Source organism: Narcine bancroftii, chromosome 9 (genome assembly GCF_036971445.1).
Source record: "Narcine bancroftii isolate sNarBan1 chromosome 9, sNarBan1.hap1, whole genome shotgun sequence".
Classification (NCBI taxonomy): domain Eukaryota; kingdom Metazoa; phylum Chordata; class Chondrichthyes; order Torpediniformes; family Narcinidae; genus Narcine; species Narcine bancroftii.
Genome location: NC_091477.1, coordinates 45,750,011 through 46,326,726, shown reverse-complemented (window position 1 = coordinate 46,326,726; position 576,716 = coordinate 45,750,011). Strand labels below are relative to the sequence as shown.

Here is a 576,716-nt window from a genome sequence, read left to right as displayed (position 1 = left end):
CCTCTCATTTGTTCATAATCTGCTCTAAAAGTTACTTAAAAATGTATAAATACTCACAACAAACAGCACTTGTGTAGTGCCACTGGTGCAGTAAAATAAGCCAAGCGATGTCACAGATGCTTTAAAACAGTGGTTCTCAACTTTTGTCTTTCCATCACATACCACTTTAAGTCATCCCTATGACTTAGTAAGGGATTGCTTAAGGTTGTCTGTGACTGGGAAGGGAACGTAGAGAACCACTGCTCTAGACCCAATTGTAACTGAAATATTTTGCTTGAGAAAAATTGTCATTGGCCCATTTCCTTTGGAGTTACGAAACCGTGCACATAACGAGTCAATTAGGTATGATTAAAACAGTGGTTTTCAAACTTTTTCTTTCCATCCACATACTACCTTAAGCAATCCCTTACTAATCACAGAGCACCTATGGCATAGGGAATATTTAGAGTGGTATGTGAGTGGAAAGATGAAGGTTGAGAACCACTGCTTTAAAAGATTCATGCAAGGAAATTCGTGCAAAGCCAAATGATCAGAATATTGTTCGAGGATGTAAATTTCAAGGACCATCTCCAGCATAAACAGAAAATTGAAGCGGTTTAGGGACATAGTTGCAGAACTTAAATCTATACACTCAAAGATCCAGCAGTCTATCAAGGAGGTCTTAATGAGGCAAGGTTTCGAAAAGTTCTTGGAGGGGTGGTTACAGAGAAAGGATGGGTTTAGCTTGTGGAAAGATTTGAAAATAAAAGGTGAGAACTTTAAAAGCAGTGCACTGCAAGATCACAAGCTAAAGTCAGTCAGAGGATAAAGACATCATGGATGGATGGAACTTGGTGCCACTTGGGTACTATTGAAATAACCCAGATTAGCATGTGAGAAAAAGAAGAGCTCTTGGACTCAGCAGTAAGATGAACAGAGGTGGGCGAAGTCAAGAGATGTTCCTCCATCATTGGTAGCCATGCCCTGAGAGGTCAAAGGTCCATGCACAAGAATTCTCTCCCTAAATCCTTCTGCTCACCTTCTTTCCCTCCTGATACAATGTCCTCTAAACCCCAGGCCTGTCTGTTATCTTCCAGTAGACTTTGGAGCCAGGCTGATTACGAAGCACTATTTCAAAGGTGATATTACACACTTAACTACCAGACACATTGCAATCGACAAGTCATCATGCCTCCTGGCTGGAGGGTGTCCCTGTTTCTCCACGTCTGCCGAAGTAACATTCCACAGGGACAAATGGAACACTGCAGCTTGTTCAAGAGAATCGGCAATACATCAAACAACTGAGAATGTGAAGCTATGTGATACAGGTCATTAATTTTGACTGTAGAACAGAGTTTTAATTTCACAGAATTAATAAAGCTGCACAGCTTGTAAGTTTATGGATTTTTAAACAATTAATCTCAGTTCACAATACATTAATATACAAGGCATTGCAATTTACTAAGCGACGTTGGTTGGCACAAAGCTTTCATGTATTCATTAATAGTGCCTCTGAAGAGACTTCTTTCACTCCTCTTTCTCTGATTGGTGGGGATGCTGGGATAATGGCCCCTTTTTATATGCCTTGGGCAAAAGTTAAGGCAAATGGAATGTAAGGCGGAAAATGGGATGTTGGCCTTCATCACTCGAAGAATTGAATTCAGGAGTAGGGAGGTAATGTTGCAACTGTACAAGGTACTGGTGAGACCACACCTGGAGTACTGTGTCCAGTTCTGGTCTCCATATTTGAGGAAGGATATAATGGCTTCGGAGACCGTCCAGAGGAGGTTTACTAGGTTGATCCCTGGGATGAAGGGGTTGACATGATGAAAGATTAAATCATCTAGGATTGTATTCGCTCAAGTTCAGAAGAATGAGAGGAGATCTTATAGAAACATATAGGATTATGAAGGGTATGAATAGGATAGATGTAGGAAGGTTTTTTGAGCTGGCCAGGGAAACTAAAATGAGAGGACACAGTCTCAAGATTCAGGGGAGTAGATTTAGGACAGAGATGAGGAAAAATAGTTTTTCCCAGAGAGTAGTGAATGTTTGGAATTCTCTAACCAGGGAAGTGGTTGAGGCTGCTTCATTAAACATATTTAAAATTCGGTTAGATAAATTTTTACATGATAGAGGAATTAGGGGATATGGGGAGAAGGCAGGTAGGTGGAGTTAGGTCATAAATTAGATCAGCCATGATCGTATTGAATGGTGGAGCAGGCTCGATGGGCCATTTTTGGCCTACTCCTGTTCCTACTTCCTATGTTCCTATGTACATCAACGCTTCCCAAACTGGATTCCACAGAAAAGCATAGGTGTTCCACAGAAGAAATGGGTAGTAATAACTACAACTAGTAATCACTGTTTTTCTTTGAATTACTTTCTACCAGTCTTTAAATCTGTGTTTCTGCAACACCAGCAAACAGTTGCCTCGACCCTAACAAAACAAAATAGCATCAAGGCCTGATGTCAGATGTCAGGCCTCAAGACACCATTTTCAACCAATGAGACTCGGATTTCTTTTGGTGTGAGGCTGGCCTCATTTTCAAAATTTAAACGGAAAGATATTCCATGTGTGCACTTCATTGGAATGGCTTTTGCTGACGCTCTGTAGCTTTTTGTGTTTCCTCCCTCCTTCTCATTAACTCATTCCCTCTTGCTGAGGTGTGTGGGGGAACTTGTGATGGAGTCGGCAAGTATTGGTCGGAACCAGGACCTGCATCGAGGACTACGGTATGTTTGCAGTCGGTGTCACCAACAGGGGCGATGGTGGATCCAGCACCTGGTCGCAGGAAAGGAGGTTAGCGAATGGAGATGTTAGAAGATCAAGCCTGTGGTCAGCAGGGGCCGGGATGCAAACTCACGTTGGAGGCATCAGACACTCCACCTGCGGGCAGCCGGGGCTGAGGTGGATACCCACATCAGAGGTATTGAAAGATCTGATCTGTGAGAAGCTGGGGATGGGTTGGAAACCATTTTCTGGAAGATAGGTGATGGTGGGCATTAGGGGTCTGGGAGATTGGTGATATTTGTATTTGCAATTTGGTTAATATTTAGTTTAAACGAAATAATCAAATTCTGAAGTTATGGGATTTTTCAAGCACTGCCTCAGATTGCATACTGTTTTAAGAAAAATAATTTAATTTGAACCAGAAGTTGACACCATTCTACTTACAGTCAGCTTCCGATTTGTAACTACAGGATCCCATAATTTCCAAGTGCTCCCAAAAAGGGTTCCGCAAGCTAAAAAATTTGGGAAGCCCTGTTGTACATGATAATAAAGGAATCTTCATTCTGTCTCTTGGATCTTAAGTCTCCATGGGTCAGGTGCATAGAATAACAAGTGCCAAACTGTTAATGACAAAGCTGTTAGTGACAAGGCACGGACTGAGGTCCAGAGCGTTCCCCCAGTTAACTTCACCAGCAAGTCATCTCAAGCTTTGACCATTGCCATTTTGTTCACCATACAATCATTCAACATTCCTTATCCAGGACTTGAAAGCACTCCATGAAATTAGAATAAGAGAGCATAAATAGAAACCAATAAAAGAGTTGTTTTATAATACCGTTTAAAATACACAGTGAGAGGGTAATTTTGCTTGATTTCAACCCCTTCTGAACTCTCAGGCACTCTCATATATAGATATGAGCTCTCACTGGAAACAAATGATGTCTGAGGATATTATAGCTGAACGACATCATAATAACCACATCCTGTCACATAATTTAAACTTATAGTTCTCCAGATACTCCATTCATTACTGAATATATTCCCAGAAGAGCTCATGACCTTTAGCAGATGACTGATAGACATTCTGTTATCTTTCTATCTATTCATCACCTTTTCCACCTGTTTGCCAACCCTCCCAAAAACTGTCCTCAGACAACACCCTTTTGTAACAAGGAGGGAGATCTCAGTGCCCCTAAATGGTCTACCAGGGAATGAAACCATATTTGTACTTTTTTTTTTTAAACTCAAGGTTATGAAATTTCATTCCTCTTTGTGTGCTTTCATCCGACTTACGAGATGGAAATACAACTTACTCCCACAATCTTCTGTTGTATCATCAAAGACCCTCACCACCCAGCAGATGCTCAGTTCTTGCTGCTGCCATCAGGAAAGATTTGGGAAGCCCTGTTGTACATGATAATAAAGGAATCTTCATTCTGTCTCTTGGATCTTAAGTCTCCATGGGTCAGGTGCATAGAATAACAAGACTCACACCATCTGGTACAGGAACAGCTGCTATCCCTCCACCATCACTATTCAAGGACTCTTACTTTTGCACTTTATAGATTCCCCCCCCCCCCACCTCTCTGCATTATAGTTTCTTACATTATTTATTTACGAGTAGATCAGGTCAGTTTTCTTCATACTACCAATAAGTGGTAATTCTGCCTCACCCGCAGAAAAATCTCAGGGTTATACTTGATGTATGTACTCGGACAATAAATATAAAATCTGTGGGCAAGACTGTGCTTGTCATTGGAACTTCTCAAGTTCATCATCTGACCGTACATATACAACAAGATGAAACAACCTTTCCCCAGACCATGGTGCACACACATAATTTCTTCTTTGGCTTGGCTTCGCGGACGAAGATTCATGGAGGGGGCAAAAAGTCCACGTCAGCTGCAGGCTCGTTTGTGGCTGACCAGTCCGATGCGGGACAGGCAGACACGATTGCAGCGGTTGCAAGGGAAAATTGGTTGGTTGGGGTTGGGTGTTGGGTTTTTCCTCCTTTGCCTTTTGTCAGTGAGGTGGGCTCTGCGGTCTTCTTCAAAGGAGGCTGCTGCCCGCCAAACTGTGAGGCGCCAAGATGCACGGTTTGAGGCGTTATCAGCCCACTGGCGGTGGTCAATGTGGCAGGCACCAAGAGATTTCTTTAGGCAGTCCTTGTACCTTTTCTTTGGTGCACCTCTGTCACGGTGGCCAGTGGAGAGCTCGCCATATAATACGATCTTGGGAAGGCGATGGTCCTCCATTCTGGAGACGTGACCCATCCAGCGCAGCTGGATCTTCAGCAGCGTGGACTCGATGCTGTCGACCTCTGCCATCTCGAGTACCTCGACGTTAGGGGTGTGAGCGCTCCAATGGATGTTGAGGATGGAGCGGAGACAACGCTGGTGGAAGCGTTCTAGGAGCCGTAGGTGGTGCCGGTAGAGGACCCATGATTCGGAGCCGAACAGGAGTGTGGGTATGACAACGGCTCTGTATACGCTTATCTTTGTGAGGTTTTTCAGTTGGTTGTTTTTCCAGACTCTTTTGTGTAGTCTTCCAAAGGCGCTATTTGCCTTGGCGAGTCTGTTGTCTATCTCATTGTCGATCCTTGCATCTGATGAAATGGTGCAGCCGAGATAGGTAAACTGGTTGACCGTTTTGAGTTTTGTGTGCCCGATGGAGATGTGGGGGGGCTGGTAGTCATGGTGGGGAGCTGGCTGATGGAGGACCTCAGTTTTCTTCAGGCTGACTTCCAGGCCAAACATTTTGGCAGTTTCCGCAAAGCAGGACGTCAAGCGCTGAAGAGCTGGCTCTGAATGGGCAACTAAAGCAGCATCGTCTGCAAAGAGTAGTTCACGGACAAGTTTCTCTTGTGTCTTGGTGTGAGCTTGCAGGCGCCTCAGATTGAAGAGACTGCCATCCGTGCGGTACCGGATGTAAACAGCGTCTTCATTGTTGGGGTCTTTCATGGCTTGGTTCAGCATCATGCTGAAGAAGATTGAAAAGAGGGTTGGTGCGAGAACACAGCCTTGCTTCACGCCATTGTTAATGGAGAAGGGTTCACACATAATACACCACACATAATAGTCACATTTAAGCATAAAATATAAAATAAATATTTATAAATACTTCAGAATAATTTACTAAGTCACATGATACCATTCATCAATCTCACAGCCTGCAGGAAGAAGCTTTTTCCCCAGCTTGGCAGTCCATTTTGCCCCCATTACACATCATCGAACATTAAAGCACAGTACAGGCACTTCATCCCACAATGTTGTATGTAAACCTACTCAGCAATCTAATCCTTCTCTATCTCACACCCATAACCCTCGATTTGTTTTTCATCCACGTGCCTACCCAAGAACATTTTGAATGTTCCTATAGTACCACCCTCCACTACAAACCCGGCAATGCATTACAGGCACCCACAGGTCTCTGTGGGGGGGGGGGGGGGGGGGGCGGGGGGGAAAGAATTACTGCTGACATCTCCTCGAAACTTCCTTCCACTCCACCTTAAACAGTTATTCTCTGGTATTTGCTACTCTTGCCATGAGAAAAGATGCCACTGAGTTCCTACAACCATTTCTTTTCAGCACCTGCGGCCTTGTATATTCAACAATGTCTGCATTCTCTGCAATATGACTCTTGAAATAGGAGGAAAGGGGTCCATGTTTGTCAGGGTCTTGGACAAGCCTTTATTTTCTGAGCCCACTGTGGGACATCATGAACTGCAGCCCACCACGACCCATAATGGATGCTTGGAGATCAAGAGCTTAGACCTGACACAAAACTGATGGTTGACCAGGATAAACCCAATCAATACCAGGCCAACAATGCCCACATTGAACCCTCAGTTTCTCTAAGTTGAGGATGCTTGATAGGCCTAATTTTCACCAGCTCCTCCAACAAGACTTATCCAGTGCTTGGAGGTGCCTGCAGCCGACAGCCTTGATCTCAGATGTATATAAGAGAGCAGGGATCAGTGCTGCCCAGTGCACCACAATTTTCTTGTTGGGCTTGAAGACTTGATCTTCAAACAGTAAACTCAATTGCGGGAGAAGATTACAAAGTAGGTCAAGAGAAGTATTCAACGACATGTTCAAAGATTCCCTGAAGAAATGCAATGTCCCCACTGTTCCCTGGAACCCCTTGGTCCTTGATGGGACAAAGTGGCGAAGGAGTATTTGGGATTGAGAATCTCAAGGCTATGCATTGGGAACAAAGTTAAACAAGTTAAAAAGGGTGGTAAGGTTGGCGTAGCAATTAGCGCAATGCCTTTACAGTGCCAGCAATTGGGACTGGACCTGGGTTCAAATGCCACACTGTCCATAAGGAGTTTGTACGATCTCCCTGCATCTGTATGAGTTTGCTCCAGGGGCTTTGGTTTCCCCCCACCCTTCAAAACATACCAGAGGGGTAGGTTAATGGGGCATAAGTTGGGTAGCAGACTCGTCGGGCCAAATTGGCCTGTTACAATGAAATACACACAAATGCAGCCCTGATTAAATGACAGTAGGAGTACATACCCTCAAAAGGTACCCTCTCACCTGCTCTTCCGCCACTTCCTAGACCATCTGGTGCAGTCAGATCCATCAGCCACCCTGGAGCACACAAAACCAGGGTGGAAGCAACTTACCCTCAATCTTTGGGGTTAAACAAGAAAGTCTGCAGATGCTGGACTTGTACACAGTAAACAAATGTGCTGTAGAAACTTAATAGGTCACCCAGCATCCATGGGAAGTAAAAGGCCCATTAAAGGTTATACCTGACAAAGGGCCCAGGCTCAAAATGCGAGTACCCTTTACTTCCTATGGATGCTGCGTGACCAGTTTCTGTATTCCATTTGATCTGAGGTATGGGTTGAGAAGAAGTAGCAGTTAACTAGAAGACCAGTCACTTATCTGCAACACTTCAAAATGCCTTAATTTTCAATTAAAATCTTCAGTTTTGAAGCATTAAGTAATGAGGTGATACTGATTTATAACAGCTGCCTTCTGAATAGAAGGTAGGGCAGCTTGAGATTCTGTTTAGTCTTGCGCTATGGAGGAGTACTGCTGTACATGATATCATTAAGTTTTAATTCTTAACAGCAGTGCCCCCTTTATTTCTCTTTCTATCACCAAAACATGACACAATTAGCTGCCAACACAAATGAGAGGCAACACCTTCAGGAATGGGCCAGAAAGGTAAGTGAGGCAACTCCAACCTTGCCAGGCATCAATGTGCACAGAAAATGTAAAATTTTGCCAAATAATTCACCAAAAGGAAAATTTTTAAAAATCAAAAATTATAATGGATCCACAGATTTAACACAAGAAGAATTGTGATGGTAAAAGACATTGAACTTATTTTGATCTGTATACATTTTTATCAACTTACTCAAGTGAAGGTGAATCAGATGCTAGTGCAATTGACAGAAAGATTGTTAACAGCATTTTATTGTTCACCATATATTCTCCGCACATCTCTCTAGAAATTCCTTCCCTTCACCTTAAATGTTCATCCGAGTCTAGTATGTGGCACTTTTACCTGGGGAAAGGATTTTAACTGTCTACCCTGTCAATGTCTCTTATAACTTTGTAAATGGAGGGACTCCCCTCAGGCTCGAACACTCTAGAAAAAGCAACCAATTTGCCTAATCTCTCCCCACATCACATTCCTTCTAATCCAGGCAACATCCTGGTAAACCTCTACTGCAGCCTTTCCAAAGCCTCCACTTACTTCTGGTAATGGAAATTGCACACTGCATTCCGTGCAACCTACACAAAGATCTGTATTGCTGCAATATGACCCATTACTTTTGTACTCAATGCACCATCCAATGAAATCATGCATACCATAGACCTTCAATTCTAGTTCCCCAATGGGAAACTGGAAAAGTTAATGTTAATGGCATCTGGATGAAGAGTGCCCATACAGAATAAAAGGTGTTCTTTCTCCAATTTTGAGGTGGCCTCGGTTTGGCAGTGCACGAGTCCATGATTAGGTAAGCTGGTGTGTGAAATTAATGTAGTTGGTTACTTGTAGTGGTCAGAGCAAATGTGCTCAACAAAACATCTCCCACTCTGCATCCATTCTTCCTGATGTAGAGGAAGCAGTGTCGGGAGCACCAGATGCAGTGAATGACCCCTATAGATTCACAGGCGAAGTGTTGCTTCACTTGGAAGGGCTGTTTAAGTACCCAAATGGTGGTGAGGGAGGAGGTGAAGGTGCAAATGTAGCACTTCTTGTGGTCACAGGGAGAAGGAATATGTAGGGATTGATCCCTTCCTAAACCAGAGAAGGGAAGAGGTGGCTGATGATGGAATTCCTTTGTACTTGGTGGAAAGGTAGGAACTTGTGTCAGAGGCTCTGGTCTCAGGATGGAATATTTTACAGAGAGTGATAGGTGCCTGGAACAGACTGCCAAAAATAATGATGGAAGCAGATAGAGAATTGTGATGGATATGGTAAGAGCAATATTATTACAGCACTAGAGACCCAGGTTCAAGTCTGGCACTGTTTGTAAGGAGATTGTATGTTCTCTCCATGTCTGGTGGATTTCCTCTGGGAGCTCTGGTTTCCTCCCACCCTCCAAAAATGTACAAATTTTGTAGATTAATTGGCATATGTGGGCCGGAAGGGCTTGTGGGCCGGAAGGGCTTGTGGGCCGGAAGGGCTTGTGGGCCGGAAGGGCTTGTGGGCCGGAAGGGCTTGTGGGCCGGAAGGGCTTGTGGGCCGGAAGGGCTTGTGGGCCGGAAGGGCTTGTGGGCCGGAAGGGCTTGTGGGCCGGAAGGGCTTGTGGGCCGGAAGGGCTTGTGGGCCGGAAGGGCTTGTGGGCCGGAAGGGCTTGTGGGCCGGAAGGGCTTGTGGGCCGGAAGGGCTTGTGGGCCGGAAGGGCTTGTGGGCCGGAAGGGCTTGTGGGCCGGAAGGGCTTGTGGGCCGGAAGGGCTTGTGGGCCGGAAGGGCTTGTGGGCCGGAAGGGCTTGTGGGCCGGAAGGGCTTGTGGGCCGGAAGGGCTTGTGGGCCGGAAGGGCTTGTGGGCCGGAAGGGCTTGTGGGCCGGAAGGGCTTGTGGGCCGGAAGGGCTTGTGGGCCGGAAGGGCTTGTGGGCCGGAAGGGCTTGTGGGCCGGAAGGGCTTGTGGGCCGGAAGGGCTTGTGGGCCGGAAGGGCTTGTGGGCCGGAAGGGCTTGTGGGCCGGAAGGGCTTGTGGGCCGGAAGGGCTTGTGGGCCGGAAGGGCTTGTGGGCCGGAAGGGCTTGTGGGCCGGAAGGGCTTGTGGGCCGGAAGGGCTTGTGGGCCGGAAGGGCTTGTGGGCCGGAAGGGCTTGTGGGCCGGAAGGGCTTGTGGGCCGGAAGGGCTTGTGGGCCGGAAGGGCTTGTGGGCCGGAAGGGCTTGTGGGCCGGAAGGGCTTGTGGGCCGGAAGGGCTTGTGGGCCGGAAGGGCTTGTGGGCCGGAAGGGCTTGTGGGCCGGAAGGGCTTGTGGGCCGGAAGGGCTTGTGGGCCGGAAGGGCTTGTGGGCCGGAAGGGCTTGTGGGCCGGAAGGGCTTGTGGGCCGGAAGGGCTTGTGGGCCGGAAGGGCTTGTGGGCCGGAAGGGCTTGTGGGCCGGAAGGGCTTGTGGGCCGGAAGGGCTTGTGGGCCGGAAGGGCTTGTGGGCCGGAAGGGCTTGTGGGCCGGAAGGGCTTGTGGGCCGGAAGGGCTTGTGGGCCGGAAGGGCTTGTGGGCCGGAAGGGCTTGTGGGCCGGAAGGGCTTGTGGGCCGGAAGGGCTTGTGGGCCGGAAGGGCTTGTGGGCCGGAAGGGCTTGTGGGCCGGAAGGGCTTGTGGGCCGGAAGGGCTTGTGGGCCGGAAGGGCTTGTGGGCCGGAAGGGCTTGTGGGCCGGAAGGGCTTGTGGGCCGGAAGGGCTTGTGGGCCGGAAGGGCTTGTGGGCCGGAAGGGCTTGTGGGCCGGAAGGGCTTGTGGGCCGGAAGGGCTTGTGGGCCGGAAGGGCTTGTGGGCCGGAAGGGCTTGTGGGCCGGAAGGGCTTGTGGGCCGGAAGGGCTTGTGGGCCGGAAGGGCTTGTGGGCCGGAAGGGCTTGTGGGCCGGAAGGGCTTGTGGGCCGGAAGGGCTTGTGGGCCGGAAGGGCTTGTGGGCCGGAAGGGCTTGTGGGCCGGAAGGGCTTGTGGGCCGGAAGGGCTTGTGGGCCGGAAGGGCTTGTGGGCCGGAAGGGCTTGTGGGCCGGAAGGGCTTGTGGGCCGGAAGGGCTTGTGGGCCGGAAGGGCTTGTGGGCCGGAAGGGCTTGTGGGCCGGAAGGGCTTGTGGGCCGGAAGGGCTTGTGGGCCGGAAGGGCTTGTGGGCCGGAAGGGCTTGTGGGCCGGAAGGGCTTGTGGGCCGGAAGGGCTTGTGGGCCGGAAGGGCTTGTGGGCCGGAAGGGCTTGTGGGCCGGAAGGGCTTGTGGGCCGGAAGGGCTTGTGGGCCGGAAGGGCTTGTGGGCCGGAAGGGCTTGTGGGCCGGAAGGGCTTGTGGGCCGGAAGGGCTTGTGGGCCGGAAGGGCTTGTGGGCCGGAAGGGCTTGTGGGCCGGAAGGGCTTGTGGGCCGGAAGGGCTTGTGGGCCGGAAGGGCTTGTGGGCCGGAAGGGCTTGTGGGCCGGAAGGGCTTGTGGGCCGGAAGGGCTTGTGGGCCGGAAGGGCTTGTGGGCCGGAAGGGCTTGTGGGCCGGAAGGGCTTGTGGGCCGGAAGGGCTTGTGGGCCGGAAGGGCTTGTGGGCCGGAAGGGCTTGTGGGCCGGAAGGGCTTGTGGGCCGGAAGGGCTTGTGGGCCGGAAGGGCTTGTGGGCCGGAAGGGCTTGTGGGCCGGAAGGGCTTGTGGGCCGGAAGGGCTTGTGGGCCGGAAGGGCTTGTGGGCCGGAAGGGCTTGTGGGCCGGAAGGGCTTGTGGGCCGGAAGGGCTTGTGGGCCGGAAGGGCTTGTGGGCCGGAAGGGCTTGTGGGCCGGAAGGGCTTGTGGGCCGGAAGGGCTTGTGGGCCGGAAGGGCTTGTGGGCCGGAAGGGCTTGTGGGCCGGAAGGGCTTGTGGGCCGGAAGGGCTTGTGGGCCGGAAGGGCTTGTGGGCCGGAAGGGCTTGTGGGCCGGAAGGGCTTGTGGGCCGGAAGGGCTTGTGGGCCGGAAGGGCTTGTGGGCCGGAAGGGCTTGTGGGCCGGAAGGGCTTGTGGGCCGGAAGGGCTTGTGGGCCGGAAGGGCTTGTGGGCCGGAAGGGCTTGTGGGCCGGAAGGGCTTGTGGGCCGGAAGGGCTTGTGGGCCGGAAGGGCTTGTGGGCCGGAAGGGCTTGTGGGCCGGAAGGGCTTGTGGGCCGGAAGGGCTTGTGGGCCGGAAGGGCTTGTGGGCCGGAAGGGCTTGTGGGCCGGAAGGGCTTGTGGGCCGGAAGGGCTTGTGGGCCGGAAGGGCTTGTGGGCCGGAAGGGCTTGTGGGCCGGAAGGGCTTGTGGGCCGGAAGGGCTTGTGGGCCGGAAGGGCTTGTGGGCCGGAAGGGCTTGTGGGCCGGAAGGGCTTGTGGGCCGGAAGGGCTTGTGGGCCGGAAGGGCTTGTGGGCCGGAAGGGCTTGTGGGCCGGAAGGGCTTGTGGGCCGGAAGGGCTTGTGGGCCGGAAGGGCTTGTGGGCCGGAAGGGCTTGTGGGCCGGAAGGGCTTGTGGGCCGGAAGGGCTTGTGGGCCGGAAGGGCTTGTGGGCCGGAAGGGCTTGTGGGCCGGAAGGGCTTGTGGGCCGGAAGGGCTTGTGGGCCGGAAGGGCTTGTGGGCCGGAAGGGCTTGTGGGCCGGAAGGGCTTGTGGGCCGGAAGGGCTTGTGGGCCGGAAGGGCTTGTGGGCCGGAAGGGCTTGTGGGCCGGAAGGGCTTGTGGGCCGGAAGGGCTTGTGGGCCGGAAGGGCTTGTGGGCCGGAAGGGCTTGTGGGCCGGAAGGGCTTGTGGGCCGGAAGGGCTTGTGGGCCGGAAGGGCTTGTGGGCCGGAAGGGCTTGTGGGCCGGAAGGGCTTGTGGGCCGGAAGGGCTTGTGGGCCGGAAGGGCTTGTGGGCCGGAAGGGCTTGTGGGCCGGAAGGGCTTGTGGGCCGGAAGGGCTTGTGGGCCGGAAGGGCTTGTGGGCCGGAAGGGCTTGTGGGCCGGAAGGGCTTGTGGGCCGGAAGGGCTTGTGGGCCGGAAGGGCTTGTGGGCCGGAAGGGCTTGTGGGCCGGAAGGGCTTGTGGGCCGGAAGGGCTTGTGGGCCGGAAGGGCTTGTGGGCCGGAAGGGCTTGTGGGCCGGAAGGGCTTGTGGGCCGGAAGGGCTTGTGGGCCGGAAGGGCTTGTGGGCCGGAAGGGCTTGTGGGCCGGAAGGGCTTGTGGGCCGGAAGGGCTTGTGGGCCGGAAGGGCTTGTGGGCCGGAAGGGCTTGTGGGCCGGAAGGGCTTGTGGGCCGGAAGGGCTTGTGGGCCGGAAGGGCTTGTGGGCCGGAAGGGCTTGTGGGCCGGAAGGGCTTGTGGGCCGGAAGGGCTTGTGGGCCGGAAGGGCTTGTGGGCCGGAAGGGCTTGTGGGCCGGAAGGGCTTGTGGGCCGGAAGGGCTTGTGGGCCGGAAGGGCTTGTGGGCCGGAAGGGCTTGTGGGCCGGAAGGGCTTGTGGGCCGGAAGGGCTTGTGGGCCGGAAGGGCTTGTGGGCCGGAAGGGCTTGTGGGCCGGAAGGGCTTGTGGGCCGGAAGGGCTTGTGGGCCGGAAGGGCTTGTGGGCCGGAAGGGCTTGTGGGCCGGAAGGGCTTGTGGGCCGGAAGGGCTTGTGGGCCGGAAGGGCTTGTGGGCCGGAAGGGCTTGTGGGCCGGAAGGGCTTGTGGGCCGGAAGGGCTTGTGGGCCGGAAGGGCTTGTGGGCCGGAAGGGCTTGTGGGCCGGAAGGGCTTGTGGGCCGGAAGGGCTTGTGGGCCGGAAGGGCTTGTGGGCCGGAAGGGCTTGTGGGCCGGAAGGGCTTGTGGGCCGGAAGGGCTTGTGGGCCGGAAGGGCTTGTTACCATGCTGCATGGCAAAAAAAAAATTTAATTTAAATTTTGAAAAATTGAAGCTAATCCACTTTCCAAAAACAAGTCCAAAAATATAGTCAAGTAACCACTAGAAACCAAAAGCCAATTACGTCACAAGAGTACATTCCTTGAGAAATAAAGAAGTTCACCAAGCCTGACCTACCATGAAAAATGATCATGGCTGATCTTTCCCAAGTCTCGACACCTCCTCTCACACTTCAATCTTCCAAAATATGTATCAGACTTCATTTCAAAGACCAGCAATAATCTAGCCTTCACAACAATCAATGTTGCTGCAAAGTCAGCTACACCACTGAAAAACATGCAGAGAGACCCACAATGCTTGTGCGTGAATCGCAAAACATTTGTTTTGCGGATGCAACAGGTAATCAAGAAGCAAATGGGATATTGGTCTTCATTGCTCGAGGGATTGAACTTGAGGATAGACAGGATGCTGAGTTGGAAAGAAAGGCAGATAGAGTTCAATTCACATCAAGTGTTAATTGATGAATTTTGAAAGATCAAACATTAAGGCAGAGTACATGGTTAACACAAGATTCTTAAAAGCATGGAAGAATAGAAGGACCATAGATCTCTTAAGGTTATTGCACTAGTTGATAGGGTAGTTAAGAAGGTTTATAGTATGTTGTCTTTCATTAGTCGGGGTGTTGAGTTCAAGAATTGAGAGGTAAGGTTGCAGCTCTATAAAACTATGGTTAAACCACACTTGGAATATTATGTTCTGTTCATCTCATTACAGGAAGGATGTGGAAGCTATGGAGAGGATGCAGAAGAGATTTACCAGGAGGTTGTCTGGATTGGAGAACACATCTTATGAGGCAAGGTTAGCAAGGACTTTTCTCTTTGGAGCAAAGGTCGATGAGAGGTGACTTAATTGAGTTCTGCAAGATAATGAAAGGCATAGATAGATTGGTCAGCCATCACTTTTTTCCCAGGACGAGAATAGCAAACACTAGAATCAGAAATTTTATCATGAACAAGTCACAAAATTTGTTTTGTGGCAACATCATGCAAAACATTTATATAAACCACCTTACAAAATAAATGTTTAAAAAAAAAGCAAGAAAAAGGTCAAAGTGAACCAGTGTCTTTGGTTCATTGTTCATTCAGGAATCTGATGGCAGAGAGAAAGAAACTGTCCTTGTCCCACTGAGTGCTCATCTTCAGGCTCCTGTACCTTTTTCATGATGGTACCAGACTGAAGAGGACATGGCCTGTGTGGTGGGGGTCCTTGAGGATAGAAACTGCTTTAAGACACACTCTTGTAGATACCCTCAATTGAGTGAAGACTGGTGCCCATAATGTTGCAGGCCAAGTTAACAACCCTCTGGAGTTTTTTTTTCTGGCCTGAGCATTGGCACTTCCGTACCATACAGTGATGCAACCAACCAGAGTCCATCTGTACAAAGTGAGGGGAGGATATTTTAGGGGAAACATCAGGGGCAAGTTTCAGTAACAATGTTCAAAATTAAAGTCCTTAAATGAGTCTCTGATTGAGTCTTTTGTTTAGGAGTAGCAACTGTTCCTGAACCTCATAGGAGAAGGCTTGTGGCACTTGTATCTTTCCTGATGGCAGCAGTGAGAACAGAGAATGTCCTGGGTGGTGTGAATATCTGATGATTGCTGCTATTCACTGACTGCAGCACTCCATGTAGATTTTTTCAATGGTGGGAGACCTTTGGTTGTGTCCACTACCTTTTATAGGGCTTTCTGCTCAGAAGTATTGGTGCCTCCAAACCACGATGCAGCTAGTCAGCACATTTCCACAACACATCTGTAAAACTTTGCCAAGAGTCGACAGAGTCTTTTTTCCCCAGGATTGCAATATCATGTATTCAAGACATAGCATTATGGTGAGAGGTAGAAAGTTTGAAGATTTACAAATATTTTTTTTTCCCCACATTGGAAGGCTCTGCCAGGAGAGGTATGTGGAAACAGATACAATAGGAATGTTCAGGAGTCATTGGACAAGAATGTGAACAGGTCAAGAATGGAGAGAAATGGACTATGTAGAGCAACCATTCACAATGGAGGCCATACTGCACAACCACCCCCCACCCTGGGGACCACAGCACATTAATTGGAGGTATTGCATGCTGCAGTGATCAGAGCTGGGTCACTGTAGATTTCCATATACATTTGGATGAGGATGTAGGTGACATGATCAGCAAGATTACCAATAATAAAAATGGTCATATGTTGGACAGTGAAGACAGATGATTGAGGTAGCAACACACTATTCATCAACTAGGAAAATAGGCAATGATGAAATTTAACTTGGACAAGAGCAGAGATAAAAGTGTGGGATGTTAAACCCAGACACAACATAAACAGTGAACAATAAGGACCTGGGGAGTGTCGCAGAACAGAGAGACTGAGAGGTACAGTTCCCTGGAAGTGGTGAGACAGGTAGCGAGAGTGGTGAAGGTAATGAGTACAAGTGCTGCAAAATTATGTTGAACTTGGACAAGACAGATTTGATCGCACTGTGTGCAGTTCTGGTCACCACATCATAGAATTAAGCATGAGGGTGTGCAGAGGATTCACAAGGCTATTGCCTGGATTGGTGGCCTTGCAAGATTTGATAGGCTAGGACTGCTTTCCCTGGAGCCAAGGAGGCAGAGAGGTGACATGATCAAGGCAAAATTATGAGAGACATAGAGAAGATAGATAATAGGTCAGATAGATAGGCAGGGTCTGTTTCAGTGACTTCCCTCCCCCCCCCCCACCCAAAAGGAGGCCAGGTGTTTCCCCTCTCTAGTACATGATACAAAAATATTGTATCTGGAATTCCTTTCATCAAAGGGCAGTGGAAGTGGAGCCTTTGAATCTTTTTAAGACTAGGGCAGATAGATTCTTGAAAAAGCAGTGGAGCATATGGATACTGGAAGTAGAACAGAAATGACAAATTTGAGGTTATGATCAGATCAATCGTGATCTTATTAATTGGTGGGAGAGGCTTGTAGCAAAGTTGTCTACCTCTAATTCTCCTACATGATCACTAAATGGTTTGGATTAAAAATCTCCTGTTTCAACAGTATAGAATGTTCTTCAAGGACTTGACCCAACAAACACAAGCATTTCACCCAACAAACTCATTAATCATCTGTTTCTTTCATTAAAAGATAAGAAAACTGAACAAGTTTAAAAAAAGTGTAAGTAAAATTTGTACAAGATTGAATGAATTTGATGCAAGCTTCCCAACTTTCCTTCAATCAGTTTATTCCAAGATGGTTTGAACAGTGCTGATAAGGAGGGAGAGCAGCTACACCGGTCGGAAATTTACGGAATTGTTCCAACAGTTCTATTTATCCCTGGGTTTCCAAAAACTGCACAAGGATGGAGTGACCATTGAAGCATCAATCATCCACAATTAGCCAAGCAATTGAAGACCTGGAATAAAGTCAAAAAACTTGGAGACACTTGCAGATATCAGAATCTGGAGAGAAAAAAAATGCCTCAGAGACATCTTGAGGTCTGAAATGCCATTTTCCATTTTAGATCAACAACCAAACACAACTACATAATTAAATCATGCAAACATTGAGCTTAAAACTATGAAAAAAATTGCAAAACTAAGAAACTTTCAATTTCAAATCCAACAAGAGAAAATCCAGCTATCACCACCCCCCCCCCCTTAAATTCATTGGTATGGAATCCCTCACTATCGATATTCTGGGATCACCACTGGCCAGAAGCTGAATTGGTGAAGCCATATGCAGGGGTTTATATGGGGGTTGGGAGTTTATTAGTAAGTTAATTTGTTCAAAGAAGAAATTTCTTTAAAAAAATCAGTCTTACTGTTTACAGAACATGAGTTGGACACATTACATTTGAACAACCAGATGTGAGACAATGGGCTGTGTTCATTGGATTCCATCAAGTGGTTTCCAAATCCACTTTTTTAATTTCAAATGCATAGAGGTGTTGGTAATTATACAGAACCACATGTATTTCTACTCGCTTGCTATAGTTTTACATTTGGGGTTCCATTGAATCTTAGAGCACTAAAGCACAGAAAGAGGCACTTCAACTCATCTGGTCCTGCTAAACTATTATTCTGTGGAGTTCATTGACTTGAATACAGTTTAAATATAATGCAGATAAATTGAGTGTAGGATTTCTGATGAAGATGACAACATCATTGATAGGTGAATTTGTTTATCAAAGTTAATAGGTTTATTTGAGAGTTGTGAAAAGATTGGTTTGAGTATAACTCCTTAACATGTTAGAAACTGCAAAATAAGGTCACAGAGGTGAAGGTAGTTAAAATACAAAGGCTCCTTGGATTAGTACAATTTTTCAAATTCCAATGATTCAGACAAAACCCATGTAAACAAATGTGTGAAATGACCAAATGCCAAATGAAATGTGCTTGAGAAACTCAGCAGTTCACAATTGCATCCATAGAAAGTAAAGGTTCACCAATGTTTCAGATCCAGGCCCTTCATCAGGTTGGTCGTCATACCACGTGTGTACATAGATTTCAAGCATTACTTTGACTTGGACAATGTTTATCCAAAAAGAATAGAAATTAACCACCTTTGCTTCATATTGCATCTGGCAGGAACTCAGGCATTAACTTTCTATATCACAACATTGAACAATACAGCACAGAAACAGTCTCCTGTGGTGCTTCTAGTCTGTGCCGAACCATTTTTTTTCCCCTAGTCCCACTGATCTACACCCAGCCGGCCATACCTCTCCCATCTATTTACCTGTCCAAATTTTTTTAAAAATGTTAAAATTGAGTCCGTACTCACCATTTCAGCTGACAGTTCATTCCACACTCCCACCACCCTCTGTGTGAAGATGTTCCCTCTTGTGTTCCCCCTAAACCTTTCCCCTTTCACTTTTATCCCATGTCCTCTGGTTTGTATCTCACCTCCCTCAGTGGAAAGAGCATATCTACATTTACTCTGTCTATCCCCGTCATAATTTTAAACACCTCTGTCAAATCACCCCTCGGTCTTCACACTCCTTGGAATAAAATCCTAACCTGTTTAACCTTTCCCTGTAAATTAGTTCCTGAAGTCCAGGAAACATCCTAGTAAATCTTCTCAGCACTCTTTATCTTACTGATATTTTTCCTGTTGTTAGGTGACCAAAATCCAAATTTGGCTTCACCAATGTCTTATACAACATCAGATGGGCTGCCATCTGATGTAGTGAATGCAGACTCAATCTTACGTTTTAAAAATAGATTGGATAGATACATGGATGGAGCAGTCTGGAGGGTTATGAAGTGGGAGCAGGTCAGTGGGACTAGCGAAATAGTGGTCAGCACAGACTAGAAGGGCCATGTGGCCAGTTTTCTGTGTTGTAGTGTTCTATGGTTGTACCTACCTAAATAACCAAAGAAAGGACATTTTATCCCATTGATTCCATTATTAAAAAGTCATCACCGTCTCAATTTAAAGTCAAAGCCTGTTAGTTTTCCCCATTTTATGAAGCACTGATTCTCTTCTCCCACCTCACTGAAAAATATTTTCATTTTTCATGTGGACAATACTTAAATATTTACATTTCACTGGTGCTATGATCTAGAACAGCAGCCAGAAATTAATTCTATCATTCTCACTTGGTCTCACAATAAATCAGCACACAGTGGAGGAGACCAAGTTATTGTGGAAATGGTCTATCTCAATGAAAAGTCTTATGGCCAGGAGAGATGATACATCATCTGGCTGCAGAAACTGAACATCAATCTTCATAATACTTAAAATACAAGTAAATTCTTCAAAAATATATGCATACATCTTCATGCATGTGCACACCATGGACCAGAGAAATGTTGCTTCATCTGGTCAAATTATAATAAATTTAAACTTGAAAAATACATTAAACTTTCCCAAATACACACAAGATGCTCTGTAACAACCATTTTGCCTTAAATGCATTTTTTTTGCTCCAACCTCATCATTAATTTCCCTTAAAATCTAGAGTTATACAACCCAGAAACAGGCCCATCAACCTTGTCTGCATTTGGCCATATACCTCTCCAAAAATCTTTTAAATGTGATTACTGTCACAACTTCCAACACTTCCTCTGAAAGCTCATTCACCCATATCCTTTGCCTTCTTAATTGCTTCTTGTTCCTCCATATTCACTTTTCAGTGGTTATATGCAAGGATTGTTTATAATAATTGGTCTCTGATCACCAGCACAGTTCAATCTCTCACCATTTAAGCAAATTACACGCTCTCTACCAAAGTGGCTAACTTCAAGTTTTTATCATCTTCCAGCTGCCACATCCTTACCCCCTTAACTTTGAAGCCCCCTTGCATCCTCACTGCAGCCTGCACTGCCACCTAGATTTCTTTTATCAGTGAGGGTGATTAATAATCTGTCAGACAATGGTGTACCAAATGTCAGGTGGTCACTTGGCTTGTCCCAACTTGAATGCCTGTCCACAAATGTATATGGAGCTGAATGCTCTCAAAGCACTTTGTTTTGTCCAAATTAAGGTCCTAGGTTGACGCTAGGTGGTTTGTCCAGTTTTATACTTTCAATGTACTATTTATTGTACAAGTGGGTAAGTTGATTGGCCACATTAGAGGGTACTGAAGAATATTCATCATTCACGATCCAGACAGGTACTTATTGGAGATTTAACCTCCTGAATGTCATTAGTGAGCCAGATAAATTTTTTGACAATAATCTAATATTCTTGTGATCGTTATGAGTAATTGGAATTTAGCTTCCACAGGTACCAATGCGAGCTGTGAATTCAAATCTCTGGATTTATTAGTCTGGTAAAGTGACCCCTGTCTCACAATCATTTTCAGAAGAGGGTGGTTGATCTTTATATGCCCTCTTACCCAGTAAACACCAGATCACTGATGACCTGGCCCACCTTGTGTGAAACAAACAGGAAAGGTGAAATTATTATGGGGAACAAGGAAATGGCAAACCAGTTGAACAGATACTTTGGATCTCTCTTCACGAGGGAAGCCACAAATAATTTACCAGATGTGATGGCAGACAGAGGACCTGGGGTAATGGAGGAACTAAAGGAAATTAACATTAGGCAGAAAACAGTGTTGAGTAGACTGATGGGACTGAAGCCTGATAAATCCCCAGGACCTGATGGTCTGGATCCCAGGGTACTTAAGGAAGTGCCTCTAGAAATCGTGGATGCATTGGTAATCATTTTCCAATGTTCTATAGATTCAGGATCAGTTATTGCTGATTGGAGAGTAGCTAACGTTATCTAACTTTTTAAAGAAAGGAGGGATAGAGAAAACAGGGAATTATAGACCAGTTAGCCTGACATCAGTGTCAGGAAGATGCTGGAGTCATAATAAAATATGAAATAGCAGCATATTTAGCAGTAACGGGATTGGTCTGAGTCAGCATGGATTTATGATGGGAAAATCATGCTTGACAAATCTTCTGGAATTTTTTGACGACGTAACTATGAAAATGGACAAGGGAGAGCCAGTGGATGCAGTTTACCTGGACTTACAAAGTCTTTGATAAGGTCCCACATAGGAGATTGGTGGGCAAAATTAGAGCACATGGTATTGGAGATAGGGTACTGACATGGATATAAAATTGGTTGGCAGACAGGAAACAAAGAATAGGGATTAACAGGTCCCTTTCAGAATGGTAAGTAGTGACAAGAGGGGTACCACAAGGCTTGGTGCTGGGACTGCAGCTATTTACAATATTAATGATTTAGATGAGGGGATTAAAATATTAGCAAATTTTCAGATGAAACAAAGCTGGGTGGCAGTGTGAAATGTGAAGAGGATGTTATGAGAATGCATGGTGACTTGGACAGGTTGGGTGAGTGGGCAGATGCAACTGAAGGTGGATAAGTGTGAGGTTATCCACTTTGGTGGTAAGGACAGGAAGGCAGATTACGATCTGAATGGTGTCAAGTTAGGAAAAGAGGAAGTACAAGATTTAGGTGTCCTTGTTCATCAGTCACTGAAAGTAAGCATGCAGGTACAGCAAGCAGTGAAGAAAGCTAATGGCATATTGGCCTTCATAACAAGGGGAGATGAGTATTGAAGCAGAGAAGTCATTCTGCAGTTATACAGGGCCCTTGTGAGATCACATTTGGGAGTATTGTGTGCAGTTTTGGTCTCCAAATTTGATGAAGGACATTCTTGCTATTAAGGGAGTACAGCGTAGGTTCACGAGGTTAATTCCCAGGATGGTGGGACTGTCATATGTTGAAAGATTGGAGTGACTGGGCTTGTATACTCTGGAATTTAAAAGGATGAGAGGGAATCAAATTGAAACATACAAGATCATTTAGGGATTGGACACACAAGAGGCAAGAAACATGTTCCCAATGTTGGGGGAAGTCCAGAACCAGAGGTCACAGTTTAAGAATAAGGGGGTAGGCCATTTAGAACAGAGTTGAGGAAAGACCTTTTCACCAAAAGAGTTGTGGATCTGTGGAATGCTCTGCCTCAGAAGGCAGTGGAGGCCAATTCCCTGGAATCTCTCAAGAAAAAGTTAGAAAGAGCTCTTATAGATAGTGTGCCAAGGAATATTGGGAGAAGGCAGGAACAGGATACTGATTCTGGATGATCAGCCATGATCACAGTGAATGGCAGTGCTGGCTCAAAGGGCCTCCTCTTGCACCCATTGTCTATTGGAGTGATTCTCAACCTTTTTTTTCCACTCATGTATCACCTTAAGTAATCCCTATGCCATTGGTGCTCTGTGATTAGTAAGGGACTGCTTAAGGTGCTATGTGAGGTGAAAGGGAAGGTTTAGAATCACTGTTCTAGACCCAATTGTTAATGAAGTATCTTGTTTGATAAAAATTGTCATTGGCCCATTTCCTTTGGAGCTATGAAACCATGCACATAACGAGTCAATTAGGTACAATTAAAAGAGTGGTTTTCAAACTTTTTCTTTCCATCCACATACCACCTTAAGCAATCCCTTACTAATCACAGAACACCTATGGCATAGGGAATACATAAAGTGGTATGTGAGGGGAAAGAAAAAGGTTGAGAATTATTTGTCTATTGAAAGTGGAGTGACATCCACACCAGATCAGCCATGACCATATCGAAGGCCAGAGCAGGCTCGATGGGCCAGATGGCCTCCACGTGCTCAATTATTTCTGTTCCATCTTCAAATAAAACTGAGCCCAGTTTTGGTCAGAACTTTTGTAATCATTCATAAAATACAAATATGATATTTTGCAGGTAGAGAAAAAACTACAGACAAGTTTTGGACTTCTTGCATTGGATGGGAATTTTATTTTTTACTCTATTAGTGAGGTTGCTTTTTTTAAATATTGATGCTACAGCTATTCCTGGAGTTCATAGTCTTGGGTTGGAAAATCTATTTCACTTATGTTGGACTGGCTGGATGAAGCAGATGGCATTAATTTTTGCTCATCATGTTTCATATGTTCATACTTTGCTGTAAGCGCAACTACTTCATAACATATTCCAGCCCACTCAATGTTTTAATAGCCTCTGTATGAGTCATTTTACACACTATAGCACCACGCAGAGCCTGGTGATATCAGTAAATATATAATAAGGTGAGTTGATAATTTTGAGATTAAATTTTTAGTCATCTGTTCATTTTTCAGTTTATTTAAAATTCACACCTCATCAGTCCCAGAAAAAAATCTAGTATTAAAACAAATATGTTACTATGGAACTTGGCAGTGGTCTTATCCGTAAGCTTCCGGATGCATTTTTTTTTAAGCATTTGTTATATCACAAGCATATAAACACTGGCATAAACCTTTCACCTACACTGTTGACTGCCACACTCCCTCCCCTCTAAAGTATCATGCAAAGTGGGTCTTCCCTGCATCTTGCATTCAAATTTCTTTACAATGCTCTACATTAATACAAGACCAAGGAGAATACAGCAAATCAATTAATTACTGGTGCATTGGAAACAATTCCAATAAAACCATACAGAGCCCCAAACAGTCCTTCTGAGTGAAGCAACACTTCACTTGAGAATCTGCAGGAATCATTTACTACATCCAGAGCTCCTAATGTGGCCTCCTCCACATCAGTGAAACTCGATACAGACTGGGGATGGCTTGGTTGAGCACCTTTGCTCTCTATGCTGTAATAGCAAGGACCTCTCAGTAGCCAACAATTTTTAATTCCACACACCATGCCCACGGCTTCTTGTACTTCCCACAAGCTGGAGGAATAACACCTTGTTTTCTGGAAACTCTCCAGCCAGACAGGATCAACACTGACTTATCTAATTTCTGATAAACCCCTCCCCAATCTTTCCCTCTCCCTTTTTCCCTCCCGATCCTCCCCCCTTCCCTGTCCTATCAAAGAGCCCCCTCTCCCCGTCACTTCCCAGCATTTTTCTCTTCCACCGCCTACCTGTATCCACCTGTGACCTCTCATCTATTTATCTGTGCCCCTCCCCAGCTCCTTCATCCCACTTTTTTTTTTTTTAATTCAGGCACCTTAATGAAGAACCCAGACCTGAAATGTGGTAACCCATCATTTCCTAGGGATGCTGGATAACCTGCTGAGTACCTCAAGCATGTTTGTATATTGCATTCTTAAAAGCAACATGCTCATGAAAAGTCATCAATCTGAAATGGTAGCCCTGGGTGAGTATCAGCTTGCCTTATTTAGCAGTTTACATTTCTAAGTTTGAGTGCATATAGGAGCTTATTGCTTTGGTCTCGGGGATTTTTCTTTTGTTGCTGATGAAGACTCACTGATAACATTTATCATTATGACAATGAATAGAAAGTAAAAAACAAAACAAGCTTTTTAAACTCCTGTCAATGTAGAAGTTGTGTGATAGCCCCTGAAAACCAGGATTGAGTGCTTTAGTCAATGAAGTAGTTGCACAATGATGTTTGATATGCTCCAAAAAGGAGACGAGACAATCAAATTAGCTCTCATGTGGAGCCAGGCCATGATTTCAACAACTTTCACTAATCCACTATGTGGAAGAATCCACAAATGCAAACCTGGTAAATGTACAACTGGGCATCTTTTTTAAGCAGGAAACTACAAGAAAAACTGCAGGTTACTTTTGAAATGGCAGTCAAATATTCAAAACTCTGTGCTAAACAGGTCAAGATTAATTTATTTTAGTTTACAAACAAGATACATTCTAACAAAAGTTTCAGTGTTTTTTTTCTACTGTTCTGGACAGTAGCCCAGAAATTGGTGGCTTTGTGGAAGTAAGCATTGCATCATGTCAATATTCAAATAATACAGCAAACAAAATCCACGATCAGGTCTCCATCCCCATTCTTCAATTTCACATTATACCCCGATTTCTTTTTTCCTGAGAGTTGAAAAGGCATGAATTATATTCCCAATGTAAAATAGAGTGACTGCTCACAAACCATTATCAAGGGCTCTGAAAACAGCAAGGAAGTGCAGTCAAGTTTGAGAAGCTTGAGGACTCAGTGACCAGGCAGTATCCATGGGTAGAAAGGGTTGGTCAACATTTCAGTTCAGGACCCTTTACCCTGGAGCACAATTTTTTTTCCCCCCAAAAAAAAGTTTGCTTCCTGAAATAAAATTGGGGATTATGACCGACAACTTCAAGCTGAACACAAAGATAATTTCAGATTTGCTGTATCAGATAGGAGGTTGGAGAAACATCAAGTTAACTTCTATGGAATTTAGCATGTTTGATCATACCTCTGAGCCAAGCTCTCAGGTTGACTGCACATGTTGCACAACAAATGTGAAGAGCCCAGGGTTTGTCTTTGTCACCAATTTTATGACCGAAGTAGAGCTCACAGGCTTTCTTAATAAATGTAGTCATGCTGTGTTTGAGCTTTAAATGTAGACTCGCCACAAATGTAACAGAATGTACCACAGCTGTTGTGACATTGATGAGACATTTCTTCAACACAATCTTCCTGAAGACAATATATGCTAATGTTACGTACACTCACTATGCCATTGCCTGAAGAACATGTGCATCAACATGCATTCAATCTATATCAATGTCATGCATTGATATTTAAGACGCTTTTATAGTCCCTTGCAACCGTGTCTGCCTGTCCCGCATCGGACTTGTCAGCCACAAACAAGCCTGCAGCTGACGTGGGCATTTCCCCTCCATAAATCTTCGTCCACGAAGCCAAGCCAAAGATAGTCTGTGTGCATCAATCCTGACTAAGCATGCCCAGGCCTTAGACTAGCATGCCCAGGCATGCTAGGACTGACCAAAACAACTTACTTTGTGGGCGTATACTGGTAGACTTAAAATATGACAAGAAATCACAAAAATACATTATATCTTAAAAAAATGGTCGGTGTTAGGAAAATGTAAAAGATAAATTTTGTGATCAGCAGCCTAAAAGCCATAAAATATGCCCAGAAGTGTTCAGGAAGAAAAATATTTGTTGTCCAGTGTTATCAAATCTCGATAAACATTGACTGACCTTTTCTACACTGGATCCCTCCATTTTCTTGTTGTTTTGCTGAAAATTCCACCATCTACAGTTCATGTTTCACTATTGCCCACCTGCCCATTTCCTCCCATGCCATTTTTCATTTCTGTAACATAATTTTATCCAACCTTACTTTGTTCCAGCAGAGGAACACCCTTCTCCTTACCTTCCTCACCCAGCTCCTTGAACTTCAACCTAGATTCAACCCCATTATATTGTCTCCCACACTTATCTCACATTCCACAAAGTCTGATTACTTTTATTCTGATTAATCTCCCTCCTTTCACTATCACTCAACAAGTGACTACAAAATTCTTGCTCATAGTCTCAACTGTTTCATTATCCATAACCTCTTTACAATCCTGCAACACTTTGGAACCTTGCTTCATACACCCTTCCGCTTGCTGTTCAACAATATGAAAGTCCAGTTGAGAGCACAGCTAAGACTATCCCACAAACTTACCTCTTCTCCATTGACTTCATCCATGTCCCTGCAGTCTTCAGAAAGCTACCATTATTTTAAAGCATCAAGCTCATCCTAGGGAATCTCTTCTTGCTGCCCCCTTCCCTCCAAAAAAAAAATCAGACAGAAGATTATATGAACTTGAAAACACAAGCCTTCAGATTGAAGGACAGTTACTTTTCTGCTGTTATCAGATTTTATACATATGTAAAAATTTTTATTTAATACTTCACCATGAACCACATCAATAATATAGAGACATTCAGTGTTAATATGTAGTGAATTTTCATTTTTCCCCCTTCCCTCACCAATCCCCATAGCTTAAAGCAAAAAAATAGAGGAAAAAAAAAGAGATTCTTGAATAGACCTCTCCTTGGAAACAGGTGATGATCTGCACTGTTTAACTGTACTTTTTTCTATACCCTCAACTTTGACTAAGTCATACCACACCTTGGACTTTTTCAAAGATTCAGAATTCAAGATTCAAAATTCAGTTACTAAGCTACCAGTTGTACTCAAGTATAGGTTAACTTGCCAGGATAATACACAAACAAAGCATTTCATTGTATATTGCCTGACCTAACAATAATCAATTCAATTCCTCAGAGTAAGAGTTGGACCAATGATTCAGAGAACAGCTCAAACCCAACCACGAAAGCAGTGAGAGAAAAACACCCGCAGTAATTTAACTGTAACAGGACTGTTGACTGGTTTGCCCTCAATTTTTAAGAGGAGGATGACAGATTTTCTTGCACATCTGATTCCTGATTCTAATGTGTTTTTCACTTAATGTCCTCCCCAGTTCAGGGAGGATTTGGACTGCAAAAGCATCTGCATTCAAAAACCAAATAGCTGTTTTTTTAAAAATTGCAACATCTTTATTTGTCTCCAGAGTTATTATTCTTCACGTTTTCTGTCCTGGTCTCTCACTTGGCACGTTTCAAATTTTTCTTCCAAACTTTTTCCATAATTGCTGTCCCTCGTTATTTCTCTGTACCTGGCTCTGGGTATCATTACATTCATGGCACAGGAAATGTACAAACGCCAATGACATCACTTGTGCAACAGAAGTTGGTAGGCAAACGAAAGTGAAGTTTGCAAATAAATGGGCATCATGACATTAAGTTATAGAGCCACTGTGAGTGACATCAGGAGTACAACAGACAATAGAGCTGATACGCAAACTACCGAAGTGAAGTTTACAAATCACTTGGTATCATTGTGTTAAGTTATACGCTCACTATTACAAATTCAGCTGCCAGAAAGGTAGTTATTCCCAAGTCAGAATTCCCATTCAAATTCGAATGCTTCAGCTTCCTCAATTGCAAACAAAAATATACGTGAGAAATATCTTACGATCTGAAACCACATTCTGTTCGCGGAGTTAACATCGAACCAACATTACAACGTGAAGTTCTGTCGGTTTGCAAAAACCCACATTACCTGTAGCTGTGTGAACCACGCACCTTGTTTGTTCTCACTGCACAGATTCAAATGGGGCTTGTCTAGTGTTGAAACACATGTTCACTTACAATTATTGTTTTGGAAAACAAAACCACCAACACACTTCGAATGCATTTGTAAGGAAGCATTTAGCTAGAACACCCGCAATAATTACTCGTTATTACAAAGCCTCCGTTATTTCGGGGGGGACTAATTTCAGAGGAAGGGAGGCGGAATTTCGATTTCGACTGTAACACTGCCATTCAAAAGGTTACAGCTCTTCGTGGCACAGAGATCGCATAAACGCTCTCCTGTTTTAACCCACTTACGCAGGGAAGAGGATGAAGATGTCACTATTACATGCATTTTGCAGAGAAATTTAAAAAAAATAGCCTCACCTTCTGACACATCCTCGTCAATAGTTCCCTTAACCTGAGAGAAACACCACTGCATTTCGTTTGCATTGCCTCCAAACCCTGCAATGTAAAGAGAGGAGGGAGAAACATCACCTGTTAAAAACACAAGAGCACTGTCTACCACCGCTGCCGCAAGCCAGCGACAACGCGAGGTTCCCGGAGGGAAATTTGCCGAAGCCGGGTTGGTGCCTTACCCGGCATCATGCTCCGACACACCGTGCAGCTGCAGCCGGCGCCGAGGAAGCCGCCGGGGCTCCTGTCAATCACCCGCCCACGCGTGCTCTTCCTCCAATAGAAGCGCGCCGGAAGTACCTCCACTTCCTTAGCAACGAAAGCCTTTGTTCTCCAGGGAATCGAGAGTGAAATTTGCAGTGGTATGTTGGTGGATTATGGAGGTGTTAATGCTGGGGTGCTTTATTAGTTGGCAGCAGAAGTTGGAGATGCAGCCATTCTCTTAATGGTTTGTGTCAGGGGGCCACTGGCTGTGAAAGTCTGTCCAAATGCAGCATCAGTGAGGCAGGAATGAGGCACGTTCACCATCACTGCTTCTTCTAGATTCTGAACATCCAAGGAAAGGGTAAAAAAAACACACCTACAAACAGGAAGCCAGAAAATAAATGCAACCTCAAAAATATGGAGATGTGAGAATTTCTAGTCCTGAATCTGGAATGCTCATTCTTTCCGCAGATGCAGCCTGGCATGCTGAATGTTCTAGCCTTCCCAGTGTTCTCAAATCACATCCTTTAAAAAAATATGGAGAACTGAACCTTGATATGGAAATATTATTGGGTCCTGACTGAGAGTTCCCAGGACGTGGCTCCAGGTTGTGATTAGCTCAGATTGTTGAGGGACAACGCTAAATTTCCATGCATCTCCAAATGGATTTCAAGGTGGACTGGGTATGATGAGATTCCAAATCTTATGAAGCTTAAAATATATTCCAAATATATTTTTTCATAGCCAGAGAGTCATAAAGTTGTAGAGCACCAAAACTAGCCATTCAACCTATTTGTCTGCGTGGACCTTCCATCTACACCAAGCCCATTTGCCCACAATAGGACTGTATCTTTCTGTGCCTTGCTTTGAAAGAACTGTGTCGCTCACTGGGGATCATTAAGTGTACATAATTTTACTCTTAACCGAGAGTGCAGAGCTAAAAATGGTAGAAGATTTCCTTCTGTAATGGACTTCTTGTTGTATATAGAAAGTATCAAGTTCAGTGGGTTTACAGAGAGACACCTTAAGCTAAAATGCTCCCCCATGACTCCCCTTGGTCTCTAGAAAACCCAATTTCTTAAGAAGGGACACCACATGCTGCCCAATATTTTCTCTTCAGGGGTCCAGCCTGTCCATCCAGTCATTCGGCATGGCATGGCTTTCCAGACATGTCGCCAAATAGTTGAACCCCTGGTGGTCATCGGTACCCCCAGGGATTTTATATTCCAACCCAGGGTTCCTTTTCTAGCTGTGGGTCCCTCTTGCTGTTCCCATTTGTAGGCAGGTGCACAATAAGGCATGCACCCGACAAGACACACACACACACTCATTAGTATAATCACTCACATAGTTAGTGGAGTATTGCGTCCAGTTTTGGTCTCCAATTTTGAGGAAGGACATACTAGCTATAGAGGGTGTGCAGCGCAGATTTACAAGGTTAGTTCCAGGGATGGCGGGTTGACATATGCTGAAAGGCTAGAAAAACTGGACTGGTATCCGATGGAGTTTAGAAGGATAAGGGGGGGACATGATTGAGGTATACAAAATTATCAGGGGGATAGACAGGGTGAAGTCGGATTACTTGTTCTCAATGATGGGGGAGATGAGGACTAGAGGGCATAGTTTAAGGATACAGGGTAGGCCCTTTAGGACGGAGATGAGAAAACATTTTTTTACCCAGGGAAGTGTGAATCTGTGGAATGCTCTGCCACAGAGCGTGGTAGAGGCAGATTCGCTGATTATGTTCAAAAGAGAGTTAGATAAGATTCTAGTGAACAAAGGAGTTAAGGGTTATGGGGATAAGGCTGGAAAGGGGTACTGATGGTAGTGATCAGCCATGATCTGTAAAATGGCGGTGCTGGCTCGACGGGCCAAAGGGCCTACTCCAGCTCCTAATGTCTATTGTCTATTGTTACTCCATGTGTATGCAGCCAAAACTCTTTGAACTCTGCTCGCAGTGCAAATTGTTGTGTTTAGAAAGTATCAGATTCAGTGGGTTCACAGTGAGACAAGTCTGGACACAAGTGTTACAATCAAAGGTAACTTTATTGAACAGATGGGAGACAAATGGTGGAAGACATCAAGCAATACTTATTTACTCTACAACTCAACAACGTATCTAGGTTGGACTCTGATACCAATGGCTGCCTATCATCTACATGCTCCCGCACATTTACACACTTCACAAACAGGGACTTTTAAATACACTCCCGACTCCCTGTAACGACAAGGTACAGCTCTCTGTAAGCATTGATCTATTGCAGTACTATGGCTCAACTTAAGTGTTGTGCACACCTTGTCCATGACTCCTCCAGTGATGTCCACAGAGGCGACCTAGAATGGAGCAATTTTCTGGACTTAGACCAAGAGGTAGAGAGAAAGAAATGTGGTATGTATTGATCTTTCTACTGTTCTGAGCTAGGTATCTGACCAATGATGACACTGAGTGATTTAAATAAGCCAATGGCAAGGTGTGCACTAATGGGTGGCTAAAGTCCAACCTTGTTTGGCAGATGATGCGACTTCCGAATAAGTTTCAGACAGGGAGGTCACATGACCATCCGCAATCCACATTGTTCCAGACAGACGGAGGCCACGTGTTCCTCCACAATCCACATATAACACTTCTTTGGCCCAGTTTTTATAATAATTCCATGGATTCACAGTCACAACTAAGAAACAACCTTTTTATTCCAGTGTTTCATTAACTGAGATTAAAATTTCCATTTGGCATGGTGGTCCAATGGTTGACTTTTTAGTTAACATAACAGCTCCCAGAGTAGTTTGTTTTTATGACATTAAAGGAGGCCATTTCACAGAACAATCTCATTCCCCCACTGATTTTACCTGTGGCTTATTTTGCCCACATTTCTGACAACCTCCCTCGTGCTCTCCCACTCACCTACCCACTCGGAACAATTTACAGTGGTCAGTCTACACATCTTTGGGTTCTGGAATGAAATTGCAGCACTTAAAGGAAACCCACATGGTCACAGGAAGAGCATGCAATCTTCATGGGCACCAGAGGACAGGATTGAACCAAGGTCACTGGGGCTCTGAGACAGCAATAGTCTCTGATGCATCACTATGCTTACTTGTACTTGGAGAATGAAATGAATTATTTGTTTCTTTTAAGTAGAAGAAATGAGATAGCAGAAAATACTGAAAACATGCATAAAGTATGTGGAAAAGAAAAACAAAACTCCATTTATGTAGCACCTTTCATGTCTTCTCAAAAGGCTTTGCAATTAAGCACTTTTGAAGTGTTGCCTCAAGAAACATTTACAGCAAATCCTCACAAACTGCAATGTGTTAGTGATCAGTGGGGTGACATGGATGATGTAGCAGTTAGCACAACGACTTTACAGCACTAACGATCAAGACCGGGATTCAAATCCTGCACTGTCTGCAAGGAGATTGTATGTTCTCCCCGTGTCTGCGTGGGTTTTCCCCAGGGGCTCCGGTTTCCTCCCATCATTTAAAACGTACCAGGAGTGTAGGTTATTTGGGTGTAAATTGGGCAGCACGGACTCATGGGCCGAAATGGCCTGTTACCGTGCTGAATGTCTAAATTTTTTTTTAAATTAAAGTTTATCTCATTAATGTACACTGAAGATAACTTCCCTGCATTTCTTTGAAAAATTGACATTTAGTGTTTTATTAAGATTATCTTTATTTTTTTAACTCCTTAAAGAGGGGCTCAGGCTTTACTTCACGTGGACACTGAGAAACCTGCCGAGTTCCTCCAGAATTTTTGTGTTTTTATTACAATCACAATGTCTGCTGACTTTCATGTTTCACTCCATTTTGTTTTTTATGTTCACATTAGAGAACAGGTAAGGTAAGTCTGGCATTTCTTGTAATTTCTTGATTAATTTGGCATCTTTGAACTAATGAACTTCTCTGATGAAAAAGAGAACATCTGGGGATAGTTCCTATCAGAATTTATTGCGCCAGCAAGTTCAGGAGCAGCTGCTCCATCAGACTTGTCAATGACAATTCAATCAGAGTCTCATTTAAGGACTGTTACTTGTGCATTTCATTGATTTTCTTTTTGTTCTCTCTGTATTGCAAAGTCAGTTTGTTTACATTCATTATCTGTTTACAGTTCTTTGTTTGTTTACATGTTTTCTGCTGTGTACCTTCTATTTTGCACTACCAATTAGTGGTAATTCTGCCACGCCTGCAGGGAAAAGGAATCTCAGGGTTGTATGTGATGTCATGTATGTCCTCTGACAATAAAGCTGAAATCTGATCTAAAATTTATAGTTATATCAGGTGTAATGTTTAGACAATATATAATGCTCTTAACTGTTTTTAATAGTTGATGAATCTGCTAAGTATTTTTTGAATATTTTATTGATGATTTTCCAAACTTAAACTCAGTTATCAACATTATCAGTGTCAATGTTAAAAATATCAGCATCGACTACAAAAGCTGCTAAATATTTTGTGAAATTTCTATTTGTGCCTCAGTTTTGTAAAATTAGTTTCTTTCATTTAATTTTGCATCAGCTTCAAACAAACTGAATAATGAATATCAAATTATGAAGTTATTGTTTTTGTGTTGCAAATAGAACTTCAAATGGACTGCATCTATTTACATATTCCTAGTCATTGAATCCACTGTCATATCTATGATATCTGTACAAAATGAATGAGAATGGTCTTCTTTTATGTGAATGACTTTTCATGTTTTGTTTTCAAGGTAAACAGCTGTTAGTTGGGTATTCAATGATACAGGTAATGCCACTTAGCTGTTGAAAATGGTTTGGATTTCTCGTTGTGTTTGAGTGAAATATTATGATTCCCTGAGAGGGAAGTGATAGATTGGGGATATGATTGGGTGAATGCATCTTCCTGTGTAAGGTAGATAGCACTGTTCAATCCAACCATGCAAGCTATCAGAATCGATCAGATCCTCTCCTTCCCATAACAACAAGAGACCATCTATTTTCTAGCAAGTGTAATTGCTTAGTGATCAGAAACAAGATCCTGACTGATGTATTTTTCCTTCCTTCTTAGCCAAAAGATGTTAAGAACAGTTGCAGTATCTTCCTTATTATTGTAAATGAGATTAGCAAATTGGGCATGGATCTGAGGTGTGTGTGGTTTGGGCATCACCCTCATTGGTGTTACGATCTGTGTAATTGATCATTTAAAGGTTTGAAACCTGGGATTAGTAGCAGCCAGTGAACGTTAATAGAGAAAGGGAAAGAGAAAGGATCTTGAGAAGTCTCTAAGATTTGAACAGACGAGTCTTTGAATTACTTGATAGGCCACAAATTATTTGATAAGTAACTCTGAGATAATGAGTTACTCATTACTAAGCACTCAAACCCACTCATTTTTTTTTTCAAGCTTGGGAGCAATGCATGCATTTCAAAAATAGATACACAGACTTTGACCATTCGCAATCTGAAACAAATTTTCATAATACCTGGTTCTTGTATTAATCATCCATCATGATTTATCAGCATTATGTTTTCTTTTGTAGCACTTTCTGCTGACGATTTCCACAGCTACATGAAAAGCTAAATATGGCCACTTCCCACCATGTTTCCTGTTCTATCCATTTGCAGTCTATCCTACTAAATTACTAGAGAGCAAGCTGTTTATGAATCCATTACTTCTAAAATAAGTGGAATTGAATAAATTAAGGTTTATCCACCTATAAATCTCCATTGTACTGTTCTGGCTAATTTACCTGAGATGTTGTGCCGGGGTTAAGTTTCCATGATACTGGATCATTAGTCCTGAATCATTTGTTAATCTCAGTCCAGTAATGTTACCATTCCCTGTGAACAGAACACAAATTTTTTTTCATCTTGACGCGGCTGACCTTAATAATATCAATCAGAATAGGATTTGTTCAAGTCAAGTTTATGGCCATCTGATTGTACAGTACAACCCGACGAAACAGTGTTCTTCTGTCCTTGGTGCAAAACATACAGACACACAACCAGACATAAATTTTTAATTTAAAAAAAATTTAGACATACAGCACAGTAACAAGTCATTTCAGTCCATGCTGCCCAATTTACACCCCATTAACCTACACTCCTGGTATTTTTTTGAACAGTGGGAGGAAACCAGAGTCCACAGAGAAAACCCACGCAGACGCAGGGAGCATATGCAAACTCCATCCAGTCTGCACTGGTTTCGAACTCTGGTCCATACCCAATCATTGGCACTGTAATGGCATTGCGCTAACCGCTACACCAACCCTACGCGCGTGCCTGTATAACACACATACAGACAAACAATATATATCCAGGACAAGTACTTCATCAATAACAAATAAATATGGCTTTGTACATATTAGAGCGTCGGAAGGTTAGTGTGAGCAGTTCCTTTGGTTGTTCAGCATTCTCACTGCCCATGGGAAGAAGTTGTTCCTCAGCCTGGTGGTGCTGGCTCTGATGTTCCTCTATCTCTTCCCCAATGGGAACAGCTGAAAGATGCTGTGTGCAAGGTATTCAGCATTAAGATAGGAACAGAGATGATCAATTGATTTACTTGACATGGAATGATTGAGTCAGCAAGACATGAATGCGTACGTTTATATACTCATTTAGTTATAGAGTTGTCAGGAGAGAAATGGGCCTTTGGAACTATGATGTGCAAATCAACCTTTTGCCCTTCTGCACTAATCTATTTTGCCACATTAGGTCTAATCCTTCCATGGCTTGCCTTTTCAAATTCCTTCCACATGAGCTATGGCACCATATCTAATTCATCCTGTCCTCTAAAAACTATTCAACTCTCCAAAAGCATGCTTAAGTAGCTTAGTGTGAAAATTATGTAATAAACTACACTCCAAGAAGTACCATGAAATATAATAAAACCTTCTTGTCACTGTCATAATCCTTAAAGATTCAATCGATGCAAGGAGTAAGACATTTCAATGGAATCAGAAGGGAGCCCTTTTCTAATCACCCAGAGAATAGTGAGTACCAGGAATGCACTGCTGAAGTGAGAATGGTGAAATTAGGGTAGCTGACAGCATTTAAGAAGCATCTTGACAAGTATTTGAATCACCTCAGCATTGAAGGCTGTAAGCCAAGTGCTGGGAGATAGAATTAATCACAAGATGGACATGGAGGACTGAATGGCTTGTTTCCATTAACTGCACTGAAAATGTTTTTTTTTACCATTTTGTGTTATACCTTAATAATGCTGGGTAAACTGCTGTGTTTGTTGCTCATACTTTGTGACACAATTGTGAAGTTCAGTTACTGCACAATGGGGTCTTTTCAAGGCCACTTCTCATGTGGAAGAGCATATCAGACAAACTACTTGTAATTGAAAACTATAAGAAAATTCAATTTGGAACATGCAATGTCTGTGAAATTGAGCTCAGTGTTTTACTCTACATCATCTTCACAACTTCCAGAACATGCATTCAAGGATACCTGCTATCCACACCTCAGGACAAGCAATAATGTAACTTAGACTGGTTTTAATATGGACATTGCCATTATCCCTAGACAGGATGTAATTCATTGATTAGTCAAACTGTTATTGGTCAATCTTTTGACTCGGTTGGGGTTTTCCCAGAGGTTCTGGTTTGGTGTACGGTATATATTTTTATGGGTAATGCCATTTTGAATCACATGAATATCCTTTGTTCTTCAAAGTAATTAGGAGCCACATCTTTGGGATGGATGTTAAGCATAGATGGTAGCCAGTTGGAAGGTAGTATTATTCTAGTGCATTGCTGTGTGGGAAATGCCAATTTTAGAGATTGCTCAAGGGAAGCTCATTTATTGCTTCAATTCTGAACTGCTGCATCTAAATTTACTGTGAATCTAATGCTTGCTTTCATGCTGTTCATCATTTTTAGTGTTTAATAACTTAGTACAGCTGTTTACAGTCTGAGGTGTTAGTGATATAATTCTCTAACATCCATTGAAGATGTAGTAGCATGTGGTAAAAGCTGGAGCGCAACAATAAGGACATTATTTCCTCCCTATTCTCACTTCCTTTGACTCAATGTTTGATCTGCTGTGGCGTTCTATAGTCCATATGAGATTTAAGCTTTATTTAAAAGATTGAAGCTAGCAAAATCCAAATATTCTGATTACAAAGCAAGGCAGACAAACACACAAAAATATCGAAACATTGATCCAACAAAGTATGATGATCAGAATATAAATTGTAGCTACAATTAAACAAGCAATTGATATGGGATGACTAATGAAGGCAATGAAGAAACCAGAGAGTTTCACAGGAAAGATTCTCAAGGATGGGGACAGAATGAAAAGGGTTTCAGTTATAAGGTGAACTAGGATGGATTGGAACATTTCACTGAAGAAAAGGGAACTGAGGCGTGTCCTTAACAAAAGGTTTATAAATTCCTGAGGGGCATAGTTAAGGTGGTTGGTTGTGGCAATTTCCCAGGATATAGGAATCTAAATTTGGAGAGCTCAGGTAGGCACCATGGTTGGCATGGATGAATGCTTGTTTCCATGCTGTTTATCTCTACAACAATGACGACATCAGATCAGGTGGGTAGATTGTGAGGTACAAAGCTCTTTGCCAAGATTTTGAGTTCTCTTTATGCATAGCCTCAAGATTCTCAATACTATTCAAATGCCATTCTGCACTTTGAATGGTCATAGCCTGAAATTCCCACAATTCAAGTAGGGTATCGCATTTCTTCAAGGAGTCTCTAAGCATGTCCTTGAATCTTTTCCTTGGCTTGCTCATCTCTTTCTTCAACAGAACTTGAGATAGACTGTCTGTTTCTAGAACCTGGTGTTTGCAACGTGAATGATATGCCCTGCCCAACATAATTAACTATAATTGGGGCAATGGAGGGATGTTGACAAAGGAGAGGAGAATGAAATTGGATCACCATCCTTACAATGGATTTGGACTATTTTGTGGAGATTGTGTTGTTGATATCTTTCTTGTGCCTTGAGGTGTCTGGTTCACAATCCTGGGAGCTATAACTTCGAAGGGATATGATAGCCCTCCAAATATTGTCCACAGAATCACTAGTATGTTCGCAGGGCCTTCCGCTTTAAATTAAGATCAACGATTAGATAAATCAAACATACTATCTGAAAGAGTGAAGGATAGGTTATAATTTGATAATCAACTTTAGAATTTTTAAATAAATTGTTACTTTAAGGAGTAACTTTTGTGCTAGCAGGCATGCCTGATATACAGAGGCACATGAGGGTCAGGCCATTTAGAAGTAAGGAAATATTACTAATATAGAGGGTAGAAACTGTACCACAGTAGTTAATGATAACTCCAACAATAATTTTAGTTTTATGGTTGTTAGATTTTCCCACAGGGAACCAAGGGAGCTAGATGGTCAGGATACAAACCAATCAACCTTGATCTTATTGAACTATGAAGCATGCTGCAGAGCCTGAATAGCACACTTCTGTTCCCATTTTCTAACTCCAAAGCCTAATTTAATGAGAATACGAGTAATGGAAAAGTTTAGAGCACTACATCTAAAGTATTAAAATTGCTACAATTTAACAGCAATGCAAAATTAGATTTTCATTTTTGTTATCAAATTTCTAACTTCCATATTTGATTAATAAAACTAATAACTTGAATTTAACTTTTGCTTGAACTGCTCAGATATTTAAATTTAGACATACAGCCCTTTCAACTCATGAATCCATGTCACCCAATTGACCTACAACCCCTGGTGTATTTTGGAAGGTGGGATGAAACTATAGCCCCCAGGGAAAACCCACGCAGTCACAGAGAGAACGTACAAACTCCTTACAGACAGTGTGGGATTCGAACCCCGGTCCTAATTGCTGGCGTTTTTTTCAGCATTGTGCTAACCGTGCCACCTCTTCTCGATATTTACGCTTCAATGTCCGAATACAATCCACTCTGGTTGAATAATGTACATAATGTTGATTAGACTTGTGAAAATAAATATAATGTACTGTAAGAGGAAATTTGCCACTTCAATATAAATAACAAACGTGGTTATGAATTTTCTTCCTAGTTAAATGTGGTGTAACTTTTCTTTCATAATGGAAATAAATTTGGCTTGAACAAAAGTGTTGTTGGAGTTTATCACAAAAAGATCATTGACACTGTTGTACAAAGATAAATTTGTTTCAACCATGCACTGCATAATTGTTTACTCATTCTCAAGCACAGCTGTCCAATAATAATGTTCATCTTCTCTCAACTTCTATGTGTAAAACCCATGATACAAAGTTATAGATTCTAATAATTATGTTGTAAGAAAGCCCTGAAATTCTTACTTTCTATGCATTTGCTATATATATGTATATAAATTGATGCTTTGTTTTAAAATATAAGTTAAAATGTTATTATAGTCCATTTTCCAGATTTTAAATTTTTTCATTTCAAAACATCTGATTTTAATTCAAAATTCTTCAATTCCAAATTACTATCTCCCTGTATTATTTATAATAAATATTTTAAAAATGTTCAATGCTCATTTGTGAAAAAGCAACTTTTAATTATTAGGTTGCACATGAAATGTTGGGAAGAAAAGAATATGTCTACAAAATGCAATTACCATGTATTTTATGGAATAGTATGCTTCTCAAGGACAGAGAGTAATCTTGGCATTCCTCATCAAGTTCATTATTGATGGCTTATTCTATTGTAAAGTATTTTGAATGCCATGATAAGGAAGTCTTGCAAAACTTATTGTTAATTGAAATTTAAAAAAATTCCTGCTATGGCTGTTGGAGTAACGTACTCATTGACAAATAACATTTCCCAATCTCAAAATATTCTACATTAATTTTCAGTGGGAATTTAAGAATGTGATTCTATTATGCATCAGAGACTAAATCTTATATGATTTGATGAGGAACATGTTATAAAAGATATATCTATCAGTAATCACTTCTCTCCAAGAAAACCTAAATATTAAGGATGAGTCTCCATTATGAATATCTAATGGTGAGTGAAATTAGAAAGAATGGTGACTAGATATGAATAATTGTAATTTTTATGAGCCCCCATATTCCACTTTCAAATTATATTCAGTGCTTAAAGCTCTTGTTTACTGATGCTCCTAGTACAGGTTGGAAAATTATGGATCTGTAACTTAAGAGTTTACATCAGTGGTTTTCATACATTTCACATATTACCTTAACTAATCCCTATGCCATTAATGCTTAGTGATTAATAAGGGATTACTTAAGGTGGTAAGTGAGTGAGGAAGAAAAGTGGAGAACCACTGCTCTAGACCCAATTGTTACTGAAATATTTTGTTTGAGAAAAATTGTCATTGGCCCATTTCCTTTGAGGTTATGAAACCATGCACATAACGAGTCAATTAGATACGATAAAAACAATAGTTTTCAAACATTTTCTTTCCACTCACATACCACCTTAAATAATCCCTTACTAATCACAGAACACCTATGACATTGTGATTACTTAAGGTAATTAACAGAAAATTAGGTTCTATGTTTGCTTTCAAAATGGACCTATCCGTTTGGAATACTATATTGCTGAATTAGTTCCTACATATTTTGTTTCCAAAATTCAATCAATCAATTAATACAATCTAAATTTTTATACTTAGTGACCTGTGGCCTTGTCCAGTGGGGATGGGGTGGGGTGGTAAGATCTGCAGTCCTTCAACATTTAGCAAATGACTATTCACAGCATACAAGAGGATATTTTTTTTAATGTGCATCCACATATTACTGATTAGCAGCCAGGAGCAGGAATCCTGTTTACCTTTGCCTTTATTTTTTTGAAGGGTACTGAGGACAACAAGTATTTATAGTTGCTACTTTTCCTGAGGCCATCTAAACCAGTCAGGTAATGAATTGAAGCTTCCACAGACCTGGAAAGAATTAATAACATAGAGAGGCCATACAGCCGAAAAGGTATCAATGTCTTTTAAAGTGCTACCCATTGTGTTATGCCAACTGTTTGTATCCAGTAACTTTTTTTAAAAATTTAAACATACAGTATGCTAACAGGTTCTTCTGGTTCATAAGCCTATGCCATTCAAATATGACAATTAATCTACAGTCTCCGTACATTTTGAAGGATGGGAGGAATCCAGAGTGCCTGGAGGAAACTAATGCAGACACGGGAGAACATACAAACTCCTTATAGACAACATCGGATTCAAACCTGGGACCCTGGCGCTGTAATAGCATTGCACTAAACACTATGCTAACTATGCCATGCTTCTAAAGTTTTAGATGGTCACATCTATTTTTCTGTACTGAGCAAAAGCAGCATTTAATGGCTTTGTAGGGGCTTTCCACTCAAGAAAAGAAATCAATTATAGTTGACTGGAAGTTGACCCCATTTACTGAGAGTCCACATGAGTCAGTTAGCTTCAGATGTTCATATGGACTCTATATCCAAGAAGAGGAATCTCCCAGCATAGCAATTAACAACTCCTCACATATCTAAATATTTACATGCACTCAACATATGCAGGGAATGAATGGCCATACTCCTTCAGAAAGGAATGGTGCAGAGTTTGACTCGTGCAGTTCCAAAGCTCTGCAGAAACAGCAGACCATGAGCTTAAATAATAACTAGGTGCAATAAAAGTTTAATGAAGTTATCAGGTAGAAAAATAAGAGGGCAAGGTAGATTGAAAGAATGCATTCAATAAGATCACAGTGACCTCCACATCCCTTCTGACATGATCATGATGTGAAATAGTCCTTTACACCAACAGTCTAACATGCATTCATTCTTCATGAACTCTAATTGCATGATGTTAATACCTTGCATGAACTTCATCCCAGTTCCAGGAAGGATTTTCATGTACATAATGTATCTCATGCTCAGGATGCAGTATTCCAAAGTACTTTAAACCAATTAAATAATTTTTGAGGTGTACCCGGTAATTAATCCTGTAAGATGGGCATATAAAAATGACAGCTAATTTTCAGAGTACCACAAAGTGCAATGTGATTATAATGATGTTAAACAAGAAAATCTGCAGATGCTGTGATTGTAGTTGTATACACAAGTGCACTATAGAAATTTAAGTCAAATTTATTGTTAACTGATTGCACAATTACAATCTGACAAAACAGAGTTCTCCAGTCCTCGGTGCAATACATGCAGACATACAACTAGACATAACACACATACAGACAAACAATACATATGCAGGTCAAATATTCATATATATATAAATAAATATTGTTTTGTACATATGAGAGCATATTTGTACATATTAGTGTGAGCAGTTCCTTTGATCGTTCAGCATTCTCACTGCCCATGGAAAGAATTTGTTCCTCAGTCTGGTGGTGCTAGCTCTGATACTCCTGTAACCCTTCCCCGATGGGAGCAGCTGAAAGATACTGTGCAGGGTGGAAGGGGTCCTCAATGATTTTGCGCACCCTCTTCAGACAATGATCCCAGTAGATCATGTTGATGGTTGGGTGGGTGGGGGAGGGAGACTCCAGTGATCCTCTCTGCCACTCTTATGGTCCTGTGGATTGACCTCTAATCCATTTCTCTGCAGCAACCATGCCACATTGTGATGCAACTGGCCAAGACATTCTCGATAGAGCTCTTGTAGAAGGGTGACATCATGGTGGTCGATAGCCTTGCCTGCTTCAGTATTCTCATGAAGTGCAGTCACTGTTGCATCTTCCTGACAAGTGAGGAGATGTGTGTCTATGATAGAACACTAATTAAGTTAACTCCAAGGAACTTACTGGTCTCCACTACAGAATTGCTGATGTGTAGTGGAAGGTGGTCATTCCTGGTCCTCCTGAAGTCCACGACCATCTCCTTCATCTTATTCATGTTGAGTCTCAGATTATTATTCTTGCCCTGTATCCCAAGATTTTCCATCTCTTCTCCGTAGTGCAACTCATCGTTGTTGCTGATGAGGCCAACTACTGTTGTGTCATCTGCAAACTTGATGACACTGTTGGAGCTGGATCTAGCGATGCGGTCATGGATCAGTAGCATCAACAAGAGCAGGCTGAGCACACACCCCTGAGGTGCACCATTGCTCAGCATGTCTGTCATCCCAGACAGATTATGGTCTTTCCGTTAGGAAGTCCAGAATCCAGTTACTGAGAGGGGTATTGGATCCCAACAAGCACAGCTCCTCCACCATCCTCTCGGGAATAATCATATTAAATGCCAACCTGAAGTCAATGAAAAGCAGCCTGAGATGTTCTCCAGAAGGGTCAGGGTGGAGTGAAGGGACAAGGCTATTCCATCATCTGTGGAATGGTTTCTACTTTCAGTGAATTGAAATGAGTCCAGCATCTCTGAGAGGTGTACTTTGATGCATTCAATCACCAGACACTCAAAGCATTTCATAAAGGTGGAGGTCAGTGCCCCAGGATGGTAGTCATTCAGTTCTGTTATTGTTGCCCTCATGGGTACCTGGATGATGGTGGCTGTCTTGAACCCTATGAGAATGATGGACTAATGAGGTGTTGAAGATGTCTATGAAGTTCTCCATCAATTGGTCTGCACAATCCTTTTAATTGCTCACACAGCATTCTTTATGGCATAAATACATGACCAATGTTTCGGGTCTGAGCCCCTTTGTCAGGATATGAGCAAAAACCAAGGAAAATTTATTTGGGGTAGACATCCCTTCAAGAGACTTTGCAGTGGAGCATCTGAATGGAGTTAAATAAGAAAGTTTGCAGACGCTGTACTGGCAATTGTAGTTTAAAACACAAAAGTGCAGAAGAAACTCAGTAGGCCACGCTACTGGCAAAAAGACAAAGTCAATATTTCGAGCCTGAGCCCTTTATTAAAGTATGACCAAAAAGCCTCATAAATGATGTTATCTGCTTTACAATGTTAAGGGATAATTATCTCCCAGGACATTCCTGCTCATCTTCAAAATAGATTTTTCATGGGAGCATGAATGAGACCTCCTTATTGTCTAAACTAAAAGAAAACAACTACAGTATACCAATGAAATAAGTAAAGAAACAGCAAGAAGTAACCAACAGTATATTTTATTTTCATTCTTTCATTAGATCTAGTCATTATGGCAGACCAGAATTCAATCCCCATTCTGAAGTTCTCTTGGGGGTGACCTTTTTGTATCTCTGCACTTATTTGTAGTGAAAGGACTCTGATTTTCTTAGGTATTTTTACTCAAATGCACTGAATTAGATGATGTGCAATGTGAAGTGGAACCTGCAGATGATGGTATTCTCATGTGCTTTCTGCTTTGGTCTTCTGGATGACAGAGGAAATGGCTCTCAAAGGAACCTTGTCATGTTGCAGCATTACACCTTGTGCAAGGCACATCCAGCCAAGAGGAATATTTTCAATGGCACTCTTGACTTATGCGTGGTAGATGGTGTAAACACTTAGGGAAATTAGCGGATAAGTCATTCAGCACAGAATATTCAGCCTCTGGCCTGCTCTATACTTATGGCATTTATATGACAAGACTAGGTATCATTCTGGTCAATGGAAAGCACTGATATTGATCATCAGTAAAAACATTACTAGCAAGCAAGTGGCATTTGATGGAATAACAATGATACTTTACATCATCTTACTGACCATTGAAAATAGATCAATGGAATAGTAAATAGCTGGATTTGAATAGTCTTACTTTTTTAAGGACAGGTTTCAGTGATGGTGGGACTCCAGAAAAAAGACAAGTTGAATTATTCACAAGGCACTTCTTGCCAAAGATAGTTGCCATTATTTCTGCCTCGTTATTTGCACTGGGCGGCACAGTGGTTAGCACAACACCTTTACCATTCCAGTGATCGGGACTGGGGTTCGAATCCCACAGTGTCTATAAAGAGTTGGTACATTCTCCCCATGTCTAAGTGGGTTTTCCCTGGGGACTCTGGTTTCCTCCCACCGTGGTTAATTGGGTATAAATTGGGTGGCATGGTCTCGTGGGGAAAAATGGCCCTTCATCATGTTGTATGTCTAAATTTAAAATTTAAAAATCCCTCTGCTGTATTTTATGTCAATGAGGATATTTATTTATTATTTCTCCTGTTAATTGTTTAATTGGACACCATTCTTAACTAGATCTGGCAGTACTACAGTACAGTGCTTTGACATGATACATTATTGAATCATTTGTCTCTTCTGTGCTGCTTCCATAGTTAACATGGCTTTTGCCTTATGCCTTTCATGCAGCAATTAACACTTGATTTTTGTTGAGCCCAGTGGTCCTCTACAAACATTGCATGAGGGGTGGACGTCCCTGTGAAGTTATGTAGAGGAGAGATATAATGAGTAATGAGGTGACAACCAGTGATAGAATGAAATTTAGCTATGACTAACGCCCCTCAAAATCTCATGGATGCCCAAATCTGTACTGCATCTATCCAGTTTTAGGATTATATAATGCCACAAAAAGTGTCCTCAGTGTGAACTTCATTTCAACTGTTCAATACAGTCTTGGATCACCGTATCAGGAAAATATGTAATTTAATTTTTTGATTATCACTGAAAGTGTGTAATGTACAATGTTTGAACATAACTGGTGATAATTTTCAAAAAACAATCCATAAAAAATGTTCAAGCAATGAGATCAACCGTATTCCTTCTAAAAAAAAAATGATGATGCAATTCAGGTCAGGGAAAGCATCTTCAAATCTGGAAATACACCAAAAATCACGAGTTAGTCATTAAAATGAGATGGTTTTTAAAAAAAAACATAAAAGTCAAAAAGGAGAAAAATAGAACAAACCCCAAAAAGCAGCTCAATCTGTGGGAAACTTGATATTGTTTGTTGTTTGAAAGCATTTTGATATTAGGTGACACAGTTATTGATGCCAATAGCAAGACATCATCTCAAGGAGTTGTGCTATCAAACTACTTAGCGGGAGTGATAAAATCACCCCTTACTGGATATAAATATTTCAGTCATTTAAACTTGGTTGCTTTTAAATAATCCTTCAAATAGTTCAGGAGTTTTAAAAATAATCAGTAACAATTATTTTTGTGGACATAAATAAATTTGTCGAATACAGCATCTTGAATCTTTCTCACCAAAAGCTATTGTGTACTCCTCTGAACTTCTGCCTTTAATCCAGATCTCCCATTTTTATTTAATTTCTCTGCACTCTAAGATATGTTTTGAACTACGAGTATGTGAGATAAATCCCATATCCGAGTGAACAAAATTTGCTGTGTGCTAAATGAGTTTTGCTTGCAGCTGGAGTCGAATGAAGGAACATCGCAGCATCTCACACACGGACATCTAGCTTTGCGCCTTTTTGAGCAGCTCAGGGGAGCCTGTTCAGAAGTCTACTCATCCAAACAAGTAGAGATTATTTCATCACATTCCTCACTTGTGCCTCAAAGATTTTGAAAAGGGATTTGAGGTGTCACTAGGTAATTCACTTACAAGGTCATTCACTCACCAGACCATACAGCCTTTGACCTATTAGTGACTGAATTTATAAGGCTGGCCCATTTGCGTTTCTGATTGATGGGCCCAAAAATATTATAGATGATGGGTTCTTGGCAATGGTGATGGTCATTACAGAACTAATTCCAATTAAATTTTGCAAGGCCTAAAGCATTGATTGAAAGCTTGTTATTATTGCTGCAAGAGCCTTAGCTTTTTCTTCCCCAAAGCCATTCAGAATCAGAATCACGATTTATTGTCATGAACAAGTCATGAAATTTGGTGTTTTGCAGCAGCATGCAAACATACATATTATAACCATCGGATGACATTACTATAAAAAATAAGATAAAATAAATAATAACAATAATAGGGCACGAAAAGTAAGGCCGTGTCTTCGGTTCATTGGTTATTTAGGATTCTGATGGCAGCAGGGAAGAAACTGTCCTTGAGCTGCTGAGTGCTTGGCTTTAGGCTCCTGTACCTTTTCCATAATGGTAGCAGAGTGAAGAGGACATGGTGGTGGGAGTCTTTGATGATAGAGGCTGCTTTTTTAATACATCGCCTCATGTAGGTGTATTCGATAGAGTGAAGTCTGGTGCCTGTGATGTCACAGGCCGAGTTAACAACCTTCTGGAATTTATTCTTGTCCTCCGAATTGTCGCCTTTATACCAGGCAGTGATGCAACCAGGCAGTGATGCTCTCCACAGTACACCTGTAGAAGTTTATGAGAGTCTTCAGTGATCTACCAATCTGTTTCAGCCACCTCACAAAATATAGCCGCTGGCAAGCCTTCTTTGTGATTGCATCAACGTGGAGTCTCTAGGACAGATCCTTGGAGATGTTGACACCCAGGAATTTGAAGTTCTTGATCCTCTCCATTACTGAGCCCTCAATGAGGACTGGGTTATGTTCACCTGACTTCCTTCTGAAGTCCACAATCATCTCCTTGGTTTAGCTGGCGTTAAGCAGAAGGTTGTTGGTGTGACACCACTCAATAAGCTGATCTATCTCCCTCCTGTACGCTTCCTCATTGCCATTTGTTATTCTGCTGACAACTGTGGTGTCAATGGCAAACTTGTAGATGCCATTGGAATTGTGTCTGGCCACACAGTCAGGGGTGTATAACAAGTAGAGCAGTGGGCTAAGCATGCATCATTGGTGATTAGATGAACTTGTTGGAGATCTTCATTAAAGACATTTTCCTGCTGCATATGTTACTTCCACTTATTTGTCTCTGTCTGAATGTTGTCTTCGTATTGCTGCATGCAGAAAATGCACAAATAGAATTGAGCATTAAGCAACCATTAGCAAGCATCAGCATTTCTAACCTTATGATAGAGGGAATGTCATTAATGAGACAAGGACACATCAACACCAAGCATCTTCCTCTGTACAAAGTATGTTGCCACTATTAAGGTGTTTTTAGTTTGATCCTGAATAATTTCAGTTTTTCCAGGGCTCTTTAATGCCATACTTGGTCAATTGCTGCCATTAGAAGGGTACAGTAAATGGCAAATGTAGCACATCCATCATGACTTGCATCTGTTGAAGAAATCTAAATGAGATGCTGCCTCAGGAAGGCAGCCAACATCATAAAGAATCCCCATCACCCTAGTCACAATCTTTTTTCACTTGTAAATTCAGAAGGAACCCTGAAGTCCAGCATCTCTAGGTTCCAGAACATTATTTTTGCCAACAGCTTTCAGAGTCTTGAACCTCCCCTTCCAACTCTAACTAGATACTACTTCAGGAACACCAAAAGATTTGTTTGCTCTATTTAAACCACTTATTTTTCTTTCACTAACTGTAACTGTAAATGTCTATTTATCCATTTAAATTTATCTCTTTATCTGCCTTGGCATATTTCAGTACAGGTAGTTTAATTTATACTTTATTTGTTGGTATATCTTTTGTACCTGTATAGCTGCAACAGGTAAAGAATCTCTGTGCATCTGTAAGCTGTAATTGAGAAAACCATTCTAAATAATTGACATATATTTATTTTAAATTGTATCTCTCTATATCTGATTATTATGTGCTGTGTATTGTGTGGGTATGTGTGTGCACTGTGGTCTGGAGAAATGTTGTTCCATCTGGTTGTATATGTTCAGTCAGATAATTATAAACTTGAACTTGAATATGTGCATTTATGTAATGAAAATAAACTCTTAGCTCATCATCTCATCTCATTCTGAACATAAAATTCAGTGCACTATATGGTTAGAGATGTAAGTGAATCACTCATTGTCCTGGAACAACTGTTTGGGTCCTTGGATTGTAGGAGGGGAACAGGTAAAAGAACAGGGGTGACATTTTCCACAGTTAGTGAAGAAATAGAGTGGATCAATGAGCCATAAAATAACAGTTCTTTCAAAATGTAATAAGGAGAGGGGAATATGTGTATGGTGGTAAGATCTTGTTGGAACTGGTGGAAATTTGCAAAGGGTGATCTATTGAATGCAGAGGCTAGTGGGATGCAAGAAGAGCACCAGGGAAACTCAGGACTTGCTGCATCTGGAAAAAAGTGAGTGAGAACAGAAGTAAGATTGAGGCTATCTAAAACAAGCGGGTGAGGTCAAAGTAAGTAATTTTGAAAGGGATCAGTGAGAAAGGTTTTACACAGAGTGTCATTGATATCTGGAAGGCTCTGCCAGAGGATGTGTTGGAATCAGGTACAATCACAGAGTTTAAGAGCCACTTATACAGGCAATTGGACAGACGGGGCACTGAAAGACACAGACCCAATGAAGGAAAATGGGATTGTTGCAGATGGGCAAAAAGGTCACCATCAATACTGTGTGTCCAATTTAAGTTTATTATCTGATTGCACAAGTACAATCTGACAAAACAGCATTCTTCAGTTCTCGATGCAAAACATGCAAACACACAACCAGACATAACACATATACAGACAAGCAATTACATATGCAGTACAAATATACCGGTTTTAAAAATACTTTTTAAGTCTTGTGTTCTATTGTTGTATGAAACAAGCCTGCCTTAGGCTGCCAAGTACAGTAACATTAGATACATCATCTGTATATCAATCCTTTATCCGGACATCTAAAATCCGGAAAGCTCCAAAAACCGGCATTTTTTTCCTGGTGCTGGTACAGTGGAGAGAGAGAGAGAGAGAGAGACAGCAGCGCGACTAGATTGGGCAGGGGGGGGGAGGCGGCAGCACGACTCTGGTGGGCGAGGGGGGAGAGATCCGGCAGCATGACTGGAAGGGGGTAGATATGGCAGCACAATTCAGGTGGGCAGCTGGCTTTTGTTCTGAAATCTGGAAAAATCTGAAATTCGGAACATACTGTCCCTCAAGGGTTCCGGATAAAGGATTGTGTACCTGTATTTGCTGAATCCAAATTTTAATTCTTAGTATATTTTATTTACAATTATGCAGATTGAAGTGCAAGAATTTCCTTTGTTGACCGCAAAGAAAGGTAGATGTCAGGAGCATATCCCTTCTCCCCTTGAGTTCCTGATGTTCTTTCTGATTCAGTGGCCCCAAGATGTCCAGGATAAACACAGCATGACTCACCCTTCAATTTTCCTCCCACCTCACCATCATCCTGTTGGCCTGTGATAGTAAACAATCTATGAAAATGCTGAGATAATTAGGGTTAGGATAGAGTTAAGTGACTAAATGAAACTGCCATAGAATTATGCTGCATCAGTGAGGTAAAACAACACCAAATGACAGATGAAATTGTGCATAATTATGTAACTTTCCTTTTTCAAATTTTCATGAAGAATGTCTCAAAGGCTTCTTTGATTTTTTTTTCTAGTCACAGTTTATTAAAAAAATGAATTCTGATTCAGCTGCATAACGTCACTGCCTAAACGGGAACAGATATACAATGATCGCAAAATTCCATGCTGAGTTCTTTGAAGAAGTAGGAGACATTCAAAAGTAAAATCAGCATGAATTTATCTTAAATTATAGCTGACATTTCAAATCTGGTGAAGTTTCCTTGCAATATTGGTAAGTGCTTAAAAATATTTTTTTTCTCTATTCCTTCTCATTTCCATTGGTACATTTCTGCTACCAATTGTTCCCTCTTTTTGCTCTGTTATTCTTCAGATTGCCAATCTGAGACGTCTCAATCGCTCCATAGCAGATGCAATATTGCTAGCTTTCCGCTCACCTCTGTATCACCTCAAAAACATCAACTCATACATATGGCTGCTCTTCATCGACTGCAGCTCAGCCTTCAACACCATTATTCCCTCAGTGGTGGTCAAGAAGCTGCAAACTCTGGGCCTCTGCACCCCGTCCCCCCCACCCCCTCTCCTCTGCAACTGGATCCTTGACTTCCTCATCAGAAGACTACTGTCAGTGCCAATTGGAAATATCATCTCTTCCTCACTGATCATCAACACAGGTGCACCTCAAGGATGCATACTCAACCCACTGCTCTACTCACTGCACACCTATGACTGTGCGGCCGGGCACAATTCCAATGCTATTTACAAATTTGTCGATGACACCACAGTTGTCAGCAGAATAACAAATGGCAATGAGGAAGCATACAGGAGGGAAATAGATAAGCTCGTTGAGTGGTGTCACACCAACAAACTTCCACTTAATGTTAGCAAAACCAAGATGATTGTGGACTTCAGGAGAACGTCAAGTGAACACAACCCAGTCCTCATCGAGGGCTCAGTAGTGGAAACGGTCAAAAACTTCAAATTCCTGGGTTTCAACATCTTCGAGAATCTGTCCCAGAGTCTCCATGATGATGCAATCACAAAGAAAGCTCACTAGCGACTATACTTTGTGAGGTGTTCAAGGAGATTCAATATGTCACCAAAGACTCTCAAAAACTTCTACAGGTGTACTGTGAAGAGCATTCTGCTGGTTGCATCACTGTCTGGTATGGAGGCACCAACTCTCAAGACAAGAAAAAACTCCAAAGGGTTGTTAACTCAGCCTGCAACATCACAGGCTCCAGACTTCACTCCATCAAGGACATCTACGAGATGGTGTCTTAAAAAAGCAGCCTTTATCCTCAAAGATACCCATCACCCAGGCCATGCCCTCTTCATTCTGCTACCATTGGGAAAAAGGAAGAGCAGCCTAAAGATGGGCACTCATCAGCACAAGGACAGCTTCTTCCCCACTGCCATCAGATTCCTGAATAATAAATGAACCAAAGACACTGCCTTACTTTTCATGTACTTTAAAAAAATTTATTGTTGTAAGATGATTTATATGAATGTTTGTACTGTAATGCTGCTGCAAAACACAAAATTTTGTGACTTGTACTTGACAATAAATTCTGATTCTGAATCTGAATTTAGTAGCTTTAATTAGCATTGTTTCCTTCTTCAAAGAGAATGAAAGAGAAGACCAGATCTCTCCTTTTGGAATTCACCTGTTGATCTAACCTGACTCTACATTTGAACTGATTAAGAAATTACATTTCCTGTAAAGTTCAATTTAGAGAGAACACCACTAAGCCAGAGGTCCTACCCCGCCCAGGCGGCCAATCTCCTTGATGAAACCAGGACAAAGGATTCTTCTAAACTTTAGTTTAAATGAACATCGAATTTTTTTGAAATGTAGGCAACTGAATGTTTAATTTCATTATATTTTTGTAATAAAACTGCACCTGCAGCTCCCTCACTGGCATCCACTGCTAAAGAAAATGGCTTGTCAAAATCAGGAGATTTTAACACAGGGCAATGGCATAGCATCTCCTTTAAATTTTCCAAAGCTGTCTGACAAACTTTAATCCACAGAAATTTCTCCCCTTTCTTCAAAACATTGGTTAAAGGAAGAGCAACCTCAACAAAATTTCTGCAAAATTTCCTATAATATCCTGCCGTTCCTAAAATCTTCCTCACTGCTTTCTTGACATTGGGAATAGGAAACACAGAAATTGCATTCACCTTAGCTTGAATAGGTGCAACTTTGCCATGACCAACTACATGACCCAAGTATGTTTCAGTGGCAGTTGCAAATTGACTTTTTGTTAAATTAACAGTTAAGTTTGCTTTGGATAACCTTGCAAAACATTTGTCCAATTCCCTTAAATGTTCTTCCCATGTGTCTCTTTTTGTGACCAAGTCATCATTATAAGCATCTGTATGTGTTAACCCTTGGATTACCAAATTATTCATCCTTTAGAATGTTGCAGGGGCATTTTTCATGCCAAAAGGTAACACATTATACCCATATAAACCGGATGCCGAAATATTCTTTCCTCTCTCAATTAGCGGCACACACCAGTAACCCTTCAACAAATCCAATTTAGTAAGAAATATAGCTTTTCCAATTTTATCAATACAGTCATCTATTCTCGGAATAGGATAAGCATCTGTTTTAGTTACTGAATTAACCTTCATGTAATCTATACAGAACATAACAGTTCCATCTGGTTTCAGTACCAGAATACAAGGAGAACTCCAATCTGAGTTTGAAGGTCTAATAATAGCATGAGAGAGAGAGAGGAGCTGTTCTGTATTGTATTATCCTTATCATAGGGTTTACTATAGCAGTCTGAGTGACTGCGCGATTAGATGGGCCAAATCGCTGCCCCATTCATCCGACACAAGGTAGAGCGGGCCCCCCTTCCCTTCCAAGGAGAAGCCCACAGTTGGCAATATGTGTTGCCCGGGGAACAGCACCACTTCCATGTTGTGTGCTGCTGGATGACGAGTGGCACCGCGACGTGCTGACGTCACTTCCTAAGGCAAGCATGTCCCTCACAGAAAGTGGGCGGTCTCCTCAAGCAGCACGAGGAATTCAAAATAAAGTTCAGTTTCTGGTTCACCTCATACTGTGTGGACGTCTCTCATTTCGGTAGTGCTGCCATTAGCAGATGCTACAGTGGTGACCCCAACGGTTCCAACGTTTTTGACAAAATGCAGGATGCTACTACTGCTACAACACTGTGGCATGCATCTGCCACCCTTCTGGGCAAATCAGCCCAGGAATTGGTTACAACTGACCAAGTCATAGTTCCAGATCAGAGGCATTGTCTTGGAGGATACCAAGTTCTGGAACATCGTCAGCGCCCTGGATGCCACTACTGCAGCAAAAGTAAGCTCCTTCATAGAAAATTCTTCTCTGGAGCATAAGTACAAACAATTCTGGCATTTCCTCCTCAATTTCCTGGAACTCAGCCGACACGAGCATGCCATCCGCATCCTGAGCATGGAATGATGCCCTTAGCGGACGAACTCACAAACTATTTCTTGTTCAAGGCCCTGTTCCTCTCCAAGCTACTGGTGCACGTTTCGCCAGCAATATCTGACATGGATTTCAGTGCCCCACACCTGGTAGCCAAATAAGTAGACAGACTTTTTTGCACCCTGCAACTGAGCACTAAACGTGTGCAACTGATTTCCACAGTCGGTGCCGCCAATTCAGCCCACCAGCCGGGCCCCCCAGCAGTAGCCACGATCCAGCCGCAGTGTAATGAGCACTCAAATAAACAGAGTGATTACTGTTTCTACCACCGCAGATGGGGCTGTAATGCCAAGTCAAGCACGGTGGGAAGTGAACAGGCCGGCTGCCAATAGTGGCCTCAGCAGTTGGCACACATAAATGCCTACTCTTCCTCAGGGACCAGTGAACAAAGAGGGATTTCCTAGTTGACACAAGTGCAGAGATAAGCCTCATTCCACCGACATATTTCGAACTCAAACACTATCCCAAGGGGCTTCCCTACAGACAGCCAACGGTTCCTCCATTCTGAGTTTCGGCACCTACCTGGTCACAATCCACACCACCGACACAGTTTTCCACTGGAACTGTACGATTGCATCCTTGGGACAAGCCCTACTCGGAGCAGATTTCCTCTGGGCACACGAGCTCCTGGTGGACATGAACAGATGCCATTTGGTCAATGCTAGCATGTTCCAGTCCTGCCCCCTCAACCTACGGCAATGCTTCTTTCTGCCATTAGGAATCAACGCTCTGGACCATAATGAATATGCCTCCTACTGACCATACCTGTCACTGTTGGTGCCCAACTTCCACGGCACTAAACCAGCACATTGGCATGGAGCACCACATCAAGACCACCAGGCCCCCAGTGTACGAACGGGCATGGCACCTCCTGCAGGACAAACTCCTTCAAGCCAAGACTGAGTTCATTCCCATGGAGGAAGTGGGTATCGTCCACTGCTCAAGCAGCCCCTGAACATCCCCACTACACATGGTCCAGAAGAACTCCGGCGGTTGGCGCTTATATGGCGACTCAATGACACCACCGTCCCAGATAGATACCCCATCCCGCACATCCAGGATTTCGCCACGAGGGTCCAGAGCTGCTAGAACTTTTCCAAGGTGGGCCTCATCAAAGGGTACCATCAGATTCCAGTGCATCCTAACAATGACCCGAAAATGGCCATTATTACACCTTTTGGCCTTTTCAAGTTGCTTCAGATGCTTTTCAGTCTTAAGAACACAGCGGCTCATGGACATGGTTGACAGGGACCTCGATTCCATCTTCATCTACTTGGATGACATTCTCATCACCAGCCCTGATACAAGCACCTTCGGTTGCACCTGACTCACCTTTTTGACAGGTTGCAGGAGTTCGGACTCACGGTGAACCCAGCTAAGTGCCAGTTCGGCCTGGAAACTATCAGTTTCCTGGGATACCATATCGTCTCAGAAGGGGCCACATTGGTGTCAGATAAGGTGGAAGCCATCCAACGTTTTCCCAGATTGAGCACGATCAAAGGCCTACAAGAATTCCTAGAGAAGGTGAACTTCTATCCTAATTTCCTCCTGGGAGCAGCTACCCTCATGTAACCCCTATTCAACCTCAGAAAATTTGGCAACAAGGCACTCCAGTGGACACGCGAAACTGTGGAAGCACTCCAGGCAATCAAAGCAGCACTGGTGGAGGCCACATCTTTGGCCCATCCAGACTCTTCCTCCCCCTGGCCCTTACAACAGATGCAGATGCATTAGACAGAGCGGTCAACATGAGGCTGGAGCAGTGGGTCGATGAACAGTGGTGCCCCCTGTCTTTCTTCAGCAAACATCTCTGGACACCAGAACACAAGTACAGTGCGTTCGGCTGTGAACTGTCCCTGGCAATATGAAATTTCCGGTACATGTGAGAAGGAAGAGTTTTTGTCAACTACACAGACCACAAACCACTCACCCATGCAGTCAGCAACGTTTCGGACCCATGGTTGGCGAGGCAACAAAGACACCTCTCCTATATTTCCGTGTATACAATAAACATTTGCTACGTCACAGGCAAATCCAATGTGGTGGCCAATACGCTGTCCAGACCAGCCATCGCTGCTACCTCAGGAGGGCTCGATGTTGCGCAACTAGCCAAAGACCAAGCAGAGGATGCAGACGTCCAGGCCTACCAGACCGCCATCACCAGCTTGAAGGTTTACAATTTATGTCCTTCACCGGGGAACCCAACTTTACTATGCGACATATCCACAGGTTTCTCAAAACCCATCCTACCCCCAACCTGGGAACCACAGATTTTCAACCAAACACACGGTCTGTCACATCCTTCCATAAGGTCCACTGTCCGCCTGCTATCTGACAAGTTCATATGGCACAGCCTCTGCCACGATGTAACCCTGTGGTCTAAGACTTGTTTAGACTGCCAGTGCAGTCTTGGTGCACACTGACACACTAAGGCTCCACTCCAGAGCTTTGACCCGGCACAGGGCCTTTTTGACCATGTGCATGTGGACATCGTTAGCCTGCTCCCCATGAGCCAAGGTATGTTATTTATTCACAGTAATCAATTATTTTACCCGTTGGCTGGAAGCGATACCCCTGCCCACATGAGACATAAAGACTTGTGCCAGAGCTTTCTTGTCCACGCTTTGGAGTCCAGACCTACATCACCTCAGACCGAGGGACCCAATTCATGTCCTCATTCTGGGCCAACCTAGCCAAGTTCTGCAACAGCCAGTTACACCACACCATGGCCTACCATCCTCAGGCAAACAGCCTTGTTGAACATTTCCACTGCCACCTGAAAGCAGCCCTGAAAGCTCGACTACAAGGCCCTAACTGGATGGACAAACTCCAATAGGTGCTGTTAAGAATTCTCACAGCACCAGAAGAAGACTTACCAACATTGTCAGCTGAGATGGTGTACAGCTCCCTGCTTACTATCCCAGGGGACATTCACTTCAACCCTCCTGGCCCACAATCCAGTGCTCTAGATTTTCTCCAGTGATTGAGGGAACAAATGGGTGGCTAGAAACCTCCGCCACCTTCCCGACATGACTCTCCATCCTGCCATATCCCAGCAAACCTGCAGTCCACCGAATTCATTTTCGTGCGGACAGAGGACAGCAAGAGGCACCCTTACAATGCCCCTATGAAAGCCCATTCAAGGTGTTGCAGTGTGATGGTGTCATTTTCACCTTGGACATTGGCAGGCTACAGGACAGGTTTATCATTGACCTCCTCAAGGCAGCGCATCTGGACGCAAATCAGCCTGCCCCGGATCCCCAGGTCAGACATAGGGGCCGCCCGCCCAAAGACAGTATGGTAACTTGCTTAAAATATGGCAGCATTTCGGGAGGGGAGGGTGGTGTAGTGGGCTGAGCGACCACATGGCTAGACAGGCCAAATTGCTACCCCAGTCATCTAACACAAGATGGTGTGGGCCCCCATTCCCTTCCGAGGAAAAGCCCGCGGTTGGAAATACATGTTGCCTAGGGGACAGTGCTACTTCTGTGTTGATTGCCGCTAGACAGGGAGTGATGCCGCAATGCGCTGACATCACTTCCTAAGGCTGACGTGCCTCTTACAGGAAGTAGACAGTCTCCTCGAGCAACGCGAGGAATTCAAACTAAAGTTCAATTACTGGTTCACCTCATGCTGTGTGGATGTCTCTCATTTCTGTAGCACTGCCAGTAGCAGATGCTACAATACACAACATCAGTGGTAATAAAGAGCTAGTTCACTGTCTCTTTGACAAATGAGTACAGTTTCAGGATTGACGATACGGTAACCCAAAAAGATACTATTATGTGTTACTCCTGGGAAAAAGGGGAACACAGAATAAGTCGCTTTTGAAATAAGGAAGACCACTTAGCCGTCTCTTTGGAAAAGAGGACAGAATCCTACTGAGTTCATTTTTGTATGGCCACTTCATATAGCCCTGGATTTGTGAATTCATCATTGAAGATAAAAGTCACTTTGCTGTCTCTTTGAAAAGAGGGCAACATAGATTCCAAAATCTCCATGCAAGATAGAGAAAATCATTTGTATGAAGAAATATTGCTCTGAAAACAACTCTACAAAAAAATTGTGAGTTTTAAGGAGATTTGATTACTTTATGTTTCAACATACTCCATAATTGCTTTTGAACAGTAGTAAGGACTTTGATTTTCAATGGAAAAGCTTACAGAGGCTGAACTTTAAAATCACATCTTGAATCAAGCTTAAACTGTAATGGTTTGGGTTTTCACACACACACACACACACACACACACACACACACACACACACACACACATACAGACACACACACACACACACACACACACACACACTTGTGGTTAGTGCTGTTAAGTTTAGAGTTAAGTTGAATGCAAAAAGGTTCTTGCTTCTTTGCCATATCTAACACATTGATCTGATACTTCTGATTTTAATTTGTACAATTTTTGCAGTGTAAGATATTGTTGGTGCAAAAAATTGTATTGCGCCAATCTCAGAATCAGAATTCAGAATCAGGATTTATTATCATGAACAATTCATGAAATTTGGTGTTTGATAAGGAGACAGCATCTCAGTGCAAACATTTATATATTATAACTATCTTATGACATTGCGACAAATAAAATAAAATAATGATAATAATAATAGGGCACTCTAAGTAAGGCAGTGACTTTGGTTCATTGACTATTCAGGAATCTGATGGCAGTGGGGAAGAAGCTGTCCTTGTGCTGCTGAGTGCTCGTCTTTAGGTTCCTTTACTTTTTCCCCGATGGTAGCAGAGTGAAGAGGGGATGGCCTGGGTGGTGGGGGTCTTTGAGAATAAAGGTTGCTTTTTTAAGACACCGCCTCATGTAGATGTCCTCGATGGAGTGAAGTCTGGTGCCTGTGATGTTGCAAGCCAAGCTAACAACCCTCTGGAGTTTTTTCTTGTCTTGAGAGTTGGCACCTCCATAACAGGCAGTGATGCAACTAGCCAGAATGCTCTCCACGGTACACCTGTAGAAGTTTACAAGAGTCTTTGGTGACAAGCCGAACCACTTCAAACATGGAGGCCCAAGACAGATCCTCAGAGATGTTGACACCCAAGAATTTAAATTCTTGACACTCTCCACTACTGAGCCCTCAATGAGGATTGTGTCATGTTCCCCAGACTTTCTCTTGAGGTCCACAATCGTCTCCTTGGTTTTGCTGACATTGAACAGAATGGTTGTTGTTACACCATTCAACAATCTATACCTTAAATTAATAGTATTGGTCATCCTGTTCCGACATAAGTCAGACCAGCTTTTTTCATCAATCAGTATACACAAATCAGACCCCCATCTTTGTCTAGATTTTTGTAGACCCTATTCAGGGTACCTGTTTGAAGTAGAAAATATGCTTTTGAAATAAATTTATTTGTAGTCCCCTTTCAAACTAGAGTTTCTACTTCACTGCCCTGTGATAAGGTCATTATTGGGCCCAATTTGTCCCTTAAATAAAATTTTAATTGAAAATAGCAGAAGATAGTATTATCAGTTATGCTATATTTGGTTTTTAATTGATCAAATGACATTAATTGCCCCTGCTCATAACAATCCTCGATACATCTGATCCCTTTTTGGGACCAGGTGTCCAGTATTTTATTGTCCATTGTTAAAGGAATAAACCTATTTTGAGCGAGAGAAGTTCTAAGGTGAGGCTTTTCTGGGAGGATTTGGGAAATCTTCTAGAATGAATCACTAAGATTTGATTTATACAGATACCGGAATTGTTTATATTGGGAAATACAGCAGATGTAAGACCTAAAATGAGGCTGTCAAAATACCAATTAGAATTTGTAAGGATTGCATTGGCGGTGGCCAGGAAGTGTATAGTGGTTACCTGGAAATCTGATTCCCATCTAGATATGACCCTTTGGAATGCAGAAATATATGCTTGTATTCCCCTGGAGAAAGAAATACAATGTTTTTCTAAAAATTTGGAGTGCATTTCTTTAACACTTAAGTATAGATTCTTGATGATGTCTTCCCCCTGCATCTGGAAACCACCTGGGATTCTAGGTAAATCAGGATATTTGTCCCTTGGCAGGAGATTGACGAATCCAATTAATCCTTTTTCTTTTTTTGTCCTTTTTCTTTTCTCTCTTCATTTCTATTGACTATTTCTCTCCCTTTTTTTCCTGGGTGAATGGGTGTGGGTGGGGAGAGATTAGAGCTTCCTCTTCTTTTTCTGGATTTTTCTTTTCTTACTCAAAATCAACATCAAATGATGATTATGTTTCTTTTATGTAATTGATGAATTTCATGTTTTCAGGTTGATTTGAAAATATAAATAAAATAATCAAAAAAAATTTAGAGTTAGGTAAGAAGTGTTCTGGTATTAATAATAACAAAAAATTATTTGTTTTGCAAAAACCATTGTCTTGGTTATTACCCATTGCTACTGATTTAGTTCAAAACATCTACAATGAGATTTCCTTCTGTGTTTATTCTTAGCCCTTTGTTAATATGTATTTGAATGTGTCATGCACTGACTATCTCCAACCTCCACAGGACCCACGACAAGAACAAGATGTGATGCTGTCTTCTTGCACTGATAAGTGCAGCTGCCACAATCCTCAACAAGAAGGAGATGGCAGGCCCATGGGAACATTTCAAAGTAATTTTCAAGTCAAAAGCCATGCTGAATTGATAATAAATGATTTCTAACTCTTCACTAGAGCAAGTGGTGGAAGAACAAGTTTATTTCATTGTAGATTTTGACATACTAATTTAACATATCTTTCAACACATTGGAGTGGGCAGTATTTATTTTGCCTTTTTATGTACACATCCTGAAGGAATTTTAAAGATGTGATAATTAAATAATTATGCTTGTGCATCTGGTTTTCTGTGTGGAAAATGAAGATGTTCCTTCTAAACTTAGCTGCTGAGAAATAGGAAGTGCATAATGTATAAATTATGATTCAATGTAAATGAATCCAGGAAGTGAAGATCGCACATTGTGATTAAGAATAAAAGCAGCAAAATTGGATAAAGAAATCATAATGTACCATTTGAAAACCCTGCATCTGGTTGCTTTTGATGCAGGTAACGTGAACTTTGTGTATCTTGCTGCATTATATGATTCCTGCTTGCAGCCAGCGCTAATCTAACTGTTTGCTATTTCATGAGTGGCTATCAACAAATAAAGCTACACACGTTAATAAGAGCCTATACCTCTTAAAGGAGAGGAGAGTTGTGACTGCTGCAGTCATAAATCTCAATCTAACCTGCAAATTAATATCACAACATGGAGGAGAAAACGCTGAAGCTTTTTAGCATAAACCATGCAGCCTGATGCACTTGTTACATTGGTATACTTGTACAAATAATGCACATAAATTTTGTGCCCACATGTTTGGCTTATATAACAATTTGAATATAAAAATCCTTGCACATTATTGGAAGCAAAACATCTACATTCATTTCAGAATAGTCTGCTTTGGAAGTAGAGTTACTTTTTGTAGAAAATGTGAATCTCAGTTTGCTCATAACAAGAGGCAAGGCAGCAAATTAAGAGGTATTTAGTTGTGGTGATGTTGATTGAAAAGATCAATCACCCACAACATCAGAACAATCACCCTCACTTTTCTTTGCATAGTGCCATGGAGTTGTTGATATCCACTAAGAGAAAAATAGAAAGCCTTGGTCTTTTGTGCCATCAAAATACAGTGCTCAGGCAATGCTACATTCCTCAACACCACACTGAGGACATCAGACAAGATCTTTTGCTCAACTCTGAAATGGTGCTTGAGTCTTCTGAGCCAAAGGCTTGGCATTAACCACTGAGCCAAAACGAGCCATAGAAATAAGAACAAATGTATTTGCTGTGTTCAAATTGCTCCAATATAAGGATGTCCCATGTTTCTACTAGTTCCCATTGCAGAAGTCAAAGAGGTAGCATCAAAGGAAATTTAAAGCCTTTAGTAAACCTATTGAGCAGCAATGCTCATTTTCCTTTTTGGATCTTCATCGTAGGTATCAAGCCCTTGCTTAGCAGTTTATCTGGAGGTATTATTGCTGATCTATCTCCAATTGTCCAGGCTAGTCAAACAAAAATCAGAATAGGCTCTTTCTCTATTTTGCAAAATGTTTAAAATTAATGAAAAAAATGTTTTTAAAAGTTGACAATGAGTTTTTTTTAAATAATTATTATTCTCAGGTTAGTTTTCAGAATTATCTAGGAGATTCTTGTTCTTTCAGTTCTTGGATGCTCTGGGGCATTCCTGGATGTTGACAATCCAGTGCATTTGCTAGTTTCAGGAACGAAAGGATTCATTCATAAACCATGATACATGTCCCACACAGTATTAAATCAGTGTCAATTATGTTCCGATGCTTAAATATATGAATATTAATGAGCCATTTGTAAAAAGGAAAGCTACTTAACGCCTTGCAAAATTCCAGTCAGAATTCACATGACTGTAGCTTAAAGGCAATTTATGTTTCAATGCACTTTGATTCATCTGGATGTTGTAATAAATATGATTTATTCAAATAAATTAAATTTAACTTCTGAACTCCAGTTGTAAGGTGCCATTGCTTTCTAAGGATTTAAATTGTGAACAAAACAGATTAATGACCATGTTACGTTAATATACAAAGGGAATTTATGCAAATGCTTTAACTGACGATCATCTGGAAGAAAAGGCAAGGAAACAGGAATAATAGATGTTATGAAGAGAGAAGGTACTACAGAATGGCAACCTTCTTTGCATTAAGTGAAACATATTTTAGATCACATTAGCCATTGGACTGCCAAAGGAAAGGTTGAAATTATTTCTAGAAAAGGGTGAAGCCTGGCCTTAAAGGTCTTTGAAATTACAAAGTGGTTTAATAGTCAAATCCTGGTGAATAGATAAAGGTAGGAAACAAACCCCTATTTAATTGAAGATAGAATGGGATTTAAACAAAGAGTCAAGGAAATTTTAAAAAGGTCAATTTCTGTTAAGTAAAACAGTAAGTAATTTAATGCCAGTGGCCTCTATTTTTTTTTAATCTGTTGTTTAAGTTATTCTCAGACCTGTGAAAAACACATCCTGTCCATGTGGAAAATCAGGGCACTTCCTGTATCCTGCATATGAAAGCAAAACAAATAAAATCAGTGCCCAGAACACTCTTAATATCCTAAATTTTCCTTCCTGGGTAGAGAATTCCAAAGATTAATTTCCCCAGGATGATGAGATTTCTTCTCCTCTTGGATCTGAATCACTGATCCCTTCTTTTGAGAGAGTGGCCCTGATTCTGAGCATCTTAGCCAGAGGAAACATCATCCCTGCTTCTATCCTGTAAGAAATATGGATGTTTGAATGAATTCACTTCTCCTTTAAAACACAAAGGAGTAGTGAACCAAGACATGGGTCTTCATATTTACAGGAATCTGGAACAAAATTAAACACTGGAAAAACTCAGTGTGGCAAACAGTATCTGTGGAGGCTTGTGATGTAAGTCTGCAAGTATATCAGGCCTGTAAGGACATAAGACATAGGAGCAGAAATAAGCTATTCTGTCTATTTAGTCTGTCCTCCCATTCAATCATAAGCTGATCCATTTTCCCACTCAGCCCCACTGCCTGGCCTTCTCTCCTTAACCTTTGATGCCCTGGTTAATCAAAAACCTATCAATCTCTGCCTTAAATACACCCAACAACTTGGCCTTCACAACCGCATGTGGAAACCTCAAGCTAAAGATATTCCTCCATACCTCTGTTCTAAGTGGTCACCCTTCAATCTTGAAGTTTTGCCTTCTTGTCCTATACTCTCCTACCATGGGAAACAACCATTCTGTGTTTACTATGTCCATGCCTTTCAACATTTGAAATGTTTAAATAAAATCCCCCTAAATTCCATCGAGTATGGGCCAAGACCTTTTTATTCCTGGAATCATCCTTGTAATCCTTCTCTGATCCCTCTCTAACATCAGCACATTCGTTCTTAAATGAGGAGCCCAAAACTACTTTCACCAGTATCACCAGTGCCCATTCAAGCCTCAACATCACTTCCCTGCTCTTGCATTCAATTCCTCTTGAAATGAATGCCAGCATTGTATTTGCCTTCTTCACCACTGACTCAATCTGCAAGTTTATCTTCAGGGTATCTTGCACAAGGACTGCAAATCCCTTTGATTCTGTGTCTCTCCATTTAGAAAACAGACTGTCCATTTATTTCTTCTACCAAAATTCATGACTGTATTCTTTCCGACATAATATTTAATTTGTCACTTTGCTTCCCATTCTCCTAAACTGTCTAAGTCAGTGGTTCTCAACCTTTTTTTAAATCCAGTCACATACCACCTTAAGTAATCACTTATTAACCACAGAGCACCTCTGCTTTTACACCTACTTTCATATCATCTGCAAACTTGGCCACAAAGTCAAGTAGAAGTGGGTTCACCAGAATGTGTGCTGACATTTGTTCAAACCTTGATGAAAGGCTCAAGCTGGGAATGTCGTTATGTATCTTTAATTTTGCTATATGAAGTATACTCCTTGACTAGCTGAGTGTTTTTATGACTCCACTAGCAAATGGCACCCAACCAGAATGCGATTCCTGTATTCCGACTCTCTGCTTCCTCAAATCAGGCAATGCTCTATCCATGCTAATATATTTCTGTTTTAATGTGGGCTTTTATCCTGTTAAGTAACCTCATGTGCGACACCTTGTCAAAGGCCTTCTGAAAATCCAAATACGTAACAACCACTGCATCTACTTTATTTAGCCTGCTTGTCACTTCTTCAAAGAATTCTAATAGGTTTGTCAAGCAATATTTTAACTTAATGAAGCCATGCTGGCTTTGGCCTATCTTGCCTTGTGCTTACAAGTACTCCATAACCTCATCCTTGATAATCAACTCCAACATCTTCCCAGCCACTGACTTCAGGCTACTTGGTCAATAATTTCCTTTCTGCTGCCTTCCTTCCTTCTTGAATAATGGAGTGACATTTGCGATTTTTCCAGTCCTCCGGGACCATGCCAGAGTCTATTGATTCCTGAAAGATCATTACCAATGCCTCAACAAACTCTACCACTACTTCTTTCAGAAGCTGAGGGTGCAATCCATCTGGTTCGAGAGACTTTTTCATCCTGAAACCATTCACCTTCCTGAGCACTTTTTCCCTAGAAATAGTAACTGCACTCACTTTCCTCCCTGATACCCTTGGACATCCAGCACACTGCTATTGTCTTCCACTTTGAACACTGATGCAAAATAGTCATTTTACTCTTCATCTCCAGAATTTCTCCGTTGTCATTTTCTCGTGGTCCTGTATCTACTTTTACTTCTACGTTTTATATACTTGAAGCTTTTTGTATCCTCTTTGATATTATTTGCTAGCCTACTTTCATACTTCATCTCCCCGCCATGTTTTTTAATGTCCTTCTGCAAGTTTTTTTAAAACTTCCCAATCTTATCACTAGTTTTTTACCTCCTTCTATGCCCTCTCTTTTGTTTTTACATTAACTTTGACTTGTCAGCCACAGTTGTGACATTTTTCCATTCAAAATTTCCCCTTTTTTGTATGTATATATCCTGCACCTTCCTTGTTTCTCACAGAAATTCCATCCATTGCTGCTCTGCCATCCAATCTACTTTGGCCAGTTCCTCTCTGATGCCACAGTAATTCCCTAAATAACACACAACTGATTCCAGTTTCTTCTTGTTAAATCTCAAATGGAACTCAATCAAATTGTGATCACTGCCCCCTAATGGTTCCTTTACCTTTAACTCTCAAATAACCTGTAGTGCATTACACAACACCTAATTCAGTGTAGCCGATCTTCTCATGGGCTCATCAACAAACTGCTTGTAATGGTATGGATTTGTATGCTAAATGGTTCAGGTTGGCCCACCCCCTGATGACACTCTTACCTGGACTCCTTCCCTGGGACCCAAGCCATAAAGGTCGGGCCACCTCTCCCTTCCCTGCACTTCCCTAATTTGGATCTGGGCCAGCTCAAGTCTTCTGTACAATAAAGCCTATCGTTCCCCTCAGTCTTTGTCCTTGTAATTATTGGGGCAACTGGTAGTGCCCAACACTGCTCTAAAAAGCCCTCTCATAGGCATTCTACAAATTCCTTCTCTCTTGAGATCCAGAGACCCAAAATGATTTTTCCTTTCTACTTGCATGTTAAAATCCCCCTTGAAGACATAACATTGCCTTTCTGACAAGCCTTTTCTATTTGCTATTGTAATTTGTTGTCCATATCCCAGCAAATGTTTGGAGGTCTGTATATAACTGACAACAGTGTCCTTTTACCCTTGCCATTTTTTAACTCTGCCCACAATGATTCTAGATCTCTGATCTCATGTCACCTCTTCCTAATGATTTGATGTTATTCTTTACGAACAGAGTCACACTACCCCCTCTGCTTACCTACCTAGCCTTTCAATACACTGTGTATCCTTGGACTCACTTTAGCTACAACTCCATGATGGCCACAACAATACCTGCCAATCATTACAAGGTCATCTATTTGTTTTTGTTTTGCTGCATCTATTTAAATATAAAACCTTTAGCCCTCGATTTGTTACTTTTTTGACTCTGTCCCTGTTGCATTGCACCTCAACCTAATGGCTGCAATTTTGCCCTATCTGCCTGTCCTTCTACACAAACTCCCTACCAGTTGTCTCTACTTGTGCATTCATCACCTCTTCCTCTGCCTCCTCTCTTTTGTTCACATCTCACTGTGAATCTTGGACATAGCCCTTCAGCAGGACTGAGAGGCAAGAGGAAAGATTGCCATTTTGTTGCATTATGGGGAAGGAGGTGTTGCTGGAGTAGAGGATGGTAGTGATGGGTATAATTATAATTTTCTTTTCCACTCCCTCACCCATCTGTCTGTCCTCAGCCTACTCCATTGCTCTGAAGAGACCAGACACAAAATGGAAGAACAAAATCCTGTATTAGCTGACAACCTAATGGTATGAACATTGAATTTTATAATTTCAGGGTAACTCATACTCCCATGATCTTCTCTCACACTTGCTACCTGTCTGCTTTTGTATGCCTCTCCTGCCCTCACCTCCCATCTACCCCTCATCCTCATTCTATCTGATTCCTTGCTTCCAGTCTCTATTTACCCCCACTATTCCCTGCTTCCACTTACTTGTTTTCTTTCCTCTTCCTTCTCAATCCTGGTGCAGAGTATAGAGAAAGTCTGCATAATCACTCCTCACAGAATAAATCCTTCCTCTTGAAAATTGATCAGGTGAATCTTCCTTACACTCCCTTAATTCTTCATTCATTTGGGAAAATAGACCTGTATACAATATTCATTATTCAAGATATAGTCTCAATGGGCCTTTTCTTTAATTCCAACAAGATGTCATCACTGTTCTACTTCTTGCAATAAAAGTGTACATATCGTTTGTTTTCCAGTATGGCCCTGCATCAGTCACACATTGATTGCAATGCCCAGCTCTCCCCTGACAGCACTGTATCAGTCCCCACACTGATCCCGCTGCCCTGCTCTTCCCCGACAACGCTTTATCAGTCCCCACACTGATGTTGTTGGCCCGCTCTCTCTCGACAGTGCTATATAAATCCCCACACTGATATCACTGCCCCACTCTCCCCCGACAGTGCTGTATTAGTCCCTGCAAGCTTTCTGACTGAACTAAAAGAAGTGATTGACGAAGGAAGCTGCAAGAATTCACCTTAGAGGAATTATCAACATTTATTGGAAAAACCAACGATGGTAACTTTGAGGAATTGTAAGTAGGACCATGGTAAATAGGGGAGCACCTGTATTCTAAGCACTTTTTGAATGAATACCAAGATGACATCTGGAGTAAATCTGTAACATAAATGGGCAGTTACTCTTCTCAGGTTATTTTTCAGCGATGCAGCTCAACAATTCCATTTCAAGCATTACTTTTTCATTGGCCCTTAGCTACAATTGTATAGAAGTGTCTTTCAATGAATATTAAACATACTTTCTGATCCACTTTCCTCTGTTTTGGATAGATCTCCATTATCTGTATTGCGGTGATATGTAATTACACCACTAGGTCACCAGGGGTCATCCTGACGACCTTGTATATAAAGCAGTCCAGAGCTACAGTCTAGCCTTCCAGGTTTGTCTTGCTGAGAGACAAGACCTCTTAGTGTACATATTAGTTTACTAAAGCTGTCTTATACTCGCACTGCTGTTGTGGTAATTGTCAGTACATGTATATTTATCAAATGTACTTAAATGCATTCAAATGTGTGACTTAATATTTGATTCAACAAGTATTCACCATCCTTAACCAGTGCATGCCTATCAGGAGGGATTCAAGCATAGATTACAGTTTTGGAAAGGTCTAACATTAACTTACATGTTATCAATGCATTAGTTAACTTCCATATAGCTGTGACAAAATTAAACCAGGTGCCATCATCCTTCTGTGATATTTGATGACACCATTCTCCTTCACTGGCTCTTCCTTGCTGTACTTTCATTTAGAAGAAGAGAATCACCTGCAAATGATTCTCTTCTCTCATGTCCATGCTAGTCCTGAAGGAATCTTTCCTCGAGTCCTATTTATTTAACTTTTGCATGCATCTCATATTAAACCTACTTCATCACATGTCACCAAAGCTAACTTAACCTGTTTCCAGGTAGCTTCTGTAAGTTGAGCCACAATACATTCCATATGTTGAATATAAAAACAATTGTACATGCTGAAGATCTGAAATGAAATTTAAAAATATCGGAAAAAAACTCCACAAATCAGGAAACATCCTTGGAAGGAGAAACAGTCCATCATGTCCCTGATTGAGAACTTGGAAAGAGAGAGATCCAACTATGTTTTTGATAGGATGAAAGATGGAGGAAGGTTGTGTAGAACAGAAGGAGTTTCTCTGGTCAGATGAGCGGAAACAACTTGATGCTATAGGCTATCAAGCCAAGGCAATGAGCATCACAAGATGGCAGCGCACGAAGTTGCAGCAGCCATTTTGGATCCTGAGAACAGTGAAATCCCCAGCCCACTATGTTGTATCTATAATCGGAAACACTCATCAAAATTCAAAACACGAACCAGAGTTTCAAATTTGCAGATCAGCTCGGTAAGATTCCATGCAGTTTAAAGCTGGGAACATAGACTGCTGCAAAACATAGAGCAGATCTCAGGAGTCACATGGGAGGCCACCAGAAGCACTAGTTAGACTAAGAGTTCATTCATTGGGACCCACACTTCTGACAATCTTACTCTTTAATGTAAGATCGCTGGAGAAGAAAATGGATTACCTGAGGCTGCATCTGAACTGCAGGACTGCTGTGTCCTGGTGGTTACAGAATGGTGGACACCATCACAGACTCAGTGATCCAGCTGGATGGTCTTATCTCCTTCAGGGCAGACAGACGCTGCTGCTTCCAGCAAGACTCGAGGAGAGGGACTATGCATTTACATCAATGGGAATTAGCGCACTAATGTCTCTGTGGTGAAGGCCTTCTGCTCAACAGATATAGAGTACCACCTGGTTAAATGCAGACCCTTCTACCTGCCCTGGGAATTCTCAGCCATGCTGAATGCCACAATCTACATTCCACCTTCAGCTAATGAGGGTGAAGCCATGAAAGAATTTTAAGATGTAATTTGCGAAGCCCAGATATCCCATCCTGTTGGTACAGGATTGTTACTGCCGACTTCAATCACTCCAATCTGAAAACTATCTTACTACAGTTTCAACAGCACATCAACTTCGCCACCAGAGGAGAGGACATCCTAGATCAGGTATACACTGACATCTCTGGTGCATACAAAACTGCATCTCACCTCCACCTTGTTTACTCGGATCTTGTATCTGTCTTACTAACTCCAGTGTACAGACCATTGCCAAAGCAACTAGGTCAGTTCTCAGGGAGATAGGGACATATCTGGGAGGGTTGCCCAGGGTTGTGGGGTTGTGGAGGGGTGGTGGGGGGGGGGGGTGGTGATGGCACAGCAATGCTGCAAAACTGCTTTGAGACCACAGACTGAAGCTGTTTCAGGGAGGTGACCACCTACAATGTTCATATAAGCATAGAGGAATACATAAGCTCAATACTGGCTACATCAGCAAGTGCATTGAGGATGTCACCAAGATCAAATGCTTCACAACCAGGGCTAACCAGAAACCAATGAGTGAATGCAGAGGACTGTGCCCTTCTCAGAGCTTGTGATGCTGCTTTGCCTTTTGGATTGCATGGGAAAGTTCTGCCTTGGTTGATCTTAGTGCATTGTATCCCATCCTGAACTTTCCCATACAATCCAGAAGGCAAAGTGAGGATAAGCTCAAAAGATCCACAGATAGCTGTGTGACACTGGTTATACAAGTCGCATGTGGCAAGGGTTCAAGGGATTGACTATTACAGATCACAAGTTAACCTTGTGAGTTAAAGACAATAACACCTCTCTTCTGGACAGACTGAACATCTTCAAGCATGGTTTGATGAGACCATACAGCAGGCTGTTCATTGACTTCAGCTTGGCATTTAATATGATCATTCGCAAGAGGCTAGTGGAGAAGCTGTCCTCATTGGAACTCAATGCCCATCTCTGTAACTGGATCCTGGATTTCCTAATGGAAAGACCACAGTATGTCCGAGTCATTAGTGCAACATCAAGAACCGTCATGCTGAGCACTGGCACATTACAGGGCTGTGTGCTCAGTCTGCTCCTGTTCATGCTACTGACCTACGTCTGCATGGCCAGATCCAGCTCCAACAGTCATCAAGTTTGCAGATGACACAACAGTCGTTGGCCTCATCAGCAAGAACGATGAGTCGCACTACAGAGAAGAGATGGAAAATCTTATGAAATGGTGCAATAACGCAGACAAGATAAAGGAGATGATTGTGGACTTCAAAAGACCAGAAACCACCACTCTTACTACACATCAACAATTCTGTGGTAGAGAGATTGGAGAGCACCAAGTTCCTTGGAGTTCACCTAACTGGTTACCTATCATGGACTCTCAGTATCTCCTCACTTATCAGGAGGCTGCAACAGTGATTGCACATCCGGAGAAGACAAGGGCAGGCAAGGCTACTGGCCATCATTATGTCAACCTTCTGTAGGAGTCCTATCGAGAAGGTTCCTAGCTGGCTGCATCACAGTGAGGTATTGTTGCTACAGAGAAATAGATCAGAGGTCAATCCACAAGACCATAAGCAGAGAGGATCACTGGTGTCTCCCTCCCCCCCATTGACAAGATCTACCAGGATTGTTTTCTGAAGAGGGCATGCAAAATCATTGAAGCCCCCTTCCACCCTGCACACGGCATCTTACAGCTGTTTACATCAGGGCAGAGATGCAAGAGTATAAGAGCCAGGACCACTAAGCTGAGGAACAGCTTCTTCCCATGGGTAGTGAGAATGCTGATTGATCAAGGGAACTGCTCAAACTAACCATCCAAGTATCTCCTCTTCATGAAACAATATTTATTTATTTGTAGAGATGTATTTCTGCATATGTATTTTTTGTCTGTATGTGTGTTATGTCTGTTTGTATGTCTGCATGTTTTGCACATAGGACTGGAGAATACTGTTTTGTCGGTTTGCACTTGTACAATCAAATGACAATGAACTTGACTTGTTGATAGCAAGGAGATGAGACTTGCCCAATTGGTTCAACTTAGATAAATTGGAGAAGAAAAAATAGAAAATGTTGAAAAATCTAAGCAGGTAAAGCAGAATATGTAGGTTTCTGATGAGGAACCCTTCATTGTATCTTCTTTACTCTATTTCCTCTTCTCTGGATCATTTGCCAGGTTGATTAGTTCAATCCATGTGGATTTTAATTGCAGTTCCCTTCTTACAGTTAATTCCTCCACCTTTAGTGGCTATACATTTGGGCCCTAAACTTTATAATTCTCCCCCTCATCTTTCACTCTCCTTTATCTCTCTTTTCTCCTTTCCCATGCTGAAAACTTACTTTGTTGACCAAACTATCACTGGTCTCCAGGCTTGTAAATTCAACTGTGCAGCATCCTGGGAGCATGTATAAATACAACCTACCTTGATGAAGGGCTCAGGACCAAGACATTGGTTATCCTTTACTTCCTATGGAGGCTGGGTGACCTGCTGAGTTTCTCTAGCACATTTGTGAATTGCTCTCGACCCCAACATCTGCAGACTTTCTTATCTAACTACATGTATAAACACACGTTGTTTTTGGTGCTGGGCATGTAAAATATTATATTCCGCCCGCAACAGCCAGTAACTCAGTTATTTCCCTACATCCTGCATTGTTTTTACATTTCCGTTTTCCTAATTACTTCAGTATAATATCTATCTATGAACTCATCCAGTATTTATGAAAGTTGTACTTTATGATTCAGGCTGCTAAGCTGAGAATTACCTTTGAAATATCAGATTTAGTGCCAGAGAGACATTCAAACCGTATCGTAGCACGCAAAGCCCATAAGTCATAAAAAAATTGGAAAGTGCCATCTTCTACTTTTACTGTTTACTGTTTACTGCAGCAATTTACTTAAGCCCTAATCTCCAAAAGAACCAAGTTATTTATCTCTCGAATCTTGTAGATTTGCAACAAATTAAGGGATCTTGTGGCCCTTGCGTCATTCTTCGGTATTAGAGTCAATCTTCTGTTTATCAATCTCACTGCTATTTCAGGAATTTGTTGCATCACATTTTTCACCAAAATATCAATAGTAACTTTTGTTATTTTTTTAATTTTAAAAAATTTTTCACACTATGAACCATACTGAACAAAATACATACAAACATTTCCCTCTTGAATATACAGTATCATTTTTTCCCCTTTTTCACCCCTCCCTTCCCTCCCTCCTTCACCCCTCTTCCCCACTCACTCAACGTTCAACATATATAATGCATTAAACCCATTAAACAATATCATCACACAATGAAAATAAACAAGAAAATTGTGTCTTCTACTTTTACATACTGGGTCAGTTCATTTCGTCTTCTTCTCCTTCTGTCATTTTAGGCGGTGGAGGATCGCGGTTGGACTTCTCTGTTGTGTTCCATGTACAGTTCCCAAATTTGTTTGAATACTGTGATGTTATTTCTTAAATTATATGTTATTTTTTTCCAATGGAATACATTTATTCATTTCTATGTACCATTGCTGTATTCTCAGGCTATCTTCTAATTTCCAGGTTGACATAATACATTTTTTTGCTGCAGCTAAGGCTATCATAATAAACCTTTTTTGTGCTCCATCCAAATCGAGTCCAAGTTCTTTACTTCTTATATTACTTAGAAGAAAGATCTCTGGATTTTTTGGTATGTTGCTTTTTGTGATTTTATTTAATACCTGGTTTAGATCTTCCCAAAACTTTTCCACTTTCTCACATGCCCAAATTGCATGTACTGTTGTTCCTGTTATTTGAAGCAGTCAGATTTTTTCTGATAATTGTGATCAACAATTATCATTGTTAAAGCAATATTCTTTAATATATTTTTCATCAAATTTTGGGAATCACATTTTAAATACCTTAAGAAAGTGAAATGACACGTTACAAATAGGGTTTAAAAATGGATGTTGGATAATACATTCCTCATTTTCTCATGGCCCAGGGAACACCATTTTATCATGTGTTAACAACATTTTAAACTCATGAAAAGATTACATTTTTGCAAAATCATAGAATTAATTTCTCTCCATCTGCTGAACTTTAAATATCATTCCAGATTCTCTTTTCATTAAAATCAGTGTCACTTGGCAAATTAGTTACATGATAACCCACCTGCACTGAGATGAGTTTTCCATCGGTATTCACTCCCACATCTAAATTGGGAAATTTTATTACTAATTTTTCAAATATGCCATGAGTTGTGCTTTTTCTTCTCTTTTTTTTATTTCTAATTTGCATAAAATATATTTGCTCTGTTTTTTTTTAATCAATTCATTTGTGCAGTTGCCTGCCAAAAGCTTGCTTTCATTATTCAAGAGCCCTGCCATTGATTCTCAGTCACTTCAAAGGTACGTTAAGTTCTGACGATGTGAAACTGTTCATCCACATGACAGAAAATTCAATTGTCAAAATAATATTTACTGTAATTTATCATCACCTAGCATCACTGGACTTTGTGTTTCATTTTTATTTCACTCATAGTCTTGCACCATAGAAACAAGCCCAGCTTGTCCATGCCAAACTTTGATCCCACTTGCCCAATTAGGCTCCAATCATCCAATCCCCTCCGATCTATATAATTATTTAAGTGTTTTTTAAAGGAAGCCTCTACCATTTTGTCTGGCAGTTTGCTCCACATGCCCACCACCCTCTGAACGAAGAAATGTCCCTTCACCTCCCTTCTAAATCCAACCCCTCTCACCTGATAGTTTACCCTCTCATCTTAGATTCTCATATCCTCAGAAGCAAACTGGCAAATAGAACTGAGAACATAGTATATGCCCTGCAACTCACAATGTTGTGCTGTCCTTTGGAAGCCTACTCAAATGAATAAAGTGAGGAATGAATTCCTGGAATAGGTATAAATTGAATTTCTTCATGATTACATTGAGGAACCTATGAAAGGAAGGACTATTTAGATGCAGTACTTTGCAATGAAAAAGGGAAATAAATCATCTGGCCTCAAAGGGCTCTTGAGAAACTTAATATGGTAGACTTACATTTTTAATGTTCAATCTAAAATCAGGGTTTGTGGTATATTAGGTAACTACAGTAAAGGGCATGGCTTTCTTCTTCATAAATAAAAAATGGAAGAATAACTTTTGTTACAAGCCCAGAGGACCCATAAACCCAGCAGGAACAGAAATTCACCAAGACAAATGGTTACTTAAACAAAAGTTGCTTTTAATTATCTTTAAACATGAAAATAGGATCAAACTCCAACTTATTACTCACAACTTAACCTAACATAACCCCCTTCTAATTCTATACATGTGTATGTAATGTGTGTGTAAGTTTAGAAAAGTTATTTAATTCACAATCTAATCTCACTTCTCACCCCTCCAAGTTCACTGGTTACAGGCAATTCTTATACTGTGCACAGAATTTAACATTTATGAAGTTCACCAGGCTTTGGTGCTTGAAAGGTAAATAGTTACCACTCAGGAGGGATCTTGTCAGTTTTTACAGAGAGATTTGTTTTTCACTGGACACAAACTGATTTCTTCTAATCAGCAACACCAGTGTCTTGCCGAAGAAACGTCCCATCAGGGTTTCTCTCTCTCTCTCTCTCTCTCTCTCACAGAGAAAAGCCTGTTTTTCTCTCTCTGCTTGCAAAACCACATGATCCTCTTAGAATACCAAACTGCACCCAGACAGCCTGCGGCTCTAGACCTAATCCTCCAAGTTCTTTCATTCGTTGCTTTTCAAAATCCATTTGTGAAGTCCCTTGGGCACTCTTCAAAGTTTTTGCTTGAGTAGAACTCCAATCTTTTAAATGAGATCTGTTTTGAAGTGAAGTGTTTGTGAGTGACCTACAGTTAAAAAAACCTGCCAACATTTATTTCCTTTAAAACATATCTATATACAATATAAAATACAACATAATCTGTCACACATTTCAAAGAATACAATTCACAACATAAGAAATAGGAGCAGGAGTGGGCCATCTGTCCCATCGAGCCAATTCCACCATTCAGTAAAATCTTGGCTGATCTCATTGTGGGTAGACCTCAACCTCCCTGCCTTTACCCAATAATTTTTATTACCCTATTTTTCAAAAATCTATCTATCTGTGTCTGAGATATATTTAATGAGGCAGCTTCTACTGCTTCCTCGGGCAGAGAATTCCACAGATTTACTACTCTCTGGGAAGAGCAGCTCCTCCTCATCTCCATCCTAAATCCACTTCCCCAAATCTTTTTTATCAAATTTTATTTTATTTTAGCACTTATAACAAAATTGCATACAAAACTAGAACATTCCATATATCAAAATCAATACATGCTTTTTAATCATTTTCTCCTTCCTCCCACCCTCTCTTCACTTCCCCAAATCTTGAGGCTTTGTCCCTTATTCTAAATTAACAGCTTTCCTGACTCTATCTTTGCCTTCTTGATTACTTGTTTCTCCTGTAGAGAAACCTTCTAAGTCCCTCTTCAAAACAATATGATGCAATATTTCATTATTTAAATAATAATGTGATCTTCCATTTTACCTTCCAAGGTAGATGACCTCGCATTTAGCAAAATTGTACTCCATTTGCCAGGCCTTTGCTTACTTTCTTAACCTATCTATATCTCTCTGCAGATTCTCCACATCCTCTGCACAATTTGGTTTTCTAGTCAATTTAATGTAATCAAGCAAACTTAGATACCTTCTTCCAAATTGTTAATGGACTTCGTGAACAATTGTGGGCCCAACACTGACCTTTGTGGCACTCCACTCACCACTGATTGCCAACCAGAGAGATACCAACTCTCTACCTTCCACTGCCCTTCTAATACATTATCCCCATCTTCATGTATCCTTATTTCCTAGGTAAATCCTTTATGTGGCACCTAATCAAGCACATCTCTCACAATAAATTTGTCAAACACAACCTTCCGTTCCAGCATCCATGATGCATCTGCCTGATGGAACAATTTCTCTCCAGATATCTCACTATTTATTCGTTAATGATAGCTTCAAGCATTTTCATGACCACAGATGCTAAGCTAACAAGCCTTCAGAGAACCCAATACTTATGTGCTTATAGAGAAGGGCCTTTGTGCTTATAGAGAAGGGCCAATCAAGCAGGTTCTTGTATCCTTGTACTTATTGACTGATTCAACATTTAGAGGGAACTTTTTGTCAGTTGTTTTTAAAATGCCACATAAAATAAAGTTGGGGAAAAAACTATTGTAAGAAAAGACTCAAAGATACAAATGGACAACAAGGACAAATGTTCTATGCACACATGGATGGTAAATATAGGATGGGTTGTTTGGGCCAAATGTCCTGTTTAATGTAGCAGAAACTACATTTCAAACTAGTTTAGCTGAAGTAGCTAAATATGAAATGGTAACTTTTGTGTTATCACCACTAATCCTGACCAACCTCACATATAAGCTTGCATGTGTGCAATATTTAATGTATATGCAAGAGTAGTCCAATTTAAATGTCTCCATGTGCCCTTCAGCATACCCCATATCCAAGTCCTACAGATACAAGATTTGGAGGAGGATCATGTTGGGAGGCAGTGACAAAGAGAACCTGTTGCTCAATATGCTTACATCCAGAGAGAGGGTAGTTCAGACAATATAGGCAGACCTTAACATCACTTGGCTTTGTGATTTTTTTGGGAGTCTGACCATGAAAATTATTCATTTTTCTCTATTTATTTATGAATGGTGTCAGCAAAGACTCAGACAAGCCATGCAAATGTTTTGCAAGAGCATTTCCATACATATCCCTGCAGCTATATGTTGAAGATTGCTAGTACAAGACTGATTTTATGAGGTTATAACCTTGTCAATCTATCTGGCTATCAAAGTGAATTGAGGATGGAGATGCACTAAATTCAAAGCACAGATGGAGACCTGGTACCTAATTCTGTTATAGATATTCACATAGAAAGAAGAACAATTTAAAATCATTTGCCTCCATGAAAATTGCTCACACTAGTTACCTTAGCAGGGCTCATCATAAAGAAAATTGACATCAACAGGGTTGTATAGCAATCCCAATAGAAAGAAGAATGGACAATGTCTGAAGATCAATGATAGTAGACTCTATTGGTACACTGTTGGGCTACTTTCCCCTATCATTGCACTTCATCATTTCCTCTATGACTGTACCTCTGTGCTCAGGAATGCCAAGACCACATAGAACACACATGTCAAACTCTGGCCCGCGGGCCAAATTTGGCCCGCGATATAATTATATTTGGCCTGCAAGATCATTTCAAAAATGTATTAGAGGTGGCCTGCCCTGCAGCGAGAGCCGATGCTGTTTTTTGGTAATGTCACCCCCACCATCCCCCCCCCTTCATTGCACATCCTTCCCCATTGTAACACGAGAAATTGTAACACGAGAAGTCTGTCGATGTCATCAGCCGGCAAGCCAGTTGGAAGGCTCCCCGCACAACCAGTCACTTCTCCCACCTGTCAAGCGGTGCGGCGGATGGGCGAGCGCCTGTGATTTCCTGTCGGCGCGACGGGCATGGCAGGCTGCGCACGGCCCCCGGGCAGCGCGAGCCCCGCACAACTGGCACCGGACAGCCCTTCCACAGCGTGAGCGCACTTCTCCTGGTCACCACGGCCTTCTGCGCTTGCACCCGCGCGGACCCCAGGGACGGCTGGTTCGGCCCTGCACGTGAAGAGAGAGATGGTGGCTGTCCGCAAAGGCTGATCGGCAGCACGCTGGGCCTGAGTGGGTGGGTAAGCAGGGGTGGGCAGAGGGTGTAGGTGAGGAGTAATGGGCAGGGGAAGTTATGGTGGTGCGAGGGGCAGTTAGAGGGAGGGATGAGTAGAAGGAGGGGTGGATAGGGAAGAGGTAAAAGGGGAGGGGCAGGGCCAGCAGGGGAGGGGTGATTAGAGGGTGAGAGACGGGTAGAGGGAGGAACAGGTTGAGGGGAGAGGCAGTAGAGGGGCGTGTATAGGATGGGGTGGGTAGAGGCAGAGCGAGTGGAGTGAGGGGTGAGTAGAGGTTGGGTAAAAGACTGGTCAGGTAGAGGGATGGTGGGTCGAGGGTGAATAGAGGCCTAGAGCCTGAGGAGTGAGCAGGAAATGCTGAGTCTTGATGCAGGCCAAAATGGACACAGCCTGTGAATGCTGACTACATCTCCACAGGGACCAAATATGTTTCCCTCAGGTCAAGCAAAGGGTGAACTTGAGCTACCTACTCCTGACCTGTAACATTATCCTCCTAAAGTTATATCCTAAAGTTTAACATTACATATGTTGAAAGAAGAGAAAACATGCAGATGTTGTTGAAAATTTTTAATAAATATTTAGTTCGGCCCTTGACTTAGTCCAAGTTTTTAATTTTGGCCCTCCGTGAATTTGAGTTTGACACCCCTGACGTAGAAAGTACATTATCACCATAAACAATTACATTGACCAGTTGCAACTTTAAATGAGATGTAATCCAGTGTTTGGGTACATGGACCATCACAAGGTGAATTCCAAGTCATGCAGCTGTTATGGTGACATTTATATTCCTTCCTTAGATAGAACGCTGCCATCGGAAGGCAGCAGCAATTATCAGAGACCTGCACCACCCAGCACATGCTCTGTCCCACTGCTGCCATCAGGAAAGAGGTACCCAAGACTCTCACCACCAGGTTCAGGAATAGCTGCTACCCCTCCACCATCAGAATACTTAATGACCAAGTCAATCAGAGATGTATTTAAGGACTCTTGCTTGTGCATTTTATTGATTTTCTTTGTTCTCTCTGTATTAACTTATGGTCATATTTTCCCACACATTGTCTAAGCCCTAGTTGTTATTTTGACAATTTAAAAAGCAGTTGTTATCAAATGCAAAAACTGCAGATACTCAAAATCAGAAATAAATCTGACAGTATTGGATGGAGGTAAGAAGCAAACAAAGTGGTATCTGTGGAGAAACAAATTGATGACCTTGCATCAGAACTGGGAAAAATGAGTTGAAATGTCATCAAGATGAATTGCTTGCCCTGTTTTCGCTGCCTTGTTTACATTCATTATCTGTTTACATTTATTTTATTTTACATATTTACTCTATGTACAATTTATTTTTGCACTGCCAATTAGTGGTAATTCTCCCGCATCTACAGGAAAAAGGAATCTCAGAGTTGTATGTGATGTCATGTATGGACTCTGACAATAAATCTAAAATCTAAGTGAAATTGACATGTGTATAGCCAGCCATATCAGCTGTCTCTCCTTACATTGATATGGGAAGGTAATCTCATGTTGAAGTAGCCATACCCTAAGCTAGATCATCTCACCGCCACAGCTCAAGTCAAACATATCTGCTGGTTAAAGGACAGAAATGATTCATACGTTGGCTCAGTGGCAATGTTGCATTCTTCCATTCATGGACATCTACACAACTTCTACAACGCAAACCACGAAAGTAAATCTTTGTAAATTAAATCTAAATACATTCAGGAGGAAACAGAAAACTAAACACTGAACAGTTATTATTGTTACTAATTACCTTTGTACTTCCCCTTCACACTGGTTCATCAAATTAGCTTTTTGACCTACTTCTCCAGTATGTTCCATCTGTGACTTCTTTCTTTGAGATGGAGGCAGCAGATGGTTGTAAAGGTCAGCTATGAGGAGTTCTGGGGAAAGATGGCTTTAATTTCAGCAGAAAATTGAAAAAAAAGACAGCTGCTGGAAAACTAAAATAAAAACTGAGAATGTTGGAATTACTCAGTGGACCAGTCTGTGTCTGTGGGAAGAAAAACTGTGTTTCAGGTTGAAAGCTCTTTGTCAGAACTGAGAAGGATGGAAGGAGGATCTGAGTTAGTGCACCGATAGATCACATGTGGTGACTTACTTTCTGCCTCCTCTTCTTTATAATAATCCACAACAGTGAGGGGAAACAGTGCTGAATTCATCCATAATTCTAAAATAGTTACATGATGAGGGTGTTGCAACTGTGAGGGGCATTTACGAGGCAGATGGAGAACACAGATGGAGGGTTGAAGAATCCAAAAGGGCACATTATATCATACTGAGCACTGACAATGAAGCTGGGTTTTTGGCATAATTGCAATCAATTCCATGATTACCAGCGCCTCTTTCTCCAGGTTAGGAGAGTCTGGCCTCTTTAATGAGCCATGAATATCTTCACACCACGTGAAGACAGAGGGATGAAGCTCAATAGAATGTGTTCTTATGCTGCAAAAGCTGTGCTTGTGTGTGTGTGTGTGTGTGTGTGTGTGTGTGTGTGTGTGTGTGTGTGTGTGTGTGTGTGTGTGTGTGTGTGTGTGTGGGTAGGTGAGTGTGCATGTATGTGTGTCTGCATGTGTATGTATGTGTGTGTCTGAGTGTGTGTGTGTGTTTGTATGTGTGGTGGGGTTGCCAGTGCTGCTAGTACTTTCAGATGGTGACTGATTATTTCAGCCCCAACTTTATGTGTAAATGTGTTTGTGGAATATTTTCTGAACACTTAACGCCTGAACAGGTAGAAGGGTTTGAACACCTCTGAAAGTTTCTGGTGTTTCCAGTACCACAAAGCTATCTTAATTCTGCATTCAAATGTTATTTCTGTCATGAGGTTAAATTCACATTCTTATTGCATAGACTGGAGAGGCACACAGGAGGGCTAATTTTGCACATAACTCTGGAATAAATTGTATTTTCAGGATAAGAGAGAGAGAAATTTGTCTGCATCTTCTACATGTTGTGATATTAGTTAACAAGAATACCATTTCTTTCTCAGTGTGACTTGAAATAAATCTAAACTCAGCAGGTCAGGCGGCGTAAACAGGGCAAGCAATTCATCTTGATGTTTCAACTCATTTTTCCCAGTTCTGATGCAAGTGTCATCAATTTGTTTCTCTCTCCACAGATACCACTTTGTTTGCTTCTTACCTCCATCCAATACTGTCAGATTTTATTTCTGATTTTGAGTATCTGCAGTTTTTGCATTTGATAACAACTGCTTTTTAAATTGTCAAAATAACAACTAGGGCTTAGACAATGTGTGGGAAAATATGACTGTAAGTTATCTGATGTCTGCTGTTCTCTGCTGCAGTATTTTGATGCCAAAATTTTTGATCACTTTTTCTGTCTTAGCATATTGTCTACTTTAGTGATTGATGTTTACTACATACCTGTGCGTCTGCAGCAAGTGAGAATTTTGGTGCGTCTGGACATTGTATTTATGTATACAACAAAAATTCTCATTACTCGTTACTTTGAAAGACTAAATCCAATGAAAATTTACTCAAGAAAATGATTACTTTTTAATATGTTGAAGAATTCAAATATTGTTATATTACTGCCTGTTTCAGAATTTGAATTTAATTTCCATCAGCTGAGCAGGTTACTGATTTCCTCTCCTTGGTCCTCCTTGCTCTACTCCACCATTAGATAGGCTGCTCATCATAATTAACTGGAAAGCGATTTTGTATTGTGAATAGTATATCAGAGGTAACGATTGATGTTCAATCGAATGGTTTGATTGTGAAGACAAAGCTTACCAGGGAACTCGATGCTCAAAAAAATTCAAGATGTTCAAGATAGGTGAATGCTGAAACTTCTCCCAATGTTACATTTTCCCCTGATGTCACTTTATATAATAGAGGCAGTGACGTTGGGATGTTGAATATTCATGCATCTGCGGCTTGTTTTGTTTTCAGAATTTCCACCTTTGGAAATGAACTGTAACTTGTAATTTTGCAGGCACTGCCACCAACTAGGTGCACGTAAGTCTGGGAGGATGGATGTAAATTTGCAGAAACTGCAAGTCAAATCCATCGGGTTCCCAATTAAATCAAAATTGAAGTTCATGGAGGAATCCTGAGAAATCTGTACACTTTGTTCAGACAGAATTTAATTTAGTTCAGATTAGAGCTTTATAACTTGTTATAGGAAAGAGAATACATTTTCTTTAATCATGTATCATATTTATGTTGGGAAGAATTTGCCATGACAGGTGTAAATGAGTTGAGCACTCTAAGTGGTAAAAGTGTTTTCACAGCATTGCTGTTAATAGTCCTCTTGAGTCTGTATCAATGTGGTTTGGTTGAGTACCTTCTGGCAGGTGATTTAGTGGAATATAGTGGCAGGAACGTGTTATGTGTGGCAGTAAGAATGCAGGTGTAGTTAGCCAGCAGTTACTGAAAAGCAATGCATCAGTTACTGAAAAGCAATGCATCAGGTTGCTTACAGTTACCAGGAAGGCAGCCTCAAATCTGCATCATCTGCATTAAGATGATCTTAGAAGAAATGTTCAAGTAGAATTGGTACTGCCCATCACATTAAGGTTATTGCAATGATCAAAAATTTGTTTCCAGCTTTCTGCAAGCTATGCAAGGAGCATTTTCCAAGATTTCATGAAGCCAGTATATTATCAGACTGCAGCCATTTCTGTGGCATTCTGATCAACAGCTTAAGTTTGTGAAACACAAACATGCTGGAGAAACTCAGCAGGTCACACAGCAGCCACAGAAAGTTTTGGGCTGAGATCTTCATCAGGTTGCCTTTGTCAAGCTTTACGTCAGTTACCTTTTACTTTCTATGCATGGTACATGTCCTGCTGAGTTTTTCCAGCGCTTATGTATTTTGCACTTGTCCTCAGCTTCTGCACATTTTCTTGTTTAAGATGTGTATGCTACTGGCCTCCAATCTTCTCCCACAGCCTGAAGTAGTACAGCACCTAGTCCATCTTTTGAAGCATCCGTAAATATTTTCATCCTTCTGGATGAATCAAAGGACATCAAAAGCATTGGTTCTGTAGTTAGAATGGTCTTCAATCGTCCCCATTTTTCCTAATGGTTAGCTGTCCACTTGAATTCACATTTGGCCTGTAACAACTTCCTTAGGTAGTTTTTTTTTGCAGACAGGTTTAGTATGAATTTAGCAATGAAATTAATTATTCCCACTCTCAATATGCCTTTTTTTTATCAGTTGGTCTGGCCATCTCTAAAATTGCTTTCACCTTGTTCTTGTCTGGCTCCACACCTGCCTCTGACAGTTTATCTCCAAGAAAGGTGATTTCCTTCACACCAAACTGACATTTTGCTCTGTTTAGCTTTAATCCATACTTCTGGATGTATTGTAGCAGTAAGCTTCTCATTGCGTTGTTCTTGTTTGGATCTCCATAGGAACATCCATGTGCACGCATACCCCATTTATGCCTTCTATGGTGTACTTCATTGTCCCATGGAACTCTTCCAGAGCTGAGGAAATTCCAAAAGATATCCTCAGACAGGAGTATCGACCAAACTGTGTATTTTATGTTATCTGTATACAGTTTTATTTACCAGAAGCCCTGGGATGCATCCAATTAAGTGAAAAACTTTGAACTGGCCATCTCACTTGTAATTTCATCCCTGGGTAGAATTTGATAATGTTTTCTCTTTATATTGGCATTCAAGGCAAATTTCTACAGATGTGTGGCTGCATCACGGTCTGGTATGGGACACCAAAACTCCTGAGTGTAAAGCCCTTCAAAAGATATGGATGCACCCCAGGACATCACAGACAAAACTCTCCCCACTATTGAATATCTCTATAGGGAATGCTGCTGTCAGAGGGCAGCAACAATCATCAAAGACCTACACCACCCAGCACACACTCAGTTCTCGCTTCTGCCATCAGGAAAGAGGTATAGGTGCCACAAAACTTACACCACCAGGTCTAGGAACAACTGCTACCCCTCCACCATCAGACTCCTCAATGACAAGCTCAGTCAGAGACTCATTTTAAGGACTCTTACTTGCGCACTTTATTGATTTTTTTTTGTTCTCTCTATATGGCACAACCAGTTTGTTCACATTTGCTATCTGTTTACATTTCTTTTATTTGCTTACATGTTTATGCTGTGTACAGTTTATTCTTCGCACTGCCAATTAGTAGTAATTCTGCCGTGCCCACAGGAAAAAAGAAATCTCAGGGCTGTATGTGATGTCATGTATGTACTCTGACAATAAATCTGAAATCTGAAGTCTTTTGGGACAATGTACATGCATAGTCACCATTCTTCTTTTTGACACACACCATTGAATTCACCCATTCTGTGGGCTACACCACTTTCTTTATGACTCCCCCTAGTGATATCATTCAGTCAAGTTCCTTCTTGAGCTTTTCTTTTAGTGGTGCTGGAACCCACTTTGGGCCATGCACTACTGGCTGTGCATCCTCCTTTAATTGTATCTTATAGGTGAGTGGTAGAAGTCCAAACCTCTTGACGATGTCTGGAAATTGATCCAGTATTTCCTCTACACTGTTCCGTACATTGGTGTTGTAAATGTGGTACACCCTCTTGACTAGGCTTAAGTTTTCACAACACCTACAATCTTTGTTCCATCTGCAAACTAGCTGATCCAATTTATAAGATTATCATCCAGATCATTGATATAGATGACAAACAACAATAGTCCCAGCACTGATCTCTGAGTCACACCACTAGTTAAAATCCTCCAGTCTGATAATCATCCACTACCATTCTCTGGCTTCTCCTGTATAGCCAATGTTGAATCCATTTTACTACCTCTCCATGAATACTAAGCATCTGAACCTTCCTGATATATCTCCCATTTGGAATCTTGCCAAAGGCCTTACTAGAATCCATATAGACAACATCCAATGCCTTTCCTTCATCAATTTTCCTGGTAACCTCTTTGAAAAATCCTATGCTACACAAAAAGCCTGGCTGACAATCTGTGATCATTCCCTGGCTATCCAAATACTAATGCATCCAATCTCTTAGGACACCTTCTAATAATTTACCTACAACTGGCATCAAGCTCACTGGCCTATAATTTCCTGGTTTATCTTGGAGTCTTTTTTAAACAACAGAACAACATGAGCTCCCCTCCAGTCCTCTGGCAGCTCACCTGTGGCTAGGGGCATTTTAAATAGTTTTGCCAGGGCCCCTGCAATTTCTACACTAGCTTCCCTCTAGGTTTCAGAGAATATCTTACCAGGCCTTGGGGAATTATCCACCCTTATTTGCTTTAAGACAGCAAGCAGCTCCTCCTCTTTAATATATATAAGTTCCATGACTTCACTGTTTGTTTTCTTTACTTCCCTAGACTTTGTGCCAGTTTCTTGAGAATATACTGATGCAAAAAACCCATTTAAGATCTCCTCCATTTGTCTTGGCTCCATACAAAGCCAACCACTCTGATCTTCAAGGGGAACAATTTTGTCCCTTACTATTCTTTGGCTTTTAATATACCTGTAGAAACCTTTAAGATTTTCCTGCAACTACATCTTCTTTTAGCCCTCCTGATTTCCTTAAGTTTTTTTGCATTTTTTAATACTCCACAAGTACCCAATTTTCTCCTTGTTGCTTATACCTGCTGTATAACTCTCTCTTTTTCTTAACTCGATCCCCAATATCCCTGGAAAACCAAGGTTCTCAATGCCTGCTATCTTTCCCTTTAATCCTGACAGGAACAGACAAACTCTGTTCTCTCAAAATTTTGCCTTTGAAGGCCTTCCACTTACCTTGCACATCCTTGCCCAAAAACACCTTTTCCCAAATCCACGCTTTCTAGATCCTTTCTCATTTCCTCAAAATTGGCCTTTCTCCAATTTGGAATCTCAACCTGAGGAACAGATCTATCCTTATCCATCATTAACTTCAACTAATGGCATTATGATCACTGCATCCAAAGTGTTGCCTTTCATGTACTTCTGTCACCTGTCCTGTCTTGTTCCTTAATTGGAGATCCAATATTGCACTCTCTCTGGTTGGTACCACTGATTTAGAAAACTTTCCTGAACACATTTGACAAGCTCCAAACCATCCCAGTCAATATGTGGAAAATTAAAATCTCCTACTAGAACAACTTTATGTTTCCTGTTGCTGCCTGCTATCTCTCTACAGATTTGCTTTTCCAATTCTTGTTGACTTTTGAGCAGTCTATAATATAATATAATGAGTGTGGTCAAACCTTTCCCATTCCTCAGCTTCACCCATATGACCTCAATAGATGAACCTTCTGGTCTGTCCTGTCTGACTACAGTTGTGATATTTTCTATGACAAGCCATGCCACTCCTCTCCTTTTCATCCTTCGTGTCCCACCCCTCCTGCAACCAAGTTTCCCTCATGGCCACAATGTCATAATTCCACATGCCAATCTACACTCTAAACTCACATGGGTTTCCTACAATACTCCTTGCATTAAAATAGATGCGCCTGAGAACATTTCCACCACATACAATCCTTTGATTTCTGACTTTACATGCAGTCAGCACATATCTTTTTCCTCCTCCACTCCCCTATCTGCTCTGGCACTCTGGTTGCCATCCCCCTGCAAAATGTGTAAAGTGCACCATTTGCAGAGAAAAGGATTGTAATTAAAAAAAAACAATTAGCACCAAACAAGGGCAGCATGATAGCACTGTTATTGGGTTTATTCAGGAGCCTGATGGATGCAGAAAAGAAACTCTCTTTAAGCCTGGCTGGTGCATGCTTTCAGATTATTAAGGCTTCTCTCCAATGAGACTTTCAGTTAGTTGGCTTCTTTTTCCAGGCAGCAGGGGGTGTAGTTGGAGGGGGTGAGTGTGAAGGTCATCCAAAACTATTGAAGTACAAGTACTTGTAGAATAGTTCTTCATGTCTAAACTGAGAACCTTACATTAATTTTTACTCGGAAGTTTATAGGTCAATTTAGTGTAATTGGATGGAACAGGCACATGGGCCGAAATGACCAGTTACCATGCTGTATGTCTAAACCTAAATTTAAATTTGATTGGTTCCGTAATTCCAGGCTGGGCTTTTTCTGGCAATCTTGTTCATGGTGCCATCTTGTGGTCACATTTAACACCAAGCACTGAGCTATTGAAAGGATTAAGTGATGGATTATCTTGATGTAGTTTTTGAAGATACTCACTCATTGAATCTCCTACCATTGCAAGACTCAGGACCAGAGACCATCATTTCTTCTCCTCCAGTGCCTTTTTGTGTGCTTCTGTTGCTCATACATCTTCACAACTCCAGCAAAGGCAAGAATGTGGTAATTAAAAGTGGGATGGGTTTAAACTGGAGCAGCAAGGGGTCAAAAGCAGAGCAGCAGGGCAACTAGAGGAGGAGTTGAGGGGATGCCAGATGTTATGGCAAGTAAGTCTGAAAGGAATGGACAGATGAATGAATGCAGTGACACTGAAGTGTGTTTATTTTAATACAAGGAGCATAATGGGTTAGACAGATGAACTTAAAGCCTGGATCAGTATTTAGAATTATGATGTTGTGCTCATTACAGAGACTTGGCTGCAAGAGGAACAGAACTATTCCTTTTTTTGGGTTTTGTTGTTTTAGACAGGATAAGGAAGGAGGTTTATAAAAAAGGGGAGGAGTTGTATACTTCATCAGGGAGAGTGTCTCCGCTGGACTCAAAATGGATGCAATGAGAGGCAAATTTACTCAGGCAATATAGATAAAGATTTTAAAAAAGGTATTCACTCTGATAGGGCCATACTATAGGTCTCCTATAGGAGCATTGGATGCAGTAGATTACTCCTGCAGATTTCCAAGTGAGTCTACAGGTGTTTCTATTGTGGCCTTCTTGACATTGGAGAGATTGGATTCAGACTGCAGGATCACTTTGCTGAGCATCTTCGCTCTGTCCAGATCAATGACAGGGATCTCCCAGTGGCCAAGCATTTCAATTCTGTACCCTATTCCCACACTGACATGTCTGTCCATGGCCTCTTGCTCTGCCAGACCAAGGCCACCCATAAATTGGAAGAGCATCCAACTGGATGGCATTAACATCAACTTCTCCAGTTTCTGCTAGACTTCTTCCCTTTCTCTCTGTCTCCTTTCCTCCAGCTCTCCAACCCCTTCGCTCTCCATTCACAGAGAGGGAGAGATATGAGAAATCAAGGCATGCATTGAATTTGTCAAACAGACTAGCCATTGCACCTCGTCATGGTCCACATATCTTTTTCTCAGAATAGTAACTTGGATTTGATTAACAGAGTATACAGTTAATTAAATGAAATCTAAAAACAAACTCACACAATTTAGATGTTTGTATTGTTGTTTTACAGTTCCTTAGAAATGTAAATAATTTCAGATCAGAAAAAATTTCACTTTTTTTTAATTTTTATTTTTCACACTATGAACCATACTGACCAAAATACACACAAACATTTCCCTCTTGAATATACACAGTGTCATTTTCTCCACTTTTTCCCCCTCCCTTCCCTCCCTCCTTCACCCCCCACCCCCACTCACTCAACGTTTAACATATTTGATACATTAAACCCATTAAACAATGTCATGACACAATGAAAGTAAACAAGAAATTTGTGTCTTCTACTTTTACATACTGGGTCAGTTCATTTCGTCTTCTTCTCCTTCTGTCATTTTAGGCGGTGGAGGTCCACGGTAGGACTTCTCTGTTGTGTTCCATGTACGGTTCCCAAATTTGTTCGAATACTGTGATGTTATTTCTTAAATTATATGTTATTTTTTCCAATGGAATACATTAATTCATTTCTATGTACCATTGCTGTATTTTCAGGCTATCTTATAATTTCCAGGTTGACATATACATTTTTTTGCTGCAGCTAAGGCTATCATAATAAACCATTTTTGTGCTCCATCCAAATCGAGTCCAAGTTCTTTACTTCTTATATTACTTAGAAGAAAGATCTCTGGATTTTTTGGTATGTTGCTTTTTGTGATTTTATTTAATAGCTGGTTTAGATCTTCCTAAAACTTTTCCACTTTCTCACATGTCCAAATTGCATGTACTGTTGTTCCCGTTTCCTTCTTACAGCGAAAACATCTGTCTGATACTGTTGGGTCCCATTCATTTAACTTTTGGGGCATGGTGTATAGCCTGTGTAACCAATTATATTGTATCATGCGTAACCTCGTGTTCATTGTATTTCTCATAGTTCCGGAGCATAGCTCTTCCCATGTTTCATTCTTTATCCTTATGTTTAGATCTTGTTCCCATTTTTGTTTGGGTTTACAGCTTGTTTCCTCGTTCTCTTTCTCTTGCAGTTTGATGTACATGTTTGTTATAAATCTTTTAATTATCATTGTGTCTGTAATCACATATTCAAAATTGTTTCCTTCTGGTAACCTCAGCCTGCTTCCCAATTTGTTCTTCAAGTAGGTTTTCAGTTGGTGGTATGCAAACATTGTACTGTGATTTATACCATATTTGTCCTTCATTTATTCAAAAGATAATAATTTATTTTCCGAAAAACAATTTTCTATTCTTTTGATCCCTTTTCTCTTCCATTCTCTAAAGGAAAGGCTATCTATTGTGAAAGGGATTAGTTGATTTTGCGTCAATATTAGTTTTGGTAGTTGATAATTTGTTTTATTCCTTTCTACGTGAATCTTCTTCCAAATGTTGAGCAGATGGTGCAGTAGTGGTGAATTCCTATGTTGCACCAGCTTTTTATCCCACTTATATAGTATATGTTCGGGTACTCTCTCCCCTATTTTATCTAGCTCTAATCTGGTCCAATCTGGTTTTTCCCTTGTTTGATAAAAATCTGATAGGTATCTTAATTGTGCTGCCCTATAATAATTCTTAAAGTTTAGTAGCTGTAAGCCCCCTTGTTTGTACCATTCTGTTAATTTATCTAGCACTATCCTCGGTTTCCCCCCTTTCCATAAGAATTTCCTTATTATTTTCTTTAGCTCTTTGAAGTATTTCTCTATTAGGTGAATTGGTAATGATTAAAATAGGTATTATATCCTTGGGAAGATATTAGTTTTAATGCAATTTACCCTTCCTATCAGTGTTAGTGGTAAATCTTTCCAATGTTCTAAGTCATCTTGTAATTTCTTCATTAATGACTGATAGTTTAATTTGTATAGATGGCCTAGGTTATTATCTAGTTGTATACCTAGGTATCAAATTGCTTGTGTTTCCCATCTAAATGGTGATTCTTTCTTAAACTTTGTGAAATCCGCATTATTCATTGGCATTGCTTCACTTTTATTTGCGTTGATCTTGTACCCCGATATTTCTCCATATTCCTTCAGTTTCTTATGTAATTCTTTTATTGATATTTCTGGTTCTTTTAAGTATACTATGACATCATCTGCAAATAGACTGATTTTATATTCCTTCTCTTTTATTTTTATCCCTCATTTTATTTTCTGTTCTTATCAGTTCTGCCAGTGGTTCTATAGCTGACATGAACAGTGAGGGAGATAGTGGACATCCCTGCCTAGTTGATCTGCTTAATTTAAATTGATTTGATATATATCCATTTACTGTCACCTTTGCCATTGATCCCTTATCCAATTAATATATTTAAATATATTTAATCCAATTAATATATTTATCTGGTAGGTTGAACCTCTGTAGTACTTTAAATAAATAATTCCATTCTACTCTGTCAAAGGCTTTCTCTGCATCTCAGGCAACCACCACTGTTGGCATCTTGCTTCCTTGTACTGCATGGATTAAGTTAATGAACTTATAGATATTGTCCGTTGTTCTTCTTTTCTTAATAAATCCAGTTTGATCTAGTTTTACTATTTTTAGTACACAGTCGGCCAATCTGTTTGCTAATAGTTTAGCTATTATCTTATAATCTGTGTTAAGTAGAGGTATTGGTCTATACGATGCTGGTGATAGTGGATCTTTCCCCATCTTTGGTATAACTGTAATTATTGCTGTTTTGCATGAATCTGGCATGTTTTGTGTTTCTTCAATCTAGTTCATTACTTCCAAGAGAGGAGGAATCAATAAGTCTTTAAATGTTTTATAGAATTCTTTTGGGAGTTCATCCTTTCCTGGCTTTTTATTATTCGGTAATTTTTTTAATATATCCTGTATTTCCTCTATTTCAAATGGTTTTATTAATTTATTTTGCTCCTCTTCTTGCAATTTTGGTAATTCAATTTTAGCTAAAAACTCATCTATCTTGTCTTCTTTCCCTTTGTTCTCAGTTCGATATATTTGCTCGTAGAATTCCTTGAAGTTTTCATTGATCTCTGTTGGGTTAAATGTAATGTGTTTGTCCTTTTTCCTTGATGCCAATACTGTTCTTTTAGTTTGTTCTGTCTTAAGCTCCCAAGCTAGTATTTTGTGCATTTTTTCTCCTAGCTCATAATACTTCTGTTTTGTCTTCATTATGTTCTTCTCCACCTTATATGTTTGTAGTGTTTCATATTTTATTTTTTTGTCCACCAATTCTCATCTTTTTGTTGTATCTTCCCTTATTGCTAATTTTTTTTCTGTACTTGCTATTTCTCTTTCCAGCTGTTCTATTTCCCGATTGTAGTCCTTCTTCATCTTAGTTACATAACTTATTATCTGCCCTCTGATGAACGCTTTCATTGCATCCCATAGTATAAACTTGTCTTTCACTGATTCTGTATTTATTTCAAAGTACATTTTAATTTGTCGCTCACTGAATTCTCTAAAATCCTGTCTTTTAAGTAGCATGGAGTTTAATCTCCATCTATACATTCTTCGTGGAATGTCCTCCAGCTCTATTGCTAATAACAGGGGTGAGTGATCTGATAACAATCTACCTTTATATTCCATTTTCCTAACTCTCCCTTGGATGTGGGCTGATAACAGGAACAGGTCAATCCTTGAGTATGTTTTATGTCTACTCGAATAATATGAATATTCCTTCTCCTTTGCATGTTGTCTCCTCCATATATCCAAAAGTTGCATTTCCTGCATCGATTTAATCATAAATTTGGTTACTTTGTTCTTTCTGCTAGTCTTTTTTCCAGTTTTATCCATCTTTGAGTCCAAATTAAGGTTAAAGTCCCCTCCTATCAGTACATTCCCCTGCGTATCTGCAATCTTCAAAAAGATATCTTGCATAAATTTTTGATCCTCTTCATTAGGTGCATATACATTGAGCAAATTCCAAAATTCTGAATATATCTGACACTTTATCATTACATACCTCCCTGCTGGGTCTATTATTTCCTCCTCTATTTTGATTGGTACATTTTTATTGATTAATATAGCTACACCTCTGGCTTTTGAATTATATGATGCTGCCGTTACGTGCCCTACCTAGTCTTTCCTTAATTTCTTGTGTTCCACTTCAATCAGATGTGTTTCTTGCACAAATGCTATATCAATTTTTTCTTTCTTCAGTAAATTTAAACAGCCTCTTCCTTTTGATTTGGTTATGTATTCCATTAATATTTATAGTCATATAGTTCAACATGGCCATTTCATACTTTGTTTACCTTTCATTTCTGCTTCCTCATCACCAGCTTTCCTCCTTATCCATTTCTGGTTTTTTTTTTAAACACACTGTAAGACAACACTTCTAAAACATAAAATATTTCCACTATTCCCAAGTCTAAAATTCCCTTAACCCCAAATGTCCCTCCCCCTTTTCTGAGTTGCCCCTTATCCCTTGCTGGGCAACCACATCTCCCCTCTCCATTTGGATTGCGAACCCACTCGCAAGCGTCAACTGATTTCGCAGTGACTGTTATTCTCCCCCACCCAGCCTCCTCCAGAAAAGACTTTTATCTTCACATATAACAAAGCTCACCCTCTTAATTCCCCACTTATTTCCTTTCTTCCTCTTCTTAGTTCTTACTTATACATTATTTTTCTTCTTTATATGAAGTTTGTCGTCATTCTTGTTCTTGTTACATCTCTTCATCTCTCTGTCTGTTTTGCAGGCGTTCTGCAAATTCTCGTGCTTTCTCCAGATCCGAGAACAATCTGCTTTGCTGCCCCGGGATAACTATTTTATGCACCGCTGGATATCTTAACATAAATTTATAGCCTTTCTTCCATAGGATCGATTTTGCTGTGTTAAACTCCTTCCTCTTCTTCAGGAGCTCAAAACTTATGTCTGGGTAAAAAAAAATTTTTGATCTTTGTATTCCAGTGGCTTTTTGTCTTCTTTCATTTTTTTCATTGCCTTCTCCAATATATTTTCTCTTGTCATGTATCTCAGGAATTTTACTAGAATGGATCTTGGTTTTTGTTGTGGCTGTGGTTTAGGGGCTAATGTTCTGTCTGCCCTTTCTATTTCCATTCCATCCTGTAATTCTGGCACTCCTAGGACCCTGGGGATCCATGTTTTTATAAATTCTTTCATATCTTTGCCTTTTTCATCTTCCTTAAGGCCCACTATCTTTATATTGTTCTCCTATTATAGTTTTCCATTATATCCATCTTCTGAGCTAACAACTCCTGTTTCTTTAACTTTTTTTTATCAGATTCTTCCAGTTTCCTTTTTAAGTCGTCCACTTCCATTTCTACGGCTGTTTCTCGTTCTTCCACCTTGTCTACTCTTTTCCCTATTTCTGTCATGACCATCTCTAATCTATTCACTTTTTCTTCTGTACCTTTTATTCTTCTTTTTATTTCACTAAATTCTCGTGTCAGCCATTCTTTTAATGCTTCCATATATTCTTGAAAATTTTTTTTATCCATGTACTGTCCCTTCCCTTCATCTTCCATTTCTCTGTGCATAGCTTGATGTTCTCCCTCCTCTTCCCCTGAGTCCACTCCAGGACCTGTGTCCTCTCCCTCTCTTCCTTGTATCTGTGTCTCTTCTGACTTTCTTGTTGGGCTGTTTATCTCAGTTTGCTGGGTATTTTTTTATTAATGGTGTCTTGATGTTGGTCCTCTTCCTCTGGGCTGGTCATCTGCTGAGTCTCTGATTTCCTTTTTTCATTCTCCTCCTTCTCATTCCAGTTATTTTCTGTATCTTCCTGCTGGGAGCCCTGCTGTTGGTTCTTACTCAGCTGTTCAAGCTGTGGAGTTCCACTCCACAGCTGGTTCCCCCTCCCGTCAGTGTTGTCTTTATCATGCGCGGTTGTGCACCTCTGTTTGGCTCCGTGAGCCATCCTTGTAGTCCTGCGCTCGGTGGGTCGCGACCTTTCGGGGCTTCCACTGACCTCAGGGAGTGGGCTCCTCTCTCCACGGTGGGTCCCTGCTTCTTCGTACAGGTAAGGCCTTCATCTTTCTCTTCCAATGTCTTTCCTTCTTCTTTTCTTCCCGTTGTTTTTGGCTTTTCTTTCTTTGGTGCCATTTCCTCCACACCTTTATTTTTTATTTGTTGTGGTTTGTGTGTCTGTGGCTTTGCTTTTTCTTTACTTTTTTCCTTCTTTTCTGGAGAGGGCTGGTATTCCCCTACCAGCCACTACTCCATCACGTGATTCCCCCCAGAAAATATTTCACTTATAAGAAAAAGAATCAGATGGTTTTCTTCAAGAAAACAATTTTTAACTAGCTAGTGGTTTGATGTAAACTGCAGGACTGCTAACAGTCAAATCATCGGAAATTTATTACAGGATTGTTACAAAAGTCATATATATTCTTGTACTTTGATTTGAATTGTTGGCATTTCTTCTTCCCATTCAACATTAATGTTTGGAATATATTTTCCTCCAAGCTAAAACCAAATGACTTTTCTTAGTCATGAGCCTTTCAGGTTAGGGCAGCAAGGTTAGTTAGCATTGTAGTCAGTGCAACGCTATTACATCAGCATCTTGGGTTCAAATCCACTGCTCTTTGTAAGGTGTTTGTACGTTCTTCCCGTGATCACATAAGTTTCCTCCAGGAGCTCCATTTCCTCCCATTCCAAAGACAAAAGAGGTAGAAGGTTAATCAGAACATGGGTGTATTTAGATAGCATGGGTTCACAGGGCCTTTTACTGTTCTGTATTTCTAAATTACAATTTAAAAAGTTAAAATACTTTTCGATCTCGAGCCTTTGCATTGGTTTCAACATCTCACTGTTAATCTATCAGCATCATTTGGTTATGTTATCATCATTTACATCTCTGAAGGATAACCAGGGTTCCTTCTCTAATCCCTCTTCTCCAGCAACTCTTGCCTAATTCCCTTTATTGAGATGATGGCTAGTTAAAGTTCTTCTTCTTCTTCTTCTTCTTTGGTAAAGTCACCAGGAAGGTCTCTTACTCAATTTACTCTTCCTCTGTTTTCAGACTGGGCTGGAATAGAATTAATTTTACCCTAAATGCTTCCTTTAGCATTAGATACTGAAAAATTTGTTGATTACCATATGCTTCATTGTAGCTGCAATCATTAAGTTGGAGCACAAACCAGCGGTCAAAAGAGCTTGTGATGTAGTATTCCGCCACTACATCAGCAGGCAATCAAAGGCTTGTTTACACTCTAGCTTAGCCTTAGGGTAAATTGTAATATATTATAGCATTAAATTAGAATTGTTTATATTGGAACATTTCACTTGTCATCTTTTCCCTTCATGCACCTGGATGGTGTAAACTCTTTCTGATATATAATTCATCTTGGCCAAAGTAAATAATCTGTTCTTACAAAAACTGATTTTTCATTATTTGGCAGATTCAATTTGTATTGGAATGCATTGCAGTTGTCTGACAAAAGGACAAATTCCTGAGAAAGTTAAAAATAGTTACACATCAAATAATATTATTGTTCCAACAAGGCTGAAATATGTTTGTTTAGCAAGGCTTAAAAAGGATATGATTTCTTGCTGCATGATCAAGAGAGCTCCAGTTGTATGGTATAGCAAGAGCTATCTTTCACTGTTAATTTATATTCAAAAGATTTAAAGATAACTTAGCTCTCCGGTTATCGTAGCAAATGGCCTTACTGAAAAAACAAATTAAGTCAATGAATTGGCGAGACAGTGTGTCAGTGTCTAAATCTGAACTGTGCTCCTTGGCATATGGTTGCTAATTGGTAAAGTTGAATTTGCCTTTCATTGCAGAACATCATTTCCAAAAACGTTAGATCTAATATGATTTGCTGCCGATGTCATCCAACTTTCCCAAAATAAAAGTTACTGGAAGGAAGGAAAGTACCAACTTTTGAATGTATCTAAGCAGTAATCAAATGATTGGAACAAAAAATCTTTGTCTTCACCACCTGTGAGTTGTATGAATTGTAAAAGTAGTTTCATGTCTGCATGCCCCTTTGAGTAGCTAAAAAAAACCATAGCCTGGATTGAGCAACTGCTCTCTCTGGCAGTTTATGATAGCAATGAGTTGAGCTGTTAAAAACCAAAGTCCTTAGGGGCACCCAGTGTCGAGATTATGAAGGCAACTCAAGTTTGTAAACTAATGTATATAGTTAATGCGCTGAAAGTTAGTTGGATAGGGTGTACGTAGCCCCTAAAATATTCAAGTTTAAGTTAACATACTATATGAAGTGAGAATGTTACATCTTTGTTACATCCTGCTTTACCTGGGCACAACCATGATGATGAGCAAATGGCTAATTAACTATACTACTAGCTGCAGAGGGTCTTGGCAATGGCAACTAGTCTTTCCCTCCACCACTTGCAGGTAAGTGCAGATTTTAGGCTTCACACAAGAGTTCTTCAAAATTGCACATTCACTGTAAATGTAGCTGAAACACTTATAAAATTAATATTCATCAAAAAGCATTTATTTCACAGATCCCGCACAACACATGTAGATGGTGTGGCTGTTAAATAACCTTTGCATTCCATCAAGATTTAAAGTTCAAGTGCGTTGCTTGTCACATGTACTAACATGTAGTATCTTAAACTGCAATTAACCTGTTGATTTCATGCCAGTATGCAGAATGCAACTTTTCTAAATATTGCTGAAAATAAGTATTCATGTTAAAGTCTGAAATCTGTTCCATAATGTGGCTTCTTGGTCATTTCTCTGAAAATCTCTTCAATAACCTCTCTTAACATCTAGCTTCAAGTAAATCTCCCAGTTCAATATGTTGACCATTTTTTGAAGCTACATCTTGTGATGATTGTTTATTATTTCAAACATAGGTAATTAATAGCTTAAAGAGAAGTTGTAACATGCACAGCTTCAGGATCATAGAACTATAGAACATTACAGCACAGAAGCAGTCCCTTTGGCCCTTCCAGTTCATGCCAGACTATTATTCTCTCTTGTCCCACAGACCTGCACCCCAACCTTCATATCTCTCTGATCTATGTACCTGTCCAAGTTCTTCTTAAATGTTAAAATTGAGCCCACATTCACCACTTCAACTGGCAGCATGTTTTACACTCCCATTACTCTGAGAGAAGTTCACCCTAAACTTTTCCCCTTTCACCTGTGACCTCTGGTTTCTATCTCACCTAACCTCTGAGGACAAAACTTATTTCCATTCACTTTATCTGTACCCCTCATAATTTTAAATACCTCATTCAAATCTCCCCTCATTCTTCTATGCTCCAAGGAATAAAGTCCTAACTTTTTTTTAACCTTTCCAGTAACTTAGTTCCTGAAGTTCAGGCAACATCCTAGTAAATCTTCTGGGCACTCTTTCTATCTTATTGATACCTTTCCTGTAACTAGGTGACCAAAACTGCAGACAATACTCCAAATCTGGCCTCACCAATGTCTTATACAACTTTACCATAAGATCTCAGCTCCCGTACTCAATACTTAGATTTTTAAAGGCCAGTATGCCAAAAAGTTCTCTTTACAACCCTATCCACCCGTGACATCACTTTCAGGGAATTATGTATCTGTATAAGTTCTACCACTCTCCTCAATTACCTACAGGGTACAACACCTTGTACATCCTTTCTTGGTTTGTCCTTCAAAAATGCAACACCTCACACTTGTCTGCATTAAATTCCATCTGCCATTTTTTAGCCCATTTTTGCAGCTGGTCCAGAGCCCTTTGCAATCTTTGAAAACATACTTGCTGTCCACAACGCCTCCAATCTTAGCGAATCTCTGCAAATTTGCCAATCCAAATTACCATATTATCATCCAGATCATTGATATAGATGACAAACAACAATGGCCCCACCACTGATCCCTGACGCACACCACTAGTTACAGGCCTCCAGGCTGAGAAGCTGTCATCCATCACTACTCTCTGACTTTTCCCGTCCAGCCATTGTCGAATCTAATTCACTACTTAACCATGAATACCGAGCATTTGAACCTTCCTGACTCACCTCCCATGTGGGACCTTGTCAAAGGCCTTACTAAAGTCCATGTAAACAACATCCACAGCCTTTCCTTCATCAGCTTTCTTGGTAATCGTCTCAAAAAACTCTATAAGATTCGTTAAACACAACCTACCATGCACAAAGCTGTGTTGGCTATCCCTAATCAGTTTCTGGCTATCCAAATAATTCTATATCCAATCTCTTGGAACACCTGCATTAATTTACCTGCTACTGACATAAGACTCACTGGCCTATAATTTCCAGAGTTACTTTTGCAGCCTTTTATAAACAACGGAACAAAGTAAGCTACCCTCCAGCACCACACCCGTGGCTAAGGACATTTTAAACATTTCTGCCAGACCCCCTGCAATTTCTACACTAGCCTCCCTCAAGGTCCAAGGAAATATAATGTCAGGCCCTAGGATTTATCCACCTTGATTTCCTTTATGACAGCAAGCATTTCCTCTTCTTTAATCTGTCTAGGTTCCATGACCTCACTTATTTCCCCCAGCTCTGTGCCTGTTTCCTGAGTGAATACTGATGAAAACAAAATATTTTAAAATCTACCTCTTTTCTTTTGGCTCCATAGAAAGCTGACAATTCTGATGTTCAAAAGGACCAATGTTGTCCCTTACTATCCTTTTGCTCTTAATATACCTGTAGAAACCCTGAGGATGTTCCTTCACACTGTTGGCCAAAGCAACCTCACGTCTTCTTTTCTCCCTCCTGATTTCTTTCTTGAGGTTTTTCTTGCATTTTTTTGATACTCAAGTCCATTATTTGCTCCATGCTGCCTGTACTCACTACACACCTCTTTTCTTCCGAACCAGATCTCCAATTTCCCTCGAAAACCAAGGTTCCCGCTGTCTGCTAACCTTGCCTTTGATCCTGACAGGAACATACAAACTCTGTACTCTCAAATTTTCACCTTTGAAGCTCTTTTACTTACCTCGCACATCCTTGCCCAAAAACAAGTTATCCAATCCATGCATTCTAGATCCTTTCTCATTTCTTCAAAATTAGCCTTTTTCCAATTTAGAATCTCAACCCAAGATACAGACACATCCTTCTCCAACTTGAAATAATGGCATTATGATCACTGGACCCAAAATGTTCTCCTTCACATACATCTGTAACCTGTCCTGTTTTGTTTCCCAAAAGGAGATCCAGTATTGCATTCTCCCTAGTTGGTACCTCTATATATTGATTTTGAAAACTCTATACTGATTTGGAATCTAAACTTTCACTTTTCGAGAGCAAAATCATCTTTAATCGTTATGATTGGATGATGAGTGACAAGAAGTAATGAAATGCAAATTTCTTCTTCAGCATGATGCTGAACCAAGCCATGAAAGACCTCAACAATGAAGACGCTGTTTACATCCGGTACCGCACGGATGGCAGTCTCTTCAATCTGAGGCGCCTGCAAGCTCACACCAAGACACAAGAGAAACTTGTCCGTGAACTACTCTTTGCAGACGATGCTGCTTTAGTTGCCCATTCAGAGCCAGCTCTTCAGCGCTTGACGTCCTGTTTTGCGGAAACTGCCAAAATGTTTGGCCTGAAAGTCAGCCTGAAGAAAACTGAGGTCCTCCATCAGCCAGCTCCCCACCATGACTACCAGCGCCCCCACATCTCCATCGGGCACACAAAACTCAAAACGGTCAACCAGTTTACCTATCTCGGCTGCACCATTTCATCAGATGCAAGGATCGACAACGAGATAGACAACAGACTCACCAAGGCAAATAGCGCCTTTGGAAGACCTCACAAAAGAGTCTGGAAAAACAACCAACTGAAAAACCTCACAAAGATAAGCGTATACAGAGCTGCTGTCATATCCACACTCCTGTTCGGCTCCGAATCATGGGTCCTCTACCGGCGTCACCTACGGCTCCTAGAACGCTTCCACCAGCGTTGTCTCCGCTCCATCCTCAACATTCATTGGAGCGCTTTCATCCCTAACGTCGAAGTACTCGAGATGGCAGAGGTCGACAGCATCGAGTCCATGCTGCTGAAGATCCAGCTGCGCTGGGTGGGTCACGTCTCCAGAATGGAGCACCATCGCCTTCCCAAGATCGTGTTATATGGCGAGCTCTCCACTGGCCACCGTGACAGAGGTGCACCAAAGAAAAGGTACAAGGACTGCTTAAAGAAATCTCTTGGTGCCTGCCACATTGACCACCGCCAGTGGGCTGATATCGCCTCAAACCGTGCATCTTGGCGCCTCACAGTTTGGCGGGCAGCAACCTCCTTTGAAGAAGACCGCAGAGCCCATCTCACTGACAAAAGGCAAAGGAGGAAAAACCCAACACCCAACCCCAACCAACCAATTTTCCCCTGCAGCCGCTGCAACCGTGTTTGCCTGTCCCGCATCGGACTTGTCAGCCACAAACGAGCCTGCAGCTGACGTGGACATTTACCCCCTCCATAAATCTTCGTCCCCGAAGCCAAGCCAAAGAGTGTATTAGGGTTCATTTTGTACACAGGGCAAATAATCAAAAGGGGAAATAGTGCTGTATTCATGTGTTTTAATATTGCAAAATTTGAATGATTCCCAGAATGGACCTTCATTAATTTAAAGTGCCTTTTATCAAAATAATAAATCTGTTTCATGCAAACATTTTACACTTTCATAATCAGTACAGTACAATGTCATTTAACTTAACACCACCTATGCTTTCCACTGCCTCGGAAAAGCAGCCAACATACTCAGTGACCCTTCCCATCCTTGTCACACACTCTTCCCCACCCCCCTCCCAACTCCTGTTGGGCAGGAGATACATGAGCTTGCAAACATGCACCACCATTTTCAAGAAGTTTCTTCCCCGCGATAATCAGTCTCTTGAACAGACATTTTATTGACAAAATGATGATGCCATGCACTGACTCAAGTTTTTCTCTGTAACACTATACTTTTGCTTTATTTTGCACATCCTATCATTCTTAAGTGTGAATTTGTAGCATTCGCACTACGGAGCGAATAACGAGACCGGCAGTCGACGGGTTCATTCCAAAACTCACTGCTTTATTGTTTGCTCTTGAGCGTTTTAAAGACGCTCCCTGTTCCCACCGTTGGAAACCAGAAGTTGCGTTACTGACTGGCAGCTATTCATACTTCTCACGTGTGGGCCCTTTCCTTGAGGGGAAGGGGAAGATGCCCAGTGCCATCTTGGTTTAGGCTGCTCCGACCGTGCACATATTACAATCGGAGCTGGTTCGCCTGAACACCAAACGTGTTGGTCGCCACAAATTGACATATAGATAGCATGCAAAACAAAGTTTTTCTCTGTGTTTCAGCACACATAATAGCAAACAATTCAGTTCAATTCAAAGTATATCTACATTAATGTATGATATCCACAGGAAGGATGAATACAACTTGCATGGATATCTATGCACAGGTTGGCCAGCTTTAGCACTGCAAAGTTTCTGGAAGTGGGTGAAGAAAAACACAATGTTAATTTAGCTTTTCAAAGATACTGCAAGTCTAACTGTCCATCACTCAATAGAAAAGACAAGGCACTCACTGTGAAATGTTCTCCCTGAAGATTCTCCAGACTGTGGTTGATGTCTTTGTTCATGCCCACTATTATCGATTAACTGTTCTGAAGAGCTGCACTAGCAACCAAGGCAACAAAAAACAATAAGACAAAGTTCAAAGATAACAGCATGGTAGAAAACAAGTCTGGCCATTAGTGACAGGAGCAGTCCGCCAATAGACATTAAATATTGCAGGGCTTGCCACCAGAATCTGCTATGAGATAAATCATGAATCATTACTAGAATCAAAAAATGTATACAACTTCAAAGCAAAATGATGTAATTTAATTCGAAAGTCTAGTGTTTGAAAGAATCTGGATGTTTTGATTCAGCTGTATTAAATGCTGCCATTTATTTGCACTTTGATCACATGGAGAGAGCTTGCTTCCTTAATTCAGCCTTTTAATACACAAGATATAGGAACATAGTAAGGCTATTTGGCCTATCAAGCCCACTCCACCATTCCATCATCAGCTGATCTATTCGCCCAATCAGCCCGACTCTCTTGCCTTCTCCCCATAACCCTTGTTACCCTGACTATTCAGATACAGGGGCTATTAATCTCTGCCTTAAATACACCCAATGATTTGGCTTCCACAGCCGCCTGTGGAAGTAAATTCCAGAGGTTCACCACTTTCTGGCTAAAGAAATTTCTCCGCATCTCTGTTTTAAATGGGTGCCCTTCAATGCTGAAGTTGTGATCTCTTGTCCTATATACACAAACTATGGTACACATACATAATCTTTTATATATTTTAAGAGAAGGAAGAAAGTATAAATTTCAGGTCAGAAAGTGTTCACTGACCAAACACAGCTTAAAAAGAACCCTGTCATATTTTTGGAACAAACAAAATATCCTTTCATACAATGTTTATCCTGAAATATTCTAAATTTTACATCTGCTCTTGTAACAGTAACGTTCCATTCCTTGATTGTAAACACAATCCCACGTGAAGTGAATAATTGAATTCAAGCACAATTTTGTCATGAAAGTTTAATCTGCTCAAAACCTTTGCAATATTTTGTTATGAAATGGCTAAGCATAGCACCCATTTTAAACATTTAAGTTTAGAAAAAGCAGGGTGATCTCTTCCTTTCAGAGATGAGAAGGAACAACTCTTGGTCACCTCCTCATATCTACCCCAAGACCAGGACTCACCAACCATTATCAGGGGATTGTTTCCCATACTATTACAGAACTCACCATCATCGCCGTCTCCAACCTGATAGTTTCCCAACCCTAGACTGCCCTCTTCTATCTCCAACGCAAAATTCCCAAGCTGAATTGCCCAGATTGGTCATTTGTTTTTCTACTGGCTCCTACTCCACCGAACTATCTCCTCAAACCTTGACTCTATTTTGACCTGACTCCATCCATGGCGTCTCACATGCTCTACTCTTTTTAAAATTGTACAGTTCCCCAGCCCCCACCAAACTTTACTATGAAAGTGCAATCCATTCTTCATCAAAAAGGTTCCCCTCTACTCCCTCTCCTCCACTTGCCAGAACTTAACGACTTATCTTTCAATTCCTCCCATTTACTCAAAATCCAGGGTGCAGTCTTGGGCAGAAGCATGTGGAACATTTCCTGTCCTCAAATTCACCTGGAACATTTCCAACTCCTTTCTCTCCTTTCTGGACCTCTCAATCTCCTTCTTGGGAGACAAATTATACACTGACTTTTTTGCAAACCCACTGACTCCCAGAGCTACCTGGATGGTATATCTTCCCACCCTGTCTCTTGAAAGGAAGATTACCACTTCCAGTTTCTCTGTCTCCACCCCATATGTTTCCAATAAACTCCAGGAATTTCAAAATTTCCTCTTTCTTCAAGAGGTTTAGCCTCTCCCAGCTGTCATTGACAAAGCTGTTACCCGCTCCTCCTCCATTTCACATGCTTCTGCTCTCACTTCACCTCCCACCAGACTGAACCAGGATAAAGATTCCTTTGTCCTCACTTTTCACCCCACCACACTCAGCACCTTGTCGATCATTCTGAGACACTTCCATCAACTTCAAATTGAATTCCACCATCAGCTACATTGTCCCCTCCCCACTCCTTTCCACCCTCTTTATAACTCCTTGGGTCATTATTCCCTTCTCATCCACCTCCCCATCTACAAGCACAACACCACCAGCCCTCCTCCCCATACAGGGCCATTAAAAGACCTTCCAGATGAGGCAATTTCACAAACATCTCCTCCTACCTTATCTACTGCATTCAGTGCTCATGATGTGGCCTCCTCTTGAAGTTGCTTTAAAATGTGTCCAAAAGAATGGTGAGCCTCAGGGGGAGAATTATAAAGCATGTGATCTAGATATGTCCTCCAATGGAGAGTTGAAAAAAGTGGGGATTGAAAGATAGGCTCTGGATAAATGCAAACTTGGCTCCAGGTGGCTCAATAGCGTGGATCTTCCAGTGGCCACCCATTTCAATTCTCCATCCCATTCCTTTGCTGACATGTCCGTCCATAGTCTCATTTACTGCCAGTCTAAGACCACCGGCAAATCAGAGGAACTACACCTCATTTTTGTAGCTCACAAACTTTCAACTGGGCATCCTCCAACCGGATGGCATTAATATCGACCTCTAGCTTTCGTCAAATCTCCCCCCCCCACCCCACCTCTCCCCCATCACCTTTCCCTATCTCTACATTCCATCTTCTTTCGCACAAATATGATACATTCTTACCTTGTCCTTTATCTTATACAATAAACATCTTTTGTTGGTCTGGATTCCTCTCCCATTGTCTGAATTCTGAGACTTCCTGAGATTTCCTGCTTCTGGCTTATTCTGCTTGAAGAAGGGCTCAGGCCCAAAACATCAGCAATATAATCTTTGACTCCTATAGACGCTGAAAAGACCAGCTGAGTTCCTCTAGCATTTTGGTGTGTTTTTACTAAAATTACGTCTGCAGACTTTCATGTTTCACTTCCTTCTGCATATTTTTAAAAAGTTAACTATTACAGCACCAGTGAACCAGGTTCAAATTTGCCACTGTTTTTAAATTCTCCCCGTGTCCACATGGGATTCTTCCAGGTGCTCCAGTTTCCTCCCATGTAAGACATTAGTAGTTTGATTGGTCACATGGGTGTATTTGGACAGCACAGGCTCGTGAGCCAGAAAGGCCTGATATCGTGATATATCTTTGAATTAAACTAAATATTTTGGTTAAAAATGTCATTGGCAAGGCCAATATACAGTGTCCATCCCTCACTACCTCTCAGAAGATTAGGGTAAACCATTTTCTACAACAGCTGATGTCCTTCTGGTGAAAGTCCACCCACAGTGCTGATAGAAACAGCACAATGAAGGAGAGGTGGTATATTTGCAAGGTGATGCATTGAGATGGAAGAGAAACATGTTCTCCGTTCATTGCCAGCAAAGGTTGCACACTGTATTGATACAGGATGGCATGACTGAGACAGCCTCCACTCCAACATTTTCACTTACCACTTTTTGGAGCCAAATGTGTATTTATAGACATTAGTTTGGCTATGGGCAGCAGTGGCGTCCCAGGGTCTAGAGGCTGCGCACGTTCTGTGTCTTCCAGTGTGCACACACTATTTACTTGGGTGGTTGGTGCATGCGCAGGGCTTTTGCGTGGTTTGAGAATCATTAGCTCGTATTGACTGGTATGGCGGGATAGAGACGAGGAAGGTAAGTAGGGCTCCAATATTTTCTGTTGACCACTACCACAATCGTTACCACAGTCGTTATCCCATATGATAGACATTACCACGTAACATGGACATTATGAGTCCATTAATAAACAGTTTAAAAGGCATCTGGACTTTGCTATGAAGTTAATAACCTACTTAGCCTCTGAGCAGCATTTTTAATGTATAGTAGTCACTACACCACCTTTGATCTGCTTGGCTGTATTCATTTTAATTTTAAAGGAAGCTCTCTTTAACAAAGACATTTTTTACTTGACATCATGAATATCTGCTACCAACATCCACTGAGGACGTAAATCTGCTGCTCGACTGAAGAAAAAAAGCTGGTTCTGTTCCCTGCTCACTTCTGTATCGGAAATGGGGAGACATCTCTCTGTCAGCATTTTTAGAAGGTCCCCAAGGACTGAATCAATCAATGGTTTGCCGTTCCACCTCAGAGAATAGCTGTGTTGTACCAGCAGATGTCACTCAAGAGCCCTGGTTACTTTCTTTGAGAATCGCCTTGTGACTGGTGTGGCAGATGGAAAGAAATCAGAAACGTCCAACTCTTCCCAGAGCACTTTAAGTTAATTGCCTAATTTAAAAATAAATACAACAGTATTTAACACTTGATTGGTCAAGTTGTAATACAGTCAATTAATTGTAGCCAAATTAACCCAAATTGATTAAATGTTATATGTGGAGACATGCAAGGGCTGCAGATGCTGGAATCTGACGCAAATCTGAGAAATTCAGCAGGTTAAGCAACATCAATGGGAGAAAAAGAATGGTCAACATTTCGAGCAGAAACTCTTTATCAAGATTCCTGATATTGAGAGAGCAAAAGGGGCAAAGCAACAAAAGCAACAAAGTTATGTAAAATACAAGTTACATTGTTGGTGTTCAATCCCCATTACCCAATTTTGGGAAGGATGTGAAGATCCCAGTTGAGGGAGATGAAGGAATGAAAAGTTTCATCCGTAACAATGAACCAGAGAAGCTGTACTTATTCTCTTTCGAGCAAAGAAAGCTGAAAAGAGATTTGATGGAATCATAAAAGATGAGGTCTTTTACCTCATGAGGTTGGTGGCCGATACCCAAAAACTGTGGTTGGGCTTAAATGATATAAACTGCTACAAAACAAAATCCAGAGCAGGACGAGATAGCTTCACCCTCTGATAAACTCAATGCCTTCTACACCCGAGTCAACCACAAGAACAAGAAAGAACCACCATTGCACACCCCTATGCCCCCTGATGATCCTCTCCTGTCCATATCTGAGGATACCTTTAGGAGAGTGAATCTGGGTAAAGCATCTGGTCCGGGCGAAGTACCTGGCTGAGTGTTAAAATTCTGTGCTGACCAATTTACCAGCATATTCACTGATATCTTCAACATCTCACTACGGCAGGACGTGATACCCATCTGTTTCAAACATGCATCTATTGTACTAGTGCCCAAGAAGAATGTGGTAACCTGACTAAATGCCTATCAACTAGCAGCACTCACATCTACAGTGAGGAAGTGTTTTGAAAGACTGGTGTTAAAGCATATCAGCTCCAGTCTAAATGGTGACATGGATGCCATCTCACTGGCTCTACACAAAGCCCTGGAACACATGGACAGCAAAGATGCCTACATCAGGATGCTCTTTATTGACTACAGTTCAATACTTTACACCTCAAAACTAATGAGCAGACTCCAAGACCTGGGACTTAACACCTCACTGTAAAATTAGATCCGTGATTTCCTCATCTCCTGAGCAAATCAATGAGGACTGGTAAGAACATCTTCTCCTCAATCTCCATCATTCTTAGCCCCCTGCTTTACGCCTATCTATGACTGTGTGACTTGGTACAACATTATCTACAAATCCACTGACAATACGATGGTAGTGGGTTGTATAAAAAGAGGCAATGAGTCAGCATACAGATGGAAAACTTGGCTGAATGGTGCACCAACAACAACCTCGCACTCAATGTCACCAAAACCAAGGTGTTGATTGTTGACTTCAGGAAAGGAAAACCAGATGATTATGATCCAGTGATCATTTGGGGGATCAGCGGTGGAGAGGGTGAGCAAATTTAATTTCTTGGGAGTCACCATCTCGCAGGATCGTTCCTGGACCCAACACACTAATAACACCATGAAGAAATTACATCATCACCTCTACTTTCTCAGGAGTTTACGGAGGTTTGATGTGACAAATTTCTACAGATGTGTGATTGAAAGTGTGCTGACCAGCTGCATCATGGGGACATCAATACCCCCAAGCATAAAGCCCTCCAAAAGGTAGTAGAAACAGCCCAGGACATCACAGGCAAAACCCTCCCCACCATTGAGGACATTTGCAGGGAACACTGCTGTCAGAGAGCAGCAGCAATCATCAAGGTTCCACATCACCCAGCACACACTCAGTTCTCACTGATACCATCAGGAAAGAGATACAGTTGCCACAAGACTGAACCACCAGGTTCGGGAACAGCAGCTACCCCTCCACCATCAGACGCCCCAACAACAAACTCAATCAGGGACTCATTTAAGGATTCTTACTTTTTCACTTCATTGTTTGTTTTTCTTTCTGTATTGCACAGTCACTTGTTTACATGTGTACATTGTGTAGAGTTTTTGTTCACTACCAAAAAGTGATAATTCTGCCTGGCCCACGAGGAAAAAAAGAATCTCTGAGTTGTGTGTGATCTCTGACAATAAATCTGGAATCTGATTTTTAGGACTAGGATGTACATTTAAAGCTCAAGTTAAAAGGTGCCAGAAGAATTTTGAAATGAAACTTCTTTCCACAGGGACTGGTTCTGATCTGGTATACCCTCTTTAAGAGATATAGGTTCTAAAGAGATAATTGAGTTGATATCACGAGGGAATGATTCACAGGACTGTGGAAGTAGTGGAGTTGATAGAATTCCTCGACTCGTCTAGAAGGTATATGCATGCGCTGGTGTTAATTCTCCAAGCGCCGTGGCCAAAGCTGCCTTAACTCCTCATGCTTTAAAATCTGCAAATCATTTCGTCCTTTCTCTCTTCCCCCACTGTGTGACCCGCTCGCTTTAACTATTCATCCTCCTATTAACTTTTGTTTGGTCATCCAGATCCTTCTCGACGGCGGGGTTATGCAAATTCGAGATGCTGTTGGACGAGGGGGCCACGTCCTGCACTCGCAAGTCTTCCCCGGAGAAACAAGCAATTAAACGAAAACGGTCTGATATCTCGCCCAACAGAGGGACACACCTAGAGCAACTTCAGCTCCCTCTCATCCCGACCTCAGCAAGACATTGCAACTGGTCTGTCGAGGCACCGTGGTTGCCGGAAAACTCCCAACTCGGAGCTGAACAATTCTAAATGTTGCAACCGCTAGATGTTGACAACAAGGCGGTGCAATAATGTCAGTGTCTCTCTGCAGAGTGAACTCTTCTCCAGTCCTCCGGCTCCGCAACAATTAGGGATGCAGCGCTTGGAACCCACGAGACGAGGATAAGACCGAGTTACCTGCAAGGTGTTTAATTTATTTAATTTAAAAATGATCTTAAAATATTAATCTTCTTGAGAACATTCATGCAAGAGGAGCAGAAGGGTGTAAGGACTGGCATTTACTCGGGTCTTCGCCTACAGCTGACACCCACTCACCTGGTCAACGCGACCATACCCTGCTGCGTGGCGGTACCGAGCTCGCCCATGCCTCGCATCAGCTCCTGATCATCTGTCATCGTCCCCCTCTCCCCTCCCTCCAGGTAACGTGGAGCTGAAGATGGGAACCAACCACTCTCATAAAACGCCGGTGTTTGATGAGGACCAAGACGGTAAGAAATGTTCGGTTGACTCGGTGCAAACTTTGGGTGATATTTATGTTATTTGCGCCCGTGGAAATGTCCTGCTTCCGAACACACCATGAGACAGTAGCGTCCTTAAACGCCCCGACTAAACCTCCCTCGAAAATGGATACAACGCTGTTGTTTTTGAGAGCTCTCGGGGGAAGGAAGTTCAGAACCGGGTGTCTTGCCTTGTGCAATTTCCCAAATAATCGGAACCATTGAAATAATCGATCCCTTCGTCGTGGTTCTGATCCAATCAGGCGATTCCAGGAGGTCCTACGGAAGGTCAACAGATAGAAACAAAATCAACCTTGCCGGTTGGAGACCCTTTATCAGTACAGCTGAAAGCTCCATTGAACTGAACCATTAACATTGGCAGGGGCATAGATAGATGGGGTAAATAGTCAGCCATGGACTCATAGCTTTCAGGTGAGGGGGATAAGTTTAAATGGGACATGAGGGGTGCCTTATTCACACAGAGGGCGGGACGTATATGAACAAACTACCATTGGAAGTGGGAGGGATGGGGTCTATTAAAAGACATTCAGACGGACTGCCTTTTCCGTTCTGGGGATGCTGCATGGCCTGTTAAGTTCTCCAGCACATTTGTATATTGTACTCGACCCTAGCATCTGCAGATTTCTTTGTTCAAATACATTTAGACAGGGATATGGCTGAATTCAGACAAATGAGACTGCTTGGACAAGTTGGGCTGAAGGGCCTGTTTCCATGCTGTACAACTCTGTGGCGTTCTCTCTCCTCCACATGCTGCCTGATTTGTTGAAGGACTGCACTGTGTTTTTGTTTGGATTTCTAGCATTTTTATTTTCAACTCTAATTTTACAGCCTGTTTAAGGATTTTTTTTTCCAGAATATGCTATGAAAAATACATAAGATCTGAGATGTAGCAATTTTATAACGAAATTGGTAAAAAGCCTCCATCACCTCTCCTAAAGCTTCTTCCACCATGTCCACCTGTTTCTCTGATAGTCTTCATATTTTTTTAAGAAGGTTTAAGAAGATTTAAGGAGAAAGATTGTGTTCTGGGTAGAAAACTGGAGGGCTCAAGCTGGGAAAAGTGTCAAAGTCTGCCACCTTTTTCCTAAGAGTCCAGAACTGTGAGGGCGATGCGAGGGGATAAGGGTTGATTCACAGCTTGGTAATGAATGAACCAAATGAGGAAGGTAGATACTGATCTCCTCACTAGACAGGAAGGTGCAACAGCACTTCATGAGAAGATTGAAGAAGGAAAGGTACTGGCCACCATTATGCCAACCTTCTACAGGAGCTCTTTTTCGAGAGCATCCTGGCCAGCTGCATTTGTGTGGTTTACTGTTGCTTCAGAAAAATAGATTGGAGGTCAATCCATAAGGCCATAAGAATGGCAGAGAGGATCACTGGTTTCTCTTCCCCGCCACCCCCATTGATATGATCTACCAGGATCTTTGTCTGGAGGGGGCAAGCAAAATAATTCATTTTCAAGTTGGTTAACCATGCAATTTACTGGAGTTACCTACCCAGGAATTGTGCAGTGTGAAAAGATTGGACAGGGTTGGGCCCCACAAAATCGACTCGGCTCTGAGATCTGGGAGCCTGGCTGAGTTCACCTGCCAATCCACTTCTGGCAGTGTGAAAGCACAAATGATGTAACAGGTAAGCTTTGTGATGTCAGCACTGACATGCATCACATAGGCATCTGCGAACATGCGTCTAGTGTTTGTAACATACCATTGAAAACTTTGTTGCCTGCTTTGTAATTGAGGCACAAAGTTGCAGGGTCAGCATCCGTAAATATTTCCTGTTCGCCATTACAACTGAGTGTGTAATGCATCATTTGCAATGTCATTGTTGGGGGTGGGACACATGTTTTCCCCCCACTCCCCCCATTTAAAATGCCGGGTTGCAGATTTACCAGGTAAGGCTGCAGTGTGAAAGGCCTGAGAGATGTAGCCTTCCAGGGAATTTTACTCAGGTCCTAGGAGGGTCACCTAGATTAGGCAGTGTGAAAAGGCCTATTCAGCTGCTCCCATTGGGAAAGAGCTCAGGTTGAGGAACAGCTTCTTCCCACAGCCAGTGAGAAGGCTGAACAACCAAAGGAACTGCTCACACTAACCATTCGAGACTCATATTTATGAAACATCTATTTATTTGTATGTTTATGAATACTTCTCTTGCAAATGCATTGTTTGTCTGTATGTGTACTATGTTAGGCTATGTGTCTGCGAATTTTGTACTGAGGACTGCGGAATGCTTTTTCTTTGGGTTGTACTTGTGCAACCAGGTGGTAATAAACTTGATGTTCCAGCTGGAGGTGGTATGAGAGGAAGTGGCTGTGGGGGCAAGTTTAGAAGTGGGAAGGCTGTAGAGAGAATATAGGAGGAGAGGAAGAAGATATCTTCATGGACAGCTCAAATAATTTGTATAAAAACTTGGGAACCCTCTGTAAGTCTGACCTCCTCTGTGGAGACAGAAACATTAATATTTCAGTTTAAGTCCTTTAATCAGATTTGGACAATTAAGGAAACAAGCACGTTTTAAGTTGCAGGGAGGGGAGATATTTGCTCTATTTTCAGAAATGTAATGAAACAATTGTATTATGATGGAAGAGGAAACCTTTTTTTTAAAATGACCAGGAGATCCTTTTCCACACATAGGGGAATTGGTATGTGGAATGAACTGCCAGAGGAAGCTAAGGAGGTGGTTAGAATTAGAAGATGTGGATGCATATATAGATAGGAAAAGTTTAGGTGGATGCAGTCTTAGTGCAGAACTCACTCAAGTTGGTGCCTTGGTAGAAGAGAAGAGAAGGGAAGGGAGGAAGTAAGAGGAGAAAAAAAAGAGCTTTGTTATATGTGTTTTATATATATTTTTTTTTAAATTTCGGGGGGGAGAGAATAACCGTCACTGCAAAATCAGTTGACACTTGCGAACAAGATCGCAATCCAAATGGAAAGGGGAGTTGTGGTTGCCCGGCAAGTGATAAGGGGCAACTCAGAGAGGGGGGGGGGGGGCATTTGGCTTTAAGGTAATATTGGGTGTGGGAGTTGTTGGAGTATTTTATGTTTTAAATGTGCCAAAATGTGCCACTTGTGGATATTTTGGGGAGGCAGCACCCAAGAGAGAAGGAATATTCATATTATTCGAATAGGCATAAAACACTCAAGGATTTGTATGTTTTTGTTGTCGACCCATATTCAAGGGAGAGTTAGGAAAACTGAGGATAAAGCTAGATTACTATCTGATCATTCACCCCTGTTATTAGCAATAGAACTGGAGGACATCCCACCAAGAACATATAGATGGAGGTTAAACTCCATGCTACTTAAAAGGGAGGAATTTAGAGAGTTTATTGAATGCCAAATTAAAACATATTTTGAAATAAACACTGAATCAGTGAAAAAAAAATTATATTATGGGATGCAATGAAAGCCTTCATTAGAGGGCAGATAATAAATTATGTAACTAAGATGAAAAAGGACTACAATCGGGAAATAGAGCAGTTGGAAGTAGAGAAAAGGAACTAGTAAAAAGGGATGATATAATGAAAAAGAGAGAATTGGCAGACAAAAAGATAAAATACGAAACATTATAAACATTACAATCATACAAGGTGGAGAACATAATGAAAATAAAGCAAAAGTATTACAAACTGGGAGAGAGAGGGGAGGGAGTTACCTGAAACAGGACAATTGGTATTCAAGGCTTTTGGTTTAAGGGTTGACCCTTGTACCTAATTGCTCCCCTGAACTGACTGACCCCTGACTTACTCCAGTCACTCACTGATGGCTCAAGATTCCAGCCTGCTTCTCTGAGCTGACATCCATCTGTTCAGCGCCTGTCTTCCTGGCTGGTTCTGAGCTCTGTTGTTACCAAACTGGCACCAACAGAGCATCAGAGCCCCACTTGTGAAAGTCAGGTGGATAATTTTTTTTTCAACTTGTGATATCATATTGGCTCTGTAAAAAGTTTAGTTTTTGGATCTTTTCGATGTTCAGAACTTCGGATACTGGGTGCCATCACTCAGGGAGGTAGGTGGTAGTCACTTGGAGGTGACAAAATAAATCATTTAGTTCCCTGATACAATTTGTGTCTTGCGTGTATAAATATGTATTACCCCATCATACTATTAATTGTATTTTCTAGGATACATCCATCTGTTATGTGCAAGTGAGAAATGTAAAACAAAATCAAATGGGTTTTATATTACCTCAATCTCCTAACTTGCTAAATATTTCATATTGTTGGGCAGCAATGCAAAACTCTGGCTTTTCATTCCACTTTTCACAGTGCATTTTCTCCTTGTACTCTGAATGCTTCCGGCAAGGCCATCTTTGTTATTGGAGAAGGCTGTAAACACTCACAAGGTCGGGTTGCATTCATGGGAAGAGAAACCGGTTTCTGGTTGAAGATCTTTCATTCTGACTTGGACCTGAAGCATTAACCTAATTTCTCTCCCCATATTTGCTACTTGACCTGCTGAATGTGTCCAGCATTTATGTTTTCATTTTAGATTTATGGGATCTGTGGTTAGGGTATTGATTATCCATCCTTAATTGTGTCTTGGAACATAGAACATTGCAGCACAACATAAGCCTATTGGCACCTATGCAAACCTACCTCATAACAATCTAATCCTTCCCAATCTCTCACCCATTACTATCAATTTTTCTTGCATCAATATTGCCTATCTAAGAGTCCTTTAAATGTCCCTAATTTACCAGACTCGACAACCACCCCAGGCAATATGTTTCAGGCACCTATCCTTCTATGTAAAAGAAAATCTTGCATTTTGCCTCAACTTTCCTCCACTCACCTTAAACAAATGTCCTCTAGTATTCACTTTCCAAGTGCCAGCTGACAGAAAGGTTTGCATCCATTTGGTAGCTATTTTCCACTGCTGGATAGCTGTAACATTTGTATCTTCAATGCATCTCAAATGGTCATTTACAGCATTGCTCCAAGCCTGGAAGTATACCAAAGTCATTCAGCCCATTCCATCCACATTAATTCCTTTATCTACTTCTTTCCATTACACCAGCACTATCTACACGTGGTTCAGAAAGGTAACAGGTTTTACTAGTACTACAGTTTTCGATTGGGCATTCCATGTTCCATCAACCTTTGCACAAAAAAAATTAGTTCACTTGCAACATTCCATGATTTTAAATTTAAATCTTTCATTTGAAGCTATTTGCCAGCCTGACGGTCCTGATTTGTGATACTCCTGTACCACCTCCTTGATGATAGGAAGTCAAACATAATGTGTGCTGGTTGGAAAGGGACTTTGATAATCCTTTGAACCCAATATATGCAACGGTCTCAGTGAATGTCTTCAATAGAGGAAGGGGAGACTCTTGTGGTCTTCTTTGGTGATCATCTGTATTGACTTCTGGTCCAATGCTTTGCAGTGATTTTTAAGATTCAGTCAATTCTAATGATATTTGTTGGAAATTTTTCTGGAAATAACGATGTACTCTCTGTTGTATCAGCAGATAATGACTTATCAGCTTTGTGCAAGGCATTGTGATGTATGTGGGTGACACAGTTGGCGTAGCGGTTAGTGCAGTGCCTTTACAGTGCCAGCGATTGAGACTGGTGTTCAAATCCTGTGCTGTCTGTAAGGAGCTTGTACATTCTCCCTGTATCTACGTGGGTTTTCCCTGGGGGCTCTGGTTTCCTTCCACTGTTTGAAACATTCCGGGGGTGTAGGTTAATTGGGTATAAATTGGCGGAACAGACTTGTTGGCCGAAATGGCCTGTTACCCTGTTGTATGTCTAAATTTTTTTAAGAATACACTGTTTGAAAGCTACTTTAAAGTAACCTCAAGTGTGTTGTGATGGGTTAGTGTTATCATTTAATAGCTTGTGTCAGCAATATTATATCTCTTGTTAACCTTGAAGTGATCCAAAATCCTGCTGGACTTGTACAGTTCCATTTAGTTTCGCTTCTGTACTCACTCACTTCAATTGGGTCCATGCTGGTAATGCCTCATTTGAAAATCCTTTGCATGGCCCTATCCCCACGTTTCTCCTTAACCTCAAGCTTGAAACTCTGGCAAAATCTCTCCAGTTTGCCTTTTCTGGCCTCTTGATCATCTTTAGGTCAAAGAAGATGCTAACTACTTGGCTTTTTCTTTTTGCTCAAGGCTCTGAAAACTTTTTCCTCTAGCCAAATGTTTATTCACCTATCCTGATCCCTCCCTAAGTGGCTGACTGTCAGAATTGCTTAACATCTCTGTGAGGCAGAAAGATATTTTAGTGTTGAGGGTACTTGAGTTCAATATTGAATTCTATTCACCTAAGATTATGAAATCTTACATGTCGTCAACAGCAAAAGATCTTGGCAGTGTGGTTAGCGCAATCCTGTTGCAGCGCTAGTGATTGGGACTGTGGTTCCAATCTGTAAGGAGCTTGTACATTCTTCCTGTGTCTGAGTGGGTTTCCCTGTTGACTGGGGTTTCCTCCCACCATCCAAAGTGTACTGGAAGTTGTCAGTCAATTGGGTGTGATTGGGCAGTATGGGCTCTTAGGCTGAAAGGGCCTGTTACTCTGTTTGATGTCATAAATGATTGACTTATAATCGGGTAATATTATCACCATAGGGGAGGATATAACCACCAGTCATTGACACTTAAGTTTGTTTGTTGACACATGCAATAGAATGCAATGATGTTTTGTTTTTTGCCATTGCCTATTTTCCTACCATCAATATGCTAGGCATCAGTATTGACAGGAACTATCCATCTCCTGACTCCAGAAACACTTTCCACCCATAAACATGAGGCTCTAGCAACAATGAAGTAACTGAAAGCTGCTCCAGGAGAAATGGATTACTTGAATACCACCTCATTCTCCACCTTCAGGATCTTCATCACTTATTGTTATCTGAATATAGGGTATAGTACATGGTTAATGTCAGGATTCTTAATAGTTTTGAGGAATAGAAGTTAATGGGGTGGTTAAGAAGATGTATGGTATCCTGGCTTTCATTAGTGAGGTATTGTTTCAGCTCTATAAAACTCTGGTTAAACAACACTTTTAGTATTGCATTCAGTTCTGGTTGCATCATTACATGTGCTTTAGAGAGGGTGCAGAGGAGATTTACAAGGATATTGCCTGGATTGGAGAACATGCCTGAGGAAGCAAGGTTGGCTTTTCTCTTTGGGGTGGTGTAGGATGAAAGGTAACAATAGAGATAGAAAGATTGAGACACCTAGATAAGGTAGACAGATAGCACCTTTCTCCTGGGGTGACTAAGAGATACCAGATGACATCTGTTTAATGTGAGTGGAGGAAAGTTTGAGAGATGACAGAAGTAAGATTTTTTTTTAAAGAGTAGTAGGCATCTGGAATGCATTGTCAAGGGTGATGGTAGAGGCTGGTACAGGGATGCACGGATGCAAGAAAAATAGAGAGTTGAGGATTTGAGGTAGGGAGGATTTTGTTGTGGAGTAGCTTTACGTAGGTTGCCAAATCATAGTTTTCCACATTGTAGACGGAAGGGCCTGTACTAGACTATAATGTTCTGTTCTATCTAACTATCTAAAATATTTAATGAGGCAGCCTCTCCTGCTTCCTTGGCCAGAGAATGCTTCAGATCCCCCCTCTCTGGGGGGGAAAGCAGTGCATCCTCATTTCTGTCCTAAATCTACTCAAATTTTGAGGCTCTGTGACCTAGTTCTCATCTCATCTACCAGTGGAAACAATTTTCCTGTCTCTATCTTGCCTATCCCTTCCATAATTTTTTATTTAATTCCATTTTGTTCTTCTAAATTCAAGTGAGCACAATCCCAGGCAACTCGATGCTTCCTCAGAGGCTAATCCTCTCATTTCTGGAATTAACCCAGTGAACCTCCTCTGTACCACTTCCAAAGCCAATATCCTTTCCCAAGAAATGAGACCAGAACTGCACCCAGTGCTCCAGGTGCAGACTCACCAGTACACTGTATAGTTGCAGCAGGATCTCCAAATTCTTAAATTCAAGCCCCTCTCCCCTCCTCACACCCCATCCCCAGCAACAAAGGCCTACATTTCATTGGCCTTCTAGATTACCTGTTGCATCTGCAAACTAACTTTTTGTAATTCATGCATAAACACTCCCACGTCTCTCTGCACAGCAGCACGTGGCAATGTTTCATCATTTAAATAAACTTGTGTACTATTTTTTCTTCCAAAACAGATGACCTCACATTTAACAACATTGCATTCTATCTGCCAGACCCTTGTCCACTCACTTAACTTATCCCCATCTCTCTGCATCCTTTGCAAAATTTGCTTGTCCACTCAATTTGGTGTCACCAGCAAACTTGGATATTCCACATTCAGTCCCCTCTTCCAAATCATTAATGTTGTGGGCCCAGCACTGACCCCAGCAGCACTCAGCTTATTACTGATCACCAGCCAGAGATGCATGCATTAATCCCAACTCTTTGCCTTTTACTAACTATTCCTCTTATCCATGCTAACACCTTACCCTAACTCCATACATCCTTATGTAATGGAAGTCTTTCATGCAGCATATTGTTACACACTTTCTGGAAATCCAAGTGCATAACATTCACCTGTTCCCTTCCATCCACTTTGCTCATTAGATCCACAAAATTCTCCAGTAAATTTGTCAAACAGGACATGCCCTTCTTGAATCCATGCCTGATGGAACTATTTCTTCATTAACGATAGCTTCAAGCATTTTCCAGAGTACAAACCTTAAGCTAACCTGCCTTCTGCCTGCATCCCTTTTTTAAACAGCAACATAACATTTGATGTCTTGAACCTCCCCTGGGACCTGCCTGGAATTGGGCATTTTGGATAATTACCACATATGCCTCTACCATCTTTTGATGAGTAACAGAGTTAATGCAAGATGGCTTTTTTCCACTGAGGTTAGGAGAGATTAAAAACTAGAGGACATAGGTTAAGGATGAAAGGGGGAAAAGTTTAAAGGGAACATTAGGGGAAACTTTAAGGGTGTGATGGGAGTGTGGAACAAATTGCCAGCTGAACTGGTAAATGCAGGCTCAATTTTGACCTTTTAAGAAACATTTGGACAGGTAAATGGATGGTACAGGGATTGCTGGGATATGATCTGGGTGCAGGTCAGTGGGATGAGGCAGGATGATAGTTCAGCACAGACTAGAAGGGCCAAAGGGCCTGTTTCTGTGCTGTGGTGTTCTATGGTTTTATTTTCAGAACCCTGAAATTCCATCAGAAGCAGGGACTTGTCTACCTTTTGACCCTACTCGTTTGCTCAGCACCACCACTTAAATGATAGCAATTGTATTGAGGTCCTCACCTCCCATAACATACTTGATATCACTCTTTGGCATATTAGACATGTCTTCCACTGTGAAGACTGACACAAAATAGTCGATCAAAGTCTCAGCAATATCTGTATTACCCAATATTAATTTGCCCCTTCTTGTTTTCTAAGGCATCTACATTCACTTCATCAATCCTTTTCAGCTTTATATAATTACTAAAAAAACTTATCTTTTTATATTTTGTGCTACTTTGATTATCCATCTTTTATTTCTTTATTGCTTGCTTAATGGTAATTTGTTACTTTTTAATATTTTATTACAAATTTTCCAACTTTCCCTCTACTCTTAGTGACTTTGTATGCATGAGCTTTTAATTTGATGCCTTCCTTAGTTATCCAAGGTTGATTCTCCCTATCCTTGCTATCTTTGTTTCAAACTAGTCTTCCACTGTTCCTCAACTGTCCCACCATATAGCCTGTATTCCCAGTCTATGCTACCCAGCTCCTCTCTTATCCTGTTGTAGTCTCCCATGTTTAGGTATAATATACCGGTTTTAGATCATATTGCACACTATTTGCATGAGAAATTCAATCATGCTGTGATCACTTTTTTTTCCCCAAGAGGATTCCCCAACTACAAGATCATTAATTTTACTTGTCCTATTGCACAGAACCAGATCTAAGATGGCATGTTGGCTCAGAAATACATTGTTCAAGAAGTTATCACTGATGCATTCTAGAGTTCCTTTTCAAGATTGCTTTGACTGACTTGGTTCACTCAATCAAAAAGCAAATTAAAGTTGCTTGTGACCTCTACTGGTTCATTCTTGCATGCATCAGATATTTTTGGTTCATTGTTTGTGTCACTGTAATGTTAATATTTGTCAGTCTCGCTCCTACCAGTGTTTTCCCTTTACTGTTCCTAATCTCTGCTAAAATGGATTCAACATTTTACTCCTTAGATTTTCTGCCACCTTAATCTCATCCCTTCCCTTCCTGCCCATCGTTCCACAAAACCTTGGATATTTCATTCTCTATCATCTCCACACTGCAACCATGTTTCACCAATGGCTGCAAGTTCATTGATGTACTTCTAATATTCAGATAAAATTCCCTTATCCTCATTGTACTTTTAGACCATAGTAATCTTTGTCTTTTGCATTTGACTTTTCTGCTTAAAAAAAAAAAAAAATTTTGCTTTGGTCTCAGCCTTTCTACATGGAATCCCATTCCCTGCCATATGCTTAAACCCTCCCCAACATCATGAGCAAACAATGCCCCTTGGACATTGATCCCAGTCTTGCCCTTTGTCCCGGTGACTCTATATCTGCACTTTATTATTGCATATACTTGCAGGTGGGTTGACTTACTTGGATAGCACACAAAATAAACCTCTTTACTACTGTTGAGAAATAATTCAATTTGTTTATTTTTTGGTCCTCCACATGTAATTAATTTACAACATGTTAGAAGCTGATTGAATGCTCTGGTTTTCCTGCCACATCCCAAAGACTTGCGGGGCTAGTAGGTGAATTGGTCAGGTGGGTGTATTTGGGAGCACAGGCTTGTGAGCCAAAAGTGTCTGTTACTTTGCTATAATCTCAAATTAAAATTAAACCTGTGCCACCCAATTAACCCACCAACCCTGTACATTTTTGGAGGGTGGGAGAAAACTGTAGTTCTCTGAAGAAACCCACACAGGTCACAGGGAAAATGTACAAACTCCTTACTGACAGGGGCAGATTTAAACCCAGGTTGCCAGAGTGGTAATTGTGTTGAAGGCAAGTGTAGGCAGGCAGGCAAAAATGGCTGGTTAATACCAACAGCAGACAGGTCCAGTACAATCCAACCAAGCTCCAAAGCACCAGCACTCATTCCAACTATTTGGGCTGTGGCCTTGCTGCTACTGAGAATGCTGCTCTTGGTGGAGTGTACAAAGGAAAACTGCAGATAAATCAGTCAGACAGTCCTAGGTGTCAATGGCAACCAAGGCCAGGAGATTGGGAAATAGGCTTTGGATAGATTCCAAGATCTCATGAGTAGGTAGAGAAGAGTTCAGATAAACAATTAAACTGATGGTCACTGACTTTCGATGGGTTAAAACACTTTATCTGAGGGTGCCCATTTTTCGCCAATGTTGTCTGACTGAATCCTGTGGTTGGTTATTTCCTGTGCAATGTTGTGATTGGTGCTTGTGCAGTCAATAGGAACTGTCAAGTTGAACTTTTGGTATGGCATCATTCAATCCATTCACGTTTAATTGCATTTCACCCTGCAAAAAAAAATCAATTTCAAGTGCCTCAGAATGAATCAAACAAAGCGCCTACACTGCCAGGCTCGCACCAGCAACTGTAAATAAGGAAAAAAAATGTGCATCTTAACTTTGCAATTTTGAAATAATAGATACAGATTTATTCCATATTCTGCAACTTGTCTATTTCAGTGTTGGTTTTAATTCCTAGTAGCAATTAGTGCTCCAAAATTACTTATTTGATTGCAAGTTTATAAAGATGATTGAAATGATTTCCAAAGAGGTATACTAGTTAAGTGCACCAGAGAAACTGAAGTGACAGCACCTGCAGAGACAAATGCATAATAAGCTTAAATATCTCCATTATCTGTCCTCTGTTAGCAAATCACTGGAGTTGTTAGGATTACATTGGCTTAAGACTTTGCATTATATTGCAAACTATTAGTGGTGTATTGAAATTATTCCTTCCAATGAAACATGAATAGAACCTGACATTCTCTCCATGATCCATTCGGATTGGCCACCCCCCCCAATGATTGCTACAAATGATGCTTTTCGCTGTGACTCCATTGGTAATGCTCAAAGCTGGAGGCTTGATGAGAGCTATAAGCAAGTAAAGTTGCATTCTCTACCCCAAAATGAAAGTAACGCTTTCAAGAAAGTGGAAATCAAATACCCGACATGGAATAGTGCAAGTTTTAATTGAATGGCAGTATACAAAAATACTCATGAATCAACCAGCAAACACTGTCAAACTCTCCACCTGTTATTCTTCTCTTGAGGGGATTGCTCTGATCAGAAGGGGGAGTCTGACAGGTGCTTGTCTCTCTGCTTCACAGGGTGAATGAATGAGCAATCAGAGCAATGGTATTTCACTGGCAATCCTGGGGGTCGGGGGTTGTGGGGGAGAGGGTTCCCTCAGGTATTGGTAGTTCTCTTTCCCTGCTGATTCTGCCAAGCCCATTCCTTTGCCTGTAGTTTAACTAAGTTAGTGGTCCTCAACCTTTTTCTTTTTACCCACATACCACCTTAAGCAATCCCTTACTAATCACAGAGCACCTATGGTATAGGGAATACTTCAAATGATATTTGAGTGGAAAGAAAATGATTGAAAACCATTGCACTAGATTATGGATTGGGTCACTGGGAATCTCATTCATCCATTCACACCTTCACCAATTTGATGGTGACTGTTTTAAACTGCTCCTATCGAGTTTTATTGCAACTTGTCTCTGACATTGTAACCAACTCCAACAGGACATCAAAGCTAGGAACACAAATGAGAAAGAAATGAAATAATAAAGGAGGAGACAGTGTGATGGTTAGTGAGTAAAGTGATGTTTAAAATGTAGTTCTAAATCACTGATTTAATAAGGCAGCTCACCTGCAAGAGATCTTCCAAAAGTTGTCTGACTAAAACTCCTTCCTATCTTTGTCATGTGTTTAACTTTTCCAAGCAGCAAACCTCTATTTAGCACTGAATTAAAACTACCCCCTTTCTCACTTGCAAGTGATCTCAGGAATTAACGGCCAATAGGCCATTAAAGTGCCGTGTGAAAACAAAATCAGCTCAATGCTGGCATCAGGTGATGGTCATTTGACGCCAGGGATTGACAGCCTCAAACTCTAGTATAATCCCCAGCATCTGCAGATGCCGGCATTGCAATCAGGCAAGTGTGAAATGGGTAATTGCATTGTGGGATTGAAATTACCCAAGTTTTTGCATGAGTGCAGGAACGTGAAGGAATAAAAGATTAAAATGAAGGAATGAACTTTGCAGTGGGAAAATTGCAGCGAGGAGAGAGAGGAAATAAATAGCAATAGTGGAAATTTTTAAACAACATGGGAAAATTAGTGGTGTTAAAGCACAAAATTTATAAAGATCGTGAGGGGGAAAAGTGATGGTGGACCTTCCCTCCTAGAATGCCATGCAGCAGAGAAACTTCTCCATGAATGCTCCGTGCATCCAGCAGGACATGCAGCCCTTTCTCTGCCACATGGAATTCTAGGAGGGAAGGTCCACCATCGCTTTCCCCCCCACAATATTTATAAATTGTACGTGATAGCACTACCAACTTTCCCACCCTGTTTAAAAATTGTCCACCATTGCTATTATTGCTACCACTTTCCCATAGTCCCTTATAAAAGTTTATATAGGTCAGCACAACAAGGGCTGAAGGGCTCATTTATACTGTACATAAAGCTTAATTATATAATTAGACATGATTAATTTGGGTCAAATATAAGATCATAATACATCAATCAAGATTTAGGGCAGGTCCACCATCACTCGATGCATCATGGCATCACCAGTAGAAGGTAGAACAGTCCTAACCCCAGGGATGGCTCCTTGCAAGTGTGAAAGCATTCAGTGTCCCAGTTAGGAGTGGTCAAGTGTGAAAAGCCAAACCCCCATTCCTATCCCAGGACACTAAACGGCCAACTTAGTGGGACACAAGTGTGAAAGGGGCTACTATTAACCCAACATCAACCTTCTTATTGTTCCCACTGGATTTTCTTATTCACTGAAATGAGGACATGGACATAAAGCTGTACAGCAGTGGTTCTTGACCTTTTTCTTTTCACTCACATACCACTTTAAGTAATCCCTCTGTCTTCAGTGTTCTGTGATTAGTAAGGGATTGCTTAAGATAGTATGTGAGTGGGAAGAGAAGGTTGAGAATCACTGCTTTAGGCCCAATTGTTACTGAAATATTTTGCTTGAGAAAAATTGTCATTGGCCCATTTCCTTTGGAGTTATGAAACCGTGCAAATAATGAGTCAATTGGGTACAATTAAAACAATGGTTTTCAAACCTTTTTCTTTCCACTCACATACCACCTTAAGCAATCTTTTACTAATCACAGAGCACCTATGGCATAGGGAATACTTAAAGTGGTATGTGAGTGGAAAGAAAAAGGTTGCGATCCTCTGATCTGGTCTGTACATGTTTGCACAAGATACAAAGACTACAGTTCAGCCTTAAACAATGCAAAAATATAACATAAATTAAATGTAAATAATCCCAACAGGGATGCAGTGCTAATTTTTTAGGTGCCAGAGCTGACAAAATGTCCACTATTTCCTATATCCTCTCTCTATATATGTCACACCCAATCTCAGTACATGAAATGAGCAGGTACACAAATTGGGTGTCTGTCTATCTATGAATAGGGCTTCTTCTAATGTTGAGCACTAAACCAAGATGAAAAAAATGTATGAATTTGAGAGCTTCACTGAAATATAGTGATAGTTTCACTAATATTATTAGCGGTATTTTTCCCCTTCCTGCCACCACCCCTTCTCCCCATTCCCCACCCCAAAATCCACCCGTAAAATCCCCTGATTTAGATCTGCACTTGAATCACAGTCAATTTCTTGGACATCACCTCAGGAGCCCCTTGTCTGTGGTGAATGAGGTGGGCATCTTACTCATTAACATCGCCTCCTGTGCCAACATGTTAATTTATGTAATGACTCAGTACAGATTCAGGCAGGAGGTGGCAAAATGTCTAACTCACATTATTGAACCCACCACACCTATACAGCAGTTAAGATAGAACTTTTGACCGAATCTAACTTCACTTTTCCCTTTGATCCCACACCAAACTCACTCAATCCATCCATGCACTCAGTTCAGATCCGGTCATTGAATAGGCAACAACGTGCATTTTATCCCAGAAAGACCGCTCTCTACTTTGCTTACCACCTTAACGCCTCACGAGTCCCTACGTTGTTTTCTTTTCCTATGTACTTAACCATCCCCTTAGGCAACATGAATAGTGCAATACTTGTCTCTGCATAGACCCTCGCACTTCCAGTCAGGGGCCCAAACAGACCTTTCATGTGATTTAGAGATGTACTGGCCCCTCATCCAATCTACTCTGCTGTATTTGGTGCATGCTATCGGACATGGTCCATATCAGAGATACAAAAGATAGACTAAGTTACCACCTTGCCATCACCTGCGCTCTGTGCGTAGGAATGGCTACAAAACCTTGGTGCAAGCCATTTCAATCTTTTCGATCGTTCCCAAAGCAATCTTTACAATTAAGGTCGAAACAGAACTGAGCAATTGAAACCCACTACAGCCTATCCTATTCCAAGCTTGTTTTAGAAATGTCTGGTGGATGAAGAACACAGAACCACAAGCATGTGGGCAAGGGAAGAAGTCCGTTGGTCACTCAGGCATGCTCTGGCACTCAATATGATCATCGATGACCAACAGTGGATTCAACTCTTCCTCTTCGAATATTCCTTCCAGTGGTTGCTCCCCTGTACCCAACTCCACCTTAATTATGCCTGATTATCAAGTCCCCCTCTCTTTCTGAAAATCCACTTTCCATGAAACCTTCAGGCGTCAATTGTTCAAACACCAGAATCTGGAATCCACGTTGCACCTGGGGAGTGCATTGCGTGTATATACTTCTGACCTGGACATATGAGTGAAATGAGACAGCAGGTGTGCTTCTAGGGCTGTGAGGAGATCCATCAAGAAGTTCACTTGGATATCAGAGATGCTGAATTCTGTCCCACTGCATACATGATCAGATGGAAATGCGTAGATATCAGTGCCCTCAGTTAATCAATGACAGACTTTAGCAAACATGAATTTGTGTTAGTTGGACCCCTTAAATACTGGTATTGGTGTTACTGCCAGAAATTGATATTGACTTTCCACAGTGAGTATGAATGACATTCACCCTACAAGCCCCAAAGGGTCATGGGTCTGATTGGTATACAGAGAGTGAGAGAATATTGGTGGAGGAAGGGAGAGAGAGACAGGGATTTATTTTGCCTTTTTATTTTAAACAGAGGTGTTGGAATGGACAACAGGTTATGGCTGTTGAAAAGAGCACAATTTAGAGTTAGAGTCAATAAAAAGGAAGATCAATTAGCACCAAGCAAGAGCAGCAAGATTCATGGTCCCAGAATTCACTTTAAAGTATCTTGGAGATATGCTCTGTATTGCTGTGCAGTGTAATTGAAGTTTTAAAATTGGTGGGCTTGTGATTATCTAAAGGCATTGACCAACTATTGCAACACTGCATGCACCAAACCCCAGGAAGAGTGAATAACAACTGCTGCAATTATTTTAAGTGCAGCAACTTCTGAGTGGATGAAATTTATGGTTATCAAAGTTTTTGGAATTGGATGGGTCTGTTCCTGAATGAAGGTGAAATAGCTGCTTTCTGCTACAGTGGATGCAAGGAGAGCTTAATTTGCACAGATTCCAGGGCAAATTCTGTCTCCTTGCATCCAGTGCAGCAATAAGTAGATATTTTGCCTTCATAGTTTTAATTAAGTGTATTATGTAATATTCTGTAGAGGTGAGCTCCAGCAACACTGCACCCTGATCACAACATAAATCTAGTCTTTTCAACTGTTTACATTGCACTGAGAAAGCAATGCTTCCTGCAAAATGTGATTTTATTTGCATGTCTGTTCTGTTTTTAAAAATAAAAATCTATGAATATTCATGTATTGCACTACAGAATATTACATAATACACTTAATTAAAACTATGAAGGCAAAATATCTACTTATTGCTGCACTGGATGCAAGGAGACAGAATTTGCCCTGGAATCTGTGCAAATTAAGCTCTCCTTGCATCCACTGTAGCAGAAAGCAGCTATTTCACCTTCATTCAGGAACAGACCCATCCAATTCCAAAAACTTTGATAACCATAAATTTCATCCACTCAGAAGTTGCTGCACTTAAAATAATTGCAGCAGTTGTTATTCACTCTTCCTGGGGTTTGGTGCATGCAGTGTTGCAATAGTTGGTCAATGCCTTTAGATAATCACAAGCCCACCAATTTTAAAACTTCAATTACACTGCACAGCAATACAGAGCATATCTCCAAGATACTTTAAAGTGAATTCTGGGACCATGAATCTTGCTGCTCTTGCTTGGTGCTAATTGATCTTCCTTTTTATTGAACTCTAACTCTAAATTGTGCTCTTTTCAACAGCCATAACCTGTTGTTCTGTTCTCATAAAAACCCTTCTCACTGAATGGTATTTTGTGATAGATAAGCTTAAATACTGACCAGATCAACAACTCACAAGCTTGGTGATTTTGTTCGAACTGAATCTACCAGTAGAGTCATGAGTCACCAGCATGATGGGTCTAGAGATTTTTGGTCAAGAAGCCCAGGATGAGCAACCTCTCTGGTATGATTGTGTTGAACACTGAGCTGAAGTTCAAGAACAGCCTGGCATATGGTGTATCATTCTCTAGATGGATAGGGATGGAGTGGAGGGTTAAGGATATAGCATCATGTGGACCTCTGTTAGATTCATTTGGAGCCTTCTCTGTTCTCTGATCAACCCCAATTCTGGTCACTCCACATTTCTAAAGTCTCTCAAACTTGGAATCATTTGAGTGACTATCTTCTTGACCCTCTCTCATCTCTTTGTCTTTTCTAATGGGAACACTTAGAACTGGGTCCATTTCTCCATTATATTGTGAGTTTCATTAACTTCCCTAATCTTGTTCTCCCTTTTACCAAATACCTAGTTTCTGTGCTGTTTTTAATGATTACTTTCTGAACCTGCCTTTCCATTTTCAATGAACAATACATTTATACCCTTGTTCTTTTATCCCCTTTTAACAGTCCTGTCTTGTTTATTGCTTCTTATTCTTTCAATGCATCATTTTGCATTTCTCATGATTACCACTTATCTGCCCATTCCACCAGGTGTGGATGACTTCTTGATAACTATAAACTATCCTCTTCACAGTTAACTGTACAATCAAGTTTTGTGTCATCTGAAAACTAAGAAACTGTCTCCTGAACAACCAAATCTAAGTCAATAATATATTGCAAAAAGCAGTCTGAGCATTAGTTCCTTGCTAAGTACCTTAGAGGTTTTTTCTGCTTTAAAGTTGTCATTGCAAAAGGTGGGATTTTGGTTAATCATTCTCCATTCACGGACTAGATCTAACACTAGCAAGATGACTATTTGTAAGCAAAGATGTTGGTAAAATCATGGGAGCGGTCATTGTCGGAGTGGGCTGAGTCAGTGTGGAAAGACTTTGGCTCAAGGAGCTTTGGTGAATAGAGCCTGAGGTGGTGGTGCATGAGTTGAAGTAAGAAAGGCCATCCTATTCAAGGAACAAAAAGACTTCAGCAGGTAGGTACAGGTAAGGGCAGGTTTTAGATATCTTATTTTTTTCCTCTAATCATAAACAGTGCCAGCCAAGGCAGGCAAATGCACCTCTTGCAGAATGATGGTCACCAGGGAAGTTGGCAGTATCCATGACAACTTCATCTGTGAGAATTACTTCCAGCTTCAGTTCCTGACAAACTGAGTTAAGGAATTGAAGTTGGATGAATACCAGATTATTCAGGAGGCAGAAGGGGTGATAGATAGGAGTTACAGGGACACTATAACACTTGGGAGGCAGGAGGAGGGTAGATGGGTGACAGTCAGGAGAGGGAAAGGGAGCAGGCAAACAGTGTAGGGCATCCCTGTGGCCATTCCCCTCGATAACAAGTATACCATTTTGGTTACTGTTGTTGGGGTGGGTGGGGGGGAACCTACTGGAGACGAGCCTCAGTAATCGGGTCTCTGGTATGGAGTCTAGTCTTGTGGCTAAGAAGGGAAAGGAGGAAAAAAGCCAAACTGTAGTGATAGGGGATTCCATAGTTAAAGGGACAGATAAGAGGTTCTGTGGAAGAGATTGGTATCCCAGATGCGATATTGACTCCCTGGTGCCAGGGTCTGAGATATCTCAGACCAAGAATAAGGCATTCTCAGGAGGATGGGTGAGGAGCCAGATGTCATGGTTCAATTTGGGATCAATGATGTGGGTAGGAAAGGTGAGGAGGTCCTGCAAGGAGAGTTCAGGGCATTAGGCGTGAGGTTGAAGGACAGGATCTCCAGAGTTATGATCAAAGGATTGCTACCCATGCCATGTGATGGCGAATTTAGAAATAGGAAGATAATGCAGCTTAACATATGGGTAAAAACATGGTGCAGGAGGTCAGGAGCCTGTTCCAATGGGGCTGTTTGCATCTGAACTGAAGGGGGACTAATATTGTTGTGGAAAGGCTTACAAACCATAGTAGTGGGTTGTATAAAGGATGGGGATGAGTCAGCGTACATGTTGGAGATTGAAAACTTGGCTGAATGGTGCACCAACAACAACTTGCACTCGATGTTACCAAAACTAAGGAGATGATGGGTGACTTTAGGAAAGGAAAGCCAGAGGTACAAAATCCAGCGATCATTGGTGGATCAGAGTTGGAGAGGGTGAGCAAATTTAGGTTCTTGGGAGTCACTATCTCAGAGGATCTTTCCTGGATCCAACACGCCAATGGTATTGTGAAGAAAGTGCCTCTACTTCAAGAGTTTGTGGAGGTTTGTTATGACACCAGAAACCCTCGCAAATTTCTTCAGAAATGTGGTGGAAAGTGTGCTAGCTGGCTGCATCAGAGTCTGGTATGGGAACACCAATACCTCTGACCAAAAGGTAGTGGACACAGCCCAGGAAATTACAGGAAAAATCCTCCCCACTATTGAGTACATCTACAAGGAATGCTGCCGTCTGAGGGCAGCAGCAATCATCAAGGACCCTCACCAGAGTGTGAGCTGTTCTAGCTGCTGCCATCAGGTAAAGGTGCCATAAGATTCGCGCCATCAGGTTCAGGAACAGCTGCTACTCCTCCACCATCAGACTCAACAACAAACTCAGACTCATTTAAGGATTCTTTTTGTTCTCTCTGTATTGTACAGTCAGTTTATTTACATTTGTTTATTGATTTACAGTTCTTTTGTTCAGGGAACGGTTTATTTTTTTGCACTACCAATTAGTGGTAATTCTACCACGCCTGCAAGAAAAAGAAATTTCAGGGTTGTATGTGAGGTCATGTATGTACTCTGACAATAAATCTGAAATCTGCTAGTGCTGCTCCGGAAAATTTAAACTAGATTTTCAGGGGGATGGGAACCAGAGGGACAGAGCAGATAGACGAATGGGGGAGGGAAAAGATGATGTGAAAATTGCATGCACGGTTAGAAGTCAACAGGTTGGACATGGTGTAAATGTTCACAATGCAGCTTTTTCAATGCAAGGAGTATTGTAGGAAAGGCAGACGAGCTTAGAGCATGGTTTGGCAAATGGAATTATGTCATTATGACTAATTGTAGTCATTAGTGAGAATTGGTTGCAGGAGGGGTAGGACTGGTAGCTCAATGTACCGGGCTTCCATTGCTTTGGACATGATAGAGGGGGGGGGGTGGGGAGGTTGTGGTGGGGAGGGATTTGAAAGGGAAAGGAAGTGGCATTGCTCGCCAGGGAAAATATCACAGCTGTGCTCAGGCATGATAGACCAGAGGGCTCGTCTACTGAGGCTATATATGTGAAGCTGAGGAATGGGAAAGGTACGACCACACTCATGGTGTTGTATTATAGGCTGTCCAATAGTCAATGAGTATTGGAGAAGCAAATCCCAGAGATAGCAAATAGCTGCAGGAAACCCAAGTTTGTGATCATAGAAAATTACATTTTTCCACATACTTACTGGGGCTTCCATACTGTAAAAGAGGTGACTGGCTTGGATTTTTAAAAATGTGTTCAAGAAAGTTTTCTAAATCAATAAATTGAGACATCAACAAGAGAGAGAGTGCAATACTGGATCTTCTATTAGGGAACAAGACAGGACGGGCGACAGAAATATGTAAGGGAACATTTTGGGTCCAGTGATCATAATGCCATTAATTTCATTAATTATGGAGAAGAATAGGCCTTGGGTTGAGATTTTAAATTGGAGAAAGACCAATTATGAGCAAATGAGAAAGGACCTAGAATGCATGGATTACAATGAGGTGTTTTTGGGCAAGGATGTGTGAGGTAAGTGAAAGGCCTTCAAAGGCAAAATTGAGAGAACAGAGTTTGTATGTTCCTGTCAGGATTAAAGGCAAGGTTGATAGGGAACATTGGTTTTCCAGGAATATTGGGGATCTAGTTAAGAAAAAGAGAGAGGTGCATGTCAGGTATAGGCAACAAGGAGCAAACGAGGTACTTGTGGAGTTTAAAAAGTGCAAGAAAAAAAACTTGAGAAGGAAATCAGGAGGGCTAAAAGAAGACATGACCTAAAGGCAATGTTAGCAGGCTTAGGGAACCTTGGTTTTTGAGGGATATTGGGAATCTGGATCAGCATAAGAGAGGAGTATAGCAGGAATAGGTAATGTGGAGCAAATGAGGAGTATAAAAATGCAAGAAAGGAATCAGCAAGGCTAAAAGAAGACGTGAGGTTGCTTTGGCAGATAATTTGAAGGAAAATCCTAAGGATTTCTAGAGGTATATTAAAAGCAAAAGGATAGTAAGGGACAAAATTGGTCCCTTTTGAAGATCAAATTATTGGCTTTGTATGTAGCCAAGGGATAGGGAGACCTTGAATGTTTTTTTCTTTCTTCATTATTCACTCAGGAAATGGGAACAGAGTTGTGGAAAGGAAGCAGTGAGGTCATGGAACCTATACAGATTAAAGATGATGAGAGCTTAAAGCAAATAAGGATGGATAAATCCCCAGGGCCTGACAAGATATTCCCTCAGGCCTTGAGGGAGGCGAGTGTAGAAATTGCAGGGGCTCTGCAAAAATATTTAAAATGTCCTTGGCCACAGGTGTGGTGCCATAGAATTGGAAGGTAGCTTGTGTGGTTCTGTTGCTTTTTTTTTTAAAAAAAAAGAGCTCCATAAGTAACCATGGACACTACAGGCCAGTGAGCCTGATGTCAATAGTAGGTAAATTATTGGAAGGTGTTTTAGAAGATCAGATATACAATTATTTGGATAGCTTAGAAACTGACTAGGGATAGTCAACATGGCTTTGTGTATAGTAGGATTTTTTTGAGGAGGTTACCAGGAAAGTTGATGAAGGAAAGGCTGTTGTCTACATCAGTGGTTCTCCATCTTTTTCTTTCCACTCACATACCACTTTAAGTATTCCCTATGTCATATGTGCTATGATTAATAAGAGATTGCTTAATGTGGGTAGAAAGAAAATTTGAAAACCACTGTTTTAATTGTACCTAATTGACTCATTATGTGCACAGTTTCATGACTCCAAAGGAAATGGGCCAATGACCATTTTTTTCAAGCAAAATATTTCTGTAACAATTGGGTCTTAAGCAATCACTTACTAATCACAGAGCACTGAAGGCAGAGGGATTACTTAAAGTGGTATGTGAGTGGAAAGAAAAAGGTTGAGAATCACTGGTCTACGTAGACTTTAGTACAGCCTTTGACAAGGTTCCTTCTGGGAGGTTCAGACGCTGAAGTGGTGAACTGGATTCGACAATGGCTGGACGGGAGAAGCCAGTGAGTGGTGGTGAATGATTGCTTCTCAGATTGGAGGCTTGTGACTAGTGGTGTGCCTCAGGGATCAGTGTTGTGACCATTGTTGTTTGTCATCTATATCAATGATCTGGATAATAATGTGGTAAATTGGATCAGCAAGTTTACAGATGACACTAAGATTGGAGGTGTTGTGGAGAACAGGGAAGGCTTTCAAACTTTTCAGATGGAAAAATGGGCTAAAATATAACAGATGGAATCTAATGCAGACAAGTGAGGTGTTGCATTTTGGAAAGACAAACCAAGAAAGGACATACACAGTGAATGGTAGAGCACTGAGGAGCATGGTAGAACAGTGATTTGGGAATATAGATACATAATTCCCTGAACATAGCGTCACAGGTATTTAAGGTTGTAAAGAAAGCTTTTGGCATATTGGCCTTCATAAATCTTAAGCATTAATGTTAATTATCAATCTTTATATAAATTAAATTATGCTTCGTTAATGAAAAAAATTAAAACTGATTTGATTAAATGGAAAGATTTACCTATTAATTTAATGGGAAGGATAAATACAATTAAGATGAATATCTTTCCGCGTATACAAATATTTGTTTCAATCTATTCTGTATTTACTTCATAAATTTTTTTTTTCGAGATTTGAATAAAATGGTTAGGGAGTTTTAATGGAGGGGTAAATTTTCTAGAATAGTTTTGAATAAATTAACTTGGAAATATGAGTTGGGGACTACGTTTACCACATTTTCAAAATTATTACGAAGCAGCCCAACTTAAATTTATTAGTTCATTGATGGATTTGGTACGGCCTCCTAGCTGGGCTAAAATTGAGATGGCAAGTATTTCTGAATTTGAAATATATAAATTTTTGTTTAGGTGGAATATAAATTTATTACAACAATATAATGTGCCTATACTAAAACATTTAATGAAGTTATGGATAAAGAAAAATAAAATGATAGGCTCTAGGGGTAAATTATTGGCTTTGACTCCATTGTATAATAATCAACTTATTTCTTTTTCAATACATAATCAAAGTTTATTACACTGGAGATTTAAAAGGTGTGAAAAATTTGGGAGATTGTTTTAAAGAGGATAAGTTTTTATCTTTTAATCAGATGAGGGAAGATTATGGTATTAATAACTCTATTTCTTTATTATCAAATTCGATCTTTGGTAAAATGTATGTTTGGTAGAGGTATGATTTTACCTGAAATGACTAAATTTGAGACTTTTCTTATGAAGGTACCAGAGAAGGGTTATATTTCATTTATGTATCAAATATTACAGGTTAGTCTGGATAAAAAGGGTTGGGATAGATCTAAAATTAAATGGGAAGCAGATATTTGTTTTATTTTTTCTGAAGATGATTGGTCAGATATTTGTTATGATAGTGTAACTAGATTGATAAATGCACGTTTTGCAATGATTAATTACAATTTTTTACATCAATTATATTTGACACCTGAAAAATTAAAAAAATTTGGTTTTAATGAATCAGATTTGTGTTTTAGATGTGGTGATACGTTTGGAACTTTTTTTAATGCTATTTGGTTATGTATACATATACAATCTTTTTGGAAGAAAATTCAATCGTTTTTAGAATACCTGTATAAGATTAAAATAGTTTTAAATCCAACAATATTTTTATTGGGTAGTTTTCAACCTCTGAAAGGTTTGGGATTAGATAAGTTCCAGCTTGCTTTTGTATATTTAGCTTTATCCGTAGCGAAAAATGTATTGCTAGTACGTGGAAAGATACAAATATGATTGATATTAATAAATGGCATAATAAGATGAAATATTGTTTAATAATGGAAAAAATTGCATATGTTTTGCATAATAATTATAATTTTTTATTAATAAGTGGCTGTTGTACTCAAAATATTTACATTTCAATTTATATTGACTAGATTTTGATATGTATATTTAACTTTTTCTTTAATATTTTTTCTTTTTTATGGCTCTCCTTAAGAGAGTTGGCTGAAGGGGGAGTTTCTTTTTTTAAAAAAAAAAGTTCATGTTCATGTTTAATTGCTGCATATGTCATATTATTTTTTGAACAAATAAATAAAGTTTTTAAAAAAATCTTAAGTATTGAGTACAGAAGTTGGGATGTTATGGTAAAGTTGTATAAGACACTGGAAAAGCCAAATTTGGAGTCTTGTGTGTAGTTTTTGTCACCTAACTACAGGAAAGATATCAATTGGATAGAAAGAGTGCAGAGAAGATTTACTAGGATGTTTCCTGGACTTCAGGAATTGGGTTACAGGGAGTGGTTAAACAGATTAGGACTTAATTCTCTGGAGCATAGAAAAATGATGGGAGATTTGATGATGGTATTTTAAATTATGAGAGGGATAGACAGAGTAAATGTAGATAGGCCTTATCCACTGAGGATAAGTGAGAGTCAAACCAAAGAACATGAGTGAAATGGGAAATGTTTAGGGAGAAATTGAAGGGTACCTTCAGACAGGATGTTGGATGTGTGGAATGAGCTGACAGCTGAAATGGTGAATGTGGGCTCAATTTTAACATTTGAGAAGAATTCGGTCAGGTACATAGATGGGAGAGGTATCGAGGGCTGTGGACCAAGTACAGGTCAGTGGAACTACACAAAAAAAGTTTCAACACACTAGAAGGGCTGAATGAACCTGTTTCTGTGATGTAATGTTCTCTGGTTCTAAGTACTTTTCTATTGTGAAGAAGGAAACAATATCATTAATCCCAATATATTTTTAAAAATGAACTGCTGGATGAACTAGAGGTCAGGTAGCCTCTAGGGAGGCAAGAGGAATAGTAGTTGGTATAGATGTCAGTGGACCCAGCACCAATTTTTGTGGCATATCACTGGTCACAGGCATTCAATTGGAATAAGAATGCTCCCCTACTACCCTCCAGCTCCTATCACCAAGTGAATTCTTTATCCAATTGGCCATCTGAACCTGGATTACATATGATCTGGCTTGCCTGTGATGCAGGTCATTGTCGAAGACCTTGCTAAAGACCATATGGACAACATCTCCTGCCCATCCCTCATTAATCTTCATGCCCTAATCAAATCTTGCCATACTGAATGGAAGTAAATCCTGTCTCTCAGAATCCTGTCCATAAATATGCCCATAACTCTCAACCTGTGGCTCCCTGTTTTGTCCTTGCAGCCTTTTATAAATGAAGACAGCATTAGCCACCTTCCAGTTCTCTGACACCTTTCCAATGCTGAACAGTAATGCAAATAGCTCATTAAGGCACCTGCTATTCCATTACTTGGCTTAAATGTTCTAAGATGCACTTGATCAGGGCCGTCGGGAAGAAAGTTTAAGTGTGTGGGGGAAAACAAAATGCACCAAAGACTTGATCCTGACAGTCAACAGGCTCCTGAATGAATCCAACAATGATCTCATGCCTCCCTTGCTTCATTGTAATCCTAAATTCTAAATTGTGCACTTTACATGGCTGTTTGAATGTTGGCGATATCCCATAGGCCTGTTGGCAGCAGTACCCTTTACACTGTACTTGGTATATTGTGACAAATAAATGTAAACCTTTATGCATATATATTGATTTTTTTTTTTAAACTGGGCCATGTATTTTCATATATATATATAATATTACAATGACAAAATTTCAAAATTGCTCAATTCCCTTTAAAGTGCTTTGGAATTTTCTGAATAGCACAGGAAGGTTAAAACCAAAAGCACAAGAAACGTAATAACCATTCAGTATAACCTGCATGACATTTCTAACTCTTATTCAGAATTTACAAAATCTAACAAGGACAGAGCAGAAGACCATTCAGCCCATTGATTGTCCACTCTCAAGGGAGCTATGCCCCTCTCCAATTCCCTGTACCACTGAAACTCTTTCTATCCCCAATTCCCCTTTGATTCTTTTTTTTCCCCCTTAAACCTGCACAAAGGGGACATTTAAATGATGAAAAAATGATGTGGTCCCATAAGGTACAAAGTTGATGACACCCAAACTCTGCATCAAACCTGGCTTCCTGGACCAGTGAAGGAGCAGCACTATCTGCACCAACATGACGCTGATCTAAACCAAGCATTAGATGAGATTCTACCAACTGGTTTTTACCACTAAATAAATCTGATGGCTTCAAAATGTCCTCCAGCCCTTGCATTGCAAATTCAAGTCCTGCTTCTGGAGTTGAACAAAAATGCTAGTTGGTATGATGGTGAAACAATGAGGAAGTGAAATTTTAATTTTTTTGTTTGACACCACCCCACCATGGCCTTTTGAGGGGGTATATAGGATATTGTTATACTGTACATCATTTACCTCTAACCTATGTTTAATGGCCAAGGTAGCATCAATATTTATTGTATCAAATGAACAAGCGGGCAATGTTTGAGATATTTGCTTCAAATGCACTATGATGTGGAGAACCTTTCATGTCGCATGTTCATGACAATAAAGATGATTCTGATTTCTGACTTTTCCAGAAATCATAGAATGTCATCTTTACGAAATGCTATCCCTGCAAGTTCCCTAGTAGGTACAATATTTTTGATCTTTTGTGAACCTCAAGCAAATGTGAATGTCTTGTAGCATCATATTCTGTCTGCTGTCATTACTCGTGTCCTGACCCTTGCAGTATTTGTAAGATCCAAACATTAACTGTTTTTCCACAATGCCAGTTAATTAATTGTATTGAAAACCTTGTCAGAGATTTCAAAGAAGGCCTCATCATATAAACATTAATCTGTGAGAAGATCAAGACATTTTCATGGCAGGAAGAAGGGAAACATGGGCAGTGAAGAAGTTGTTGCAAACATTGGCATAAGATGCCATTCAGAATAATTCCAAATTGTTGCTTAAAATGTTGCTAGAGTTTGCAATTTGTACCAACTTGCTCACTTGTCTTTGCGACTCCAACTTTACTAAATGTCAGATGCAAAACCTGAAGTGGATTAGAAAGCAATCTGAGCAAATTTGAGGGAAAAAGATTTTGCTATTCTGAAAATTGGAGTATCGTCTGATTAGTGTAGCAGTTCATGCCACCCTATTACAGCACCAGCGACCCACCGCCACTTCAGAAAACTGTTCTTACTGTGTCCTCATAGGTTTCCTCTCACTCTCCAGCATGTATGGGTTTGGTAGGTTAATGAGGTAATTGGATGGCACAGGTTTCATGGACTGGAAGGGCCTTCTACCATGCTGTATCATTAAAATAAAACAAAAAATATTAGAAATGTGCTGGATGTGTAGAAAAATACCACCACTCCATCTGGTTTATTTTGGGAGGTGATGAAATGGGTCCAAATACAAGCCATAGGAGTTGGATGGAGCCATGATATCCATGAAGTCGCATCCTGCAAAGCAGTGGCAGCCACTTCTGTTACGTCTTCCTGTCAGTGATGCTTTCTTATCAGTTTACTTTGTACTATATCTACCAATTTATAGATTATAAAGGTGATAAAATGTGCCTAGTGGAAATACTACACTTTTGAACTATTTCCCTTAAGCAGTGATGGAGGATTCAGTGTTGTGGTGAATGAGGCACAGGAAGATCTAAGAAGATTGAAGGGAGGCAGGAGGTGGTTGGAGAAAATTGGAAATCTGTATGTTATACAATAGCTTAAGACAAAGGGGCAAAGGTTAGTCCCCAATCACATCTCAACTAGTGAGGAGCAGTACTCTACAAGTTGGGGTCGGGAGCAGTACTCTACAAGTTGGGGTCGGGAGCAGTACTCTACAAGTTGGGGTCGGGAGCAGTACTCTACAAGTTGGGGTCGGGAGCAGTACTCTACAAGTTGGGGTCGGGAGCAGTACTCTACAAGTTGGGGTCGGGAGCAGTACTCTACAAGTTGGGGTCGGGAGCAGTACTCTACAAGTTGGGGTCGGGAGCAGTACTCTACAGGTTGGGGTCGGGAGCAGTACTCTACAGGTTGGGGTCGGGAGCAGTACTCTACAGGTTGGGGTCGGGAGCAGTACTCTACAGGTTGGGGTCGGGAGCAGTACTCTACAGGTTGGGGTCGGGAGCAGTACTCTACAGGTTGGGGTCGGGAGCAGTACTCTACAGGTTGGGGTCGGGAGCAGTACTCTACAGGTTGGGGTCGGGAGCAGTACTCTACAGGTTGGGGTCGGGAGCAGTACTCTACAGGTTGGGGTCGGGAGCAGTACTCTACAGGTTGGGGTCGGGAGCAGTACTCTACAGGTTGGGGTCGGGAGCAGTACTCTACAGGTTGGGGTCGGGAGCAGTACTCTACAGGTTGGGGTCGGGAGCAGTACTCTACAGGTTGGGGTCGGGAGCAGTACTCTACAGGTTGGGGTCGGGAGCAGTACTCTACAGGTTGGGGTCGGGAGCAGTACTCTACAGGTTGGGGTCGGGAGCAGTACTCTACAGGTTGGGGTCGGGAGCAGTACTCTACAGGTTGGGGTCGGGAGCAGTACTCTACAGGTTGGGGTCGGGAGCAGTACTCTACAGGTTGGGGTCGGGAGCAGTACTCTACAGGTTGGGGTCGGGAGCAGTACTCTACAGGTTGGGGTCGGGAGCAGTACTCTACAGGTTGGGGTCGGGAGCAGTACTCCACAGGTTGGGGTCGGGAGCAGTACTCTACAGGTTGGGGTCGGGAGCAGTACTCTACAGGTTGGGGTCGGGAGCAGTACTCTACAGGTTGGGGTCGGGAGCAGTACTCTACAGGTTGGGGTCGGGAGCAGTACTCTACAGGTTGGGGTCGGGAGCAGTACTCTACAGGTTGGGGTCGGGAGCAGTACTCTACAGGTTGGGGTCGGGAGCAGTACTCTACAGGTTGGGGTCGGGAGCAGTACTCTACAGGTTGGGGTCGGGAGCAGTACTCTACAGGTTGGGGTCGGGAGCAGTACTCTACAGGTTGGGGTCGGGAGCAGTACTCTACAGGTTGGGGTCGGGAGCAGTACTCTACAGGTTGGGGTCGGGAGCAGTACTCTACAGGTTGGGGTCGGGAGCAGTACTCTACAGGTTGGGGTCGGGAGCAGTACTCTACAGGTTGGGGTCGGGAGCAGTACTCTACAGGTTGGGGTCGGGAGCAGTACTCTACAGGTTGGGGTCGGGAGCAGTACTCTACAGGTTGGGGTCGGGAGCAGTACTCTACAGGTTGGGGTCGGGAGCAGTACTCTACAGGTTGGGGTCGGGAGCAGTACTCTACAGGTTGGGGTCGGGAGCAGTACTCTACAGGTTGGGGTCGGGAGCAGTACTCTACAGGTTGGGGTCGGGAGCAGTACTCTACAGGTTGGGGTCGGGAGCAGTACTCTACAGGTTGGGGTCGGGAGCAGTACTCTACAGGTTGGGGTCGGGAGCAGTACTCTACAGGTTGGGGTCGGGAGCAGTACTCTACAGGTTGGGGTCGGGAGCAGTACTCTACAGGTTGGGGTCGGGAGCAGTACTCTACAGGTTGGGGTCGGGAGCAGTACTCTACAGGTTGGGGTCGGGAGCAGTACTCTACAGGTTGGGGTCGGGAGCAGTACTCTACAGGTTGGGGTCGGGAGCAGTACTCTACAGGTTGGGGTCGGGAGCAGTACTCTACAGGTTGGGGTCGGGAGCAGTACTGGCTGCTGAGAAGCACCGACTGCATGGAAGGGAGTCATTTATGTGCAAAAGTAGCAAAGCTGTTATTGTTGATGATTTCATCTTTCTCAAAATTGACTGGGAATGCCAGAGTGTTGAAGGGTTAGATAGGGAGAACTTTGTGTGTTAAGAATGTTCTTTAGCAATATGTAGATAGGCCAATTAGGGAAGGGGCAATATTGGACCTTGTCCTGCGGAATGAAGCAGTGTCAATGGGGATACACATTGGGACCAGTGACCACAGTTCTATTTGCTTTAAGATAATTATGGAAAAGGGCAACACTGGTTCTCAAGTTAGAATCCTAAATTGGGGAAAGGCCAATTTTGACATGATGAGATAGGAATTAACAATAGTTAATGTTAGAGAGTAAAAGCACACTGCCCATTGGAAGGTGTTTAAGAGTGTGATTAAAGAAGGTCCTGGGTGAACATGCTCCCAGTGGGATAAAATGCAGAAGTGGCAAGGTAAAGTAACCCAAGTTAAAATGCACAGGTCAGTAAGGAAAAGGGAGGCATATCATCCGACATAGGCAGGCAGGTTCAAGGAAATTCTGAAGTATGTAAGGAATGAGGATTGTTGTGAAGAGATAAATAAGGGCTAAAAGAAGTTCTGAGATGCCTTTGGCAGACAACATAAAGGAGAATCCAACAAGTTTCTGCATCAAGAACAAAAGGGTCATGAGGAAAAGAATGGGTCCCCTAATGACTCAAGATGAGTGTTTATAGAGCCAGAGAAGATGAAAAAGATGAATTAATATTTGTGAATGTGTTTGCTGTGGAGCAGGATAAGCAAGAGTGGGAGTTGAAGGAGGTAACTAAAGACAGCCCAGGGCATGACTGCATCAGCAATGAGGAGGTGTTAGCAGGTCTTGGATCACATCAAGGTGGATGAATATCCAGGTCAGGAGAGGGACAGGGGAATTTCAGAATGAGCTGTACTTCGATGCCATCCATGTATTATTATCCCAAGGCTTCTAATTATTTTAATTGAGTTATATTTTTGCAGAAGGTTACTTTTTTACAAGAAGCCACAAGTATTTTTCCCTGTCTCTCCCATAAAGCAGGAGCTGTGAAGAGTGAGTCAAGCAGCCCGATCATCCAAGAGTGCTTGAAAAGGGATGTGATTTGCTTTGATTACAGTATTTGTGAATGAGTTTCCACTGGTCTTCATAATTGCAGATGATGCAAACCAAGGTATTGCAGAAATTGGTAACAACGAGCCAATTTGATGTAAAGGGCTAGTCATAATGCTATTGAGAGAATCAATAGATTCTGATCTGATCCATGATCTGGATGGTCAATGATCACACATCATCAACTTGGTGCATCAACATGAAGGAGACACCTCAAGATCTGATAGTGTACTTTTAAGAAATGATTGGACAGACCCATGCTTTGGAAATTACAGCTTCAACAAAGTAGAGAAAGTACATCAAATTAGCTGGATTCAAAATGCTGCTAAGAAATGCCACTCAAAATGTTGAAAATAGGAGTTTTTCTGTATCTGTTCAACGTGTTGTGGCCTTCTCCACATTGTGGCTAGAAGAGCCATCCAATTCAAATGGAAAGACTCTAACCTCCAACAATGTTTCAGTGGTTTTCTCATATTATGCCTTGTCGAAGCTTTGGAAAAAAAATTAGATATCACATATTTGATTCATCAGTGAAATTTGAAGATACACGGCGACCTTTTATGTCTTATTTTCATTTGATGTAAATGTTTCTAAAGTGATTAGATGTATTTACTCTTCCAGATGAGAAATAGTCTTACCTTTGTTTTTTGATTTACGATAGGAACCAAAAACTAAAAAAATATGTAACCCCCAGGATAAGCTGTTCAGTTGTTTTTTCAGTTTTTTCTTAAAAGTGTAGGTTAGATGGTTTTTTTATATAATACTTTTGATTTTACCCAATGCAATGGTGAGGGGACCAAGTTTATACTGTCTGATGTTTTATCTATAATCTATCTATTATTGTATTTTCAGTTTCGTTCCCTTTTCTTCATTGTATTTCTTATAAAAACTAATTTAAAAAAAAAATGAAACAAAAAAAATGTTGAGAATAAAAACACTTCACAGCTGAAGATTATGGGAAATAGAGCAGCAGAAGTAGAAAATTAGATAAATTATATTGAAGATAGTGTCACTTTTGCAGGCATCATGCACTAATTATGGTATCACAAATGTTAGTGCATCATGTATTAACATTGTGTAATTTGTGTTAACCCACTGAGACCAAGGTAGTTGGATTTAAAATAACACTTTTCAGAATATATTATCAGTATCCATGGATTCTTGCTCTGCCAGGGACATCTAGATCCTCTGCAATAGGAAGAGCAAGGAAAAGTATATAATATTACAAGGACATGCAATAGTCTTGCTCTGCCAGGGACATCTAGATCTTCTGCAATAGGAAGAGCAAGGAAAAGAATATAATATTACAAGGACATGCGATAGTCTTGCTCTGCCAGGGACATCTAGATCTTCTGCAATAGGAAGAGCAAGAAAAAGTATATAATATTACAAGGACATTCAATAGTCTTGCTCTGCCAGGGACATCTAGATCCTCTGCAATAGGAAGAGCAAGGAAAAGTATATAATATTACAAGGACATGCGATAGTCTTGCTCTGCCAGGGACATCTAGATCTTCTGCAATAGGAAGAGCAAGGAAAAGAATATAATATTACAAGGACATGCGATAGTCTTGCTCTGCCAGGGACATCTAGATCCTCTGCAATAGGAAGAGCAAGGAAAAGAATATAATATCACAAGGACATGTGATAGTCTTGCTCTGCCAGGGACATCTAGATCCTCTGCAATAGGAAGAGCAAGAAAAAGTATATAATATTACAAGGACATGCGATAGTCTTGCTCTGCCAGGGACATCTAGATCCTCTGCAATAGGAAGAGCAAGAAAAAGTATATAAAATTACAAGGACATGCGATAGTCTTGCTCTGCCAGGGACATCTAGATCTTCTGCAATAGGAAGAGCAAGGAAAAGAATATAATATCACAAGGACATGTGATAGTCTTGCTCTGCCAGGGACATCTAGATCTTCTGCAATAGGAAGAGCAAGGAAAAGAATATAATATCACAAGGACATGCGATAGTCTTGCTCTGCCAGGGACATCTAGATCCTCTGCAATAGGAAGAGCAAGAAAAAGTATATAATATTACAAGGACATGCGATAGTCTTGCTCTGCCAGGGACATCTAGATCCTCTGCAATAGGAAGAGCAAGAAAAAGTATATAAAATTACAAGGACATGCGATAGTCTTGCTCTGCCAGGGACATCTAGATCTTCTGCAATAGGAAGAGCAAGGAAAAGAATATAATATCACAAGGACATGTGATAGTCTTGCTCTGCCAGGGACATCTAGATCTTCTGCAATTGGAAGAGCAAGAAAAAGTATATAATATTACAAGGACATGCGATAGTCTTGCTCTGCCAGGGACATCTAGATCCTCTGCAATAGGAAGAGCAAGAAAAAGTATATAAAATTACAAGGACATGCGATAGTCTTGCTCTGCCAGGGACATCTAGATCCTCTGCAATGGGAAGAGCAAGGAAAAGAATATAATATCACAAGGACATGTGATAGTCTTGCTCTGCCAGGGACATCTAGATCTTCTGCAATAGGAAGAGCAAGAAAAAGTATATAATATTACAAGGACATGCGATAGTCTTGCTCTGCCAGGGACATCTAGATCCTCTGCAATAGGAAGAGCAAGGAAAAGAATATAATATCACAAGGACATGTGATAGTCTTGCTCTGCCAGGGACATCTAGATCTTCTGCAATTGGAAGAGCAAGGAAAAGTATATAATATTACAAGGACATGCGATAGTCTTGCTCTGCCAGGGACATCTAGATCCTCTGCAATAGGAAGAGCAAGAAAAAGTATATAATATTACAAGGACATGCGATAGTCTTGCTCTGCCAGGGACATCTAGATCCTCTGCAATAGGTAGAGCAAGAAAAAGTATATAAAATTACAAGGACATGCGATAGTCTTGCTCTGCCAGGGACATCTAGATCCTCTGCAATAGGAAGAGCAAGAAAAAGTATATAATATTACAAGGACATGCGATAGTCTTGCTCTGCCAGGGACATCTAGATCCTCTGCAATAGGAAGAGCAAGGAAAAGAATATAATATCACAAGGACATGTGATAGTCTTGCTCTGCCAGGGACATCTAGATCTTCTGCAATTGGAAGAGCAAGAAAAAGTATATAATATTACAAGGACATGCGATAGTCTTGCTCTGCCAGGGACATCTAGATCCTCTGCAATAGGAAGAGCAAGAAAAAGTATATAATATTACAAGGACATGCGATAGTCTTGCTCTGCCAGGGACATCTAGATCCTCTGCAATAGGTAGAGCAAGAAAAAGTATATAAAATTACAAGGACATGCGATAGTCTTGCTCTGCCAGGGACATCTAGATCCTCTGCAATAGGAAGAGCAAGAAAAAGTATATAAAATTACAAGGACATGCGATAGTCTTGCTCTGCCAGGGACATCTAAATCTTCTGCAATAGGAAGAGCAAGGAAAAGAATATAATATCACAAGGACATGCGATAGTCTTGCTCTGCCAGGGACATCTAGATCTTCTGCAATAGGAAGAGCAAGGAAAAGTGTATAATATTACAAGGACATGCGATAGTCTTGCTCCTTCTGAGAGGAACTGAAGCTTTGGACGTTTGGTATTGCTGATTGTCTGCGGAGCCAATGATAAAGCTATCATCCATGGGATTATGACTGAACTCCTCAAATGTCTAAAAGCACAGTGGGTTAATGCAGAGTATACTGGCTCTGTGTAGCAATAGCATGGTGATGTCTGTGTAGGGTTGTATGTTCTTCCTGTGGCTTCCCACATTCCAAAAGTGTGCTGTTGGAAGGTTAATTGGCTGTTGTAAAATATGTGTTGGTGTGAAGAGAGAGTGATGGTCATGAAGTCCTACAGTATAGAAATGGGCTCCTGTGCCTACTGATTCTGTGCCGACCTTTGCACTAATCCACAACTAGTTCTAATTTTTATTCTTCCCACATTTCGCCAGCAATTCACAAGAGAACAAGATTTTAGTTCAATGTGTTATTAAACATATTTATTTTATAGAATAATTTGAATGCATTTCAACTTTTTGAAATGTCTGACTGGTGAAAGTATTTGTCTACTTTTTTGTAGCTCACATTTTCATATTTATTTTTCCACATGACATGAGGTCATTTTTGCCTCTCTAGTCTTTGCTGGTTATCAGAGTACAGGTGCCTAACCTTTTTATCCAGAATTCCGAAAACCGGCAACCTCCAAAAACCAGCTCTTTTCGGTAGATGATATCTGCTCATGAAAGATGGAGTTTGGCACCAAATATGACCCGACACGACCGTTGCTCAACTGCCGTGTATCCTGTCGCATTCTGTTACTTTATAAATACCTCTGAATTGCCTATAGTGACACCCATCCAGTGTCACTCCATTTTCAGTCAGCCTGGTGGCAGTGCAACTCAGTGGGGCAAGGGGGAGAGACAGCAGCATGTCTAATTCAGCTGGGATGGGGGGGGGGAGGAAGAGAGAAATGGCAGCGCGACTTGGGCAGGCGAGGGGGAGAGACGGCAGCGCGACTCGGGCAGGCTTAAAGGGACGGAAATCAAAATTATTCCGAACAATGATAGATGTCTGGTCCTGAAGATCCCGAATAAAAGATTATGCACCTGTAATCCAATCAATCTTATTTACCTACTTATTTCCCATTACATTAACACCATTTGATTTTCCTTGCAGCCACATGCACTGGGGGTGGGGGGGGGGAGGGAGGAGGGGGGAACAAGAGAAGCTGGAGGGTCTCAGCGGGTCAGGCAGCATCCATGGAGAGAAATGCACAGTCTTTGTTTAGTCCACACAAGGGAAATTTGCAGCAGCCAATGAGTCAACCAACCACATCTCTTTGGGATGTGGGAGGAAACCAGACCACTGAGAGGAAACCCACACAGTCACAGAGAGAACGTGCAAGCTCCATGCAAAACAGAGGTCTGAATTAAACCTGGGTCTTTGAAGCTATGAGGCAGTGGCTCAACCTGCTGCACCATGATGCAATCTGGGATTCATTCTGTCAGTGTTTGCACTTCATGTGAGCTGTCAGGTTGTTGAAATTTGCATTTTTTTTTAAATTGACTCACTTCTTTGTTAAAAGAAGAAAAAATTTTTTAAATGGTCAGTCCTGTAAAACAAAATGCACGTTTGTGGCCCATCAAAAGTGACTGGCAAGATATTTATCTCCAGAAGACATTAATGTTCATGAAGATGGTGTCTGAGTGTCTGAGAATTACTTTAACCCATGGTGGTAACGGAAGTACAAGTTGCTTTCTTGTCCTCTTGACTCTTCCTTCTTTCTATGCAGTGAACTTTGACCACTTCCAGATCTTGAGAGCAATTGGCAAGGGCAGCTTTGGAAAGGTAAGTGAACTTTACAACTTCTCAAAGCCATGAGATTCTGCTAGTGTCTATAGAGTTATCATTTTGTCTCTTTCAACAGTGTTTTCTTTTAAGTATTTAAGGTTGAGTCAGGTAGACTTCTGATAATTTATCAACATTCTTTGGGCAGGTCCCAGCAGATTGGAAGACAGCAAAAATCATGGCACTGTATCAAAAAGGATGTAGACAAAAGGCCAATTAGCTTAATGCCCGTGGCTGGGTAAATGTTTGAAGCTATTGTAAGGAAGAAATTGCAAAGAGACCTGGATAGAAGTTGTTCCATCAGGCAGATACAGCATGGATTCAGGAAAGGCAGGCTATCTTTGACAAATTTCATGAGGATATGTTGAGTGTAGTGGATACAGGGGAACAGATGAATGTTGTGTACTTGGATTTCTAGATGTCATTAATGTGTCATATAATGTGTCCACAAAATATAGATCCATGGAGTTGGGGCAATATATGACATGGATAGAGGATTGGTTAACCAATAGAAAGCAGAGTTGGCATTAATGGGTGTTCCTCGTGTTGGCAATCGGTGGTGAGCAGAGTGCTGCAGGGGTTGGTGCTGGACCTGCAACTGTTCACAATATAAATTAACAAGTTGAAAAGGGGAGGTGGAAGGAACAAGTATAGAGTAAAAGAACAATCCTGGTGAAACTCAACAGGTCAAACAAAGTACTTATAATTTTAGTATTTTACAAGTATAGCGTATCCAATTTTGCTGATGACACCAATTGACTTGAAAACCAAATTGTGCAGAATCTTCTGAGAGGTACAGTTAGGTTAAGGGTGTGGGCAAGGGCTGGCAGATGGAGTGCAATGTTGGTAAATATGACATCATCCACTTTGCAAGGAAAAATAGAAGATTTAAATTGTTATTTAAGTGATGAAAGATTCCAGCATACTGTTATGCAGAGGGGCTTGGAAGTGCTTGTGCAGGAATCCCAAAAGATTGGTTTGTAAGTGCAGTAGGTAATCAAGGCAGCAAATGAAATGTTGGCCTGTAGTGCTAGAGAGATTGGATTTAAGACTCAGGAGGTTCTGGTAAAACTGCACAGGGTCCTGGTGAGGCTGCACTTGGAGTACTGCATGGAGTTTCAGTCTCCTGACTTCAGAGAGGATTTACTGGCCTTGGAGGAAGACTTTGTTCTGCTAATAGCCACAAGGAGGTTCACCAGGTTTATTCTGGAGATGAGGGGATTAGCCTATGATGAGTTGCCTAGGACTATACCTGCTGGAATTCAGAAGAATGACAAGAAACCTGATGAAAATATAATGTTATGAAAGGGATGGTTAATATGGAGGCAGGAAAGTTTCGTTTTCCCCCACTGTGAGTCTACAACTAGAGGGCATAGCTCAAGATTCAGGGGAGTAGATTTAGGACTGATTAGGAGGAATTGTTTTTCCATTGAATATAGTTAATCTGTGGAATTCTCTGCTTAAGGAAGCTATGAAGGTTGGCTCAAAATATATTTAGGACTCGTAGCTTTTTGGATAGTAGGGGAATTAAGAGTTCTGGGGAAGAGGCAGGGAGATGTAGTGGACAGCCAGATCAGCTGTGATCTTATTGAATGGCAGATTCAATAAGAGTTGCAGGCCAACTCTAACATTTTCCTGATGTTTTTATGAATTCTCAAGAAAAGATCTGAAAACCAGGTGTGAAATTGGGTCAGAGGTCCAGCCCTGATATCATTCAATGGCAGAGCAGGCTCAGGAGCCCAAATGGCCAGTTACTATTTCTTCCATTCTTACACTTTTTTTTCTTTTTCAATATTTTTATTAACATTGAAATTTCACATCCAAAAATAGAGTACATATGGATACAAATTCAAAAAGATACATTACACTTAAATCATATCATTTCATCCAAAGTTTCCTACATTTTAATCAAACAGATTATATTATATTTTGAGGTTGCATTATCCCTGTGGACTGTGAGGAATTCTGAGCAGTGAGCTGGAAAAGTTAGGAAACAAATGAGCAACTTGGTCCTTTACTTCCAAGGACCTCTGACATTTACATTTTGGTTTGATTATGAAGCAGAACGAAGGTTAATTTCAAGCTGTATCATACTAGGTCACTTTATATTAAACTCTCATTTAGCTAACTGCCATCATATAAATGTCAAAATAGCTAAATGTTTTGTCCTCTAACTTTTCAGAATCAGGATTTATTGTCACGAATGAGTCACGACATTAGTTTTTTTGTGTGGCAGCGTCATATTATGAACCATCTTCCAACAACAATATGAAAAATAGTAGTGCATGAAAAGTAAGGCAATGTCTTGGGTTCATTGATTATTCAGGAATCTGATAGCAGCGGGGAAAAAGCTGTCCTTGTGGCGCTGAGTGCTTGTCTTTAGGCTCCTGTACTTTTTCCCAATGGTAGCAGAGTGAAGAGGGCATGGCCTGGGTGGTGGGGGTATTTGAGGATGGAGGGTGCTTTTTTAAGACACCGCCTCATATAGATGTCCTCAATGGAGTGAAGTCTGGTGCCTGTGATGTCGTAGGCCGAGTTAACAACCCTCTGGATCCTTGTCCTGAGATGTGGTGCCTCCATATCAGACAGTGATACAACCAGCCAGAATGCTCTCCACGATACACCTGTAGAAGTTTTCGAGAGTCTTCGGTGACCTACCAAATCTCCTCAAGTACCTCACAAGTATAGCTGCTTTGTAACTCTTTTAACTTTGTAACTGTAACTTGCAAACTCTTTGTAAAACATTATTGTTTCCTTTGTATAGTGTAGGTATTTCTGTGTCTGCTTGTTGAGAAGGAAAACTCGCTGTGAGAAATATATGCTGTATCCCACTAAGATCTTGCCCAACTGGCAAAAGGACACTGGAAAATGCTTCCAGTCAAGAGATGATGGAAAACATCACCCTTTTAATGATTCTCCAGGTTTTGCTCATTACACATTAATCTATTTCCCTAAAGCTTCATTTGAAGTCAGACCGCATGCTGTCTATCATAATCAAAGCATGCTAACGCTGTGAGCCTGTGTATTTATGCATGCAAGGTACATTGCAATTGGCTTCTGCACTTTAAAGCACATTGAGAAGTATTTGTGCTCTGAATACAATGATCTCTCTTTTCTTTCTTCTTTGGCTTGGCTTTGTGGACGAAGATTTATGGAGGGGGTAAATGTCCACGTCAGCTACAGACTCGTTTGTGGCTGACAAGTCCGATGCGGGACAGGCAGACACGGTTGCAGCGGTTGCAGGGGAAAATTGGTTGGTTGGGGTTGGGTGTTGGGTTTTTCCTCCTTTGTCTTTTGTCAGTGAGGTGGGCTCTGCGGTCTTCTTCAAAGGAGGTTGCTGCCCGCCAAACTGTGAGGCGCCAAGCTGCACGGTTTGAGGCGATATCAGCCCACTGGCGGTGGTCAATGTGGCAGGCACCAAGAGATTTCTTTAGGCAGTCCTTGTACATTTTCTTTGGTGCACCTCTGTCACGGTGGCCAGTGGAGAGCTCGCCATATAACACGAGCTTGGGAAGGCGATGGTCCTCCATTCTGGAGACGTGACCCACCCAGCGCAGCTGGATCTTCAGCAGCGTGGACTATGACTTAAATAAAGCATTACTTGGTATATTTGCTTTCAATGAAAAATCCTGTGGAGATTTGAAATTGAATTGAAACATTTATGAAATGTAATAAAACACAACTTTTTTTTCCTTTAACTGTTTATCAGGTGGATGATATTTAATACAAATCCAAGTTCATATTATCATCCAATTGTAAAGTGCAACCTGATTAAAAATGGGCACGACACACATCTTAGATGCATGTCTTACTTGCTTATATTTAAAAATAAATATTATTAATAAATAGTCATAAAGAGTTGTTTTAGTAGTTCAGTAGTCGTTCAGCATTCTCATTGCCCATGGAAAGAAGCTGTTCCTCAGCCTAGTGGTGCTGCACTGATGCTCCTGTATCTCTTCCCCAATAGGAGAAGGATGATGTGTGCAGGGTGGAAGGGATCCTTGATGATTTTGTGCACCCTCTTCAGACAATGATCCTGGTAGATCACATCGATAAGGGTGGGAAGGGAGACTTCAATGATCCTCTCTGCTCTTTGTGTTCCTCTGGATTCACCTCCAATCCATTTCTCTGCAGCAAATGTACCATGTAATGTAGCCAGCCATGATGTTCTCGATAGAGCTCCTCTAGAAGGTTGACATGATGGTGGCCAGTAGCCTTGCCCACTTCAATCTTCTCAGGAAGTGAAGTTGGTGTTCTGCCTTCCTGACAAGTGAGGAGATGTTGAGTGTCCATGATAGGTCCAAGTGAGTTCCAAGCAACTTTGTGTGCTCTACTCTACTACAGAGATATTGATGTGTAGTGGAGGTTGGTCCTTCCTGGTCCTCCTGAAGTCCACAATTATTTCCTTCATCTTATCCACTTTGAGATCAGGTTGTTATTCTCACACCATATCTCAAGATTTTCTTCCTCTCCGTATTGAAACTCATCGATATTGCTGATGAGGTTAACTACTGTTGCCTATATTGTATTGAGAGAGAGAGATATAATTGCATTATATATATTTACATTAATATACATTATTATGTGATATTTATAATATGTTTAATATGGACTATAAATGCATGGGGACAACAGAATGACACTCGATGCCCTCGGATAACTCGTCAATTCAAAAATCTGTCAAGCAATGCAGAATGGTTATATCTTAATGAATGTAACACTTTGTCCAGGTCTTGTCAACACTTTCCAGGATAAGAGAAGTTAAATTAATATTTTCACATTCAGTCCATTGCTGCTCATTATATTCAATATAATGATGGTGGTGAATAACAGTGTCTCTCCACTATGATGGAGATTAATTAACAGCTCCTTGAAATGCAGTTGTGTGAACAAAATGTTTGAGTGAGTTTTTGAAGAACCGTTTAATATACCAGAAAAACATAGTATAGAGCCATTGAGTTGTACAACACGGAAATAGGCCCTTCACCACATCACATCCATGTTGACCATTTTGTCCATCTTCATCAGTGGTTTTCAAACTGCCCCCCTAAACTCACAATTTTAGGTTGCTGCCATTGGCTGAAAGATGAGCTAAACATACAGAATACAGGGGAGAGTGTCACCAAGTGAATGGGCCTCACACAAATAATGGAACACGGCAATATAGAAGTTGGCCACCCAAGTCCCTGCCAAATTATCAACCTGCATCCAGACTATAGCCCTTCTCAAACCCATCCGATCAATGTATCTATCCACATTTCTCATAAATGTTGAAACCAGACCTGCATCCACCACCTCCACTGGCTGCTCTTTGCGCAATTTCCCCACTCTCCAGGTGAATGTTTCCCTTCCTGTTCTCCTTGCTCATAGCACTATCAGTTTTGAACATCCAAAGCTTTTGTTGAAAGACAGCCTGTCAGCCAATCAAAGGATCAGATGAAGCCAAATCAATTTCAGTGGTACTTCAAAACATTTAACAGTTAAGAAACTCAGAACTGCAAATGCTGAAATCTTGAATAACCGGTCAGAAGTTGGATGGACAACAGATCAGGCGGCATCCCCCTTGGGTTGGGACCCTTCATCAAGATTTATGTGAGAAGGGGGAGATATCAAACATATAAAGAGTGGTAAAAAGAGTGGGAGGGACAACTGAGGAAGGGCTGAGATGATAGGATTTTGAACAGAAGAAGGTAGGAGAGATGGAGACTATTACATGGGGGTTGGGTGGGAAAGGGTTAGAGAGAAAAGTGAGAATAGGAGTAGATAGAGGAGAGACAACAGTGGAACTAAATGGAGATGGAAGAGAGGGTGATCTGAATTGGAAAATGCAACGTTCATGCCTATGGGATTTAAGGCTGTCAGAGAACCGAAACTCATTCAGGCAACGAGGAGCAAGGATTGTACGGTTCTGTTCAGCAAATAGAAGTGTTCTAGCAAAGGTGTTGATTAACTTGCGAATTGCTACTGCCGCAGTCTCATTTTTCAACCAATAGTTCCATCTGTTGCCCATTTACTTGACCTGCCTTTGTCCCCTGGAGCCCATCTACATCCTTCTCATAGTCCCTACTTCCTCCCGAAGCAGATATGTTTCATTTTGTCCCCACATCCAAATCATTGATGTTGCCACAGCATCCGTTCCTGCAGCACCTCTCCTGTCACATCCCTGAAGTGTAACCCATTTGTTATTTCTGTTCACAAACCCATAATCCACAACAGTATATTGCCCCAGTATGTTTTATTTTAATGTTGACGTCGTGCTTCTGTGGTTACTAATTTAGTTAATTTTCCCATGGACCTGATAGGATTTGAGGTTTTTTATTGACCATAATCTGGGCTTTTGGGTTCTTCGTACAGTAAACTGGCTACCTTTGCCTAAACTCAGGCAAGATGCTTCCACTGAATTAGTCAAGCTATCACACCTCATGAGTCAGCACCAAAAATATCCACATCACATCCACAATTGACACATTTACATTTTGTTAAAATAACAGATAAATAGGATTTAAATGTTTAAAATATTTCTTCCCCAATATTGTTCTCAATGCTAGGCTGATTTTTTTGTGCTAAGTACTCAGGACTATCCTTTAAAAGTAATCATTAACTTAACCGGATCCTGGTGCAGTTGCTATGGGACCAGTTACTGTGCATGAATGACCTGCTTTGGACAAAAAAATGGATCAGCTCTTGTGATACATAGTGGAAAAAACAAGAGGATTAATCCCTTCTCACCACCACCATATCCCTCCAATTGTTGTAAAATGTTATGCTCAATGACAGACATCCAGACCTGAATGAACAGAAAGTTAAATATTTGGCAAACTAGGCCATTGTCTTCAGTCACCACTACAACTTATTTCAAGACCTTCAGTTTCCATCCCTCTCCCTGGCAACTACATGAAGCTTGCTGGCATTTTAGTGTTGTAAATGATTCTGGGTTCAGTTTCAGTCCACATATCCACCTCAGCAGAACTGAAAGAGTCTTAATAAATAGTTTCAATTGAAAAATTGACCATTCTCTTTTTCCCCACAGATGCTGCTTGACCTGCTGAGTTTCTCTAGCAGGTTGTATTCAGCTTGAGGTTCCAACATCTGCAGTCTCCTGTGTGTCTTCAACAGATTTGCCTTCATCCATATTCATAATCTCACCTCACTCTATTCCAGCCTCAACCTCTCAAACTAGAACTGCCATTAACAGTGTTGAGGATCTTTGTGTTCAGAATTTACTAAATGGCCAACCAATTAATGGGACCTGAGCTTTCTAAATGGAGACCTTGAGTATAAAATCCAGGAATAAGAACAGATTAACTGAAACATCAACTCTATTTCTCTCTCCTGTTATGTTCTAGTTGAGAGTTTCCAACACATTTTGGTTTTGGATTTCTGGTTTTATTAGTTTTGGATTTCCAGGGTTTTTCCCTGGCCAGGATGTTCCGTTGAATTGGATTGGCTGCAAGTACACTATTCCATTTAAAACTAATCCTCACATTCCAGGAAGGACGTATGAGGTCTGAGAGAAGTTGGAGTGAAAGAATTGGAGCAACATACAAAATGCTGGAAGAACTCAGCGGGTCAGTCACCATCTGTTGAAGGCAATGGACAGTCATCATCTCAGGCTGTAGCCCTTCATCAGCCCTTCATAGCAAGAGAGAGGGCCGAGGCCAGAATAAAAGGGAGAGGGAGTAGCACAAACTGACAAGAGATGGGTGAATACAGATAGGAGGGGGAAGAAATGGGGGGAAAAAAATAGCTCAGTGATGGAAGGAATAGGCAGAGACCTAAGGAATATGCACTCTGATAGGAGGACAGTAGATCATATAATAAAGGGAAGGGGTGGGGAGCTAGAGGAAGGAAGCTGTGGGTGGTGGGGAAAGAAGGAAAATGGAGAATTGAACCAGAAAAGGTCAGGGAGATCAAGGAAAGGAAAGGCAGGGAGTAGTGGGGATTAAGAAAGAGTTTATTAAAGGAAATTGAATTAGTAGAATGTTACTGGAGATTAGGGACTTAAATGATGTGGAAAACTAGAAAGCCAAAGTAAAAACACAAAATGCTGCAGATGTTGACAATGAGGTAAAAACACAATGCTGGAGAAACTCAGCTGGTCAAACAGTGTAGTTTATACAGCAAAGATAAAGATGCATAATGAACATTTTGGGCTTGAGCCCTTCAATGTGGTATGAAAAAATGTAGATAGCTGCCTGAACAAAATGGTAGGGGAGGAGAACAGTCTCAAAGGCAAGAGGTAGAGGGTGGATAAGGGAGTGAGGGCACACCAGCAAACAGGATGGCTAATTGTGATGTCAAATACAATCTACACATCTATAAATGGTGGTGCTACCAGAGTTGTAATGGCAGCACTGGACCTGGGAGAGGGGAGGGGAGATATGGCATTCCTCCACAGAGTCCTACTGCCCAGTCATTACATTGATGGCTTGTTAAAGGGGCCGTGTTTTTTTTTGCGCCTTTGAATTTCCAGACATCCACGTCCAAGTTATGGGCACACATGCTTGGCAGCGAACCACGAGTGGGTGTGGGGTAGCAGCAGACCAGCAAAGGGCACCAAAAAGTGGGAAATTACCCCCCACCCACTCAGAAGGAGAACGTGGCAAGGAAATTATGGCAGTGGACCAGCAAGGTGCTTCATGGCTGAAGAACCCACACAGGCTACTGGAGACCATTTTGTGGCCACCAGGTATCAGGACCTGGGATCATGAGGTTTAAATGAACAGGAGGCTGCAGAGGTTGTGGGAGCATAGTAGGTGAATCCATGGATGCAGTGGCTCTTAAGGGACTCTCTTCTACTTTCTCTGATTGGAGGGGGCACCTGTTGATGCCAGTGGTGCCTCTCTGTGTACCAATGCTACAGGTGTTTCTCCTTCAACAATGCCAACAATGCACCAATGAAATGATGGAGAAGCTTTCACACCAGGGCCCAGGTCCAGAGTAAGGGTAGGGAACTAAACTGTCATGATCTGGAATTCATTCCCTTAGAAGGTGATGGAAGCAGATTTATGTTGAAGTCCTTGGGAAGTGATTGTTTTCTTTTGTGGAGCGAAGGCACAATGCAGTGGGCAGCTGTTGGTTATGTTAGGTCTGCTTTGTTCATGAATGAGTGAGACAAACACCAGACTGAGTCGAAATCAGGGTTCTTTGTTCTTTATTACCGGATTGTAACACTTGCGACCAACCATGTTAGTCGGAGAATGCATTCTGCCGTTATCAGCAAAATGGTGATTTTTTATACCCTTGGATATGTGCTTAGAACATCATCATATCATTACTTGTCCAATGACTAAAACTGTTGCTATCCTTTCCCTGCTAGCTTCCTGCCTCTCAATCCATCAATGTCTCTCTTATCTTGTAAGTACAAGGATGCATTCACATCTTGTTACAGCCCTGTACATTCCCATCTCATGATGTTTTACCTAACAGGAGTACAAGGACACCTCCCCTTCTTGTTACTGCCCTGTACAGGGTAACTCCCTACACATTCCCATCTCATGATGTTTTACCTTACAGTTATTGAAATAGTTTCCACTTAATGGAGAAAATTACACAAGACTGGTGAAGATATTAGACAAGATCATCTGTAGATGCTGGGATTGAGTACAATACAGAAATGTCCTGGAAAAACTTAATATAACCAATGTTTGGGCCTGAGCCCTTCAGGTTTTTTAGAATTTGGTCATACAAAATGGTAACAGGCCATTTTGGCCCATGAGTCCGTGCCACACAGTTAACCTACACCCTCGTACGTTTTGAACAATGGAAGGAAACCAAAGCCCCTGGGGAAAACCCACGCAGGCACATGGCAAACCTACAAACTCCATATAGACAGCACGGGATTCATATCCCAATCGCTGATGTTGTAAGGCATTGCGCTAACCATTATGCCAATTGGGCTGCCCAAAAACAAAAACTGGCAAGATACCCATCTTTTTATTCCAGCATCCCTTTTCTTGTGCCTGACGAAGGGCCCAGACCTGAAACGTCGGTTAACATTTTCTTCCTGTGGTTGCTGTGTGATCTGCTGAGTTTGTCCAGTACATTTGAAAATGTTATCCAGCCCAGTTCTTGCAAAATTACTCCCATTAGAATCTTTCTTCACATATTCAGTCACTTCAGATAAAGTTTGTCAAAATGTCACCTTTCTTCCAGAAGTAAAGAAACAAATCTATGTTGTACTGATCTCATCACTTCAATTCTAATCTCAGTCTGGTGTCTTTTATCTGAATTTTGTCAGCTGCACTGAACTGTTTAATGTCCAAGGTCTTCAGGTTGATGGTTCCTCTTGGGTTGGGTGCAAACTTGAAGGTGTGGTGGGTAGAGTCTAGGGCATAATTCCAATCCAAACTCTCCCTATGAAAAATGGATAGTTGGATTGGCCACGGATGGCAATGATCTGGATGCAAGCCAGTGGGACTAGGCAGAAAAATAGTTTGCCACAGACTAGTTGGGCCAAAGAGCCAGTTTCTGTCCTGTGGTATTCAAAAGCAATCAGTTCTTGATCCATCGAACTGTACTTCACAATTCCCAATCAACCTTTCCTGTAGCTTTGAGGATTAGACTTGGTTTACTTGTAATTTTAAGCCTGTCAAACAGGCCCAAACAATGAAAATGCATAATTTATTTTTAATGTTTATTCACAATAAATTCTCGTCTATATTTTGTGTTTGTGGTTTCTAGGTATGCATTGTGCAGAAGAAAGATTCAAAGAAAATGTATGCTATGAAATACATGAACAAGCAGCAGTGTGTTGAACGAAATGAAGTGAAGAATGTATTCAAAGAGCTGCAAGTGATGAAGGGGCTGGAGCACCCATTCCTTGTCAATTTGTGGTGAGTCATTACAGCTTTAAGGTGTACTTCAATGTCAACTGACAATTTTCATTCAACAGATGCATATATTTTAATCCATGGTTCGTGCAATGCCTTCACTGTACCTATGATCAGGGTTCGAAACCCACACTATAAGGAGTTCCGTATCTGCCTGGGTTTTCCCTGGTGGGGGAAGGGTGCCTAGTTTCCTCCCACTGTGCAAAATGTACCGGGGTATAGGTTCATAGGGTGTCAATTTGGCAGCACGGACTCGTGGACCAAAAGGATATATTTCAGCTTCTATATCTTAAGGATTTAAGATTACTTCAAGGATAGATTTAATTTACAAAACAAATACTAAATTAATAAATAAGAAAATGGACAACCCATCCTAAAACATAAGAATCTGGAAGGAAATCAATGATTGTATTGGTAAAGATATTGTATTATCACCAAAAGCACCCTTGATTTCTTATAAGGCTGTATGTCTAAATTTTAGAAAAATTAAAAACTCCCTGCTTCTCATCCTATTTATTTAATGAATGTTGTATCAGCTGGAAAAATGGGTTGCAAAATTACAGATGATATTTAATATGAACAGGTATGGGGTGTTTCAGTTTGGGAAGACTTACCAAGGTAGGCCCTACACAGTAGGGCACTAAGAAGTGCGGTGAACAGGGATCTGGGAATACAAATACATAATTCCCTGAAAGTGGTGTCACAGGTAGATAGTGTCGTAAAGAGAGCTTTTGGCATGTTGGCCTTCTGAAATCAAAGTATTGAGTACAGGAGTTGGGATGTTGTGGTGATGTTGTATAAGACATTGGCCAAAATTGGAATTATGTGTGCAGTTTTGGTTGCCTAACTACAGGAAAGATATCAATAAGATTGAAGGAGTTCAGGGCAGATTTACAAGGTTGTTGCTGGGGCTTCGGGAATTGAGTTATAAAAAAAGATTAGGACCATATTCCTTGGAGCATAGAAGAATGAAGGGAGATTTGATAGTGGTTTACAAAATTATGAGTGGTATAGGTAAAGTAAATGCAAGTATGCTTTTTCCTCAGAGGTTAGGTGAGTCAAGAACTAGAGGACATGAGTTAAAGGGGAAATGTTTAAAGGGAACATTATGGGGAACTTCATGCAGAGAGTGGTGAGAATGTGGAACAATGAGCTAGTGCAGGCTTGATTTTGACATTTAAGAAATATTTGGACAGGTACACGGATGGGAGGGGGATGGAGGGATATGGTCTGAGTCCAGATTATTGAGACTAGCTAGAATAGTAGTTCAACATTGACAGGTTGGGCTGAAGTACCTTGTTTCTTTGCTGTAGTATTTTATGGTTCTATTTGTTAACCTACATCTGTCTTTTGTATATCATATGTTACGGTACAAAAATGCGACTGCAGATATCCTGTACATTCCAAGGTAAAGAGCCATCAAACTCTAGAGAAAAAACGGTAATGTTAACAACAGTAAATGAGGGTGAAAGCATTTGACAAACTGTGTCCATAGGAAGGGAGAAGAGTAAATGAAAACAGTGAGTTATTCGAGTCCTGTTCTCCAGAATAATTCTGAAGCAATCGGTTTAAACATTCATTTTCTGAATGAAGACCAGTTATAATTGTATTGTTTTACTTCACTTGAAGTGATGTTGGCTTCACACTTGAAATGTATCTCTGACCTCCAATGTATTTAGGCAAGAGGTGTGATGTCATTTCCAACAGAGGATGGGGACTGGCATAATTTTGACTTCATGCTCTCTCCAATGGGTTACTTTCTAAGCTTCATGAAGAAATATGAGCAGAAATTTTATGTCAATCAACTGGCTAATGATAATATCTAATTAGTATCTGCATATCACTCAACAGAAATGTTAACATACAATTTTCTTTATTAATTGATCTTGTTTAGAATGACCAGGAATATTCTCATGTAGTGTCAGTCAGAAATTGAAACACCAAGTAATTTTTTGGAAAATTTTATTTTTACGCTTTTCAAAACAAACATAGCATCACGTTTAAAGTCATTTTTAACATATTTACACATTCTTTTAGTACAAATCAATTTATTTGTAATTTCCCTCCCTCCTTCCCCAAACATCAAAATTAAGCCAAACAACTGAAAAGACAGAAAATAAAGGGGGAAAAGAAAGAAAAAATCAGTGTACCATCAGACTTTTTAATCTACTTCCACTCTTTGAAGTGCTTGACGGCAGTTTTTATGTTTTGTCAGATTTTTAGATCTTTGAGCCACCATTATAACTGGGCATTAAAGTACTCCAGATGAGGTTGCCATATTTTGACAAAAGTGTCATATTTCTTAAGTTACATGTTATCTTCTCCATGGGCATATATTTCTGCATCTCTGTGAGGAGCAGTCGGACTTCCAGGTGATCGCAGTATATTTTTTTGTTAATTTTAGGGCAATATCTACAAATTTAATTTGGAATTTTGTTAATTTTCTGCCCACTTCCAGCAGGTTTCCCAATAAATATAACTGCGGGTCCAGCGAGAAGTCTACTCTTATTATCCTAGTTAATATATTAGATAATTCAAGCCAAAAGGCTCTCACCTTCATGCAGGTCCACGTGGAATGTATAAAGGTGCAAATTTCTAATCCAGACCTGAAGCATATTTCCTATATCCTTGGTTTTCCTTTATGTAATTTTTGTGGTGTGAGATATAATTGGTGTAATAAATTGTATTGTACCAATCTTAGTCTGGCATTGATCACCGATGTCATGCTCTCCCTGCATAAATCTCACCCACACTCTTCATCGATCGCTATTCCAAAGTCCGACTCCCACCTGTCCCTCGATCTTTGCAAGCCCAGTTTAGGGCTCTCATTTTGAAGTACAAAGTATAATCTGGATGCAAATTTGGGAGAGCCTCCCAGTCGAAGTAACCTTTCCACCTCATTCCCTTCAGGTAGGGCCATTGTGGGGCCCTGTTTTTCCCTCAGGAAGGAGAAAATAGTGACAGGTTCCATTAGGCAAATCATTTTTATCCTTCAGTTGTTCGAAGGACATGAGCTGTCTATTTTCACAGCAGTCCTCAATGTTACAGATCCATTTTTGATGCCAAATATCAAGAATGTTGTTACCTAAATTCAAAGGCATCAACTCATTACGTATCAAGGGTGCTTTTGGTGATAATACAATATCTTTACCAATACAATCATTGATTTCCTTCCAGATTCTTATGTTTTAGGATGGGTTGTCCGTTTTCTTATTTATTAATTTAGTATTTGGTTTGTAAATTAAATCTATCCTTGAAGTAAACTTAAATCCTTAAGATATAGAAGCTGAATTGGGCCATTTGGCCCATCAAGTCTGCCCCACCATCCCACATGGCTGATTTATTATCTTTAACTACCACATTCTCCAGTCTTTTCCTCGTAACTCTTGATTCACTTCCTAATCGAGATCCTATCTATCTCATTCTTAAATATACCCCAGTGACGGCCTCCACAGCCAAATATGGCAATGAATTCCACAGATATACCACTCTCTGGCTGAAGAAATTCCTCTTCTTTACTGTTCTATCACTCCATAGCCACACTTACTTCCCTGTGATAACATTTGCTCTGGCATGCTTATCTGTTCAATACACCTCTCTCTATCATATCCTTCTTTCCAAAACCTTCATTTCTATCCATAACCTCCATTTCCTCCCATTTTCTCCAAATAAGCTTTCAACTCCTTTTGAGCCCTCACCTTCTTCCCACTCCATCTGCCTCCCAACAGACCTTTCCACCATTACTTCTCAATTCACTCCCTTCTCCCTCGTGACTCCCATCCTCCTGCAAAATTATTCTCTACCTTTTGATTTTCTTTGACTTTAAAAACCCTCCTCAAAATTATTTTGTACCCACAAGTCTTGTTACATATTCTAAAGTATTTTCCCTGTCTCATTTCCCTTTCAGTTTTGCCTTTCTACATTCTTAGTCATGAAATATAAATAATATTTAGTAAAAGGCTAAAATAAGAGCTCTTCACGTGTCAGACAAATTGCCTACTGTTGTAGAAATTATTACATGAAACGGTAATTGAGATTTATTTCTCACTGGAGTCTGGACTTTCCAACGGAAAGACCACAGTCTGTATGGGTTGGCAGCAGAACATCAAGGACCGTCACGCTGAGCACTGGCGCACCTCAGGACTGTGTGCTCAGCCCACTGCTTTTCATGCTACTGACCCAGGATTGCACTGCCAGATCCAGCTCCAACTGTGTCTGCAAATTTGCAGGTGACATGACAGTAGTCACACTGCAGAGAAGAGGTGGAAAATCTCATGATGTGTTGCGAGAATAACAATCTGATTCTCAATGTGGACAAGATAAAGGAGATGATCATGGACGACCACATTAATAGCTCAGTAGTGGAGAGAGTAGAGCACTAAATTCCTCAGAGACTATTAAAGGAGTGACCTATCCTGGACATGCATCTCCTCAATTGTCAGGAAGGCACACCAGTGACTGCACTTCGAGAAGATTGAAGTGGGCAAGACTACTGGCAACTTTCCATTGAGAACATCAGTGTGTTAAGGTTGCTGTAGAGTAGTGGTTCACAACCTTTTTCTTTCCACTCACATACCACTTTAAGTATTCCCTATGCCACAGATGCTCTGTAATTAGTAAGGGATTGGTTAAGGTGGTATGCGAGTGGAAAGAAAAAGGTTATGAACTACTGCTGTAGAGCATTGGATCAGATGTCAATCCACAGGACCATAAGACTAGCAGAAAGGATCACTGGGGTCTCCCTCCCCTATCGACATGATTTACTGGGATCGTTGTTTGAAGAAGGTTTGTAAAATTGTTGAGGACCTCTACCACCACATGCACAGCATCTTTCAGTTACTTAGAGTGTTATATCTGTACGTATGTTTGTATAGTTTTGTACCGAGGACTGGAGAATGCTGTCTTTGTCAGGTTCTTGTACAATCGGATGATGATATTAAACTTGATTACTTTAGAGGTCAGAAGTCCAGTTGCTATATAAAGTCTATGGAGACTGTTAATGGACTTTGTTGTAATTCAAGACTATGGCTCTCTATGGAACACACTGAATTATTGATGATCATCAACACATGATCAGGGAAAACTCGATGTATGGCTTATCTGGCAGAATTTAGTCAGTAAACGATTTTAATGAAAAAATTGTTCCGAGTTTAAAACTCAGCATTGTAAAGAGAATGAATTTCACTCCAGGAGACTATGTCACAGCCTGTGTGCAGAGCCTGCTGAAGTGTAGCCTGGGAACGGGATAATATACCACTCACTTAAAAGGATTTGCATTTTTTTCAAATGCTCATCAGTCAGAGCATTGAGCATACAAGTTGGGAGATCATGTTTCAGTTGTATAAGATGTTGGTGAAGCCCCATTTAGAGTATTGTGTTCAATTTTGGTCACTGTGTTGCACAAACAATATCCTCAAGTATAGAAGGGTAAGAGAAGATTTAAAAGAATGTTACCAGGACTTGGGGGCCTGAGCTATAGGGAGGGATTGAGCAGGCAAGGGTTTGATTCCCTACAGCACAGGAGGATGAGAGGTGATCTTATAGAGGTGTACAAAATCAAGAGAGGATTAGATTGGGTAAACTCAGAGAGTCTTTTGCCCAGAGTAGGGGAATCTGACATGCAGGAGAAGAGATTTAGCAGAAACTTGAAGGGTGATTTTTTTTTTTTACACGGAAGATGGTGGGTGCATGGAATGGGCTGCCACAAGAGGTAATTGAGGCAGGTGCACAATGTTTATGAAAAATTTAGGATACATAGATAGGTTCAAGGGATATGGGCCAAACACAGGTGTGTAAGACTGGTGTGGGTGAGACATTTTGGTGGGCAAGTTGAGCCAAAAGGACTGTTTCCATACTTTATGACTCTGTTCTTCTAGTCAGGTCCTTTGAAAGTGTAACTACTGCAGTATTATGGAGAAATCAACAAGACAATTTGCCCACAGCAAGATTCCACAAATAGCAAATGCTATTGAAAAGCTGCCACATTTATTTAAAGGGGATCAGGGTTCTTGCTAGCAGTATCACTAAAGACTTCTTCTGTGAGTTAAGGAATTAGAGCTAAGGAATTGGAGCTGGAGTTAGATGAACTCTAAATCACTCAGGAGAGAGAGGGGGTGATAGACAGGAGCTACAGAGACTATCACACCTAGGAGGGAGGAGGAAGGTAGATGGGTGACAGAAGAGGGAAAGGGAACATGCAGGCAGTGCAGGGCACCCCTGTGGCTGTTCCATTCAATAACAATAATACGATTTTGGATACTGTTGGGGAGATGACCTACCAGGGACAAGCCACTGAGATCAGGTCTCTGGTACGAGTCTGGACCTGCGGCTAAGAAGGGAAGGGACGAAAAGTGGTGAGCTGTAGTGATAGGGTATTTCATAGTTTGGGGTTAGATAAATGTTTTTGTGGAAGAGATCAAGTATCCAAGATGGTATGTTGCCTCCCTGATGTCAGAATCCAAGATATCTCAGATCAAATACACAGCATTCTCAGGAGGGAGGATGAGAAAGCCAGATGTTGTGGTCCATTTAGGAACCAATGACATGGGTAAGGAAGGGTGAGGAGGTCCTGCAAGGAAAGTTCAGGAAGTTAGGTGCTCAGTTGAAGGTCAGGACCTCCTGGGTAGTGATCTCAGGATTGCTACCCATGCCACGTGCTAGTGAGGTTAGAAGAAGAAGGATAATGCAGCTTAACACATGGCTAAAGACATGGTGTAGGAGGGAGTCTTCAGGTTTCCAATCATTGGGCTTTATTCCAGAGAAGGCGAGACCTGTTCCAATGGGATGGTTTGCATCTGAACTGAAAGGGGATTAATACCCATGTGGGAAGGTTTGCTACTCCAGTGGGTTTAAACTAGATTTGCAAGGGGTGTGGAACCAGAGTGCCAGATTAGGTAGAGGAGGGAAAGATTATGTTAAAATCACATGCACCATTAGAAGTCAACAAGTTGAATGTGGTGGAAATGTTCTCAGGTGCATCTATTTCAATGCAGGAAAGACAGATGAGCTTAGAACATGGATTGACATATGGAATTATGACATTGGGCAGGACTGGCAGCTCAATATTCCTCATTTCTGTTGCTTTAGATGTGATAGAACGGGGGAGCACAGGGAGATGAAAGGGGAGGAGTGGCATTGCTCATCAGGGCAATGGTTTTGTGCCTAAGTTTGCAGATGACATCAAGATAGGTAGTGGAGTAGGAAGTGTTGAAGAAAACGAAAGGTTTCAGAGAGACTTAGACAGCTTAGGAGAGTGGGAAAAGAAATGGCAGATGAGATACAATGTTGAGAAATTTACGGTTGTACATTTGGAAGAGGAAATAAATGGGCAGATTATTATTTGGATGGGGAGAAAATTCAGAAGTGCAAAGGGCAACCTCACCACCAGGCTGGATCAGCAGTGAGGTAAGTGAATGTTAGGTTGGCATTCGATTCAAGAGGAATAGTGCATAAGAGAAAGGAGGTGTTCTATGTGATCTCATTGGAGAACTGTGTGCAGTTTTGGGTCTCTTATCTTAGAAGAGATGTAATGATGTTGGAAAGAGGCCAGAGGAGATTTACCAGGATGATTCCTCAAATGCAAGGGCTAACATATGAGGAATGTTTATCGGCTCTTGAACTGTATTCATTGGAGTATAAAAGAATGAGGGAATATAAAAGAATGAGAGGGGATCTCATATAAATATTTTGAATGCTGAAAAGGATTGGACAGAGTAGATGTGAATAAGATGATTCCCTTGGTGGGTGAACCCAGGATAAGAGGGCACAGTCTTAGAATTAGAAGGTACCCATTTAAAACAGATGAGCAGAAATTTATTTAGCCAGAGGGTTGTGGATTTGTGGAATTCATTACCAAATATGGCTGTGGAAGCCCAATCATTGGGAAAGTTAAAGGAGGAGATTGATAGGTATCTAATTAGTCAGGGTATCAAGGGATATGGGGAAAAGTCCAGAAATTGGAATTGAATGTGAGAACAGATGAGCTCAGGGTGGAGATGCGGAGAAGACTTGATGGGCTGATAGGCCTACTTCTATTCCTTTATCTTGTGATCTTGTACAACTAGAAAGTGCAATACTGGATCTCCTATTAGGAAATGACACAGGACAGGTGATAGAAGTTTGTGGAGGGGAACATTTTGGGTCTAGTGTTCATAATGCCATTAGTTTCAAGTTAATTATGGAGAAGGATAAGTCTGGGCCTTGGGTTGAGATTCTAAATTCAAGAAAGGCCAATTTAGAGGGAATGAGAGGATCTAGAATGTGTGGATTGGAATAAATTGCTTTCGAGCAAGGATGTGCGAGGTAAGTGGAGGGACTTCAAAGGTGAAATTTTGAGAGTACCGAGTTTGTATGTTCCTATCAGGATCAAAGGCAAGGTTGGAAGGTTTGAGGGATGTTGGGGATCTGGTTTGGAATAAGAGAGAGTTGTATAACAGGTTTAGACAACATGGAGAAAATGAGGTCGTTGAGGCATATAAAGAATGGAAGAAAAACCTCAAGAAATAAATCAGGAGGCTAAACAAAGACATGAGGTTGCTTTAGCAGACAATGTGAAAGAAAATCCTAAGGATTTCTATAGGTATATTAAGAGCAAAAGGATAGTAAAGGACAAAGTTGAAGATTAGAGCAGTTGGCTTTGTATGGAGCCAAAAGAGATGTCAAAAATCTTGATTGTTTTTTTTTCTTCACTATTCACTCAGGAAAAGGGCACAAATTTGAAGGAAGTAAAGAAAACAAGCAGTGAGGTTATGAAACCTATACAGATTAAGGAGGAAGAAGTGCTTGCTGTCTTAAAGCAAATAAGGGTGGATAAATCCCCAGGGCCTGACAAGATCTTCCCTCAGACCTTGAGGGAAGCTAATGTAGAATTTTAGAGGCTCTGGCAGAAATACAGGTACACGATCCTTTATCTGGAACCCTTGGGGGACAGTGTGTTCCGAATTTTGGATTTTTCCAGATTTCAGAAAGCCCACCTGAATTGTGCTGCCATATCCACCCCCACCCCCTTCCAGTTGCCCGGCTGCCTACCCCGACCGCGGTCCCCACTTGCCGGATTTTGGAGCTTTCTGGATTTTAGATGTCCAGATAAAGGATCGTGTACCTGTATTTAAAATTTCCTTAGCCATGGGTGAGGTGCTGGAGTATTGGAGGATAGCTCACATTGTTCCGTTGTTTAAAAAAGACTCCAAAAGTAACCCTGGAAATTATAGGCTAGTGAGCCTGATATCAGTGGTAGGTAAGTTATTGAAAGGTTTTCAAAGAGATCAGATATACAATTATTTGGAAAGCCATGGACTGATTTGGGATATTCAACATGGCTTTGTGCATGGTAGGTCTTGTTTAACCAATCCTATAAAGTTTTTCTTGGAGCTTACCAGGAAAGTTGACAAAGGAAAGCCTGTGGATGTTGTCTACATGGACTTTAGTAAGGCCTTTGACAAGGCCCCCCATGGAAGGTTAGATAGGAAGCTTCACATGCTGGGTATTCATGTGAAGTAGTGAACTGGATTTGACAATGGCTGGATGGGAGAAGCCAGAGAATAGTGGTGGATGATTGCTTCTCAGCCTGGAGGCTTGTGACTAATGGTGTGCCTCAGGATAAGTGCTGGGACCCTTATGGCTTGTTATCTACATCAATGATCTGGATGATAATGTAGTAAATTTGGTCACCAAGTTTGAAGATGATGATAAGACTGGAAACGTTGTGGACAGTGAAGGTTTTCAATACTTGCAGAGGGATCTGGACCAGCTGGAAAAATTGGCTGAAAAATGGCAGATGGAATTTAATGCAGACAAGTGTGAGGTGTTCCATTTTGGAAGAACAAATCAAGAAAGGACATACATTATAAATGGTAGGGCACTGAGGAGTGTGGTATGTTACGGAGTCGAGAGGACCCTAAAAACCAGCAGCACTAGATATGCACCACAACACAGGGTTCCTTAAACAAAAGTAATTTTTAATTATAATTGAACAAGAAAACAGAATTAAACTTTAACTTATTACTTAACTTACTTACTTACTTAACCTACCTAACCTACTTAATCCCCCCTCTAATACTAAGCGCAGGCGTGTGTAATGTCTTTTTAAGTTTAGAAAAGTTCTTTGGATCACAGTCCAATCTCACTGGTTGCAGGCAATTCTTGCATTGTGCACAGAAGTTAGCATTAACAAAGTTCACCAGGCTTTGGTGTTTAACAAGCAAATGTTTACCACTCAGGAGGGTTCTTGCTGGTTTTGAGAGAGAGATTCCTTTTCCAGGACATCCACAACTGATTCCTTCTCAATCAGTCTTGCTGATGAAACTTGCCCCCTTCCGGGTTCTTCAGATGGTCCTCTTTCTTTCAGGTTACCTTTCGATCGCTAGTCTTCTCTTTTGACCAGGCAGCCTTCCAAAGTTTGCCATCTTGTCCTTCTGTAAGTGATTTCTATGACTCCTTCTCTCTCTGTTTCACACCCTCCCTCTCCGAGAGCAAAACAATTGTCCTCTGCCTAGAAAGATCACACGCTCTCCCAGGCAAGTTGCTGAATGTGGCTACTTTGTTGTTTCTCTAGAAAAAGCATTCTGCAAAAGTCCTGTAAATATTCTGTGTTTTAAAATATGTATGTGCAAGCTACTCCAGCAATTCCTCCCAAGCCACCTCTAAATACTCTACAGGTAGAACAGAGGGATATGGGAATATAGATACAATATTCCCTGAAAGTGGTGTCACAGGTGGATAGGGTTGTCAAGAGAGATTTTGACATACTGGCCTTTATAAATCTAAGTATTGAGTACAGGAATTGGGATGTTATGTTAAAGTTGTATAAGATATTGGTGGGGCCAAATTTGGAGTATTGTGTGCAGTTTTTGTCACCTAACTACAGGAAAGATATCAATAAGATAAAAAGAGTGCAGAGAAGATTACTAAGATGTTGCATGACTTCAGGAACTGAGTTACAGGGAAAGGTTAAACAGGTTAGGCCTTTATTCGCTGGAGCATAGCAGAATGAGGGGAGATTTGATAGAGGTATTTAAAATTATGAGGGGATAGACCGAGTAAATGTAGATAGGCTTTTTTCTACTGAGGGTAGGTGCAGTACAAACCAACGGTCATGGGTTAAGAGTGAAAGGGGAAATTTTTTTAGTGGGGGTTCATGAGGGGGAACTTCTTCACACAAAGAGTGTTGGGGGTGTGGAACGTGCTTGAGATGTTGCATGTGATCTCATTTTTAATGTTTAAGAAGAATTTTGACAGGTTCATGGATGGGAGAGGTATGGACGGCTATGGACTGGGTGCAGGTCAGTGGGATTAGGCAAAAAAAATGGTTCACCTCAAACTAGAAGGGCCAAAGAGGCTTGTTTCTGTGCTGTAATGTCCAATGGATCTTAAAAAATTGCTAATATATGAAAATAAAATAAATATTTACAATATAGATTTCGATTGCTGGTACCTGAAAAGAGAAACATCAAACTTGCATTTAGATGCTTCTATAATTGTTTTGATAAAAAGGCCAGCATTTAAAAAACACAACTCTGCTTTTTTTTTTTGAAAAATCAACATACATGGGTCTTACAGCTGGCTCATTTATTCAAAAAACTTGTTCCTTTGCTTTGATGCATCTTTTAACTCCTCTTCCAAGAATTGTTTGCAATTTCTCCTGTACTACAGTTCACAATGATAGGAGAGAGCTCATAACAGGAAAAGAGCAAGATTCAAACAGGGTGGGAGATAATAAACTAATAACATTTGTCACACACCTAAGTACAATGTAGAAATGCACTGAAATTCCGACTTGCTATAGCCAAGCAGATACAGTACACAAGATGCACCAACCACAATGGTATCCCACAGAATGGAAAGAAGTAATAAATATAAATGATCAATAGATAAATGTTCACAGTTACAGATAATGCAAGAAAAATCAAGTGGCTTTGCAATAGTGCAGGCAGGAGGAATTGAACGAGAAATGGGCATGTAAAATGGTGAACAATAAAGGAAATAATTGCTGAATAAAGAAGCAATAAAGTGGATAGTGGTAGCATTAAGCAGGTATGGAAGAGAAGACTATGTATTTGGAGTAAGAGGTAGTGCAGTTAGCCAGCTCTTGGTTGCACTGAACTCATTGGCACATACACACACAGATATAATTTAAAATGAATATATACAGTGTAATATTTTGGAATGATTTACCCAGTTATAAGGTATCGTCCATCAATCTCACAGCTAGCAGGAAGAAGCTATTTCCAAGCCTGGCAGTCCTGATTTTGAAGCTTCTGTACCTCCTTTCTGATGGTAGTAGGTCAATAATCCTGTGGACCAATGGAAAGGGTCCTCAATAATTCATGTGCAACAGGCAGCTTCTACAGACTTTCCTGTTTAACCTTAAAATTATTTGATACCTATTTAAGCAACGCTGCTGTTGAATGTTATCAATAGAGGAAAGGGAGTTCACAGTGATCTTTGCTGTTTTAATGATATTCAATAATAAATTCCAGTCTCATGTTTTGTGGCTACCATTACCACATAATGACGTAGCCAGACAGGACATTTTCAATTATGCTCCTACAAAATGTTGTCAAGATAGGGCAGTAGCACTTAGGAAGTGCAGATGTTGCTGAACCCTCCCAACACATGAGGAAGTATTGTGGTCCAGGATAGGTCATCTGTTATATGCACACCAAGGAACACTGTGTGCTCAATTCTCTCCACGACAGAGCCATTGTAGTGTCGGTAGAATCAGTTACACCACTTCCCTTGCTTCTTTGTATAGATGCAGGAGGAAACACAACCTGATTTTAAAAACTAGTTTAACCTCATGTCAGGGGAATTTTCAAGGAATGGGAGGAATTAAAAAGTTTGTTTTACTGTGAGCTGACTGGTCCAAAGAGGTTGCGAGGGTTGGAGGTTCTTTTGATGAGGGCATTACTTACAGTGGCAGCTTGTAACCTCATCTCTGATTTCCCTCAAAGACTTGTAGATAAAACAACACATGACAATTCCTTCCCTGATGGGCTTTATTGGACAACATTGTTGTTGCCTGCTATTATTGATGCTGCTGTGTTCTTAATTCCAGACTGACTTAATTACTAGAATTTAAATCTCCATCTGCCATGGTGGAATTTGGTCTCTTATTTATATCATGTTTGAACTTTACTGACCAACCTTCCATGAGGGATTGTGTCAAATGCCATTCGAAAGTCCATGTATAAAACATTCATTGCCTTTCCTTCATCAACGTTCCTGTTAACCACGACCTACCGCACACAAAGCCATGTTGGCGATCCCTAATCAGTCTCTGTCTAACCAAATATTTCTATGTCTGATCTCTTGGAATGCCTTCCATGACTAAAAGCTTCCATCATTCTGCAACAGTGACTGCTTCCATATCCGAAGTGTTCAGCTATTGTGCACATCTGTGTTTTTATATATGTTTGCTGCCATATTTTATGGTTGTGCCATCAATAAATTACTCTCCCCAGACTCCCAACCAGTATCTGTAAAATAGTGTTGGAGGGGAAATTATATTTGAGAACATTTTACAGTTTTAAATAACACTTTACCACAAAAAGACCCCATGGGTCGATGAATATAATCCTTTTAAAAACAATGATGAAATGTCACTGTGCTCACAGAAGGTCCCAACAAGATTTTCTCTCACGATATGGTGCCATATTGTAATTCTTAATGGTCCTGTTTGCTGTTTACTACACGAGTTCATTGTGACCAGGAGTTGCCCACAATGTGCCTGCCTTGGGGACTACAAGTACAGCAGGTGCTCACTTTCCTGTGTGACTTCCTTGTGTTTGATTTGAATGGAAACTATAATGCCAGCAATCATCAAATTGATCACAAGAAAAATAATACTACTCTTGTCAATTTTCAAAAAAATGGTGACTTCAAAAACAGCTCAGATTATGGTTGTAAGGCTCAGTATAAAGGTGATGGTCTAGAAATCTAATTAGACTGTACATATTCACTACAATTAACATGGGAAATTTAATTGTGATCTTCTAGCATTTGTGATGAGGGCTGTGACATCCGATTGCTGGTTTTTCACTGTCTGATGCACTCACACATAAAACAACTGTAGCACGTACAGGTAGAAACAATCCACATGCAATCCACAGGTAGAAGCTGAATTACAGATATGTGACTGACAACCAGTGCAGGCTGGTGTCACAGGGTCAAGTCATAAGTTCTGGGACAAGCCCAGTTTCTGTGCCACTGAGAGGGATAGAGTCTCAAAGCACAGAAAAGGATCCTTGAGTCCATTGACCATGATGCTAACCATTCATATTCTCTTTTATTCCCCCAACATTTCCAAAATCTCCCCCTATATTCTACTGCTTATTTACACATTAGGGGCAATTTATAGTGGCCAATTAACCCATCAGACCGTGTGCCATTGGGATATGGGAGAAAGCTGGAATATCTGGGGTTGAGAGCTGCATGGTTGCCAGGAGGACATGCAACTTCCACACAGGCAGCACCAGAGGTTAGGATTAAACCCAGGTACAATCAACTATGCAATATAAAAGAGAAAGTGCTGCAAATACACAACTGGTCAAGCAGTGCCAATGGAGACAGCAACAAGTTCACATTAATGACCTGTGTTGGAATTGCATCATTAATTGTAAGTTGGGCATTGGCCTTTAAGTTGGAGGAGGGCTCACTTCCTTCTGCAAGTTGAAAGAATGCAGACTGAAGTCCCATTGTGAGTTTCTGAGCCATCTGTCTACTATATGGTATAAGATTGGTTTAAAGGAGATACAAGAAGAATATTTGAATGCAAGACAACCTCCATGATCTGTGAGTCACCTTTGGACACTGGCATCTGTTGTCCCCTCCAAATGAATAGAGATGTGAGAATGGGGGTGGGGTTTGGGGCTACCTTGGCTCTTCTCCTGCCATTGATCTCCAGTATGAGCAATTTCCAGACCCTGAGAAGTCTGGAATTGCAGGTGATGAGCTCTCCCACTGCGGTTTTCCAAAGGGTTGCCTGGTGCCTTTGCTAGATCTGCCACAGTTGCTATGAACTCTCTCCTCACTAGGCAATGGATTCTAGTAGTAGGACCAGTGGTCTACTACTGAGCTGCTTTTTTTTGGATGATATTGGGCCTTCAACATGATTGGAGCTGCACTCATGTAGACTATGAAGGGTCCTCCACCGCATCAACTTGCAAATGGCAGTAAGGGAGTCGCCTAAAGCCTAGAGAGAATATGTAACTATAACATCAAAAGGCTGCATATCTAGCTCTTGTTCTCTTTGTGAATACTCTGACCCTCACTCAGCATGTTGATGGTTAGAGTCTTAGCAAAGGTATGGTTATTGAATGTATGTAGTTCCCTTTTAGAGATGGGCATTTCCATATCATTGTTACTCATCATCCCAAGCCTGAATACTGTCAGGTCCTGCTTACATTTGGGCTTGTGTTCCCAATATCATAGGGTCAGGAGCAGTTGGGAATACAGTTAAACATTATGCAGCTGTCAGCTTCTGATCTTGCAATGAAGGTAGTGTCTTTGAACAAGAAAGCAAAGGTGGTCCAATGGCAGGCATTTCCCTGACAAACTCTTGCAGCAACATAAAAGATTTGTAATGGATGATGTGCCAGCTACAGCCACATTGCTTTGTCAAACAGCCTTTCATTTTCAAAAATTAGTGATGGCTCTGCCAAATCATAGTATGATCTTTCATGTTACTGCTTCCTATATCTTTAATAATACATTTTACATTTTCCCAACAAAGATGTCAGGCTAACTGACTTTCAGTTCCTCTTCCTCCTTGACTGTTGCATTAACATTTGCTATTTCTAATCTACAGGGATATTCTGATCTTTCTTTGGCTTGGCTTCGCGGACGAAGATTTATGGAGGGGGTAAAAAGTCCACGTCAGCTGCAGGCTCGTTTGTGGCTGACCAGTCCGATGCGGGACAGGCAGACACGATTGCAGCGGTTGCAAGGGAAAATTGGTTGGTTGGGGTTGGGTGTTGGGTTTTTCCTCCTTTGCCTTTTGTCAGTGAGGTGGGCTCTGCGGTCTTCTTCAAAGGAGGCTGCTGCCCGCCAAACTGTGAGGCACCAAGATGCACGGTTTGAGGCGTTATCAGCCCACTGGCGGTGGTCAATGTGGCAGGCACCAAGAGATTTCTTTAGGCAGTCCTTGTACCTTTTCTTTGGTGCACCTCTGTCACGGTGGCCAGTGGAGAGCTCGCCATATAATACGATCTTGGGAAGGCGATGGTCCTCCATTCTGGAGACGTGACCCATCCAGCGCAGCTGGATCTTCAGCAGCGTGGACTCGATGCTGTCGACCTCTGCCATCTCGAGTACCTCGACGTTAGGGGTGTGAGCGCTCCAATGGATGTTGAGGATGGAGCGGAGACAACGCTGGTGGAAGCGTTCTAGGAGCCGTAGGTGGTGCCGGTAGAGGACCCATGATTCGGAGCCGAACAGGAGTGTGGGTATGACAACGGCTCTGTATACGCTTATCTTTGTGAGGTTTTTCAGTTGGTTGTTTTTCCAGACTCTTTTGTGTAGTCTTCCAAAGGCGCTATTTGCCTTGGCGAGTCTGTTGTCTATCTCATTGTCGATCCTTGCATCTGATGAAATGGTGCAGCCGAGATAGGTAAACTGGTTGACCGTTTTGAGTTTTGTGTGCCCGATGGAGATGTGGGGGGGCTGGTAGTCATGGTGGGGAGCTGGCTGATGGAGGACCTCAGTTTTCTTCAGGCTGACACCAACTGTAATTTCAGCCAACTACATCCGTGTGGATTTACTGAAAAGACACGTTGAAGTTCTGTTTCCTAAAGATGTGTTTTCTAAATAGGAAGTTATTTAATGTTCCTATCCTTGCCTCATGCATTGGTGTTGGGTAACGATGATGAGACAGGCCCATGAACAATGGCAAGCATTGGTAGTATTCTCACCCAGTTACCATTCTTCACATGTGAGAGAGGCAGGGTATTTGAGTACTATTGAACTGGCATGCAGGGCTTCCAATTCAGCCCATTTCACGTGCAAAGCAAAGCACTAATCAACTTGCCACTCAGATAAAATGCACCCTTACCACGAGATAGCATTTATGTTTCATTCAGGGTTAAGCAAAGTGTGTTGCTTGTGTGAGGATGTTGAAACCTCTATGTGCAGCAACTTAGCTGTTTGCATTGTGTTTTGCCTCTCTGTTCTGCTCCACATTTCTCCACTGTGCTTTTTCAGCCATAATTTACCCCTCTCACTTAATCTGTTATAGACTTTTAACTTCTAACGCTTGGCTTTTACAGACTCACGATCTCGAATTCATTTGCACAACTAATCTGGAGAGAGAAACTGCACATAATTCTGGATGTCTTTTAACATCGGAGTGGAATTAGTTTCTGATTTGTTAGTGAGATTTTCATTGCTTCTCCCTGAACCATTAACTACAGTACTTCAACAGCAAAAAGCACCATCTGCACTATTGAAATGCTATTTATTTCTCTTTTATGCAATGGCAACTGTGAAATTATATTTTGTATTTATTATCTGCTTTTAATTCAATGTACACCATTGTAGTTTATAATGAAGAACCCATCCAGCTGCAGCAAGAGTTTCAGCATATACAGTGCCCTCCTTAATCTTTGGCACAATAAAGTTTCTCTGTGAAGCTCATCATCAAAATCTTTATCCAACTTTCAGCATTGGTACAGTGTGACCAAAATGCTGTCTTAAAGCCTTTGAAAGTTAATGCAAACATTTCTAGTCCATTGTGTCCTCACAATCTATTTCCTCACTTTCTTTTGTATTTTCACTGATCTTTGATAAAAGACACCAGATCTTGTCATTTATAGGGATCAGAAGTAGATGAGCATCTAGCACTGATCCATATGTCATCCCAGTGGTTACCATTTACTATCCAGAATCTAACCCATTCATACGAAATCTCTGCTTTATAATCATTTTAAGTAGTCTCCCATCAATGCCAAGCATACCACTACTATTAAGCTACCTCCTTTGCCACCCACCATCCACCTTCTTATTGAAACGAATAGTCGAATTATGGCATTGCTGATGAAGGGCTCAGCTCTCAAACATAGACGGCCTTTTGCCTTCCTTGGATGCTGCATGACCTGCTGGGTTCTTCCTTCACTTACCATGATGGTACTGCACTCGTTATCCAGCATCTGCAACTCCTTGTTGACTTTGGGTAACATCAAATTTATGTTGGAAATATATTCATTAGTTGTCCATTCTTCATTCTCCAGTTACATTGTCACAGATCTCTGCTAAACATAACGAGTGCATTTACCCTCTCATGAAACCACATTGACTTTGCTTCATCATGTTACGATTGCTTTAGGGTACTCATAATGGATGCCAAGTTATTTTTTAATTCAATTATGGAATGAGCACATTGCTGGCAAGGTTTCAATTTATTGGTCATCCCCAATTGAGAAAATAATGTGCCTCCTTCATGAATCGACTCAACCTTTTCTGGTGAAAGCACTCCCACAAAGTTTCGATCATGGTTCCAGGGTCTGTGCTCGGCGATGATGAAAGAGTGGGTGTAGGACTTTGGTGATGTATTTCCTGCAGGTGGTGATATCCTTCCTGCTGTGGATGAGGGAGCTGTGATCAGGGTTGCCCAGATATAGGGCTGCAGTCTTCTCAGGTCCATCCACAGAGATGCTCAGCTAGCCTTGTGCTGCTAATACAGTCTGGTCGAAATACTTTGAAGGCAAAATGGACACCATGCCTTAATTCAAATGAAAATGCATGTGACTTTATCTTTAATATGGTAGGAAGAGTGGGGGAGAGGGGATTGATGTGAAGGGGATTGTGAGTGGGTTTCATGATGTCATTCAATTTTTCCACTTACAGTAATAGAAGCGTATATGTCACTAAAGATGTGAAAGGACATAGAATGATGTTATTTTGTAAATAATTTATTGTGATTAAAGTTTATTTTGGGGGGAAATAAACTATATTGCCCACTGAAATTGTTCTTTGTGTCTTTCTTGTTGCAGTTTTCTTCCCTGCTCTGTTGGGATTTGCTATCTTTAAACAGCTGCTGAATTTCTGTTTGAGTAACCGTTCTGCTTTCTGTGGCACATTAGACAGTTTTTGACTTGGTGACCAAAATATCTCATACTTTGTGTCCCTGTGTTTTTAAAGAGCTTCCAACAAAGGTTGTGTTCTCTTCAGACAGCCAAGCAGCAGGTTCCTCTGCAGGAGGATGGGTTTTGATCATGACATCTGTGGGGTGTTTACATTTTCCCTATGACTAGATGAGTTTCCTCCAAGTGTTCAAGATCTGCAGGTTGACAGTTTAATTGGCTAGAGTTATAAAGTTATACCATATAGAAGCAGGCCCTTTGGCTCAACTTTACTGTGTCTACCTAAACTAGTTTAATTTGCCTGCATTTGGCCCATGTCACATGGTTAATAGCAGGATTCTCAGCAGTGTGGAGGAACACAAGCATCAAAGGGTCCTGGTCCTCAGATCCTGCAAGGTTGGTAGGGTAGTTTAGAAGGCATATGGTGTACTGGGGATAGTGGAGGAGGCTGGTATAATCAGGACATTTAATAGATAGACACATGGATGTAAGAAGAATAGTTATTAGCTATGAGATTGGGCAGGGTTAAATTGATGTGGAGTAGGTTTATATAGGTTGGTGCAACATTGTGGGCTGAAGGGTCATATTGTTCTGAATCTTTCTAAATGGGCACCTTCATCCTGATATCTCTGCCCATTGAACCTGCTTCACCCAATGATCACAATCTCTGTCAGTGATGCCATGGGAAATTGCTGACCATTTAAGTCCAAGATTAACTTCACCGGTTCAATATAGGGATGTCGATGTTGTAGTCCAACAATAGCGAAGGGGTTTCGTGTGGGTAGGACCACAATAAACATCATAGTAGAAGATCCTGCATACTCAATAGCCCAAACCAATACTGTGCTGTACTGTTCTATGTTCAAAATGCCTGCAAACATTTTCTATCCACGTACCTGTCTAAATGCCTTTTAAAGATTGTAACTGCCCCACCAGTTCCTCTGGCAGCTCATTTCACATACACACCATCCTGTGTGTGGAAAAGCTGTGAGTGGGGGAAAAAAAAATACGGGGAGTTGTGAGAGGGAACAAAATAAAGGGAGGTGACAGGGACTGGTGGGATTGATGTACTGAAGATGAAATAAGATACAATGGTAGACCGTGATGTGTGGAGTTCACACTAAATTTGTCCAGCAGCCTCACTGAGTGTATTTGCTGGCAAGGTTTCCAGCATGTATACAAACTGCACAATCACGGTGGGCCTGTGGTAGAGGCAGTGAATGTTTACTTTTATAATTACATAACTAGCATATCATATCCTCATATACTCCAGAAACAGCTTCTAAAGCTCAATTCAGCAGTGTGGAGCTGAGTCGCACTGTGATCAAAGCTCAGCTTGAACAAGGTGAAATTATCTTACCTGTTTGAAAGCAGACTAATTGGCTTGTTGTAATTCCAGTTAAGTTCTTTTCAAGATAACTTTTGGCTTTGGTTTTGATAAGCATCACATGGGATTTCTGGCTGAGAATTAGGTAATTCCTTTCAACTGGTTTTTTACGCTCACCTCCTGCTCCATCCCCATCATCCAATTCTATCAATAAAATCTATTCCTTTCTCCTTCACTTATTTATCTTGGGTTCCTTTTAATGCACGTGTGTTATTGGACTCATCTGGTCATTTGAGACTTCCATTTTCTTACCATTCTTTGGGTTGAGGTTTGGCCTGAATTCTCGATGAGCTTCATCTGATTGTATATATACCAGTAATTTTCATACATCCACATGCACAAATGTTTCACTCTCTGATCTCATGATCTTAAAGGTCTCTATTGAGACATCCTCTTGTTTTCTGAACTGTGGACAATAGTAATCTAAATTCATTGCCATGTTTTCAGGTATTCCTTTCAAGACGAGGAGGACATGTTCATGGTGGTGGACCTCCTTCTTGGTGGAGATCTTCGTTATCACCTGCAACAGAATGTTCACTTTAAGGAAGGAACAGTGAAACTTTATATTTGCGAGCTGGCTTTGGCACTGGATTATCTGCAGAGCAGGTACATCATTCACAGGTTAGTCATTCAGACTGTGGAAGATGATATAATTATAAAGGAACTGCTATCCTTTGTGTAGTGCAACTTTTGGATGTGACGATTATTACTTTTGGTCGTGATTAATATCATTTGCACAGGCCTATTTCATTGGTAACTGGTACTAGTGAAGATAGGCACAGTGTTCTGCTATTTACAAGCATATGATTAAAAAAAATTATTTTAATTTCCAGATTGAAACTGCAGAGTATTATGATAAAACATCATTCCTATCATAGATGCAACATGTAGTATATGTGCAGTATTATCTGGACATGTAGAATATTTTCTAGGCTACTGTTACATTGTTTTATTTTGATCTGTTAGAGATTTTTTTTCTCCATTTTAACTTCAATCAGGAGGCCTGAATCTGTATTTGAATATAGCACCTATTTATTTAGTATGTTTGGGAGAGGACTGATTGCTGCTATTCAGAAAGTTTCTGGTATCCTCAAACAAATTAGAAAATAAGTTGGCACATAAGTACAAGTAATTAGGATCAAATGGAATGCTTGTCTTTATTGCAAGGGGAATGGAGTTCAAATTTTTCAGAAGTGGGCAGGGTGGTGAGTATTCTCTAGAAGTGTCTCCTTATTTAAGAAGGGAGATACTTGCTTTGGAGGCATTGGCAAGAGGGCTTAGTAGAATGTTTCACAGAAAGAAGGTGTTTGGGCCTTAACTATCCAAAGTTGAGAAGGTAAAATTACCACTTAAATTTTAATGAAACCTCTAAGGTTCTAAAAGGGCATTAACCTGAATCAGAATATATTATCATGAACATGTCATGAAATTTGTTGTTTTGCAACAGCATTGCAGTGCAAATATTCCTATAAAATTACATTTAAAAGTAAATAAATTAAGAGAAAATAAGGTAGTGTCTGTGGTTTATTATCCATTATGATGAGGTTAATGCTGTGAAGAAATTTCCTGAAGGAACAGAGATCAAGGAGGCATGGTTTCTGGACAAAGACTGGTTGGTGGTGTTGTGACCAATGATCAGTACTGCCTTAATCCCACGAAATGGCTGAACTGGCTTAAGTGATAATGTTCTGCTCCTTCGTAAGAGAGAGAATGTGTGAAATGTGGATCAGCACCAGTTGTTGGGGAAATTCTTATCACCAGTATGGTGACAGCACACTTAAAATATCATGGTTCACATTTTCATGAAATGAAAATTGTGGTTGACAATTTAGTTGAGTTCTTTGAGGATCTGATTAGTGCATTTGATTTCCATATGGAGAATTACTCCACATCAAAAAAATTTGAAAATACTTATTACTACGGTTAGGGCATTGGTTAACCAATTGAAAACTGAGACTAACTGTTTTCATAGAGTTAGAGAAAAGCCACAGGCTTCAGAGTGAAGGTTCTCAGCTACTTACAGCATATATTAACCAACACATGATGGGACTGAGTGCAATATACAAAGGTGCTGAAGAAACTCAGCAGGCCACACGGAATCCATAGGAAGTAAATGGTTGCCAATGTTGTATGCAAAAATAGACAGGTGCGTGAATAAAAAGGGGGGAAGGAGGAGGGAGTAAGGGGCAAGGAGATGGGAACAGGTGAGAGATAATTGGTGGATAACTACATGAAGGGACTGTGTGAATTGTATCCAACCTTGATTGAGGTCCATGGGTCATATGCAATTAAGGGAAAACTGTTCAGAAGCAAGTGATCTGCCAACATAGCTACAGCAGAATACTTTCCATTCACTCCAGGCTTCTGGGCAGTGGAGGGAAAATAGGGTAGTCATTAAGTACAGTTGTTTTAAAGGCATAAACAGCATTGCATAAATCAGTGAGGCAAAAATAGTGGCCAGAAGAATCTAACTGCACAGATCACTTTCAACTTCTGACAAATTCATGGACCATGTTTTGAAACCTGATGCTAGAGTTGTCTTGCAAATTCCTGGTAACCTTTACTAATTTGATACCAATGGTGTTTCCCTATTTATACATCAGCAGCTGGCTCCATCGAGTTTTAGGAGATCAGATTATTGCTGTTTTTATATTCGCATTCTGGTTTTGTCCACAGATGCTCTGTATTTGGCATCAGAACAAGTGAGCTCAGAGTAGTCTGTTAGAGCATCAGCAAAGCATCCTTTTCATTCATAATTTGCTATAAACATAACAAGTGCTGAAGAGTATTGGTATGTCATATGGATTTCACGGTGTGAGTGAGGCTCAGTATACTTTGATTCATCGGTTGTTCATCCAAGTATCCTTCAACATACCTGCCATGTACTTTATGTGTCAATAATATAATATTCATTAGTTATATACATCACAGTTGAAGCCTATTCTGGCCATTACATCCAACCTCATAAGTTTTTAAAGGGTGGGAGTAAACCAGACTATTACGAGCTCCAGTTTTAGTAAAATGGGACTATCACTGTAAGGGGTAGTATAGACAGGAGGGACTGAATAGTCACAGTTAACATGTAGCATTTCACACAAACACAAATCACAGCCCAGCGATAATTCGATACATTGGAAGAACTGAGGGAAGGCTTGTCAAAGTCTGTTCCAGAATTTAATGCATTTGCAAAGATGCTGTGATTTTGCAAGGGAGAACCATGCTGACTGCTGGAGAGAAAACAGTCTTTGAAGATGAACTTGTGACCAGCCATTTTTGTGGAATTCAGAGCAAAGCATACTCTGTGAATGACTGGCTTTTCAGTGGATTGACCTGTGCCAGGAGGGTCTTTTGGGAAGAAAAGTTCTTCATTTTGATTGTGACTAATATTTAAGGTCATTTGGAGAGAATGATTCATTCATTTTAAGTGTGACTAGCAGTGAAATTACTTTGAGAGATCGGTGCCAGGCTCTTGGAAGCTTCATGGAGGCTGCCCAGTTCGAGTCTTGCCTACAAGAGGGCCAGGAGTGTTATGACCACAACTCGTGTGAATGGATATTTCTTCAAAGGCAACGTAAGGAGTATTCGTGAGTCTGTGGCAGCCACAACTCCAGTCTTCCCATCAGTTCATTATTAATTCTGGGCATCAAATTACGAAGGCCTACTCTTCAACACTGAATTTGAAAGACTGAACTTAGAAGTAACTCTCTAGATTTTGGCCTGAACGGTACGTACACACATACACACGCACACACCACTGGGGATAGATTTAGTGTTGAGGATAGTTTGAGTTAAAACTATAGTTTAACAGTTAGAAATAAAATTTGTGTTTTAAAAATAAACACCGTTTGGTTTATTGCCCATTGCTGCTCATTACGTGCAGTTTGTAACAAGAACATCTGGAAGAAAACCCATGCAGATCACATGGAGAATGTACAATCTTCCAACAGACAGTGCCAGATTCAAACTGGATCGCTGGAGCTGTAATTGTGTTGCACACAGCCTTCATAGCAGGTTATACAAGAGTAATTTAAATCACTGAAAGAAAATTTTGAACAAAAAAGCAGAGTTTCCAGGGGAAATTGGTAAGTTGTGACCTTTAGGATTAAATATGGAAAGTACAATACACAAATGAGAACTTCTTCAAGGTAGGCTTCCCTCAAAGAGCCTGCAAGTTTCTTTTGTGCATTGCCCTCGACCCCAGCTTCTGCAGGCTTTCTTGTTTAATTCTTGAATGTGGTGAAGTTAGATGGCCAGTGTAAGGTGGTTTTGTGGGGTTGTGGTAAGACAGGTTTGATAAATAATTGGTGGATGGGGGGGGGGGGGAGACATGAAGGATGACAGTCAGAAGAGGACAGGTGGAGGAGAGCAAAGGTGTGGAGTAGAGACATCCAGGTGAGCAATTGGTGGCAGAGGAAGAGAAAAAGAGAGGAAAAAGGAGAGAAAAAAGGTGGGAAGGGGAGGGAGAAGGTGGAGAGCAAACACAAAAGCCCCTTTTACACAGAGCTTGAAAGCTGGTTTTGTATATAACTAATGAATATTATATAAAGTACATGGCAGGTATGTTGAAGGATACTTGGATGTTCTAAACACCCATCTTCGATCCACCTGGCTAGGTAGTCACAGGTGGAGCGTATTTGACTCATGGAACCGGCTTTTTCGGTTCTGTGTGAACACACAAGCTGGCTTCCTAAAATGAGTCATGTCTATGAGAATACTGCAGCTTTGCCATATAAAAGGGGCTAAAGACATCCAGTGTTGGAATCTGATCAGCAGGGAAGGTGATAATGAAAACTATTAGAGCAGGATAAAGAGCTGATGGAACCAGATGGGATAGTGGGCAATAAATTTTAAACAAGAAAATTTTTGTTTATTTATTGGTTTCACCTCATTTTAATCCAGAAATGCAATCAGTTGGTGATTGTGAGTGTCAGACTGACATATTTTGACTAATTATCCTTTGGTTTCTTATTTATGCAAATTCAAAATCATGTATAGGGTTTTACAAAATGTCAGCTAACTGATGATTAAATCTCAATTCAATCAAGTCACACGGGTTTTACTTTCAAATGTGATTAACACCTACATCTTGGCATCACCTGAGGATTCTCCACCTCCAGCCAGTTCCTGAAAATAAATGATCTCCATTATCACACTGTGAAGTTCAGAGGTCTTCTGAATGAGGAAGTAACGAGAATACCAAGGGTGTCTACTGACTTGGAGTTGTAACCAAAGTCTCGCACATTTTGGCTAGCTTAGAGCAAGATGGGAGTAAAACTCTTTCCATTGTTCAGTTGTGGGGAGGTTAATTTGTCACATCGGGCACACAAAACTCAAAACGGTCAACCAGTTTACCTATCTCGGCTGCACCATTTCATCAGATGCAAGGATCGACAATGAGATAGACAACAGACTCGCCAAGGCAAATAGCGCCTTTGGAAGACTACACAAAAGAGTCTGGAAAAACAACCAACTGAAAAACCTCACAAAGATAAGCGTATACAGAGCCGTTGTCATACCCACACTCCTGTTCGGCTCCGAATCATGGGTCCTCTACCGGCACCACCTACGGCTCCTAGAACGCTTCCACCAGCGTTGTCTCCGCTCCATCCTCAACATCCATTGGAGCGCTTTCATCCCTAACGTCGAAGTACTCGAGATGGCAGAGGTCGACAGCATCGAGTCCACGCTGCTGAAGATCCAGCTGCGTTGGGTGGGTCACGTCTCCAGAATGGAGGACCATCGCCTTCCCAAGATCGTGTTATATGGCGAGCTCTCCACTGGCCACCGTGACAGAGGTGCACCAAAGAAAAGGTACAAAGACTGCCTAAAGAAATCTCTTGGTGCCTGCCACATTGACCACCGCCAGTGGGCTGATAAAGCCTCAAACCGTGCATCTTGGCGCCTCACAGTTTGGCGGGCAGCAACCTCCTTTGAAGAAGACCGCAGAGCCCACCTCACTGACAAAAGGCAAAGGAGGAAAAACCGAACACCCAACCCCAACCAACCAATTTTCCCTTGCAACCGCTGCAATCGTGTCTGCCTGTCCCGCATCGGACTTGTCAGCCACAAACGAGCCTGCAACTGACGTGGACTTTTTACCCCCTCCATAAATCTTCGTCCGCGAAGCCAAGCCAAAGAAAGAAGAAGAATTTGTCACATTAGTTTTAGTGAGAGGCATTCTTCTGTGAGCAGCTCAATAGGCTATCTCTTAAGTACAACTGTGCAAAGAGCACAATTGACAGAGTGAAGGGTTGCAATGAGGAGCTTCACTAGAATGATCCCTGGAATGAAAGGGTTATACTAGGAGGAATGTTTGATAGCTCAGGAGGAATAGAGGAGGCGGGAGGGTCATTGAAACCTATTGAATACTGAAAGGCCTAGATGGAGAGGATGTTTCCTCTAGTGGGAGAGGTCTGGAGCCAGAGGGCACAGCCTCAGAATGTAAAGTGCCTTTAGAACAGAGAAGAGGAGGAATTTCTTTATCCAGAGTTGGTTAATCTGTGGAATTTGTTGCCGCCAGTGGCTGTGGAGGCCAAGTCATTGGGTAGATTTAAGACTGGTAGATAGGTTCTTGATAAGGAAGGGAAACCAGGTTTATGGGGAAAAAGATAGGAGTATGGGGATGAAAAAGATAATGTCAGCCATGATAGAATGGCAGGACAAACCCAGTGGGCCAAATGGCCTAATTCCACTCCTATGTCTTCTGGTCTTATGAAAAAAATCAGTTTACACTAAGCCATGGCAGCATGAAACCACTGCTGTGGGGTTCATTTAGAAGCCTGATCAGTGCCTGTTGGTGTGCAGTTTCAGACTTCTCTCCATTGGGAGGAGGGTGAAGAGGTTATGTATGGAGTGTGGTAGGTCCTTCAGTATATTGGCTACCTTTCCTAGGAAGCGGGAAATATAGATTGAATCCATGGAAGGGAGGAAATTTGCATGATGTACTGAGCTGCATTTACCACCTTCTGTAGCTTCCTCCATTCTCGAGCAGAGCAGCTCCCACCCCACACTGTGATGCATCCAGATAGGATGCTTTTAATAGTGCACCTGTCAAAGTTGTTGAGGGACAGGTGGATGTGCTGAGCTTCTTTGGCCTTCTGAAGAATTGGAGGTATTGGTGCATTTTCTTGACCATCATGACAGCATGTTTGTCTCAGGTTAGGACAATGGAGATGTTAATTCCCAAGGATTTGAAGCTATCTACTCTTTCCAATTCAGCACCATTAGTGTGGACTTTACCCCCTCTCCTGAACTCGATGATCTTATTGATCTTTTATCTTATTGATGTTCATTGTACTACCAGTACATACTTTATATCCTAGGTCTGTACACCCATTATCCCTGTGTTTGCAGACCTGTCTTGAAACTTCACAGCATAGGTTGCAAATCCATCTGATCTCTGTAAGTCCACCATCTCTCCCTGAAGTCATTGCATTCCTCCCGTTCTGGACTCAAGTTTTTCTTCACCATTGTCCTAGCATAACACAAAGCAGAAGGTGACCATTTGGATATCAGGCCCATGCCATATCCCAGTGGAGTAATCCCATTGAAATAATGCAGTAAATGCAAGAAGCACTGGACAGATCTATTGGGAGAGAAGCTGTTAACAAAGACTGCGCTTGAGAAATAAGACTTTTATTTTCACATTTTGAAACAGTATTTGAACACTGGATGTAAACAAGAATACATTTTCTCATTGATATTCATTGACTTGTTACACTTGATTTAAAACTTTATCTTTTAGCTGATATTGGCCTTGGAGCAACATCTCAATCCTGAAAATGATGAGTGTTCTCAGGATAGATCCATTGCCCCACTACAAACCCTTCCTGATGATGAGTGCCAGGAGTTTCAAAGCCAAGCCTATTCCTGCTCTCTGGCTGCTAATTCAAAACTACTGCACCAGCAGAAATAGTTTCCAGCCAGTTCATGAGCTACCTTTCAAATCCTGGAATCTTCATATCTCCCATTAACCTTCCAGATTCCAGAAGTTGAAACCTGTGTTTCTGAAGTCTCTTTGTCCATGCAACATCCATGGGTAGAAATGGTCAGTCCACATTTTGGGTTGGAATCCCTTGTTGATAAAGTTGTCTCGACCCAAAATGTGGACTGATCATTTCTTTCCATGGATGCTGCCTGACTCCCTGGGTCCCTCTGTCTTCTCTTTGTTCACTCCAGATTCCAGCAACTGCTGTTCTTGTCTTCATTTAAACCTCTCGCCACAAAGGCTTTAAATTGACTTGTGCACCAAATCTTAATTATCAGTATGCTGGACCTGTGTCTTTTTGGACCTCCCACACCAGCAATTCAGTCAAGGTCCCTTTTCACTTTGTCTGGAATACTTTCAGAATCACAAGAGACTGTAGATGCAGGAATCTGGAGCAAAAATTAAACTCCTGGAGGAACGTTGGGTAGTACGGTTAGAGTAGAGGTGGCACGGTTAGTGTAGACAGCATGGTAAATGAAGAGCTGGCACGGTCGGGGTATATGGGACATGTTAGTGTACAGGTGACACGGTTGTGCTGGAAGGGCCTGTTAAAATTTAACTCACTGGATCAGGCATTTCAGGTCAAGACCCTGCATCAGAACACCATCTCAACAGATACTACCTGACCCTTCGAGTTCCTCCAGCAGTTTGTGATTTGCTAATGTACATTATGTGATAGTGTCAGATTTGGTTTGAACCCCATGCCTGTAATATTCCATATCACAAACATATTATTGCTAGAGGATGTATATCAACTGAGAGGCTAGAATCAGCTATGTAGATATATTCCGCCTGTGTCGTTGACAATCAAAGTTGTCATTTTGCTAAAGGTTATATTAATCAACCAGTGAATCCAAAACTTAACTCTGTAAATAATTACATTTCCCATTGAGTTGGCAGCAGATACTCTTAATATTCATTGGTAACCAAATTGTTCCATTTTGTTTTCTTTTATTAATAGTCTGGGTGGTTCAGAAGCATCCTGGGCAACAATGCTTCTCCAAATATTAACAGCATATTCATTGATTGATTGGCTATCAACATATGTACCAGTGAACCTTCCTTCCCATCACTGCCTCGAGACCATTATAAAGCTGCTCATTCAAAGATTCATTCTATTTAGTTTTAAATCTCTGAGACAGTTGGGGTTTCCTGGGAATGGAACTCCCTTTTTCTCAGCACACCAATTAAAACAATAATTGCACAACAATTACGCTTTCGCGTTTGCTTGGAAATAACTTCCCATGATATCACTTTCCTGACCTCAGGCCCATAATGTTCATTGCTTTTTACTTCCTCTGAATGCTATGTAACCTGCTGATTTTTTTCGAGCACTTTTGTGTATCCCATGATGTAGATCAGTTTTATTGGTAGGTGAGCTTCACCTTTCCTCCCTGGCTTGGCATTAATTCTCAATCCTACAATGGTGAAGAAAAACTTGAGTCCAGAACGGGAGGAATGCAATGACTTCAGGGAGAGATGGTGGACATAAAGAGATCAGATGGATTTGCAAACTATGCTGTGAAGTTTCAAGACAGGTCAGCAAACACAGGGATAAAGGGTGTACAGACCTAGGATATAAAGTATGTACTGGTAGTACAATAAACATCAATAAGATAAAAGAGATGATCATTGAGTTCAGGAGAGGGGGTAAAGTCCACACTAATGGTGCTGAATTGGAAAGAGTAGATAGCTTCAAATCCTTGGGAATTAACATCTCCATTGTCCTAACCTGAGACAAACATGCTGTCATGATGGTCAAGAAAATGCACCAATACCTCCAATTCTTCAGAAGGCCAAGGAAGCTCAGCACAAGACCTGAAATCCTAAAACTAATAGTGGTGAATTGAAGCCTCATTTTGGTTTCATCTGGCATTGGTCCATAAGTTCACTCTTTAGGTTTCTTCAGGTGGATTCTCCACTAAGAATGCAGCTGAAGAAGAGAAAGTGGCTCTTTGATTTGCAGTTCAGGTGGCAGGGCTGGCTTCCTGAAGGGACAGCTGTACCAGGATGCACATCTGAGCACACTCCGGCTCCTGTCCCTTGAGCTGTCAAGTTAGGATGGCTGGCTGTCAGCTGAGACAGCCAGTGTGGACTATCAGCGCAAGAACATTCCCCGTGGAATGTCCCCACACTGATCGCTCTGCTCCCCGGAGGGGGAGAAGGGGGCTGGAGCAGCCGGCGGGGGAGAAGGGGGCTGGAGCGGCCGGCTGGAGCGGCCGGCAGGTGAGTACGGCGCTCGAGTCGGGTACCGGCATTGTTTCAGCCAGCCCCCGTTCTCCCCCTCTGGCTGCTCCAACTCCCATTAAATATAATTTGAATAGCTCAGTCATTGTTAATTCTAATTAATCAACTAATTAACTTTCTTTCCTTTTTCTTTAAATTTCATTCTCTCTGAATTGTTTTATTTCCATTTGTATCATGTACCTGATTGGGCAATCTTATCTCATGAAATTATGTTCGATATTCCCCCCCCCCCACCCAGTTTTTATGTCATGCACAACAAAAGGAGGATGATGAGAGACCCGCCGCCCATCTCTCTGGCTCTCACCTTGATCACTCTTTATCTCCCTTTGCATCTGTCTCTATTCCCCCACATCCAACTTAAGTCTTGATTTACCCCTCCTCTCTTTTAACTCTCAATTATACTACCTCAGTCACTCTCAATTATGGTTTTTAGACTGCAATGTTGGGAAAATCATTGAAAAAAATAACATAATTACTGCCCATGTGATCGTCCACACAAGGAGCCTTTTTACACTGTAAATACCTGAGTGCAACATGCCTGGTGGTTGGACGTACAGTAGAGTGGATGACCGTCAACAAATGTTTCCAGTATGACTAACACTGCAGGCTTCCTCCAAAAAGTTGTAGGGGTCCTGTAGGATAAGTTGTGGAGCAGGAATTGATTAAAAATTCTGTATATTCCTTTTTGGGCTCTCTGAGTAGCAGCAAAATTCCTTGATTGTGCCGTTACGTGCCTGGTCTAAAAATCATGTCTCATTCCCTCTCATACCAAGTCTGCCACACTCTCTCACTCACTGTCTAGTCCCCTTAAACTCTCACTCTTGTTACTTTGTCTCTCTCTCACTCATATACACCCTGTAACTTTCTCTCTCACTTTCTCCCTTATTCTCCTTTATTCTCCCTCACTTGTTTTCTCTCTTTTGCTCTCTTGCTCTCCTTTTTCCTCTGTCTCAATCTATCACATAAAAAAATTCAGAGATATATAGTCCTTTTTGTGGTGTAAGAGTATTTTATCATTATTGCAGAAAAGGGAAGTTGAAGCCTAGTAGGAGTTGGAAAGAAATATTCTTGAACCTGAAGGTACTGATCTTCAGGCTTCTGTACTTTCTGCCCAAAGTTAGTGAGAAGAGGTTGACGTAGGCTGCCTTCTTGAGGCATTTTCTCACATATATGCATTCAGTGGATGGGATGCTAGAGCCTATGATGGACCTGGCTGTGTTTGCTACCTTCTACAGCCTTCTGAATTCCTGGGCACTCAATTGACCAGTCCAGGCAGTAAAGCAACCAGACCTAATACTTCCCACAGTATTACCTGTGGAAGTTTGAAAGATTTATTTGATGGAGATGTTGCTGTGTATTCTGCAGAGTAAAGTTGATCCTGTATCAATAAGGATTTCAAAACACAAGTATTTAGAACAGTGTTTGGTAACTCCACCAGTGCTATGGGTGAGACACAGCCAGGGTCCCATTTTCTAGGCATTGTTTTCCTTGTTCTTTACTGCTTTTATTATCTCATTGATGTGGGATTGCCTTTATTGCATGGGGAGTGTCAACAAGGTAATTGTTCTCATGAGCTTCAAAAGGTCCGTCTGTTCAATCAGCCCACAACAGAATGTTGAGACAAATTGTCCTGTGGTAATGAATGCATTAATTTCTAGTTTGCTGGTTTGCACCTGTTCACAGACCAAAATAGATCTGTACAATATTCAGAAGCAGTCAGCGTAACATGAGATCTTAGTACTTAGTTTTCTGGTATCACCTGGTTCCACTAGTATCCCCACCCCCACCTCACTAGCCGACTTTATCAGGGCATCTTTCTCCAGGTTTGCTGCTCTCACCTTTTAATTGGTAATTATTGAAGGCTTCTGGAAGCCCACAGTGCTGGCATGAATTACTTCTCATATTGCAGATGAAATATTTAATTGCAATTGTGTCCTTTTGCCTTCACAGAAGCACATTTCTTTTGTGGGTAAGCTAACACTATATTAATGTCATTAACCAGAATCACACAGGAACAGACAAGGTGGGATGGAGAGGGATAATTAAAATGCTGCATTGCTTGTTATCTCAGGGGCATTGGAGGCTGTAATCAGCTCTACCTAGAATTAGATCTGGTCACTTTGGTGCTGTAAGTCCTAATTCCCACCCTGAGTGGGGGGGAAAACACATCAAAAAATCATCATTTACAGTGAGTGGAGAATTCCAGCTGTCATAATTATGTGACAAGGTGCCATCAGACCTCGCCCTCCAAAGAGCTAGTTCTTAGAAACATAAACAATGAAAACCTCAGCCTACTGGGTCTGCGTTGCCTTTCAATCTAATTCAATCTTTGGTGAAGGCTGGCATGTTCCCACCCAATTCCCACCAGAAAGGGGAAATTTACAACAGCTAATTAATCCACCGACCCCCACATCTTTGGGACCTGGTAGAACCCAGAGGAAATCCACTGTGAAATGTGTGAACTCCATACAGACAGCACCTCAAGGTCAGAGAAGCATAGTGCTGCAGATGCTAGAACCTCAAGTTGGAGGAACTCAGCGAGTCAGTTAGGGTAGAAATGGTCAGTCAAATGTTTTGGGTCAGGATCTTTTATCAAGACCACAAGATCAGCATTGAACCTGAAACAATGGCTTTACCAACTGAGACACTGCTGTCCTTGATTTTATGTGCCTCATTCCGGACCATACCTCCTCCCTCAGCACCATTTGGGGCCCCAAACAGTCCTTCTAAGTGAAACAACAGTTTACTTGTGAATCTGCAGGGGTCATCTACTGCACGCAGTGCTCCTGCTGTGGTCTATATGTTGGAGAGACTGGACGCAGACTGGGAGATTTTGTTGAGCACCTCGGCTCTGTCCACCACAATAGTGTAGATCTCCCAGTGGCAACCCATTTCAATTCTCCATCCCATCCTCTTGCTGACATGGTCTCATGCACTGCCAGACAGAAACCACCTGTAAATTGGAGGAACAACACTTCATCTTCTGACTGGGCACCCTCCAACCGGATGGCATTACTATAGACTTCTCTGGCTTTCGTTAAATCCCCCACTTCTTTTCCACCCCCTTAGTCTCTCCATCCCTGTCTCCTTTCGCACAGACATGATAAATTCTCATCCAGCCCCTTATAATATCTAATTAGCACCTTTTGTCGGCAATATATCTTAGAAACTGAAAAGATCAGGTGAGTTCCTCCAGCATTTTGGTGTGTTTACTACATCACAGTGTCTGCAACTTACAGTGTTTAACTCACCTCCCCCCTACTCCCACTCCATTAGAGGAACTACTTTTTCTTATCTTTCCTATTGTCTCATTTTAATTACCTTTAACACCATTTCACCTCTCAATTAAAGAGAACACAAATTTAGTCTCCTGTCCTACTGCCAGTCTGATGATTGACTCTGCTCCTTCTCCAAGACTAGGTATGAGTGTACTTTTTCTCTCTATATTCTCTCTCTCTCACACTCACACACACACACACACACACACACACACACACACACTTTCATTAAGTGTGAGTCCAACCTTATAGTTTCTTTAAGTAGACATTTGTGGTGGCCTGCAACCGCGGAGATCGGTCCATCCACAACGCGGTAATAAACAGCGGTATAACTCACTAACGCGACTCCTAGCATAGCAAACTGGTGTGGTTGGAAGCTGGGGCACTTCAAGACCAGCAGCCCTAAAATAGCGCTGGCCAGGCTAACAGAGCAACACCAGGCTGGTGAAGAAGGGTATTCATATGCAAGAATGTTCCTGTGGACGGGAATCCTGTTTTTGTTATTGATGTGAGTGATGTCGGCCAATTAACCAAATGGCAGGAGCTCCAACTGTATAAAAGGAGCATTTCCAGCCTCAATAAAGTCACAGTTTAACCTCCCACAGTGTTTCTTCATAGCAGATGGCTACACATTCACTAATTACAATGCTTCCTTGTGGAGTGCAAAAACATCTGCAGATGCTGTGATTGTAGTAAATGCACAAACGTGGACATGAGTATCCATACCTCATTTTCCATCTGGGTACCCTCCAACCAGATGGCATTAGACATACATACAGCATGGTAACAGATCCTTTTGTCCCATGAGCCCGTGCTGCCCAATTGACCTACAACCCCCCGGGGACATTTTGAAGGGTGGGAGGAAACCGAAGTCCTGGGGGAAAACCCTTGCTGGCATGGGGAGAACATACAAACTCCTCACACACAGTGCGGGATTCAAACCCCGGTCCTGATTGCTGACGCTGTAACAACACTATCCGTGCTGCTTGTTAGCATCGACATCTCCAGCTTCCATTAGCTCCTTGCTCTTGCTCACTCTCTCTTTCTCTCGCTCTCTCTTCCTGCCTTTCCACCAGCTCTGTATTCCCCCAATCCAGCACTTTTGTGTATTTAGTTATATTGTGTTTTCAGTATAATGAGAAGTGCCAAGAACTGAGGATGTTATCAAGCAAATAGTAGAAAGTGAGATATTGGGAAAGGTAACCAGCAGGTAAGATAAAGAATTATGGTGAGCTTTATTCATTGGAACGTAGACAACTGAGAGGGGACTTGATAGAGGTATTTAAAATTATGAAAGGAATAGATAGACTAGACATAAACAGACTCTTTCCCCTGAGGGCAGGGGAGGTTGGAACAAGAGGCCATGAGTTAAGGGTCAGGGGGCAACACTTTAGGAGAAATATTAGAGGTGGCTTTTTCACTCAGCGAGCGGTGGCAGAATAGAATGATCTTCCGAATGAGATAGTTGCGTCAGGGTCCTTTCTGTCATTTAAGAGAAGGTTGGATGCGTACATGGAGGTGAGGGGGTTGGAGGCTTATTGGCGGTGAGCGGGAGGTTTGAGCTAGTGGAGTTGTTCTAGTGAACCGGTGCGGACTTGAAAGGCCAACATGGCCTGTTTCCGCTCCGTAAATGGTTATATAGTTATAACTGCTGTGGGATCTCCTGGGTGTCCACCACAGGGAGACCTGAGCCTCCTCAACCATCGGATGCACAGAGGTCCAGAGTACAGTATTACAATAAATTATTCAATTCAAACCTGGCACAAAGGCCATGATTATTGGACAGGAGCAACCCCTGCCACCCTGTTCACGTCTGAGAGAGAACGATCTGCTATTGACACCTCAGTGTGCAGGAGGAACACTGTCTCTGCAGAATCCTCCAAACTTCAGGGAACCCAGTGGAAATTATTGAGTCCATCCACCTGTTTGTCCCATAGCCACCTGTTTGTGCCTCACCAGCCACCTCAGATATTAACCCTGTTTCCAGCAATGCAAGCGCTGTAACTAGTTAAGTTACAGCTTTCCAATGAAGTGAAATACAGGCTGATGACCTGTGGGAAACTGAAGCCTTTGCTGTCAAATTCTGGACAAAAACCATCAAGTGCAGCTGAGAAGGAATGGATTTTGGGCACGTTTTCAAATTTTGTACAAATGTACAAATATGTAGCAGCAGTGGCTCATTTGGATCTTTGGAAAATGGCTTATCCAAAGCATGCGTTGTCTACTCAAAAATCTGCAGTGGACAGGTTGTGATATCTGCGATCCCAGACCTTTTGTCTGCTTTTGAGACCTGAACTATTTATAGAGGTTACCTCAGGGCAACTGATTAGATGCCATCAAAAACTGTCTGTAAAATCTTCCAAATTTACTGGAAAGAATTTTGTTAGTGTGGTGCTCCAGGCCAATGTCTACAGCACTGAGAGTTAAACAAGAACATGTACACATGCTGAGGGTCGAGACCTGTTGGTTATACCTGGCATTGAGACCCTGGTGACACCCTGTTGGCTGCATTCGGAAGGTCACATCATTCATATCCCCACACCACACTCCTGAAATAGGCACTCGATTCTGAGATCTGTCACGAAAAGAGAAGATTCAGGAATGGGCTCCAATCTGTCTTGAAAGGATTGCAATTTGGGTCTTGGGAATTTCTAACCCATGACTGTTCAAAGTGGGGAAGAAACATACAAGATGGTATTGCAAACCTCAAGTCCATTCATCATGGAACCCTGCATAAATATTGGAAGGAACAGAACAGATCCCAATCTCCATGCACATGTTCTGTTGGGAATTTCCTTCCCAATCTATGAAAATATCTGCAGTGCCTCCATTGGCCTCGTGCTTCTCCTCAGAGCTCAGGAAACGGGAGTTATCCTTGATATTTAAGGCCTCCCTAGGAAGAAAGTGAACCAATAATGGCAGAACCATGGGGTCTCAGGTATTTGGACTTGAGGTTTTGAGTGTCTTTCTGATCAGATTTTGCAGCTGTGAAAGAACTGCATGCTCTAACCTAATATATTATTTGTTTCCCTGTTACTATGTGCTAACTTCAGGGATTTGTCTAATGATGGCCAGTCTTTCTACACGTTGATATTTGTTATTCTCTCACATTTAAAAAGGGCTTATCTCTTACCACAGTGATCAATTGCATTAACACTACATTATTGTCCATCTCACTGTTTCCTGCCATTTACTTCTCCAGCTCACATCCCCTTTCAACCTCTCAGCTTGCATTCCCACCAAGACTTGCATTATCAGATGCAGCAGATTTGAATGAAGGAAAGTTTATTGTCATATACATGAGTACAATGGTTGAATATAGCAAAATATTCCTTGCAGCAGCTTCCCAGGTTCACACAGCAAACTAACACAAATTAAGTATAATTAAGATTCCACCTCAAACTAATAAACAAAATTAAACTATTTACTTTGAAATTACTCAGAATGGATTGACCAGTTGTTTTTTTTAAATTGTTTTAAAAGAGAAAAAAGATTCCATGAAGTGGAGAAACACAAAATAAATAATAAATATTCATAGTTATTTTGCTTAACCCCATCATTAAGTCCATCATTTCATGCTGTCATCCTTTCAGTGCCTCTCCAGTTACAACTTCCTTCTTTCCTTTTGTAATCTATTTTAAAAAATCTTGAGTGAAGCTAATATTATTGCCCTGGACTTTTGACTGGCAAGTTGAATGGTTCAGAGACTCTTCGTGCCTTCCATGTTTTTAATTTTAATCAAGAGAAAATTAGGTTATAGTTCACACTTTATAAAATGCTTCATTCAGAGTTTGTTTGCACTGAGAAACATTGTCAATTTCTACGTCTTAACAAGTGCACATCTCACCCCAGGCAAAATCGTGTGACCTCCAGGGAGAGGGTGAGAAAGCATAAAGATCCAGAACAATTTGGAACCAAACAAAATGCCTCCAACCCATTCAGATGGAGAACATTAGAAAGGATACACTGGCTTAAGAAAAATTATACTGGCTTTGGATGTGGTGCAGAGGAAGTTCACCATGTTGTTCTGGGAAATGAAAGGAGTCAGCTTATGGGGAGGGGCTGCATAGTGAGGGATTATGCTTGTTGGAGTTTTGAAGGCTGAGGAAGGATCCAGTAGAAACATAGGAAAAAATGAAAAGATACATAAGATAGAAGCAGGGAGGTTGTTTCCATTGACAGGTGAGACTAGAAGTAGCCTCAAGATTTCAGTGACTAGGTTTAAGACAGAGATGTGGAGCCCAATGAAACAGAGAGACTTCTTCACTGAATATACATCAGAAACAGACAGATTTTTGAATTGTAAGGGCAATGGGGAAAAGGCAGTTAAGTGGAGCTGAGTCCATGGCCAGATTTTGTTGAATGACGGAGCAGGCTTGATGGACCAGATGGCTGACTCTGCTCCTGTTTGGTATGTTTGTTTGTTCATAGAGAGATAAAGCACAGAAATAGAACCCCCAGTGACCATCAGCTACTCATTTACACTAATCTCACAACAACACAATTTTTTTCACTCCACATTTTTGTCAAATACTCTCTGACTCTCCCACACACCTAGACACCAGGAGCTATTTACAGGCCCGATTAACCCACTGACCCACATGCCTTGGGATATGGGTGTATCCAGAGGGCACACACATGGTCACGGAGAACATGCCAACTCCAGACTGACAGAACTCGAAGTCAGGATTAAACTTGGCTCACTTATGCTCTGAAACGAGGGGGCACTAGCTGTGCTCCTGTTCTTCCCATATTGAGGCTGAAAACAAGTCCGAGAGACTGCTGCTAATATTATTCTGTTTCTACTTCTAAGTAAGACGAGCACTTCTTTGGACAGAAACCAACCTCGGTCCCACTTGAACGCATTCTGTGAATTGGTTTCCGCCATGTGTGGGACTCGAAGAATTTAAAATTCATTCTCTGAAACCAAACACCCTCAGGTTCTGTGAGGATGTGACACTATATAATGTTTCATTCTGCTCCAAAGTGCATCTCAGGTATCATGATGCCAACTGACAAGGCATGTAATTAGGTCATTAAAGCCCTGTAATTCGTTGTTGAAACAATCCCAACTCAGAGGTCAGGTTTACCCATGGCTTGCTGTTCAGCACAAGAATCAGTTCTCAGTTTCAGCTGATGTAGTTGGATCTTTTCATCCTCAGAGTCTAACATTAAATGCTCTGATGTGAGGAATGTATTAACTGTCAACTTTTAAAGTGGGAAATAGACTAGTATTTACATTCTTATCTTGATTGACCGAGAAATTAAGATCTGCACATATATTGTTTCTTTCCCACTAAAACATTCTGACATGTCTTGCTGACTTCAAACCTCTTTCAACTACTTTCTGTTGATTGGCAGTTCCCTTTGGCCATTGGACACATAGAGGAACAATTTATTTCCTTTTACACTTGTAGTGACACATTGCAAATTATCCCCAGAACTGAGTGTGTTCCAATAATAGATTTGCAGCTCTTTAAACTGTCGTCGTAGAGTCAAGGAGCTTTGCCACACTGAAAGAGGCCCATACTGACCAAGGTGCCAACCTGGGCTAGCCCCATTTGCCTGTGTTTGACCAATTTCTCTCTATGTTCCAATCCATGTCTATTAAGGTTATAGTTGTACCCACCTCTATCACTTCCTCTGGCCGCTCCATCCATGCTCTGTGAAAATGGTGCTTTTCAGGTCCCTTTTAAGTCTGTCCCCTGTCACCTTAAATCTGTAACCATTCACCTTATCCATGCTCCTCAAGATTTTATAAACCCCTCTCAGGCTCTGTCACGCCAGGGAAAACAGTCCTCTTTGACAAAATGCAGTTTTTAGTCTTGATGTGAATTGTCAAGAGATTGTAAGCACTTAAATAACGAGGAAGACTGCTGAGTAATAGGATTCAAATAAATAGTTGGAGCTCATAGGTTGTGCAAAATTATGATGCCACAAGGAATGTGTCATTTGGAAGTGATTGAGAAAATCCATATTCTTGAATCATTCAGTGTATGTCAGCAAACTCTATTAAAGTATCTGACATTTCAACAATGACACATTGATTATTGTCTTAGGAATAATTAGCTCAATCTTTTAAAATTCTTGAAGTAGTAACTGCTAGACATTGTAACAAAGGCAACCGTGCTCCTGAAATGAGACTTTGTCTTAAAGAGGCCTTGTTGAAATAAGAAAGTAAGTAGAAATAGAGATACACGTCCACATCTGCTGCAGGCTCGTTGGTGACTGACAAGTCCGATGCGGGACAGGCAGACACGGTTGCAGCGGTTGCAGGGGAAAATTGGTGGGTTGGGGTTGGGTTTTTCCTCCTTTGCCTTTTGTCAGTGAGGTGGGCTCTGCAGTCTTCTTCAAAGGAGGTTGCTGCCCGCCGAACTGTGAGGCGCCAAGATGCACGGTTGGAGGCGTTATCAGCCCACTGGCGGTGGTCAATGTGGCAGGCACCAAGAGAGCCATTCAGAGCCAGCTCTCCAGTGCATGATGTAGTGGGAAACTGAAGGATTAAGAAGGAAATAAAGGACAACTCAACGAGAAATAAGGAAAAGGAAGAAGGATTATGAAGGAAAATTAGCACAAAGTATAAAAACAGATAACAAAAAAATTTATAAATATATAAAATGGAAGAAGGTAACTAGACCCAACATAGGTCCCTTGGAAGATGAGAAAGGGAGAATGATATTGAGTAATGAGGAAATGGCCAAGGAATTGAACAGATATTTTTTGTCAGTCTTCACGGTGGAAGACACGTCCAGCATGTCAAAGAATGGCAATAGGGATACGAAGGGAGGTGAGGGCCTCGATAAAATAATTGTTACAAAAGAGATAGCGATGAGCAAACTAAAAGCAGACAAATCCCCTGATCCTGATGGGATGCATCCCAGGGTACTGAAGGAAATGGCAGGAGTTATAATCGATGCGTTAGCAGTCATTTAAAAAATTCTCTGAATTTGGAGCAGGTCCCGGCAAATTGGAAGACAGCAAATGTCACGCTGCTTTTTAAAAAGGGATGTAGGCAGAAGATGGGTAACTATCAACCAGTTAGCTTATTGTCTGTAGTCAGGAAAATGCTTGAAGCTGTCATTAAGGATGAAATAGTGAGACATTTAGAATGAACAGGTTCCATCAGGCACACAATCAGAAACGGCAGGTCTTCTTTGACAAACTTGCTGGAGTTCTTTGAGGATATAATGGGTGCGGAAGATAGAGGGAAATAGGTTGATTTTATATATTTGGATTTCTAGAAGATGTTTGATAAGGTACCGCACAAGAAACTTATCAATAAGATACAGATAAATGGAGTTGGGGCAAGTATATTGGCATGGATTGAGGATTGGTTAACTGACAGAAGGTCCACAGATCATTAAGTGAGAATAAGTGGGTGATTTTCTGATTGTCAGACAGTGGTAAGTGGGAGGCCGCAGGGGTCCGTGCTGGTCCCACAGCTGTTCACCATTTACATTGATGATATGGAAGAGGGGACAGAGTGTAGTGTAGCCAAGTTTGTGGATGAATTGAAATTGAGTGGCAAAGCAAATTGTACAGAGGATGTGGAGAGGCTACCGGTGAGTGGGAAGAGGTCTGGCAGATGGAGTACAATGTTAGTAAATGCGAGGTCATCCACTTTGTTAGGAAAAATAGAAGAGCAGTTTATTATTCAAATGGTGAAAGACTGCAGCATGCAGCTGTGTAAAAGGACTTGGGAGAGATTGTGCATGAATCGCAAAAGTTGGATTGCAGGTACAACAGGTTATTAAGAAAGCAAATGGAATGTTGGCCTTCATCGCTAGAGGATTTTAATTCAAGAGCAGGAAGGTCATGCTGCAACTGTACAAGATCCTGTGGAGGCTGCACCTGTAGTACTGTGTGCACTCCTGCTTTCAATACTTGAGGAAGGATAGACTGGCCTTGGAGGCAGTCCAAAGGAGGTTCATCAGGTTGATCCTGGAGATGAGGGGGTTGACCTACCAGGAGACACTAAATCACCTGGAATTATACCCACTCGAATTCAGAAGAATGAGAGGAGATCTTATATAAAAATATAAAATTATGAAAGGGATAGGAAAGATAGGGGCAGGAAAATTATTTTCACTGGTAGGTGAGACCAGAACTAGGGGACACAGCCTCAAGATTCAGGGGAGTAGAATTAAGATGGAGATGAGGAAAGACTGTTTTTCCCAGGGAAGCAGTTGAGGCAACTTCATTAAACTTATTTAAGGTTCAGTCAGATAGATTTTTACATTAAAAATGAATTAAGGGATATGGGAAAAGCCATGAAGGAGAAGTTGAATCAATGATCAGGTCAGCCATGATCTTCTTGAATGACAGAGCAGGCTCGATGGGCCGGGTGGCCTACTCCTGTTCCTATTTCTTATGTTGTTATTTATTTTCTTGCATATTTCTTGTGACTCCAAAGTTAGTGTAATCAGTACATTTAGAAATGCAGCAACACTCGAGTGCTGGAGGAAGCCAGCAGGTCAGGCAACATCCATGGAAAGCAATAGATTGTCAGCCTTTTGGACCAAAAACCTTTAATCAGGAAGAGCAAACACAAAAGGCAGAAGTTGAGATGAGATTGGATGGGGTGAGCTGGGGAAATGAGATAGACGAGATTGGGTGAGATGAGGCGAGAATTTATTAAAATATACAGATCCACGCAAATTCTTACTTCCTGCAGCCAGGCAGTTACATTAATTAGAGCATCTACAATTGTATTAATTACCACAATATACCAAAAGAGAAAAAGAGATAATAAATATAAAAGGATAGATAAATAATTACTCGCACTTGCAGTTAGTGCATGAAAAAGGTTTCAATGGTGCGGACAGATGTGTTGGTCATCCTGGAGGAGGTTAGGATTAGGGTAGTACAGGGAGGCTAAAGATCCTGGTAGCTGTCAGAAAAAAGTTATTGAACCTAGAGGAACTGAACTTCAGGGTACTGTATATGATAGATTATATGATAAATTGAAGTGAAATGACACACACAATTTTCTTTTTTCAATTTTTTTATTGAGTACAACATCTAAACTTACATATAAAATTTTCTGAATCAGAAGGAAAAAAGAAAGCTTTTCTTAAGCCTCACTGGGTGATTTAAACTTACTCCTGGGCAATATATCTATTCATCATAATTTATTGTTGGTTGGTGATGACAGTCAAAGCTTTGGTCTCTTCTATGCATGCCTTCTTTAGTCGCTGGAGATCTGCCGGGTATTGCAGGGTTCAGTGTTGATTCCTTCACTCCATTCAGAAACTGAACCTCAATTGGGTAGAAGCTCAAATAAAGGATGATTTGGAATCAAAACCTTGTTTTCAAGAGTCAAGATTCTTTCAGTCATATAATAAAACAGAAAATGTCATGTGACACAAAATTTCCTTCCATCTCCCAGAAGGCAGACAAAGAGTGGTCATTATTGATGCCTGGTGCTCCTTGCAGTAAAGAGAAAGAGAAGCAAAAGAGTCTTTGAGTCTCCATGGATTCGCCTCCAGTGTTCCCGCAGCCTCTGCAGCCACACAGACCCTGGTTCTATCTGTTGGCAACCCAAGCCTCCGATCTAAACCTCCAATACAATCAGGAAGCCTTCAGGAACCTTTATTCCACAAGAAACGACTCCCTGCCAAGCTGTAGGACCTATGGATTCATCTGGCTTTGGTATTTCAGCAGAAATTTGTGGAAACTTTGAAAATATATTATATACTGCTCTTTAAATGGATAGAACAGAACTTCCAGGGGGCACCTTGTGAAAAGAGTGAAAGGTTATGATGAAGAATTTAATTGAAGAGTAGGAGGATGTTTTTTGTGGAGTATGTGGAGCTGATGGTTTGTGTTGTCCAGCACATTTTCAATATGTTGTCCATCCAATGCAATGTTTAATCAGTGACCTCTTTCTTATTCTGTCATCTCAATCTTCATGGCATGCCGTTAATTTATTTTTATTTCTGAAAACATAATACAAGTTTTGGAAAATCTACATGATTTAATTAGAAACAATTTTGAAAAGAAGTTTTAATGTCTCTACATAAAAGGAAGCGACTAATCAAAATGTATTCATCTTTGTTTTTTTTCTTCCAGGGACATTAAACCTGACAACATTCTTCTTGATGATTATGGTAAGTGACAAGGAGTACTTGAGTTGAAAGTAAGTGAAACTTGTTCTTACTTAATTCAAGATGTGTTTCTTCTTTGGCTTGGCTTCGCGGATGAAGATTTATGGAGGGCTAATGTCCATGTCAGCTGCAGGCTCGTTTGTGGCTGACAAGTCCGATGTGGGACAGGCAGACACGGTTGCAGTGGTTGCAAGGGAAAATTGGTTTGTTGGGGTTGGGTGTTGGGTTTTTCCTCCTTTGCCTTTTGACAGTGAGGTGGGCTCTGCGGTCTTCTTCAAGGGTGGTTGCTGCCTGCCGAACTGTGAGGTGCCAAGATGCACGGTTTGAGGCGATATCAGCCCACTGGCGATGGTCAATGTGGCAGGCACCAAGAGCTTTCTTTAGGCAGTCCTTGTACCTCTTCTTTGGTGCACCTCTGTCTCGGTGGCCAGTGGAGAGCTCGCCATATAGCACGATCTTGGGAAGGCAATGGTCCTCCATTCTGGAGACGTGACCTACCCAGCGCAGTTGGATCTTCAGCAGCGTGGATTCGATGCTGTCGGCCTCTGCCATCTCAAGTACTTCGATGTTGGAGATGAAGTCGCTCCAATGAATGTTGAGGATGGAGCGGAGACAACGTTGGTGGAAGCGTTCTAGGAGCCGTAGATGATGCCGGTAAAGGACCCATGATTCGGAGCCGAACAGGAGTGTGGGTATGACAACGGCTCTGTATACGCTAATCTTTGTGAGGTGTTTCAGTTGGTTGTTTTTCCAGACTCTGTGTAGTCTTCCAAAGGCGCTATTTGCCTTGGCGAGTCTGTTGTCTATCTCGTTGTCGATCCTTGCATCCGATGAAATGGTGCAGCCGAGATAGGTAAACTGGTTGACCTGAGGTTCAGTGTACGTGGTTAGCAAATCGGAGATGGACAGTTGCATGGATACCATGAAGATAGAATCAGATTAAAGCAGTTAGTGCTGCTGCCACTCAGCTCAAGGGGCCAAGGTTCAGAAGTGACCTGTACCCTCTCAAGCTATGTGGAATAGATCAATCAGAGAAAATTTACAAAACAATGTAGAAAGCAAAGAAAATCTTTGCAGTCCCATTCTGCTGGATACTGGCTCCTAGCGGTGTGAAAGGTAATTGTGGCTAGTGTAGAGGTTATTTCCGCAATGCTATTACAGCGCCAGTGACCTGGGTTCAAATCTGCCACTGTCTGTAAGAAGCTTGCACATTCTCCCCCTAGACCTGTGTGGGTTTCCTCCAGATGCTCCGGTTTCTCCCCACCCTCCAAAAATGTGCAGGGTTGGTAGGTTAATTGGGCAGGATGTGTTTTGTGAGCCAGAAGTGCCTGCTACCATGCTGTATCATTAAAAAAAATAAAACTTGATTGTTGGAAAGTATTTCCTCTGGTTGATCTTGACATTCAAACAGTTTTCTTGGTGTATCCAAGTTTTTTTTTGTGGTGGTGAATTTCACTTTGGTTTCACTTCCAATCACTTGGGGCAATCATTTCCCCTTTTCACATACATCTCCCTTCCCTTGTTCATGCTTGCAATTGATGTGGGCCTGCATCTCTGACAGGTAGTAGTACATGGGTGCATAAGGTCTTCCTGACCCTGACCTAAATCTGGTGAGTGTGCAGTATATTGCCTTCACTGCTCCAATACAGCTTGTAGCTCTCAGGATCTTTGATCATAATATTCATGATCACAAGATGATTAATTTTGATAGGAGAGAAATAGCCATGGCCCTTGAGCTGATTTCCAAACTTTTCACAAACTATGAGAAAACTCTCAATACTATTAGACAAGGTAACTCTTCTTTTATTTTCGCTTTACAAAGCGAGAGGAACCCAGTTACAGAGAGAGCTGGAGTCAAGCAGCTATTTCCCCAAGTAAGTGAACTCAGCTGAACACATCCTTTTTATAACAAAACAAAGAAGAGATACTTTAGGTGCACAGCAGATCCCCACCACCACAGCATATTCAGCATGTTATAAAGTAAGAATGATGTCTCAACAAGGCTACACTCTTATCATAAAGGGAGTTGTTTTCTATTGCCCACCTGCCACTGTGACACAATGTCTCATTTTATCATTCCCCTTTGCTATTCACACTCATTTTGTTTTCTTGCTTAGCCAAGTAACTTCCCATTTCCCACAGTGCTCGCAGGACTTGTAATGGCAGCAGTAAAAACTTGGACACTTTCACACTCTCTCACAGACAGTAGCAAGTTAATGGCAAGCATATTTAAAGAGACAAAGAATGATTTATCAGACCTAGAGTGAGAACAAAAATAAAAGGAATGATCTCTTAATTAGTCACACAAAAATGTCATGACCATCCAGCCAAGCAAGCCAATTAATTATATAGTCGTGAGAAAGGGCACCTCCAAGGCCCCATAAGTTTTTGACAGTTCTGGAGGAGTCAGGAATAAAGTGACAACATTCCTTTCTGACAACAGCAATAGGAAATTCAGTGCCTCTCTATTTTGTAGGGCCACTGTACAGATTGCCACCAGCTCAGCCAACAACTGTTGTACTGACTGACAATCCTAGTTCATCAAGAGCTTAAGTCATTCCGTTAGCCAGCTTCTCAATAGTGGAGGCACACGCTGTCAGCTCTTGAGATGCACACACAGTTCCATACAAGGGAAAGAGCCGCAACCCAGATAGCATGATCCGATCCAGCCCTTAGGTAACCAAGAATAATCTCTATGGCCACAAGAAATTGGCTTTGCTCTTCTTGAAATGAACCAATTGATTATAAAAGAATGTGTCTCTGCATCTCCTTTGCAGATGCCATTGTATACCTGTCAGAGACTGAACTTCAAAGCCTCTCTTGAAGTTTAAAGTGTGTTGGAGGGTTTTGCTCCTGATCTTGGCCGGAGGTCAACTGATATATAATGTTAATCATCATCTCACATTTTTCCATCTATATTTTTTCCCTGCTAGCTTACATTTGCCAACAGACGGCCCCTCGCGGTAATCTGTCTTTTAGCAAGTTTAACCTTCCATGTAGGGATTTGCCTACATTGGGATGCCATCTTTGATACATTCAGCCCACTTACAAATAAGACAAGTGAAGAAAACAATTTGCTTACATAGGATGGACCCTTTTCAAAGGGCAACTATCTAGGCTCCTCTTGCAAGCGCATCATAAAGGCAGAAGTTATTATAAAGTTCACTTCTCCACAGCAAGTTCTATAATCAGTTTCTTGTAATTTGTTCAATGAATCCACAGTGGCTGTCCTTCCATTTTCGCTGCTGTACATGTGGTTAACAGAACCTCACTTTAGCTCAAGTTTCCTTCAATCTCAGTTCTTTAGTAGAACTGGGATAAATGATTGTTGATGATCCAGTGTCGTCCTGTGTTAAGTAGGATTGTTGAACTTGCGAATGTAAAACTTGCCAAGATTTAGTTAATTGGCCCTTGTACGTATCCACTTTCATCTCCCAGCTCGTGCAAGTCCAACCCATTGGGCAGGTTCATGGAAGTGGGTCCCTACAGCATTTGTAAGGGTTGGCAAAAGATGATCTCAGCTGTTGATAATCATGATTCGGTTTGCAGGGTCGACCTCATTTGAAATAATGCTAAGGGGAGAACCTTGAGTCAATTGTCCTGTTTCTTCTGTCAATTTAGATAATTTAGTCTTTAATGTCCCATTTGCTCTCTCGACCACATCTGCAGTCGACAGGAGCGGTGGAACTGTTGTTTTATAGCTTGTGGTCCATAAAATAGAGGCCATTGTCAGAACTTAATAACTTCAGTACTTCATATAATAACACCTTAACAACTATAAATGCCATATTGTTGGTTGTCAGTACTGCTATTATCCACCGACTAAAAACATCAATGATCACTAAACAATATTTGTAACAGTGTACATGCGATAATTCAATAAAGTCCATTTGGCGAGGGAATATCACCTGTAGGGCTTTTAAGTCTTTTTCCCACATTATGCTTTTGACAAATTATGCACTATGTGTGTGGCAAATTGGTCAAGAATTTTGTGCCACCATGTCTGTAATAAACAATTTACCATTCCCTCCTTGCCGAGATTGGTACAGGTGTGTAGATAATGAACAAATAAAGAAGCCAAACTATTGGGAATGCAGACTTGGCAGGCAGGGGTAAGCCACAATCATACTGGGATCATCATCTGCTCTCCAGCCATCGCGCTCAGAGTCAGAGACATCCCTCTGGTGGGTGTGCACCGTCTCCATGTCTGGCATAGCTGGCTCATGCAAAGAGACAACATCTGGGGAATCAAAAGTTTGCCATTCTCAGCCGCAGTTTTAGCAACAACATCAGCGGAGGCTGATGAGCTCCAAGTTTGATTGCTGCAATCTGTTTAGGAAGTTGAATAGCATCTAAAAGATTAATGACAAGGATAGCGTATTGATAGGAGTACCTGAAGAAGTGAGGAATCCTCTATGCTGCCAAAGGGCATCAAAAACCTGTGCAACACTATTGGCATAACGGGAGTTAGTGTAAATGTTAGCACCAAGTCCTCTGGCTAGGAAGCAAGTGTGCATTAGAGGAAAAGAGTTCTGCTTTCTGAGCTGAAATGGACATTTCAAATGCAGCAAGTTCAATTACGTGAGCTTAACCAGAAATGCGATGCCCCCTCTCACTCCTGGAGGAGCTGCCATCAACAAAATAAATAACATTGGGCTTGGAGAGTACCTGATCTACCAAGTCAGTGCAGGGCAATGCCAGCACATGGTTACGTTCATGGGTTGGGGGAGGTGGGTAGTGTTGAGACGGAGGGAGGAAGGTGGGGGTGGGAATTAGTTAAGAATGAGGTTGGGTTTACTGCCATGCAGTTGGAAAAAGTAAGAAGAGGGTTATTCAGCAAGGCAACCTCATACCGATTGTGACCTGCCTGGATTAAATATTGAGTCTGCTGAGGTAAGAAAAAGGACTTCCAAATGGGATGTGAAGAGACACCAGTTGCTGCAAGGTAATGCTAGAGGCTGCGGTAGTTAATGCATAAATGGCAGGGGGAATCTGAGTGCAGGCCGGCATTCCAAGGGCCACAGGATCAAGCTTTGTGGAAAAAATAGGCAACATGCCTGCATTGGTCAACTTTGATATTGGGTGAGAAAAGCAGAAGCAAAGTCTTCCATTATAGTAACAAAAAGTTAAAAGGGCTGTCAGAAAATGGTCTGCCAAGAGTAGGTGCCTTTGTCAGGGATATTTTTAAAGCTTCAAATGCAGTCTGTGAAGCCTTGTCTAAAATAAGAGGCAGGAGCCTTAGATAATGAAAAGGGAATTAACAGTTTAGTGTGGGCAGTAATATTAGGAACCTATTGTCAACGAAAACGAACAAGACCTCGAAAAGTGTGCATCTGTTTGAGAGTAGTCGGGGAGAGTGTATGTAAAATGGGCTGGATGCACTCTGAGGTAAGATTATGAAAGCCTGCGCTAAGTAAAAATCCTAGAAACTTAACCTGTTACTTTCCCTGCTGAACCTTGTGGGGAGGGGAGGGGGGAGGAAATAACATAATCCAGGGCATGGAGGGGATTCAGGAGGAAGATTGTATCAATCTAATTGCCCTGTTCATCACCACTGGTGATTAGAAGATCATCTACATTTTGTATAATGGTGGAGTAGGCAAGGAATGCTATCTGCTGCATCTGAGCTTGAAGAGTTTGTGAAAAGAGAGTTTCAATATTAAAGCTTCAAACCCCTAAATACCTGTTCAGAGATTCTGTCAAGTGAATCACAGATATTCAGGAATGAGGGACCCCTAGTTTAGAGGTGGAATTAGAGAGAGGACAAAACATTCTTACCTTGAGGGCCTACCCCTCTCTTTTCCTTGAGGTAGTGCCATTTATTCAGTTCCAGAGCATTTGTCAATCTCTGTCTTGGGATCCTGCCGACCACATCAAATGTTGTACCACACTGATTTCCAAACTTCTCTCCACCTATAAGAAAACTCCTAACACTAATAGACAAGGTAAACCTTTTATTTTTGGTTTGCAAAGCAAGAGAAAAAAAGTTACAGAGAGAGAACTGCAGCCCAGCAGCTGTTTCCCCAAGTAGATGAGCTCAGCACATAGGCTGAACACAACCTTTTTATAATGAAAACAAAGAAGAGATACTCAGGTGCACAGCAGATCCCCATCACCACAGCACATTGTGACGACACGGATTTACCACAGCTTACAAATAAAGAATACTCTCACTCGTTCCTTTCAGCACATCATGAAGTTGACTTTCTTTTTATTATTCACTTGACACAACATTGCATTCTTCAACTCTCCAAAACCACCCAGCCAAACGCCTCTGACCTTCTCATTGGCTCACTGTCGTACGGATTATCCTGACACTCTCATTCACCTCCTCCTGATGAAGGTAAGTATGCTACTGTGACAGCCCACCCCATCTTCCCCCCCCCCCACCAAAGCATCTGAACTATGCAAGAAGGAAACTGGAAATGTCCCGCTACGTAATGGTCCGGAGGATTGACAATTCAGCCTGACCTCATATGATAGTGCAAGACTGGCGATGTATGGTCCGACTGGCAAGGGTGCGACTGGTCCTCTGACTTGGGGATATGCTTTGTTTGAAACCTGTGGTAAATCAATGCCGTTACAACTTATACAGCACATAAAAATCATGAATTATGTCTCAACAAGGCCATACTCTTATCATAAAAGGGGTTGTTTTCTATTGCCACCTGCCACTGAAACATATTGTCCCATTTTCTTATCATGCCCCTTTGCTTATTCACTTTAGTTTTATTGCTTAGACAAGTAATTTTCCATTCCCCACTGTGATTGCAGGATTTGTAAAAACATTGACACTTTCACATAGTTAGCCTCTGAGGCTCACTACCTGTAGGAACTGTTCAACTTCTGAAACCGTTATCAGAATTCATTGTTCACTTGAGTTAGGCTGTCCAGAGTATGTTAACAACTGATGTCTAAGCTCCTATGAGAAAGTCCTGGAAAGCATATCCAGAACTACTGTGCAACACAGTTAACAGAGGTTAGTGTAATGCTATCACAGCACTAGCAATCCAGGTTTGAATCTGCCACTGCCTGGAGGAATTTATATATTCTTCCCTGTAACTGGATGGGCTACCTCCAGGTGCTCCAGTTTTGTTCCACATTCTAAAGACATAATATGTTAATTGGTCACATGGGTGCATTCAGACAGCATAGGCTTGTGGCCTGGAAGTACTTATATCTCCAAATTAAATTAAAATTACATCCACTTCAAGGTCTTGTAGTTTACTTTGTAGAAGTAGAATTGCCCATAGTTGTGTTTATGTTGCTGCCATTTATAAAATAACTGATTTTGAGCAGAAATACTCAGGCCTGGTTTACAATCTCTCACAAAAGATTCCATGGACTCCTGAAAAAACAAACATGTTAGCAAGAGTCAGTTTTGCTATTTAGGAGGGAGTTTTTGACCACTATTTTTACTCCCGTGGGATGTCAGCAACAGATCTCTCCTGCCTTTCAACCTTCAATGAGCTGGTTGTTGACCCAGGATCATGGCCTGGTGTCACTCAGTAGCCCTGATTCATAATTTGATTTGGACCATGTACAGCACAAACACGTGGGCTGAAGGGCCTTTTCCTATGCTGTTCTGTTCTATAGTTTATGGCTTAGGTTGTAATTGACTCCATAATTTTCCTTACATATGTCAAAGCTTCCTTTGTGTTCCAGGTTGCAGGTCATCCCTCAATAAGTAAAGAGGCAAAACTATTGTTGCTGAATCCAATTGCCTAATAAATCTTTCCTCATGATGACTTAATTTCAGGTGCATTCTCAAATTTGGGTACCTATGTAATAGAGCAAGAGATAGTTCTAATCTTCCTTCAATACTTATTCCTTGTAAAATTTTGACTTGAATCTCTCCCCAATACAAAGTTATGGCATTATTCAATGCCTAAATGCTGCCAGTCTTTAAGTTATCATAAATGAAATATGTATACATACCTTACACTTTGCTGCCAGTGGGTATGTGAAATGGGCTGTTGGATGAAGCTGCAGAGATGAGAACAATTGCAAAATGTGGAAGAAATTTAAACAGATACATGATAAGAGAAATTTCGAGGGATGTGGGCCAAGCATAGCCAAATGGAATGAGCTCCAGTGAACGATGTGTTCAACAGGGATGAAATGGTCCAAGACCCTGTTTCTGCCTTGTATGGCTCTCTCTTTTATCTCCCTCAATAGATGAAGGAGATTAACTTCATATTGTTCCATCTATAACTACTTTTTAGAGCAGTTTTTTTTAGCCTGTTCAGGGCTTGCTGTTGAGCCTACAGTGAGATGCTGGAGGAAGGCAGCATCCATAGGTGGAAATGGTCAATGTTTTGGGTCAGAACCTTTTATCAAGACCCCTTTATTGAATTTCGATAAAAGGATACAACCTGAAACTACCCATCATAGATGCTGCCTGCCCCGCTGAGTACCTCCATCAGATCAATGGTAGCTCAAGCATGCAGCATCTGCCATTTTTTTGTGTGCGTTTCTCACTTGTTGCTGTGTATTTTTGAACTCGTTAATTTGACGTGTCATCATTCTGCCCAGGGAGAGATCTGCCTGGAGGAGTTCTGTTTCCCTCTGAAGAGATTTACCTTTCCAGTAACATTTCAAGTTCTGTTGTCTAGGGAACATTTTTAGTTGTGGCCCATATTGAACAAATATCTCGCTCATACTGCCAATCATGGACTTCCATCCTTGTGTGCACTAATCTTCTCCTGCCCTTACGAGGAGCAGGAAGAAGGATTCTGAGAAGAACAACTGATTTGATGAGAAGGTTGAATTGCATGGCAGACAGGTAGTAATGTTTTGCAACCTGGTTTATTTGGAAAGTTCTTTGAGAATTATAGAACTATAGAACACTACAGCACAGAAACAGGCCTCTTTGGTCCTTCTAGATCCATTTTTTTTCCTCGTCCCACTGACCTGCATCGTCCATAGCCCTCCATCCCTCTCCCACCTATTTACCTGTCTAAATTCTTCTTAAATGTTAAAATTGAGCCCACATTCACCACTCAGCTGGCAGATCATTCCACGCTCCCACCTTTATGTGTGAAGATGTTCACCCTAAACTTTTCCCCTTTCACTCTTAACCCATGTCCTCTGCTTTGTATCTCACTCCCCCCCCCCCCCCCCCCCACAGTGGAAAAAGTCTATCTACATTTACTCTGTCTTTCCTCCTCAAAATTTTAAATACCTCTATCAAATCTCCCCTCATTCTTCTAAGCTGTAAGGAATAAAGTCTTAACCTGTTTAACCTTTCCCTGTAACTCAGTTCCTGAAGTCCAGATACCATTCAAGTAAATCTTCTCTGCACTCTTTCTATCTTATTGAAATCTTTCTTGTACTTAGGTGACCAACACTGCACACAATACTCCAAATTTGGCTTCACCAATGTCTTGTGCAACTTTACCATAACAGACCAACAGCTATACTCAATATGCCAAAAACTCTATCCACCTATGCCACCGCTTACAGGGAATTATGGATCTGTATTCTCAAGTCCTTCTGTTCTATCACCCTCCTCAGTGCCCTACCATTTATCATGCATGTCCTTTCTTGGTTTATCCTTCCAAAATTGAACACCTCACACTTGTCTGCATTAAATTCCATTTCCCATTTTCAGCGCATTTTTCCAGCTGGTCCAGATCCCTCTGCAATCTTTGAAAACCTTCTTTGCTGTCCACAACACCTCCAATCTTAGTGCCGTCTTACCACATTATCATCCAGATCATTGATATAGATGACAAACAGCAATGGTCCCAGCGCCGATCCCTGAAGCACAGCACTAGTTACAGGCCTCCAGTCTGAGAAGCAATCATCCACCTCTACTCTCTGGTTTCTCCCGTCCAGCCACTGTCAAATCCAATTCACTACTTCACCATGAAAACCTAGCATCTGAAGCTTCCTAACCTCCCATGTGGAACCTTGTCAAAGGCCATACTAAAGTCCTTTTAGACAACATCCACAGCCTTTTCTTCATCAACTTTCCTGGTACCTTCTTAAAAACTCTACAAGATTGGTTAAATACAACCTACCACACACAAAGCCATGTTGATTATTCCTAATCATTTTCTGGCTATCCAAATCATTTTGTATTCGATCTCTTAGAACAGCTTCCAATAATTTACCTGCTACTCAATCAGGTTCACCAGCTTATAATTTCTAGGGTCGCTTTTGGAGGATTTTTTAAACAATGGAATAACATGAGATACCCTTCAGCTCTCCAGCACCACACCCATGGCTAAGGACATTTTAAATATTTCTGCCAGAGCCCCTCCAAGTACCTCACTTGCTCCATGTTGCCTATACCTGTTACACCTCTCTCTTCCTCCGAACCAGATCCCCAATATCCCTCGAAAACTAAGGTTCCCTAATCCTCTTGACCTTGACTTTAATACTAACAGGAACATACAAGCTCTATACTCTCAAAATTTCACCTTTGAAGATCTTCCACTTACCTCACAAGTCCTTACCTGAAAACAACTTATCCCAATCCACGCATTCAAAATCCTTTCTCATTTCCTCAAAAATGGTCTTTTTCCAATTTAGAATCTCAACCTGAGGTCAAAACCTATCCTTCTCCATAATTAACCTGAAACTAATGGCATTTTTATTATCTGCACATAATGGTCATTAACAGCAGCTGAGGCTCCAGAGTTTTGAAAATTTCTCCCACCTCCTCTCTGGGTCTTGAAATGTCACCTTAATTTAAAGACATAGCACTGTAACAGGCCCTTCCAATTACACCCACGTGACCCATCAATCTACCAAACTCCCTATATCTTTAGAACGTGGGAGAAACTGAAGAAACTCCACACGGTCACAAGGAAAAACATGCAAACTCCTTCCAGACAGCAGCTGATTAGAGCCTAGGCAGCTGATGCTGTAACAGAGCTGCATTAACCATGCCTTAAAACCAGTCCCTTTAATCAACATCACGACTTCCATCCAAACAGCTCCTAATGCGACTCAGTGTCTAACTTTCTTTGATAATTGCTTCTGTGAACTGTTTTCTGATGGTATATTCTGTTCAAGGCACTCTTTAGGTCCAAGTTCTGAATACTAATCAATATTTGGACCAAGTACTAAGTGAGCAATAACTGTATGGGAATGGTTAGGAAATGAGAGTTGACTCTGCTACTGATTTAATGTTTCCATTTAATTATTCTATTGATTTATTTAGGCCATTGGTTCCCACCTTGTGTCGAACAAACTAAGCTCAACTGGTAGCATGCTGCGGATGCTCAAACCAGCACTAGCATGGCTTATCAGGAAGGCAGTTACTAGCAAGTCTCCCTCTCATCCTCCCAACCTCTGTTGCCTTCTCTGCCCTTCCCTCCCCCAATCAGACTCTATCTGCCCTTCCTCAGTTTGATCCATCTGTCACTTCCCATCTTCTGCCTCAGCCTCCCCCCAACTCTTTAACCTGATCATCCCTTTACACTCTCAGTTCCAATGAAGAGTATGGATAGAAAATTGGCTGATTGGCAGGGGGCAGGAAGTGGGATAAAAGAGGCCTTTTTCAGGTTGGACCAGTCGTTTTCCATGGTCCTCGGTTTTAGATTTGATTCTTTTCATCCTAAATGTCAATAATTTGAATGTCAGAATTGGTGGTTCTGTGGCCACGTTTGCAAAGATAGGAGGAAGACGAGTGGTATTGAGGAAGTACCAAGTCTACAGAAGAACTTAGGACAAGAGATTGGGCAAGGAAATGGCAGTTGGAATACAGTGTAAATAAATGTATGATCGTGCTCTTTGGAGACAGGAATAGAGGCAAAGGCTGTTTTCTAAATTGTCAACGGGTTCAGAAATCAGAGGTGCAGACAGGTGTGGGAGACTTGGTGCAAGATTTACTGAAGGTTAACTTGCAGGGAAAGTCAGTGGTGAGGAAGGCAAATGCAATGCTGGCATTCATTTCAGGAGATATAGACTATAAAAGTAGGGATGTAATGTTGAGGCTCTATAAGACATTGGCCAATCCGAAGTTAGAGTATTGTGAGGAAGGTTGTGTTGGCATTGGAGAGGGTCCAGGTCACTTGCATGATCCGTGGAATGCTTACTATGTGACTGAGTTTCTCCAGAACTTTTGTGTTTTGCACTCAAACCCAATGTCTGCAAATTTTCTTATTCAACTCCATTCAACTGGGGAATTGACCTCTGTATTGAGATGACATGTTGAAGTAGTCGAAATGTCTGCTGGTCTTTGGTAGGAGAGGGACTTCGGGCAACCAACCTCCTCAGCTGTCGTTGCAGTGAGAGATCCCTCTCTCTGTGAAATCTTACCCCCCAGGATCCATCCTCCTTTACCAAGCAATAATCAGGAAATTATCATTTTAATTGTTCACCTGAGACATTTAAAAAATATTACCTGAATATAGTATTAATTTACTTTTTTAATCTTTTTCAATTAGTCACATGTGATAACTGATTAAATTATTACTTGATTTCTTTTTTTTATATATATAGTTTATATGTAACAGCTTTTCTTATATAAGACTTGTATATTTCCTTTTCCGTATTTACCTCTTTATATTTAGATAAATCTGGCTTCCACTTTTTGTATTAGTATTGTAAAATTTAATAATTTTTTTTAAAAAATACCTGAATTATTGAGAGCCACAAAACATTCATCAGGAAAATAAATTTATTGGGACAAAGATTCCAAATAGAGTTGAGGAAGTAAGACTGAGAAAACTAAAGATGCATCTTTTCCCAAAATGAGTGGGTCTTTAACCATGTTATGTGGTTCTGAGATTCCAAGGGCATTAGTGGAGTGAGAGTGGATAGGTCATAAAGTTGAGAAAGATAAGAGATTGCAGGGCATGGACCGTATATGTTGGCGTATAAGGGGACTGGGTGTGTAAGATGACCTCCACAATTTCTACTCAAAATGTACCCCTTTTTTTTCACCCTTTGTATCTACAGTTTGATTGCCAAAATTCATAGGTGTTTCATCCACGTTTCCGATGTTGCTTAATAGATTATCGTGTTACTTGCGTTGTATTATGTCGCGATGGAAATTAGCAATGTTAATGTCAAGATCTGCTGGTAATTTTTGTGTTATTTTAGTTTTTTACCTCCATACTAGATCATTTCTTTTCATAGAACAACTACATACATGACATCACATACAACCATGAGATTCATTTCTGTGTGTGAGGCAGAATTGCCACTTATTGGTAGTGCAAAAAAAAACTGTACATAGCATATGCATGTAAATAAAGAAAGAAATGTAAACAGATAATGAATGTAAACAAACTGTGCAATACAGAGAGAATAATTTAAAAAAATCAATTAAGTGAACAAGTAGGAGTCCTTAATTGAGTCCTTGATTGAGTTTGTCATTGAGGAGTCTGATGGTGGAGGGGTAGCAGTTATTCCTGAACCTGGTGGTGTGAATCTTGTGGCACTTTGACCTCTTTCCTGATGGCAGCAGTGAGAACAGAGTGTGTGCTGAGTGGTGTGGATCCTTGATGATTGTTGCTGCTCTCTGACAGCAGCATTCCTGTAGATGTTCTTGATCGTGGGGAGGACTTTGCCTGTGATGTCCTGGGCTGTGACCACTACCTTTTGGAGGGCTTTACGCTCAAAGGTATTGCTGTCCCGCTATCAAACTGTGATAGCACACTTTCCACCATACCTCTGTAGAAGTTTGCCAGGGTTTCTGGTGTTATACCAAACTCTGCAAACTCCTGAGGAAGTAAAGGCACTGATGTGCTTTCTTCCAGTGAATGTGACAGAGGAAAAGCTTGCAAAGAGACTATAATTGGCAGGAGCATCAGCAACTGTGAAGTCTACAGTTTTTGCTCATCACAGGTTGTTTGCTCTCCTCACTCCATCTCGCTGAAAACTGTCAGATTAGCTGCACAATCTTACTTCCCCAACTTTCCCAGCACAAATTGAGCAGAGAGAGGCAGGCAGCAGGATGACTAGGGTATAATGCTTGGAAAATCTGATTTGCAGACATTGCAATTAAAATGCACACCTGTGATTTACACGGTGTTGAGGCTTGTATAATTTATGTTAAATTAATCATCTGGAGCTTAGAACATGTGAAAGGATCAGCAAATTTAATTTTATGTGAGCAATGTTATTAGAATCTGTTAATGATATAATAACCTTCTGGATGCTGGATTTTATTTTGCATTCTATCTAGAGCAATGGCTCCCAACATTTTTTCACTAGCAGACACCTTTAAGTACTGTGGACCACCAGTGGGAAGGGAGGGGGACTGTCAAGCTCGAGCCTCCTCCCAGATCACTGATGGAATTTTTCTTTGTTTCGGTGAAAAAACATTTTGAGAATTTTTGGGGGATGTTTTGTCATCAAATTTTAAACCTTGTTTAAAATATGTCTGCAGCTTCGGATGGGAACTGCTCTGCCCCAAGAACACAGTTTCCATCACTAAACCACACTGGCTGCTGAATCAGTGGCAAACAGTATCTCCTGTAGTTCACATAGCCTGCATTCTTAGCCCCCAACTCTATTTGCTACCCACCTATATCTGTGTGGCTCAGTACGACAACAACATTACAAATTTGCTGACATTACGATGGTGGTGTGTTGTATAAAAAGGAGCAATGAGTCAGCATACAGAAGGGAGATTACAAACTTGGCTGAATGGTGCACCAATAACAACCTTGCACTCAATCTCATCAAAATCAGGGAGCTGATTGTTGATTTCAGGAAGGGAAAACCAGAGTTGTTCAATTCAGTGATTATTTGGGGCGGGTGGGGGGGGAGGGTGTGGTCAGAGGTGGAAAGGATAAGAAAATTTAAATTCCTGGGAGTCTATCTCAGAGGAATTTTCCTGTATATAACACACTAATGTCATTATGAAGCAAGAACGTCAGCACCTCTACTTCCTCAGGAGTTTGCAGAGGTTTGGTATGACATTAAAAACCTTTGTAAATTTCAAATTTCTTCAGATGTGTAGTGGAATGTGTGCTGAACAGCTGCATCATGGCCTGGTATGGGGGCACCAATGCCTCTGGAAAAGGTAGTGGACACAGCCCACTACATCACAGGCAAAAGTCACCCCACCATCGAGAAAATATAAATGGAACGCTGCCGTCAGAGAGCAGCAACAAACATCACCCAGCACCTGTTCCGTTCTCACTGCTTCCACCGTCAGATTCCTAAATAACACTCGATCATTCTTACTTTGCACATTATTTATTATTGAATGTTTTTTTTTGTATTGCAGTTTGATAACATTTCTTTCTTTGTTTATAGTTCTCTCTTTTGTATAGGTATTTTTTCTTGAATACCCTGTACAGTTTTGTTTGTACTTCCAATAGTAGAAATTCTGCTTGGCCCGCAGGAAAAGAATCCCAGGGTTATATGTGATCTCATGTATGTACTTTGACAATAAATCTGAACTTTGAAAATTGAACTTTTGAACTTTGAATTCAATTCCTTATTACCCTGGTGACTAAATTTAAATGCAAGTATTCTTTCTAGGTTGTATCTTCGTTTCTGGTTTCTAGGTGGGATAAAACTACAACATTCTATCCCCCACCACCCCACTCCGAATTCCTTGCCAGCTTGAGGAGATGTTTATAACTCTGGTGCAGTTCTGATAAAGCCCTCAACCCAAATTGTCATTTTTTTTTAAACGTGAGGCACTGCCTCAAGAAGGCAGCCACATCACACTGAGCACAACCTCTTCTCCCTGCTGCCTTTGGGCAGAAGGTACAGAAGCCTAAAGACTAATACTTCTTGGTTCAAGAACAGTTTATTTCCAACACCTATCAGTCTTGAACCTCTCCTTGATACACTAATCATAAATTGGTCCAACAGAATGAAAGTACTCCCTGAACTTTTGCAAATTCACTTTTTTTTTGCACTACATTACTGTGAATATCATCTATCTCTCATGTACAATCTCTTTTAATTCAATTAGTTTATTATTATCATTATTTTACAAGTATCTGTTCAACTGCACCGAGTAAGAATTTCAGTGTCCTTTGTACAATGAGTATGACAATAAAATTGTTATCATTATAATTCAGCCCACTGAGTTCCTCCAGCAAATTGTTTTTCTTTGCCCAGATTAGCTTTTGCTTTCTCTTCTTTCTCTGTAACACTGATATCAGGAAAGCAGAAGCGTCCTCAAAACTCACACTTATAGCTGCAGATATCAACATCCGCCCTCTTAACTGTGTTGTGACAGACAAAGGCAGGAAAGATTTTGACGGTAATAATGTTTAAAGGGTTCTAGATAGACACATGAATGAATATAGGGATCTATATTATGTGCGTGCATCAGAATTTTAGTTTAATTTGGCATTTCATTCAGACAAGATGCAGTATGTGAGCTGAAGGGCCTGTTCCTATACTGGACAGTTCCAAATTCTATCCTGTTTCTTTGGAATGCTGGAAGGGTGGTGAAAGTGGTGGAAAAGGCAATAGATGATCTGTTAACTGTGGAAGGCTAAACAAGAGGTGAGAACAGCACTGTACAAAATGCAATCAGCAGCAAGAGAAAGCAAGCAATGAGAAGTGGGAGGAACTCAGGGGGTCAGACAGCATCCAAGGGAAGAAATAGTCAATCAATATTTCAGATCCAGACCCTTTATCGAGCTTAAAGTAGGAAGGGATGACATCAAAGAGGAAAGAGCTGGGGAAGGTCTAAGGGGTGATGGGGTTTTGGACAGAAGGAGGGAAAAGTGGAGAGATGGAGAGGGAAAGTTAGAGGAAAATGTAAGAACAGGAGAAGGATTTTTTAAAAAAGTGATAAAAATAGTGCAACTAAATAGAGATGGGGGTGGTGACCTGAAATTAGAAAAAGTAATGTTCAAACCATTGGATTTAAGGCTCTTCAAGAGGAATATGATGTGTTGTTCCTTCAGTTTACATTTGGCCTCCCCCTACAATGGATGAGCAGAGGCACGCATATCTGTGTGGGAGTGGTGAGGGGAATTGAAATGTTTGAGTAGTTCAGCCTTGGAACAAGAGAGAGTGCAGATATTGTCTTGTCTATCAGGATGGGAGGGGAAATGGTGTATACATTGGAACTACTTAGTGGAAGTAATCATTTGCAAGCAGATGGACAAACTGAGAGAATGTAATGGAGTATTCAGAGAAGGTAAACAACAAGTCTTCAGAGGAGTTGTGCACGGAGAAAGTGCACTTGTTAAAACTGGAGGGTAAGATCTAATAGTGGACTGATTAAAACCTCTCCACAGAAATGAATAATGAGGTGGGAGGTTCAGAAATAGACTCTCTGTTAAGATAAGGGAAGAGTAGAAATCTACAGCAAACGATTTAATTTTTGACTTCAAGTAATCTTCCTGGTCCAGTTCCACTGTTTAAATTTGTCCTTTACTTGCAAACGTTCTTAACACCTCTCGTTCTCCCCACTCTCTCCCCACTAACTTGCGATCTCCCTTACCATAAAAAAATGCAAGGGTTGTGAACACAACACATAAACCAACCTTGCCTCCATCAGCTCGACTTTCACCCCCCCTTTAATTCGGGAAGGCTGCTAACATTACTAAAAGACCCATCCCACCCCGGTCACACTCTCTTCTACCTCCCATCTGGCAGAAGATGTATGATCTCGAAATCACAGACCTCCAGAATCAAGAAAGATTCTTTCCAGCTTTTATCAGCTTCAAGAATGGACCTCTCATTGATAAAAAATGATGAACCTTGCCCAGTTTAACTGTATAAGGAGCTGATTATAGACTTTAGGAAGGGAAAACCACAAGTGATCATTGGAGAATCAGAGGTGGAGGGTGAGCACATTTAAATTCCTGGGAGCCACTATCTTGGAGGACCTTTCCAGAACCCAACATATCTATGTCATCATGAAGAAAGCATGTCAATGCCTTTACTTAGTCAGAGGTTTGAGGAGATTCGGTATGACATCAGAAACCTTGACAAACTTCTACAGATGTGCAGTGGAAAGTGTACTGATCGGCTGCATCACAGTGTAGTATGGGGGCACCAATACCTCTGAGCAGAAAGCCCTGCAAAAGGTAGTGGACACACCCACAATCATCAAGGATCCACACCTTCCAGGACATGATCTGTCCTCACGGTTGCCATTAGGGAAGAGGTATAGATGCCACAAAACTTGTACCACCAGGCTCAGGAACATTTGCTACCCCTCCACTGTCAGACTCCTAAGCAACAAACTCAATCAGAGACTAATTTAAGGACTCTTATTTTGCACATCATTTATCACTGAATTTTTTTTCTCCACAATAAACAGTTAGCTTATTTACATTTCTTTCTTTGTTTACATTTCTCTCTTTTGGATACATATCTTTATTTTGTGTACATCTTATATTACCAGTAGGTAGAAGTTCTGCCTCCCACATAAGAAAGCGAATCTGTATGGGATATCATGTATGTACTCTGCCAATAAATTTGAACTCTTGGGAGAAATGTTCGACCTATTCAACCTCTCCTTAAACTTCAATCCCCTCCGTGATCCTCCCCAAACCCCAGTCCCAGTAACATACTCATCGATCTTTTCTGCAGACTTTCTAGCTTCATGATATTTTGCCAAGAGATGGATGACCAAACGTGCCCAATTCTCCAAGTGTGGTCTCACCAACGTCTTGTACAATTGTAACCTCATGCCCTGCTCCTGTACTCACTGTCCTAAATGATAAGGGCCTTCTTTACCATTCAGTCTTCCTGTGCTTTCACTTTCGTGGATCTATATATGCATACCCCACATTGTTCTTGTTCCCCAAAATTATCCAGGCCTTATCATTCACCATACAAGTCCTGCTCTGGTTTAAACTGCCATAGTGTAGCCCCTTATACTTAATCTCGGGTTAAACTTCATCTTATATTCCTAGGCCCACTTTTCCAGTTCATCTAGACTTTCTCAATTCCTCCTCTGTTTGTTTCTCTGCTTCTTCAATCTTTTCACCACTTCCAATGAAATATCGCTAATGAAAAGGTCGAAACTCTGTTTCTTCCTTTAGTAACGTACTGCATTTCCACTGCTTTTTATTGAAGATTTCCAGTGATCACAAAGACTCCACATAAGAGATATGGCAAGGGCAGAGGACTGTGAGTCCATTCAATGAATACCGGGGATCGGGGTGATGAACAACCAGCTTCCGTAAATACAGTTTGGTTGTGTGTTGATTGTATTTTATCTGAAACTTTGCAGGTCATGTGCACATCACAGACTTCAACATTGCGGCCATGGTGAAGGAGGAGCAACAAGCCACCTCTATTGCAGGCACAAAGCCATACATGGGTAAGTGCAAGCTTGTGGGTTGTCTGAATAAAGAACAAACCTTTAATTTCCCTCATGGCTCACTTGACTTCAGGACAAGGTGCTAAATAGAAACTTAGGCATTTCTGAAGTCAGTCATACAGCAAGGAAACAGGCTATTTGGCCCAACTTGCCCAGGCTGACTAAAATGTTTCCCACCCACCTACATTTGGCCCATTACCTTCCAAACCCATCCTATCCATGTATTCATCCAAATGTTTCTTAAAACAATGGTATGTGCCTCAACCACCTCCTCCAGCAGCCCATTCTGTACACCCACCATCCTTGGTGTAAAAATGTTACCTCCCACCCTCCACCCTTCCTTCAACTTATCTCCTTTGGTTACCAATTCCCCTGTTCTGGTTAAAAGATTTTGCATTCACCCAATCTGTTCCTCTCATGATTTTGTACACCTCTATGAGGTCACCCTTCATCTTACTGCTCTCCAAGGAATAAAGCCTGAACCTGCTTACCCTCTCCCTATAGTTCAGGCCCCCTCCTTGTAAATCTTCTCTGCACCCACTCGTGACAACATCTTTTCTGCAGCACAGCGACCAAAACTGAGCACAATTCTCCAAATGGAGCCTCACCAACATCTTGTACAAGTACCATCATTATTATGATGTTGGACATTGAAAGCTACTTCATGCATTTATGATGCCTTATTCATATTGAAATAATGACCAGAAAATTAGATTTCAGTGAGCGGTCAATATTGGTCAGGCCAGGAATACTGAACAGCTTATATAAAAAAAAAGGTCGATCTGCTGTGGAGTGACAATTTTGATTTCATGCTCAAATCTCAGGAGTGAGGTTTGAGCCAAAGCGTGAAGATTCAAGAGGTGAATATGAGTCACACTTATAACAGCCGAGATTAAATTTCTAACCAAATTTGCACTTCCTTTCCTCATGAGGTTTCTTCCACGCATACTCCTGAACTAAAAGGTGCTGCCTTCTGTCTATGACACTGGTTTGTTTAGAAATTATCTGTTTTAGAAGAATATAACCAATATTTTGTATCTTTCAAGTTTATTTCTACATCTTCCAAACTTCAGTGGTAAAGTTCATTTTGTGTGCAATCCAGCTTGTCAACCCTTGCATTGTACAGCAATGTATGCTTAGCACAGAGTGCAGAGTTACAGAGAGCGATCAGTGGAGAAAAGGCAACATAATTTGATTCATGTGAGGCTCATTCAGAGGCCTCATGACATCAAGATCAAAACTGTCCTTGAATCTAGTGGTGTGTTATTTATTTCACACTCGTATACCTTCTCCCACCAGAGGGAGAAGAGAGTGTGGCTGGGATGCGATGAGTCTTTTAACATGTTGAGTGCTTTTTTTGAGATAGTAGGAATGTAGATGGAGTTGATGGAAGGGGTTTATGTGATGGTCTGATCTTTATTAAAAGAAAATTTATTTAAATCAATGTAGATTGACAGCAATTTGGCGTTGAGTTTTGTTTATTCGTGTAGAATGTCAATGCCTCTGCTATTGACCACTATATGGTGCTGGGAAGGTAGCGACGAGAGTAAATTGTCAGATTCACATGATCTCCTATCAAATTAGACTGTAGAGGTTTGGAAAGCGTCATAGAAGGACTCTTGCCGTTAATTATAGTGCATTTTGTAGACTGGTCAGTCTAAGGTCATGGTGCACCAGCAGTAGAATGTTCTGGTGGATATGATCACAATGAAGCAGCTGCTTTGTTCTGAGTCTTTAGTGGTACTGAAGATCCAAGATTGGAGAGTCACTTTACCTCAGGACCCCCACTCTTTGACTGCTTTAGAGCCATGGTAACCTATTCAATTTTTTTTAAATTTAAATTTTAACAATTTAGTGTGGTAGAAGACCCATCCCAGCCCATGAAACCTATGCCACCAAACCCCATGTGTTTTTGGAGGGTGGGCGTGAACTAGAGCACCCGAGAAAACACATGCAAGTCATAGGGAACCACTATCTCGGAGGACCTCTCCAGAACCCAGCATACCTGTATCATCATGAAGAAACCACGTCAGTGACTTTATTTAGAGGTTGTGGAGTTTCGGTCTGACATCAGAAACCTTGGCAAACATCTTCAGATGTGTAGTGGAAAGTGTACTGATCGGCTGCATCACAGTGTACACGCAGTGCAGGATTCAAACACGGGCCACTGGCGCTGTCATAGTTTATGTCCAGTTTTGTCCCCTATAACATTTATTGTGAGGAACTAGGCAATAGTAAAGTTAGGAATAGATAGTGAGATTCTCCCTCATTGGAAATGGTCATAGCTCGACGTTGCCTGTTGCAAAAGCTACTTGCCACTTTTCAGCTCTGGCTTGAATGTTGCCCAGCTCTTTGTTGCTTGCCAATAAGGGTTGCTTCATTCACTGAAATTGACCATTGTCATTCATCAGCAAACATCTCTCCTTCCAACCTTCTGATGAAGGAAGGCAATTACAGAAGCAGCAGAGAATGGTTGGGGCATTCACTGTAAGTGGTTGAGACCCATGCACTCCCATTAGTTCTAGCTTGCCTCCTATGTCTGAACAGTTAATTATTTCTCCATCGCTTTGTGGCAGTTATTCCCATATACTTTCCATGGACTTTTCAAATCAACCAGCAGTTCGTAGATAACTGCATTATGGGAAGCCCAAATAAGGGGTCATAGGGCTTTGAGCAAGGCAAGAACTCTGCATCTTTACTGAAGAATCCTTGCTGAGAGATGGTTGGCCAATTTGATGCCAATCGTGCACAGAAAGCAAAACTGACTGGAAGATAAGATGAAGAGAAAATTCATAATATTTAGTATTCAATAATTATCACCCTATAATCATTTTTTTATATATAGCTTCCCAGCTAGTCAGTTTATAATAGTGACTTGGATGCAGGAACTGAGTGCATTATCAACTCTCTGACACTACTCATAATTATTTGTTTTAATCTAATTTCACAATTCACTTCAGAAAACATGGCCTTTATCTTACACTTCAGATAAATTCCAAACCTATGTTTCCCTGCCTCAAACTGAATTTGAAATCTATCAAGTGGTGATCTCCCTTCTTTTCCCAAACATTTCCTTGCTATGCAATCACGAATTAATCCTGACCAAATTTAAAATAGCCTCATCCTGGATTAATTCCACAACACACTGCTCTACGAAGCTGATTGAAGTGCATTTCATGAAATCCTTTTCAAGGCCATCTTTGCCAATTTGACTAGGTCATGGACAAGATGAAAAGTTCCCCTCAATTTTTGCATTGTCTTTGCTTCAAGCCCCTTTTTATCTTGAGTGTTAGTCCATCTAATAGAATATCCATTGACTGTTGCCACCAAAGATTTCTTTCTGTTATTAAATCTTAACTCCACATGAATTGATTCTTTTTCCTGATATACTGAGCCAGAATTTCTTGTCCCTGATTTTGTATCAACTTTATTATTAAAATTAATTCACCTTGTATTCCATTCAAACCATCCTACTGAAATATTAAGTGACCCAGACTATTTGGTTTCCAGCTTGAACACCTTGCAACTATACATCTGCGATCTGATCACATCACTCACTCACTATGAAACCTCATCTCCTTCACCATGAATGCTTTGTAAGTTCAGACAAAGGTCTTTCAACTTTGACGCTTCCAGTTAAATTCCAATTGCTACACAACACATTTGCTTTATCCTTTCTCTTCAAGTTCCTTAAACTCCCCCTACCCAAAATCTGCTCTCTTCACTTCACCTACTACTTAGTCGTCTCCTTTCCAACTCCCATTAGATGTTAGACATGACACTGGTGTAAAGAGAACCCTCTCCCATTGTCTAATTAGGTTAAAGTCTGAGCATGATTGAGATGATACCTATTCCAAGAGAACACCTCTATCCTTCTCCATTGCTGGCCCCTCTCAACTCCACTGAATGCACACACTGATCTCTTTGCTCCAATGCTATTTACAAATGGCCCAAAATGTTTTACCTACGTTATTCTTCTTGTTAATTTAGATCAGGGGTCCCCAAAGTTTTTAGTGCATTGATCCCTTCATGAAGTCTTTGGGGTGGTGGCAGCACTGGATGTGGGAGGCAAGTGATGGCAACGACGTATGGGGGGGTGTTGTGGTTGTGGCGACATGGAACGAGGAGGGTGGGTTGGTGGAGGACTCACGGACAGTTGGGGGGGAGAGTGTTGGACACATGCCTCCTTCTCCGCTCTGTCTGTCCTTCACAAATATAACATGGCGGACACCAAGGCCAGCTCTCGCAAGAAGTTGGCCATCCCTACCATAGACGTGCCCAGGTTTTCAACCACAAAAGTTCAATCGACCCCCTTTTGACCTCCTGGCATTTATCGACCCCTATGATTGTCCCAGCGACTACTTTGGAGATCCCTAATTTAGATCCTAGATGCTTATTCTGCCTCAATCAATCTCCTTCTTAGCACTGTCTGTATCACAAGGGCAAGATCTTCCACTTCCCATTCTGAGATTCCCTCCACTCCTGAGGAAATGTCCTTAACCCTGATTGCAGGTAAGCACTCCTGCTACCAGTGCAAAGAGCATTTTCTGTCACCTGAGTACCCTGACTCCACCTCCATAACATTCTATTTCATTAGTCTCCCTAGTATGTCCTGATCCACCCTCCAGGTTTCTGCCCACAATTTGTGCAATGCTGACTGTTTGAATTCCCAACACAAGTTGCCTTTCTGTTCTCAATCAGTGCAATCCTGGTTTTACAAACGTGTAAGAACAAAAAAAAACAATAATCTGCTGGAGGAATTCAGCGAGTCATGGAGACACACAGCATGGAAACAGGCCCTTCGGCCCAACTTGCCCATGCCGATCAAAATCTCTAACCCATCTGCCCATATCCCTCAAAACCCTTCCTATTCAGTGTATTCGTACAATTTGTTCTTAAAGATTGCAAAAGTACCTGCCTCAACCACCACCTGTTCTATAAGCCCACCACTGACACTGCTCAACCCATCGAGTTCCTCCCCAGCAGATAACTGCGGTCTCATATGTCTGTGTAAAATGTTGGAAGCAGGGGAGTTTTGAACCATCTGAATATTTTGAAGGCACAGGAGTCTCCAATGCTACAATCTGCTTTGCGTTTTGCTGAATATTGTGAGGCAATTAAAAATAATAGAGAGAGATAATGGGATGGTCAGTACTGCATGGATGAACCCTCCTTTAATTGACTGATCTTGTACATTTCAGCCTATACATATGAGGACTGTACTGAGTGCCTCCAGCAGTTCCTAAGTACTTCACTAATGCATTAGAAGAGTTTGTGCCACAGGACAATGGAAGGAGGTGGCTTAAATGATCAGGAGTACCCACAGAGGGGTGGCATGGGAGATTGATTGATTTTTTGCGGCAGTGGCTAGGGTATATGATTTTATGAGAAAAATGGAGGGTTATGCAGAAGGGAAATTCTAGGCAGTGTGTAGAGTAGGTTATTAGGTCAGCACAACCCAGTGGACCTAAGGGCCTATAAAGTTCTGTACATTTTCATGTTCTATGATCACACTGTCGAAGAATGAGAGATAAACAAGCTATAATCATGACTACCAAACTCTGAGTGCTCATGGTGGATACAGCTTCGTAATAATGAAAAATTCCTTCAAGAACTTTGACCCATGTACCACTGTTTATCCTCAGTGCTTGTTTCCATATGAATTTCTGAAATTAATGCCAGCCAGCACTTGGAAATATTTTCACATGGTGAGGTTACATTGGCTGAAATTAATTCAAAGTTAAAAATACAAATTTAGTGTCAGAGTACATGCATGACATCACATACAACTTTGAGATTATTTTTCTGTGGGCCAAACTTAGCAATCTCTATAAAATGGACAGAAAGAAATAAAGAACTGTAAACAAACTGACTGTGCAAATGCAGATACATGATAAAATATAGTCATAAATAAATAGAGCGAAGTATGAGTTCTTCAATGTCTATCATTCAAGTGTCTGATAGATGAGGGGTTGGAACTATTTCTGAACCTGGAGGTACAACTCCTGTGGCACCTTTACCTCCTTCCTGATGGCAGCTGCGGAAACAGAGCATGTCCTGCATAGTATGGATCCTTGATAAATGATGCTGCTTTCTGATGACAGCGTTCCATGTAGATATTCTCAATAGTGAGGAGAATCTTACCTGTAATGTACTGGGCTAAATTCACCTACTTTTACAGGATTTTTTGCTAGGAGGTAATAGTGCCTTTGTTCCAAGCCACGATGCAACCGATCAGCACAATTTTGACCACATGTCTGTAGAAGATTGCCAAAATTTCTGATGAAATTACTGAACCTCCACAGTCCTGAGGAAATAGAGGTGCTGTTGTGATTTCATCACAATGGCATTAATATGATGGGTCCAGGACAGGTCTTCTGAGATAGGGACACCCAGGAATTTGCCAACCCTCTCCACCTCTGATCCTCCCTGATCGTATACCTTAAGTTTTCCTTTCCTAAAGTTCACATTCAGTTCCTTGGCCTTGGTGGCGTTGAGTGATAGATTATTGTTAGTACATCATTAGTATGATGAGTCATCAACCCCTTTTATACAGCCCACTACAGCAAACTTGTACAGTGAAACCTTGTTAGAATGCGATTCGTTAATCCACGGAATCGCTTATAGCGTGGGTGTCTGTGGACCCCAAACATTGATTTTAGGATGCCAGGCTAATAGTGGCTAACAGCCACAAACTCAAAAATGGACTCTTATGACGGGCGGGGGGAGAGACCAGCAGCGTGAGTCGGGCGGACGAGAGACTGGCAGCGCAAGTCGGGCAGGCGAAGTGGGGAGACTGGCAGCGCGAGTCAGGGGGGTGAAGGGGAAGACCGGAAGCGTGAGTCAGGTGGGCGAAGGGTGGAGACCACCAGTGCGAGTCAGGCAGGAGAGGAGACCGGCAGCGCGAGTCGAGCGGGCAAGGAGGGGAGAAGGTAGCATGAATCGGGCGAGCGAGGGGGCGAGACAGCAGCACGACTGGAAGGAGGTGGGGGTGGATAAAGCAGCACAATTCAGGTGGGCTTAAATTCTGTTTTCCTGCTTCCTGAATCATGACATATATGCATCTAGTCCGCGACTGGGCTGTAACACGGTATGAAATCTTGGACCCCAACTACCTCATTCTAATGAGGTTTTACTGAATATGTTGTACTTAGCCATGCAGTCATATGCGTAGATTTTGTCGAGCAGGGGGCTAAGTATGCAATTCTGTAGTGCTGATGGAGATTGTGGAGGAGATGTTTTTGCCAATCCACGCTAATTAGGATCTCGGGGTGAGGTCGTCCAGGATCCAGTTGCACAATGGGGTATTGAGGCCAAGGTCTTAGGGGATGATGGTGTTGAATGCTGAGTTGTACTCAATAAAGAACACCTTGGTGTATGCATAATTGTGCGCATGGGCCTTATGTTACTGCCAATGTTTCCTGGGAAACAAAAAGGTCCCCTCAGCCAACAATGAAGAAAACTATCTTGAGGGTGGGACAGCAGTGGATCTGAGAGCAAGCACTTCAACTTTTTTGAAGAACCACGCGAGTATCAGATGAACCATCGCCCTCCCTAACCCTCTAGAAATACGAAAGTTCACATCCTCCTTCGTGGGTCTGTATTTGGGAGACTACATAATGTTTAACAACCTCCCAAACAAACACACAAATCTTGTTTCCATGGTCTGCTTAACTCTGGTGGTTTATATCTCGAATGAGCTGCCAGAAGAAGATAGAGAAATAGGTACAATTACAACATGCAAAAGACGGATATACAGATAGAAAGGGCTGAGGAGGATGTGAACCAAATGCAGGCAATGGAACTGGCCCAGAATGCCAACTTGGTTGACATGGACAAGTTGGACAAAAGGGCGTGTTCTGTGCTTTTTGACTCTCCCTGGCCCCTTTGATAAGGCAGCCATTCAGCCAAGCATTGTGCTCAGTACTTATATTTTCTCCAAGTACGTGAGACTGTTTCAGTCCATCCCCTTCACAGTGACTAACTATTTAATGTTTGATACAAATTGGGCTCAAGCCCAAAACGTCGGAAATATATATTTACCTCCTATGGTCGTTGAGATTCTCCAGCATTTCGTTGTTTTGAATTTTATTAATATATTCATAGATCAGCCTTCTGCAGCAATCTCGGCACTCATAGATTTAGCTACATCACAGAACCTTACTTAACTGAGAGGCAGCCCAGAAGCACGTTGAGATGTAATTAACAAGTGGAAGGAAATAGTCAGGCTGAAGCATCCTGGGCGAGTTAGGACAAGCAGTTGATTGTTTTGAGCTGAGAAGCTTCAGGGCATTCATCTTGAACCTTGGTTTCCAGCTGATGGCGATGCAGAAGCAGAAGAGGCTGCTTGTATTTAAAGGGATGAGTTGATAAAAATATTTGGCAGGACTATCTATTGAATCTGCAGCAGCAGGTTTACCAAATTGGAGCTTGCATCCGTCTGCAATGTTTCAATACCAGCAGTTTTCCAAAGAGGATCGAAAGGCCCTATCTGATGAAGAGTTCAGGCCTGACTCATCAGTTACCCTTTATTTCCTCTGGAATTTCTCCAATGCTTTTGTGTATTGCTTCAACCCCAGCATTGTTTAACTCCAGGATAGGGAGTTGTGTGCAATGGTAGAAACAATTAATTTTGGTATCAATTCTAGAGTTTCATTAGAAGTATTGGCCATATGGCCAATGTGAATAGCCCCAATAATTTTTCAAGAGGGCACTATATTTTGTTCATCAGAATGGTCTCGCTGAGCAGTGCCTGCTCCAAATCCTTTTTAATAGTACAGAACAAGTAATATCACATGAAATTGCCTTCTGCCTGGCATAAGGCAGACAAAGTCCCCATTTGTGTTGCCCTTTCAGTAAGAGAGAAAGAGAAGCAAAAGAGAGTCTCTTCAGAGACACTGAGTGTCTGTGGATTCACCTCCAGCATTCCTGCAGCCTCTGCAGTTGCACAGACTCCTGTTCAATCCATTAGCAACCCGAGCTCCAGATGTAAACCTCCAACCCAGTCAGGAAGCCTTCAGCACCCAAGGCCCTATGGGAGCCCTTCTTTCCCCAGCACCAACTCCAATCTTGTTCCTTTACTTGGTTCCTATGAGCCAGTCTCCAGTTGCCCATGCAGGTGCCCCTACTCCATGTCAACTGCAGCCAATGTGGATCCTTCAACTGCTGAGCCCTTCACTGGTCTGCCGCCATGGTCATCATGCTGTTGGGTCATCTCCTGTGCTGCTGCCTCTCAATGAGGGGTATTCTCCCCATTTCTTGTGCCCTGTGCTGGTCTGCTGCTCCCCTGGGGTCTTTAATCCCTCATGGCTGCTGCCGAACAAGGTGGCACCATCTTGGACACAGAACCCGCAACTGCAGGATTTTAAAATAAAACACAGTCAGTTCTTTAACAGGCGCTTTAAAGCCTGCATGAAGCCATTGGCATTAGGACCAGATGGTTAAAACCTCCGCAGCAGTGCTGTGACTCCACTCTCTGTTCTCCTGCGTCAGCACCAGTGGCAGTGCTGCTATTACAGCAGCTGCTGCAGAACCAACATTTTCAAACAATTGATTCACGTTGCAATGCACAAAATTGCACTTGCATGTTCTCTGGTGTTCAGTCTCATTGTCAGGTTCTGTAGTGTGGGGTCTGATTATAAGGTTCTTTGGTGTGGGACCATGTAGACAGGTTCTCTGGTGTGGGGTCTGATTGTCAGGTTCTCTGGTGTGGGATCATGTAGACAGGTTCTCTGGTGTGGGATCATGTAGACAGGTTCTCTGGTGTGGGGCCTAGTTGTCAGGTTCTCTGGTGTGGGGCCTGATTGTCAGGTTCTCTGGTGTGAGGCCTGATTGTCAGGTTCTCTGGTGTGAGGCCTGATTGTCAGGTTCTCTGGTGTGGGGCCTGATTGTCAGGTTCTCTTGGTGTGGGACCATATAGTTTCTGCTTCAGCACACACAGGCACTTCACATCACAGCTATGACTTCAAGAGATCATGAACAAATTTCTCTTTTGTGATAAGTGGGATGTTAAAGTAATGTATAGAAATCTTGAAGGTAAGAAATGGAAAAATCTCTTCCTTTAGAAGATGGTGGGGATCTGGAACACAGAGTCTGGAAGAGTGATGAAGGCAGCAACACAGTGATTGGAGGGGTGCTTGTTGATCTGTGACCTGCATGGCTTTGTTCTCGGTGTGGGAAGAGGCAGGACTTTCTTTTGGCCTCCGTCAGTTGTAAACTTACATTAATTCTGTGAGCTTCAGTCAACTGCTGGTGCCACACCAACACAGGAGGGGAAGGTGCATAGAATATAGAACAGTACAGTACAGCACAGGCCTTTTGACCCACAATATTGTGCCAAATAATATAAGCCGACTCCACGTTAGTCGAACCCCTCTCTCCCTCAAAGTCCATAACCCCTTCATTTTTCTTACATCCATTTACCTATCTAAAATTCTAATAGAAGCCCTCATAGTACCAGCCTTCACCTCCACCCTCGGCAAAGCATTCCAGGTGACAACCACTCTCTGCAAAAAAAAAACAAACTTTGACATCTCCTTTAAACTTCCCTTCCCTAGCCTTAAACAGATGTCTTCTGTTATTGGTCACTGTGGCTCAAGGAAATAAAGCACTTGGGTTTTCTGATGAGCAACCTGGGCAGCAGATGTTCTTGGATGTGAGATGGAAGAAGGTCAAAAATGTCAACCAGCCTGCATCCACATTGCTGTTGGGAAGTGTGTTTATGTGGGAAGGCCCCTTGTAAACGATGGTCCTCTGTCCTCTTGTATAAAAAGCGTGTTCACTCACAGTTCATGTGCATCACTTGAGAACATAAACACTTCAGCTTCTTCAGCTTTCACTGCCATTTCCTAAGAATTGTGGCTGATAGAGAAACATCTTGAGCAAAGAAAGAATTGCTGGATAAATTGAATGGGTTAGGTAGCATCTGTGGACAGAAGTCAACTTATCAGGACCAAAGTGTAAAGGAGGTGATAATATGTGTATAAAGGAGAAAGAACTGGGGGAAAGGGTCAAGGGAGAGACTATTAGGAAGTGGAAGGAGGAGAAAGGTTGGAGAGAGAAAAGAAAAGAAACATAAGGCTGATCTGCCTCAGCCCTATTTGTTGTACTATCACTAGGTATTTTTATTGCTGGGCCTCCTCTTCAAGGCCGGCGGATAAAAATTTTAGACTTGCCTGTTTATGGAGCAGCAGTGCTGCTTTTATGCGGAGCGACGCTTCAGTGTGTTGTCCGGAGCTGCTGTAGGCGTGATGACTGTTGAAGTTGCGCTGCCTATCATAAATACATGGCAGAGCAATGGCTGTCTTCCCTACCCATAATCCCCAACACAGCTGGAACCGCTCTGCATTTCCCAGAATGGTTCCAGCTGCGTGGGGGTTTATGGTAGAGTAGACGGCCATTACTCTGCTGCGTATTGAGCCACTGGTGCCAACGAGGGGCCCCAAAGGTTGAAGTGGCCCGGTGAGGGGCCAGTGGCCAGCGGTGCTGTCACAGCCCACCTCGGCCGTCCCTGACAGCTCCACCAGCCCAGCTGCCCCTGCCCTGAAGGGAAAGGGGTGAGTGAATGGGAGAGAGAGAAGTGAGATGGGTTGTGGACTGACAGTGTCGTTGTGATGTCATCAGTCTTCCCCTATCCAGCTACTTGCAGTGGATGTACTTTTATGTAGCAAGGTGGAGCACACCGCTCCACCTCTAGCACTACCTCGGAGAGGGATAGGAGGGGGGCGTGGCAAGATGGCATAAGGAACAGACGTGCCTTCCAGTCCTCTCCTGACTCTAACTTATTGTTTTGTCTTTAAGTGCCCGTTAAAACATTTTTTAAAAGTTTATAAATAGTATGAGGTGTTGAATTAATACCTAATGGTACATTTGTTTAAAAAAAAGTAAAAGGAAACATCAACAGATTGTTAAAAAATTATATTTTCTGAAATTATCTGAGCCACGACTCAGCGTGAAATGGATCCAGGAAAACAAGCGAAGAATTCGGCCTTGGAGCTCCGTACTGATTCCGTAAGTCTTTCTGAAGGTCATTTTCAGCTGCCTTTAGAACAAAGGGCTGGCCGGCTGCCAGTATTTCAAACAACGTCTACTGAGACTTTGACTGTTGAATTAGCTGGGGCGCCACCAGTTGGAGAGTTAAAGAGTTGTTATTTGACTGCTATACCACCAGTTATAACAGCTCTTCCAGATACTGACGTAACGAAGCTTTTAAAGGAGGTTTGGATCAAAGATAACCCTGATCATCAGCCTCCTGATACTTCTGGGGAGTCTGTGGCAGGGGCTCTTACACGGAGTCAAACTGCAAGAAAAGCTACTAAATTAAAAGAAGGGATAGAAGGTCCTCTGATTCCACAAGAACAGCAGAATCCCACCATGTCTGGATCCACTGATGTTGATATACTTTTCAAGAGTCTTGAACATAAGATATTTTCTTCAATGATGCATTTAGGTGATTCTATGAATAATCTTACTTCTAAGATTAATGCATTGGTGGATGTCAATACTCAACAGATGGCTGATTATGGAGCTTTTAAAGTTGAAACTATTGAAAGACTTGAGATGTGTGATCAAGGATTATCTGATGTACAAGATCAATTGCAAGATGAGAATAAAACAATTGAAACGTTACAGATTCAGAATAAAAATTTAGCAAAAAAGGCTGATTATTTGGAGAACCAATCCAGACGGAATAATGTGAAAATTGTCGGCTTGCCAGAAGGCATAGAAGGGCCAGATCCAAGAAAATTTTTCACTGAATGGATTCCACAAGTGTTGGGACAAGATAAGTTTTCTGAAGATTTAATATTGGAACGGGCTCATAGAGCTTTGAGAAGGAGACCTTTTTCAGGACAGAATCCAAGATCTGTTCTGGTCCGCTGTTTAAATTACTGTGATAGAGAGACTATTGTACGTATGGCTATTAGAAATGAACAGCAAAACAAATCTCCTTTGATGGTTCAGAGTAATCGTGTTTTCTTCTATCCGGATTTGAGTCAAGAAATTATGTTTCAATGACGTGAATTTAATTCTGTGAAAGAATTATTGTGGAAAAAAGGATATAAGGCAACATTTAGATACCCTGCGGTACTGAAGATTTTTCAGGATGGATATCAACCAAAGTTCTTTGATAATCCTAAAGAAGCTATGGATTTTGCTCAGTCTTTACCAATTACGCAATTCCAGGAACGACGTAGTCCTCCACGGTCTCCAAAGAGGGCAGAGCTGCAAGAAGGGAATTTGATTTCTGGAAGAAATGGAAGAAACGGTGGTCGCAATGGCAAAGGAAACTCATTTAATAGATAAGGAACATTTGAAACTCAAACATGAATGGGTTAGGCACGTTTTTTATTCTTCGTTTAACTCTAAGGCAAAAGGTGTGGCAATTTTGGTACATAAGAATCTACCATTTTAGTTACAGAGTGAAGAGAAAAATGGTGGAAGATTATTAAAATTAAATTGTACAATCTTTAATGAGGCATGGACTTTGCTTGATGTTTATGCTCCTAATGTTGAGGATACAGCTTTTGTTGTGGATATGTCTTTATTACTTGGACAATCGAACTCTAATGTGATGTTGGGGGAGATTTGAATGTGGTGTTGGAGCCTTTATTGGATAAGTACTCAAGAGTAATTAAGAAGTCTATGATGGCAATCCAAGTGATTAATATGATGGCAGATTTGAATTTAATTGATATTTGGCGAAGAGTTAATCCTACAGAGAAAAATTTTTCTTTTTATTCCTCGTGATATAATTCTTTTTCTAGAATTGATTATTTTTTAATATCAGCACATTTGCAGGATAGGGTTACATCTGTGGAGTATAAGGCTAGATTGGTTTCGGATCATTCATTATTATTATTAGAATATTTGAGTTCACAAGATGTTCAGAAAGCTTCAAGATGGAGATTTAATACTATGCTATTACGACGCGAATTTAATTCTGTGAAAGAACGGTTGTGGAAAAAAAGACATAGGGCAACATTCAGGAATTCTGCGGTACTGAAGATTTTTTAGGATGGAAGTTAGCCAAAATTCTTTGACAATCCTAAAGAGGTTATGGACTTTGCTCAGTCTCTACCAATCATGCAGTTTCAAGAACGATGTAGTCCTTCAAGGTCTCCAAAGAGAGTAGAGATGTAAGGTGGGATCCAGATTTTTAAAAGAAATGGAAGCAATGGTGATCGAAGTGGTAACGTTGATTTAAAAAAATAAATCTTTTATCTTTTTTTTTAAAGAGTTTAAATAATGATGATATTTTAATGAAATGGGAGTTGGGAGAGGGAACTGGGTGGGCACTAGTTTCCAGAAGTCATCAGATACCTGTGACTTATCTCACACCCAATATTTTGGGGGAGTTACCGCTTTGGGCGGTTTAAACAGGAGGAGGTAGTTGTGACCTCTGACCTGTTTTTTTTTCTTTTTAATTTTTGGGTTAAGAAGTGAAGGTTTTTTTTTAATTAATTTTTTAAAAATAAATAATTTTTTTTTAACTCTTTGTTTTCTGATTGTAATTGAGAGGGAATTAGGAGGTTTTTTTTCCTCTTCTTTTTTTGGGGGGGGATTTTTTCTCTTTTTTCTTTCTTTTTTAAGAGGATGATGTCACAGAAGATAATAAGTCAAAAATTGAGGATGTTGAATTAGATGAAGAGGAAGATGAGGGGAAAGGTGATAAGAAGAGAAAGAAGAAAATTAAGTACAAATACATTGAGGGAGAAGAGTTTAATAAAATTAAGTTAATTTCGATAGAGAATTTTGAAGATGTTATAAATGAAGAATATGGAGAATTTTATAAGAGTTTGAACTTTTTTTTCTTTTTTTTCTTTTTTTATATAAGGGGAGGGGAAGGGAATAAAAAGTTTATCTGATTGTTTTTCTAAGGGATGTTTTTGTTCTCTCTGAATTATAAAGGAAACTTGGTATTAATGGAAATTCTGTATTTATGTATTATTAATTATGATTTTTTGTATTACAGATATGTGGTTGATATATGACTTTAATATTTGAACTTAGTTTTAAAGTGAACATCATTTGTTAAATACATGTATTATGTTTGATTTAAATATATGTTTAAGGGTATTATTTTAGTATTGATATTTTTTTGTTGTTAGTAATTTTTTTTGTTGTTAAGTTTTATCTTTTTTTTGTAAGTGGGGTTATTTTATTTTATTTACAACATTGTTAATTAATTCTTCACTCTTTATTTTGGGGGAGGGTTGGACTAATTTTAAATTAGATGATTAATGTTGTGTTATAATTATTGGGGGGGGTTAATTTGTGTAGTTTAATGATGTAGTATTCTAATTTTTATTATCTTATTTTTTATTATTTCTTTAAATGTAATTTTTATTTTATTCATGTCATAAAATTTTAAATAAAGTTTAAAAAAAAAGGAGAGGGATAGGAGTCGCTGCCTTGCAGCCGCTCATGGACTATTTATAAAGGTAAATTTTCCGACGTGGGGGCGGAGAATCTCCTCTTTTACGTTGCAATTTTTTTGCTTTATAAAAGGACCTACTATGTCCCTTCACTCCCTAAATAATTTGTGGATGGAAGTTAATTCACACATTGTAACTGAGCTATGCACCACATTAGATCTGCTGTTAATAGGTTATAATGCAGAAACTATTAAATAAACAAAGCTGACTTACATTCAGATGTACATATCAAAATGCCCCAGAATGACTTTCCAAGTAAAGAATAGTTGATATGCTAGATCATTTTTTTTGTGAACTTTCTCAGAACATACAGGGCAGCACAGATCCTTCAGCCCATGATGTTGTGCTGACCTATGTAAACCTGCTGCTCTACAATCTTGTCCTTCCCTCTTCACAATCCATAACCCTCTAGTTTTCTTACATCCGTGTGCCTATCTAAGTCTATGTGCTATATAGCTTTCTTATTTTTGTCCTCAAGGTAATTTAATTTGTGTTTTTTAAGCACCTATGAAGTTGCAGTAAGAATGTCAGTGCACCTATGCACTGTACTTGTGTGTATGACAATAAACTCATCGTTATTTTGATGCTATGAGAGTGTCACATACTTTGTAACTCATGGCACAGCAATAACCAAGGCTGAGAACCTCCTCCTCTTCACTCATGGACTCCCTGTGTCCATGTCCACTCCAACCTAAAAGAGGAATGTTACCTGCAGATAAACCCCCATGGGATGGAGGTCTAAGGGGGCTGAAGCAATTTTTAAACACCAGTTGCAAAATAAAGTTGCAGCAAGGCTCTCAATCATCTGTTTTGTTTTTCCTTAATTTACTGCCAGAAAACCCAAGCTGATATATTTGGTTTTTTTTATTATTATAGACATACAGCTCAGTAACTGGCCCTTTCAGCCCACGAGCCCATGCTGCCCAATTACACTCAATTGACCTACAAGCCCCAGTATGATTTGGAGGATGGAAGAAAACCAGAGCCCCCGGGGAAAACCCATGCAGACTCGGGGAGAACGTATAAACTCCTTACCGACAGCAATGGATTTGAACCCTAGTCCCGATTGCTGGCACTGTAACAGTGTTGTGCTAACCGCTATGCTAACCATGCCACCCACAATGTAGACATCAATGGCTATTTCCAGCCATCTTACAATCACTTCAAGGATTAAGCCAGGAAGAGTTATAGCATGTGCTATACCCTTCTTCTCTGAGTTGTTGAACTTACCTGGAGCTTGTGGGAAATTTCCAGACCTTAAGCTGGAGTAGTCAATATGGCTGCTTTATGCTGCTATGAATGTGCATTTTCCTTTACTTTCTTCTGAGAAAATCTTCCTGCAGTGAGAACCATTGGTGTGGCATTGAGTATAACAGTGAGGAAATCAACTGAGCAAAGCTATGTGAAGCTTTAGTTGGGCTACACAAAGTATTGTTTCCAATTCTGGATGCCTCATTACAGGAAGGATGTGGAGGCTCTGGAAAGGGTACAGAGAGGCATACCAGGATGCTGTCTGGATAAGAGGGAATAAGTTATAAGGAGGGGTTGGTCAAACACGGGTTATTATCTCTGGACCAAAGGGCACCCAGGGGACACTTGTTAGAAGGTTATAAGATTATGAGAGGCTAAGAAAGGGTAGACGGAATATTTTTCACAGGATAAAAATGTCACATACAAGAGCAAGCGTGTTTAAGGTGAGAGGTGGAAAGTTTTTACACAGAGTGGTGGGTGCCTGAAACAGACTGCCAGATGTAATGGTGGAAGCAGATACAATAGTAGCATTTAAAAGGTTTTTAGATAGAGATGTGAATATGCAGGGAATGAAGGGGTACGGATCATACATATTAGGTGGTGCAGATAGCATAACAATTAGCACAGTGCTGTTACAGCATAGGTTTAAACCTGACACTGCTGCAAGGAATTTGTGCGTTTTCCACCCCCCCCCCCCACCCCCCCCATGACTGGCATGAGGTTTCTCCGAGTTCTCCCGTTTCCTTCTACCCTCCAGAAACACACAGGGTTGGTAGGATGTAATTGGGTAGCTGGGTTTCAGGGACTAGAAGGGCTTTATACTGGGCTGTATCATCAAAAAAAAATACAAGCAGCAGAAATTTAGTTGAACTTGCATTGTGTTGTGTCAAAGGGCCTTTTCCTCTTCTGTTCTAAGTTCTCAAAGGGAATAAGTACCTCAGTCAGCAGTACTGAATGTGGAGTATTGACTCAATTAAACTACTTTATTCATTGTATCCTTTTTTTCCCCCTCCAGCTCCTGAAATATTTCATCCATTTATTAATGGATATACTGGCTATCACTTTGCTGTTGATTGGTGGTCTCTTGGAATCACAGCCTATGAGCTCCTCAAAGGACAAGTATGTTGAATTGCTATCTAGTTCTTATTCCCTGCACTTAAATTAACCCCGTATCTTACACAATCAATCATGGAGATGAGAGCTAGCAGGCTAACTTCACTCTTCCCTGAGTAACTCCAACACATTGTGAGGTGTGATTCTATAGCTCATGTTGCATTCACTACCATCATTCATTATATGTTATGACCACAAGGTTTGGCATCCTCTGCTGACATCCTGGTTTTGGCACTAGTTCCCCACCCCTACTTCGAGTTAACCCACTTGGCCATTGGTGCAGCCTATTGATGGTGAGATGTGGCAATCTCTGGAACATTTTCTCCTGAAAATCCTCAAATGTGGATGTTAATGATATCTTCATGGCTTGTCCAAGTACCGAAAACAGTGAGCATTTTTAAAAAAATTATATGTGGATGATCGAGAAGCGGAAGGGAGAACATACAGTGCACAAACCTACTGGAGAAACTCAGCAGGTCAGGCAGTGTCCATGGAAAGCATTAGGCAGTCAGTATTTCAGCCTGAGCCTTTCTTCAGGGTGCTGAATTTGGGGAAGGGGGTGGAGCACAGACTAGCAGATGATACGTGAATACAGGTTGGAGGGGCAAGAAGTGAACAAAGATGATATGGGGGAAGGTGCAGAGGGCTAAGATGCTCTCTCATAGGTGAAAGGAATGGAAGGAGTGGGGAACTAGAGGGGATTCAGAGAGATGAGGGAAAGCGAAAAGACAGGGGGAGGGTGTTAACTGGAAAATGGACATTGATATTGATGCCGTCTGGATGGAGGCCATGGGCAGACATGTCAATGGGGGAATGGGGTATAGAAATGAAAAATATTGTGAAGAAAATAGGGTGGAAAAACATGCCCAAGCGCTTTATGCATGCCAGTCCAGGGATATTGATGTCGGTTGTTATCCCTTCTCCAATCCTCTCTCACTGTTACATCAGGTCAGATATGGGATAAAGCCCAAATATGTCCAATTCATCAACAAATTCTGCAATCAATGTTGCAGTAACCCACTTAACCATACCAGTTTGGTTTAAGTGGTGAAGCCTATGTTCTTTCAGCAAATGAAAACATTATTAAGTAAATCCTCTATCAGTGATTTTTATATTCCACAGTTTGACTGTAAAATAAGGTTCCATTATTGTTGAGTAATACTACATTTAGATTGTACATACATGAAATTCTTTAACTTTTGTCTTCCCTAAGGCAGACAGAGAGTCGCCATTTTGTCCAGCGTCCCTCACAGCACTTGGTGTTCCTAGGCAGTCTCCCCTCCAAGCACTGACCAAGTCTGAGCCTGCTTAACTTCCAAGATCAGACTATCTCATGTGTATTCAGGCTATTAGGCTTCTTAAAATTCATATTAATAGAGATTTATTCAAAATATAATGAATTTTATGTTTACAGCAGTTGTTGGTTAAACAGTTTTGATTGTTGTTTCCTTTGATATTTAATGCAATGTCTTTTCAAGAGACCATATGAGATCCGTTCCAGCACCTCTGTAAATGAAGCCCTTCACATGTTCAAATCTGTCAGCATCAACTATCCATCTTCCTGGTCAAATGGACTGGTGTCCTTACTTCAGAAGGTAAGGACACGTGAGGCACTGTGATGTCTGTTTGATGTATTCTAAAGAATTTTGCCAACCAAACTCCTGCCTTTACAACTACTCTTCCCAGCTCATTTCTTGCAAGTCCCAACATGGCTGTGGGAAGTATGGACTCCTATGTAACTCATTGTATAATTTTGATCAGGAACCACCACCCAATTTTTTTTTTTTGTCACTAACAAGTCTCCAGAGATACATCATAGCACTAAGCTGGAGAAACTCAGCAAGTCACGCTGCAGTCACAAGAAATAAAGCATCATCTTTAATTCAGAACAATTAGTGGCAAAGAGCCCAGGGCCGAAATATTGGTTACTTTTGCTTCCTATGGATGTTGCGTGACCTGCTGAGTTTCTCCAGCACATTTGTGTATTTCATTTGACCCCCAGCATCTGCAGATTTTCTTGTTGAACTTCAGAAAAATATTACTTCCGAATGCATTCCTTTTGGGGTCTTCTCAGCAGCTTCCAAAGGGTTCATTTTAAATTCCTGAAGCCCTCAAGAGGGATTTACAGGCAAAAATTTGGTGGTCTGAAAACTTTGGATGAGGTACATTGTGGTGGGAGCAATGGGTAACCACATTCCAGGTCGGTGCATGTTAATTGCAGGAGTTCCAAAACATCATCCTTCTCAACCCAACTATGATCTCCTGAGTGACTAACGTCAGATCATTGTATTGAATAAAGTAGAATACAGAGAAGCAATGAAGAACTGAATGAGCAAAAGAACTTTGTTGGAAAGAAAGGAAGAAAAGTGCATTGTAATCCTTATATTCCACCTGAACAGGAAGACTGGGATCTGGCAGGGATGGGAGCTACACCATTGTTTACTGAATTTGAATTAATTATAAAACTTGCTTTGATATCTTTCTATCAGTGGCAAGAAAATGGCATTACTCTTTGGGGGAGACCTGAAGTTGCCCAGACCTGATCTTTTCAAGTAGCTTTTTGGGTCATGGGGCATGGAGATGGGTCTTTAATCCACTATGTCTGCCCAAGTCTGCATCCACCTAGTCTACTCCCATTTACCCTCTCCCCACCCTTCCCCCTTCAGGTCATCTGCTTCAACCACTGATTTTTTTAAAATTTAATTCAGCATGATAACAGGACCTTTCAACCAAACCCACACCACCCAATTTCACCCAAGCTATTAATCACGTACATCTTTGGAACATGGGAGAAAACCGGAGTACCCAGAGGAAACCCATCCAGTCATGGAAGAGAACATACAAACGCTTACAGACAGCAGCAGATTCGAAGCCGTCACAGGCACTGTAATTGTGTTGTGCTAACCTCAACGCTAATCGTACCCCCCAGACTTGGAGGAATTTACCGTGGCCAATTAACCCACCAACCCATACACCTTTGGGACATGGGAGGAAGCTGGAGCACCCAGGGGAAACCCACAGGTTAACAGGTAGAGATGGGAAGGGAAATAGTAAGCATCAAAAGGAGGGTTGGAAGGGCTGGAAGTGGCCAAGAGGTGACAGGATATGGATAAATGAAAGTGGGAGAGAGGGAGGGATTGGTTAGGGAGTAATCACTGGCAGGCAGTGTGAGAGAGAACAGCACATGCTGGAATGGGCTTGGAGAACGGGGACAGCTAAGAGGGGAAATGTCAAGACAAGATTTACACCATGCAGTTGCAGCGAGAAGCATCAGGATGGGGGGAGATGTGGAATAAATGATGGGTTGGAGATAAAGAGCACACCAGGGAGCTGCAGAGAAAATTATCCCTATGGATAGCAGAAAGGGATCGGGGGGTAAGAAATGGTTGGTGGTGGGATCATGTTGTTGTTGGTGGAAGTGGCAATGAATAATGTGTCGGTTGCAGAGGCCAATGGGGTGAAAAGTGAGAACCAAGGGAACTCTATACTTGTTCTGTCTGGGGGAGAGAAAAGGTGAGAGCAGAAATGCCTGAAATGGAAGAGCTGGAGGTTTATCAATGACTGTGGGGTGAGGAGCCAAGTTTTTTAAAGAAGGGCGGCACAGTTAAAACCACCCTTTTGGCGCAGCAGTGTCCTTGGTTGGAATCCGCCACTGTCTGTAAGGAGTTTGTACATTCTCTCCAGACAACGTAGGTTTCCTCTGGGTGCTCCAATTTCCTACCACTTCTAAAGAAATACAGGCTTGGTGGGTTAATTGATCACATGGGTGCATTTGGACAGCGTGGGTTCGTGGGCCGGAAGGGCCTGTAACCATGCTGTCTTTAAATTAAATTAAAAGAAAACCATGGGGTTTGCTGTATATTTTTCAGCTGCTTCACATCTGACATCGCCTCTTTCACACCATCACAGCATCTGTTCATTCGCTGTGCAAAGGTCATCATCGCAACGGGAAAAGCACCGTGCACAAAAGTGCTGAAGCTAAAGCCAGTCTTGATAGAGTTTCACCTCAACATGTCGACCCCTTTTTTTCCCTCCCACTGATGCGACTCGGCCCACTAGGTCATTGCAGCAAATTGTGTGTTTAACACAGCCCTTTGGTCCTTGATGTTGTGCCAACCTACATAAACCTGCACTACAACAATCTAATCCTTCCCTAACTCGCACCCATAGCCCTCTATTTTTCTTGCATTGATGTGTCTATCTAAGAGTCTTTTGAATGTTCCTATTGTACCAGCCTCCATCACTACCTGTGGCAGTGCATTCCAGGCATCCACCACTCTGTGTAAAAAATCTTATCTCTAACATCTCCCCTTAATTTTCTTCGACTCACCTTAAACAGACATCCTCTGGTATTTGCTATTTTTGTCTCAGAGAAAAAGGTACTAGTTGTCCACACTATCTAAGCCCTTAGTTACCTTACATACCTCTGTTGAGTTGCCTCTCATCATTTGATGCTCCAAAGAGAAAAGCCTGAGCTCTGTCAACCTTGCTTCAGAAGACATGTTGTGCAATCTAGGCAATATCTTTATAAATCTCCTCTGCATCCTTTCTAAAGCATCTAGCCTGAATAATCCTGTTCCCTTTTCCTGACTGCAGGTTACTGCTTCATTATTTCACAGTGTGAGTTTCCCCTGTTGGACCCATTTAGTGTAAGTTTCTGAGCAGATGGCTCAGAGTGGCACTAATGGTATCGAGTTGTAAAGTTATGCAGCACAGAATGAGACCCTTCAGTCCATTAAGTCTGTGCTGACCATCAACCACACAACTTATTGTCCTCATTATTGTCGTCTTGTGATTTCTCTGTGGGTTCTGCTTGCACCCCTTGGATATTTTAAGGGGAAAATATGCAATGATAGAATCGGGTTAGTACAGTGAAGGATTCAGACAAGAATTACCAGCCAGGTGTAGATTATAAATCATCATCTGTGATGAGCCAGTCAGATATGGATATTGTACCAACTATGCCCAGCAGTTTTTGGTGGATTGCTTCTCTTCCCATTAGTAATCTTGATTTGTTATATTTCAGCTGATTACAGTCAGCTCGACACACCGTCTCTCCAGCCTGGTCAGCATGCAGAACTTACCTTACTTGGCTGACATAAACTGGGACGCAGTCTCGGAGAAGAAGCTCACAGCAGGATTCATTCCCAACGTAAGTCCCCTGACACATAACTGTGGATCATGGAACAGTGAATTCTAGCCACCCATGTTACAGGGTTTGCAAAGGTATATTCTTAGATTAGTATTGTAAGCATGCACTGCAGCAGCTTTTAACTGGCCTCAGGTGTAAAGTTCACCTGTGAGAAAGAACAAACTTACATTTTCACAGAAGCTCTTCCCAAAATATACTGCAGCTGGTTGAATCAGTGTCACTGTTTTCCATCCCAAAAATGGCAATGAAATGCTGAAATACAGATCTATCAAAGTTCAGATCTATTGTCAGAATACAGTATAGCACAAATTCAGTCTCTGTAGATTTTCTTTTAATAGCTCCCTGCAGACAAAATAGGCCTTTTTCACACTGCTGTGTACAAGTGGGTAAACCAGGCAATTGACCTGGTTACCTACCCGGGAATCACATGCTGTGAAAAGGCTGGACTGGGCAGAGCCGATCAAAATTGACTGGGCTCTGAGACCAGGATGGGGAGTACTCTTGGACCCCGATTGAGTTCACCCACCAATCCTCTCCTGGCAGTGTGAAGCCAGAATGGCTTATCAGGTAAGCTTCGTGACGTCAGCGCCTGCGTGCATGTGTCACGTAGGCGATCTGCCTCTTCTTTTTCAGCAAGGAGCCATGACAAGAAATTAAACATGGTTCAGCATCCTGTGCTTACAATGAGCATGTAAATCCTTCACTTGCTATCGGTACCTTCTTTTCCACAGCAGCTCGTTTGTTTCTGCTGTTTAATTCAGTCTCAAGTGAGGAACAAAACCCATAAAGGTGTATTTAACTTCCCCTCATATTATGTAATGACTTCCCAGACAATGAATTCAGCACCTTCAACTCTCCCATAAATTCCAAGTTGTTTTTTAATTGTAGTGAATAAATGTTTGAAAGGGAACCTACTGGTAATTTTCCAAAAGTTAATTCCCACTAATATTAGCTTTCTTCCATCTTCTATCTGGCAAAATAAAACCCTTTACTGCCTCCAGTTTCATCTGCATCGCAGAAACCCTCACTTCAAGCACACAAGATGTGGTAACAGGAGATCTCGTACAATTAAGACAAAGGCACAAATGAAGATACCCCCCCCCCCCCAACACACCTCGTCTATTCGAATCAACTTCATTGGAATAATTCATTTGCTTGCTAAGGTGCGTTTGAATATAGATATCTCTCGTACATATAACACTGCAAGTCGTTTAATATAATTCCGTTCCTTTCACCTGAGGTTTCGACATTAACCTCAAAAAGGCACAATGAAGTTGATGTATTAAAATGAAGAATTATACCACAGATATTCATGCAGCATACCAATAATAGATACTGCAAATACACTATTCAGTTATCATCTATCAGAATCTGATACTCCCATGCGTCACAGTTAGAAGTTCATTATATCGAATGAATGCGAATAATAAAGATGTTTTCTTCATTACTATATACCCTCCAATAAACGTAGTCAGGTTTCTCCTTGTCTGCTCTTAACCTTCTGGAAATGGGACTTTGCATCTAAAATCTGCACTTCTGTTCATTGTTTCCAAATTTTGTCAATCTCATGTTTGCTACTTAATTATCCTTAACTTATTAGCTTAATTGCATTCGTTCACCGATGATAGAAATTGAGGTGATCACTTTACGTTTAGCATTCATTGAGATACAATGAATGATACCATAACTCCCGTCATCAGTCCAGCCGGAATGTAATCAGTTTCCACTAGATTTATTAAACTCATTTATACATTAAAACAATATATAAAAACACAAAAGAATTAATTTTAACTTTTTTTCATAGATACCATAATTAGTATCGGTTAACATGGGAGGTGTAAAATATTAAAAGCCCCTCTGTAATATAAGTCCCCAAAATAGGTTAAATGCATTTTTCTCAAAACCAGTTTTAATTTCGTAGGAGATTTACACCGAACTGTAAAAAAAAATCTTCAAGTTTTGCCAGATACTATCTATCTGCTACACTTATGAAAGATAATCTTTTCATTAAAGACATGGATTCAAATGATATGCTCAAGGAGAATTGGGCCACTGTTAGTTCCCTTCTTGTGATCGAGTATTTAAGTTTTAGAGGATTAAAAATGTGATCACATTTCCAATACCATCATTTTTTTTGCTGGATTCACTAGAAATTTTCAATCGGCAAAGGCAATGTGCACATATACTTATGGGTTCCGATGGGACTTCCTATGACTGTAACAAGCAACAACGTCATCACAGGTAGTGGGATTCCCCCCCCCACTCCCCTTAAAATGCCCGGTTGCCAATTTCCCAGGTAAGTAAGACTCCAGTGTGAAAGGCCCAGGAGGTGCAGCCTTCCCAGGAGCTTAACCCAGGTCCGAGGAGGGTTGCCTAGATTCGGCTGTGTGAAAAGGCCTATTGTGGTTGATATTTATTTTCCTGGACATGGGAGTTATGCAGGCCATCAGTGCCTTTCAACTGTTCCTCTGTCGCTTTCTTTTCAATAAGTACCTTTCTTCCTTTCATTCTTTTGAGGTGTGTGTGGTGGGACATTGTAATACTGGCATTGTATTGTTTGGCCCACTCCTTATACAGTAACTTCTCTCCCCTTCAGCATTCCTAATAAAGGCACTACCACGTAATTCCCTCCCTCAGTCCTGCCTTGGAATCGGGCCAACAGCGTGTAAGATATGCCTGTGTTTATAGCAATTAAAGCTTATTAATCTCAACTTCTGGGCTATCGGGTCTAATTGATAGCACTACAATTTTAATCACTGTATCTACGTCCCATGGGCAAGGGTATTCGAGCAGAGAAGTTGAACACTAACCCTAAGGATTCCAGAGGCCTCCATAAAATTCGACCAGTGGCTGCACTACCTGAACGCCTTTATGAGGTAACACGACACTCGGGAAGAAATCGATGAGAGAGACCTGCTGTTTGCACAGGTCAACCACCGCGTTTTCCAGATGATTAGAAACTGTGTGACTTACTCAGTCGCTATGAGGCTTCTGCAAAAGCAGTACCTGGCCCCGAAGAATGTAATCTATGCCAGATACCTCCTGGGCAGCCGTTGACAAGCACTTGGTGAGTATGTTGACAAATATATTTTGGCCTTCCAGGAGCTGGGGTGAGCTTGTGGCTGCACTGACATTATAGCAGCCGTCTACCTGGAGGAGCTGATCAGGGACGACTGTGTGGCCGGTCTCGGGTCTGATCATATCAGACAAAGGCTCTTGGAGAAGGACGATTGGACCCTGCAGGACGTGGTCAATCTCACCAGGGCACTAGAGATGGCCCAACAGAAAGTGGAAGCTTACTGCTCTGGCAAAGCAGCCGCCACATGGGGAGCATGGGCACCGCCATCTTGGGATGCTGGGTCCCAAACAGCAGCCACTATCGCTGAGTACCTGAAGTACTATTACTGCGGCCAGACAAAGCACCCACGGAAAAACTGTCCTGCCAGACGCGCAACCTGCTCCAGCTGCAGAAGAAAAGGACTCTACACAAGGGAATGTAGGTCTAGAACTTTTCCTTGCAGTGCCGTGTGCAAGCAGCAGACATCACCATCTTGGACGACATTATTTCCAGCTCCACTTCCAGTCGTGGAGAACAGCACGAGGGAACCCAGGCACAATGGCCGGGGTTGACGTCACTTCCAGCAGTGACCATATGTGAACCATGGGGGCAGCCAACTTTGGGGCGACATCTTGGAGGTCGCCAACGCACACATACTGTAGCAGCGAGTCAGACAATGAACTGATATTGACATCCATTCTTCTGGTCCAGAGCAGCCCACATCAATTAGCAAGATCCACCATGGACATTGAGATAATGGCTTCATTAAAAACTGCTTGTTTGACACAGGAGGCACTGAAAGCTTTATACACCCAGGCACTCTACAGCACTGCTCCCTCACCATGACTGCAGTCCAGTGTAAAATCTCGTTGGCCTCCAAGTCCATTCAACCAAAATCCAAGGGAGCTGCACAGTAAATTTAACCGTAGGTGGCACCAAGTACAAGAATTTTAAATCGCTCATTATGCCACAAATCTGCATCGGTCATACTGGATCTGAACTTCCAGTGCCAATTTAAAAGTGTTCTGATTGAATATGACGGCCCCCACCCCTCCCTTATGGTCCATAATAACCCTCTAGGACCCACTGCTCCACAACCCCCCCACCCCACATTTGAAAAACTCACTCCTGACTATAGGCCTCTGGCAACTAAGAGCAGGTGATTCAGTCCCAGGGACAGCCTTTGTCAAGACTGAGGTTAAATGATCCCTGGTTGAGGGCATCATAGAACCCAGCACCAGCCCTTGGAGAGCGCAGCTAGTGGTGGTAAAGAATGGAGAGAAGCACAGGATGGTCATAAACCACAGCCAGACCATCAACTGGTTCACCCTCTTGGATGCCTACCCCCTCCCCCACATAGCCAACATGATGAATGAGATTGCCTAATACCAGATCCTCTCCATCATTGATCTTAAGTTGGCTTATCACCAGCTCCTGATCTGCCCAGAGGACAACCCATACACAATGTTCGAGGCGGGCGGCCGCCTGTACCATTTCCTCAGGGTCCCCTTTGGAGTCATGAATGGAGTTTTGGTTTTCCAGAGAGAGATGGACCAAATGGTGGACGACCACCAATTGAAAGCTACACTTCCCTACCTGGACAACGCAACCATCTGTGGCCATGACCTGCAGGATCACGATGATAACCTGCAAAAATTCTTCCAGATGGCTAAAGCTCTAAATCTCACGTATAACCAAAAGAAATGCATGTTCTGCACTTCGTATCTGGCTATACTAGGGTGCATTGTGGAGAATGGAGTCATTGGACCCAGCCCTGATGCACGCCTAGATGAATCCATCCCATTTCTGGTGGAGAGCTATGCATGCAACTTTGCCCTAGCTGCCATGCTGAACCAGGTGGGCAGGCCAGGGGTATTTTTATCCCACATCTTCCAGGGCCCCAACCTCCGGTTCTCAACCATTGAGAAGGCCATAATTGAAGCTGTGCACCTCTGGAAGCATTATCTAGCTGGCAAACCGTTCACCCTGCTGACTGACCAACGTGCAGTCACATTCACATTTAAAACAAACAGCGGGGAAAAATTAAGAACGACAAGATCCTGAGGTGGAGAATTGAACCATCCACCTACAACTATGAGATCTTGTACTAGCCCTGGAAGCTCAATGAGCCTCCTGATGCCCTGTCTCAAGGTACATGCACCAACTTTCAAGCCAATCACCTCCAAGCCCTTTACAACAGCCTCTGCCACCCCAGGGTCACCAGGATCTATCAGTTTGTGAGAGCCCACAACCTTCAATGCTTGTTTGAGGACATCAGGGAGCTGATCCACAGCTGCCCGGTCTGCATGGAGTGCAAGCTGTAGGACAAAGCTCACCTGACCAAGGCCACCCACCTCTTCATGTGTATAAGCATGAACTTCAAGGGCCCCCTCCCTTCCATGAACCAGAATGTGTATTTTCTCAACATTGTTGACGAATACTCTTAGTTCCCGTTTGCCATCCCCTGCCCAGATATGACTACAGCCACTGTTATTAAGTCCCTGCATAACCTTTTCACGGTTTTCAGTTACCCGAGTTACATCCACAGTGACCAGGGGTCCTTATGAGCGAGGAGTTGTGCCGATACCTGCTGGCTTAGCCACGAGCAGGATCACCAGCTATAAACCCTGAGGGAATAGCCAAGTGGAAAGAGAGTACGGCACTATTTGGAGGGCAGTCCTCCTGGCCCTCAAGTCAAAAGGGCTGCCCATCTCCCAGTGGCAAGAGGACCTACCATAGGCGCTCCAAGCCTCCAGGTCCCTCCTCTGTACAGCGACAAATGAGATCCTGCATGAAAGATTATTCTCCTTCCCCAGGAGGTCGACGTAAGGAACAATGCTACTGGTCTGACTGATGACCCCAGGGACTATGCTACTCCAGAGATAAACAAGAACCCACAAAGCAGACTCCCTGGTTGAGAAGGTCCACCTCCTCCATGCAAACCCCCAGTATGCCTACGTGCAGTACCAGAATGGGCAGAGAGATGCTGTCTCTGTCCGGGACCTGGCGCATGCAGGAACCCTCACAACTAAGGCACTCGATGGTCCCCACCCTTACTCACGGTCGACCAACCATCACCCCCCTTCCCCCACGACTACCAGGGACGCGGTTAGGTATCCGACCCCACCATTGGCATCAGTTGCACCGCCCACAGCTACACTACTGCTGGCACTAAAATTGTCATTTTGATGGACAAAATCACTGGACAGGCTGAACCTGTAAATAGACTATGAATGGACTCTGGCACTTCCCCCCACTGGACTTTGTTTCAAAAGAAAGGGTGAATGTAGAGGAACACTGTAATACATCCATTGTACTGTTTGGCCCACCCCTAATACTGTAACTCCTCCCCCTCAGGATTCCTAATAAAGGCAGTACTGCCCAATCCCCTCCCTCAATACTGCCTTGGAATCAGGCCAATGGCATGTAAGATATGATTGTAAGTTTATAAAGCAATTCAAGCCTATTAATCTGGACTTCTGGTCTATCGGATCTAATTGACAGTGCTACAGCGTGGCAATGAATTTGCCTGTGATCAGAAGAGTCTCCTAAATTAGATCAGTGAACGTGAATGGTAATGCTCGTATCTTTTCTTCTCATTTGTTGAAATAGTTGTAACACTCCACCCTGATCCTAACATAACGCAAAGCAAGGACTTATTTTTGTGAGTTTAGCCATCAGTGACGTGAGTCAGGGAAACAGTGATGTGCCAGCTTTAGTTGTAACAGCATGAGTCACAGATATTCCTGCCTCACTTGTAATATGTGTATAGTCAAGTATCCTGCTCCTGTTAACCTTATGAGGTTTAAGGCATGTAAAGGGGCAGACCATACTCATCATTTTAAATACAAGGTGAAGTGCTGTGGCTGCCTGACTTTCTCCTTTGCTCCAATGTCCATGTCTGGAAATTTTGATCATCTCTTGCAGAGGTCCCTGAGTCCCATTTCCACACCAAACACCACCACAAGGCAGACAAAGCTGAAAACACATGCATGAAACACAAAACATACACAAATTTTATTTCAGGGCAAATTTTATTTCAGGGCAAAAGTTATTAAGCAACAAATGAATAACGATTGAAAAGCAAATTATTAATAGTGTGTAGACTGAGTGTGAAATTGACCAAGGCAGTATTGGATATTGTGCTCAATATAATGTCATTTTCAAGGTAGTGACATGGTTAGCATAGCGGTTAGTGCAATGCTATTACAGCACCACCAACACAGGTTCAAATCAACTGCTGTCTAAAAAGAGTCCCTGTGTCTACATGGGTTCCCTCCGGGTGCTCTGGTTTCCTCCCACATTCCAAAGATGTATGGGATTAGATGGTTAATTGGCCACATGGGTGTATTTGAGTGGCACAGCCTCATGGGACATAACAAACTGTTATTACACTGTGCATCTAAATTAAAATTAATATTTGTGAAATGGGAAAAAACTGGTAACTGGTGTAAAGGGATAGTTGAAAGGCTTCACTGTGAAATATAGGACATTAGCATACCAGCATCATACAGGACCACCAAATGGTAGAGAAAAATCAAGAGACAATGTGAGTGCGGGCTACACACACACACACACACACACAAAATAACTATACATATAAAACTGTAAGGCCAGCACTGCTGGTTGTGTAGACCCAAAGGGAGCGGAGACACAGCACTCTCCGCGGAGTCCTACCATTCGGTCTTACTACCTCTGTAGAGGGTTTAAATGGCCTGTTAAAGGAGCCAACAGTATTTTATTTTAAAATCCTATGACCAAGGTGGTGGTGTCTATATTTGGCAGCAGCTTCAAGGGGTAGCAGGCTACAGGGGAGCACTGGACTGGCTCAGGAAACCAGTAATGGGGAAAACACCCCCTGCTGAGTAGATGAAGAAGAGATGAACCTAAGGAACATGGTGGACCAGCGAGGGGCTCAGCGGCTGAAGGACACATGCAGGGGGTGACCTCTGAGTGACTTGAGGTCAAAGGACTCACACCAAGCTGTGGGCTGCTGGAGACGAGGTCAAAGGACTCATACCAGGCTGTGGGCTGCTGGAGGCTGGTTCATGGGAACCAGGTATCAGAACCAGGATTTTAAAAAATGCTATGGGCAAGGAGGGCTCCCTAGGGGCTGAAGGCTTCCTCATTGTGATGGAGGTTCGGATCTGGGCTTGGGTTGCCAATGGTTTATACTGGAGGCTTCAGAGGCTGTGGGAGCCCTGGAGGCGAATCCACGGAAACTCAGTGACTCTCTTTCTCTGACTGTAATGGGTGGCGGGCAATGTTAATGGCAAAACTTTGTCTGCCTTATGGCAAACTAAAGGCAATGTCATGTAATATCGCATGACAATAAATGGTACAGTATCTGATCTACTGTGTATGTGTATGTATATATGTAAATGTGTAAAAGCATTTTTCAACATTAAAGCAAATGCAAATAGTTAAAACATGATGCAATTATTCAAACTCATCATCCTGACCTGGATCCTGATTCAAAATCGTTCAAGGAAGAGGGCTTGAATTTGGGAGCAGATTACCCAGCATTCATGCTGGATGAATGTTGTTCCATGGTTAGGTTTAGCAGTGGGGCACAAGCAGGAAGTCACCATTGGAGGCCACTCAACAGAATCAGGACTTCTGCATTTGAAAGGAAGTGTTTCGGCAACACATACGTTAGGAGAGGGGGAAAGTTAGCTGACACGATGGATGGAGAAGCAGCAGTGTCGGGAAGGGTGGCATACTTGATGCAGAGATGAATGCCAATCTTCATGTCCATGCCAAGACTGTGAATGGTCACTTCCTGTCAACCAGAAGGCATGTTCTCAATGATTTTGCATATTTGCTTTAGTCAGGAATGGTAGAAGGCTCAACACGAGCATGGAGCAATTGGACTTCATTTCCATTGTAATTCTGTGCATTATCATTATTCTTTGATCAGTTACCTGTGAATTTCCCACCAAAAATCCATGCATATAATGGTTAGCACAACGCTCTGACTGCCCCAGTGACCCTGGTTTGAATCTGCCGCTGTCTGTCTGTACCTTTTCCTCATGACCACAAGGATTTCCTCCTGGTGCACTAGTTTCCTCCCACCCTCCAAAAATGAATGGTGTTGATAGCTAGTGGGCTGTAATGGGGTGCCAAGGTTTTCAACAGCTGGAATAGGCTTCAACTGTGCTGTATTGTTAAATTTAAATGATTTTTTTTTAAGTCACATGTTTACAGCAGAGGTCAAAACCAGGCACATGACTTTCTCAGCCATTGTACCACTATTGATCTGTTTATTTCTCTGTCTGCAGAAAGGACAACTAAATTGTGACCCAACATTTGAACTTGAAGAAATGATTCTCGAGTCGAAACCCCTTCACAAGAAGAAAAAGCGCCTGGCGAAAAAATTGAAGGAAAACAGAAAAGACAACTTATCCCTGGTCAGTAAAACCATATTTAGTCCTGCAGACCGAGTCTCTGCTTGGCAAGGATGAGAGTTGTGGGTTAAAGCCTGTATTTCCCTTTCTTCTGATTAATTTCTGACAATCTGTCATGACCTGTGAGAGTTACATCAGGTGTGGTGGTATCATGGTTAAGTATTGGACAGGCAGCCACTGAATTCTGGATCATTGATCCAGAGCTTAAACCCCACCATGACAACATAGAAACGTGAGCCCTTCAGCCCATGATGTTGTGCTGACCTATATAAACCATCAATCTAACCAGATCACCCAATCTGGCCTAAATGTGACTTCAGACATCCCTAATGGGGTTGTTTATTAATTGCCTCCTCCATCCAGGAACACTTAGTGGTGGACAATGAGTTATTGCATTGCCTGCGACAGCCACTAGAAATAAATTAAATTCCCTGCTGTTGTGTGTAGATGCTTCAGTCGGTAATGGTCTCTACAAAGCAAAGTGTACCAGACATCTATGTGAGAGACCAGATACGTTGGCAAAACATTTGTAAAAGCTGATGGTAATCTGGATTTTATTTTAAACCAAGAGACAGAGGACAAAGTCAGGGAATTTATGTTAATGCTCTGCGAATTGCTGTTATGTTCAAAACACGAGTATTTTGATCATTTCTGATCACCATGATCCTGGAGATGTGAGAAGAAAGGTGTTGAAGATTAGAACCTTGCAAAATTGTGCTCTTTTGAGCATAAATAGTTGAGAAAAAAATTAAAGGGATATATTTCAAATAATTGCGTATTGGACAGTGTGAGCAGAAAAGCTCACCCCTTTGCAGAAGCATTGTTGTAGAGCCCTGCGGTACGGAAAGCCCTCTCCCTAACCTGCCCATGCCAGTCAAGCTCATCTCATTTGCCTACGTTCAGCACATTTCCTCCTCAACCTTTCCTATCCATGAACTTGTCCAAATCTAGTTCACCTGCCTCTACTACTTCCTCTGGCACTTCGTTTCATGCACCCACCTCCCTCTGTGTGAAGATCTTTCCCCGCTCACCTTAAATCTATGCCCTCTGGTTGTAGATTCCCCAGCTTGAGGGAAAAGACTGTGACTATTTATGATTTTATTAACCTCTATAGGCACCCTCTCAGCTTCATGTGCTCCAGGGAGAAAGGTCCCAGCCTTTCCAGCTTCACGCCTTCCAGTTCTTCATCCTAAGCATAGATTTAAAATGACTGGCAAAAAATGTTAGGGAGCTGGTGAAAATCTTTTTTTGGAATTAATAGTCACAATCTGGACTTCACAAACTGAAGAAAATTCATGGAAGCAAATTTAATCATTACTTTCAAATGAAATTGAAAGAAATGGGAGAAAAAATTATGATGCAGGGTTGGCAAAGGGGACTGATAGCAGTTCTCCTGAAGAGTGCTGGCATGGGCTCAAAGAGCCACAGTGACCTCCTTCCATTCCATGAAGGTTCTGCCATCTGTGGAACCTTGGGGTGGGTGGAATGGGAAGGGGGAGAGGAGGGAAAATGCTCATCCAGAAGTTTTATTGTCTGCTCGTCAGAGACCTCTGGATCACACACTATTTTTAACTTTATTTTTTACAGCACGGTAGAAGCCGAATCCAGCCATTTAAACCTGAGCCGCCAAATTACACCCAAATGAACCTACGACCCTGTACATTTTGAAGGGTGGGAAGAAATAAGAACAGCTGGGGAAAAAAAAACACACGGAGAATGTGTAAACCGCTTACAGATAGCACCTGATTCGAACCCATGTCGCTGGCACTGTAATAGCATTGTGCTAATCGTGGCTCCCAATAAACTACCTTTATTTATGTAAGGAGGCTGCTGGTTGACTGTTGCTAGCAGTTCAAAACAGGGCAGTTGGTTGAAGAAGGGGGTTCATTCAGTGGAATCAAATCTTATTGACAGCAGGACTAGGTATCATCATTCATCAGAGCCAGAGAGTAAAAACAGATAACAGGGACAGAGAGAGAGGGTCAAAGAACACGACAGAAAATCATGTGTTAAACAATTATCTTCAGATACTAAGCAGCAATTTTAATTATCAAACTATATGTTTATAATTAAAATATTAAATCATAGTAGAGTTTCATTCATTCTGTGCACATTTGTGTAGTTCTTTGTAATTGCAAACAAATAACTCCTAATTAAAATTAAATGCCAGTTGTCAGCATTGGGTAAATAATAATGGGTTTCTTGTCATTCACTTAAGTACAACGTAGAGATGCGCCAAAATTCTTACTTGCTGCAGCCAAATGTGTACTTTTATGAGAAAATAGCAGAACTTTCCAATAGCACACGTTAAATTAATCCAGCGTGAAAGAGAGTGATAGATAATAAATATTCACAGTTGCAGTTAATGCAGACAAGTGTTTTTGTGGTGCCAGAGTAATTTATGATGAGGGTAGTATGGGGAGGTACAAGAATAAATAACTGTTCTCAAAACTGGTTCTGGAGGACTTAGGCTTCTTCACTTTCTCCCCAAAGGTAGCAGTGAGAAGAGGTTGTGACCAGAGTGATTTAAGATTCAAGATTCCTTTATTGTCGTGCAATAGTACAGAACGTGTAATATTATACAAAACTGCCTTCTGACTGCTGTAAGGCAGATAAAGAATTGCAATTAATGTCGCCTGGTGCCCCTTACAATAAGAGAAAAAGAAAATCAAAAGAGTTCCTTCAGAGTCACTGAGTATCCATGGATTTGCCTCCAGCAACTTCTGCAACTTGTTCGATCTATCAGCAACCTGAACTCCAGATCCAGATCAAGAAATCTTCAGGGCCCGAGGACCTACAGGAGCTCTTCTTGCCTTCATCACCCTCTCAGATCCTGGTTCTGATGCCTGGTTCCCATGAGCCAGTCTCCAGCAGCCTTCAGCCCATCCAGGTCCCCCGACCGCAAGTCTCCCACAGCCTGTGTGGATCCCTCAGCCCCTGAGCCCCTCGTGCTGGTGTACTGATATGGTCACTGTCCTGTGCCACCATGCTTCTGGCCCCAACATCATTACTGTCACAACATTTAAGAAATAATCTTATCTATGTATCCATGGACAGTTACATGGATAGGATTGTTTTCTATGCTTCTCATTCTCAATATGGGGCATTTTTCCCATTTTTGGTGCCTTGAGTTGGTCCACTGCTCCCCAGAGTTTACAGCCCCTCATGGCTACACTGCCAAGAAATAGGTGTCACTATCTTGGACACAGACCCCACGATGCAGAATTTTATTACCAACACCATCAGCTCCTTTAACCAGCCATTTAAAACCTGTATGGAGCCGAATGCTTTAGGACTAGGAGGTTGAACCCTTTGAAGCAGCACAATGTCTCCAATCTATGCTATTCTGGGTCAGTGGCAGTGCTCCTGTTTTGTCCTCATTCTGCCACCATTTTGTCCTCATGGGGACCTTTATGGTTGGCTGCCTTCTTGAGGGGCACTCAAATTACCAAACCAGGCTATGATGCAACTAATCAGTATACTTCCACAATACACCTATAGAAGTTTGATAGAGTATTCAATGACATGCCAAATCTCCTCAGACTTCTTAGAAAGTAGCGATATTGGTCTGCCTTCTTCACACCATGATGTGCTGGCTCCAGAAGAGATTCTCCAATATGTGGGCTCCCAGGAACTTGAAAATACTAAATCTCTTCACCAGCATCCCATCAATTAAGAGAGGCGTGTATTCCCTCGGCTTCCACTTCCTAATATAAGTTCCTCAGTCTTGGTGACATTGAGAGCACCACCCAACCAGATTCTCAATCTCCATCCTGCACACTAACTCATCATTTCCAGTTATTTACCCAATCACTGTAATGTAATCGGTGAATTTATCGATTGTGTTGGAGCCAATCCTGGCTGTACAGCCATGAGTGCACAGGGAATAGAACAAGGGACTAAGCACATAGCCTTAGAGTTCCATGTTGATGGTCAGTGAGGAGGAGATGTGTCAATCCACACTGACTGGGGACTGCTAATGGGGAAATCAAGGATCCAGTTGCAGGGGGATGAACAGTGTGATGTAACTTGTGTGATGGAAGTGGACAGAGTTTAACCCAGTGGTTCTCAATATTTTTCTTTCCACTCACAGACCACTTTAAGGAATTCCTAAGCCATCGGTGCTCTGTGATTGGTAAGGGATTACTTAAGGTGGTCTTTGAGTGGGAGGGGAAGGTTGAGAATCACTGCTCTAGACCCAATTGTTACTAAAATATTTTGCTTGAGAAAAAATTATAATTAGCCCATTTCCTTTGGAGTTATGAAACCATGCACACAACAAGTCCATGAGGTACGATTAAAACAATAGTTTTCAAACTTTTTCTTTTCACCCACGTACTACCTTAAGCAATCCCTTACTAATCAAAGAGCACCTATGGCATAGGGAATACTTAGTGGTATGTGAATGGAAAGAAAAAGGTTGAGAACCACTGGTTTAACAGTAATATAATTTGATTGGAAAAAAAAACAAAATGTTAAAATTTAATGCATTACGTTGGTATTCAACTATTCAGAGAAATGGGGTGGATCTTCACACCAATACAGACACCCACATGATAACAATTGGGAAATAAATACTCCAAGTGCATTGTGTTTTTAAGGGTGAAAGCATGGGAATTAATGTGGAGGAAGTTGGGGAACCACTTGTGCAGAGTTCAAGATAGGTTTGTCCCACTTGGACAAGGAAAAGATGGTAGGAAAAGGGAACAGTGGCTGATGAAAGGTCAGGCAACTAGTCAAGAGGGAGAAAGAAGCATACTTTAGATATAGGAAGCAGGAAACAGAAAGGGCTCATGAGAGGTATATAGTAGCCAGGAATGAATTTAAGAAAGGATATAGGAGAACTTGAAGAGGGCATAAGAAGGCCTTGGCATGTAGGATTAAAGACAACCCCAACGTATTCTACGTGTATGTGAAGAACAGGAGGATGATGAGAATAAAGGTGAGGATGATGAGAATAAAGGTGCGGCTGATAAAGGGGGCAATATGTGCCTGGAGGCAGAAGAGGTTGGGAGGTCCTAAATGAATAACTTGTGTCAGTGTTCACAAGAGAAAAGGACTGTGATCACAGTGAGGTCAAAATTGAATAGGCCTGTGTGCTGGACAATGTGGAGATTAAAGAAATGGATGTGTTGGATCTTCTTAAAAATATTAAGATGATAAGCCCCCGAGGCCAGACGCGATATACCCCAGGCTGCTGTGGGAAGTGAGAGAAAAGATAGCTTGAACAGTTGCTATAGTCTTTGAATCCTCTTTGGTCACAGGAGAGGTGCCAGAGGATTGGAGAGTGGCAAATGTTGTCCCCTTGTTTAAAAAAGCTAATAGGGAATCCTGGGAATTATGGACCAGTGAAACTTGCGTCAGTGGTGTGCAAACTAATGGAGAGGATTCTTAAGGATAGAGTCTACTCAAGAATAGTAAGCATGGCTTTGTGAAGGGAAGGTTGTGCCTCATGAGTCTAACTGAGTTTTCTGAGAAGGTAACAAAAGAAATTGATGAAGGTAGGGTGGTAGATATGGTCTACGTGGATTTTAGCAAAACATTTGACAAAGTTCCCCACAAGAGACTCATCCAGAAAGTTATGAGGCATGGGATCAGTGGAACCTTGGCTGTGTGGATAAAAAAATTTAGCTTGTGTGAAGAAAGCAGAGAGTAGTAGTGGAAGGAAAGTATTCTGCCTAGAGGTCGGTGACTAGTGGAGAGCCGCAAGGATCTGTTCTGGGACCCCAGCTTTTTGTGATTTTTATAAATGACTTGGATTAAGAGGTGAAAGGATGGGTCAGTAAGTTTGCAAATGACACGAAGGTTGGAGAAGTTGTGGATGGAGCTGAAGATTGTCGAAGTTTACAAGAGGATATAGTCAGGATGCAGAGTTAGGCAGAAAATGGGAGATGGATTTCAATCCGGATAAGTGTGAGCATTTTGGAAGGACTAACCAGTACAGAGTTAATGATCAGTGTGGATGAACAGAGGGACCTTGGGGTCCAAATCTATACATCTCTCAAGATCACCACACAGGTTGATAGGAAGGATGTGGAAGCTATGGAGAGGGTGCAGAGGAGATTTACCAGGATGTTACCTGGATTGAGAAACAAGTCTTATGAGGCAAAGTTAACAGAGCTGGGACTTTTCTCTTTGGAGTGTAGAAGAATGAAAGGAAACTTGATAGACGTCTACAAGGTTATGAGAGGCATAGATAGGGTGGACAGCCAGCACTTGTTTCCTAGGGTAGGATCAGCAAACAGCAGAGAACATTTGTACAAAGTTAAGGGAGGAAACTTTAGGGGGAGATATCAGGGGTAACTTTTATAGACAGAGAATTGTGGGTGCCAGGGATGGTGGTGGAGGCTGAAACATTGGGAGCATTTTAGAGACACTTAGACAGACACATAGATGAAAAAAAAAATAGAGGATTACAAGATAAGGAGGGTTTAGTACTTTTTTTTAGGAAGAAATATATGGGTTGGCACAACATCAAGGGGCCAAAGGGCCTATGCTGTTCTATGTTCTAACCATCTCTGGTGATAAATAATGATGCTTTGATGAAAAATCACCTTGATCCAGAAGAAAAGGGAATATAACATGTCAAGTTCAAGTCTATGGCCGCATTATAATCATAGTGAGAATGGTTCACTTCACGAGCAAACCAGCAAGTCAACTTTGACAAGGCTTAGCAGTGCAAAGTAGAAGAACAAGAGCACATTACAGTGTTACAGTGAAAAGATTCAGTCATGCATAGCATGGACAGCATGAGAGCACTCTTGTGAGTGATATCAAGGGCACAACTCTGAAATCAGCAAATTTGCTTGAGACATTATTCATCAAAAAAAGAGGAAACTTGCTGCAGCGATCGGAGAATAATTGCAGTGCACTTTCAACAAGTAAATGGTCAAAATTCAAGTCCACAAAAGTAGTTTGGGAGATGAGTTCAGATATTCAGGCCAATTTTCTGGGGCAATTTCCCACCAGGGAAGTTACAATTATTATTTGAATTGTTATTTTAGCCCTTAACAGAGTTCATTAGAATTTCACATCTCTGGATTCTCTGAGGAAAAATGATTATCATTTGGTAAAATTATACATTCAGTTCAAGTAGGACATAATTCAATTAGAAACTAGTATTTTGAACTTGCATAAGCTTACTTCTGAGGGTTGAATTAGCAAAGGTGGTTATAGAAATTGAATTCAAAGGCTGGGCAAAAGGAGTCAGGAATTAGAAGCATATTATCTAAAATTGTTGATGGGTGAATTAGATAAGGGATGAGGGGTTTGCTTTCACCTCGAAGTTTGGATTGGAAAGGCAAAGAGTCTGTACTTACAGAGCTCTGAATTCCTGGGATGGAGACCCAATTCCTAGAAGGCATGGTAGACTAGAAAGTTCTTTGGCCTGCAAAGGTTGTATGGATTCTTTCTACATTATGTGTTTTTGTGATGCTCTGACCATTAAGCTTGTGGAAATTCTGGAATCCATTATTAAAAGCTGAGAAGTGCAGCATTTATAAAATTGGACTGAGTCAACATGGTTTAATAAGAGAGTAGTTGTAGATAAATTTACATCTCTGATGAATGCACCATCTTCTATGGCAAGTGTGATTAGGAATAAAATATTAACACAATATGCAGTTTGGTTACAACATTATAAGAATATGTATAAATGGCTCCTTTTAAAGTTTGAAATTTACTCCTGTGTTACATTGCCCTAGCCACTATTAAATTATATTGATATATTTGATGAATATTTTAGAAAAGGTAAATCAGTAAATGAGTGGCTTTGGTTCACCGGTTCATGGAAAGTAGAAAGCTACCATTGTTTGTCCTTATTGCTTATTATTATTTGGAGCATTATGATCAGTTTTGGATTCCTTGCTGTAGGAAATAGGGTGCAGAGAAGATTTACAAGGATGTTGCCAGGATTGTAGGGAGAGGTTGAGCAGGCTGGGGCTTTATTCCTTGAAGGACTGATCTCAGAGAGAGATGTATAAAACCATGTGAGGAGTAGATCGGGTGAGCACAGTCTTTTGCCCAGAGTAGGGGAATCGGTAACCAGGGATTGTAGATTTAAGGTGAGTGGGGAAAGAATTAACAGAGGATGGTGGGTGTATGGAATGGGATACCGGAGGAGGTATTTGAGGCAGGTACAAGTGCAATATTTGAGAAATCTGTGTCATTGATGCAACAGCCTCTGGATTTACCCAGTAATGCCACAGGACATGCAAAATGCCACCATACCTCAGGTTCCTACATCATTACTGTTGCAATGGTAAAGAAAAATCTGGACAAATACATGGTAAGGGTAAGTTTAGAGCAGTGGTTCCCAACCTTTTTTATGCCCCGCACCCCTAAAAGTTTTTAATATGTTCTCGCACCCCTTAAAGTAATAATTTATTTAGGAATAAAGATGAAGGTCCCAAAACAAATTTGTATAATCAATTTTTAATAATATATAAACAAAAATGAAACATATGGAAAATAAAAAATATTACAAATTAAAAGTTGCATAAACCCTACAAAAAAATTAAATTTTCATCCATGCATGAAATTTCCTTTTAAAAAAATTAAAGAACTAATGTTCAAATGTTCATAAGACAATTTCAATTTAATGACTCTTTTGTTCCTGTTTATTGCTTAAGAGTTTTTCAAAATGTGGCGCTTTGTTGCTGATACCAATCCGCATGTCTGCCTGTGCACCCAAGTGATTTCTAGATTTTGTCTTGATTGACAAAAGGACACTAAATCCAGACTTACATAAGTATGTCGTCGCGAATGGGATGAGCACAGTTAGTGCTTTTTCACAAAGTCTTGGAAACATATCCATTGCCGAACACCAATATTTTTCCAAAGTTTTGCTTTCAAACTGCATTTCAAGAACACGATTTGTGCGCAGTTCAATAAGATCTTCCTTCAGCTCTTCATCATCCAACAAATTATCCAAATTGAAGGAGTATGGATTTATTAAAAAAACTGAAATGTTATCTCGTACCCCATCCCTGGTTAGGAAACCCTGGTTTAGAGGGATGTGGTCCAAACACAGGCTGGTGAGACTAAGTGTGGGGGAAATATTTTGGTCAGCAAGGGCAAATTGGGCCAAAGGTCCTGTTTCCATTCTGTAAGATTATGTACAGAGATACGGTGAAAGACTTTGTTTTGCATGCAACTGGGCAGGTTAACCGAGTCTTAAATGCAACAGGTAGTGGAAAATGAAATAAAAGTGGTGGTGAAAAAAAACTTCAGTTAAAAACATTACAAGGTCAGCATCATTTTACTGATGCACAATACAAGTGCAGCTAAGCCATTTAGTCAAAGTATCACCTTGCCTTTTATTGCCAAGGTCTAGAGTCAAAAATTAAAAATCCTGAATATGTACAGGACTTTGTCACCACATCTGAAATACTCTGTGTAGCTTTTCATCAGATACAGCAAAGAAAATTCCTTGAAACCATGCGAACTATAATAATTGTGCCATTCAGCCCATCAAGTCTGCACTGCCATTCCATCATGGCTGATTTACTTCCCTTTTTAACCCCATTCTCCTGCCTTCTTCCTGTAATCCTTAGATTCCCTCCCTAATCAAGAACTTAATAAGATTAGATGCACTAAATCGATTCCTGGTGGGAGTATTGTCTTCTTTGAAGAGATTAAATTAGATTTTTTAAAATGGTGGAATAAAACCCTGAGAAAGATTGCAAGATCACATGCTGAGGCTATCTCCTCAGTCTTGAGAAACTGGAACTGGGCCATACATCCAAAACAGTCTGAGATGAGGAGAAATGTCCAAGCAGAGGGTTGTGATTCTGTAATTCTCATTTTCAGAGTGCCCTTCGTGCTCTGGTATTGAGAATGTTCAAGACCAGTCAGTTTTAGTTGAGTAGAGAATGAATGTTTTTTGTGATCCTCTGATGTGGAGATTGGTTGACTTTATGGCTATTAGGTGAATCAAGGGATGGGGTGAAAAATTGGATGTGCTTGAAATACTTTTGTTGAAGCTAGAATGGGCTTGATGGGCTTAACATCTCCCTCCATTTAAAAGGCCCTCCTCGCATTGACTACAGAGTGGATCTTGGCAGAGGTGCTGGGAATCACTTGTGCTATTCCTGACTGGATGTGCAGGAATTTAGGAAATGTTTACAATTACTGTCCGGTGGCTCTTAGCAAGTACCTTACACACACAAGGCCGGATAGATATATGGGGCAGCCTGTCAAATACTTTGGGTGTCCTTGAAGAATTTCCCAAGGAGGAGAAGCCAAAATAAGGTAAGGCCATTTGACCCTCAAACATGTTCTGCCAATCGATTAGATAATAATGAACCTAATGCCTTTACTGATTGAGTTAGATTTCAAAACCCTTAAAACTTCATTAAAATTAATAGAAGTGTTACATCGACTCTGAGCCTCAACTTCTTTTTGGGGATGTCCACCAGCCCTGCGTTAAGTGTTTTGTGGAATCATCCTTCGATTACACAGCTCCACCATTGAGGAACTAAATGACATTCCAGCTCAGATCATGGCTTAAATGTGAACTCGTCATTATTGGCTATCTGATGGTCCCTCCAGAACACTTAACACTGTGATGGAGAAGAGATGGGTGGTACTACAGCTTGAGTTATGAACACTATTTAACACCCTAAAAATTATTTCAGGGCAGGGGGGGGGAGGAGTTTAGTCCACTGGGTCTTTTGAGTTTCCAATTAATTGACATCAGTAAATTTTTCTTTTCACCAACAGAAATTAAATTAAATTTGTTGGCCAATTGTGGTCACTAATGTCAAACTTCTATGATGCTGAGGAAAGGGGCTGTTTCTCTGTTGTGTCAACCAAATACTGTTCATTATCCAAGTAAACATTATCCAGTGTGAAACAAAATATAAAAACGTAGCCTTTAGTTCATCAGGACTGCAACCTGTTCCATCAAGCTCCAGTTAGTACTCACCTATCCTTTCCTTAACACCTTTACACTGAGATCTGCCCATAATGGGATGAACTCACCTCTTTAATGTGCTGAATAATGAACATTGTGGATTGGTGGTTTCTATGTTAATATGTCAACATCTGCAACAGAAGTGAACCGTTGTCAGTTATGAGGCAAATTGACAAACTTTCAACATTAGACACAGTGAGCAGCGTTATTCATTCTCACACACACAAACACACACAACTCACTCTCACACACTTCACACACACTCCTCCTCCCCCCACAGACTCACACACTTCACACACACACACACACACACACACACACACACACACAGTCCTTCCCCTCACACACAGTCCCCACCCCACACACACACACACACACACACACACACACACACACACACACACACACACACACACACACACACACACACACACACGCAGATCAGGTTCCACAGTACCTACTGTGCTCTGTCAACTAGTGTTTCCATTATGAGACCTTGTTGTGGAAAAATTTACTTTCTGCAGGAAGCATGAAAATATTTCTCTAGAGCTTACCCATCTAATTTCCTGCCTCTATGTTTCGGAAGACAAATAACAATGTTAATACACATGGCTGTTAATTTCCACAGGATAAAAATAAACTATTGTTTTAGCTGGTTCATATAAAATAAAGTCAATGCGCATTATGTGGAGTATTATCACCTCCACCTTCCATAACCCTAACTTAACTCTGAAACCCTGAAAGGATTCCAATTCTTTCTCATTTCCTCCATCTCCATTGCATCTACTCCCAGGACAAGGTCCTCCCCCTATCAATTCTCACCTTTCCTCTCCTGTGCTCACCCATTCTTCCCTTTTCACCAGGTTTTCACCTGCTTTTTGCTCAGACCTTGAGGAAGGGTTCAGGCCTGAAACATCAGAAATAAATCTTTACCCCCTGTGGATTCTGTAAGACTGGCTGAGTTCCTCCAGTATCTCTGTTTCTTCCACTGGTGCTGTCTAACCCTCTGAGATCCTACAACAGAGTACGTTTGTATGGTCAAAGTTAACCTACGCTGCTTAATTTGCCAACATTATAAAATATGGGGACCTACAGTAGTTTTATGGCTGAACTTGACACCACTACTAAGGAAAGGTGGCACTGACCAAGAAGGAGAAGCTCCAGTGCATTGGGATAATGCACAGCAGGCCTTATGGGGAAAAATAGGCAGAAGAGGTGATTAGCTGCAGCTGTGGTGAGCCTACAGGCTAACATCAAGAATAATCTTGAAGTAATGCAACAAGAAACCGAATGGCTTCATGCAAATGACCAGGACCAATGAAAAGAATGTCTTATTGCACTAACTGCAGATGCTCTCTCATTCACCATGCTCACGAGCTTCACCTCAGCTGAGTTCTGTTTCAGGTCTCACTGCTCTCCAAACAAGGCAGCAACACTACCCAACCAGACTGCACCACACATTCCCAGGCGAGTGCAAGACCACTTGGAAGGGGACAGGCTGTCAGTTCAGTGCTGATTCTGCCTGTGGTGGACTGGGACCAGTGTTCTCAAATCTGCTCCTCCTCCTCACACCCAACCTCCTTCTCAACCCTCTCTTTACACTCTTGAATTATTCCTTTTAAATTGTTTTATTATTATCATGTAAACCAGGACGCAGTGAAAAACTTTGTTTTGCGTACCTTTTTTATGCCCCGCACCCCTAAAAGTTTTTAATATGTTCTCGCACCCCTTAAAGTAATAATTTATTTAAGAATAAAGATGAAGGTGACCAAAACAAATTTGTATAATCAATTTTTAATAATATATAAACAAAAATGAAACATATGGAAAATAAAAAATATTACAAATTAAAAGTTGCATAAACCCTACAAAAAAATTAAATTTTCATCCATGCATGAAATTTCCTTTTAAAAAAATTAAAGAACTAATGTTCAAATGTTCATAAGACAATTTCAATTTAATGACTCTTTTGTTCCTGTTTATTGCTTAAGAGTTTTTCAAAATGTGGCGCTTTGTTGCTGATACCAATCCGCATGTCTGCCTGTGCACCCAAGTGATTTCTAGATTTTGTCTTGATTGACAAAAGGACACTAAATCCAGACTTACATAAGTATGTCGTCGCGAATGGGATGAGCAAAGTTAGTGCTTTTTCACAAAGTCTTGGAAACATATCCATTGCCGAACACCAATATTTTTCCAAAGTTTTGCTTTCAAACTGCATTTCAAGAACACGATTTGTGCGCAGTTCAATAAGATCTTCCTTCAACTCTTCATCATCCAACAAATTATCCAAATTGAAGGAGTATGGATTTATAAAAAAACTGAAATGTTATCTCTCACCCCCTGGAATGCTATCTCGCACCCCTGGTTGGGAAACCCTGCTTTAGAGCAATGGGCAGGGGTGGTGCAGGGCGCTGTTACAGCGCCAGCGACTGAGATTCAAATCCACTGCTGTCTGTAGGGAGTTTGTACATTCTCCCGTGTCAGCATGGGTTTCCTCCAGGTTCTCTGGTTTCATCCCAGGTTCCAAAGACGTCCAGGGTTAGTAGGTTAATTTGTCACGGGTGTATTTGGGCAGCGCAGTTTCATTGGCTGGAAGGGTCTGTTACGGTGCTATGTCTTTGAATTAAAATTAAAAGTACAGAATATAATGTTACAGATTGTTGTGGAGAAAAGTGAATTTTAAACAGTGCAAGGCCTGCATTGAGGTGATTTTGTGAGAACCAGAGATTTTCCTTTGTGTTGGCAGTTCATGTAAGAATCTGATGACAGAGGGAAAGAAACTGACCTTGAATCTGGTGGTGTATATTTACAAACCCTGTATCTTCTGCCTGATAGGAGAGGGGAGGGTCAAGTGTGACTGGGGTTAGGTGGATCTTTTATTGTTCTGACTGCTTGCCTGAAGCAGTGGCAAGTGTAGACAGAGTCGATGGAGGGAAAGTTTGGGTATGACGAGGAGGAGGTTGTCTTGTGTGCTGGGCTGAGCTGCATTCAAAACTTTCTGCTATTTCTTGTGGTCTTAGAACATTTCCTGTACTGAGCTGTGATACTTCTGGACAGGATACTTTTGATGATGCAGCCATAAACATTGATAAGAGAAATTGGGGACATCTCAGCCTTCTGAGAGAGGTGTTGTCATGCTCTCTTGGTTGTAATGTCAAAGCAAAATCTCCAGATGGAATCAGTATGAACTATTTATTACACCATCATTACCTGTCCTACTGTACTTCATTCCACCCCAGTCCTGCCACACTGCAACAATGACATTTTCTGCCATCCGGACAAAACCTAAGACCAAAGTTTACACACTGACATGTCTGTCCATGGCTTCATGCACTGCCAAACCCATAAATTGGATGAACAATGCCTTATGTTCCATCTGAGTTCTCTCCAATCAAACAGCATCAATTTCCAATAGTCCCCTCCCTTAGTCTCTCTTACTTCCAGCTCCCATCTTCTTCCCTCTCCTACTAGAGAGCCCTCTGCCCTGTCCCTTTATAACTTCACAGCTACTCTCCCACCTGTATCCACATTACCTCTTAACGTTTTAGCCTGTGTTCCTCCCCTTTCTTCTTCCTCCTTTCTCTTCTCCTCCTTAGCCCCCCCCCCCACTTTTTTATTCAGATGTCTTCTTGTTTTTCCCACGTCCCAACAAAGGGCTCAGGTCCAAAATTTCCATTTTATTGTCAGAGTACATACATAGCATCACATACAACCCTGAGATTCTCTTGCATACAAGGCAGAATCACCACTTATTGGTAAAGAAAAAAACAACATACATACATATGTAAACAAATAAAGAAATATAAACAAACTGACTCTGTAATACTGTACAGAGAGAATTAAAGACATCAAAAGTAATAGGTCCTTAAAAGAGTCCCTGATTGAGTTTGTCGTTGAGGTGTATGATGGTGGAGGGGTAGCAGCTGTTCCTAAACCTGGTGGTGTGAGTCTTGTAACACCTATACCACTTTCATGATAGTAGCAGCGAGAACTGAGCATTTGTGTGGTGTGGATCCTTGATGCTGGCTGCCTTTTTTTCCTATGAATGCTATGCGATGTGCTGAGTTTTTCCAGCTCTTTTGTATACTGCACAAGACCCCAGAATCTGTAAATGTTCTTCAACTGTAAAAGCTTCAGTTAAGATCTGACTCAATGTGCACATTACAAGAGGTTAACCAGGGGCTGGGAGAAGGTGACATTGTTGACATTTAAGGAAGTGCTTTGCAAAGGGCAGGATGATGTTCCAACTATGCATTAGTGTAGGTGTCACAAGGGATTAATGGTAGAGAGATTCTGTGCAAAATACATTTACGGTAAGTCATGGTGCTGAGGCTTCTACTCTTTCTCAACCGTGGGCCAAATCTGCCTGGAACAGCAACTGAGTGGAACCCATACTCAGAGGAGGAAGCCTTCCAAACCTCCTTGCTGATCTCTGCTGCTCTGCCATTTACTTGGCGTAAGCAGCATCCATTTCCTTGCGTCTGTATTGTTTGCGAGACCTTGCTGCAGCTGCCAGCTAAACATGCCACAAAAGGTTGGAGCCCATAATTACTAGCTTGGTTGGGTACTTTTAACAATGTAATTGCTAATGGAATCTCTCCTTTCCTGAAAGGCTGGAATTTAATTTGTTGAACCTCAATCCCACATAGAGAACTGATAGTAAAGGCTTTTTTAAAGGGTTTACTTCCCTCTGTATTTTCCCTCTATCTTAATCCAACCTTGTTCTGCATCTAATTTTACTCTGATTTTCTCTCTGTCTTGCTTTCCAATATTTTATTGAGTTTTTATGTTTTTTTGCATAAGTGCTCATATATATGTAATAACAAGAGTAAATGCATATTAACAAATACCTGTAAACAATCTTTGAAAGAGACAAAAAAAACCCAAAATATATATAAAACAAAAATTATTTGAATAATTTAACCTTTCCCTTGTGAAGTTATGATAAAACATACACATTCCATTAATGTGAAAGAAAGGACAACCAAACCATAAAATGGGATCCAATTGTCTTACAAATTCTGAAATAATTAAGAAAGGACCTCTTAAATTTAGAAAATTAGATTCATTACATTAGTAGAGCATCTATTTTTTTTCCCCCGAGTCAAGCATGCCATCACATCAGATAACTATTGAGTATGTGTAGGAGGGGCAGCATCCTTCCATCTCATAAGTTCAGCTCTTCTGGCAATAAGAAGATCAATATCTTGATCTTCTTCAACCTTTGAAGATGCAGGTTAAGGAGACAGGGCATAGGCACTGGTATCTACACAGACCTCTATGAATGTAGTTCATACTTTCCTCAAAGCTGAAATAATCTTGACTTGAATGATTCAGGACAATATCTAACAAACAGCATAAACCATTCCAATACCTCTCAGCCCCATCTCCTGTATTCTGCATCAGGGCCTACCCCTTCACCCTTCTGAGGATTACTCTGGGTATCTGATCGAGGTGATTCAATAGTCAATCCCCTACCAATCAAATCCACTTACCTCAATCTTATCTCTGCCTTTCATCATTTTATATATTTTTATAAGATCCTCTCTCAATCTTCTAAATTCCAGCGAGTACAGTCACAGACAACTCATTTTCTCTTGATAGGCCAATGCCTTCATCCCTGGAATCAACCTGATGAACCTCCTCTGCGACATCTCCAAGGCCAGTACATCCTTCCTCAATGAAGGAGAGCAGAAATGCACGCAATACTCCAGATGTGGTCTCACCAGTACTTTGTACCGTTGCAGCTCTTAAATTCAATCCCTCCAGTAACAAAAGTCAACATTCCATTTGCCTTCTTGATAGCCTGCTGCACCTGCAAACCAACCTTTTGCAATTCATGCACAAGCACTCCCAAGACCTCTGCACATGACTGTACTGCAATAGCTTGCCATTAAATTGTATTCTGATTTTCAGGTAAACAATGTCCATCTATCTCCACGCTCATTACATCCTCCAAGAACTCCAATGAATTTGTCATATAGGACCTGCCTTTGCTGAATCTATGTTGTGTCTGCCTGATGGATCTATTTTGCTCCAGGTGCCTTGCTATTTCTTCTTAAATGATAGCTACAAGCATTTTCCAAACTATAGATGTTAAACTAACTGGCCTATTGTTCCCTGCCTTTTACCTGTATCCTTTTTTGAATATTGGAGTTGCAGTTGCCGTTTTCCAATCCACCAGGACCTGCCCAGAGTCGAGAGAATTTTGGTAAATATCACCAAAGCCTTGACTTATAACTTCTGCCATTTCTTTCAGTACCTGCATTTCAGCAGGGGCCAGGGGATTTATCAATCTTTTTACCCCCCTTTATTATTCCTAATCTCTACCCAATGGACTCAACATTTTGCTCCGAAGTTTTATATCATCTTTCACTATTGCCCTGATCTCATCTTTAACTAAGAGCACTACTCCACCTCCCTTATGACCCGATATTCTTAGATATCTAATTCCCAATCGTCTCCAGCCTGCAACCACATTTCTATAATGGTCACTAAATCATACCCTCTTGTACTGATTTGTGCCACAAGTTCACTGACTTTGTTTCAGATAAAGTGCCTTTATACCCATTGTGCTTTTAAAATCCAGTCCTCTTTGCCTCTTTTGTACTTTTATCCCCTCTACTCTTAGTTTTCTCTTTTTTAACTTTTGCTTTCACTTTTTCCACACTTCTCTTTTACTTCATTCATCCCTCTCCAATGTGTTGAATGGCATGTCACTGAACCTACAAGGGAACATGCTGTCTTGGATCAGGTCCTGTGCAATTGAACAGGTAAAATTATTGATCTTATACTTGAGTGGAAAAGCAAATTGTGCAGAGGATAATTGTGTAAAGGCACAACATGATGGACTGAAGGTGTAATGAAAAGAAAATCAACAGTAGAATGTGGCCTGGGAACCGTGATTTCTGGCACATTTCCTGTTGGTTAGTGAGCATTTAGCTTCACTGTTGGATCTCGAGAGGAGATCAGTGGTGAAGAATGGATGAAAAGAAGCTGCAGTGGCTAATTCAGACCATCTAAACTCTCATTAGGCAGAGGACAGGCACTGAGTAATACCAGGGTAACAGCTATGAAAAAAAGCAGGCCTCTTGCGAACAGCAGGAAGCAGGAACTGACCCATATTTAATGTTCACTAATTCATTCCTGAATTACTGTCACAACAGGCATTCATTCTGAGGATTTTTAAAATGAACTGTTAGTCTTCATTCAAAGGAGTTGAAATTATATTTAAAAACATAAAAGAAACTGCACAATTATATCTACCATTTAAATGAATATGTGAAGAATTCATTAAACATTATAGACAGAGCAGCTGCTGTTTCAATTGTATAGAAATATGATATTTCAAAATTCAAATAATTGCTGGTTCTTCAATCACATGTATTTGAGATTATCACTCTTTGACAACGTGCTCCTCATCTTTTGACTGATGCCGATATATTGAACAGATTTGAGACTGAGATCCAGCCATATCTAACACTGAATGCCCAGAGCAGTGCCTGTACAAGGATCTCTACCTTTTCCAAGTGGAATGGAGTTGAGAGCTGATGGGATGTGAGAAAGCTTATTGTTTTAATGAGGATTTGGAAAGAGAAAGTTAAGGTTAAAAAATAAAAAATTGTGCTGGAAATCTGAAATGTAAGTGAAAAATGCTTGAAGCACTCAGAAGTTCAGGCAGCATGTGTGAAAGAGAAAACAGTTTCATGCTCTGCATTTGGGATCCTTCATCAGAACTGAGAAAGTAAGAAAACAATTTAGTCTAATTAGCAGAGAAGTTGAGGGAGAGGATGAGTATCAAAGGAAATATCTCTGATGGGGTGAGGCTGCGAGGTGACATCAGGGGCAACACTGAGGGAGTTCCAAGTTCTACAACTGGTCAACATTGAGGGAGGTACCAGACCAACATCTGGGCCAGACTGAGGGAGCTCCCAGACCGCCAGTGGGGCAGCACTGAGGGAGGTCCCGGACTAACATTGGGGAAGGACTGAGGAAGCTCTGAGACCAACACTGGGGCAGGACAGAGGGAGTTCCCAGACCAACATCAGGGGAGAACTAATGAACTATCTGTTGTAATGTGTTGCTAAAGGCAAAGCTGTAGGATGTTCCAAGAATGACCTACACAAAAAAAAGAAAGGGAAATAAAGCAAATCTTGCAAAATTGATGATGGCCTACTCAGATAGAAGTCAAAGTTGGCAAATTCAACATTGAGTCCTGCAGACTGAAAAGTGCCCACAGAGAGGTTGCATTCATGAAGATGTATTCAGCCCTAATTGTAATATTGTAGGAGACAACAGATAGGTCAAATTAGGAATGAGATGGAGAATTAAAATGGCAAAAGGAAGATCAGGGTTGCCTAGGGATGCATTTTTTTGTTTCTTTAATGTGAATTAAAAAGAGATATAAATACAAAAAAAAATAACATAAGAAATATTCACAGTTAACCTCTGCAAAAAAGAAGTGAATTAGCATTCTTGCAGACAGTCCTTTTGAGTTGTTGGAGCACCTCTGGAGCTGTAGTGGAGCAGAGGAATGTAGGAGTACAGGTACATAGTACCTTGATAGGGTGGTCAGAAGGCCTTTTGGCACATTGGCCTTCATCAGTCATAGTATTAAATATAGAAGTTGGGAGATCATGTTGCAGTTGTATAAGATGTTGGTGAGGCTCCATTTGCAGTATTGTGTTCAGTTTTGGTCATCATGCTATCGGAAAGGTGTCAAACTGGAGATGGTGCAGAGAAGATTGATGAAGATGTTGCCGGGACTCGGGCCTGAGCTCTTGGGAGAGGTTGAGCAGGCTAGGGTTTTATTCCTTGGAGTAGAGGAGGATGAGGGGTGATCTCATAGAAGTGTACAAAATCATAAGATTGGGTGAAAGCAGAGAATCTTTTGCCTGGAATACGAGAACTAGTAACCAGAGGACACAGGTCTAAGATGAGGGGGGAGTGACTTAACAGGAACCTGGTGGGGAGAGGGGGACGGGGTAACATTTTTTACACAGAGTGGTGGATGTATGGATTGAGCTGGAGCAGGTGGTTGAGGCAGGTATTTTTGAAATGTTTAAGAAACATTTGGACTGAGGCATGCATAGGATGGGTTTAGTGGGATATGAGCCAAATGCAGGCAGGTGGGATTAGTGTGGGTGGGACAGTTTGGTTGGCATGGGCATTGTTGGGCCAAAGGGCTATATGACTATAACTCTGTCTTGTTCATTGAACTTTAGATCTTTGGTTAAGTCAGATGTGGGATATAAGTGACATTATTCTGCTTCCAAAGATGAGCAAATTGAGAAGGCTCAGGGAAATAAGAAGGCATAACAAAGGAAACAATGTAGAACAGATGGAAGCTATGATATTTAGGAAGTTTGGCATTTTTTTTCAGTTCTGTTGAAACTTCACTCAGAAAATGAATATTAAATGTGCTGAACAATCTCCACTTGGTTAATGATTATTCCTCAATTCAGATTTATCATTTCATACTTTCCAGTTTTATTGTTTGCTGTCTGTAACACTTTGTTTAAATTGTCTACTATGCATCCTGATTTCACATTCACTACACTTTTGAATGTATTTCACTGGTTATGAAGTTGCTATAGCCATGTAACCTTATATTAACAGAGTAGAATGTACCTAATCAAAGAGAAAGAACAAAAAAAGGAATTATTAGTTGTCGCCAAAACACTTGGTGAAAGAAATTGATTTAATGAATGCCTCAAAGAAGCAGAATAAAGTGAAATGAGGTTTAACGTAATAAGGCATGGGGTCCAAGGAACCTTACCTGCTTGGATTTGGAATTGGCAGATGAAACATGGAGGTTAGTGACTAGTGGAGTTCTGCAGGAATCTGTTCTGGGACACACACACCCCCCCCCCCCGCTCTTTGTGATTTTAATATCTATGACTTTAATGAAGAAATGGAGGGGTGGGTTAGAGTTTGCAGATGATACAAAGGTTGGAGGTGTAGAGGATAGTGTAGAAAGTTGTAGGTTACAACAGGATATAGATAGGATGGAGAGTTGGGCAAAGAAGTGACAGGTGGACTTCAATCCAGATAAGTGTGAAGTGATGCACTTTGGATTTAATTGATGTGTAAGTTGATAGGGTGGTTAAGTAGAGGTTTAGTGCGCTGGCCTTCAATAATCAGGGGATTGAGTTCAAGTACAGTGAGGTAATATTGCAGCTTATTAAAACACTGGTTAAACTACACTTGGAGTATTGTGTTCAGTTTTGGTCACCTTGTTGAAGGAAGGATGGATGAAAGAAAAATAGAGGGTTATGAGTTAGTGAGTTTTTAGTACCATTTTATAAGGAATATATGGGTCAGCACAACATTGAGGGCTGAAGGGTCTGAACTGTGCTGTATTGATGTTGATGCTTTGGAAAGGGTACAGAAGAGATGAACCAGGATATGTCCTGGATTGGAGAATATGTCTTATGAAAGAAGGTTAACAAAGCTAGGACTTTTCTCTTTGGAGCAACAAAGGATGAGAGGTGACTTAATAAAGGTATACAAGATTATGAGGGTCTAAGAGTGGACAGCCAACTTCTTTTCCTTGGGTGACAATAGCAAATACTAGAGGACATGTGTCTAAGGTGAGTGGAGGAAAATTTAGGGGAGATGTCAGAGGTAAGATTTCACACAGAGAGTGGTGAGTGCCTGGAATGCAATGCCAGGGTGGTAGGGAAGGCTGGTACAACAGGGGCATTCAAAAAAATCTTAGATAGGCACATGAATGTGAGAAAAATAGAGGGTTATGGAGGCGTGGTAGAGAAAGATTAGATTATTGTGGAGCAGGTTTACATACAGTGCCCTCCATAATGTTTGGGACAGACATTTCTTTTCCTTTATTTGTCCCTGTGCTCGGCAATTTTAAATTTGTAATCAAACAATTCACGTGATTAAAGTGCACATTCCAGATTTTATTCAAGGTTATTTGTATACATTTTAGTCTAACCAGGTAGAAATTACAGGACTTTTTGTACATAATTCCCCATTTCAGGGCACCATAACATTGGGACATTGGATTCACAGGTGTGTGGGATTATTCGGGTATGTTTAATTTCTTCATTGGTGCAAGTATAAGAAAACTAGACTTGCTTCTAAGCTTTTGATCACCTTCGGAGTCTGTAGTTGCCATTTTTCAACATGAGCCTCAAAGTTGTGCCAATGAAAGGCAAGTAAGCCATTATATGGCTGAAAAACAAGAATAAAACAGTAAGAGACCACCCAAACCTTAGGATTACCAAAATGAACTGTTTGGAACCTCATTAAAAAGAAAGAATGTACTGGTGAGCTCGAGAATCACAGAGGACCTGCCTCTTTAGGAGGCAGGTGTGGATGCGTCAATGACTACTGTCTACAGAAAACTTCATGAACAGAAACACAAAAGCTAAACTGCAAGATGAAAACCACTAGTTAGCCACAGAAACAGGACGGCCAGATTACAGTTTGCCAAGAAGTATTTAAAAGAGCCTACAGAATTCTGGAGAGAGCTCTTGTGAACTAATGAGACGAAGATTAACCCCTATCAGAGTGATGGCAAGAGCAAAATGTGGAGGCGAAAAGGAACTGCCCAAGATCCAAAGCATACCACGTCATCTGTGAAACATGGATGTGTGTGTGTTACGGCCTGGGCATGTATGGCTGCCACAGGTACTGTGTACTTAACTTCAGTAATGATGTAACTACCAATGGCATTAGCAAAATGAATTCTGAGGTGTGTAGAAATATTCTATCTGCTCAAGTTCAAGAAAATGCCTCCAAACTCATTGTGATGTCTAGGAATCACAGACTTTAAGCAGTGATTGTAGGGACATGCAACGAAGTACTAAACATGACTACTTTACTACTTTAATATGTCCTGGTGCCTTGAAATCAGGGGACTATGTATAAAAAGTGCTGTAATTTCTACATGGATAAACTAAAATATACAAAAATACCCTTTAATAAAATTTGAAATATGCACTTTAATCACACATGAATTAATAATTACAAATTTAAAACTGTGGAGCATAAGGACAAATAAAGGAAAAAAATGTTTCTATCTCCCAAACATTATGGAGGGCATTGTAGGTTGGCACAATATTGTGGGCTGAAGGGCCTGGACTGTGCTATAATGTTCCATATTCTGAAAGATATAAGGAGGGAAATCCAGAGTTGGGGATCAAGGCAGCTGATAAGTTGGAGAAGCAGCAGTGGCTAGAATTTCAAGAAAGCTGTAAGGCCTGAGGGAGTTACAGTGTGACATAATATTTGAGATGGGTAACCTAAAACTAAGATAGCTGGCCCAAGGAGCGCCAGATGACACATGGATAAGGGCAGGAATATTTTGTTATTTTGGCTCAGGAAATTGCTTCAGGAAACTGTTATACAAAATCTGTCTCGGAAGAAATAGAGATCTGGACATCAGATCATGACTCATTTGCAAGAAAGTCTTTAAGGCTTCCTTAATAGTTGAGATCGAAAGGCTGGAAATTATAATCTGCTTTCAGCAGTATATTTTAATAGAAGCTGGATTTGCTTGTGCCATTTAATAGAGAAGGAGCAAAAGAAAGTGTTGTCATAACTTACAATATATTTAATTTTTTTTCAATTCCTCTTGCTTCACACATTGATAATCGTCTGAAGGACCAACACCTCCAACAACATCTAGACTCGGTGCAGAAGGAATTCATTGTATTTAACAGAGAGAGGTAAGCAAGCTGGTCAGATGGTTCTGTGTGCAGTGCTATGGTTTGATCGTGCTTTTATGTATCTAATGTTAAAATCTGCCATGCAATATTTTCAAATACTCAGAATTAAGTTCTAATACATTGGTTATGCTCATACATGCTTGGATTATGTCTTCAGTGATATAAAAACAAGTTCTTGCTCTTATTTTTATTCCTCTGTTTCTATATTCATCCCTTTTGAATGGCACAGGGAGAAATGTTGACTTCCTACTCCTTTCCAAGGATGGTGCTTGTTCCGATAAGTTCCTCCAACACTTTTATGTCTCATTCCAGTTCTCCAGCATCTGCAGTCTCCTTGTCTAACCTTTTGCATTCATAAGCACTGATCTCTGAACATTGGTGAACCCTCTCTCGGTTATCAAGCTGCCTGCTGTGCTTCCATGGGAATTCCTTTACACATGACGTCCCAGCTTGTGACTACATGCCATACTGTGTATTTAACTCCCATTTAGTCTCCAATGTCATTACTATTGTGGTTTCAGAACCCTAGCAGAAAGGAGACATCTACCATTTGTACAGGGAAAAACATTTGTCCGAGAGAAAGAGTAGAGTTAGACTTTAAGGGTTTTAAAGCAGAAGTCTGCAGATGCTGGGTTGAGTGCAACCAAAAGTTGCTTTGGGCCTCAAACCCACACCTTACTAAAGGGCCAACTGCCAACTTCGTCTGCATGCCTTCGTCATCCTTCCCCAACTGTTTCTGACCAACCTGGCATACAAGGTGATTCCCTGCCCCTGCCTTCTCTCAGAGCCATGCCCTCCTGCTGTGATCCTTCCTAAGGCCAGGAACCTCAACATGGGAGAGCAAGAAGATGGTGAAAAGACAAAGCCACACCATCCCCCAGTTCAACACTCACCACCACCATGATACATTGTACCAGCATGCGATGACCATAGGAGGGTGCTGCCACAAGCACCAGGACAGGCAAGGCCATGGGAGACCAGAATGTTTTTTTTTAAGATTGCAATGTCAGGGAAATCTCTGAAAAAATTAACATAATTACTGCCCGTGTGTTCGTTCACACTGGGCACCTTTTTAGACTGCAAGTTGGAGGCGCAGTAGAGTGGATGAGCGTCAACGAATTTTTTCCGGTACGATTTACACTGCAGGCTTCCTCCAAAAGGTTGTAGGGGTCCTGCAGGATAAATTGACTCATGCACATACCTTTTCAGACTGCCTGTGTAACGGCAAAATTCCTTGACTGTGCTGTTACATATGTGCCTGCAGTCTAAAAACCACAATGGACTCAGGAAATGGGCAGATTGAATTGTCAATTGTCATGTACTGAGATCCAGGGAAAGGCTCAGCTTCTGTGTCAGCCAGGCAAATTAATGGATACTTAAGGGCAGCAGGTGGTGAAATAATAAAACAAAAATGCAGAGTTAGTGTTACAGTAAATGAGTGCAGGTGTGTGTAACAGAAGGTCAAACAGTGCAGGATGTAATGTTGTGGTCAGTCATAGAGTGCAGGATGTAGTGTTGCAGTAGGTCATAGAGTTCAGGGTGTAGTGTTACAGCAAGTCAAAGTGTAGGGTGCAGTGTTGCAGTCAGTGAAAGAATGCAGGGTGTAGTGTTGTGAGAGTGCAGTGTAGCATTAGGTCAAAGAGTGCAGGACATAGTGTTGCAGAAGGTCAAGATTATAGGGGGTAGTGCAGGGTGTAGAGAAAACTTGCAGCTAAAAGGTTATAAAATTCTGATCCCTAGATGGGTAGATCGACTGAGTCTTTCTCCCAGGGTGGAAATGTCAAATGAAGGAGGGCTTAGCGTTAAGGTAAGAGGGGAATTTTTTTCTTAATCAAGTGCCTTGAAAGGGCTGCCAGAAGTAGTGGAAGCACATACAATAGTAGAGTGTAAAGGCATTTAGTCAGGAACATCAACAGGCAGGGAATGGAGGAATATGGACCATGTCTGAGCAGGTGGGATTAGTTTATTAGGTGGGTGACACAAACACTCTAAGCCATAGGATCCATTCCTAAGCTCTACATAAAGAATTGCATCCATTTCTGGACACTGCACTTCAAGATAGATGTAAAGTCTTTCAAGTTGATGTGGAAGAGATTTATTAAAATAATTCCAGTAATGAAGGGCCTGAGCATTGTATATGCATTGAAGAAGTTAGACTTCTCCTTAGAGCAAGGACACCTGACAGTACTATTTAAGATCACAAAGTTTATGGATGGGAGACAGAGAGAAACTGTCCCCTTTGGCAGAAGGGCCAAGAACCAGGTGACCCAGAATGAAGTCAAAAAAGGGACACAAGATGTACCTTTATGCAGCAAGTTCCCAGGTTGTGCAGTGCACTAACAAAGAAAGTAGTGGTGGCAGTTTCAATTGGAGTGTTTAAAAGGGAACTGAATAAGTATCTGAGGGAAAAGAACTGCAGGGTTATGAGGGGAAGAGTGGTACAAACTGGATCACTGATAAAGGGCAGGTACAGATTTGATAAGTCAAATGGCCTCCTTCCTTCATGTCAAAGTTATGCAGCACTCAGTAACCCACCTCTGATCGTGATCCCTACTGTGCCTGTGCTCAACTGTGCTCTTGTAAAATGTTGTCAAGATGGGGCCAATAGCCTTGCCTTCTGTACCTCCTTAGGAAGTGTAGGCGCTGCTGCGCCTTACAGGCTCATGAGGAGGTGTAATGGGTCCAGGAGAGGTTGTCGGTTATATCCACACCAAGGAACTTCATACTCTCCACTCTCTCCATCATGGAGCCCCACTGAACTGTGTACAGGGACCAGAACCACCATGCTGAGAATCAAAACAGTGCAGATGCTGAAAATCCAAATTAGTATAAAATTGGGCGGCAGAATACACATAGCGGTTGACACATCTAGCACTGTCTGTAAGATTTTCTATGTTCTCCCCATGACCGTTCTCTGGTTTCCTTCCACACCCAAAGGTGTAGGAGGTTAACTGATCACATGGGTGTATTTGGGCAGAACAGCCTGTGGCCATGCTGTATCTCTAATTTTTTTTTAAATGAAAGCAGAAAATGCTAGAAACACTCAGTAGGTCAGGCAGTATCTGTGGAGAGAGAAATGGTTAGTACTTCAGGTTCATGAGTCATTCTCCCACTATCTCTATGACCTCTCTAGTTTTCTCTCTTTCCCACTTCTGATGACGGGTCCCAGACCTGAAATGTTAACTGTTTCTCTTTGCATGGGTGCTACCAGACCTGTTCAGTGTTTCCAGCATTTTCTGTTTTTATCACAAGAAAGAAGGGATGAATGGTTCACATCGTTGAGCCACAAAAATGAAGAATAACCAAATCAGAGTTGCCCAGTTTATAAAGCAGCAGAAATGTTTTTGAATTTTATTTGGAGATACAGTGTGTTAACAGTCCAATCCACCCACGAGCCAGTGTCACCAAATCTGCAATTCCCCTATCCCCAAGAAGTGAATATGGAAATTTGAAAATGGCCGCTAATTACTTCATGGGGAAGGAAGTGAAATGAAATCATATTCATAATTATATTGAACGATAAGCAAGACTCAAAGATTTACTAACCTACCGTAGAGGGTGGCAAGTGTTGTGTCTTTATACAAGAAAGGCTGCAGGGGAAAGCCCTAGAACTATAGGCTGTAAGCCTAACAGTGGTTGGTAAGTTATTGGAGAGAGAGTGAGGGAGAAGATATCGATCCACTTGGATGGACAAGAACTGATTAGAAATAGCCAGCATGGTTTTGTAAGTGAGATGTTGTAATTCACAAATCTGACTAAGTTTTTGAAGATGTAACTGAGAAGGCTAACGAGGGCAGACCTATAGATGTGGTCTATATGGGTTTCAACAAGGCTTTTGATGTGGCTCTGCATGGTTGGCTGCTCTGGAAGGTTAGTTCACATGGGATCCAAGATCTGACAGCAGATTGGATGAAAAATTGACTTCATGGAAGAAAGTGGAGGGGGATAGTAGAAGGTGGTTTTTCAGGCTGAGGGACTGAGACTCGTGACGTGCCACAGGATTCGGTGCACATAGATCAGTGGTTCCCAACCTTTTAGTTTCCACTATGCCCTAAGTGTTCTGTGATAAGTAAGTGATTGCTTAAGGTGGTATGTGAGTAGGAAGGGAAGGTTGAGAATCACTGCTCTAGACCCAATTATTACTGAAATATTTTGCTTGAGAAAAATTGTCATTAGCCCATTTCCTTTGGAGTTATGAAACTGCACATAACGAATCAATTTGGAATGATTAAAACAGTGGTTCCCAACCTTTTTCTTTCCACCCACATACCACCTTAAGCAATCCCTTATTAATCACAGAACACTTATGGCATAGGGAATACTTAAAGTAGTATGTGAGTGGAAAGTAAAAGGTTGGGAACCACTGACATAGATTCCATGAGACTCTATGACTCGATGGCTCAGTGACTCTATTAATCTGTAACTCTTTAACTCTAGTACTCTATAATCTCTATGACTATAACTCTATGACAATGAATCCATGACTCTCCTGCATTCTACAACTGGTAAATGGCTTCTTAGAAACAAAAATGTATATAATTTCCTGTCAATGCTGAATGGCTCCTTCATGCCTTCAGTATGCACGAGAGCTCCTGACAAAGTCTCAGGCAGATGAATTAATCGTACCAACACTTTGCCTCAGAAAGATTGGGGTATTCTCTGATTGTTGTGTTTTCCAGGGGAATCTGTGAAAATGACTGACTACCCTGACCTCAAAACCAGGTGTCATTCTCAATGGAGTTGAACCATTTCAATGTGAAGCATGGAGCAGAATTCACTCACACTAACAGCCAGGGGGTTACTCAATTTGTGCAAAAGGCCAAGTTGACCTGGTTGAGTTGTACCAGCTGCAATTCATTTTAATTCTCTTTCATTAATGTGTTAGAATTTAACATTAATTTTAGTGCCACACAACTGCACAGTAACTGCTGCAACCCCTGTTCAATCAATCTTTTTATATAACTGAAGATGGCTGTGCCTTTTTGAAAAAAAAGACATGGAAAATCCCACTGCTCTAAATGTACACTACTTCAAAAACGTAATGGCCCATATATTAAATTGCAAGCATTGTCATTGCACTTAAATGAGGCTAAAATCCAGTATAAATCAGCATTAAAGTGGTTAACATGCAGAACATCACTAAAATGGGACTTTGCACAATTCCACACGTCTCCCACCACTTTGAGCAGTTGACCTGGGAAGATTGTTGATCTCACTACCAAGCATCCTTACCTCCCCACCACACTGCCCCGCCTCCACCAAAAAAGCAACAACAGCTCCAGCTGTCAAGAAGGAGAAGGGGATGCAGGAGAGAGGGATATGGTTCATGCAAAGTAATGGTCAATGCAATACACACCAGGGGAAAGATTCCATGTGCCAAGGGCCAGAGGAACAGCCAAGCCCACCATGGAGATACAGAAGGCAAACCGCCCTCTGAATCCACACCTATTTTTACATTAATCCAACCTTCACTCATCTTATTCTTTCTGTATTTTTACCAATTCACGCTTCTTCCCCCTACAGTTCCTACCTTTTACCTCTATGCTCGGGGCAATGCAGAGTAGTCCATCCACCCACCACGTCTTGGGATGTGGAAGGAAACTGCAGCACCCTGGGGTAAACCCATAGGTCACATGCAAACATCTCGCTGACCGGAGGTCAGGACGAATGCCCAGAGTGTTTGAGTGTCTGGGAATGCAAAAGGCGGCAGAGTGGCCATGGACTGAAGGTAAATATGTGAGGCGCTGCTTCCGGAAGGCAGCCAACATCATAAAGGATACCCTTCACCCTGGCTACAACCTCACTGCTACCTTCGGACTGAAGGTACATAAGCCTGAAGAGCAGCTCCTGTAAGTTCAAGAACAATTTCTTTCCAGCCATTATCAGGCCCTTGAACTTCCCCATACTGCCCCAACTCTAACTCTACTCTACTCCAGAACCACCAAAAGATCTGTCTGCATTATTGAGACAGATCATTATTTTTCTTCAGCCAACTACAACTGTAAATATTTATTTATCTGTCCTTTTATAATAATCTGTCTTGGAATGTTGTGATCATATAAGATAAACTACTGAGTTGGTGTATCTTATGTACCTGAGTGGCTGCAGCAGGTAAGAATTTCTGCATCTGTATGCTGTACTTCTGTGCATGACAATAAACTCACATCATTGCCATCTCGAATCCTAGTGCCACCTGATTCTCACACAAACTGGGTGAGCTCATCCCTCCCTGCAGACAGTGCCTGGGTGACCTTTGACACAGCAAGGTGCAAATGAAGGAAAGTTACCATTTGCCTGATGACAGGAAAACCCCTAAAGAAGTCTTCACAGATCTTGCTACACAGACGGAGTGATTGTGTTGCATGTCTGTAAGAGCCTCAGTGTCATTCTCATTGTACATCATATAGTTACAGAAAGATCTGGCACAGAAACAAGCCCTTCAGTCCATCAAGTCCACACTGACAGTCAACCACCCATTTTATACTAACCCTACAATAACACATGCCCAGCAAAGGGAAGCAGCTGTTTTTCTTGGTGTTTCTAAATATTTCCTTCATCCCCAACATGTCATGTGGACTGACACTTTTTTTTAACTAGTTACAGTATCAGTAAACAGTAGGTCAGGGATCTCGGGAAGCTCACGATAGATGGCTGATCCAGTCCCATTCAGTGCTGGTGCAGTGCATCAGTACTTCACCCATTATGTCATGCAGTACACAGTGCGTTATTCTGCTGCAGACACCAGCAATGTAAGGCAGTGTATTTCAGGCTAAAAGCTATAACTAGTGAACTGTTACATGGTCATTGGTAGGCCTCCTACTCTGGGGCAAGTCTTCAGACCTGTAAAAGATTTCACTTTCAGGTACGTGCATGTCTCTGCCCTCTCTTCTTCTGAGCTACTTTTGTTTTTCTCCTCTGATCCCATTTTTCCCCTTTTCCATTCCACCTCCTCTCCTCCCTACTTCTCTTTTGGTTCCACCTGGTCCAATTGGACCTTTGCCTCTTCCCTTATGACTTTGACTGTCATCGTTTCCATATTTCTGAATCCAAAACTGGTTGCCTTTGTTTCTAGTGACCACCCCTCAAGCTGTCACGACCCAACCCTGTACCACACATCTTCCTCTAACTGAATCCCAGATTTTTTTCTCTTCCCACTCTCTCTCTCCATTTGTCTGGCACCTGTCAATCATCTGCCTTCACCTCCCCATCTGTCCATTATCCTTCACCTCTCCTTGATTCACCCCCTCCCACTGCACTCATCGGCTTGATGAAGGGTTCTGATCCTAAACGTCAACCATTCCCTCTCTCCCATAGATGCTGCCTGTCCCACCAAGTTCCTCCAGTGGAGTGTTTTTTTTGTGCTCCAGATTCCAGCATCTGCAGTCTCTCATGTGTTGTCAGAATGTTTCTTCTTTCACCTTTTCAGTATGACTGCTGTGGTCATTTCAAACGCCGTCTGCTGATGAGTAACTTGTTTAGTTTCCATATATTGGATTTCATTATTTTTAACATTTTTAACTGCAAAGAAAGTGGCAGTTATCCCTGAGGACGAAGGGGTGGGGGTGGGCAGCAGTTATCCCTGAGGACGAAGGGGTGGGGGTGGGTCGTTGACGTGGTTCAGTAGCCGCTGCAACGTACTCCGTATTTCACAGTTGGCACTGTTGACGTCACTTTCCCTCAACTTCTAACAGTGCTTTACACCCCTGTTTATTTGTTTCAGACTCAAACGAAATCCCAATCAAGTGCAGGAAAATTGTCCGGACAGAGAAGAGGATAGGAAGGAAGAAGATGATGGGAAAAATAACAACCTGATAACGTCAACTGATCCCCAGCCATATTAGGCAGTGATGGGTGTGCGCCACCACTTGGGTCTTGCAAGCTGGTGAAGAGAGTAGATAGCACATCTTTTCATTGTACATAGTCATCTACACTAAGCAGTCATTGCAGAGCTGAAGTTGGGTCTTGACTGCACTGTGTAACAGCACTCAACAATAGTGTCTTGAAGGGTCCAGGTTTTATGTGACAGACAAAGGGGTGGGACAGGATGTGAAACTATTTGACTCAATGATTATAGATGAGGGGGTTTGGGAAGCAGCCAGAATTCCTGCTTTAGGTCCCTTGCTTCTCAGTATCTGATGGAAATCAGACAAGAGGGAAAGGGAATTACCCTCCCTGGTCACCTTTACATTGCCAACATTAACAGTCAGGCCAGACATTTAAAAGCTCCCAGCATTTCCATAATTGAAAGCTTAGGGATATAATGGAAAAGTTGTTGAAGAAGGATTTAGTCTTTCTTTTTGAACTGCACGTGATGAATAGCATTCATCAGGAGGTTGCCTAAGCAATATAAATTCCCACATCAAATGATAGAGTCATACAAAAGCAAAGCCTTCCAGCCCATCAAAGTTTTGTAATAGAATTAATCAAGCACCACTTAAAGAAATGAACCCTGATTGAAACAGTGGCCTTCCCCCATTACCAATTCAAAATGACAAGTCAGTGGAGATGACCAGTGAATTCATCCCAGAACAAGGAAAGCCTCAGAGGACTTAACCTATCCAAGCCAGCCAGACCTTGAATGTGCAGATGTGTTTAGCCACTGACTGCTACTGTTCAGGGGTTTGCCTGCTCTCTGTGGTAGATCCACACGTTTATCATTTTGAGTTAATGATTTTAGTCATTGCCGTGGAAAAGTGGGTTTCCGTGTTTCCCTTTTACACCTCCAACCTTCTCTTCTCCATGTTTTAATATTTTTGCCAGTGTGGAGATTAGGTTTTTTAAAAATATACAGTCCAGACTTTATAAAGTCTAATCTCATGATACTTTTCAGAACAATGTAACACTTTTGCACCAAAATTTTAAAAAAAAACGAACAAGATCTTGGAGCCAGTTTTCATCCAGCATGAAATGTTTCTGATGCATCTCATATGTTGAACAAAGACAGAATATGAAAATGACCATAGTTTGGACCCAGTGTCCCCTAACTAGACAAAGGTCTATGGCTGCTGGGCGATTTTTGTTGATGGTTAAACTTTGTCTGTCTGACTAATGGAAATTTCATGTAATATTAAATTTTCTATTTTATTACATGATAATAAAAGAATCTTGAGAAGATTGGGTGAATCCAGAGAGTATTTTGTCTAGAGAAGGGGAATCAATAACCAGAGGATGATTTCGGGTGCAGCATTTAAGGAAAAATGGAACTAATACATGGATAGGGTGGGTTTAAAGGGATGTGGGCCAAACACAGGCAGGTGGGACGATTGTGGGTGGGACATTTGGGTCTGCGTGGGGAAATTGGATGGTCAGTGGAGCTGTAAGGAAGGGTTGCTGACTGGAAATATTTCTCTGACCACAGAAGCAAGCTGACCAGCAGGATTCTTCCAGGGACGAGGGACAGAAGCCAGGATCAGTCAAGCCATGACCACTTTCTGGAGAAGCCACACTATTATTGTTGCCAGTTCTGGGAAATCCAGATGTGGGTCAGGACTGGTTTCAGTTACGGTGACTATGCCACAGCATATATCATCAAAAATAACAGATGTTAACTGAATGTTCCCTGAAAATGAGACATTGCATGTAATTGAAATTTCACATTTACAGTGCATTCCTTTGCAACATAGTATAGATAAGTTGAAAGGTTCAATGGTTCCTTTCAATATCATGTAATAATGTATTAAAAATGCTAAAATTCAACTTTTGTCTGCCGTAAGGCAAACAGAGTCGCCATGAATATTGCCCAGCAACCCTAACAACAGGAGGAAGTGAAGCAAAAGAGAGTCCCTTCAGAGACACTGAATGCCCATAAATTCGCCTCTGCAGCCGTATAGATCTCCAGTTCAAACCACCGGCAACCTAAACTCCAGTCCCAAACTTCTGATAATGATCAGGAAGCACTCAGTGCCAAGGTCCTTCAGGATCCCTTCTTGCCCTCAGCACCCTCTCGAATCACGTTTCCGATACCTGGTAATCTCCAGCAGCCCGCAGCCTGTATAAGCCTTTCAACTGCATCACCAACAGCCTGCAACCAGTGTGGGACCTTTAGCCACTGAGCACTTTGCTGGTCACCACCCTGTGGAGTCACCTCTTTCTCAACAGGAGGAGTTCTCCCTGTCTCTTCTGCCCTGTGCTAGACCATTGCTCCTCCAAGAGTCTGCAGCTCCTCATGGCACAATTCCTAGCACAGGTGCCGCCATCGTGGGCACAGACCCCAAAGTTGCAGGATTTTTAAAAAATACACTGTTGGCTCCTTTAACAGGCTGTTTAAACCCTGTACAGAGCTGTCGAAAGTACAACAGGGCATTAGGACCCTGCGGAGCAGCAGTGTGTCTCCGCTCTCCCGGGTCTGCACCAGTGACAGTGCTGCTGTTAGAGCAGCTCTGGCAGCGTCATCATTTATTTTATGCAGGGTGATTTCTTGCGCCCTCAGAGATGCTGCTCGACCCACTAAGTTCCTCTTGCAGGTATTGTTTTTGCTCCAGATTCCAGTTTCTGCAGTCTTTCCTGCAGATACTGTATGATGAGACATTGATGGCTCACAGTGATCTCTCTGCACTATTGTACATCACATTTCTTTTACCACTAGCCTGTATTTTGCCCTTATCCCTCTCTAAACCTTTCCTATCCTTCAGTTGTATGATGAACTGCTCTCTTGCTCCCTCTGGTGGAAGATTCAATAACTACCATAGAGAACCATACAGTGGCCAACAAGAGAGATCCATTCGTTTCTTTATTTATTGACAATACTGTAGAAGCTGATTCTGGCTTTGAAACCTGTGCTGCTCAAATACACCTAATTATCCTACCAACCCCATACATTTTGGAGAGTGGGAGGAAACTGGAGCACTCAGAGAAAACCCATGTTAGAATTTTCTAACCCATGTTAGAAAAACCATGGGGAGTGCAATCTGAGCATCACTTTCTTGTCTCTGGAATTAATCTGAGAAGATTAAATTAGCCTGTCATAGAATCACAGAAATATCATTTCAGTGCAGTCAACTGAGTAAAAAGTAGATAGATTTTAAAAAGGGCAAATAACCTGCTTGGGGACGGGTGCAATATTTCTGGGGATAGCTTGGATGTCTTGGATTGGGAATAGATTTAATAATGTGTCTTGGAATGCATTTATTTATCTCTACGGGCCTACAGTAACATCTGACTGGCATCACCTCTCTGTTAAATGAGAGGGAAAAGATTCAAAAGGCCCTTGAGAGACACCTTCGCACAGAGGAATAAACTCCCAAAAGAAGTGGAAGAAGCAGGGACAATCCTAACATTTAAAAATCCTTCAGACATGTACGTGGATAGGAAAGGTTTCGAGAGATACGGGCCAAACACAGGCAAATGATACTAGCTTAGCAAGGCCAAGTTGGGCTGATTTCATGCTGCAGAAATTGATGATCCCAGAACTAAATGCAGTTTAAACTGAAGAAGTTAATTTCATGAATTAAAGCAAACTATATTTTCTTCTCCTCAGGGATATCCAGAACAAAAGGGGAAGGGACGTGGTCTGAAAATGTAAGTTCTTGTTAGAACACATAAGGTTACAAAAGTAGCAATAGAGTTATGGTACAGGTTAGTCCTGTTCCCATGGCAGGAGGAAACAATGAACCACTTTCCTCCTATATCCTGTACTTGGGATCTTTTACATCCAGTGGGAAGAGAGAGCCTGGACTTCTCCTCTGAAAGGCACCCGCTCCAACAGTACAGCACTCTTAACAGCTCTGTCAGTACCAGTGAAGTGATGCGAGTTCAAAAACAGAAATACAAAGTCCAGATGCACTGAAATTCTTCTTGCTTGCCGCAGGTATGTAAAATACACTAATAAATAATAAGTGTAAATTAATAAGAGAAAAAAGATCATAAATAAAGGATAGGAAAGGTTTAGAAGGATATGGGCCAAACACAGGCTAGTGAAAAAAAATGTGATGTTGCAATAGTGAAATCATTGTGAGGCTTCAATGCCTCAACATCAATATATTTTTTAAGGAATTATCATACTGCAGAAGTATAATATTAAGAAGCTAGATAGGGGTGTATATATAGTGTGTGTAAAAACACACACACACGTACTCCCCCTACGGACATTCAGGAAAGTACAGCAAATGTTACAGGTATATATACTCTGTGTGTGTGTATGTATTTTTTTCCTGTAATTTCCTGCATGTCTGCAATGGCTGGACAGAAAAGATGATCAATTATTATTTATCACAAAAAGGCTGATGGTTGAGTTTCATCCTTTAGGAAGTTTATTTTCTTCAAGCATGTTAAGGACACGTGTGCAATAACTACCCTGACAGTGGTGACATGGGTAGAGGAGGTGATGAAGAAGGCACTTGTGCACTTTCCTTCATCAGTCGGGGCACTGAGTACAAGAGCTGGGATGTCACGTCACAACTGAGACCACGTTTGGAGTATTTTGTGCAGTTCTGGTCGCCCAATTGTCATTAAGCTGGAGAGGGAGTAGAAAAGATTCAAGAGGATGTTATTGGGTCTGGAGGGCTTGAGTAATAAAGACAAGCTGGACAAACTGGGACTTTTATTTTTCTGAACAGACTGAAGCTGAGGGGGATAGATAATATGAATGGTCGCATTCTCATTCTAGGCTAAATGAGTCCAGAAATAGAGGGTACAGTGTCATGAGTCAGACAGCATGGAAGCAGGGCCTTCGACCCAACTTGCCCACACCCAACGAAAATGTCCCACCCATACTAGTCCCACCTGCCTGCGTTTGGTCTTTATCCCTCTAAATCCATCCTATCCGTGTGTACATAAAAGTGCTGGAGAAATTCAGCAGGTCAGGCAACTTCAATAGGAAGTAAAGGGCCTGAGCCCTTTGTCAAGGTATGAGGGAAAATAGACAGGTGCCTGAATAAAAACCTGCAGGGAGGTGGGAAAGGAGGGGGGAGGAGGGACAAGGGAGGAGCACAGGCTAACAGGTAAGAGGTGAGGTAGACTCAGACAGGAGGGTGGAAGAGAAAAAAGCTGAGGTGTTCATGGGAGAACAGAGCTCTGTGATAGGAGAGTGAAGGGGTGGGGAGCTGCAGGAAAGGAGAAAGGGATGGGGAAAGAGAGACACTTAGGGGAGTGGTTTAACATAAATTGGATTCGATATTAACACCATCTGGTTGGAGAGTGCTCAGCAGAAATATAAGGTGTTGCTCCTCCAATTAACAAGCAGCTTCAGTTTAGCTGTGCATTAGGCCATGGACAGACATATCAGTGTGGCAAATAGGTGTGAAATTGAAGTGGTTGGCTATTGAGAGATCCTTACTGTTGTAAAAGACAGCGTGAAGGTGCTCAATGAAGTGAGCTCCCAGTCTGCGCCCAATCCCCCCAATGAAGAGGAGGGCACATCAGGAGCACCAGATGCAGTAAAGACTCCTACAGTTTCGCAGATTGTGTTGTTTCACTTGGAAGGACTTTTTGGTGGTGAGGCAGGAAGGCAGAATATAGAGTCAGGTCATTTGATAATCAATTTTTGTTGGCACAGCCCAGAGGTGGTGCTTGGCAGATGCCAAACATCTGTTTCTACTGTTTTGTGAGCAACACCTTGTACCTGTTGGACCAGACCACCATCCTTGGAGCTAAACAGCCCTTCTGCGTAAAGATTAATGTGTACTTTCATCAACCTCATCTGCATCTGGTGCTCACAATGTGGCCTTCTCTATACCAGTGAGCCCAACACTGACCTGGGAACTGTTTCACAGAATAACTACACTGTCCGCAGTGACCATCTTGAGCTCCTGGTTGTTGCCATTTCAACTCTTTCCCCCCCACCCCCTCCCCAACATCTCCATCCCATATTGACCTACCTGTTCACTGCCCAACAGTGAAATAGAGAACAATGCCCCCTGTTGCTCACATTCGTATCAGGAACAGTGAAGGCTTCCAGTCCAGAATATTGAACATTCTTTATCTCCCACTGATGCAGCTTGACTTATTGAATTCCTCTGATAAATTGTCTGTTGTTCCAGATTCAAACATCTGCTGGATCTCATGGGATTTGGGCCAAATGTAGGCAAGTGGAACTGGCTTAGGTAGACAATGTAGTCAGCACGGGCAAGTTGAGCAGTAGGACTTGTTTCCAAGCCATATAACTCCATGACTCTACTTCCTCTTGTAGAGTCAACATAGACATGAAGGGCCAAATGTCTGCTGGATCTGTCCTATGACGAAGGAATCAAAGGAACTTTTTGCTTCTCAAAAACCTTTTGATGCGGTGTGCACAATTAGAAAGACAGGCTCCTACAGCTTGTTTTGATTTCTATGCATGCCCTCAATGGGGGCGCCTAATCGATTTGTCAAGAGTTATCTGCTGTGTCAGCAACTGTAAGATTCTGACCTGATGATCGCAGGAGGTGGTTCATGTCAGCAGCACCCTGTGTACACTTGTGAGCTTCAAGAAACTTATCTGTCCATATATATCACAGCCTGATTTGGGAATTCAAGTGTCCAGGAATGAAGAAGATAGCAAAACATTGCCAGGTCCATCACAGGCTCTGACCTCCCATCTTGTTGAAAACATCTGTGAGGCCCTGCCTCAGGAAAGCAGCAAACATCATAATGACCCCCATCACCCTGGCCACAATCTCTTCTTACCGCTACTTTTAGGCTGAAGGGACAGAAGCCTGAAGACCAGCACCTCCGAATTCAAGAATAACTTATTTCCTAAAGGTATCAGGCCCTTTGTTACATTAATCATGGACTTCCCCAACATTACAAAAGGACTGTCGGCACTGTAACACCACTATTTCTTTCTTGCACAATGTTAACTGTGAATATATATTACAGTAAAATCCCTGGAATTCAAGGAAACCAGCAAAAGAAAATCTATGAAAATAAGTTTTTAAAAATTAATATAAATAAGAATAAAATAATAGGTTAAAAATATGTATATTTAAAATTGTAAAAGTAAATGTTCTCTGAAGTAGCACATAAACTTTGGTGAAGATGGGAGTAAATATTCAGCCAGCTGAGTGCCTTGGTCGTGTTTTGCTCGTAGCAGCTGTTTGAATAGAATTGTGTGAAACATTCATAGCATCGCCCAGGATGAAGAGTTGGTTGATGCCACTCGCCATTGGGGTGACTCTCTTAAAATGTCTCCTTATCCCTGCTTAGTAAGGGTTGCCTGGGTCAGAGGCCTTATCTGTTTATTCTTGATGCAGGTGCATTGATTAGGTATTGTAAATCTCAAGCAACCAGAAAATACCCTTATCCAACACCTACCAATCCCCATAGGTGCTGGATACCAGGGGTTTTATTGTACCTATCTATCTTTTTTATTTGTTATCTCTCTTTAATTTATTTTAAAGTATACTATTGTAGTTTTATTTTATCAAATACCTGTTTGGTTGCACCAAGTAAGAAATTCAGTGCATAAATACATGTATATAGCAAACGTTATCATTAACCTGTTCTCTTTGAGTTGATTCCAGTTGATACAGAGTAATGGAAAAAACTGCAAAGGTTGGCAATCAGAAATAAGAAGGGCATTTGCAAGAAGCACTCAGCAAGTCAGGCAGCATCTGTGGAGGAAAATCAGGAAATGTTTCAGGCCCGAGAACTTTGATAGAACCAGGAAGGTGAGAAACAAGTTAGTTTTCAGTTGCTGAGAGAAAAGGAACACTTCTGGCAAGGTAAGGATTGCCATAAGGATAAGTTATGGAGGCCCTGGGTTAACGGGTTAATGAGAGGAGTTGGAGAGTGAAAATACAAAAGAGCACTGAAAGCTACTGGTCAGGCTGTGCTAATGACAGAGGAAACCTGTGTTGATAAATACCACAGGTGATTGACAGAGCAGAACTGCTATTCTGGCACAGAAGGACAGGATACCAGAACCATAGGACACTACAGCACAGAAGCAGGCCCTTTAGTCCATCTACTGTAGGCTGCCGCTGGAGTCAGCTATCACCAGAGAGGGAACTACCTCAGCAATTCTCATCCAGTACCCACTTCATCTCCAAAATCTTTTTGTACAGCCCCCTATCCTCTATCCAACACCACAACCCCCCCCTCCTGCCCCATTGCCCCTATAATCTCAACCCCTTCTGCAAAACAGTCCTATGCCCAATCCCACTGCTTCCCGCCAACACCAGGAACTTCTCCATTCAAACACCACTTATCAGTCTTGACACAGCCCCAACATGAAATCACCTTTGCCCAATAGTCTCCAGATCTTTAACCCCACAGCAGGACATCACAAAGAAGGTTCTCCTAAGTCCCTGGACACAGTAGAGATCTCCTTATTTGGTGATGGAAGACCAAACCAAGCCAAGATGGGTCAAGGTTCAGATAGTCCATTATATATGTGAAAACAAGATGTAGATGAAAGTCAAAAGACAGTCCTACCATATTCAATGTGTTCAGTGGAAGCTAGGCCAATGACCAAGAGTTTTTTATTGAGTATCATTTATCTGCTTTGACCAGAAGGTTCCCTCAGCCAACCAAACATTTTGATACATTACCCTTTGAGAATTTGGGGAGACCCACTGCCTCATAGGACTATAGATCCAGGCTTAATCCAGTGGCCCCTGAATGACTACTTGCATTCCTTCCCACATCCCTAAGACGTGCAAGTTGGTAGGTTAACTGACCACTGTAAATTGTTCAAAATGTGTTGGAATCTGGGGGAAGTTGAAGAGAATGCAGGAAAATTAAAGCATTGGATTACAGAGTGAATAGTAGTGATCTGGGGTATGTTGTGAAGCAGAAAGATTGAGGAGTACAGGTACAAAGTACCTGGAACATGGAGTCACATCAAGATAGGTTGGTCAAAAAGGCTTTTGGCACATTGGCCTTCATCAAAGTATTGAGTATAGAATATGGGAAGTCATGTTGCAGCTCTATAAGATGTGGGTGAGGGCCTATTTAGAGTAATGGTCTCTGTTCTGGTCACTGTGTTGCAGGAAAGATATTGTCAAGCTGGAGCAGGTGCAGAGAAGATTTATGAGGAAGTTGCCAGGACTCAGGGGCCTAAGCTACAGGGAGAGGTTGAGCAAACTGGGACTTTATTCCTTGGAGTGCAGGAGGACGACGAGTGATCTCATCGAAGTGTACAAAATCATGAGACAAATAGATCAGGCAAAGGCAAAGAATTTTCTGCCCAGAATAGGGGAATTGGTTCAAGGTAAGGGAAAGAGATTTAACAGAAACTTGAAGGGTAACTTTTTTTTACAAGGAGGATGATGGATATATGGAAAGGGTTCCCAGAGGAGGTGGTTGAAGCAGGAACTATTGCAACATTTAAGAAACATTTAGATGGATACATGAATAGAATGGGTTTAAGGGACATGGGCCAAATGCAGGTAGGTGGGAAAAGTGCAGGTGGGACATTTTGGGCGGCGAGGGCACGTTGGGTTGAATTGCTTCTTGTCACACTGGATGACTATGTATAAGAATGGCTGTTGGATAGTTGCCATAGATTCAGTGGGATGAAATGCCCATATCCGTGCTGCACCTCCCTATTACCCCTTTTACACAGATATACCACTAAATTGGTATGTGAACGACCCATGTTTAAAGCCAGTCTGGTCGGGTCGTTCACACTGAACCAAGAATAGCCTGGTCAGTATGACCTTTTACATAGGGAGCTGGCATCCCAGTCCAAAAAGAGGTGAGACCTGCAGCATTAGTGTCGGCGTCCCAGGAAGGGAGGTAAGCCTTTTACACTGGAGCTGATGTGAAACGCATTGGCTCTGATACTACCTACCTTAGTGGGTAAGTACCAGGATGAAAATGACCCCCCCCCCATACCGTGTTTGTCGTGTTTACACAGGTAAGTGAAATGGTTAGAAGACAGTTAATTACCATCTTTCAAGGGCAACATAAAAAAGCCTGACCACTGTTCCCTCTAAACTGTGCACGTGTGGGCATGCACACACATTTTGCAACCAGCGCACAAAGGAAATTAAGGTGTGCACAAAAGGTCAGTTATGTAAATAATGTAGAATAAAATCTTAATTAAATACGTTACTTTGTAAAATGCAATCATATTTTTATTAAGAATAAGAGCACAGATCAGTGCAGGCAATTTTGACGTTGTGGTTTGGATGTCGCAAGGACAGGGTTGGCTGCTTGATAGTCTTGAGTTCAAATGTTTCAAAATGGATAGGGAGGGAAGTAAAAGGAGAGTGGAGTGGCATTGCTAATCAGAGTTCGTATAACAGCTGTAGAAAGGGAGGGCATATTGGAGAAAATATAAAGGTGGATGCATTGGGTGACTTCAACTTCCAAAAGGTTCACATGGGACAGAATTTGTTAGGTGTATCTAAGGATTCCTGATACAGCATGTAGACAAGCCAACTAGAGGATCAAGTACTGGATAATAAGCCTGGTCAGATGATAGACCATTCAGTGGATGAGCATTTTGAAGACAGTGACCACAACTCTCTGACCTTTGGCATAACCAAAGACAAGGGGAGGAGCAGATGAAATGGGAATGTGTTTAATTGGGGTTGGGCTAATTACAAAGCAATTAGATAGGAATTTGGGATCCCAGAGTAGGCCATTTGCACAGGATTCTGAATAGGTTTGCCCTACTAAGTCAGGGAAGGATAGCAGGATAAAGGTATCTGTTTGACAAGAGATTTCACCTCTCCAGTGGCACCTCTCCAGTGACACCTATACAGTACCTTGTTCCTGTTGGCAGCAGCGAGAATAGAGCATGTGCTGGGTGGTGTAGATCCTCGATTATTGCTTCTGCTCTCCAACAGCAGCATTTCCTGTAGATATTCTTGATAGTGGGGAGGGTTTTCCCTGTGATATCCATTACCTTTTGTGGGATTTATGCTCAGCGGTATTGGTGTCCCCATACCAGGCTGTGATGCAGCCAGTCGGCACACTTTCCACCACATAGGTGGGACACTTAGCCAAGAGGAAGCAGGAAGCAAACATAAGGTTCAGGAATCAAATGTAAGGCAGGGTTCTTGAGAATTGTACAGTAGCCAGGACTGAGTGAGAAGAGGACATGAGAGGCTTGGCAAATAGGATTATGGACAATCCAAAGGCATTGTACATGAAGAACAGAAGGATGACTAGAGTGAAGGTAGGACCACTCGACAAAGTGGGGAACATGTGACTGGATGCCGAAGAGGTAGGGGAGTTTCTTAATGATTCATTGTTCAGCAGAGAGAGGGACATTGACAAATATGAAGTCAGTGCAGTACAGACTAATATGCTGGAACATATTAAGGTTAAGAAAGAGGAAGTGCTGGAACTTCTGAAAAACATTAAGATAGATAAGTCTCTGGGATTGGAAGGATGTACCCTAGTTTATAACAAGAAGTGAGGGAAGGGATTGCTTTAGTATTGGCGATGCTCCCTGGACACCGGAGAATGGCAAGCATAGTCCACTTGTTTAAGAAAGGTAATAGGGAGAATCCTGGAATTTATAGACCAGCAAGTCTTAGATCATTGGTGAACTATTGGAGAGTATTCTTTCAGGACAGGATTTATTGGGGAAAAATGTCTCAGGGATGGTCAACATAGCTTTATGAGAGGCAGGTCATGCCTCATGAGCCTAATTGAAGAAGATAGGGCTGTGGATGTGATGTATATGTATTTTAGTAAAGCATTTGACCTGGTAGGCTCATCCAGAAAGTCATGAGGCATGAATCTATGGAAATATGCTGTTTGGATTCATAAATAATTTGCCTTCTGAAGGCAGAGTTATAGTAAATGGAATGTATTCTGCTTGGAAGTCAGTGACTAATGGTGTTCTCGGACCCTTGATCTTTGTGGTTTTTATAAATGATTTGGTCAAAGAAGTGGAGGGCGATTTTGTGGATTGCATGAAGGCTGGAGGTGTTGTGGATAGCGTAGAAGGTTCTCGTAGGTGGATATGGCTGCCAGTTTAATTCAGGAAAGTGAGGTACACTCTGTAAAATTGAACTGGATGGCAGAGAACACGGATTCTTAACAATGTAAACAGTAGGGTTTTTAAATCCAAGTCCTCAAGGTTTGCTGCACAATTTGATATAGTGGTTAAGGAGGCATAATGGTGTGCTGGCTGGCCTTCATTAGCTGCGGAGTTGTACTCAAGAGCCTTTAAGTAATGTTGCAGCAGCTTCATACACCACTAGAATATTGTGTTCTAATCACCTCATTATAGCAAGGATGTGGAAGCTTTACAGAGGGTGCAGAAAAGATTTATTCCTGAGAAGATTAAAGTGGGCAAGGCTACCGGCCATCATGTCAACCTTCTACATGAAATGTCCTGGCAGCTGCATCACAGTGTGGAACGGTTGCTGCAGAGAAATGGATCAGAGGTCCATCCATAGGACCACAAGAGTGGCCGAGAGGATCACTGGTTTCCCCCTTTCCCATCGATGTGATCTACTGGGAGTGTTGCCTGAAGAGAGTGAGCAAAATCATTGAGGACCCTTTCCATCTGCACACAGCATCCTTCGGCTGCTCCTATTGGAAAAGAGAGATAGAAGCATCAGAGAACAGCTTCTTCCCATGGGCAGGGAGAATGCTGGACAACCAAAGAAATGGCTCACACTAATGAAACAATTTTTATTTATTTGTATATATGAATACTTGTTGTCTGTAGGTTATATCTGGTTGTATGTCTACATACAACTGAAGCTGCTGAAGATCCAGCTGCGCTGGATGGGTCACGTCTCCAGAATGGAGGACCATCGCCTTCCCAAGATCGTATTATATGGCGAGCTCTCCACTGGCCACCGTGACAGAGGTGCACCAAAGAAAAGGTACAAGGACTGCCTAAAGAAATCTCTTGGTGCCTGCCACATTGACCACCGCCAGTGGGCTGATAACGCCTCAAACCGTGCATCTTGGCGCCTCACAGTTTGGCGGGCAGCAGCCTCCTTTGAAGAAGACCGCAGAGCCCATCTCACTGACAAAAGGCAAAGGAGGAAAAACCCAACACCCAACCCCAACCAACCAATTTTCCCTTGCAACCGCTGCAATCGTGTCTGCCTGTCCCACATCGGACTGGTCAGCCACAAACGAGCCTGCAGCTGACGTGGACTTTTTACCCCCTCCATAAATCTTCGTCCGCGAAGCCAAGCCAAAGAAATGTCTACATGATGTTTCACACCGGGGAATGTTGTTTTATTGGGTTGTACTTGTGCAATCAGATGGCAATAAACTTATCAGGATGCTGCCTGGATTGGAGAATGTCTTATGAAGGAAGATAGAGTAAGCTTGGACTTCTCTCTTTGGAGCATTGAAGGAGGTATAAAAGATTCTGAGAGGCACAGTTCGGGTGAACAGCCAGCAATGTTTTCCCAGAATAGCAATGGCCAAGATCAGAGGATATCTGTTTAAGATGAGCAGTGGAAAGTTTAGGGGTAGATTCAAGAGGCAAATGTTTTAGAGTGGTGGGTGCCTGGAATTCATTGCTGCAGGTGGTGGTGGAGGCTGGGACATTCAGATTCTTAGATAGTAGGCACATGGATTTAAGGAAAAGGGAGAATTTGGGCAGTGAGATCAGGAAGGGTTAGATTGATGGGGAGTAGGTTTATATAGGTTAGCACAACATTGAGCACTGAAGAACAAGCCTTCAGCCCACAATGTTAGGTCGAAGTACCTGTGTCATCTCAAAGTGGCCTGATTTCCACCTGTTAACATCTCCACTCTTCTTCCTTAACTCAAATTCTTATCCACATCTTTGTTATCTCTCAGCTTGACTACTGGCCACTGGGCATGTTCATAGAACCATAGAAAACATGTTACCAGCCCTTTTACTCTGTGCCAAAACATCATACTCCTGGTCCCACTGACCTGCACCCATTCCATAACCTCCAGACCACTCCTATCTATATATCTATCCAATTTATTTTTTAAAACTAAAGCTGAGCCCGCATTTACGTCAGCTGGTAGCTCGTTCCACACTGCCACCACTCTGAGTGAAGAAGTTTCCCCAAAACTTTTCCCCTTTCACCCTAAGTGCATGTTCTCTTGTATTTATCTCTCCTAAATGGAAAGAGCCTTCTTACATTTACTGTCTATAACCCTCATAATTTTGTAAACCTCTCAAATTTCCTCTCATTCTTCTACATTCCAAGGAATAAAGTCATAACCTGTGTAATCTTTCCCTGTAACTCAACTCCTGAAAACCTGGCAGCATCGTAGTAAATCTTCTCTGCACCCTTTCAATCTTCCTGTAGTTTGGCGACCAGAACTGTACACAATATTCCAAATTTGTACTCACCACTATCTTACACAACCTCACCATAAACTCTTGTACTTAATACTTTGATTTATTAAGGCCAAGATGCCAAAAGCTTTCTTCACAACCTCGTCTACCTGATTCGCAATTTTCAGGGAATTATGGATCCTTTTGTTCCTCTGCACTCCTCAGTGCCCTACCATTTAATGTGTATGTCCTACCTTGGTTTATCCTTCCAAAATGCAACACCTTACATTTATCAGCATTAAATTCCATCTGTCATTTTCTAGTCCATTTTTCCAGTTGGTTCAGATAACTCTTCAAGCCTTAAAAGCCTTCCTTGCTGTCCCCAATGCCTCCAATCTTAGTGTACTACATTATCATCCAGATCATTGATATAGGCAACAAACACCAATTGTCCCAGTACTGATCCCTGAGTCACACCACTAATCACAGGCCTCCAATCGGAGAAGCAATTGTAATGGTTCCAGCATTTGGGAGCTCAGCCAGTTCTCCAGTGTTTACAGAGTATACCTAGAACAGCACGTGTTTGTTGTTCAGCAAATGAAGTGTTGCAACTCCAAGGATCATCACGTCAGGTCAATGGACAGGTTGCCAGGGAGGGCAGCACAGTGGCAGAGGTTCAGGAACTGTTGCCCCAAGGCTCCAGGGACCTGGGTTTAAGCCCAACCTTGTGCTTTTTGTCAGTCCTTCCTGTGACACAGTGGGTCTCCTCCAGGGGCTAGTTTCTTCCTACTTCCCAAAAGCACATGGATATGCAAGATTCCCACGTAAGTGGTTGTATCTGGGAAGGTGGGGATGGGGGAGGGACAAGGAGAAGGTAGGGAAATTAACATGGGATTCATGCCAATGCACGAGTTTTGACTGAGTGTCTGTGTTGTATCTCTCAATAAATTCAGGGCTGATCCTAGATTCTTGAAGAACAATTCAAAGTAAACCACAGATTGCAATGATCAAGCTTTATTTTCAAGTGGCCACATAGACTATAAATGTTTCAGATTGCATTTACAGTTGGCTATACTTGACTGCAGTGTGAAAATCACACAGTGAACCCCCTTCCAGCAAAAATATTCCTTAAAAGCTTCATTTTAACAGAAAATACTTCAGAGTTTTACAATCTATTGACCCAAGTTTTAAAGGAAACTCACCAACTCTGTGAGATCTGCGCTGGGTTTGGAACAGAACACAGGATACAATATGAGCAGCCAGTTCAGAAGCACATTTATAGCAAAGGTTTGGCATTTTAGAATCATGACAAGGCAGGCCAATTAACAACACCCGACAGAATTGCTTCCCTGCCTGATACACCATTAGACCCCTTCATTCTGCTGAATCAAGCACAGGTTCCATCTGCTCCAATGAGTCCCCTCTGACGTCTGGGCTTGTTACTGAGCGGCTGCAGTGATGTAGCTCCTGCTGTACTAATCCACGGAGCCTCCGCTGTCACGAGAGGGAAGAAAAAATGAGCACTCAACTTGGAGCAAAGCAAATCCGTGTCCCACAAATGATGAGTTGCTGCTGACACGCCCACCCACCACCGCCCAGGAGGGTGACCGAACACCCACCCACTGCTGTGATTCTCAGCTGCTGCACCAAAAGTAACAAGGAACTTTCCTGCCTATTTACAGAGACAATTATTTAAAGTAGAAATTAGTCACCCACATATCAGGGTCCTCTGGACTTGCACACAAACAGCATTCACTCCTGTGCCCACTCAGATTCAGTCATGCAGCACAGAAAAGGCCCTTTGGTGCCACATCCATGTTGATCAAGAAGCCTACCTGAGCTAGACCCATTTGCCTGTGTTTGGCCAATATCCCTTTAAACCTTTCTTATTCCTGAATCTGTCTGAATGCCTTCTCAATGTTACATCTGATCCCACCTCTAGCATTTCCTCTGACAGCTCGTCCCATGCACCCACCACCAAGATCACCAAGGGACACCATCAAGATTCAAATATTTCCCCTCTCACTTTAATCCTATACCCTCCAATTTTAGATCCCCTACCTTGGGGGAAAAAAAGGTTTATTTACCTTTTCCACGCCCCACATGATTTTATAAACCTCAACAACGTCCCCACTTGCCTATCCCTACAATTCTGTTTTTGTCCATTCAATTTTGTTAGTAATGCTATATCACCCCTTATCTGCAATCCAAATACACCACACCTAGTTTGCCTTCCCTATTCGGATCACGGCACTGCCAAAAACATTACGATAGATAGGTTCAGCACAATTTACCTCCCATAAATCCACACGGACTCTGCCCAATCTTATTATTAATTTCAAATTTCCACCTCCTTAATAGCAGAGTCTGGTATTTTCTCTCCTACCAATGTAAAACTAACAGGTCTAACATTCCCCATTTTCTTTCTCCCTCTTTTCCAACAGTGGGGTGACATTTACTACTTTCCTATCTGTGGGAGGCATTCTGTGATTTTGGAAAATTACAACCGGTTAACTACCATTTCCAATGCCCCTCCTTCAAAACCTTAGATTGTAGTTCATGAGTTTCTGGAGCTCAACTGCCTCTGTCACACTGAATTCTCAAAGACTAGTTTATTATTAGTTTCTTTTTAAGTTCTCACTCAATCTATTTGTCCTTCCGTGCTTTCTTCCATGAAGACAAAGACAAAATATTTGATTTCCCTGCCATTATTTCACCTAACCCCTTTACATTCAGATCAAGTCTTCAGTTTTGTGCCACTTCTCCAATGCATGGACCCTTGTGTACAGATTCACCACATATTCCCAACTGACTCCCATGATCATTACCCACTCTGCTTCCCTGTGAATATTGCTTCATCATTCCTCAGACTTTCTAAACATCCCTTCACCTCCTATCCCGAACTATTTAGTTAGATCTCCAACCTTAGTTACTCGATTCACAAGTTCCAGCCTGATTCAGGTGAAGCCATGGAACTTCCCACAACAGCCCAGGATATACTTTGTCAGGCCCTGGGAATTTATCTACCTTCATGAGTTGTGCCTCCATTACCTCCTTGTCAGGACACTCAACTTCCCCAAGTTCTCTCGCCTCTAAAGGGGTCAGGGGTTGCAAGGTATCCTACCGTGAAGGACACTGGTCCTGGAGTGCTTTGGTGATGACACCTTGCTGGTGGCAAAGGTCCACAAAGCCCTTCAGCGTGCTGTAAGAGTTTGGCACATCCAAGCTGATCTCAGGCATGGCGTCATACACCCGTTTGAACCCCTGCAGGAGGAAGCGAGGAAGGAAGGTGCAGTCTTTAGCAAATCCTGCCTTTTGACAAACCTCAGAACCTTCCAAGTGCTTCATGGACAATTAATTCCTCGTGAGCTAACATTTGTGAGCAGCAATGGGTTAATGAATGTAGCTGTTGTTGGGGGGTGGGTGTAGGTTTTTGGTGCTCCACCTCCTGCATATAGCACCATAGGCCTTCAGCATCAGCTAAGTGGCCAGTGATATTCTCATTCAGCTTCAGGAGAAGGGTCATCTATATGTCGGGGATTTACAGTTATTTCCAACAGTAATGTCGATATTATCAGGCGGACCTTGGCCTCAGCCACGGGGTAAAGTGCTTGGCTCCCAGAAAGCACAGCTTTTTAGATATCACTGGAGGTTCTTGACATCAGAAAGGTTTTGGTAAGAAAACAATAAATTGTCTCCATGATTAGAAAGGCAGAAGTGATGATGGGTAACTGGCAAAAGAAATATTAATTTTTTTAAAAATCATACAGCCTGTGATTCCATTCATGTTCCATGAATGAAATCAGTTCCAATGCCAACTACCAAAAGGTAGAGGACAAGTGTTGAGGGTGAAAGGTGAAATGTATAAGGGGAGCATTGTGTGGCATTCATTCACTCAGGGGGCAGTGAGAGATTGGAATGAGCTGTCACCTGAGGAGGATGCAGATTCAAATTTGACATTCCAGAGAAATTTGGAGAGGTTCCTGGATGGGAGGGGTGTGGAGGGCTATGGTTTGTGTGCAGGGGCTAAGTATAATAGTTCGGCATGTACGAGATGGGTCTAAGGGCCTATTTCTGTGCTATGGTTCCATGGTAACCAAGTATACATTTATGAAGGAGAATTTTTCTGGGTTTTGAAAGAAGAAGTGAAATTATATTCAATAGAGATTTCTTTCAACCAGGCCACACTGCAGGTATGGAGTTTAACCCAACAACAACAAAAAAATACAAAAGGTGAAGCGATTTCCTTTCTTCTAAATTTCTTCCATGGAGTATTGCATTCAGTTCTGGTTGCCTCATCACAGGAAGGGCATCAATGTATTGGAGAGGATGCAGAGAAGATTTACCAGAATGTTGCCTGGATTGGAGAACGTGTCTTATGAAGCAATGTTGACAGAGCTAGGGCTTTTCTCCTTGGTGTGACAAAGAATGAGAGGTGAATTAATCAAGGTGCATAAGATTATGAGGAGCACATCCAGCACCTTTTATCTTGGGGCGATAATGGCAAATACCAGAGGACAAATGTTTAAGGTGAGTGGACGAAAGTGTCTTTCTAGTTTAGATTGAAACTTGGTTAACTTGGTTAATATTTATGCCAGGACAGTTACAGATAACTAAGGACAGTGAGGGGGGCCTAGTTTCATTAGCCCTAACCAAGGACAGCAAAATGCTCTGGTACGTGTGTTGCCTGGTAACAACAGCCCGACATAAATTTCCAACAGAAGTAAAACATGAAAGTCTGCAGACACCATGGATGAAGTTTAAAAAAAATGCTGGAGAAACCCAGCAGGTGAAATAGTATCCTTTATACAGCAAAAGTAAAAATACATAATGACATCTCGGGTTCGAGCACTTCGTCAAGGTATTTCCAACAGTCTCATTTCTCTCTGGAATCATATGACTCGTAATTAGGGGAACCAAAACTGTACAAATACCTCAGTGGAGGGGGACATATCTGAGTGATTGGTCCACAATATGGTGCATCTTGTAGATGGACTTTGCATAGATTAATACTGATATGATGATGTTCGCTGCCTAGAGAGTTGACTGTTTTGAGATTGCAGAATTAAACCCAATCTATTTGTCCTTCCGTGCTTTCTTCCTTGAAGACAGAAACAAAATATTTGATCTTCTCCAGAGGTGACGGACTTCCCACAGGCCTATGCATCAAATCAAATCAAGGGAATTGGCTAAAGTTTGAGTCCTGCATTCCTCAGGAGCATAAACCCAGAACCTGGATTGAGGATCAACACTGATCCTCCACAAAAATTCAGAGACAAGTGGTTTTTACTCTGAGCAGAGGGTACACAGAATGCAGGTTGGTACAATAGAGACATTCAAAAGGCTCTTTGGTAGGCAGATGAAGTAAGAAAAATAGAGGGTTATGATGTGAGGGAGGATTAGATTGTTTTATTGGTTTACATGGGTCGGCACAACATTGGAGCTGAAGGGCCTGCACTGTGCTGTAATATTCTGCAAAACATTTTATAAAATCAGGTTTAAGCAGGCTGTAATGGACTCACCCGGTTCATCTGATCCAGAGTTACAAACCCAGACTCCCAGAAACTCTTCAGGAGCTTTACAATCAGATTGGAGGTGTTGCCACTGGTGGATTCAAGGGCCATCATTACAGCCTGCAAGAGACGACAGGTCAATGGAGATGCAGAGGCAACACAAGGCCGGGGCAGTAACACAGAGGGACCGGCAGCAACTTCAAAGACCGAGAGAATGGCAAAGAGGAGCAGGAAATGCCAGGCAGGTCAGATACATCTGTGGAGAGAGAGCAAAAGTCATTCAAACTGGGAAACAGGTTTTAAGAGGCAGAGAAGGGAGCAGGAGGAAGGAGAATGTGAACAAAAATGGAAGAGGGGAAGCAATTGACAAGGGCATCATGGTGAAAAGTGGGAATGGGATAAAACAAAAGATGGAGGTGGTGCCAGAACAACAATCTCGCTCTCAACGTCACTGTTTTCCTGGAGTGACAATAGCAAATACCAGAGGACATCTGGTGAAGTTGAGTGGAAGAAACTTAGGGGAGATGTCAGAGGCAAGTTTTTTTAAAACTCAGAACTTCTTTTTCCCCCACCCGGTCTTCTGGCTTTTCTTCTACATTTCCCCAGTCTCAACATAAGGGTTTCAGCCTGAAATATCAGCCATTCTTTTCCTTCCACTGACACTGTTCGATCTGCTGAGTTCCTCCTGCACAGCATGTTTGCCTTCAGATCCCAGCACCCGCAGTCTCCTGTGTGAAACTGACGCCTACGCTTTCTAAGGAGGCTGAAGAGATTTGACATGCCAGAACTTCCGCAGGTGTACTGTAGAAAGTATACTGACTAGTTGCATCACAGTCGGATTTGGAACACTGAAGGCTGCAGAAAATTGGCACAAAACGTCCTGGAGGAACTCAAGTCAGGCAGCATCTGTGGAAAGCAAATCTAGCCAAGTCCATCACAGGCTTCGAGCTCCTGTTCATCGAAGATATCTGGATGAGGCACTGCCTTCAGAAGGCAGCCAAAATTTTTAAGAAACCCCATCTCCCTGGTCGTATCTTCTTCTCATTGCTACCTTCAGGCAGAAGGAACAGAAGCCTGAAGTCTAGCATCTCAGGGTTCAAGACAGTTTTCATCCAACAACTATCAAGCTTTTGAACCTCCCCATACGACCCCATCCCTATCATAAACTACTCCTGGATTGGATCACCAAAAGATTGATCTGCATTATTGAATTGTCCCTTTTTTCTTGTACTAACTGCAACTGTGAATATTTATTAATCTATCTATCCTTTTCTATCATCTCTTTTCCTGTTTTGACATATTGTGGTAATTCAATGTATCTACTATAGTCCATGTACCGTATGTGCCTGCATGTCTGTAGCAAGAAAGAATGTTGCAGCATTTGTACATTGTACTCGTTTATATGACCATAAACTCATCATCATTCAAGAAGGAAAGTTGTACCTTGATAATCTGAAATGAAAAAGGATGATGACTGAAATAGTTGTACTTTGTGTTGAGACTGGGGTCCTGGTATGGAAGAGTCCCTCGAGAGTGAGGTCAGAGCAGAGAGGAAAGAACAAGGTCATCTTTGGGGACTGATTGGAGGTCTTTTGCAATCTGGGTCTGGCTTCCTCCAGTGTGGAGAGCAGGGATGCAGTTGGAGGAGATGGAAGAGCGAACCAGGTTGCTGTGAAAGGAACTGTCCTTTGGGAAGGCAGAAAGAAAAGTCAGGTCTCTGGGTATCAACAAACACATAGACCCCCCCCGCCACCATTAACCCAGTTAGAACTACCAGCATCAATGGAGTAGGTAGGTGCCACTGAACTTCTGATTCCATCGACTTGGGAAAATTGGCCAACATAGCAGAGGTCTCAGAGATGCGCAAGAACTGTTGGAATCGAGCAAACAATCAGAAGTTGGAGGAACTCAATGGGTCAGGCAGTGTCCTTGGGGAGAAATAGTCAGTCACTGTTTTGGGCTGGAGCCCTTTATAGAGTCTCGATGAAGAACCAGCCTCTATTGAGGGTCCCAGTCTGAAGCAGTGACTGACACTTTCTACCCACAGATGTTGCCTAACTCTCTGAGTCCCTCCAACAGCTCATTGCCCATATTAAAGGGCTCATCCTACCCTGACCACACTCTCTTCTCCCTTTGAGAAGAAGAATCACGGGTCATGCATCTACAGATTCAAGGACAGTCTCTTTCCACTGACATCAGATTCCTGAATGAACCTCATACAAGTAAAATACAAGTGCCTTGCTCTGTTCTACTTAATCTCTCTTTCCAACTCTGTATTTACTGCCGTACTATGTTGACTAGTGTGGGTATGAGTGTCAACATTCATTGGAGCGACTTCATCCCTAACATCGAAGTACTCGAGATGGCAGAGGCCGACAGCTTCGAATCCACGCTGCTGAAGATCCAACTGCGCTGGGTAGGTCACGTCTCCAGAATGGAGGACCATCGCCTTCCCAAGATTGTGTTATACGGCGAGCTCTCCACTGGCCACCGTGACAGAGGTGCACCAAAGAAGAGGTACAAGGACTGCCTAAAGAAATCTCTTGGTGCCTGACACATTGACCACTGCCAGTAGGCTGATATCGCCTCAAACCGTGCATCTTGGCGCCTCACAGTTCGGCGAACTGCAACCTCCTTTGAAGAAGACTGCAGAGCCCACCTCACTGACAAAAGACAAAGGAGGAAAAACCCAACACCAACAAACCAATTTTCCCTTGCAACCGCTGCAACCGTGTCTGCCTGTCCCGCATCGGACTCGTCAGCCACAAACAAGCCTGCAGCTGACGTGGACATTACCCCTCCATAAATCTTCGTCCGCGAAGCCAAGCCAAAGAAAAAGATGTTGACTAGTTGGACAACTGGTAAAATGAACTTTCAGTCCACGTGTCAATAAAGTTGATTTTGCGTGTGGGTGGATCCAGGGTTTCAGAGGGGCGAGTGCAGGTTCAACAGGGAGAAAAAAGGCAAGGTACCTCGTAGACCAGCTCATGGTGAAAGTGGGGCACTTCCAGGTTCTGCAGGCAGATTTCAGCTTCAGCCGTATCCATGGACAAGAGGTACTCCCTCAGCAGAAGGTTCATCTGGGAAGAATTCAAAGGGTTAGGCATTGTGCTTTGTCTCTCTCAATTGCAGCCCTGCACAGCAGCTTCCATTGGGTGGGCGCAGGGAACGATCAGACATGGGGCTGTGTGGGGATAGGGCCATTCCTGCACTGCTCTACGGCCCAAGGAACAGGTCTAAGGTGGGCTTGGACTAGTTGGATGATGCACTGATGCAATGGGCTGACAGGAATGGAACCAGAGCCCACAGCATCATTTGGAAATGCAGAGCAGAGCTTGCACATATCAAGAGGTCAAACACAAATATCCTTGCTCACAATCAGACTGCTGTGGCAACTGATGTGAATTTACATCATTCTGTACAGCAGATTCTGATGAGTGCTATCTATAGCAGACATTAACCAATTAATGTGTACAAAACAGCACCACGACACTGGTAATCTCCTTGCTTCACAGATTCCCCCACTGAGCCAAGGATATACCATAAAATAGTTGGGGGAGGTGGGATGGTGGGAAAACAGGGAGGGAAAGGTGGGGGTTGGGGGGAAAAAAAAGACATTCTCAGTGCAGCTGTAGGGACAGCCTTAGAGTTAATGTCCAGGCTGAGCCGTGGATAAGGAAGACGCTCTGCAAGTTTATAGCTAGCCCATGACACCCAACTTTGAGCATTTGCCTAAATGAGCCAACCTTCCCCTTTCACTAGGTCCTTCATCAAAAGAAATAAACAAATTTAATCAATGCAGGGAGATACTCCAGCAGAGAAAGATCTCAGTGTATGCCAGATATAGAATGCTACACACAGAAATAGGCCCTTCAGCCTATCTTGTCTGTGCTGAACTATTATTCTGCCTTGTCCCATGGACCAAAGCCCTTCATAGCCTTGCCACCCATGAAGCTAACCAATCTTTTCTAAAATGTACCACATTCACCACTTCAGTTGGCAGCTCATTATATATGCTCACCACTCTATGCGTGAAGTTCCCTCTTATATTTCCTTTGAACATTTCACCCTTCATCCTTAACCTATGTCCTCCCATTCTTGTCTAATCTAACCTCAGTGGAAAAAGCCTGCTTGCATTTACCCTCAGAATACTGTAAACCTTTTTCAGATCTCCCCTCATTCTCCAACAATCCAGAGGACAGCTCCCAGACACAAAGCCGGGTCACTTATGGTTGGTACCGTAGTATCAGTGCCATGCACTCCGTCAGGGCCTGGCACCTTGCAAGTGATGTTCTGACATTGGTCTCAGAGATAGATTATCATAGGGTCACATCAGCTTCTACAGGGATTCTCAATGGTATCGTTGAGTTCTCCATTTCAAAGCAAGCATTAAAGGTGTCCAGCTCAACGTGGAGTGAGATCACAGTCATTAGGTTCTGCCTCTCCTTGTAGGATGTGAATTGCCTCTCTGCTGCTGAGATGGCCTTCTGTAGGTCGTACTTGAAGTTCCTGCAGAGATCCAGATTGCCATTCTTAAAGCCCATTGACTTCACTTTAAGCAGATTGCAAATATTTTCATTAATCCAGTTTCTGTTTGGGTTACTCATGGTATGTATGCGTGGGCACATATTTATTCATGTGGCTCTTGATGAATCGGTGACAGCTGTGGCATTTTCACTCAAGTTTGAGGATGAGTCCTTGAGTATGGTCCTGCAGGTGCTGCTTTGCCTACCTTGACCATACTTCACTGTCTTCACCACTGGTGCTCTAGTCCTCAGTCTCTGCTTGTACACTTGGGCTATAATTACAGCCAGGTGATCAGACTTGCTGAAGAGCGGACATGGGATTGTTCGGTTGGTGTTCTTCACAGTGGTGCAGTAGCGGTCAAATTTCATGGCTCCTCTAGTTCTGCAGGTAACATGTTGGTGATAGTTCATTAGAGACTTCTTCAGTTTGGTCTAGTTCAAGTCCCATACAATGATCGGGAAGGCATCAGGCTGTGCTCCTTGTGGCTGCTAAATCACAGTGCTCAACCTTTCCAAAGTCAGCCTGATAAGAACGTACACAGCGACCAGATGATGGCAGAGTGAACTCCTTCTGCAAATTGATAATGGCACAAACGCTGCCTCCTCTGGTTTTTCCAGTCTGTGCAGCATAGGGTGAAGCCCTCGTGCTGTTGCGTTGTGTCCTCGTTCAGCCGTGTCTCGGTGAAGCGCACCACTCAGCAATCCTGACATCCTGCTGCTACTGTAATCTGGCTCAGAGATCATCCAGTTTATTTTCCAGAGTTTGTACATTGGCCAGGAGGATGGTTGAGAGTGGAATCCTCAGGGCTCAGTGTCTTAGTTTAACCTGTTAGTGCTCTCTGCATTCCTGTGGTCGGGTCTTTTTAAATGGCCTGTGTCGTCTGTTCGAATCACCCACTGTCTTTAAATGGCCCATGCACCGTCTGTTTTAATCTCCCACTGTCCATCGGAGATTGCCGTTCCTGACAAACACAAGATCTACCAACTACCTGAGTGCAGCATTACTTACTGGTAAGTTGTTTTCTGTGGCTGTCACAAGATGGAACAGGAAGGTCCCACAACCGACCTCCTGCCACATCACAAACAACCAGCCCAAGCCCCCACTGCAAAGACCTTTCAGCGTCCCTCAGCCCTACCTCCTTGACAAGTTGCTTCACAGGTCTCAGGCCTCCACCAACACCCCAGACGTTGTCCAGACGCATCCCTCGGTTCATGCTCAGCAACACTGCGGCTTTGTCCAGCGCTAGGCTGCAGAGAGACAGCCACCATGGAGTCAGACAGTGTGGGAACAGACCCTCCAGCAACCTGCCCACATCAACCAAACTGTGCCACCCACACTAGTTCCACCTGCCTGTGTTTGGCCCGTATCCCTCCAAGCCCATCCAATTGATGTGCATGTCCAAATGTTTCTTAAACAATTGTTCCTTCCTCCCACCTGGTCAGGCAGCATTCATGGAAAGCAATGGGCAATCGACATTTCAGCCTGAGCCTTTCCTCAGGGGTGCTGAAAATCAGGCAGTCACTTGACTGAGGAGAGGGGAGAGCACAAGCAGGGGATTGGTGGATACAGCTACTAGCAGGAAGAGGAGAATGCTGGGAAGTGATGGAGAGAGGGCTGAGAAAGTGCTCTCTGATAAGAGGAAGGAAGGGAAGGGGTGGGGAACCTGGCAAGTAAAGTGTGGATGACAGGCAGGGGAAGGAGTCAGAGAGACGAGGAAAAGCAAGGGGGAGATAATAGGGAAAGGGGGAGTTGGAAAGTCGATACTGATGCCATTGAGTTGGAGACTGGAAACGGAATAAAAGGTGCTGTTCCTCCAATTTGTGGGTCACCTTAGTTTGGCAGATCATGAGGCCATGGACAGTGGGGGAGTGGAATTAAAGTGGTTGGTGACTGGGTGACTGGATAGAGCAAAGGAGCTCAATGAAGCGATCTCCTAGACTGCGTCCAGTGTCCCCATTGTAGAGGAGACCACATCAAGAAAACAGTAAATGTACAGTAAATGACCACTGCAAATTTACAGGTGAAGTGTTGCTTCACTTGGAAGGGGGCAGGGTTACAGGAGAGCTACAAGGAGAGGAGTCGGAGGAGGAGGACTCTGCCAACACCCACCATCCCATCTCTGCTGCTCCTTCACCCTGGCCTTGTGAGTTCAACCAGAGGATGTGGCTTCAAGATCTGGCAAAGTAGATACAGAACAGAGATGATGAGAAACTGTTTCTCCCAGAGTAGAGTACATTTGTGGAATTCTCTGCACAAGGAAGCAATAAAGGGTACAACAGCAAATATAGTTAAGTCAAAATTTGAGAGATTTTGAGTACTTTGGGAATTTTGGGGAACAGGTGGGTAAGTGAAACGGAGTCCATGGCCAGATCAGCCACTGAATGGTGCAGTAGCAGGCTCGACAGGCCCGATGGCTGACTCCTGCTCCTATTTCCTATGTTCTGGAATGATAACCTTGAATGGCATCTAAAGACAACTGGACAACCCTACTACAGGATCTTCTGTTTGCTGAAGACCACGGTGGGGTGGGGTGCTTACCGGGTCTGCTCGCAATCAACCTTTCCTTTGTAGCCGCCCAGGAAGTCCGACGACAGGACATGGTCTGCCACGGCACGAGCAACAAACTGACCAACCATCTGAACACAAACACAACACAAGGGTCAGCAAAGCAAGAATGGGGGACGTAGCCCCACAAATATAGCACAACAAGGGTCAGCAAAGTCACACAATGGAGCACAAGGCGATACAATGTGAACTGGGGGTGGGACCCAGTTGCATAAACACAGCAGGACATGGGTTTGCAAAGTAACGCAAACGGGGTAACGCACCCCCACAAACACAGCATGACAAGGGCAGCAAAGCAAAGTGAATGGAGGAATACAGCCCCGCAAACACAGCATAACAAGGGCAGCAAAGCAAAGTGAATGGAGGAATACAGCCCCGCAAACACAGCATAACAAGGGTCAGCGAGGCAATGCGAATTGAGGAACACAGCTGCACAAACACAGTCTGACAAGGGTCAGTGAGGCAGCGAGAACAGTGGAAAACACACTCCTCAAACACAGCATGACAAGGGTTAGGGTCACCTCATGATCTGGGGGCACACTGCAGTCAAACCAGCAAGGTGGATGGAGAGTGGGACTGAAGGCAGTTTCCTGGTGCAAAGTTGCCCAGCCCCAGGAGTTTAGGGAGCACCAACCCCAGGGGTTCCACCACCATCTCTCTCCGCCAATCCCAAGTCACAGCAATCAGCAAGTTCTGCCTCAGAATCAGGGAACACACATCATTACAGCTCAGTACAGACCCTTCAGCCCATGATGTGTTGACCTATGGAAACCTACTCCACAATAATCTCCCTACCTCACCCATCATCCTCTATTTTTCTGGCATGCATGTGCCTATCTAAGATTTTTTTTTAAATTTCCCTGTTGTACCAGCATCAACCGTCACCCCTGGCAATGTATTCCAGGTCCCACCACTCTGTGTGAAAAAACTTACTTCTGAAGTCTACACTAAACTTTTCTCCACTCACCTTAAATAGACGGCCTTGATATTTGCTATTGTTACCCCAGGAAACCTCCAGGGATCTATGGGCCTGAAGTCCAAGATCCCTGTGGTGTTCCTCCACACTGGTAAGGATCAGAAATGCTTTTCCCAAGCACAGGCCAGTAAAAGCCCAAACCACACTCCTGTTAAACAATGATCATCCCGAAGGTGGGTTGTTTCTGAGGTAAACTTTTGGTGAGTCAGTAAAAGATGGAGAAAAAACAAGGGATGAGATTCGGGTGCAGATCAGCCATATTTCATAGAACCATATTACAGCACAGTACAGGCCCTTCGGCCCACAATGTTGTGCAGAACTATATACATCTTTTAAAAAATCTAAACCCTCCCTACCTTGTAATCTCTCTATTTTTCTTTCATCCATATACCTAAGAGCCTCTTAAATTCCTCTATTGTTCCAGACTCCACCACCACGCTGGCAATGCATTCCAGGCATTCACTACTCCATGTAAAATACTTACCCTCTGATGTCTCCCTCCTTCCTCCACTTTGTACAGAAGTTCTCCAACATTTGCTACTCCTACCCTGGGAGAAAGGTTGTCCACCCTATCTATGCCCCTCAATTTTATGCAGTTCTGCAAAGTCACCTCTCATCCTCTGTCACTCAACAGAACCTGTGAGCTTATATCTTCTGTTGTGACAAGTCGGACCTTAAATCTGTCCGAGAGGTGACGATGGGGGGGCGGGGGGGAAGGAGTCTTTGGCACATACCTGAGGAGCCTCAGGAGTATCCAGGATGAGGTCGGGCAGGTCACGCAGCAGCTGGTCGAAGGCCCCAGCCACATCCTGTGCCAGCAGTTGCTTCCCGGTCAGGTCGGACAGGAGACGGGAGACCAGTTCCCGGTGGCTGGCCTTGCCCTCCAGTGACATGGTCACCGACAGGAATGGAATCTTGCTCTTCTTGCTGCCAAGGTTCATCTGGCGCAGGAGGGTCTGGAGAGCCAGGAAACACTATCAGTTAAAGTCTCACACTTGAAACACCACCCCCCCCACCCTCAACAATAGCCACTGTCGGTGGGAAAAGCCACAGAATTCCCACAGCCCACCCCATTCCCTACATCAGCCACAATGAGGATGCTAGTGGGGCAAGACTTCAAACTGATCGCAAAACACCCATGGCTCACATGCTAGTCTGCAGCAGTGGCAGCGCTTTGGCACACACCAGTCAATGGTGGGGAATGCGAGCCCATCACAATTCACGGTAAGGAGCCCCATTGCTCCACCCTTCGGTATTCTCTTCCCCGAATAACTCTGTCCCTTCGCTCTTCTTTGGTCACTCCAACACCAAACCCGCTAGATGTCAGGAAATAACAGGTAAAAATGGCCAACCCAAAAGTAAACATTTAACCTGCAGTGCAATCAATCCATCCTTTCCCCAAGGCCAAGGTCAGATTCCGTGAGGCCCCTTCCTCACTCAATGATCACAGGAGTCTACCTAATGCTCATCAAATCCTTCCTGAAGCACCAACAGTAATCTAGGTACTGGATTTAGTCTGGAAGGTGAATTCTAATCTCACATGCCATGTTTCATGGATTCCCATGGACTTCTGCAGCATGGAAACAAGCCCAACCTGTCCATGCTGACCCAGCCTGTCCCATTTGCCTTTCTTCTTCATGTGCCTGTGTAGATGACTTTTGAATGAAAAATTGTCCCAGCATCTACCATTTCCTCTTGCAGCTCTTTCTGCTTACCCTCCAACCTCCATGTGAAGATGCCCTTTTAAATCTTTCCCCTCAAATCTTTGCTCTTTTGACTTAGATTCCTCTATGCCGGGAAAAAGACTGTGACTATTGACCTCATTCATGCCCCTCATGATGTTACAAACCTCTTCAAGGTCCCCCATCAGCCTCCTTCAGCCTATACAGTCTTTCCCTATACCTCAAGGCCTCCAATCTGTTCTGCCTGGTTTAATTACCATATATACTTGTGTATTAGTCTTTGAAATTGGGGGGGGTTGGTGGTGGTGGAGGGGGTTGACTTACACACAGGTGATACATTTGACCTGCGTCGTTCAAGACACCGGGAGCTCTGATGGGTGGGTGGCCAGGGCCAAGGAGAGAGTTTGCAACCAGGGCATTGGGAGCTGTGGTGGCCAGGTGGCCATGGTGAGGGTCCACAGTCGGGAGCTCCAGTGGGCAGCCAGGGCAAGGATCCATAGACGGGGTGTCGAGAGCTCGGATGGGCGGGCGATCGGAGCGTCGGATGGGTGGGCAGTCGGGGCAAGGATCCATGGTAAGGGCGTTGAGAGCTCGGATGGGCAGGCGGACAGGGCGTTTGGAACTCGGAGCGAGGATCCACGGTAAGGGCATTGAGAGCTCGGATAAGTGGGCAGTCGGGGCGTCGGGAGCTTGAATGGGTGGGCGGTTGGCTGAAAAATGTGGGGGGGGGGGCATCGACTTTTACACAGATCATAGAGAAAACACAATTTTGGGTCCAAAAAAAATGGCAAAGACTATTACACCAGTAGATACAGTATATCTTTATGACAGCTGGGCGACCCAACTGAACAATGCTCCAAGTGCAGTCTCACCAATGTCCTATCCAATTGTAACATGACATCCCTGCTCCTATATGCAATGCCCTGACTGATGAAGGCAAGCATGCCAAACACTTCATTGCCACTGATAGCGAACTGGGACAAGAAAGCTGAGCATCAGTAGAGGTGACCAAGAAATGGCAGACTTTCTTGAAAGCCTCAACCAACCAGTGATTGCTGTGTGATCATTTCCAGAGGTTGCCATGGGTAAACAACACTACACTCTCCTGTGACATCAGAACCAATGGGGTAAATCCTTGCCCATTTAACCCTGAAATACATCAGGGTCTATACACATCTGCTGCTCAATCATGGGGCTGATCTTTAAATCATGGCTCAGCCAATCAATGGTTAATTCGTGTGCATATATTGGATCTTTGCATTAAACACGTACATTATATGCACACAATACAAAAATGTGCTGGAGAAACTCAGTAGATCACACAGCATCTCCAGAGATGCTATGGACGCTGTATAACCTCCTGAGTTTTGATCTGCTGACCCAGGCATCTGCAGACTTTCTCATATAACCATTTTGTACACCTTCCCTTTTAGAAATCTTTGCTTTTTTTTTTAATTGTTGGTTAAAATTCAACCATATCAGCACAAATATCAGGGAGTGTTGGCTACTTTCATTCCTCGCTGGATGTTGGTCAATCTAATGTAATTTTACAAGTCAATGGTTTCTTGGGCACTTCTTTCCTGTTCCAATTCTGGAACTGAGATGGTGGGGTTGAAATAATGCTTCTCTGGATTATTAATTGCAGTGCCAAAATGACTGCTTCCATCAGATGATTTCAGTCTGTTTTACATGCTCCATAGAATGCCCCCCTGCCGTGGCTACAGGGAGTTCAAAGAGTTCTGGGTCAAAGCGCTGTGAATTTCACTTACAGCAACCTCCTTGGTATCGCCATGTTGAAAGTATTCCTGAATGATTGGGGTCACTGCTTTCTCAAACTCGCTGTCATCAAGTTCAGGGACAACCGTCTGGTAAACAGTCTCGCCCTGCAACAGAGCAGATGCCAGTCTCAGGCTCATTGATGGGTCAGGCGGAAGGCTCGCTGAGACAAGGACAGCATACTCCTGACCTCCGATCAGCTTGATGGGCAGCAGTTCAGCACCACAGGAGGCAGAACTCCCACACAGACATGCCCGTCGTCGGGATCATCCATACACACATGCACCCAACCAATACCCATCCACAGTTGCAGCAGAGAAGTGAAATTATCTCCTTTGCACAGAAGAGATGAACCATTTAATGAATACACAAAGTGGGGAAAGTTTTGGTGAGATGCACAGAGAGGGATGGATGCCTGGAACACATTGCTAGGGGTATGGTGGAGGCTGATACAATAAGAACATTTAAAAGAGTCTTAAGCCCCTTTTCCACTGGCAGCCTGTCCCAGAAATTAACTGTAAATTTATTGGGACAGTGTCCAGTAAAAAGGGAACATTGTCCAAACTCCAGCATCAAATGACATCATTTTAGGCGGGGGATTAACCGCCTCTACCCCTACTCATATCCCCAGTGTTTGCTGATACTAACCAGTGGAAAAGGGAAAGACATCCATTTCCAGGTGAAGGTAGAACACTCCAATCCCCAGGGATGAGTATGTTCAGTGGAAAAGCAGTTAGTGTCCCAGTTAAGGGTGGCCCAGTGGAAATGACACATAGGACGAGTATCCCAGGACACTACACAGCCAATTAACTGGGATGCTGCTGGAAAAGGGGCTTCAGATAGGCACATGGTTGTAAAAAAGAGGTTGTAAGTAGGGAAGGATTAGATTGTTGTGGAGTAGGTTTACAGAGGTCAGCCCAACATTAGGGGCTGACAATAACATTTGCAATGCATCCAGCTCGAACTTTTAGGAATATGTGGGGGAAAAAGTAAAAATTATAGAAGTGGAAGTGACCTATCTGGTGTCATTAAGGAAAGTGTAAATTTACAATAGATGCACGCATGTACACACACACACACACACACACAGAGAAATTATTTTCTTTGCAGTAAAACAATAGAAGATATAAACCATCTAATAAATAACACATATATGAAAATGCATCATGAATTAAATGATGGCAATTGTAGCAACAAAATAAATTTGAAGGTTGTAATGGAGTAAGAAGGGCACTGGCTGTGTTCAAAAGCAATGTTCAAAACTTGTTCTCAATGGGCTGTCAGCTCTTCACATGCTGCTCTGTGGTACAACTTCTGTGCCTCACCCAAAAGCACTTCATCAAAAATTGGGCTCTTTGAGTGCTTGTAATTTAATTTTAAGTTAAAGATACAAGCCTACACCACCCAAGAGCCTATGCCACCAAATTACACCCATGTGACAAATTAATCCATCAACCCCATACATCTTTAGATTCGCAGGAAGAAACTGGAGGACCTGGTTGAAACCCAGGCAAACATGGGGTGAAAGTACAAATTCTTCCAGACAGGGGAGGATTCAAACGTGGGTCGCTGGCCCGCTAACTGTGTGGCACTAACCATGCTACACCACGTTAAGATTTCTCCTCATGCCCCTTTGCGAGGTGCCTGTGCGCGTATATATATATATATATTTATATGCAGAGACTGGCAGGTAAGCACAGTGATGCGGGGTGAATTTCAAAGGACATTTTGACCACACTGCACAACTGTTGTGGAGGGACCAACAGGTCAAGCCTCTGGAGACACATCGGAGGCTGCAGATGCCGGAATTTGAAACTTAACACAATCTGCTGGAGGGACTCCAGGGGACGAGTAGCATCCCCAGCGGAAAAAGAATGGTAAGGTTTTATTTTCTTCCACTGATGCTGCTCAACCCACCGAGTCCCACTACAGATCTCCATCCATTGCATTGCTTTGGGTCTCAGACCCGACCTAAGAATACCTGCTTGTCGTCATCGTAGTTGGGATCGTGGATGTCTGGCTGCTCCACGTCATACACCTGGACTGCAGCACCCCACACACCTTTGCCTCCAGCACCTCCTGCGACACACAAAGAACCTCGATCAGACGTGCTGGCGTAGTGAATCTCAGCCACATTCCATCAGGCAAACAACAAGCATAACGAAAGCCATCAGAGCCAGGAGCTGGATAAAGCCATTTACCCCATCAAGCCGTCTGGCAAGGTCATGGTGGATCTGCCCTTTGGCATCAGTCACTTTCCATCCCTGTCACCTGATTCACTCAAATACACTTAATGCCCCCACCTTCATCACTCTCCCTGATAGAGTCTCAAGCCCCTGATCAGGAAGTCCCATATTTGGTCATTCTTTATACCAGTGGTTTCCACTTATATTTCTTTCTTTGGCTTGGCTTCGCGGACGAAGATTTATGGAGGGGGTAAAAAAGTCCACGTCAGCTGCAGGCTCGTTTGTGGCTGACCAGTCCGATGCGGGACAGGCAGACACGATTGCAGCGGTTGCAAGGGAAAATTGGTTGGTTGGGGTTGGGTGTTGGGTTTTTCCTCCTTTGCCTTTTGTCAGTGAGGTGGGCTCTGCGGTCTTCTTCAAAGGAGGCTGCTGCCCGCCAAACTGTGAGGCGCCAAGATGCACGGTTTGAGGCGTTATCAGCCCACTGGCGGTGGTCAATGTGGCAGGCACCAAGAGATTTCTTTAGGCAGTCCTTGTACCTTTTCTTTGGTGCACCTCTGTCACGGTGGCCAGTGGAGAGCTCGCCATATAATACGATCTTGGGAAGGCGATGGTCCTCCATTCTGGAGACGTGACCCATCCAGCGCAGCTGGATCTTCAGCAGCGTGGACTCGATGCTGTCGACCTCTGCCATCTTATATACTACCTTAAGTAATCCATATGCCATAGATGCTCTGTGATTAGTAAGGGATTACTTAAGGTGGTATGTGAGTGGAATGAAAAAGTTTGAAAATCCCTGTTTTAATTGTACCTAATTGACTCATTATGTGCACATTTTCGTAACTCCAAAGGAAATGGGCCAATGACAATTTTTCTCAAGCCAAATATTTCAGTAACAACTGGGTCTAGAGCAGTGATTCTCAACCTTCCTTTCCCACTCACATCCCACCTTAAGCAATCCCTTACTAATCACAGAGCATCTATGGCTTAGGGATTACTTAAAGTGGTATGTGAGTGGAAAGAAAAAGGTTGAGAACCACTGCTCTACACCAATTCTAGTTTCCTTGGTCAAGACAGCATGCACCCATCAAGCCTGCCAGTTCTTATCCACGAGTGCAACCCTCATTTCATTCAACATTTCCTCCTTCGATGGCTCTTACAGCAGAGTAATGAATGTTTAATCCACTCTGACTGGTGCATTCACCTTAAACAATCAACCAGATGTTGTCTCACACAGACAACCTATTCAACTGCAACAAGACTTCCCTACTGTACTCTCTCCTGTGCAATCAACATCATTCAATTTCATTCCTAACTATTTGCATTATCTGCACAAGATCATGGCAACACTGGTTTCATCTTCTCCCACTAGAAGGTAACCTCTGGTTTCTGCACCTCATTCTCCCCACAATCCTTTGCAGACTCATAGAAAATAGGAGCAGGAGATGGCCATTCAGCCCTTTGAACCTGTTCCAGCATTCAACATGATCATGGTTGATCATATGACCTCAATACACTGTTCCTGCTTTCTCTCCATACCTCTTGGTCCCTTTAGCCACAAGGGCCACATCCAATTCCCTTTTGAATTTATCTCATGAACTGGCCTCAACAATTTCTATAGCAGGGTGTGCCACTCTCTGAGTGAAGAGGTTTGGATTGTGATGCCTTGTTCTGGATGTCCCCAACATCAGGAACATTCTTCCTGCAACTCTCTTGTCAGGTCATGTCAGAATTTCAATCATTTCAGTGAGATCCCCTCCCATTCTTCTAAACTCCAATGTACAGCTCCAGTCTATCATCATACGTCAGTCCCCCCCATCCCAGGAAGTGGTCTGGTAAACAGATGCGGTACCCCCTCAATAGTAAGCCCCTTTGTAACTGACTGCCCCACCTTTAGATGTACCATCACCAGACTTGGCTTCCTTACATTAGTTTTTCAAAGTGAACGGCTAAGGCCGCAGCATCGACCCTCCACAGAAGCTACAGCTTCCCAACCCAAACCATTCATTCCTACTCCACATTTCATGGCTATTATTGACGTTCACCACATCAAAAGCCTTTTGGAAATCCAAACACAGCTCCTCCACTCATTCACCTCGTAGCTAACCTACGTGTCTGAAGAATTTAACAAATTCAAAACATTATTTCCCTTCGTTAAACCATGGCGATTCTCACCAATCATTTTATCTTTCAATTGTCAATGCCAACCACTGGAAATGACAATGTTTATTGTCATACACATTGTACAATGTACATGTGCACTTAAATTCATATTGGCTGCAGCTGACAGGAACTCAAAAAAATTTAAAACAACTTTGACCGTATACTAAATTAAACAGAGACAATAAACACAAAAAACATAGATGATACACGTTCACATCAACATCTAATAAAAATGCCGGAGGAACTCAGCAGGTCCAGTGGCGTCCATAGGAGGTAAAGATACATTATGATGTTTTGGGCCAAAGCTCTTCTCCAAAGTATGAGGGGAAAAAAAACAGACAGGTGTCTGTGTTAAAAGACTAGTTAAAAGGGAAGAATGGCCGGGGGAGGAGTACAGAGCCACAGGCAAAAGGTGTTAATTTGATAAGCAGAAGGGTGAGAATTGATTGGTGGGGGTGGTTTATGGCTCTGTGAAAGGAGACAGGGAAAAGAGAAGAGAGAGAGAGAGAGATAAAGTGGGGTTTAACGGAAAACCAAGAAGTCGGTTAATGCCATTCAGTTGGAGGGTGCCCAGAGAAAATATGAGATGTTGTTTCTCGAATTTGCAGGTGGTCTCAGTCTGACAGTGCAGGTGACCATGGTCAGGGAAACAGGGCAGGGAGAGCCAAGGTGGTCAAAGAAGCAACTCCCAGTCTGCGTCCAGTCTCTCCGATGTAGAGGAGACCACAACGGGAGCACCGCATGCAATAGATGACAAGTGCTTCATTTGGAAGGACTGTTTGCAGCCTCGAATGGTGGTGAGGGAGGACATGTGGGTGCAAATGGAGCACCTCCTGCAGTCACCTTCCTGTTCTTGCTTCCCCTCCTTTGAATTCTTGCAACTGAGCATATGCGGCATATTTTAATCTGGTCCACATCACCTTCAGAGCTGCATGATTGCCTTTTGTTAAGTTTTAAGTCTCCTGTTTCAGACTTGGCTTCACCGCTCTCCATCCAAATGCGAAATTCACTCATGTTATGGTCACTCTTCCCCAGGAGATCCTTTACCATGAAATTGCTATTTATTCCCATCCCAATCAACAAGTCAACTTGCCAAAGGGTATTTTCCCTTGCCGGGATCACGAGGTAATGTCCTGGGAGCATCTCTTTAGTGAATTCCACAAGTAATTCCTCTTTTCTTCCCCACTTTGATTCACCAAGACTGCATGTAGATTAAAGTCAATTTCTCTACTGCACAACTACATGGCTCTTTGTGAATGTCACAGAGTATTCCTTAAAGTGCAGAAGGATAAGAGGTGATCTTGAATAGGGATACGTAACTGTGAGAATACGAAATCGGCTGAAAACAGAGCCTTTTGCCAAGAGCAGGGGATATCAGTAACAAGATTACATAGATTTAAGGTGGGGGGGTGGTGGTGAGATTTAACAGGAACCTGAGGGATAACTCTGTTTTTACACACATATGGAATGAGGTGCTGGATGAAGGTGGTAATGCAATGTTTAGGGGAAAAAAATGGGGCAGATACAGGGATAGGACGTGTTTAGAGGAATATGGGCCAAATGCAGGCAGTGTGGGTGGGAACATTTGGATAGGCATATACCAGTTGGGCCAAAGGCCTGTTTCAACACTGTATGATTGTGACAATGAGTCATGGAACTCTGTGATGTTTCATTGTGAAAAAAAAATCCACATGAATCAAAACAATTTGCAATGAGCTGTGTTCTGTTCATGGAGCACAGTTGCCAATCATCCCTCATATGCTCTGAAGATTCAGGAAGTACAGAGTGAGGGGTAAAAACTACAAAAATTGTAGAACCAAGAAAAGATGGAGGGAATCAGCAGGTCAGGCAGCATCCATGCATAGAAATGGGCAATCATTGGGACACTTTATTAATACTTGATGGTCAATGTTTTAGATGGGGACCCTTCAACATGCATCGACTCAAAACACTCAATGACCATTTCTCTCCATGGATGCTGCCTGACCAGCTGAGTCCTTGCAGCTTCTCACTGTTGGTTAATTAATACTGGGAGTGGACATCATCTCCTCCAGTTCCCCAGCACACAATGGATGCGGGTCATCTACGAGGTGTGCACCTCTGATAACATTGGGAAAGGGCCGAGTAGTGTCCGGGGCTGAGATCTAAACCAACCAACTCTCATAGTTCAGGAGACGGCTGGCCATGTGGTGAGATCACCAGTCCTCCAATACTCCAGCACAACTCACAGCAATAAAGATGTAGAAACTTTAGAGAGGGTGCAGAGGAAATTTACCAGGATGACGCATGGATTTGAGAACGTCTTATGAAGCAAGGTTGTCAGAACTAGAGCTTTTCTCTTTGAAACAACGAAGGATAAGAGGTGACTTAATAAAGGTGTATAGATTATGAGAGGCTTAGATAGGGTGGATGGTCAGCACCTTTATCCTGGGGTGACAATAGGAAATTCCAGGGGAGATGTCAGACGTAAGATGTGTGTGGAATACATTGCTGGGGTGGTGGCAGAGGCTGGTATAATTGGGACATTCAAAAGACCCTTACATGAATATGTAAGGCAAATAGAGGGCTAAGAGTGTGAGGCAAGGAATGATTAGTTTGTTGTGGAGCAGGTTATATACGCAAGTCAATGTCCAAGGTCAGATGTAGCTCCTGTTGAACATGCGACTCCCTCCACAGGACATATCACAAGTCAACAACAGTGCCACCAAATCCCCATTCAGATCTTCCCCCCCCCCATCCTCCCACCCATCACCTACGCCTTAGACATGGCACACATGAGCTTTAAAGGATTCAGAGGGACCAACCCCCCCCCATTTACTCCCATCATCACATCAGAGGATGGGCAGATCACTTGGAACCTGCAACCCTGTACAGACCCTGGATTAGTTAATATGTAGAGCTAACAGGAGAGTAAGGAGGAAGTTGATGGGAGATAAGGAAAGGTTGGGGATCTCTCTTCCATCATCAATGACTACGTCCTTGTTCCCAATTACCTTTCTTAGGAAGCCCGCGACCTTTTCCAGACCTGGACTTCTTGTCGCCTATCTTGCCTTTGGTGCCACCACCATCCATGCCCTCAGAGAACGATTCGCGGCCCGAGCCGGAATCACGAGATGAGCTCTTCCTCAGCTTCCTTTTGGCCTTGGCACTCAGACGGGCTTTGTGCAGCTCCTCTTCTCGGGTGGCTAGATCTCCAGCATCAGCAGCAGAGCCCAGGGCACAGTCGTCAGCAGCTGGAGAACACAACGGATACAGGTGCTCACACTCAGCTCACAAGGGTGTAGTGGGACCAAGGGAGTCTCACCACCGAGACCACCTGAGCCAACCTGCGGCCATTCAAACCCGTGGCCAGAGAGTTGCTGCCACAGGCAGAACTCAACCTGCTTGAGGAACTCAGTAGGTCAAGCACCACCTGTGGAGGGGTTGGGGGAAGGAATTGTCAATGTTTAATTGAACAGGAACAGGCCCTTCAGCCCACACATCTGTATAGAACATGATTTTAAAAAATAACCTAAAACAACTGCCAATATTTAAGCGTAGGTTAGATTTGGCCCTTGTGGCCAAGGGGATTAGGGGGTATGGGGAGAAGGCAGGAACTGGGTACTGATCAGCCATGATCATAATGAATGGCAGTGAAGGCTTGAAGAGCCAAATGGCCGCCTCCTGCACCTATTTTCTATGTTTCTAACTATTCCCTTCTTCGAGGCTACTATTGTATCAGCTTCCACCCCTACCCCAGGCAGTCTGCTCCAAGCATTAACCATTCTGTGTATAAAAAAAACCTCCCCCTCACCTTAAGACATACATCCTCAAGTGGATGATATGTTTTGGGTTTAAATCCTTCATTGAGACAGACCACAATTTACCACCAATTCCAACCCCCTCCCACAAATTTTGCACGACCTTCTGAGTTCCTCCAACAGTGTCTTTGGCCTCAGATTATAGTGTCTGCAGCCTCCTGTCTGAGATTTGTGGTAGTGTTCAGGGGGACAGGGCAATGGGGCACTTTTACACCAAATGCTAGGAATACACGGAAGCTGTGGGAGGTGACACAGAGAAAATTTTATCAGGACTTGACAGAAAAGAAAGCAGGTCAGCTCTCAGTCTCAGAGCACCAAAATACAGATCACAAAGAGCCCAGCTACCCCAGGGACTTTTGACACCTTGCCAATCAGGCCTCTTCTTTTTCTCACCCCTCTATCACATCTTCTTTAATGCCCTCGGTCATCCTTCATGCCCAACTAGTTCCGATGACACCCAAGGGAGTGGGAAAACCAAATTGTGTGGAGGATGCAGAGATTCTGCTGAGATCCATCCATCCCTGGCCCATCCCTTCGCTAGCAAAGATGAACACGTTGCCTTGTAGCTTTTCAGCTTTAGGCACCATCTGCCGGGGCAAGGACTTGGAGGTGAGTGCTTCCCCAGGACAAACGCCTCCCTCTGGGTCCTACGCCACTGGGCCTGGAGGAGTGTGAGGCACGACAGCCAGAGTGTCGCAGGATTGCTCCGCAGTGGTCTGTTCCAAGACCATGATCGCTGGCAGTTATCCTTATGAATCCTTCGCCCACCACGTTTGCTACTGCAGACCGCTATGGAAACTGTTTCCCACACTCTGCCACAGCTGCCAGGCTGACATGTGCTATTTGCCCATAGCTGAGGGCCCTTTCCAGGTACTGATGGCTGGGTGAGCTGAGCCCAAGGAATTTGAAGTCAGAGTTGCCTTCTCCTATCCTTTGCCTGAAGAGACAAAACTTGCAAGGCAGCAGGTGGCTTGAATTCAGAGTTTGCCATCTCTTAGCCTTTGCTTAAAGAGGCTTTGCCCACAAGGCAGCGGGTGGGATCCAAAACAGGTCTTCCAGAATGCCCCACTGCAGTTGCCGAGATATAGATCGGATAATTGAGAGGGCAAGGGTATGGCAAATAAGTACAATGTTGTAAATGTGAGGTCATCCACTGTGGAAGGAAAAACTAGATCATATTATTATTTAATTGGTGAAAGATTGCAGAATGATGTCGTGCAGAGAGATATGGGAGTGCTTATGCTCGAATCCCAAAATTAGTTTGCAGCTACAACAGAGAATCAAGAAGGCAAATGGGATGTTGACCTTCATTGCTCGAGGGATTGAATTTAGGAGCAGAGAGGTTCTGCTGCAACTGTACAGGGTCCTGGTGAGGCCGCACCTGGAGGACTGCGAGCAGTTCTGGTCTCCTTATTTGAAAATGGATAAATTGGCTTTGGAAGCGGTGCAGAGGAGGCTCACCAGGTTGAATCCGAAGATGTGGGAGTTATGAGGAGATTGAGTAGCCCAGGACTGTACTCCTTGGAGTTGAGAAGGATGAGGTGGGGAATCTTATAGAACATATACAATTATGGAAGGAACAGACAATGTAGAAGTGGGGAGGTTGCTTCCACTGCCAGGTGTGCCTAGAATGAGGAGACATAACTCCAAGAGAGGGAGGAGTATATTCAAGATGGAGATGAGGAGGAACTGTTTCTCCCAGAAAGTAGTTCATCTGTGGAATTCTCCGCCCAAGGATGTAATAGAGGATGACTCAAATATATTTGATACAGAAAGATAGATTTTTTTGAAGACTAGGGAAATTAAAGGTAATGGGTAACAGGCAGGTAAGTGGCCAGATAAGCTGTGGTCATATTGAATGGCAGAGCAGGCATGATGGGCAAGATGGCCAACTCCTGCTCCCATTTCATAAGTTCCCCGATCATGATCTCCTACCTAACCCTCCACTCACCCTAACTCCATTACCCCTCCCTCTAAAATTCACTTTCCCCTCCAAACCCCAGCCCTTCATTTATAAACACCCCCCACCCCCCTATCCAGACATCTTCCAAATGTAGAACCAAAGAACGGTCAGCCAGGGTACAGCGTTTAATTAAGGAGCCCACATCACTAGGGCAGTGAGGAAAAACACGAAAGAATGCTCATTCTTGAGTCACAGGGAAAGGCACCAAAAGTCACACCAATATGGAATGGCCTTCAATGAAGCAACTTCAGATCAGTGTTGCAGGCAGAACATTAAAGGTATCAGGTGGGAAACAAGAACATCTGCATATACTGGGGTCCAGAGCAATCAACAAAAGTGCTGAAGAAACTCAGCATCCAAAGGAAGTGAAAGGAAGACAACATTTCAGACATGAGCCCTTCCTCAGAAATTTGGAAAAGGTAGACACCTGAATGAAAATATGGGGGGGAGGAGGAGAGGAGGGAAAAAAAACAGGCTAACAGGTAAGAGGGATACAAGTGAGAGGCAGAAGAGAAAGAAGATGAGAAGTGACAGGAGAGAGGGCTCAAAGCTAAAGGTAGATCTCTGATAGAAGGGAAGGGGATGGGGAGCTAGAAGGGACAGAGGGATAATGAAAGAGAGACTGGGGAAAGGAGTTAACAGAAACTGGAGGTCAATATTGATACTATCTGGTTGGATATTGCCATGACAGAATACAAGGTATCACACCAACAATTTGCGGGTAGCCTCAATTTGGAAGTACTGTGACAACTATGACTGAGAAGGTGTGAACACAAAATCAGCCAACTGGCCTGTCGAGCTGGCTCAACCATTCAATAAGATCGTAACTGATCTGGCTGTGGACTCAGGTCTACCTGCCTGCCTTTGTGCCCCTAATCCTTTATTTTAAAAAAAATTACATCCAGATTCATTAGGATTCCGAAGCTCTACATCACTGCCCGACGCCCTCCTTGTAGGACGAAATATCAAGCCAAGCTCTTCTGAGGTCTTGAAGGCAGGCAGGGATGATCCCACTGCAGGAATCAGAGCGGTGCAAATTAATTCAGTAAATTACTGTTGTAACACAAGCAAACAGACAAGCTTCCACAAAGGGGTTAGTCAATGGCACGATCAACCAGGGTTCGAATCCGGTGCAGACTGTAAGGAGTTGTCATATTCTTCCCCAACCGTGTGGGTTTCCTCCAGGTGCTCAGTTTTCCTCTAGTATTCCAAAAACAAATGGGCCTAGTTAATTAGTCACATGGGTGTGTTGAGCTCGTGGGTCATAAAGACCTTTTACTGTCTGTATCTCAAAATCTAAATCAAACAAGGCTATTGAATGCAGCACATAGAACTGTTCAATACAGTGCCTGGGTTGCACAGAACGTTGAATTAAACACAATCCCCTCTCCCTGCTCCCGATCCATATCCTGCAGATTCAGGAGCTCGCCTTAAATCCCCTTAAATGCTACTTCTGTGTCCGTTTCCGCCACTAATCCTAGCAGCCCATTCCAGGCACCCTCCACTCTCTATGTACAGGGTCTACCCAACATATCTGCTGTAAATTACTACCCACCAGACATACATTCAAGCCCTCTCAGCGTTTTTCAGGAATGTCAGCCTGATTGTGTGCTCAAATGTCAGGGTGGAATTAGGTTTAAAACCCACAGCTACGCACGAGTCTCTCCCTCCCCCCATCCCACTCCATGCCCTCCAGGAATGCCTCAAGGGCCTGACGAAGCTTCCAAATAAAAAGAGGGCAGAATTCTACATAGACCAGAGGGAAGCTGCTGCAAGAACTTCCTCCAGTGACAGCGTTGAACACACTCTGCAGTGTTTGCCAGCTGGCATTCCAGTTGGACATCTGCAGAGTCCCAGTCCCTCCCCTCCCCACAGCCAACCCCGACCTTCCACATGCTCATAACTGATGAAAACGAGTGTGCCACACTCCAATAAAACAGACAGCAGTCTTCAAAGCAGATGAAACATGTCTGAAGTGTTTGGATCTGACAGGATGCCATTCAAATGCAAGAAGGCCAGAGCTTGGGGGCACCTGGGGGTTTGCCAATGGAGCAAGTTCTTTTAATTTTTAAATAATGCAATCTCTTCCCCCAAATAAACTTTATTTAAATAAAAATTATGTAGATTTTTTTTCCATATCCTGAGTGTTGTACATTTTATTGCTGTACCTTGTAGTGTTAACCATTAATTGGACTACATAACACCAATGCCACTATACTGAGGACCATTGTGGTTACTCCCCCCTCCATTCTTTCAGGGGCATCCCCACCAGTCTCAGCCACTCAATGTCCAGTAGAAGAAGGACTCTAGACTGTCGGCAGCATTCCCTCACTGACATCTCAGTACGCTGGAAGACCACCGGGCTGATGTGCAGAACTGGATGTTTGCACCTGTGTGCATCCCCAGAAACAGCACATAATTCAGAGAGACCTGTAACACTGCTGCTTGGGGTGAAATGTGGCAAAGATGCTTGGACCCTTTTCCACACAGTCTCAGCAAATCCAATCTGAAAAGAAGTGGGTGATTGTCTCCTTGTCGAGGACAATGTGCAATGGGGTGATATCCAGGTTGCACAGGAAGGATCTAATACAGTGGTTTTCAAACATGTTCTTTCCACTCACGTACCATCTTCAGTAATTCCTTACTAATCACAGAGCACCTATGGCATAGGGATTATTTAAGGTGGTATATGATGAAAAGAAAAAGTTTGAAAACCACTGATCTAATGTTACTGAACTGGTCCTCTTAAGGCTGGGATCACAGAGCTCCTACTGTGAACCTTTTGGATGAAGAAGCGTGAGCTCGTCTCATCCTAATCCACTGAGATCGAGATGATAGTGGAGGATTCCAGGGCAAAAAATGAGGCTTGTCATCTCTTCACAGCCTCCCCCTTGACTGCAACAGTTGCTTTTTAATAGCTTGATGGCTTTAAGCTGCACCTGGATTCCACCTCCTTTCTAGAGACTTTTCCTTTACACAGTGACCCTACTTTCCAATCAGTAACCCAGTTTACCCAGGGTATTTTCCCAGCTCTACAAAGGAGGCTTGGACACTGAACCTCCTGAGCAAAGGCTAGCACCCCGGACCAGAATCTGGGATTCTGGGTTTGTGTCGAGCAAAATGCTGATGTTTGATCGGCTTTTTTAAGCACTCCACCCTCTCACTGATTGGATGGGAGGTTCCTCAAAGCTCATAAAACACATGGCATTAAGATTTGATCATTCCATTAGTCAACCATTCCACCATTAAGACTGGCCTGATTCAAGAAACACACAAGATGCAGGTCAGGCAGCATCCGTGGAAGGTGATAATCAGCGAACGATTCAAGCCGTAACCCTCCATTAAGAGTAGCAAGAAATGGGCAGCAGCCTGAATAAAAGGATGGTGGAGCATAGGCTGGCAGATGATAGGTGACTGTAGGTGAGAAATGGGAAGAAGGAAACTGAGAGGTGAAAGGAAGAGGATGAGGCCTGAGGAAGCTTCAATCTGATAGGTGGAAGGAGAGGGAGTTGAAGGAAGAAAGGCATGGATGAGGAGAAGAAGGTAGGGAAAGAGGAGAAATGGGACAAAGAGATGAGGGAACACAAAGTGGGAAGGTAGGTTACTGGAATTTGGAAGTCAATATTAATGCCATCTGGCTAGAGACTGCCAAGATGAAAGAGAAGGTATTCTTCCAATTTATGGGTGGCCTCAACTTGGCAGTACATAATGCCATCGACAACCATATGGTATGTGGATGGGGTGTGGTATTGAAGTGGTTGTGCACAGGGAGGTCTTCGCTGTTGTAGCAGAGCGAAGGTGCTCAATGAAGTGCTCCTCCAATCTGCATCCAGCGTCAGTGGGACTTTTGTCTTGTGATTCCTTGCACTAATTCACACTGTTCCCCACCCCACATCATTTCTTCCCCCCCCCCCCCCCAACACTTCACATCATCAATCATGGAAAATATCTGGGGATAATAAAGACAATTTCAGAAAAATAGCTGGTACTTTCGCCAAATAATGCTCAACAATAACAGAAAGCAGGATAATACTCAGCAGGTCAAGCAGCTTCTGTGTTGAGAGAAACACAAGCATTAAAAAATGATGAATATAGAGGAATAAGTTGCAGAGGCAGTAAGAGAAAGCTTAGAGAGGATAAGAGGGTGTGGTTGAGAGTGCTGAACTGATTGGGGAGGTGACGATTGAGAGGTGGTGATGCAGGCTGGTGAATAACTAAGGGTATGTCTTGCAGAGGTGTTAATAGATGAATAAAGATACCAGAAGGAATAAAATGTGAGATAACAACCTGAAATGGTTGAATAGAGAGAGAGAGAGAGAGAGAAGAAGAAATTCGTCAAGATGTTACCTGGAATGGAGGACTGTCATTAAAAGGAGAGGTGAGATAGGCTGGGTTTGTTTTCATTGGGAATCGGAGGCTGAGGGGTGATTTGAAAGAGCTTTATAAGATTATGGAGGAACAAAATGGGAGAATCAAGGGGTGGCCGTCCCATAGAACAGTACAGGCCCTTCAGCTCACGATGTCGTGCCAACCCAGTAAACTAACTCCACCACAATCTAACACTTCCCAACCTCACACCCATAACCCTCTGTTTTTCTTCCATCCATATGCCTATCTAAGAGTCTTTTGACTGTCTCTATTGTACCAATATCCACCAGCTCCCCCCCCCCCCCCACCATAATGCATTCCAGGCACCCACACTAGGTGTCAAAAACATACCGCTGACCTCTCGAAAACTGTTCTTCACTCACCTTGAACAGATGTCCTATGCTATTTACTATTGTTACTCCAGGAAAATGGAGCAAGCTGTCCACCATAACTGTGCTTATCATAATCTTACACACTTCCATCAAGACACTTTTCTTCCTCCGTTGCTTTGAAGAGAAAAGCCCTTGCTCTATCAATCTTGCTTCACCAAACACCTGGTCCGACCAACATTCATCCTCAAACCCTGGCAAATTTCTACAGAGGTATGGTGTTTCTTTTTGTTCTCTATGTATTGAACAGTTTGCTTACATTCGTTATCTGTTTACAGTTCTTTTATTTGTTTACGTATTTATGCTGTGTACAATTTATTTTTTGCACTACCATTTAGTGGTGATTCTGCCATGCCCGAGGAAAAAGGGAATCTTAGGGCTGCATGTGATGTCACTATTCCCGTCGTCATTATTCTGACAATAAAATTTGAAATCTAGTCTTCCGCCACTCACCAGATCCCTCCATTGAGGACAAGATTGACATGAAGCTGCTTCTCAATCGCTGTTTAATTGCTCCCTGTTATACCTGACTGGATGTGCCCAGGCTTGGGTCTGTGTGTAGTCACTTTGCTTCACATGTTTGATATCCTGATTGGCAGCTTCACCAGGCTGCCACCTCATTTCAGACACACTTTGTTGCCCCTGGCGCAAAACACAGCCACACTCACACCCTCCACTTAGCCGGAGTGGTCACTAAGGCACAGGCCAGGCTACAAGCTGTGGGGGTGTAGATGGCTCAGGGCTCATGGATGGGTTTCCCATTTAGTGTCACACAGCAATGGGGAAGACGTATTCAATTCAGAGAAAGCACAAGAACATTGATCACTCCTGCCAATGCTCTTATCAATCAATGCAGGAGGTAGACTTAGTAAGTGGAGGACAAGGTTTATCTCTTGCCTTAGTTCCTTCACCACCTGTTAGAGATGTACAGAATACCTCTGTCCCTCAGGATATGGTCAGCTCGATAGATGGTGGTGCAAGCAATGAATTTTGTGATGGAGAGTCCTTCACACTACAATCATGAAGAAGGCCCGCCAGCAGCTATACTTTGTGAGGTGCTTGAGAAGATTCAGTATGTCACTGAAGGCTCCCTAGAACTTCTATAGGTGAACATTCTGGCTAGATGCATCATTATCTGGTATGGAGGCACCAAATCTCAGGACAAGAATAAACTCCAAAGGGTTGTTAATTCAGCCTGCAACATCACAGGCACCAGACTTCACTCCATCAAGGACATCAACATGAGGCAGTATATTAAAAAAAGCAGCCTCTCTCCTCAAAGACCTCCACCACCCAGGCCATGCCCTCTTCACTCTGCTACCATCAAGAAAAAGGTACAGGAGTCTAAAGAAGAACAGTCAGTGGCACAAGGACAGCTTCTTCTCCACTGCCATCAGATTCCTTAATGATCAATGAACCAAAGACACTGCTTTATTCTTTGTGCACTACTATTTTTAATGTTTTCATATATATTGTTGTAAGACGATCCATAATGTGAATGTTTGCACTGTGATACTGCTGCAAAACACCAATTTTGTGACTTGTTCATGACAATAAGTTCTGATTCTGGCTACATACTATGAAGTGTCTTAGTCATGAAGGGTGCCACATACCTTTTTCCACACATCAAGGTTAAAAGAATACTGGTGCCTGATACGCAACTCTGCTCGGGACTGTAACTGGTGAAGATTTCCAAATGTGCACATCCCTTCCACCTGTACATGTATGCCATGACCATTCCCTAGTACAAAGCCAACTCAATGCACTCCCGGCCACGGACCATTCCCGTCATTAGCCAAAACCAATGCCAGACATTCTATAGCAATGGGCAGCCCTGCAATCATTGGTGCCAAGGAAAAGGAGGATGTAGCAGGGTAGCTTCTCCCTTACTTTACTGAGCAAGGAGATCATTCGGGAGCTCCGTGCCAAGTGGTGGGGGAAGAGTGCTGAGATTTCAGTTGTGAAAATAGGATAGAGTTGTTTAGTTTGAAGTGGGGGAAACTAAGGAGGGATATGAAGAAAAGGAATTTGGATATGATGGAGCAGAAACCAACATTAATGATTAATTCAGCAAGCAAGACCTGGTGGGAGGTGGTTACAGATGGTGTAATATTGGGTAGGAGGTACAGATGGCACATGCAAATCGTAGGTACTCAGCAAAGTTTAATCTGTGAGGGGCCTGAAAAAGAAACCTCTAACAGTGAAATGTCATCGATAACTCTCGAGTCTGAAGACTTCAAAACCATTGAGTTCTAAAGGTAAATGAGGTCTGGCCTCATCCATCTTTAGCAATGAACATCCTTGCAACGCAAGGTCCAAAAGTGGTCGTCCACTGGCATTTGCACATTCAATTCCATTCACGTCTCCTCCAGAAAAGAAAAACCTCCAACATTCGGACATCAGCTGATGAATGGCAGATATCATTCATGCTACAGACAAGACCTGGCCTTGTCAAAGCAGTAGCACCAATGGTACCCCATCATCAGCCTTTTTGCAATATCACTGACCAGAACCATATACCACAGTGGTTATGAGAACAGGACGGGGGCCAGGAAACTGCAGTGAGAAACTCGCTTCCTAACATCCCACGGGCCTTTCCACCATCTTCAAAGTACCAGGTAGGAGCTCTCTCCATTTCCCTGGATGAGATCAGCTCCACCTAATTGATTGGCACCATCACCATTCATTTCCACGGCAGCTCATGCACAGTGACTGCAGTGTGCACTGCTGACAATATATACTGCAGTCATTCGCTTGGGTTACCCCCAGATCGATTGTCACGCAACACAGAAATAGACTCTTCTCTCCAACCCTCCTAAGCCACATTAGATCCTTGTGCTGGGGACGAGGAGGTGTCTGAGAACACCAGAACTCTACCAGTTCACCTCCTGGTCATGTACCACCCTGACTTGAAAGTAGATTGCCAGCCCTTCATCGACACTGGAATGGGACCACCTTCACCAGCAGGTCTGCAGAGGTTCAAGATGACGTCTTCACCACCACCTTCTCACAGGCAGCCAGGTTTGGGTCAATGCCAAGATTAGGGAAAATGGGGGTGGGGAAAATATAGGGACCTCCTCTCACTGACAGGCAGCGAGCAGTTTCCTTCAGATGCTGGAATCTGGAGCAATAGTCTGTTAAAGGTACGAGAGGCAGAGATGGGGGCGAGCAGCATTTGTGGAGGGAAAACATCCCCTCTCAACTCCACAGAGGCTGCTGGACAGGAGTTATTTTCGCTCTTCCACCAGCTATCAATAATGAGCTGGGCAAAGAGTATCTATTACAATGTCACTTGCTCCCTGCAAATATTTAGCCTGCATATTCACCAGGTCGCCAGGCAAATTACTGAACCAAAAAGATATTATTTCCTGACAATGCCCTTGCTCAAAGAAGGAACGTTTCTCTTTCTCATTTGAGCCAAAGGGTTACTTCAAAAGGGTTACTTCAAGAGACGTGGACACCTTCCCGGAGGGGGAGACACGCTCAAGCCTACCCAGGGGCCAAAAGTGAATACTGGCCAGCCTTTTCCCATCGAACTTAACCCCGAACACAACTCGAGGCAGAGGAATTATCCGAGAAGGGACCCGGACCTCCTGCTCCCCAGGAAGCCCATGCTCGGAAGACAGATTTCCGAGCCACAGGAGTTGCTGGAACCCGGTATATTACAAAAATGCAAGGCTGGAATAACTCAGAGGTTCGACCAGCATCTGGAGGGGGAGGGGGGGGGGGACGGGACAGTGGACGTTGCGGGTCGAGACCCTGCATTCGGGCTGCCCCCTCCTTCGTTGCAAACTTAGTGAATGTATCCCCTCCTTACCCGAGCTCGGAGTCACAGTCGCCATGGCCCCTGCCGGTCTTGTTCCTCTCCCAGCCACTGGGCTCCCGTCTCGCTACTCCTGGAAAAACTTTTTTTTTAATACGAAACTTTTTGCAAACTTTCCTCGCCTTCCACGTTTGAGTCACGTGACCGTCCGAGCCACCGCCCCCCCGTCTCCTCTCCTCACGCTGATTGGCTCGCTGCGGGCCAGGGGTGGGACGTGGGGTGCAGTATTTTTAAACCAGAACTGTTTACTTTTTGAGAGGGGGGAGGGAGCTGCAGAGATTGATCCTGGCCACGGGCAGAGAGGCCGGCTGCGCCAGAGTGAGACGGGAGACTTCCAGGCTAGCTCTGCAAATTGCCCCCTGCGGTGCCCTGTTGCTTTTCCCTCCTCACTTGTCCCTCCCAGCTTCAGCTCACCTCACCAGTGACTTAGAGCAAATGGGAAGGTTCCCCGGATGAGGGGGACCGACCCTGTCCCCTCTGTTATTATGTACTTGATATCACCATTTCAGTCCCGATGAGGAACCTTCTCTGCTGCTGCTTCTGTTACCCTCCCATCTGTATTCACCTACTAGCCTTCCCCCACCTCTCTATTCGGCAGGTTCCACGGCCCGGGACGTCGGCCGCCTTTTACTTCCTGTGGGGGCTGCGTGACCTGCTGAGAATGTTTCTGTATTGCACTCGCCTCCAGCCTCGGCAGGTTTTCCTGTTGAGCTGACGAGCCATTTCTCCCCGTGGATCCCGCCTGACCCGCCAGCTCCTGTCTGTGTCGTTCCGCCCTGTGTCAGCGCGGCCCTGACTCCAATCCCTCCCTGGGGTTAAACATTCTTCCCCCTGTCAATATCCTGCCCTCCCGACCGTTGGCATCTTTGCACTGCGGACCCTCCGTTCAAATCTCCGCGGTCCGACCACGGCCGGGATCGGTTCGCCGCATCCTCCTTTCCAATCACGTCCGCCTCTGTTCTGCCGCTTGTGTGTCATGTATTTTCCCCCCCCTCTTTCCATGCGCACCTCCTACAGGCAGAACAGCTATTGTAATAGGCATTGGAAAACAACAAAATGCTGGGGAAACTCAGCAGGTCGAACAGTGTCCTTTGTGCAGCAAAGGTTAAACATGCATAACCGGAAAAATGTCGGCAGGCGTCCGAATAAAAGGGTTGGGGTGTCAAAGGCAGGAGGTAACAGGTGGATCAGGGAGGGAGCAGCAGCAGCGCTGGAGGGAAAGCTGGTTGAGTGGAATACTCACCCTGATCACTGTTGTCCCCTCCCTTCACTACCCATCACCTCCTGCCTTTGCCCCCACCCTTTTGTTCAGATACCTGCTGACATTCCACCATACTTTTTAAAAAAACTTTTAGTATTTTTTCAAAAATAAAGACTTTTACAGAATAAGTAGTCTAATAAGAAAACCCTCTCTCACAACAGATCCCTAAAGGGAAGCATTAAAAATAAACCAAAACATTCAGTAATTTACATTACTAAATACATATTCTTCATAAGGTGTCCACTACTTAAACAAAAAAAATCATAATTATTATGTAAATTATGTTATTTTCTCCATATAGATACATGACTTCAACTCATTATGCCATCGAACTACATTTAACTCCGCTTCATCTTTCCAAGTCATAGCAATACATTTAGAAGCAACTGTCAATGTTAGAGAAAGAAACAATATCTGAAACTTATCCAACCCCCAAGTTCACTAACGGAGTAAAGTAACCTAACAAAAAAATGTTTGGATCTAGAGGAAATTGAATTTTAAACAAATAATTCCACCATACCTTGATGAAAGGCTCAAGCCCAAAACGTCAATTATATATATTTTTTAACCTTTGCTCCATAAAAGGACACTGTTTGACCAGCAGAGTTTCTCCAGCATTGTGTTTTTACTTCAACCATGGTGTCTAGACATTCCCCATCCAGTGTTAAGTGTCACCAGGATGGTTTTGGCCTCCCTCTCTCAGATATTTCTCTCCACCTCACTCCCCTCTCTGCAATAAATATGCTGGCTTCTCACTTGACTCGTCCAATTTAAAGATTGTCAACTTGAATTGTTAACTGTTCCCATCAATGAAAGCAATTTCTAACCAGTGCACTTGTGTCACTAACATTGCTGATTTAAAAAATATTTTTTTTTTAAACAATACCACACAGGGGAAAGTCCTTCTGGCCTATGAAATGAGCAGCCCAATTACACTCAATTAAACTACCAACCAAAAGAGTTGGTTGAAACCAGAGCACCTGGAGAAAACCCTTGCAGGTCATGGTGAAAACAGAGTGCCCAATTCTAACCCACGTCACTGGTGCTGTAATAGCAGTGTGCTAACAACATCCAACATAATCCACTTGACTGTATCAGTTGCTTTCTAACTTGTTATACTGCCCAGCCCCAACCAACTTTCATCTATTTTTCTCTCTCCACAGATGCCAACTGATCTGCTATGATGTTCACATTTTTTTTTTAATTTAATATGGCCCGCATCGGAATTTTTTTTAATAAAAGAATTTCAATGCTGTTTTCGTAGTCAGACAGTATGAAAAAAGCCCATTTGCTAATTTTCCCCACACCAACCAAAATGTTCTATCCACATTAATCCCACCTACCTGGACCATATCCCTTGAAATTAATCCTATCCATACATCTGTCCAAATGTTTCTTAAACATTGCAAAAATACTGGACTCAACCACCACCTCCTGTAGCCTATTGTGTACATCCACCATCCTATGTAAAAGAAATTACCTGAACTGGAAACACGGGTGTATCATTTGTTGCAAGTAGTAGGACAGGTTCAAAAGTGGTTTTAAAAAGCATGGGGATCGTTGGCTTTATAAAGTTATGTGGATCAGCTTGGATTTTATAAAAGACTGGTTCAACAGCATCTGGAGGATTCTGTACAGTTCTGGGGTGCCATACATTAAGGAATATATAAAGGATTTGGAGAGGTTTACCAAAATGAACCAAAAGATTTCAGTTAAGTAATTAAATGGGTAGAATGGAAGAGTTGGTAACAGAGGAACATTTGAAGACTGATAAAGACTTGTAACACATGATTTAGAGTCATACAGCACAGAAATAGGCTCTTCAGCCCATCATTTCAAATTTATTGCCAAAGTACATACGTGACATCACACATAACCCTGAGTTTCTTTTTTCTGCAGGCAAAGCAGAATTACCATTTACTAGTAATAAAAACAACTACATAGCGTGAACAAATAAAGAAATGTCGACAAACTGACTGTGCAATACAGATGGGAAAAAAAACCAATAAAGTGCAAAAGTAAGAATCCTTTAACGAGTCCCTGACTGAGTTTGTCGTTGAGGAGTCTGATGGTGGCAGGGTAGCAGATGTCCCTGAACCTGGTGGTGCACGTCTTGTGACACCTATACCTCTTTCCTGATGGGAGCAGCACAAACTGAGCACATGCTGGGTGGTGTGGGTCTTTGATGATTGCTGCTGTTCTCCAACTGCAGTGTTTCCTATAGATGTTCTCAATAGTAAGGAGGGTTTTTCCTGGGCTATGTCCATCACCTTTTGCAGGGCTACACTCAGGGTTATTGGTGCCTCGATGCCAGACTGTGATGCAGGCGGTTAGCACATTTCCCACCAGACATCTATAGATGTCATACCAAACTTCCACAAACTCCTGAGGAAGTAGAGGTGCTGATGTGCTTTCTTCATGATGCCATTGGTGTGTTGGGTCCAAGAAAGATCCTCTGAGATAGTAACTCTCAAGAACTTTGTTCACCCTCTCCATTGTTAATGTTGACCAGTACAATCTGGGCAGGTTGGTAGTTTGTAGGTAGGTTCCTTTATTATCATGTGCATAAATACACAATTTTGTTAACATTAGTTTGCTCTGAAGCCAAGCACCCGCACCAATCAAAAAAGCAAAAGCAAGACCCTTCAAACATGGATTCGCCTCCTGCATCCCAGTCCCTGAAGCCACATGGCCTCTTGTCCAGACCTGTGGTGAACCCAAGCTCCCGGTTCCAAACCTCCATTTTGATTCAGAAGCTGTTAACATCCAAAACCTGAATAAAATGGGATTTGTGTCAGGTTGGTGGAAATGGGTACTGATGGTTCACATATTACAGGATTGACAAGATCAGCCTTTTAATTACCTTCTGGATCCTGCCATTGTGGAAATGAGGATGTTCTTGTAGCCCCCTCTTATCCAGTGTTGTTAAACTGGAGACCACTATTTATAGCTGGTGGTCAGACAACAAAGCTTTGATCAGAATGACTGGTCGTGAAGTTGCTTAGCCATCTACTGCATGTTGTTTAGCCCAATGAGGTCCAATAATCCAAGCACTAAACCAACACCTCCTTTAGGTATGCCTTGGGCATATCCTGGTAATTTTTCTGCACTAATTGAACCAGAAGTAATCTGCTGACTTGATATCAGTTGTCATGTGAGGGATATGCTGTGTCATTAGGCTACAGATTGCAGTGCTAAATATTTCTGATGATGCCAGACCAGTTCAGAAATCTTTTAAAGTTTGCAGCATCACAAAATAAAGCCCATCTTCAACATGAAAACAGGACTATGCTCCCACAAGGTAACCATGGGCAGATGTGTCTGCCATTTAATGAGGACAAGGCACACCTGTCACAAATTTAGTATGGCAGCTGTACCCTGTAGGTCTTTGTAGTGTCATGAGCACAGGTGCCTCCAAGCCCGTCTTGGTGGATATCACCATTACCCACCCACAATATATTGCTACTTTGAGCTTCCTTTAAGAGTTGGTCAACATGGAGGCCCAGTGATTCAGCAGCTTCAAAGAGAGATGTCATCAGAAGTCTGCCTGAATGACATGAGATTTCATGGAGTCTAGAGTCAAGGACATTGATTCTATGGGGTACTTACTCCTTGCTTATCATTATGTTGCCCCTTCAGGAGAGGTCCTTCCCCTTTGGCAGGTCAAGATGTAACCAGGGATGGTAGAGGAAGAGGCTGACATTATTTTTAAAATCTGATTCAGAATGCTGTTGCGAGATATTGATTGTCTAGACCAGCCAATTTAATGAGGGACCATACACCCCTTCCCACTCCCACCAGGGAGCCCCCAGAACATTTAAGGGGAGTCTCTAACTCTGTCTGTCTGTGTGCGTGTGTGCGCGCGCGGACTGAAGCATAGAACAGATCCTTTGCCTTTCAATTTCATAAACCAGCAGATCTCTTCCCCCCACCCCCAACCCCCCCAGCCTCTGACATTCCATCAGGAATTTTATGCCGACTGCACGCTTGGATCCCTGCGCAACCTCTCAGAGAAATCTAATGCAGATCTGCAAAGAACTGGACAACCTTCAGGCACTGTCTGCTACATGGCAAGTAATGAGCAAAATATTTTGGTTGTAGAATGTCCACCTGCAATAAACTGGATGCCTTCCCATGATAACAATTCTTAACCCCTGGATCCAACACCACAGAAAGAATATCTTCCCTGTTCGAAGAGCGAAGACATTAAAGGAGCAAGGCAAAAGCAGAGTAAACCATTGAACACTCAGATTATTGTGAACCCAACAGACAGCTAAATATTTTGAGAAAAACAATTCAAAGCACCCAGAATGAAACAGGAAAATTCCTTAGCCTCAAGGTCCACTGTTCAAGTAATTTCCAACATAAACACAAGCCAGTAAAGGGGAGAATAATGTATGCAGACAACAGGAAGATAGGAATTAACTTTTTATTTCTATCAGTACCCACCACACAATGTTGCTCCTTACATTCCAATTTATTATTGTAGCTACGGTAATCACACACAATTACAACTTGCTTCTCTTTGGGAAGGGTAAAAAGCACATCTTCAGTCTTTCCCCCCACCATCCAAAAAATCTATCGATTGCCCAAGTAGAACTGAAGACTGAAGGAGCCATCAGGTTTAAAACAGAACCTTCCTCTTGCCCACAGAACAGTGCAAATAAAGAAAGCCAGACCACTGAAAGCTGATCAATCCCAATTGAACTTCTAACTGGAACCACAAACTAGTCAGGTGTAACAGCCTGTTCGAATTGGTTAAAACAGTATTATTTTGATAATCCTACAAGCATCCCTGTTGAAAATTAGTTTGCATTTTGTACTGGTCAGAGCCCTGAAATCAGTTGACAAAAGATTAAATAAATCAGAGAGCAGCAGCAGCTGGATGATCGCCCAAGCACTGCCAACGACTGGACCATTCACCTCAGGAGACAAAGAGCTAAAGTTTTGAAATGTAATTTTTAAAAAAAGATGTAGGAGACTAACAGGCCTTTCTAGCCCATGAGACTGCACTACCCAAATACACCCACATGATCAATTAAATGACGAAAACCATACATCTTTGGAACCTGGGAGAAACTGAAGCATCTGGAGGAAACCCATGTCGGTAACAGGGGAGAATGTAGAAACACTTGAGACAGTGAGCAGATTCGAACCCAGGCTGCTGGCGCTGTTATTATGTTGTGCTTACAGGTGTGTTAACCTTGAATCAGGATTAAAAATACTGGAAGAGATGGATGTGGTTAGTGTGTGACAAAGCAAAGTTTTAAACAATAGTTCAATGCTTAGGAGAGCAGCATTGGATAACTGGAGGGAGAACGACATGTCAAATGCCTCACTTTGAATACTGTTACAACTCCCAACGAGACTTCACTGCTGTCCACATCTGCACCCATTCTTGGCATACCAGATTCACCAATGGTGTGAACTTGTAGAGGAGCTCACTTCAATGAGCAGCTCACAGAGATGGTCTCCCTCCTTTCCCTCGTGAACAGGACAGCTTGCAATGTGTGCAATACACGGAGGAAGAAGAACAGGTGGAAAGACATTCTAATGGACAGGGTACTCGTGAAAGGAAGAGGTTGTCCACAAGAAGTGAAAGGGCACGTGCACTTTCCCTGGATACGGGGAGGGAGTGTGCGTTGATGCCTCAAAAGCAAGAAGATAGTTTAGACAAACCGCAAAGCCAAGTCAAATTCAGATGAAGTGTCATGAGAAATGTACTCAAAACACATCCCAGAGGCAGACTGAGTAAGACAGTACAATAAACAGTGAGTGAGCAAGCCACAGGCCAATAAGGAGTTAAGTGACATTTGCAACAGAATGGGATCAAAGAACAGTCCTCTCTAAGAATGGAACCAGACAAATTAATCCAGTCACGCTGACAACTGTACAGTGAAACCACAGTGGATTCTGCAGATTAAGGATTCCGATCAAACAAGCTCAACATTTCAGGAAAAGAGTTTAAAAAAACATCTGCATCTTCAACAAACACATTTTTTTAAAAAACAGCAGGGCTCCCACAAGAAAACAATGGAGGCAGGGAGCTTTGTGATGTTAGTTCATTGCCTTCTCTCCCATCTGCATCATCACAAGTCTTACATCTATGATAGAAATATATGAAAATATTTTGATTTGTCTTCATTCTGGATATAAACACCTTGTGTGATACAAACCACAGTGTAGAAAAAAGAACACTTCACATTTTGAAGACGAACTGCAGTGATGGCCATTCAGTAGAATCGTTTGTTGCGCTCTTGGCGTTTCTGGAAAACCACGGCACCCACCACCGCGCACACGATGATCCCCAGCAACGCACAGAGGAGCAGCAGGAAGACTTTCCAGCCAGTCAGTGGCCCACTACGGAAGTTGCCCGTCGGATCATCAATGTTATCTGCAAGGCAAGTATCAAAGCCATTAGATTTCCACCGGGCCTTTCCCACAGATAGGCAGGCATGAGTCAGACGTTTGCCACTGGAGGATAGCTGGGTAACACGTTCAGATTTAAAGGAGTGGTGGCTTTTGAGGGAACTCTATCAGGTGTTGGGGGGAGATGATGGAGGCAAATGGAGATGCCATCAGCAGCTACTTTAAAGGAAAAAAAGAACCGGAGAAAACGAAAAGCAGTCACAGCAATAGGTGCCAATAATGGGGAGATGGGCTAATTGTTTGAGTCCCCAACGAACTATAGGGCAGGAGAAATATTGAGCCCATGAAGCTGATGTAGACCTACAAAAAACAAAAAGGGTTTGAGTGAATGGAACATAATGCAAAGAGTTTTGAATTGTTTTTAATGTCCAAATCAAGAGGAAAATAAAGAGCTGACAATAGTAAATCAATGCTGAGGGATGGAAATAATTAGGAAATAATCCCAGATTTTATGAAAAGACAGCTGAAGACATACTGTAGGTGCCAGTAATGAGATAGGACATGGAGCTTGGAAGGTGCATGATGCCAGAAGTGGAGCAGCTCAGAAACAGCTCCACTTACTGGTCTTTGCTCTGAAACCCTCACTTTCCCAACTATGCAAAATTCTGTCGTACATACATTTAACAAGGCACCCTCTACTATGTTGGGCATAGAATTTCACAGATTCACTACAATCTGGGAAACGCAGCTCCTCATCATTGCCGACCTAAATCTACAGCCCTGAATCTTGAGGCCCTGGCCCCTAGCTCTCGGCTCACCTACCAATGGAAACAACTTTCCTGTTTCTATCTTATCCATCCTTAATTTTCTATGTTTCTATAAGATCTCCTCTCATACTTCTGAACTCCAGCGAACCCCAGACAACTCTCAGGCAGGATTTGAGTACAAGAATGGTTTAATTTTTTTTTTTTGCAATTCTTTATTTATCGCACTATGAACCATATCAACCAATATATTTAAAAATGCATCTCTTTAAATATTCAGTGACATTTTCTCTTTTTTCCCCTCATCCCTCCCTTCCCCTTTCCAACCCCCCTCCAAAAACAGTAAATATTGAACATATTAAATACAATAAAACAATATCTTTATACAAAAGGAATACAAACAAAAAAGATATCATCTACTTATACACATTAAATCTGATCATGTTTATCTTATCATTTTAGGTGGCGGTGGTCAGAGGCCTGCTCTTTCTGTTATGTTCCATATATGGTTCTCAGGTTTTTTCAAACATTGTAACTTTGTCTTTTAAATTATATGTGATTTTTTTTCCAGTGGGATACACTTAAACATGGTTATATATTCTGTTAATGCTTAACGTTATATAGTCCAACATGGCCATCTTGTATCTTTATTTTCACTTCTTGTCCTCCTCTTCACCACCTCCATCCCCTTTTTTTCCATTACTGTTATTTTAAATTTTCCTTTTTAATCTCAATATATGACAACGCACTTAACACATGAAATACCCCAACAATCCCCACAAGCAACAACCCTTTAACCCCAAATGAACCTCCCCTCCTTGGATTGCCCCTTGTTGGCAACCACAACACCCCTTTCCATTTGGTTTGCGAACTTACTCGCAAGCGTCAACCGATTTCGCAGTGACTGTTATTCTCCCACCCCCAGAGAACACTATTTTCCTATACATATAACAAAGCTCTCTCTTTTTTTCCCCTTCTCTTATCCATCTTTAAATCTTTATATATACATTATCTTTACTTTATATTTTTACATATTTTTGTATATTTTCTTGCTGGTCTTCCTTCTTGTCACTCCTCCTCCTCTCTTCTGTCCTGCAAATGTTCAGCAAATTCTTGGGCTTTCTTTGGGTCAGAGAACAGTCTATTCCATTCCCCAGGAATAAATACTTTGAGTACTGCTGGATGTCTTAATATAAAGTTATAACCTTTTTACCATAAGATTGTTTTCGCTGTGTTGAATTCCTTCCTCTTCTTTAAAAGTTCGAAGCTTATGTCCGGGTAAAAAAATTTGTCCCTTACATTCCAACGGCTTATCGTCTTCTCTAACCTTCTTTCTTGTCTGCTCCAGTATGTTTTCTCTTGTCGTAAATCTTAGAAGTTTTACCAATATGGATCTTGGTTTTTGATGTGGTGGTGGTTTCGGGACAAGTGCTCTATGCGCCCTTTCGATTTCTATTTCTTCATGTGAATCTGTCATTCCCAGCACCTTCAAGATCCATCCTTTTATAAATTCCTTCATATCTGACCCTTCTTTGCCTTCTTTCAGGCCCACTATTTTTATGTTGTTTCGCCTACTGTAGTTTTCCAATAAGTCAATTTTTTGTGACAATAAAGCTTGTGTCTCTAATTTTTCTTTTTCGCTCTCTTCCAACTTCTCTTAAATCATTTATCTCCATTTCTACAGAAGCTTCTCGTTCCTCCACATTTTCTACTCTTTTCCCTATTTCAGTCATGACCAACTCTAAGGTTTGCATTCTGTCTTCAGCTCTTTTCATTTTTCTTTTGATTGAACTAAATTCTAATGAAAGCCATTCTTTTAATGATCTCATTTGTTCTTCAAAAAAGGCTTTATCTCAATTTTGTCCTTCTATTTCACCTTCTTCTTTCCTTTGAAATTCTTGTTTTTCTTCCTCCTCTTCTTCTGTGTCTGTATCTATGTCTGTGTCACCTTCTCTTCTCTGTATATGTGTATCTTCATCCTTCTCTAGTGAGCTGCTTCTATATCCTTGCCGGCCCCCCCCCCCCCCACCCCCCCGCTGCAGGTCATCTCCCTGCCGGTCGCCCCGTTGCCGCTCACTCTCTTCCAGTCCTTCATTCTCTTTCTCACCACTCTTCTTCTTTCTTGCCCCGATACTGGGCGTCTCTCAGCTGGTCACTCCACAGATGAATCCACCTCTAGCCAGCATTAACCTTTTCTTTTACTCGCGCATGCGCAGTTGTCCACCCCTTCTTGGCTCTGGAGCCATTTTTGAAGTCCGCCAGTCGGGAGAACACTGCTCCTCTGGAGACTCAATAATATCAGAGATCGGCCGCTCCTCTCCACGGTGGCTCTCTGCTCAGACGTGCAGGTAAGGCCTTATTTCTTCTCCAGTGATTTTCCTTCTTCCCTTTTCTCTGTTATTCTTACTTTTTCTCTTTTGGGTGCCATCTTCTGTCTCTTCTCCAACTTTATCTTTCTCTTCCTGTATTTTATGTTTATTGAGCTCTGTTTTTTTTTCCAAACTTTTTTTTTCTTTTCTCTGGAGAGGGCTGGTTCCACTCGACCAGCCACTACTCCATCACGTGACTCCCCCAAAAATGGTATCACTTCTGAGGACACCACAGAGTTCTGGAGTAGGAGTGTGACCAGTCAAAGATTGTAGTCCATACTGTACTAATGACAGGAAAAGAACTAGAAAGGTGGTAATCTCCAGCTTATTCTCCATGTCATTGCCATCAGTGTTCACCAAGGGAAATGCTCCTCATATCCCAAAGATACAGAGGTTTTGGTTCATCTAAAAATTAAAATTGATGAGAAACAAGAAATGCCACCTCCATTTAAAGTGTTGTTAACTTGCACATTGCAACCAGCTTGTCTAACCACACTAGTACCACTTGCCTACATTTGGCCCACATCCTTCTAAACCATTCCTATGCATATACATTTCCAAAATGTTACAACTGTCCCTGCCCCTACAGAATTCTCTGGCAGCTTTCCCCATGTGAAAAAGTTTCCCCTCAGGTCTCTTAGATCTTACTTTTGCTCACCTTAAAACCTGTACCTTCCAGCTTTAGACACCCATTTCCCAGAGCTAAGAAAAACTGTCCATTTCCTTTAATTACGCTCTTCAAGATTATGTACCCCTCTGTCACCCCTCAGCCTCCCATGCTCAGCTCAAGCACACCAGCCCCAGTAACATCCTCTTTGGTTTTGTTACTGGAAAAATGAAAATATCCATATTCAAAAGATAGAGGTGTAGAGATAACCTCAATAATTAGTAAGTAGTTACTTTAACCTTGGTGGCAGGGTGAGGTTTTAGAAAAATATGTATTACGAGAAACACCCAATACATTTGAAAGTACACAATGCCAAACCAGTTTTTGATGTGGCAGAGGGTTGTTGGGGAAAATACAGTTGATATGCAAATAGCATCTATATAATAATTTGCCATCAGGATGAGAGGCACATGGAATAATAGATTCCGGAAGGCAAGTACAGTGGAACTCCCAGAGGCTGTAACAAAGAATTTTTTTTCTCTATTTTGTTAATGACTGATGACAATGTGTTTGTAACTTTCAAATTTGCATGTGACAAAATGAAAGGGCCAAGAAAACAGAGACCAGTAAATGTTTCAAACACAAAGGCTAGAGGAATGGGCAGATCAGTGACAGATGAACTCTAATGGAGAAATGCAAAGTGGAAAGAACAAGAAGCAACAGGAACTGGCAGGCCCAGAACTAAAGGGATACAAGAATGGGGAGACCTGGGGCATAAGTGCCCATGATTCGATAAAAAACATCACAGCAGGTTTAAAAAGTGGTTAAAAAGCCAGTGGGATCCTTTTATAACAAGAGGCAGGAAATGACAGTGAACTTCCTTTAATTAAGAACTGTTTGGCCACAGCGAGAATACATTGTCTAGCTCTGGGGGCCAGGCTTGCGAAAGGATGCTTTGGAGAGGGCAGAGAGGAATAACTGTAATGATTCCAGGGATGAGGGAAGCACTGGAGTCAATCTCCAGGTAAAGGAGGTGGTGAGGCAACCTGGCAAGATTAAAGTAATCTGAAGAAGAGGTATTGTCTTCTACATCCCTCCATTAGTAAAAAGCCTTAAGGACTTAGCAAACCAACAGCTACCGAACAATAAAATGCCTGGGGAGGACGGACTCCCAATAGAATTCTATAAAACATTTAAAGAGTTATTAATTCCTCCTCTCCTGGAAGTAATGAACCAGATAGAAGAAACACAAAATTTGCCAGATTCATGTAAAACAGCAATAATTACAGTAATACCAAAGACGGGGAAAGATCCACAAACACCAGCATCGAAAAGACCAATATCTCTACTCAACTCAGATTATAAGATAACAGCAAAGCTATTAGCAAACAGATTGGCCGACTGTGTACCAAAAATAGTAAAACTAGAACAAACTGGATTTATTAAGAAAAGACGAACAACGGACAATGTTTGTAAGTTCATTAACTTAATCCATACAGTACAATGAAATAAGACACCAACAGTGGCTGTTGCTTTAGACGCAGAGAAAGCCTTTGACAGAGTAGAATGGAATTATTTATTCCAAGTATTACAGAGGTTTAACCTACCAGAGAAATATATTAATTGGATTAAAGCATTATATAAGGGTCCAATGGCGAAGGTGACAGTAAATGGATATATAATCAAACCAATTTGAATTAAGCAGGTCAACTAGGCAGGGATGTCCACTATCTCCCTCACTGTTCGCTTTAGCAATAGAACCATTGGCAGAACTGATAAGAACAGAAAATAAAATAAAAAGGATTAAAAATAAAAGAAGGAATATAAAATCAGTCTATTTGCAGATGACATCATAGTATACTTAACAGAACCAGAATTATCAATAAAAGAATTACATAAGAAATTGAAGGAATATGGAGAAATATCGGGGTACAAGATCAACGCAAATAAAGTGAAGCGATGCCAATGAATAATGCGGATTTCACAAAGTTTAAGAAAGAATCACCATTTAAATGGCAAACACAAGCAATCCGATACCTAGGTATTCAACTAGATAATAATCTAAGCCATCTATACAAATTAAATTATCAGTCATTAATGAAGAAATTACAAGATGACTTAGAACATTGGAAAGATTTACCACTAACACTGATAGGAAGGGTAAATTGCATTAAAACTAATATCTTCCCAAGGATATAATACCTATTTCAATCGTTACCAATTCCCTTAACAGAGAAATTCTTCAATGAACTAAATAATAAGGAAATTCTTATGGAAAAGGGGGGGAACTGAGGATAGCGCTAGATAAATTAACAGAATGCTACAAACAAGGGGGCTTACAGCTACCAAACTTTAAAAATTATTATAGAGCAGCACAATTAAGATATCTATCAGATTTTTATCAAACAAGGGAAAAACCAGATTAGAGCTAGATAAAATAGGGGAGAAGATACCTGAACATATATTTCATAAGTGGGATGAAAAACTGGTGCAATATAGAAGTTCACCAGTACTGCACCATCTGCTCAACATTTGGAAGATTCACGTAGAAAGGAAAAAAAATTATAAACTACCAAAATTATTATTGACGCAAAATCAACTAATCCCTTTCACAATAGATAACCTTTCCTTTAGAGAATGGGAGAGAAAAGGGATCAAAAGAATAGAAAATTGTTTCTTGGGAAATAATTTATTATCATTTAAACAAATGAAGTACAAATACGGAATAACTCACAGTACAATGTTTGCATACCACCAACTGAAAACCTAATTAAAGGACAAATTGGGAAACAGACTGAGATTACCAGAAGGAAGCAGCTTTGAATTATGTGATTACAGACACAATGATAATTAAAAGATTTATAACAAACATGGACATCAAGCTGCAAGAGAAAGAAAATGATGAAGTAAGCTATAAACCCAAACAAAAGTGGGAACAAGATCTAAACATAAAGATAATAAATGAAATATGGGAAAAGCTATGCTCTGGAACTATGAGAAATATAATAAACATGAAGTTACGCATGATACAATATAATTGGTTATTCAGGCTATAGATCACGCCCCAAAAGTTAAATAAATGGGACCCAACAGTATCAGATAGATGTTTTCGCTGTAAGAAGGAAACGGGAACAACAGTACATACAATTTGGGCATGTGAGAAAGTGGAAAAGTTTTGGGAAGATCTAAATCAGGTATTAAATAAATTCACAAAAAGCAACATACCAAAAAATCCAGAGATCTTTCTTTTAAGTAATATAAGAAGAATTAGGCCTCAAACTGGATGAAGCGCAAAAAAGATTTATTATGATAGCCTTAGCTGTAGCAAAAAAATGTATAATGTCAATTTGGAAATCAGAAGAGAGCCTGAGAGTACAGCAATGGTACATGGAAATGAATAAATGTATTCCATTGGAAAAAATAACATATAATTTAAAAAATAAAGTCACATTGTTCGAACAAATTTGGGAACCGTACATGGAACACAACAGAGAGGACTTACCTCGGACCTCCACCCCCTAAAATGATAGAATGAGAAGACGACGAAATGAACTGACCCAGTGTGTAAAAGTAGATGACACAATTGTGTGATTACATTGTTTAATGGGTTTATTGTATTGTATATGTTGAATGTTTAATGGGTTTGGAGGGGGGTGGGAAGGAGGGAGGGGGGAAAAGGGAGAAAATGACACTGTGTATATTCAAGAGGGAAATGTTTGTGTTTATTTTGATTAATATGGTTCATAGTGTGAAAAATAAAATAAAAAAATTAAAAATAAAAGGACTTAGCAAACCTTTAGGAGATTTGAGGAGACTGACACTGGGCTCGATTTTTGTCCAATCGATATTTTCTTCTTCTGGTGAGTGCTCCACAGTCAGCTGGTAGAGTTTCATGGAAATTACATCATGGTTGTCTGAAAGAAATTGAACTGTTCAATCCCAAGTACCTTTGCAACTCAAGCTTGTGACCAGTCTAAGAATGAAGCAAAAAAATACAGGTAGGAAAGTGATTTACCCAATAGTGTATTCCCAAAGGGCATCAGGTTCATACAGGCAATTTTCACACAATTGTTTCCAATGGTGGTGGAATATTACGATAATTTACTCAAATTATGTCTGGTGATAAATATCATCAAGGACAGTAATGTGAACAGGTACATGGATAGATGCATGCCAAAAATAGGCAGATGGGACTTGCTCAGAGGAGCAACTTGGACATCATGGACGAGTTGGGCTGAAGGGTCTGTTTTTATGCTAAACAGCTCTAGATCACAAGTGACAACTCCCCTGCTCCTCTAAAAATAGAGCCATGGGATATTTTATGCCGACCCAAAGTGACAGAGTAGCAGTTAGCACAACACTATTACAACACCAGAAACCTGGGTTCAATTCTGTTGTTGTCTATAGGGATTTTTACGTTCTCTCCATGACTACATGGGATTCCTCAAGGTGCTTCGGTTTCCTCCCACATACCCCAGAGACATACAGGGTAATTCGTTCCATGGGTAGATTTGACCAGCGCAAGAGCCTGCTACTGTGCAGAATCTCCAAAATGTACAAAGACATGGCACTGTTTAACACCACTGCCCGATCTACCACACACCAGTCTCTCTGTTCTGTAGAGCTAATAGGCAGGACTTGAATCCACAGCCCATCAGTTCAGAGATGTACTACCAAGTTCATAAAACACAGCACAATGAGGTAACAAGGCAGCTGTTCGCTCATACCTGACAGATCACCAGTGGCTGCAGATGCACCAAAGAAATACCCAGTGGGAAGACGGACCCCACTAATATCTATGCACTCTTTCCATTCATTCTTGTCTTCGACATCTGTCATCACCTGGAAACAAAATGCGTACAATGTAGGAAATGGCTAATGGGGATTTTAGAAGCACCTGATCTCTTCAGCTGACCCCACCATTCTACAAGATTATAGCCTCATCTCTACACTGTAACCTCAACTCTCCCTGATCATGGTAACTTTTTCCCATCTCTTCCTTTTCAAGAAGCAATCTACTTTTGCCTTAAAAATCAACAAGACTTTCTTCCATTGCCTTTTGAAGAGGACCCTTCCAACAACATGGTGAAGTAGTGAATTGGATTTGTCAATGGCTGGATGGAAGAAGCCATTGAGATTGCTTCTCAGACTAGTGGTTAGTGGTTTGCCTCAGGGATCAGTGCTGGGACCATTGATGTTTGTCATCTATATTAATGATCTGGATGACAATGTGGCAAATTAGATCAGCAAGTTTGCTGATGACCATAAGATTGGAGGCGCTGTGGACAGTGAAGAAAGTTTTCAAAGCCTGTAGAGGGATCTTGAGCAGCTAGAAAAATGGGCTGGAAAATGGCAGTTGGAGTCTAATGCGTGAAGGGCTTTTTTGTAAACTCAATAAAAATATTTTAAAAATAAAGGAATTTAATGCAGACAAGTGTGAGGTACTGGGTTTTGGAAGGACACATCAAGAAAGGACATACAGTGAATGGTCGGGCACTGAGGAGTGCAGTAGAACAGTGGGATCTGAGAATACAAATACACAATTCCCTGAAAGTGGTCTCACAGGTGAATAGGGTTGTAAAGAGAGCTTTTGGCATATTTGCCTTCATAAATCAAAGTACTGAGTATAGGAGTTGGGATGTTATAGTAAAGTTGTACAAGACATTGGTGAGGCCAAATTTGCAGTACTGTGTGCAATTTTGGTCACTTAACTACAGGAAAGATATTAGTCATATAGAAATGAGTGCAGAGAAGATTTACTAGGATGTTGCCAAGACTTCAGGAAAGGTTAAACAAGTTAGGACTTTATTTCCTGGAGCACAGAAGAATGAGGGGAGATTTAATAGAGGCATTTAAAATTGTGAGGGGGATAGACAGAGTAAATGTAGAATTGCTTGTTCCTTAAGAGATGAGATACAAACCATTGGTTAAGTATGAAAGGGGAAAACTTTAGGGGGAACTTCTTCACACAAGGAGTAGTGGGAATGTGGAACAAGTTTCCAGCTGAAGTGATGAATACAGGCTCAATATTAACATTTAAGAAGAATTTGGACTGGTACATGGATAGGAGAGGTATGGAGGGCTATGGATTGGGTGCAGGACAGTGGGACAAGACAAAAATAAAATGGTTCAGCACAGACTAGAAGGGCTGAAGAGGCCTGTATCTGTGTGGTGTTCTATGGTTCCAAGACCCACAACTGTCAAATGAAAAAAACTGCCTCAATGGGTAAAATGGAGAACTCTTATTGAAAGATATGTTTGGTGAAATGCTTTGGTACAACAGACAGTGAATGTACAAAAAAAGTCAGTACCACTATGGTATGGAAACGTCAATTTGTCCCTTACTGTTAATCTGCCCCTGGAGTATCGAATTGCCAAGTAAGTGTCGTGGTCAACATTTCGGATATCTGCGGGACATCCAGAGAGCTCTGAGCTGCGTCCATCTTTGCTGTGGTCGTACATTAGAGATCCATTGTTAACCATTACTGAGATGTATGGAAAAACCCGCTATAGACAGAGACAATGGGGGAATTTTAAAACCATGCTACATTTACATGTCATGCCATGAACAATGTTTTAAAAACTCTAAAGCAATTCACAAAACAAAGTTCAATCTCAAACTACATTAGAAAATCTAACAAATTTGCTTTAACAAATTACTTTAAATGATGGATGAAAGCTATATTGAATTTCAGAGCTCAGCAAAACAGCTGTGGAGTGTGGGTCACATGACTGCTCCATTTGGAATCGTCAGAAGTCACATCACCAGCCAATCAAGATTAGACTTCACCCACCCATTAGCCCCTTTAATCACCTAGTGATTACCTAGGCTGGACCTTTCAGCTTACTGTACTATAAAGTCCACCAAGTGGAGTAGCTCCTTCTCTTTTGCTCTTCAGTCTGGATATGAACCCTGCTCCACTCCAAGTTATGAAGTGGGGGGGGGGGGGGGAGGGGTCAGCGCAGCCCGGGAGGGGGGGGGGAGGGGTCAGCGCAGCCCGGGAGGGGGGGGGAGGGGTCAGCGCAGCCCGGGAGGGGGGGGGGAGGGGGTCAGCGCAGCCCGGGGGGGGGGGGAGGGGTCAGCGCAGCCCGGGAGGGGGGGGGAGGGGTCAGCGCAGCCCGGGTGGGGGGAGGGAGGGGTCAGCGCAGCCCGGGTGGGGGGAGGGAGGGGTCAGCGCAGCCCGGGTGGGGGGAGGGAGGGGTCAGCGCAGCCCGGGTGGGGGGAGGGAGGGGTCAGCGCAGCCCGGGTGGGGGGAGGGAGGGGTCAGCGCAGCCCGGGTGGGGGGAGGGAGGGGTCAGCGCAGCCCGGGTGGGGGGAGGGAGGGGTCAGCGCAGCCCGGGTGGGGGGAGGGAGGGGTCAGCGCAGCCCGGGTGGGGGGAGGGAGGGGTCAGCGCAGCCCGGGTGGGGGGAGGGAGGGGTCAGCGCAGCCCGGGTGGGGGGAGGGAGGGGTCAGCGCAGCCCGGGTGGGGGGAGGGAGGGGTCAGCGCAGCCCGGGTGGGGGGAGGGAGGGGTCAGCGCAGCCCGGGTGGGGGGAGGGAGGGGTCAGCGCAGCCCGGGTGGGGGGAGGGAGGGGTCAGCGCAGCCCGGGTGGGGGGAGGGAGGGGTCAGCGCAGCCCGGGTGGGGGGAGGGAGGGGTCAGCGCAGCCCGGGTGGGGGGAGGGAGGGGTCAGCGCAGCCCGGGTGGGGGGAGGGAGGGGTCAGCGCAGCCCGGGTGGGGGGAGGGAGGGGTCAGCGCAGCCCGGGTGGGGGGAGGGAGGGGTCAGCGCAGCCCGGGTGGGGGGAGGGAGGGGTCAGCGCAGCCCGGGTGGGGGGAGGGAGGGGTCAGCGCAGCCCGGGTGGGGGGAGGGAGGGGTCAGCGCAGCCCGGGTGGGGGGAGGGAGGGGTCAGCGCAGCCCGGGTGGGGGGAGGGAGGGGGTCAGCGCAGCCCGGGTGGGGGGAGGGAGGGGTCAGCGCAGCCCGGGTGGGGGGAGGGAGGGGTCAGCGCAGCCCGGGTGGGGGGAGGGAGGGGTCAGCGCAGCCCGGGTGGGGGGAGGGAGGGGTCAGCGCAGCCCGGGTGGGGGGGAGGGAGGGGTCAGCGCAGCCCGGGTGGGGGGAGGGAGGGGTCAGCGCAGCCCGGGTGGGGGGAGGGAGGGGTCAGCGCAGCCCGGGTGGGGGGAGGGAGGGGTCAGCGCAGCCCGGGTGGGGGGAAGGGAGGGGTCAGCGCAGCCCGGGTGGGGGGAGGGAGGGGTCAGCGCAGCCCGGGTGGGGGGAGGGAGGGGTCAGCGCAGCCCGGGTGCGGGGAGGGAGGGGTCAGCGCAGCCCGGGTGGGGGGGGGAGGGGTCAGCGCAGCCCTGGTGGGGGGGGGGAGGGGTCAGCGCAGCCCGGGTGGGGGGGGGATGGGTCAGCGCAGCCCGGGTGGGGGGGGATGGGTCAGCGCAGCCCGGGTGGGGGGGGGAGGGGTCAGCGCAGCCCGGGTGGGGGGGGGAGGGGTCAGCGCAGCCCGGGTGGGGGGGGGAGGGGTCAGCGCAGCCCGGGTGGGGGGGGGAGGGGTCAGCGCAGCCCGGGTGGGGGGGGGAGGGGTCAGCGCAGCCCGGGTGGGGGGGGGGAGGGGTCAGCGCAGCCCGGGTGGTGGGGGGAGGGCTCAGCGCAGCCCGGGTGCGGGGGGGAGGGGTCAGCACAGACCAGGTGCCGGGGGGGGAAGGGGGGCAGCGCAACTCAGGTGGGTGAGGGGGGTGAGAGAAAGGGCAGCGCGACTGGAAGAGGTGGATATGGCAGCACAATTCGGGTGGGCTTAAATCTGGGGTAGCTGGCTTTTGTTCTGAAATCCAGAAAAATCCGAAATTCAGAACACATCGTCCCCAAAGGGTTCCGGATAAAGGATTGTGTAACTGTATTAGAGAACATCAATTTAAGGTGTGAGGAGAAAGATTTAAAAGGAAACCATAAGAGGTAATTTCTTCAGAGTATGGTGAGTATTTGACAATAAATCTGATTCTGGCTGATGAAATGGTTGAAGCAGGGACAATTTTAACATTTAAAAGACATTTAGACAAGTTCGTGGATACAAAGTTTAAAGGGATATGGGCCGAATGCAAGCAGAAGGAACCAACTTAGTCAGCAAAGACAAGTAGCTCTGCAAGGCCTGCTTCTGTGGCTTGTACTCTGACTCCATTATTTTAAACAGTCTTGAAAATGCTTTATATCAGGCTGAAATACTGCCGGGGAAATCAATTGTGATTTTCTGGCACAAATGGAGCAGAGAATATGGCAAAGCAACTGATTACAGATGTGGAGGACTGGAGCAACACACAAATGTCATGCAGCATCCATGGAAAGCAACAAGCAGTCGACATTTCAGGCCTGAGCTGTTTCTCAGGAATGGATTTTTCTATTACTTTTGTGCATCCATTTGCAGGTGGTTTTTACTTGTGGCCAAATACTGTGCATAGAACAACTGTATGATTATATAATGCTGTAGTGCAGTCGATACAGCTCGACTATACTGAATTACCTTGAATTTATTTCTTTAGAATTATATATGAATCTCTGAAGAGTTACTCCAAATGCATTTCATAATCACAATTCAGTTACAAAATTTCTTGTTGACTTCTTATTTACCTTATGGTAGGCAAAAGTTGGAGTAGATCATGTATATTAGATTTTTATGCATTGTTAAACAATAAAAGGAAGCTTGAACCTTCTTTAACCAATCACTGCAAATCTGTGTATTTTAGCCACTGGAAGGAGCACCCTATTAAGAGCAAAGAACAAGGTTAGGCACTCACATCAGCATTCTCATCATTTGGATAGGTGTCAATGAAAAGTCCCAAACCGTGGAACACATCTTTGCTTCCAAATACACTGCCTGCAAGTAAAAGAGAGGGCATTTAGATCTTCAACAGGAGCATCACTGTGATACATTTAATTTAAATTTAGACATAACAGGCCCTTTCAGCCCATGCTGACCCATTACACCCAAACCTCCTCCAACCACTGGTACATTTAGAAGGATGGGAGGAAACCAGAGCCACCAGGACACAGGGAGAACATACCAACTCCTTACAGATGGCGTGGGATTCGAACCCAGGTCCCGATCACAGGTGCTGAAAGTGTTGCGCTAACCGTGATGCTAACTGTCCCTCTTTAGACTGCTGGACATTGCGTATTTTCATCCTATTCCTGATGTCTCCCTTAAACTTTCCTCCCCTCACCTTAAACAGATGATCCCTGGTATTCGTGCCAGGAAAAAGGTGTCAGATGTCCACACTATCAATGCCTCTCATAATCTTGTAAACCTCAGTTAAGTCACTTCTCATCCTTCTTTGCTCCAAAGAGAAAAACTCTACATGGTCAGCCTTGCCTCATAAGATACACTCTCCAATCCTTGTAAATCTCCTCTGCACCCTCTCCAAAGCTTTCACATCCTTTCTGCAATGAGCCAAGCAGAACTATAGATGTCAATAAATACATCTCAATCATTTCTTGTTATTTCTGTGAGAGCAAAACATCATAATCTAGGTAAGCAATTACAATAATGGGCTACAACTTGCTTGTTAAATGTCTATATTCCTCAGCCAATAAAAATGCTCTTACACTTGACCAAGTACAGCTAGGTGCTGTTTGCTTTATGCAGTCCAGTGTGGCAGATATGAACTAGTGGCAATATCTGCACAGAGACACTGAATATATCTGCCCGGGGAATATGTGCCATGTTAGAGCTAGTGTAGAAACAGCTAGTCCATTCACTCTGAGTCAGCATGAGAAGTAGCTATGAAGGTAACCAACAGTTTTAATGTACAACATGATTTAGTGTTTGAATTCCTTTCAATCATTTAATACACCTTGAGCAGTTTGGATCATTTTGGAAGGTTAGGAATGTTCAGAAGCATTCAAAATCATGATCAGGTAAATTCAGAGGGGATAGCCAAGTTGCCTGGCAAACCTTAAATTGGCCAATTCAATGACAAGAGAGCAAAATAATAGTGATGGCCACATAGAAACTGGGTCAGTATGAAAATATTGGAATTAATATCAAGGAAACTTTCAACTGAACAATGTCCAAACACCATACCATGATATCCAAACCCAGACATCTTTGGCATTGCCAATTTTTCAGGAATGAAAATAGTACAGTCAATTCTAATTATTGTTCCCCCGCAAGGGAAATAGGATCACCCATGAAATTATGAGCCTCAGTGATAGGGAAACTAGTGCAGAGAATACTTAGGGATAGGATTTATGCACATTTGGAAAAGCATGGTCAGTCAGCATGGGTTTGTGCAGGCACCTGATGCTTTATACATACGACTTTTTTGTGTTGAGGTGACCAAGTGGTTAATGAGGGTGGGGCAGTAAACACTGTCTACGTGGACTTTAGAAAGGCATTTGACGAGGTCCCTCACGGTAGGCTGATCTGAAAGGCGCAGATGCATGGAATCTATGGTGAATTGATAGTTTGAATATGTAATTGGCTGGTCCATAGAAAACAGAGAGCAATGGTAGAAGGCGTTATTCCAACTGGAGGCTCGTGATCAGTGGTGTTCCACAGGAATCAGCATTGGACACTGTTTATGATGTACAGGTAAATGGATGAACAAGATGGGTGGGTGAGTAAGCTTGCAAACAACAAAGACTGAAGGAGTCGTGGTCAATGTGGAGAGCTATCAAATAATACAAAAGAACAAGAGTCAGAGTCATATGACCCACACTGACCAAATTGTCCTTCCCATGCTCGTCCCACCTGTCTGCATTTGGCCCAAATCCCTCTAAACCAGCGGTTTTCAAACTTTCTTTCCATTCACATACCACCTTCAGTAATCCCTATGCCATACGTGCTCTGTGATTAGTAAGGGAATACAGAAGGTGGGATGAGAGTGGGGAAAAAAGATCAAGATCCACTGCTCCAGACCCAATTGTTACTGAAATATTTTGCTTAAGAAAAATGATAATTGGCCCATTTCCTTTGGAGCTATGAAACAGAGCACATAACGAGTCAATTAAGTACAATTAAAAGTGGTTCTCAAACTTTCTTTCCACTCACATACCACCTTCAGTAATCCCTTACTAATCATAGGACACCCAAGGCATATGGATTACTTAAAGTGGTATGTAAACAGAAAGAAGTTTGAAAACCACTGCTCTAAACTCATCCTATCTATGTACCAGTCCAAATTCTTTTTAGATGTTACAGTAGTACCTCAGGCTCAACCATATCTGGCATCTCATTCCATACAGTCACCATCATGAGTTTAAAAGTTAACTCTCAAGTTCCTACTAAATCTTTCCCCCTCACCTAAAACCTATGCCCTCTGGTTACCAATGCCCCAAGTCTGGGCAAAAGGTTTTCTGCATTTACCAGATCTATTTCTCTCATGATTGTGTGCACCTTTATGAGATCACCCCTGTGCTCCTAAATAAATAAATAGATACCAAGCCTATTCAACCCTTCTCTATAGTTAAGTCTCCCCTTCCTCACCTCCCCCCAACAATCCTGCCAACGTCCTTGCAAATGCTTTGTGTCCTCTCTACCTTGACATCTTCCCTGTAGCATGATGGCCAAAACAGAACAATACTCCAAATGAGGTCTCACCATATTAGTTAGATATGGGTAGAGATGCAAGGGGAAGTATAGTTAATAGCACTACTTCTAAAAGCATTGATGCAGAGGATCAGCGGCTTCATTGAAAGTGGTCACGCCAGTCGATAGATGGTAAAGACAGCATGTGGTATGTTTGAGTACAAAAGTCAGGTATATCTATACAAAACTTCAGATAAGTCATATTTAGAGTATTGTGTACAATCCTGGTTGCTCCATTACAGGAAGGATGTGGAGCTTTGGAAAGGTACAGAAGAGACCTGGTTTAGAGGATATGAGGCATGGGCAGAAGTTGGATAAACTTGAGTAATTTTCTCTCAAGTAGAGGAGAGACCTGACAGAAGTTCATAAAATTATGAGAAGCAGTGGCAGGGTAGAAAATTACTTTCTTTCAGGATACAAAAGTTGCATACTAGAGGACTTATCTTTAAGGAGGGGACGTTTAAAGATGTAGGGCAAATTTTATTTATGCATCTGAAGTGGGCTGCCAGAAGTAGTGGAGGAACCAGATACACAAGTAGCATTCAAGAGACCTCTAGGAACACATGAATACACAGGGAACAGTGAAATGGATCACATGCAAGCTAGCTTTAGTTTAATTTGTGTCATTTTCAGAGCAGACGAAAGGCCTTACTGTGCTGCACAGTTCAAGGTTTTATGTTCTAGGTTCTCGTCCAAGTCTGGATTCCCAGTGGATTGTTTTCAACAGTACAAGCAGAAAGTGGCAAGATCTTAAGACTCAACTTTTGTTCTGCACCAAATCAGTCAAATTGAGCTGAAGCTGCAATTGCTCTCCAATTGTTCTTTGTTCAAAGGTGGCATGGATTCCAATAGGTTTTGCTGATTGTGGTCCGCAATCCACTTGCAGAAGGGTCAGCTAAGATCTGGGTCGTGGAGTTTGGAGACAAGTCTGACTATTGAAAGCAATTCTGCAAGTCTTGCTGAATAAAAGTTTTCTCACTTTTAACATCAAGACCAAATGTTATCAAATTCCTTGAATCTGCTTGATAATATTATTCCAAGTGGTGCGCAGCAGTGACCAGTGGTGCGCAGCAGTGACCAGTGGTGCGCAGCAGTGACCAGTGGTGCGCAGCAGTGACCAGTGGTGCGCAGCAGTGACCAGTGGTGCGCAGCAGTGACCAGTGGTGCGCAGCAGTGACCAGTGGTGCGCAGCAGTGACCAGTGGTGCGCAGCAGTGAAAACTGCTACACTTTGGGAGGTCAAATGTAAGTATATAGCAAGCGACAGGATCCTGTGGAGCAGTGACGTAGAAGGACATTAGGGTGCAAGTCTACAGCTCCCAGAAAGAAGCAACACAATCAGAGAGGGTGGTGAAGAAGGAAAACTGTGTACTTGTCTTCACTAGTCAAGCTATCAAATTAATTAAAAGTCACATCATAGGTGTACAAAACTTTGATTAGACTGCACTTGGAGTACTACATGAAGCTCTGCTTGCTGCATTACAAAAAGGATGTGGAGGCAATGAAAAGGGTGAAAAGTTCACCAGCATGTTACTAGGATTAGAGAGTATTAACTAGAAGGAGAAGTTGAAAAAACCTGGGTTGTTATTTCAGGAGTATCATAACCTAAAGATTGACCTAATAGAAGTGTACAATTTTTTCCCCAAGGGTTAAAATGTCAAATAGCAAGGGCAGGGTTTTAAAGCAAGAGGTGGAAGGACATACATAAACACAGAGTGGTAAGTGCCTGGAAAACATCGACAGTGCAGATGGCAGAATCAGCTATTTGTTAGCAATATTGAAGAGGAACTTAGACAAGCATATGAACAGGTATGGGATGTGCATGCAGATGTGGATTAAATTAGCATAGTCAGCACAGAATGGGTCAAAGGGCTGGTTGGTCCCTGGCTATACTGTTCCATGCTCTCAAGGCAAGAGCAACAGATACAAAGAAAGCCTCAAGTCAGTCTTCATTTTAACTTGGACATGGTAGCATCTCTGCTGCTTCTGGATTAAACTTATAAAACTCCCCACTGCAGGACAATAAAACTTTGTCGACAGACTGGATCTCAATGATAATCAAGAACAGATAATGAATGGAAAATATCTATTTTTTTCATGCTTGCATAACAAGCATTATTAGTTTGCTTTTTGTGTTGAGTTTTGATACTTTTGCATTGCAGTCTGTGTCAGAGCAAAAGAACACTGGATTACAACACACTAGTAAAGTTTCATTAACCTCAAAGGTAGTTAAGCAAAACCCCAAGGATGAGAGCAAAATTAGCCTGGCAAGACTGACATCTACATGGACATGCACACAATTCATATGCAAGTTACCATTTTGAGACAGTGAAAAATGCTGTGGGAGTATTGCAAAATTGGTGTGGTACCCTATGATGAGATGTGAAAATGACACAATCCAAGTACAGGCAAAAGATTCCAAGGGATTGACTGAAGCAACAGAGCTCATCAACAAATTTATCCTTCAACCAGTGCCAGATTTCTTGCCATGTCCACGTGATCACAGATTAGCTATGGCATTGGCCATTTTACAAGAGGGACTGCAATTAAAAGCCTCCTTCATTACTTTTGGGCATGAGATTGAGAAAGACACATAAAATGGAAGTTCTCTGTCAAACAAGACCAGTTGTTGCAATTTCAGTCAAGATCAATTCCTTTAAAGGCAGCATCCCTTTCGACCTACAAATTTTACATGTGGCATTTTTTTTAAACTTTTATTAACAGCTACAAAAGGCACAATTCAATTTTGAAACAGAAGAAACTTTAACTAATTTTCAAATTGATAAGATGAAAATAAACTGTACCAGAGCTTAATCGATCTTTTGTATACCAGACAGCCAACCCATCACCGTGAAGGTTCTTTTTCCCAGCTCCATGAACTTTGAACTGGACATGAAGTTCCCAGTCCTTTAGGTAGCAGGGCTGCAAAGATAGATGATAATGATTGAGACCTCAAAGAAATTATTATCTGGAGCAAAGATCCAAAATTCAAAATCTGTGAAAGTGGTGACAGTTCAGAGATCAAGTTCCTGTTCTAGAAGTTCAAAGAACTAGGTGGGGGAAAAAAAATCAGTGATGCATGGTTAATACTGGTAACTGATTGTAAATGGTTTGGTAGGCTATATAACCACTACACAAAAGACACTTTCAGGTGGCCAAAATCCCCCGATGTAAAGCTGCATATTATGCCCATATGCGGCTGTCAGGAGAACACTTCAAAGTTCAGGAGGTGCATGCGAGGCGAACTTTGTAACCCTCCTCCGGGAGGAATAATCACCGGAGCACTGAGGTCCCCTCGGCCCATGAATGCAGCCGCCTGAAAGTGGCTGATAAGGGGATGACAGTCAGCTGGTGAGCACCTGACAGCTCCCCTCCCAGCTGCCCCCCCCCACCCACCACTGCTCTCTCCCCACAGCCCGATATCAGTCCGCACACTGTGGGGCAACCGGTGCTGACAGCCTACGCCGGCCACCCCAGCTCTGACAGCCAGCCAACCCAAACCTGATAGCCCGAAGGGACAGGAGCCATTGTGCCCTCAGAGGTGCATCCGGTGCAACTGTCCCTTCAGGTGGCCAGCGCTGCGCTTTTAGCGCTGGCACCTGAACAGCAATTCAAAGGACCATTCTTGGCAGAGAATCCACCTAAAGCAAAGGACCAAATTGACAGTTAAACTGATAGTTCACCTGATAGCAACACTCAAAGAAATAGCAAAGTGTCAACTGCACCAGTTAACCCAGCAAAGCCCTCCTTATAAACACAAAAACACAATGCTGGAGAAAGTCAGTAGGTCAAACAGTATACTTTATTCAACAAAGATAAAGATAAATTACCAAATGTTTCAGGCTTGGGCCCATCATCAAGGTATGACAAAATGTGGGCAGGCACACGAACAAAATGGTGGGGAGGAGCACAGTCCCACAGGCAGGGAGGAAGAGCATACCAGCAAACAGGAGGAGGGAGGAATGGAATGGAAAGGGGTGGAGAGCTGGAGGAAAGAAGACAGAGGGATGGGGAAGAGAGGGAGAATGGGGAGTGGATAGCAGAAACCAAAGAAATCGATGTTAATGTCATCCAGTTGGAGAGTGCCCAGACAAAAAATGTAGTCTTGCTCCTCCAAATTACGGGTAGTCTTGTTTTGACAGTATGAAGGCATAGACAAACATGGGGCGTAGAATTGAAATGGTTGGCTACTGAAAGATCCCTGTCACCGAAACAGACAGAGCAAAGGTACTCAGCAAAGCAATATCCCAGTCTGCATCCAGTCTCTCCAATGTAGAGAAGCCCACAATGGGAGCACTGGATGCAATAGATGACTCCCATGAGGCACATCTTCCCATTTTACCCTTCTGTCAGGGCCACTCACCCCTTCCTATGAATCGCTCACTTGGCACCTTCCCCACAGGAAGTGACACACTTGTGCAAACACCTCCTCTCTCAACACCAATCAGGGCCTCAAACAGTCCTTTCAAATGAAGCAACACTAATTGTGCAGTGCAGATGTCATCTACTGCATGCAGCGCTCCCATTGTGGTCTTTTCTATATTCGAGAGACGACTCAGACAAGAAGATTCCTTCACAGAGAACCTTCGCTCTGTCCACATCAGTGACAGAGATCTTCCAGTGGCCAACAATTTCAATTCTGCATCCAACTCCCATGCTGACACAAGTAAAACGTGAAAATCTGTAGACACTGTGGTTGAAATAAAAACAATGTTGGAGAAACTCAGCAGGTCATTTATATAGCAAAGGTAAAAATGCATAACCTACATTACAGACAAGGCCTTCAATGTAAGGAAAAATGTTGGTAGGTGTCTGAACAAAAGAGTACAGGGGAGGCTGTCCCATGCTGATATATCCATCCATTGTCTCATGTACTATCAATCCAAGACCACCCGTAAATTGGAGGAGCAACACAATTTTTGCCTGGGCACTCACCAACTGGATGGCATTACAGCCTACTGCCTGTTCTCTCTCTCTATCCACCTATTACCTCCTGCCTGTGGGATTCTGTTCCTCCTGCTTCTGAGCATTGCACTTTTATTTCAATAATGGTGTCTGCCGACTTTCGTGTTTCAATCCTCCTTACACAGATCTGAGGATTAATTGGGAGAGCAGGTCTCAGTCTAACAAAATAAAAGCACGTCAGACAGTTGTACTCTGAATCACACTGCCAGGTACCTAAACCTTGGGTATATTTTATCCTAGCAGAGGAAACATACCAGAGATGGTGACAGTGATACTGGTGGAAGCAACATTGGTAGATTCAACATCGACTCCATGAAAGAAACTACTGTCCTCTCTTAGCTGAACAATGAGCGCTCATCTGACATGAGCAATACTAAACACGTTGAGATCAGCACAAAATGAAATCTCACGGATAAAGCTTAACATCCATCTCCAAAAGTCAATAACACCATTGGTCAGGATGGCCCTGGGATCTTGCCTGTGTACCTGCGCCAGACAATCCTCTGAAATGATTGAATGAGATCATTTACAGTGCTGCTTTTCATTGTCAACATAAAGATCCCACTGACCGTGGTAAAGTGGATATCTTTGGCTTGGTTTCGCGGACGAAGGTTTATGGAGGGGGTAAAAGTCCACGTCAGCTGCAGGCTCGTTTGTGGCTGACAAGTCCGATGTGGGACAGGCAGAAACGGTTGCAGCGGCTGCAGGGGAAAATTGGTTGGTTGGGGTTGGGTGTTGGGTTTTTCCTCCTTTCCCTTTTGTCAGTGAGGTGGGCTCTGCGGTCTTCTTCAAAGGAGGTTGAAAAGATTGAAAAGAGGGTTGGTGCGAGAACACAGCCTTGCTTCACGCCATTGTTAATGGAGAAGGGTTCAGAGAGCTCATTGCTGTATCTGACCCGACCTTGTTGGTTTTCGTGCAGTTGGATAATCATGTTGAGGAACTTTGGGGGACATCCGATGCGCTCTAGTATTTGCCAAAGCCCTTTCCTGCTCACGGTGTCGAAGGCTTTGGTGAGGTCAACAAAGGTGATGTAGAGTCCTTTGTTTTGTTCTCTGCACTTTTCTTGGAGCTGTAACATGTAACATATAGTGAACAAACTAATGCACTATTGGCCTTGGCCTGAATTGACAGATTGTAAATATTTCTTTTAAAATAGCATTCATCATGATATATTTTAGAACAGAAAACAGGCCCTTAAGTCAGTGCCAAATTATTATTCGGTCTAGTCCCACTGACCTGCATCCAGTCTATAGCCCTCTATACTCCTCCCCATCCATGTACTTGTCCAAAATTTTCTTAAATGTGAAAATTGAGCCAACATTCCTCACTTCAGTTGGGAACTCGTTCCACATTTCTTGTGTGAAATTACAAATTGGCTAAGTGGGATAGATCTAGCAGCTCAGAACTGGGCACCCATGAGGACCTGTGGGTTATCCGCAGTAGTCAAATATACATGATATACTTCATCATAATATACACCATGGCCTGGCATAGTCCTGACTCAACCATTACAATTAATTCAGGGAATATAAACCTGGTGCATTGAGGTCAGAAGGGAACCAAACCAACAGCACCAGGCAGACCTACCATTAAGATGTCTACCTGAAGATTCAACATATGCAGGTTAACTAGCAATAACCAAGTCTTAGCAATCCCAAAACCAACAGGGCTGAAAAATTCTGCAGCCTTGCCGGATTTAGGCAGCCTTATTTGAGAGGCAAATGTGAGAGAGGCTGCACTGAATACCAAGATAATCTGACATGACTGTGGCAGCAAGGATCCCAAGTAAAACTGAAATCAATGGGCATCAAGGAGAAAACACCCCACTGATTGAAATCATAATTCAAGATGATAATTATTGAAGGTTAATCATCCAAGACATAACTGCAAGATTCTCAGTAGAGTATGCTGAACCAGGCTATCTTTCACCGATTCAATTACTTTTCCATCTTCAGATTACAGGTAGGAAGTCCAGTGATTGCAACTCCTCAGAAAATAAAGCAGTACACGTTAGCATCCGCAAAATCTGGACATCAGGCTGGACAAATTAAATGCAAAAACATTGACCAAGTGACAGGCAATATCCATTTCCAATGAAAGTTTATGACATAACCAACATATCCACCACCATCAAAGCCATGGGGCTCACCATTGATCGAAAACTCACTAGAGCAGCATGGGTACAATGGCAAGTCAGAAGCTGGGTATGCCTGAGCAAGTGTTTCATTTTGACCATCAACAAGGCATGCCAGGCGTATGAATGACTACTCTCTATTTGCCTCGACAACTGCTGCTATAAAAGGATTCCTTAAACGAAGCAGTTTCACAATACTTTTTGGTTATGAATTCAAACCTTTCAAACCCCAAATACATTGAATTTGGATGAAAACATGCTAGTGGTATCGCTCTAATGCCCAAACTCTAAAACAGAGACGGCAACCTATTACCATGCATGGGCCAGATGGAGAGTCAATGGTTGAACGGAGGGCTAAACTGGTACTACCATAAATGAAATTAATAAATCAATGGAATGAATACAATGATGCATTTCAGGTTAAGGAAGGCATCTTCAAATCTGGAAATGCACCAAAAATTACAAGTTAGTCATTAAAATTGCACAATTAAAAATAACCACCACAGTAGAACAATGCCATTTGAACAGGGGAAAAAAGTAAAATTTTCTCTGCTAAAAATTCTGCTTGGTCACAGAGAAAACATTTCCATCATCTTTTCAATTTTTTTTTTAAAACATAACTCAGCTGCAGTGAATACAGCTCAATAATTTTATTTACTTCACTGAAGTTGTCAACTGATGAGGAAACTCATGTCTACTGCTACTGCCTGTAGACACTTACCACTCGGTTCCAGATTGATCCGCTTTTACTGCGATCATCAGGTGTGAGACGAATATATTGGCTGGTTAGCATTGTGCTCCCAGTGAAGTCCCACAGTGGCATTGCACTCGAACCCACTCCTGTCGGAAAATCCATACAAGGCTTTGCAGAGAAATTAACATTTTCTCAAAAGATACTCATGATTGACTTTTAACCCAAAACCTCTGAACTATTCAGAAATAAGTGAAGGGATGTGGTTTTCAAGGAACACAAATGCAAAGTAACAAGAGATGGTTGATGTTAGCAGAGAGAAAAATAAAAATTTTAAGTGAGATTAAGCCAGCCAACTCCTACCCTCTCCACTTCAATTCAATGTGGACCTCTATATCAAGATTTCAAATTAAATTCAAACACCTCTACAAAATTCCATTATTCCATACCCTGAAGTAGAATTCACCTGCAAAGCTCAAAAAGCTGTCAGTTGTTTCAAAAATTACATTTAAAACAAAAACATTGGCCCATGCACATTCGCAATCCTGTTCGTCTCATTCACCCTCTCCGTATTTCCCTTGTAATCTTTTCTTTTACACTTTCTTTCTCCCCAAACAAGCAACCATGCCCCACTGATTTCCCTGTAATTCTACAACTTATTCTCTCTCCCATATCCATCTTTGATACCTTATGCTATAGTGACCTACATTCAGGGGCAATTTAGAGGTTATTAACCTTAATCTTTGGGTGAGTACACAATGATTGAACTTGATTCCACAGTGGTGAGGCAGCAGAGCCAAATCTGCACCAGTAAGCTGCCCCTCAGCCAGGGTCCACTGATTGGAACCGAGAATGTTTTCATCATAAGATCAAGAGGCAAAGGGATTACATGAGCATGGTCATACATACATAGGCACTGAAATTCTTACCTTTTGCAGCCAAGCAGATAAACAAGATTTCCAATAGTATAAATTACCCCAATACAGAAAGAGATAACAAATAAAGGATGCAGAAGTGCTCAGTTATAGAAAATAAATTACCAATCCAGGTCGTGATACAACCAGTGAATATACTTTCCAGTGCACATGTAGAAGTTTGTTTTGAGTATTCAACAACATGCCAAACCTCCTCAGATTCTGAGAGTAGAAGCAATGGTGAGCCTTCTTCACGGATGTTTTGATACATTGGCTCCAACAGGGGTCCTCCAATACATAGACATCCATGAACTTTAAAGTACCAACCTGCTCCACTGCTACCGGGTCCTTCACTCTCCCCTTCCCAATAACAGTAAGTTGGCCCATTGAGCCTGCACCACCATTCAATAAGATCATTACTGATCTAATCATGGAATTCGCTCATCCACCCTTAATTCAACTATTCTTCAAAATGTACATTTAACGAGGCAGGTTCATTGCTTCCTTGGGCAGAGATTCCCAGGACGTCACAGAATCACTACTCTCTGTGAAAAACAATGGTTCCTCACCTCTTCCTCAAATCCACTCCCCTGTATCCTGAGGATTGTCCCCCGGATCTAGTGCCATCCTCTATTCTTTTCATAATTTTGTATGCCTCTAAAAGCTCCCCCCCTTATCCTTCTAAACTCTCAACACTGCTTCCAAAGCCAGTATATCCTTTCTCAAGCCAGAATCATATCCAGTACTGTGGATTCTCATCACTTTTGGCTCCTCCTGAGGCTATGTGCTACTGGAGACCATTTCCCTTCTACAAATTATTGCAAGGATTTTGACCACATTTAAGAGTGGCTGAATAATGTGATGTAGAAGGCTGCATCTCGCCCCCACCTCGGTTACTGGGATCACATATCCGTCCTAACCCAGCATACAGCAAACTAGGACATTTTGCAGGGAGATTAGGATGTAACCAAGGGAGCCACAGCAGCACTACAGTACTGTTTTAAGACCATGGACTGGAGCTGCTTCAGGGAGGCAGCCATATACACCGGTCACATAAACAGAGGAGTACATGAACTCAGTGACTGAGGATGTCACCAAGATCAAATGCTTCACAAAAGGGTTCACCAGAAACCATGGTTGGATGCAAAGGCCCAGACTCTTTTCAGAGCTGGTGATGCTGCCTTCAGGACAAGGGATAGAATGCACTAAGAAAACTCCCATGCAACCCGGAAAGCAAAGTGGGGTACACCCAGAAGACAGCTGTGTCACACCAGCGACACGACACATTTGGCAAGGGGCCAAGACTATAACAGTCAACCTTGCGATTCAAGGACAATTATGCCTCCCTTCTGGTCAGATTGAACATCTATGCACAGTTTGATGAGAAGAACAGGATGTCACCAAAGAAAGCTCCATATCCACGACGAATGGGTCCCCTGCATAGCCACGGACGAAATGAGGAGAACCCTATCCAAAATGAATCTGCACAAGGTGGTAGAACCATAAAACACATCTGGTCGGGCACTGAAGGACTGTACAGACCAATTGATAGAGGTCTTTTTCATCTTCAACACCTCTCTGCTTCAGTCTATCGTTCGTGCAGGGTTCAAGACAGGCACCATCATCCTGGTACCTAAGATGGTTACAATAACAGGCCTCAATAACTACTGCCTGTGGCACTAATCTCCACCATTATAAAATGCTTTGAGCATCTAGTGATGTAATGCATCAGAGCACACCTCCCAGAGATGCTGGACCCATTTCAATTCACCTGTAGCAGAAACCATTCCAGACGAAGCTAAAGTCTTGTCCCTTCACTCCATCCTGACCCACCTGGAGAACTATGCCAGGCTGCAGTTCATCAACTTCAGCTTTGTGTTTAATATGATCATTCCCCAGAGGCTGGTGGAGAAGCTGGCCTCACTGGGACTCCATATGGTTGACCCATAACTGCATCGCCAGATCCAGCTTCAACAGCACCATCAAGTTTGCAGATGACAACAGCAGTTGGCTTCATCCACAACTACGATGAGTCACACTATGAAGAGGTGGAAAATCTTGTGATATGGTGAGAGTATCGCAACTTGAGCCTCAACATGGACAATAGAAATGAGATGATTGTGGACTTCAGGAGGTCCAGAATCAATCACCCTCCACTACACATCAACAACTTTGTAGTGGAAAGCACCAAGTTCCTTGGAGTTCACTTAACTTGTGACCCATGTCAACACACATCTCCTCACTTGTCAGCAAGGTGCAATAGCAACTACACTTCCTGAGAAGACTGAAGCAGGCATGGTGACCAGCCATCATCATGTCAACTTCTACAGGAAGCTCTAGCGAGGGTGTCCAGGCCGGCTGCATCATAGTGTTGTACGGATGCTGCAGAGAAATGAATTGAAGGTAAAAATCACTTGACCACAACAGTGACAGAGAGGATCACTGGCACCTCCCTCACTGCCCAATCAGCGTCATCTACCAGGATTGCGCACAAAATTGCTGAGGACCCCTTCCACCCTGCACACAGCATCTTTCAGCTGCTCCTGTCAGGAAAGAGATAGAGGAATATCAGCGTGTTGTACACAGAGAACTGGATAAAGCCATTTTGTCAGATGTACTTGTCCAATCATGACAATCAACTTTACCTTCCAATCCCAGTTATCAATGAGGACTCCTTCCTATTAGAGATGATCAATGCCTGAAACCCAGGTAGCAACAATGGTATTTGCTATCAGGCAGTTTCCAAATGTTATGAAACCCCAGCTACATTCAGGTATGCATTGTTTTGCTGAACGAATTACTGTAAATTGTACATAGAAAAATGTTGAATCGACTGCTTGCAATTCATAATTAACAAGCTGCAGAAATCAGCAAACCTAATAAAATCCATCACAGACAGTGACTTTCCACAGTGGGCTGTATGAAGGATGGGAATGCATACTGCATAATAACTATGCATACTGCATAGAGATTGAAAGTTTGGCTGAATGGTGCACCAACAACAACCTTGCACTCATTGTCACCAAAAGTAATGAGCTGATTGTTTTCTCCAGAAAAAAAAGCTATAGGTATAAAATCCAGTGATCACTGGGGGAATCAGTGGTGAAAAGCAAATTTAAGTTCTTAGGAGTCACCATCTCAGATCTTTCCTGGACCCCACAATGGCATTGTGAAGAAAGCACATCAGTGCCTCTACTTCCTCAGGAGTTTGCAGAGGTTTGGTATGACATCAGAATCCCTGGCAAATTTCTACAAAGGTATGGTGGAAATGTGCTGACTGGCTACATCATGTTCTGGTATGTGAACACAAATAACACTGGGGGAGAAGACCTCCAAAATGTAGTGGACACAGCCCAAGACATCACAAGCAAAACCCTCACCACTACTGAGTACATCTATAGGGAAGTTGCCATCAGAGAGCAGCAGTAATCAAAGGTCCTCACCACATACTCTGTTCTCACTGCTGCCATCAAGAAAGATTAAGGAACAGCTGCTACCCCTCTACCATCAGATTCAACAACAAACTCAACCAGAGACTTATTTAAGGACTCCTGAGCACTTTGTTGATTTTTTTTTTGTTCTCTCTCACACGGTTTGTTTACATTTATTATTTGTTTACAGTTCTTTTATTTGTTTACAAGTTTACATTGTGTAGAGTTTATTTTTTGTACTACCAATTAGCAGTAATTCTGCCACACCAGCAGGAAAAAGGTGATGTCATGTCTGTAATCTCACAATAAATCTGAAATCTGATGACATCAGTGTGAGATGCTGACTCAAAGACAACCATCAGAAAGGTTTCCCATCATCCCAATCTTCTCACTGCTCCCTTCAGGCACAAGGTACAGAAGCTATAAGTTTAGCAACTCCAATTTCAAGAACAGTTTCTATGCAAGTTACTAGGCTCTTGAACCTCCCCTAACTACCCTAACCATTAACTACAGACAAAAAACCAAAATATATCTACATAATTGAAATATCACTTTTTTTTCTTGCACTAGCTGCAACTATGAATATTATCTACTTTTTTTGTCTTAGCAAGTTGTAGCAATTTAAAATATACCATCATCATTTGTGTATCTTACATATCTGGTTGGCTGCAACTAGAAATAATTTTAGTGCATCTGTACATTGTACTTGTACAAGATAAACTCATCACTCATGATCAAGTGACAATAATGGCCTACTGTTCATTTTACTTGTAAGAAATTTGGGACAGATAAATGAGCTGATTCGTTAATAGAAATCAGCATTATTTCAACATTTAAAGCAAATCATCTCCCTCGAAATACTTTACTTCTCCACAGACATTACTTGACATCAATATTTTAGAAGTCTCTACAAATGCGAATAAAGTTGCGACTCGAAAGTTGCTCTGGGGAGGGACCCCTAACACCGGCTGGCTCCAGGACACACCCGACTCAGCCCCCCGCTCCCGGGTCGGCTCTGCCCGACCCAACTCAACTCAGTAATCCTGCCCTCTCCCACCACAGCATCCTGCCTCCAACCCAGCTGCCCACTCCTCCTTCGGCCCTACCTACCCTCTTTGCCCCCTCCCACCCCACCTCACCCCATTCCACCCCCCGGCACTGGCCTTCCCTCACTCACCCTGGTACGGCTTCATCAAGCTGTGCTCCCGCTTCAGGTACTCGCTGTTGCCATCCGTCGTGTCGGAGCCCACCGGTGCCACAGCCCACCCCAGGCACTGCACGAGAAGCAGCGCCCAACCGAGGCCGTGCTGCCGGGACAGGTACCGCTCCTGCCACCCGCCGCCGCACACGCACACCCGACTTCGCCTAACCATCGCCATCTTCGGACTCCAACACTTCTGATTAGTCCGCCGGTTCCAGGTGCCCCCGGAAACCGGCAGCGACGATATGAAAAAATAAGCACCAAGGCAGCGACGGAGCTGGTAAAACACGCAGCTGCGGGAACCCGGAGCATCAATGCGGCTGCACCGCCCTGAGCCAATCAGCAAAGAGCAACTCACTGGTTCGACGGCGGTCAGTGATTGGATGTGGAGTCCAAGCGCCGTCAGTGATTGGCTGTAGTGTTCAAACAGTCGCCGGGGTTGAGCTCTGGTCTCAAAGGACCGCTAAAAATGGAGGAGAATCAGGGTGGAGGGGAAACGACGCTGTTGGAGGCTGATGATCTGTCACCATCGACCCATCCCTCACCTGTATATCCTCTCCATTACCTGTGGCCCCACGACGCCGCGGGTGTGTCCAGCTGCAAGTAAGGAAGCAGGTTTGGTGGGTCTCAAAGGCAAGGTCTCTGGACACACAGTTTTGGGAGTAAAGGATTTTATTTACAGAAAGCAAACGTGGGAAAATTGCAACTGATGCAGCACATACGCACAATTTACAGCAACTATAGGAAAATATAGCGGCAGTGAAACAATTTATGAGCGGGCAAAAACAACAGTTAATTAGCAATTGTGGGAAAAAGTAATAGCAATAAAACGCGTACAATTAATAACTAACAAAGGTAAATCATGAGGGAACAAAGTGCACACACACATACAACAAACTGGGTACATACAATAATCAAGGAAAAATCAATACAATGCCCCTCCACCCCTTTAAATGGTATTTGAAAAAAAAAACAAATGTAAACACACTATATATATCATAGCTTATGACTATGTCCTATTTTGGAATGACCACCCTATCACATGTAACAAGGACAGCATTCCCTTTGTCCTCACCTACCACCCCACCAGACTCGGACACATCCTAGATAATAGGTGCTGGAGTAGGCCAATTGTCCCGTTGAGCATCGCCATTTATCGGATCATGATCCAGACATATCTCCCCTGCTCCTCCCCTCTCTGCCTTCCATATGGACTGCTTCCTCCATGACTCCTTTGTCCACTCCTCCCCACCCACCGCTCCCTTGGCATCCACCCCTGTGACTGCAGTAGATGCTCCACTTGTGCCCTCATCTCCTCCCTCACCACCATTCAGGGCCCCAAACAGTCATTCCAAGTGAAGCAACACTACACTTGTGAATCTACAGGGGTTATATATTGCATCCGATCCTCCCATTGTGGTCTACGTCACACAAACTTGGTGCAACCTGGGAGATCATTTTTGTTAAGCATCTTGGCTCTGAATGTTGCAGTAATGGGCATCTCCCAGTCACTATCCATTTTAATTCCCCATCTGTGTTTTATTCCCTTGCTGACATTTCTGTCCATGGTCTCATGCACTGCCAGATGGAGACCACCCACAAAATGGAAGTTCAACACCTCATATTCCGTCTGGGGACCCTCCCTCTGAATGGCATTAAAATCAACTTCTCCAGATTCTGTTAGCCACTCCACCACCAACACCACCCCCCCTCCCCACTTTGTCTCCTATCCTGTAGCTCTTCCCTTTATCCCTCTATCTCCTTTACCTCAGCTCTCCATTCACAGAGCAAAATCTCCCCACCTCCCCCAACCAATTCTCACCATTCCTCCTGGCCTTTACTTCATATCCAATTATCATCTTTGGTCTGTACTCTTCCCCCTACCATTTTATTCAAAATCTGCCTGCTTTATCCATACCTTGAAGTTTGGTAATATATCCTTACCTCCTTTGGACACTATGAGACCTGCTGAGTTCCTCCAGCATTTCTGTGTTTTACAAATTAATCTGTTAACAGAGATGTTCTAATGAGCAGAGGGACCTCAACATGCAGGTACATTTCTCTTTAAAGATGGCAGCACAGATTGATAGAGTAGAGAGCATTTTGGATGTTTGCCTTCATTGGTCAGGGCATAGATGAGAGTAACAAGGAGAGATTCAAGAGTCTGATAACTTTTGTAAAGAAGCTTCTTTAGCTTGGAGGTGCTGGTTTACAGGCTTTTGTGCTCTACACAAAGTTCGCAGTGAGAAGAGGTTGGGATCAGCGTGATGGAGGTCCTTTATGATGTTGGCTGCCTTCTTGAGACAGTGCCTCATAAATGTCTGCAATGGATGGAAGGTCAGAGCCTATGATAGACCAAGCAATGTTTTGCTGCCTTCTGCAACCTTCTGCATTTCTTGGCACGTGAATTTTAATAATAAAAATAATAACATATATAACAATTACAGCACGGAAACAGGCCATTAGGCCCTTCTAGTCCGCACCGAACCAAACACCCCTTTCTAATCCCACCTCCCTGCACAATGCCCATAACCCTCCATCTTCTTCTCATCCATAGACCTGTCCAACCTTTTCTTAAATAATACAATTGACTCTGCCGCCACTATTTCTCCCGGAAGATCATTCCACACGGCTACCTCTCTCTGAGTAAAGAAGTTCCCCCTCATGTTACCTCTAAACCTCTGCCCCTTAATTCTTAACTCATGTCCTCTTGTTTTAATCTTTCCTCCTCTTAACGGAAATAGTCTATCCACATCCATTCTGTCTATCCCTTTCATAATCTTAAATACTTCTATCAAATCCCCTCTCAACCTTCTACGCTCCAAAGAATAAAGACCCAATCTGTCCAATCTCTCCCCATACTCCAGATGCTTAAACCCAGGCAACATTCTGGTAAACCTTCTCTGCACTCTTTCCACTCTGTTTATATCCTTCCTATAATTAGGCGACCAGAACTGCACACAGAACTGTGATGCAGTACATCTGTAGACGTTTGATAGAGTATCCAATGACATGCCACATCTCCTCAGCCTCCTTGGGAAGCAGAGGCATTGGTGTGCCTCCCTCACAGTTGCCTCGATGTGCTGGGTCCAGGAAAATAGACTCCCAGGAACCTGAAGTCTGACCCTCCCAACCTCTGTCCCATCAATGCGGACAGGTGCTTTGTCTCTTGGCCTTCCCTTCCCAATATTAACAATAAGCTCCTTGGTCTTGGTGATATAGAATACTTGAATCACTAGAGCACTGAAGGCTACAGGCCAAGTGCTGGGAAATGGAATTGGTATGCATGGGTACTGAATGGACAACACTGTATGATCTGCTGAAATTATGTGACTCTGTGTCCTGCACGAGTAATTCCATGCAGATAACCATCCTGTCAATCTCTTCTTCAGACTTGGATCTAATATTCCTGTACTTCATCTGACACTCTCTGACCCTTTCAGCCATATCTCACATTTTGGGAACACTGTTAACTGGTGATCACACACGTCACCTGATGCAGTGTGCAGACCTCACAGTTTTAGTGAGGATTGCTTGGGAAGGGAATGTATAACAAACATGGAGAACTAGCATTTGCTGTGACAATTTATAACTTTGGAAGAGAAGGGGTTACCAGAATCAGTGGAACTGAAACTATTACAATTCCAACATTCATCTCAAAGCCCTGTTCACCTTCAGCCCATAGTCTCTTCAAATGGCATATACATGCAACTCTTGTTTCCTCCCCACCCCCACCTTGTTCAGCACAACCATAATGTATGTCTTTTACTTTTTGGAGGGATTGAAACTGTAAATGGGTATTCATTGATTCTTTCCACAAGTCATGGACTTTAACCAATGAACAGGCAGTTGAAGCAGACAGAGTTGATTGAAGAGACCCTAACTGCATTTGACACTTGCAATCAACAGTTCAGATATGGGGTTTGCAGTACTATAAAGGTTAGATTAGAAGATCAGGAGTTACTGGCAAAAAACATACATGCTCAGTGTAATTTAGTTTTTAATTTTTCGTTAAGTTAAAGATACTACACAGAAGCAAACCCATCCGGCCTACAAGCCCACACGACCACATACTCTGATGTGACCAATTAACCTACAAACCCCTTATGTGTTTGGAGACCCATGCTGGAGGAGAACTCATGAACTCCTTATGGACAGGGGTGCGAGTTCTGCACAAGTGCGATGCCAAACTCTCTCGTAGTCTCCGTCTTCATGTCCACTTCTTCCACCAGGATTCTCAACCTCCCACTACAGATCCTTTCTCTTGGATTCCTTGTTCTGGCCTTCTTCCTGCTCTGGATCTTCCAACTTCTGTGGAGACAACAACCTTTTTGACTTCCCCACTTCCCTCACTTATTCTAATCTCACCCCCTCAGAACATTCTGCCCTCCACTCTCTCCGACCCAATCCCAACCTCACAATCAAACCAACAGATAAGGGCAGCACTGTTGCAATCTGGTGCACTGACCTCTCTCTGGCTGAAGCCAGACAACAACTCTCAATTTCCTACTCTTACTTATCCCTTTTACAGGACCCTACCAAAACTCGTCAAACCACCATCTCACGCACTATCTCTGAACTCACTTCCAGTCATCTCCCTTCTACGGCCACCAACCTCTCTGTTTCCCAACCCCATGTTGTCCAGTTTTGCCTCCATCCCAAGATCCACAAACCCAATTGGCCTTGTAGATCCATTGTTTCTGTGTGATTCTGCCTGACATAACTGGTATCTGCTTACCTCAACTCTGTTTTGTATCCCCCCAATCCGTCCAGTACCTCACCACCTACATCCATGATATTTCACATGCATCACTTCAACAACTTTCAGTTCTTTTCACTCACCCACCTCATCTTCACAATATCACCATACCAATCGCTATACACTCCATTTTCAAATCCACCAATTCCCACAGCTACCTCAACTGCATCCCTTCACACACTATCCCCTCTAAGGATTCCATTCCTTTCTTGCATTTCTCTCTCTGCCGCATCTGCTCCTATGTTTCCATGCCAGACCATCCAAGATGCCCTCCTTCAAAAAGCTTGGCTTCCCCTCGATTACCATCAACTCAACCCATACCTGGATATGCTTCATTATCTGCATAACTGCCCTAGCCCCCTCCACTTCCACTTGCAACAAGATTCTCCTTCTCCTCACCTTCAACCCACCAGCCTCCACATTCAACATATTATCCTCCCCTATTTCCCTTCACCTACCATGTGATCTCACCACCAGACACATCTTCTCCTCCCCTCTCTTCCTTCCGCAGGGACCACTCCCTCAGTGACTCCCTTGTCCACTCTTCCCTTCCCAACAATCACCCCCTTGGCACCTATACCTGAGATCACAGAAAATGCTACATTTCTGCCAACTCCTCCCCCATGGCCCCAAACACTCCTTCCGAGTGAAGCAACACTTCACTTGTGAATCTGCAGGGTCACCTGCTGAATCCATTGCTCCCGTTATGATCTCTACAGTGGAGAGACTGGATGTAGATTGGAAGATTGCTTCGCTGAGCATCTTCACTCTGTTCACTGAAATAGGGGAGACCTCCCAGTAGCTTGCCATTTCAATTCCCCACCCCATTGCCATGCCAACATGTCTGTCCATGGTCTCAAGCACTGCCAGACTGAGACCACCCACAAATTGGAGAAACAATACTCATATTCCATCTGGGCTCCTTCCAAGCAGATAAATTTACATTGACTTCTCTGGTTTCTGTTAGCACCCCCCTCTCGACTCCCTTTCCCTATCCCAATGCTTTCTTTCCTCCAGCTCTGCATTCAAAGAGCCACACCCTTACCTTTCCTCTCCTGTCCCCATATCCATGCCCATGCTTGTTGGTCTATGCTCCTCCTCCCCCAGTCTTTATATTCAGACACATGCCTGCTTTTTACTCATACCTTGACGAAGGGCTCAGGCCCAAAGTTATATCTTTAACTCATATGGACACTGCAAGTCCTGCTGAGTTCCTCCGACGTTGTTGTGATTTTACTGTAATACTGTAGCTGTGGAGGTTTGACAGAGTGGTGTGTGGGAGAACTAAAAGCCCATCTATTCTAAATGCTGGAAAAGTTAAAATAAAACACAATGCTGATCAGATCAGGCAGCATCGATAGAGGAAGAAACAAGGCTGGCAAAAAAGTCATTGATCACTTGGTAAGGGCCCGCGTCACTGGCAAACCTATCAGGTAGCCTGCATGCAATGTTGGGTTCCAGGGGAATCTTTGCATGGTGCCTGAAAATAAACCATGTGCTGTGGAAATGGTAGTGGTTTCCTGTCAATAATTGGCAGAATCAAGCAGTACATAACATCTGAAGGCCAGTGACTCAGCTTCCTATCCAGTGCAAGCAGAAGCCACCAGATGTCTCACTGTTTTAGTACGGACTTTGGTTACAGCCTGATCAGCTGGGGAGACCTACAATAAAGGAACTGTGTAGAACACTAAATGAGGCAGTGCACATGAGAAAAGCCCAATCCATAAATGTGTACAATCATTGTTTGAAGTGATTTTGCTGGTCTCAATAAATTAAGCTACCCTTTATTGATTATGAGTTTATTGTCATATTCATTGTAAAGTGCACAGAATCTTTCCTGCTAATTACTTTCATCTAATATCTCACTTTTTTCATTGTTGGAAGTTCAACAGTTTGTGCCCAGCAATATCTTGTAGATTATGTATCTATTATTAGTGTTGAGTGAAGAATAAATGCTGGCCAGGGAATGGGGATAATTCCTTTGTTTTTAAAGTCATTACCTTGTATACATGTTATAGTCGATACTGTGTAAAAGTCAACCCCCCAAACTATTTTTGGCCCCAGCCGCCCACCCACCGTAGCTCCCAATGCACCGACTGCAGATTCTTGCCTAGGCCCTGGCCACCCACCCATCCGAGCTCCCGACACCCTGAACACAGATTTACCACCCAGAAACGGCTGCCCAACTGAGGTCATGGATGGCCCAAATACCGACTTACCACCCAGGCTTGGGCACCCGCCCATCCAGGCTCTTGATGCCCTGAACACGGACTTACCATTCGGTCACAGCAGCTCACCCACCCATCCAAGCTCCCGACACACTTACTTCGTACAAAAGTAACATGCCTGTAATCGCCGACCCCTAAATTTCACCCTAAAAATTGTTCCACAAAATTCAACGCTAAAAAAAAATTAAAAATTCAACGCTTATATATGTTACAAGGAGTCTATTGCATCAAACTGAGCAAACAAATATTTAACAGATAAATATTTTATCAAGCCCTCTATTATATACCTCTATTATAACTCCAGAATTGGAATTTGAACCCAGAATCTTCTGACTCAGAGGTGAAAGGATATCACTGAGCTACAACTTACAATGGAGACAATGTTGACTGAACAATGGATTCAGATCTATGTGTTCTGTTAAATTTTTATGGGCTTTCACATATAAAGTGTGCATGGCTGTACATAATGGGCAATTAATATGGCGCTCTGACAGAAGGGGTCAGTGCACTTAATGCAATGAACTTTAGCCATCCAGTTCTCTGTCAATCAGCATTTCACCAAAGTTTACCTTCACAAAGACTTCTTTTACAAGGTATTAAATGTGAATCAAGGGAGAAAGAGAGTGATGCCATAATGGGAAAAGTTTGGCGAGAAATTTCTGCTTCATGGCTTTGGGAAATGTTAATAATATTTCTGCAAAGCACATTAAGTCAATCAGCAGGTCACGTAGCATCTATAAGAAGTAAAGAGTAACCAATGTTTTGGCCGTGAGATTTTCTCAATGGAGTGTGTTTTTGGTCTCTTTGAAGTGGACCTTGAATCCACTGTAAATTGGCATTGTTTTTACCAGCTTGAGACTTAAGAAATGATCAAGGATTCAGTGGTTGAAGAAAAGGTTTCTTTGTCACAGTAGAGTCATATCTTATAATATATCACCTGCATCTAGTTTGCACTGCCAAAACAAGAGTAGAAATCGGTGTTGTAAATTTAATTACTGTGAAACAGGTGAATGAACCTACACTGGGCAAAACATGAACATAAACAAACAGCAGGGCACAATATATAACACTGAAACAGTTGCTGGCTTCTTGTGGCCTGTACAGAGCCTGAGACAGATTTATAACTTGGCTTTCAGTGATGTAACTAATATAGTTTGCCATTCAAATTCCTTTGAAATATTGTAAAAAGATCACCAAAACTGTTTTTCTAAAACCACACTTGTCTTGTACCACTTGACAGTTTTCAGGAAGATAGGATATTTTCTAAGCCACTTTGAAAATTTGTTAGGACTAATATTTTATTGGAACAGATGAACAGATTAGCATGAATCATTCTTTGTCAGATAATTATTTACATATAAATATAAATTTATATATATATATATATATATATATAAAATAGCCTTTCAGAAAGCACATTCTCACAAAGCATATTCTTTACTTCACTCTTCAAAACTTGTGTCTAAAACTTTATTCTCTAGATATGCAAAGGGAGTGATAAATGTTGTTTAACAGTGGTTCCCTGTAGGTCAAATAACCTTGTGCAGATTTTTGAGGGAAAACAACAATATTCAATAAACATAGATATTTGAAGGAAATCACTGGGAGCATTGAGCAGGTCAGGCAGCCTCAATGTGTAGAGAAAATTAGTTAATGTTTTAAGTCACCTCCTAAGGTTCATGGCTAATCCAAGAAAGTGTAACTAAAATGGGCAATTATCACTGCTGGGTTCTCAGAGCAATTTGAAAAAAAATTTGATCCTGTTCTGTGCTGTCATTCCATTTCTTCCATTAATATGTTCCCATGAGCAAGACATCAATGCTGGTATACAACATGCTTTTAATTACTGATAACTACTTCTGTCGAAGTAGTTATGGTGTAATCTCTGCAAGCAAGACGAGGGGCTAATTTTTAGTTCTCCATTGATAACGGCATGAAGCAAGGCTGCGTCCTCGCGCCAACCCTCTTTACTATCTTCTTCAGCATGATGCTGAAACAAGCCATGAAAGACCTCAACAATGAAGACCCTGTTTACATCCAGTTCTGCACGGATGGCAGTCTCTTCAATCTGAGGCGCCTGCAAGCTCACACCAAGACACAAGAGCAACTTGTCCGTGAACTACTCTTTGCAGATGATGCTGCTTTAGTTGCCCATTCAGAGCCAGCTCTCCAGCGCATGACGTCCTGTTTTGCGGAAACTGCCAAAATGTTCGGCTTGGAAGTCAGCCTGAAGAAAACTGAAGTCCTCCATCAGCCAGCTCCCCACCATGACTACCAGCCCCTCCCCCCACATCTCCATCGGGCACAGAGAACTCAAAACGGTCAACCAGTTTACCTACCTCGGCTGTACCATTTCATCAGATGCAAGGATCGACAAAGAGATAGACAAGAGACTCGCCAAGGCAAATAGCGCCTTTGGAAGACTATACAAAAGAGTCTGGAAAAACAATCACCTGAAGAAACACACAAAGATCAGCGTGTACAGAGCCATTGTCATACCCACGCTCCTGTTCGGCTCTGAATCATGGGTCCTCTACCAACATCACCTACGGCTCCTAGAACACTTCCATCAGTGCTGTCTCCGCTCCATCCTCAACATTCATTGGAATGACTTCATCACCAACATCGAAGTACTCAAGCTGGCAGAGTCCGCAAGCATTGAATCCACGCTGCTGAAGACCCAAATGCGCTGGGTGGGTCACGTCTCCAGAATGGAGGACCATTGCCTTCCCAAGATCATGTTATATGGCGAGCTCTCCACTGGCCACCGAGACAAGGACTGCCTAAAGAAATCTCTTAGTGCCTGCCACATTGACCACTGCCAGTGGGCTGATCTCGCCTCAAACCGTGCATCTTGGCGCCTCACAGTTCGGCGGGCTGCAACCTCCTTTGAAGAAGACCGCAGAGCCTACCTCACTGACAAAAGACAAAGGAGGAAAAACCCAACCCCAACCAACCAATTTTCCCTTGCAACCGTGCCTGCCTGTCCCGCATCGGACTTGTCAGTCACCAACGAGCCTGCAGCAGACGTGGACATACCCCTCCATAAATCTTCATCCGCGAAGACAAGCCAAAGAAAGAAAGAAGAATAGTATAAGAAATCAGTCTGCCCCAGTTATCATGTGAAGCTTTGATTACTTTGTTATGTTAACAATTTTGTTTACTGCAGAATTCAGGAAAGTTTGAAAAAGAAATTGGACAAAGTGAATATCTTTTAAAATGTACAGGTCATGGAAAAGGCTAAGAAAGGTAATTTAACAATGTGACATGGGATCAGACAAATCCTTATCCCCTTCACTTTGTAGGAAAGAATGTGGGGTTAACTGCCAACTGAAAGATGCCTTGCAGTGTTAGCTTGCATCGTTTGGTTCAATTTCTTATTTTTAGACTCTATTTCTTCCCAATCCAAAATTAAAATGTATGCAAGTTGCATGCTGATTGAAATACCCTATTATTGTCAGACAGAATAACTCGGAGGGAGTTGTGTAGGCTGATCATGCTTAAATATAAACATAAGGAATGCCAGTAATTAGCTGTGGTTAACTAAGAAATGAATTATGATGGTTATAAATACATTAATTATATGACAAAGATAATGCTAACTGAGTGCTGATTATCAATTTATCAATCCGTCTGGGATTGAGTTGATTTTCTAATGGATTAATTTAGAATAATATTCACTTGAGATTTCTCAAGTTAGTTCGCCAGTTGACTGAATATGTTAGTGCTTGCAATTGCAGCGATCATTTTCCCAGAATTAATACCACCTTATTATTGGTGGGTCAAACAGATTGCTCTCACCTTCCCCAGGCAAAGGTACTCGCCACAGCACTGTCATAACGATCAGCCTCCAAGAGAGGTCTTATCTATTCTTCTTCATACTTGGAATTGTTAATCTGCTTTGGGGGCTGGTAATTTGTATCTCGACTTGCTGCCTAAAATATCATCTCCTTTCATTACTCCTACGCAATGCCACAATGACCACAATGGGCAACCTGACTTCTTTTTGATACTGGTGTCCTTTCAGACTTGTTTAATTCATTCTTGGCCTGTGGGTTTCACAGTCAAAGCCTCATCTTCATTATTGCTCTTCCAGTTATTGGACATTGCATTGCTAAGATAGGTCTTTTGCCAACTTTAGAGTCAGCTTTGTAGTCTGGAATTGGTGTTGAAGTGCAGATCCTTCTGCTTCCTGAGGGAATTCACCTTTGTTGTCTCCATCCCTTTATAGGCAAGCATCTAGCTACAGGATCAACACACCATGATCAACAAACACCATACAGCGGATCCTGATTACTTTTTTTAGACCTACAGTGCAGTAACAGGCCTTTCTGGGCCATTAGCCCTTGCTGCCCAATTAAAGTCAATTATCCTACAACCTTCATATGTTTTGAAAGGTGGGAGGAAACTAGAGTATCAAGAGGAAACCTACACAGAGATGGGGAGAATGTTCAAACTCCTTATAGACAGTGGCAAATTTGAACCCAGGTTGCTGCTGCTGTAACAGTGTTGTGCTTCTGCTATGTTACCGACTTCTTAGTCCTCATTGAGAACTTCAACCAGGCTGGAATAAAGAAGGTCCTCCCAAACTATTACCAGCAAGTCTCCTGCAATACCAGGGGATCGAACACTCTCAACCACTGGTACACAATCAGCAAGGATGTTGACTGCTCCATTCCATACCCACACTTTGAAACGTCGGACCCACTGGCTGGGCTTCGCCTTTCTGCACACAGACAGAAGCTGAAGATCATGAAACTGTGCAGAGATGGTCTGGGGAGGTAGAATAATGGTTTGGTAACTGGGTAACTGTCTGGAGAAGATGGACTGGGCAACATTCAATGACTCAGCAGTAGGTCTGAATAAATATTGTCTGTTCCTGACTTCTTTGGAAAATGTGGTGACAAGTGTGTTCTAATGGACTATCCATGTGCATTATCAACCAGAAACCATGGATGAACCAATTACTGAAGACGAACTCTCGATAACAGTATTATTTTTTTTCTGTATGTCTATGTTGGGTGGCCTTCCTCTTAAAATCACTACTAAAAACACAAACAATTTGATTTTCTGAACTTAAATAAATTTTCTCCAGTTTTTCCAATAGGTAGACAGTAATATCCACAAATGTAACAAGGTTTCTGAATTCATGAAAAGTTCTGTCATTGATAAAATTTGATCAAAAAGAAAACCAATATTTATCAAAGAATTTGTCAATCCTGAAGCACTTTAGAGCCAATGACAATTTATAAAATGTCGTCATTGAAATGGAGGCAAATGTGGTCAATTCTCCCAAGCATACATGGAATAATTGACAAAGTCTTTTTTTGTTGTTGTTGTGTAGGTTGAGAGAGAAATATTGACCATGTCACCAGGAGAAAGGTGCTTCTATCATTTACATAGTACCATGCGACATAAAGCTTGGACTTTGAGTGCAGCATGACAGTGAACCACAATTTTTATGCTTCACAGCAGTGTCAGCCACAGATTCAGAATCTACTGACTGAACAAATAGTGGAATTCTGCTTTGGGCTTATCACATCCTTTGCATACATCATGTTTTGGGATGTGTTGGAGGTGCTTCTCCATATCTGATCTTTGGCCTAAGCACCCCTTTCCTGCACTAAATTCCATATTCCTATATTCCTCTTGTTATTTAAAAATATCTATCTTGAATATAGTGAATGACTGATTCTCTTTGGTACAGAATTCTAAAAGATCAATACCTTCTGGGTTATGATATCTCTTGTCCTCACAGTCTTAAGTGGCCAGCCTCTTATTGTACCCTTTTGCTGATTGGTTTGAATTACAGGGAATATTGTCAAGCTTCACAAGAATTTTGAGCATTTGAATATGATTGTCTTATCACCACTGGATGAACGCAGTCTCTTTAATCCTACCTCATGGTATAATCCTTACCATTCCAGGTTTTAGTCTAGTGAACATTTGTTGCACTCCTTCTGTCTTCCTCAAATAAGGTCAAACCCATGCACAGTGCTCCTCATGCTGTCAGTTGCATAGGACCCTGGTAATACATGTATGTTCTTGATCTCAAATCCCTTTTCATTAAAGGTTAACAATCTATTTTCCTTACTAATTACTTGCTGCATTTGCCTGTTAACTTTAGGTGGTTTGTGTGTCAGGAAAATCAGCTTCCTCTAAAGATTGATACCTTCTGACTTCTCACCATTTAAAAAAAAAATCTGCTTTTCTATTCTTTCCCCTGACAAAGAGCCCAGGCTCAAAACGTTGGTTACCCTTTACTTTCATGGATGCTGCATGGCCCGCAGAACTTGTGTTCTGCATGAGACCCAGGATCTGCAGATTTTCTGGTTTAACCCCATTTATCTTATTGATCACTCTCAGGATCCTGCAGTTTGTAACTTGCCCTGGGCTTTTCCTACTTATTCTGAGATAATTGTAGTCTTGACAATTTGCAGCAGTTTGACTTGCAGCATTCTCAACCATTGACTGAATTACAGTATTCCATCTGCTTCCACCTCTATTGTCTCATTTGTTTTTTGGACCCATTTCAGCCCATTGGACCCTTTAGAGATCATGCATGTTTCATTTCCTGATTTACTATTCCATTGTTAATCAAGTTTCCTATCACTGTACTTTGCTCATTCAGGCCTCTGCCACTCCTATTCTCTCTTGCACTACATTTAAAGTAGAGGCCTTTGTCTGTTTTCCTCATGGTTGTTTTGATGTGCTCACTATAGGAGAGGACTTCTAATATATGGAAGTACTAACACTCTCCATCGCTCTCCCAGGATCACCATCCCATCAATGAAGACAGGTGTGTGGTCTGTCCCTCAGTCTCCCCTTCCTCAAGTCTCGAATAAGCCCTTTGCTCTTGCTGATATTGAGAGCAACTTTGTTGTTCAGGCCAACCAGAGTCTCAATTGCCATTCTATATTCTCACTCATCACCTTCTGTTATTCGGCCAACAACTGTGATGCCCTCAGTGAATTCATAGATTGCATTGGAGTTGACCTTGGGCTAAGCAATTATGTAAGCATGTAGGGAGTGGAACATGCAGTCTCTGAGTGCCCATGTTGATAGTCAGTGAGATGGCAATGATGTAATGGAAGTCAGGAGGCCATTTAATGGTAGAAGGGGTGCATCACATAATAAACTTCAGGCTTGATTTCAACAGGTGCAGGTAAGCCAGCCTTTTTAGTTTGTAGCTGGTTATGATGAAAGGTCATCAATCTCTAATCACTTTGTCACTTTGCTGCCTGAACTGCTGAGAATTTTTAATATTCTCTTACACAGGAAAAACCCTCTCCCCTATTGAGTACATCTACAGGGAATGCTGCCGTCAGAGGGCAGCAGCAATCATCAAAGACCCACACCACCCAGAACACACTCTGTTCTCGCTGCTGCCGTCAGGAAAGAGGTATTGGTTGATGCACAATAAAGTTGCCGAAACTGAACTTTTTTATTTGCAAGTGATGGTTGTTCACACTGACCTGGACTTGACCTGGGGGCAGGCTTCTGACATGACAGCCTTTATGGGGAAGAAAAGGGAGGAGTCACAAACTGGCCAGTGAGAGCAGGGTCAACCAGGAAAGGTCATGTTATTTACCTATGTCAAATATGTACAATAGTAGCTTCGCCTCAGATGTGCCACAAGACTCACACCACCAGATTCAGGATCAGCTGCTACCTCTCCACCATCAGACTCCTCAATAACAAACTCAATCAGAGACTCATTTAAGAACTGACTTGTGCACTTTATTGATTTTCTTTTTTGTTCTCAGTTTCTTTACATTTGTTATCTGTTTACAGTTTATTTTTGCACCACCAATTAGTGGTAATTCTGCCGCGACCACAGGAAAAATTAATCTCAGGGTTGTATGTGATGTCAGGTATGTTCTCTGACAGTAAATCTGAAATCTGATTGCACCCCTTGCAGCATGTTAATTGGACACCAGCCTTCCATTGCATCTTCTCCTCCATGCTGACCATCAACTCGGGCCATCTCAAGGCTGCATGCTCAGTCCCCTGCTCTATTCCCAATACATTCACGATTTTGTCACCAAGATGGCTCCAAATGAAATGAACCGGGGGTAAAGGTTAATGGGGTGTAAATTGGGTGGCGCAGACTCATGGGCTAAAATGGCCTGTTACCCTGTTGCATGTCTAAATTTAAATTTATTTTAAAAATCAAGAACTCATTTCTGTTGTCAGCAGAATAAGGGAAAGTTAGAAAATAGAAATAGTGTATTGCATAGCTGTTTGACCAGAACATTTAAGAATTTATGGTTGAGTGGTGCCAGGACAACAATCTTATTCTCAATGTCAGCAAGACCAAAGAACTTATTATGGACTCTAAGAAGGCGAGGCCAAGGGACAATGCACCTGGCTTCATTGATAGGATGGTGGTGGAAATGGTTGGTGCCTTCAAGTTCCTGGGAATCTGCATATTGGAGGATCTCTTCTGGAGCCAGCACATTGAGGTGTGAAGAAGGGAGACCAATGCCTCATCCATTGATGACATCTATGTGAGATACTGGCTCAGGAGGGGAGTCAGCATCATAAAGGATCCCCATAAATCTGGCCACTACTACTTCTTGCTGCTGCCTTCAGGTAGATGGTACAGGAGCCAGAAGTCCAGCGCCTCTAGGTTTAAAAAGTTTTTTTTTCCAACCGCTATCAGGCTCTTGAACCTCCCTGTACTACCCTATTGTCTATGACAATAAATTCTCATGTTATCTCTCATCTCCATTTTAAGTTCTAATTTTCCTGCTTAACTACTATTGAATTCTTTCTCCCTTCCCTTCCTTGGAAGGGTCTTGGAACTGGCAAATCCACCAAGGGCCAACAATCTTGCTCCTGCATTTTCTGTGTCCTAACATTGTCACTTAAGTGGCAGGGTCAGGTTCTCTGATGTTCTCCTATTTAACTCTTGTTCTGACCATAATTTGGGAGTGTATCCTCATAATTCTTTAATACATTATTTTATGATCTCACCCATATTAATGTAAACTGTTAATGCTTCATGGAATTGATACCTCTTGAAGAGCTAATCTCATTGCCAATTTGATTTAATTTTTTTTCAAATTTAAAATTCCTTTTAATTACCTCCTGGTCATGTGGTAGTATTATTCTGTAGTGATGATATCACAATCTCATATGGTTTTAAGTTGTATTGCCCCAGTATAAGCAGCATGAGTTACACCAGCATGTCAACCTATCTCTTGTGTGGATGTAAGAGTCAGTTGTGAGGAGCACCATACATCATCAAGAAGAAGACTATTGTATGGTGTTTATATTTGAGGGGATCAGACAGTATGTAAAATCAACCGAAGTAGCAATTTTACTTAGTTCATGACTAAATGATTTGAAAGTTGAAAACGTTCTGTTTCTGAGGTAAAGTTTTCAAATTATTAAAGGAACAACTTTGAAGAGGTGAGTTTCAGCTCGATGCCAAAAAGACCTTGTCATTTCCAGGCAACCTTGGATGTTATCGAAGAACTGCAACACAGTGACCATTGTGAGGTCATGTATAAAAGACCAGTCTTGTCCCTTATAGTTTTAAAGTAATAGCAGATTGTAAACTTGACACTGGGAAGGCAGTTGTTAAGTTTTGATCCTGTGTTGGATTGCCATTTTTGTCATCTTCTTATGGATTAGATAAAAAGATAGAGCTGTGCCTCGTAATGGTTCAATTCTGCTTGCCATGATAGAAAAATCTCTGGAAAAACTGAACTATTTAGAGGAGTGAAACACGAAAATCTGCAGACGTTGTTATTATAATTAAAACACAAATGCTGGAGGAACTCAGCCGGTCTCGCAGCATCCATAGGAGGCAAAGATATATATATATATATTATAACGTTCCCCTCTCCACCTCCACAGGCACCACTCCCATCGTGACTTCTTCATCCACGTCAATCACCCCCTTGGCACCCTCCCCTGTGAATGCAGAAGATGATGGATGCACCCACTCCTCCCACAACACCATTCAGGACCCCAAACAGTCCTTCCATGTGAAGCAACACTTCACTTAATAAATCTGCACTCATTTATTTCATCCGGTGTGTGGTCTCTTCTCCATTAGAGAGACTGGTTGCAGACTGTGAGTTTGCTTCATTGAGCACCTCGGCTCCACCTGCCACAATAGCTTGGGTCTCCCAGTGACCACCCATTTCATTTCCCCACCCCATTCCCTTGCTGATAAGTGTGTCCATGGTCTCGTGCACTGCCATTCTAAGACCACACGCAAATTGGAGGAACAACAGCTCGCCTTCTGCCTGGGCACCCTCCAACCAGATGGCATTAACATTGCCTTCTCTGGTTTCTGTAGAAAACACCTGCTCACTGCCCCCCCCCATCTTCTTCCCCCTGTCTCCTTCTTTCACTCTCTCTACTCTCTGTCTATTTGTCTCTCTGTCTCTGTCTGTCCCTTCTCCCTTTTCCCTCTGTCTCCTTTCACAGAGCCATGTCCCAAAATCAATTCTCACCTTTCCTTTTGTCTGTTGTTCTGTACTCCTCCCCCTTCCATTCTTCCTCCTTTCTTTCCCAGTCTTTAATTTAGACACTTGTCTTTTTTCACATAGCTTGAGGAAGGGCTCAGGCCTGAAACATCACTAATATCTTTACCTCCTATTGACTCTGTGGGTCTGACTGATTTCCTCCAGCATTTTGGCTTTTTTTGTGATCCTGAGTTGAACTAATCCTTTGCTCATACCATCACAAAATGTGTCAAGGTTCACTTTTGTAACCTTGTCCATGCACATCAGTTATCCTTTGTCACACTGGGATATCAGTTTCCAGATTAGCTAAGATAAATGCAGATTCTTCTAAATGCCATCATTACGTTTGAACATGTGTACTCAGATTTAAATCCAACAACTTAACCATATCTTGCATTTGTATAACATCTTTAACAAAGTGACATTCAAAGATACGTCATGGAAGTATTGTATTTGGCAACATTTGATTTGGTTCCATTTAAAATGGATATTGATTTTATGACTCCAGAAAACCTGGCATATTTCTACAGATGTGTGGTGAAAGTGTGCTGACCGACTGCATCATGGTCTGGTATGGGAACACCAATATCCCTGAGTGTAAAGCCCTCCAAAATGTAGTGGACACAGCCCAGGACATTGCATAGATAGTTCTCCCCTCTATCGAGAACATTTACAGGGAACACTGACATCGAAGAGCAGCAGCAAGGATCCAACCACCCTGTACATGCTCTGTTCTCGCTGCTGCCATCAGGAAAGAGGTATAGGTGCCACAAGACTCACACCACCAGGTTCAGGAACAGCTGCTACCCCTCCACCATCATACTCCTCAACAACACACTTAATCAGGGACTCATTTAAGGACTCTCACTTGTGCACTTTATTGATTTTTTAAATTCTCTCTGTATTGCAGAATTTGTTTACATTCATTATCTGTTTACAGTTCTTTATTTGCTTACATGTGTCCACTGTGCAGTTTTTTTGCACTACCAATGAGTGGTAATTCTGTCTCGCTTGCAGAAAAAAGGAATCTCAGGATTGTATGAACTCTGACAATAAATCTGATATCTAACCAAAAGGTGCAGAAAGAATGGGCCTGTAAGGGTTGTGCCAAAGGAGAAGAGCGATACAAGGAGGTTTGGGAAAGGAATTCTAGAGCTTAGAGGCCAGACAGCAGGAGGCATCGTCATTAATACAAACCCAAGGTAAATATCTCTAAATTTTACACTCCTTCAGCAATTCTTCCACATGGGCCCGCATCACCTGTATACACCCATGTGACCAATTAACCAACTAATGCAGTAAGTCTTTGGAATGTGGGAGGAAACCGGAGGATCCAGAGGAAACATACACGATACTGGGAAAAATGTACAAATTCCTTGTGGGCGGGTGGATTTGAACCAGGATCATTGGTGCTGTAAGTGTGCTGCTCTATATTGGCACCAAAATATGAGGGTTCAGAGCTGGAGAAAGTTTGAAATGACAGGCAAAATCTTTGAGGATTAGGACCTCAGAAAACAGTGGTTTTGATGGGAGAAGGTGAAGAGAAATTGAATCTTTGAACACATTCATTATGTGTGGAAGAATTGTTGGAGTGTAAAATGGATGATTTTATACAGCTACACTTATGACCACTTTTACAACTGAAGGGTTGATGTAAAAACAGTAACTACATTAACCTTGCAGTGTACAATAACTCATCATAGGTGGCAATCAGCTGTGCTGGAAATGACAACAACATAACAATCACGAGAGAGACAAAGAAAGCAGGAGTTGAGAGTTTCACAACATCTTTCACAATGTCAGTTCTTTGAAAGTCAATGTGTTTCTGATGTGCAGAGGCTACCAAACTGAAGCTGTGACCCAAACACAATGTCAAAACTCTCTCATTCATGATGAGACAGTATTCCCCCATCACCTTCCAGATTTCCACTGGAAATAGGGCGGGATGGTCACCAGTGCCTGTCTCAAGTAGAATAAATAAAGAATTTGAGGATTCAAATATCATGGAGCCTACAACAATTTCTGTTGCTTCACCCTCCTAAAATTTAGCTTAAGTATTGTTTTAAACAGCCCCTCCCTCCATGCCCAATGTTCTTATTTCAATTTCAAATTTATTGTCACATGCATCAAAGATACAGTAGTCAAGGTGGTTTTTCAACCAAATGAGTGGATATCTACATAGTAGATGTAAGACAGTAGAAAAGTGCAGAGTTAGAAGGGGTGGGGAGGGAAATAACAGAGTTACAGTTGATACAGAGCAAAGGTAAAATGATTTTACTGTTGTGAGGTTCATTCAGGAGTCTGATAGTGGGAGGAACAAAACTTCTCTTGAATCTGGCGTTTCATGATCTCATTCTTTGAGAATCTTCTTGTCAGGAAGAGTGTGAAGAGACTGCGGTGGGGTGGGATTTATCTTTTCTAAGTGGGAGTTATAGATAGAGGGAGGGGGATGGGGTGTGATGGCCTAAATCACATTCACAGTCCTCTGCAGCTTCTTGTCATCTTAGGCAGAGCAGTTCCCATACCATGCAGAAATGCACCTGATAGGATGCTTTCAATGGTGCCCCATCATTGTTAAGAGTTGCTGGGGACATGTCAAATTTCCGTAGGTTTCTGAGGTAAATGGATGAGCATGTGGTCATTGCATTGAAGTGGGTGCTCCAGGATAAATCTCTGCAGATTTCTCCTGTACAGGGTTTAAACGCCTGTAAATGGAATCATGATTTTATTTTTAAATACTGCAACCGTGGGGTCTGTGCCCACGATAGTAGTGCTTATGATCTGCAGCATCCACAAGGGGTTGCAGATTCTGGGGAAGCAGAGGACTGGCAAGGGGTACTAGAAAATGTGGAGAACAACCCCCACCCCCCTGTTCGAGAGGGAGAAGCAAAGGAGATGACCGACAGTGACCACAACGGTATCTCCTCTGAAGGACTCTGAGGCCGAAGAATACATAGGTGGAGGGCTGTTGGAAACTTGAGGCGAGGAACCCAGGCCTTCTGCTGATGACTGCGGTTAAGGGATTCATACCAGGCTGCAGACTGCTGGAGGGGTACCAGAACTGGGACATGAGAGGGTGCCCAGGGCATTAAAGATTTCCTGGTCATTTTGGAGGCTCAGATCAAGAGCTCAAGCTGCTGATGACTTGGACTAGACTTTGTGTGGCTGGGCTGCAGGAGGAAACTCCACGGACACTCAGTGACTCTGGGGTCTCTCGTTTCCTTCTCTTCCTCTGACTGTAAGAGGCGCTTGAGGCAATTTCTGCCGATGGCGAATCTATGGCAGAAATCAAATTTTGAGTAATATTGCAATGTCTCTATTACATGACAATAAATTGAATCTTGAATCTTGATCGAGGCATTCATCTCAACTCAGTACGATACTTAATATTCTGGGATGGACATCTGGACAAGGTTGGCATGGAAGTGTCGGGCTGAAGGGCCTGCTTCCATGCAGTGCTCATAGCTTGTGCAGAGATTTTACATCTAATGTTTTAATATTTGGAGATAATCCTGTGTCTTGTCAGATGAGTTAGTGAAAACAATTCCTAATAATTAATATAACAAGCCGTATATGTGATCTTAAACAAGAAAGTCGCTGTGATAAAAGCAGGCTTGTTTTGACCAGAAGAGAATAAGGGGAAAACTGGTTTGCGTTGCCAATATAATGGCGCTTTAAACTGCGGAACATGTCAACCAGGAAGAGGGTAGAGGAACTACAATTCCCATCATGCCAAGGGTCCCGCCCCGTTCCCGTGAGGCGCGCCCGGGCCAATCGGGGAGGGTCTTAGTCGGCGACTTGCACGCGGGCGGAACGAATGGTCGGCGGCGATGCTGGCGGTGACGTCCGCGAGCGATCCATGTGAGATTGGCGCGCACACGCGCGCGAGAGAGCCGGTGCCTGACGTCAGGGGCGGAGAGCGGGGGCTGAGTCGGAGTGAGCGACGTGAGACGGAGAAGGGGCGAGCGGAGCGGCGGCTGCTGTGTGTACCGTTCCGTGCTATTGGAGCGTTGGGTGTGTGTGAGGAGAGGGGGGGGGGGGGAACCAGTCTCTCACTCCCCGTCTCTCTCTCTCTCTCTTCCCCCCTCCCCTTCCCCTCCCCCGCCGAGCGCAGCTGGAGCAGCAGCACCACGAGTAGAAAATGGCGGATGACCCGAGCGCAGCCGACAGGAACGTGGAGATCTGGAAGATCAAGAAACTCATCAAGAGCCTGGAGGCCGCCAGAGGGTGAGCACAGCTGGCCCTGCAACCCCACCCTCGGGGCGAGGACGTGGGGCATATGGACTGGAAATAGGGCGGGATGGTCACCAGTGCAACCACTTGTCACAAAATGGGTCTGAGTGAGCGCTCCCACCTTGCGCCAACTTCCTTCGGGATCCACTCACCCTTGTGCTCATGCCTAGATGTTTTAGACTCTTCCTTTACTGGTACTCTGTAGTCACAAAATACAGTCATTGCACCTTGTAGGTTGCATTTTGAAGTGAGTGGGGCTTTTTATTACACGCTCTATCTGAAGCTGAAAAAGATCTTTGAAATCTCTTGAGAATGGAGAAGAAATATCTCTTGTTAAGGTTTGTGCTTGGTAGACTAAATGAGAATATAATAAGTTAGCTTTCATTAACCACCTTCGTTTCTCACAGGCTGAGACTGCTTTTGGGAGGAAGTGATTGGGAGCACTTGCTGATCACGAATGCTTGTATAACACTGACTCTCCCAGTTGCCTACTGATGCGGTTAGCAAGTCATAAGGGATGGTATAATGGGCTTATAAAGTATTTCAACTTTGGGAAAACAGGGTTACAAATATTTTTCTGATTGATAGTTCATAGGTTATTCATTCATGTGTGGTAATTAGATTTGATTATTTGAAAGGAATTGGGCAAACAATCTGGGAAATCAAGTGATTATTAAGAGTTTGTGTTGATGCTTTTTAAGTTGGTAATTCTGTTAGCTTGTATTTCACACCATTGTCAAATGAGTAGCCAGAAAGATCCGAAACTCAGTTTTACTACAATGATCTTCTAATTGAAACAATTGCTTTTGGTACTACTGAGGTTGAAGTGTGGATTTTTGGAAAAAAAAACTTGGGTGCATTGTGAATATGAATAAAAAGAGAAATTGAGTCAGTTGAAATGTCCTGCATAGTTCTTGCTGCAGTCATTCTATTTGGCCAGTTGTCAAGCAGTGGAGGAGGAGGAAGATGGGTTCTGGTCTACTGTGAACTTCTGACTTGATTGCATCATGTCTCCAGTACAAGAAGTAATGTGTGATCAATGCAGATCTCACGTTTCTCCATCTCTTTCTCCAACAATGTAATATTACAAAGAATTTCCTTTCGTCTACTGTAAGGCTGACAAAGATTCATCATCAGCAGAAATGCCCAGCACCTCTTAAAGCTACAGACATTCCACAGATGTTTGCTACAAAGCACCACAATTACCTCAATGACACCTCTTAACACACTGTTCCCTTTATGGTTTCTGTTCCTTTCCCTCTATTCCTCAGTCTGGGTGACCTCTGCTACTAGATTGAGATTTTCCATTCTAGGTTATCTGAGATGCCCTCCAAAAAAAATAGCTCTGTCCTCCATTATCAAGTCAACCTTTGCCTGATTCTGCACACATCTGCCCTGGACCTAGATGCAACAAGGACAAGATTCCCCTTGTCCTCACCTACCACTCTCTATGTCTGATGTGTCAGCCTCCCCAATTTTCGTTAACTACAGGTTCACACCACCAGACACTTCTCCACCATTTGCAAGGGCTGCTTCCTCCATGACTCCCTCATCCCTTCCCACTAATGTCCCCTTGATGCCTACCCCTGTGACTGCAGGAATTGCCACGCTTGCACCCACACCACCTCCTTCACCACCATTTAGGGCCCCACAGTACTTCCAAGCGATTAAATCTGCGGGGTTCTCTACTGTATCCAGTGCTCCTGTTGTGGCCTTCTCTACATCAAAGAGACTGGATGCAAAGTTGGAGATCTTTTCGACGAATACCTCCTCTCTCTCTGCAGCAATAACCATATAACCATTTACGGTGCGGGAACAGGCCATGTTGGCCTTTCGAGTCCGCACCAGTTCACTGATTTTGTGTGCCCTCTTCAGGCATTGGTCCCGGTAGTTCTTCATTCAATAACGATGGGCGAATTCAATGCAGGTGGAATCTTATTGAAATTGAAAGCAAGATTGTTGTCCTGGCACCTCCCCTGAAGTCTTTGATGCGACTGATTGCTTACTTGAAGTTTACGTCAATATCAATCACTAACTATCCAACAAAAATAAGTAAAACAACTATTTTCATTATAATGGCATTTATGATGGGGATCTTCCCACTGGCCGACCATTTCAATTCCATGTTCTATTCCTGAGCACTGCCAAACAAAGGCCATCAATAAAATGGAGGAGCAATTATTCCATCTGGGCACTCTTCAATCAGGTGGCATTAACATCAACCTGGCTTTCGTTCAGCTCCTCCACTGTCTCCACTTCCTTCCCATTGAGACAGGCATTGCCTCCCATGATCACTTCTCAGCTTTTTTCTGTTGCACCCTCACCTCTTGCATGTACCCCTTGCTTCACCCCCTGTCATTTTACTCAGGTGTCTGTCTGCTTTTTGCTCGTACCTTGTTGAAGGGCTCGGGCCTGAAACATTGGTTATTATCTTTATCTTCACTGCATGGCTTGCTGACCTTTTCCAGCATTTTTGTGTAAACTGCCATTTCCCCATGATGATGCTGGAAAATTCCGATTCAGTAGGGTGAAACTACTGCTTTTTTGCATGTCTCTGGCTGTTTCTTTTCATGGGATTATTTAAAATATTTTCTGTATGTGTTTTCTTTCTGGACAGAATCAGCAATAGAGTGAATTTCTCTGGTATTTAATTTGTTACCATACAGACCTATGACAATTTGTATTACAGTGTATGCTGTACAGCGCAAAGAACTGTTGAGGTTTGACTCTGATGGGACAGAAGGTGACGTTTGACATGTATTGTACGTTCTTGTTACTTTTGCTTTATTTGTATGAAAGTGTTTTGCAGCTAGTGAATTTTTATTTGAATTGATTTTGAGGGACGCAGCCAGTCTCTTCTGAGAAATGAAAATGCAGAAGAGAGTCATTAAAAAAATGGTGTTAGTGCATAATGACCAAAACTGTTATGAAAGGTTTGGTTAAATCGAGGAAGTAATTATCATTTGGGCAGTTGCAAGCTCATGATGGTTGGCAAATTGAATAGGAAATCAAAATTTCAAGAGAAAAATATCTTGGAAGATTGAAGAGCAAGGGTGAGATGAAGAATTTTGAGGATGAAGATGAAAACTTTTACATTGAGCCATGGCTTAAATCTCCCTTAGAATTTTGCAAAAATAAGGTCGAGTCCACGAGATTCAATCATTGTCATAATAATATGGTTCATCTAAGGCTGGCATCTGCACCACACTCTGAAATATACTTGCTGGAAATTGGTAGACCAAGATCAAATCATATAGAAACATAATTATGAAATGGATAACTAAGAGAGGCAGTATTGTAGTTATACTAGAACTATGGGATATAGCCTCAAAATTCGGGATTGTAGATTTAGGACAGAGGAGGAGGATTTGCTTTTCCCAGACAATTTATCTCTGCCCAAGGAAGCAGAAGAGGCTGCCTTGTTAAATATATTTGACAGATTTTTACATAATTGGGGAATTAAAGCTTACGGGGAACGGTCAGTCAAATGGAGCTGAGTCCATGGTCAGATCAGCTATGATTTTTTAAAATAATAGAGCACGCTCAATGGGCCAGATGGCTGACTCCTGGTCCTATTTCTTATGTTCAAAGTCCTTGTTCGCTCACATCTCAAGTTGCCTTTAATCTGCATTACTGTAAATATAGTAGAAGTCCAGACCACCCGAGAATAGGGACTTCTCAAAAACTCTCAAACTTTTAAAATTTGGTGTGTGCATGCATAAGCTCCACAGGTGCACAGTGGCAACAAGCAACCATGCTTTTTGTCAAGTGACTTTATTTTTCTTTAAAACTGCTCATTTTGATAAATGAAGCATGCTGTATTTGCTATTGAATAAAGTATCAAAATTTACTCGTTCATCTCTTTGTTCCTCCTCAAATTTTAATTTTAAAAGAACTGCTGAGAATCTGTAAAATCTGGACCGACCCAATCCCCAAGCAGTCCGGATTTTTGGACTTCAACTGCTTTGTGTTTTTCCCCACTGCTTTGTTTAGATTTTTCTTGGCAAAATTAACCAAACAACTTTGAGGCTGTTGAATTTAAGTCCCAGTAGATATGGTCATAGTTGTTACCTGATGTCCCTGACATTATGTAATTTATGAAAAGCATATGCCTTTTGTCAGCTGGATTGTTCAATCATATAATGTACCTGAGCATAGCAAATACAGGATGACTTGGATTATCCAAAATCCTTAGTTATCCAAAAATTTTTGGACTCTGAAATTTTTTTTAGATAATTGATTTCTGAAATCCTAATTTATCTGAAAAATTTTGAAGCCAAATTATGTAATTTTGCCTCTGAAAATTTTTGGATAAATGAGGTTATCCAAAATGGTCAAAAATCTTCAGTTATCTGAATTTTTTTCAGAGCCGAACTGACCTCACAGGTTGAAAAATTTTTTTGAATTTTGGAAAAACCTCGGAGTAGAATTTTGAGTTTTTGTTGTTGGATTTATCTTAATTTGTTCAGGTTTTTTTTTGGTGAGAATTAAACATTATTTCATGCTTAAAAAGCCTTGTTGGTTGTTCAAACACTGACAAGTGAGTTGCTGTTGCTACTGGGCTGGTTTTTTAAAAATGATCAGTTATCTGAAAAATAACATTATGAAATTTTTCCTGACTATTTTGGATAATTGCAGTTCTACTGTATATCTATGTAACTTCTAATAGGATAGAACCTTCCTGGTCTTCCTGTCAACAACTGCTGACATAAAGTAATAGGAATTGAAATATAAAAACTGGCCAATGTTTTTGTTTCTTGTGATACCATTTAAACAAAATTAGTTACGTGGTTGGAGGCAATGATCATGTATTTGGCTGAGGAATTTTACAAATGTATGCTGTCCAATTAATGTAATGTTTCTCTAATAAAATGCTGAATCAGGTAAAAGCTGGTGGCTTTAATTTTCTGCAGCAAAATTCTGGGCAATCCAGCAAAAGAAAAGACTTCTGGAGCTTGTTAGTTGATAAAAAGCTTTCAGTGAAATTGTTCCATGTTGAATATATTAACTTTGGACCAGCAATTATCAAAGCAATCAGAATACTCTGCAGCCAAAACAGTAAAGTGCATGCTTTGAGTAGGGATCTGATAAGACTGGTTTAGAATCTTATGCCCAGGTGTGAAGATACTCAAACATTGGTGGCTTGTTCAGAAAAGTGACAAGACAGGTAAGTTTTGCTAGGAGGACTGGATTGTTAGGATAAACTTTTTCCAAAAATGAGCTATTCATCCTTGGAAGGAAGGTGACCTTGTTCTGCACAATTTACAACACAAACAAGCCATTTAACCCAGCTGATTAGTGCTAGTGTTTATAAACTATACACAAACATCCAACTGCTCGAATTAACTCTTTCCTTGCTCTGCCCTGGAAATGTCCCTGAACCATTCCTGTTCAATGATTTTTCATTCTTAGAAGAAGTAAAACCAGAAATTTTAAATTAGACAGGCCATTTTGGCCCACAAGTCTGTGCCACCCAATACGTTTTGAATGATGGGAGGAAATAGGAGCCCACGGGGAAAATATACAAATTCCTTGCAGATAGCATGGGATTGGAACCACCGTCCCGATAGCTGGCACTGAAAAGGCATTGGGCTAACCGCTATACCAACCATGGCGCCAAATATACTGTGGTACATTATGAACACTTAATTCAACCGAAATGCAAGTACTTGGGAATGTGGAGATGGATAAGAAAATGTGGAATTGGATAAGAAAATAGGAAAAAGCTTGAAGTTGCTAGCTTAACTATTCTAGTACGAACCTAAATTTGTGGAGCTTGAGGTTATCCTTGATATGCTGAGAATTATCTGGAATGAAATTTTGGGCATTTACTTTTTGAAAGCTGTGACTGACCTGGTTTGCCATCTGATATTAAAGATTTCCTTTCTGCAGTAGCAGCCTTGTGCCTCCTTTTATTTTCCTCCTTGTCCTGCTGCCCACCGATGAAAACCGTTAATTACCTCATCTAAACCCATCAAGGTCTTGTAAGCCTCTAACAAATATGTAGCCAATTTTTTTTCTCCAAGAAATTGTACTCTTAAATTTCTTGCCAAAATCCCTCATGAACATTCCAATAAATTAGCTTTTATTATGGTTAAGTGCCTCATATCTAAAATATCCCTTCTCTTCCTGTTGTAAAGGAAAACAAGCTGATCCTTTAATATAATTCATCTGATGTGATAGTATCCTTGTCCTTGTTCCTGTTCCTTTTGTAATTTGATAACCAGAAATGTATACAGTTATGGACAATTTTTCATAATTCTCCACATTCTGATCTTGCTCTGCATGTCGGCCAATAAAGGAATGTCTCCCAAATACCTTGTCATAATTGGATTTCCTGGATCTGTAGACCCTCTTTTTCTTGATACTTGTGCATAATATTATTTACCTTTACCTTCAAGGATGTAGTAGCATTGTTGAGAGCCCAAAGAGATTGCCAGGCTAATTCATGGGGGTAAGGGGATTGTCTTGTCAAGACAACAAGATTGGATCTGCATTGTTTAAAGTTTAAAAGAATGAGGGGTATTATTGATAGATATCCTAAGAGTGCTTGAGAGATGTTAGAATGTTTTCAATAGTGGGGGAGTCTGGAATGAGGGCATGTAATTTCAAAATAAAGGACTGTTCATTTAGAACAGGAACTTGGAAATTTCTTCTTGCCATGAATTTTGGAATTCTCTATCCATGAGAGTTATGGTGGCTAGATCATTAAAGAATTTACAGTTGAAATAAATATGTTTGTAAGACAGGGTATTGAGAGTTGGGAATGTGGCACTGGTGCAGATAAATTATTTTGAACAGTGGAGTCAGCTCAAGGCCTACTATTTTCTTGTGTTTTCTGTTTTATTATGGGACTGTTTTAACTGCCACAAACTATTCAAATAATTTTGTTTTCCATCATTTCAAAGTAGATAGCTTTACTTTTCTTCACATTACACTCCATCCATCATTATTTTGTACACAACCTATTATCCCTTTGTAGGGAGTTGGTATCCTTCTCAAGCTATTTCTCTATTTATTTTTCTATCTCTATCTATTTTTCTATCAGGAACAAATTTTGCTGCAGTAAAATTAGTGATTTCATTGGTATCCTATTCAAGTATTGTAAATCATATTCAAGACTGTTTAGGGCCCCAAGACCACCTGTAAATAGGAGGAGCTCCACACAATTTTGGCATTGTCCAGCCTGATGGGTTTCTGCTAAGTGTACTCCCTGTTCATCCTCTCTCTTCTTCATCCTTCTGTCTTCTTTCCTCCAGTTCTCCACCCCCTTTCCTCTCCATTTACAGAGCTATCCCTCCTTCCTGTGCTTGCTGGTGTGCCCTCCCTCCCTTTTCCACTGATTACTTCCTGGCTGTGAGACTGTTTCTCTCTTTTTCCCCTCCCCAAAACTGTTTTTGTCCAAGCGCCTGCCCACATTTGTCCATAGCTTGGTGAAGGATATATATCTTTGCTCTCTAAAGTATATTGTTTGACCTACTGAGTTTCTCCAGCATTGCATTTTACTTCAATCACTGTGACTGCAGACTTTTGTGTTCCTATTCAAGTACTGTCTTGTTTATGTACTCACCAGTGTGTGACATTAGGTGTGATCTTGAACCTTGTACTGTGATACTGTTAATCTTTTCTGTCTCTAAACTATCTCCATTCTGCACCCCCCCCCCCCCCCTCCAACCTCGAGGACTAATTTAGACTAGTTTTCAGTATCCTCTCTCAGAATATTTTGAGGCTACTCTCATCCAATAATATTTGCTGCTAATCAGAGAAACATCCTGGTTTCCATGTGGCATTGGATAGCCAGACTGGATGAAGGCCATGTTTTTTTTGCAAAGTAGCTGCATTTGTGCTGCCATCAGGAAAGAGATGTGGTAAAACTCTTATGGCACCATCCAGGTTCAGGAACAGTTGCTACCCCTCCACCATCAGACTCCTAAATAGCAAATTCAATTAAAGACTGATTTAAGGACTCTTGCTTTGCACTTTATTTATTGCTGAATTTTTTTTATACTGCATAGAAAGTTCATTTACATTTATTTCTTAATTTAGATTTTTTGTTTAGTTTTTCTTGAAGTGTACAGTTATCGATTGGTAGAAATTACGCATGGCCTGCAGGAAAAAGAATCTCACAGGGTTGTATATGAGGTCAAGAGTGAAACATAAAAGTCTGCAGAGGCTGGGATTGTTGTAAAAACACACTGAAATGCTAGAGAAACACAACTGATCTTTCAGCGTCTATCGGTGACAAAGATGTATTGCTGATGTTTCAGGCCTGAGCCCTTCAAGGAATAAACAGAATGAGCAAAAAACAGGAAATCTCAGAATACAGACAGTACTGTTATCCAGATCAACAAAAGGTAGAGGTGAGAATTGATTGTGTGAAAGGAAAGTCCGAGAGACCTAGCTGGGGGAAGAAGTTGGGGGATTGGGTGGTTTTTAATGAAAGCCAGAGAAGTCAATAATAATGCAATCCAGTTGAAAGATGAGGTGTTATTCCTCCAATTTGTGCGTGATCTCAGTCTGACAGGGAATGAGACCTTGGACAGATATGTCAACAAGGGAATGGGAAGGTGGATTGAAATGGGTGGCCACTGGAAGATTGACGCTATTGCAATCAGACTGGGAGATCACTTTGTTGATCACTTTGGCTCCGTCCTTCACAACAGCTAGATCTCTTAGAGGCAACCTATTTCAGTTCCCCATCCCATTCATTCTCTTGCTGACATGTCTGTCCATGGTTTTGTGTGCTACCAGACAGAAACTCCTCGCAAATTGGGGGAATCAACACCATCTTCTGACTGGGCACTCTCCAACCGGATGGCATTAATATAGAGTTCTCTGGTTTTTGTTTAAAAACTGCCCGTCTCTTATTCCTCCTTCACCTTCCCCCCCCTCCCCAACCTCTGCCTCTGTTTTCCCTGTCTCCTTTTGCACAGACCTAATCAATTCTCCCTCAGCCAGCACTGTTTATATTCTGAGATTTCCTGGGGTTTTTTTTTGCTCATTCTGCTTATTCCTTGAAGTGCTCAGGCCTTGTATCTTTGACTCCTATGGATGCTGAAAGGCTGACTGAGTTCCTCCAGCATTTTGGTGTGCTTTTACTATGTGTGTAATGTCATATATGTACTTTGAACATTCTCTATGTGGCTCCTTCACAGCCTCATTGCCTTTGGTTACAAAGGCGGTGAGCAAAGTGCACTTGAATCTATTGGCATTCTTAGATGGAAACTTCAAATTATTCCGAAAAAAAAATAAGCCTACTTGCCTCTGGTGTGTCCGGATGTGGTCGTTTACGCAGGGGCATTTTTTCACACCCTTCCTGTGTCATGGAGTTTATCAGAGGGGAATGTCATATACATTAGGCTTGTTTCTTACGGAGTGGCTGTGATCATTTTACACTAAAGCCACCCTGTAAAAATGTGTAGGAGTCCCAGTGGAAAAATTACAGGATGGAATTTACATAATAAATTCCATCTCGACATTTTTACACTGCCACCAGAGTGGAAAATTTCAGGCAATTTTCTGCTCTTCAGCAGCTATGTAAAAATGCCTAGTAGCATACAATCATCGTAGTTTCTATTCTAATGCTGGAGGAGGATGGTGCATTGTCAAGGTGCTGTCTTGAAGGGTTGGACATTAAATCATGTCATTGAGAGGGGGAGCAAGGAATCATTGTCGTATATGTCCATCATTGTCACTTTTTGAAAAGCTAATTGAGTTATTTGACCTGAACCACTTAGGGATATTGCAAAAGTTCCTGTAGACATGCACGTTCTTAAGTGTTACAGCTTTTGCTTAAATTAGTGATGAAAGGTTTGCTCACCTCATTGCAATAGTTTTATTTTCCCTTGACCAAGACTGAGAAAATAGCACCATAACTTGCAGGAGGAGAATCTGTCTCACTTCCAGCAGTCCTAACAAAACATTGTTTTTTGACTTGAATTGCCTGAGTGGTTGAATTGAATAAAAGCTGTTGAATCCCATACACATTACACTTAATGCTTAAGAAGTCCCAGATCAAGATTTTTTTGGACTGTTGGCTACTACAGATTTATCTTCCTGCGCTCATCACCCTAGAAGCCACAATGAGTTGAGGATCAGCGATTGGTATTAGATAACCTGAATTCATTTGAATTTTTCTTGATTCAGAGTGTTGCCTTCTCTGTTTCTGCAATTCTTGGAAAAAGTGCATTTGTTACTTGAAGTGAGTTTTCCTTTGGATGTCTACTTTTCAATGCCCAAAGGAAATCCTTGTACAGTGGGTTTTTGTTACATTGCACTGTAATTCAGCTGCGGGATGTTAACCCAATGATTCGCATCTCCTTTTAAATAAAGGTTTTGTTTGGTTTCCTCATTCTTCCTTGTAGTACCCTTATTGTTGAAGTCACAAAATGAATTAGGATTTTTTGTCATATGGAGTGGATTGGAATGCATTTTGCAATAAGGACTTGGCCTACCCCCAAAGTTTTTGTCATTTAATTGTTCTTGATCTCTTTTGCTTATTCTCATTTTAAGCCTCAACAAAGGATGTCAGCAAGCTATTTGATCATAGTAGGAAGATCCAACCAAGATTAAATGGGGAAACACAAAAGCTGCAGATGCTGAAATTACTTTAATTTTGCCTGTTACAGGTTTTATCCATTGTAACAATCTGCTTTCATTGGAATTTTTAATAAATCTGAAGAGCAGCAGTACACTCAGCATCTACATTGTTGCATATCTTTTTCTTTCATTGATGTGACCTTGTAATTGATTGGTCAATACCTATTATTCCCTTTAACCATCTTTAGTTGAGGGATTACAGTTTTCAGTTTATGTCAACATATCTTTTATGTATTGTTAACTTTTCTAGAAAGGAAATCTAAAAGGATCAGTGTATAGGCAAATGCACAATATGAGTCAAGTCACTCTCTTGATATTTGAATACATAATATATTGGGACGGAGTAGGCCATTTAACCCCTTTGTGTGGTGTAACACATCGAGCAGGCCAATGACATGAGATGAGACTTGCGCATTCGGGGAGAGAGGGAGGGGCTCGGGACTAGCAGGGAAACATTTACGTATGTAGGTATTCACTAGAGAATGGTAAAATAAAGCAAGCTATGAACGCGACTCCAGGCTCAAAGTAGTTTTTGTTACGAGCGTATTTGAAGGGGAGCTTTGAGCCGCAGAGGGGAGGACAGGCTGCGAAAGAATAAAAGTGATGAGCTAAGATGGAGGACGGGCCTGAATATGTAGAGGCACCCCAAATGGGAGTGACAGCTCCAACAATGGCGACTTTCACAGTAAAACCTCCAGAACCCTACGACTTCTTAAAGTCACAGGAGTGGGAGAAATGGATAAGAAGATTCGAGCGCTTCAGACTGGCACGTAATTTAAATAATTCCTCTGAAGCTAAACAGGTGAATAGGCTGGTATACTGGATGAGAGTAGAGGCTGACGACGTGCTACTGGGCCGAGACTTAAACAGGCATGCAACGGCAGCAGCATGATGCAGTACAGAGAGGGTTTGATTATTATTTTGTGCCAGAGGAAAACGTAATTTACGAATGGGCAAAATTTAAGAGAGTACCGCAACCTGCAGAAACAGTAGACACATTAATTATAACCTTGTATGCACTGACTGAGAACTACGAATATGGGGATATGCACGATGAACTTTTACTCGACAGACTTGTAGTGGGTCTAAGAGATTCATCATTGTCGGAGAGGATGTAACTCGATCAAGACTTCACCCTCATGAAAGCAGTCACAATGGCTAGACCATCCGAGGCAATAAAGCAGCAGCAAAAGACTTGCAAGAAATGTGTTCAAGGAAACTAGCAGTGGACGCAGTGCAACTTGAGAGAGGAAGACGGCAGAAGTTTAAAGGTAAAGGGCTGACGCCAGGGTAGCAAAAAATTAAAACAATGACGCAGAGCAAAGACATGCCCCAAGTGCGGAAAACAACAGTTCCACCCAGCATTTCAATGCCCAGCCAGGAGTGCAGAATTCCACAACTGCGACAAACGAGGACACTATGGTAAAGTCTGTAGGTCAACCCACATGGTGAATGAGATGGCAGAGGACGTGGACGGATTGTTCCTCAGAGAAATAGCATCTGGCGCCCTGGATGGCTGACGTTAATGTAGGAGGCAGAAAAATGACTTTCAAAATCGACACAGCCATCCCCGAGCAAGTGTTCAAAAGAACTGTACCTCGTGAAGGCAAGCTAGGAAAAACACAGAAGCCATTCTATGGTCTGGGGGAGTGAAATTGATGATCCTGGGATCGGCGAAAGAAACTCTGATACAGAGAGATGAGCACCATAGAAGAAGCGTTTGTGGTGAGAGACTTACAAGGAGCACAGTTGAGCAGACTAGCTTTGGTGAGAATTCAGCTAGTGGCCAGATTGGTCACCCAAGACCCAGAGATGGTCAGGAAGGCATATCCCAAACTTTGCGATGGACTCTGGTTAGTACAGAAGCCGTTTGTCATTAAACTCAAGCCTGATGTGAAACCATTTTCACTGAAAAGTACCTCAAAGGCTTCCATTGCTGCTCATGGGCGAAGTGAAGAGAAAGAATGGAGAAATTTGGAGTTATCAGCTGCATAAAGGAACCTACAGAATAGTGTTGCGGCATGGTGGTAGCACCAAAAAAGAATAAAGATGATGTTTGCATTTGTGTGGAATTGACCCTCTTGAATAGATCAGTTTGCTGAGAAAAGTTTGTACTTTGGTGGATCAAACCCTAGGTATGCTCACTGCTCCACAATATTTTACTAAGTTTGTCCAAGGAATCTGTTCTCTACACAAAATTTATCACGCCTTTAGGGCGGTACTATTTCAACATTTGGTATCTCCTCTGCCCTTGAACACTTCCAGAACAGAAGGATGACTGAGGTTACCACAGGCGTGAGAGGAGTTGTCTGCCACATGGACAATATCCTAATTTAGGGAAACCACGAAGGACCAACATGACACGAGGGTTCATGCAGTCCTAGAATGAGCAGAAAAGACAGGGTTCACTCTCAACACGGCTAAGTGTGAGTTTAGAAGGAGGCAGGTGAAATTTATGGGGTACATCATCTCAGCATGACAGTAAGGTACAGTGACTACCGTGCACTACAGCCCATGCTCGTACATGGTTAGCGGACCACAAGGGACACCTAGACAGAATTGCCAACATCTCATTCTCATACCAGAGTCGCAAAGTGAAAAACAACAAGAGCACTGGCCGGAAATGCCTTCTTCACCACACCATCTACCTGAGTATCAGCCTTGAGGGTACTATTTACCATCACTCCTAAATCCCTTAGTTGGTCTGCACATCTCAATAGCCTACCATTTAATGCATATGACCTATTTAGATTTGCCTTTCCAAAATGTAACACCTCACACTTAACTGTATTAAATTCCATCAGCCATTTCTCAGCTCACACCTCCAGCCCTCCTAAATCACCTTTTAATCTACGGTAATCTTCCTCACTGTCCACAACACCACCAATCTTTGTATCATCCACAAACTTGCTTATCCAATTCTCCACCCCTACTTCCAGATTGTTAATATATATAACAAACAATAGTGGACCCAGGACCGATCCCTGAGGAACTCCACTAGTCACCGGCCTCCAATTGAACAAACAATTTTCTACCACTACTCTCTGACACCATCCAACCATTGCTGAATCCATTTCACTACCTCCTTATTTATACCTAATGCCTCCACCTTTTTTCCTAACTTCCTGTGGGGAACTTTGTCAAAAGCTTTACTAAAGTCTAAATTGACAACATCCACAGCTTTCCCTTCATCAACCTTTTTTGTAACCCCCTCGAAAATCTCAATCAGGTTTGTCCAGCATGATCTACCCCTGACAAAACCATGCTGATTACTCCCTAGCAATCCCTGTACCTCCAAATATTTGTAAATACCATCCCTCAGAACACTTTCCATCAACTTGCCCTCCACAGACGTCAGACTCACGGTCCTATAATTCCCAGGTTTACATTTGGACCCTTTTTTAAAGAGCGGAATCACATGCACCACCCTCCAATCCTTTGGCACTACCCCCGTGACCAGTGACATCCTAAATATCTCTGTTAATGGCCCCACTATCCGTCCACAAGCCTCCCTGAGTGTCCTTGGGAATATTTTGTCCGGTCCTGGAGATTTATCCACCTTTATCTTTTTCAACACAGTCATCACTACCTCCTCGGTTATCCTTATATGCTTCATGACCTCCCCACTATTTTTCTTTACTTCAACTGGTTCAATATTTTTTTCCCTAGTGAATACCGAGGCAAAGAAATCATTCAAAATTTCCCCCATTTCCTCTGACTTCTCACTCAGCCTACTTTCGCAATCGACAAGGGGTCCAATGTTATCCCTCACTAATCTTTTACTTTTAATGTACTTATAGAAACCCTTTGGATTTATTTTTACTCTGTCTGCCAAAGCCTCTTCGTGCCTTTTTTTGGCCTTTCTAATTTCTTTCTTAAGATTCCTTCTACACTCCTTGTAGTCCTCCTTCAAACTCTCAGCTCCCTGCTCTTTATACCTTTTGTACACCTCCCTTTTTCTCCTAACCAAATTTCCAATATTCCTCGAAAACCAAGCCTCCTTATGACTTCCAGCCTTTCCTTTGATCCTCACTGGGACATATCTACTTTGTACGCTCAAAATTTCTTTTTTGAATATCCTCCATTTTTTATTTACATCCTTACCTGAAAATATCCTGTCCCACTCAATACTCCCCAAATCCCTTCTTATTCCTTCGAAATTTGCTCTTCTCCAATCCAGAACCTCAACTTTAGGCCCCTCCTTGCTCTTCCCTAAAACTACCCGAAAACTAACAGAGTTATGATCACTAGACCCAATTTGTTCTCCAACATTAATGTCCGATACCTGACCTACCTCATTCCCTAACAGGAGATCTAGTATTACACCGTCCCGAGTTGGTTCTTCTGCTAATTGATTTAGAAAACAATCTTGAACACATTTAACGAACTCTAGCCCATTCAGCCCTCTAACTGTACGGGTTTCCCAATCAATGTGAGGGAAGTTGATATTGATTGGGATACCCATACAGTTAGAGGGCTGGATGGGCTAGAGTTCGTTACACAAACATCCACTGCCAATAAAAAAAAAGGAAGGTAAACGTTGGGTTCAAACACCAAAAGAGAGTTAATCTTACAAATTTTGAATGTAAGTAAGAAAAGAACCCCATAAGGAAACAAAGTTAAGATTCATTTCAGTAGTGGAACATCAATTTTTTTTCAAAGTCAGACATGCCATCATATTGGGCAACCATTGATTATGAGTGGGAGGGACAGCATCTTTCCATCTCATTAAAATGGCTCTTCTTGCAATAAGGGAGGCGAGGGCAACTACATGGGATCACAAAGCAATCAGAATTAAACCAGATGGCCCATTTATTCCAAAGAGCAATAAAAAGATTTAGTGTCAAATTAATATTAAGAACTAAAGACCAGGTACAAAATACCCCATCCCAAAAATTGAAAAGAGAAGAACATAACCAGATCAATCTTTTATAGATATTTTTACTGACCAAAATCTTGCTTCTTTTGAACAATTATCCACCAAATTTAAAATCATTTTTTTGCTATTTACAGTTTAGGAGCTTTTTAATTTCTTTAATTTTGAAGCTCCCTGAAGACCAAGAACATATGATAGGGATGATTTATAATTTGCAACCTAATTATAACAGGGTGGTATCTGGCCTTTATGAATTACCTTTAAATTCTAGGGATAGTTCCCAGGACAGAATTTAAAAAAACTATGGGAACAAGATTTTCAACAGCCATTTTCTGAAACTACATGGAATTCTATTCTGAAACGAGGGCATTCATCCTCTCTGTGCTAGACATTCATTATTACATTTTAAGGTCGTACATTTGGCCCACTATTTATTTTAATGTGATGAATGTATAACTGAATTCTAAGATTTGTATCCATCAAATCATCCCTTAGCCTCCATTCTAGTGATTAAGTTCCTTTTTTTTACTTGTTTAAGGTTGACCTCTATTCCTCAAATCAAAAAAAAATGTAAACTTAGTACCTGAAGCCGTTGACACGAGTATTTTGTGCAAAACCAGCTTTTATTCCACCAGCATCAATATAAACAGAAGCGTTCAAATTTTTTTTTTCTCCTCCTTTATTCATCAAAATAAAGAATTTCATAACATCACTGACAAATTGGGATGTCTCCAGCTAGTTCATGGTGGTGTGAAGAATAGTACATTCAGTAGGTTTTAGTAGACAGGGAGAAGACAGTACCTGGTTTAGATATTATGTATGTAATAAATTTGTAATTTTAACTTCTCAACATGCACCCACTGCTATTAGATATAGACAATTTGTAATTGTATTGCCAAGTTTTATCAGTCTTAATTTTTCTTTTAAGTTGCTTTTTTTCTCTCTTACCTCTCTCTGACTATGGCATATGAAAGTTGTTTACTTCCTTGTTGGATATTGCTTGTCAGACATTGGAAAGTACCTGTTTGAATCTAGAGGTGCTGGTTTTCAGGCTTCTGTGCCTTCTGCCCAAAAGTAGCAATGAGAAAAGGTTGTGGCCAAGGTAATGGGGTCTTTGATGGCTGCTTTCTTGAGGCAACGCCTCACATGGATGTCTTCAATTAATGGGAGATCAGAGCCTATGATGGACCTGTGATATTTGCAGCTTTGTATTCTTAGACACTTGAATTGCTCAACCGGGCTCTGATGTAACCAGCCAGTATGCATTCCACTGTGCACCTGTAGAAGTCTGATAGCATATTTGACGACAAATCTCAAACTCCTTTGAAAGTAGAGTGTTCTTCCTTCATGGTCCTATGTAAATTTTTCATATTTTCTGTGATACATGGGTTTCCTTCATTTTTTCTGGTTTAATCTCTCATCTCCGACATCAGGTTTGTGGGATAATTGACCACTGTCAATTATTCCTAGTGTGTGGGTAAATAAAAAATGGAATCTGGTGAGAGATAGTTGATCAGAATGTGGGAAGAATAAAAAGAGAAATGCAGTGTGCTTGATGTTTGGGATAGGCTGAAGGATCTCACTTGCAGGAGAGTGATAAATATATGCACATTGCCTCTGTATTTTTCCATGAGCAATTATTAAAATCTGAATTTCAAAATTTGTGGTGTCTTGTTTAGGTCCAGACTGGTGTAAGTGCTCTCAGGAAAGTGCTCTCACTTAGTTGCTCATAACTTTTGTCATTCTTGAATCTTAGTGATTTTTGACCATTACATATATTTTTGTGTGTCTTTTCTCTTTGGCTTGGCTTCGCGGACGAAGATTTATGGAGGGGTAATGTCCACGTCAGCTGCAGGCTCGTTTGTGGCTAACAAGTCCGATGCAGACACAGTTGCAAGGGAAAGTTGGTTGGTTGGGGTTGGGTGTTGGGTTTTTCCTCCTTTGTCTTTCGTCAGTGAGGTGGGCTCTGGGGTCTTCTTCAAAGAAGGTTGCTGCCTGCCAAACTGTGAGGCGCCAAGATGCACAGTTTGAGGCGATATCAGCCCACTGGCGGTGGTCAATGTGGCAGGCACCAAGAGATTTCTTTAGGCAGTCCATGTACCTCTTCTTCGGTGCACCTCTGTCACGGTAGCCAGTGGAGAGCTCGCCATATAACACGATCTTGGGAAGGCGATGGTCCTCCATTCTGGAGACGTGACCTACCCAGCGCAGTTGGATCTTCAGCAGCATGATTCGATGCTGTCGGCCTCTGCCATCTCGAGTACTTCGATGTTAGGGATGAAGTCGCTCCAATGAATGTTGAGGATGGAGCGGAGACAACGTTGGTGGAAGCGTTCTAGGAACCGTAGGTGATGCCGGTAGAGGACCCATGATTCGGAGCTGAACAGGAGTGTGGGTATGACAACGGCTCTGTATACGCTAATCTTTGTGAGGTTTTTCAGTTGGTTGTTTTTCCAGACTCTTGTGTAGTCTTCCAAAGGCTCTATTTTCCTTGGCGAGTCTGTTGTCGATCCTTGGATCCGATGAAATGGTGCAGCCGAGATAGGTAAACTGGTTGACCGTTTTGAGTTTTGTGTGCTCGATGGAGATGTGGGGGTCTGGTAGTCACGGTGGGGACCTGGCTGATGGAGGACCTCAGTTTTCTTCAGGCTGACTTCCAGGCCAAACATTTTGGCAGTTTCCGCAAAACAGGACGTCAAGTGCTGAAGAGCTGGCTCTGAATGGGCAACTAAAGCGGCATCGTCTGCAAAGAGTAGTTCACGGACAAGTTGCTCTTCCCTTTTCTATTCCCTTGTTTTATGTCACTAGCCTTGAAAAATGCTTTCATTCACCACGTCACCCTTTATTGTCAAAAATTTCCTCGAGACTGTTTTGCTTCCATGTTCGTCTGAATCTTTATCATTCTTCCCATTGAACCCAAGATTGCATATAGTTTTTAAAATGTCTGAATGTGAGAAATTGCATTTCTTGCAGAATACACTTAAGTACTTCGAAGCATGGCCGTGCTAATGTTTATCAGAGGTAAATTGGGGTTTAGCCTTTGTGCATGCTACATTTATCAATGGCCTTGATTTTTTATTTCCTGATAATTAACATTCAATCAACATCCCAGAAATAGATTGTTCATGTGTTAAAACTGAATGCAGGAGCTTACTTGTTGACATATTGGTATCTGTATTTAACTCTCCTCTCTCCTCTCTTAAGAGTGGCAGGGGAACTTTCAAGTCCCCTGAGGAAACATGAGACCTCAGTTTAATTTAGTCTAAGCTATATTTTTGACGTTAGAAAACTATGATTCAAAAGTACTTGTGTTTGAAAAGCTCCTTGAGACAGGTGGAAATTATAAAAATGGTGGGTAATTCCATTGGAATAGAATGCAAGGAGACTTGATATATAAAGTTATAAACAGAACAAAGCACAGATATTTTTCATTGGCTAGAATCACAAGGAGAGATAAATATATGCACATTGCAAATGCATTTTTCCATGGGTGATTTGTAAAATCTGAATTTTAAATTTGTGGTGTCTTGTTTGTATCCAGATTAGTAAGTTTAGCCTCTGGATCCTAGCAATCCTGAAGGATAGCTTATTGCCATAATTTCTCAATATAACTGAGAACAAATATTTACTACTTTGTTTGCCATGTATCTTCTGTATCACTTTATGTGGAATTGTCTCCCAATGTGATGATTTCAATTGTGTAAAATTTTTGTTGTACTTTGAGATAATTATGGAGTAAATTTGTAGCAAGGAAATATTTGCTATTTGAAATTTTGGCCTTTCAATAACTGAGCATCTCACTCATCAAAGGAACAGTTTTCTTTATAAATATCCTGCAAAAAAAAATACATTCTTTATACTTATTTAATGACCAGTTGCCTCTGCTAAAAGACTGTTTTGTTGCTGATAACCTAAATGTGCAATCTGCATTTAAATGAGTATTGTACAGTTCTAAAACATGGAAGCAGGTCTTTTGTGCCATTTGCCTTTGTTTGGCTAATGTCCTTCTAAATCTTTTCTATCTGTGCAATTGTTTAAATTGTTTGAATGTTATAATTTTCCCAGCCTCTACCAATTCTTCTGACAGCTTATTCCATATAATCACTTCCTTGTGAAGAAGTTGCCCTCAGTTCCCCTTTAAATTTCATTTTTTTAACCTTAAATCTGTGCCCTCCAATTTTGCATTCCCCTCCTCTGGGGGAAAAAAAGATTTTTGACTCAGCATTAGAATATATTGTCACGAACAAGTCTCGAAATTTGGCGTTTTGCAGCAAAATCATAGTGCAAACATTCATATAAACCATCTTACAACAATAGATCCCTTTGGTTCATTGATTATTCAGGAATCTGATGACAGCAGGGAAGAAGCTGTCCTTGTGCTGCTGAGTGCCCGTCTTTAGGCTTCTTTAGAGGGCATGGCCTGGGTGGTGGGGGTCTTTGAGGATAGAGGCTGCTTTTTTTAAGACACTGCATCTTGTAGATGTCCTTGATGGAGTGAAGTCTGGTGCCTGTGATGTTGCAGGCCAAGTTAACAACCCTCGAGTTTATTCTTGTCCTGAGAGGTGGTGCCTCCATGCGAGGTGATGCAACCTGCCAGAATGCTCTCCACAGTACACCTTCAAGAGTTTCTGAAAGTCTTTGGTGACATACTGAATCTCCTTAAACACTTCACAAAGAATAGTTGCTGGTGAGCCTTCTTTGTGATTGCCTCGACATGAATGTTCCAGGGCAGATTTGATACTGATGAATTTGAAGTTCTTGACCCTCTCCATTACTTAGCCCTCTTATGAAGACTGGGACATGTTTTTCTGACTTCCTCCTGAAGTCCACAATCATCTTAGTTTTGCTAACATTGGGTGCAAGGTTGCAGTGACACCACTCAATTAGCTGATCTATCTCCCTCCTGTTTGCTTCCTCATTGCTGTTTGTGATTTTGTTGACAACTGTGGTGTCATCAGCAAATTTGTAGAGAGCATTGGAATTGTGCATGACCACAGTCATGGGTGTATAACGATCAGAGTAGTGGGCTAAACATGCATCCTTGAGGTGTACCTAACCTATGTTGATAATCGATGAGAAGGAAACATTTCCAATTTGTACTGTGGTCTTCCGATGAGGAAGTCAGGATTCTTCTGAAGAGGGAGGTACAGAGGCCCAGAGTTTGTGGCTTCTTGACCAACACTGGTGTTCATGGTGTTGAAGGCTGAGCTGGAGTCGATTGAAGAACAACCGTTTGAGTTGCTATTTTTGAGGTGATCCAAAGCCGAGCGGAGAGCCAGTGATATTGCATCCGCTGTGGAGTGATTGTGATGGGCAAATTGCAATGGGTCCAGACCTTTGCTTAGGTACGTGTTAATTCTGGCTTTGTCCAACCTTTCAAAGCATGAAGTTAATGAAGCCTACAGCTGAAGTTAGTGCTACTGGGTGATAGTCATTGAGGCGATTGATGCCCTTTTGAAGGAGTGGAAACCTCTTACTGCCACAATGAGAGGTTGAAAATGTCCGTGAACACTTTGGCTGGTTAGTTGGTGCAGATTTTCAGTAACCTAGCAGGTACACAGTCAGGGCTTGATTCCATGCGAGGGTTCACCCTCTTGAATGATGTTCTGACATAGCCCTCAGAGACAGATATCACAGGGTCCTCAGCCTTTGCAGGGATTCTAGTAGGGACTGTAGTTCTTCTCAAAGTGGGCATAATTGTTCAGATCATTGGGTAATGAAGCATCACAGCCATCTATGATGTTTGCCCTCACTTTGTAGGATGTATTGGCCAGCATTCCCTGTCATAGCTGGTATGTATCTGTCTCTAGCTTCCTCTGGAATTGCACTTTGCCTCAGAGATAGCCTTCTGCAGGTTGTACCTGGACTTGTAGAAGAGATCTTGATCCCCGACCTTAAACGCCCTTTATCTTGTCCTCAGCAAGTTACGCATCCTCTGATTTGTCCAAGGCTTCTGGTTGCGGAACATCTGGTATGTGCACGTGGGCACTCACCTTCCTTGGCAGGTATTGATGAAGTCGGTGACACCTGTTGCATATTCATTCATTTTCTTTTATAAATCTCAATAAGACCCCTTCCTTGGTCACTTGTAATCCATGCAGAAAAATCCTAGCTGCTGCTTGAAATTCAAGCCTTTCAGTCTCCATTAATTCTGAGTTTAAAAAATACTACAAATCATATGTTTTCAGGGGAGGGGGGGAGAAATACCTTGTATTTATATTTTCCTCTGCAGACTTGAGTTTCAAACTACCTTAACCAGTGAAGCACTCAGTGTAGTTGCGGTTGTATTGTTACTAGCCAATTTATACAGTGCAAGTTTCCACAATACTGAATATGTTTTCATTTGTTTTCTTTAGAAATGTTGATGATGGGGAGAACTCTTGCTGTGCTTCAGTGTAGTATCATGGGGTCTTTTAAATGTGTTCGTGAAGGCTGAGTGGAGCTTTGCTTTATTCTCTTGTTGTCTGAAAGGCATTCAGAGATAGCAGCGCACTTTTTTTTTTAAAATTTTTTATTTTTCACACCATAAATCACAATAGCCATGATATACACTTTTTCTTTTCCACACATTTACAGTAGATAGCAGCACACTTGATGTGGTACTGGAATGTCAGTCTGAATTTTTGTATTCTGATCTTTCTGAAATAGTACTTGAACCACAGGCTTTCAACTAGAAAGATGCTAAATTCCTGATTTGTTAACACTGATGTTGGAATTAGTCTTGGAAAGCATTGAAGATTCATGATGAAGTGCAAATATGAACAAATATTCTGTTTTAGAAATGGAGAAAATCGAGATGTTTGAAAATTTTTAAAATGGAAGAAAAAGGGGCAGAAGATAAAAAAAAAAGACAACTTCGTTATTTTGTGAAGTGGTTGTGTAATCAAGCACAAAGTAACATTGAGGGATTAAGGAATTAAAAAAAGGATCAGCGGATAAAGTTCACTGCTGGAGTTATTATTGCAGATATTTCAAACATTAATTTTTGAAGGGAAATAAAAGGAGAAAGAAACTAAGAGGATCTTGGGTGGGAGAGGAATGAGGGATGTCAAACAGCATCTGTGGAGACAAAGGAATATCTGCAACAGGATGGGATATGGGCACATGGAGAGAGGACATTATTTCTGAGAAAGAGGAAAAGACTAACAGGGAAAGCTTGATTTTGAACTTTTTAAACTATTTCAGAATCTTTGTGGTCAAGCCTAATTTTTGAGGATAGTAATGGACTTTGATCGTTCCTAACTTTTCACTTTATATTGAATGAGGTATAGAAGAAATAGCCACTCTTTTTTTAGATAACCAGCATGGCAAAAGGCCTTTTTTGGCCCACGAGCTTGTGTCGTTCAATTACACCATTTATTTTTTAATGGTGGGAGGAAACCAGAAAATATATGCTGGAAAATGTTCCATCAGTGAGAAAAGAAGGCTCAAAAATAAGAGGAAGTTGCCCATTTTTGTGCTAGCATTCAAGAAGCCTTTGAAATTCTGTTGGAATTGCAGGCTTTTATTTTGCTTTCAACAAAGTGTCAAGTCTGATGAGGTGATCAAGGACAATACTAAATAGATGATGTTTTGATTTATTTAATAGATCCTTTTAAATCTTTGGGCCAGTTAAAAGTTAGATTAAAAGAATATGGAGAAGAGTCAGGTTATAAAATGGGATAAAAGTGAAATTATATCATTAGTTAAAGGTACCATGATACCATAAGGCACAATGTGAAAAAAATGACTTTAGATGGCCAGATGTAGGCATAAAATATGTAGGTTTTAGAGTAGATTCTGAATTTTAAAAATTAAATTTGTTATCATTAAAAAGATTAGAAGATTTAGAAAGATGGTATGTATTCCCCATTATGCTAATAGGTAGGGTAAATTGTATTAAGATGAATATCTTTCCTAGAATACAATATCTTTTTCAGTTGATTCCGATTAATATTCCTCAATTTTTAAAAAGAATTAAATGCTTATGTAAGAACATTTTCATGGAAAGGAAAAATAGCAAGAATATCATTAGAAAAATTAACATGGAAATATGATCTGAGAGGTTTGCAACTCAAAAAATTCCATCTTGGGTAAATTTAGAACTTGGTAAAATGGGGGAAACAAACCCTCAAGATTTTATTTATACATGGAATGGGAGAATATTTATAGCAAATAAGAAAACTATTTTAAAACACATTGATATTATGGAATAAAGTTGATAAGGAAATAGGAGGATCTGGTTGGATGTCCGGAAAAAGCTGCTATTTTAAAATAAATTTATTCCTTTTTCTATGGGGAATTGATATCTAAAGATTTGGCAACAGCATGGATTTAATAAGATTGAGGATTGTTTTGAGGGTGGTAAATTTATTACATTTAATAGAATAAAGGTCAAGATTTGAAATTGTCACCAGAAACAGAGGTAGAAGCATTATTATGTAATGGGGATATAAAGAAATTTATTTCAATAATGTACAAATTACAAAAGAAAGCTAACAAATTAGGAATTCATAAATCAAGACAAAGATGGGAAGTAGATTTGAATAAACAAATAGATGAAAGAAAATGGACTAGTATATATAAAAAAAAGAAAATGGACTGGTATATAAAAAAAAGTTATGAAAAGTACAATAACTGTGAGATACAAACTGGTTCAATACAATTTTATTCACCAGTTATATCTGACACCTCAAAAGATAAATTGAATCAGATTTATTTGGATTTATGTTTTAGATGTGAATAAAAAGTTGGTACTTTTTACTTGGTAATGTTCTAAAGTTAGACCTTCTTGGTTGAAAATAGGTAATTTAAAAAAAAAACAAATAGCCAGAATTAAATTCCCACAAGATCCATTGTTATTTCTATTAGGAGATATTAAAGGAATTAAATTTAAATTATAACTGAATATTTAGCAAGTAAAATTTGTGAAAATTGCATTAGCTCTAGCAAGAAAATGCATAGCCATATCTTGGAAATCAGGTATAAATTTGGGACTGGAAAGATGGCATGCTGAGGTTCGGAGCTATATACCACTTGAGAAAATAATGTGTTATTTACAGATAAATAATACAGTTTAAATATTTAAGTGAATTTTGATATTTTATTTCTTATAGGTCTCTTTGTGTGTGTGTGTGTGTGTGGTGTGTGTGTGTGTGTGTGTGTTTGGGCCGATCAATATTTCTATTTTTTTTAAAAATATATCACATGTATTGGGATTTGAATTATATACTTGTAAAATGAATAAATTTATTGTGGCTTTAAATGTATAAATATTTTCTTTTTAAAAAATGACAACACTAAATGACCATGTGGTCGTGATCTTTAAATGTCTCACTACAACCCTTGGTCCTTCATTCTGTTGAACCTTGATTGCAGAGTTATTTAGAAAAATAAGGCTGAAAGTGGGAACAACACACCTGTTGCAAGTACCATGTTTAGAATTACAAGGGAAAATTTCAGTGTTTGTACTCCTTGTTCTTATTGTATTTTTTTTCTCCCACTCTGATTGGGTTCTTGAATTTTCAGAAAGGAATTAGCTAGGTAGGAAATTCCAACCCAGTACAGGCTTTTCAGCCCATATGGAAACTTAATTATGGTGTAATTGAATGACACAAGCTCGTGGGCCAAAAGGGCCTTTTGCTATGCTGGATATCTAAAATATGGAAACTTATTTTACAACATTCCCTACATTAAACTTTTATTTTTCTTACATCCATGTGCCTGGGAGTCCTTTGAATGTACCTACTTATTGACCAGAAATTAACTGCTGCACTACAGTCCCAAGCTTCGTGCCAGTGTGATAGCTGATGGTGAAGGCTGCACACCCTTGGGTAGAGTTTGCATGAGGGAGTTTACTAATATGACTGTCAGATTAGATTGCATTACAATCTGTATTCATTGGAGAATTCAAACACTCATGGAACAGTTGGTTTGTAAGAGTACTGCATTGTTCTTTCGGCGCATGCCCTTCAAATTGTTGGTTAAATATTGTCGTGGAACTGACTTTACTTTATCTCTTTAGGAATGGTACCAGTATGATTTCGCTCATCATTCCTCCCAAAGACCAGATTTCACGAGTAGCAAAGATGTTGGCGGATGAGTTTGGCACTGCCTCAAACATTAAATCTCGAGTAAATCGTCTGTCTGTGCTCGGGGCAATTACGTCTGTGCAGCAGCGTCTTAAACTATACAACAAAGGTCAGTGTTTATCTACATGGTCAGGTGATTAAATGTTATTTTTGTGGAAGTTTTAAGTTTCCTCATTTTACAAGTGAAATATAATTGGAAAAGCTTAGAATGTGTTTTCTGCATTGCTCTACACAATTTGACAAAACAGTTGAATTTGAAGTAAATGTGATGGATGAGAATATAGATAGGACTTTATTTAAAAAAAACAAAAGAACCGAATAACAGACTGCATAGGAATATAAATATGGAAAAGAGAGGAATTGGCCAAAGAAAAATAAGATCCTACTAATCCAGCAGTTTGCAAGTCAGTGATGGAAGTCAAACCACTATAATGCCACTAAAATATGGTGGGTGCAGTTTGAAATAATTGCATTCATGGTCAATGTTGATTGAAAATAAATATTCATTGAATGCAATGGCACTTTCTTATTGTGTCAACTGGGATGGCAGGCAAGTCAGAAAGGGGAGAATATTTAAACTTGTACTGAGTCATAATTCTATCACTGGGTTGGGATATAAGGGGAGGGAATTATTTAGGTGGATTTGGAATACCAAGAAGTAATTTTCTTCCAGTATTTAAAACCAAGGTTAAACCACTGTTCAGTGCCACCGGGTCAACTTGCTCATAATTACAAGGTTAGAAGGTCCAGTAAGGCCCCTTGGGATTACTGCATGTTGTTTTCCCCAAAGATTAAGAATAGAGCAGAGTTGTTCCAACTTGTGCTTTTATAAATTTTGTTTCCGAGCCTTGCAGTTTTAGCCATTCTCTTGACTTGAGCTTGAAATAAAAACTTCACAATCTCGTCATATTTTATCTCAAACATGTTCAAGCTGAGTTTTTATTATTTCGTTGGTTTTGTGTCCTTATCTATGGACTCAAATGACAGTTCAGCCAGCATTTGAGAGCTGACTACTTTGTAGGATTCGGGTTATTTGTTGGACTTTTTGAACAAAAATGTGCGATTTTTTTTTTCTTTTCTTTTTTTCCCCTTGAAGAGTGTCAGTGAACAAATATAAAAAAAATTTAGACATACAGCACGATAACATGCCATTTCGACCCAAAAGTCTGTGCTGCCAAATTTATACCCCTGGTACATTTCGAACGGTGGGAAGAAACCAGAGCCCCCTTGAAAGACCGACCAGACATAAGGAGAATGTACAAACTCCTTACAGACAGCATGTGATTCGAACCCTGGTCCTGATCGCTGGTACTGTAAAGGTAGTGCTAACTGCTATGCCAACCATGTGCCCACAAGTTGTGTGTTGACAAAATCATTCATGAATTCAATATCTGCAATGAATGATTTTGTAATTACAAGTTCTAAAATGAGCTTTCCCTTGATTGTTCATCTAATTGAATTTAAATATATTGGGAGTAGTACTGGAATTTCACCTCGTGTGTACAGAATTTATCTGGGGCTGCAGAGTCTCCATTCAAATTGTTTACTTCTGTATAACTATCCATATGATTTTCAGTCCTATGATTTCACCCCTTTAACCACTTCTGTCACAATATCAGCTTTGTCTTTATTTATTTGCTGAAATGCTCATCCACACTTTTGTGGCCTCCATGCAAGACTTTTCACACAGCTTTCTGGTTTATCTCCCATGAAAATTTGTGGTTGTCTAAAATTTTGCTGCCTTTGTTTTTAATCTTAATTGTTTTTCACCGCTGTGCTTGTTGGCCTTTCTTGGTTCATTGATATTTTACACTTGGATTATAAAATCCTCATGCTTATTATAAAATAATTTCTCCCTATCTCAATAATCTGTAACATTTCCCAATTTAATTGTTGCAGCATTGGGAGCTTTGCATTTATTTTCAAAATCCAAATCTTTGTAATTTCTTCCCTAAAGCTCTCTGGCCCTTTCCCTTTCCTCCTTGGAACCTATTTGAAGCCATTTGTGACTTTTCCCAATATCTTGTTATACTACTTGCTCATTTACTATCTCTGTAGATCTTGAATTTTTTATTGCAGAGAAGTGTGAATGTTGGTTTGCTGGAAACTAAAATTATTGAATTTTTAACTCAGGGAATTGACAAAAAGATTATCAAGCAGAATTGGAATTTATAAATTTATATTAGTTATAAATTTATATTAGTTATAATTTTATTGGTTAAACAGGTTGAAGAAAAATAATGATGTCACCTATTTCTGTTGAATCTATTTCAAATCTGTTTTAAGCAGTGGTCTCATCATTTTTAACACAACCAGAGATGTCTGTTTTTGACAATTGAGTCTGTCAGGAAATGAAAGGAAGCAAGATATTTTCATTTTACTATTTGCTGAGTAACTGAAGGGGGAGAGTTATTACTTTAAACCTTAATACTTGTTATTTACTGTTTTTATAGTACCACCTAATGGTTTGGTTGTCTACTGTGGAACAATTGTAACAGAAGAGGGTAAAGAAAAGAAAGTTAACATTGATTTTGAGCCTTTCAAACCAATTAATACATCTTTATATCTCTGTGACAACAAATTTCATACAGAGGTAAGTTATTGTCAAATGAATTGATTATATTTACCTTGCAGTATATGACCTAGTTGTGATCATTTCACTGCTGGTATGTGGTGGAATTCCTAGCTGTGATGGGTTGAGCTGGCAGACAGTAGGTAAAAAAAATTTTAACATCCCATAACCATTTCAGCAGAAATTAATATTGTAGTTAATTTTCCAGATTGCCATGGAAAGTAGTTCACTGTCTATCTTTCCCAGTGTGGTGTGCTCACAATATTTATCTAAACATCAGAATCAGGTTTATTGTCAAGAATGTGTCACAAGAAATTTGTTATTTCGCGGCAGCAGTATGGTGCAGTACAAGGTGCAAGAATTACAATTGTGTAAATACAAGATTTATAAAAAAAAAACCATTGAAACATATAGGATGATGACTTTGTAAAACACCTCTGTTCTGTTGGTTTCTCAATGGGGAAGTGCCCATTCCCACAGGTTGTATGTGATACTCTGACAATAAATCTGAAACTGATCTCTGTGATTTTAAGCTGCTTGCACTGTTACAATGAAGTCCAGTGCAAGGCCATGTGTTCGTACCTCCTCTTGATTTAATAAATTACAGGCACCAAGAATTTGCACTGAATTCAACAGTTTCATCCATCTTTTTCACTTTGTATCAGAACAGGCTTGTGTTGATGAAGAATGTTCAGCTCTTGCTGATAATTCTCTCTCCATTTGTGCTAGCTGACATGGTGAATATTTTTTTTTCAGGTCTCCAGAATCTGCTGCGTTTTATTGCTCCATAGATTTTGTCTCTTATTTCCAGTCCTTGTATTCATCTTTTCCTGTTGTATTTTCTTCTCTTCATGATGTCTTAATTATACTAGTCTTAATTTGTCTTGCATAATGGGGAAATTGCAGCAAGTCATACCTTCATTGTGTCTGTACATCATAATATGTGACAAACTCATTAATTTGGATGTTATTAAGTTGGAGTTTGTGCAGGAAGGATTTGAGAATGTTACTTGAATTATAAACAGGAGCTGGTTAGGCTGAGACTTTTCAGGGCAAGAGGATGAGGGGAGCCCATAAATGTATAAAAAATTGTGAGGGGATACAAATATGTAAATAGTTGTCTTTGTTCCAGGGTAGGAAAATCTAAAATGAGGGCAGAGGTTTAATGTGAGAGGAAAAAGATTTGAACGAGCTCTTCCACACGGAATGAGCTGCCAGAGGAAGTAGTATAGGAGAGTACAAATGGAACATTTCAAAGTCGTTTGGACAGATACATGGATAGGAAATGTTTAGACACAGGTGGGCAACCTTTTAATTTTTAATTTAGACATACAGCATGGTAACAGGCCATTTCGGCCCCCAAGTACGTACAGGGGATGTAGGTTAATTGGGTGGCACAAACTCGTGGGCAGAAATGGCTTGTTACTGTCCTGTATGTCTAAATTAAAAATTTAAAGGTTGGCCATCCCTGGTTTAGAGGGAAACGAGCCAATCACAAGCAACTGAGCCTCACTCAGATAGACATCTTGGTTGGCATGGAAGTTGGGCTGAAGTGCTTGTTTCTGATCTGTAAAACTCATCAGTTCAGACATGATGTTTTACCTCAATTTTGAAAAAGCAGTTTATCTTGTTTCCCATGGTTACCAGGAATTTGATTATATTCCTTTCCTTCCTCCTTGTGCGCTCTCTCTCTGCTCTTTCAAATAAATGATAAGATGCTGGAGGTTCAGTAATGCCTGCAAAATGTTACATTTTAATACATTGTTCTTTTGCACCATATTTATGACCTCTTAAATGATCTGCTCCAATAGACGTGCTCCTGAAGAAAAGTGTTTAGTTATAATTTTGTATGTTTTCACATTTCAGAATATTAAAATTGGCAGGCAACTGCATTTCATGGGCTCCCTTAAATGGTATGTGCATTCCCTACTAGTCCTGTACCTCTGTGGAATGTGGGAGGTAATCGGAACACCCGGAGGAAACCCATGTAGCCAGCTATGGTTGTTCTGAAGCAAGATCTGAACTTGGAAATAAGAATATCACTGAACCAAAATGAAATATCTGTAGGTTGATATACAAGGGCCTGGTATTTGGACAGCTCATTCAGTTCATTGAGGTCATCGCCCTTCTGATCTTCCATTAAAATTATCATCAATTGGGACTTGATCTTGGTCTCTTGCATTAAAGCCCCGTGGTTATTTTGCCTTTGAAATTCCTGACATTATCTGTTTCTTCTCTTGAAAGGCTCTTACTGCGCTTCTGTCAGACGATAGCAAATTTGGTTTCATCGTAATTGACGGCACTGGAGCTTTGTTTGGTACTCTACAGGGAAACACAAGAGAAGTGCTACACAAATTCACAGTTGATCTACCAAAGAAGCATGGTATGGGCAAAACTTTTTCCAATAGCCCCTCAATATTTCAGTGTCTCACTTTATTTCTGTGCGTATTAAGTTACTTGAGTTGTTTCCTTTATAACATGCATTCTGCTAATCTATAGTTGAACCTAAGAACCTATTTATAATGAGAAGCAAAGAGCCCAGCATTTTGTCCCAGTGCCCAGCTTTTATTAATGGGTTTAAAAATATAACTCAAAGGAAGGGAAAGTAATGAAAACATTTCCAATTTTGTTCGACCTCTTGATTCATATCCTACCAGCATCCATTTGTGTGAGCAAGAGCAGGTTATAATTGTAACTTTTCCTATACACCACTTCACCATGTTTCTCTAGGCGCTATCCTGCAACTCTACTGTTGTTTCCAGACAACAGGATTGAAATTTCAATATACTGTATATGGTTACACCTAATTGGTTTGGGGTTGTTATATTGGGGGGGGGGGGGGGGGGACATAAGGTCATTTGGACAGCGAGGTTAACGAAACGCTATTACAGCGCTAGCAACCCTGGTTCAAATCTGGCGCTGTCTGAAATGAGTATGTACATGTTTCCTTTGACTTTTTTTCCCATCGCTCCTCTGATTTCCTACCACCCTCCAAAACATATGAGGTTGAATGTTAATTGGATGTAATTGGGCAGCATGGTTTAAATAACCAAAATCTGCTTTTACATTTAAACATTTGTTCTTGTGAGGTATATTTTATAATATCAAGCATGTCATTCAGAATGAATGCAGGACTCCTACTGGGGAATTATGGAGATTTTGTGTGTGAGGTTTGAGTTGATGGCATGCTTTAATTGTAAATATATTTACTAACTTTAAAGTTGAGTGTAAATGAGATCCATCTGAGGAATGGCTCGATATGCATGAATTTCCCTGTGTAGAATAGGGCTCTGTTTTGTCCGGTTGCCAGGTGTGCTGTTGTAGGGCACGTTCAGTGCATTGTGTCATGTACTTGTATCCAAACAGAAATGTGCTCCTGAGTTGGTGTGAAGGTGGAGCAAATTATCTTTGCTGTGTTGCATCCATCCAGTTGCCATTTATTACTGACTGGTCTTCCCAAGTGCAATTTCCAAAGGAGCAAAGTGAAACAATTGATAACATTTTGGAAACTTGGAAATGATGAGCTTATTGGACTGTTTTTGTGCTAACTGCAATCTCTTATTTGGAGCAGTGCGCTGATACATTGGATAAACACGTAGGTTAGTGAGAGCCAACATGTATCGGGGAAGTTCAAATATTGTTTGATATTTCTTAAGAAAGCAACAAACTAATGGGTATTGGTGTGAAACTTAATATGAACTTCTTGAAGGCAATGAATTAACAAAAAGGATGAATAGATGTTACTTGAGCAAAGTTTCCTACCATCCTCCAAAATAGAAGCAGACTAAAAATTTACTGTTTGTGGCAAGTGGTGACATCAAACTTGCTGAGACATGGAATTTATTTATACTCGCAGTACAAGCTGCCCTAACATTATGCATTCTTGAAGCTTCCTTCCTATTCTGACCTATTGCTAACCTGTTCTGATTCTATATTACTTAAGAGCATAAACATTGGCTGTTCTTGTAATGTTCCTTCCTTTCTTCTTTGGCTTGGCTTCTCGCACCAACCCTCTTTTCAATCTTCTTCAGCATGATGCTGAACCAAGCCATGAAAGACCTCCTTCCTTTAATAACTAAATAAAATACCTTTTCATCCAAATGCTTGTTATGGAATCGTGTTAATTAGTTATTGCATTCTTCATTTCATTGTGATCAAAGTTCTGAGACTTATTAGATATTTAAAGATAAGCTTTACTGATATTTCCAGAATTTGTTTCTAGTTGCACAAGTTGTTAATAATATGAATAAATCTTTGCTAGAAGATTTTAAAATTTCTGTTTTGCATTCAAAGGCAGAGGAGGCCAATCTGCCCTGCGTTTTGCTCGCCTGCGAATGGAAAAGAGGCACAACTATGTACGGAAAGTAGCAGAAACTGCTGTACAGCTCTTCATCAGCAGTGACAAGGTGAACGTGGCGGGTCTTATCCTAGCTGGATCAGCTGATTTTAAAACTGAACTAAGTCAGTCCGACATGTTTGATCCGGTAAGCTAAACCAGAGTGGAAAAGACACTGAAATTACATACTTTTTTGCATAGGATTCTGACAGCCAATTACTGCCATGTGTCTTTATGATTGGTTGGGGGTGGTGTAGTGGGCTTAGTGATGTGATTTGACAAGTTTTTGTTATTTTGGATCAGAACTTGAATTGAGATGATCTGAATTAGCCCAGTGTACATTATACAGTAAGTACCATTTCCTTTCCTGCCCTGATGTCTGCATTTTTAACATTATTTTTACTGATTTTGTTTGCAGTAGATTTGAGATTTGCTGATAGTCAAATTTTGTGTGGTTTGAATGTTACTTGTCTTGACCTTACATGGAGATTACATCTGGCAAGAGTATGATGTACATATTTTTCCTCCCATTTAGTTTTGTGTGTGACCTGATCCATTGTGGCAAGCATTGGAACTGAGCTTAGTCTTTACCCCTTTGGGCATCCAGATCTGCCTTCCATTAGAGCTCAGCAGATGGCCATTGGGGTAGGAACTAAATTCTTCCCACAACCTCCTCTAAATAGTCTGTAAATGATTGAGCCATTATTCACTTTTGCTGGCCTGCGACTAAAATGCCAATGTTAGTGGTCAGTAGCCCACACTTGGTTGGCAAAAAGATGTTTTATCTTTTTACATTCAGCAAGTTGTATTGCACCATTCTAGTAGAATTGCAGCTTACAATGTAGTTAACCTTTTCACCCAGTTTTCACTTGGTTTCATTTTTGTTGGAGTTAGAATCTAGAAATAAGTATGAAATTTGGAGTTTCCACAGTTTTTAGTCCTGTGACAAGGTATTGCATTGTTTGCTTTTTTTTAACTAATTTATTTAAAAATTTTCACCATACATGCATTGAAATATATTTCAAAATGCAAATATAATTTTTCAAATCTTTGGCTTGGCTTTGCGGATGAAGATTTATGGAGGGGTAATGTCCACGTCAGCTGCAGGCTCGTTTGTGGCTGACAAGTCCGATGCGGGACAAGCAGACACGGTTGCAGCGGTTTCAAGGGAAAATTGGTTGGTTGGGGTTGGGTTTTTCCTCCTTTGTCTTTTGTCAGTGAGGTGGGCTCTGCGGTCTTCTTCTAAGGAGGTTGCTGCCCGCCAAACTGTGAGGCACCAAGATGCACGGTTTGAGGCGATATCAGCCCACTGGCGGTGGTCAATGTGGCAGGCACCAAGAGATTTCTTTAGGCAGTCCTTGTACCTCTTCTTTGGTGCACCTCTGTCTCGGTGGCCAGTGGAGAGCTCGCCATATAACACGATCTTGGGAAGGCGATGGTCCTCCATTCTGGAGACATGACCTACGCAGCGCAGTTGGATCTTCAGCAGTGTGGATTCGATGCTGTCGGCCTCTGCCATCTCGAGTACTTCAATGTTAGGGATGAAGTCGCTCCAATGAATGTGGAGGATGGAGCAGAGACAACACTGGTGGAAGTGTTCTAGGAGCCGTAGGTGATGCCGTTAGAGGACCCATGATTCGGAGCCAAACAAGAGTGTGGGTATGACAACGGCTCTGTACACGCTGATCTTTGTGTGTTTCTTCATTTGGTTGTTTTTCCAGACTCTTTTGTGTAGTCTTCCAAAGGCGCTATTTGCCTTGGCGAGTCTGTTGTCTATCTCGTTGTCGATCCTTGCATCTGATGAAATGGTGCAGCCGAAATAGGTAAACTGGTTGACCGTTTTGAGTTTTGTGTGCCCGATGGAGATGATAATATCCCAACACTCCCACCCCAACAATCCCAAGAAAAAAATAAAGAGAATACATAGTAAAGTGTTAGAATAAGAAGAAAAGAGAAAGAAAAAAGAATAAGAATGAATTGCTGAAAGTATTAAAATCCATCAAATCTAAAATTCATATCTATCTCATCATTAATGGGATTCCACACAAGTCTTAGAATCTTAAGAACATTTAGAAATATAAAAAATTAATAATCCTCTTTTGTAGATACAGGTGCTAAATTTGTAAAAATATGTTGTATTTTTTTCCTTAAATTGTATGTAATTTTCTTCAGGGGAACACAACTACATTTTATCATTCCATTGTTCCAAACTTAAGTGTGAATCAGATTTCAGGCCACTGCTAATGCAATTTTAACAAATTCTCTCTGATATCTAGTTTAATTTCAATTTTGGTATAAATATAATTCTGGATTTTGTGGAAATTGTACTCCTGTAATTTGTTCTTTTAAAAAAAAATTTAAAATAGCCATATTTATATATAAAAAAAAATTTCCTACCTCTTCCCCACATCTAAAACACTTATTGCTATGGTGTGAGATATAGCTGACATGGAGCATTTAACTCTGCTTGTTCAATTAAATATAATGTTGGTAATGCTATATGTGATAAAAAGTTTTCAATTCTGTTAACATTTCCCTGGGATAAAATCGTTTAAAAGTTTTATTAATTTCTTGAAGTTTGTAACCAACTCAATTTGTCTCTGTTTCCACTGCATTAATTGTCTTGAAATCTGTCTGCCTTCAATCGCCAAGAAGGATACCTTATGTGCCCTTTCACCCAACTCCTTTCTATTTGGTTCTTGTTATCATTTTTTTCTGTTCTATATTCCAATTTTTTAATTATGAAGTTTCCTCTTTCTCTTCTGAATACCTTCGCTGGAGATCTTTTTCTAAATTAGTTATCTCATTTTCCAATTGTTCCACTTCTCTTAGTCTCTTTTTTTAATTTAGAAATATAACTTATAATTTGCCCTCTTAAATATGCCTTTAAAGCATCCCATATAATAAATCTATTAGGTGTAGATGCAGTTAGTTTCACAAAAATTTTGAATTTGTCTTCTAATAAAATCATAAAAATCGGTCCTTTTCAGCAGAAAAGAATTAAAATACCATTTATAAACCAACTTCTCTCTCTACCATTGTAATTACCAATGTCAATGGAGAGTGATCTGATAGTATTCTTCCTTTTATATTCACTTTCAACAATCCTACCCTGTATTTGAGCAGATAGTTTAAAAAAAAACCTTAAATAAAAGTCATGTTTATTTAAATAAAAGGAGTAATTCCTTTCTCAGATGAATTTTTCTCCAAGCGTCTATTAAATTTAAATCCCTCATCAATGATAGTTGCACTAGTTGATCTATCTAAAACTGGTTCCAGACAAACATTAGTCTCCTATTAAAATATTTTCAGAAGCATTTGCTGAATTAAGAAATGTTTCATGAATAAAATTTTCAGCATCAATATTTGGTTCATAAAGTTGGTCCATACTTCTGAATATATTTGACAATGTACAACAACATATCTCCCTGTAAGATCTGTTATCACATTTTATAATTTAACTGAGAGGCTCGCTTTGTTTGCTTTTAAACTTCCAGAAGGCTTTCATGTGAATGGGTGAATTCAAATGATAAATGATCCAAAATATGATTGATTAACAACATAATTTGGCAGGAAATTGAGTTGTTGAAAGAGATTGTTTTCATTGTAATTCGGTTTTTCCACAATCTAATCTAATTTACAATACACTAAACTGAGGTCCTCCATCAGCCAGCTCCCCACCATGACTACCAGCCCCCCCACATCTCCATCGGGCACACAAAACTCAAAACGGTCAACCAGTTTACCTATCTCGGCTGCACCATTTCATCAGATGCAAGGATCGACAATGAGATAGACAACAGACTCGCCAAGGCAAATAGCGCCTTTGGAAGACTACACAAAAGAGTCTGGAAAAACAACCAACTGAAAAACCTCACAAAGATAAGCGTATACAGAGCCGTTGTCATACCCACACTCCTGTTCGGCTCCGAATCATGGGTCCTCTACCGGCACCACCTACGGCTCCTAGAACGCTTCCACCAGCGTTGTCTCCGCTCCATCCTCAACATCCATTGGAGCGCTCACACCCCTAACGTCGAGGTACTCGAGATGGCAGAGGTCGACAGCATCGAGTCCACGCTGCTGAAGATCCAGCTGCGCTGGATGGGTCACGTCTCCAGAATGGAGGACCATCGCCTTCCCAAGATCGTATTATATGGCGAGCTCTCCACTGGCCACCGTGACAGAGGTGCACCAAAGAAAAGGTACAAGGACTGCCTAAAGAAATCTCTTGGTGCCTGCCACATTGACCACCGCCAGTGGGCTGATTAGGCCTCAAACCGTGCATCTTGGCGCCTCACAGTTTGGCGGGCAGCAGCCTCCTTTGAAGAAGACCGCAGAGCCCACCTCACTGACAAAAGGCAAAGGAGGAAAAACCCAACACCCAACCCCAACCAACCAATTTTCCCTTGCAACCGCTGCAATCGTGTCTGCCTGTCCCGCATCGGACTGGTCAGCCACAAACGAGCCTGCAGCTGACGTGGACTTTTTACCCCCTCCATAAATCTTCGTCCGCGAAGCCAAGCCAAAGAAAGAAAGGTGGCAGGAATGCCAGACATGCCTTGGAGTTGGAAGAGGAGCAGGAGTGACATTATAATGTGGTTACTGTAGGGGAATTGATCTTGGATTAAAGCTTCATTGTCATCTTTGAAGAAAGGGCACTGGAGCATAAAGCCATCTGCTGGAGAAACTCAGCAGGTCAAGCAGCATTCGAGGAGAAAAAGAATATCAACGTTCTAGTCTGGAACCCTTCCAAGTCTGCAGGATTCTGGCGCAAAAAATAATTTTTATTATTTGAACCTTCAAGCTGTTTGGGAAGGTTGTCATTATCATATGAATTTAAAATGGTTCACTGGCCCATTGGAACAGGGGCTGGGCTCACAGTTCTCTGCCTGAGGCCAAGTCACTGCACTGCCCTGCAACACGGGGAGGTAGTGGGATGTGGATGTGCCAGCAGGAGGTTGGGTGGGCGACCAACTTTTCTCAGAGTCCTACGTTCCACTCCTGTGTGTAGAAGTTAGAGATGACATAACCTATGAATAATTTGAGGTTTCTTCTACAGAGAAAAGAGTTTGACTCCAAACTTCTGTTTTTCTGCTCTGCCACAGTGGCAGTTGATGGAAGCCCACTGCACTCAGCTGGAACTCGAGTGTAGGCCCCATTAATTTTTTGCTAAGTGGACCAGTAATTAGTTTTGTATTGCTTTGCCAAAGGGAAATCCAATCAGACCAATATTTATAAAACTGGAAACACTTTGTAGGTCAGGCAGTACCTGTAGAACAAGAAGCTGCATTAATGCAAAACCCTCAGAACTGTAATTATTACAATAGATCTCCTCCTTTCCAACATTTTCTGTTTTGTTTCAGATTTCCAGTGTCTGTAATTTTGAGTTTTGTTTGTAAAACTGACAGGATTTTGGAACCATTTTACAGCCATTTTCTGATGCTATAAGCAATTTTCTGGACTCTCGGCAGAGTTCTTGACTTCAGAGCACACAAAACCTTATTTTCAGCCATCCCATCCCTGTTTTTGGTCTGAAGAGCCATTGGAATTGGGGTATTGTCCTGGTCTTCAATACTATTTTGTGAGAAGTACATTTTGTTTCAACCTCTGTTTCTACACAGCGATTACAGAGCAAAGTACTGAAACTGGTGGACATCTCCTATGGAGGTGAGAATGGTTTCAATCAAGCAATTGAGCTGTCTGCTGAGGTCTTGTCCAGTGTGAAATTCATTCAGGAGAAGAAACTAATAGGTGAGAATTCATGTGATTCTATACGAGATAATTGAACAAGATAAGCACTTGCATTTGCACAGACCCTGTCATGATCTCTGGCCAAAGTGCTTTATGAATGGCTTTTAAAAATCAATTTACTCTAATTGAATTCTAGCCATTGCAAAACACAAAATAACATAATTGTAAGTTAAGAAGGAACATTTATTGGCTTGATTATTGTAGGAGGTTCCAGTACATCTTGCATAAAATGTTTTGGATCCTTGGTGTAATGTCCTAATTGAAAACCATGTCAGTGCTGTTTTAAAGTCCTTGGTGAACACCAACTGCTTTAATGGTGTGATTAAATGAAACAACTTGTACAATTTCACAATTACTTGGAGTATTTATGTTATTCAAACATTAGTGGTGGTAGTTCTTCTGGTAGTCATTTTATCATAAATAATAACGGTGTAGCAGGCTGAGCGACCACATGGTTAGACTGGGCGAATCGTCGCACTAGTCTGCCGACCCAAGATGGTCCAGGCCCCCTTTCACTACTGAGGAGAAACCCACGGTTGACACCGTGTGTGGACTAAAGGAACTCCCAGCTTTCGGGTGGCATACTGCCAGCCAAGGAGTGATGCCGTGACGCACTGATGTCACTTCCAGAAGCCAGTGCACACGTCGCTGCAAGTGGGCATCCCCTTTGCGCAGCACTGTGAATTCAAACAATAAAATCAGTTTACTGGTTCACCCTCACACTGTGTGGACATCTCTATTCCGTAGCTCTGCCGTAGCAGATGCTACAATTGTTACCCTGACGGTTCCAACATTTTGGAATCTGCATTGAACACAACAGGATGCAAGATACCACTACTACTGGAGTCACAACAGCTGCGACCAACATGGTGGGCGTGCATTTGTCGCCTTTCTGGGTAAACCAGCCCAGGAACTGGCTGAGTCCCAGTTCCACATCAGGGGAAACGTTTCAAAGGACATCAAGTTCTGGCATGTCATCAGCGCTCTGGATGCTGACACGACAGCCAAAGTAAGCTCCTTCGTGGAGAACCCTCCAATGGAATGTAAGTATGAACAATTCTGGCAGTTTTTCATTGATTCCCTAGAACTCAGCTGGCACGAGTGCACTGTTTGCATCTTAAACATGCAGGGCCTGGATGACAGGAGCCCCTCCGAGCTCATGCATGAGATGGTGGCCCTAGGGGAGGGACACACAGTTGGTTTTCTTTTTGAAGCCATGTTCCTTTCCAAGCTGCTAGTACACGTCTCCTCGGTGGCTTCTGACATGGATTTCAGCGCCCTACACCTGGTAGCCAAGGAAGCAGACAGACTTTTCCGCAGCCCACAGCAGAGCTCCATCCACGTGCAACCTGTCAGCGCTGCTGCCTCATCAACCCCACTGTCCAACCGCCCCCCCCCCCCCCCCCCCCCCCAACCAGTGGCTGCGGTACAACTACAATGTGAGGGGCGCCCAGAGAAACAAAATGAAAACTATTTCTATCACCCAGATGGGTTCAAAGTGCCCGGCAGTGCACACCCCCCACCCCCATGCTCCTACCCACTACTAAAACTAACTGGCAAGCTGGCTGCCGATACTGGCCTAAGTGGTTGGCGCTCTTAAAGGCCTACTCTACTAACAAACGAAGAGGGATTTCCTAGTCGACACAGGCGCAGAAATCAGCCTTGTCCCACCTTATTTTGAGGCCAAATACAACACCAAGGGGCTCCCCCTACAAGCGGCCAATGGATCCTCCATACCGAGCTACAGAACCCGCCTGGTTACAAGCCATGCCGAAGATGCAGTTTTCCAGTGGAAGTGCACAATCACAGCCATGGGACAGCCCAACTCGGAGTGAACAATCTCTGGACACACAAACTTTTGGTGGATGTGATGAGATACCGGTTGGTGTATGCTACAGTGTTTCAGTCTTTCCCTCTCACTTTGCGATAGTGCCCTTTCCTGCTGTTAGGATTTCACGCCCTGGACCGAGATGAATATGCCCGCCTACTGGCCAAGTACCTGCCTTACTAGAGCCCAACTTTCATGACTCCAACCTGCCACGTGGCGTGGAGCACCACATCGAGACCACCAGCCCCCGGTGCATACACGGGCCCGCTGCCTCCCACAAGACAAGTTCCAGCAAGCCAAGGCTGAGTTCACCGCCATGGACGAGTTGGGGATCATCCACCATTCAAACAGCTAGCCTCTGGGCCTCCCCACTCCTCATGGTGCAGAAGAGCTCCGGTGGTTGGAGCCTAGGTGGCGGCTGAATGATGCATCAGTCCCAGATAGATATCCCATCCCACACGTCCAGGAATTTGCTACAAGGCTGCCAAATCTTTTCCAAGGTAGACCTCATAAAAGGATACCACCAGATTCTAGTACCCCTAGTGACCTTCTGAAAACAGCAATCTTCACACCCTGAGACTTCGAGTTCCTGCGAATGCCCTTGGGACTGAAAAATACGTCCCAGATGTTCCAGCGACTGATGGACATGGTTGGCAGGGACTTCATTTTTGTCTACTTAGACGACATCCTCATAACTAGTCCCAACGCTAGTACACAGGACTCACCTGACCCTCCTGTTCGACAGACTGCAGCAGTTCAGATTCACGGTGAACCCATCAAGTGCCAATTCGGCCTAGAAACGATAGACTTTTTGGGACACTGAATCACTCCAGAGGGAGCCAGACAAGGTAGAGGCCATCCAAAATTTCCCCAAGCTGAGCACTACCAAAGACCTTCAGGAGTTCTTGGGGATGGTAAATTTCTATCATTGCTTCCTACTGGGAGTGGCCACTCTTGTGCAGCCCGTGTTTGACCTCATCAAGCTTGGCGACAAGATGCCCCAGTGGATGCCGGACACCACAGAAGCATTCCACACCACGAAGGTGGAACTGGTGAGAGATTCCACCTCTCCCCTGGCCCTTATAACAGACGTGTCAGATAGAGCAGTGGGCATAGTGCTGGAGCAATGGGTCAATGAGCACTGGCGCCCCCTGCAGTAAACACCTCCGGACGCCAGATCTCAAATAGAGTGTATTCGACCATGAACTATTGGCCCTGAACCGAGAAATGCGGCACTTCCGATACACGTCTGAGGGAAGGGTCGTCACCACCTACACATTCCACAAACCACTAACATACACACTAAGCAAGGTTTTGGATCAGTCGTCTGTGAGTCAACAGTGTCACCTCTCCTACATCTGAGTACACCACAAACATACGCCACATTGCAGGCAAGTCCAACGTGGTGGCCAACGTGTTATCTAGACCCATAGTCGTCACTTCTTCATGAGGGCTCGATGTCACCCAGCTGCCCAAGGACCAGACAGAGGACACGGAAGTCCAGGTCTACTGGACTGCCATCACCAACCTGAAGGTCAGCGACTTTTGCCTCTCACCAGCAGACCCATCCCTGCTGTGCAACGTCTCCACAGGGTTTCCCAGACTCATCCTACCTGCAAGTGGTGATGGCAGATTTTCGACCAGATCCATGGCCTCTCCCACTCAACAGTCAACAGTTCACCTATTGTCCAACTAAGTTTGTGTGGCACGGCCTCCACCAAGACATGTCCCTGCAGGCCAGAACCTGTGTGCAGTGCCAATGCGCCAAGGTACACAGACACACAAGCGCCCCACTCCAGACTTTGAGCTGGCACAGTGCCCATTCGAGCATGTACACATAGGCATTTTCAGCCTTCTCCCTGTGAGCCAGGGCATGTGGTGCCTGTTAATAACAATTGACCATTTTACCTGCTGACTGGAGGCCATACCCATGTGCCAGAACGGCCTTATCCATCTGGGTCCCACGTTTTGGAGTCCCGATCCACATCACCTCAGACGAAGGGGCACAGTTCACCTCCTCGCTCTGGACTAAACAAACTTAAGTTCAGCAGCAGCCAAGGACACCACACCATGGCCTACCAACCTCAAGCAAACAGCCTGGTCAGGTGTTTCCACTGCCATCTGAAGGCTGCCTTGAAAGCCCAACTGCAAGGCCCAAATTGGGTGGACAAGTTCCCGTGGGTGCTCTTAGGCATCCGCACAGCACCAAAGGAGGACCTGCCAGTTTCATCTGCAGAAATGGTGTACGGCTTTCCACTCTCCATTCTCGGGGTCATTCATTTTGACCCACCCCCGCCGGCACACAGCCTAGCCCTTAGATGTCCTCCAGAGGATGAGGATGCAATTGGGTGAGCGGCCCTCCGCCACTGTCTTGACATGGCTCACCGCCTAGTCACGTCCCCGCAGACCTGCAGTGCACCCACTACATCTTCGTACAGAGAGGACAAAAAGGAACATCCCCTCCAGTGTCCATGTGAAGGCCCATTCAAGGTGCTGCCGCAAAACAGTGTTGTGTTTACACTGGACATTGGCGGCTGGCAGGACAGATTCACAATCGACTGCCTCAAGGAAGCACACCTGGACTCAGACCTGCCGGCCGGCCCCGTACCCAGGTCAGGCACAGAGGCCAACTGCCCAGAGACGGTAAGTTAACCTGCTTGGAGGGCGGTGACGATTCGGGAGGGGGGGGGGGTGTAGCGGGCTGATCAACCACGTGGTTAGATGGGCCGATTCGCAGCACCATTTAGCTGACCCAAGATGGAACAATTCCCCTTTCACCACTGAGAAGCCCGTGGTTGATGCCACATGTGGACAAAGAGAATTCCCCACTTCTGAGTGGCGTACCACCGGCCAAGGCGCTGACGTCATTTCTGGAAGCTGGTGCACACATCACCAGAAGTGTGCATCCCCTTCATGCAACGTGGTGAATTCAAACAATAAAATCAGTTTACTGGTTCACCCTTGCAGTTTGTGACATCTCTTTATTCCTTAGCAGATGCTACAATACCTTTAAGCAGTGTATTGTCCATACAAGCCCTGTTATTTTGATACACTGGCGTCTACGTTTTGTTAAGGGACTAACTGATTTTTTGTTAGAATGATGGCAATAAGTAACTTTTTAAAAATTCTACAGGCCGATACTTTGACGAAATCAGCCAAGATACAGGGAAGTACTGCTTTGGAGTAGATGATACACTTAAAGCACTGGAGATGGGTGCAGTTGAGATCCTGATAGTTTACGAAAATTTGGATATTATGCGATACGTACTTCGCTGTCATGGCACAGAAGGTAATTGCAGATCCCTTCATTGTCAGCATTAATGAATATCTGATAATTAAGACTAGATGTGGTTTTTAATGTGAATTGGGATGCAATAAGTTGGACTTACTGCGACTTTTATTTCCCAGAAGAGAAAATCTTGTACCTGACACTTGAACAAGAGAAGGATAAATCCCATTTCACAGACAAAGAGGTACAAATTTGTTCTATTCAATTATCATAAAAAAAGTTGAATGTTGTGTGTTTGGGTTAAGGAAGAAACATTTCACTGGTGACCAAGTTGGAGCTGGATATTGCAGAAAATTATTAGAGGAGCAAGACTTTTTTGAGGAAGTGGAGTGCAGCTTTTATTCCCTGAACGGAATACCAAAATATAATGCAAAATATTTTCCAGTGTCACTTAGAAGAAACTAATTTTATTTTGTTCAGTCCTGTTAGACACTGAGACTAAATTAAATTTTAATTAGTTATTTTTGTTGAAGAACTGGTAAAGATACAAATGTGAATGGCTGTTGGATTCTTTGAATCACCTTCCCAACCACAGCATCCCTCCCAGATCATATAAGGGAAAGAATGAGAATTTGAGGCACAATGAGTCTTGAGGTTTAAGCAGGAGAGAGACGTTCTCAGCAAAAGTATTTTTGCATATTATTTGTAATAATGTGGCTGTTAATGCCCTGCATGGCCAATTCCTGTTTCTTTGAAAAAGGCATCTGGAGCCCCTTCCCCCTCCACCCCAACTCAACCCTAAACACATACTGATTTAGATTCCTGTTCATCTATTGTTCTCCATTGAGTACCGTTGGGGAGAGGCTATCACACTTGTTGGTAATTCAAAAAAGCCTTTGTGTCTGCTGCGCCAACTCTTTAAAATTGGTCTTTGAAGTTGTACTTGTATATCTCCAGCAGTACAAAACCCCAGTGTTAAGTGATGAGAGGCGTGTTCCCACTCTACTGTTAACCACCATTATTCATTGATAGATCCATCCCAGCAGTCTTCCACATTGTGCACTTCGACCTGTTTGTGTGCATCAATTTTCAATAAAGCTCCAATAATCCAGCAGCTGATTGGACTTGCTGGTGATCTGGCTCATTAATCAGGAATGTGAGTCAGGGGTTCAGAGTGTAAGCAGGATTTGTGGCCAGAGGCTGTCCAGATGTGGGTGAGCAGCTGGAGCCAGGGTTTGGTCCAGAATACTAGGGAACAGGAATGGAAACAGGCCCTACTTGCCTATGCCAACCAAAATGTCCCTGCCTACATTTGGCCCATATCCCTCTCAGCCTATCCTGTCCATGTGTCTGTCCAATTTTTTCTTAAACATTGCAATAGTACCTGCTTCAACCACATTCTCTGATACCCTGTTCTCTGCATCCACCACACTCTGTGTAAAAGAAAAAAAAGTTGCCGCTCAGGTTCCTCTTAAATCTCTCCCCCTCACTTAAACCTATATTCTCTGGTTCCTGATTTCCCACATCTATTCCTCTTGATTTTGTACAACTCTGAGATTATCCCGCATCCTCCTGCACTCCAAGAAATAAAGCCCCACCTTGTTCAACCTCTTCCCAGAGCTCAGGTTCCCCTCCCATCTTGGCAACTTCCTCAAATCATCTCTTCACCACCAGCTTGACAGTCCCTTTCTTGCAGCATGCTGACCAAAACTGAACACAGTACTTCAAATGGGACTTCACCAAAGTCTTATACAACTGCAACATGTCTGTCCAACTCTACTCAATGAAGGCCAATGTGCTGAAAGCCTTTTTGATCATCCTATCTACCTGTGATACCACTTTCAAGGTACTAAATACTGTACTCCTAGACCTCTCCGTTCTGCAGCACTCCCAGATCCCTGCCATTTACAATGTAGATCCTATCCACATCTAGACCTCCCAAAATGCAATTTCTCCTATTTCTCTGTATCGAGTTCCATCAACCAATCCTCTGCCCACATGCCCAACTGATAAAGATCCCGCCATTTATTAGGTACAACATTGAATAAGTGGGGAAATTTATAATCTGACACCACCAATGTTAGGTTTTACAATGATCAGAACGTGGCTAGTTTTTAACCTGAGAACCACGTACAACTTATACCCATGTGCCTTCCCTTATTTCTATGTTAGTGGATTTGTTAAAAGTATTCAGGGTCTAGTATTTAGACAGTGTAAGGCAAAACTGTCAAAAATGGAGTTAAGGAAGTCAGAAATGCTTGTAATTCAACAGGTAAGAAAAGCAAATCGGAGATGTGATGACATAGATGGTGGCTTTAGAAGGCAATTTAATTTGGGTTTTAAAAAAAGTGACCTCCCAATAAAGACATTTTTGTAATAGTAGCACCTTTTATTATACTTGGTCCCATATATAGTCCAGATATGGTTGCCATATTTTTATAAAATGTAATATTTGTTCTTTAGATTGTGTGATTTTTTTTTTCCATAGGAATACAACTGTTCATCTGTCTTCCATTGTGCTATCTGTAGAGAGGAGTTAGATTTCCAAGTAATCATGATAAATAACCACAGCTAAAGCTATTTTAACAAATGAAATTTGGAATTTAATTAGTTTATTACTTATTTCAATAAAGTTGCCCAAAAGATAAAGCTCCCGGTCATCTGTGGAGCCCACCCCTGTTATCCTTGTTAGTGTTTCAGTCATATTCCTGCCTGAAAAGTCTCACCTTCACCTATGACCATGTAGCATGCACAAACATTCCTATTTCTATTCCACATCTAAAATGCATCTCTGTGAGGTATAATTGGTATATAAAATTATATTGTACTAATCTGAATCTTGCATTTATAATTGACATAATGCTTTCCAAACACAAATCAGACCAGCATCTTGCCATTGCTGTAATTCCTAAATCCAACTCCTGTCTCTCTCTCTCGATCTCAATCTCTCTCCCTCGATCTCTGTTAACCTGGTTTTGTGCTTTCATTTTGGAGAGCGAAGTACATTTTGGATACAAATTTAGGTGTGTTCCTAAGCTAAATCATTCGTTCCATTTCACTAATTTGAAGTGGTGCCAAGTTTGGTCCCCATCTTTCTCTTAAGAATGATTTTAACTGGAGAAAGCAAAGAATTTTCTATTTAGCTACTCCATACTTTTTCTTAATTGTTCAAAAGACATAAGATCCTTCTATATAGTAATCATCAACATATCATTCCTTTGTCATACCATGAATTCAATATTTTGTTCCCAGATTCATAGGCAGTATGACATTTTTTTTGCATTATGGTGTCCTCGGTGATATAACTGCTTTTTTTTCCCCCAATACATTCATTTATTTCTTGCCATATTCTAATTATGTACAGGCAATATAGGATTGTGTTCTTTTTTTGTTAATGATTTAACATTCCACTTATAAACTCATTCATTGTCTCCTCTTTTATTGACTTCAGTCCCATTCAAATCCACGAAGGGGGACTGTTTTCTTCAAAGAAAGATGATAAAAATCTTGCTTTCATCTCCTACTAATCTTGCTTGGACTGATAGAATCATAGAACACTCCAGCACAGAAAACAGGCCATTCTGCCCCTCTAGTCTGCCGACCATCGTCTCCATAGTCCCGATGACCTTTCCCATATCCTAATCCTCCAGTCATCTCATCCATGAAACTATCCAAATTACTTTCAAAACAGGCAATCGAGCCTGCATATGCCACATTAGATGGCAGCTCATTTCACACTCCCACCACTGAGTATTATCTGATAGATAATACTTAAAATCCAGGAATCTACATCCTCCCAATTTAACTCCCAATTCCTATGGAATTGCCTTATACAATTACGTAATAATTTAAAGAAATTTTTAGTACAATAGGAAATGATTGAAAGAGACATTGTATTGGCATTACCTTCATTTTTCTATAATTTGCCCTTCCTATTAAATGTAATCGGCAGATCTTTTCATTTCTGGAAATATTTTTTTAATTTTCTAACAGAGGGATATAATTAAGCTTATATAAATTCTGTAAATTATTATGTCATTATTCCTAAGTATTTAATTTCATCCTTCAATTTAAATCTACCTTTTTGGTATCTTTCATAATCAAAATTTTGCAATGGCATCATCTCACATTTATCCATATTTATTTTGTATCCTGATATGCTCATAATCTTATCAGTGATTCAGCTGGGTCAGACATGTATAATAGCACATAATCAGCCAATAAACTAATTTTACATTCTTCCTGTCCAACTTTGAAGCCCTCAATATCTTGATCTCCTGTAATCTCTGCCAGAGGTTCAATAGCTAATATAAATAATGCTGGAGATAGGGGACACCCCTATCTACTCGAGGGGAAAAATAGATGACATTTGACTATTGGTTATCATTTTTAGCTTATGACTCATGATAGAGTTTTTATCCAATTTATAAATTTTTTACCTACAATTTTTCCAGTTTTATATAAGAAAGACCATTCTAGTTGGTTGAATGCCTTTTCTGCATCTAAAGAAATAGTTATATTTGGATTCAACCTTAATTTTGCCATATGTATTATATTGATTAATTCTTTAATTCTTTAACGATAGTTAATTCTATAAATCGCTGTAAATTGTACAGCGCCAAATATAAAATGGCAGCCACCAAGGCCAGATCTCCTTGTTGCCGTTTTGATTGAGCCCCGACACCTAAAAATTTGTCACTGCACCCCTATACTAACCCAGTCTGTTGGGTTTGGGTCTCCACTACCTCATCTAACACATCCATCAAAAGAGACATCAACAAATCTTTAAATTATCTATAAAACTCAGGAAGGAACCCATCTTCTGGGGACCTATTGGCTTGTAAAGTACCTAGAACTTTCTCCATTTCTTCCCTTGTTAAAAGGAGTATCTATATTTAGGAAGTTCAACATATGTTAAAAATTCTTCCGTCTTGTTTTCATCTCCTACTAATTCTGATTTATATAGTTTCATATAGTATTGTCTAAACAAATTATTTATTTCTTCTTGATTATGTTATAGTATCAGCTTCTGTTTCTATGGCATTTATCATTCTGGATGAGTCCTCTGCTTTCACTTGGCAAGATAACACTTCTATGTTTGTAGTGAATTATATTGTAACTTTTTATTCTCTAATATTCTACATTCTTCTTGTGTTCCTGATAATCTGATATTCTTTTTCCAATTATGTTATATCTTTTGCTAGAACTTCTAAGTCTCTTGCATATTCTCTCAAGACTTTTAGTATAAGAAATAATTTGTCCCCTCAAATATTAGAAAACTTGTCAGTGGAAGGAAGATTGTTTTTACAAAATATTTCTGTCTCTTAATAAATTCACAAAAATCCTTCCTCTTTAATAATATAATATTATGGCACCATTTAAACATACTATTTTGCTTTTTTATTATCGTAATAGTTAATGTTAACAGTGATAAAAGTCTTGCCAAATACTCAGTTTTTACCACTCTACTTTGTAACTGGGCAGACATTAAAAATAGGTCAATTCTTGGATGCAAATCATGTACCTTTGAGTGGAACAAGTAGTCTCTTTCTAAGGGGTTGAGCCGTCTTCATGTATCAATTAAATTTAAATCCTTTTTAAATTATGGTGTCATTTTTGTAGTTCTCGACCTTGTTATTTTTATAGCTGATTTGTCCAATATCAGATGTAAACAAATATTGAAATCTCCAAAATACTTTGACTTCCTCCTGAGGTTTTTAAAAAGATATCCTTCATAAAGACTTCATAATTTGGGGCGTAAGTGTTCATAAACACCCATGATTCTGCATAAATTTTGCAGTGTGCCATTACAAATCTTCCAGCTTGATCTGTTAATGTCTCTTCTATGATTATAGTAGTATATTTTTACTAATTAAAATCGCTGCACCTCCTTTGATTCAAATGAAGACGATATTACTTGCCCCACCCATCCTCTTTTTAATTTTGCATGCTCCAGTTTGGTAGAGTGTGTTTCTTGTAAAAAGACTATATCTGCCTTTAATTTTTTAGATATGCCAAGACCTGTTTTCTCTTCACCAGCCTGCAAATTCCATTAACATTAAAACTAATAGATTTTAATGTTCTGCCCATATTCTTTAAAATAATTTTTTTTAAACAGTAAAACCTTGGGCTCGTTAAATAGTAGCGATTTAAGAAAAACACACAATGTCCCTGCCCTGACAGTTACACATGTGTAGAGCCCTGAAAGCCTGCGGAATCTCTTGAGCAACCCCTCACTTTAGCACCATCTTTTTTGCTACTCCTTTCCAGAGGCCATTCTTCCCCTTAAACTGAAGTCTTCAACCTGCTTCCACTTTTCACAGGTTTTTTCTTTTACTGAGCTCTCCATGAGCATTTCTATACACCTTTAAACAATAAATATGAAAGAGTTTAATAAAAATTTAAAAATGCAACTTTTACTATAGTTCCATTATAAATATTTTCACAATCTTCTCCTTTGGCAACCATAATTTTTTTTACAAATTTCACAGAAAGTCCTCTACCTTATTATTGGTCTTGAAATATTGCTGGTTCCCATCCGCTACTTCGACTCAAAAGTAGTGGGATATTATCATTGAGTATTTCAGGTTTTTGGCACCTAGTTGTCTTTTCATATCTTCAAATTCTTTTTGTTTAATCAAGGTCAGGCTAAATAGTACCTTATCATGATCAACCTCAGGCGGGCCATTAGTATGCTACTCCCAAATCACCAGACTGGTCTTGCTCTCTAATCGCCTGTTCTTCTGGGTCCAAGTGTTTGGTGAGCTCTCGATATGCAGTTTTTCTCCAATTTGTCTGCTCTCAACATTGGTGGGCTTCATTTTTGAAAAAGTTTCTCCAGGTCTCTTCCCTCTATTCTCTCCATCAGGTCTTCAACAATCTCTTTTATTTCAGTCATTTTCTCTGTCATATCTCTCATCACCATTTCAACACTTATGAATCAGTTACTGAAATTCTCCATTTTTTCTAGGATGATATTGAATTCTTGACCCGACTCCCCAGTTTTACCTGGTTCTGCCGGTCCTGTCGCCATTTCGTACCCCTCCCTTTTGATTTTTCACTAGGTTCCCAGTTGAATAGGAGCTGCTTCAGTCTTTGTTCTCAGCTGCCTTGATTTCTTCATTCTAGTTTTATCCATTTTTGATGAATAAAATCTTGATTTTTCAAATTTTGACCTATTTCATACTCTTCATAGGGAGCTCAACCAGAACACATCTAAGTCCTTCACGTGGCCACGCCCCTGCTGCCCCATTCATTCTTAATTCATCTATTCTGCTTTTTCTCACCAGACATAGAATTCACCTAATGAATGAAAAGATGCATATTTTTTTTAAGTGCCCTCATTTATTTTTTCAATCTGTTGAGGCAGAATATTCATTTAATGTGTATTTTTTAAATCCTTGTGAATTTAGGTTGAATGTGACAACTAACTGGAATGTCATTATATTATTTCTTTAATCTGGAATCAGTCATACAATACAGAAACAGACCTATTTGGCCCATTATTTTTGTGCTTACCAAGTTCCTATCTATTATTTCCCATTTTCCAGTGCTTCATCAATAAATTTCTGTACCTTGGTGATTCAAATTCCTTTTGAGAATCTATCTGCAGCAGTGTTCCAGATTCCAACCACCCTCTGTGTGCAAATACATTCTTTTGCAGATCTCCTCTAAACCTCTCATCTCTTGCCATCAGCTTATCTATGCCCTTCATAATTTTGTATACTTCTATTGGGCGTCTTCTTGGCCTCTGCTGTTCCAAGGAATACAAGCCCATCCTCCAATCTCATAATTGAAATGTTCTAATGCATTTGACTTCTTGCTGAATCACCTCTGCATTCCACTTCAATGCAATTGCATCTTTCCTACAATTTGATAATCAGAAGTCCTCTTTGACTATATTCATTGCCTCACCAATCTTTTGCAAAGTTGTGCCTTAATATCTCTGCTCTTATTTTCATTAGCTGGGCCAAAGAAATAACTATCCCATATGTTTTCATCGTATCTACTCTGTATTGGGATCCTTAAATTCATGTACCAAGCCTCCTCTTTTTCAATACTCTGTGACCCTGCTATTCATCAGCATGACCTGGAATTGTTAGTCCTCCCAAAGTTCATCATGCACTTCTGAGGATTAAATCCCATCTGTCATTGCCTTGTCCATTTTACCAACTGATCAATAGCCTAAGATTATCCTCACTAGTAACGCCAATCTTTGTGTCATCTACGAACTTGCTAGTCATGCTGTGTACTTTCAGTTCCAAATCGTTAATGTAAATAGCAAACAATAAAGGTACCAAAACCACCCATGCTGGTACACCAGTGGTCAATGGCTCCCATCACAAATGCGAAATGCGATGGGTTGCAGATGCTGTGCCTAATCCTATCTCTTAACATCAAACCATTTCAAATTTCCCTTGCATCTACCTTCGGGAACTGTCAGTCAGGTGATGATTCCAACAGTGTTGTAATGGCTCATTTAAATTCTTTCCTTTGTGTTCCCAACACACTGCTTTAGTCAAGTTCTCATGAGGGTAAGAGTGAATGGTCATTGTATTATTTTTAACACTTCATTGCGGAATAGGTGTGTCTTCGGGATGTATTAAGCTGTGGCATGGTAAAAACCTCTTCAAATTTCAATGACTAATGAACTCTCTTTAGAACATAAACTTGATTTTAATTTTCTTTTTGAAAATGAAAACTTAGACTGGACAGGAACACGAACTGATAGAAAGCATGCCCCTCCTGGAATGGTTCGCCAACAACTACAAAAAATTTGGAGCTACACTGGAGATTGTTACAGATAAATCGCAGGAAGGATCCCAGTTTGTGAAAGGCTTTGGTGGGATTGGTGGTAAGACTTGTACCTTAAACTGTGACTTGAATACTCTGCATGCTGAATACTTGCCTTTCCAATCTTGTATAGAACCTGAGGCCATAGACCCAGCTTTCTGTTGACATTTGCCAGTCCTGTGCAATCAGTTCAAGATTAATAATTAAATATATTTGGAAGTAAGGTAAGCACCGAGGAACTAAAACATTGCAAAGTCCTCATGTTGATGAATGCAGGAAGATCAGTTATTGCTGCTCAAATGTCTTGATAATTTAAGTACTTTTTAACTGTCATACTGATTGCAAAAATTAAATTGTAAATATAAACTGTTAAATCAACCAGAGTTACTGGAAAATATTATTTCATCATAATTTTGGGGCATTTTAGCATTATCATCCAGATATCTTTGAGTAAGAGGCCACTGCAACTGATATTACTTAATCTTCCCTTCCCCACAAATATCTAATCCTGTGTGTCATATTGGTTCACTCAAGGGATGACTGAATTTTGCAATTGTATAATGGCAAAAGGCAAAAAAAAGTTAGTAAGGGAATTACTGCATTGTTTACATGTAAATGTTTTTACCTATGGTGGGGTGGGGGGGGGGGGGGGGGGGAGGAAGATCCATTGCAGAACCCTAAAACAAATTGTATTTGACCAGGCATGTCACCACCGAAGCAAGCAAATGTAAATTATGTCTTAAGCTCAAAGATTCCCAGAACAGGGCTGCAAAACTGTTCATTGGCTCAAAGAAATGACAATTGGTTTAATTATAATACAAAAGCAAAGAACTTGGGCAAAGCAGAAACATCCATTAGATGTTAATCAGACAAGCTAGCAGTACCTGGATGTGTGGCTTAGTCCAGCCAGTGAGTAGCAGGGACTTCTCTTTACTTGTTTTGAACTGGTCATTATTTGTCCATGTCTGTCTGCTTTTTAAAAAAAAAAATTATTTTTCACCGCATGAACCATATTGACCAAAATACACAAACATTTCCCTCTTGAATATACAGTGTCATTTTCTCCCCTTTTTCCCCCCCCTCCCTTCCCTCCCTCCTACCCCCCTCCACACCCACTAAGCGTTCAACATACACATTAAACAATGTCATCACACAATGAAAATAAACAAGAAAATTGTGTCATCTACTTTCACACACTGGGTTAGTTCATCTCATCGTCTTCTCATTCTGTCATTTTAGGTGGTGGAGGTCCGCAGTAGGACCTCTCTGTTGTGTTCCATGTACGGTCCCCAAATTTGTTCGAATACTGTGATGTTATTTCTTAAATTGTATGTTATTTTTTCCAATGGAATACATTTATTCATTTCTATGTACCATTGCTGTATTCTTCTGATTTCCAAGTTGACATTATACATTTTTTTTGCTACAGCTAAGGCTATCATAATAAATCTTTTTTGTGCTTCATCCAAATCGAGGCCAGGTTCTTTACTTCTTGTATTACTTAGAAGAAAGATCTCTTGATTTTTTGGTATGTTGCTTTTTGTGATTTTATTTAATACCTGATTTAGATCTTCCCAAAACTTTTCCACTTTCTCACATGCCCAAATTGCATGTACTGTTGTTCCCATTTCCTTCTTACAGCGAAAACATCTGTCTGATACTGTTGGGTCCCATTTATTTAACTTTTGGGGCATGGTGTATAGCATGTGTAACCAATTATATTGTATCATGCGTTACCTCGTGTTTATTGTATTTCTCATAGTTCCGGAGCACAGCTTTTCCCATGTATCATTCTTTATGTTCCCACTTTTGTTTGGGTTTACAGCTTATTTCATCATTTTCTTTCTCTTGCAGTTTGATGTACATGTTTGTTATAAATCTTTTAAATATCATTGTGTCTGTAATCACATATTCAAAACTGCTTCTTTCTGGTAACCTCAGCCTACTTCCCAATTTGTCCTTCAAGTAGGTATTCAGTTGGTGGTATGCGAACATTGTACCGTGAGTTATACCATATTTGTACTTCATTTGTTCAAAAGATAATAACTTATTTCCAAAAAAACAATTTTCTATTCTTTTGATCCCTTTTCTCTCCCATTCTCTAAAGGAAAGGTTATCTATTGTGAAAGGGATTAATTGATTTTGCGTCAATATTAATTTGGTAGTTGGTAATTTGTTTTTTTTTTCCTTTCTACGTGAATCTTCTTCCAAATGTTGAGCAGATGGTGCAGTACTGGTGAATTCCTATGTTGCACCAGCTTTTCATCCCACTTGTACAGTATATGTTCAGGTACCTTCTCCCCTATTTTATCTAGCTTTAATCTGATCCAATCTGGTTTTTACCTTGTTTGATAAAAATCTGATGGGTATCTTAATTGTGCTGCTCTATAGTAATTCTTAAAGTTTGGTAGCTGTAAGCCCCCTTGTTTGTACCATTCTGTTAATTTATCTAGCGCTATCCTCGGTTTCACCCCCCCCCCCTTCCATAAAAATCTCCTTATTATTTTCTTTAGCTCCTTGAAGAATTTCTCTGTTAAGTGAATTGGTAACGATTGAAATAGATATTGTATCCTTGGGAAGATGTTCATTTTAATGCAATTTACCCTTCCTATCAGTGTTAGTGGTAAATCTTTGCAATCTTCTAAGTCATCTTGTACTTTCTTCATTAATGGCTGGTAATTTAATTTGTATAGATGGCCTAGATTATTATCTAGTTGAATACCTAGGTATCGGATTGCTTTTGTTTGCCATTTAAATGGTGATTCTTTCTTAAACTTTGTGAAATCTGCATTATTCATTGGCATCACTTCACTTTTATTTGCGTTGATCTTGTACCCCAATATTTCTCCATATTCCTTCAATTTCTTATGTAATTCTTTTATTGATAATTCTGGTTCTGTTAAGTATACTATGATGTCATCTGCAAATAGACTGATTTTATATTCCTTCTCTTTTATTTTTATCCCTCTTATTTTATGTTCTGCCAATGGTTCTATAGCTAACGCGAACAGTGAGGGAGATAGTGGACATCCCTGTCTAGTTGACCTGCTTAATTTAAATTGGTTTGATATATATCCATTTACTGTCACCTTCACCAATGGTCCCTTATTTAATGCTTTAATCCAATTAATATATTTCTTTGGTAGGTTGAACCTCTGTAGTACTTTGAATAAACCCATTCTACTCTGTCAAAGGCTTTTTCTGCGTCTAAGACAACCGCCACTGTTGGTGTCTTGTTTCCTTGTACTGAATGGATTAAGTTAATGAACTTACAGATATTGTCCGTTGTTCATCTTTTCTTAATAAATCCAGTTTGATCTAATTTTACTATTTTTGGTACATAGTTGGCCAATCTGTTTGCTAATAGTTTAGCTTTTGTTTTAGTTTTTTGATGATCTGTTGTCGTTTTTTTTGTTCTTTTCCATCAATTGTACCATCATAAGTTAAATTAACAGCACTGAAATTATCTAAACTTTTAAAGAATTTTAATGGGCATTTCTAGACAAAACAATAAGATAGAGTCAGGAGAGGACTGGAAGGCACGTCTGATCCTTACGCCATCTTGCCCCCCCCCCCCCCCCCCCCCCCCAATAGTTTAGCTATTTTATAATCTGAGTTGAGTAGAGATATTGATCTATACGATGCTGGTATTAGTGGATCTTTCCCCGTCTTTGGTATTACTGTAATTATTGCTGCTTTGCATGAATCTGGCATGTTTTGTGTTTCTTCAATCTGGTTCATTACTTCCAGGAGAGGAGGAATTAATAAGTCTTTAAATGTTTTATAGAATTCTATTGGGAGTCTGTTTGGTAGTTTTTTTTAAATATATCCTGTATTTCCTCTATTTCAAATGATTTTATCAATTTGTTTTGTTCCTCCTCTTGCAATTTCGGTAGTTCAATTTTAGCTAGAAACTCATCTTTTTTGTCTTCTTCCCCTTCGCTCTCAGTTCAATATAATTGCTCGTAGAATTCCTTGAAGTTTTCATTGATCTCCATTGGGTTATATGTAATTTGTTTGTCCTTTTTCCTTGATGCCAATACCGTTCTTTTAGTTCGTTCTGTTTTAAGCTGCCAAGCTAGTATCTTGTGCGTTTTTTTTTCTCCGAGTTCATAATACTTCTGCTTTGTCTTCATTATGTTCTTCTCCACCTTGTACGTTTGTAGTGTTTTGTACTTTAATTTTTTGTCTGCCAGTTCTCTTTTTGTTGTATCTTCCCTTGTTGCTAATTCTTTTTCTGTAATTGCTATTTCCCTTTCCAGCTGTTCTATTTCCCGATTGTAGTCCTTCTTCATCTTAGTTACATAACTTATTATCTGCCCTCTGATGAAAGCTTTCATTGCATCCCATAGTATAAGTTTATCTTTCACTGATTCTGTATTTATTTCAAAGTATATTTTAATTTGGCACTCAATGAATTCTCTAAAATCCTTTCTTTTAAGTAGCATGGAGTTTAATCTCCATCTTTACGTTCTTGGTGGGATGTCCTCCAGCTCCATTGCTAATAACAGGGATGAGTGATCTGATAACAATCTAGCTTTATATTCTGTTTTTCTAACTCTCCCTTGGATGTGGGTTACAACAGGAACAGGTCAATCTTTGAGTATGTTTTATATCTACTTGAATAATATGAGTATTCCTTCTCCTTTGCGTGTTGTCTCCTCCATATATCCAAAAGTTGCATTTCCTGCATCGATTTAACCATAAATTTGGTTACTTTGTTCTTTCTGCTAGTCTTTTTTCCAGTTTTATCCATCTTTGAGTCCAAATTAAGGTTAAAGTCCCCTCCTATCAGTATATTCCCCTGCGTATGTATAATCTTCAAAAAAATATCCTGCATAAATTTTTGATCCTCTTCATTAGGTGCATATACATTGAGCAAATTCCAAAATTCTGAATATATCTGACACTTTATCATTACATACCTCCCTGCTGGATCTATTATTTCCTCCTCTATTTTGATTGGTACATTTTTATTGATTAATATAGCTACTCCTCTAGCTTTTGAATTATATGATGCTGCCGTTACGTGCCCTACCCAATCTCTCCTAAATTTCTTGTGTTCCACTTCAGTTAGATGTGTTTCCTGCACGAATTCTATATCAATTTTTTTCTTTTTTCAGTAAATTTAATAGCCTCTTCCTTTTGATTTGGTTATGTATTCCGTTAATATTTATAGTCATGTAGTTCAACATGGCCATTTCATACTTTGTTTACCTCTCATTTCCGCTTCCTCATCACCACCTTTCCCTCATATCCATTTCTGTTTTCTTTTTTGGAACTCACTGTAAGACAACACTTCTAAAACATAAAATATTTCCACTATTCCCACATCTAAAATTCCCCTAACCCCAAATTTTCTCTCTTCCCCACCCCCCCCCTCTGAGTTTCCCCTTGTCTTTTGCTGGGCAACCACATCTCCCCTCTCCATTAGGATTCCGAACCCGCTCGCAAGCGTCAACTGATTTTGCAGTGACTGTTATTCTCTCCCACCCAACACCCTCCAGAAAAGACTTTTATCTTCACATATAACAAAGCTTACCCTCTTTATTCCCCCTTTACTTCCTTTCTTCCCTTTTCTTCCCCTCCTTAGTTCTTTCTTATACATTATTTTCCTTCTTTATATGAAGTTTGCCGTCATTTTTTGTTCTTGTTACATCTCTTCATCTTTCTTTCTGTCTTGCAGGCGTTCTGCAAATTCTCATGCTTTCTTCGGATCCGAGAACAGTCTGTTTTGCTGCCCCGAGATAACTATTTTAAGCACTGCTGGATATCTTAACATAAATTTATAGCCTTTCTTTCATTGGATCGATTTTGTTGCGTTAAAGTCCTTCCACTTCTTCAGGGGCTCAAAACTTATGTCTGGGTAGAATTTTTTTTTTGACTTTTGTATTCCAGTGGTTTTTTGTCTTCTCTCATTTTTTAAATTTTGTCGTATATCTCAGGAATTTTACTAAAATGGATCTTGGCTTTTTGTTGTGACTGTGGTTTTGGGGCTAATGTTCTGTGTGCCCTTTCTATTTTCATTCCTTCCTGGATTACTGGCTTTCCCAGGACTTTGGGGATCCATTCTTTTATAAATTCTTTCATATCTTTGCCTTCTTCATCTTCCTTAAGGCCCACTATCTTTATATTGTTTCTCCTATTATAGTTTTCCATTATATTCATCTTCTGAGCTAACAACTCCTGTGTTTCTTTAAATTTTTTTATCACTTTCTTCTAACTTTCTTTTTAAGTCATTCACTTCCATTTCTACAGCTGTTTTTCGTTCTTCCACCTTTTCCAATCTTTTCCCTACTTCTGTTATGACCAGCTCTATATTCTACTCACTTTTTCTTCTGTACTTTTCATTTTTCTTTTTATTTCACTAAATTCTCGTGTCAGCCATTCTTATAATGCTTCCATATATTCTTGAAAATTTTTTTTTATCTTTGTACTGTCCATTCATTTTACCTTCTATTTCACTGTGCAGAGCTTAATGTTCTCCTTCTTCTGTGTCTGCTCTAGGGTTTCTACTTCTACTTCTCTTCCTTGTATCTGTGTCTCTTCTGACTTTCTTGTTGAGCTGCTTGTCTCAGTTTGTTGGGTTTTTTTTAAATGGTGTCTTCATGTTGGTCCTCTTCTTCTGGGCTGGTTATCTGTTTGGTCTCTCGTTTCCTTTTTTCATTCTCACCCCTCCCATTCCTGTTATTTTCTGTATCTTCCCGCTGGGAGCCCTGCTGTCGGGTCTCTCTCAGCTGTTCGTGCTGTAGAGTTCCACTCCACAACTGGTCCCCCCTCCCGTCGGTGTTGTCTTTGTCGTGCGCATCGCACATGCGCGATTCCTCACCTCTGTTTGGCTCCATGAGCCATCTTTGCAGTCCTACATTCGATGGGTCGCGACCCTGCAGGATCTCCACTGAACTCATGAAGTGGGCTCCTCTTTCCACGACAGGTCCCTGTTTCTTCGTACAGGTATGACCTTCACCTTTCTCTTCTGGCGTCTGTCTTCTTTCTTCCCGTTATTTTTGGCTTTTCTTTCTTTGGTGCCATTTTCTCCACACCTTCATTTTTTATTTGTTGTGATTTGTGTCTGGGGTTTTGTTTTTTCTTCACTTTTTTCCTTCTTTTCTGGAGAGGGCTGGTATTCTCCTACCGGCCACTACTCCATTGCGTAACTCCTCGTTGCGCCTTAAGCTTGATAATGGACACCTCATATATTATATGGGTAGTTTCCAGTCCAAAAATACAACATTGAATCCTGCAATTTCAGGTCACCTTCACTTTCTTCCTGATCTCCTTTAGTCCTCCCAGCTCTACCCACTGATTTTTATCCCCCTCCCCTCTTGGTTCCATCGACCACAATGCACCCCCCCACCCCCCGGCCACTTCCCACATCTGGTTCCCAATATGTCTCTCGTTCCTATCAGTCACTTGCCTGGCTCCCAAATCCACCCATCAGCCTCCTAATCTGTCAGTCATCCTTGTCCCCTCCATTGTTCACCAGATCCCTATTGGCCCCTGTCTCCTCCCATTCTCTCTACCTTTTAATGGTGTTCCCCTCTTCCACAATCAATCAAAACCCCCTCATCAAGACTAAAATGTATACAATTCCTACCCCCATCCCCACTGAAACTGCTTGACCTGCTGAGTTCATCCAGCAGGTTTTTTTAAAGATTCCAGTGCTTTGTATCCACAGTGTTCTCTCCTTTTTGGGCATTATATCACACTTTTTTCAAGAGAAGTGGTTGTGTTTTGTATTTTGCATTCTTGCTTATCAGTGCACCAACTGGAAACTGATCACTCCTCCATTGGACAGCTTAATTCACTATCATGTGTTTGCCCGATCACTGCTTGTTATTATTTTTAGATATCCCCAGTCTATTTGTGCTCTTGATTATTAATTGGGACCAAGATTCTTCCCATTTTGTTCACACCCTTATTGTTCTTAATGTGGCCATTGCTGGACCATGGAAAATGCCAGAAAACAGGAATTGGCCCCTAAGGAAACCCTCTATGTAAATGTAAAACAAAGCTTAAAACAGGAAATAATACTATGGAGCAGCATGGTTAGTGTGATCAGGACCAGGGTTTAAGTTCCACGCTGTCTGTAAGGATTTTATACTAATGGTGGCAGATTCAAACATGCTGGACCACAGAGCACCAGATAAGAGAGGTGCAACCTGTGCTACCTACTTCTGAGAAATTAATCTGAAAATTTTCAATCTTCAAGTAAATTGATAATACAATTTCTTTGTTGTTCTTCCCATAGCATAGTCAATACTACTTTCATAATTTAGCTACTTTGTTACAAGTATGGAGTAAATTGATGTTTCTGTTAGCTTGTAACCTAATTTCTAATAATTTAATACAGTAAACACATTTCCATCTTATCAAGATATTTCTTAGTATCTTGTTTGTGTGCCTAATTTAGTTTAAATGTTTTAACTAATACATGCAGGTAAAGAAAATTGTTGAATGTAGACAAGTTGCAATGTTCTTTTTTAAACTTCTAGTTAAATCTTGCATCACTTTTGCTGTTAGTTGTCTCCAATGAAACATTTTCATTCTACTTATTTCCAGCTTCCCTTCAATTGCAGCTTCTTTTCAATCAAGATTAGATAATTCCCTCAGACTTTAATAGTTCTCTTTATAATTTGTAAATAACATTAAGTTATGAGCAGGCTGGGCTTCTTTATCAGATCCCAAGATGCATTTTAGTTTCTGCCTTTGTGATCAGCTGATGCAGTTCAAAATGGGCATAGCCACTGAGACTTTTTTTTTTACTCATTCTCTGGGTGCTTGGACTCTATTCTTTCCAAATGTACTTCTGTGAGATGGTAAGAATATACTTCCCCGGAGTATACTTGTATTGCCCTCACATTCTTGGAGCAGTTAACCTACATTTGGCAAATAGTCCTTGTACACTGGAAGGTTACAAGTCCTTGCAGGTAATCATTGTTCTTGGTATTGCTGTTTAATGCTTTGTATTGGTGGAAGAGACAATGTTGGTGTCTCCACTGCTAACGGATAAGCCAACCATTCTTGTATTGCAGTTTTAATTGAGCTGCCACTTTGCAACTATTGTAGTGAAAGTACTTCAGAAAGTTGCATTGCTTGCAAAGTGCTGTGGTTGTAAAGGGCATACAGTAATGTGTGTGTTTTTTTTTAAAACAGGTATTCTACGATATCGTGTGGACTTCCAAGGAATGGAGTACCAGGGAGATGAGGAAGACTTTTATGACCTGGATGACTACTAGGTAGTCTGGAATAGGTCTGGTTACAGGTGCCTAACCCTCCAGCATCCAACCCAAGAAGTGAAGATCGACACAGAGTAATCAATCCCTGCCTTAGAACACATTATCACAACTTGTGATATTCTAAATACATTGGAAATGATGAATTTGAAAACAAATAACATGCATAGATTTGTCATAGTGTCAATACAGCAGCAACACCAAACTACTGTTCCTCATGCCAGTTTGGACTAATCTTTTGAGAAATGTTTTTTAATTTTTACTTCAATGGGATTTTTGTTGCTGTTGTATTTTATGAAATTGAAAATTTTTTACCTCCATATTTAGAGGCAAATAATAAAAAATGAAATGCTATTGAATTTCATTTCTGCAGGCTGAATGGATAAGAGCTCTTGTTTTCCCCCTTGGAAGGAGTTTCAATATTAATATAAATGGATACTTGACCAATGTGTGTAGTGAAAGACCTTGTTTAGATGGACTCCACTGAACATAATAGTACTGTACGAGCAGGGGACAGTGAAGAACATACCTTTTGTGATTAATGTTCATCTCCAAATTAAAGTAGTGGGGGTAAATTTTCAGATTTTTTTTAAGAGGGCCTTTGACTTTTCAAAGGGAGCAGGAAAGAATCTCATCTGCCTTTTTTTCCAAATTAATATACATTGGGGAGCTTAAGCAGAATTCTGAGCTTGCTAGGTATTGCCATTTATGACCTAGTGATAACTAATGTCATCCTTGACCACGTTTTCTGCTGGGTGGTATTGATTGTTGTGGATGAGAGTTCTCATTCTCCCTGAATTAACTAAGGCCAGCTTTTGGTTGTCTGTGAGTCCAAAGTCACTAAGCTTTAAATTTGGTTTTGATCTGGATGAAGAACTGTGTTAATACGATCTGCTCCATATTGGGGTTTATTTTTGGTACAGTGAAGACTTTTACAGCACCCTTACAATCATGTTGCAGGGCACAGCCTCTGTCAAGTCATATGCAGACTGTTATAAAATTGATAGGTCTGTATTTCTTTCAAACAATCCCAAATTCCAGCAAAGTTACCCAGGCACTAACACCGGTTTGTGAAATTCTGGTATCACACATCTTTTAGGGTTCAAGTGCTTGGTGAGACTGGAAGGAAACTCATCTTAAACCTCTGGTGCAGTGATTTTCCATACTAGTTGGCATAGTGCAAGGGGGTGGCAAGGATGATTTCTTTCTAGCTCCATTTAGTTATCAGGAATCTTTTTTGAACAATCTGCTGATGGGCAGAAATAGAATATTAAAACTACACAGGAAGAGGTCATGTTGGTGCAAAGGGAGTGGTTTTGAGCATTGGCCTGGAGCTGTATTGAACTGTTGGATATGCATTGATTGAGAAATCAATGAGGAACAAATGTCAAAAGAGCCTTGTTAAACAGCTAATTCACTAAAAGTCAAAATGGTGGAGGATCCGGCAAATTCTTGGTCCTGCCTGAATCAACGGAGGTTGTCATTAGGATTATAAATTGGGTTGCTTCACATGTTGAACACTTAAGTGCTTAAAAGTGGAATGAGTTTATGTAAATTGGTGTGTCAAATCACTACATGTTTTAGCATCTGAAGCAGCATACTTTGTGACTGCTTGGAGCAAGCATTATGTTGAAATCAATCAACCCGAATTCTTCTAACCAATGAAGACCAAAAGGAAAGCAGTGCTTTTTTTCTTAATTAACATGGCTGTGATTATGTTGAAATGTGGTGTTTATGAAATAATGCAGGAAAATGGGTCCTGATTGTACCATCACAACAGCGTATTACCTTCAAGCTCATTGCTGAGATTGAATGTGTATAGTGCAGTTCACAGGCCACTAATGCCAGGTTCTTGCCTGACATACATCTAATGCATAGCACCATTGCCATTAATTAGCAAACATTTTCTATTTCATATAAGTAGTGACTGGTATTATTTTTGAGGTACTTAGCAACAGATCCCAAAATCTTCCTAACTAGATATATATATTCTCAAATCTCAAGCTCAATATTTAATTTGGCACAGTTAATCACAAATCTCTTAATGAGTATGCCACTACACTTCTGTTCACTGACAAGATTAGAATATACCTTCAAAAACACTCCGAGTACTGTTTGCAGCTTCTGAAACCTGTTGTCTGTCAAAAAATCCAAAATGGTTTTCAAAGCAGTAACATCTCATGCTGAATATGTAAAGTAGCTTTAAGATGTTCTGAATATTATACGGTATTCATTTGTTTTGTTTTCACTTTGGCCTCCAATTTTTCAGTGCTGTGAAGGATTTGTGTAAAACTCATGTTGAGTTTGTGCACATTTTCAATGTTTTGTTTGTCCTTCACATTCCTTGACTAGAAAGGAGATTTGTGATGGACTAAGTTTTAAGAGCTGGGTTGCACAAACTGTAAATGGGGCCATTTTGATGGATAAAACAAGGAGATAAATATACCTTTTCAGATAGCCCACTGCTTGGTATATAAGTATGCATTGGAAAGTATACAACTCTTTTTGTAGTTCTAATGTTTACCATTTAAGTTTGGAAATGATGCCAAAATGTTTTTTGTATTCCATTGACCAATGTATTCTCCAGGAATAGAAGTGATCTTTGACTTCACAAAAAGGGGTAGATTTCAGCTTTTATGCACTACAGCCTCTGCAGAAAGATCCCAAGCAGCAACTTGGTGTTGTGATGTACAGAAATGGAGAAGAGTATTAAAACCATATTTAAGAATATGTTTTGAGTCTTGTTCTTTTGGAGCTACTTTGGAGCAAACTTGAAAGCAATGTCTAGTTGGACAACTGCAAGGTAGATTTGATTTTCGGATTTTGGCAGTAGTGATAACAATTGGTCTTTGGTTTTTCAGGACTGAACCAGGATCTTGTTTTGCAATTAGTTATCCCTTGATTTGTTCTGAACTAAAAATGTGAGGATGAGATTAGCCTTCAATCTGATGCTTGTGATTGGGTGCCAACATCTTGAACATTCAAAATAAATATGAGTGAAGCTGATATTCAGCCTGATAATTGGGGCAGGGATCCTATGCATTAGACATGGAACCAAAATCATGAATCACTATCCAAGATTTCATTGAGGCATGCTTTATGTAATGTTTGATTCATAGTACAAGTGAAAGGGAAATGCTTGCCTCAGAAGAATATCAAGGTAAGGAATTTGGGGATTGAATGGAGCTGGGGAAACATGTAACAATTAAAACCTCGAGGTAGGTTGACAACATGTCTGTCCATAGCCTCATGTACTGCCAAACAGAGGTCATCTGCAAATTGGAGGAATAACCTATCCCGTCCTGACAGTCTCCAACCAAACAGCATCAATATTGATTTTCAATTGATGATGAGCACTTCCACAGTCTCGTTCCTTCATCTCCTTCCAACACCCCTATCCCTTCCCTCCCTTAGCCCTCTGATCTCTCCCCATCCATCACTTCTCAGTTTCTATGTTCCTTCCTGTATCCACCATTATCTCTTCCCCATTAGCTTATGCTTCTGTTTTCCACTTCCCCTGACCTTTTCATTCAGGTGTCTACCATTTTCCAGATTCCTGGTCCCCAATTCCAAAACATCTGCCTTTTGATTCCTATGGATGCTGTGTGTCCTGAGTTTCCCCAGCACTTCTGTCAATTGCACAAGGTGCCTTTACCAAATTCAGTAGTCCAGACAAGTTGCAGAGTTTGGTTAAGATCATTGAATTGCAAACCAGTGAAATGTCCATAAAGCCTCCTGAAGGTTCAATTGTATAATAAAGATACATTCGGCAATCAGGGATTATTTTCTGAAATGAGGGAAATGTAATAAGAGAATTTGAACTGAAAGCCCGAAGTTATGGTGAAAGGAAAGGGCAAAGTGGTCAATAACTAGCAGGCAATAGATGAGAGGCAAAGTGAGGAACTTCTTTTACACTGAGAAAGTTTTGGGGATGTGTCCCTCACTGGCCAGTCATGGGCCAAAACCACTCCTTGTGGAAATATTCATTGAAGTACTTCATGCACCAGAAGTAGTTGGTGCAGATAATTTTAAAAAAAATTAAATTTAGTCATACAGCACGGTAACAGGCCATTATGGCCACCCAATTAACCTACATCCCAGTACATTTCGAAGAGTGGAAGGAAACAGGAGGCCCTGGGGAAAACCCATGGAGACATGGGGAGAATGTACAAACTCCTTGCAAACAGCATGTGATTTGAACACCAGTCCCAATCGCTGGTGCTATAATGACTGCACTAACCCCCTACACCAACTGTGCTGCGCTAAGGGCCAGAGTGAGGTTAGCCCCAGATCTGTTGTTGGGTGTGTTTCTGTGCCTAGTACAAGGATACAGTCTCACTAGTAAGGATTAGCTTTATCAGAAGGTAGCTGTATAACTTTAAAGTGAATCTGCATATTTTCAATTTTTATTATCTGGCCAGATGGAAGTTTCTCAGGTCCATGGTACACACACAATACACAGCACATAATAATCTTCAAGTTCATTATCCAATTTACAAGTGGAACCTGACAAAAGTGTTCTCCGTTGCTCTGTACAAAAGAAATATGCAAACGTAACCAATCTTGACACAGACATGATACATATTGTACATATAAAGCATCTGCATAAAGATATAAAATATTTTAGGATGATTTACTTGATTACAAGATTCTATTCATTAAGCCTGGCAGTCCGGATTCTGTTGCTCCTATATCACCTTGATGGTAGTTGGTCAAATATGCAATATGGAAAGGGACCTCAATCGTTCTTTGGGCCTGATTTAAGCAGCGCTCCTGATGAATGTCAATAGAGGAAAGGGGAATAGAGCCAAGTGATCTTGGCCGTTTTGATGATCCTCTAAATTGACTTCAGGTCTGATGCTTTCCAGCTACCATACCACATAATGATGTATCCTGGAAGGACACTCAATTGCAAGATTGTAAAATGTCAAGATTTGAGCAGGTAGCCTTCAACAACCTTTGGAAGTGTAGGTGTTGGCTGAGCTATTTAAGCAACATTTTGCTTCTCATTTCCGAGGAGTTGCTTAAAAAGCAAAAAATCTTTGGGGGGGGGGGGTGCGGAGGAATAAGCCAGGGTAAATTCCAATTATTCCTTCCTCTGCTAAGAAAGAGTAGTTGCTCCGGCTGCACGCTAGATGGCGCTGCTATTCCAGTAATCAGGTTCAACAACCCTGCCCTGTTCATTAACACTGCCTGAAAGGTAACTGGAGGACAGATTTAACAGAAACTAGAGGGGTAACCCTTTACACATTGGATGGTGAGTAGCTGTCAGAAGAAGGTGGTTGAGGCAGGTACTACTGCAATATTTAAGAACAAAAGTGGGTGGGCTCAGGGATAGCAAAGGCAGGTGGGACAGTTTCCACCCAAAGATGTGTGGGTCAATGGGCTAACTGGCCGCTGTAATTTGTATAGCTAAGTGGCAAAGGAATCAAAAGCAAGTGCGAATTAATGGGAATGTGAGAGAATTAGCGAATCAGTTGTAGGTCTGCAGTATAGGACAATACACAGAAACCGGCCCTTCTGCTCTGACAATCCATTGACTTGCACCTGTACCACATCCCCCACCTGTCCCAAATATTAAATGTCAAATTGAAGCCTGCATTTACCAATTCAGCTGGCAGTTCATTCTGCTCTCCCACCACTCTCTGCATGAAGTTCCCATCTATGTTCCTTTTTTAAAGTTTTTATTAATTTCAATAACACTAAATTTGTACAGTGCAATTATGGAATGTGCCACTGGAAAAAAAATTGAAACTCCTGGAGGCATAATCATGCAAAGAATTCCATAGCACAGCAAAGAAAGGACATAATCAATTTAAATTTACCAAAACCACTAAACTGTACAGTTATATTTAAAATATAGTAATTAACAAAAAAGTTTTAAAAAAAACTCTTGAATCAAAAGCCCTTCCATTTGACAAGGTTGGGGAAAAAACCTAGCATGTGGGTATCGAGTGACGACAATTCAGAAACCGACAACACGACATCAGTTTTGAACACTTAGAATTTTAGATTATGATAAAAATCTATAAAAGGGCCCCATGTCTTTGAAAAATTAGTATTTGAATCTTTAATGGCATATCTAACTTTTTCTGAGCCTAAACAAAACATATTATCATTTAACCATTGTAGGTGGAGTGTTATCTTTCCAGTTGATCAATATCTGGCTATTAATGAAGTAAGAAGTCAATAAAACATCATCATCAGACATTCTAAACTGAGCAATTAGATGGCAAGGTTCCAAGTTAACCTTAAGAATCAATGACAGTGTGTGGAAAATATCTTCTCAAAAATTTTCTGGGCTAGGCTAAAACCAAAACATGTGAACCAACGAAGCCGCCACTATGTTCTCTTCAAACCTTTTCACTTTCACCCTTAACCTCTACCTTTTATCTCTCTCAATCTCGCTGGAAAAAAACCTGCTTGCATTTACTCTATACCTATCATAATTTTGTATACAGTACAACTTCATTTATCCAAAATCAGATTCTCTAAAATCCTCAGTTATCCAAATTTATTTTTAAATTTCAGATAAATGAGGATATCTGAAATAAATCAGAAATCCTCATTTATCCAAAATAATTTCAGAGCCAAACTGTCTATGGCTCCCAACAGTGGCAAACTGGACCTTGCGCTCCTGCCGGCAGCGGGGGCCTCAAGCTCCAGGGCATGAGTGGAACCATCGGGCTCCCACCTTGATTGGGCCCTTGATGGGGAGGTGATTGGCGGTGGTCAACATTTTTTTTGGGTGAGAATTAAATATTATTTTAATGCTTAAGAAGCCTTACCTTCTTGTTGTTTAAACACTGTTACAAGTAATTTGCTGTTGCTATTGGGCTGTTTTTAAAAAATGAACTTTTTCCAAAAAACATTTTTAATCCAAAATAGGCCCGATCCTGACCACCTCAGCTAATCAGAGTTGTACTGCATCTCTATTAATCTCCCCTCATTCTTCTACACTCCAGAGAATAAAGTCCTAACCTGTTCAACCTTTCCCTATAATTTAGTTCTTCAAGTCTCTGTGCTCTTGAAAATCTTATAACAAGGAGGGAGGATTGGATTTTCTGCTGGGGGGCTGGCCTCCCTCTGTATTGGCAGAGGATACCATTGCTGCAGATGTGATGGAAAAAAAAACAATCTATTGAATTTTTTATTGTCACAAGTACTGAAATACAGTAAAAATCTTAGTTTTGTGTGCTATCCAGACAAGTCAAACTGCACACAAGGACAAGTAGTGCAGGGTGCAGTGTTACAGTAAGTCAGTGAGTGCAGGATGTAATGTTACAAGACATGGAGTTTAGTATAATCGAGTCAAATAGTCCAGGGTGCGATGTTACAGTAAGTCAAATATTACAGGGTACAGTTTATTTTTATTTAATTTTGAGATACACACAGTGACAGGCCCTTCTGACCCATGAGCCCTTTTTGCCCAAATACACCATTTAATCTACAAACCTTTTGATTTTGGAGGGTGGAATGAAACCCAAGCAGATAATGAGGAGAGCTGCATAGTCCTTGCAGACTGCAATGGATTTGATCCCAGGTTGTTAACACTGTACACAGTTTTTGAGAAAACTGTTCCAGAAGTAGTTTGGAATGGAGAGTGTCAGTTACAGGAAGGCAGCCATGAATGCAATTCAGAACACATCATTGAGAGATTGAACTGATCTCCTCAAGCAATAACTAAACACTTGTAAATACTTTAATCGTTACTCCTGAACATTATTAAAATAAGATTATATGCATGTTGATGTTTCTTCGGGACTTCAGTTTTACGGGGCAACAATAACAAATACCAGAGGATATCTGTTTAAAGTGAGTGCAGGAAAGTTTATGGGAGTAGCCAGAGGTAAGATTTTTACTCAAGAGTGGTGGAGCCCTGAAGTGCTGGTTTCAAAAAGGACGGGTGGCACCTGAATGGGAGGGAATCTAAATTCCTGGTGGGCAGGTTTGCTAGTTTGGCAGGAGGATGGAAACCAGAATAAAAAGAGCACAGAATAGGGCAGAAGATACACGAGGAGATACACTGTAGTGAGATTGGGAGGAATGATTGCCAGTAAATAGGGCAAAATTGCATGCGTAAGATTAAATGTTGGGGTACTTTGGAAACAAAATTGAAAAGAGTGATCAATTCAGCACTGAAGGTCTTGTATTTAAATGCCTGTAGTGCAAGAAATAAGGTTCATAATCTAGCACCTGAAAGTTGGCAGTTATGACATTGTGGCCATCACTGAGTGGTGGAAAGACGACCTCAGCTGGGAACTAAATATTTGTGGATACACAGTGTATCAGAAGGACGGGAAGGCAGGCAGAGGTGGGTCTGCTGGTCAAAAATGGAATTGAATCTTTGGTGAGAGGAGACATTGGATCAGAGGATATAGAATTCTTGTGGGTAAAATTGAGAATTATAAGGGTAAAGAGACCCTGATGGGAGTTGTATAACAGGCCTACAAACAGTAGCAAGGATGTGATATGCAAATGACAGAGGGAGATAAAGAAGGCATGCAATAAGCAATGTTACAATGGTCATGGGGGATTTCAATATGCAAGTGGATTGGTAAAACCAGGTTTGTACTGGATTCCGAGAGAAGAAATTTATCGAATGCCTTCAGGTTGCCTTCTTGGAACAGCTTGTGGCTGAGCCAACCAGAGAAATGGCATTTCTGGATTGTGTAAAGAACCAGAATTTATAAGAGAGCTGGAGGTAAGGAAACCCTTAGGAGGCAGTGGCAGAGAAACTAAAATCAGAGGTGTGGGTATAGCAGTGGAATAAAGGGGACTACAGAGGTATGACAGAGGGAATGGCAGCAGCAATGGCTGGAGTTTCTGCAAGAAATAAGGAAGGGGCTGGACAGGTGTGTTCCAAAAAAATAAATAAATATTTGAATAGAAAAATGACAACTGTGGTTGACAAGAGAATCCAAGCTAACTTTAAAGTAAAAGATTGGGCATACAAGGAACCAAAAAATTGTTGGAACTGGGACATTTTTTAAAAGCATACAGAAGGCAACTAAGAAAATCATTGGGGGAGGAAAAGATAAACTTTTAAATGAAACTAGCAAATAATATCAAAAGGGACACAATGTTTTTAAAGCATATTGAGAGTTTTTTAAAAAAGCAATCAAAGTTCAGATTATTGTCAAAAGTACAGACCTTTCTTTTGCTGGGACAGGTGGAACTTCTAGTTATTGGTAGTGCAAACTGCACTTGAGATAAATAAAGAATTGTAAACAAATGGTGCAATAAAGAACAAAATAAGAGTCCTTAAATGAGTCTCTGAATGAGTCTGGTGGTGGAGGGGTGGCATCTGTTCCTCAACTTGGCACAGGTCTTGTGGCACCTATTCCTCTTTCTAGGTGGCAGTAGCAAGAACGGAGTATGTCCTGGGAATTGTGGATCTTTGATGATTCCTGCTGCTTTCTGACAGCAGTGTTCCATGTAGTTTTTCTCAATGGGAGAGTTTTGCCTGAGATTTATTGGGCTGTGTCCACTGCCTTTCGCAGGACTTTCCGCTCAGAGGTATTAGTGCTCCCATACCAGGCCTTGATGCAGCCGGTCAACACACTTTCCACTATATATCTGCAGAGATTTGCCAAAGTTTCCAATGTCATACTAAACCTCTGCAAACTAATGCTTTGTTCATGATGACATTGGTATTTTTGGTCCAGAAAAGGTTCTTCAAGGAATTAAAATTTTCTCACTCTGTCCACATCAGATCTCCCAATGATCACTGGATTATACATCTCTGATTTTCCCTTGCTAAAGTTCTCAACCAGATCTTTGGTTTTGGAGACATTGAGTGAAGGTGGTTGTACACCATTCAGCCAAGTTATCAATTTCCCTCCTGTATGCTGACTCATTGCCCCTTATTTATACAACCCACTACTGTGATATTGTCTACAGTTTGTAGATGGTATTCTTGTACAAAGCCACAGTATGAATGGTGTAAAGCAAGAAGAGCAGGGGGCTAAGTATGCAGCCCTGTGGTGCTGATGGAGATGTTCTTGCCAATCCACTCTGATTGGGGTCTGAAGGTCAGGAAATCCAGCATCCAATTGCTCAGTGGGATACTGAGGCCCAGATCTTGGAGTTTGCTGATCAGTTTTGAGGAGATGATGTTGTTGAATGCCGAACTCAAGTCTTTAAAGAGCATTCTGAAATATGTGTCTTTGCTATTCAGGTGTTCCAGGGATTTGTGCAAAGCAAATGAGATAGCATCTGCCTTAGACCTATTACTATGGTAGGATCCATGTCACTGCTCAGACAGGAGCTGATATGCTTCAACACCAGCCTTTCAAAATACTTGATCATTGTGGATGTGTGTGCCACTGCCGGTAGACGTTTAGGCAGATCACCACTTTCCTGGGCATGGGTGAGAAACTGAATGGGTATTTTTCATTAATCTTCACTGTGGAAGGGTTAGGTATAAGGATGTCAGAAGGGAGGGTGAGTTCAGTTATGATCACAAGAGATAAGGTACTTTGAAAGCTGAATGGTCTAAGGGTAGAGAAATCTCCCAGACCAGAAGGAATACACTCTTGGGTTTTGAAAGTAGTAGATATGGAGATTGAGGAGGCATTGTGATCATTTTCGAGGAATCAATAGATTTTGGCGTAGTTCTGGAGGACTGGATAATTGCAACGGTCATTCTGCTATTTAAAAAGGGATGGAGGCTGCAGAAAGTAAATTATAGACCTGTTGGCTTAACATCAATGGTTGGGAGGTTATGGAGTACCTGGAGGTGCATGACAAGATAGGACAAAGTCAACATGCTTTCCTTCAGGGAAATCTAGCCTGACATACCTATTGCAATATTTTGAGGAACCGCAAGCTGGCTGGACAAAGGACATATAGTGGATATTGTGTATTTGGATTTTCAAAAGGCCTTTGATGAGGTTCCACACTTTTTAAAAAAAACTTTATTTATTCATTCAAAAAACAAATAATATGACATATACAACAATTAACCATAAACATGAACGTTATTTTTTTATATATATAAAAAAAGAGAAAAGAAAAGAACCCCCCCCCCCCTTCAGCTAACTCTCCTAAGGAGAGCCATAAAGAAAAAAGAACAAATATTAAAGAAAAATTAAATATACATATTAAGATCTAATCAATGTAAATTGAAATGTAAATATTTTGAATATAACGACCACTTATTAATTAAAAAATTATAATGATCACGCGAAACATATGTAATTTTTTCCATTATTAAACAATATTTCATCTCATTATGCCATCTATTAATATCAATTATATTGTATCTTTCCACGTACTAGCAATACATTTTTTTGCTATGGATAAAGCTAAATATACAAAAGCAAGCTGAAACTTATCTAATCCCAAGCCTTTCAAAGGTTGCAAACTACCCAATAAAAATACTGTTGGATCTAAAGCTATTTTAATCTTATACAGATATTCTAAAAACAATTGAATTTTCTTCCAAAAAGATTGTATATGTATACATGACCAAATGGCATGAAAAAAAGTTCCAACTGTATCACCACATCTAAAACACAAGTCCGATTCATGAAAACCGTACTTTTTTTAATTTTTCAGGTGTTAAATATAATTGATGTAAAAAATTATAGTTAATCATTGCATAACGTGCATTTATCAATCTAGTTACACTATTATAACAAATATCTAACCAATCATCTTCGGAAAAAATAAAACCAGTATCTGCTTCCCATTTACTTTTAGATCTATCCCAACCCTTTTTATCCATGCCATCCTGTAATATTTGATACATAGATGAAATATAACCCTTCTCTGGTACCTTCATAAGAAAAGTCTGAAATTTAGTCATTTCAGGTAAAATCATATCTCTACCAAACATACATCTTACCAAAGATCGAATTTGATAATATTGAAACAAAGAATTCTTATTAATACCAAAACCTTCCCTCATCTGATTAAAAGATAAAAATATACCCTCTTTAAAACAATCTCCCAAATTTTTCACACCTTTAAATATCCAATGCAATAAACTTCGATTATGTATTGAAAAAGGAATAAGTTGATTATATTATACAACGGAGTCAAAGCCGATAATTTAGCCCTAGAGCCTGTCATTTTATTTTTCTTTATCCATGACGATGAGTTTCCACACATGCGGCTGATTAACAAGATGAGAGGCCAAGAAATTACAGGAAACAGAAAGTGGAAATGAAGGGACCCTCTTCTGCATGGCTACCGGTTACCAGTGATGTTCTACAGGGATCTGTGTTGGGGCCACTTATTTTTATGTTGTTTGTTAATGATTTGGATTGCAGAATAAATGGCTTTGTGACGAGGTTTTCACATGATACAAAGATGGGCAGAGGGAAAGGTAGTGAGGAGGAAATGGAGAGGCTGCAGAGAGACTTGTACAGATTAGGAGAATGGGCAAAGAAGTGGCAAATGGAATACAATGTTGGAAAGTGTATGATCTTGCACTTCAGTAGAATGAATAAAGAGACTGTTATTTGGATGGGGAGAAAATTCAAAATGCGGAGGTGTAAAGGGACTTGGAAGTCCTAATGCAGGATACTCTTAAGGTTAACCTCCAGATTGAGATGGTCGTGAAGAAAGTGAATCTGATGTTGCATTTATATCTAGATGAATAGGATATAAGAGCGGGGATGTGATGTTGAGGCTTTATAAGGCATGGAGTACGGGGTACAGTTTTGGGCTCCTAATTTAAGAAAGGATGTGCTGGAATTGGAAAGGTTTCAGAAAAAATTCATAAGAATGATTCCTGGAATGAAGGGATTAACATATGAGGAAAGTTTTTGATGGCTCTTGGACTGTACTCCTTGGAGTTCAAAAAAATGAGGGGGAACCTCATAGAAGAATTTTGAATGTTGAAAACCTGGACAGAATAGGTGTGGCATGTTTCTTTCCCATGGTAGGGGAGACTAGGACAAGAGGGCACAACTTCAGGGTTGAGGTGTGTCCATTTAAAACAGGAAAACAGGGATGTAGGCAAATTTCTTTAGCCAGGTAGTGGTGAATCTCTGGAATTTGCTACCATGGGGGGGGGGGGGTGGGGGGCTATTGAGGCCCAGTTGTTGGGTGTATTTGAGGCAGAGGTTTATAGGTATTTGAATCATCATGGTATCAAAAGTTATGGGGAGAAGGTGGGTAGCGGAGGTGAGTAGGACAAGGGTGGACTTGATAAGCCAAATGGCCTACTCTGGTCCTTTGGGTGGTGGTAGAAGCTGGTACAATAGGGAGATTTAAAAGATTCTTAGAGAAGCACATACTGTAGATGTAAGAAAAATAGAGAGTCATGGGCTTTGCATTGGGAAAATTAGATTATTGCAAAGTATGTATTGTGGGTTGAAGGGTCTATACTGTGCTCTAATATTCTATGTACTATCATCCCACAGTATGATAGAATACTTGTCAATGAACAATGAGAATCTGGAGGGACTCAGCAGGTCAGGCAGTTTCCACAGATAGAGATAGTCAGTCAATGTTTTGGGTTGAAAACCTTCAACAGGATTAAAGTGGGGAGGGGTGTTGGGTGGGGAAGGGCAATAGGTGATATTATTCTGGATGGAAGAAAGGAGGTTCAAGGGAGAAGAGGTTAAGGATTGGAATAGATGATGGGCCAACTTGGCGTGAAAGAAGGAAGCCATTCAGCTGATCAGACCCATAACAGAGCAACCATGTAGATATCATAGGGAACAACCTCAGAATCCATGGGAGCCACAGATGTTCAATCCACTGTTCTGCTGACATTCATGTGCATAATCATGAACCAAAGTCCAAACCAATCCACAGATGATGATATAGCCCTGATCCTCCTCTCTGCCCTGGCCAACCTCGAGAAAAATGTCTCATGCCAGGATGTTGTTCATTGACAATCAACACAATCACATCTCAGAGGCTCATGGATAAACTGTCCTCACTGGGACGCATCATCTGCTCTGCAACTGGATCCTGGTCTGAAAAACCACAGTCAATCCAGGTTGGCAGCAAAACTTCAAGGCCCATCACACTGACCACTGGTGCATCTGAAGGCTGTGTGCTCAGCCCATTAGAGTTCACACTGCTGACTCGTGACTGCATTGCCAGTTTCATTTCAAACAGCATCATCAAGTTTGCAGATGATGGAACAGTAGTTGGGGCACTGGCAACAATGAGTTGGCTTACAGAGAGGAGGTGGGGAGGCTCATGAAACAGTGAAACATCAACAACATGAGTCTCAACATGGACAAGACAAATGAGATGATTGTGGATTTCAGGTGGATGAAGGTCAACCACTCTCCACTACACATCAAGGGTTCCATTGTGGAGTGAGTGGCGAACATAAAGTTCCTTGGTGTGCATATAACACATGACCTAGACTGGACCCACACAGTGCCTACATTTTCAAAGGAGGTTAAGAATGGCAAGGCTACTGGCCCTATCTTTGCAACATTTTACAGGGATACAATTGAGAGTATTCTGTCTGGCTACATCATTGCGTGGTATGGTGGCAGCAAATTGTCGGACCAGAAGTCAACACACAGGATCATCAAAATGTCCAAAAAGATCATTGGGGTCTCCCTTTCCTCTATTGATGATATTCTCTGGGAAAATTGCTTAAACAGGTCTTAAAGAATTATTGAGGACTCTTTCCATCCAGCACACAGTATCTTTGACCTACTACCATTAAGGAGGAGGAGCAGGAGGACCAAAATCCCAGGCTGGGAAATGGCTTCTTCCCATGTGCCCTGAGTATAACATTCCTATACTATATCTAGATCTAGATGTATTACATGATTGCTATGTACTGTGTATTGTGTGTAATGTGTGCATATTATCTGGTTATACATGTTAATCTGATGCTAATACATCTGAACTTGGTCTTCTATGTGCAAGTGCGTGAGGCAGCAACAAGAGAGGACGTTGCTAATTATCCTTCCAACCATGAGCTGCTACAAAAGAGGGTCATCAAAACCTGTTCCTGGTAATTAATCTGGCTTCAAAATCAATACAGAACAATTTACTGCTCAAAAATACACCAATGGTAAAAGCAGCAGTGTAGGTAAAAGTGTTGGTTATGGTGTGCATGACAATGTAGGGGGATAGTAGGATGGGTAACAATGTAGATAGTGTAGGTAGCAATGTATGTAGTGGTGTAAGTAGCAATGTAGGCAGCTGTGTAGGTGACAGTATTGGTAAAAGTGGCATCAATGTAGAGAGTAATGCAGTGGGCAGGCCAGGTAACTGTCAGTGGCAGTGTGTGTGTGTGTGTGTGGCAGTGCAGAGGAAAGTAATAGCGCAGGTAACAATGTTGGTAGCAGTGAAGGGAGTACTATAGACAACAGTCCGGTACCGCATGGATGGCAATCTCTTCAATCTGAGGCGCCTGCAAGCTCACACCAAGACACAAGAGCAACTTCTCTGTGAACTACTCTTTGCAGACGATGCCGCTTTAGTTGCCCATTCAGAGCCAGCTCTCCAGTGCATGATGTCCTGTTTTGTGGAAACTGCCAAAATGTTTGGCCTGGAAGTCAGCCTGAAGAAAACTGAGGTCCTCCATCAGCCAGCTCCCCACCATGACCACCAGCCCCCCCACATCTCCATCGGGCACACAGAACTCAAAACGGTCAACCAGTTTACCTACTCGGCTGCACCATTTCATCTGATGCAAGGATCGACAAAGAGATAGACAACAGACTCGCCAAGGCAAATAGCGCCTTTGGAAGACTACACAAAAGAGTCTGGAAAAACACCCACCTGAAGAAACACACTAAGATCAGCGTGTACAGAGCCGTTGTCATACCTACGCTCCTGTTCAGCTCTGAATCATGGGTCCTCTACTGGCATCACCTATGGCTCCTAGAACGCTTCCATCAGCACTGTCTCCGCTCCATCCTCAACATTCATTGGAATGACTTCATCACTAACATCGAAGTACTCGAGCTGGCAGAGTCCGCAAGCATCGAATCCATGCTGCTGAAGATCCAACTGCGCTGGGTGGGTCACGTCTCCAGAATGGAGGACCATCGCCTTCCCAAGATCGTGTTCTATGGCGAGCTATACACTGGCCACCAAGACAGAGGTGCATCAAAGAAGAGGTAGGAGGACTGCTTAAAGAAATCTCTTGGTGCCTGCCACACCGACCACTGCCAATGGGGTGATCTCGCCTCCAACCGTGCATCTTGGCGCCTCACAGTTCGGCGGGCAGCAACCTCCTTTGAAGAAGACCGCAGAGCCCACCTCACTGACAAAAGACAAAGGAGGAAAAACCCAACACCCAACCCCAACCAACCAATTTTCCCTTGCAACCGCTACAACCGTGCCTGCCTGTCCCGCATTGGACTTGTCAGTCACCAACGAGCCTGCAGCAGATGTGGACATACCCCTCCATAAATCTTCGTCCGCGAAGCCAAGCCAAAGAAAGATGGCTGCAGTGTGAAGTAGGTAGTGGTGTAATTGGCAGTGCAAGTAGCAGTGAATATAGCAATGTCAATAGCATTGAATTTAGTCGTAAGAACATCAGTATAGGCAACAATACAATCTATGTAGCAGTGCAGTGAACAGAAAAGGTATCTCTGTAGGCAGTATTGTAGATAACAGATAACACTGTAGGTAACAATATGGTCAGATGTGCTAGTAGCAGTTTTGACAGAGTAGGGAACAGTGTTGGAAACAGTGCAGATCGCAGAGTACAATTGAAGGCACCTGTGAAGTTAACAGGGTCAGGTAGCCATGTAGGTGGTGCTAGCTGTGTGGGTGGCTCTGAAAGTAACCGCATTGATAGTCCGGGTAGCAGTGTGGTAAACAGTGGGGATAGCAGTGTATTTGATATTGTAGGTATCAATATAGGCAACACCATAGGTGGCAGTGTGGGTAGTGATGTAGGTAACAATGTAACAGAGTAGGAATGAATGTGGTTAACATCATAGGGGTGGGTTTGTGGGTAGCATTGTGTTTTGACAGTGTAATGTTGTCATGTCGTGCAGATACCAGGGAATGTGATTTTTAGGTTACAGGGCAGGGACCTCTGCAATTGTGGGTAGCAGCGTTTTAGTGGCAAAAGGGGTTGCAAATGTTTTCCCGCAAATATGGCCACAGAAATCACGGACTCAGGACGGCAAAGTTGGCGTGGACAAGGGTCTCAACGACAAATGGACAGCGGTAGGTCAGGTGTCTCGCTTCATCAGCCGGTCACTCTCTCTCCTCCCCCTCCATTCGATCGTTCACTCACTCTGTGGTCCTCTCTGCATTGCATGAGCTGATCTCTGATATTGTTCCACGGATTTGCTTTTCTCCCTCTCCCCTGTTTTAATAATAAACACACATTCCCTGTCTGTCTGACTTCTCTCTCTCTCTCTCTCCTTCCCCCCTCCTTTCTTTGACGAATTCTCCCCTCTTTCCCTGCTTTAAGCACCCATTTCCGGGGCTACCTCGCACCGGGCAGAGGGAGTGTAACCCCCGGGGCAAGAGGGAATGGCCCAGTCCATCGGCGTCGGGCCAGAGAAGGCAGGTGTCAGCTCTTCTGGACAACATTAAAGGGAGCGGCGAGGCCGCGATTCAGGTTGCTTTTGTTTATAAACATGGTCCCTGTCCTGGGTTCGCGGTCAACGCTGCTGGGAAGGAAGGCGGGGAGATTTGGCAGAGGCACGGCGGCTGGCACTGAGTGAGAGCGCAGTTGCAGCGTCTGTGGGGAGGTGAACTTACCACAGTCCGTGCTAGCGTGGAGGGAACCTGTCACTCTCCGTCTCCCCACCTCCTGGCCTATCTGGGTGTATGTGTGTGTGAGAGAGAGAGAACCCAGGGCGAATTAACCAGAGCGCAGGGTGCGTGAAGGATCGGGTCCGAGGACCAGTCACCACCAGAATTTCGGCCGGCTTACAGCTTTCTCTCGTTTTTATTTTTCATCTCCCGCGCAAGAGATGCGTCCCGCAAGCCTCGTCGAAGGGCGGGTCCCCGGGCGCAACTGACCGAGGAGCTGCAGAGAGCCGCTCCCTCCCGCAAGAGCAGCCCTCGCATTCGCCCACCTCTCGGCACCGGCACCGACTGACCTCCGGCGCTCCCCTGCCCATCTGCCCCGCTCAAGCAGCGATGAATCGGGCCTGCTCGACCCTCCTCTGCCTGTAAGCATCTTCCAACTTTCGAACCGTTACGCTTAAAGGATGATTTTAGTGACGGGGTTAACTCTGCGCTCTTGAAGGAAGTAATATGTTTTAATAAAGAGGAAATTAAGTCAATTTTAATCTGCAATCCTGACTGATCTTTTTAAAAATTCTTTACGTTTCCCCGTCCAGGTGTTTACACGTGTTGCTTCTACGCTTTGGAATCGAGGTAAATACCATTTCATTCAGCTACTCGCTCTTTACTGTGTTTTAAATCAAATAATAATGGTTCTACTGGTTGAAAATTATTTTAAAAATGGCTTTTCGAGTTCTGCCCCGAAGATGCCGCTGGTCGGAACATCTTAATTTCTAAAATCTGCTCCTTCCCACAGCTGGGAGGCAAATCTCATTCCTTTCATGGTAAAGAATGGCGTGTTTAAAATGGAAAACTGCCACATTGATTTGACACCTGCCATGATGTATTGTGCTAATATTTGGACGGGCTGTTGCAAAGATAGCGCAGAGGGAGACTCTAAGTCTCATCTTCCAGATGTGGCCGTCTGCTTTAGTGCAGAGTCCCTGCCATTCACAGGGTCGCGGGCGGAGAGACCCACCGGCCGTTCATTCCCGCCGCTGGGAGATTCCCTGAATATTCTGCTTGCGATAAAGAATCCGCGAATGGCAAAAGTAGGACATCAAATGAGTTCGGCCAGAGCTGCACCTGCCCCGTCCACCGGCTTCATTCGTCCAGCCGCGACTCGGGGAACCTTGGCCACTCCACCGCCTCGATCGAAAGAAAAGGAGGCGCGTTTGCACAGGTGTCACACGGATTCCCTCTGGATGTTGCCCTGCAGGGAATGTCCGCCCTCTCTCCCAGACAGGGCAGCCGAGGGGACGACCGCGCTCCTCTTCCCACCCCGGCTGAGTCCTGCCGATGCCCTCACCCTAAAGTACACAGGTCAAGTCGGCTGGAAATCTGGTCGACCGATAATGAAGTCTGCCAAGTTCACCACCCCCTCCCGACAGTAATACCTTCCAGAATACCACAAGACAGAGGAGCGGGATTAGACCATTCGGTCCATCGAGTCCGCTCCCCCCCCCCCCCCCCCCCCACCATTCCATGCTGTGAGGAAGGGGTTTTGGTGAAATCAAGAAGAATGTCACTTGACAGAGTCACTAAAATAACCCGGAGAATTTATTATAGCTACATTTCCCCAAAAGAAAGCCCGCCAACAGTTGATACTTGCAGAGAACGATCTCCATGGAATTATATGGACATTTATTAAACCTCTTTCAACAAGAATTAGGTAGTTGTGGAGCAGATTTGCATCGGTCGGCACATCACCGTGGGCCTGTCCTGCGCTGTTCTATGTTCTAAAACTGTAAAGATTAGTCAATTTTGGATGAATGCCACAGTTGTAGGACGTGAGTTATGCATCTGTAATGTGAATCCCGTTATGTTGTACAGATGGAAATCCAAATGCTCTTCTAAGCCATTGCAGGCGATCCGGTGGAGCATATGGAAAAACTGTCCGAGATCATAGATTCTGCGCAGATTGAATCCCACCATATTATACAAACCACGATTTTTAAAAAAAAACCTTCGCCATTCTGTAAACTTCAGGGAGTGCATCTCGTGGTGATATGTATACCAATCACGAACGACATCCCTTGTAATTGGACAAACAACGTGGTGAGAATCTCATCGCAATCCCAGACATTAAAACTACAGCCATCGGATTTCTTGAGATACCTTTTGATGCTGTCGCTCCCCTCCCCTGGAGTCCCCGCCCCCGTTTTAGTGTTGATAAGGGTCTGCTGATCCAGAAATGTGGACCTACTATATCTCTCCACGGACCCTGCCTGGTGCACTGAGTCCCACCAGCTTCTAACGCTTTGCTGCTTCCCCCACCTTATCCTCTACCCTTGTTTCCCCTGTTTCTCTCCCTCTCTGTCTTGGAATTTTCTCTTGAAACAACACAAGAGTGGCCAGCAGAGGCAAATTGGCAGAAGGTCCTGTTTCTATGTTGTGACTCTAGGACAATTAGAGTAGACAGAATTTGTTTCACCCGAGTAGAGTGAAACTCCTTCAGCCTCAATGAGTATCTGTTCAACATTTTTTGAGCTCCTTCCATAGAGTGAAGCTATCATAAGCTCGCAGAAAATGCTGGAAGTGGAAATGATTTGATGTACAATTCATCAGCATTTGGAATTGATAAGGTTCTCAACAAAATGATAACTTTTGAGGACCAACTTCTAGTTTCTCCGACTCCAGCAATGAGTAGAGGTCACCTCCTCTACATCCCATACTTTTGCCTCTATTCTGTACAGCATCTCAAGTTTGCATTGATGACACCAGGCGAAGTAACACCAGTTCCAATAAGTTGGTAGATGGAAGAGAGTACAAACTATCTGACCAAGATTGAAATTCAATGATAATTTCATTCGGATTGAGGCAGGGGATTGGAGAGTGCTTGGCACCATGGGGAATTTGCAATAACACAAATGTAACACTTCTAAAATGTAAAGTCACCGAAGTCCAATGTTTGCTATTGAGACCCTTGTCAGCCTTGTGCCTCAGAAAGTGATGATGATTTCTCAATCAGCAAGTCCTGAATATACCGAGACGAGATATTCATCTTTCAGATGAGGCAATATTCACTGATTTCTTTTGTGCTCAAATGCACTGTTAAAAGTGGAGCAGCAGAACACTCCTCAGCATCTTGGTTTGCATACATTTGCCAGCAAATGGGCAACTGGGTTTGCTCCTTGTGAGATTTTGTTGTGCATTTTCAAGATGCTGTCCCTTCTTCAATGCAACAATGGCCACTCTTCAGAAACACTGCACTATTGGGAGATTCTTCGGGATGTCTGTTGTTGCAGTAACTTCTTGCTGTTGAAAATCAAAGGATGGCTATTAGAACATAGAACATTACAGCACAGTACAAGCCCTTCAGCCCATGGTGTTGTGCTGATCTATATAAACTTACTCCACATCAATCTAATCCTTCTCTACCTCGCACCCATAACCCACCATCTTTCTTACATCCAAGTGCCAGTCTAAGAGTCCTTCGAATGTATTTATTGTACCAGCCTCCAGTTAATTCTTTCCAGGCACTGTCCATTCTCTGTGTAAAAAAAAAACCTCTGCCATCTCCACTAAATTTTCCTCTATTCACCTTAAATAGATTAAATTTTTAAATTTAACAGTAACAAACCATTTTGGCCCATGCTACCCAATTTACACCCAATTAACCTCCCCCTCCCCCCCAGTACATTTCAAATGGTGAGAGGAAGCCAAAGCCCCCTGGGGAAAACCCACACAGACATGGGGAGAACATACAAACTCCTTACAGGCAACATGGGATTCAAATCCCGGTCCTGATTGCTGATGCTGTAAAGGTGTCGAGCTTAACCACTACGCCAACCAGGCCACCCTAGATGTCCTCTGGTATTTGCTATTGTAGTCCAGGGAAAAGGTGTTAGCTGTCCACCCTATCTATGTCTTTCTTCATTTTAAGCAACCCCATTCAGTCACTGCTCATCCTCTGAAACTCTAATGAGAAAAGCTCTAGCTCATTCAGCATAGGATGTGTTCTTTAATCCAGGTAAATCTCTTTTGAACCTTTTCTAAAGCTTCCACATCCTTCCTTTAATTCGGTGACCAGAACGGAAGACAATAAGTAATTGGCTCAGGTTCTCTTCTGTTGCTCTGGTAGACCCACCTTAAGTGGCAGATAGGATTGAGATTGGGATTGCCCGTGTCCCAGCACCCTGCACTGCCCTGGCAGCACAGATTTTGTGCTGGTGTCTCTGGATCGGGGCTTGAAGCATGTGAGGTCAGAGTGCTCACCACTGAGTCTTGGCAATGGATAGAGGAAGCCACAAGGAATGAAGCTCCCTGCTGCCTATTTTCCATATTCAAAGGAACTTGTGCAGGTGCAGGGTCAGGACAGTCAGCCTTTGTTTCACAGTCTGCAAGTATTTGTTTTGATAGTTGGGTGGGTTTTGGTGCTGAACTGGTGCTGAGAAATGTGCCACGTTACATCTCCTTCTCTCTTGCTCCTGCTGACCACAGGCCTCGGTAGAGGAGGACACAGACTTCTGGCCTCACGTGGAGAACCACACCAGGCTGAGGGACGATGCAAGCCGCAAGTATGTGCGCCTGTACCAGCTGTACAGCCGGACGAGCGGCAAACACCTGCAGGTGCTGGGGAGGAGGATCAGCGCCAGGGGCGAGGACGGGAGCAAGTATGGTAAGGACTAGCTGATGGAAGCACCAGACATCTGGCTGAAGCTGTTCAAATAGTGGGTGTGAGGTCCTCAGTTGAGCACTCATGCCAATTCCCAGAAAGGCAGGAGGGGGGAAGCACACTTGTTGAGCTGTTGAGGGGCCAGGCAGTGGGTATTGCTAAAAGGCATATTAGACCTTGACCTGTCTCTCAGCATCATTCCCTGTAAAATGAGAAGAGAAAACCCCAACTCCCAACACAGGTGGACCAGCAAATCCCATTCAAATGAGAAGAGAAAAACCATCCCCAATGAAGATAGAACAGGAAACCCCATCCCAAAACATGTAGAATGGGAGGCATAATCCCAAATAGAGAACAGGAAACCCCATCCCCAACACATACAGAAGAAGAAACCCTTATTCTGGTGGAAAACTGTGATATCTTAGGGGTGTCTGAGCAAAGCTCAAGACTCTTACTTGGTCCAACGTAAGTAGAATAATTGTTTCATCTTTACCTCATGGGGTATCCAGTGAGAATTTGCCTCTTGATTTTCTCTCTCTCTCTCACCTCCCTAATAAGAACCCTTAGCTGCAAAGCCAACCTTTGAAGTTGCTCTCAAACAAACCTGGCAGCCAGTTTGTACAGAGGAAGATCCCACAAACAATTGAAGGAGGAAAGAAAAACTACTTTGTTTTGGATGGCAATGGATCAGGAATAGTGTTGGTTGAGCTGTAAGGAAGGTTTTCCCAATCTTTTTAAACATTGCTGCAAGGTCATTAATATCTACCCAAATAAATACCTCAACTTAAAGGACAATGGCCAAAAAATGGCACACTAGTTCCATACATAACCTGATGTCATTCTGGAGCCCATAGTAAAAGGTTTGAAGTGATAACATTAGAACACCAGTTCACAGGCTGAGGCAAGTCAGTCACTGAATAAATAAGGGGAATCTGGGAGCAGGGTGTGGAAAGGGTAAGGAACTCAAGCAGGAAGAATTCACATGCATTTGTTTGTATATTTCATCTTCAGCTCTATCTTAACCTTGTTGAGGAAGAATGCCTAGTTTTTACACTTTACCTTTACACATTGAGGTCTTTTCTTTGATAGGACAGTTTCTTTAATCACATGTACCCCAGTGTAGTTATACAAGAAAGTCTGCAGATGCTGGAGTCAAGTGCAGCACACATAGATGCTGGAGAAACTCAGCAGGGATATGTGGCATCCACAGGAAGTAAAAGATAACCAACATTGGGCTTGAGCCTTTTGACAGGAATGAGAATAAACAGGCCGAATAAGAAGGTGGGGTGGAGGGGAGGAGTACAGGCCAGCAGGTAAAAAGTAATAGGTGATACAGGTGGGATGGAGATGAAAAAGGAACTGAGAAGTGATGGGGAGAGGGGTTGAGGAGTTATTCTCTGATAGGAGAAGGATGGGAAAGGGAAGAAGGGAAACACAAAATCATATTTGGTTAGAATTCAGCAATGGGCTTTGGAACGTAAACAGATAAAGGGGCTCGGCTGAATTCTTGTTTGGTGAGGCAATCTCCACCAGAGGGCACCTGTTGTCACCCAGTTTCAAATCGGCTCCCTCCCCTGCTGAGTAATAAGGTAGAAAAGACAAAACTCAGAACAGCCACATTCACTTGGTGGAGACCCAGAGGCAGGGCAGTCACACTAAAACAAAAGTCAACAGAGGAAGAAAGGGGACACATGGTCAGTGGAGCAACTGGATGTTTGGACATTCTCTTCTGCTAATTTGAAACCGAAAGGAAGGCAAAGTGGGGAATTTGTAAAGCAGCCCCCTTCCAAGCCTTGGCTTGTTCAAGGACAGCAGCCTTTATGAATAAAGGCTGATCATCAGTTGACAGCACGAACAGCTGTTACACGGAGGTGTATGCGGTGCATGACGGTTAGTGTAACGGTTAGTGCAACACTATTATAGCGCCATTGACCTGGGTTTGAATCCGCTGCTGTTGTTTAGGAGTTCTCCCTGTGACCTGCGTGGGTTTTCCCTGGATGCTGCGGTTTCCTCCCACCGTCCAAAACATACGGGATTGGCAGGTTAATTGGTTAAGTCCCCAACATTCTTCTGTTTGCTTCAAGGAAGTAGTGAGCACATGCATGCAATTATTCCACCCCCCTCCCCCCACCCCTGGGGGGAGGGATGGGGGGGGGGTGGTAGATGACCTTTCATTTAAACACTGCCTGGGTATGGAGTTAAATCCCTCTTACTGGTCTGTAACCCTTCCCCTCTTCTGGGCGTGTGTTGACTGCTCCACTCTGCAGTGTTAACCCTGCCCTCCCCCAGTTTTTAACCATGCCCATTCTGTCAATAATATTTCATAAGAAGAATAGATTAGATGAACACGCAGAGTCGGAGTAGGGGAATCAGAGGACATAGGTTTAAGGTGAGGGGAGAGAGATTAACAAGAACCTGAGGGGTAATTTTTAACCCAGAGGGTAGTGGGTGTATGGAGTTTTGCTGCTGGAGGAGGTGGTTGAGCCAGATACTATTTCAATGTTTAAGAAACATTTGGATGGGTACACGAATAGGATGGGTTTAGAAGGATGTTAGCCAGATGCAAGCAGGTGGGATGAGTGTGGGTGTGACAATTTTTTCAGTATGAGCAAACTAGGTTGAAGGGCCTGTTTCCACACTCTATGATATATGATTTTCAATCAGCTGGGTACACATTTAACCCCTCATGTGCAGTGTTTAACCATTTGGTTCTCCAGGTATGGGATTTTAACCCCTTCTTATCCTCTGCTGCAGACTATTAAGCTTTCCCTTTCCCTTAGTTTTAACCCTTCCTCTATTCTGCTGCAGAGATTTAACCCCTTCCTGTTGTTGTGGGAAGGGTTTTAACACCTCATCACTGCTGGGTGCAGATTTTTCATTCTTCCCTGTCTTCTGTGTCAGGTTTTTAACCAGGAGATATTTATTCTAATTCATTGCAAGATCTCACTTTGGAAGGCAGGGTTTTAACCCCTTCCTACCTCCAGCTGCCAGGTTTTCCCTGGGTCTCCCCTGCCTGATGTATGATTTTATCCTCTATTCTCACCTCATTGTAGATAATTAGCTCCTTCCTTCCCTTGGTTGTGTGTGGGATGTTAACTCCCTTTCCTACCCTGATCTTAGAACTTTATGCTGCATGAACACCACTTTCCCTTGGTGAACGAATCAGAACATTGACTCAGGCACTCTTCTAGAATCTACAAAGCAGATCAGTCATCAGTCATCACTATTCAAAGCCAACTATAAAGCAAAACCGTGTGTGATCGATTTAACAGAGCAAAAAATGGTATTTGATTACTTAATTGATGCAACAGATCAGTGTGCAATATATCCTCGACTGAAATCTATGTTTTTTGTTATGAGTCTAATGTATATAACAGACCAATGAGTGATATATCAAAGTATTAGGGATTATGGTGGTATAGGGTTAACTGGATGAATGAATCCAGTGCCCTGAACTCATGATTTGGAGTTTGAGTTCAAATCTCACATGACAACTGAAGGGAATATAAATTCAGTTACTTAAATAAATATAGAATAAAGTAAAGTCAGCACGGTGAAGCTACTGGATTGTTTTAAAAGGAACAGCTGGTTGACTAATGTCCTTTGGGGAAGGAAGTCAGCCCTCCATACCCAGACTGTGTTAGGACTCTGAGCCACAGCGATGTGTGGTTGGCTGATAAAAAGGCTCAACGATAGCAACACATGCTGGTTTGGCCAGCGATGACCAGTACCTACCCTGGAATGAAAAGCAGCAGAACCCACACGAGGGAAAGGGCAACCTATAGATCAGAGCTGAGACAAATGTAATTGGAATAGACTTGCGCGTGATGTATGTGGTCTATCTCAATGAATTCATGAATGAAGTGGAATTTTGGTGGAACCTGCCTGTGTATAACCAGCTCAATTATCAGTGTGCCGTAATTGAGTTGATGAAGCAGAAATTAAGCACTTTGTCCCCTGTGGATCAAACAGCACAGTCACACATCGTATATCCTGGTGTGTTTTTATGTTCGAGAGCTGAGTGATATATCACATGTATCATATTGGAACCCCACCACTTTTATAATGGATTTGTGGATGATTTATTCCAGTATAATGTTTAAAACAGCATCACAATACATCTTGTTGACATCTATACTAGAACTAGAGTGATATACCTCTCCACTTAATCTATGTAGAAAAGAGATGGCTTGATATAATTAGATGTGATTTATATTTCAGGACCATTTATAAAATGGAGGAGTGACAAAATTTTGTAGTTGAGCAGTTTCTATATACCAGAATGCTGTCTATAATGTACACCTGTGTATGATAAATGGTGGTTTGATATGCACTTGGTCACAATGTAGTATATTTAATGGAACTGTAAGTGAAATTTGCTCACGTAATTTATTGATAGGACAGCAAGCTATATGCACAACATAATGTATTTAAATGAGCTATGAACATAGTTTTGCTGCGTGATATAATCTTGATTGATACACCCCGATAGAATCTATCTGCCACTCTATGCTCTAATGTAACTACATCACACTCTGTATGTTGTATCCAGTTATAATATAGGCCATGGTTCCAAATCTGGAATATGCTACCAGCTGTGAGATTTTAATGCCTCTCTGGGTAACCAAGTTAGAATGTTCTCACAGAATGAAAGTAAATACTGATATGCTCACTGAACCAGGGCTGCTAGCGGTCACAGGGGCCCTTGATTTCTGAGAACATCCAGCCTGTGACATCATCAGATGTAAAGAAAGCTGAAGTGTATTTCACGAGTGTGGGCAAAGAACAACGTTTGTTCAAGAGTGTTGCCATCGTGTATAGTGTGTATAACATAGTGCCATAGTAGAACAGTCGACATAATGGGGATGTGTGTGTAATGCCCCCACTCCAGTTATTTCAGTAGAGAGTCATCAATAGTATAGGGCTGACTTTGATGTACACAGTTCAATATACATAAATGGACTGTGTTTAATAGCTTCTCGTGCAATCTGCTTATCTAACTTGGAAAAGTACATGCGCCTCTAATCTATCTAATAGAACTATCTTTGAAATACTGTGCAAATTTGTATAATAATTCTGTAAAATGTTATGTGACATTAGCATCTATAACACCATATATAGTATTTATTGGTACAATGTATAAAACCTCTGTGAGTGATGTATTTAGATCAACTTGTATTATAGAATTTAGTTCGATCCATCTTGGTTTAATCCATATAATAGTCTGTGTTATTCAAACAACAGAATGCTATATGAAATTTTTCAGTGCAACTTGTTCCACAGATGTGTATGCAATAGATGCTGGAATGTATCTATTGCACTTGTTTATACAACATGATGTATGAGATATTATTGTTCAATAAATATGTAGCGAGGTGTATTGTAATTGTTATCTATAACACAACTGTGATTAATATAGCCTCAGAAAGCCTATAAAACCAAACTGCATATACATCAGCTTCTTCTATGTAATAGAACTTGGAATCTTGCAGTATCACAGTTGGTTTCCTTGAGATCCACCCCATCCTGTGAATGATACAAGTCCCACTGCAATCATTATCATATATAGTTAATCAGAGCACAATATATATGAATAAGATGAAACAATTTCATGTGGGAAACAGGTCTATGAATAATTTCTCATCATGTAATCTATAAAAGGGTGTGTAATAAACTTCATTATCATTTATATGAGAGATAAAAAATATTTAACTTCAAAATGGTGCCATGCTGAGTGTGGTAGCATAATCTATAGAAATGATATTCTGCATAAAAAGGTGCGCAGAATGTAATTCATATACCAGAGCTGAGAATAACATGGTCTGGTGCAATTTATACTGGAACTCTCTATGAGAAATAGCATAATGCAATAATGTGCAATAAAATAGGATGTAATTTATAGAATCGTGATCTCTGAGATAAAACGGAGATCTGCACACATTATAATGCATAATTAATTTATGTACAAACTCATAAAATTGTGCATGATTTACAGAAGATGGGTGATATTTGGTGTTATCTATATGGCTGGCCAGTGTGTGATATATCCCAAGGTAATAGAACTGAGTGAAATAAAATAAAATGAGTGAAATATTGCATTCATATATTATTGTATGTGGTATATAACAAAATCTCTGAATCAGAACTGTAGCTCAATGTAGCCTGTATGACAGTTCATTGGTATATCAGGTGCAACTAGCACAAGTCGATGCTTAAATGAGAATTACATTACAAATAATCCATTCAGTTCCATGTCACCCATGGTACATGGTGGTATCTGATATATTCTTATGTTACTGGCATGGAGATAAAACTCCATGAGTCTGATAAAACTCAGTGTAACTGAAAAATGCATCAGTGCAAGGTGCATTAAAAATATAATCTGACATTTGTAATATGTAGATGTTCTCAGTGTAAAATAACCATATGCAAGTTCTTCCATGTAACATAATGTTGATGACTTTATTGTCATATACATTGTACAGTGTCCATATGTGCTAAAATTCTTGCTGCAACTGAACAGGTACTTGTGAAGAAAATTTATAATAATAAACTAATTGAATGAAATTAAAAGAGACAATAAATACCCAAGATGGATATAAACATTCAGTCAACCAAGTACAAAAATAATGACCTGTATTAGTGGATATGTCCTTTTGTGATGTTGGAGCAGTCCATGATTAGTGTAATGGGGAAGTTCAAGAACCTGATAACTGTTGGGGAAAAAAAACTGTTCTTGAATTTAGCCTTCAGAACTTTGCCTGAAGGTAGCAGTGAGAAGAGGTTGTGACCAGGGTGATGGGGGTCCTTCATGATGCTGGGTGCCTGTCATGTATTGCTAGATAATCCATAAACAGTACTGTGTATTGTAATCTGTAAACAATACATTGCAAGGTATTGTATGTCATTTATATAACAGAATATTGTGTTGGTTCGACAGCTGAAATGATATCAGGATGAAATATATTATTTTCTGGAATAGTAAGTGAGAGCTACGTAACCACACATTTTGTGATGTAGTAATTTCTAGGAAATTTTGTACATGTTCCAATCGATATTAGAGGGTTGATGCTGATATAATCCCAGTATAAAGTATATATTAGAGAGTATTGATAATTGATCCTGATGAAATCAGTACAGCTGAACTGGCTGCAATATGTTACTATATTTTGTGTACAACATGACTGAGTGTGAGATCTTACAATGAATGAGAATAATTTATACAACACTGTAGGGTGTGATGTTTTGGAATAAAATGGATGTCATAATTTTTTAAAATTTATAGAATAATATATTATGCTTGTTAGTGTATGGTCTACAGTAAGGTTCAACCATGATATAATTAGTTCTATGTAATCCTTTGAACAGAACAATGAGTAGTATATACCAGTTGCACAACTGTGTGAGATATCTTGTCCATCTTCTATTTGCATAACAGAACTACTTGCCATAAATCTTGTGTAATCTATTTGATGGGCTTGCCTGTTACTTCCACGATGTCATCTTTATAAAGGAAATGATTCTGATAATACTGTATATTGACATTTGATCTTTGCACTGGGATGGATGTGACCTATCCCTTATGATCCCTTTATCTAAAGAAGCATTGGGATGTATATCCTGTTACAGACTATAATAGAATGTTGAATGATTTGCCATTCTGCATCTTATGTTCTGGAACTGTACCTCATATATCTATGTAATTTACTAGATTTGAGTCTGTGAAATTTCAATGAACTGACACAACATTGTATACTTTGCATTATTTATCAGAGTGAAATCCATGTAAAGGTATGTGTCTTGGAGTGACTTCTGTTGGAGAAGATTCAATGATATAATCATGGCATAATCTATATCACAGGATTTATTCATTTCTGACAACACAGCTACTTAGCCTCATTTTTATATAATTTTATACTGAATACATCCTTTCATGGCCTTCATGATAGAAAAATGTGAGAGTAGTCTGTATAATTGAAGTCGCATTGTACAATCTCTCTAATAGCAGTAAGGGTGATGTACTGTATCGCACTGCACGCTGCGCAACGGAAATTTGGGTTAAATTTGCGATTATAATCCTGACAGAAAAACTACTGTGAAATATTTAATGCAATCTATTGAAAATAAATGTATTTTATGTATTGCATCTGATATTATTTGTAAACAGAATTGAGAATATTTTGAAATGAGATAATACGACTAGAGTTATGTCACAAGATACGCTCGTTTTGTTTATACAACAGAACAGTATTATATATCTTTATGCCTTCTGTTATCATTTATATTACAGCATTTTGTTGGAAATAAGCCAGTGTAAAAACATAAGAGAAAAATATCACAGTGAAATCTATATGGCCATGATTGAGTTGCTTAATTTTCACAATAATACTTTGAGTGTACCATCCTGATGTAATTCATATAATTCATATAATTAGGTATGGCCCATATACTTGTGAGCATTCTGAATAACAGTGTAAATTACATGAAATTATTGTGTCTGATGTCTTCCAGTGTAACACAATGTATGTAAGAAAACTGTATGATGTAACTCATTCTGACTTGCCAAACAAAGCACATGTGCAAATTCACGCTGTAATCCACATCATTAAATAGCTCATAATGTATCCCCATGAACTCCTGATAACAAAACGGAGTGACATCTTTCTATGAAAGGATAATCTGTTTAATTTACAGAATTTGTGAATTAACTCTGATCATTTATTTAACAGAACTATGATATGTGTAAACTGAGTGATTGCCTTTACTAGATGTATTTTAATGTAACTTGGAAAATTAGAATGGATGTGATGTCTCCTAGGTTAATTCATCTTATAGTGTGTCACTTATTCCAATGCAATCTATTTGAGAAATCTGTGATTTTTGTGTTGCAAGATAATGAGGACTGTTATGACGAAGCCTGCATAAGAGAATAGCACATATTCTCTCCCAGTTTATCTGCTATAGCTGTGTGATCTATAATAGGACTGCCTTCACCGTCAACTTTATAACAGAGGACCATACATCAATTTGTGCTGTTAATTTGATATCAGAGATTTAAATTATATATTTTGGGATAATATTATGTTGCAGGAGATTTTGTGATATAATCTGCAGTATTTTAAGTAAACAGGTGTGGAACATATAGCTGGAAAATATACAACTAAATGTGTCCATTTAGTCCTGCCAATATCAAGTTAACTGTGTGTAATAAATCTTGGTGTGATTAGTATAAAGGAGTGATTCACCTCAGCACAACATATAGCTACTGAAGCTGATAACATGTTGCATCCTGTAACAAAATTATCTCTGTTGATTCTGAATAAGCTATTAGGAATACGATTTATAAAAGAGTAGTAATTTCTGATGATACACAGCTCTATTTTGTATGGCAATCAAGAGCGTGTCAGTCAGTTAAATATATGTGATATAACTAGATCCATGCAATGAACTATCTTTGCTATATCTGACCACAATCTGCTTTGCTGCCATTAATTACATGTGATAAAATTCTGTATAATCCACCGAGATTGTGTTGTGAAGAGTGAAGCAAACTGGTGTAAATCACACAAGAATCTGTGCGTGATACAGCTAAGGTAGTCTGTCACATACTCTGTATGTGAGATCTAACAGAGTAATCCAAGCACAGAACTAATGAAGACAATCCAGAATAATCTACACAAAGCAGTGCAAGAGTTGTTATAGTATAACTGATGAAACAGGTGTGTGAGATCTTACAATTAGTCCACATAATAAAACAATTGTGCTATATTCTGGAAATCCATGTAAATGACAAGTGTGAGATAAAGCAATGTGTTCAAGATAGCAAGAATGTTATCTGCCAGGCAGGGAAATGGCTTCTTCCTGCAGACTGTGAGATTGTTGAATGGTATCCTATAACCTGTCTCTTATAAGTAAAATGAATAACTTATTCCAAGATATTTATATTTATTTTCTATTATATTTTTAGGTATATGTGTAATTATTGTGCTCCAAGATCCAGTGAAACACTACAGTCAGATGCTAATAAGCTACAATGTGATGTTTTTGATTGAGAATAAGTTTTATGCAAAAAACTGTCTATCTAAGAAATGTAGGCTATATTACTTCGAATAAGTAAAATAAATGCAGAATTGTAAATAATATCCATTAATGATCATTTCATGTGACAGAATTATGATATGTGTGATATATTCCAGAGGATGTTTATAAAAAGGGCATCGTGATACTATCTTGTGCAATCAATATTACAGAAGTAGGTGCAATTCTGCCCAGGTTATTCCACTTAGCAATATACCCTAGTATAATCAAGGGAACTTCTGTGTTGAATAGCACAGTTTAGAATATACAACCATAAATAATATATAATATATATATATATTTAGAACCCATCTTATAGAACACAATATTGTATATCCAACTGAGATTGCCACAAAAAGACTATCAGTGATAGATCTCTGGAGAGAATTTAAATCAGAAAATTGTATCCCATATTATTTTACAATCTTTATAACTGAAAAGGGTGTGACATACATCAATGCAATTTAAATAATGGAATTATATGTAGAATCCTGATACAATCTATATAACAATAGTAGGTGAACTATAACATAGTATGAGTTATATGCCAAACCTGATGTGGCATATCACAGTAATTAACTGGACATGGAATGGTGTATCTCAAAGTGTACCTACCTAATATGCCAGAGCACAATATATCACTGCATAATATGGCATCATTTATCACAATCTAAATGACTGTGTAAGGCTTTCTGGTATGATCGATATATGACTGGGTGTGATATTTCACACTGTGAGCTATGTTACTGGACCAGGTGTGAGCTGTATAATAATATATTTCTATGAAAAATTTATAACTGAAATTTGGAATATTTAATTTTTATAAATGATGCAGTAGAAAGTGAGTGTTATATTCTACCAAAATAAACAAGAAGTTCTTGGCAACAAATATCATTTGCAATTGTAATATCTTGATGTAATCTATGTTAGCTCTTGGTATTATTTTCCTTATGTAATATATTTAGCAGAAGAATGCCATATTTATGGATCAGAATTAGGTGTGATGTTTCTTGATATAATCAATATAACAGTAATTATTGAATTGCACTGTAATCCCGTTACAGAAAAATTATTACAGTTTCTAAATGAATGTGCAATATATCATAATATGATTGGTTAGGGTTAGAATTTGGATTATATAAGTTAGAATTTGGATTCTATATGTCAGTGGTAATTATCTGAGAACATACTGTGACACTTCCCAGTTAAATTTGTATAACAGTTTTGTGAGTGATACATGCCAAAATGGGTGATGTAAAATGAAAGCAAAATACTGCAGATATTGGAAATCAGAGAGTGCTAGAAATACTCAGCAGGGCAGGCAGCATCTGTGGAATGACCTTGCTGCAGTTTGATGCTATAAGTGATCAGAATTCTCTTCCATGTACACACTCTCTCTTCCTCAAATGGCAACACATTGTTCTGGTTTTCTCTGTCCACAGATGCTGCCTGACTTGCTGAGCAGTTCCAGCATCATCTGCATAATAGATAGAGAGGGATGATTTGATCACTTTTCAAAATTTTCTAGGGTCAAGGCAGAGAAGCTACTTCTGCTGGTGGTTGGGGGAGGGTATTAGTCAAGGGGTCTAACAGTCTAACTTTCACAATGATGTTGGGAAATAGTTTCACCATCAAAGGTTGGCAGATTTTGGAAATCTTTCATAAACCACAACTGAGTTTGTTAGTTTTGAATCAGTGGTTGAAAGATATTTGCTAACCAACAGGATATGGTGCAAAGATAATTTTTCAATGGTATGATCCCCAAAGTAATCCATGTCATTGTGTTGTTTGTCTCAGATCCTGATGAACCCATAAAACAAAATGTGGAGTTATATAGCCTCCTGTAATCTATATAACAAATCCATACTGATCCAAATCATGTACAGTCAAATCTAAACTGTGCCTCGGAACTGTGAGAGAATTATCCCCATATAATTCCCATAACTCAACAGTAGGGCGATCAATTACAAGCTCATTTATCTAGCAAGGAAATTTATGATCTCACGGAAGTATGGGAATTCAATGGGCAGAGCAGCATCAGTGGGAGGAAAAGAACGTTAGACTTCTCAATAAAGGTTTTTGATCTTAAACATCGACCATTTTCCCCCAGTGATGCTACTCAACCCATTGAGTTCCTCCAGCAGATTGGGTTTAGTTTTTAGATTCAGCATACAAATTCTCCTCTGGAATTTCTCAAATAAATGAGCTACCTTGGTATAAGGTCATGCTATATATATAATGTTATTTTTACATAATACAACATTTGTATGTAATGAATGTATTTTCTATTGCAGAGATAATGTTTTAACCCAATATATCTAAAAGCCATGACTCTGAGAATATAGCTCAATGTAATCTATTACATTTGCAATATTTTCTGATCAAGAAACTATTGAATAAATATCAATACATAATCTATTGAACAGAACTGTGAGTAAATACTGAGCAGAACAATGAACAATACCCCTCAGTGTAATCTTTACCACTGAGTTTTAATTGAAGTACCTTGTTTAATTTAAACAGCAGAATCTTGTGTGAGAAATTGCTATTCAATATTCCATGTTATGAAATAACTCAATGTAATCTTTCCAACAGCAAACCTGGTCTAAGCTGTATAACAGAACTACAAATGATATAACCTCCCATCATTTATTTAAGAGAACCATGCGTGATGTATTTTACATTACAGAACAACATATTCTACATAACATAGTTGGAATGAACCTTTATTGTGTATAATATTTTTAAACGTGAATTACATAACTAGGTGATAGATCCCTTCATAATTTATGCACCAAAGCAATGTGAAGTGACAACCTAATTGTTAGATGGGAAATTATTTATCGCTCCTGAGGGAGACTGTTTTATGTGCATGCGAATTCTTTGACCAAATTAAAGCCAACCTTAACTAACTGACATCTTCATGAAGCTCCACAGGGTTTGAGCAAAATAAGCAACCTGGATGTCAACTGCTCAGTCCTCAATGTTAGTAGTGAGATGAGTTATTAGTGCACCCCAGTGGTTCTAAAAGCCCCATGCCCCCAAACCTGCATTCCGAGCCCAGATGGCAGGACAGGCACATATTCTATCTCCATCTGCATCCTGTTCTTTTCCCCAGAGGCTGCATGTTAGATCCCAATTATTCTCTAATCCAATCTATATAACTAACCTAAACGACTGCAGTCTAATCAATACATCAACAGAGTGGGATATCACTCAGTGCAACCAGTAGCCTGGAATTTTCAGTTGCAATGATGGCAAAACTGGCAACATTTACCATCATCAGGTGTCAATCTGACAGCAATGCTTGGACTGTATTATGCATTAAATATGGAAATCCAGAGGTCACTGTTGATGTCTTGCTCCTGTATTAACTCCAGTTGTAACATCCATACAAATAATCAATAGGTATCCATTGATCTGACATTGCATTATTCTTATTGTAAAAGAAATATGAAATATTATTTGTGTTCCATTCCCATAGTAGCAATAGTTACTGCTAAATAATGCACTGACCTGAAACCTGAGTTTAGAAGTGTTCATTGCCTCTGGTAACATTTTAAAAGTGTTTTGTTTTTATTATAAAATCAGTTTTCAATTATGTTAATGACAAAAGATTCTACCTTAGCCCTATATAGATTATCAGTTTATTTCAAATTCTGTTTTAAAAATTCAATAAAACTGCAAGCTTTTGGTTCAACATCTGGGATTTCCCAGTCTGCTTGATAATTTTACAGCAGTTGGGTCCAACAGATCCCGTACACCGAGTACCTGCTCACAAAACACATCAGCAGAGGAGTGATCCATGTATGGAATGTATGTTGTATTCCCAGGCTGGGTCCCTGGACAGCTGCTGGGGGCACGGCTCTCATCCACTGAGGGCTGAGGCTGATGTTTCAACCCTAATTTCAGAAGTGTGTCATCTCTCTGGGGCCTCTGCATGCTGAATATGACAATTCATATCTCTTCCCCCACTGATGCTGTTTGACCCACAGAGTTCCCCCAGCAGATTGAGTTTTGACTCTGATTTATATGTGTTCTTATGTTCTTTTTGTTCTTGATGATAATTTTTTGTTTTAACCTACTTATTTGATATTGTAAAAATGCACTTTTCTCCTCTTAATTCCATATGATGAGTTGAGATCGTCCCTTAACCAACTTAATTCCATTCTTGGATTGTCCTTTAACCATTTTAATTCCAGACTGTGAGATTGACCTTTAACCTAATCCAGGGGTGACCAAACTTGCTTAACATAAGAGCCACATATGATAAATGCACATTTTGTTACACTAATGTTATATAAATATTAACAAATGCATGTATGTAATGATATTTATTAATGTTTGTAGTTTTTAAACTGCAAATTTGAAATAGTTTCAATAATCAAAATGTACACATACCACATACACATAGAACCATAGAACATAACAGGCCACCTCGGCTCCTCTTGTCTGTGCCGAACCTTTTTTTTCCTAGTCCCACTGACCTGCCCATAGCTGTCCATACCTCTCCCATCCATTTATCTGTACAAATTCTTCATAAATCTTAAAATTGAGCCCGCAGTTATCACTTCAGCTAGAACCTCTTCCATATTCCCACTACTCTCTGTGTGAAGATGTTTCCCCCTCATGTTCCCCCTAAACTTTTCCCCTTTCACCCTCAATCCATGTCTTTGGTTTGTATCCCACCTACCCTCAGGGAAAAAGCCTATCTACATTTACTCAGTCTATCTCCCTCATAATTTTAAATACCTCTATCAAATCTCCCCTCATTCTTCTACACTCCAGGGAATTAAGTCCTAACTTGTTTAACCTTTCCCTGTAATTTAATTCCTGAAGTCTGGTCAACATCCTAGTAAATCTTCTCTGCATTCTTTCTATCTTATTGATATCTTTCCTGTAGTTAAGTGACCAAAACTGCACACAATATTCCAAATTCGGCCTCACCAGTGTCTTATACAAGTTTAACGTAACTTCCCAGCTCCTGCACTAAATACTTTGATTTAAGAAGGCCCATATGCCAAAAGCTCTTTCCAATCCTATTCACCTGTGATACCACTTTCAAGGAATTATGGATCTGTATTCCCAGATCACTCTGTTCTACCACACTCCTCAGTGCTCTACCATTTATAGTGTATGTCCTTTCTTGGTTTGTCCTTCCATAATGCAACTCCTCACACATTTTGCAGCCCATTTTACCAGCTGATCCAGATCCCTCTGCAAGCTTTGAAGGCGTTTTTCACTGTTCACAATGCCTCCAGTCTTAGTGTCATCTGCAAACTTGCTGATCCAATTTACCACATTATCATTGATATAGATGACAAATAGCAATGGTCCCAGTACTGATGCCTGAGACACACCACTAGTCACAGGCCTCCAATCTGAAAGCAATCTTTCACCACTACTCTCTGGCTTCTCCTGTCCAACCATTGTCAAATCTATTTCATTACTTCACCATGAATACTTAGTTTCTAAACCTTCCTGACTAACCTCCCATGCAGGACCTTGTCAAAGCCCTTACTAAAGTCATATAGATAACATCCACAGCTTTTCTTTCACCGATTTTCCTGGTAATCTCCTCAAAAAAACTCTAAGATTGGCTAAATATGGCATACCATGTATAAAGCCATGTTAACTATCCCTAATCAGTCCATGGCAATCCAAATAATTGTATATCCAATCTCTTAGAACACCTTCCAGTAATTTACTGACATCAGGCTCACTGGCCTATAATTTCCAGGATTATTTTTGAAGCCTTTTTTTAAACAATGGAACAACGGCACCAGTCCTTCAGCACCTCACCTGTGGCTAAGGATTTTCAAATATTTCTGCCAGAGCCCCTGCAATTTCTGCACTAGCCTCCTTCAAGGTCCGAGGGAATATCTTGTCAGGCCCTGGGGGTTTATCCACACTTAATTGCTTTAAGACACCAAGCATTTCCTCCTCTTTGATCTGTATAGGTTCCATGTCCTCACTGCTTGTTTTATTTACTTCCACACTCTGTGCCCATTTCCTGAGTGAATACTAATGGAAAAAAATCATTGAATATCTCCCCCATCTCTTTTGGTTCTATACAAAGCTGACCACTTGATCTTCAAGGGGATCAAATTTGTCCCTTGCTATCTTTTTATTCATAATATACCTGTAGATACCCTTAGGATTTTCTTTCACATTGTCGGCCAAAGCCACCTCACGTCTTCTTTTCTCCCTCCTGATTTCTTTCTTGAGGTTTTTCTTGTATTTTTTTAATACTCCTCAAGTACTTCATTTGGTCCATGTTGCTTGTACCTGCTACACCTTCTAAACCATATCTCCAATATCTCTCAAAAACCAAGGTTCCCTATATACAAACTCTGAACTCTCAAAACTTCTCCTTTGAAGGTCCTCTACTTAACTCACACATCCTTGCTGGAAAAAATCCTATCCCAATCATGCATTCTAGATCCTTTCTCACTTCCTCAAAATTGGCCTTTCTCCAATTTAGAATCTCAACCTGAGGCCCAGACACATCCTTCTCCATAATTCATTTGAAACTAATGGCATTATGATCACTGGACCCAAAATGTTCCCCTACACATACTTCTGTCACTTGTCCTGTCTCGTTCCTAATAATGTGATCCATTATTGCACAATCTCTATTGATTTGTGTAATAGTCGAAATTTGTGGACCAATTTTTAGGGAAAATTTAGGGGTCCACTATTACACACATATAACTTTTAGCTGCAGTAAGTACTTGAGTTGCCCGAGGAATCAGAAGCTGGGATGGGAGGGTGTGGGGGCACCTGGGGTCGAGGCGAGAGTCCGTGGTTGGGGCATCAGGAGCTCAGATGGGAAGATAGCCAGTGCACATTCCGTGGTCAGAGCGTCGGAAGCTCAGATGGGTAGGCCGCTGGGGCATTGGGCAGGTTGGATCACATTAACACACCACTAATTCCACCACCCACATGCATCAGGAACACATGATCACAAGCCATGCCCATTGACACTACACGGCCAAAATACCATCGCAAGCCACACATTCATGTCATAGAGATGTGTTTGGACACCCCAGACCTAATCTATATTGCAGAATTTTGTGAAATATTCAAGTGAAAATTAGAAAACAGCCATGTGTGAAGGACTTCCATCAATCTAGTCACAAACTTTGCGCTACTCCCTTCAGACCGAAGGTACAAAAGCCTAAAGTCCATGACGCTCTACTCATTATACATCCACAACTGTGTGGCCAGGCACAATTCCAATGCCACCCACAAGTTTGCCAATGACATCATAGTTGTTGGCAGAATCACAAATGGCAATGAGGAAGTGTACAGGAGGGAGATAGATCAGCTCGTTATGAACTTCAGGAGGAAGTCAGGGGAACATGACCCAGTCCTCATCGAGGGCTCAGTAGTGGAGAGGGTCAAGAACCTCAAATTCCTGGGTGTCAACATCTCTGAGGAACTGTCCTGGAGCCTCACAAGAATGCAATCATAAAGAAGGCTTGCCAGCCACTAAACTTTGAGAAATGTCTGAGGAGATTTGGTATGTCACTGAAGACTCTTGTAAACTTCTACAGGTTAACTGTGGACAGCGTTCTGGCTGGTTGCATCACAGCCTGGTATGGAGGCGTGAACGGTCAGGTCAAGAATAAACTGTTGTTAACTCAGCCTGTGACATCACAGGCACCAGACTTCACTCCATCAAGGACATCTACATGAGACAATGTCTTAAAACAGCAGCCTCTATCCTCAAAGACCCTCACCACCCAGGGCATGACCTCTTCACTCTGCTACCATCGGCAAAAAGATATAGGAGCTTAAAGACGAACACTCAACAGCACAAGGACAGTTTCTTCAGATTGCTGAATAATCAATGAACCAAAGACATTGCCGTACTTTTCATGCTTTATTATTGTTATTTTTATTTTAGTTTTTATAGTAACATTGTAAGATGGTTGTAAGGTGTACGTTTGCTCTATGACGTTGCTGGAAACACAGCGAATTTCATGACTTGCTCATGATAATAAATCCTGGTTCTGATTCTGACCTTTAGGCTCAACACACAAAGTGCGTGCAGAAGGAACTCAGCGGGTCAGGCAATTTCTGTAGATAGCAACAGCTGTGGATGATTTGGGATGAAGACGTGTGTTGCTCCAGTTTTCCAGCATCTGCGGATTTCTTGGTTACCTCTAGGATAGTTCTTACAGCTACCAAGCTCTTGAACCCCCTCCCCGCCAAAAAGCTATCAAAATGTCTGTCTGCACCACTGATACACCATTTTGTTTTTGCACTAATTCCAACTAGGAATATTTATATAATCCTTATATCTATCCTTTTATGTTTATGATCTCTTTTTCTGTCTTGCATGTAAATTTAATTTTATAGTTGTTGGTGTATCTTACATACTTGTGTGGCTGCAGCAGGAAAGAATTTCGATGCATCTGGACATTGTACATTTGCTTCTAACAATAAACTCACTAACAATACTATCAGAGTGTTATGTTCCATATGACAGAATCATTTCTGATAAATCACCATGTGGATATGTAACAAGACTTGCATCTTTCAGCAACTCGTAAAACAGGACTGTTTGTGATGGGTCACAGTGCGATCTGTAGCCCAGGTTTTGTGGTAGTAATGACAGCAAAGCTGTCAACACTCTATAAACTGACTGCAGCGTGATCATTTAATTCACAGGCACCCACACGTGCAGTTAATATGTGAGAGTCACCATGTGTAGATAACATGGGTATTCACGTGTAGTCAGCATGTGCAGATAACGTGTGGGCATCCACACGTGTAATTAATATATGGACTGTGAAGGCTGTCAGGGCTTTGTAGATGTCATTGATTTAAAGAAATTGATCTACTTTCTTTTTCTGTGTTGGGGACAGAATTCCAGAGGTTCACCCTTAACCCATGTCCTCTGGTTTTTGTCTCACCTCACTTCAGTGGAAAAAACCTACTTGCATTTACTCTATCCATGTCCCTTGTAATTTTCTATAGTTCTATCCCCTCTCTCTTTCCCATGCCCCAGGGAATAAGTTGCGACTCATAGTTGCCACCATTTCCAAGCTTCATGTTTTTACCACATTTTTTTACTCATTTTTTTTTCCTGATAGTAGAAGGCCCTTCATCTAATTGAGTTTATACCAGCAAACCGATCAATTCCTAACATCTCTTTGCAACCTGTTCCCACACATATCCATGAATTGCCCCAATTTTCCCGCAAGCACACACACCAGTGGCCCTTTATTTATTTACAATACTATAATGTGGTAGAAGCCAATTCCAGTCCATGAAACCCTCCCAACCAATTAACCTACCAACCCTGTACGTTTTTGTGGGGGGGTGGGGGGGGCGTGGGAGGAAACCACACAAGTCATGGGGAGAATGTACGAACTCCTTGAGGATACCAGTGTAGTCAGACTTGGCTCACTGGCACTTGTAATAGCTGCTGATAAGCCTTACCCAACCCACACGTGTTTGGGATTTGGAAGGAATCCGGAGCACCCGGGGCCAGAATCTTACATGGTCGTATGGAGGTTGTGCAGGCTCCACACAGATAGCATCTGAGGCCAGGACTAATCCTAGGTCTTTGGATCTGTGAGATAATGGCTTTATCTGCAGTGGCCAGTTCTGGATAGAAAACAAATCTCAAACAACTAGAGGCTTCGGAAACTTTCACCATATCTGTAGATAGGAATCATCTCACTGCCCAATATTCCTTCCACTCAATCACCTTGACATTTTGCAGGATCCCTTGCCAATGTGCAATTGACGAGGCTAATGGGCTCTGTTTTTCCCTGTACAGGGCATCAGCCACTTTATCGTTCCTTACTTTGGTAACCCTGGAATCAATATAATGGACAGCCAACACTACATATCTCTTGCCGGCATAGGTAGCAGGTGCTACCGTGGTAAAGGATTTGCTGCAAGATGCCAGTCATGCTAAAACAAATGTAACATTCAGAAAATTGGAGCCAATTAGCACTCATATTGGAAAAAGAGTAGCTTCACAGAGTCTTTTTCAGGAGCCGATATAGCAACTGATGCAGACTGATACAGGATTTCCTAACATAAAACCATGGAAGGATAAAGCACTACAGGACAGAAACAGTCCCTTCAGCCCAGACCATATCCCTCCATACCCCTTCTATCCATGTATCTATCCACATTTATATTAAATGTCAAAATCGAGCCCACATTTACCACTTCAGCTGGCTTATCGTTCTACACTCTCACTACTCTCTGCGTGAAGAAGTGCCCCCTCCTGTTCCCTTTAAATATTTCACTGTTCACCTGTAACCCATATCCTCCTATCGTTGTCTCACCCAATCTCAATGGAAAAAGCTTGCTTGCAATTCCTCTATCTATATCCCTCAGAATTTTGTATACCTCTATCAAATCTCTCATTCTCCCACACTCAAGGGAATAAAGTCCTAACTTGTTTAACCTTACTCTGTAACTCTGTTCCTCAACTTCTGGCAATATTCTTGTAAATTTCTCTGTTCTCTTTCAGTCTGCTCTTACCTATTCATTTCACTGATCTTTGTGACTTCATAATCTCTTCACAGCTCATAAGGACAGAGAGGGCAGGGAATCGTCTACAGTTTGAACAACATCCCGTCCAGGTCTACAGCACTTACAAAGACCAGAAGAGTGTTTCCATTATTTTTTTCAGACTTCCATTATTTTTGGTTTTTATTTGGCATCATTATCTAACAGATGTGTAGTGTTTTCTCCCCTCTAGTTTATTGATGTAGATTGCAAATGGATAAATGTTGCAGGAGTTATCCAGGTCACTCCTCACCAACCTCACCATGGTCATCCAGGTCACTCCTCACCATGGTCTCTTTATTCTTATTGTTTTTTCTTCATTGACTTATCATTGATCAATATTACCCCCTTAATCATATGGGTCGTAATGAAACTAAAAAAAAACTGCAGATGCTGGAAATTTGAGATAAAAGCAAAAAATACAGGAAGCCCTCAGCAAGTCAGGGAGTATTGGATGCAGAGTCCAGGGCCCGAAACATTAGTCTGTTCAGCTGTGCATTTCCAGCATTTTATAATTCTGTTCCAACAACCATAAATTTTGTTTATAAATATCTCGTCTGTGGCTCCTTTTGGAGGTTTACACTTACAGTATCCATGGATTCCCATCTCCCAGTCTGCCAGTTACAAAATATTCTCAACAGATTTATCAAACTGAAAATTAATCCTATCCCTCTGCCTGGCAACTGTCTGTAATAGAATCATCAAAATGATGTGGTACAAAACCTCGACTGCCTTTTACTTCCTAAAGACTCTGCTGTGTTCAGTATCGAAATGATGCACTGTTTTTTTAGCCTGCTGTTATTAGACTCTTGAATTGTCCCTCTTTAGTTAAAGATTATGCCCTTGCATTGTTTAACCGTGCTTTCCTTGATATTCTGCATTCTGAACTAGTAACACTATATCTTTGACTTACTGTAACATTATACCCACTTGTTAATTTTATTATTGCTCCAAATAGGGGCTGATGTTCCTGGATAGCACACAAATAAAAGTATCTTGGTATGTGACAATAAACAATTCAATTCAATTTGGAGGTATGAAGGTTTAGAGTTGATGGAGAAACAATGAAAGAAGGGCGATATATTTCCATATCAGGATGGTGCATGACTCAGAGGTGGTGATGTTCTGATGCACTTGATGCCTTGAACATCCTGGCATTTGAGCTGACAGGTTTGGGAGAAGCTGTTGGGCCAGACCAAGTGAGAAACGACAGCCTCTGTGCAGCAGTGGTAGAGGCAGTGAATGTTCAGGGTGATAGATAAGGTCCTAACCAAATGGGCCACGTTGTTTTGTATGGATTGAGATTCTTGAATGTTGTTGGGGATAAGCGGAGAGTGTTCTGTAGCAGTCCTGGTGGAAAGGCTTCGGAGTCATCAGGAGTGAGATATTCACTCCAAGTTACACAGCTTTTGTGCTGCTCTTGTTGTGGCAGCATTATATAGCGGGTCCAGTTGAATATCTGGGCAAAGATGACATCCCAAGATATGAATGCTGATGGATTTGGCTATTGCCTATCAAGCACATGTGGTTAGGTTCTTTCCTTCTCCCAGATTTTTGATGAATTATGCACTTACCTACTTGTTGGATTACCAAAGTAAGTTTGGCACATGGATATATACCATTATGATCCTTTGGACAGAAATACAGCACTGTATGGGCTGTAGAACCGAACTGTCTCTGATAGAAATGGGCCATTCATGTCTTAGATCTTTGTTGTGACATGTTCTTGAGCAAGTTAAATGGCAAAACTGCCAATATTCTGATTTTGGTATAATCCATGTTCAATGGTCAGTGAAAAAAACCAAATGTAATATACTGTAAGTAACAAATCAATGATTGAGACTACCTACCTTATGCCAATATAACCTATTATGTAATTTATATAGATGTATGGATATATATTCAAAAAAACATACGGGGTTGTAGATCAATTGGGTGTAATTGGGAGGCATGGGGCTCATGGGCTGAAAGGGACTGTTATCATTGCTGTATCTCTACATTAAAATAAAAAGTAATTAAATATCCCAGTCAGAAACTTGTGATTCTCTCTGACCCTATTGGCTATTAAAATGTTGTAAATGTACCACAGGTGAATCTAAATAGCAGCGTTGTAAATGATATATTCTGAAGTAATCTTTGCAATAGTGCCAGGGAGAGCTATTTAAAATATCTGTACATATATTACAACAATTTGGCTATTTTGAACAATCTTGGTCTATAGATTGTGCTGTGAATGATCTAACCTATTGTAAGCCATAAATTGCACTTGTGGGGCCCAATATCCCAATGCAATCAATAACAAAGCTCAAATATTTATATCTCCTCTATGTATCCTAATTCACTGACATGGTGTTATATATACCAGGGTGTACCATTTAACAGTATGATATATATGTGGTGTAGTGTAATCGGTATAACTGTGGTTTATATACATGGATCGAATCCGAATAATGCAGATGGTAAGGTCTATAAAACAGGACACATGCAAAATATCTTAGCTATGTAACAGAAGTAAAATATTCCCTTGCCTTCCATTTATCACAATGTGTGTAATCTATATAACAGAACAATTCGTGCTTTATTCTAGTCTGTCCTATGATTTACATTAGTTGGAATATTCCATATTACAGAACAATGTTTATTTAGCAAGCTTGAACTGTACAAATGAATTCTGTGTGATATATTTCAGTGTGAAGTATAAAACAAAACAGATATGATACTATTAACTAGTGATTCTTAAAACAATTTAAAAGTCTCAGTATAATTTATGGAACAGATCACTGTGCTTTTTGTTTTGGTAATGTCTTCATTTGAAACTTCTGTGTCACACTTAGGATAGGTCACACACAGCTCGAAGGTACATTACATCAGATCATTACCAGAACGTGTGTAATCTATGCACCAGAACAATCCATGCTTTATTCTGATCTGATCCAATACACCTTTGAGCTGTATGTGACTTACCCCGTGAAACAGAAGTGTGTGTTGTGTAACTATTATAATCTATTTGAGGAAAATATCAAGTCTACAATCCTAGTACAATCCAACTAAAAGATAATGTGTGAAGTATCACAAAGGAATCTTTGTAACAGATAAATCTTTCAAACAATATCTTCTATATCCAGATGTGGTCAATATAACAGAGCTGTACATTTTATATCCTGCATTTATTAGTATTATCTGTGATATATCCCCATGTAATTTAAATAATGGAATGTATTGGAATACTGTATGTATATAAAAATATACACATACGTTACAACAGAATGATTCAGGATTTAACAGATCGATAAATCTTTGTGGAGTCAGTTTTTAGATATGTTCATAAATAAATATACTCAATATGAATGATCTCCTCTTGTGTAAGTTCAGGTTAGTTTTCAGTCCGATCCTATTGTACAGGAACACATGTACCTTTATATGTGTTCCACTCTAATAGAATCGGACTGAAAGTAATATATCACACTGCATTTAATAGTGGAAAACTGGGGGTAATATTTTTCAGCCTAATCTTCAGAACTAAGTTTAATGGATACAAGTATAAACCAATCAACAGACTGTGCTTGATATATCTGCGCAACCTTTACAACTGAGCTGTGAGTGACAACACTGCCAAGTAATCAATAATTGCTTTTTGACATGGAGAGAACAAGTACTTGCACTTATTACATCATATAGTTCAGTAATTTTTAATTTTGTTTAAATGACATACAGGTATTATACAACAAAATGGATGATAATATCTTTACCATATATGAATCATAAATTCAGAGATAGGCATGGCTAATACATGCATGACTAATACATGGCTTTAATATCTATATCTATTCTAACCAGGTGACAATAAGTATGTGTACTACCCTTAATACTTATTCTTTGAATGTCTAAGGAACTTTCCCCTCAGCCCAATTATTCTGCCAGGGGTTGCTTAGTTGACTGTTGAGTCTTTGTCCCAGCTTGAGCGTAGAGCTTCTTTTGGACACTTCACACAATGCTTAATTCACCTTTGCGATGTAGCCAGTCAACCTTTCCTTTGAGGATGTTTTTCAGATATGTGCCCTTATTTGGAAGTTGCCAATGAGTGTAATAACTTGAAGAATTTGTGTGTGACATACCTCAGTGCAAATAATAACACCGAACTATGAATTGAACAGCCTTTGAAATATTTCAATGGAAATCATATAATAAAATAGTTCTATTTCTAATAATTGACCATAATATGTGTTGTGTGTTACAAAATCAGGTGTAAGCAATGTAATGTAATACATTCCTGTGTATTCTAAATGTAGCAATGTGTATCGTAACTGAATTAAGTATCTGTGTAAACTATACAATTGAAGTGGGAAAGATATAACCAATGCTATAAGAGAACTGTGTGCAGTCTGCCTTTGTGTAATCAATGATGTGCACCTTCTGGTTACAATAATGGCAAAAAAAAATTGGTTCCAAAAAATCCTTTAGCAAAGTACATCCGGCAATAGAAATGATGTTGACTCTGAATGGGGTTCTAAAATTACCTGGCAAGCCATTTTGCCGCTCCTGCCAATAATATTGTCACCGAGTGATCAAATCAACCAATCAACGTTGACCATCATCGCGCCGATTTAAATTGGTGGCAACAAACTTAAACAAACTTTTTCCTGTAAAAACCAGCAGCTATGTTGAATGTTAATTTTTTGGCTCCAGAAAAATATGTATGAATTGTTTTATTTGCCTCCATTTAAGAATGTTATAATTTTTTAAAAAATTATTTATATTTTATTTTTTATCTTGATCTCGTGCAAGCGTCAAAATCTTTCTGTAAGATGTTTCCAAGTCAAATTAAATCCTGTTTTTTGGTTCTCAATTTATTGCCTGTGAATTCTTCAGTTGGCTCAGCTGATTTAATCATTTCGCTGCCTCCTGGGGCTGAGGTTGGAAGAGGAGTATATATGGCACTGATCTAATTTCAGTCGGCACATTTCTTCAAAGCGACCTTTGATGTCCTTTTGCTACTAAATTAAAGATCAGAACTTAGATGTGCATGTATGCGTGTATATAATCAGTATATGTGGATGTGTTGTTTGTGTTTAGTTTGAGTTTATTTTCATGTGTACTGAGGTAAAGGGAAAAGGTTTGTTTTGTGTCCTATCCAGCAAGTCAACCCATACAAGAGCTAGGACTTTATTGGAGTGCTGGAGGATGGGAGGCCTGCTCACTGCTCCCCCTTTGTTATCCCCATGGCTCACCATGTGATCACCTAGACTCATTTCCACTGCCACATGCCTGTCCTGGCTACTTGTCTCCACTTAATACCTGACAAAGGGCCAATGGTCTGAAACATTCATTACCCTTTACTACTTATGGATGCTGCATGACCTGCTGAGTTTCTCCAGCACCTTTGAGTATTGCACACAACCCCAGCATCTGCAGACTTTCTTGTTTAACTCTCACATTAAAGAGTTTGCTTGAATTAAATTCATGAGTATGGAAGTACAGTCTATGAACTTAAAACATACAGCCAAAGCATGCAATCCTGCAGCATTCAATGTACAGGGATCAGGCTCACTTCAGCATCTGCCACAAAGCTGTGAGTATTGAACCCAATAATCCTCCATTTAACATTATTGAGTGGTTTCCCTTCATCACATTCTGGGCAGCACTGGGTAGAGCTTGTAAAGCTGCAGTCTCAGATCTCCTGCCACCTGCATTTAAGCCTGACATCTGGTGCTGTATGTGTGGGGTGTGCATGCTCTTTCTATGGCTGTGTAGGTTTCCTTCAGGTGCTTTGGTTTTCTTCCATATCCCAAAGGTTTCCTCCCACATTCCAACTGGGTGGCACTGTTGATGTAGAAGTTTGCCCAACGCTATTACTGCACCAGTGACCAGGTTTGAATCTGGGCTGTCTATAACGAGTTTATATCTTCTCTCCATGTCTGCATGGGTTATTTCCAGGTGTTCCAGTTTCCTCCACCCCTCAAAAAACATATGGGCATGGTCAATTAATTGGGTTCAATTGGGCAGCATGAGAATCGTGGACTGGAAAGGCCTTCTTCTGCACTGCATTGTTAAAATTAAAATAAAATGAAAGCCCTACAGTAGTACTGAATAGTAAATCCCAATAATTCTAGATAAAAGACTGTGTAATACTTCCCACTCTTTCTTGCCAGAGAGAATCAGGGTATGTGAACCCCTATCACAATGTTCCTCCCTCATACCACACTGGTCCAGCCTGATAGTCCACAAGATAGCTGACAGTGTTTGAAGGGCATGTTCGAAGAGAACTGCAACTGTCATGGGAGATTTTAATCTATATATTAAAATGATGTCTAAACTGGCAAGGACATTGTAGAACAACATAGAACAGTGGTTCTTAACCTTTTTCTTTCCACTCACATACCACTTTAAGTAATCCCTATGCCATTGGTTCTCTGTGATTAGTAAGGGATTGCTTAAAGTGGTATGGGAGTGGGAAGGGAAGGTTGAGAACCACTGGCATAGAACATTTCAGGACAGTTCAGGCCCTTCAGTCCGCAGTGTTGTGGTGACCTAAGTAAACCTACTCCATAACAGTACAGTTCCCTCCCTCACACCCATTACCCTCTATTTTTTTTCTTAAATCCATGAGCCTATCAAAGGTTCTTATTGTACCAGCCTCTACCAGCATTCCAGGCACCCTCCACTCTCTGTATAGAACCTACCTCTGACATCTCCCCTAACCTTTCCTCCATTCACCTTAAACAGGTGTCCTCTAGCATTTGCTATTGTTGCACTGGGAAAAAGGTGCTTGCTGTCCTCCCTATCCAAGCCTCTCATGATCTCTATGCCTCTATTAAGTCACTCCTCATCCTTCATTGCTCCAAAGAGAAAAGCTTGCTTTATAAGACATGTTCTCTAATCCAGGCAACATCCTGGTAAATCCTCTTTGCACCCTCTTGTGGAATGCATTAGAGGTTGCTTATAGACAAATACATGGTAGAGCTATTTTAAATTTAGTCTAATGTAATAATAAAGGATTAATAAAGGATCTTGAAGTTAATTCAAAATGCTGAGTGAACAATGAAAAGCTGGAGGGTTTGGAAGTAGCCATTGGAGAGAATAAAAAGTTAATGTTTTGAATTACCGACATCCTACTCCCCTGCCTGTCCTGAATTCTCCTTCCTCTTGGCCCTCCTTTTATGTACTTCCTATCTCCCCTGCCCACCTCAGAATCGAGATGGAGGCCCTGATCCAAAATGTTGACAACTATTTCTCCCCATGGATGCTGAGTCCCTCTAGTTCCTCATTATTTGGTTAAGATTTCACCACCTTCCATTATTGAGTCACTGATTGATACATCATAGAAGAGGCCCATCACCCCACTTGTTCATGCTGTCCAAATTAGAATTCTTGGTAATCCTATTTGGTCATGCAGTTAGATAGCGTGGAAACAGACCCTTCAGCCCAAAATGTCCCAGCCACACTCTCCCACCTGCATGGTTTTGGGCCACATCCCTCTAAACCAATACTATCCATTTATCTGTCCATTTTTCCTAAACATTGCAATAATACCTGCCTCCTCCTCCTCCAGCAACCCATTCCATACATCCACCACCCTCAGTGTAAAAATATTACTCCTCAAGTTCCTGTTAAATGTCTACCCCCCACCTTAAACCCATGTCCTCTGATTAAAGATTCCCCTACTCTGGGCAAAGGACTCTCTGCATTCTCCCAGTCTATTCACCTCATGATTTTGTACACCTCTGTGAGATCCCCCCTCATCCTTCTGCGCGCCAAGGAATAAAGCCACAGCCTGCTCAATCTCTCCCTATAGCTCAGGCCCTCAAATCCTGCCAACATCCTTGTATATCTTCTCTGTACCCTCCCCAGCTTGACGCCATCTTTCAAAGATCAACAAAACTGAACACAACAATTAGGAACTTACCAATGTCTTATACAGTAGCAACATGTCCTCTTAACATCTATACACTGACAGAGGAAGGCCACCATGCTAAAAGCCTTTTTTGACCACCCTATATACTTGTTACACCACTTTCTGAACTCCTGGATCCTTCTGCTCTAAAACACTCCCCAGATCATTCCATTCACTGTGTAGGTCCGACCCACAATGGACCTCCCACATTCCTTCTTAGATTTTCCTGTCCATATACTGTATATATCTTGTGTTTCTCCAGAATTCCTAATGGTGTTTAGGATGAACATCACTGTTCCATAACCCATAATTTTTGATTTAAATAAAGGCATGAGAGAGGAATTGTTCAAGGATGATCAGGTAAACAAGAGACATCTCAGTGGAGGACCAGCGGCAGATATTCAAAGAGCCGGTCTATAATGCACAGCAAGTGTTTAAACCAATCTAAAAGAGGGACTCTATGAAAAGGAAACAAAACCCATGGCTGTCAAAGGAGGTAGATGTTAAAAACTCAGATGTACAAAGCAATAAGAGTTGGTAAACTAGATGACTGGGAAGATTTTAGAGTCCAGCAATAGAAGACTCAAAAGATAAGAAGGGAGAAAATAAAATTGGTGAGAAAACTTGCATGTAGTGTAACAACAAATAGTAAATGTTTCTGAGGTATATAAATAGGAAGAGGGCAGTATATGTGGGGTCTCTGGAGAATGAGCTGAGTGAATTAATAACAGCAAATAAAGAAATGGCAAATACGTTAAATTTATTTTTTGTTCACTATGGAAGACTCCGCTAATATCCCTAAGATATATGATAGACTAATATCAAATAACATGATAGAACTTACAAAAAGGTGGTGGTGGGGAGTGGTGGGGGGAGGGGGGTGGTGGAGGGTGTGTGAAAGATTTAACATGAGCCTGAGGGGTAACTTCTTTACACAATGGGTGATGGGTGTATGGAATGGGCTGCCAGAGGAGGTGGTTAAGGCAGGTATCGTTGCAATGTTTAAGAAAAATATTGGATGGATACATGGATATGATGGGTTTGGAGGGATATGGGCCAAACTCAACCAGGTAGGATTAGTGAGGGTGGGACATTTTGGTTGGTGTTGACAGGTTTGGCTGAAGGGTATGTTTCCATGCTGTTTGACTCCAGAATGCTTGAGGCAATAATCAAAGAGAAAATAGTTAATCATTTAGGAAAGATGAATATAAGTAAACCTAGTTAATGTGGTTTTATGAAAGGTAACTCATATTCAACAAATTTGGTTAAATTGTTTGAGTATGTGACAGGGAGAGTTGATTGAGGGGACACTGTAGATTTAATGTATTTAGAATTCCCAAAGGCATTTGATTATGATTCTTTATGGGAAATTGGTACTAAAATTGAGTGCCCAATATATTGGAGAAAGTTCATCAGCATGGATTTAATATTGTCCATCATGTAGAAGCCAGAGATGTCAAATCAATGGATCCCTCTTAGTCTGGAGGGATCAATCCCTGGGATTGATTCATGGCCCTCAGTTGTTTACTATTTCCATCAATGACCTGGAGATACAGAGAAATTGGGGAATGGATGAAAATTTTGGGAAATAGGGTTTAATGTGTGAGGTCATGCACTCTGGCAAGAGGAATCAAGTGTGATTAGAGTCTAAATGGAGAGAGACTGAAAATGCGTGAATTTCAGAGAGATCGAAGAATCCTGGTGCATTAACCACAAGGCCAGCAGGCAGGTCTAACATGTAGTAAAGATGGCAAATGGCATGTGGGCCCTCATTGTAAAGAGATTAGACCTGGAGAGGGTTTGTTACAGTTATACAAGATATTGGTGAGGCCTCACCCACAGTTTTGGGCACAGTTCTGGTCCCCTTACCAAAAATATGACATAAAAATATTGGGACAGTTCAAAGGACATTTCCCAGACTAGCTCTTGGGATGAGAAGATTGTTTTACTAAGAAAGACTAAATGGTTTGTGCCTGTGTTCTTTGGGGTTTAGGAGAATAATGGATTACCTTATTTAAACATATAAAAATGGTAAGGGAGCTTGTCTGGGTAGATGTTGGGATGTTCTCACTCATGGGAGAATTTTTGACAAGGGGGATATTTGCAAGATAAGGGCTGGTCATTTAATTCTGAGCTGAGTACAAATTTCGTCTCACAGCGAGTGGTGAATCCTTGGAGTTTTCTGCCCTGGTGGGTGGTGGATTCTGGATCATTCCACCAATCCTATTTCAGCAACAACGACTCGGGTGAAAATCTGGCACTGTCTGCAAGGAGCTTATACATTCCCCTTATCACCTCCATGGGCTTTCTCCAGGTGCTCCTGTTCCCCCCCCCCACCCTCCAAAAGCATAGGGTTGGTAGTTAATTAGATACACTGGGTGGTATGGGTTTCATGGGCTGGAAGGGACTTCTACTGTGTAGTGTAAACAATTTTTAAAAATCAGAAGCACAAAGTGGAGGTGGAGAAATAATTGATTTATCGAGGAATAGGGGGAGTGGAGAAATGTTACAGAGGAGTTGAGGGCAGCTTCGATCAGCAATGGTCATACCGAATGGTGGGGCAGGTGTGAAGAAGTAAGGGGCCTAGGCCTGTGATATTCTTGTGTTCTTATGTACAATAAAGTGATGTTATTATAAATAACAGTAATAGTTAATAATAAAGAACAGAAAACACTCAGCAGAGCAGGCATAGAACAGAAGCAGTTAAACTTTCAGGACAATGGTGTCTCATCAGAGTACAAATGAATTAAGATCGCAGTTTGATAGTTAACATCCAATTTTTTTCAAACTCAAACCTTAGGCCAGGTGCCTGTTGAGCTGTTAGTGGGAATGAAATAGCAATTTATATATATATATATATATATAGATATATATACAACAACAGTTTATATTCAATGTTATATGCTTACCAACAATTAATCTATTGTCCTTCACACAGGCAGCTGAAGATCAAGGGCTAATAAGCTTTCTCAACATTGAAGTTTCCTCAGCATCAACACCCATCATGAGGAAGCGATCATCAGTGGATGATACCTGAAGCTAATCCTGTGAGTGATATATACTAATAAACACTTCCTATTGGAACTCTGAGAGATGCCTCATTGTTACCTTGTCTTTGGCAGATAGAATCAAGAAGTTACACAGCTATAGAGTATGGAACAGTTTCTTTGCCCAACTCACCCATACTGATTAGGTTGGCATTCTGAGCTAGACCAAGTTGCCTGCAGTTGGCCTATATCCTTCTAAATCCCTCTTGCCCATTTATCTCTTAAACATTGAGGTTGCACCCACTTCTACAATTTCCTCTAGAAGTTTGTTCCAGATACAGGTCCTTCTTAAATCTCTTCCCTCTCACCTTAAACATGTGACCTCTTGTTTTGGAGTCAACTATTTTGGGGATGATGCACCATCAATAACTTCAAGGACTAGAAGTTGTAGAGAAACTGATAGGCTCTTATTCACAACAGAATGGATGTCCATCCATGCTGGTCGACTGTCCTGGACTGAGGAGGGGGCTATGGCACAGTCACCTTTATTCAGGGATCAGTGGGAGGAACTTCAGGTACAGTCAGCAAGGGGCATATTCTAGCCCATCCAAACATATATATAGTGGTTTACCACAGGGGAAAAAGTCCGTGAGCATTTATTGTAGCCATACACCTCATGATACCTCTCTAAGATCACCCCTCAGCCTCCTAGGCTCCAGGGGTAAAATGCAGTCTATCCAACTGCCCTATCACTCAACCCCTCAATCCTGATGGGATTGAGATTTGAAATCCCCAATCACAATTCTACCCCCAGAGTCTGCGCTCCTCTGGTCTGTCCTACAATGGTCTTGGAATATGGAGCCAAGGTTAAGTGTGAAAAGTAGCATCAGTAGTAAAACACTGCAAATGAAGACCAGGTCAGAAAGCTTCCAGAGATAAGAAATAGTGTGCCTATTTCTTGCCCCCTTCAGGATAACAATGTCTGCAAATGGAGATATCCCAATAAATGAAACAGAACAGAACTAGAATGATAGATCCGAATAAATTCTGCGTATTTTATTTATATATATATATATATTTTTATATATATAATTTATATATATTAAAAACACACACACACACATACACAAATTTAAAAAAATATATATTTTATTAGAGAGAGAGAGAGAGAGAGAGAGAGAGAGAGAGAGAGAGAGAGAGAGAGAGAATATATTTATTTATTTAATTTAGAGATACAGTGCAATAACAGGCCATTTTCTGGCCCATGAATCTATGCAGTCCAAACATGCACTTAAGACCAATTACCTACTATTCTCGTACATCTTTGAATGTGGGAGGGAGCTGGATCATCTGGAAGAAACCCATGCAGACGTGGGGAGAATATACAAACTCTGTACAGACAGAGGCACATTTGAACCCTGGTCTCTGGTGCTGTAATAGTGTTGCACTAATCGCTACGCTAACCATACCTCATGGGTGTACTTATGTGCCACAAGAATCTGTGCCACAAGAATCTGATTAAAAGGTATGATCAGTAAGTCTGTAAATGACACAAAGATTGGCAAGTTGGTGATAATGAGGAAGGTAACCTTTGGTCTCAGGATAATGTGGATCTGTTGGACTGATGGACAGAGCAGTACTATATGAGATTTGAACAAGTAAAGTATGAGGCAATGCATTTTGGGAGGACCAATTAGACTAAAATTTATTCCATGAATGGTCAAACCCAAGCGAATACTGAGCATATGTTCAAGGATCCTTGAAGGCTTCTACCTCAGGTTGATGCAGTTGCAAAGCATATGGGATGTCTGCCTTCAGAGGTGCTGGGGCCTAAGACTTTTTTCTGTGCCGTGTAACTCTGTGACTCCACATCCCAATACATTTTTCACAGCAGAATGTATGTGCTGGTCTTCACAATGAAAGGATTCAGGAAGAGAGCAGGCATGTCTTGCTGCCTTGGTGAGATGGCCTACCAAGAACACTGTGCTGATTTGATCTCCTCATTGTTTTTGTGTTGGAGTGGGTGCAGTAAAGGTCTGTAAGACTAGTCACTGGCTATATGAAGATAAATTGGGTCAATAAGGCTAATAATTACTGGAGATTAGAATTACCTAGATATTATTCTTGGGGTGAAAAGGATCCAGGTCAGGCAAGAACACAGTAGAGAGCGGGCAAAAACTAGGACTTAACTGCATTTACAGGTAGTCCCCACCTTATGACCATGTTCCGACCAGTCATATCTTGAAGTGGACGTAAGTCAGAATTGTTTGCATGGCATGTAGAAGTCGTTACTTTGTTACTATTCTGGCCTTCATACTTGCTGAACCTTTCACTGCTTTCCGTATTTTTTCTTTGTCCTTTAAAATTGTGGAGACCATCTTTTTTGGTAACCTCACCAAATGGCAACTGAGAGACGGTCACTATTGTACGCAAGCACAGACGCCATTTTAAAAATTTCTTTGGGGTCATATGTACGAATGGTCATAAATCGCATAGGTCATAAGTTGGGGACTACCTGTATTTCAATGCAAGAAGCCTGACAAAAGGAAAAGATTCCCCATTATTGTCATGGAATACTTCATTTTAGAATGTAACATACATGAAATTCTTTAACTTTTGTCTACCGTAAGAAAGTCTCCACTTTGTCCAGTGCCCCTCATACAAGTAATAGGACATGGATAAGGACATGGAGCTGTGATATAGTAACTATTGCTGAGGGAGGGACAGGACTGGTAGCTCAGTGTACCAGAGGAATAAATGCTTCAGGCATGATAAACATTGAGATAAGAGAGGAAGAGATAAGATTTTGATTAGAAAGAAAATCATGGCAGGACTTTGAGAGGATATTCCTGGGGGATCATCAAGTGAGGCTATACAGTTAAAAGTGAGAAATAAGAAGGGGTATTGTACTGAAGGTAATGGTATTGTACTGAAGGTCCCCAATAGTTAGTGGGAAGCTGAGGAGCAAAGATGTAGGGAGATCACAGGTAGCGGAAAGAATAATGGGCTTGTAAATGTAGGAGGTTTTAACTTTTCAAATATAAACTGAGACAGCCATCATGCTGAAGGGCTTGGCTGGGGTGGGATTTGTGGTGTTCTGGAAAGTTTTCTCAAGTGAGATAGCCCGAATAGAGAGAGGTCAACACTGAACCTTCTGTTGGGAAATGATGTGGGGCAAATAATTGAAGTGACAAACGGTGGGGCTAGTACTTGGGACCAGTGATTACAGAATCATAAAACCACAGAACACCACAACACAGAAACAGGCCCTTCAGCCCTCCAAGTCTGTGCCGAACTGTTATTCTGCCTTGTCCAGTGGTTCTCATCCAGATATTCCCACTCACATACCATTTTAAGTAATCCCTTGCTAACCAGTAGGTGGGAGGCTATAAGAGGGGTAGGGTCACCTTCTCAGTGGACTCAGAGTTTTGTCTTCTGGGGAACTTTTTTTCATGGTTGGTAGATTACTGACTAATTCTCAAATTAAATTCACAGAAATTGTCTTATGCGTGGCCATGAACAGTGCACAGTGGTAACATAGAAGTCTGACTCCCAGCTCCTCAGGGATAGGTATTTTCAGAAATGAATAGTTGCATCCTACTTGAAAAGTCTACATACAATCTCAGGAAGGGATATAATGCCTTCCTAAAAATCTGACAGCCTTATTTAGAGCATTTAGGTACCTAACTGGTGCCAATATGGGGTTACGATCACTGTTGACTACCCAGTTAACCTCTGAAAAATTTTAACACTGTGGTATTATTGTGTCTCCATATGTTTTATTATGTGTGTTGTCAATGGGATGGTTTTTTTTGTTCTTTCTCTGTTTAATAGGAGGGGGAAGGGCTGGAGGGAGGTGTATTTGAGACGATTGTTGATTGTTAAACATATTTAAAATGATAAATAAAATATTACAAAAAAAAGAGGCATAGGAAAAGTCCAGGAGCAGCTTGTTCCTGTTAGAATGAAGGGAAAGACTAGCAGGAACATGGAACCCTAGATGGCCAGAGATACTTTGTCAAGGAAAAGAGACGGCATATGTCAGGTTTAGGCAGCTGGGTTCAAGTAAACTCCCAAAGGACTACAGGAAAGGTAGGAGTACATTCAAGGGAAAGCAGGAGAACAGGGTGGGAATTATCACAACACTGTTACAGCGCCACCGATCGGGACTGGGGTTCAAATCCCGCACTGTCTATAGGGAGTTTAGACATTCTCCCTGTATCTGTGTGGATTACCTCTGGGAGCTCCAGCTTCCGCCTACCATTCAAAATGTACTGGGGGTGGAAGGTCAATTGGGTGTAATTGGACGACATGGGCTCGAGGGCCGGAAGGGCCTGTTACCATGGTGTATGTCTAAATCTGTAAAAATTTAAATGGGGGCATGAAATGGCTTTTTCAAAATAAGGTAAGAGAGAATTCTAAAAGATTCTACAAGTTTAGTAAGAGCAAAATGTAACTCAGTAGAGAATAGGGATCCATAAAAAATCAACAAGGTCGTCCATGTGTGAGGTCTTAAATTATTACAACTTGTCTGTATTCACCATGGAGAAAGACATGAAGGCTGGGGAACTCAATTTTTAATGAGGTTAATTATACATCTGACCATTGAAGCTCATATCACCCAACTATTCCCAACTAACCTCATACACTTTTGAAGGGTGGGAGGAAACTGGTGCACTTGGAGGAAACCCACAGAGATCATGGGAAGAAAGTACAAACTCCTTATACACAACATTAGATTTGAACCTGTATTGCCGGTGCTGTAATAATGTTGTTCTAACTACTACACTGACTGTGTTGTCCACTCGGGGGTAAATAGGGTGTCTTGAAAAGAGCGCATGTTACAGACGAGGAGGTGCTGGAGGCCTTAAAATACATAAATGTAGATAAGATCCTGGGATCTGAACAAGTCTCTATTCTGGGAGAGTGTGGGAAGCAGGGAAAAGAAATTGTTGGGTCTCGAGCAGAGGTGCAGGTGAGATGCAGGAGGACTGGGGGGTGGCTAATGTTGTGCCTTTGTTTAAAAAAGGCTGTAAGGACAAACCAGGGAACTACAGGCTAGTGACCTCAATGTCCATTGTGGGTAAGTGACTGAAGGGGATTCTGAGAGACAGGATCTGCATGCATTTAGAAAAAGAACACGGCTTTGTGCATGGGGAATTAGAGCGTTTTGACCATGATGATTGATGAAGGCAGAGCTATAGATGGAAGGCTGGTCCAGAAGGTCAGATCGCATGGGATCTATGCATGAGGTTGGTACAGAATTGGCTTGATGGTAGGTGACAGAGAGTGGTAGTTGAGGGTTGTTGTTCAGATTCTAGGCCTGTGACCAGTGGTGTTCCACAGGGACCAATACAGAAGGTGGTGGTGTAGTTGACAGTGCAGAGGGTTATCCAACATTACAACACCATTTAGGTCAACTGGGATTGAGGAATGGCAGATGAAGTTTAACTGGGTCAAGTGGAAGGTGTTGTACTTTGGTAAATTAAACCAGGGTAGGACTTCACAATGTGAATGGTCTGGCCCTGGGAAGTGTTGCAGAATAGAGAGGAGTGCAGGTAAGTGGTGAGACAGATTAATGAAGGCATTTAGCACTGGTGGGCATGAATTGTAAGGAAATCTTGGATAGGTTGGACATTTTTCCCTGAAGTGAGGGAGGCTGATGGTGACCTTGTAGACTGATAAAATCATGAGGGGCACGGGCAAGGTAAATAAACAGAGCAGGATTTCAAGTGAGAGGGGAGATTTAAAAGGGAACTGAGAGACATATAGGATGGTGGATGTGTGGAATCAGCTGCCAGAGGAAGGTGAGGATGATGACAACATAAAGACATTTGGACAGGTACATGGATAGAATGCAGGTAAATGGGACTAGCTCAGTTTGATCAGCATGGAGGAGTTGGGCCGAAGGGCTTCTTTTCATGCTGTAAAACTCCATATAGGACTCTACGGTGGATAAAGAGAAAACAAGAGCATAATTCTGATCTGGAATGATCAGCCATTATTATGTAGGATGGGGGAGCATGTCTGAAGGACTGAATGACTTACTTCTACTATCAATGTTTCTAACAGTGAGAACAATTTCTCAATAAGTTTGGCAGAGCAGAATTCATTGAAGAATTGGGAGTGAGATATTATAATAGATTTCACACATAAGCACTGGGAATGATATATCCCCCAAAAAATTGACATTGCAGAATCGTGAATGATATATCTCAATACAGTACCTTCTATGTAACAGAACAATGAGGGATCTACCACAATACATTCTGCATAACAATACTATGAGATAAACATTCCAGACTGCTACATATGATAGATTTAAATGTAATATTCCCCAAGGTAAATTTGATACAATGTAATCATTAATTTTTAATCCCTCTGAGCTCGCTGTTATTTCGAACGAACCAAGCAGAAATACACTGCTATTTGAGATTGTAGTTGTGTCTCCAAAGTTTGCATGGTAACTTATGTCAATAATTAAATTAACTTGAAACATAATCTATTTACTTGAGATTATTTTCCCAACATTTATAATTCTTAACTCGTGTTTTTGAATTGCAAATGGCAGGGCATATAATGAACAGTGTACATACTTCAAGCTAACTGAAAATATAAAATCTTACCAATAATCATTCTATTGTCCTTCAAGGAGGTGGCTACAGACTGGTGATAATATTTTTCAAAAATTTTAGACATACAGCACGGTAACTGGCCATTTCAGCCCATGTGTCCACGCTGCCCAATTTACACCCAATTAACCTACACCCCGGTACATAATGAACAATGGAAGAAAACCGGAGCTGCCCCCCCACCACCGGAAAAACCCACACAGACACAGGGAGAACGTACAAACTCCTTTCAGACAGTGTGGGATTCGAAACCCCTGCTATCGCTGTAAAGGTAACTGTGCCATCCTGGTAAACAAAAAAAATTGCAGCCACTGTGGTCAGCAGGTCATGTAGTGTCTGCAGGCAGTGGAAGGTTTCAGACCTGAAACATTGAGTGCATTTTACTTCCTAAGGATGTTGTGTGACCTGCTGAATTTCTCCAGCACCTTTGTGTTCTGCAGCTACGGATTAGCGGGAGATAAGATTCATCATTGGCTGAGCAGTTATGATATTCCATCAATTAAAAGCATCTGCAGTTCAGATTTACCATTCAGTGGCAGCTAAGATGGATTATTGCATGGAGGGAACTCAAAGTGTTATAATCTACAATATTCTATACAACAATTGCATAATACATCTGAGTGCAATCTATGGGACTGTCTGTATACCCTAGTCTTACCATGACAGATGGGAATGAGAGATCCTTTATATCAGTTCCTCTCTACTTGGCACCTGGCCAGCAACACCAGAGGTAATTTCCTTAGCTGAGGAAGGATGAGTTGTTCTTCAGGCTCCCAGTAAATCGAGATAGAAAAGATGATTAATTCAGATGTTTATCTCACATCAGCTGTACTAGTTTGACAAAGTGAAGCCACCATTAGAGATTTTTACATATGTAGAAGTGACATAGCCCCAATTATACTCACCAATTAATCTCACCAAAGCAGGCAGCTTCAGATGATCAGCAAATAACATTCATTGATGTCTACATTTCATCTTCTAATAAGTCCAAGAAACATTGCTGGCTAAAATTCTATTGATCCCAAGAGCTACCAAAACCTGATACTCATTATGGAGTAGGATTCACCAGGCATTGGTGTGTATTGGCTTACAAAGTTTCTTGGAGGCTAAGATTGAAGGTTCATCAAGGCTAAGGTTCAACCAGAGCTGAGGTCCATCAGCAAAAATGACTGATTGACAGTTGAACATTTTTGTGGAGTGTTGAGGTTCATTGGCTAAGTTAGGATTCATCCTTATCAAAGACCCATTGGCAGGCATGGAGAATGACATCAGAGTTCGTTGACAGCACAGAAGGAGCTGAACTTCATCTGCAAGCAATTTTTATTAGACTCTATGATACATTGGGAGTTGAACAAGCAAATCTGCAGATGCTGGGATCAAGCACACTGCACAAATGTGCTGCAAAAACCTCAGCAGGTCACACAGCATCCATTGGAAGTAAAGGGTCACTAACATTTCAGCTATGGCCCTTATGCTTTATTGGGAATTTACTTGCTTATCAATTGCTAAACTTTCAAGAACCCAGTTGCAAAGTGGCAGAAGGAGTTTAACCCTGAAAAGCATGAAGTGGTTCATTTCGGTAGGTCAAATTTGAAGGTAGAATACAATGTAAATGGGAGGACTGAGCAGTGTGGATTGAGATAGCTTGGGATTTGAGTACCTAAGACATTCAAAGCTGCTGCACAGGTTGATAATGTTGTTAAGAAAATATATGTTGTTTGCCTGCATTAACTGGGATCGAGTTGAAGAGCCGTGAGGAAATGTTGCAACTATATAAGACTTTAGTTAGATCCCACTTGGAATATTATGTTCAGTTCATGTCACCTCACCATAGGAAGGATGCGGATGCTACAGAGAGGGTGCAGAGGAGATTTACAAGGATGCTACCTGGACTGGCGAGCATGCCTTATAAGGATAGATTGAGTGAACTTGGACTTTTCTCCTTGGAGCGATGGAGGATGAGGGGTGACCTGATGGAGATGAGAGGCATTGGCTATGTGGATGGCCAGAGGCTTTTTCCCAGGACTGAAATGGCTAACATGAGAGGGTATGGGTTCAAGGTGCTTGGGATTAAGTACAAGGGGGACATAAGAGGTATGTTTTTCACAGAGAGGGGTGAGTGCATGGAATCCACTGCTGGCAACGGAGGTAGAGGCAGGGACAATTGGATCTTTTAAGATTAGATTGGTACTTGGAGCTGAGAAAAAATCAAGGGTTATGCAATAGGAAAATTCTAGGCAGTTGTTAAAGTAGGTTATTAGGTCAGCACCATACTGTGGGCTGAAAGGCCTGTAGATTTCAATGTTCTATGTTAAGATGCTGCCAGTTACCAAGATTAACGCAGAGCTGAGATTGATTTCATTGGCAATAAGGTTCATGTCTTTGATTCAACAAATGGGAGGCGTCTCTGTTAGCTAAAATTGATTGGGAAAAGCTTGATCGGAATGCAAGGCTGTTTGCCTGATAAAGGTAATGCCTGGCATTCATCAACATCCATGATTCATTGCTGAGAAGTAAAAATGAGTTTATTGTCATATACATTTTAGACTTTACTAAAATTCGTACAAGCTGTAACCAAATCAGTACTTTAAGAAAAGCAAAGAGTATAATAATAAAAATAAATAGAATTACAAAAGAGACAAAAGGTAGATAGATAATAAATATTTGCTTTTATCCTGGTGCAAGTGACTTTGCAAGAGTTCAGACTATCATAGAACAGTACAGGTGCTTCAGCCTATGATGTGCCAATGTATGTAAACCTACTCCACAACAATTTAATCCTTCCTACCTCAGACCCATAATCCTATCTAGAGTATGTTAAATGTCCCTATTTTACCAGCCTCCACCATCACCCCCAACAATTCATTGCAGGCACCCACTACTCACTGTGTAAAAAAAAACATACCCCTGACATCTCCCCAAAATTTTCCTCCACTTACCATAAATGGACATTATTATTGCCCTGGGAAAAAGGCACTGGCTGTTCACCCTCTCTCGTCATCTCTCATCCTTCATTGCTCCAAGCAGAAAAGCTCTAGTTCTATCAACCTTGCTTTGCAAGTCCTTTAGGTTAGCTAAGTGTCACTGCCAGCTATGGTTTTGCTGTGGCTACAGATGAGGCTCAACTTTCCTCTGATCTGGTTCAGAAAAACAACAACTTGCATTTGATTTCATTAAGCTGTCATTGATGTACAAAATGCTGCAGTGTACACCACCAATGGACCACCAACTAAAGTTTGATAGCAAGTAGTTATCAGGGCAGATATGTTTAAAGGAGATTCTTAAAGGAGTAGAGCAGGGATGGGCAACCTTTTCATTTTTATGGTAACAGGCTATTTCGGCCCATGAGTACATATCAGGGGAGGAGGTTAATTGGGCGGTAAGGACTCATGGGCTGAAGTGGCCTGTTACCATACTGTATGTCTAAATTAAAAATTAAAAGGCTGCCCATGCCTGGAGTAGAAGGACTGAGTTCAGGGCAACCTTGGGAATGGACTTCAATAATATAAGTCACGTCTCCAGAATGGAGGACCATCGCCTTCCTAAGATCGTGTTATATGGCGAGCTCTCCACTGGCCACTGAGACAGAGGTGCACCAAAGAAGAGGTACAAGGACTGCCTAAAGAAATCTCTTGGTGCCTGCCACATTGACCACCGCCAGTGGGCTGATATCGCCTCCAACCGTGCATCTTGACGCCTCACAGTTTGGCGGGCAGCAACCTCCTTTGAAGCAGACCGCAGAGCCCACCTCACTGACAAAAGGCAAAGGAGGAAAAACCCAACACCCAACCCCAACCAACCAATTTTCCCCTGCAACTGCTGCAACCGTGTCTGCCTGTCCCGCATCGGATTTGTCAGCCACAAATGAGCCTGCAGCTGATGTGGACATTACCCTTCCATAAATCTTCGTCCACGAAGCCAAGCCAAAGAAAGAAAAAGATATAGAGACAAAAATTTGAAGGCTGTGGAGATTATAAATCGAGATTGGATGAGACCATTATTGAGGTTGGAAAACAAGGCTCAGCCATAATGTTTTTAACCAAACCAATTCACTCGATCTTGGGAACTTCCAGGGTAATTCTGTTCTGATTCACATATGATAATGACTAAAATCTATGCAAATTCATGTGAATTACATGTCGAGTCATAAAGTGGAAGAACCACAGAGTGTAACAGCACAGAAACAGGCTCTTCACCCCAGCCATCCATGCTGACCAAGTTGTCCACCTGAACTAGTTCCATTTGCCTGCACTTGGCCCATATCCATCTAAACCTTTCCTATTCACATGCCTGTTGAAATACCTTTTAAACATCCAAATTATTTAAAAACTATAATCAAGGTAAACGTTTGTACAAGCTTCCTATTACCCATGTGTTATTCCTGCAAATAGGAATTAGTCAGTTGCTGTAAATTCTTTTTTAGTGATACAGCACAGGAGAAAGTTATTCTGGCCCATGAAACCTCTGCAGTCTGATAACACCCAATTAACCAACCATCACGTAGATGGGTTCCAACCCAAGTTGCTGGCACTATATAATAGAATTGCTGTATCTGCTATGCTAACTGCCCTAATTCATTTTATTCCAAGTAGGATATACATGTGACAGGGAATTATTTCTGGAATGAACAACAGTATTAATAAGGTTAAGTCTTTCATCGTTACTGAGGGCAGTTTCAGAGCTCTAGAGAAAGAATGTCCTGGAATGCATAAGGTGGATAAACCTTCAGAGCCAGATCAGATCAGTGGGAATTAAGGGAGGAAATAGCTTAGGCTATGACAGAGGTTTTTACATCTTAATTTGCCACAGGTGAGGTGCCAGAAGTCTGGAGGATTAATAATGCTGTACTTTATTTACCTCAATTTGTCTGTCTGGGTTCTGTAAACCTTAACAAAATCCCTACCCTTTCAAAAAAATATTGATGACCGTTAAATTCACAAACTACCTAGTACAGTGAGAAGGGTTCTTCTACAAACAGACCAACAGGTTATGTCATGCACATTGTAGAATGTACAGATGCAATCGAATAGCTTCTTTGTAAAAAAAAACTACAATTGAATAAAAAACAATAAAAACAATAGATGGATAATAAATATTCACAGTTATCCTAGTGCAGAAATAGTGACAGCAATCTAATTCTCCCTCCCCCCTCTCTGTGTCGGTCTTTATCCTCATCTGCCTCTCTCATTTCTTCTCTCTCTCTATCTCTCTCCCTATCTCTCTTTCTCTCCTTTTTGCTCTCTCTTGCTTCTCTGTTTCTCACCCCATCTCTTATCTAACTTTCTGTCTCTCCTCTCTAACATTTTGTTTCCCTTGTATCATTCCTTGCATGCCTTCCCTTTCTCCCTATCTCTCTCTCTCCTCTCCTCTCTCTCAATCTCTATCATCTACTCTCTTCCCTTTTTGTCTCCTTTCCATTTCCCTCTCCCCCCCCCCCCGTCTCTCTCTCTCTCAATCTCCTTCCCCATCTTCAACACTCTTTGGTTGAGGAGAATCAAGTGTCAAGTTTGCCACTAAATGAGATGAGATTGGGAGAGAGAAGAGATGGTAAAGAGGCTTCAAGAGGAAATTGGGCAATGAGTGAATGGACGAGGCAATGGCAGATGTGCAGAATTGTAAAGGTACAAATAAATATATTTTTAATATTGAGTGATTGGGAGTGTTGATGTTCAAGGCGCTGGGGGTGTGTATACACATGTTGCTAAAAATTGGCTTGAAGGCACCATAAGTGATTAAGAAGGCAGAAAGTATTTATTGCATGAGGATATGAACAGAAGTGAGATAATCTTATTGCAATTGAGCAAAACCTTGAGAAACTACATCTGAAGTATTGTGGACAGTGTCGTGAAGAGAATACAGTGAAGGTTTCAGGGATGATTGGCTCAGGTTTAAGGAGTGATGGGGTATATTGGGATTGTATCCTCTAATGTCACCCGCTGCCTTGTGGGCAAACCCTCTTCAGACAAAGGATAGGAGAAGGCAACTCTGACTTCAAATCCCTGAGCTCAACTCGCCCAGCCGTCAGTACCTGGAAAGGGCCCCAGCTATGGGCAAATAGCGCATGTCAATCTGCCAGCAGGGGCTGGCAGCTATGGCAGAGCACGGGAAACAGTTTCCCTAGCGGTCTGCAGCAGAAAACTTGGTGGGCGAAGGATCCATAAGGACAACGGCCAGCGAGCATGGTCTTGAAACAGACGACTGCAGGGCAATCCTGCGTCACTCTGGCTATTGTGCCTCGCACTGCACCAGGCTCAGTGGCATGGAACCAAGAGGGAGGTGTTTGTCCTGGGCAAGCACTTGCCTCCAAGTCCTTGCTCCAGCACTCGGTGCCTAAAGCTGTAAAGCTACAAGGCACCGTGTTCATCTTCGCTTGCAAAGGGATGGGCCATGGATGGATGGATGGATCCTCTAATGCATAGAAGAATGAGCAAGCTCATCAAAACCTCTCAGAACCTGGGTTCAAAGGTTCAAGATTCCTTTTATTGTCATGCATCAATACATTTAAAATGTAGTCTACATGATATACTTCAACTTTTTTTCTGCTGTAAGGCATTGCCTCCAACAATAGCAGAAAGAAATAAAAGAGGCAGAAAGTGTCAATGGGGCCATGGACAGATTGGGACTGAGGTAATGGAATGTCTTCACTCAGAAGGTGGTGGAGCTGTGTGATTCTTGTCCTCAGAAGGTCTTGAGGCTCATTTGTTGAGCTCATTTGAGGGAATATGGTGATGGGGGGGGGGAATGGAGGATGTGTGGAACTCTCACTGAGGAAAATAAGCTGCAATCTTGAGCAGCAGAGCAGGGTGGCTTCTATTCCTTCCATTCTTAAAATCGACAACATTTTTCATGGGCTCTCCTGATATCTCATTTTATGGGTCAGTGTGAAATTTTGACTGATGGTGCTGCTATGAAACACAATGATACTGTTGTTGTGGACCTCTGAATAATATGTCCCTGGGTAATTTATGTAACAGGTTATGAATTATATATTCCTGTGTTATCAATATCAGGGAATGGAGACTGATGTGTGAGAACCATGGAACATTACAGCACAGAAACAGGCCCTTCAGCCTATCTAGTCCATGCCAAATTATTATTCTGCCTAGTCCCAATGACTTGGACACAGACCATGACTCTCCAGGCCCCTCCCATCCATGTACCTATACAAATTTCTCTTAAATGTCAAAATAAACCCGTATCTATCACCTCTGCTAGCAGCTCGTTCCACACTCTCACCACCATCTGAGTGAAGTACCCCTAATGTTTCCTTTAAATATTTTACCTTTTACCCTTAACCCATGTCCTCTAGTTCTTGTCTCACACAGTCCACAAAGCAGACAAAAACTAATGTCATTTATACATCACGACTGTGCGTGGTGTATCTGTATGACTTATTTGCTGTTCTGCAACACCGTAACAGTGCAATATTGTTATAAATCACATTTTGGATTAAATAACTAATGCAAGAAAACGCAAAAAATTGAGGTAGTGTCTGTGGTTCATTGTCCATTCAGAAATCTGTTGGCAGAGGGGTATAAGCTGTCCTTGTGCCACTGAGTGCTTGTCTTCTGCCTCTTTACCTCTTTCCTAATGGTAGGAGGGGGTCCTTGAGGAGAGAGGCTGCTTTTTTAAGACACTGCCTTTTGTAGATGTCCTTGTAGATGGGGCGAAGACTGATGCCCATGATGTCATTGGCCAAGTTAAAAACTCTCTGGAGTTTTTCCCGTCCTGTGCATTGGCACCTCCATACCAGACAGTGATCCATCCAGACAGAATGTTCTTCACGGTACACTTGAGGAAATTTGCGAGAGTCTTTGGTGTCAGACCAAATCTCCTCAAACTCCTCACAAAGTATAGCCGCTGGTGAGCTTTCTTTGTGATTCCATCGACATGGAGGCCCCAGGACAGATCCTCAGAGATGTTGACTCCCAGGAATTTGAAGTTCTTGATCTTCTCCACTGTTGATCCCTCGAAGAGGGTTGGTTTGTGTTCTAACTATTTCCTCCTGAAGTCCACCATAGGTTCCTTTTTTTTGTTAATGTTGAGTGCAAGGTTGTTGATGTGATATCACTCAACTAGCTCTCAGAATATTATATCTGATAGATATGATATATCTCAGAGTGTTCTATAACAGTGCGTTTCACAGGTTCACAACTCTGGGAGAAGCAGTTCCTCCATCTACTACCCCTGAATCTTGAGGCTATGCCCCCTAGTTCTAATCTCACCCACCAGGGGAAGCAACATTCCTGCCTCTGTCTTATCTAAACCTTTCATAACTTTATATGTTTCTTTAAGATCTCTCCTTATTCATATGAATTCTAGTGAGTATCATCCCAGGCGACTCAATCTCTCCTCATAAACTAGCCCCCTAATCTCTAGATTCAACCTTGTGAACATCCTCTTCTCCGCCTCCAGAGCCTCTGAACCTGATGAATATCCTCTTCACCGGCTCTCAAGTCAGGAGACTAGAACTGCATGCAGTATTCCAGGTGTGGTTTCACCAACATTGTGCTAGTGTAGCAGAACCTTGCTGATCTTAAATTCAATCCCTCTCGCAACAAAAGCCAACATCTCGTTTGCCTTCTTGTTTACCTTTTGCACCTGCGAACCAAACTTTTGCGATTCATGCACGAGCACTTCCAAGCAGCTCTGCTACAATCTTTCACCATTTAAATAATAATCCGACCTACTTTCTTCCAAAGTGCATATTCTTGTATTCACCATCATTATCCTCCATCGGCCAGACCTTTCCCCACTCACTCTACCTATCCATTTCTCTCTGTGGATTCTCCACATCCTCTGCACTATTTGCTTTTCCAGTCAGTTTAATGTCATCAAGAAATTTAGATATCCTACACTTGGACTCCTCTTCCAAATAATTAATGTACATCATGAACAGCTGTAGGCCAAGCATCGACCCCTGCAACACTCCACTAATGAAGACTTGAGAAATATAACTAAAACAGTTATTATTACGTCTCAAAGCACCAAGACTACCCACAGATCACCAAACACTGATCCTCACGTCACCAAACATGGACCACCAACACATGATCAAACACTGTCCCCCACAGGTCACCAAACATGTCATTAAACACCAATTTCCCCACAAGTCACCAAACACCAACCCCAAACATTTCACTAAACACTGATATCCCCACATGTCACCAAACACCAACCCCCCAACACATCACCAAACTCTGACCCCCCCAACACATCACCAAACCCTGACCCCCAACACTTCACCAAACTCTGACCCCCAACACGTCGCCAAACTCTGACCCCCAACATTTCACCAAACTCCAACCTCCAACACATCGCTAAACTCTGACCCACCACACATCACCAAACACTGACCCACCCCCCGACCTCTCCGATCATCAAACACTGACCCTCCCCCCCACACTTCACCAAACACTAACAAGGTCACTAATAGAATGTACAAACTCCTTACAACAGTGCCAGATTCGAACTCAGGTTACCGGCGCTATTATAGTGTTGCACTAACCTCTGTGCCACCTCTGAAAATAAATTTGAACTTGAACTTGATCAAGACCACCTACTGCAATCCGGTCCATGTAACTGGCAATGAGTGGGATTTATCAGTGCTTTATACATGTTTGAACTGTTATTTATATATCTGAACTCTGTGTATTAGCCCAAATTCAGAGTATTGCAAGCAGTTATAGGCCCCATAACTAGGAAAGGATGTTCTGGCAATGGAGATGGGATTGGAAGGGCTGGATAGAGTAGACACGGAGAAGATGTCTCCATGCATTGGAGGGCACAGACTCAGAATAAAAGGAACCCTTTTAGAACAGAGATGAGGAGAAGTTTTTTTCAGCCAGAGGATAATGAATCTATGGAATTTGTATGCAGATGGTTGTGGAGGCCAAGTCATTGAGTAGATTTAAAGTGGAGGTTGATATATTCTTGATTCATAAATGTAGCAAAGGTCATGGGAAGAAGGCAGATCAATAAAATCGAGAGTAAAAATGCATCAGCCATGATTTGAATGGTGGAGCAGACTCAATGTGCTGAATGGCTTAATTCTACTCAAATTTCTTATGGTCTAATGTAAGGTATGATAACAAACCTTTTGTCCAACATAGATTATATATTATAAAGGTTCCATTATTCTCACGTAATACTGCACTTTAGAATGTAACATACATGAAATTCTTTAACTTTGTCTACCATAAGGAAGACAGAAAGTTGCCATTTTGTTAAGTGCCCCTCATGAAATGAGGCCCCAGCGAGGAAATAACTTGCAACCCCTGGTTTGCAAAATCTGTGTTCTAACCACTGAGCTATCAGAGCCTCTTATAGAATTCCTACATATATATTGTTGTACATTTTGCCGTGATGTGGCCTGATGACTAAATCATGCATTCCAGTGTAAGATACAGTGATTAGCGCAATGCCTTTACAATGCCAAGGATCAGGACAGGGGTTCAAATCCCGTGCTGTCTGTAAGGAGTTTGTACATTCTATCCATGTCTAAATGGGTTTTCCCCAGAGGCTCCGGTTTCCTCCCACCATTCAAAAAGTACGGGGGTGTAAATTGGCTGGCACGGACTCAAGGGCCAAAATGGCCTGTTACCATGCTGTATGTCTAAATTTAAAAATGCTAAATTTAAAACAATCTAGAAATATGGGCAATATATCCCAAAGTCATTTATTCAACCAAATTCTGGGAAATATTCAAGCACAAATTATTAATTGGAACTTTGCAATTTCAGCTTGTAAACTACATGGGAGAACTGTTAGATATCTATCTCAGTCATTTATGTGTGAGAACTGTGTTGTATATAAATTAATTTTTAAAAAAAATCACTTTAAATTGATGCTTTCAACAGTAATCGCTTATAAAATTTTAATTGGGAGAAATCATTCCTGTCTGCTTGGTTAAGCTTGGAACTTCTGAAGCTTGATATCAAATACCCCCATCAGATCACTATCTCTAATATTTGCGATTGTGCTTTACAAGACCTAATTATGACAAATTACTCCAATATTATGGTATTTTCAGCAAATAAATATTTGTCTGTATAGTATAAAATTTCTCCATGTATATAAATCTCATGTTAGGGGCGTTACTTCACCAATGTTCTGGTCGAGCACCTTCACTCTGTCTGCTGCAACGGCAAGGATCTCCAAGTGGCCAACCACTTCAATTCCACACCCCATTGCCACATCAAAATAATGTCTGTCTGTGGCCAAACTGAAGCTATCTGCAAATTGGAGAAACAACGCTATATATTCGCCAACCAGATGGCATTACATCATCCTTCCTAATTTCTGCTATCCCTGTCCCCCAAGTCTCTCTTTCCCTATTCTTATGTCTTCTTTCCTTCACCCTCCCACCTGTATTCACCTATGACCTCTTGCCTGTTAGTCTGTGCTTCTCCGTTCTTCCCCCTCTACCTTTCTCCCACCTTTTTATTCAAGCGTCTGCCTGTTTTTGCTTACATCTGATGAAGGGCCCAGGCCAGAAATGTTAGTTACTCTTTACTTCCGATGGATGCCTCATGTCCTGCTGAGTTTCTCCAGCACTTCAGTGTATTGCATTGTTAAATAGCAGATAACTGACAAAACACCATGGAAATGCACAGTCACACACACTCACTAAAACCCAATGTCTTGTCTTTCCAACAGGTTTCTACTGACAAGCAAAAGGGAAGATTAATTCGAGTCGGTGATTGGTGGTCTCTAAGCTTGATTGAACTTCATCATCAACCAACGACAATTACATCTTTGGCATGTCAGGAGCTAAGATTTATCAGAAGACTGAAGAAATTATCAGTCAAAGTTCATCAATCTGTAATTAATCTATCAGCTAAAGGTCATCCGCTGACATTCATCGTCATCCGAGGTTTATCAACCACAATATTCAGCATCAGCCAAGGCAATTCGATCAATATAGTCGTCAGATCATCCAAGGTTCATCATCCATATTTTTCATCAGCCAAGGTTCATCAGCCATGATATTCATCAGCTGACATTCAAACAGGAATATTCATTATTGGCTAAGGTTTATTGGAATTGAAATGTTATTGTCAACTGAGATTCATTGGAAGATAAAAAATTAGTAGTGAAGTTTCATCAAATACTTGTATTCTTGGTAGCCAGTGATCATCAACGTGGAGTGGATGGACCACCACTATCTGAAGAATTTTGGCAGATAAACAGGAATATAAAATCCTCTGGCCATTAGCATTTATCTCTATAAAGGATTATCACTTAGCTGCAGTTCATCGGCACCTCAAGCGTGTTTGCAATTAATGCTGAGGTTCATCGACAGCTTAGGTTCTTGACTGCAAAGAGTCATTGACTGTTAATGTAGATTGGAAGCGCCCAATCATCACTTTTGTTTGCCTTGCATACTTGGTTTAGAATCCATTCTAATTCAAAGTAATATCCTATGGTCTTGCAGCGTTTATGCAATGGCATCTAAGTATGAGAGAGGAGAAAGAAACAGATGGAGTTAGAGAGAGAGTTTATTGTCATACACATAAGTGCAATGTTCAGAGGCACTAAAATTCTTATTTGCTGTAACCACACAGGTACGTAAGATGCACCAGCTACAGTAGAATATTTTAAGTGATCAGAATACACCATGAGATAGAAAAAGATAATAAATATAAAGGATAGATAAATGGTAGAGTTTCAGTGGAGTACTTGCTTTCTCTGTTTCCTTCCTGGCAACATGTTTCTGTCAATTTGTATGACATCTTTCTAAAAGTTGTTTCTATTGTGGTTAGAGCTGTTGAGAACTTCAGGAGAAAGTGGACCACTAAAGAAGCAAAGGACCATTCCGCCATGTCAATGAAATTGCATCATCTGTTAAGCCTCTTGGTCACACCTAGCTGGTGATCTTGATTGACAATGTCTCTACCAAAGAATATCAGCACTGATTGTTATTATAAGTTTACCTTTCACGGGTTTGGTTTTTAAAAAATTATATTTTTCAAAGCCATATGGCATAACTGCTGGAAATGTATATAGGTGTAAACCGTGGAACAAAGAACTCTGAATGTTATATCTCAGTTTAAGCTATATAACCATACTGTGAGTATGAGATCATGCAGAATAGTGCCATTATAATCTACACCACAGTGAGTAATATATTCTAGTTTAATCCATATTGCAGGTTTGTAATTGATACTGGCTTGCTTGAACTATAGGATATAGAATAACAGTCTGTGAATCAGAAATCTGTAAAACATTGTAAAAGAACTTCAGATGGCACATTCTAATAGAAGAAGAACAAATAATATATTGGAATGCAATCTTCCTATCCCAGAGTATCTAGTGGAACAGATTTCTATCTTGGATCCTGATGTTATCTTTTCAGTCAAAATGCTGAATGCAATTTAATGGATAAAGCTGAATGTGATCTGTGAAGATCGTAACCTAATGTATTTTTAACAAACTATGAGGGAAATTTCCAAATGGTGAGGCAGTGAATTGAACCATTGAATCTTTTTAACATAGCTATGAACACCAGCACCTGGAAATTGCCCTCCAAGGCACACACCATCGAGACTTCATTGTCCTTCCTGTGGTTCAGTCAAAGTCCTGCCACTCTCTCCCTAAAGGCAATGAGGGGATCCCCACCCCTCAAGGTCTGCAGAGGCTCAAGAAGGCAGCTCATCACCCTCTTCTCAGGGGCAATTACAGAGGGACAATTAAATGCTGGCTCAGCCTGTGCAAACCACATCCTTGGATAAATATAGAGTGATATGTTCAAATATATTTTGAATATCCAAAATACACATGATATATCACAGTGTGGCAATGGAAGAACTTTTAATATAACTTATTTTGTTTGATCCCATTAAAATATATGCAACAAAACTGTGAAGTTATGTCCCAGTGTAAACTATGAAAAAGAGGTGTGAGTAAGTGAGTCGTAAAATGAAACTAAATAATCTGAAAGGAAGAATATTGAGTGATATTCTCCCAAACAGTATGACACAGTTACCATAGTGGATAGTGTAGTGGTGAGTGCAACTCAACTACAGCACCAGTGACCTGGGTTTGAATTCACAGCTGTCTATAAGGAATTTCTACGTTCTCCCTGTGACCATGTGCGTTTCCTCTGTGTGTTGTGGTTTCTTCCTGCTCTCCAAAATTTACAGGATTGTGGGTACTTGTGTTGCACGGGTTTCATGGGCTAGAAGGGCTTTCTACTGTGTTATATGATTAACATTTAAAAAATCTCTCTCTCTCTCTCTCTCTGTGAATCTTTACGACAGTTTAACGTGCAGTGTATGTCTTTATATCCAATGCAATACAACTCTAAATTATAAATCCCATTATAATCAGAGCTCACACATGTGATATGATCTAATATTATCTCTCCAACTGTAACATTATTTAACATTTTGCTTGTAAGCATTATAACAACTATCTAATTGTTAATATGTAATCTGTCTAAATATAACATGTATATTACAAACTAGGCAATTTGTACCATGGGAAAGTGTGTGACATTTTCAGTGTGATACCCACGTAGATTGATAAACCCTAACATTATCTATATAACATGTTGTTGGTAATCTATTGTAGTACCATCAGTGAAGCAGAGCTGAGAGTGGTCTGTCCCTGAGTGAACTACATAATAGGGGTTTGAATGAAAATGATATACCCAAGGCAATGCATAGAACGGAAGAGTTTACAAGATGTCCCAATGTGGAGGATATGATGCACAGTGTTCAACATATCATCCATATGACAAAACTTGCAAGGACATTCCCAAGAGTAATCTACAGATGTGAATGTGATTGATGCATTCCTGTGTGATCTATTTCACATTAAAATTGTGTCATATGTCTCAGCTTATTCTTCAGTAAAAGGCTGTGAATGAAACATCTCAATTTTTTTATTGTTGCGTCAGTGAAATCTATGCAATAAAACATGAGTGATTAGGTGTATTTTAATTAGCTGTGACAAATTGTGATGTAATGTTTCAGCAAGCAGTGTGGCTCAATGTAATCTCTCTGTGAGGGCCATTGAGAAATGTGTAGCACAGAACAATGATATATCAGTGTAACTCTGAGATACATCTTGACTAGAAATACAGTGTAAGATATATCTCTGTTAAAGTATACAATAGCTTGTTGAATGGTCCATAAATCAGAGGGTCATACAGCACAGAACAGGCCTTCAGCCCAACTCATCCATGCTGACCAAGTTGGCATTCTTGACCAGTCCCATTTCCCTGCATCTGGTCCATACCCTTCTACGTCCTTCCGAGCCACATATTCTTCCAAGTGTTTTTTGAATGTTAAATTCATATCCATTTCTACAGTTTCCTCTGGAAGCTTATTGCAGATGCAAACCATCCTCTGGGTGAACAAAATTGCCCCTTAGATGCCCCCCCCCTTAAATTCCTCCCATCTTACCTTAAACTCTGTCCTCTAGTTTTAGAATCATCTACCCTGGAAAAAAGACTGTGAGCATTCACCTTATCCACACCTCTCATGGTTTTATGATTTTATAAATCTCAGTAAGGAGTGCCTCCTACATTCCATGGAATAAAGACCCTGTCTGTTCAACCTTTCCCTATAACTTAACCCCTCCAGTCCTGGCAACATCCTGGTGAAATTTGTGTGGTGGGAGGTACATGCAAGATACTTTGATATGAATGGTACAATGGCATGGTGTGTGATAATGGAATGGTGTGTGATGATGGAACGGAGTGTGATAATGGAACAGTGTGTGACAATGGAACGATGCGTAATAATGGAACGGTGCGTGACAATGGAACAATGCATGACAATGGAACGGTGTGAGACAATGGAACGGTGCATGACAATGGAACGGTGTGAGACAATGGAATGGTGCGTGACAATAGAACGGTGCGAGACAATGGAACGGTGCGTGACAATGGAACAGTGTGTGACAATGGAACGATGCATGATAATGGAATGGTGTGTAACAGTGTAATCTAAAAGACAAGCCATGACTGACCTATCTGAGATTAATGCTAGTACAACCTATTTAACATTATTTTGTTTTATTTGCAATTAAGTACCTACACAGAACTACTAATGACATATCCTGGTGTAGTTTAAACAATGGGACTGTGTGTGATATATAGCAATGTGAACTATGTCACAAAATAGAGTTGAATATCCAAGTATAATCTATACAAGAAAGGTGACTGGAATATATTCCAATAATTTATAAGTAGCAAGCCTGAATGTCAGCCATACACAATCTTATTTATGTCAAAGGAACGGCCCTTTGTGGCTCATGTCACAGAAGGTTATTATGATGTCATCTATATAAATGAACTGAGAAATATTCCTGTGTCATCTACACATCAAGTTGCTGCATCCAGTGTGATTTTCATCATAGAGCTTTCATCGATTATCCAATTGTAATTTACATTATTTTTGATGAACCCTGTTCCATTCATTATAAAAACTTTGTGTGATAAATACTAGGGTCATCTATATGTATCGATCTGTGAGTAATGGGTGCCAGTGCAATGTGACAAAACTGAAAATGACTGTTTTGGGCATAATCTATATATCGATACTGGGAATCAGTAGGAAATCAGCGAGAACTTTATCAGAACAGAGTATTCTAATTTTGTTTTTTATCACTGACAAATCTTGACATAAACTCTGGTGTGACCTATGCACCAGAATTGTGTGCAATAACCTGTTCATTCATGACGAAGGGCTCAATCCCGAAACGGTTACCCTTCCTATGGATGCTGCATGACCTGCTGAGTTTCTCCAGCACATTTGTGTATTGCACACCACCCCAGCATCTATTTTATTTATCTTCTGATGTGCAATACATCTTGTTTTGAAACATGTACCAGAAATATTTGCTCTGTGTCTACATATAATCTCCATGTGAATCATCTACCTGGTCTGCTAACCATTAAGGGCACTTGTTCAATAATATGATGGGTTGAGAAGAAATGACCATCTAATTATTAGGAAGGATATTAAACTACAAATATAGGAATATATTATATATAATTTCTCATATTATTGTATTATGCTATAGAATAAGATGTTGAGACCTAAGCTTAAAACTGATGAGACTTTAGGTGATAAACATTGAGCCTTTGTGTAACTTGTGACCATTGAACTCACACAACAAAATTCTTAAGAAACACATTATAACTGATAAACCAAGAGTGCCTTGTGCCTCACAACTCCAAATACCCAGGTTGAGTCCTGATTTTGGGTGCGGTCTGTGTGAAGTTTCCACGTTTTCTCTGCAACTGCGTGTGTTTCCTCTGAGGGCTCCGGTTTTGTCCCACATCATAGATGTGCTGTAGATTACTCCTAATGTAGATGGGTGGTGGGGGAATCAGCAGGAAGTTGATATGCATGTGAAAAAGACAATAGGGAATTAAATGGGGGGGGGGGGGGGGAAAGAACGACACTGATGAAAGTGCTCTTGGAGTTGACATCGACTTGATGGACCAAATAGCTTTCTACTGTGATGTAGGGAAAGTTCAAAATAAGAAACGACTTAAATACTCTCTCTTCAGTTCTGTGAGGTGCCTGTATCCAGGAGGCCAGTGATCACCACTGACTGGTGAGTTTTGTATGAAAATACTCTTTTTCTCAGTTGTCAAAAGAACTACAAAAGAAAGCATATACTTTTGATTGTACAATCATGAAATATGATTTATGCTGCAGCTTAATTGTACTTATTGAAAAAACCCTAAAACACATGAGCATCTTGTTCTGTCTTATCTGTCAAAGTAGTACTCTTCTATCCTGTGGAGCTGGTGGCAATTATTCCCAAGCAATTTCTAATTCAAAGTTCTTCTGTGTTCTTAAATGTTTTTATCTGGTCCTTTGGTTTTGGAAATTCCAAGGCAATTAAATGCCCCTCAACAATCCGCGATAAATTTACCTTTAAAAGTGGTTTAGTTTGGTAGGCAAGAAATGCCCAGCATGATGCAATGTAATCTTTGTAAACTTACTATACAACGTGAACACTGGTTCAATATCTGATATCTTCTCCGTGCTTTAAGAGTCATCAAATGGAAGTAGGCCCTTCAGCCCAACTTGGCCATTCCAACCAAAATGTCCCAACCACACTAGTCCCAATTGCCTAATTTGGGCCCCTATCCCTCTAAACCCATCCTATCTATGTTTCCGTCCATTTTTATCTTAAACATTGCAATAGTGCTCGCCTCAATCACCTCCTTCATAGACCCACCACTCTCTGTGTAGAAAGAAAGTTACCCTTCAGTTCCTGTTAAATCTCTCCCTCCCCACTTACGTCGTCTAGTTACTCATTCCCCTAATCAATAAAATACTCTATGCGTTCACCCGACCTGCTCCTCTCATGATTTTTACCTGTGTAATTCATGGTAATCTTGCAAAGTTTATGTGATTGCCGAGAGGTCTGAGTCAGATCACTCTCTCCTGGAAACATTTCCAGTTTCTCCAGTCTTGATAAAGGTTTTCGGCCTGAAACAACATCTACTTTTTTCTCCCACTGATGTTACTTGACCCACTAAATTCCACCGGCAGGCAATGTTCAGGATCACTTTCAGTATTACTTTGTCCCCACTTCTTCCTTTAACACAGGGACCACACCTGTGCCTGCGTTGCAGTTAGTGGATGAGGTAGAATATCCCATAAAGCATATAACCACTCACTATAAGTTCTTGACTGTGTCTACAGTCTTGAGGAAATCCTGACAGGGCGTGAAGAGGCACCTAACCAAAGATCTCCTGTCCCTTCATTATGGCACTGCAATATCCTGATTTTTACCATTTCCCTGCAGCCTTGATCTGCTGGAGGGCATGTTATTCATACAACTGACCAACTTCAAGTGAGTTTTATGGAATATGAACTCTTTGCTAAGAATAGTATCCCCTTTATGACGTTGGGCTGATGTTCCTGCAGCTGTGCACTGCTTGACAGCTGAGATCCTACAGCTGGGGGCTATTGGACTTGCAGCCCGTGCCAGCTGAGAATTTCCCCAGCTGTGGTTGGTTGTAACTTTTGTGTAGAGTCATAAAGCCATACAGGTGGAAACAAACCCTTCATCCCAACCTGCCCACATGGACCAAAATATCCCACTGACACTAGACCACCTATGTGTGTTTGACCATGTCCCTCTTAACCCATCCTATCCATGTATCTGACCATTCTTTTCTTAAACATTACCACAGTATTTGCCACAAACACCTCCTCTAACAGCCCATTCCATACACCCATCACCCTCTGTGTGTAAAAAAAAAAGTGTCCCCTCAAGTTGTTGTAAAAATTCTCCTTCCTCACATTAAACTTCTGGATACTGATTCCCCTACTCTGGGGAATGTTTGTTAGACTGGTGAAGTCCTCCATCTGTGGTGTGACAGACTTCCAAATTATTTCTGCTGTGCAACATTTCACTGGTCACTTTCTCTAGTTGTGGTAGGTTTGGCTACAGATTTCCTCAGTTAGCTTGTGAAGTTCATCTGTTTTGTGGTGATGTGTAGCATTGCCCATGCTGCTGGGAAGGTGGTAGGCCAGTTAACGTCCTCCAGCCATGCTGGGTTAGACTGGTGAACACCTCCAGCCATGTTGGGGTCAGACTGGTGAGCATCTCCAGCTGTGCTGGGGTCAGACTGGTGACAAACTCCAGCCGTGCTAGGGTCATACTGGTGACCACCTCCAGCCATGTTGGGGTTGCACCTGACCACCTCCAGCTGTGTTGTGTTGGGTTGTTATGTACCTCCAGCTGTGTGGTTGTGGATGCAGATCTTTAGCAATGGGATGCTTTCTACCTGCAGATTTGGAATGCTGCACTGGTTATGGTGTGCTGAGGTGATGACTTCCACCAGGTCCAGGTTGTTAAGGCTGTGTCCTGTCATACAGATGTGCTCTTCCAGATATGTATTCATAGAATCATAACATGAATGTATGGACAATTCCCAGTGGTCGCATTCTCTCAAATATCTACCTCGTTTGTCATTCCAAAACCTATCCTTCATGTATTTTTTTAATAGATTATGATTAAGTTCAATGACATGGTTTCTTGCCAAGTTAAACAAAGCTTGCTTGTGTAATTCTTGGAAAATTGCACAGATTTTGAACAAACCAAAACAACCAGTGATACGTTTGACCGTTATCTAATGTCTTTCTTTGTACAAAGCGGTCAAACTAAGGAAGGAAAATGCATGGAGGTTTGATATCATGAAGACTGTTCATATTTCTGTTTCAAATACAAGAGTTTCATTTGAGTGGTTGCAGTGTGTTGAAATGCAAATGTGCAATTTAATGGCAGACTGATGTAGAGATTGATATACAAGGGACAAAGATTCAGGCTGTAGCATCCCATGATAGCCAGTCTCGCTTGTGATAATACCTGTGTTTCAAGTCTTGCACTGAGAATCCAACACCCGAGCTTTAGGCTCAGCTTTACTTATACAGTGCTCTGTGTCAGTATTCTCATAGGATTCAACATGGATACTGGAGAACATCCAGCTAACAGTTTACTGTCCCTGGGTTAACCTCCATCTGTTTTACTCCTTCATTGTAGAAAATGCGCAGTATCTGAGACAGCAATATCTGTAGAAAAAAAAAACAACTGTATTAAAAAGTTTACTTCAGAAAGCTCCTATTACACTTCTGTGCAATATAACTCAGGGTAATATGGAACCTTTCTTGAGATATCCATATACAATTTCTACAATGATTGCGCGTGAAGGCCCTGTGCAATCTCATAAACTGTGAGCAAAATACCTTGATGTAATCTATATAATAGAATTGATAGAACCACAAAAGCGAGATACGGTTAGAATCGAGGAAGAGAACTTTGGTGCGAGATTTCCTTTTGTAATATGATAAAATCATGTGGAATCTGTCTAGGCAAACCGTGTGCATGTTTCAAAACCCATTCATAGTCTTTGGCATCCCTAGGGAAAAACTTTCATTTATTGCTCATCCCTCTTTGTTCTGCAGGAGGTGATGGGGAGGTACCTTCTTGAAATGTTCCAGTCTTTATGGTGAACATGCTCCCTCTGTTGTGGTGGAAGGAGTTCCAGGTTTAGGCCTCAGCAATGATAAAGGACCAGCAACATATTTCCAAGATGGTGTTCATCTCGCAAGGGAGCGTGCTGTGTTGGAACCCTCACACACGTCCTGTCCCTCTCCTTCTTGTTGGAAAGCACTGCTAGGCAGAAATGGGCAATTCACTGGTGGGCAACAAGAAAATCTGCAGATGCTGGGGTCTGGTGCAGCACACAAAACAGTGCAATTAACTGGAGTGCAGTCACTGTGGTGTGTAGGGTGGTATAAGGAATCCCAGTAAAGTGGACTACTTGGTCCAGGATGGTACTGTGCCTCTTCAATGTTGTTCAGGTTGCACTGACCCAGGAAAGAAGAAAACATTCTGTCACACTTCAAAATGGCAGCATGTCAAGAGGTTAGTCTCTTGCCACAGGACACGCAGCCTCTGACCAGCTCCTGCAGTCAAAGTAGACGGCACAGATAGCACAACAGTTAGCCAATGCTATTGCAGTCCTGTGACCTGGGTTTGAATCCTGCACTGTCTGCAAGGACTTTGCATGTTCTCCCTGTGACCTGCATGAATTTTCTCCGGGTTCCTCCCACATTACAGAACATATGGAGTTAGTCAGTTAATTTGGTTAAATTTGGCACCATGGGTTTCACAGGCTGGAAGGGCCTTCTACTGTGATGTATTGTTAAAATAAACCATATGTAACCAGGACAGTTCCCTTTTGAAGAATGGTAACCTGCAGGATGTTGATGATTGATCTCAGTGATGGGACTACCAATGGACAATAACCATCAATGGTTAGATTCTAGTTAACTGAAGATGATGATTACTGAGTATTTATATGGAACAAGTATCTGCCTGTCAGTTTTCATGTTGCCTGCATGTAAGTACAGAATGATTAATTTTTGGAGGGGGTAAACCAGAAATGTGCAGTTGATACACAAAAATGCTGGAGGGACTCAACAGATCACGCAGCATCTATGGAAAGCAATAGGCAGTTGACATTTTGGGCCTGAGCCCTTCTGTGGATGTTGGGACTTCCTCAGTTCCTTCAGCAATTTGGTGCAGTTTCCATGGATCTGCATTTGGAATTGAACATTGTGTGTGATCATTGGTGAATACCCACACAATGTGGGGAAGGTCATTGGTGAAGCAGCTGAAGATGGTTCAATAGATCACTGAGGAACTGCAGCAGTGGTGCCCTCCAACAACCACAGCCATCTTCCTTTGTGTGAGACATGAACTTGGTCATTGGAGGTTCCTTTTGAAGTTTTCACAAGGGCTCCTTGATGCCACACTCCATACAATACTGCCTTGTTGTCAAGGACAATCACTCTCACTTTATAGCTCGCTTCAACACCTCTGATCAAGCTTCATGGACGGATGTCTTCATAAGTTCTGGAGCAATGTGTTCCTGACAGAACCCCTGCTGGTGATCAGGTTTATCAGCAAGCAGCATTGGGTAGTGTTGTTTATGGCATCTTCCATCATCCCACCAATGATTGACAGCAAACGTCTATTGCTTGGGTAGTCATCAGCTGGCCTGCATTTGTTTTAATTTTTGTTGACAGGACATTTTTCCACAGTGTTAGAAAAACACCACTGTAGCAGTGGAATGGAACAGCCAGCTGGCTGTGGAGAGAACACCTTAAGTGCTGCTGTGGTATGTTGTCTGCTCTCAGAGAAAACCGTGTCAAAGATAGGTGTCACATCTTAGAGTAAGCTTTTAAAATGAGTGCTGAGTGCCATTATCCTAGTTCAGGGTACCTAAAAAAACCGCGTGATATATTCCAGCATTAGTGTGATTTATTCATTTGTGCAACACTGAGAGAAAAAAAATCTTTGACCACTGTGAATTAATTGTGGGGTATGTTTCCTGGAGCAATTACCACTGCACAGTAATTCAGTGCAATCTACATAAAGCATGAGTATGTACATAATTTTTATGACAGAACTAAGGATGATATATGCCAGTATAACAAAGTAATCTTGTGCTGTAATTGTTATATGGTTATGAAATATCTCATTTCAATCTATATTAGAATATTTCATGTGTAATGTGTTGTGTATGTGACCGAATAATAATTGAGAAAACATATGATATCTATATTCTCTGTCTGCTGTATTTCAGTAGAATCTGTAAAACATCACTAAAAGTTGTGATAAAAGCCATGAAGAGTATATCGATTGAAACTAATTGTGAAAGAGATAGATTTGAAGTTCCACCAAATGTATCAAATTTTGATTGTGGTAGATAGAGCCCCGATCCTTATTATCAAGGGAGCACAGAGGATTCGAGGTATCTTCACTGCTGCAGCTCTAAGGCCATAGTTTTCAAGTTATATCAATCAGACAAGAACCTCCTTTTTTGGGTAAGGATCACCAGGAGATAACCTACTGGTGGACAATGGTAGTGTGATTCCATTTGTTGGCAAGAGCAAATCTAAAGATTGGCATCTTTGAGGCAGGTACTATTGCAAAGTTGAAGAAACATTTGAATGGATATGTGGATAGGATGGTTTAGAATGATATGGGCCAAACACAGGCAGGTGGGATGAGGGTGAGGGAGGCATTTTGGTTGTTGTGGGCAAGTTGGGCCAAAGGAGCCTGTTTCCACACTGCAACATTCTATGGCTCTGTGAGGAAATGGGACAAGCCTGGAATACTAACTTGGTCGGCATGAACGAGTTGGGCGAAGGGCCTGTTTCCACACTGTCTAACTCTATGGTTGTGTGTGAATTTCACTATATTATGTTCTCATACAACAGGGATGGGAATGGATTCTAGATTCATCCTTTGTCACTTTGCTTATTTGGTGATGTGTTGATGAAATAGCAACATTTCTAAGAAGGGCCACAGAAAGTCACCCTGTTTGACATTTAAAATCTGTCCATTTCCTGCTTTGAGCTCATCAACTCAAGCTGCCGTTCTGCTGCCTCAAAGATGGCTGTGATCTGCCTGTTATTCACCCTTAACGGTATCCTCTGCTGCTATGTTGAGGGCGGGGGGGGGGGGGGGGAGGAGGTCATGTGTACATTGTCTCAGCAGTCTCCAACCAGACAGCATTAACATTGATGTCTCCAATTTCTGTTAACCCTCTCTCCCAGCCTTGGTCTTTTCTTAATTCTCTGACTCCCCTCCTCCAGTTCCCCACCTCTTCCTTTCCTTCTCCTACCAGAGAGCATCTTTCTCAGCCTTTTCCCCCCCTGCCCATCACTTTCCTGTCCACCGATCATCTGCTAGCCTGTACTCCTATCACTTCCCCACCAGCCTCCACCTTCTTATTCAGGCTACTCCCTGATTTCAGCACCCCTGAAGAAGGGCTCAGGCCAGTAATACCGACTGACTATTGGTTTCCATGCATGCTGCGTGATCTGCTGATCCCTCCAGCACTTTTGTGTACAGTAACCTCCTCCACTAACCTGATGGAGCACAGCAAGGGCAATAGCTTCCTTGCCTCCAGTTAGCTACTTAAAGACACTCCGCCCTATTAATCCCCATCCCCCATTGATCCTCTGTCCTACCCACTCCCCCCCCACACCCAAATTAAGGGATAGTGGGATCGAGGGCTTGGGAAGAGTGAGCAAAAGGCTTGGGGAGTGGAGGGAAAGCAGGGTTGGTGCATGGTTGTGGAACTGTGCTGTGTTGAGTTTCATCCGTGCCAATCCCTGGAGTGTTGCCACATTCATCTGCTTGTCTGATGCCATGTGGTGTGAGTGAAACCAAGGTAGTGTACAATGGACGAGGTGTACAGGCGAAGTTTGCACAAACACTGACAAGGACACCTGATGGCATGTGGGTACACCTGCAGTAGCTCTGCTGACATGCAGGCACACAGGTGCAGTTCGTCATCAGGTACGCAGGATCAGTGAACCTGTTGTGTGTCTGTTCACTGAAGCCTTGTGCCTGTTCACAGGTACTCTGGTATTTATTGCTGGACAGTACAGTGAGATATTCAGTCATCTGGCGGACATGACATGACACAGTGAGCCTTTTGGTATAAGCATACGTGGACTTGGTGACTGTTGGTACATCGTTAATGTGTATTCTCATAAAGACTATTTCTATATATGTTCACTGACACAATGAATAGACATGGAATCATTTTGGTGCACATCTATTTTAGTGATTCACTTGTATATGCACACTGAAATAGGTGTATCATCACACAAAAGGTCTGTGTGTGTGCATGTGTGTATGTGAATGTGTGTTTGTGTGCGTGTGTCTGTGTGTGTGTGCCCTGTGCTGAGGAGCCTAGTCCAGTCCTGGATCTTCCTGCCATCAAACAGAGCATGTGGCAGCTGAGGAGCAGCGATTATTGCACATGTAAAATAAACCATGCCTTGTCTGTTTCCACCCATCAGTGGGAGCTGGATACTTGCGATCCTGACGGACCTCTTTACTGACCAAGGGGCAGCACAACAGAGTAGTGAGGGTCCTAGTGACCCTCCTTGACCCTGACACCAGGTGATCTATCCCTGTGACTCCACCCCATGTTCCTGTTTCATCCCATATCCAGTGACGTGTGGGTGCTTGATTTAATTGATGGCTATAGATGGACCCTTTTATGTAGGGAAATACATTTTGGAAAGTACTGTATACAGAGGAGTCAGATTGATGGGAGTCGGCATCTGTAGTGTACAAGTACTGAGGCAGCACATTTATATCTAGACTGATACAGTGAGCCGGATTTTGCTCATTAATATTGGTACACCATGAGGCATAAGGCTTCGGTGAACAGGCACACAACAGATTTACTGATCCCATGTAACTGATGACCAACACCCTCACTACACCTGTGTGCCTGCATGTTAGCAGAGCTACTGCTCTGTGTTTTGGAGAATCACTGTTTTACCTAGTTGTATGTGTACAGTCAGATGATAATAAACTTCAACTTGAAATCTCAATCCTTAATGATTCTCTCTTCTTACTTTCCAAGCCCAGCTCCTAGTGGAAACGGACACATTTGGCAGCCAAGTGAGGATCAAGGGCAAGGAATCTGAGCATTACCTGTGCATGAACAAGAAAGGGAAGCTGGTGGGCAAGGTAAGCACACCTCAGAAAGCCACAGGTGGCACCTTCTCTTCATGGCCCTCTCTCCCAGATCCATCTATTCCCTCCACTATGGACCTCAGCAGCCATTCGGGTTGAGGAGAGGTTTCCTTTCCATTCCATAATCAGCTGCAAGGGTCCAAGGATGGGTCTGTGAAACATCAAGCAGTGGTCTGAGCTCCATTGTGCCGACCTTGTCTGTATCTATTGTGCAGACAGCTTGTCAGTGAACAAGGGTGTGAGGCGCAGGAAGGGAACCAGAGATGTGGGGTTTAGATTAATTGATAAGGAGGTGGCTCGATGCTGGCAGTCATTCTTGATCTTTCTATACCATCAACAGTTGCCTCCTCTCTCCCCTTTTCTCTCTCTGTCTCTCTCCCCCTTCTCTTTCTCTTTTTATACATCTCTTTTATTCTCCTTCCTTCTCCTCTCTCTCTCCTTTCTATCCTCTCTTGTACCCTGTCTCATTATCTCTCCAACTTTCTCACCCTCTCTTCTTCCCTCTCTCACTCCCTTCTCTTTCTGACAACTTTCTCTCTGATTCTCCCTTTCTCACCTCTCATTCCTCTTTCTCCTCTCCTGTCTGTCTTCTCCAACTTTCTCTCCTCTCTGTCTTTCCCTCTCTCCCCTTTCTTTCTCTTACTCTCCCTCTTTTTCTCCCTCTCATTCCTCTCTGCCTGCTCCTCCTCCACCTTTGGCCCCTTCTCCCCTCTACTTTTCTTTCATCTTTCTCTCTCCCTCCCTCACCTTCTTTCTCTCTCCCTCTCCTCTCCCCTCCTGCTCTCCCCTCCCCTCTCTCCCTCTTTCTTCTACCCCCTTTCCCATCTCTGTCCCCTATTCCTTTCCCATCTCACTCTCTCCCTCTCTCTCTTCCCCCCTCTCCCTTTCTCACCCCTCTCTCACTTTCCCTCTCTTTCCCCCTCTACCCCCTCCCCTATCCTCCCCCCTCTCTCCCCCTCTGTCCCCTTCACTTTACTCTCCCCCACCTCTCTCTTTGACTGCCTCCTTTTCAATGCTCTTATCCTCATTATTTTTTACATATGGTCAAAGTTTCAAAGAAAGTGGAACTCGAGACAATATAAATGCAGTCAGGCCCCTGGTTGCCGAGTGATGGAGCCTGATGCAGTGTTGTCCTAGAGTGATGGAAGAGAACAAGTTCTCTCATTCCAGCTTCATGACAATGTGCTGAAAGAGAGGGGAAGCTTTGCCATTACAAAGTTGATGTCATAGCTGCAGCCTATCCCAAGTTTCCCAATCCTTCGGAAGTCAATGTTATACTGGCAATTCAGCAGCCAATTGTGGCCATGTGTGTAATCGGCAAGTAATCATTTATTGTGTAATATTTAATGGCCAGAACATCAGGAAAACTGATGCCACAGGTGGCACCTTCTCTTCATGGCCCTCTCTCCCAGATCCGTCTATTCCCTCCACTATGGACCTCAGCAGCCACTCGGGTTGAGGAGAGGTTTCCTTTCCATTCCATAATCAGCTGCAAGGGTCCAAGGATGGGTCTGTGAAACATCATGCAGTGGTCTGAGCTCCGTTGTGCCGACCTTGTCTGTATCTATTGTGCAGACAGCTTGTCAGTGAACAAGGGTGTGAGGCGCAGGAAGGGAACCAGAGATGTGGGGTTTAGATTAATTGATAAGGAGGTGGCTCGATGCTGGCAGTAAGAAAGATGCTGTCAAGCTGGGGAGGGCGTTGAGAAGATTTACGACGATATTGCCAGGAACCGTGGGCCTGAGCTGCAGGGAGAGGTTGAGCAGACTGGGACTTTATTCCTTGGAGCGCAGGAGCATGGGGGTGATCTCAGAGGGGTGTACAAAATCACGAGAGGAATAGATTGGGTGAACACACAGAGACTTTTGCCTGGAGTTGGGGAATCAGTAACCAGAGGATAAAGATTTAAGGTGAAGGGGTGGGGAAGAGATTTAACTGGAACCTGAAGAGTAACATTTTATGGAATGGATGTGGTTGAAGCAGGTACTAATGCAACTTTTAACAAACCTTTAGACCAGTGGTTCTCAACTTTTGTTGTTCCACTCACAGACCACTTTAAGTAATCCCTTACTAACCACAGAGCACCTATGGCATTCTATGTGTTGTGATGTGTTGTCAGACATCCAGTTATCTGACCACCACTACTGGCCAAGGTACACCATCAAACCTCAGGCCACGGTGGTGCCCAGGTAACTGGATGTCTGATATCCAGCTGTGCACATCACAACAGCTGTTTGGGATAGATCTTGACAGGAGTCTTGTATCCTATCCCGCAAATTCTTTGCACAGCCTGGGAGATGACTCCCTTGTGGTTCAATTTGTTCCCCTTGCTACTCTTAGAGTCATAGAGTCCCACAGCATGGGAATGGGCCCACAAGCCCAGCTTGACTGCGCCGAACAACATATCCTCCTGCTCTAGTCCCACTTGCCTGTATTAGGCCTACTCCCTCCAACCTCCCTCCCATCCATGTCATTAACCGAATGTTTCTTATAGAAAGCTATTATACCTACCTGCACCACTTTGTCTTGTAGCAGGGTCCATGTGCCCACCACCCTCTGAGTGAAGAAATGTTCCTTCAGGTTCCTTCTTACCTTATAGTTATGCCCTCCTGTCTTAGATTCTCCAATGTCAAAAAAGAGACTCATTATTCACCTTATCTATACCCCACATGATTTTACAGACTTCAGTAAGATCGTGCCGCTCACCCCCCCCCCCCCCCCACCCTCCACACCTCAACGTCCTAAACTCTAAGGAAAACAGCCTAGTTTTTCCAAACTAGACTGTTTTTCCCAATCTCTGGCAGAAACTTCAGAAACCTGTACCCTTTTCCAAATTTATAATATCCTTTCTACAGCCAGGTGACCAAATCTGCACACAATATTCCAAGTGTGGCCTTAGCAATGCCTTGTCGAACTTCAACACGACATCCTCACATTTGTATTCAATGCCCTGATCAATGAAGATAAGCGTCCCAAACACTTACTCCATCTGTGCTGCCATCTTTAAAGTGCGATATACCTGCACCCCTCAGCCCCTCTGGTCTAGAGCATTTTTTTGGGACTTACTCTGTTAATCACCACCCTGGTTTAATTTATTTGAATACAGCACCCCACACATCTCCATTGAACTGTATTTGTTGTTCCTTAACCCAATTCCTCATCTGATCTAGATCCTGTTGTAAACCTTTTCCACTATCCACTGTAGCACATCTTTCCATGTCATTAGCAAACTTGCATGATGAGTGTTTCATTCTTCTTTAAGGTGGTTCCAGATAAAGGGAAAGAGTGGATGTGAGCTAGTTAGGGAATATGGGGTGGCTGAGTGAAGAGATAAGGGCCGAATGGGGGGGGGTTATGGTGTTGTGTGAGGGAATATGGGCCTCTGAGAGGAGATATGGGGCTATGTGAGGGGATATGGGGCTGAGTGAGGAGATATGGGGCTGAATGAGGAGATATGGGGCTGTGTGAGGAGCTATGGGGCTGTGTGAGGAGATATGGGGCTGTGTGAGAAGATATGGGGCTGGAAAGAGATATGGGGCTGTGAGGTGATATGGGGTTGTGTGAGGAGATATGGGGCTGTGTGAGGAGATATGGGGCTGTGTGAGGAGATATGGGGCTGTGTGAGGAGATATGGGGCTGTGAGGTGTTATGGGGCTGAGTGAGGGGATATAGGGCTGAGTGAGGGATATGGTGTGTGTGAGGGGATATGGGAGTGTGTGATGAGATGTAAGGCTGAGTAAGGATGGGGTGGAAGAGTGAATGGGCAAACGGTCATTGCAACAGAACGTGAACCACTAACACCCACCTTTCATTTCTCTGCTTGGTCCAGCTCGGAGGGAGAAGCAAGGAGTGTGTTTTCATCGAGATTGTGCTGGAGAACAACTACACAGCCCTGATGTCTGCCAAGTATGCTGGTTGGTATGTGGGCTTCACCAAGAAGGGGAGGCCCAGGAAAGGACCAAAAACCCAGCAAAATCAGCAAGAGGTGCACTTCATGAAACGATATCCCAAGACCCAGGGAGAGACCCAGGCCCCGTTTAAATTCACTACGGTCAATAAAAGAACTAAACGAATACGGCCTTCAAACTCCAGTTAGAACACCTCACCACCCTAAACTGTCCCAGAGCATTATTTTTGCATCACTATTTTTAATAAAGAAAAAGAAACCAAAGGAAGAAGATCTATTTTTGTAATCTTGCGACAGGTTTGGGGACAGAAGAGTTCCCACCTGACTGTTCCAACTCTTGTAATGTAATCAGCCTGTTCTTATTTAACGGAAAGCTGTCGATTTGAAAGTTCAACTTGAACATAATGTGCATAAATGGAGCACGAGGTGGAGACGAGAAAATCTGGTCCACAGGGCAGTCCCAACCTCTCGAGAGCTTGGCACTTTCGGCAAGGAAGATGGCAACGAAGTTAGGAAGGTGGATGGATCTACACCTGAGGCTTGTGAAGGAGAGGTATGGTCTTCTGACCAGAAGGAAGGAAATGGAATGAATGAGAATTACTCCTGCATCTCAAAACGCTTCTCAAGGCAACCAAACTATTTCCCCCCCCCCTCCAAAAGTGTGACTGTGACTTGACTTTTGTTCTGGACAGTGCTACTGTATGCTGCTACACATCAGACAACCCTCTTTCTGTTAAAGCTACATTATGAGCAACTATTTATTTCATCTCCATGTATGATACAGGTCCCTTGAAGCAAGCTGTACAGCTCAGTGATTAAATGCGAGAACATATTTAAAAAAAAATTGCTTTTGAGTCTTGCAAATCTTCTGTTCTTTCCAAATGATCGCAGGGCTCAGACTCAGCAGTGGGTCATTGCTGTTTCCTTGTTCTCACAGCAATCTGGTCCTCCTCCGCTCTATCTAAGTTACCCAGCCATTGCTTGCTATGTGGTTTCATAGAATCAGCGAGCCATATGGTGCAAAACCAGGCCCTTCAGCCCATCGCATTCTTGCTAACCGTATGCTTACCTACACCAACTCTTTTTGGGTCTCTCCACTCCTTTCTTATCCCGGATAGAGTGGGGATGAAGAAGGTATTTCCAGTAGTGGGACAGTCAAGGAATGCAGGGCATAGCCTCAGAATAAAAGAACAGATTTGGAGAATGGGTAAAGAAATGGTAGATGGAATGCAAGGTCCATCAAAATTCCTAAAGTACCTTCCATTTACTCTTTATATCACAGAGTCATAGATCAGACAGCATGGAAGCAGGAGCTCTCTGCCCAACTTGCCCACACCGACCAAAATGTTCCAAGCACACAAGAACCACCTCCCTGTGTTTGGCCATATCCCTCTAAACTCATCCTCCTCATGTGCCCATCCAAATGTTTCTTAAACATTGTAAAAGTACCTGCCTCAACCGCCTCCTCCGACAGCCCATTCCATACAACCTCTGTAAAAAAAGTTACCTCTTAGGTCCCTGTTAATTCTCTTCCACTTCACCTCAAACCTTGCAGAATTTGACTTTTTTTGTGGATCCTTCAAAAGCATTAAGTCAGGGAGATATTCAGCAGGAGAGAGAAATCCAGCAAGGAAACAATGATTTTTGGACACCTTCTCTGGGATGTCCATCAGATCCCCATCCATGTCAATCTCATTTACAATCATGTAAGTCTGTAGCCTTCAATTCCTCTGCCATTCAAGTGATTGTTTAAGGGTTGTGAGTGTTCTTACCTGCAAAACATTCTCAGGCTGTGTGTTCCAGAGTTTCACAACTCTTTGGGTGAAAAGGCACTTCTTCAGATCCATTCTAAATGTCCCATCCCTTCCTGTAAACCTATCCCCTCTGGGCTTATGCACCTCTGCTGAAAGGAAAGTTTCTTATTATCTCCCCTTTCTAAGCTCCTCAAGATCTTCTGCACCCCAACCAGCCCCCACCCCTCCCTTCAGCTCCTTTTCCTCCAAGGGAAATAAACCTGACCTCAGGAACTCCTCTTCCTCTCTCCAGTGTAATCATCCACTTCCTAGAGTGTGGCGAGCAAAACTTCCCACAGTACGTCAGCTGTGACCGAACCAGTGTTTTATAAAGTTATATTATTATCTCCCTCTTATATTCTGTGTCCCGACTAATGAAAGTAAGTATCACATATACCTTGTTAACCACCCCTTCACCCCACTCCCCCATCCTTTTAATTGCACTTCTACCCATTTCTTCCTATTCCTGATGAAGGATTAAGGCCCAGGAAGTTGACTCTCCATTGCCTTCTGTGGATGCTGCCTGACCTACTGACTTCCTCCAGCACTTTGTGCCTTGCTCCAGTTTTTCTACCTCTGAAGTCTTTCATTTATCTCCTTATCTACCTTGTCTTGTTTATCAAGCTTCCTCTGTGCCTGAGTATTCCCCATAGTCCTACCATTCATTGTGCCTTTCCCAGCAAAGATGTTTCACCACGTTTTTAGATTCATAGTTTTTGACAGCACAGAAACAGGCCCTTCAGCCCAACTTGTCCATGCTGACCAATGTAGGATCAAATGTCATTCATTTGCCCATTCTACAGCCAAAGACAGCAGCTCTTCCCTGAGATCTGCAGGAATCCCCCAGCCTCAAGTGACACCTCCATCGTGCCACTTTCAATACCAGTGCAGGTCCCTCTGCTCTCCAACACACAATTAGTGAGATCTGTAAGGGTTAACTTCCTTTGATCAAGACGTGAAGGGCATCTCTCTGTTTTTTAATGATTCTAAAGGCCTCTTAACATCCATCTGGGTGGACAGTCTTGGCCTCCACTGAAAGATTGGTGTGAAGCACAGAACTCCCTCAGGATTGTACTGACAATGTCAACTCAGATCACCTAACCAAATGCCAGATATGGAATTTGAGCTCACTTTTACCAACCAGGAGATGAGAGTTCTCTCCCTGGCCTCTTTGTCTGAAACCAGCTGCAAGGAGAGATGAGATTTGGGCATCTGTGAGGGACCTATCTTTGCTGATACCTGCACAGCCGCTGGTATACAGGAATTTCTTTCTTTCTTTCTTTCTTTCTTTCTTTCTTTCTTTCTTTCTCTCTCTCTCTCCCTTTCCCTCTTCCCCCCACCCCCCAAGCCTCAAGTGATACCTTGATTTCTTTAAATAGTGCCAGAAATCCTGCCCTCCAATTGACGGCAGTTCATCCAATGATTTCTCCGCAGATGATTGTGGAGATTGGACCAAGAGATTGAGTGCTCTTTGAATTTTAATTGACCATCAGATGGCTTTGACAGATTAAATTAATCAACGGTGTTCTGAAATCAATAGGTGAACCACACTTGGATTTCCTCAAATTGATGAGTTAATCAGCCTGACATTGCCAAAACTATGAAACAATGATAAACTATTCACTGGGGGACAGCTTGTAATCCTACTCACACTGACCTACAGATAACCCTATAAGCTAATATACTAAGAGGTAAGGTTGTCTTAGAGGGGAGAAAAATGCTGATGCTTCTTCTTGGTAAAAGCTAGAGAAGGGTGAAAGATTAATTCTGCAAAGGGAATATTATGGAAAACTTTTTTCATGTAGTGGTGAGAGTGTGGAACGACCTGTCAGCTGAAGTGGTAAATGTGGGTTCAATTTGGATAGGTATGTGGATGGGAGGGGTATGGAGAGATATACCTAGGTGCAGGTCAATGAGACTAGGCAGAATAATAGTTTGGCTCAGACTAGATGGGCTGAATGGTCCATTTCTATGGTGTACTGTTCTATGGTTCTAACTCCAGATACCAGAGTCTTGAGCAAACAGTGAGAAGCTGGAGGGACTCAGTGGGTCAGGCAGCAACCGCAAAGAGAGATGGTTAGTCCACAGTTGGTGATGAGTTCTTTTTTGTGGAGACTAAAGTGGGGAGGGAAGATAACAATTTTAATAAGGGGAGGGAACTGTCACAAAGTGATAGGGTGGAGAAAGTGGGGGAAATGCAGGTAGAGGGAGAAACCACTGGAGAAGAAGGGAAAGGGGGGATAAATTACTTGCTCTTAGCTGATTGGACTCTGACAAACCCCCGATCTTGGCAAGCCTGAAGGAACCTCACCAACTACATAAAATAAGTAAGGAATGAAGTACTCCAGCTACACAGTTATGCATTTTATTGGAAAGGAAAGATTCATCAAAGCAATCAGTTTTAGAGAATGTGTTGAGGGAAGAGCTAGAGAACTACAGACTTTCACTGAGGGAACAACAGAAGAATTGAGGAGTCAGGAAATCTTTTAAAAATATTTTTATTGATAGTTAAAGTATAAATAATTGAACAGAAGTTAGGAAGGTGGATGGATCTACACCAGAAGAATGTGCAAGAAAATTAGAAAAGAAATTACAAATGTGATCATAATTAAATATTCCAGACCACATTCTTAACAATAAAATAAACCATAACAACAGAAAAAAGTGTTAGGATTTCGAAGCCCCTTTCTCTTAGCAAGGTTGAAGATCGACATGTATGAATCAGCTAACACCTTCTTGGAGAGGGGGAACACAGTGTCAGAATTCCAGAACAACACTAAATCTTCAGATTATGATAGTAGTCCATAAATGAGCCTTATGTCTGTGGGAATTTCTTTCTTCTACTTTTTAAAATATTTTTATTGATTTTAATAAAGTACTTATGCAAACATAAAAATAGTATAATTCAATAAATTGATATAAGCTGTTATACAAAATAAATAATAAAACATTCTGTATAACAATTACATACATAAATTGTAACTCACAACCATTATTCTTTTCTTTTTAAAATAATTTTAAACCTTATTTAAAGCATTAATGAATTATAATCTCAATTATACAATGTCCCAGATATATACAAGAAATATTCTTAAAATATAAAGTATATTCAAAACTCAAAAGCATATTCTTAATTGCTTATAGCCACAAAATAGCAAAACAACAAAAAAACAGGAAGACATAATATTGTTTAAGCCACTGTGCATGTGTAGGTGGGGTATTTTCTTTCCATTTTATCAAAATTGCTCGTCTGGGTATCAGCAAAGTAAAAGATCAAATTCAGCTCGGAGTGGAAGTCAGCAATGCATCATCCTCTTGAGATATTCCAAAAGGAGTAATTAAAGGGCAAGGTTCCAATTTTAAATTTTAAATCACTGCTAGTGTTTGAAAAACATCCTTCCAAAATGTTTCTAAGCTAGGGCAGGTCCAGAACATATGAACTAAAGAAGCATCACCTGTTTTACATTTATCACATAAAGGATTCCTATCAGAATAATAATGGGACAGTTTAACTTTAGACATATGTGCTCTGTGGACCTCTTTAAATTACAACAAACAATGCCATGAGCAAAAGGAAGTAGATTTAATCAAATTAAAAAATGGAATCTCAAACCTCACTGGAGAGCAAAAGGTTCAAATCCTGCTCCCAGGCATTCTTGATTTTAACTCACGAGGCTCGTCTAGGAAATCTTAATGGGCTCTCGGACAGTAGGGTGAGATAAAAATAAGCTTAGGTCTGGTCACGGAGAATCTTGTGGAGGTAGATGAGAATTAAAACAAGGTGGGCCCTGAGCTCAATATTTCCAGATTGAACTGAACATTTTCTTGCGCAAGCCTTTCCATTCAGTTGTGATAGTGACCACGTTCAAATCCATGGGAGGTTTCCAATGCCCTTTTGAGGAGCGTGTTCACCCTTTTAACTTCTTAAGTCTCAGATGAGTGAGCTAATGCTGATTGAGGAGACAAAGTCAGACTATTTCTCCCAAAGAGGGTTCCCAACCAGTCAGTATGGATGGATTTACACCAAATGAGGGTGCTCTCCTCTGATATACTACTGAATGAACAAGCCTCATTACAGGAAGGATAGGGAAGCTATGGTTAGGGTACAAAGGAGATTTACCAGGATGTTGCTTGGATTGGAGAGTGTCTTATGAGACAAGGTTAGCAGAACTAAGGTTTTTCTCTGCGGAGTGAAGAAGGATCTGAGTCGACTTAATAGAAGTCTACAAAATTCTGAAAGGCATAGATAGGGTGGACAGCCAGCACCTCTTTCCCCACGGTGAGAGTAATGAACACCAGAGGAAATCGTACAAAGTGAAGGGAGGAAAGTTTGGGGGAGGGGGTGCATCAAAGATAAGGTTTTTTTAAACAGAGAGTAGTGGGTGCCTGAAATGCATTTCCAAGGTTCATGATGGGGCTGGTACAATAGGGACATTGAAAAGACTCTGAGACAGGCACATGGATGAAAGTAAAATGGAGGGTTATGAGGTAGGGAAGGTTTAGTTTTTTGAGTAGGTTTGCACAACATTGTGGGCTGAAGGGCCTGTATTGTACTGAAATGTTTTATGTTCTATTAGTAGTTCATCTTAATGTCCAGTGCAAACTTACGAGTTTTCCTTTCTCCTCATCCTCAAATTATACATAGCCTAATAGCCTGAATATGCTATTAGAAACTAACCAGGTTCAGGCCTGGTCATTACTTGGAGGGAACACCAGGTGCTGTAGGTTTCTGTGAGGAATGCTGGTCCAGTGGTGACTCTCTGCCTTATGGTAGGGGCAAAAGTTAAAAATTTCATGTATGTTACATTCTAAATGTAGTATTATGTGACAACAATGGAACTTTTACCTTTTACATCAACATCTTTTGAAAGAGATAGCTAAAATCTCATTAATTTTTCAGATTCATTCCCCTCCCTCACCCACTTTTCAAGGTTCAAGTTGAAGCTTATTGTCACATGTAACAAGATGTAGTGAGAGAGATTGTTTTTCAAGTAGAAGTAGACATCTCGTGCATAGTACAAGTAAGACGCAGTGCAGAAGTGCTGTGTTATAGAGAGAGATCAGTTCGAAAGGAACAAAGGGAACATAATTTTGCTGTTGTCAAGTTCAATTCACGAGATGATAACGGCAAGAAAGGAACTATCTCTGAATCTGGAGATGTGTGAGCTCACACTCATGAATCTTCTTCCTACCGAAAGGAGGTGGAGAGATTACAGCCAGTTGGGATGGTAGCTGGGAAATATTAATGTTATTGACCCTCTGCAGTTTCATGTGGTCCTGGGCAGAACAGTTCCCCTCCCACACAGTGATGCACCTAACAGGATGCTTTCAAAACACTTTTCTCCACTTTACTGTTCTATCACAGGGCCTTTGACCTAAAACATTAACTGTTTCATTTTCCACAGACATGACCTGCCCTGTTGAATATTTTCAACATTTTATATTTTTATTGTTATTTTTCTCATTCGTTTTACAATAACACTTTCATCCATATTTCGCCTCTCACTTCCTGGCCACATTCTCTTGGAAGGTGACACATTTCTCAGATTACAACAGGATTGGGATGATCTGGAAGAGTGGGCCAAGAAGAGGCAAATGGAATTAACCCAGACAAGTGTGTGTTGCACTTTGGGAGGTTAAACCAGGGCAGATTTACATTGTGAATGATAGGGCTCTGGGGAGTGCTGTAGAATAGAATGACTTGGAACCACAGGTACATAGATCCATGAAAATGGCAATGCAGGTAGTCTGTGTGGTGAAGAAGGCATTAGGTGTACTCACCTTCATTGGATAGGGCATTGAGTACTGGAGCAGGAACATCATGTTACAACTATACAAGACATCAGTGAAAACATACTTTGTATTGTGTGCAGTTCTGGTTCTCAGCTACTGTATATGAAGACACCATTAAGCTGGAAAGGGTGTATAAAAGATTCATAAGAATGTTATTGGGAGAATAATACTGAGAATTATAAAGGGAGGCTAGATAGGTTGGGTCTTTTCCTCATGGAGGGTAGAGAACTGAAGGGCGAATTTATGGAGGTTCATAAAATCATGAAGGTCAGATGCTTTATCCCAGCATAGGTGGATCTAAAACTACAGATAGGGAAAGATTTCAAAGGTAGCTGAGGGAGGCTTTCTTCACTCGGATGAGGATGGGAATATGGAACAAGCTGTCAGAGGAAGTGGAAGAAGTGGGGACAATTGTAACATTTAAAAGGGATTTAGACAGCTACATAGATAGGAAAGGTTTAGAGGGCTATGGACTGAATGCTCCAAATTGGGCTAGCATTGTCAGAATGGACAAGTTGTGCCAAAGGCCCTGTTTCTGTGAAGTAGAACTGTATGACTCTATGAATTTGAATGGAAGAATAAATAGAAACGTAACTGTTAATGTGCTCAGTGCCTGCATGACTGACGTTATCCTACTGTAATCCTTTTAAGAGGTTGTCCCAATGAACTCCAGCCAGTTCTGGGTCTGAATCCAGCTGACAAATGGACACCATGTTGGCTTCGTCCTGGGTGGCATAGCTTCCTTTTGGACCAATGTAACAATCAACCAGTCAGGATGTACAAATTATGAGGAGATCAAATGGAATAGAGATTGGGACCTCATGAATCAGATGGACACTGCGCTGGTGAGTATCATGCACAGTACTGGTTGCCGAGTTATAGGAACGACATAAATAAATTGGAAAGGGTGCAGAGGAAATTTACCAGGATGTTGCTGGGACTGGAAGGGTTGAGTTCTAGGGAGAGGTTGGATAGGCTGGGTCTTCATTCCCTAGAGCATAAGAAGCTGAGGGTGACCTTAAGAAGGTTAATAAAATGTTGAGGGGAATGGATAAAATTTTCTTCACCATTATTTTCCCCTGGACAGATGATTTTGGAATGAAAGGACATAGGTTTAAGATGGGTGGAGAGAGATTTAAGGTTTCACTCAGAGGTTGGTCCATATCTGGAACAAGATGCCAAAGAAAGATATAAAAGTGGGTATGCTTTTGATGTTCAAAAGGCATTTGGACAGATCTATGGACAGGGCTTCGAAGGATAGGAATCAAATGCAGGCAAATGGTCTAACCCAGAATGCCAACTTGGTTGGCATGGATGAGTTGGGCCAGAAGGTTTGTGGTATGACTCCATGTGTCCATGATCTCAATGCCAATCCCACTCTCTGGGTAGGGTAGCTTTGCCTAAATTAATTCAGGGAGTGATTATCTTATTGTAATGGTTCCCAAATTTGGACTCCTCCATCAAGAGTTTGCCTCCCTTCCTTTGTGCAGTCAGATAAATCCGCCCATAGGGGTCTTTGTGTTGTTCTTCCTAGAAATTACTTTAAGACCTCATGGAGTAGGAAGCCACAGAAGGCAGCAAAAGCCCACTCAGGATCACCCTTGGGAAGCTCCTCTACTCGATGGGTGAGTGATCAAAGTGAGCACTATATAGATGATGAACATGGAGCTCAGAAAGGGAACATGGGAAGGCTTGGAGTTCTTATCCCTGGAAAAGGGAGCTCAGCTGACTCCGATGAGACTACTGTTGAAACAGTTCAAATCTAGGAATTTTCGGAGGTTCATTCATTCATTCATTCTTTGGGAATTTTAAACATTGAGAAATATTTTCCAAGCTTCCCCTTTGCAAACTTTATGCATAGAGGAAAATGCACAGCGAGCTACTGTCACATTCTTAAATCCATGGATTATTTGTATGCAACTTGGGGTGAGACACCTTTGCTTATACCTTTTCATGCATTGCAACTCCAGTATTTGATGAGGCAGAGGTGTTAAGTATGGAGCAAACATTTCTTTCAATGGATGTCTTCAACTGTTGTAGAGGATGTTGAACAGCTGCCTTGCAGCTCCGGAGACCTGGTTTTGATCCTGATCTCCAGTTCTTTCCGTGTGTTCTCCCTGAGACCTGTGGGTTTTCCCAGCTACTCCAGATATTTCCCACATCCCAAAGGCATGCAGGTTGTTGAGTTAGTAAACCACTGAAGGAAATACTGGTTGGTCACACTGGCGTCACTAGGGGGTGCGGGAGGTGCGGTCCTCACCAGGTGACACCATCAGAGGGGGTGACACCTTGTTTGCACATTGAGTGGTGGGGATGTGGGAGCTACTCGCAGTTTGAATGGTTGAAGCAAATAGAATTGGTGTAAACATAAAGGAGCAAGGAGCAGAGTGATCAGTGGAGAGGGTGGGACGAGAAAATTCCAGTAAACATGTTGAGTAGTTAAAGGTGAGTAAGAACTGTCTGGAGTGTAATTAGACCTGTCTGGGGTCCATCCTTTGAAAGGAATAATCCACAGTAGACATTCCATTGCTTTTCCTCAGATGATGAAGTAGTCCCTGCCCACATGTAACAAGATCTGATCAGTATTCAGGCTAGTCTGTGGGTGAGCAAGAAACAACAAGCTACATGCTCCAAGCAAGGACAGAGTCCTGCAAGAGTGAGTGGGGCTACCATGTCATAATACCCAGCAATATTATGGCTGCCAATTTTCAGGAGCCTGGAGATGAGGGGTAGCTGGTAACAAGAACACATCTAACCATATATAACCATATAACCATATACAGCACAAAACAAGCCAGTTTGGCCCTACTAGTCTATGCCGGAACAAATCCCCACCCTCCTAGTCCCACTGCTGGAAGGATTCCATTCAATTGGGAAGGGTACAGAGAGATTCATCAGGATGTTGCTGGGAATGGAAGGCTTGAGTTGTAGGAAGAGGTTGGATAGGCTGGGTCTCAGAGGCTGAGGGTCAGTGAGGGATAATCTTATAGAGGTGTATAAAATAATGAGATGTGTGGATAAGGTGAATGCAGTCTTTTTTCCCAGGGAAGATAATTCCAGAACTAGAGGCCAGAAGTGTATCATGAGAAGGGAAAGATTTAAGCGGCACCTGAGGGACATCTCTTTCACTCGGAGGGTGGTCTGTATCTCGAATGAACTGCCAGAGGAAGCTGAAGAAGTGTGCACAATAACCCTATGCAAAAGAGATTGGGATGGATCTATGCTATGCACCAAGCAAAAATATGGTGGAGAAACTCGGCAGGTCACGTAGCATCTAAAGGAAGTAAAGGGTAACCAGCATTTCGAGTCTGGGCCCTTCATCAGGAATAACAAAATCAAGCTGAGTTCCTCTGGCAGATGATGTGTTGCTCCAGGTTCCGGCATCCTTGATGTGTCCTGGGTCAATTGGCCCACCTGCTTTAATCTCTGGTTTGGCTCTCTTTTTCATGAACTGCCTCGTATTCCAGGGGCCCTGGGAGGTTAGCTGCCTGCGTTGTATTGTGACTGACTAGTGGCGTCATGAGGGTTGGTGTCACCCTGTGCGGTAACCCACTCTTTTCATTTAATCACTAGTTCATTCTCAAAACATTATTGATATAGGTTCACAAATACTAATGACCACAATATTGTAGCTAAAACACCAGAAAAAATGACAAAAGCGTGACTATAAAAACACCAGCAGCAATGAGAACAACAGCGCGTGCTGGTAGCGTGGGCAGACAAAACCACGTGATTTGAAGTGTCATTGTCATTAGATAATAAAATGACAGCTCTGACTGGAGTGCATTAGAAGGTTCAAAATGCAAATTAGCATCGAGTTTTAGCCTTGTAGGTATATTGATACATGTAAGCTGGGCTTACAGAAAATATTTTTGTTCTTATAACTAACTACAGGGATATTTTTATAAAAAATAATAAATTTCTGCTGAAAAACTGCACAAAAATTTTAGAGACTGTTATTTTGGTGTCATCCCCTCTGATGGTGTCACCTGGTGTGGACCGTACCTCCCACACCCCCTAGTGACGCCATTGTGACCCACCAGTATTTCCTTCAGTGGTTTACTAACTCAAAAACCTGCATGCCTTTGGGATGTGGGAAATATCTGGAGTAGCTGGGAAAACCCACAGGTCTCGGGGAGAACACACGGAAAGGACCGGAGATCAGGATCAAAACCAGGTCCCTGGAGCTGCAAGGCAGCTGTTCAACATCCTCTACAACAGTTGAAGACATCCATTGAAAGAAATGTTTGCTCCATACTTAACACCTCTGCCTCATCAAATACTGGAGTTGCAATGCATGAAAAGGTATAAGCAAAGGTGTCTCACCCCAAGTTGCATACAAATAATCCATGGATTTAAGAATGTGACAGTAGCTCGCTGTGCATTTTCCTCTATGCATAAAGTTTGCAAAGGGGAAGCTTGGAAAATATTTCTCAATGTTTAAAATTCCCAAAGAATGAATGAATGAAGAGTTTATTGTTAAATACATGAGTACAATGAACAGATACACCAAAATTCTTGCTGCAGCCACACACAACGTAAAAGAACAATTTAAATATATAATGACACATAAGAATATAAAAATAATGATTATAAATAGAAGAGAAAAGTTTTTGGAAGGTGGGAGGAAACTGGAGCACCCAGAGGAAATCCACACAGATACAGGGAGAATGTACAAACTCCTTACAGCCACTGGCAGAGTCGAACCTGGGTCACTGGCGCTGTAATGCGTTAATCACTATGCTTACCAAGCCGTCCCTAAGATACATGACAAAGTTTCTCTGTAAAAACACAGAAATGCGAGAAGAACTCAGCCAGTCTTTCTGGCGTCTATAGAAGACAAAGATTTATTGCCGTTGTTTCAGGCCTGAGCCCTTCTTCAATTAATAAGCAGAATAAGCCAGAAGCAGGATGTCTCAGAATTCAAACAATGGAGGAGGAATCCAGACCAACAAAAGGTGTTTATTGGATATGATAAGGACGAGGTAAGAATTTATCATGTTTTTGTGAAAGGAGAAGGAATGGAGAGACAAATGTTTTTTATATGGACTTTGTGGGATTTTACCATTAGGGAGAGTCTCCCAACATTTCGGCAGTGGTTGTTTACACAGGAACAACCAAAACTACAAATCTCTGTTACTGACTGCGAGTTCAGATAGCGTACCGGCAGTGTGGTATGTAAAGAGGCGGGATGTCAACTGCAACGTATAACATACATTGGATGTATAGCGCCACTGTGTTGATGTTGACTGTGAAGTGAATCATATGTGTCCGACATATGCTTCAAACAGAGGAAAATGGCTGTTGATCCTGAGGTGTTTTTAATGCCAGCAGTGATTATGTATAGCACTATTCAAACGTAAGTTAATTTCATGCATGACTTCATGATGGGTCCAATGCTAATAACTTAATGTCTACTTGCAGCAATTTGAAAATTGCGTACTGCAACATCGCACACTTTATGTGTCATCGCTACATCATATTCATTAGCCCATTGGTCACAGAATGTCCGCAGTTCAGTTTAGACTGCAGACATTCTGGGAAAATGACTAGGGGTCTAGGATGTAAAATGTCAGAGTGGGAATGGCACCCTCATTCCCGTTCTGAGCTTTTTACATAGCTTGCATTCTGGGAAAATGGGAATAATTTCCTGGAATGCAGCGGCTGTGTAAAAAACATAAGAGATAGGGAAAGACAACAGAGAAAGAAGGGGGCAGGTATTTTAATAAAACCAGAGAAGTCGATATTAATGCCATCCAGTTGGATGGTGTCAGTCAGATTATGAGGTGTTGTTCCTCCATTTTACAGGTGGTTTCAGTCTGGCAGTGGATAAGACCATGGACAGACATGTCAGCAAGGGAATGGGGTGGGGAATTGAAATAGGTGGCCTCTGGGAGATCCATGCTATTGCGGCGGGCAGAGCCAAGGTGCTCAACAAAGCGATTTCCCAGTCTGCGTCCAGTCTCTCCAATGTAGAGGAGACCACAACGGGAGCACCAGATGCAGTAGATGACACCTGCAGATTAACGTGAAATGTTGCTTCACTTGAAATGACTGTTTTGGGCCCCAAAAAATGGTGAGGGAGGAGTTGTGGGTACAAATGGAGCATCCCCTGCAGTCACAGAGGTAGGTCCCAAGGGCACAATTGATGGGGAGGAAGAGTGGACAAGGGAGTCACTGAGGGAACGGTCCCTGCAGAAGGCAAAGAGGGGAATATGTGTCCAGTGGTGGGATCACATATTACGTGGCAGAAATGATGGAGGAGTATGTGTTGAATGAGGAGGCTGGTGAGGTGACAAGAGGAATTCTGTCCTTGTTGCATGTGTGGAAGGAAGGGGCCAAGGCAGATGTGTGTGTAATGAAGGAAATGTGGGTGAGCGCCAAATTGATACTAATAGAGGGAAAGCAACTTTGTTTGAAGAAGGAGAACACACATACCACCTCATCAGCCTCCGGATCCAACACATTCATCTCTGGCATTTCCGCCACCTACTACACGATCCCACCACTGGATGTGTGTTCCCATCTCCTCCCCTCTCTGCTCTCTCCGTGACTCCCTTGTCCACTCATCCCTCCCCACCAATCATCCCCTTGAGACCTACCCTTGTGACCACAGGAGATGCTCCATTTGCGTCCACAGCTCTTCCCTCACCACCATTCAGGGCCCCAAAGCGTCCTTCCAAGTGAAGCTTCATTTCACTTGTGAAACTGCAGGGGTTATCTACTGCATCCCATGCTCCCATTGTGGTCTCCTCTAATCAGAGAGACAGGACGCAGAGTGGAAGATCACTTTCTTGAGTACCTTGTCCACCACAATAGCGTGGATCTCCCAGTGGCCACCCATTTCAATTCTCCATCCTATTCCATCGCTGCCATGTCTGTCCATGGTCTCGTGCACTGCCAGACTGAGACCACCCATAAATTAGAGGAACAACACCTCATCCTCTGACTGGGCATCCTCCAACCAGATGGCATTAATATCGACTTCTCTGACTTTCATTAAACACCCGACCCCTTTCTTTCCCCATCTTTCCCCTAGCTCTGTCTCTCCCTTCTATCTCCTTTTGCACAAACATGATAAATTCTTACCTCGTCCCCTATGGTATCCAATTAACACCTTATGTTGGTCTGGATTCCTCCCCATTTGTTTGAATTCTGAGACTTTCTGAGATTTCCTGCTTATTCTGTCTTTTTTCTTGAAGAAGGGTCGAGTCCTGAAATGTCGGCAATATTTAACTTTGACTACTATAGATGCAGGAAAGACCGGCTGAGTTCTTCCAGCAATTCAGTGTGTTTTTACTGCAATCACAGCGTTTGCAGACGTTTGTGTTTCACAAGGTTTCTCTGATTCAGACGATGTCCATATTGATCTTGAACTGTGCAGGATGTGACACGAACCAAGTGAGTAACCCAGGGAATCACCATCTCACCACTGTCTTCTGTGCCTATTTTTTCATGCAATCGAATCCCTTAGTGGCTTCAGAGACTGATTCAATAAAATGAGGCTCGGTAATTATTAACCCTTGGGACCACCTTTTTGACCAGTGCAAATAGCCAAGCCAATGAACACATGGGAGTTTTATTCTCGAGATCTGAGTGATTCTAGTATTTGTTGGCCTACACTTGTGTCCTTGGGGACAATGTGAGTGAACCACACAGCACGGGATTGAGGCCAATTGTAGGCCAGACCTTCTCAGAATGGGAAGTTTGCTTCTGTGATTGACATGACTGAAAACCGGCAGATTTTGTGGTCGATTTTTGGGATTAACTTGGGATAACAGAGGAATTAAGCATAGGTATGACCCATTTAGCTGAGCTAGACCATACCGGCATTTGTTCTCCACATGCAGTGACCTGGTTCAAATCCAGCGCTGTTTGTTAGGAATTTGTTGTACATTCTTACCATGACCATATTGGTTTCCTCCCATATTTCAAAGTTGTACAGGGTTGATTGGTTCATCGGGTGTAACTGGGTGACATGGGTTTCAATCAGCACAGATCTCGCAATTTTAAAAAAATTAAATTCAGAGACATTTTGAAGTTAGTTTTAATACTTTCAATAACTGGATTTGATCCCACAACTTCTGTGCTGCTTGGCTTATTCACCAACCACAAGGCTACCCAATGAGAGGGTGTACAAATAAATGCAGTAAATAAATCCTGCCCTATCATTTGGATGTTCATGTCCCAGGAACAAATATTTTGAAAATAAATTCTGACTAATTCCTCCAAGACCACAAGTGCGAGACAGGAGCAAGAACTGGAAGGGAGGGTCAATTTGCTCATGTGTCTTCCTACCAGCTGATCTGGTCTTGTGGAAGAGGCCAGCAATGGTGGTTGCTTTGATTCATCAGGCTGGAGCCGATGGTTTTGTCCCTTCAACTTCCAATTCGACTTGGGCTCAGGGTGTTGGATCCAATTCAGATATCCAAATGGTTAAAGTACTGTTCCGAAGTCTTGAGACCAGGTTAATGCTGAAACTTCAGTGTAGCCCTGGGTTTCATTGTTGGAGAGACATCTTAGTGTAGAATTAGCCCATTCAGCCCATCAAATCTGTTCCAGCATTCGAAACATGGTTGATGTATTTTTTTCCTCTCAATCCCATTCTCTTGCCTTCTCCCCATACCCTTTGACATCCTGACTACCCGTAATCAAGAACCTATCAACCTCTGCTTTAAATCTATTCAATGATTTGTCCTCTGTAGGCATCTGTGGCCATGAATTCTAAGATTCACCACCCTCTGGTTCTAAAGGGATGTCCTTTTACTCTGATTCTGTGCCATCTGGTTCTAGACTCTCTTGCTACTGGAAACATCATCTCCATGTCCACTCTATCCAGCCCCTTCAATATTCGGAATACTTCAATGACATTCCCTCACATACTTCTAAACTCCAGCGAGTACAGACACAGAGCCAGCAAATCGTAAACTTCCTCTGGACCTTCTCCAACACCAGCACATCCTTCCTTGATGTGGGGCCCAAAACTGTTCACAGTATTCCAAATGTGGTATGACCAATGTCTTATAAAGCCTCGGCATTTCATATTTATTTTTATATTCAAGTCCTCTCAAAATGAATGCTAACATTGCATTTACCTTCCTTACTTCCAACCCAACCTGCAAATTAATCGTTAGGGAATCTTGCATGAGGGCTCCCAATCCCTTAGTAACTCTGCTTTCTGAATTCTCTCCCCACTTAGAAAAGGTCTGCTTCTTTATTCCTTCTACCCAAGTGCATGACCATACTCTTCCCTATGCTGTACCCAAGCAGTGTGTGGTAAATTCACTGACATCAACTCATTGATGGAAATTCACCATTCATCACCGAAAAATTCACCGATGAGAGTTCACCAATGCATAATTCACCAAAGAAAAATTCATTGTTGAAATAAATCACCGACAATCGAATTCACCAACTTCAAAATTCATTAAAATATTCACCCGTCATCTGCTCAACACACTCCGGAGTTGAGAATACGTACCAGCTCCCGACTGGAGAGCTTTGGATCTTTAGTGACCAGGACTGTGGGAGAGGTGAACTAGCACATCTTCTCACCCCAACTGCAGAGCTATCTCTCTTCGGGTGACTGGTGAGGGATGGAGGCAGTACTCCTGGCAGCCGTCCCAGTCACCTACCCTCTGTGCACACTGGCCAGGTTATGTAAAAATTTGTTAAAAAATAAAATGATCAATTAGGAGCTAATATTAAAGGCCACATGGGGATGTGCGTTAAGGTTTCTTCACACCCATCAGCAACATTTCACCTGTTGGCTGGGATGCAGTAGGAGGGAGGAGGGGTGTGGTAAACAGCCTTCCCTCAGCTCAAACCATCACCAACAGTCCGCGTCTGGCCCACCTACTCCAGAGTTGCAAGATCTGTGCTCACCCCCACCAAGATTTAGGTTGGTGGTGGGCGGGGGGGGGGGGGGTGGGTAGACTGGAAGCAGGGAGGAGTGCCTGCAATCCCTGGGGATGCATGCCAGCTCTACCCTGTGTTCGGTGCACCCTCTCAGCACCACATCTCCAGTGAGTGAAACTGACAGGGTGTTCCTCCACCGGCTTGTCTTCCATTTCCTCCTCTGACTTACAACTGCAGAGAATATGCAGAGAAAGATCGTTGGAGACCAGGACTGTGGCACAAAATCAGCCTGAAACTGGCATCTGGCTGTGCACCCCTGAGAGGAAGGGTGCGGGAGCGGCAAATTCCCTGTGCGCAGGGGGGACAAAGGGGGTAGAACTAGCATGGGCAGCTGTGGGAGCAATTACCTAAGGACCCCTAATTTAAAGCTTTATTAAAAGACAGTTTACAATAACTTAAAAATGTATATTAAGTCAGTGAATTTGATGGTCGATGATTTTTCCGTTGGTGAATTTGAAAGTCAGTGACTTTTCCACCAGACAATTTTATAGTCGGTGAAATTGCGTTGGTGAATTTCCCGTTGTTGAATTGCTTTCAGTGAATTTACTGTCCAAGTCCATCTGCAAACTCCCTGGTTCCTCAACACTACCCACCCCTCCACTTATCTTTATATCATCCACAAACTTGGCCACAAACAAAATCAGAATCAAAATTCATTGTCATGAACGTGTCACAAAAATGCTGTATGTTGCATTAAAAAAAAGTGGAAAAGAAGAGAAAGAGAGGTAGCCATCAATTCCGCAATCCAAATCATTTACATATAACGTGAAAAGAAGCGGACCTAACACTGACCCCTGTGGAACACCAGTGGTCACTGGCAGCCAGCCAGAAAAGGTCCCTTTATTCCCACATAGGGCATGACCAAAACATATGAGTTAGAGAAGCCACTTCTGGTTTACATCTATCACAAATAAGACTAAAATTAGAAAAAATACAGGCAAATTTGTCTTTTGACATATGAGCCCATATGAGCTCCTATCTTGTTTAGCAGCCTCATGTGCGTGCTTTGTCAAAGGCCTTCTGAAAATCCAAGTAAACAACAGTCACTGTCTCTCATTTGTCCATCCTGCTCGTTACTTCCTCAAAAAACTCCAACAGATTTGCCAGGCAAGATCTTTCCTGAAGGAAACCATGCTGACTTTGGCCGATTTTATCATGTGCTTTCAAGTACCCCAAACCCCATCCTTAATAATAGACTCCAGAATCATACTAACCACTGAAGTCAGGCTTACCAGCCTATAATTTCCTTCCTTTTCTAAAAGAATGGTGTGATATTTGCAATTTTCCAGTCCTCTGGAATCATTTCCAACTCTGGATATTCATGAAAGATCATTATTAATGCGTTAATCATGTCTTCAGCTACTTCTTTCAGAAATCTGAGGTGTAGTCTATCTGATCCAAGTACTTCTCCGCATTCAGCTTCTGGATGAGATCCTGAACTGAAGCTTTGCCTGCACGATGACTTCCCCATATATTCTAGCCAATACTTACCAGGAAACCTGCATTATTTATCTAATTTTTATTTCATTACTTATGCAATTCAATTGTGGTATTTATTGAAATGTAATATTTATAATAAGTTGTTGAGATTGCAGTCAAATTCTAATGACTCCAGAGGAATCATGGGATAAGATTTTTCAATAGGTTTATTCCTCTTCAATATGTGCTCATCATTCTTTGATTCAGTTTAAAGTGGGACATAGGGCTCATATGTCAAAAGACAAATTTGCCTGTATTTTTTCTAATTTTAGTCTTATTTGTGATAGATGTAAACCAGAAGTGGCTTCTCTAACTCATATGTTTTGGTCATGCCCTATGTTGGAGAGCCATTGGATAGATATTTTTAAGACTTTGTCAGCTATACTGGATATTAGTTTGAAACCTAACCCATTGACTCCTCTTTTTGGAATTATAGTTCCAGAAGTGGGACAAGTTCCCACTTCCACACATTGGGTTGTAGCCTTTTCTACATTCTTGGCTAGAGGAACTATCTTATTTAAATGGAAAGATTCTAATCTACCTACTTTGATTCAATGGTTCTCTCAAATTATGTCATGTTTAGAGAAAATCAGGAGTCGTACATTTGATACTTCAGTTAATTTTTAAGAGACGATGACTTTTTATAAATTATTTTCCCTTCCAGACTATATTTAACTTTATTTCCTTTCTCATTGTTGGTGAAGACCAGATGATTAATATTTATAAATTCTCAGGATAGGCTACCCAGTCTTTTTTTTGTTTTGTTTTTGTTTGTTTTTTTTAGATTAGATAGGGTTTTATATAATATATAATATAATTTTTCTTTTTTTGAATATTTCAGTTTGAGGAGATGAGAACATATTTGTTAATTGTGGTGTAATCCAATCTGTTATGTCATATGATGTCATATAGTGATATTTTACCCCTTTTTGATTGTTTCCTATTCTCCTTGTCAGAAACACAAATTCTCACAAATGAGTCTCTTTAAGATCGGTGACACGACAAGCTTTATTCACAAGTCTGCAGAGTTGGACTCAACCGGCTTCTCGCCAAGTCAAGCCCCGATACATACAGTGCGTTGTTCTTTATACAATTTGCTTGTCCTTCGGCATCTCCACTACACTGCTTTAATTGGTTAGTTTTTGCAGAATCATCCTGATTACTGTTAGTCACACACACCACGATCATTCATGACCTCTGCTCACACCAAATTCTGTTTTTCACTCTTTATCAATCTTTGGCTCCTGCATGTCTCTCTGTAGTTAAATCTGTTGCAAGTCTGTTGTAACATTTTCCAGCTAAACTCTAGTGGTTAGCCCCCTTTTATGACTAATCATCACATTTTAACTTAAACCCTTTTTAACCCAAATTCTCTATCTATAACACTCCTCATGTATTGTTTATCTATAATATGATTAATAAAAAATTGAAAACAAAATTATAAAATATGTATTTTTAGTAAAGCTATTTTTGTGGGCTTGGACACAGGGACACACAGACACACAATTACACTCAAAGAGAGAAGCCATTTTTGGAGTCACAATATCTGGTAAGCAACCTCAATAAAATTGGAAGTACATGTTCATTGGAGTATCTAGGACAATGGGGTTGCTCAAGGTGGACATCTAATTAAATAAAAGTCTCTGTGCTTGTTTACCTATGTTATTAGAATGGAAACTCAGATGGCATCTGTTTAAACAAAAAGACAGACTTTTGGTCAGCAAAGTTTTGAAAGAGATGAAGTAATATGCTTTTAGCATATAGATGTGAAATAACTTTGAAAGAAACTTCAAAAGATGGGAATAATGTCATGTCATATGGTAAAGACCTTCAAGACAGAAAGCATTTTTGAATATTAAGGAACTAATTTCAAACTGAAAGCCAGAAGATGCTTTACCATCCTATAAGTAACACAGGATTGAAGAAGGTGCTTGACCATCCTGAATTCACACAGGATTTAAGAAAAAACAGTAGCCTCTAGAGAGAGAGGTGCTGTTCTATATTGTATTCTCCTTATCATGGAGATACACAAAATCATGGCAATGAAGAAGAGCCACTTCACTGTCTCTTCACAAAAGAGGAAGGTTCCGAAGGTTCCACTGTGTCCATTTCTACATGGCACTTCGTGTAACCCTTTCCTGGGTTTGTGAAATCATCATGGAAGAAAAACATGTACTGAAATCTCCATGGAAGAGGGGGGAAATCATTTGCACGAAGAAACAGTTCTCTGAAAATTACTCTACAAGAAATTTATGAGTTTTTATAAGTTTCTCACACACACACACACACACACACACACACACACACACATACACACACACACACACACACACACACACACACACATACACACACACACACACACACACACACACACACACACACACACACTTTCTTTTTCCCTCTCTCTCTCTCACACACACACACACACATTTACACATAGTGGGTTTAAGTTAGAGTTAAGTAAGAAGTGCTATGATATTAATAGTTATTAATAAAAATGTTTGTTTTGAAGATACCATTGCGTTGGTGAATTTCTATTGCTGCTGGTTTAGTACGTAACAGCATTCTTCAACCAGACGCCATTAACATTGATTTTTGTTAACCTCCCACCCCCTTGTCTCTTTCTTTCCCTATCCCTCTCTCCCTTCTTCTAGCTCCCACCCCCTTCCCTTCCTTCTCCTATCAGAGAGCTTCGCTTCTTAACTCTCTCCCCATCACATCTTCTTTCTCTTCCATCTGTATCCTGTTAGCCTGTTAGCTTCTGTTCCTCCCCCTGCCACTTCTCCTTCCCCTTTTCTCCCCCTTCATCCATCCTATACCTCTAATTTATTCAGCCGCCTGCCTGTTTTTGCTTATTCCTGACCAAGAACCCAGGCCCGAAACATTAGTTACCCTTTCTTTCCTATGGATGTTGCATGACCTGCTGAGTTTCTCCAGCATGCTTGTGTACTACCACCCTCCTCCACTTTTTCATTTGGAGATCAGGGGTACAGGAAGCATGGAACAATTAGTGCCTTCCTCAACCACATCTCAAAGGGCTTTGGAGCCAGTGTTTCAGTGCAGGACCATTCATTACTCAGGGCACTAAAGACCTGGCTGCAAACTGTCCAAACATCTGAAGCAGAGAGTATGAGTGAAAAGGGCAGGGGCTCCAACTGGCAACATGTGGCAAAGTGGTGTTCACGCAAGGATCTGCACCAGGGCCGCAACTATTCCCAATGTTTATAAACTGCTTAGAAATCGGAAGAGAAAGCTGCCTTTCCAAATGTGCCCACAACACCAAGCTTGGCAACATTTTAGCTGTGTAAATGGAAGCTTTCAATCACAAAAAGGTGTGAATGCAAAGGGGAAGCATTGTGACAAATGGATTTCCTTGGGAAATGATCTACCTTGCACTTCACAAATAGCCAAAAATTCAGAAGGTTCATTGAAATGTCATGGATAGATGCAGCAAATAACCAAAAAAGCTGGCATGTACATCTTTGGGGTTGGAGAACAGTACAGCTATTCCCATCTCTAGTTTGCTAAACCACAGCTGGGGAAAGGGGTGGGAAAATCACAGGTTGCCTCGCATATTACAAATTCCCTGAGTTGATTGAGTGTTTCAAAGTTTGTGAAACATTGTTATATGCTAATTAATACTCCAGTAGTAAACAATAATGAAAGTGTATTGAAAAGTGCCTTTAGGTTAACATCTAGATGAAAACCGTACTGTTGAATATGAACCCAAGATATGGTTAGATTTGAGGAGGTGCTTCCATCAATGACTTGATTGAAATTATTATAATGTTCTTGGGGAAAGATGGTCAGAAATTATTTCCAGTGGTTGGGGAGCTGAAGGCGAGATCTTCCAGGAATGAAGTTGGGAAATATTTCTCCACACTTTTTCACGCAAGCAAGTTGTAGGTATATGGAAGGGGCTGCTGGAGAAGGAGGCTGAGGCAGGTACTGCTGCAATATTTAAGAAAATAAGTGGATGGATTCTTAGGAGCACCACAGGGCCACATTCTTAGCCCCCTGTTCTATTCTCTTTACACTTATGACTGTTTGGCTCAGTGCAATAACACCATCTACAAATTCGCTGACAATTCATGGTAGTGGGTTGTATAAAAAGGGATGATGAGTCCGGATGGAGATTGAAAACTTGGCTGAATGATGCACTCACTATCACCAAAACCAAGGAGCTGATTGTTAACTTCAGGAAGGGAAATCCAGAGGTGTACAATCCAGTGATCATTAGGGGATCAAAGGTGGAGCGGGTGAGACAATTTAAGTTCTTGGAAGTAACTATCTCGGAGGATCTTTCCTGGACCCAACACACTAATGGTATTATAAAGAAAGCACATCAGTGCCACTACTTCCTCAGGAGTTTGCAAAGTTTTGGTATGACATCGGAAACCCTGGCAAATTTCCACAGATGTGTGGTGGAAAATATGCCAACTAGCTGCATCATGGTCAGGAATGGGAACACCAATACCCCTGAGTGTAAAGTTTTCCTAAAGGTAGTGGACACAGTCTAGGACATCACAGGCAAAACGCTTTCCACCATCAAGAACTTCTACAGGGATCGCTGCCATCAGAGAGCAGCTGCAGTCATCAAGGATCCACATCACCTGGCACAGGCTTTGCTCTCGCTGCTGCCATTAGGAAAGAGTTATAGGTGCCACAAGACTCACACCACCAAGGTCAGGAACAGCTGCTACCCCTCCACCATCAAACTCCTCAACAACAAACTCAATCAGGGACTCATTTTAAGATTTCTTTTGCATTTTATTGATTTTTTTTTCCTTCTCTCTGTATTGCAGTCAGTTTGTTTACATTTCTTTATTTGCTACATTTGTACGTTGGGTACAGTTTTTTTTTGCATTACCAATAAGTGATAATTCTGCCTTGCCTACAGGAAAAAAATCTCAAGGTTGAATGTGATGTCATATATGTACTCTGACCATAAATCTAAAATCTGAAAATCTGAAATCAAAATTGGTGACAAACAAGAAAATCTGCAGATGCTGGAGATTTTGCAATACACAAAAGTGCTGGAGAAACAGTAGGTCACGCACCGTCCATGCGAAGTAAAGGGTGCCGATGTTTCAGGTCCGGACCCTTCAGCAATGTGGAAAAACAAGGCAACACCTGAAGTAAAAGGTGGGGTGGGGTGGGGAGGTTGGGGAGGAGAGCATAAGAGGAGAGCAGGGAGGAAGGGGAAGGGGGAGAAGCACAAGCTACCAGGTGAGTGGTACTAGTACATATTATTACTTACCTGTCCCTGTATCCACCTATTAACTGGTCCTATTAATCTGGGCTCCTTCCCCTTACCCTTCCTCCCGCCTCTCCTCTCCTCCTCCCCCTCTCTCCACCTTTTTATTCAGGCATCTGCCTGTTTTCCCTTATTTGTGACAAAGAGATCAGGTCTGAAACATTGACTACCTTTTATTTCCTGTCAATGTTCTGTGACCAGCACTTTTGTGTATTGCAAATGGATACATCGATTTGAATTGGATGAGTTTAGAGGGATACGGATCAAATGGGTGGGACATTTTGGTCAGCATGGGAAGGATGGACCAAAGGGCCTGTTTCTGCACTGTCTGACTCCATGAACCCAAGACTCTATGATAGAAGGCAGGTACAATTTGAACATTCTTCCCCAAGTTACAGATGAACTTAGGTCAGTTGTTAATTTTAAAAACATGGTTAATAGATTTCCTCCCTTAAAGAACATTGGTTAAAGTGAGTAGGTTGGAGTTATAGGTGTTTTAACATTGGTTAAGGTGGTTAGGTTAGAAGCGGCCATGATTCTTTAGAGTAGTGGTGGAATAGGCATGAGAGGCTCTCCTTTTTCCCATGGAATAGCAAGATTCACCAACAGGAATTTGAGCTCATCAGATGTAAGAACGGTGACAGCGTTGTCACTGGTGTGGACCCGGGAGAGTGGGGAATGGTAACACACTACTCCTCCACAGGGTCCTAGTGCCCAGTCATTAAGCCTACTGCCCAGTGCAGGTTCTGGCGATTATATTTTTCAACATCAGAGAATCCACACATGTCCAACCACAAAAAAATCATTGAGGACCCCTTCCACCCTATACACAACATCTTTCAGGTGCTCCATCAAGCTGAGGAACAGCTTCTTCCCACGGGCAGTAAGAAAGCTGAACGACCAAACGAACTGCTCACACTAACTATCTGAGACTCTCATATGTACAAAAATATATTTATTTATTGATTTGTACAGATGAAATACTTGTCCTGCATATGTTTTGTTTGTCTGTATGTGTACTATGTTTGGTTGTGTGTCTGCATATTTTTGCACCGAGGACAAGAGAACGCTGTTTCACTGGGTTGTACTTGACAATAAACCTGATTTAACTTGACCCAAGATGGCGGTGTCCATGGTTGGCAGCAGACTACGAGGAGTGTAGGCTCCGGGTAATCAGTGGACCAGCACAGAATACCCGAGCAGGAGAACACCCCTATCGCTGAGGAGGATCCTGGGTAGGAGACCACTGCAATGGACCAAATGCTCAGAGGCCAAATGAATCGCACCAGGCCACAGGGCTGCTGGATACCGGCTCGTGGGAACCAGATATCAGGATTGGGATTTGTGTTGGTGCTGAAGATGAGCAGGGCTACTGAAGGGCCTCAGGCACTGACAGCTTCCTGATTTTATCGGGGGATGGGAACTGGGAGCTCGGGGTCACCAATAAAACACACAGGAGGCTTTGCAGCTGCAGAGACAAATCCACAGGTGTCTCTCCAGAGCCTCTCTTTAGCCCCACTTTAATTTAGACATGCAGCACGGTAACAGGCCATTTCAGCCCACGAGTCCGTGCCACTCAATTTACACCCAATTAACCTACATCCTTGGTACATTTTGAACGGTGGGAGGAAACTGGAGCACCCAGAGAAAACCTACGCAGACACGGGGAGAACGTACAAACACCTTACAGACAGCACGGGATTCAAAACCCGGTCCGGTCCCGATCGCTGCTCTAACCGCGACGCCAACTGTGCCGCCCTGTTCTGATTGGTGCGGGCTCCTGGATAGTGGTCCCCCTTCTTTGTGTGCCTGAATGGTAGGCAAATGTTTACGCATTTTGTGTCTTGTGTACAGTAGCAAATACCAGAGGGCATCTGTTTAAGGTGGGTGGAAGAAAATTTAGAGGAGATGACAGACTTTATACAAAGTGGTGGGTGCCTGGAATGCATTGACATGGCTGGTGGTGGAGGTTGGTATAATAGGGACATTTAAAAGACTCCAAGATAGGCACGTGGATGTATGAAAAATAGAAGATTATAAGGTAGGGAAGGGTTAGATTATTTTGGAGTAGGTTACATAGGTCGGCACAACATCCTGGGCTCAAGAACCTGAACTGTGCTGTAATGTTCTTTATAAATGCCAATAAATGAACCTTGAACCTTATTATATTTGGAATCGGCATTGACCATGACTCCAATCAGTCATTACATTTGAGACAGACAGAGCTTTGGTTTGGTGGCTACATCATTGACGGTGATGAACCGCCTCAGAGATGATTAAATCTTTCCACTCAGGCTTTGCAATGGCATCATGAAGCCACAACATTCTGACGCAGGGGTCAGCGAGCGACCATGTAAACGCAGGCAGCAGCCAAGTTCCACGGACCCATTTCAGCAACCAGGGGATGTGGGCAGAGGTGTGGAGCATGACTCCCATTTGGGTGCTGGCCCATTGGGAAAACAGTGCAAGTAAATGTCTCCCCCAGAACAAGCTAAGGAGAACATAAACAAATATTGAAGAAAGCTGGCTTCAGCTAGCAAGCTGGAGAATGTTCGTCAGAACTGTCTGCTCAAAGTGACTCAACTATTTCCCTCTTCTTACATCAGATCAACTAAGGAAGTAACAAAAGCAGTGCAAGACACAAACATGCTGGAGAAACTCAGCAGGTCCCTCAACATCCATAGGAAGTAAAGGGTAGTCAATGTTTCGGGCCTGGGCCCTTTTACAGATGTAGGAAACTAAATGTGGGGGAAGGGGAGGAGCACAGGTAAGAGGATACAGGTGGGAGGGTAGAAGAGAAAGAGGCTGAGAATCAAGCGATCTTGGGACAATGAGGAGACAAAACTGGGAAGGTAAAGAAATTGAGGAATGGGCTCAGGAGATGAAGGTTCTGGCCAGAGCTGGGACAGCAGCCAGAGGCTGTCGAAGAAAACTGGTGGTATTTGGAGCATTCAGAATTGGAGGCGAGCAGGCAGCACAGAGGAGGTAGGGAGACAGAAAAGGGAGAGAGAGCATGGAGAGATCTGAGCACAAAGTTCCAGGAGTTGACTGAGGTCAGTTATCACTGGTGGGGTATACTAGGGTAGGGGCACAAGAGGCTTGGAGGAGCTGACACTTGGGGAGCAGTAGTCAAAAAATGAGAGGCCATCAGGGGTTTGTCCTGAGGCTCACATCAAAGGGGAATATTTCCATGCTGTGTAGAGAGTCATAGATTCTTGCAGCATGAAATAGGCCCTCAGGCCCAGCTCATCTGCCCTGAACAGCATTCCCTTCTCTAGCCCCACTTGCCCACAATTTGTTCACAGGAAGGGAGAAAGAATGACCAGAGGGTTTCTTGGGAGTTTGGGTGAGTGAGGACTATTGAGCAGACACAGGGAGAGATCTTTGGCTTGCTTTCTGGGACCTTTGTGCCAATATGAGAGTGCAGGTGGCTCCTCATTTAACAAAGCTTTTAGCTTCAGATTGTAAAATTCCTCTCTTTATGTTTGAGTTTATGTACCTAGTACAGTCAGAAAGGTTTTTTTGTTAACAGACTAACAGACTATCTCTAACATTCATTCATACACCAGGGTAAAGAGGACAATTTACAGAGTATAGCTTTACAGTGAAAAGGAAGATCAATTGGCACCAAGCAAGGGCCGCATGAGATTGGTGCAAGGAAACAGCCTGTGACCAGCTGTTTGCACCTGAGCATGGTGACCTCATCCCACTGAAAGCATCACTTGGAGATTCGATGGTCCAACAATGGCTCATGTTGTGAGGTTTATTTTGGAGACTGACATCTGCAGGGAAGAGTGATGCAGCGAGAGATGTAGACGGAGTCGCTGGAGGGGAGGGAAATTTACATGATGTTCTGAGCTGCCTTCACCACCTTCTGAAGATTCTTCTGATCTTGAGAAGAGCAGCTCCCACTCCACGCTGTAATAAAGTCTGCTTCCCTGTGGAAGCTGTTGCAGAACAGATGGGTCATGTTGAACTTCCTTAGCCTTCTGAGAAAGTAGAGATGTTGGTACTTTTTCCTGACCATCACATCAACATGCTTGTTCCAGGTCAGATCATTGGAGATGTTTATTGATTCACCCTGGGGAAGGCAAGGAAACTTCGCAAGCCAACCTGTAGCTGTGGAGAGAGAAACAGAGCTTAAGGTTTGGAACAATGGTCTTTAACTCTCGCTCCACGATAGCTGCCTGACCTCCTGAGCATTTCCAACATCCTCTGTTGTAATTTTGTGTTTTATTTTTTTAAAATTTACAACTCACTAGAAGCTGATTCTGGCCATTTAAACCCATGCTGCCCAATTACACCCAAATTAACTGACCACCCTGTATGTTTTCAAGGGCAGGAGGAAACCAGAGCATTCAATGGAAACTTACACAGACATAGGGAGAACGTACAAACTCCTTAAAGACAGCGCTGGATTCAACCCCAGGTCACTGGCGCTGTAATAATGTTATGCTAACCACTTTGCTAAACGTACCGCCACTCAGTACAAGGAAACAGCTTGTATCCAGCTGCTTTGCTCCTGAGCACTGGGACCTCATCCCACTAAAAGCATCACTTGGTAGTTCAATGGACTGACAAAGGCTCATCATCCTGTGTTATACTTAAGTCAGTACAATATTCAGGCCATGACCTCAAAGCTATGCCATTTCTGCAATATCCTAGCACCAGGTGTCCAGGCTCTCCAACAACCAAGAGGGAGAAGGATGATGGGCAGGCAGAAGCAAGACCTCTCACAGATCCCCCCTCCAAAGTCACACGCCACCCAATGTATTGTCAGTTATTCACAGTCTCTCTGTCTAAATCCTGAACCTTCTTACTCAAGAGCATTATGGGAGCAGCATAGGAAAGCAGCTCATTGATGTCATACCTAGAACAAGAAATCACTGCAGCGCAGTACAGGCCAGTCACCCACTATGTGCTGACCAATGTCAATCTACTCCACAATAATCTCTACCTTACACCCATAACCCTCTACGAATCCTTTAAAGTCCCTATTGCACCAGCCTCCACCACCACTCCCAGCAATGCATCCCAGGCACCCAACATACATCTTCCCTAAACTTTCCTCCACTTACCTTAAACAGATGTCCTCTGGTATTTGCTATTGTTGCCCTAGGAAAAAAATGTGCTGGCTATCCACCCTATTGAATCCTCTCATAATCTTATACACCTCTATTAAGTTACCTCTCATCTTTCATAGCTCCAAAGTGAAAAACCCTAGCTCTGCCAACCTTGCTTCATAAGACTTGTTCTCCAATCCTGGCAAATCTCCTCTGCACTCTCTCCAAAGCATATACATCCTTCCTGTAAGGAGACGACCAGAACTGCTCACAATACACCAAATGTGGTCTAACTGGAGTTTTGTAGAGCTGCAACTTGACTCCTCGTGGCTCTTCACCTCAAACTAACGAAGGCTAACACCCTAAATGCCTTCTTAACCAGCCTATCAACTGCACGGCAACCTCAAGCAATGTATGGATCCAAGATCTCTCTATTTCTCCACACTGTTAAGAATTCTGCCTTTGGGTTTAACCTTCCAAAATGCATCACTTCACACTTATCCAGGTTGAAATTCTCTCTGCCTCTTCTCTGCATCCTGTCTATATCCTATTGTAACATACAACATTCTTCCTTACTATCCACAACACCTCAAATCTTTGTGTCATCTGCAAACTTACTAACCCCATCCCTCCTCCACTTCTTCATCCAAGTCATTTGCAAAAATCACAAAGAGCAGGGATCCCAGAACAGACCACTGCAGAACACCTCTTGTCACCAACACCCAGGCAGATAAGTTCCATCCTACTGCTACCCTCTACTGCCTTCCACAGGCAAGCCAATTCTGAAACCAAGTAACCAAATTTCCATGGATCCCATATCATATGACTTTCCAGATAATCCTATCATGGATGTTGCTGGAGACAATTCAAGAGGGGCAAGAAATACTGGTGTCACCAGGAAGGTACAGATCCAAGGAAAGGTGCATCTTGGCAGGGCACCTGGATGAACAGACAAATGAAAGAGGTCCTGCTTGCTTGCTGTCTTCTGCCTGACCGATACAGTTCCATTTGTCACCCCTCACCTACCCCTCACCTACCCCATGCACATAACTTTGGATAACCTGATAATCAGTCCCCCTACTCCCTGCAACGTTCTTCTTTTCCCATTCACATGCACCTGGCGGGTCAGGAAAGATCACTATAGTGTATGTATGGCCTCAAACCCTGCGCGAAAAACCAAGCCCATGATATTGAACGAGGTCTGACCAACAGAACCTAAACAGTCAACCAATGAATCCATTCTTTTGACAGTGCTGGGGAAGGGGTGTTGCAGTTAGCCTAATGCTATCACAGTGCCAGCGACCCTGGCTCGAATCCACTGCCATCTGTAAAGTCTCTGTATATTCTCTCTTGTGACTTCCATGGGCTTTCTTAGGGTGTTTTAGTTTCTTTAAAAAATGTGCAGGGTTGGTTGGTAGGTTAATTGGCTGCATTGTTACTGTTTTTAAAACAATTAAAAATGGAGGTAATGCTGAGCAGAACACCTCAAAAAATACTCCTTGCTCTCCATCCAAGAGGGGACCTCTGTTTGACAGTTCCTCTAACCATACTGCACCACTACCCTCTATATCAGCTTATCACCTCCTGGTTTGGGGGCTACCATACTCTCCATTCTCCCTCCCTTCCCTTCCCCCATCTTCTTTCTCTCAGCTTTCTAACCCCTTCCATCTCTATTCACTGAGCCATCTCTCCTCTCCCAGCTTGCTGCTGTGCCTTCCCTCCCTTCTCCAATCTTTGGGATTGTGCTCCTCTCTCCTCCCCTCCCCTTTACCTTTTTTTGTTCAGATGCCTGCTGACATTTTTCCATACCTTGTTGAAGGGCTCAAGCCCGAAACGTTGGTTATATATCTTTATCTTTGCTATATAAAGTGCGCTGTTTGACCTGCTGAGTTTCTCCAGCATTGTGTTTTTACTTCAATCACGATGCCTGCAGTAGATGTCCATGTTTTACTTCCTCCATGTCAGCAGTTGGGCTGACAATTCAGTGGCTCTGAGCTCAGATGCACCTCCTTTGCACCACTGCATTTACAAATACTCCTCTCTGCAAAGGGCCTAAATTTCATCCCTGACACAAACCAATAAGGTGACACATCAGCTTAAGTCAAATACTAGTACATATTACAGAGAATTCCAGCCTCAAGAAATAGTCAAAATAAAATATTAGCGTTTTCCAAAAACAGTCTGCGGAAGGCAGACATGGAGGAATTCTGGCGAGTTAAATAGCAGCCTAGACCCACTGCCCACACAATATAAACACACCAGCCCAGATCAGGTTGCTCTCTACTCTGGAAGAAGCCCAGCGGAAAGATCTGAGTAACTCGCTGGGGTTAGTGGGGTGGGCTAGGTGAGTGGGGAGGAGGGGGGGGATGGTTTTCCGAGCAAACAAAACCCTGTGGGCAGGACAAATTAAATTGTTCAGCCTGCATTTGATCAAAGATTTCCAGCAAGTCTGCTTGGCACACCTCTTTCTCAGGTGAACACTGCTGAATATTTCCAGAGACCTGAAGGGCGCAGAAGGCAGGAACTGTCTCGCCCACCAGCTCTTGGTCTACACATAGCATGATGTTCTGCTGATATTGGAATAACTGCTAACATCTGCAATGGAGCATCCAAAGGACAATTCTGTGGTTCTTGGTGATGTGTGTAATTGTGCATCTGTGCTTCTCTGTTTGTGTGTGTTTGTGTGCCTGTGTGATGTATATATGTTTATGCAACCAGTCTAAAAGCGTACAGATGGAGTTATGATTGTGTATGAGTGTTTGTATATGTAAGAACATTTGAGTTTATAGCTGGATTTGTGTATACATTTTCATGAATGTGTGTGCACGTTTTTGTGCATATATGTACAGTATTTGTAAATACACATTTATGTTTGTATGTGTGTGTATTTGTGTATCCATGTCTGCATTCATGTGCATGTGTGCCTGTGCATATGCAGGTGAGCTTGTCCAGGTGTGTGTGTGTGTGTGTGTGTGTGTGTGTGTGTGTGTGTGTGTGTGTGTGTGTGTGTGTGTGTGTGTGTGTGTGCGCGCGTGTGTGCGTGTGTGTGCACGTGTGTGCGTGTGTGTGCGTGTGTGTGTGTGCGCGCGCGTGTGTGCGTGTGTGTGCGTGTGTGTGTGTGTGTGTGTGTGTGTGTGTGTGTGTGTGTGTGTGTGTGTGCACGCACACGCACATGCGAGTCCAGATATGCTTGCTTGCATGAATGTGGAGAAATTGAATGAAGTACTGTATTTCAAGAAAGAAGAACGTGATGTCAAAGAACATGAGCAGAGAGAGATAATCTGTGTCAAACCAAGGGATGGA

The 576,716-nt window shown here is 41.9% G+C and overlaps 5 protein-coding genes across 19 annotated transcripts; 3 read left to right on the top strand and 2 right to left on the bottom strand.

Moving 5' to 3' along the window:
* The first annotated feature begins 110,297 nt into the window (after nucleotides 1-110,297).
* Nucleotides 110,298-287,352, top strand: LOC138743492 (serine/threonine-protein kinase 32B-like). Of its 9 annotated transcripts, XR_011344926.1 has the most exons (15): nucleotides 110,298-110,510; nucleotides 145,400-145,455; nucleotides 156,139-156,290; nucleotides 177,195-177,368; nucleotides 200,331-200,368; nucleotides 219,495-219,584; nucleotides 237,285-237,388; nucleotides 238,861-238,977; nucleotides 242,409-242,534; nucleotides 251,874-252,002; nucleotides 275,545-275,609; nucleotides 283,330-283,491; nucleotides 284,968-285,113; nucleotides 287,086-287,126; nucleotides 287,264-287,352. XR_011344926.1 is itself a non-coding variant. In XM_069898960.1 (13 exons), exons 1-12 carry the CDS (start codon nucleotides 110,435-110,437, stop codon nucleotides 283,448-283,450), a joined length of 1,248 nt encoding a protein of 415 aa, XP_069755061.1. In that variant the 5' UTR covers nucleotides 110,298-110,434; the 3' UTR covers nucleotides 283,451-283,491; nucleotides 284,968-285,120. The 9 variants fall into 9 exon arrangements, 8 of the variants coding, with proteins under 8 accessions (XP_069755061.1, XP_069755062.1, XP_069755060.1 ...); XM_069898960.1 differs by lacking the exons at nucleotides 287,086-287,126; nucleotides 287,264-287,352 and having other exon boundaries at nucleotides 284,968-285,120; XM_069898961.1 differs by lacking the exons at nucleotides 284,968-285,113; nucleotides 287,086-287,126; nucleotides 287,264-287,352 and having other exon boundaries at nucleotides 177,195-177,353; nucleotides 283,330-284,724.
* Nucleotides 287,353-298,712: 11,360 nt separating this feature from the next.
* Nucleotides 298,713-333,607, bottom strand: LOC138743491 (programmed cell death protein 4-like). 3 transcript variants are annotated; one of them, XM_069898955.1, is made up of 11 exons: nucleotides 333,440-333,607; nucleotides 322,096-322,335; nucleotides 316,735-316,832; nucleotides 314,747-314,860; nucleotides 312,030-312,251; nucleotides 310,293-310,390; nucleotides 308,890-309,001; nucleotides 306,200-306,307; nucleotides 303,237-303,347; nucleotides 300,839-300,978; nucleotides 298,713-299,208 (listed from the first exon to the last, which is right to left on the bottom strand). In XM_069898955.1, exons 1-11 carry the CDS (start codon nucleotides 333,462-333,464, stop codon nucleotides 299,190-299,192), a joined length of 1,287 nt encoding a protein of 428 aa, XP_069755056.1. In that variant the 5' UTR covers nucleotides 333,465-333,607; the 3' UTR covers nucleotides 298,713-299,189. The 3 variants fall into 3 exon arrangements, with proteins under 3 accessions (XP_069755056.1, XP_069755058.1, XP_069755059.1); XM_069898957.1 differs by lacking the exon at nucleotides 306,200-306,307; XM_069898958.1 differs by lacking the exon at nucleotides 322,096-322,335.
* Nucleotides 333,608-339,121: 5,514 nt separating this feature from the next.
* On the bottom strand, nucleotides 339,122-371,118 carry LOC138743490 (vesicular integral-membrane protein VIP36-like). The gene is made up of 8 exons (XM_069898954.1): nucleotides 370,684-371,118; nucleotides 365,192-365,310; nucleotides 360,176-360,293; nucleotides 354,581-354,660; nucleotides 351,161-351,322; nucleotides 349,543-349,657; nucleotides 348,610-348,729; nucleotides 339,122-341,100 (listed from the first exon to the last, which is right to left on the bottom strand). Exons 1-8 carry the CDS (start codon nucleotides 370,883-370,885, stop codon nucleotides 340,940-340,942), a joined length of 1,077 nt encoding a protein of 358 aa, XP_069755055.1. The 5' UTR covers nucleotides 370,886-371,118; the 3' UTR covers nucleotides 339,122-340,939.
* Nucleotides 371,119-386,854: 15,736 nt separating this feature from the next.
* Nucleotides 386,855-456,434, top strand: LOC138743489 (eukaryotic peptide chain release factor subunit 1). 5 transcript variants are annotated; one of them, XM_069898951.1, is made up of 12 exons: nucleotides 386,871-387,072; nucleotides 389,255-389,380; nucleotides 392,293-392,405; nucleotides 417,890-418,065; nucleotides 420,410-420,549; nucleotides 422,773-422,911; nucleotides 424,822-425,012; nucleotides 430,489-430,618; nucleotides 435,580-435,735; nucleotides 435,855-435,919; nucleotides 444,382-444,529; nucleotides 453,625-456,434. In XM_069898951.1, the coding sequence occupies exons 3-12, from the start codon at nucleotides 392,320-392,322 to the stop codon at nucleotides 453,705-453,707; spliced, it is 1,314 nt and encodes a 437-aa protein (XP_069755052.1). In that variant the 5' UTR covers nucleotides 386,871-387,072; nucleotides 389,255-389,380; nucleotides 392,293-392,319; the 3' UTR covers nucleotides 453,708-456,434. The 5 variants fall into 5 exon arrangements, with proteins under 5 accessions (XP_069755050.1, XP_069755052.1, XP_069755051.1 ...); XM_069898950.1 differs by having other exon boundaries at nucleotides 386,871-387,111; XM_069898949.1 differs by lacking the exon at nucleotides 392,293-392,405 and having other exon boundaries at nucleotides 386,855-386,991.
* Nucleotides 456,435-471,250: 14,816 nt separating this feature from the next.
* LOC138743488 (fibroblast growth factor 18-like) lies at nucleotides 471,251-544,928 on the top strand. The gene is made up of 5 exons (XM_069898948.1): nucleotides 471,251-471,784; nucleotides 471,956-471,992; nucleotides 475,842-476,019; nucleotides 540,088-540,194; nucleotides 544,030-544,928. Exons 1-5 carry the CDS (start codon nucleotides 471,753-471,755, stop codon nucleotides 544,294-544,296), a joined length of 621 nt encoding a protein of 206 aa, XP_069755049.1. The 5' UTR covers nucleotides 471,251-471,752; the 3' UTR covers nucleotides 544,297-544,928.
* The last annotated feature ends 31,788 nt before the right edge of the window (nucleotides 544,929-576,716 follow it).

Bases quoted from the DNA above. Each gene is read 5' to 3' on its own strand.
- LOC138743489 (XM_069898949.1), top strand. From the start codon at position 386,963: ATGGTGTTTATATTTGAGGGGATCAGACA. The intron at 425,013-430,488 runs GTAAGCTAAACC...GTTTCTACACAG, and splicing joins AGTCCGACATGTTTGATCCG to CGATTACAGAGCAAAGTACT. The intron at 444,530-453,624 runs GTAAGACTTGTA...TTTTTAAAACAG, and splicing joins AGGCTTTGGTGGGATTGGTG to GTATTCTACGATATCGTGTG.
- LOC138743492 (XM_069898960.1), top strand. From the start codon at position 110,435: ATGTCATTGTTGGGGGTGGGACACATGTTTTCCCCCCACTCCCCCCAT. The intron at 156,291-177,194 runs GTGAGTCATTAC...CCATGTTTTCAG, and splicing joins CCATTCCTTGTCAATTTGTG to GTATTCCTTTCAAGACGAGG. The intron at 237,389-238,860 runs GTATGTTGAATT...TGTCTTTTCAAG, and splicing joins ATGAGCTCCTCAAAGGACAA to AGACCATATGAGATCCGTTC.
- LOC138743491 (XM_069898955.1), bottom strand. From the start codon at position 333,464: ATGGCGACTGTGACTCCGAGCTCGG. The intron at 322,336-333,439 runs GTAAGGAGGGGA...TGTGTTCTCCAG, and splicing joins GACTGTGACTCCGAGCTCGG to CTGCTGACGACTGTGCCCTG. The intron at 300,979-303,236 runs GTGAGTCCATTA...TTCCTCCTGCAG, and splicing joins CTCTGGATCAGATGAACCGG to GGGTTCAAACGGGTGTATGA.
- LOC138743490 (XM_069898954.1), bottom strand. From the start codon at position 370,885: ATGGCGATGGTTAGGCGAAGTCGGGTGTGCGTGTGCGGCGGCGGGTGG. The intron at 365,311-370,683 runs GTGAGTGAGGGA...ATTTTCCGACAG, and splicing joins CTTGATGAAGCCGTACCAGG to GAGTGGGTTCGAGTGCAATG. The intron at 354,661-360,175 runs GTACAGTTTATT...TTTTACTTGCAG, and splicing joins AAAAGATCGATTAAGCTCTG to GCAGTGTATTTGGAAGCAAA.
- LOC138743488 (XM_069898948.1), top strand. From the start codon at position 471,753: ATGAATCGGGCCTGCTCGACCCTCCTCTGCCT. The intron at 476,020-540,087 runs GTAAGGACTAGC...TTACTTTCCAAG, and splicing joins CGAGGACGGGAGCAAGTATG to CCCAGCTCCTAGTGGAAACG. The intron at 540,195-544,029 runs GTAAGCACACCT...TGCTTGGTCCAG, and splicing joins AAGGGAAGCTGGTGGGCAAG to CTCGGAGGGAGAAGCAAGGA.